We start from the raw sequence: 467983 nt of genomic DNA, 5'->3' as shown, positions 1-467983 counted from the left end.
GTATTTTGGTCTGTTGAAAGAAAGTCCCTCCCAAAATTTTAAAGAAAGAAAAACTTATATATGTACAAAAATAAGGGTTGATATGATGAAGGGATGGAATATGACTGTAAAGATGGAAATTATAAAAAATTTTATAAAAGGATTTGATAAGTTGTTTGAAAAAAGAAAGAAGAGGATAAAAAAAAAAAAGAAAGAAAAAAGGGAGTGAATGTGATCAGGCAGGGGAGTAGAAAAAAACCATACACTAGAGATTTAGAGTATATTTTGATCTGTTAGAAGAAACTATCTCAAGATTTTAAAGAGAGAACAACTTATATATATATGCCAAAAATACGGGTAACTACTATGAAGGGATAGAATATGACCTTAAAAATGAAAAATAAAAATGTTTTTTTTTTAAAAAAGGGATTGATAAGATGTTGGTTGGAAAAGGGAAAAAGAAAAATTCCAAAAAAAAGAAAAAAAGACAGTTAAAAAAATAATTAACTTTGAAAGACTAAAGAATCATGGTAAAAAAGCCATGAATTCTATGTGCAGTATTCTCCCAGCGCTGGAGTTCTGCCGTTCTCATTGATCGGTAAACTTGGTCTTGGCTGGCTGTTCTCGCTGATCTTCTGGGGGAGGGGCCTGTTGCCGTGGTTCCCAAATGTCTTTGCCGGAGGCAAAATTGCCCCGCCCTTGCCGGTCCGGGCTAAGTAATCTGCTCAGGTTTGCTCTCCGGAGCTTTTGTTCCCTGCAAGCTTTCCGTACAGCTTTGGAGGCGGAGAGTGAAAATGGCGGCCTCCCAGTCTCCGCTGCGGAGGAGCCGAGAACTCGGGGTTCCACTCCTCAGCGAGCCCCCAGAGAAAAGCAGTCAGTCACTCCCGTCTCCCCGGTCTCCGGCCACACTCTGCGCTCACCCGGCCTGTGACCGTGCCTTTCTATCTGGCACCCGACCCCGGATGGAGTCTCCAAACCCAGCAGATCCCCGCGGTGCGCTCCCGCACATCTTCTCCCGGGGGAAGAAGGTGAGTCTCCCCGGATCTGCTGCTTGTTGGGTCCCTGCTGGAGGAGCAGTGGCCCGACTGTGCCGCGGATCACGGTTTATGACAACCCCGAGCTGAGAGCCCGCGCCTGGGCTCCGTCTCTGCAGCCGGCTTCCCCGCTCCGATACCTGGGAGCTCTGCTGCACTCAGGCACCCCCGGTCTTTCTGTGACCCCGAGGGTCCTGAGACCACACTGTCCCGCGAGGGTTCCACCCCCCACTTCGCCACCAGAGTGACGTCCCTCAGCGGAGCAGACTTCTAAAAGTTCCGATTTTGTGCTCCGCGGCTCTATCACTTGCCAGAAGCGGCCGATGGAGGCCCCTCCCCCGCCGTCTATCCTCCCGAATAACGCCTTGGATTCACTTCTCCGCACGTCCTACCTTCCAGAAAGTGGTCGCTTTTCTGTTCAGAGAGTTGTTGCTATTCTTTTCTTCGATCTCCTGTTGAGTTCGTAGGTGTTCAGAATGGTTTGATCCCTATCCGGCTGAATTCCTGAGAGGAGACGAAATCCAGGTCTCCTACTCCTCCGCCATCTTGCTCCGCCCCCTTAAAATAATAATTTAATGAATGAATTTTAGCCTCTCTATTAAAATTCGGTCTGATGACTCATAGTGGTAGCATTCTATATATCATTTTTAAATATGGAACTACACGATTTTAAAAACCAATTTAGTGGTTGTAACCAATATTATAAATATAGAAAAAAAATATCAGAGTGTATCATATGTAGTCAGGGTTAAGTATTATTTTATCAAACTTTGTTTCAGTTATACATTTTTAGCCACACATTCATTATTCAGTAAAAATTTATTGAGCCCCTCTTAGGTGCTAAACCAGGGCTCTAGACCACAGTCTTGCCCTTGTTCAAATTTTGAGCCAGGTGATCCCTTACTGTGTGTATGTCTGGTGAGGAGAAGGCGGTCCTTTGCATTGTAGGATATTTAGAAGTGTCTTAGATGTTATGGGCTGAATTGTGTTCCCCAAACTTCATGGGCAAGGAGTTCCCTACTCTTCTCCATGTGAGTCTGTTCATAAGCTTCTAGGACTTCTCACATGGCTGTGTGGTTGGGTTCCTAGAGCAAGAATCCCAAGAGATAGTGAGTGGAAGCTGCTAGTTTCTTAAGGGTCCAGAACCTGACAAAATATATTCCATTGACGAAGTAGCCCTAAAGCCCAAATTAAATAGGGGACATCGGCTTCATTCTTTGATTAGAACAGTGTCAAAAAATTTGGGGGTCATGTTTCAAAATTGCCACATCTTCAAATAACCAAAGAGGTGTGATTTATATTAATATATCCTAATCTTACAGGCAAGGCAACTGAAACAAAGATTAAGTAATTTACCCAAAGGCACATAGCTTTTACATGTTATTTTTTGGTATTCAAAAACAAACTCTCAGTGATTCTGCTGTTCTGTCTCTACTTGTGATCAGTGCATATAAAACTCCACATCCTTCATAATTTATAGCCTAGAATTGCTGCTTGAGGATAAAACACCCAGGGGTTCCATAAATTGAAAAAAATATGGGTAGGGATTTTATCTGATAGTGAACAGATTAAAAGGTGAAGGAGCTCAGTAATCTGTGCAAGAAATAAGGAAAGATTAGCAGATATGTGACCAATATGATGTTTGAATTTAAGCAAAATAATAATACATGAGAAAAGTCCACTCCTGACTTAAGCCTTTTTGAAAAAATTATTCCAGATAGAGATGCACATGTCCATTAAGCATGCAGTGAAACTCTTTGAGCTTTTAAGAGGAAAAGTGCTCTAAGTAAAAAGTAATTGTATTAAAAGCCAAAACAACTCCTATCAGCACATAGCAGGAGTATGTGTATTTTTTTAATGTGTCTCCAGAACTGAAAGCTAAATAGAGTCCGGTATTTTTTTTCTGTAATGTAAATGTAAGTGGTACTTAGACATTCAACATGAAACTCACTTCTGCCCCATAAGAAAAGCCCTTGCTCTCTAACAGAAAATAGAGAAACGTTTAAAATTCAGTAGAGTGCAAGGCACATCACTGGCTTATTGACCCAACAGACATCTTCCTACAAGGAAGACACAGGAGCTATTCAAACTCATAGATATAATTTAAATGCATTTTTAAGTATACACTGTATAGTGGCAGTTTGGTTTCCAATGACATTCTTTAACTGAAATTTGGGCTTTCTGTTTAAAACAAAACAAAACAAAATTCCCTTTCCTTTTCAATCTAAAGAATCAGGGTAAGGACTATTAGTATTGTCTAGTCAGTAATAAATATCTTTGCTTCCACGATGTTCAATACACTAGCAATTGGAGAAGGACAAAGTATTTGATCACTAGACTGCCACATTCCATGTGGGCTGGGAACATCCCTGCTGCATTCACTATTGTAACCCCAATCCCTATCACAGTATTTGTGTTAAGTAGACATTCAATAGACAGTTACTGATGAATGAGATGTTTCATTTGCTTCAAGAAATAATATTGAACATGGCGGCCAGCTCATGGATGGTGAAATAGACAGTACCGGGCAGCGTGAGGTGCTTGAGCTCTCCATGGTCAAAGTGCAGGTGGCTGGCTAGTACGTGTGGTGGCCACGTGGCTGGATGCACGAAATGTGCTGAGAAGTTGCGTGGGTAGCAGAACTGGTGCTCACAGCTCGGGTGCTGTACTGTGAGCAGTCCTATGGGGAGGTACCATGTGGCAACAGTCCACGAGGTGCTGGGCCCTCAGTCTATCAGCCTGCTTGAAGAATGAATGCTGCCAGCAACCACCTGAGTGAGCTTGGGAGGGGAGCAGTCTGACCTTCAGATGAGACTGCATCCTCAGCAACCTGCTTGATTGCAACTCCATGTGACCTTGAGCTAGAGGTACCCAGCTAAGCCACACATGGATTCCTGACCCACAGAAGCAAGACAATAAATGTCTGATGTGTTCAGGTGCTAAGTTTTGAGGTAATTTGGCCACACAGAAACAGATAACTAATATAAGGACAGAGGCCCTTGGAGATCCTTGAGAAAGTCTACTCTACACATGTAGAAACTGAGGACCAGAAGAAGAATCATTTACATTTTCTGGCAACTCAGATTAAAGTCACCATATCCTCTTTAAAAAAAAAAAAAAAAAAGAAAGAAAGAATATTTAGTCATGGTGCATGTCAACTTACTAGACTTAAATCAGATTTATCAAAACTTAAAAATGTATTTTGCCTCATTTCCCTAACTGTTATAGAGCAGGGGGGGCTTTAGAAACCACTTCTCTTAAACTTTTTTTTTTTTTACTAATGAAGAAACTGAGTCTAGAAACACAGAATCTAGCACACCTGGCCAAAGTACACAGATGCTGCAGAGCTCCAAACCAGAGCTCCCCATCCAAGTACGCATGGACTTTGATATACTAACTATTAATAGGAAAGGAAACACACCTACCTCTTACCAAATCAAATACATGCCCATATTTCCCCAGATGTGGCTTGGCCCAGAAAAGAGTGGAATTTACCACATCATTGAGTCCAAGCATTTGTAGTTTCTTTTTCTTTTTTTTAAGCACTATTGGCCTGTTACTATTTTCATTACATTTACATCACCTGACAACATTCAAATGTTGAAAATATCAGATGTCTGTTGTGTTTTTTACTACTACAGTGTCTAGGACATGATAGGTGCTCAATAAATGGTTAATAGGAGGAAATGAAAAAGTTCTGTTGTTATAACATCCCTGTGAGTCTCACTTGTTCAATATATTGATTAAATCTATGGAGGCTTGCTCAGGACTGGCTTCTCCACTCAGCCCAGAAGGCACAGTGTCTAGGAACCATGAAGAAAGAGGCTCATGAAGATGTTTCAATTTCTTTTAAAATCAGAAGAAAAAATGAATATGATCCATATTGATTACATTCATCTTTATGCCAACAGCTATAAAATATGTTTTAATATGTTTTTGTAAAGAAAGGGCCATGAAGGTAAACTGCTTAGGGCCCACAAAAGTTGTAATATGGCCCTGAGCTCTCCTGAGATGCTTTAAGGACTGATGTATGAAGCTATAGATGTGCACTGAGCTCATTAAAAATCCACAGACATGAGCATGGAGCTCAATGTGTGTACCCGGCAGTTGCAAAAAGTGAGCTGATGTCTGGCTACTTTCTGAGAAATATACTGGGTTTACTAATGGTAGGGAAGTTACAGTCAATGGTGGAAACTCTGGGTGAGCTGTTCTCTCAATGTTTATTGGGGAAAAGGATTCAGAAGTTTTTCCTATGGACCACCTACGAGCCACATGTAAGGGAGCACTCACAGGACCCTCTTAGCCTGAAGGGTCTGCCATGTTCTAAGAAGCTGTAGAAGGATAGCATGACCAGCTGAGGCAGGGGCACACACCTGAGGTCAAGGAGGGCCAGGTGTGTGATCCCTAACAGTAGGGATTGGGAGTGTCTTTCTAAAAAAAGAGAGAATCTTCTAGGCCGAGAAGGAATGAAGCCAATTTACAACAGTGTCAGTCAACTAGGAGCTTTCCTGTTCTACTGACCCCTCTTCATTTCTGTCAGAAAGCTGTTAGCAAGGGAGAAAGGAGGAGCAAGGAAATAAAGAAGAAGCAAACCACACCATCCTCCACCATGTTGGCTTGGGCTTAGGGAAAGATTTAACTTTTACTCAGTTTTGCTACTTTGATTATTACAAGAGACTGGGAATTACAAATTTCAGAATCAAGAAAATTGTAAATAACTTATAACTTTGTATTGAGAGAGCAATTCAAAATCATGCCTGAGGTTTGTTTCAAACTCTCCAGCAACTGAATAAATTTAAAGGAATCATGGGAGACCAAAAAAAGAGAGGCAATTTGTTCAGTATCATCCATTTCAGTGAAAATATTCTAAAAGAACCTCCAGAAATGGTTTCACAAATTCAGATTTCCCATCACTTGAATATTCATTATTTCATACCATGGAATAATCATTCTTCATGTAAACAAGCAAATAAAATGAGCATAGAATTTAATTCATGATTCTATATACCATGTCATAAGTGAGGGGAGAAAGTCTCCAAAGAGTCTTTTGAAAGAAGATACCAATCAACCACAGCATGATATCCAGACAGCAAAAGGAGAGGCCTGGGTGATATGGAGAAAATTCCCATTTCATGTTGTGGACTACTTATCAATTAACGAATCTATTCTTGATACATACAACACATGTGTTTGTGATCATTTGTTTCTATAAAAATATTTGTGGAAAATATGGAATATTTTGAAAATTTAGAGAACTTAGTATTAAACCTGTTTTCAAATGGGGGAGTTGAATGGAACTGTTTAGCGCTCAAAGTAAATGTCCCCAAAATGCTACTTTTTGAAGTTTCTTTACTGTGTCAACCTAGAAATTTCTTGGTTTTTTTAAATGTTTTCACCATCTGCCACTATATAATGTTATTACAGTATTATTGACTATATTCCCTATGCTATACTTTTCATCTTTGTGGCTTATTTATTCCATAACTGGAAGTTTGTACCTCTTAATCCCCTTTATTTTGCCCATCCTCCACCCCCACCCCCACCCCTCTGGCAATCACCAGTTTGTTCTCTGTATTTTAAAGTCTGGGTATTTTTGTCTGATTTCTTTAGATTCCACAAATAAGTGAAGTCATGTGGTATTTGTCTTTGTCTGACTTACTTTACTTAGCATATCAACCATAGAAATTTCTTTCAATTTCTATGTAATTTTACTAATATAAAGTATTAGTGAAAATATTTTTCAAATAATTTTAATAATAAATGACTGAGAAGCCCTATTTAATTACACCATTTATCTATTTCCCCAATTATAAGCATAAATTCTATTTTCATAATAATATAAGGATATGATTTGCTTATGTAAAAGGAAATCAATTAATGATGAATTTTCTCACAAATGCCTGACCATGGAAAGGTGGGTGGGAGGTTTCAAGTTGAAATGAATAGTCACACAACTGCTTTTATGATATGGAAGGCTCCTCTCAGAATTTATGTAACAGCCATTCATGTCTGGTTCTTTTTTTTTCTATTGTTATTTCCAATGATCATTTCCCAGATATAAAGGAATTTTAAAGTATTTGCTGGTGGAAACACTGGTAGATAAGCCTTTTGTAAGGACCTTCTTCACCAAAAATACCCATCTACTGCCCTTTGCAGAACTGGTAATTTTAAGCCCATCCCATCTTTTCTAATAACATCCCCTTCAAACCCAGTTTGTTGCTGTCTACATTTATGGGCCACCAAAGAGGTGCCAGACACTGAGCTTAGCCATGAATGGGCTACAAATATGAGTAATCTATATTTCCTACCTTTAGGGAGATCATTTATTTATCCAACAAACATTTGCTGTGAGCCTATTATGTGACAAATTTCCTGTGGAAGTTGTAGATACAGTTACCAGAAAGGCAGCCAAGATTCTGACCATATGGAGCTTACATAGTATAGTGGGAAGGTAAACAGTGAAAAGGTAAATTTGATCATAACAGTTACAAAGAAGTAGAGGGTATTTTGAAAGCACGTGACAAGGGTATCTAACTTAATCTGAAATATAAAGTAGGGCTTCTATGTTAACATCAAACATTACATTAAAAGAAGTATAATAGGGGCGCCTGGGTGGCTCAGTCGTTAAGCGTCTGCCTTCGGCTCAGGTCATGGTCCCAGGGTCCTGGGATCGAGCCCCGCATCGGGCTCCCTGCTCTGCGGGAAGCCTGCTTCTCCCTCTCCCACTCCCCCTGCTTGTGTTCCCTCTCTGGCTGTCTTTCTCTCTGTCAAATAAATAAAATCTTAAAAAAAAAAAAGAAGTATAATAAAACCAGAGGATTATAAGCTGAAAGAAACATTTTCAAAGTACAAAGAGCACAGGGATAAGAGTGACCAGTTTTGATTAGCATGTGACTAGAGGAGGTGAAAATCTGGAAGACTTCCCAGAGTAGATGCCATTAGAATGGAGCAATGAGGGACATTTTATTAGTGTACAATTTAGGCAATCTAACAAACTCCAAAACATAATGGCATGAACAAAGTACTACCTTGTAACAGATCAAAGATAAGCTGATGCTATCATCGTCCAGACATGACATCCATCTTTGACTCCAAGGTGGCTGCTACTGTTCCTGCCATCACATATGGATTCCACATGGCCAGAAGAAAAAAAGAAAGTAAACTGATATGTAAAGACAAGGAAAAGTAACCCCGATGAAATGTAAAGTGAAAAAAGTAGGTCATATAATAATATAAATGGTATTAACTCATTTCTATTAACAATAGCAAAAATGTGCTACTTGAAATAGATATAACAGGTACATTATATATTTGAAATATAGACATATATTTACGCATATGCATACATTCACATACCTATATTTCTATACAGAAAATTGTATATTCTCCTGGGCAATGGAAGTAGGAGGTAGGAAAGAGAAAACTTCTACCTTACATAGTTCTGTATTACTGAAATTTTATGTGTATTACTCATAAATATTTGTAAAATAAAGAAAGGATACCAGAGTGTTAATGTGCTTATATTTTCTCTTTGTAAACTCCCATGAACACAAACACACATGACATATACATTAAATAAAAAAAAAAAGGTTACCTTTAATCTTTATATAGAAATAAAGCTATGCAGAAAAAAATTACATTTCTCTTACTTAATTTATAGATCATGCTAAGGAAAAAGTAATCCAACATTCATTTCACTATTCACAGAGTTTCATAAGCATGACCTATTTCTTATTCTATCATTGAGCATGATGGGTCCCTGACTAGGAAAATAATAACACTAAGTAATGATGGACTTTTTTTTTTTTAACTTCAGGATGCCAACCTAGTGTTGCTAGAGCTATCATTTTAAAAAATTAAGACTATTCTTTTCAGGGCAACTTTAGGTTCACAGCAAAATTGGGCAGAAGGCACAAAGATTTCCTATACACTGCCTACTTCCACACAAGTATAGCCTACCTGTATTATCAACTTCTTCTACCTGAGTGGTACAATTTTTACAATTGATGACATTACACTGACACACTGTAATCATCCAGAGTGCATAGTTTACATCACAGTCATTCTTGGTACTGTATATAATATAGGTTTGGACAAATGTATAATGGCACGTATCTATCATTACGATATCATACAGAGTATTTTCATTGCCTTAAAAATTCTCTGTGTGCCACATATTCGTCCCTCCCTCCACCATAACCTCTGGTAACCACTGATGTTTTTACTGTCTCCATAGCTTTGCCTTTTCCAGAAGGTCATACAGCTGGAATCATACAGTGTGCTGCCTTTTTAGACTGACTTCCAATGTTTAATATGCACTTAAGTTTCCCCCATGTATTTTCATGGCTTAATAGCTTGATTAATTTTTTTTAATTTTATTATGTTATGTTAGTCACCATACATTACATCATTAGTTATTTTTGTATTTTATTTTATTATGTTATGTTAATCACCATACATTACATCATTAGTTTTTGATGTAGTGCTCCATGATTTATTGTTTGCATATAACACCCAGTGCTCCATGCAATACGTGCCCTCTTTAATACCCACCACCAGGCTAACCCATAAACAAACATGTTCTTATCACCTCATTAGTATTTAACAACCTATAACACTAAGGTAAACAAGAAATCTTTTAAAATAATCCTTTAGAAATCTTGAAAATAAATGGGAAAAGTGCTTTTGTTAAGAATAAGTGATATTGCAAAAATCATTAGTAGTAAAACTGAAACTAAAAGGACATATAAGGATTGAGACTGTGGAATACTTGGGAATAAACTTAACCAAGAAGGTAAAAGACTTTTACATTGAAAACTATGAAACATTGAAATAAATTAAAGAAAATAGGAATAAATGGAAAGACGTGTATTTATGGATTGGAATATTTAATAATGTTAAAAATATTCATAGCACCCAAGGCAATCTACAATCAAAGCAATCCCTATCAAAATCCCAATAACATTTTTCACAGAAATAGTAACAATCCTAACATTCAAATGGAAAGACAAAGACCTTGAATAGCCAAAACAATCTTGAGAAAGAACAAAGCTAAAGTCATCACACTTCCTGATTTCAAAATATAAAGTTACAATAATTAAAATAGTTTGTACTGGCATAAAGACAGACATAGATCAATGGAACACAATAGAAAGTCCAGAAATAAACCCAGTCATATATTTAACTGATCTTTGACGGATTACCAAAAATACCCGATGGGAAAAGGACAGTTTCTTCAGCAAATGTATTGGGAAAATTGGATATCCACATGTGTTCTTACCACAATTAAAAAAAGAAAAAGAAAAAGAAGAAAAGAAAGATGAGAATGTGGATGACCAGTCCCTAATGTTTAATTAGGTAGTTGGGGTTGGCGACTAAATAAAAGTCTTATCAATATCTCCAATTTCCAGTTGTGATCTGAGGGATGTAATTTTTATATTTTGGATAATTAGGATGTATAAAATTAGTTCAAACTCTGAAGAATTATTGGCTTCAAATGGCTTAACTTCCATTTAGCTGTATGAACCTGCACAAGTCATTACTTGTCCATGATTCAGTTCCATTATATTCAAAATCTGGATAATAATAACTAATTTGTAGTGGTATAAGGAGCTCATCACAATGCCTGGAACATAGCAAATTCTCAATAGTAGTAACTTACAATGATGAAGCTGTTGATGATATCTGCTGAACACGATTTGGGGAAAGGATTCTTTCATTTTCTGTTGTCTTTCTCTACCTCTGTTTCTCCTTCCTTCCTTCTCTTTTAGTGACTTTTTTTGGGGGAGTATTCTAATTTGTCTTCTATTTCTTTCTTTTTTTTTTTTTTAAAGATTTTATTTATTTATTTGACAGAGAGAGACACAGCGAGAGAGGGAACACAGGCAGGGGGAGTGGGAGAGGGAGAAGCAGGCTTCCCGCCAAGCAGGGAGCCCGACGCGGGGCTCGATCCCAGGACCCTGGGATCATGACCTGAGCCGAAGGCAGACGCTTAACGACTGAGCCACCCAGGCGCCCCTGTCTTCTATTTCTGCCAAAGAATTGTACCTTTCTTCTGGATATTATTCACGAAGCAGTGCAATATAACTTAGTAAAAGTGCGGTGCAATATAATTTAGTAAAAACCTAATTTTAGGTATTGGATTTGTGCTTTTCTGTGTGAGTGGATCCAGCAGTGTCCTCACACACACTTGTCAAGCTGTATGAAGGAACCTTGGCCGGCAGAGAATATGACCATAAAGTGAAAAGGAGTCAATTTTCTAACGTCTCACATTTGAACTAATTTGAGTTTGTTTTTTACTTAAAGGTTTAAACTAGTAAAGACTAAGTAAATGTGTTCTTATAATTGTTGAATAGGGTGAGGTTTTCTTTGGGCTCATTTAGAGTAGATGCAAAAGTCATTTTGTCATTTTGAAGCACAAGGTCTAAAGACCATCTGGAGAATTTACTGAAATGAAAAGCATGCAGTATAATTTGGATTACATACTTCTATTAAATATATGAAGGAATCCATCTGATCTTTCCTGTCTTCATCATCTAAGGGTTTTTTATTATATAACTATTCCCTAAAACAAGAATAAAATTATTAGAGATTGCAAATGTTCCCAAGTAAAACTATTTTTAAGAAAATCATAACAATCCCTGTCAAAGCTTCACTTACAAACATCAAAGAAATTAAAAAAAAAAACTTTTATGTTGAATTGTATGTTCTTGGAAAATATATGTATATCAGGAGGCCTCCCAAAACGAATGTTATGGATAACCCAATATTCTTACCAACCTCTGAGGAAAATTCCCAAGATCAACTGACAAGCTTGGAGTTTAAGGAGAAAGGAAAAAAAAAAAAAAAAAAAAAGAAGCATTTGGAGGAAAAAGAAATGAGAATTTTGAAAAGAAAAAAAGGAGATAGAAGAAAATAAATGATTTTAATTGTTTATGGTAAGTCATGCTGTATGACTTGGGATGCTAACATCATAAGGCCATATCCCTACCATTGGTGTAGGTCTTGTATCTTGGCCTTTTAGCAGCTTTCTGTATTTGATTCTCTAATGCTAGATATTCTTCTGGGTCCTTTATTTGTGTGAAGTCATATATTCCTTCTTACAAAGTGATGTGAATGGTCCAGTTATTATCCCCATTTTGGAATGCTACGATTCCATAGAAGCCTATGAAATGTTATTTTGTGATGAAGTTTAAAGGAAACTGAGTGACAAGAGTTTAAGTGCTTTGCTCAAGGTCACACAATGAGGGAGTGATAGAGCTAGGATATGATGAACTCAGTTAATCTGATTCCAGAATTTGTGTCATCCTCTCTTATGCTAGACTTTTTTTCAGGCAGGAAGACTTTAGGCAAGATACATCCATTCTTTGGGCTTTATTTACCTCATTCAAAAATTGCAATGGGTGATATAAGATTAATGGAAAGCTGTTGTGATCCATGAGTCTGTGAAAACATGGGAGTGATCCAAGGAAAACATCAAGAACGATGAGCATTTTAGAAAACACAGCTAATGATGAAAGACAAAAATAATTGGAATGATTGAGGCTTGGAGAAGGGGAGGAGTTTCTTCTAATAATGTTCATAGAATAATAGTGGTAGAAGTGGTACTAGGAGTAGACAATGGTGCCCATCTTTATTTCTTTGGGGACATTTTGTTTATGTTTCAGCAAGAAAAATATTTTTGCCTAAAGCTTGTGACATTTTCAAATTTGCAATGGAAACAGCATAAAATCTTTTTCTTGGAAAGTTATAAGGGTAGGAGAAAAATCATGACTCTGCTGTTTACTATCTATAAAAGCTTAGCTGAGATTTTTAATTTCTTTGAGCCTGTGTTTTCTTGTCTACACAAGGCAAGGAACAGTGATACATACTTATGAAGTTGATGAGGATATTGAGTTATCCCAATAAGGGCACTTAGCATTCTATCCAGCATATACTTAATACTGGGAGTCATTATTATGATTACTGTTACAACTTTTATTCCCTGAGGTCAATGGTGAATCCTTTGACATGCATTTTGGTCCTCTAAATTTGCATGTATTTAAGCGTGGCTATATTTACACAGACAACTTTTGTTTAAAACAAAGATGCAAATAGAAACAGTGAAAGCATCTTGTGATGTGAGTTTACATTGGCTATCCACATTTGAATTTTTATATGAGTTATGATTATTAATTAAGAATGATCCTATTTGTTTTTTTTTTTAAGATTTTATTTATTTATTTGACAGAGAAAGACACAGTGAGAGAGGGAACACAAGCAGGGGGAGTGGGAGAGGGAGAAGCAGGCTTCCCGCTGAGCAGGGAGCCCGATGCAGGGCTCGATCCCAGGGTCCTGGGACCATGACCTGAGCCGAAGGCAGATGCTTAACGACTGAGCCACCCAGGCGCCCCTAGAATGATCCTATTTGAATGCTACGATTCCACAGAAGCCTATGAAATGTTATTTTGTGATGAAGTTTTAAACCAAGTGAACATGCATGCATCCTTGTATATTGCATCGCAGCCATTAAAGACTGAAACATAAGTAAGTAAAGATGGCTTTATTTGATCTTTGGGTTGACAGATAATGCTGTCATTTATTACAAAATAAGAATTGTTGAAAATATTTCCACACCAACACCTAGTTGTGTACCAGTGGCCCCATGCAAGCCAAACATACAAACAAATAATTGCACAGACATGCTATTGGCCTTTGCTTTTGTACTCACTAGTCAAGGAAAGATTTGGAAAGTTCAGGTTAGCAGCATAAGCAGAGAGTTAAATATATAACATTTTAAATGACTTATTTCCAGTATTTTAAATATCATAACATATGGATAGTATTTCCTCCTGTATTAAGTTGCTATGGATAAAATTTTAAATTACTTTCTCCTCTTTGCCAGAAGAGACATAGGAGGATGAAATCCAAGTATGGTATTCCCTGAGAGCAAGATTTAATTTGCCTGAATAATGCAAGTTCATCTATGGCAGTTTCATACTTTAGTTTTTATAATTTTGATCTCCTTTGAGATTCAAAATGGTTGTTTTTATAACTTGCATCTTGTTTATTTGCTTGTTTTACCAAATACGGACCTTGAACATATTAGATTTATGGCATATCCCACTACAGTGTAAGCTCTGTGAAGGCAGGATTTTGTCAAGCTCTTTACAGCACCCAGAACAGTACTCACCCAAAATAGGCATGCAGTCCTTACTTGTTGAATGAGTAAGTCAAGGTTTCTCAACCTTGGCACTATTGACATTTTCTGGATAAATCTTTGTTGAGTGCAGCTTTCTCCTGTATTGTAGGATGTTGAGCAGTATCCTTGGCCTCTACTCTCTAGACACCAGCAAGTGCCTGTAGCATCTTTCTACTCCTCCCCCACCCAGTTGTGACAACTTAAAATGTCTCCAAACAATGCCAAGTGTTTCCTGGGGGAAGGAAGGGCCCAAATCACCCTTTGTTGAGAACCACTGCAGTAAATGAGTGAATTGCCTTGGCAGGTCAAAGGAAGTCTTCATAACTATAAGTCTCTGGTCAAAAACAAAAGAGGAATTTAGAAACTGATATATATAATTAACATAGGCCACTAAAATGGATCCCCTATGCCCCACCCTAGTTAACATGATTGTTGAGCCAATGTGATACTCTGTTATAGTAAGAAAGAAGTTATCTTTTGCCATTTTGTGGCAGAAAAGGCATCACCCTAAGCCAGTGAGAGTAATATTGTGGCAGTGTTTATGCCATCCCTCCTACCTCTCCCAACCTAGTTCTTTAGGGAACCCAATGTTATTTACAAGCCTGAAGATAGAGGTTCTAACCCCAATGTCTACAAAATATTTAACATTGCAAATGTGATATGGAACTCTGGGTTATTTTGGTGATGCAGCTGTTGGAAGCTCATACATTTCTGGAACGTGAAAAGCATCCTGTGACAATGTGCAATTGTTGCCTAAGCTATGACACATTTGCCATTTGCCACAATTCTGGCTTCCTTCACATGATGTTTGGAGGACTGGAAAAATCTGCCACCGTATTAAGGAGGAGAAATGTTGAGTGTGAAGAAAGACCTAGGGGGAATTGGCTCACACTTCAACTGTGCCAAGTTCTCAGCTCAAATGAAATGCTGGCGGGCAATATTTTAAATAAATCACTCTCTCTGTCTAAAGACATGTTTAGATGTTTAATATTTAAACGACCTTGGACAAGTTACCTAGCCTTTCTAGGCATGGAGGCGCTATCCATAAAAGAGGGGATTTTGGTCATGTTAAAATGATGTATTTAAAACATGTAGCACAACACCTGGCATGCAGTAAGAACTGAATTGATATAAGCTATTATGATAATTAACATCATTATTAAACATAAGCAGGAGATGTTATAGCCATAAAGTAGTTGACTATGATGGAAAGAGCAAGGATACAAGGACAATGAGGTCATACACGTTCGGGGGAATCATGGCTGTTTTTTGTGTTTTGGTTTTTTTAGATTTTATTTATTTATTTGAGAGAGAGAAAGAGAGAGCACAAGTGGGTGGAGGGGCAGAGGGAGAGGGAGAAACAGACTCCCCGATGAGCAGTGAGCCCAAATGGGGCTCCATCCCAGGACCCTGGGATCATGACCTGAGCCCAAGGCAGACGCTTAACTGACTGAGACACCCAGGTGCCCCAGTGTGAACTTTTTTATGAATCAACTTTTATGTTGTGTTGTAGTAACAAAAAGACTTAAAAATCTTCATTACTTGCAACCCAAAATGCATTTCTTGCTCAGTTGCCATGCTCTGCTCTTCATCAATCATATGCCAGGACCCAGGCGGTCAGAAGGGCCTTTGTGTCATACATTGTATTCATCGTGGTATAAGAAAATCAACAAGATGGCAAATCACTAAGAGGTTCTTAAAACTCCTGCCCAGAATGCACACATCACCTCTGCCCACATTTCACTGGCCAAAGCAAGTAAAATGGCAACTGCTGAGTTCAAAAAGGCAAGGATATATGGAGGGAGACTGCAGAGAGTGGCAAGACAGTGCTCCTAAGGCCACGCCTCCACTGAGGACCTCTGAGCTTTCATCTTTGCTTTTTCAGAAGTGTGGGCATTGAGAAATGTAACTACTACATGTTTTGAGATTATGACTTGCCAGACTGCCTTAGATATGTTATCTACAAAATCTCATTGAGTCCTCACAACAAACAGCCAAGGTAGATATTGTTGGCTCCATTTTACAGACTAAAAAAAAAAAAAAAAACAACTGAGGTCTTGAAGAGGCTAAGTAACTTCCCAGGTAAGATAATATATATAAATTGTAGAGCACACACTAAGTACTTGATAACTTAATTCCCTTCCTCTCCCCTTGTTAAGTTGCATAATAGCTTATTTTTGAAACAACTGTTTCCAATTGTTTTAGACTATCTGCATGTAGGAAGAGCAGTAGGAACAAAACTGGCTGACTGCAGATGGTGCAACTAGCCCTTTGGAGTTCTCACTAAATTTCTAGTTTTCTCTAAGAAAATCCATGGTGGGGGGGTGGGACATGTACTCTGGATGTGCTCTTTCTTACCCATGTTTGGCCTGCTGTCTCCCCTTAGCAGTCTCCTAACTCTTCATTTCCATCTTCATCCCCTGCTCTTAAATATTAGTCACCCCTCCATCCCCCACACACAAACTCCAAACCTTTTTGGCAAATCTTTGTAGTAAACAGATGGGGTATCTGTGTTGCTGGGAGACCACTTCATATGTGGAATCCTGTCCAAAGCGAGTGAGAAGGAAGGGGGCATATCAACAAGACGATTTCGTGGCTAAGCACTCTTCCTCTGCTCTTTTTCTGACTCTTTGAATTCAGCTCTGGCTTCATTCTCTGTTAGCTGTTTAAACTGGAGGAGACCACTTCCCTTCCATGACCCTCAATTTCCTCATCTCTAAAATGAGAATAATAGTATACTAACCCATGGGGGTTTTGTGCATATGTGAAGTAATGTTTATAAAGCCCTTAGCATAATTTCTGACTCACAGAAGGAACTCAATTGTTTTGTTGTTGTTATCTATGATTTTCGGCAAGGTTAGCGGGCCAAGGGAAGGGGAAAAAAAGTATGTGTTTGGGAGGCGAGGGTAAGTACTATTTAAGATGAATTCAGGGATCTTCATTTGGGGGTTATTTCTTCAGCAAAGGATCTCAGTGGAAAAGCATGAGTTCTAGAGAAACTTGAATTTCAATCCCTGTTTGACCTCTCATGAGCTGTGTTATACCTTGGCTAAATTAGCCTTTGTAAGTCTCTTTTTTACCTTTAACGTGGGCATGATAACTTGCTCCTGACCTCACACAGTGACCCCGAGAATTCCGCGCCTGGCGCACTGGCCCATATTCAAGATGACTCTGTTCTCCTCTCTCCCCTCTCGCCGCGCCCGGCGGTCCCGATCCTCTGTCCAGGTGCTGGGGAAGGCGCCACGTTACCCGGTTCCCCGAAGCACCCCCGCACCTGGCGCTGCCTGGCCGAGCCGAGGGCGGTCCCTGAAGCCGTGTGGGAACGGAGGAGTCAACAGGCTTGCTTTGGTGTTCAGAAGTCACCGGACCTCACACACGTCCCCAGGTAAGGGGTGGGTGCTCTTCTATTACCTGCAACCCCTTCTTCAGTCAGGGAACCGCGCTGCGGACGGAACCAGCCGGCTTTCCCTGCCCTCCCGCCCCGAAGTTTCCCCCGAGCCCTAGGGCACGGGCGCGCGCGGCCGAGGCTGCCCGGAGTCCGCGCTCGGCCTCGCCCGCCCCCGGCCCTCCCCTCCCGGCTGCAGCTGGCCAATGGCAGCCCTCCCCGGGCGCTCCCCCTCCTGCCGCCTCTCTCCCTCCTCGCCCCCTCCCCGCCGCCCGGCTGCCTCCGCTTGCCGCCCGAGAGCGCAGGAATCGCGGAGCGCACGGCAGTCCGAGCGTTAGCCAGCCCGCGCGGGCCCCGCTCTCCCCGGGCCCCCGCCGGCGCCTGCCCGCCCCGAGCCTAGCCCCTCCGGCGCTTCCCAGAGCGGGGCTTCTGGCCCCGAGGACTGCGCGGCGGTGCCCTTCGAACTTCATCGGAAAGGGAGAAGATTGCGCGCGGGCGAGCGATGGACCCCGTGAGTCAGGTAGGTCGGACCTGGGCAGGGCGGCGGGGGCTGGGGTCCCCGCGGTCCGGAGAGGCGCCGCAGCCCCTTCCTCACGCTCTCTCTCTCTCTCTCTCTCTCTCTCTCTATCTCGCCCGTCCAAAGCTGGCCTCCGCGGGCACGTTCCGGGCGCTGAAGGAGCCCCTTGCCTTCCTGCGAGCCCTGGAACTGGTGAGTGCGGGCTGTGTGCTGGGAGGGGAGCCGGGCAGCGAGCCGTCAGGTGAGGAGAGGTCGGGAGGGGCGCCCTCGGTTCGCGGCCGCCGCAGGCCCGGAGTTCGGCCCCCGGGCTTGAGATCTCCCCACTCCGAAGGTGCCGTTCCGGGCTGGCGGGGACGGGTTGGAGGGACCGCGCTTGGCGGCGGGAGTGCGGACGGGCTTTTGCAAGAGCTCCGAGGTGTCATCTCACTTCCCAAAGGCACACTCGCAGCGGCTGCTGTCGGGAACCTCCCCAGGAGATGGGAAGGTGGGGAGCTCAGCAGATGGAGTAGCCGCCGCTGGGCTCTCGGCCTCACCTGCACTTCTGCGGGGGCGGGTGTGTGTGTGTTTGGGGGAGGGGGGGGTAAAGGCTGGAGAGGAGGGACTCTATGAAGGCTGGACCTCCACTTGGCCAAGCTCGAAAGTTGATCAGCATGGGGACAGCTCTTCATCCGCCAGGACTGGGATGCTGGAAGCCCTGTGGTCAACTGCCCTGCGGGAGCTCCACCGAGGCGCGGTGAGGCTGTGAATGCTGTTGGTGGGGAGAGCAGGACTCTTTCCTTCCCTGTTATAATTTCTCTACCCTGGCCACTCCTCGAGGGCTCTAATGATTTTTCCCAGCAGAACCTCTCCCCAGCCCTCAGTCTTCTGAGAGAGCCCTTAGCTCTCTTCAGCCACTGGGCTCTCCGAAGTATTGTTACTCTTCTGTTTTGTCCCCCTTAAAGAAAAAAACAAAACAAAACAAAAAACCCACTCTGACAGTCCCATGGCAACCTATTGACAAGGAATGAGGCACAGAAGCAGTCACTCAGAGGGCCACAGAGCAATGTTAGTGTTGGCTTAGATGATGGTTATTCAGAGTGAAATCTGCAGGTCGCACATTCCCTCTTGCTAGGAGCTCTGAGGGGCAAGCAGACCTATCTGAACAGAAAGTTCAAAGCCCGTCATGTAGCATTAATCACAGGCCCTACCACTGACTAGCTGGGAAATTATGTAAGAGCATGCTCTGTCCTCCCAGATCTTAGCTCCAAGGGCTAATGTCTGGCTTTGGCTACACAACTGTGGTGCATGTTTGCATGGATGATCCACAGGGTAATCACATTTGCTTGTTTGTGGGCCTGCATAAAAACGCACAAATATATCAATTTGGCATACATCAAGACAACATTTGGAAGGCTTGAACCTTGTTCTGGGATGGCCATTCTAAAAGAGTTTTCCTTACAGCCAGGTTAAACAAAGCAAGCAGTGCTCACAGTCCATGAAACTTCCAGTCGGGCTTTCTCAGAATTCTGCCCACATTCATTCATTCAGCCATTCGGTAAACATTCCTTGTGCAAGAGCAGAGGTTTTTGAACAAAGTAATAGCTCCATTGCCAAGCCATTGTCTCTCAAAACAAAATTCAAAGAGTTGACATCATTTTCTGATATCTCTTATTGTCTCACATTGTCACTTACCTGACACGTTAATTTGTATTCTTTTCAGTCCTGTGACAACATTATTTCATGCCGGTACACAGAGCACAGGCTCTGCTGGCGTATTTCAAAGTATAGTAAACCTGGATGGATTTGTTTAAAATGCAGACGTCTGGACATCAACTCAAAATATTGGGAAGCTGGGTACCCAGGAATCTGCATTTTAAACAAGCTCCCTAAATAATTCCTATGCACTTGAAACTTGGAGGACTACCACCCTAAGCTATCTAGGTTCCCTCCAAAACTCGGAAGTACTTTTTACCTTCAAGCTCTTGTTGTTTCTCTTCATACTCACACCAGAAGCCTAGGAAAAGTGTTTGGCTTTTAACCTCAGTTTAAATATTACCTCCCTGAAGATTTCTCTCATATTTGTTCCTTTCCCCTTTCTCTATCCAAAATGGAATGATTCACCCCATTCTTTGGGCTTCCATTACATTTTATTGATGAGAATTTATCACACAGCATTATAGTTGTTTTTTTCTTGATGTGTGTGTAGGGGGAGAGAGGAAGGGAAGGAGAGAGGGAAAGAAGGAGAGGGGGAGACGGAGAGGAATAGCAGAACATTTATTACACCTAAAATATTTATAGTCTTTTCTCTCTTCTAGGCCTCTAAGGTTCTAAGGTGGAAGAGATTTTGCTTGCAAATCAGTGACTAGCTTTTCATTTATGGAAGAGAACCTGAATAAGGGACCAAAAAAAAAAAAAAAAAAAAAAACCCCAAACTTAAAAGGTCATTTAAGTTAGTTGATCTACCTTTTAAAAGAGCTAAGGTAGAGAAATGAGACCAGAGAGACAGAAGAAGGTTAGTTACTGATAAAGTTTAACAAAGTGGAGAGAGGGAAGGAAAATATATATTACATGTATGCACTGGTATGAGGAGACACTCTGAGGTATCTTTTCTGTAGGAGATGGTGACAATGAGAGAGTGATCTCTTAGACATCAGGAAATTTGTTCTGTTCCTCTCTGTGTTCCCTACTAGTGCCTTTCATAGTACTTGGTAAACAGTAAGTGACCAGCAAAAGGTGTAAATTGATTATGACAGAGCACTAACAATACTCCACTTTCTCCTTTTCTATGGAGAGCAGCTTTAAATTGGTACTCTTTAAAGTCTTTGAACCATAATCCTTTTGTTTTTCAGTATTTATGCTGTAGAAATAAAAGTGTTTATAGAGATACATGTTCAAGGATATTGACTGCAACATAATTTGTAGAGGAAAGAACTGCAAACAATTAGTGAGTCCCTTAATAGGAAAATTGTTACTGTATGATTCATACATGTTGTGAAATATTATACTGCCATTAAAAAGAATGAGTAATATGCATTGACCTGGAGGTCAGTATATGTAATTGTCTTTGATAAAATTATCAAGTGCAAAAAAAATGGGTTTCATTCTTAATATTTGATAAATTGTTAAATGGAAAAAGATGGCTTTCATTCTTTTAATCAACAACTTATTCAATCAGATTTCAAACTAGCATATCGATCATAATACCATTTTCGTAAAAATAGGAAAAGGGGGGTTGCCTGGGTGACTCAGTCGGTTAAGCATCGGACTCTTGATTTTGGCTCAGGTCATGATCTCAGGGTTGTGAGATTGAGCCCCATGTAGGGCTCTGCACTCAGTGGGGGAGTCTGCTTCTCTCTCTCTCCTCCCCTCCCTCTGCCCTTCCCCACCCCCTCACGCTTGCACGTGCCCACAGGGGCACATTCTCTCTCTCAAGTAAATAAATTTTAAAAAAACTTTAGAAAATAGAAAAAGGGAAATATAGTTTGTGTGTGTGTGAGAGAGAGAGAGAGAGATTTGTCTGAGCATAGAGAAAAACAAATGTTTACCACTAAATTGTTAAAATTGACTTTTTTCCAAAGGGTGTAATTTGAGGTGCAGTGGGGAGAGGAGAGGGTAAAGGAAAGCTGTGGTATGCAGGAAGAATCATAGACATATCATTTGTCCACAGTTGTGCACATGAGTAATTAAAAAAAAAACAAACTCGTATTTTGAATGATGTCCTATGGATTGACCAAATGAAGTGGCATTACTTCTAAGGACATTCTCTGCTTTTGGATTTATAGCCTGAGGGGGAAAATGCACTGTATTTATGTGCTCTTTGCTTAGGAAAGGCTCATGGATACAATAGATTGAAAGTTTAACATATAAAAATCAGGCCTTCAGGGAAAAGCTTTAGCTAATTTCAAAGACTTTGAGGCAAAACTCCCAATTCTTCATCTCTACTTAAATGAGGGCAGGCACTTCTCACTGTATTTTGAGTCAAACCCCAAATTTAAGGTATAGCATTGATTCCAGTGGTGTTTCATTTATTCCCTGATGATAGAATAGATCCAGCAAATCTCTTAAAACATCATTTGGAAATGGTAAAAAAATTAAATTTACTCTATTTCTTTTTTTTTTATTTTATTATGTTACATTAATCACCATACATTACAGCATTAGTTTTTGATGTAGTGTTCCATGATTCATTGTTTGCGTATAACACCCAGTGCTCCATTCAATACGTGCCCTCTTTAATACCCATCACCAGGCCAACCCATCCCCCCACCCCCCTCCCCTCTAGAACCCTCAGTTTGTTTCTCAGTGTCCATAGTCTCTCATGGTTCGTCTCCCCCTCCGATTACCCCCTTCATTTTTCCCTTCCTACTATCTTCTTTTTTTTAACATACAATGTATTATTTGTTTCAGAGGTACAGGTCTGTGATTCAACAGTCTTACACAATTCACAGCACTCACCATAGCACATACCCTCCCCAATGTCTATCACCCAGCCACCCCATCCCTCCCACCCCCCACCACTCCAGCAACCCTTAGTTTGTTTCCTGAGATTAAGAACTCCTCATATCAGGGAGATCATATGATACATGTCTTTCTCTGATTGACTTATTTTGCTCAGCATAATACCCTCCAGTTCCATCCATGTCATTGCAAATGGCAAGATTTTATTCCTTTTGATGGCTGCATAATATTCCATTTATATATATACCACATCTTCTTTATCCATTCATCTGTTGATGGACATCTTGGCTCTTCCAATAGCTATTGTGGACATTGCTGCTATAAACATCAGGGTGCACATACCCCTTCAGATCCCTACATTTGTATCTTTGGGGTAAATACCCAGTAGTGCAATTGCTGGTTCATACGGTAGCTCTATTTTCAACTTTTTGAGGAACCTCCATAGTGTTTTCCAGAGTGGCTGCACCAGCTTGCATTCCCACCAACAGTGTAGGAGGGTTCCTCTTTCTCCGCATCCCCGCCAACATCTGTCATTTCCTGACTTGTTAATTTTAGCCATTCTGACTGGTGTGAGGTGCTATCTCATTGAGGTTTTGATTTGGATTTCCCTGATGCCGAGCGACGTTGAGCACTTTTTCATGTGTCTGTTGGCCATTTGGATGTCTTCTTTGGAAAAATGTCTGTTCATGTCTTCTGCCCATTTCTTGATTGGATTCTTTGTTCTTTGGGTGTTGAGTTTGATAAGTTCTTTATAGATTTTGGATACTAGCCCTTTATCTGATATGTCATTTGCAAATATCTTCTCCCATTCTGTCAGTTGTCTTTTGGTTTTGTTGACTGTTTCTTTTGCTGTGCAAAAGCTTTTTATCTTGATGAAGTCCCAGTAGTTCATTTTTGCCCTTGCTTCCCTTGCCTTTGGTGATGTTTCTAGGAAGAAGTTGCTGTGGCTGAGGTCGAATTTCTTAGACTTACTTTGAAGCACTAAGTTGGTAGCATCCACTGATCACTTATTTTGCTACCAGTTCTTTACAGTAGGAGGACTTTGGCCTTCTTCTTCTTTTCTTTTTTTTTTCTTTTTAAAAATATTGTCAGCACATTCTTTCTTCTCTCTACTATTTATAAGGCTGTGAATATACACCTGTGAATTTATGTGTAATGGAATGTGGAGACCCCAACACATCTATGTCCTCCAGGACCAGAATTGATGCAGATATAAGGGCATCAAAAGGACTTCAACTCTGCAAATGATATTTGGCATAGTCCTCTAATAACATGATGTTGCAGGTCCAGATTCTGTCCCTCTAGAAATAACTGCTAGGTCAAATTGCCTGATTCCTCTGATTCTTATTCTTTGACATCCATCTCAAATTTTGCTATACCATTTCTGCAACAATGCTGGACTTCACATTTCCATTCTGCCTTCACAAAGGAGATCAGCTAATCCAGAGATGCAGTGTGTCTGATATATTAGCTGTAGAGGTACTACTTTATTTAAATGAAGGCACCTGCCTTGCATAATCTTCATCCCTGAATCTAAATTCTAAACTATGTTTTTCAAACAAACATTATTCTGCTTACTTGATATTAATAGCATTTAAATTCATGTTATTGATAATAACAAAATAAAGCAATAACATAATTAATGTGATATGATATGATACATAATATATCACCATTTTAAACCCTTAATGAGAAAGGTAAGAAGAGCTACCTTTCTCATGCAAGTTTCATATGAGGGACTGTATTTTAGTGCTTTCAGTAATCATTATGTCAAATCTATATGACTAACATTTCCATTTCACCATGAAGCTCAGGGATGTTAAATAACTCATCAAGAACAAAATTGTAAGAAATGGCAAAGCCAAGATTTGAGCACTCTCACTCCAAACTGTCTTCTCTTAAATGATATACTTTTTTGCTTCCTTCCGTGTGGCAGGCACCTGCTGTACCTTATCCCTAATCCGCGAAGAAATGTTAAAAGGCACATACTATCCTATTTTGCAATATTTATCTCACCCACTAAGATATATTTTTGAAACCTTTTCTGAAAATGCCAAGGAGTGTTCGCATGTAGAGATGAACATAACACACATCAGTTGTCTTTTATATTATTTTATTTTCTGTTGGTTATTAATTAACCAAGATAGAGTTAGTTCTAATTAAAAATTAGTATCTTTTCATTTAAAATATGTAGAAGAAGACTATGATTATCAAGCCAATAATTTAATCTCATTTTATGGTCTTTTTCTCTATTTTCTTAAAAAAATCTGTGTGCATGAGTCAGACAGCTCTTTCTTTTCCCTAAGTATAAACAAGACAGGGAATTCTAACATACAAGTTATTTAAATTATGAGCAGCAATCTGTCATTGAGGGTCTGATGTAATTTCAAAGCTACATTAATGTGGATTTAATTATAACTTTCTAGCCTCTCAATTAGTGACAAAAATCATATGCAATTAGAATATGAATCAATAAATACACTTTTCATAAAAGAGCAACTCCCCAGTATGGTAATGGAGTCATCACTTAATGCATTTCCAAGTTTATTAGGACAGTTGGTATTTGGCCCCACAAAGACAGAAACAAAGTGAAATGTATTACTTATGGATTTGAATCTGATTTTATTCTTCACTAACATGGTGAACTTGGACAAGTGATTCAACTTCATTTGCTTCATTTTTCTCATCTATAAATTGGATTGATATGGTTCCTCCTTCAAAGGGTTACCATAATGATTAAATGACTTAATGAAAGTAAACCTCTTTGCACAGTGCCTGGGCTATAAAAAGTGCTCAACAAATTATGAAGGTGGTGGTGCTGATGATGATAATGATGATGATGATAATGATGATAATGATTTGGGTGATTCTGGGGATGATGAAAAAGGAGAAAGTAAAAATCCATCAGAAGGTAATTTAGAACATTATGGCAACCTCTTGCAAGTTAGGGTCTTGGCAAAATTCTGATGTAGAAAATCTGTATTCACCTTGCATGTACCTCTTGGAGCCCCTCTATCTATATACCATACTGCCATGGTTGTTTTGTTTTGTTTTGTTTGTTTGTTTGTTTGTTTTCCATAGCATAAGTGACTCTCCAGGGACTTGCCCTTGGAGTATCTGCATGTCAAAGAACATTGCAGAGAGGCAAGGAATAGGTTTCATGAAAGAATTACAGGCACTTGGTTCTCAGTTTTTTTGTTGAGGTGCAGGGAGAGACTTTTCCTAATCTTTCTCAAATCATAATCTATAGACATTGCTTATGTTTAGAAGAGCTACATGTATCCAACTGAATTCTCCAGGTTGTAGATGAAGGTCCTGATAGGATCCTCAGTCACTTCCTAACCACACCCTAATACCCAGCCACACCTGGCACTTGGGAGTCTCCCAGGTAGGAACAGGGTAGGAATCCTGCCCTCATGCTCGAGTAGAGACATTATTCTTAGTTCTGTGTTCCCCCAGAGGATTTATACCTCTTCCTGATCCAGGTAAGAAAAAAAAGGGTCATGTGTTAATAGAAAAAAATAATAGTCTCTAAGGAATGTGTGTAGAGAACCTTGACTTTCCTTTGAGTCTTCATCTTCTGCAGGCATATATTTGACTTTGGCTGTATTTGTAATTATTCTTGTTCATTCTATTAGGTTTGCCTTTCTTTGAGAACCTGTTTCCTCACGTGAATAGTGGGGACAATATCTCTTGCTTCTCACAGTTGTAAATTTTAAGTGAGATCAAGCATGTAAGACACTTTGTAAACTACTAAATGTCCTCCAAAGTAAAGATAATTGGGATCATGATGATGGTCATGATAAAGAATCACTTTTTCTCCAGTCTAAGTGACCCTGGACAACATAAGATAATTGCCCTAGTGTGAAGGTTGAGACATGAAGTGTGAGTGCCTTATCTCTGCTCCCAGAGTAGCCGAGTCCTTCCCAACACCAACCACCCTCTAAGCCTCTGCTCATGTCTCTTTGACTTCTTTGGAACATACAAGAAAAAAATGATGCTGCCCATTGAAACTGATGCCTCATCAAAACTTGGCGGAGGTCCATCCTCACCCCTTTTAGCTCTCATACTGAAATCCAGTTTCTTGCTCTGTACACATTTCACATTTCCTAGATGTTTTGGAGGACTGGTGATGGTTTCTTGCTGATCTGATGGACTTTTGCACATGTCTCTTCCTCTGCGTTTAATACTACGGTTCTCTTCTCACCCAGCCCCATTTAGCTGGCAAATTCCTCTTGTCCCATCAGGTGTCAGCTTAGATGTCACTTCTTTTGGGAGGACCTCTCTGAGTAGGCAGGTCCCACTAGAAGTCAGCCTCCTGTTGGCTCCCCGAGCACATTCTTTAATGACTTGTTTGCATTTTAGCTTCCCAGCCATACTAAAGGCTCCATGAAGACAAGGATATTGTTTGTCTTGTTCATCAGTACATTCTAAGTATCTAACACAGTGCTTGACACATAGTAAGAACAACTCCAGGGACACTTACAAATCCCATCAAAACATCTGGCAGTAGGTCCTCAGTAAGTATTAGTAGACTGAATAAATGAATCTTTGAGAGCACATTGGATGTGGTGTAAATTCCCCTTCATGATCTTCATTGTGAAGAGGAATTGTAAGGACTCCTACAGACGTAATTGTTTAGCTGTTACTCTTGGTTGTGGAGGAGAGTAACTCACATAAACGGACTCAACTGTTAAAGGAAAGAGGTCAGTTGTAGGCATACTCACTGCACAATAAAGGAGGTGAATTCTTACAGCAGTAAAAGTATGAGGACTGAAACAGGCGCAGGTCTCATGTCTTGAGTTCAAGGCAATGAGTAGAACTGCCTTCCCAAGAGTGCTGCCATTATTGTGTTTTGACCACCATCCTGCTTGCTCTCTTTGTGTGTTCACTTTCTCTTCCCATTTAGCTTATTCTTTCCCTGATTCTAATCTAATGTCCTAAGAGAAAGAATATGATTGGCTTAGCTAATAATTTTTTTCAGTGTGGACACAACTCTCAGTGCCAGGCCATATCAGGTTATGGATTGGCTGCCCATGGATCGAATGCCTACCACTAGTTATTGTCATAGCCTGAATAAAAAGGATCCTGAGATTCAAAACATGTCTCCCAAGATTATTCTTTCAGGGGAAGAGTGGAAGCAATAATTCTTGCAGTCATAGGCACATTAGGCCCAGTGAGGTTTACATGTGGAAGAATAAATGATTTTTTTTTCATGAGTACATCTTTGATTAAGGTAGCACTAACAGTTTTCTCAAGTATTGCATCTTTGAGATCTGGGACCAGAATTCCCGGAATAAATGATTTTTTTTTTTCATGAGTACATCTTTGATTAAGGTAGCACTAGCAAATTTTCTCAAGTATTGCATCTTTGAGATCTGGGATGAGAATTCCCAGAATTCTCTATGATGAGATCCTTTGGTGGATTTACATTGGTGATATGATTCGAGGAGTGTACCTTTGGCCCTTCAGCACACAGGGCTCCATGAGCTTGTGCCATCTTGTTTATCACCTCTTTCTGAAAGGAATGATGAGGTTTTGCCTGTGATTAGATAATCCATTTGTGAAGGAAAATGTATTCCCTCAAACTGCATGCACTTCATCTTTATTCATATACGGGTAGGTTAATTGAGCTCTGGCCCTTAATGTTAGAAGACTAATTCCTACATTAATTATTTCTTGTGTTTATTCATGTGGTAGAAAACAGAAACACACTAATGTGTACTTTTTTTAAGTTTAATATTCTTACCCCAATTAAATTTTTTGTTCTGCATATTTACTCATGGAAGAGTCATTAGCTTGCCTGGTGTGGTAGGTGCTGTCTGAGGGAGGGGAGGAGAGGAATTGGTTGACAAGCAAGAATCACTGTGGGAAAAGGCAGCATGGGGCTTGAAGGAGCATGGGCTTTGGCATGAGCCTTATGCTGGAAAACTGGCTCTTCTTTCCAGCCATTGGAAGTGGAGCTGACTACATAATCATGCTGCTCCTCAGCGTCCGCAGCCATCAAAGGAAGAGCATTAGAGTCACGTCTTTTGGATGCCAGTAGGGTTAAGTAATTTAATGTTTGCAAAACCCCCAGCAGAATGTCTGGTCCATACTAAGGCTTCCTAACTGTATCTAAGGAAGAGATTGTTAAACATGATGGTATGTTATCAACAAATGCATTTAACATTTCTAGCACAGTATAAACATAAAGTTTGCTCAATTTATTATTGCCTTATCATTTCTATTATCTCTCTATTGGGAGAACATTGTGAGATGATAATAAAATATATACAAGTAATAGGAATACTAATACGTAGAGACAAGCACTTTACTAAATGCTATAGTGATAGAGCCAGAATTTGAACCCGGTCAATTGGATGCCGGATTCCTTCATCTTAATCATTTTTCTATGTTACCTCTCATTAACAGTGATCACCCATTGCCCCCAGCTCTTAAAATTAAATGCTTTCTCCAGTGAACACGGTAAGAACAATATATATCATTCCTTCTTAAAGTCATGTCTTCTCAATCCCAGTTCAGGTCCCTTTTTACTCATGCTGCCAGAACACAAACAAAATTTCAGTACCCCCCCATAATGACTAGGAATGTCCAGACCCACTCAGGAACTTTTCTACTCCTCAAAAATACTCCTATTCCCTGAGAAAATTTTGCTGATCTTGTGTATCTTTTTCTAACAAAATCTTTATTCACTGATCTATTGTATAAAGATATTCAAGTTCAGGAATGTGTTGTGAAAACATGCTTATGAAGTTTCTGTAGAATTCAGAAAGGATCTGGATATGAAGATGTGAAGACTTAAATTCTTTTTTAGACACCTGATAAATTACTCAAGTCAAATAGGTTCAATCATGGATGCAGAAGGAGCAAACAAATTTTGTCTATCCTTTGTGTGTATGTGAGCAGCCATTCTTTGGATTTGTTGTTTTGAAGGATTTGTGTGCCAAATAAAAAGACATACCCCCCATGGCTTTAACAAGAAATGCTCACATATCCATCTGGTCTACCATGAGACTGCCTGGCTGTGCTCTCATGCCCTTAATTCACCTGACGGTTGCACCTGATAGACAGTTGGCATTCCCCCTGGGCTCCTTCCTGAAGCTGGGAATCCAGAAGAATTGAGAAAGCAGAAGGGTTAGATTGGAAGAAAGAGTGATACCAGGAAGTTACTAGGCATGAGCCCATGATCTGAGTGAAGAATGGAGATCCCGGAGATATTTAAACTGAAAAATGGGATAGCTGGATGAGTAAGGATTATGATGATGACTTGGAGTGTGTTGGCTTTAGAGCCACAAGCTTGGGTTCAATTGCAGAACTTGGGTGTGTTCATGGGCAAATGAATTTTACTGAGCCTCCAATTTCTAGGGATTTTACCTACATCAAAAATATGTTTACATGATACAAATGAATTAATGCCTGAAAAACTTTGGATGAATCCCTTCATCTCCTCGAGCTGTAGAAATGGGATAATATCCATAACACAGTGCTTTGGAATAAAATGAGCTAATATGCATGAAAGTTCCTATCAGAGGGCTCAATAAATGTTGACTGTCGCTGATTATAGAAAACGAAAGCTCAGGTATCCAGGGAATCTTTCCTGTAAGTGCCATGCCTGATGCATTACCCTTAATGTTCATCTCTAGCTGCAGCTGTTTGAGGAAAGGGGGGAGGCTTATTTGCATGTTTCATAATCCTCTACTAGAATTTATATAAGAACTTTTGTTGCCAGAATCACATTGCAAATTCTATTTATGAAACAGTTGAAAGCAAAAGCACAATTATTATATATGAATTTGGAATTTATCTTGAAAGACATGTACTTCATTGGTTTAAAAAAAGGAATATGTGTGAAATTGTTAGTGGTATTAACTCTAGCTATTCTAGGGGAAACCACTAAGTTTACCAGTCACAGTAGGTAAATTTGAAGTGTAAATATTATACTTTCTCTTCTTTTAAAGTTACTTTAAATTGCTGGCTGATATGTGTGTCTTTTAATGTCTGGCTTTATTTGCTACATTTCCCTCATTTGGTAACAGAGAGAATACTTGGGTTTGACTGTCAGCTCTGTAACTGACAGCTATGTGACCTTGGACGTGTTCCTTACCCTCTCTGGTCCTTTCATATTTATACCACTGAAAATCATAATGACTAGCAGGTGAACTACTGTGTTCATTAAACGAGATAACATATGCAAAGTGTGATGACACATAGCAAGCCTTCAGTAAATACTTACTCTCTTTCCTTTTTTCCCCCGGAATATGTTTTACCGTCAACGTGTAGAAGTAATAAATTGGAAAATTCACAAGTGTGAGTTTTTTTTTCTAGATGTTCCTAGGTATTCTGCCTCCCACCCTCCCTCTCACTCCCTCTCCCTCTCTTTCTAACACATGCACACATGCATTCTTCATACTGAAGGCCATAAAGATCAGGTCTATATAACCCAAATGAGTTCGAGTGAGATAGTAAAATTTGGCAGGTATGGTTGGCAAGGAAAGAATGATTAGACTGGACTGTCGAGTCCGAGATCAGTGTCTCAGACACATTGGAGCCCCAGGCTGCCTGCAGGCTTTGGCAAGGTGACCATGAATTTGTGAAGCTGTTTTCCAAAAGGAATAACATACTTCTTTGTTTTAAAAAAGGACAAAGCTCCCATACATAGTGGGAGTTCAATGTAACGGCTATAAAGAAATGATCTCTTGCTAGGTGTCAGCTGTGTATCTCAGTGCTACCTACATTATATACATAATTTCATTAATACCTTACAGTCACCTTAGAAGGTTCACTTGCCCAAAGTTACAGAAATTATAAGTAAATGACCAAAGGAGGATTTCAAGCCATGTCTATCTGACCCCCTGCCTTCTGTGCCTGCCATGATCTAAATATACTGAGTATATATGTATTCTAGGTGGATTTTTTTGACATGTTATTTAGAACCATTTTATTCATAAGTAATATATTTATTAATTTAAAATAAAAACCATTAGTAAATAAAAATTACCCAATGTCCTTCTACTGAGAGATAACTAATGTTGATATTTTGAAAAATGTTTATGTTCATGTAACTTTTTTTCCTGCAAAAATGATATGTTAGTTTGGTAGGGCTGACATAACAAAGCACCACAAACTGGGTGGCTTAAACAAGAGAAATTTATTGTCTTACGTTTCTGGAGGCTAGAAGTCCAAGACAAAAGTGTGGATAGGGTTGGTTCTTTCTGAGACCCTTAATGGACAGTCTGTTCCATATCTCTCTCTCCTAGTTTCTGTGGTTTGCTAACGATCTTCGGTGTTCCGTAGCTTGTAGATAATACACTGCCTCAATTTCAGCCTCTGTTTTCACATGGTGTTCTCCTATTGTCTATGTCTAAATTTCTCCCTATTTATATGACACCCGTCATATGGCATTATAGCCCATCCAACTACAATATGACTTCATCTGAACTAATTACATCTGCAATGATCCTGTTCCCAAATAAAGTCACATTCTGAGGTACTAGGGGAAAGGACTTCAACATATGAATCTTGGGTTGGGGGTGTGGGGGATGGACACAATTCAACCCATAACAAATAGGTTCTTAGAATAGGTACTGTTTTGTCACCTGTTTTGTTCCCCTTAATATATCATGAATGTATTTCCATGCCACTAGATAAAATGTCTTTCTCCATAATTTTTATGGCTATATATTATCACACTGTATTTCTGTCCTTGGAAATTATTTAACTTATTTCTAATTTATGTATTTTTCCAATGTGTATTTATAATACTTTTAACCTCCAAAAACCAACCCCTCCTTCAAGGTAACTGGTTAGTATACTTCTGTTATTACTTGCTTAATTTCTAGATGTAGAATTTCTGGTTCAAAAGGTTATATGTTTTTAAGGTGTTTGAAACAATTGTCCCGCAATGAGGTGGCCCAAGTGTGGGCATTATCATTTAAATGTTTTCCAACTTTATAGATGAAAGTGAAATCTTGATTATGTACTTTAATTATGCATTGAAGTTGCATATTTTTAATAAGATTGTTTATATTCTTATTTTCTTTTGGAAATATTTTAATGAACAGAATAGATTTGTAAAGCCACGGCTGAGAGTACCAAGCTCATGGTGCTATTCAGGTGGACTTTTATATAAGCCGCTGCCTTAAACTTTTCTAGGTCATTGTACTACTACACCATTTGGAAATTATTTAGATTGCTATATTCTGACCTGGGTAGAGAGGCAAATACTAAGCCATTCTTTCTCTGAATTATTATATAAGAACAGATTTATGTAATTTTTAGAATGCCAGAAATAAATACTATTATTATAAATCCTTTATAATATAGTTTTATGATATGAATTTACTATTCTATTTGCATCTTATTTATATTATTAATGTTAAACTTATTTATTATAAGTGACTTATTATTTTTCTTTAAATGATACTCATAAGTGTTGACCCATATTCAGTACCTTTCTGAAATGTGAAGCTCATGTATATGTATGTAGTGACTCATGTATACAAATTTATGCCATACCTTCTTCAGGTTTGAGACACTTGGAACATTAATAATTCTTTGGAGGGAAAGGCAGAGTGGATAGAATGTTACTGCATCATCTGAGGAATCCTGGGTCATATCTGGCTCTTGATTGTAGAAAGCCTTATCGATAAAGTAAAATAAATTCAGCAGCTGCCTGATGCCAAGGACATTTAGGTCCTCTCTTTCTTGGATCACATTCTAGACCATACTTGCTATCAACAGCATTAACATTATGGATGCACTCTGCCTGTGACTTACATATGGCTATTTTGGGCCACCTTCGCCTCCCTGTGCATTAAAATAACAGCTGTTATCATTCATTGTATCCTTACTGAGCTCTAGGCACGGCACTAAGTGCTTTCTGCATGTTATGCCCTTTAATTCTAACAGCCTGTTTGAATGTATGCATCATTATCTTCCTATGTTTAAGCAAAGAATCTGACCCTTAGAAAAACAAATAATGTTTAAGTGTGTACAGCTGATAATAGAAGAGCTGAGATTTGAACCCAGGTATTCTGTGATTAAAAAGACCCTGTGTGCTTAACCTAGCAGTAAGAGAGGAAGAAAAGTTCTGATTCTCTCCCAGGGACCAGCTCCCTATGGGAAGAGCCATCCTAGCCAACAGGTCTGCCCTCCACAGCTGTAAGTGAACCAAGGTTACACCTGAAGGGCCAGCCCCACCATTTAGCCACACAACTTGTACCTGTCAGGGAAAAATCCACCAAGGTAGTGATTTGACTGAACCTACTTATTTGTCTCTATTAGGTGGTGAATTCCGTGATGGGCAGGCAGAGAAACATTCTAAGTTCTCTTTGCAGTTCAAAGCCAAGTACTTTTTTTAAGTGGTTTTTTTTTTTTTTTTTTTTTTGAGTCTACTTGATAAAACAATAAATGAAAGGATGGTTTTGATTTGCTTTGAACTGATCTCATTTGATCTTCTCTTTATTTTATTTGTGTAAATTAGAACCACAGTTGCCTTGGCAAATGATAGACTTAGAAAGACCCATAGGACTGGATGCTTCCTGCCTTTTCAGTTTGTCAATAATTTCTCTGCCACCCTTTAAATGATCCCCATCTGCTTGTAAAAATACAAAGATCCTTGAGATTGTCAATCTTCTGTTTTATTGATTTGTTTTGGGAGACACTCAGTTTCTTCTCCCATATTGGTTTTCCCTGCCTTTGAAGAACACAGGAAATAGGCTAAGGCCTTGGCTGGTAAATATTGGGGCCAGAAAGCTAACCAGGTCTGCTGGGGACCAGGCAGATAATGTGTGAGGAAGCAGGAAGCAGGCAGCTGTAAGAGGCAACACTAGTGACAAGAGGTGTTCACACATTGGAACATGGATTTCTGCTTAGAGGAACAGTTTCCTCTTCACCAGCCAGTTCTTGCTGGGTGGGACCACAGACCCATTGTGTCCAGATATTTCCACTTCTCTTGAGAAAACAGAAATACGGATTTTGGTGCTAATCTTGGGCAGTTTTAATGGAGGAAGTGTCTCCCATTTTTCAGACATTGTAAGAGCCATGTTTTCAGAACAAATAAAGCATGGCTGAATTGTGAGTATGGCCCACAGTCTCCAGCTTGTTCCCACTGCACCACAGTGTCCCAGCACCCTGGAGGCTTTGTCTCTGCACCCCCAAGGACCTGGCCTAGTTCTCTTCTTGCACAGGAGGTTTTCAGAAGCCATTTATCTGATGGATGAATGAGAGCTTTGGTGTTCAGAAATTAACCCTAAGTTGGGGTTTTTGAAATGATGGAATTTAGTGAGTCCACAGGTCCCTTTTGCCTTTCCTCAGATAAGATAAAAAATGTTTCACTAGGTATAAAAAGCATGTAAATAGAGGAGCTATTCTTGGGCCACCATCTTGATGGAATGGAGGTAGCAGCTCATAGTGTTAGAGTAGGCAGTTAGTTATGATCTGTAACCTAATCCTACTTAGGATACCAGGAGGCCAGCAAGGAGGAAGTCATGGCCACCTATTGGGAAAGGCAGAGGCCTGTCCTGGCAGCACTCCACAAAAAGCCAGATCAAACCAGATAGGCCCAAGGTGGCAGGTGCCATGACAGAAAACCCCTGACCAAATTAGGAAGAAAAAGCGGGAAACCCCGCCTTCCACCCCAATTAATGAATATTCCACCCTCTAGTGAACAACTGTCCATAAAAGATAGAAATCCAACCCTCAGTGTGCTCGCTCCCTCTCTCCTACCTCTCTGTCTTTCTTTCACTCTCACATCTCTGTATTCTTGCTTTAACAAACATTGCCACTTGTGTCGCTCATCCACTGTGTTGTGTGTCTGTCCTTGAATTCTTTCTCATGACAAGACCAAGAACCTTTGGTGACACCTTTAGGATGGCCAGGAGGACCCTGCAACAACATTGGCAATATAGGGTGAGTTAGTAATATGGCTCCGGGTACTGGATAAGGTATTGAGAAGAACTGAATTTCTCAGTCAACCAGTATAATCTCAAAGAATTCTGTTCATAAAAAGTGCAGTTTAATTATTTGTAGTTTAAAGAATCAATGAATAAATGAATCCTAATGGGAGGGGATTCTGAATATTTATGTATATTAGGACTGTCCAAAAGGATATTCTGCAATAATGGAAAGGTTTTTATATTCACTGTCCTATACAGTAGTCACTAGCTACATGTGACTACTGAGTACTTGAAACTAAAGAACTGTGTTTTTTATTTTATTTATATTTAATTAATTTAAATTTAAATAGCTAGTAGTGGGGCACGTGGCTGGCTCAGTTGGTTAAGCATCTGACACTTGGTTTTGGCTCAGGTCATGATCTCATGGATTGTGGGATCGAGCCCCACTTGGGGCTCTGTGCTCAGTGGGGAGTCTGCTTGAGATTCTCTCTCTCTGCCTCTCCACTCACTTGTATGCTCTCTCTCATAAATAAATAAATCTTAAAAAATAAATTTAAATAGCTAGTAGTTACCATATAAGTAGCTAGTGGTTACCACATTGTACAGCATAGTGGAGAGATTTAGCCCATCCTTCTGGTTTACAAGGGGAGTTTGCTGAACTTCAGTAAATAACTTAGAGACCGACTTATGTAGCAGAATATAGTTATTGTGAAGTGGCTCTGTTCTTTAGAACTTCCATTTTTACATTTATTGTTCAGTACACCTCACACAATGTGGGTGGCAAGGAGTTTTTCAAACCAACTTGTAGAAGTTTGTTAGACTCTGGATTTTCCAAATTTTACCATTCTTTGGGTTATACTTTTTATGCATTTTATATATTTTCATATGTTTATGAATTTTATACATTTACACATCCATTTTATTCATTGAAAAGATTAGACAAACTGAAACTTTTTCTATTTGCCCCTGATATGAAGCAAGATGACAGTTTTCAAAGTTTGCACTAATTTGTTAGCACAAGAATATCCCATAATAATAGGATTTTTTTAAAAAAAGATTTATTTATTTATTTGAGAGAGAGAGCATGAGCAGGAGGGGCAGAGGGAGAGAGAGAATCCCAAGCAGACTCCACGCTGAGCATGGAGCCCAACATGGAGCTTGATCTCATGACCCTGAGATCATGACCTAAGCTGAAACTAAGAGTCAGACACTTAGCTGACTATGCCACCTGGGTGCCCAATAGTTAGGATTTTTTTTTTTTAAGATTTTATTTATTTGTCAGAGAGAGAGAGACAGAGCACAAGCAGGGGGAGTGGCAGGCAGAGGGAGAAACAGTCTTCCCGCTGAGCAAGGAGCCCATGTGAGACTCGATCCCATGACCTTGGGATCATGACCTGAGCTGAAGGCAGATGCTTAACTGACTGCGCCACCCAGGGGTTCCAATAGTTAGGATTTTTTAATGAGGATATGCATTTCATTTGGGAAGCAGACTAAAAGCTATGAAGATTGCTCAGTATTATGTGATGCAGAGAAACTAAACAGTTTCTTCAGTGTTTAGTTAGTGAGAAATCATGAGGAGATACTTATTTATTCTATGATTAGCAAGGTAGTCTAGTAATGTTTTGACAGTGGCCATATGAACAGTACCATTGGCATTCAGGTGCACGTGTAAGAGGAATAATGAAATAGTAGTCAGATTAAAGAGAACGACAGTGATATAGCTGCATCATGGTTGTTGTGTCAACCATATGGACAAGAACTGGGAATGTGCGATTCCATGTGTATCACACACCCCATCCCGTTTAGTCACCCATAGAGAGTATGGAATTTTAGAGATAGCCCAAGTATCCTAGTTATGTAGAATCCTAGTTATGTAGAATCCTAGTTTGATTCCCCTGAGAGTAAAACCTAAGTCAAATGTGGCAGCTCTGAGCGTAGTGTATTGGGAAGTGATACCAGGGAGCAGCCATGAGAGACCAGGGATGTAAAATGGAGACGGAGGCAAAACAATAGAAGACCACATTACAGAGTTGTTCCTCCTTGTGGGAGATCCTTGCATAAACATGCGGGGCTTCCTGAGCACTCTCATGAAATGCATCTCAGAACTATCTACCCAGGGGACAAAAGGATGAAACAGTAACACCTTGGCTTCCATTGCTCATTAGTCAAGGGTGGCCTCATGGAAGTTAACTCCTGTCTAATATGGGTTCTGCAAGAGCAGACTCTGAGATAAGGATTCCTGTAGTTTATTTGGGAGGTAATCCCAGGAAACACTGGTAAGGGAGTGGAGAAGTAAAACAAAATGAAAAGTGAGGCAAGAGAGAGTACATTATTTAAAATGTTACCACTATTGGCAACTGCAGGTTAATCCCACTGGGAGACTCTAGGGACTAGTGTAGAACACCCCCAGTGGCTATAATTGTATCACCTGGCTACCCTTGTGTGCAAAAGAAGCTGGGAAATACAGTTTTTAGCTGGGCATGTTGAAACATCCAACAAAACTGTTACTAAGAGAGAAAGAAAGTGGATCTTGAGGAGAGAGTTACCAGTCTCAGACAAGATACACAATAGATGTTCTTCAAATAGTTGCTGCATTCCCCCCTTTGCTTTGGCTGAGATGATGATGATAATATAATAATAATAATAATACTTCCATCCTGATTCTTCAGTGTATCAGAGATCATTAAACAGAAATCATTTGGTTGTAAGGAACAACAACTCATTCAAACTGGCTTAGAAAGAAAAAGCAGGGGGCTCCTTGGTGGCTCAGTCAGTTGAGCATCAAACTCTTGGTTTCAGCTTGGGTTATGATCTCAGGATCGTGGGATCCAGCCCTCTGTTGGGCTCTGCACTCAGCCCAGAGTTTGCTTGGGAATCTCTCTGCCTCTTCCTCTCCCTCTGCCCCCCAACCTCACGTGTGTGCTCTCTCTCTCTCTTTCTTTCACTCAAGTAAATAAATAAATCTAAAAAAAAAAAAGAAAAGAAAAGAAAAGAAAAAAGAAAAAGGATAGGAAGGAATAAGATTTATCAAAAGGTGAGAAGTTAAGTCAGACTTCATGAGGGAGAAAGAGAGGGAAATGAGATCTGGGAGGCGGAAAATCAGCTAGAAGAGTTTTCCAAATCATCTTGCTGGGCCCTTGTTATATCTGCTCTTTGCTTCTCTTTGTGTCTTGGCTCCAGTTCTCTGATTTTTAATGTAAATATCTTGCTTTGCTTTTTTTGTGTTGAAAGAAGACAGTATCTGCCTCAAGCCTAATTCTAACCTCACAATTCAAGTGTCCATTGCTGTTGCCCTTGGCACAGATTCTCAAGAGAGGAAAATGACAGACTCAGCCTCACCTATGGCATGGTTCACCCTGGGGTCCTATTGCCAGATTTGGGGTGAGGGACAGGACCATGTAGCATACAAGGCTAGCCAATTTTTTTGGGGGGTGGGGGAAGAGATTCTTCAAGACAGGACAATGGGTGGGGAGAAAATTGTTGCTATTTCTACCTTACTGATGATACTAACTTTTTTCAAGTATGATAAAATGTAAAGTTTGTAAGAAAGCAGAGTCCCAGGAATTTGGTAATCAAAGCTAAATCACAAACTCCCAGGAGACTGACAGTAGTAGTTTCACAATAATTGAGAAACTAACACAAACGAGGTATCTCTGTGGGTGGTGACAGTCATTTAGATGTTGGGGATACTAATTTTCAGACTTATTTCCTGTGCAGCAGGATTAGGTACTTACATGTTTTGTACGTAGCATCATTGAATTCATTAATCATTAGAGGTGCTTGGTATTAAAATTAGCAGCAAATGATGAGTGTCCTTGATTGCAGAATTGGGATATATTTTTCACTTGTGATGCTCAAGAGTGATTTGGATATGTTTTGCTAACTGTTCCAAGTTTCTCTGCCAGTTTCAGAAGAACTCGTCACAGCAGAGCGGGTGGGGTTACAGAAATGGGGGGCAGAAAAAGGGGGGAATCTGACTTACTTCCAAGTGATGACTTGCAAATTGTACTTTGACAATTGACATTTTATAAAATTTGTTACCCAGAGCACCCTTTAAAATGTACTTGAATTCTGAGTTGTGACTGTGAATTCTAGAAGGTGAATTGCTTCTGTCTATTGTCGGGAACAAAAGTTTTACCCTACCTATCAAGATTCTTGTGGCTGGTCTAAGAATTAAATTGACAAGAAACAAATTAACAGGAGAAAAACAGATAAAAATTAATAACATGTATTATCTCCTATGTAGATAGGGGAGACCCAGGAAAACTGAGTGATTCCTTGAAATGGCTGAAGCCATTACCTTAAATAACATCTCCAGCTAAAGACAAAAAAATATGTTGAGTTTAGGGAGTCAGTTATGGGAGGTTGCCAGGAAAAGCACCTTAAACAAAGATAATGTTATCATGCAAATTTAAGTCCCCACCTTCTGCATTGATAAGAGTTTGTAAAGATTTGCTCATCATCTCCTCCTGTACTCCCTCACAAATGGAGATTTCTCTTATAAATGTCAGTGTCTCTTACAAAAGAATAACTTCTACTCAGTTTTCAGAGCTTCTCCTGTGTTTGTAATCTTTTTCAAATAATCAGTCTAAAAGGATACTTTACCAAAGACATATTTTGAGGTGCCAAATTCTGCTCTCCTACTTTGTCCATCCATCCATCCATCCGTCCATCCATCCATCCATCCATCCATCCATCTTCATTCTAAGGTAGTGTCAGCATGGAACTGTTGACTCCAATGCCTTGGTTAAAAAAATGTCATGGGGCTGGTATTGACCAGCCTGGTGCCAATCTTCACGTATGCTTTAAGGATAAAGTAATTATGGTGGACTCTATTAGTCCCACTACCAGGCTAGTGCACAGCCCTCCCCCCCTTCCTCTGCTGTCGTGAATGTTGACTGCTAACAGGTTAGAGCTGCCCCTTCTCTAGAGAATTGCCTTTGACTGAATGGAAGCCACCATACCCAGGAACTTACACTCTTTAGGGAAACCTACAACCATTAACAGTCTAATACAGGGGTACAAAAGGCTGGTTCCCCTACCTCAAAGAGGGCACACTTCTGGTATGATTCACACTTCAGAGCCCTTGTGAGGGCAGACTGTACCTCACATCTAGCTGATACCATGTCCTCCATGTCCTTGCTCAGCTACTTCCCTTTCTCTCTCTTTTTTCCTAAAGAGTACTCCCCCAATAAATCAAGAGTACCTGAATTGGGGCGCCTGGGTGGCTCAGTCGTTAAGTGCCTGCCTTCGGCTCAGGTCATGATCCCGGGGTCCTGGGATCGAGCCCCACATCGGGCTCCCTGCTCTGCGGGAAGCCTGCTTCTCCCTCTCCCTCTGCCCCTGCTTGTGTTCCCTCTCTCGCTGTGTCTCTCTCTGTCAAATAAATAAAATCTTTAAAAAAAAAAAAAAAAAAGAGTACCTGAATCTTTGTCTCAGGCTCTGCCTCTAGGGAACCTGAACAATATAGGAATATTACTGTAGTTAGACCTTATTTATAAAAAAGCATATTGGCAAAGGAAGTTGTAGAGGGTTCTGTTTCTGTGAAATACTGATATTAAATGCAGTGAAATATGATTTAGTGAAAAAAGAACTGGACTTGAAAATCTAGGCTTGAATCTTTGTTCCTCCATGTGACATTAAACAAGTCACTTTCTGAGTGTCAGCTCCCTCATTGGAAAAATAGAAATACTAACCTTCCTTTCATCATCTATTACTAATCTGGTGTTTTGTAGACATAGCCTCTTTTCAGTAGTGTTACACTGACAAGTTGGAGAAATATGTCTGGATATTTAGATGTTTTGGATAACCTTTAGGCATGAGATGTGCTTAGCACAGTACCTAATATATCGTGGGCCTTCAGAAAATGTTGTGAATTTTGAGCAGTTATTTTTAAATATTTATATTGAAAAAGACATATGTTTTTGAGTGTTGACTGACTTAAAAGATAGCTCAAGCCATAGAACGAAATCTAGAAAAGGCTTGTTAAAAAGCAAAATTCAACTGAATACATTTGAAGATCTAATTGGCTTTATTCAATGATTCATGAATTGGGCACATCCCATCTAGCAGGTAGAAAGGAGCCCCTAGGAATTGTACAAAATGGAAGGTTTTTTATAGGAAGGAGGGTGGGGCAAGGAAGTTATTAGCAGAAGAAAAGAAAAGATTGTTTCAAGCAAGGTCATCTTCTCTTAGTGGGAAGGACGGGGCTTTTCAGTTGGATTATGTCATCTTCCTGGGGTAGGGGGCCTAAGTGACCAATTACTTCATTAGTGCTGACCAGAAAGTTCCTGAACTAAGACTGCATTTCAGGGGGAGGTTGATACTGCAGGTAGGTTAGGTATTAAGTACTGGTTTGGTGACTTAGCCTAGCATCAAGTGACTCCATTTTGTGGTTTTCTTTTAACAGGCTCCCGTACAAGGATCTAGCTTTTTTTTTTTAATTTCTTAAATTTTTTTAAAAGCTTTCATTTATTTATTTGAGAGAAAGACACAAGAGAGATAAAGAGAGAGTGAGAGAGGGAGAGAGGGAGAGTATGAGCAGGGAGAAGGGGCAGAGGGAGAGGGAGAAGCAAGCTCCCTGCTCAGTGGGGCTGGATCCCAGGGGCTGGATCCCAGGACCCTGGGATCATGACCTGAGCCCAAGGCAGACAGTTAACTGACTGAGCTACCCAGGCCCCCTCTAGCTATTTTTTTAAGTTGGATTAGTATGGAAGAAATGGATTGAAGACATTGTTTGGCCAACTTATATTGAGTTTGATGCATATACCAACATTCATTACTTTGAGAAATTTATTTTTGTACTGAAGCATATGAACAATTAAAATTTCCTACACATTCTTTTATCAAAGTGAAAGATTTTCTGTCCTGAGACTATGATGTGAATCTTCTGAAAATGACATATTGTAATTTATACAGTTCTTCCAAATTCACTGCATCAGGCTTGCGCTTAAATACATATGATTTAATGAGGAGAGTTGAACTATTTTAGAAAATTCTCTGTAGAAACTTAGCAGTAACTAGCAGCTGTATGCTCATGGCATTAATTTGTGTCACTTCTTGACACTTCTAGATTTTGTAAAGTTCCTACCTTGTCTTCTGCAGCACAAAAAGATTCAAATGTTCACCTGATGTCAAATGAATTAATTTCACTCTAATATTGAATGTTACAAATGGAATGTATGCTCCATGAGGATGAGCTTGTCTGTCAACTTCACCTCTACAATTCCATTACCGAGAGCTGTGCATGTTTCATGGTAGGCACACAGATATTTCCTAAATGAGTGGATGTATGAATAAATGAATTAGTTATTTTTCCACTTGGAATGTCATTCCTCATCAACGTCCCTTGTTTCATCATTTTCTCCTCCAGAACCATCTCACACTTCCAGATTGTTCCTTTACTTATTTTAGAACTTTCATAAAAGAGATTTCTTCCTCTATTTTGAGAGGCTCATGGTTTTCCTGTCTGCCCTCTTGAGTTAGGCTGGTGTTTTCCACCATAAACTGGGCTTTTGCAGCAGGAATAGGGTTCATGTCCCAAGGATGTCCTATGTAATTAATTAAACTGTCCCAGTGGGTAATTCTGGGCAGTTGAGGAGCAAAGATATACTGTTGCCAAGAGCTGTAGAACTGATTCAACTTTACCTTGAAACATCACATGAATTCTCCAGTGAGTGCTTTTGGCTTTTATTCACTCCTCTTTTCCTATTCTAGGACTGTTCAAAAAGCTGTTCATTCTGCAGTCAGTGATAACATTTAAATGGCAAATTTTCTTGGAAAAAGAAACAGCTGGTTTAATTTTATATTGTATAGTAAATGGCTGCTAGCAGATCCTTTTCTGCAGGTGGGTTCTCTTATAGGGGAAAACATTTGGGAACTAAGGGGAGAAAGAAAGAAAGAAAGTTATCACCAATGCCAGTCCAACTCCCGAAACAGTTAAGATCTTCAATCAGCTTGAGAATCAGGTGAATAAGAAAAACGTGTGTGTGTGTGTGTGTGTGTGTGTGTGTGTAAAAGAAATCTTAAGTTACTGGTCATTTGGATATGGATACTGTTTTCCTCTTTAAACAGTATCAGAATTACTTAAAAAAAATCAGGGGCGCCTGGGTGGCTCAGTCAGTTAAGCATCCAACTCTTGGTTTCAGCTCAAATCATGAGCTCAGGGTTGTGGGACTGAGCCCTACATCAGGCTCCGCGGTCAGCATGGAGTCTGTCTCTCCCTCTGCCTCCTCACCCTCCTCCCACTCTCACTCTCTCTCTAAAATAAATAAATACATCCTTTAAAAAATCAGAATTACTAAGAGCAAAGGAAGATCAAGCCACAGAAATGGCATTATTTACAAGGGAGTTGATCCTCTAAATTGCAGGGCATGACAGAATTTTTCATTTCTTGTTAAAGATTTTGTCTTTCTCTCAGTACCTCCCCAATGGAATTCTGTGATTCAAAAATATCACAAGTGAGAACTGTATGAATGACTCATGCAAAATACTCAGCATTTTCTTCCTCTTGGGAGTATAAGTATCACAATCTCCCCCCCAACATACACACCTTTTTTTCAATAAAAACATCATGTGTGTCTCACTGGAAGAAAAGGAGAGATTCATAATGAAGGGTTGGCCTTTCCAGAAATTATACTTATGTTATTTAATGTTGTTAATCAATTTTATTTAATGTTAAATGTATAATTGTATTGTTTAGTGATGAGACAAATCAATGTCATAGTAAATATGATTTCATATGATAATTTTTATTGAATGCTTTTTGTGAAGAAGACTAATGTAGTTATTACATGATTTTGGACAAGTTAAAGATCAGACAGGCCTTGATTTTGGCCCCAATCCTGCCATAACATTAGAATAATGTGGAAAGTTGTGTTCTTTCTGAGCCTCAGTCCCAGATCTATATAGTGGGTCCAGTTTGAGAGTGACATGTGCTAGCTGGCCTCCAAGATGTTTTTCAGTGACCCCCACCTCCTTGGTAGTCTCATCTTTCTTTGTGTAGCCCCTTCCCACACTGCAGTGAGTTGGTCTGCCCGATGGAGAAGCCCAGGAGGCAGGAATCTGAGGCCTTCAGCCAACAGTCAGTCAAGAAATGAGGCCTTCAGACAATCACATGAGTGACCTTGGCCTTGAAAATGTATCCTCCAGGGACGACTGGGTGGCTCAGTTGGTTAAGCGTCTGCCTCGGCTTAGGTCATGATCCCAGGGTCCAGGGATCGAGTCCCGCATCAGGCTCCCTGCTTGTGTTCCCTCTCTCGCTGTGTCTCTCTCTGTCAAATAAATAAAATCTTTAAAAAAAAAAAAATCAGAATTACTAAGAGCAAAGGAAGATCAAGCCACAGAAATGGCATTATTTACAAGGGAGTTGATCCTCTAAATTGCAGGGCATGACAGAATTTTTCATTTCTTGTTAAAGATTTTGTCTTTCTCTCAGTACCCTCTGTCTGCTGCTCCTCCTGCTTGTGCCCTCTCTCTCTCTCTGACAAATAAATAAATAAAATCTAAAAAAGAAAAGAAAAGAAAATGTATCCTCCAGCCCAAATTGAGCCTGGAGATGACTCTAGCCATAGTTGACAGTTTGACTGCAATATCATGAGACACCCTGAGGCAGAACCATCCCTCTAAACTCTTCTGGATTCCTGACCTGACAAAGTAGTAAATGTTTGTTGTTTTAAGTGGCTAATTTTGGGACTAATTTGTTATACGATAACTAGTATGTATTATGATAGAAAAAAGAATATTCTTTATACTATAAACAAGTGAAAGCTTGTTGAATATTGTACTCACATGTAGTGAGTACATGAGATGTGTTTTAGAATTTTTCCTTACACAAACCCTATGTTCTCTGCTAGTTTTCAAATCATATTATGATTAATTATTCCCTGAAGAACTTGTTTAAAACACATACAACTAGACTCTACCACCAGAAAATTCTGATTTAGTAAATCAGGTAGGGTTGAGGCATCACCCTCCCTTCCTCCCTCCCTCTCTCCTTCCCTTCCTTCCTTCTTTTCTTCCTTCTTTCCTTCCTTCTTTCCTTCCTTCCTCCCTTTCTTCCTTCCTTCTTTCCTTCCTTCCCTCCTTCCGTAGACTCCACACCCAACACGGGACTCCATCTCAAGACCCTGAGATCATGACCTGAGCTGAAATCAAGAGTGGGATGCTTAACCAACTGAGCCATCCAGGTGCCCCCAAGGCATCTTTATTTTTAACAAGCATCCTAGGTGTTTGAGATACAGGTTACTCACTTACACATCAGCTCTCAGAAACTGCACTTGTCAAACTGAGCTGTTAGATACTCTCAGAACCAGATCCAGCCCTTCTTGCATATCCTAGGATGACAACTCCTCCCGGTTTGCCATGGTATTTCCCAGTTCCAACATGGAAAGACCTCTGTCCTGGGAAGCCCCTCAGTTCTGGGCAAACAGAGATGATTGGTCATTTAGCATCTTCCCGTAACAGCCACTGCCAACGGAATGCCCTATTCACCCCAGTTTCTGCAGTTCCACCGGCCAGTGTCTAACACAACATTCAAGGCCCAGTTCAGATGCCACTTCTTCATCCCAGACAACTTTTCATATTCTTCGCCATTATCTTGAGAGCCTTTGGATTTTCAAAGCACATTTTCTTTTATAGTACCTTATAAGAGTAACATTTGTAGCTTCTATATCCTTTGTAAATCCTTGGAGGCAAAGACTGCTGTCTTATTCATCTCATAATTGAATGTCAGGCTCCTTGATTTGAAATGTCGATTTAAGTTCAGGTGCTAGCTTGCTGCAGCCCTGAGGAGTAAGCCTTTGGGGCAAGGTAGAAATCATCTCTCTTTAGTGAAGTTTCTCAATATGCTCCCTTTCAGGATGTGTGAATTTAAAGCAATCCTGTATTCTTCACTCTCAAAACATTAAATAGGCTGCCATTATAAATAGGATGCTGCACTAAGGCAGGTGACTTTTTTCCTGACACCTGATGGTTCTTCCCTGGCAGGAACCTGACAGGTTCCTAGGGACTTTCACTTATACACACCCAACCTCTGTCTGTCAGATTTACCAATGATGAAAAACAATATAAAATTAGTTTGTAGATGGCCTGTTAAAATTTGGCAAGGAGTTCATTATAATGATAAAGATCAAAGAAGCAGGGAACTCAATATGCTTAATTATGACTTCAAAATGGAAAGAAATCAATCATCCTTGAAAAGGATTAAGTTTTCTTTGTCCAATTTCAGATGGATTCCATACAAATGGAAGACTGCAGTTGGGAGACAGGTGATTTTAATGAGGGGTTTGACACCAAGTCAGTTTAGACTTGAGGAAGGCATATTCATTCAGGTGATCTAGGGAAGGGGGGGAAGGAACGATCGTTTTCAACTGTCATTATTTTTATTGTGCTTGTTCTCCTAAATTGTAAAATTTATACTCTCCATGGTGAAGGCAGAATAACAGGAGGAAGTTTCTGGACAATAATAATAATAATAATAATAATGACTGTCATATATTAAATACTTTGTGCAAGGTTCTGTGCTAAATGAAAGCATCTCTCTTTAGTAGTGTTTCTCATTACGCTCCCATTCCCTATGTTGTCAATTTATTTATTTATTTATTTATTTATTTTTAAAGATTTTATTTATTTATTTGAGAGAGAGAGAATGAGAGACAGCACGAGAGGGAAGAGGGTCAGAGGGAGAAACCAACCCCCCGCTGAGCAGGGAGCCCAATGTGGGACTCGATCCCGGGACTCCAGGATCATGACCTGAGCCGAAGGCAGTCGCTTAACCAACTGAGCCACCCAGGCGCCCCTATGCTGTCAATTTAAAGTAATCTTGTGCTTTATCCATTTGTTGCATATTGCATGATTCAATTCAGTTTTCCCAGTCTCACAAAGGAGGAGATACTATTACTGTCTCCCTTTTACAGATGAGGAGGTGGAGGCTCCATGGTTAAGTGATTCACCTGGGATCACACACAAGTTACATGAGTGAGCCAGGATTCAAAGCCAGGAAGTCTGACAACCAATCCCAAAGCTCATGACTACTATATCATCTTCCCTACCATCCTCACCACCTTTTTAAACAAAAGCCTTCTACTGAAACCAATTTTCTTTTTGGAAAATCACTTTACAAATGGTTTACTAATATATTAACGAAGTGCCAAGTTTACTTTCATTCCTTCATTCCTTCTATGTTTGTTTCCCCAGAGGTTGTATACTAATATATTCATATTTTCTCATTGACTGACATTATAATTTCAGAAATGTTTCATCCTCCTTCACCCTCTAATTAACAGCTTCCTCAGCCTCCAGCTTGCAGTCTTGCAGCCTTTCCTTTCGATCCCCTCACCTCAGCCTCTCTGTCAAATAATTTTTTTTATGTTGAAGGAATTCTTCATGAAAATCTTTTCTAACATAGACAATCAGCCCTCAATTTGCAAGTTCTTTAAATTTTGATTTTCATATATTAAGTTGTCTTTAAAAAGGTCGCACATGGAGATAAAATGAGAAATCTTGTGTTGATAAGATTCCCAGGAGGAAACCTATTTAGAAAGTTCACTTTCAAGAAAGCAACGTAGACTCTGGTCTAATTGCAGTTGGTATTAAGAGACTAATGGAGATCTGATATCAGACTTGAGAAGAACATAGTTCATGGCTTTTAATCTCACTCACATTAGGGGAAAATAATGAATGAGGATTTTTACCAAAGTAAAGGACTGTGAAGGACAAAGAGAAAAGGAAGGTTATCTTCAATAATAATAGGAAATATTAAGGAAGAGGAAGAAAGTGCATCTGAGTCTCTATCAAATACAAGGAATAGTAGAGCCAAATCCTTCATTTTGCTTTGGCATTTAAGTTGAGAGATAAAGAGGAACCTATTTTTTGTTTTGTTTTTTAATTATTGGAGCTTTTCACTGTGGTCTCTCTCATCCCGTTGTAGTTGGCAAGCCATTCTGGGACAAGAATGGATCCAATCAGTGTTGTTTTTCTCAGCATAGAAAATGTCAAACAGGGACACCTGGGTGACTTAGTCAGTTAAGCATCTGCCTTAGGCTCAGGTCATGATCCCAGGGTGCTGGGATCGAGTCCCCCATCAGGCTCCTTGCTCAGTGGGGAGCCTGCTTCTCCCTCTGCCTGCAGCTTTCCCTGCTTGTGCTTGTGCTCTCTTTCTCTCTCTCTCTCTCTGGCAAATAATTAAAAAAATCTTTATTTAAAAAAAGGAAATGTCGAACATATAGCAGAAATTCAATAAGTATTTCCTTATGCAAATTTTATTTACCTACATATATTTTATTTCTTAACACTTTATTGAGGTATACTTGACATATAATAGGTGATGTTATTACCATTCTTAGTGCTTCTCATTCCTGTGCATAGCTCGACATTTCCATCTGGTACCATTTCTCTTCTGTTAGACTTTAACTTTCTTTCCTTCTTTCTTTCTTTTCCCTTTTTTTTTTTTTTTGTGGCATATGTCTGCTGGTGATAAATGTTTTCAGCTTCATTTTGTCTGAAAAAGTCTATGTCATCTTTGTTTTTGAAAGACATTTTTGCTGTGTATGAAATTCTAGGTTGTGAGGGTTTTTGCGTTCAGCATTTTGAAGATGTTGCTTCACTGTCTTCTCACTTGTTTTGCTTTGAACAGGAAAATTTCCATAATCCTTATCCTCCTTCCTCTCTACATAACGTGTCTTTTCTCCCTGGCTCTGTTTAAGACTTTTCTCTGTATCATGTTTTGAGCAATCTAGTTGTGATGTACGTTAGTGTAGTTTCCTTTATGTTTATTGTGCTTAGGAATTCATGAAGCTTCTTAGATCCATGGGCTTATAGTCCTCAGCAAATCTGGAAATTTTTCAACAGTTATTCTCCAATTTTCTTTCCTGCTCCGCCTTCCTCTGGGGATTCCAATTCTTATGTTAGACCTCTTAAAGAGGTCCGACAGATCACTGATGCTCTATCCATTATAAAATTCTTTATTTTTGTTTCATTTTGGGTAGTTTCTATTGCTGTGTCTTTAAATTCACCAGTCTTTTCTTCTATAATTCTAATCTGCCATTAATCCTATCAAATATAATGTTTATTTCAGACACTGTAGTTTTCATCCTTAGAAATTCAATTTGGGTCTTTTTTTTTTTTAAATCTTCTATGTCTCTACTCAACTTCTTGAACATCTGCAGTACATTTATAGCTGTTGCAATGTCCTTGTGTGCTAATTCTAACATCTGTATCACTTCTATGTCAATTTCAATTGATTTTTCTCCTCATCATGGACTGTATCTTCCTCTCTGCATATTTGGTAGTCTTTCCTTCGATACTAGATGTTGTGAATTTTACCTTGTTTGATGATGGTGTGTGTGTGTGTGTGTGTGTTTCTATAATTATTATTGAGCTTATTTCTGGGAATTGGTTAAGTTACTTGGAATCAGATGGGTCCTTTCAGGTCTTGCTTTTAGGATTTGTTAGTTGGGACCAGAGAGGTGTTTGGTCTAGGGCTAATTACTCCCCACTGCTGAGGAAAGACTCCTCTGAGTCTTCTATACAATGCCTATAAATTAAAGCTTTTCAATTCTGGCTAGTGGGCTGAAGCACAGTTCCCAGTCCTCTGTAAGATCAGGTACTCTTAACTTTAATCTTTTAGATGGTCCTCTCTCCTCCATGGGCAGCCCCCTCACATGCTGACTAGTACTCTGCTGAATACTCAAGGAGAGCCCTCTGCAGATCTCCTTCCATGATTCTTTCTGCCACCCTTTCCATTCCAGGGCTTTATCCTGCAAACTATAGGGACTCTAGGAGATGCAAATAAGTGGCCTTCTTCAGCCTGATGGCTTCTTCCAGATTTCTAAGATGGGATTTGCATGACAGTAGACCATCTCTTAAAGCCTTGTTCTGTGTTTCCAACCACCCCCCCACCCCCACCCCACCCCCCCTGCCCAGCCCTAGTTCTACTCTACTGAGCAAATGTTTCCTCAAGCAGAGATCCAGGGCCCAGCTGGGTTTAGGGAGGAGCTCTTCCCCATGTCCCATCCTCCACCTCCAAGGCCAAGCCCTAGCTCCTCCTTGACCCTACCATTGTAAGATCCTCTTCTTTTTCCCTTTGGTGGAGTTGAGATGGAGTCCCTCTCCTTTGTGTGTGTGTGTGTGTGTGTGTGACTATTATTTTATTTTACTTTTTTATTATTTTTTATTATTATGTTCAATTAGCCAGCATATAGTACATTAGTTTTTGATGTAGTGTTCAACAATTCATTAGTTGCATATAACACCCAGTGCTCATCACGCTCTCATCTCTCTCCATCAGTCTCCTATTTACAGAAGACCTCACCTTTAAGGAGGAAGGTGGACTTATTGTTTTGCCCAATTAAAAAAAAAAAGTAATAACATCCAAACCTGCTTATAAAACAGGGAACTTATTGGCTTATGTGACTGACAAGTCCATGGTTAGAACTGGCTTCAGGTCAGAAGTTCAACTCGAGGTTATCAAAATTGATTAGATTGAACCATATGAACTTAAAAATATTTGACAAGTTTGACTTTCAAAATATGGAAACCTCATCATTTTTTTCTGTCCCTCAGCTCTATTTTCACCTGTGTTGGCTCCCTCTCAGACAGATTCTTGCTACCGCAGCCCCAACCTGTGTCTTCTCAGGTCCAAGTCCAGTGGAAACAATGTTGCTCCTGTTCTAAAGTCTCAGCAGAAGGTTCATGCTGGCCCACAGGCTCTGATAGGTACCCGTGTGCAATGCTGTGCCAATCTTGTGGCCACTGGGGGGCACTGGCCGGTTTAGGTCTGGTCTATGTTCCAGCTCTAGAACAAGCAGTGGGCTCACCAGGAAGGACAGTTTTCTTAAGAGAAACCAGGAAGGGTGCCCAGGGGATGTGCTCAGACCATGAAAGTATCTTGCTTTGGATGCCAGGGTTAAACATGTAAAGACCAGTGCATTAGAGGGGACACTGATGAGCTGTTCTCTGCACTCCGAACTCCTCTAGCTAGCTCAAGGCTATCCACAATACACATAAATGCCATTTAAACAGGTATCCTTCCCACATTCTTTCAAAAAGCAGATGTGTGAAGTTGAATGTGTGTGAATGAACAGAAGGCAAGAGAAGGTGGTAGTATTTTTGTTTTGTTTTATTTAAAAGTCTCTGCTTTCTTTGTGCTTTTTGGGGGTTTTTGCTTATTTTTGTTTTTAGAGAGAGAGAGTGCACACAAGAACCTGGGGGTGCAGTGCAGAGAGAGAGGGAGAGAAAATCTTAAGCAGGCTCCATGCTCAGTGCAGAATCCAAAGCGGGGCTTAGTCTCAGGACCCTGAGCCAAAGTCAAGAGTCAGACTCTTCACTGACTGAGCCACCCAGGTGCCCTTCTTTGTGTTTTTAATTAATGTCTCGTGTCCCTTTAACGTCTCACTATAAAAGGAAATGAGGTGTAATTATATTTTATGAATCTCAATGGTCAGTTTGAGAAATTTTATCTGTAACCATGACAACCACTGGCTGTCCATGGGATAATGGTGGTAAAGAATCCCCGATCAACTTCTCCATAGATGTGCCCCGTGTGGTATCTATAGAGAGAGGTAGTTTCTAAGATAAAAGTAGATAATGTGTATATGCAATCTAGATTTAAAGTTGTGTGTGTACACATATATATGCACAAACATATACACATATACATATATGCATATTTGGAAGTATCATCCTCAAACTGGACATATCATTATCCAAAAAGTGCCTTCAACACCCATGTTAAAGACAGTCTTCTATACATTATTTTAAGTTTAATACCCTTTTTGAATTTCCATAAGAAAGACTCTTGGGTAGGAGTCAGGACACCTGGGACCCACCCATCTCTGCAGTTAAATCCTTAAAGGACTTTTTAAAGATGAACTTCCTCTTTCTGGGCCTCACTTTCCTCATATTTAAAAGGAGAAGGTAGGACAAGACAATCCCTCTCAGATCAAGAATTCTGCGGTTCTCTAAATCCCCTCCCCCATTGGCAATATGATACATTTCAGTGGTGTGCAAATATGAAATAAATCTAACAATGAAATGAGTCGTATTAAATAATTCAAGCAATAAAGAGTAAAGTATACATCAAAATCACTTACCCCATAAGCAGATAGTGCTTGACATATTGAGGAATTTTCTCCTAGATATCTCTCTCTCTGCCTATGTGCCCAAAGATACACCCATATGATTTTACATAAATAAGATTGACTGTACTTGCTATTCAGTAATCTGCTGGTCAAAGACTTAATTTGCTGTTATTAAAACTATAAATCCACAGCCTTGTACCAGCTGGGACCTAGGTGCTGCCCAGCAATCTCTGTTTCCTTAGTCAGCTCTCTGTTTCTCTCTCTACCTGCTGTACTTCAGAGAAGTTATTTCAAATTGGACCACATCTCATTAAACTTTGGCTCCATTCATTTCTCCCTTCCCTGTCAGCAGATGCATTCATTTCTTACTTTCAGATAAAAGAGAAGGCATTTCCTTTGACTTCCTGTCGCCAAACCTGCTTACCTAACTTACACATCCTCTTCTCTTTCCTTCTTGACATGATGAATGATGTTCCTTATCCTGCTCATGCCTGACTTTTCCACCTGTGCACTGGATACCTGCCTCTCCCATCATGGCATGGCCCAATACAAGTCTTTGGTATTGAGCTCCCCAAAGCTCAACCCACTTCAGGGCCACTAGCCTCTCCGTTCTTTGAATAGACTGTTTTCTGCCTTAGGACTCTTGCTGTTGTCCCTGGTCCTGGAATGTTCTTTTCTCCACTCATCCTTATTGCTTCCTGTCCTTCAGATCTCGATTTATTATTATTATTATTTAAGATTTTATTTTTAAGTAATCTCTACATCCAACGTGGGACTTGAACTGGCAACCCTGACATCAAGAGTTGCATGCTGCACAGACTGAGCCAGGTGCCCCCAGATCTCCATTTAGCTATCCTTCCTTTGCAAGTGCTTCTGTAACAGTCTCTGTGGATGCTTGTTCACCCTGGTAGACTTTACACCGACGCCATGCTTATTTCTTTCATAGCACTGATCACAATAGACATTATTGGCTTCTTGGTTTCTTCCTATGTTCATTCTCTGTCTCTCTCACAAATTTAGAAACTTATAAGGCTAGGAACTCTGTTTTAATCACTAATATATACCCAGGGCCTAGCAGAGTTCCAAATACTATTACCATATACTGTATGAATGAATGAATGAATGAATGAATATTTTCCTAATTTGGAAAGCCCTATCAATTGAAGAAAATCTGACCTAATGTTGTATCTGGGCCAACCTTGTAAACGTATAGAGATGAAACTTTGTGGTATTGCCTTGAAGACTTCACGGTTCTAGTCTGGGTCTTGAACACTGCACTGTCTTCTCAAAATTAATAGAATCCTCATATATGTTCACATGAAAAGTAAGATATGAATAGACATTTTATTTATTTATTTACTTATTTATTTTAGATTTTATTTGAGAGAGAGAGAGAGAGCGAGCACAAGGGGGGGAGGGGCAGAAGAAGAGGGAGAAGCAGACTCCCCACCAAGCAGAGATTCCGACATGGGGCTCAATCCCAGGACCCCCGGATCATGATCTGAGCAGAAGGCAGACATGTAATCGGCTGAGTCACCCAGGCACCCGTATGAATAGACATTTTATTTCTTTTTTTTAAAGATTTTTTTTTTATTATTTATTTATTTGACAGAGAGAGAGACAGTGAGAGAGGGAACACAAGCAGGGGGAGTGGGAGAGGGAGAAGCAGGCTCCTTGCTGAGCAGGGAGCCCGATGCGGGGCTCGATCCCAGGACCCTGGTATCATGACCTGAGCCAAAGGCAGACGCTTAACGACTGAGCCACTCAGGCGACCCTGAATAGACATTTTAATATTTATATGAATGTAGTCCTTTCCCTTACTTGTGTGGTGAGAAATAAATATAGGAGATTCTTTTTAATGAGATAGCCCTTATTCTATGCATACAATGTAACATTGGAAAGTACTTTGTAGATAACTGACATAAAGCTTTGTAGAATCAAGACTTATTTCAGTCTGATGCAAGAGGTCAAAAATGTCAGATTTTCACAGATTATGAATTTGGGGCTTGGAAAAAAAATGTAATTGTGTAATGCCATGTTATTTCTGTCACCACACAGTTAAGAGCTATTTTCAGACTACTGAAGTTAACAAAGAAAAATGTGTTTGAAAACATTTGTTATTTATCTACAAAATAATTCAGTCACTGAATAAGGAAGAAATATATTTCTCTGCAATTTACATTTTTTACAGTGGTCCAGCGAGTGCACAGTCATGCAGCATTCAACCTGGCAGTTGCCGATGGCTACTGTCTTAACATTCAGTTGAAGAATTAGGAAGAAACTAAATGGTTAGGTCATATGCATCTCCTGTTACAGAAATTTAGCTTTTGCTGAAATAATTTTTATCATAGAAAGCAGATTGGCATAATTTTTATTTAAATGGCAGCTTTTTCCCCCTGATTACCAAAATGACAACCTTTGTTGTCAAAATTAGGAAAATACTGAAAAACAAAAAAGAAGAAAATAAGCATCACTCTTAATTACAACACCCAAAGATAATGCCCATTTTTAGAATATACTGTGTATATATGTCCTACAAAATTAGAAGTACACTATCAATATTGTTTTGTAACCTTATATTTTTCATATTACAATGTGAAACATTTTGTATATCATCAGGAATTTTTCTAAGATTACTTTTTTCTAATGGCAGGGTGCTATAACGTTGTATATTAGTTTATTTAATCAGTCTCTAATTATAAGGAAATGAGATTGTTTTCACTTTGCTACCTTATAAATAATGCTATAGGGAACATTTTAAGATATACGTCTTTATGCACATTTTTTATTTCTTAATTATAAATTCTTACAATGGAGTTCATGAGTCAATGGGAAGTCAGCACAACTACCCTTAGTTATTTAAAATGGATGTCAAGTTAAAATAGAAGGGAAATAATCTTATGTATGACCACCATATCTTTTGAAAATACTATTCCTTTTAGTAAATATTTGCAGACTAAGCTGAAGAAATCTATACTCAACTTGCTGGTGGGGCACTGTAATAAAGGCATACCTTGTTAAAAATAAAATAACTGAAGGGATCCCTGGATGGCTCAGTCGGATGAGCAGCCAACTCTTTATTTCACCTCAGGTCATGATTTCAGGGTCCTGGGATAAAGCCCCATGTCAGTCGGGCTCTGCGCTCATTGGGGTGTCTGCTTCTCTCCCTCTTCCTCTGCCCCTTCCCCGGCTCATGCTCTTTCTCTCAAGTAAATAAATAAATCTTTAAAAAAAGGAAAGAACTCAATATAGAGAACTTGGAATCTAGGAACTTACTCTGTATTTCTATACCTCTCGACAAGAAAGGCAGGGTCTAGGTATAGCTCCCCACCCTATGTCCACAGAATTTAGAGAATTGCCTGGTGCATAGCAGTAAGTTAGGATGTAGCTAGTGAATGAGTGAGAGAGTGAATCAACCATCATTGTTCTGATTGGTATAACAGAACTTTTAAAACCTAATAGCTTATCCGTACCTTTCAGGAACTGTACTTCCTAACTTGTTTACTGACTTTCTGAATGGAAATGACAGCACTTGGAGAAGCAGACACAAATTTTAATCTTCGCTTTGTGTTTTATTCTGTTCTTAGCTTTGTTTGTTCTTAGTTTTCTTCTCTGTAAAATGAGGATACAATACTCAGTTTTCCAGAAATTCTTGCCATTTCAAAGAAATTGTCATCCAAAGTCTGTTCTCTTTTCCCTCCTTTGATTAAATCAGTGTGTTAAGTTTGAAAGCCAGGAGAATTAATAGTGCTAGAAAATATGTATTCCAGAAAAATCAGGGAGAACAAAGAGCATTGCTTGGGAAAGCATGCTAGATATGGATTGGATACTTACACCAGAATAACCTAATTACTTAGACTGCATTTGGGGGGTTTTGTTTTTGTTTTCCAGTTTTGGCGGGTATTTTTTTAGACTGCATTTTTGAAGTTTATACCCTCCAGATACTTTTTTCAAATAAAGAAAAGACCTTATGTGTTTTGGAACTTATTTTCAGAAAATATCAATATTTTATTACAGCATTTTCATTTTGTCAAAATATTACTTCAAAAGGCTTAGTTCATTTCTGACCTTTAAATACAATAGCACTTTTTCTTGATAGTCTTAGTATAAAAGTAAACCGTATTTATTGTAGAAATGTGGGTCCTGGAGAACAGTTCAAAGAGGAAAGTGTGTTTCATTCTCTCCTTAATCTTGCTTTGTTGAGAATTGAGGAGGTGAATATTTCCATAAGAATCCATTTCTATTTCTGGAATAGAGTAAGGTGATTACTGTTAACAACGGTTATGAAAGTCAAGTTATATGTGGGCACAGATAAAGGTGAAATTAATTTTGAATCCCTAAAGAATGAGTAGTATGTGTGTCCAAATTCCCTGTGAGCTTGGTGGGGACTTATTAAAAAGGAGAACTGTGCTTTATTTTCTCTGTAGTCCAAATACCCAGGTCGTTGCTTAGCGTATAGTGGGTGCTTACTCTTCAGTATCATCTAGAGAAGGAGAAACTCTCTGCTCTCTTTTAGGGAGGAGAGTCTAAATTTCTAGCCTCATGTGTATGCATGGAAGTTCTCCATGTGTTTCCACACACCTGTCCACATGGGTAGCCAATCTGAACACAAAGAAAACTCCCCTTGAATAAAATCAGCTGAAGGTTTTCTTGTATCCCACAGTAGAAAGCTCCTCATTGAGCCCTCTAAAGTTTCCCTTGAAGGGGCCAGCTAAAAAGCAGCCATGTCAGGCTGACTGGCAGGGAATTAGCAGTTCTCAGCTCTGAGAAGTTTGAAGTTGTAGCTGTTCCTCTAGTGTGTTTATAGCTCGCCTGTCACCGAGGGTGTCCACTGTTGTTACAAACCTAATTAGGTCTGTTACAACAGTCAGTGAGGGGAGATGTTGCCTTCTTGCAAAATCCCTGCTTGGCCAGCATGTTAGGAAAGGCTTCCTGATAGACTATGAGACTCAATGATGCTGGTTGGAGAAGTACACAGCAATTCTCTGCATTCGATGCTTGGAGGAGTATAGGGTTTTCATAATATAGTCCATAAATGTGTCATGAATGTTCTACAACATGGGTGCTGGAGATATGAACACATGTAAACCGAGGACATGGGCATACACTCTGGAGTGTCACACATGGACTGGCTACACTGCTAGGCACTTTACTTTCTTAACTCATTGATTTTCCATAGGTTTTCAGGCAAGTGGTCTTGTTTCCACTTTACAGATGAGGAAACGAAGCTCAGAGAGGTTAAATTGAGGTCACACAGTTTGAAGGGGCCCCGACATCTTCCCTACCCTTGAGAAGTTCATCACTGAGATGAATCTACACAGACGCAAAGAGATTTACGAGTCCCCATCTCAGGCTTACTTGGTCACTGAGAGTGATATATCTGGAAGAGGCTGCAGAGTCAGTGTAAGGGCTGTCTGATAAATGCCACAGGGCATACCCTCCCCAGTGTCTGTGCTATGGTGAGCGCTGTGAATTGTGCAAGACTGTTGAATCACAGATCTGTACCTCTGAAACAAATAATACATTATATGTTAAAAAAAAAAAAAAAAGAAGATAGCAGGAGGGGAAGAATGAAGGGGGGAGAATCGGAGTGGGAGGTGAACCATGAGAGACGATGGACTCTGAAAAACAAACAGGGTTCTAAAGGGGAGGGCGGTGAGGATGGGTTAGCCTGGTGATGGGTATTAAAGAGGGCACGTTCTGCATGGAGCACTGGGTGTTATACGCAAGCAATGAATCATGGAACACTACATCAAAAACTAATGATGTAATGTATGGTGATTAACATAATAAAAAAAATAAAAATAATGCCACAGGGCATTTATCCTTCCTAAGCATCCCCTGAAGGGGTAGGGAGAGACTGTTCACTGGGGATTATCCAATGAGAGCTTCCTTAGGCAGGCACTGCAAAGATGGGAGTGGAAGATAAGACCTTAACCTCAGAGAAGCCTCTTTTTCAAGATCTAGGAAAGGCTCAAAGAGAAGGACTCGTTAAGCACATCAATAGAATTTGAAGTAGCAGGTGTTATTTTTTTAATTTTAAAAAAAAATTTTATTGTTATGTTAATCACCATATATTACATCATTAGTTTTTGATGTAGTGTTCCATGATTCATTGTTTGTGCATAACACCCAGTGCTCCATGCAGAATGTGCCCTCTTTAATACCCATCACCAGGCTAACCCATCCCCCCAACCCCTCCCCTCTAGAACCCCCAGTTTGTTTTTCAGAGTCCATCATCTCTCATGGTTCGTCTCCCCCTCCAATTTCCCCCCCTTCATTCTTCCCCTCCTTCTATCTTCTTTTTTTTTTTTTCTTAACATATATTGCATTACTTGTTTCAGAGGTACAGATCTGTGATTCAACAGTCTTGCACAACTCACAGCACTCATCATAGCACATACCCTCCCCAGTATCTATCACCCAGCCACCCCATCCCTCCCACCCTACCCCCCACTCCAGCAACCCTCAGTTTGTTTCCTGAGATTAAGAATTCCTCATATCAGTGAGGTCATATGATACATGTCTTTCTCTGATTGACTTATTTCGCTCAGCATAACACCCTCCAGTTCCATCCACGTTGTTGCAAATGGCAAGATCTCATTCCTTTTGATGGCTGCATAATATTCCATTGTATATATATACCTCATCTTCTTTATCCATTCATCTGTCGATGGACATCTCGGCTCTTTCCACAGTTTGGCTATTGTGGACATTGCTGCTATAAACATCGGGGTGCACGTACCCCTTTGGATCCCTACATTTGTATCTTTGGAGTAAATACCCAGTAGTGCAATTGCTGGATCGTATGGTAGCTCTATTTTCAACTTTTTGAGGAACCTCCATACTGTTTTCCAGAGTGGTTGCACCAGCTTGCATTCCCACCAACAGTGTAGGAGGGTTCTCCTTTCTCCGCATCCCCGCCAACATCTGTCGTTTCCTGACTTGTTAATTTTAGCCATTCTGACTGGTGTGAGGTGGTATCTCATTGAGGTTTTGATTTGGATTTCCCTGATGCCGAGCGATGTTGAGCACTTTTTCATGTGTCTGTTGGCCATTTGGATGTCTTCTTTGGAAAAATGTCTGTTCATGTCTTCTGCCCATTTTTCAATTGGATCATTTGTTCTTTGGGTGTTGAGTTTGATAAGTTCTTTATAGATTTTGGATACTAGCCCTTTATCTGATATGTCATTTGCACATATCTTCTCCCATTCTGTCAGTTGTCTTTTGATTTTGTTGACTGTTTCTTTTGCTGTGCAAAAGCTTTTTATCTTGATGAAGTCCCAGTAGTTCATTTTTGTCCTTGCTTCCCATGCCTTTGGTGATGTTTCTAGGAAGAAGTTGCTGCAGCTGAGGTCAAAGAGGTTGCTGCCTGTGTTCTCCTTTAGGATTTTGATGGACTCCTGTCTCACACTGAGGTCTTTCAACCATTTGGAGTCTATTTTTGTGTGTGGTGTAAGGAAATGGTCCAGTTTCATTCTTCTGCATGTGGCTGTCCAATTTTCCCAACACCATTTGTTGAAGAGACTGTCTTTTTTCCACTGGACATTCTTTCCTGCTTTGTCAAAGATTAGTTGACCATGAGTTGAGGGTCCATTTCTGGGCTCTCTATTCTGTTCCATTGATCTATGTGTCTGTTTTTGTGCCAGTACCATACTGTCTTGATGATGACAGCTTTGTAATAGAGCTGGAAGTCTGGAATTGTCATGCCGCCAGCTTTGCTTTTCTTTTTCAACATTCCTCTGGCTATTCGGGGTCTTTTCTTGTTCCATACAAATTTTAGGATTATCTGTTCCATTTCTTTGAAAAAAGTGGATGGTATTTTGATGGGGATTGCACTGAAGGTGTAGATTGCTCTAGGTAGCATTGACATCTTCACAATATTTGTTCTTCCAATCCATGAGCATGGAACATTTTTCCATTTCTTTGTGTCTTCCTCAATTTCTTTCATGAGTATTTTATAGTTTTCTGAGTACAGATCCTTTACCTCTTTGGTTAAATTTATTCCTAGGTATCTTATGGTTTTGGGTGCAATTGTAAATGGGATCGACTCCTTCATTTCTCTTTCTTCTGTCTTGTTGTTGGTGTATAGGAATGCCACTGATTTCTGTGCATTGATTTTATATCCTGCCACATTACTGAATTCCTGTATGAGTTCGAGCAGTTTTGAGGTGGAGTCTTTGGGGTTTTCCACATAAAGTATCGTATCATCTGCAAAGAGTGAGAGTTTGACTTCTTCTTTGCCGATTTGGATGCCTTTTATTTCTTTTTGTTGTCTGATTGCTGTGGCTAGGACTTCTAATACTATGTTGAGTAGCAGTGGTGATAGTGGACATCCCTGCCGTTTTCCTGACCTTAGGGAGAAAGCTCTCAGTTTTTCCCCATTGAGAATGATATTCGCTATAGGTTTTTCATAGATGGCTTTTATGATATTGAGGTATGTACCCCCTATCCCTGTACTCTGAAGAGTTTTGATCAAGAAAGGATGCTGTACTTTGTCAAATGCTTTTCTGCATCTATTGAGAGGATCATTTGATTCTTGTTCTTTCTTTTGTTAATGTATGTATCACGTTGATTGATTTGCAGATGTTGAACCAACCTTGCAGCCCAGGGATAGATTCCACTTGGTCATGGTGAATAATCCTTTTAATGTACTGTTGGATCCTATTGGCTAATATTTTGGTGAGAAGTTTTGGTCCATGTTCATCAAGGATATTGGTCTGTAATTCTCCTTTTTGATGGGGTCTTTGTCTGGTTTTGGGATCAAGGTAATGGTGGCCTCATAAAAGGAGTTTGGAAGTTTTCCTTCCATTTCTATTTTTTGGAACAGTTTCAGAAGAATAGGTATTAATTCTTCTTTAAATGTTTGGTAGAATTCCCCTGGGAAGCCATCTGGTCCTGGGCTTTTGTGTTTTGGGAGATTTTTGATGACTGCTTCAATTTCCTTAGTGGTTATAGGTCTGTTCAGGTTTTCTATTTCTTCCTGGTTCAGTTTTGGTGGTTGATACATCTCTAGGAATGCATCCATTTCTTCCAGGTTATCTAATTTGCTGGCATAGAGTTGCTCGTAATATGTTCTTATAATTGTTTGTATTTCTTTGGTGTTGGTTGTGATCTCTCCTCTTTCATTCATGATTTTGTTGATTTGGGTCATTTCTCTTTTTGATAAGTCTGGCCAGGGGTTTATCAATCTTGTTAATTCTTTCAAAGAACCAGCTCCTAGTTTCGTTGATCTGTTCTACTGTTCTTTTGGTTTCTATTTCATTGATTTCTGCTCTGATCTTTATGATTTCTCTTCTCCTGCTGGGTTTAGGCTTTATTTGCTGTTCTTTCTCCAGCTCCTTTAGGTGTAGGGTTAGGTTGTGTACTTGAGACCTTTCTTGTTTCTTGAGAAAGGCTTGTATTGCTATATACTTTCCTCTTAGGACTGCCTTTGCTGCATCCCAAAGATTTTGAACAGTTGTGTTTTCATTTTCATTGGTTTCCATGAATTTTTTAAATTCTTCTTTAATTTCCTGGTTGACCCATTCATTCTTTAGTAGGATGCTCTTTAGCCTCCATGTATTTGAGTTCTTTCTGACTTTCCTCTTGTGATTGAGTTCTAGTTTCAAAGCATTGTGGTCTGAAGCTTTGCGCAGTGGCAGTATCGTAGCCAATGAGGTTTATCCGGGGCGCGATTATTGCTAATCAAAGCATTGTGGTCTGAAAATAGGCAGGGAATGACCCCAATCTTTTGGTACCAGTTGAGACCTGATTTATGACCTAGGATGTGATCAATTCTGGAGAATGTTCCATGGGCATTAGAGAAGAATGTGTATTCTGTTGCTTTGGGATGGAATGTTCTGAATATGACTGTGAAGTCCATTTGGTCCAGTGTGTCATTTAAAGTCTTTATTTCCTTGTTGATCTTTTGCTTAGATGATCTGTCCATTTCAGTGAGGGGGGTGTTAAAGTCCCCCACTATTATTGTATTGTTGTCAATGTGTTTCTTTGCTTTTGTTATTAATTGGCTTATATAATTGGCTGCTCCCGTGTTAGGGGCATAGATATTTACAATTGTTAGATCTTCTTGTTGGATAGACCCTTTAAGTAGGATATAGTGTCCTTCCTCATCTCTTGTTACAGTCTTTGGTTTAAAATCTAATTTGTCTGATATAAGGATTGCCACCCCAGCTTTCTTTTGGTGTCCATTAGCATGGTAAATGGTTTTCCACCCCCTCACTTTAAATCTGGGGGTGTCTTTGGGTCTAAAATGAGTCTCTTGCAGACAGCGTATTGATGGGTCTTGTTTTTTAATCCAATCTGATAGCCTGTGTCTTTTGATTGGGGCATTTAGCCCATTTACATTCAGGGTAACTATTGAAAGATTTGAATTTAGTGCCATTGTATTGCCTGTCAGGTGACTGTTACTGTATATTGTCTGTGTTCCTTCCTGGTCTATGTTGCTTTTAGGCTCTCTCTTTGCTTAGAGGGCCCCTTTCAAGATTTCTTGTAGGGCTGGTTTCGTGTTTGCAAATTCCTTTAGTTTTTGTTTGTCCTGAAAGCTTTTTATCTCTCCTTCTATTTTCAATGACAGCCTAGCTGGATATAGTATTCTTGGCTGCATATTTTTCTCATTTAGTGCTCTGAATATATCCTGCCAGTCCTTTCTGGCCTGCCAGGTCTCTGTGGATAGGTCTGTTGCCAATCTAATGTTTCTACCATTGTAGGTTACATATCTCTTCTCCTGAGCTGCTTTCAGGATTTTCTCTTTGTCTCTGAGACTCGTAAGTTTTACTGTTAGATGTCGGGGTGTTGACCTATTTTTACTGATTTTGAGAGGGGTTCTCTGTGCTCCCTGGATTTTGATGCCTGTTTCCTTCCCCAAATTAGGGAAGTTCTCTGCTATAATTTGCTCCAATATACCTTCTGCCCCTCTCTCTCTTTCTTCTTCTTCTGGGATCCCAATTCTAATGTTGTTTCATCTTACGGTATCGCTTATCTCTCAAATTCTGCCCTCATGAGCCAGTAGTTGTTTATCTCTCCTTTTCTCAGCTTCTTTATTTTCCATCATTTGGTCTTCTATATCACTGATTCTCTCTTCTGTGTCATTTATCCTAGCAGTTAGCGCCCCCATTTTTTATTGCACCTCATTAATAGCCTTTTTGATTTTGACTTGGTTAGACTTTAGTTCTTTTATTTCTCCAGAAGGGGTTTCTCTAATAACTTCCATGCTTTTTTCAAGCCCAGCTAGTATCTTTAAAGTGATGATTCTGAACTCTAGATCTGACATCGTACTAATGTCCGTATTGAGTTAGGTCCCTGGCAGTTGGTACTACGTCATGTTCTTTGCATTGAGGTGATTTTTTTCCATCTTGTCATTTTGTCCAGAGGAGAATAGATTAATGAGAGAACAAAATGCTAGCAGGGTAACAACGTCCCCAGAAAATATACTCTAAACAAATCAGAAAAGACCTGAAGCCAGGGGAAAAGAAAGGGAAAGAAAGAAAAAAGAAAAAGAGAAAAAAGAAAAAGAAAAAGATAAAAACAAACAAAAACAGAACAAAACAGAACAAAAAAACAGAATATGATCAAATATGATCAGGCTGGTATATAGATCAGTGCCACACACTAGATTTGGGGTGTATTTTGGTCTGTTAGAAGAAAGTCCCTCCCAAAATTTTAAAGAAAGAAAAACTTATATTTGTACAAAAATAAGGGTTGATATGATGAAGGGATGGAATATGACTGTAAAGATGAAAATTATAAAAAATTTTATAAAAGGAATTGATAAGAAGTTGTTTGAAAAAACAAAGAAGAGGATTTAAAAAAAAAGAAAGAAAAAAAAAGGGAGAGAATGTGATCAGGGAAGGGAGTAGAACAAAACCATACACTAGAGATTTAGGGTATATTTTGATCTGTTAGAAGAAACTATCTAAAAATTTTCAAGAGAGAACAACTTATATATATATGCCAAAAATAAGGGTAACTATTATGAAGGGATAGAATATGACTTTAAAAATGAAAAATAAAAATGTTTTTTAAAAAAGGGATTGATAAGATGTTGGTTGAAAAAGGGAAAAAGAAAAATTAAAAAAAAAAAAGACAGTTAAAAAAAAAATTAACTTTGAAAGACTAAAGAATCATGGTAAAAAAGCCATGAATTCTATGTGCAGTATTCCCCTAGCGCTGGAATTCGGCCGTTCTCATTGATCGGTAAACTTGGTCTTGGTTGGCTGTTCTCTCTGATCTTCTGGGAGAGGGGCCTGTTACCGTGTTTCCCAAATGTCTTTGCCGGAGGCGGAATTGCCCCACCCTTGCCCTGTCCGGGCTGCTCGGTTTTGCTCTCAGGAGCTTTTGTTCCCTGCAAGCTTTCCGTACAGCTTTGGAGGCCGAGAGTGAAAATGGCGGCCTCCCAATCTCCACCCCAGAGGAGCTGAGAACTCGGCCCCGCTCCTCAGTGATCCCCCAGAGAAAAGCAGTCAATCACTCCCGTCTCCCCGGTCTCCGGCCGCACTCTGTGCTCACCTGGCCTGTGACCGAGCATTTCTATCTCTGGCACCCGACTCAGTGTGGAGTCTCCAAGCCCAGCAGATCCCTGCGGTGCACTCCCGCGCCGCTCCTCCCGGGGGAGGAAGGGGAGTCTCCCTGGATCTGCTGCTTGTTGGGTCCCTGCTGGAGGAGCAGGGGCCCGACTGTGCCGCGGATCACGGTTTATGGCAACCCCGAGCTGAGAGCCCGCGCCTGGGCTCCGTCTCTGCAGCCGGCTTCCCCACTCCAATACCTGGGAGCTCTGCCACACTTAGGCACCCCCCGTCTTTCTGTGACCTCGAGGGTCCTGAGACCACACTGTCCCAGCGAGGGTTCCACCTCCAGCTTAGCCACTGGAGCGATGTCCCTCAGCGGAGCCGACTTCTAAAAGTTCTGATTTTGCGCTCCGTGGCTCTATCACTTGCCAGAAGCGGCGACGGAAGGCCCCTCCCCTGCCATCTGTCCTCCCGAATATCACCTCAGATTCACTTCTCCGCACGTCCTACCTTCCAGAAAGTGGTCACTTTTCTGTTCAGAGAGTTTTTGCTCTTTTCTTCGATCTCCTGTTGAGTTTGTAGGTGTTCAGAATGGTTTGATCCCTATCCAGCTGAATTCCTGAGACCAGACGAAATCCAGGTCTCCTACTCCTCCGCCATCTTGCTCCACCCTAAAGTAGCAGTTTTGACACCTGTTTCTTTTGAAGCAACAGCAGAGCTTTTGAATCATCAACAATTCTTTTTCTTGAGGGCACAATTCTTAAAAACTGGCTCCAGAGGAAATAAGAAAGGGTCAAATGTAATACTAAAGATTGACTCATGTATTAGAAATGCTCACTTTCCAAGGGACAGTCTTCCTTCTTTCTCTTTACTTCATAGCTTCAGTTCCCAAACCTCTGGGTCATTGGGCAAAAGAGATGGGAACCAGATAAAACATAGTTCCATGAGCATTTGCTGAGGCCCTATGGTGGTGATAGAAAGATGAAGTAGACTGAGTCTCTGTCCTCACATTTGATCATTTCATTGTTGAGATAAAACATACACAGTCCAGAATGCCTCAGTTCTGTTGGAAAGCTACTCCTTTAAACTCCCAGAGTAGTTTATTTCAGAGAAGTTATTTCCTGCTGAGGCATTAGGAAAGGCTTCCTGGAGGAGGAAACATTTTGGGTGTTTGATCTGGGTTTAAAGATTATAGGACCTGGAGACTTATAAAAGGAACATAAAGTGTGTAGGGTGGTTCTAGAATTGGGGGTGGGGAGTGGAGAAAGCAAAAGTGAAACATGCAAAGAAGAGGAATGTATATTCAAAGAGAGTATATTAAAGTAATAATATAATTATTAGACTATTAAGCTATTAGTTATTAAACTATTAAATTATTGAGTAAATAATAACTCAAAATAGGACAGGAAACGATTTCCCCTCAGCACTTACTTTGTTCCAAGAATGATGTTAAATTTTTCATAGGCATGCTCTGATTTAATACTTACAGAATCCCAAGAGGCAGGTATTATTATTTCCATTTTACGGAGGACAGTGAGGCCCAGGAAGGTGAAGTAACTTGCTCAAATCACACAAGTAGCAGTCATCACCGAAGCCCAGACAGTCTGATCGCAAAATCCTAATGTTTAACCATGTAACACTGTACTGCTTCAAAATGTAGTCCATTGTTGCTGGAATATTGGCCAAAAGCAGGAAATAATACTGAAAAAAGTAGTAATTATTATAACTGTCACCTCCAGTGAGGAGTATTTTCAGTGCAAAGGTACTAGGCAAATTATTTTGATCTAACTTAATCCCTACCACAGTTGTGAAAGTGTCATTAATCTCATTTTAAGATGAGTAAACTGAAAGAATAACTAACCTGATAAGAGGATATTAAGGAAATAATAAATCTGAGCTTTGAATCAATATATCCGTAACCTCAGCCATTACATTATATTGGTTCCCAAAACTAAGACCAAATGATAAGAGCCTTGAAAGCTAAGCCAGGAAATTTGCATTTATCTGTAGCCAACATGGGAATATTAAAGATTTGTGATGTGGCTTCATCGAGGCTTTTGGTTGATTAACCTGGAACTGCCATTGGATAGAAAATGGCTTATAGAATAGAAAATCAGAACAGAAGGGACCAATTATGGGATTATTGCCATAGTCCACAGAAGAGGTCTTATCTTGGTGAAATGTATGGTTGAGGTAGGTCGTCCTGAAAGCTCAAAGAGAAAGGAACTGTGTAATATTGAGTTTGTGAATGGTTAGGGTGCTCTTTAGTGCTTTGAAATCTGGATCTTTTATTAGAGAAGGAAGCTGCACATCATGAAATCTGATGGCCAGGCAGCCACTTGAACTAGCTATTTAGCATGTAGACAACTGGGAGCTATGATTATCAGACCCTGGGTTGCAGCTGCAACCACCCAGAATTAGCCTGGCCAGATGGTGATGGCTGACTGGCTGTTCTCCATAGATTTCAGGGGAGAGCACAACACATATCACAAGTGAGAGGCACATGGCTTCCCATGAACACAGAAAACCTGTGTTGTGAGTTTCTGATTCTTTCGAGATACTTCCATCTCATGTTGTCTGAGTTACATTAACTCAGGTTGATAAAATGCTTTATACAAATCAGATTTTTTTTTTTAATGAGGCCATCTAGTAGGTAGTCTGCATTTATATCCTAATATCCAAAAAAATTCCTTCTAGCAGGTTAAAAGCTAAAAACCTCACTGCTAGTACAGTGTTAGTAGGCACTATTTTTAGCATGGCAGAACAGCCACTGCAATTACAACTTAATTCTTGGGTGACAAGAGACAGGATGTTAATTAGATCTTCAGGATAACAGTAATGACCATTTACTTGTACCAGGCATTTTCCCACATGTAATAGGTATGAATTCTCAGCATCACTCACATGGGGTATACAAGAAACATAATGTTAGTAGTTTCTTTAACAAAATAATTTGAACTCACAATCTCCCTTGTGGTCAGAACATCATCTACACATGTCTAAGGAAGGTGTGATCCAGAAAATGTGTTAGTCCAGGTTTGGAATTCAATCATGTCCAGAATCCCCCCTCCCCCTCCAATTTATTCTCCCTTTCCACCCAGGGAGGATACTAAGCCCAGAACATCTCACAGATGCCAATCTGGTAACAGTAGGGAGTGGGTGTCCACTTCTCTGTCTGGACCCAGCAGGCCTTCTGCTGTTCTCTTACACTCAAGATAAATTCATTTAGTCAGACCTTGACAAACTTCCAAATGGAGACCAGTTCTGACTGGTCCCCATTAGATGCCTGGCTCAGATAACCTGGTGAGGTGAAGTTTAATCCGTCCCTTAGTTTCCAGTGGAAACTACCCACACAGCGCACATCTGGCACTTAGGTCCTTGTGCCCACAACAGGACCCTGTACAGGTCCATGCATCTCTCCTCCTCAGTCAATGTTCACATCCCCCTCAAGACCCTTGGCAAGTTTTGGATGTCCTATCCCAACAGCACTACAGGGCTCTGAGAGTCTTGGATTTATGAAAGGGGATTCATCTTGTCTCCACTGCTGTGTCTGAGTTGGAACCAGGATCTGAGAAATTGTCATTTTTATTCATTGGTCCAATTTTAAGGAATCTAGCTCCAGGACAAATGGTGGCCCTATATCTCCCCATCTGCATGGGGATGAGATGGGGAAAATAAAAGAAAGAATTGGTTAAGACCTCAAATTATGATTCTGCCACACACACATGATCTCTAAATTCCACAGCACCTCTTACTTTAACAATGAGAAAAATGAAGGCTTAGAAGGGTTGGACATATTAGAGGTCCCACTGAAGCCAACAGTAGTACAGGAATTTGGACCCATCTGTCTGACTACAGAGGGTGAGCTCTTACCCATCACTCTACAGATAGCAGAGGCTGAGGCTGGCTAATGGGACCTCACTTAGAACTTTCTCTCAGGGTACATACTTGGGACTGTTGTGTGGATCAAATTACCTTGCAATAGATCTATTTTATTCTTCCAATTTCAGATATTAGGGGCAATAGGTAAATCATGTCTACATTGTGTAGGTCTCCTTCATAACAAATGGGATTACACTGAGATTCCAATGGTCATCACCATTTCTTGTGAATTAAAAGGAACTCCAGAGGGCCACAGGTTGGAATTACACTTTGTTTATTTCAGAAGACTGAGTGACCAGTCTTGTTCTAAAGGTGATATCCTATAATGATAAAACTGGAAGGCTGAAGGCCTAGATTCTGGTCCTTAGTCTTCTATCTTCTTCATCCATTTGTGTCTCTCTCTCTGTTAAATAGCACCAAGAAAGGGAGTTGTGGTTTTTACTGATTTTGAGATCTTTAGAAGAAAGCAGAAGTTCATGGCAAGAATTGGACTCAGTAACTCATGGAAATACTTGAAGGGTTGTGCTGGTACTATTTCTAAAGTTTATATAGGGCTAGTTTTAGGATGTGTAATATGGAAATATCTTGGATTTAAATGGCTATCAGAGTCATTTCTGTGCCCCTGAAATTTACCGAAACTAAGAGCAATATTTCTCAATCCATTAGAAGACTAAATTCCTAATAGAAATAAATGACCACTGACATTTTATTTTTTAGCTTCCCCCCCCATGACTAGGTACATGTTAATTATGAGCTATGTTATAGTTGCAGTCATTCATGTAAATTGGGAGGGAAAAAAATAAGTCACTGGCTATGACAAATGGAGAATAGAGATAAATACACACACTATAAAAGTAAATGACTTTTGCCCCTGCCAAAATGACTAAAATGAAAAAGGCAATACCAAGTGATGGCAAGGATATAGAACTAAAACATTTTTACACTGTTGGTAGGAGAATAAATTGATGTAACTTTGGACAACTGTTTAGTAGTACCTACTAAAGTGAATATATATATGTAGGTTTTATTTTGAATATATGTGTAAGTATCATGTATATGTAATATATGCATATGGAATTACATATAATCTATATATGTATATTTTTTGTTATTATATATAACTGTATATAAATATATCCAAGTAACTCTATTCTGATATGTATATTTCCCAAAGACACAAATAAGTATGTCCATGGGGCACCTGGGTGGCTCAGTCGGTTAAGCGGCTGCCTTCGGCTCAGGTCATGATCCCAGGATCCTGGAATCAAGCCCCGCATCCGGCTCCCTGCTCAGCCAGGAGCCTGCTTCTCCCTCTTCTTCTGCCTCTCCCCCTGCTTGTGAACTCTCTCTCTCTTTCTCTGTCAAATAAATAAATAAAATCTTTTTTTTTTTTTTTTTTTTTTAAAGATTTTATTTATTTATTTGACAGAGAGAGACACAGCAAGAGAGGGAACGCAAGCAGAGGGAGTGGGAGAGGGAGAAGCAGGCTTCCCGCAGAGCAGGGAGCCCGATGCGGGGCTCGATCCCAGGACCCTGGGATCATGACCTGCGCCGAAGGCAGACGCTTAACGACTGAGCCACCCAGGCGCCCCTAAATAAATAAAATCTTTAAAAAAAAAACAAACAAATAAGTATGTCTGTAACAGTCCACTTATCAAACCACAAATGCCCATCAGTATTTGATGACATTGTGTTGTATTTATACAGTGGACCACTTGCAGCAAAAAGAATGAACAAACTAGGAGTTCACACAACATTGATGAATTTCATGCAAAAAAAATGTAACAAAAGAAGCCAGATACAAAAGAGAATATAGTATATAATTCACTTAAAAAAATAATCTATGGTCATAGAAGTCAAGACAGTAGCTAACTTTGGTGGGAAGAGCATAGTGGGATGGGACTTCTGGGGTTCTGATCTAGGAACTGAGTAGATAGGTGCATGCACTCTGTAAAAATCCATTGAGCTGTTTTGCACTTTTCTGTATATATGTATATGTCCAGAAATTTGCTTTCAAAAAGGCAATGTATGAAAAGGACCAGGAGAGGCACAGATGGGAACAGTAGCACAAGCTAAACACTGTTAACAAATTAATTGGGCATAAATTGTAAAATGTTATTCAAATGTAGAATATCACATATGCTGAATCTAAAATAGATTTTAGTGGCCCCATCACTAGGTTTTAACATGATTTCTAAGAAATTCCACAAATCTCAAATCTGTCACAAGACTCATTATATCATTCAAGATGCTCGATACTAAGCTATAACAACAAAATATAGCACAGCCCCAGAAAAACTGTGACAGAAGTAGAATGGGAGTTCCTTCTCACTTTTCCCTTTATCCCCAGGCTGTAGAAGCTCAGAGCCCTCATCTCTCTCTTTGGGTCTGTCCAGAATCTTTTATTCAGGCTGCACATTTCACCCAATTAGGTAACCTGTTTAGCATTACTAGCATGAGTCAGCTCATTTCATATCAAGTGGAAGTGGTCTATATTTAAAAGAAAGAATTCATAATGTACCAGCATAATCTAGGAACTTAATCATTAGGTTGAGAGCTCCAGGCCCCAGTCCTCCTGACATGCCTGTTCTCTCTGGCTTTGACTCACAATGATGTGTTTTCAAAATGGACAAGACAATGAGCCTAAAAGCAAAATTGCTGGTGACTAAGAATAGGAGCCAGCAGTCCTGGGAAGAATTCAGGGCTCCAGTGCTTAGCAAGATAGCTGTGGAAGCTTGTGTTCATGCAAAATAAGCATTGGATTGGGGGATTGATGTGACCTCTGAAGAACTGAATTCCCCAGAGCTGCTGTCTGAATCCACTATGATTAAATAAACTTGTCATATTTTTTGTGGCTTGTGGTTAAACACAAGTATTGTATGGCTTTATTTTTTTCTTTTATTTATTATAATGTTCATGAGAGGCCAAATTTGCTGTTTTCTCACATTTACTGCCATATCTCCAACATTTATTAAATAAGCTCTACTATACTAACTGCTCAATACATTTTTTATTTGAATGATTTGAATATGATCTATAAGTCAAATCCAACCTGAAGGGTATCTCAGCTATTCCAGTCCTTACATAAATGAGCCTGGGAGAACACAATGCCTATTTAAGTGAACAAATCAAAGACTCTTGACTATTCAGCAAACTGGCTGCAGAGTTCTCAATTCACAACCTATTTAAATATTAAAAATAATAGCCACTCATAATTGAGTTTACTATGTGTGAGCCATTAGCCTTGTCACTTACCTACATTTTAATTTAATTATCACAACAATCCGATGAAGTAGCTGCTCTTCTTAGCCCTATTTTACAGGTGAGAAAACTGAGGCACAGAGAGATAACTTGCCCAAATGGCACAGATGTTTAGTGATCAGCCAGGATTTGAACCCAGGATCTAAAATAGATTAATACAGTGTATGAAAAATAGTCTAATCCTTTAACCAAACTGCTCTGATAACCTTTGGCCCATCATCATGATATAGTGATTTTGGAGAAAATGGAACAAATTTGATCTTAATCTGAATAATTTCTTGAATCAGATCAGATCTCCAAAATGTAATGTACATTTCTTGAGGAGAACACTGTGCCCCCTCATGACTAGTAAAGGTCGATTGCATGTCTTGGGGCTGCCCTGGCTCATACCTAGTCCTGGAGCAATTCATATTGTCCATTCTCACTCATTAAAGTGTTTCTGTACAGTAAATCATATGGTTACTCTGTGAACCAACTTGTCTTTGCCAGAAACATCCAAATCTTCTCAATTAAAACTCAGGTGTCTAGAATGGAGGCTAGATCAAGGATGAAACTGATTTCTTCATCTGACCCAGGACTCTTAGAATCAAGACCAAGTTCTTGACCAGAAACAAGTTGTCCAGGCACCTCTGGGTTTCCCCCACAGAGGTGGTCTTTGTTTGTCCAAGCAGCCACCTCTCTTACCTTCTCCTTATTAAAGGAAGGAAGTAAATGCCACAGCCCAGCCTTCTGAAATCAGATGGCATACCAGGAGGACATGGTGTGCCTTGTTTTCAGGGCTGAGGACATCCCTGCAGATATTTTAGCCTCAATTTGGGCTGGCTGGGCTGAGAGAATCCTGTGATCTGGCATGTGTAGGCTCAGCTGTGCCTGGTGTTGTCAGGAAGCTCAGTGACCCTTTCTGGGTTCCAAAGTGCTTCTTAGCCCTCAGGAGCCTTTTATCTAGCAAAGTCCCCTTTGGAAAAGCAGTCCTGGTGCCCCGTTATTCTTGTTGATGGGACTGATCGATCTCCTCCAGGTCCTTCAGGTGCATTTTTCTGGAACACATGACTTCAAGAACAGACCTCTACGTGGGAGTTAAAAGTCCCTCGCAAAAATAGTGAAGGATCTTGTAATTTTGAGTGTCAAAAATATTCCTCAAACTCGAGCAAAACAAACAAAACGCAACCTTTAAGTCTAGGTTTGGATTCCTGTGTGAGATATGGCTGGATCCATGATTTCAAATGGTGTCATTAGGATCTAACTTTACATCTCCATATTTTGGCCCTTCTTTGCTGTATTTGTAACAGAGTTTCACCACATGCAGCCACAGTGATCACAAATAGGTCTGAGCTTCTGTGATTCTTCCTGAGACTTTCTGCTTAAGACCTCAGAAAGAGAGAGACTACTTCTCTCCCAGTGTGTATGTCAGTCTTTAAATAAATGCCCTAACCAAAGTAGGGATAAAAGAGATGGTGAACACTTAAAGAGTCTTGTTATATGCTAGTCACAGTTTAATTCTTTATTTACATGTATTAATTCATTTAATCTTTCCATGAACCCTGTGAAAGAGGAATTATTATTACTATATCCATTTTACAGATAAGGAAACTGAGGTACAGAGAGATTAAGTAACTTGTTCAAGGTCATATAGCTTGTAATTGGTGAGCTGATATTTGAACCGAGGGAGTCTAGCTATGGAACATGCTCTTGACAGTCCATTGTACTATAGAAGCATATAACAAATAGCTGGTATATGATGGATAGCATATAATAGATTAGGAAGAAACAATTTTCTTTTATATATATATATATTTATTTATTTATTTATTTATTTGACAGAGAGAGACACAGTGAGAGAGGGAACACAAGCAGGGGGAGCGGCAGGCAGAGCAGGCAGAGGGAGAAGCAGGCTTCCCGCCGAGCAGGGAGCCTGACATGGGGCTCGATCCCAGGACCCTGGGATCATGACCTGAGCTGAAGGCAGACACTTAACTGACTGAGCCACCCAGGTGCCCTGGAAGAAACAATTTTCTAAAATAAAACTTTCTGTTCAGGCAAAAATTAATAGTAAAAGAAGTCCACTGACCTCGTCCTCTAGATTTAGGTTACACTTGTACAGATCACTGAACTCTGATCCTTCATCATCACTGTAAGGAAAATATGGGTCTAGATGAGGGTCAGAAATACACAACACACATGGTACTACCACCCTTAAGCCCATGCTGTTCCCATGGCAGATGTTACTAATTGATTACCAACCACATTGTCCTTTAAATCTGGATACAGCCTCAGGATGCTTTCCAACACATGAATCCAGGTAGCCCTACTAGTTGGACAGAGTTTACTAGTGAAAATGAAACCTGTTGCCATCCTTTGATTAAAAGATTTCTAAAGACATTTCTGAGGCTAATGTTTCAGAATTCTTCTGAGGCCACCGAAATGAAAGACTTTTAGATAACAAAGCATAATCACAGAAGTTGAACAAGTGCAGTTCTAAGAATTCTTGAAGAATTCCCTCACCTATGCTCCAAGTCATCCTGCTGAACTGTTTGGTTTTGTTTCTCCTCCTCTTCTAATAAGAACAGGAATAGTGATAACATACCATAATCCTCTCCTAATGTGCTCAGATGCATTTATAGCCACTCTCTGAAGTGCATTCCATCAGGACCACTGAGACAGGTCAGCAATCTACAAGGGTCCTAGGGCTCAAATATAAAGGCACCTAAATATTTTTTACCTGGGATCTTGAAAAAAAAAATTCTTAACAGGGTGTGAATCTGTTTTTAGAGACTTGGGTAGTAAACTCTTCCACTTTCGTTGAGGAAGTTGAAACTCAGAGAGGTTAAGAGATTTTTCTAAAGTCACACAACTGAAAATAACAGAATTGGGTCCTAGACCTTGGGCTTCTAGCAACAAATCAATAAATATCTAGTGAGTTTTTCAGTCCAGGCTATGTGCTAGAAGCTAAGGGTTTGGAAAAGGGTTAGGCCAGTGTGTCTGTCCTGCCACATACTTTCTAATTGGCAAAATCCGAAGAATATACAACACTGAAGAGATAAAAAAGTAGGTACTCTATGAATTCTGAAGTTAGCTTTAGCTGGTAGGCATCCTGAGGGTCATGCTTCCATCCTCTTTGGGGTATATTCCCTTTCAAAAAACACCTAGCATATAGATCTAGAATAAAATGTTTCAGAACACACCCTATGGGAAGAGGGGAAGCAGAAGCGTGAGTTTTCTCATTGGGCCTCATGAAATCTTATGCCTCCTCCCACCTTAAGAATTTGAGGCTTGTGATTCTCTGGACTTGGTGTTCTCTTCCTCACCCTTCTTTACTCACTACTCTGACTCATCCTTTACATTCAACCCCCAGGTCCCTTCCACAGGCAGGAGTTCACTGATGGCCACCTCCCACCGCTGCACTCAGGTTTAGTTCACCTTATGCTTGTGTGGTTTTGTACAGCTCATCTGTGTTACGCACCTGAAGTAACTGATCATTTAATGACTGTCTTTCTTGATGTGGAGAACAAAGGCAAAAGAAATTTTAGAAAAAATTTAAATATCCTTACAACTTACAACCCACTGAGTCCTTGAGACAGGCAGAGTGATCTTCCTCTAGGAGCTCAACTGCCTCAATGTTAATACTTTGCTAAGGACAAAAGGCTGCTTTATCTTAACATTAGCCCGACCTCCAGAGTCCTGTAAGTCTCCTTTAATATATAAAAATTCCTTTGGGAACTTCCTTTATCTCTACCCCCCAAGATATGTTAGCAATCATCCTCCAAGCTTATGGCCCACTGATATACATCTGAAGGGTCTCATGACTAAGGTTTTACTAGACAGGAGTAATGGCCTTTTCCTAACAACAGCTAGTCCCTCAAGGCCCTGGAAACCTTGCTTCCAAATTCCCTAGAGACTTATATTACTCCCTAACCCCCTCCCAACTTGAAAGTATATAATCAGCCACTCCTCACAACCCCAGCGCTGCCCTTTCTGCCCATGGATCCTGTCCCCATGCAAAAACCACCTTTTTGCACCTAAGATGTCTCAAGAATTCTTTCTTGACCGTTCATTCCTGAACTCCAACATTTTCTCATCATCTCATACTGGAATGCAAACTCCTTGATGGTTAAAATATGTCTGTCCCTTCTCCTGTTGTATCCCAGGCTTTAATTCAGTACTTTGCTAAGAGTACCTCCTTAATGTGTTTATTAAGGAGAGAAGGGAGAGAAAAGAGACATGTATACAGCTTAAGGTCTTAACCTTAATAATAATTATGAAAATGAGACTAATACTTATTGAGCCATTATGTCCCAGGCTTCTCTCATTTCCCTGAGATGTAGATTTCATCACCCCTATTTTGTAAATAAGAGATCAAAACCCAGAAAGGTATAGTAACTTGCCTAAAGTCACTCAGCTATTAGGTGATACACTGAGGATTTAAACTCTGTCTGACTCCAAGGTTCATTTTGGAGTCTCTATTATCAAAGAGCAGGGTTTCTCAATGTTGGCTTTATTGGGCTACAGAATCCCTTGTTGTAGAGGCTCCTAGGTGCACTTTAGGATGTTTAGCAACATCCCTGGCCTCTACTCACAGATACCAGTAGAACCCCACACACACCAGTTGTGACAACCAAGAATGTTTCCAGACATGGCCAAATGTCTCCTAGGGGACAAAAATCATCTCTGACTGAGAACCACTGCCTCAATAAGCTATATCCTTAAAAAAGCAAATTAAAGTTCACACTTTCTCAAAAAATGTTTTTTTTTTCCTAAGCCTTAAATTTACCTTAACCTTACTTGGCTGAATTCAAATTAAGGAAACTTTCAAATCTGATGAACTCTTCATTGGTTATATTGAACCTCTTATTAGACTTTTCAGAAACTTAACAGACAGACTGCCCCCTATCCCCAGCCTCCTGTCATCTTTAAATCTGAAAAGAAAGAGAATAGCCTTGATTTCAAGGGAAGGCAAGCACAAAAGTGATGGCTCACACTTAAAGGGGGAATTTGTGATTTGTTATCAGATTATCCCTTTTTTGTTCATAGCAGTCAATAGTCCAAAGATAGTTGTAGAATTAAATGTGTTATTAAGTTTTGTCTTTTCCATCTAATTTTATATGCTTATTTTCATTCACTGCAAAGGGGAGTTTTTTTAAAGCTGAAATGTTTATTAAGACATTTTCTAAACAAACTATATTAAGAATGAAGAGATGGTCTATAGTAATAGAGAAATTGGTGACACCTGGTGGTGGACTGTATAAAACTTCTTAGAGTTTAAACAGGGTTATTATTATTAAGAATAATCTGTGCTATTTCAGTCAAGTACTATGAAGTATTTTTGGCTCACAGCTGTTTTAATGAGCAGGGCAGGAGCATATAATTGCAAAGGGTTTAATTGTGGAATTCAGAATAGCTAATACAACCCCCCTCCCCTGTGTAAAAGCTTTGTGCAGGCAGGAACAGAGAGCAGAGGCAGATCCATATGCTTATAAGACCTCCATCAGGAACTGGCTTTGGCTCTTATAATCAGAAGACGAACCACGGGTGGCCTTAGAATGTGGCCCACCAGGAGAGGATATGGCTTAGACATGGTTGCTATCAGGGAGGGTCCAGTGAGATGGAAGATGGATGCTACTTGCCTGGTGTGGCAAGGATATAGTCAAGAGAGACCAGGTATACCTAACAGCCATCATCATGCCTACCTTTCATTAGCTACTCTGTTGAAGTTCACCTGAAATAGACAGGTAATTGTCTCAATTGTGTGTATATATGTGTGTGTGTACAGGCAGATGGTGGTAATTGGAGGTCACTTCACTAGCCCCAGGCACTCAGAATGCAAGCTGGCTGCCTCAGAGGTAAATGTTTCTCTCACATTTGCAGAGAATCTACACAACTGAGGATTTTGAGTCCTAGGCTGATTGATAATTGGTATTTCCCTGCAGTCACTCCTGGCCCTGCCTCTTGCTGATGAGCATTTCCTTTGACTCGTTGTAGCTGCTAAAATTAGTTCCTCTAGGACATGCTTGGAAAACCTGCTCCTGGAAGACGGTTTAATTCCAGAATGGGGACTGAGCCCCTAATATGTGCCTTGCACTGTCCAACATCTGGACTATAAAGGCAACTGAGACACAGCCGTGTGCTCAGGAGTACAAAGTCCAGGGGGAGACAGTGATCATATCAGTCTTGGGTTTGGTGCTATGGAGACAGAGCACAAAGTACACATGGGACAGGAAGGAGGACAGGGCCAATAGAAGCCACCACCCTGGAAGTCCACACAGTTTCCATTTTCCTTGAATTTGGTTTAACCAGAGTCCTAGGAGTGGTCGTACCTTTGGGAAACTGTTCATCTGAGGGCTCTTACAATCTGGGTAGCTAAGGCTACCCAGTATTCTCTCTCTCTCTCATTTTTTTTTTTTAAGTAGTCTCTACGCCCAACATGGGGCTTGAACTCATGACCCCAAGATCAAGAATTGCATGCTTCACTGACTGAGCTAGCTGGGTACCCCAACCCAAGTATTCTCTTGTCACACAAAACTGCCTCGCCCTCCTGACCTTGTACCTTCTGTCTGGGCCTCATTTCCTGGACTTTAAAGGCCACTTTCTGGGCCTTACTCAAGTCCAAGATGATAGCCTCCTTCCTTATGTCTCAATTAACAATAAATAGAAATATTGGAAACAACCTAAATGTTTGACCATTAGAATTTGGTTAAATATATCATGGACTAGTATGCAGTGACAAAAAATTATAACATAGAAAATTTCTTGGATAAAATATTCATAATATTTGGTTAAGCAAAAAATTCAATTATAGAAGAGTATGTATAATATTTTCCAGCGGCCACAACCATGAATTGCTGCTTTAGGATGAAACCAGAAATCACCTCAAGAAAGTACTGAGTAGGGCGCCTGGGTGGCTCAGTCGTTAAGCGTCTGCCTTCGGCTCAGGTCATGATCCCAGGGTCCTGGGATCGAGCCCCACATCGGGCTCCCTGCTTGGCGGGGAGTCTGCTTCTCCCTCTCCCACTCCCCCTGCTTGTGTTCCCTCTCTCACTGTGTCTCTCTCTGTCAAATAAATAAATAAAATCTTTAAAAAAATAAAAAAAAATAAAAAAATAAAAAATAAATAAAAAAAAAAAAAGAAAGTACTGAGTAGGGGGAAGATCATATATAGTAGGATTCCAAATACACAACATACACACACACAAAATGGAATAAAAGACTTATGAAATATTCACCAAAATGTTACCAATGATCACCTCTGGGTATCCATAAACATGTAATATTTTATAACCTAGAAAAGTTTATTTATAAAAATCTAGCCTCAAGGCAATCCAATAGAGAAAGGATAGTCTTTTCAACAAATGATGCTGGAAAAACATTTACATGCAAAAAAAAAAAAATGAATCTAGACACTGACTTATACCTTGTGCAAAATTTAAGTCAAAATGGATCAGAACCATGAGAGATGATGGACTCTGAAAAACAAACTGAGGGTTCTAGAGGGGAGGGGGGTGGGAGGATGGGTTAGCCTGGTGATGGGTATTAAAGAGGGCACGTTCTGCATGGAGCACTGGGTGTTAGCACAAACAATGAATCATGGAACACTACATCTAAAACTAATGATGTAATGTATGGTGATTAACATAACAATAAAAAATTAAAAAAAAAATGGATCAGAGACCTTAATGTAAGATGAAAAATTATATAACTTCTAGAAGAGGACATAGGAGAAATCTAGGTGACCTGGGGTAGAGTGATGACTTTTTTTAGATACAACTCTGAAAACACTGTGAAAGAAAAAATGGAAAAGTTAGACAAAAGCTTATTCTCTGTGAAAGATACTGTTAAGAAAATTAAAAGGCAGCTCACAGACTGGGAGAAAATATTTATAAAACATATATCCAAGATATATTTTTTGAAAACTCTTAAATCTCTAATAAAAAAACAACCCAATTAAAAGCTGTATAGACACCTAGCCAAGGAAGAGATGCATATGGAAAATGAGCATATGAAAAGATGCTAAACGTCAGATGTAATTAGAGAATTGCAAATTAAAACAACAATGAGATAGCACTACATACCTATTAGAATGGCTAAAATGCAAAACATTGACAACATCCAAAGCTGGTAAGGACCTGGAGAAACAGGAAATCTCATTCATTGATCGTGGGAATACAAAATTATACAGCCACTCTGGAAGACAGTCTCTACTTACAATCTCTACCCTGGAAGACTGTTTGCCAGTCTCTTACAAAGCTAAACCTATACTATGAAACAAGTGTGCCCTAGATATTTACCCAAATGAGTTGAAAACATGTATACACACAAAAAAACTGCCCACATATGTTTATAGCAGATTTATTCACAATTGCTAAACACTGGGAGCAATCAAGATGTCCTTCAATAGTTGAATGGATAGACAAACTGTGGTACCTCCATACAATGGTATATTATTCAAAAATAAAAGGAAATGAGCTATCAAGCCTCCAAAGACATGGAGGAAATTTAAGTGTGTATATTGCTAAGTAAAAGAAACCAATCTGAAGATGTTTTATATGAGATGAATTCAACTATAGGACACTGTAGGGAAGGCAAAACTATAAAGACTATAAAATGATCACTGGTTGCCAGGGCTTCTGGAACAGTGCGGGAGAAGGAGGAAAGGAGGGATAGGTGGAGCATAGGGGATTTTTAGAGCAGTGAAATTATTTGGTGTGGTACTAAAATGGTGTCTACATGACATGCATTGGACAAAACCCATAGAATGTACAACAGGAAGGGTGAACCCTACTATAAACTATGTACTTTAGTAAAAATAATGTATTAATATTGGTTATCAACTGTAACAAATGTACCACACCAATGGAAGATGTGAATAATGGGAAGAAATATGTTTTATGGTGGAAGGAGGGGGTAGAGAGGAGGAACTGTGTGGGAACTTCCTGTTTAAGTTTTATATAAACCTAAAACTGCTCAAGTAATAATAGTCCACTCATTTCTTAAAAAAGAAATCTAGCTTCCAATAAACCCTTTGAAGACTGTCTTCTGACATTTGGTCCTAGTGGACAACCCATTTGGCCTCTTAGTCACTTCTGGTGAGAAGTGTTCCTATGGAGTCAAGTCCTAAATGGTGGGGAATCTAGATGTCTAGTCCCTTCAAAATACTGAAGGAAGTGGGGCACCTGGCTGGCTCAGTCGGTAGAGCATGTGACTCTTGATCTTGGGATTGTGAGTTCAAGCTCCACGCTGGGTGTAGAGCTTACTTAAAAAATAAAATGGTTAAGGGTTAATTTTAAAAAAATACCAAAGGTAGTATTGGGCAGGGGGCGGGGGAGAGGGTGTCTGGCTTTCTTGGTCATTTTTTCTCTCCTTTCTTGTACATCTTTAAATAGTCAAGTTGATGGCAATAGAGTAAATTTCTAAGCAGTAAGTCTGGCTGCCTTTGGATTCAAATACCTTCTGAATATTTTTCAGCTTATCACTGCCATCAGCCCGAAGTGTAAGAACCATTAGACAACTGTGGGCCCGACTCTAATCTATGAGTTACATACACACGGAGGTAGTGTTATCAATTCCATTTATAGCTGAGGAAAATGGCAGCTCAGGGGCTCTGACTAGTTTGCCCAGGGGCACACAGCTAGTGAATACACACAGTGACATTGCAGAGACTGGTGATCACCCTCTCTACTCTCTTCAGACAGGCTTTCCAGGAGCGGGGATATTTCAGAATCCAGCAGTCCCACCACATGCCAACTCATTTTCTGGTTTACCTCGCCTCCTTCAACTCTCATTTTGCATTGCAGCTCATCATTGTCCAAAGAGGGGTGGCCATGTCAGTGAATGTTAGGGTACCCTCTTCTTTTTGGGGGATGGAGAAGCACTATGGATGCTTTTTAAGGCTACGCAAATAGTCCCTCTTCTAGAATGCTTGCCTCTTGGTTTTGCTTGGAAATTCCTTAAAGATGAAGATTTTTCTTGGCTTCCTCTTGGTTACCTGGTATGCTGTTAGGTGCTTAGGTAGTGCTCGGTAAGCTTCTGTTGAATGAATGAATGAATGAATGAATGGAATCATACCTCTGTCATAACAGCTATTTCATGCTGACCTGTTGTCATTGTTTATTGCACACATTTTTTGTTAAGCACCTACTATACCCCAGGGAATCATGATGTGGTTCAGCAGTGAACAAGATAGGCAATAACCCTTCTCAGGTGGTATTTGCATTCTATTGCAAAGAGAAAGGCCATAAACAGATTAATAATTTTGTAGCGCATTTAACTTTTTAAATTGAATTTTTATTGAGATAACTGTAGATTCACATATAATTATAAGAAATAATACAGCGAGATCTCGTGTACTCTTTCCCCAGCTTTTCCCAGTACAAACATCTTGGAAAATTATATAGTAGGATATCATAACCAGGATAGTGACATGGATACAATCCACCTATCTCTTCCTGGTTTCCCCAGTTTTACTTGTATGTACTTGTGTGTGTGTGTGTATTCATGTGCACGCATGCACATACATGTTTGTCTACTTCTATACAGTTTTATCACATGTGTAGGCTTGTGTATCCACCACTACAGTCAAGATAGAAAACAGTTCCATCACCACAAGGATCCCTTGTGTTGCCTTTGATAACATACCCACTTCCCTCTTCTACCTTGTCCTTAACTGCTGGCAACCAGTAATGTGTCCTCTTTTTCTATAATTTTGTCCTTTTTATAAGAATGTTATGTAATGGAATCTCACAGTATGTAACCTTAGGGTATTGGCTTTTTATTTTCACTCAGGCTTTCCTTCAGATTCATGCAGGTTGTTCTAAGTATCAGTAGTTCAATCCTTCTTAATCCTGTGTAGTAGTCTAAGAATTCACTCATTGAAGAACACTGAGGCTCTTTTCAGTTAATGGCTGTGATGAATGAAACTGCTATGAACATTTGTATATAGGTTTTATGTGACCAGTTTTTTTCTCTCAATATTTTATTATAAAATGTTTCAAACATACAGCAAGGCTGAAACAATTTCAGTGAGCTATACCCACCACCTAGATTCTACCATTAATTTTTTAGTTAATAGACTTTATTTTTTAAAGCAGTACTAGGTTTATAGATAAAATTGACCAGATACTATAGAGAGAGTTCCCATATACCCTTCTCCTTTATATAGTTTGCCCTAGTATTAAGATATTACATTGGTATGGTATATTTGTTAACAATCGATGAACCAATATTGATATATCATTAACTAAAGTTTGGAGTTTACATTAGGGTTCACTCTGTGTTGTACATTCTGTGGGTTTTGTCAAATGCATAATATCATGTATATACTTTTACAGTATCAGACAGAATAGTTTCACCACCCTAAATATCCCCCTGTGCTCTACCTATTCATCCCTTCCTTCCTCCCCAGTAGAGCCCATGACAACCATTGATCTTTTTTTAAAATTATTTTTTCCAACTTTATTGAGATATAATTGACTTATAACATTGTGTAAGTATAAGGTGTACAATGTGATGACTTGTTATACCTTATTGTGAAGTGATTACCACACTAAGGTTAGTTAACACATCTATGACCTCACATAGTTTTCAACCACTGATCTTTTTTTATTGTTTCTGTAGTTTTGCCTTCTCTAGAGAGTCATATAGTTGAATTCATACAATATATAGCCTCTTTAGACTGGCTTCTTTCAATTCTCAATATACATTTAAGGTTCCTCCATGTATTCTGTGGCTTGATAGCCCATGTTCTTTTTATTGCTGAATAATACTACATTGTTTGGAGGTGCCACAATTTGTCTATCCATTTAACTCTTGAAAGTTATTTTGGTTGCTTCCAGTTTGGGGCAATTATGAATAAGGCTGCTATAAACATTTGTGGGCAGGTTTTAGGTGAACATATGTTTTCAACTCATTTGAGTACACACCTAAGGACACAATTGCTGGATTGGATGGTAACCTAGGTTCAGCTTTGTAGGAGAGTATAAACTGTGTTCCAGAGTGACTGTCCCATTTTGTGTTCTGCTTGTCAATGAATAAGAATCCTTGTTGCTCCACGTCCTTATCAGAATTTGTTGTTATAAGTATTTTGGATTTTAATCACTAATAGGTAGGTAGCGGTATCCTATTGTTGCTTTAATTTGTAATTCCCTAATGATATTTGATGTTGAGCATCTTTTCATATACTTATTTTCCATCTGTATCTCTTGTTTGGTGAGATGTCTTTTCAGATCTTTTGCCCATCTTTAAGTGTTTTTTTTTTTTATTGTGTTTTAAGTGTTCTTCATATATCTTAGATACAAGTTCTTTTTTTTTTTTTAAGTTTTATTTATTTGAAAGAGAGAACATGCACTGGGGGGAGGGGCCAAGGGAGAGGGAGAAGCAGGCTCCCCACTGAACAAGGAGCCCCATATGGGGCTTAATCCCAGGACCCCAGGATCATGGCCTGACCCAAAGGCAGTCGCTTAACTGACTGAGCCACCCAGGCATCCTAAGTTGATTTTTTTTTTATTTTAATGAAGTCCATCTTATCAGTTTTTTTTTTCTTTCATGGATTGTGTTTTTGGGGTTGTACCTAAAAAGTCATTACCAAATCCAAGGTCACTTAGAAACATTTTCTCCTATGTTATCTTTTAGAAGTATTATAATTTTGTTTTTTATATGTAAGTATATTGTCTACTTTAAGTTAATTTTGTAAAAGTTGTAAGGTCTGTGTTAAGTTTTTTGGGGTTTTTGCTTTGTTTTGTTTTTGCAGAAGGGGTTTAGTTTTTCTAGCACTCTTTGTTGAAAATACTATCCTTTCTCCATTGAAATGCCTTTGTTCCTTTGTCAAAGATCAGTTGCCTCTATTGATATGGGCCAATTTCTGGGCTCTCTATTCTGTTCCATTGGTCTGGTTGAATATTCTTTCTCCCATACCACACTGCAATGATTATTATAGATGTTCTTTATCAAGTTGGACAAGTTCCTTTTTAATCCTGGTTTGCCTTGGAGTTTTAATTTTTATTTATTTATTTTTAGAGAGGGGAGAGAAAGAATCTTAAGCAGGCTCCACACCAAATGCAGAGCCCAGCACGGGCTAGATCTCACAATCCTGAGATCATGACCTGAGCTGAAAGCAGACGCTTAACCAACCGAGCTACCCAGGCACCCCTTGTTGATGATTTTATACATAAGTTCATGAAAGATACCAGTCTGTAGTTTTTTATTCTGTGATATCTTTGTCTGGTTTTTGTATCAGAATAATGCTGGCCTCATAAAATGAGTTGAAAAATATTCCCTCCTCTTATATTTTCTGAAAGAGATTGTGTAAAGTTGGTGTTAATTATTTTTTGAGTGTTTGGTATAATTTCTAGTGAAACCATCTGGGACTAGAGATGTCTTTATCGGAAGCTCTTTAATTACAAATTCAATTTCTTTAATGGTTATAGCACTATCCAGATTGTTTATTTCATGTTGATTGAGTTTTGGTAGTTTGTTGTTTTGGAGGAATTGGTTCATTTCTTCTAAGCTGTAGAATTTTTGAGTATAAAGTTATTTGTAGGATTCCCTTATTTTTCTTTTGCATGTGCTTTTAAATAATGATAATTGCATGAATAAAATAAACAGGAGGGGTGCCTGGGTGGCTCAGTAGTTAAGTGTCCTTCGGCTCGGGTCATGATCCCAGGGTCCTGGGATCAAGCCCCGCTTCAGGCTCCCGGCTCGGCGGGAGGCCTGCTTCTCCCTCTCCCACTCCCCCTGCTTGTGTTCCCTCTCCCACTCCCCCTGCTTGTGTTGCCTCTCTCGCTGTCTCTCTCTCTCTGCAAAATAAATAAATAGAATCTTTAAGAAATAAAAAAAATAAAATAAACAGGAGTGATAAGGAAAGGCCACTCTGAGGAACTGATAGGTGAGCTGAAATCTGAAGGAGTCAGCTACGGAAAACTGCAGAAAGCATTCCAGGCAGAGGGAGAAGTTAGTGCAAAGGCCCAGAGGAAGGGCGTAAGGTTGGCCTTCTTAAGGACGAAAAAAATAGCGGGAGTAGAAAAAGCAATAAGGAGAATGGTTGGAGCTGAACCTAGAGAGGAGGACAGGGATTAGCAATGTGGTGGCCTTGAGCCATGGGAAGGACCTTAGATGTTACTGTAGGAGAAGGGAGATATCATTGGATGGTTTAAGGAAGGAAAAGTCATGCCTGGATTTATATTTATAAAAGATCGTGGTGGCTGCTGTGTGGAGAATGGATTGCAGGAGAGCCAAGAATCAGAAGACAAGCGATGAAGAGTTTGCAGTCTCTGCAAGATGATGGTGGCTTGGATGCTAGGGGCAGCAGCGAAGATGAAGAGTAGGAGGCAGAGCGGGAACATGGCTTGAAGTTACTGTTTCTACCCCTCTTTGACTACTGGCCTACATGCTTGCTCTTAAGGACTAAAAACAACCACCCTTTTTTTGTTGAGCATTCAGCAGTTACTCAGTCCATAAAAGTTTAAATAAAGTTCAGACTATCAAAAATCATCTCAGCTATGTTTTGACTTTTTTTTCATTCATAGTCCATTCAGGCTGCTCCCACAAAAATACCACAGACTGGCTAGCTTATAAACAACAGAAATCTATTTCTCACAGTTTGGAGACTGGAAAATCCAAGATCAAGTCACCGGCAGATTAGGTGCCCAGTGAGGGTCTGCTTCCTCGCTTATCAAGGGCCACCTTCTTGCTCACAAGGCAGAAGATGGGGGGAAGCTCTCTGGGGTCTCTTTGTAAAGGCCTTAAGACCTTTCAAGACCTAATTAATTACCTCCCAAAGACCCCACCTCTAAATACCATCACATTGGAAATTTAGGATTTAACATATGGATTTAGGTGGGGGGGAGGGGGGCCCCAAACACACAGTCTATAATACAAGCCCATCTAAATCCATGAAGTTTAATAAAGTTCAAACTATCAAAAATCTTTTCAGCTATATTTTGGCTTTCTTCTACAGTGTAAATTACCCTAGAAGTTTTGTGCAGGCTCATGATTCACTGCCTAACTTCAGAGGGTTTCTTGAAAAGGCTCTGGCCATTTGTTTTGTCAGAGGCTCAGGCCATTGTTCAGTGTTGAGAGATAACAAGAGTACAGTTTAATGTGCTACAGATGTCTGGGACGGTGACTCAGGCTTCTGGCGGGGATCCAAGGCAGGAAACCTGCTGCTGCAATTCGTATTCTCTGTGTCTGTGCCGGAAATGGCTCGAGCTGTAATTGCAGAGTTTATAGTGATGTAAATGCAGCCAAACCCCAAGTGAAGCCTCACAGATGTACATCATTAGGAGAGCTCTCAGCCTCTTATATGCTGTTCAGAGGCGATTCATTTGCAATCAATTTCAAAGACTCTGTGGACAGGAAGAATGTTCTCTCATATTGTCTAGCTCATTTAAAAATCTGTCCTCCTGACATTTTGATAAAAGGTAATAACCAAACCTCTTGTGTTCAATAGAATGTGCTTATAATAACAAGCCTGGCATTAAAAAAAAAAAAAGACCCAAAGTATCAACAGCCCTTTAGAAATGGAATACATCATTTTCCATTTGACCCAATTGTCTGCAGCACCTCTTCTGTCTTTACCTATTTTAGAGTTAGTAAGGAGGCCAACACTTGTGCTCATAAGTCAGAAAACCCGGGGTACAAGTTTTAGAAACTCTGCTTGTTTTCTAATGTGGGGAAAAAAAAAGTTTTGGTCTACTTAAATATATAAGGTCTTAGAAATATAGAGGAAACGGTTAATATGCAATTGTAATAATTAAATATTATAATATTAAGATTTAATTTAATTCTCTATGGAATATATTTAGATCCCAATGGGAAACAGATACGTACTCAAACAAGATGGTTCATTTTATTTATTTATTTATTTATTTATTTATTTTATTTTTAAAGATTTTATTTATTCATTCGAAACACAGATAGAGAGAGAGAGCAAGAGCAGGGGGAGAGGCAGAGGGAGAAGCAGGCTCCCTGCTGAGCCAGGAGCCAGACGTGGGGCTCGATCCCTGGACCCTGGAATCATGACCCAAGTCAAAGGCAGATGCTTAACCATCTGAGCTACCCAGGCGCCCCAAGATGGTTCATTTTAAAAGGAGTATTAATGTCGTTGGGTGTAGGGGAACCACCAGGCGCAGTGCAGTTGCCTGGGGTTATTAGCAGCACAGTGTTTCTTCTCCTGGGTGTGCTCATCCAGTGCAGGAAGAAGCACCTGACCTGTGGAACCTGGAAGGAGGGAACAGTCATGAGAAGGTGGTGACCTCCAGTGAGGGGTGACCTCATAGGGAACAAAACTGAGGAAACCCATACCCTGACCTCACTCTCCCCTTCTCCCCCACCCTCTGATCTTCTGGGCTCCCACTGGCTGAATCCAGCCCAAACCAGAGGCCAAGGGAGGCTGTGGGTGTGGTCCATCCAGGTTACTTCCTGGGGGAAAGGGTAGGGGCAAAAAAGGTGGAAAGTAGATCTGGAGGGACAAATTCATATGTTTTTAAAGATTTATATCCTACCATGATACATTAATTTTCAAATATTGCCTTTGCCTACTCTGGCATTTCCTGAAACTATTTCATGTGAACTCTTTTCGTACAACAATTTTGTTTTCATCGCTAGAGCCATCTTTAAGTCCCCTAATACAGCCTTAAGAGATCTTCATTTTTTCAAATATAGAACTCTTAAATCTTTCTATGATCCTATTACTGGAATTTTTACCCAAGTCACAAATACAGATTCATATATTATGACAATTTTAAAATTCTTCTTGTAGGTGTGTTTTTCACTGTAGCTATTTACTGTTTTACTTCTAAAAATTATTTTAACAGTTACTTATAATGATATTTGTTCCTTGCACTTGAGAAGTCATATTAACAGAAAATATGATGAAATATGTACAAAATTTCTTTGCCTCTCCTTCGACCAATTCTATCAGCTTACCTTAATATGCATCCAAAAGTAGGATTGATTGAGATCACTTCAGAAATGTTATATGTTCCCCAAGTGGCATTTAGGGATGGCATACTCTAATTTGAGAGACTTTGTAATGACATGAATATAAGGCTATTTTTACTTCAGGAATAATCTTATGGAGGGAAACATTCTTTTATTCGGGCATATATAATGCTAAGTCTGTCTAGACCTTAGTTTCCTCATCTCTGGAATAAGAATAATACTAGTATTTACCCCACCAGAGTTATTCAGAAAAATTGAAATGATGTAATTAACACAAAACTGGGGACACAGTAAGTGTTCAATTTCATTTGGCTTATGTGAATTATTTATAAGATTTCTAAATGGCCTCAAAAATCTATTTCCTTAAAGAACTATCTTCTTAATTGATGATTACTCTTTTTTCTCTTTTCTTATTCAGACTGATAGGTAGTAGATTAACGGAGTGATTTGGCAATAATGAAATGCAAACATGTGGTTGAAAACCCGTTTTCATCTGGTTGCTGTGGATAAATTCCAGCATTTCCAGGGTTTTTTTGGTCAGCATTTTATTTTATTTATTTTATTTTATTATGTTATGTTAATCACCATACATTACATCATTAGTTTTTGATGTAGTGTTCCATGATTCATTGTTTGCATATAACACCCAGTGCTCCATTCAATATGTGCCCTCTTTAATACCCATCACCAGGCTAACCCATCCCCCCACCGCCCTCCCCTCTAGAACCCTCAGTTTCTTTCTCAGAGTCCACAGTCTCTCATGGTTCGTCTCGCCCTCCGATTTCCCCCCCTTCATTTTCCCCTTCCTATTATCTTCTTCTTTTTTTTTTTTTTAATATATAATGTATTATTTGTTTCAGAGGTACAGGTCTGTGATTCAACAGTCTTACACAATTCACAGTGCTCACCATAGCACATACCCTCCCCAATGTCTATCACCCAGCCACCCTATCCCTCCCACCCCCCACCACTCCAGCAACCCTCAGTTTGTCTCCTGAGATTAAGAATTCCTCATATCAGGGAGATCATATGATACATGTCTTTCTCTGATTGACTTATTTCGCTTGGCATAATACCCTCCAGTTCTATCCACGTTGTTGCAAATGGCAAGATTTCATTCCTTTTGATGGCTACGTAATATTCCATTGTATATATATACCACATCTTCTTTATCCATTCATCTGCCGATGGACATCTTGGCTCTTTCCATAGTTTGGCTATTGTGGACATCGTTGCTATAAACATCGGGGTGCACGTACCCCTTCGGGTCCCTACATTTGTATCTTTGGGGTAAATACCCAGTAGTGCAATTGCTGGGTCATATGGTAGCTCTATTTTCAACTTTTTGAGGAACCTCTATACTGTTTTTCAGAGTGGCTGCACCAGTTTGCATTCCCACCAACAGTGTAGGAGGGGGAACCCAACATTTCCAGTTTGAATTTCAACAGGAGGCAGGCTACTTTCTGGACCATTAGAAAGAGTTTATGAAGACCAGTTGATTCTCTGCCTGAATCCCACACCTACCTATTACTACCTTTTGTTAAGCACACTGTTGCTGAATCAAGGCAGATCTTTTTCTGTTGGCTTGAGAACTGAAGAACCTTTTGCCTTATTGTGAGCAATTGCCTTTGCCCAATAGATGATGAGAACATAGAAGATTTGCCTGTACCTGTCAGGTAACAAATGGTACCACTTTGACTCCATTTGATTATTTATCTTTTAGTTTCATTTTGTCTTCTCATAAAGGTAAGACAAAAAAATTAGAACAATCCATTGAGTTTGTCCAATCACAAGTAAGCTTTCATTAGCTTAAATATAAGCTGTTCTTAATACCTTGGCATTATGATTCTAAATGCAGGTCTTTTGCAGTCACTGCATACTGAAACTGATAAGAAAAGCAAACATCATGATTTTACGTTTTAGTATCCCATCTACGGCATTTTAGGAAATGAATCTTTTTTTTTTTTTTTAAAGATTTTATTTATTTATTTGAGAGAGAGAATGAGAGACAGAGAGCATGAGAGGGAGGAGGGTCAGAGGGAGAAGCAGACTCCCTGCCGAGCAGGGAGCCCGATGCAGGACTCGATCCCGGGACTCCAGGATCATGACCTGAGCCGAAGGCAGTCGCTTAACCAACTGAGCCACCCAGGCGCCCTAGGAAATGAATCTTAATTATCAAAAGACACCTTTCACATTTACAATTATACTTAGTATTTACAAATATTAAGTGGAAGGGAAAATATGTAGGTCAATCTCCTCCCACCTACCTATGCCCTACACACACCTACCCTACACAATTATTAACTCTTGAGTGGAGATGGAGACTTTTTCCTTACAACAAGCACCTGTGTCACCCTAACTTCTCACTTGCTGAATCTACTACTAACTCTGTGTTGGGGATGGGAGACAGGGAATAAGGGAGCCCTGTCTGGTTCATGTGTGTGTGTTTGTTTGTTGGCAAATGAGGACTTCAGAGTATATCATGATGGAGGGTGAGAGAAAATCCATATCGCAAAAGGTTGTGTGTGCACGCATGTGTGCACATGCGCATTGGGGTTGAAGAGGAGAGAGATGTTGCACCATTATGCAGAACATCCCAAAGGGAGTAGGCAAAAGTATAAAGGCAAATGCCTGCAGGGGCCAGGCAAGTCACACGCATGCACGAAGCAGGCTGGCTGTTAGAAAATCATCCGTGTGCTAAATGGAAGTGACACTTGCACTCAGTACTGACATCACAATCAGGAATGTGCATGTAAGTGCATTGGAGACACACCAGCTGCTGTAAATTTGAGAGCCATTGCCCCTCCTGGTTAATAGTTTAACCAGGGCCAAAATAGTTTAACCTGTGGGCCAAACCATGTCTGTCGCTTGGATCTGCTCCAGAGCCCGTCAGTGAGTGATTTCTTGACCTCTCACCAAGGTGCTTGAGGTCTGAGGTCACTTCTTAATCCCTCCTTGTTTTGCCAATGAGGAATTTGACACACACACCCCAACTAGGGATACATTAGGTCATACCTCATTCCCTTGAGTGTGTTCCTTCTGATACTGTGTTTCCTTCTTGCATATTTTCCCCTCTGTTTGATCCTACTTGTTTCTTAGGTTGTCCTAAAGTGACCAGTTTTCCCTGATCTTTGTTGCTCTTACAGGAAGAAATGTGTTCAGTGTCTCAAAGGCGAGAATTCTGAGTGATCCGCTCAATTGGTCTTGGTGGATTTAATCCTCAGAACAGATAAGCACCATGAGTAGTGCTCATTTATTTGTTTTGGGTCTTGCTCTTTTCATCTGCTTACTTCATCTGGTTTCAGGGGTAACATGACACTCGGTGCCTAATGGGTTTGACAGTTTGAGTTCAAGCTGCAATATTGCCTAATTCCAGTAGAGGGCACTTGTGCTTTTCAAATCAAGAGTGAATGCACGGTAAGGGGGGGGGAGTCTTTTCAGCTGACCTTCTTCTGATGTTCCAAGAAACAGGAATGCTTGGTTTTTTGTTGCTTTAAGGAAATTTAGGCCAGGTGTTCCTTAGCTGAGGAAATTTAAAGTAGAAACAGTGGTGGGTTTTTTGTTTTTTTGGGTTTTTTTGGTTTGTTGTTGTTTTGTTTTGTTTTGTTTTGTTTTGCACTTTCAGAGAGATCAAAGTTTGGGGCAGTGGATGATACACTGAGGACTATTGTCTAAGATGACAAATTTCTAAAGGTAAATGTGATGTTTGGTTTTATTAACCCAAGGCTGTTTTTAGAATAATATCATATTTAGGGTAGTGCTCAAAGATTATCTAATATTCATAGATTGCATTTATTCATCAATATTTAATAAGAACTTGCTATGAGTGAAGTTCTAGACATAGGGGTTACTGCAGAGACAAGAGAAGGCTCCTCCCTGCAGTCATAGAACTTAAGCTCCAAGTAGAGGAGAGGTAAAACAGTAACCAAACAAATCCATGATGACCCATTCAGACAGTGATAACTGCTGAGATGCTCTGATAGGCAGTATGGACGTTGAGAAGCAACATGGGACAGGTTAGATGAAATGTCCTCTCTGGGGAGGTAATGCTGGAACTGACTTGAAGGGAAGGAAAGAGCCAGCTGTGTGAAGACAGGAAGGAGAGAGTTCCAGGCTGAGGGAACAGCAAGTACAAAGGTCCTGGAGGGGAAATCATGAAAAGAAAGCTAATGAAGCTGGGGCGAAGTGAGAAGAGAGATGAGGAGGATAGAATACACTGGAAGAGGTAACAAGGAGCCAGTAGTCAAGACTGTAGGCTTTGGCAAAAGCCTGCTGTTTTGTCCCATGAAATTGTGGACATTTAGTGTTGGAAGGGACTTTAGAAGTTACCCTGTCTAGTTCTCAAAGCCTGCAAGGAGTCTCCTGAGGAGATTGTCAAAATAGGCCAAGTCTGCTGGAAATTCTGATTCTGAGGTTCAGGGTGAGGACTATGGATCTGAGTCTTTAAGCTCCATGGCTCAGAGATGCAACTAGTCCTTGGGCCACCTTTTGAGAACAGACTGATTTATCAGTTAGGGTTCTAAGGTTGCAAGCAACAGAATCCGACTCCAGCTAACTGAAATACAGAGAATTTAAGGAAAGGCAGGTGGGGTGCTAATGGAACAAGGGAACGTGGATCAACAAGACCCAGAGAGGGGCACCTGGGTGGCTCAGCTGGTTAAGTGTCTGCCTTCTGCTCAGGTCATGATCCCAGGGTCCTAGGATCAAGCCCCGCATCAGGCTCTCTGCTCAGTGGGGAGCCTGCTTCTCCCTCTCCCTCGGCTGCTCCCCCTGCTTGTGCGTGCTCTCTCTCCCTCTCTGTCAAGTAAGTAAATAAATAAAATCTTAAAAAAAAAAAAAAGACCCAAAGATGCGACAGGCTTCTAGATTTGCAGGAACAATGGGAAATCTTTTTTTTAAGACACTGCAATTTCTAGATCAGTTCTAACCCAGGTTCTCTGCCTCCTAGTGCAGACTCTTTGCTCATTCATTACCACACAGTTATTAAGCATCCACCAAGTACCAGGCAATGTGCTAGACATTGATGGTACAGTGATGAACAAGAGAGGTCTGAGTCATTGTGTTCTTTCTAAACCATATCTTCCTATGTCCATATTCATTGAGCAAATATTTATTAAATGCCTACTGTACACAGTCATCTTCATCTTCAGGAAACATATAATCTGGTAAGAAAGGCACAAATAGAATGTTACGGAAATTCAGAGGAGTAAGAGGTTGCTATCAAACAACAGGAGCTGAGACGGCTTCCCAGGAATGAGATGGATCATCCTTATTCATCTTCCTTGACAGTGAAGGAGACTTAATGAGGCTGCCTAGAATTAGGAACGTTCTGGGCTACCTGCTAAAATGGAACCTCTAACTTTCACCTTGAACCTAGTGTGTTTTAAGTAACACGTTCTGGGCGTATGCCATTCATGATGGGTTATAAAGTCTTTGCTCATCTGGCCCTGCAGCAGAGATCTGGGAATTAGCCAATAGTTGGGTCACGATGTGGACAGATCCACTGGATGATTCAGGCCCTCTGCAGTCACACTTTTGCCTGACTCACTGATGACTCCAGTCTTCTTCATCTAAGCTCCACTTTCGGCAACCTATCCCATCCACTTATAAAACTTAAGTTTTACATCACTCCAAGCTGTTGATACATCCAGCTAGGTGACTGAGGCAGGCTGCTTAGTGCTGAGGGTGGTGATGTGGTAGGATTCCACACACAGGCATTTTCTTAGCTTGAAGATATATGTATTTTTTGTGTGAATGTTAATTCACAAAAACATAGTGCTCTCAGATCCTCGTTTCTCTCTTATTTGCTCTTCATGCTTTGTGTTACATTTAGAAAGATGAGTTGACACTTTCAGTGTGAAGGATGTGCTTTCTTATGAGGCTTTTTTATGCATGAAAGGCAAGAACACAGATTCTGAAGTCATACTGCCTGGGTTCAAATCTCAGCCCTGATACTTAGCTGCAAAACCTTAGGCAAGTTGCTGAACCTCTCTCTGCTTCAGTTTCTTCATCTGTAAAATAAGCACTGATAATAATAACCATCTTATAGAGTGCATCAATTAGCGATTGCTGCAGAAATGCTGCATAATAAGCCACCCGACATCCCAGAGATTTAAAACAATGATTACGTGCTATTTCTTGTATAAATAAGAGTCCATTAGACGTTAGTGGATTAAAGGGAGCTTGGCAAGGCTGGTCCTTCACACTGCAGGATTTGCTCCGCATGTTCCTCAAACCAACAGAATAGCAGAGGATGCATTTCTCATGGTGATGGCCACGTCATACAAAGGGCAGATGGAAGCACATGAGGCCTATTAAGACAGAGGTTTGGAATAGGCGCCATTATTTCTGCCTTGTTCTCTTGACCAAGGTGAGTCACATGGCCAAACTCAAAATCAAAGTGCAGAGAAATACACTCTAGCCCTTTGATGTGAGGAACTGCAAAGTCCACATGACAAAGGGAGTGGCTACAGGGAGGAGTGAAAACTAGAAGCAAATAATGCACATAACATACAGGGTTATTGTGAGAATTAAATATATTAATGTATGTTAAGTATTTAGAAAGATGCCTGGCACATAGTAAATACTGTATCAGTATTAGCATTTATTATTATTCTTTTTCAAATGTCTTCTCAGTCTAGAAAATATTGCAGGAATTATCATTAGCATCTTCAGACAGAATGGAGCCTGTCTTATAAGATATTGACATGCATGTTTATAATAACCACCATCAATATGTGTTGAGTGCATTTCTATCCATTACCTAATTTAGCCTTCACAGTCAAGCTGAGGAGTAGGTATAATTTTACCTTTTGCAGGTGAGGAAGCAGAAGCTCACAAATGCAGACTGACTTACCCCAAATCACAGTACAATAGATCCTCGGATTTCACCCAAGGTTTGCTAGTTCAAAGACTGCTGCAGCAAGACCAGCATCTGTTGCAGGCCCTAAGCCCCCACCTTCCAGATCATTCAGATTTCCAGAGCTAGGACAACTGCCATTGGCAACAGTTTCTCCACTGGCCTGCTTCCCAATCCATTCTATACTCATCAGCTATGATGATTCTTTAAAAATGCAATTTTGGTCTTACTAGTCACCTGAATAAAATCCTGGATAAATCACTACCATTTTCACAAATCTTAAGGTTCTTAACATAGCCTACAAGACCTTGATATAGAGTCCTGCTTTCCTTTTCATCCTCCATCCCCTCCCATTTTCCCTCAACTAGGTGCTCTGGTCTCCCCAGCTCTTGCTTAGATCCCCTTCTTGGCATAGGACCTTTGCAGATGTTCTTCCCCATACCTGGGCTTCTCTCTCCTCTTTCCCTGGCATTCTACTTAGTTGCCTTGGACTCATCTACCATGTCTAAGCTGGAAGACCACTTCCTCAGGAAAGGCTTCCCTGACCTTGCTGAAGGTCATTTTCTCATTTCGTGCATTTCCTTAGGGCTGTCCATCCACCCTACCAGCACTTGTCAAAGTTTTGTCCCTATGTTGGTAATTGTATGATCTGAGTATCTTGAAAGCTCATCTCTCTGTTTTAGAGTCTTTAATAAAAGGTATGATGTGGCTCTTCTGCCTGTGATCTTCTGTACATGCTACCCAGCCTTGGGACTCCAAATTATCTCCTACTTATCTTTGGTCTTAGCTCAAGCCCATATCCTCAGGGAATAAGGACATGGCATCCTTCTTTACACATGTACTTTACACACACGTTACTTTTTCATTCAATGTCTGTCTTTTGTGGACGTCTGCAGTCTTCACAAACTCATCAAGGACTAATGTGTTCATTGTGTTTCTAGCAGCTAGCATAGGGCCTGGTGTGGAAGCTTGGCTAGAACTTGTTGAACCAAATGACAGTAGAATCACAAGGCATCAGGAATGTGTTAACTGCCCTGGTCTATTTGGTTAACATCTATCGTGCTCTTTGGAACACTGTTCAAGACCTACAACAATAGCATGGCATTTATAAAATACTTACTATATGTTAGATACTATGCTAAACACTTTTCAAACATTATCTCAGTTAATCCTTAGAATAACCCGTTAGGGTTCTTTTCTCATGTTGTCTCTTGCAGATAGGACAATAAAACTGAGAGATAGGTCAGATAACGTGTGCAGAGTCAGTAGGCAGGGGCTCCTTCCCTGCATCTCCAGGAATAGAGTCGTGCTGTCCTCAGTTTGCTGTGTTCCCAAAGGACTCACTGCATTTGTCATTGTCATTCGTCCTCTCTTCTCATGGCACTCTGACAGCCAAATGGTCTCACTCATCTCTCTAGTCCCCATGTGTATGTTCTTGGCACACATTAGGTACTCAGTTAATGCTTACTGAATATGAAATACATTTGTCCTGGTACAAACCCATAAATGGTTTTAGAAATGGAAAAAAGAAGGGTTTTCCTAACAGATAGAGGCAAATAAAACAAAGCCATGACATCAGCCAGTGTGAGCAAAGCAGAAGTCAAGCATTAAAATGTAGAGGTTAAATGGGCTGCCTTTATACCCGAAAAATCTGTGGTCCTGTCTTGCTTCTTCCTCCTCGTTATGTGAATGTTGGCAAGATAGTTATCCACTGTAGGCCTCAGATTCCCCATCTGGTACATAAGAGTAATAATACTATCTATACCCCATTCTAACATTGCAATGATTTAACATGTGGGAAAAAAAATGCTTAGAACAGTGCTTTTCACATTAAAAAAATGCTCTACAAATTGTAACTATCATTATTGCAGATCTTTGACTTGGTCCCAAATGCTAAACATGAGTGCCCTAGTTTCTCACGTCTCTGACATTGAAGTTGGCTTTCCTGGGCTCTGGCAGGGTCCAGACCCTGTACCTGGCTCTGTCCCCAGTTGTGCCTATAAGGTGGGCAGCTCTCATCTCCACTACTGTCTGGGCTCTCACACCACCTCTGTGTGGGCCCCCCAGGGGGCCCCATGGAGAAGTGCTCCTATACCTGAGACCCAAAGACCCTTCCTGCTTTAGATGGCTTCTTACCACCCTCTCTGGAACCTCCATTTGTACCCTGAAGCCTGGCATAGCTAGTTTGTGGCTGAGTTAGGATGGTGACCCAGGCATTTTGACATGAGAACTGTTAAATATAAGCACTTTACAATCTACCTCTCCTTCCCCAAGAGTCTAAAATGAAATTCCTGTAATACCATTTAATGTTCTTCTATTAACTTTTTATGATGCTAAGAATTTTTATTCTTAATTTTAATTTTAATTTTTTTAAGGATTTTATTTATTTATTTAAGAGAGAGAGAACGAGCAGGGGGGAGGAGTAGAGGGAAAGGGAGAAACAGTCTCCCCGCTGAGCAGGGAGCCAGACATGGGGCTCGATCCCAGGACCCTGGGATCATGACCTGAGCCCAGTCAGGGTTTAACTGACTGAGACACCCAGGTGCCCCGATACTAAGAATTTTTAAAGCCTTTATTTTTTATTAAGAAATTAAAATATTTTCCACATTCTTATTTTTTAAAAACCTCATTTTTATTCAAAGTGAAAGTTTTACTTAGTACCAACTACTGTGCTGGGCTCTGGAGAACACTTGAGTGAGCAAGAGAAGCAACCCTCTTTTTCTTCTAGGTAATAACCTAAAGAGATGCTGTCCTTAAATAAGGAAACCACAGAGCCTTATTTTTTTTTACTTCATGTAGATAAACCTTATCAGATTCTCCAGACAAGAGAGTGCATCAGCCTCTGAGAATTTCACTGTGAATTAAATTTCTATACCTGGCCATAGAACAATGACTTTCCCCTTCCTTGTCATCCCAACTGCTCTCCTGTTGGGAGAACTGAACAACTGAACCAAGAGTTGAGTTGATTGCATTTTGCAACAGAGACTTGGTGTAAAATAACAGTGTGCTGCCGAAGAAGAAAAAGCAAACTCCTTGCTGCTTTGAGAAATTTCAGGTTGGCAATTGCTGGCTCTCCCAGAGAGATGCCCTTTGCTATTTGAAGTTGTGCCTCTCTCCTGCTTCTCTGTGCTTCCGTGAAGTCACTTTGAACCGTGCCCATGGCCCCAGGTCTTTGAAGCCTTTTTGCTAAGGAGAACAGTCAGGCAGTGACTGTAATACTGACTTTAGAGACGCGGTATCTTAGGAACACACCTGGCTTCAAGTTCCATCTCTGCCCCTTGTTATCTTTGTGATTTTAGTCAAGTTACTTAACCTTTCTGAACTTTGTTTCTGTATTTGTTTTTATTTTTATTTTTTTTTAAAAGATTTTATTTATTTATTTGAGAGAGAGAATGAGATAGAGAGAGAGAGCATGAGAGGGGGGAGGGTCAGAGGGCGAAGCAGGCTCCCCGCTGAGCAGGGAGCCCGTTGCGGGACTCGATCTCGGGACCCTGGGATCATGACCTGAGCTGAAGGCAGTGGCTTAACCAACTGAGCCACCCAGGCGCCCTTGTTTCTGTATTTGTAGAATGGAGATACTAATAGTATTTATCAGGGTCTTTGGTTGCAAGCAACAGAAACTTACTTTGGGACACAAGATGTAGAATTTACTTGAAGATTATGAGGTAACTTGTAGGCTCAACAAAAGTATAAAGAAGCAGAAAGAATCAGAATCAAGCAGCCCTGGAGATTTATGAATTAGGAATTAATGGCTAGTCTCATCAGATTCTCAAATATACATCCCGGCCCCTACCCCTCTTCTGGTGTGACTTCTCCACCTGGAGGTATAATAGGCATCTCAAGATTAATATTCAAAACAAAACTATCTCTTTACACCCTGGCAATCCTGACTTTTGTAAACATACCCCCTTTCACCCAGTTCTGCTAACCATCTTGTCCTCTTCTTGTAGCCATCTATGTCATCTTCTATTTATACTTTACATCCAGTCCATCAGCAAATCAACATGTGTGCTTTCAACATGTGTCCTAATTCTGACCACGTCTCACCTGCCATATGTCACCCACAGGCCAGGAAGCCCTATCTTATATGGACGGGGAATGTGACCTCTTTGATCTTCTCCCAGCTTCATTTCTTGCCCCCACCCCACCTCTGTTCTACACACAGCAGTCAGATTAATTATTTTAAAGATAAAATCAAAACATGTCAACCTTCATTGAACCCCCTAATGACTTTCATTGCATTAAAAATAAAATCTAGTATTTTAATTTTGACCTACAAGACCCAACATTATCCAGACATTGGCTTCATCTCCAAACTCACTGTGTAGCATTTCACCCCCTGCTCAGCACCGTAGCTTCCTCAATATTCCTTGAATAAGACAAGTTCGTCACTGTCTTGGGGCCTTGGTGCTTTCTATTTCCCCTTGGCCTAGAATGCTGTTTCCTTGATATTTACATGGCTAACTCCCTCACTTCATGCACATCCAGAGTCACCCTCTTAAGAAGCATTACTGACTATCCTATGTAAAACAGTCCCCCACTTCCACCGTATTTTCTGTGGACTCCATGAAGGCAGGAGATATGTGTATTTGGTCCACTGTTGAAATACCAGGAAGCTTCTGGGCACATAGGGACAATAAATACATATTGGAATAAATTAATAAATATTTTAGAGTGTTACTACTGTGATATACAGCTCCAACCATTTTTCCATTCCATCTCTTGGAGGTTTTCAAATCTCCAACAGTCTTAATGACCTATTCTGAGTTGTATGCCCATCTCTTGGTCAGGGGAAGACAAGCTTCTGTTCCAGTCACACCCACAAGGCTGTGTGCAGTGAAGGACTTGTGGCTCCCTAAAGGTAAATTGGAGGGGTCTTATCAGGAGAAGGCAGAAAGGATACCAGGCGTTCAGTTCACATTTTCTCCTCACAGGATTATAGTGAGTGTTAGTTCACATACTGCATGTAAACCATGCCACAAAGAACATATGGGTGTAGCCTTGGTTGCAGTCATACTCATAATGGGGCACTAATAACTTGAAACTTACAGCCTTGTTTGCAGTCATAATGGGGCACTAATAACTTGAAACTCCAGCTATATCTTCCCATATACATACATATATGAGTATACACAAATACTGTATACAAACATTAGATTGTTTTATAAAATAAGAAATGGGAAGCCTTATATAGCAACTCAAGAAAAATAGCTGATTTTATTAGAATATGTTCAATAATTGGTTTGATGGTGGATGAGATATTATTAATGTTCACCCATATGTAATTCTTTAGTATTGAATACAGGAGCAATTTTTTCCCCTATTCCTTTCCATTTAAGTGTAGTTAATTGACTAGGATGGCCAGTACAGTGTGGGTAGGGTGTTGTAAGCCCCTTCTGATGGAAGCATGGAAGGGCAAGGGCAAATTCTTCCTGTCATCTTCCCCCTGCCACCATAACCAGAGATGTTTCAGGTGATGAAGCCACAATCAGACTGTTTCCCTGAGTGTGTGTGTGAAGCACAGCCCCCAACACATGATGGACATATAACATATGTGAGAAATAAACCTCTGCTCTTTTAAAACTAATCAGATTTGGTGATTGTTACTGCAGTATAACCAAGCCTATTCTGACTCAAACAAGGAACTTTATTTATTTATTTATCTATTTATTGCTCATATTAGCTGAGCAACCACTAAGTGTAAGTGACAGGTACTATGTTAGGAAGCAGGAACTTTACTAGTTTTTTTTTTTTTTTTTTTCTCATATTAGCTGCGCATCCACTAAGTGACAGGCACTATGTTAGGAAGCAAGTTTCCCAAGATAAAAAATGCAGTTATCTCTCCATTCTAGCCTCATGGATGTGTGGGTGTGTGTATATATATATATATTGCTAAGCTTGATGCTAAGCCCTGAGAAAACAGAAGGGAACAAATAGACTCACATTTACCTTTAAGGACCTTATAGTCTGGTAGGACTTAACACTGAGTAATCACACAAAGATAGCACTAGAATTTCAACTGTGACGAATGCTGTAGGAAGAAAGTTTTGGATTTCAGGGAGGTGAGAGGGTAGGCTTCCTAACCTAGCTTCATTAAAGGGGTAGGAGTGTCAAGTAAGGTTTCCATGGGGAGGTGACATTCATGCTGAGATTCAAATAACGAGCAGGCATTTCTCAGCCTCTAACCAAAGATGCTGACATAACGACTCTACTTTCTGAAATCTGTTCCTTTCGGTCCCTCGATTCTAAAATTGCTCTGTATCTTCAGTCTTTTACTAGATAAGTAATAAGACAAAATTTCATAGAGAGCCAAAGCCATTATCTGAATGATTCCTAAGGAAGGCAACTGTCAACACCAATAGAATCATCTAAACCATGTCCTGAATATGGAGACTGGATAGTAGTAAGTATGGCCCCAAAATTTCTGCATTATTCATACATAATATTGCTAATCTGCTTGGTGGTAAATATAACTTTCAGTTCTTATGCCATCCAGAGTAATGTTAACTATTGGAGGCCAGCATCATTGTCCATAGTTATCTCTTGTGTGCTGCAATTTTAAAAATTTCCCTTTGCACAGCATCTGTGTTATAGTAGGAAATATCAGGCCCTTGGCATTTAGATATTAAAGCATCTTATTCAAAGAAATATTTGAGAGATAATAAAAATAATTCCTCATGTTTAACTACACATTATCTCCTTTGGGTGTTAAAACAAACTTTCAAGGTAAGCAGGACAAGCAACATTTAGTTTTTGAATGAGAATACAGAGACTCTGGAATTTTCTGAGACTCTCCTAGGATCTATAGTTGGAGGTGACTGAAGGGCAAAGCAAACTCAATTCTCTTGATACTGTGGCTTAGAGACAGATGAGGTGTATTCATGATCTGGCAATTGAAATACGTGGCTTGGGTTGTTCTTAGATCGACTCTGTGATCTTCAGCAAGTTACTTAACTTTTCTGAGCCTCATTTTTCCCCATCTCTCAGGTAAGAGAATGATAGCTAACTCATGGTGTTATTGCAGGAATTAAACAAGGTGAGCTGCTCTATATTCATGCTATCATTTATTTACTTATTCATTTAGGTAATATTTGAGCCCTATTCAGTGCCAGATACTCTCCGAACACTCAGAAAGCAGCCTTGGATAAGAAAGTCCTTGCATTTATAGGATGTCTAGGATAGGAGGTAATAGTGAAAGTGCTATAAGGCTCACAAAATAGTATTTCCTTTTGCCCAGACTCTTTTTTTATAAACACCTATCTAGATTCATTGCCTGCACCAAGTATGAAAACTATGCATGGTAATGAGGAGGAACATTAAGTATTAAAAGGAAATTTATTACCTCTACCTTATTACTACTATTGCCACTATTATCTCTGAAGAAGCAGGTTCTTTGATTTGAATGGATGAGAAAATGTTAACAGGTAATACTGGCTAATAATAATATTGTAGTTACCATCTGCAAAAGCTTTCCCACACTTCATTTCCTCTGTCAGAGAGTGACCATAAGTCTAGAAATGTAAAACATACCGCTGCTAAGGATATTGAAGCTACATAAAAGTGAGGTGTCAGAAATCTAGATTAGTTCATTTGTCGAGTTCCGGGTGAATTGCCCTTTTGTGCAAGGTATTAAGAGAGTTTTTCGATTTGCATAGATATTGGTGATGTTTTATAAGGGGAGTGGGAACTAGATCGTACAACTTATAGATTCAGGAACTTAAGGTCAGTCCGATGCCAAATTCCAGGATAGATACTCAAATAGATAGATGGCCTATAAGCACATAGAGAAGGAAGAAGGCACATTAGATAGAAGTACTGACTTCACTGCCTTTTAAAAAAATTAGGGTTAGAGAAATCTTTCAAACAGATAAATCTGGATGCAAGTAAGGATTTGGGAAAACCACTCAAGAAATTCTTGTCTTCAGTTTGGATAAAAGTAATTTAGAAGAGGATAGAGTCAGTGAATTCTTAATTGTTTGAACTGTCAAGTATAAATTATGGATTAAAATCAACCATAGGTCAGATAATCTCTGTCCTTGGTCCTGACTCATTCACTATTACAGAGGACTCATATTTAAGACCTCAAGTCTTGGTTCCCACACATCCAAATCAGCTGGGGTGCATGGGAAAAACAGAGCTGCTTGGATCTGCCGTTGAAGATTATGAGAGTAGGCATGGGAAGGGACATGGGATGCTCTACTTTGAAGAAGTTACCTTCATCAGACTTGTAAATGACGTTAGTTGGAGGATGATTTAATACATTTAGGTGACTGAATTATGATCTCAAGTGACCTGAAAAAACTGAAATAAGGGCCAGTTTTAGTGAAATGACATTTTTAAAAACAGATAAATGAAAAGCTTTACTGTAGAGGTTCTGAAAATCATCGGTACAAGTATATGAAGGAGACATGAGAGTTTAAGATTAGTAAGTAGAGAAAATATTTAGGGGAAGTTCGCTGACTGCAAAATAAACATGTGCCAGCAGAGGGCTGTGGTTTGCAGCACAGCTGATGTGAGCTGAAACAGGATATTGGCAAAGGGACGAGAGTTGAGATGTATAATTCATAATTCCCCTCACAGATTCCAACAAACGACACCATATCTTTGAATGTTATGTTCAACCACCAGAATGTCAGAGAAAAATAGAATTTAGAGCTTGGAATGATCTACAGCCATCTAGTCCAAAGGTATTCACACAGGGTTCCATGGATCCCAGGGCTCCACAGGGAGTCTTCCAGACTGGTAGTGGGAGGTGTTGGGTCAAGGAAGGAGTGGGGGAGCTCAGCACTCCCACCCCAAACAAAGGTCCGATGGGAGCAGCTCTGCTGTTGTCTGTTTTACATTTTAGGTGTCCACATAGAAGTTCATATGGGGACTTTAATTTTAAATTTGGTTGGTTAAAATTTAAATGGGGAAATAAAGCTGAAGAATTACTGAAAAGTATGTCAGCCCTACAATTTGCTGTCAAAAGTATCATCACAGTATATTTCCTCAAAAAGATGCTGAAAGGGGAAAGAAACATATTCAGTGCCCCTTTTATTAATTTGAGGGAAAACTGTTAACCAGGGCAAAAAGGGCCTGTGTGTATTCAGAGGTGCTATAGATACAGATAGATAGATACATAGATAGGTATAGATCAATATCTTTATTTTGTGTATACATATATCTTTATTTTTATTTTTTTTAAGATTTTATTTATTTATTTATTTGACAGAGAGAGAGAGAGTACAAGCAGGAGGAGCAGCAGGTAGAGGGAGAAACAGGCTCCCTGCTGAACAAGGAGCCCAGTGCAGGGCTCCATCCCAGGACCCTGGGATCATGACCTGAGCCAAAGGCAGACACTTAACCAACTGAGCCACCCAGGCACCCCACATATATCTTTATTTTGTGTACATGTGTATAAATAGATAGACAAATACATTCTTTCACTACATTTTCTATTCAGCTAAGAAGTGATGCAAACGTTTTGACCCTTGGTACCACTTTAGAATGATGAGTCTATAAATAAGGATATACCTCATATTCTGATTATTTTTCACATAAACAGGGTGAGCAAACATCTGTGAGATGCTTCTGGTGCTCTATTCCCTGATTTCCTTTGTTGTAGCAATAGCTCTTTGCTATTTTAAATGACACTGAATGTTGTCTGTACAATTCATAAATATTTGCATTTAGTGATTATATTAATAAAAGAGCTGGAAGACTGAATTATGCTGAATCCATTTTATTTTCTGCAAAAGAGGCAGAATCTTAATTAGCTTTACTTCTGATACTCATTAACCCACATATAATCTCTGATTATGTATTGAAATCAAGTAGAGTTTAAATCTTTTAAAGATTAAAGACTTTCTTGAGATAAAATTGAGGGGTTTTCCCCCATACATTTCTATTTCTTCTAAAATCCTAATTTTATGCAATGAGTTGTCAAGAAAAGGAATATTTATGGTCTTAGATAAATTTAGACATTTTCTGTTACCACAATAATAAGGCTGGAAGAGAGTAACTTCACTATGCTATGAAAGAAAAAAGGCAGAATATGTTATAAACCATAAAACATAAGCCACCCTCAGAAACATTCTAGATCACAGCTTCCAATAAAGAGTGTGTACCTTTATAGGTAACAGTGTTACCTGGTAAGTCATTCATTGTCACTCACTGAGCAAGGGTTTATTGTGTTTTCTCTATGTTGTTTGACCCTGTTAGGAAAACAGAGTAAATATAAAATACAGTTCCTTTTTGCTGGCAGCTCATCAATCTGTTAGAAAATTGGAGATGGATACACTTGTAACACACTTAGTTTTACAGTCTCTATCCAGGAGTTACAATGAGTGATGCAGAGTAAGTTTTAGTACCATTATTGAGGGCTCACTCTGTGCCAGGTGCTATAATGTGTATGTATTATCACAGTCACTCCTTACAACACCCATTTTGAAAACTAAAGCACCTGAGCTTTAGAGTGGTTAAGAAAATTACCCAAGGTCACACAGATAGTACATAGAGTGAAGATGAAATGAATAGTGAACAGTAATCACAGTGGCTGGCCTGTGAAGCATTAGCTCACAGACAGTGGTAGTGCTAGTGTCCTTCATAATAACCCTAGGAGCCAGTGACCAATTTTAATCCTGATTATTCAGCTGAGAAACAGGCCCAGAAAGGGTAAATGACTTCTTGGAGACACCAAGCATTGAAGTAACAAAGCAAGAATTCAAATCTGTAATTTTCTTCCAGCATTTCCAGCTCTATAGCTTGGATTTTAGTTTTCAGAGGGTCAGTATACTCACTGAAAAATTTCTGCAGGGAATGACAGTGACCACACCAGTAGTTAAAGGCTAGTGTGTTATAGTGATATTCTGGAGAGACAAGTGGTGAGGATCCATGAAGTGGAGATAAAGAAATAAAGTCAGTTTGGAGGTTATCATGTAAATCCAAGGCTGATAAGATTGATGTAAGAGGAAACAAGATATTAGCATGTAGAGAAAAAGGAACTCTTGTACACTGTTGATGGGTATGTAAACTGGTGCTACTATGAAAAACAGTTTGGAAGTTCCTCAAAAAATTAAAAAATAGTACGGGCACCTGGGTGGCTCAGTCGGTTAAGTGACTGCCTTCGGCTCAGGTCATGATCCCAGAGTCCTGGGATCGAGTCCCACATCGGGCTCCCTGCTCTGCGGGGAGCCTGCTTCTCCCTCTCCCACTCCCCTTGCTTGTGTTCCCTCTCTCGCTGTGTCTCTCTCTGTCAAATAAATAAATAAAATCTTTAAAAAAAAAATAAAAAATAGTAATACCACATGATTCAATAATTCCACTATTGGGTGTTTTCGCAAAGAAAACAAAAAACTAATTCAAAAAGATATATGCATTCCTCTGTTTACTGCAGCATTATTTACAATAGCCAAGATGTGGAAACAACCCAAGTACCCATCAAAAGATGAATGGGTAAAGAAGATGTGATATATATATATCTCCCCACTATGAAATATTACTCAACCATCAAAAAGAATGATATCGTGTTATCTGCAATAACATGGATGCACCCAGAGGGTATTATGTTAAGTGAAGTAAGTCAGACAGAGAAAGATGAATACTATATGATTTCACTTATATGTGGAACCTATAAAACAAAACAAATGAATAAACAAATAAAAAGCAGAAACAGACCCATAAATTAAGAGAACAAACTGATGGTTGCCAGAACAGAGGGAGTTGGGGTGGGGATGGGTAAAAATGGGTGAAGAGGAGTGGAAGATGCAGAAAAGAAAGCAACAAGATGTTGGTTTTGACTGCAAGGAATTGTTTAAAAAGAGAGAAAGAGGGATGTGCGCCCCAGGGATGTTTGGAAGGAAGGATTTATGGACTCCAGTGACCGGTTATGGGACATGAAGGGAGAGCTTGCCTAGACCAAGAGCAAATTGCAAGGTTGAAGACTGTGTCTATTCCATTCACCTGGCATCTGCTTTGCTTAGCACCATAGTGCACCTCCCAGCAGGGGCTCTACACACACACACACACACACACACACGCACACGCACACGCACGCACAATACATTAATAAATGATCAGAGAGAACAGCAGAATCAGGCCTAAGGAGTGTCCCCACAAAAAAGCAAAGAGAGTACAGGGAAGGGCACTAGTTTGAAAGAAAGAGGAATGGGGATTTGCATATGCTGAGTTTGAGCTGAAAAAAAATTGCAGATGTAGAGCCTGGAATTGAATAAGAGACCTAAGTTCTGATGCAAATCAGGACAGGCAGTTCACCTAGCTATGCAGGAAGTGATAGTTGAATCAGTTGAAAGGGCACAATTTTCTCAAGGAAAATGAGAACAGAGCAGACTACAAGAATGAGATTGGACCTTAGGGACAGGAGCAAAAATAGAGGGGAGAACCAGGAAGGAATAACAAGGGATCTTATGGAATGTAAAATCAGGTCCCCAAGGAAGGAATGCATTTCCAAAAGGAGGCGGCAGGAATGGAGTCCAGTGGTGCATACTGAACCAGGGGATTCAGTAGAATGCAAAAAACGGTTCTTGAATTTGGTCAAAGGAGATTATCAACAGTTTTGTGAGGAGTTATTTTATTTATAAGGTGTTGCTTCAAGTCAGATTCTGAAGACTTGATACAGTGATTGTGGTGAGAAAATGAAGCCACTCATTGATAGGTGTTCAAACCAGACCTGAGTGATGGGGTTTCTTAGAGGTGAGAAGGAAGTCTTAGGTGAAGATGCAGTTACTTTCAAGATTAGGAAAAACAAATCATCCATTCTTATAGTGTATGTCACTAGGTGATTGTGTCCCCCCCTCCCCAAATTAACATGTGGATGTCCTAACCCCAGTAACTCAGAATGTAACCATATTTGGAAATAAGATCTTTAAAGAAGTGATTAAATGTAACCATATTTGGAAATAAGATCTTTAAAGAGATGATTAAATTAAAATGAGCCTTTGAAATTAACAGGTCAGGAAATGACAGATGTGGGCTAGGATGCAGAGAAAGGGGAACCCTCCTACACTGCTGTGTGGGGATACAAGCTGGTGCAGCCACTCTGGAGAACAGTATGGAGGTTCCTCAAAAAGTTGAAAATAGAGCTACCCTATGATCCAGGAATTGCACTACTAGGTATTTACCCCAAACATACAAATGTAGTGATCCAAAAGGGCACCTTCACCCCAATGTTTATAGCAGCAATGTCCACAATAGCCAAACTATGGAAAGAGCCCAGATGTCCATTGACAGATGAATGGATAAAGAAGATGTAATGTACATATATACAGTGGAATATCATGCAGTCATCCAAAAAATGAAATCTTGCCATTTGCAATGACATGGATGGAACTAGCGGGTATTATGCTAAGTGAAATAAGTCAATCAGAGAAAGGCAATTATCATATGATCTCACTGATATGTGGAATTTAAGAAACAAAACAGGATCATAGGGGAAGAGAGGAAAAAATAAAACAAGATGAAACCAGAGAGGGAGACAAATCATAAGAAACTCTTAATTATAGGAAACAAACTGAGGGTTGCTGGAGGGGAGGGGGGTGGACGGATGGGGTAACTGGGTGATGGACATTAAGGAAGGCATGTGATGTAATGAGCACTGGGTGTTATGTAAGACTGATGAATCACAAACCTGTACCTCTGAAACCAATAATACATTATATGTTAATTAATTGAATTTAAATGAAAAATATTTTAAAAATAAAAATAAAAAAAAAAATTAAAATGAGCCATGAGGGTGGGGACCAAATCTGATATGAATGGTGTCTTTATTAAAGGAGAAAGAGATATCAAGGTGCATATTCACAGGAGGCAATCAGGTGTTGAGGAAGAAGAGGATGATCATCTGCAGACCAAGGAAAGAGGACTCAGGAAACCAAATCTGCCAACCCCTTGATCCTGGGCTTCTAGCCTCCAGAATCATGAGATAATAAATTTCTGTTTTTAAAATCCCCAGTCTGTGGTGTTTTGTTATGGCAACCAGAGCTGACTAAGGCAGTCTTCCAGGTAGGGGGTGAAGTAAGTATGGAAAGGATAGCCTATATAGTGGAAACAGACAACAGAGAATGTGTGTACAAGCAAAGACAATATAAAGTCAGTCAAGAAGTTAAAACAGTTACATGCTTATTTCCAAGTAACCTGTCCCATGTGATATTCCTTGATCTTTTACTTTTCTTGAAACATTTTAATATTTGTCTTTCCCCCCCCAAATACACCTATCAAATCTGTTGAAATTTGGAATATGGTGATCGAGCTCTGTAAAATCTAATCTCTTCTTCCATTCTGCTGCCTTTTTGTTGTTGCTGTTTTTAATAAATCACTGTCTACTAGTGTGAAGGTGAAGGAGAGAGGTTGTTGCTTTCAAGGCCTTCCATGTTATTATTTGTTATTTGACTGTAACTGGGATAGTCGTTTATCATCTAATACCCCATTTTCCTTGTTTTAAAACATTTTTACACTCCCTTCTTGTTTCTTTATCACTATATGGAATTCTGAGATTGATTTGGGCTAGTGAAGACTAAGAAAAATTCCCTTCCTCATCTATGGAATCTAAACATCCAGAAACCCAGAGCTCATTCAAGTCCTCTGCTTGTCCCGTGACCATTTTTGAAGGGTGTTGTGGGGGAACCCCTTCAAGTTAGCTCCTTTGAATCTTATTATCTAAAGCAGAGAATAAAATTAAAAAGCAATTTGTGTGGCTCCATACTTGTGAATTAGCCACATTCTTTCTGATTTTTGAAATCATCAAATCATTTTGCCAAATCAATTATTTTGCCAGATAGTCAGCCTGTGGTTAGGTGGATGGAGGAGATATGTCAGTGAGGGATACATTTGTAGATGTCTGCATGAAGTGGATGGGTTAATCCTCTTTTATCCTCTGAGTTCTCTGTCCTATGGGAGACGCTTTCCCCAAATGTAGCCCAAGATGAGAAGAATGATATTTTAAAATACTTGGTAAGATTTCATTTAGAAAACTAGGCCCTTGAGAATGTTCTGAAAGGATTGACTCTGCCTCTATCTGGGATTTCATTAATCCTTTCACCATCCTTTAGGTGAGTTTTTTTGTTTTTTTTTTTAATATATTAACAAGCTGTCTAGTGTGCCAATAAGGAATCTATTGGATACTTTCTTTTAATAGAACTTCATAATCTCTCTTCTTTAGGGGTCTGAAAACAAAATTTTTGCTCATCCAAAAAATTATAATGGAACTTAACTATGGGCATTTCACACTGTGATGTTTCAAGGGGGCCAATACCACATGGCCTTTTGTATATCATGGGCATAGCTGGAAGTTTCTAGGCCAGAGGCAACACTTCAGGATGGCTTTCTTAGCATTTGGGTTGGGGGGGAGTTCAAAATAAGTGTATCTTCTGTTCTTCAGCAATTTGGAGATTGTTCAGATGTTATTCAGGCCCACTGGGGAAAGGAAGGAGGAATTTTATATTCTACACTATCACGTTGAGCTTTGAATTAATGAGTGAACACCTTATAAAAATTTAGAATGTTGAGTTACAGAAAGAATCGTATATATACATAGTACATTCAGAAGCTCAGAAAAATCCTCCAACTCCCATTGTTGAATTGGTATTTAAATTATCCCATTTTGATTGTATGATTAAAGCACTTTTAGACCATGAGTCTTTAAATCCTTCAGTTTCCAGTTACACTTATAGGATATTTTGATTATAGTTGTGAAAGTTGAAGAACCTGCCATCAATTTTTGCTAAGGCCTTAGGTTTACAGTAAATTCTATCCTACACAGGCTCCCTGAAATGCTATTTAATGCCAGTTTAATGATTTCATTTAATTCTACTTTAAAAAATATTAACTAGATGCCAGTGTGTCCAAAATATCTATCTCCAGCCCTGACTTGCCTTTTAAACTCCAGACTTGAATATGCAATGATCCACTAGCTGTGACCATTTGCATGTCTGAAGGCATCTGGAAATTAACATGTCTAAAAAGGAACTCTTGGTTTCTACCTTAAAACCTGCTCCTCTACTTTTCTTCTGTCATTAAATAGCAACCAAACAACCACCTAACTAAAGAAACCCAAAATCTGGGAGTCAACCTTGGTTCTTCTCCTCTTATCTCCCTGTTAAATTCATCAGCAAGTACTGTCAATAACACTTTTTTGGATATATCTCAAGTCCATCTGCTTCTCCACATCTTCACTATCCCTACCCTCGTGCAAGCCATCACCATCTTTCAAGAGGGCTCCTATTAATAGTCTTCTAACTTGAACCTTCTTGTAGTCTTGCCCCACTAAAATCCATTTTCCAGATAGCTGCAAGAACAATCTTGTTACAATTTCAATCAGTTCATATCACTCCCCTGTGAAACCTCTAATGGTTTCTCCTTAACACTTAGGATAAATTACAAACTCTTCATTATGGTCTACAAGGTCCTATATGTTATGGCCACATGCCTTTCTCTCTACCTCATTACAGACCTCTCTCTGCCTCAGTAACCATTCTCCCACAACCCTGAGCTGCTTTCTGTTTTTGTAAAACTTTGGCAAAACTTCCCCAGTGCCTTTGCACTTGCTGAACTCTCAGTCCAGAATGGTATCCTGCCTGCCACTTCCCTCTTCCCCCAGATATTTGCATGATCCATCGAGTCTTCCTCCTCATCCAGACTATAGCTCAGGTGCCAACTTACCAGAGTGAGCTTTCTTGATCATCTCATCCAAAGTCACTACATACATCACCTTCACTATCACTTCCCTTTTGTTTGATTCTTGCAGCTAATTACTGTCTGAAATTATTTCTTTATTTATTTGTTTGTTGACTCTCTTCTCCACTACAATGTAAGCTTGACCAAGAAAAAGACCATACTTGTCTTATTTGGTATTATATTCCCAGTGCATAAAATAGCTTGTGGTGCATAGCAAATGAAGAGTCATCAAAACAACAGTACTGTATTCTCATTATAGTGTTTTTCACAAAGTCATGCCTTAGACTAATTTCCCTCTGTATCTTTCTCTCTTGAACTAAGTAAAACTGACTTAGCTATGTATAAATTGAGGCGATGGTGTCATTTTTACATTGTCAACAAAAAGGTTAAAAGAAAAACCAAGACTAAAATATGTTGGTAGAGTTGGTAGATTCTAAGTCATGGAGATAGCATTTGTAAAATACATCTGATGTTAATTAAATTAAACGTCTATTTAACAAGAACCACATGACAAATACTCAATTTACTTAAAAGCACTAGAAAAATGTTTTATATTGAAATATGTTAACAGGATGTGGCCTTTTTTTTTTTAACCAGCTTTTAGCCAGTGGTTCTCTAGTCTCCTGGGGCTTAAACAGACACAGTTTACAATTCTAGTTTAAAAGGCAACTTGCTCCTGTTTTTGAAGTCACTTTCAAGTAAGAAAAGAAGTCTTATTTTATAAGTATAATTATCAGGTTTAAGTGAAACTGACAACCTGGAAAGGAACAATAAAATAGCTTCAGGACAATAGCAAATTTCAGTAAAGTAATGCCAACCTATCATCTTTAATGAAATCACGTACTTTGAGTGAAAGTCTTTGTTTTAGTGTGCTATAAAAGGAGAAAAAACATTTTTTAAAGAATCAAACAGCAAGGAAGAAGCAAACCAAGTGAGATACATTTTAGATGCTTTAAAAAACCCTGCTTCATGAAGACACAATGCTCCAGAAAATTGGAATCTATGTTATTAAGTAAAAACATTAATTAAATGGTTTTAAACTTAGCAGAGCACTGTAGAGTTATTATACAGAATGTTCTATGTTTCATGGTTTTATCTCCTTACTGCCAAGTTGAATCTGTAATAAAACAAGTATAAAAGAAATTAGAGAAATATAAGAAACCTGTACTGGCAGAATAAATGGACATAAAATATTGCACAGATCAACTACTAAGAAGTCTCATTAGTGTTGGTTCAGAAAGTAAAGAATAAAAATTTCAAGTTATGAATCTTTAGAGTTGATATATGGATCTATATTGCATTTATTATAAGAGCATAAAATAAAATATTTTAAAAAGGAAAAATTGTATAATATAGTAGAATATTTTCAACAAAGAATAATTCCATAGGTGTTTTTGTATGTAAATTATAGATCTTTAGAATGTTAGTATTATAATTGGGTTTGCTTACAGTTTATTTAATACAGTATATCATGATGTGGCTTTAAGTTGTTCAAAGTCATTGCATTAAATCACATTAAATCATACAGTGAAAATGATACTTTCAAATTCTTTCTCTCTTTAATACTCCTTATTATGGAACTTTACAAACATACACAAAAGAGAGAAGAGAGGAACAAACCACCATATACTGATCACCCAGGTTTATGTTTTTGCTAAACTTGGGAAATTTTCAGCTATAATTTTTTTCAAGAACTTTTTCAGCTCCATCTTCTTTCTCTTCTCCTTCTGGGACTCTAATGATATGAATGTTAGATCTTTTGTTACAGCCCCACAAATCCTTGAGGCTCTGTTTAATCTAGCAAGACAGAAGACTTTTGGACAATAGCTAGGATGTCTCACTCTCACTACCACCAACACTACCAAGTGCCTTCGACTACTGAGGTGTCAATGGAGGCCAGGTGGGGAACCAGGACTTCTACTCCCACCTGGCAGTAATAAGGGAGCATTCATAAACCCCCTTTTCTGTCAAAGCAGTTTCCGAGGAAGCCAGCTAAAATATAATGCTATGAGACTCTGCTCTTTTCCTGTTCCTTTGTCTAGAGACAATAGGATTTTGTTAGGACTTTTTTTTGTCTGCACCCCTTGGTGTTTTGGGTTGCTTATTTCTTCATCTCCATGAGGCAAAAGGAACACTCCAGGGATCATGCCACAGGATAAATGGCATTATGTACTATAGTGAACAACACATGAGGGAATGTGAATAGTGCAGGCAGAAGGGAATGAGTCCTGTGGGTAAGGGAAAAGCATTTTTAGGGCTGGAACAGCTAGTGCAAAGGCCCTGAGGTATGTGTATGTGGGTGTGTCTGAGTAGCTGGGGAGAATCCAGCTAGAAGAGGAGTGGGAGAAGTCAGAAGGGCTAGCCAGGAGAGGGGTGGGAGGTAAGGTCAAGGAAACCAGCCAAGGGAAGGGTGGGAGGTGAGGCCAGAGGGGCCAGCAATATGTCAGATGTGTTACAGGGAAGAGGGGCCATGGAGGCTTCTGAGCAGAGGTGTGCTTGGCTTTACTGAGAGACAAGACTGCAGGGAGGGATGAAGGCAGCTCAGACCTGTCACCCATGAGCTCAGCCTTCCCCAGGGGCATTTGTAATTCAGGCACAGTCCCTCTCGTTTCATAAGGTTCTTCCCATAAACACGTTCGGAATAAACAAGTCAGAAACAACAAAAAAGAAAAAAAGAAAACTCCAAGGACTCACCTCCATGTTGTTTCTTCAGTCCCATTGTTCCTGGTCAGTCTGCCTTTTTCTTTCCTCCTTTCAAGAGTCTTCTTATGTTTGTTTTATATATAATTACTAGGGTTTGTCGTGTCATTGTACTTAGCAGGAAGAATAATGAAAAATATTTCTAGTCTGTCTTCCTTCCAGGCAGGTTTTTACTTTTTCACCTCTTCCCCTTTTCCTGCCACTTATTTATTGAAAAGAGAAAGTTTTCATTTTTTATTTGTTTTGAAGAATTTGCAACATCCTGGATTGCTGATTGCATTTTTATGTGTCACTTAATAGGTTATTCTATTTCCTATATTTCCATAAACTGCTAATTAGAACTAGAGTCTTGATTACCTTCAGGTTTAGTTCTTTAGAAGAATTATGTTATAGATGGTGCTGTGACCTTCACACCAGGAGATGCTAAACATTGGGGCACCCACTTTTAGGGAAATAAAAATTTATTACGGAGGTAAGAAATTGTTGGCCTTACTTATTTATTATATATTTTCCCATCAACTTTCTTTGAAGGCGTTCACATTCAATTTTCTTTCAGTCTTATAGAATAGCATCCCTTACCCAACCACATTCTGAACAAATTGGTAATAATATTAAGGAGTAGCACATGGAGGCCAAGGGTTGAATTGGGGGGAAACAGCATAGTGTGAGACTCAGTAACTCCTAAGAGAAATGAGTGGCTCTGAACCAAGACTGTCCTTTATCCTTCCCACATTTATCAAGCAGATAAGTCAGTTCACCTCTTGTGGAACAGCATGAGCCAAGGAACGAAAGAGACCGTAACACTAATGGAACCACCATATGATGTAGCACTCCTCCGTACACTGATACCAAGAAGCACATTTTGGCTTCATATCTATCTCCTCTATAATAGTTTAATAGATAACTGGCAATACATTGTGCTAAGCTTAGAGCACCTGGGTGGCTCAGTCAGTTAAGCATCTGACTTGATTTCAGCTCAAGTCATGATCTCAGGGTCATGAGATCGAGCCCTGCCTCAGGCTCACTCAGCATGGAGTTGCTTGAGATTCTCCCTCCCTTCCTCTGCTGCCTCTCCCCTCCTGCTCCTGTGTGCTCTCTTTCTCTCAAAAAAAAAAAAAAAGATTGTGCTAAACTTTTGTCAAATGTTTATTTATTTTATTTTATTTTATTTTTACAAATGACTTCCATTTATGTCATAAGATGCCAGTTTTTAATTACGGTAGTCATACAGGATTTCCTTTGAAAAATAATTTATCAGGGCACCTGGGTGGCTCAGTCGGTTAAGTGTCCAACTCTTGGTTTCCGCTCAGGTCTGGATCTCATGGGTTGTGAGATCGAGCCCTGCGTCGGGCTCCAAGCTCAGGGGGAGTCTGCTTGGATGTTTTCTCTCTCTGCCCCTTCCCCCCATGTTCTCTCTCTCTGTCAAATAAATAAATCTTTCAAAAAAAAAAGAAATTTATCAAAATAAAAACATGAAACTTTGAATGAAAAAATACAGTGTGGTGGAATATAGATATGACAACAACTGTAACTATGTTATATAAATGCTTAATATTTGGGAAATTCTGATTAAATATCTAATAATTTTGCTATATCAGTGGGGACACTCAGGTAAAATTTCTTTTCCAAAACATCACATCATTTGAGGGCAATCCAGTTACCTAATGCCTACGTGGTTTCTCCTTTCCAAGTATGCTTTTTCCTGAACAAGGGCTAGGAAGATTATGTGACCTCAGGGCTAGGGTTCTAGAACATTTGATTGCACCACTGTGAAGGCAGGGTCTGGGTCTCTCTTATTTATTGTTGTAGCCCCAGTACCTAGTAGAGAATATAGAACAGAGTGAGAACTTAATAAACATTCTGAAAATTTGCTGGATACTAGTATATATCCTGCAAAATATTATCTTCTTCTAAATAGAGCATCCTTTGTTGAGATTCAGTTAAGGTCAAGTTCTCACCTCTCCCTTTCCCCAAAATCTAGCTATTTATGACAATATCAATATCTTTGACCAAAAGGTATGATTTTAGGTTCCCTGTATCTCAAAAAGTCCTTCTTAGGAATAAATCTTATAATTCCCTAACCATGGTTGGGGTTTGTCCTCAAAAAAATAAACAGTATGTCCTAAGATAGACCAGTCAGTTCCTGATGGTAAGAACAACCACTCATTGTAATGCTAGAATGTTCAAACATTTGGCAGAGTTCTGATTAGAAGCCTTTTAATCAATTTTTCCCAGCCTATTAAATTATAAACAACAATAAAAATTGTATATATTTAGGTTGTACATGTGATTTTTAAGTGTACAATGTGATGATTTAGTATTGTGAAATCATTACCACACTCAACACATCCATTACCTCACATAGTTACATTTTCTTAACAAAGTTCAAGTATACAATTAAGTATTTTAACTGTCATCACTTTGTTTTACACTAGCTCCCCAGACCTTATTTGTCTTATACTTAGAAATTTGTACCCTTTGACAAACCTCTCCCAAACCCCCCACCTTCCAGCCCCTGGAAACCACCATTCTTCTGTCTGGTTCTATGAGTTCAATTTTTTTAGATTCCACATGTAAGTGAGATCATACAGTATTTGTCTATCTCTGTCTGGCTTATTTCACTTAATATAATCTCCTTTGGGTTCATCCATGTTTTTGCAAATGGCAGGATTTCCTTCCTTTTTTATGACTGAATAACATTTCAGTGTGTGTGTGTGTGTGTGTCTGTGTGTGTGTGTGTGTATCACATTTTCTTTAGCCATTCGTTTGTTGATGGACCCCTAGATTGTTTCTGTATCTTGGCTATGCTATAATGAACATGAGAGTGCAGATATCTTTTTGAGATACAGATTTCATTTTCTTTGGATATATATACCCAGAAGTGGGACTGTTGGATCATATGGTAGTTCTATCTTTAATTTCTTGAGGAACTTCCATACCATTTTCCATAATGGCTGTACCAATTTATATCTCCACCCGCAATATACAAGGGTTTACTTTTCTCCACAGCCTATCCAATACTTGTCTCTGCCTTTTTGATAATAACCATCCGAACAGATGTGAGGTGATATCTCATTGTGGTTTTAATTTGTATTTCCTTGGTGATTAGTGATGTTGAGCACCTTTTCATGTACCTGTTGGCCATTTGTGTGTCTTCTTTGCAAAAATGTCTATTCGGGTCCCTTTCTCATTTTGTAGTCAGGTTTTTTTCTTCCTTTTCTCTCTCTCTCTCTTTTTTTTTTTTTTTTTTTTTTGCTATTTTGTTGTAGGAATTCCTTGTATGATTTGGATGTTAATTCCTTATCACATATATGATTTGCAAATATTTTCTCCCTTTCCTTAGGTTGCTTTTTCATTCTGTTGATTATTTCTTTGGTTGTGCAGCTTTTTAATTTGATGTAGTCCCACTTGCTTATTTTGTCGTTGCTGTTCCTGTGCTTTTGGTGTCATATCCAAAGAAATTGCCAAAAACAATGTCAAGGTGCTTTTTCCCTATGTTTTCTTCTAGGATGTTTACAGTTTCAGGGCTTACACTTAAGTCTTTAAACCAATTTGAGTTAATTTTTGTGAGTGTTTTAAGATAGGAATCCAGTTTCATTCTTTTGCATGTGGACATCCAGTTTTCTCAACACTCTTTCTCCTTCTGTGTTCTTGGTGCCCTTGTCAAAGATTAGTTGACTGTATATGTGTGGGTTTATTTCTGGGCTCCTGATTTTGTTCTCTTGGTCTGTGTGTCTGTTTTTATGCCCACCCAATACTGTTTTGATCACTATGGCTTCGTAATATAGTTTGAAAGACAGAAGTGTGATGCCTTCAGCTCTGTAATGAATATTTTGAGCTGACATTTATGGAGCTCCTGTATCTGTGGGACTGTGCTAAATGCTTGATATGGATTTTTCTCATTGAAGCATCACACAACCCTTTGAGTTAGATGTTATGCTTATCTCCTTTTCTAAAAGGTAGATACTGGGGTGTTAGGAATGTTAAGTAACTTGTCAGTAAAGCATAGCTAGTGGCATTGAAGCTGCACTCAACCTCAGATCTAACTAGGTAGGAGAGCTCTTAACCTCTACTCAGACTTACCCTTGAAATGCTTTAATTATTTAGGAGGCATTCTTGAGGTGGAAAGAATGAGGTGGAAAGCTTGTCCCCAGCTCTCACACCTACAGCTTTAGGACTGGATGCAAAGTATGGATGTGAACTTCTGTCATCTAAAACCACTTCCTCAGTTTTTGTATTATATCGATACCTCTTGTATTGATTTACTTAATTATTTACTTAATATGTACTTGGTACTCTTCTTTAAGTAGATAACTCTGAATATGGTGAAGAACGCAGTATTTTTTTTTTATTTTTTTAAAGATTCTATTTATTTATTTATTAGAGAGAGAGAATGAGAGAGAGAGCATGAGAGCGGGGAGGGTCAGAGGGAGAAGCAGACTCCCCATCGAGCAGGGAGCCCGATGTGGGACTCGATCCCGAGACTCCAGGATCATGACCTGAGCCAAAGGCAGTCGCCCAACCAACTGAGCCACCCAGGCGCCCCAGAACGCAGTATTTTTAAATTCTTCCTAAAGATGGCACAGTGCTTTGAAGGTGACAGTTATGTGCCCCCCAACCTCTTCATTGCTTTCTCTTCTTCTCTTCCCACCTCACAGGTTGTTAGTGAGTATTATGGAGGTGTTAAGGACATGCTAGCACCAGACTGAGACTTTTTCCTGGATGTAATAAGCAATACTGAAAAATAATTAAAAAGAGGGATAACTTTTAGATGGTGTGATTCAATGTCATTTAATATTGTATATTATGTAATATCACCTCTTATTCTAAGAATGTGCCCCACAATTTGAGAATCACTGGTGTAAACTCTTTGAGAATTTTTGTGACAGTCAAACAGAGGAATGGATATGAAATCACTCAGTAAACTGGAGAGTTCTTTTATAGCTCTTCTCTTTGGACTGAAGACATATAAACTCATAATTTGGCTGTAACATTAATAGCACCTCTAGCTCTTCTCCCTGCAAACACTAGTTTATATTTTTCAAAAAAATCACCTAGAAAATGTTTTCAAATGTTGTAGTGGCTGAGGACTTAGGAGTATGTGTCTAGACTTCATGTGAGGCCATGTAGAAGAAAGCTCCCTATCACGAGTTTGGGAAAACATACATGCTATGTTATTTACTATTCTAATCATGGAGTTAGTCAACAGCTCTTTTGAAGCACATGCTATGTGTAAGTCACTGTACAGAGAAATACCAAATATGGTTCTTAACCTCACAGACTATGAAAGCTAAGAGGCTCAAGACCAAATGTTAGCTCTGTCAAGACCTTGGTGGATAATTGCTGAATTATATCTTAGGAATTGGAAGTAGCTAGAAGTGCATTCACCTCTATTTCATCTCATCTGACACTTACTGGGCCCCTATAATACATTGGGTGTATGGTCAGTATTAATTATTTTGGCAACAGATACACCATATCCCATTTGTACCTACTACAAATGAGGCTTTGTGGTATATGGCCTTACGCATTTCTCATAACTGTCATTAATCCTTTTTTATAAATAGGAAATGGAGGCACAGTGCATGCATATACTAAGTGGCTACATGGGATTTGAACCCTGTTTTAGTTGAACCCACAGCTTCTGCCTTAGCATACTAAGCCTCACCCCAAAAATAAACAAATTTCTTCTGCCGTGTAGGAGTCCGCATGTTCCATGGCCGCCTGCCATTTTAAAAGGCACGGGGCAGTGCTCAGTTCTGGAGTAATGACAAGGTGTCTGCCTTCCTCGTTAACAAGCTTTGTTCGAGTCGTTTAGGTGGCATTGTTAACGTTCCTGAAATCTGCTTTGTGTTTGTTTAATTATAATATAGTCTGGCACTTTGACATTAAATTTTCTTGTTTGGCTGTAATTATCTTCTATGAGAGTAAGAGCAGAGTTGGATTATATTTACTTCCTTTCTTCGTTCTCTCTCTCTCTCTCTTTTTTTCGTTTAACACACAAATCTGACTGAGACTCACTGTGTTCTGATGAACCTGCATTCTGGATGACTGACCTGGGCTCAGCCTTAAGAGATATGGCTCTGCAGCCAGCCGGGTTCAACCTGGTGGGAGCCGGAGGCTGGTCATGCTGAACGCAGCGTGGTGCTGCCGCAGGTCAGCGCATCAGGCTGTGCCACAAAGTACGCTGTCTATCTTGGTGGCTGATGGTGTGCCTCAGGTCACAGGAGAACCTCAACAACACAGCGGGGACCCTGCTAAGTGGCCTCTGCTCTTCTTTCCAGATAATTAGGGTTTTTTAAAACAAATGGTCTTGTCCCTCAAGAATACCATTTCTCTGGGGTCAGGCTTTATTTGGCCTGGTAGTCCTCTGAGGAAAACTGCCATCTCTTTAAATCAGTACTATCCTTTAGTGCAATGTTCCATAGAGCAAAACAGGTATTTTCCACTCAAACACAGTGTTTATGCTTGCATAATGCTCTGACCTGATCCCCACAACAGCTCCATAAGAAAGGGATACCTATAATTTATATTTGCATACCACCTTTGCAATTTTCACCCTATCCATAATCTACCTTATATCCAAATACACAACATTATATTTTGTTTCAATCACAATATTTTTAAAAATAAACTTAAAAAAAACCCCACACAACTATGTGGAACTCCAAAATATTTAGAAGGGAGGATACAAATCTGTGATTTTCTCATGGATAGACTTCACATTGCTTAACCTTTAGAGTTTTCCATTGACATGTTCAACTTAATGATCTTTAAATGCCAGTCACTGAGGTCCCCACCTCTTTCCATATTTGGATTTACTACTGTGTAAAAAAGGACTTTGGCATCACTGTGATATTGTATATTTAGAACAACTTTGAATGTACCCTCCTAAGTCTTCCCTCATTCCTCCAGCAAGCCAAAGACTCCTCTTTACTAGCCCTGTTTCAGAATTTGGAGAGTGGTAGAGAAAAGGGCCATTGGAGGGGGAGGGATGAGAACTGGTTCATAATCAAAGAGACCAAGCTTATCAAAGAGCTGGGCCAGAAGAGAGTGAGGGAAATAGGAAGAAGAGCTTCATTAGGGTAGGGGCTATTGAGGGGTTTTGGGGCTTTGAAGCAGCAGCTGTGGGGTGTGGGAAAAAGCTTTGGGGATATACTGCTATCTGTTAAAGTTTGGGTTTTGCAGGAAGCTGCCCTGAGTCAGAGACTTGTAACCAGGACACTTGTCAGAGAGGACTTGGATCAACACCTGGAGATAGAAAACAGGATTGAGCAGAGGAAGATGAGCTACAGTGTATAGTCACAGGGAAGACTTCAGCTGACTTTGTAGGAGTTCTAAAGATAGGATGACCCATTACAGCTCTCCACAGTTGGGACCAGGGGCCCAGACTTTCTGCCATGCTTAGTCATTGAATGTGGGTTGTCCCAGGAAGAGTTTATGACTTTGGGTAAGGGTGCCCTCTTCAACTGAAGCAAGACATGAAGGGGCTGATAGCTGGGCACTGTCTGCCAGTAGCATGATCTACAGCTAAGGTAATATGTCCCTTATTCCTGAATGGATATCTGGGTGGCACATCACAGCATCCACCTTGAACTGGACCCCATTTAATGTTTTTCATAAGCCCAAGTGAAGTTTGGAGTTATTTTTAAAACTATATGTATAGGTTTTGAAATATGCTTTAAGCATGACTGTGCAGAGACTGAACCCCATGGAGTTCCAGGAGTTATTGAATTTATACCCAGAAATTTGATAGTAGATTCCCAAAACCATTAATTGATAACTGCTCACACAACACAAATTGCCGTATATAGAAAAAAAAGGAGGTGGGGAGAAGTGGTTTTTTTATATTTTAATAAAACTATTGTCCTGATCTCCAAAATTAGGTATTTTTGGACCTTTGTATGAGGAGATGTAGAATTTTAGCTACATCTGGGCTTTTATTTTTATCAAATCATGACCAGCAAGAGTAAGAGTGATGATCTCTTTGAGCTGCTGTTAGAGAAATTAGGAATAAAAGAATATGTTTTATTGAGTCCCCTTTGTATATAGTGTATAGTTCATTAACTGGATAGAGTGTGTTTGGGCTCCATTTTTAGACAAATACTTTTGGCTCCAAATAACCAAAATGTACCTTAATCATAAAAAAGAGGGGGAAGAGGGAATTCTTATGCTCAGCATGACTGGGGCACAGCCCAAATGATGTTATCACGTTGGCTTCATTGGGAGGTAGCTCTCCCAAAGACGGCTATTGGTAGTCCTGGGCTTACAGCATCCCAGGTTAAGTACTGAGAAGAAAGCGTGTCTCTTCTACCAATGGGTCCAGCCAACTCAGTGGGATTGATGTTCTTTGGCTCTGATTGGCTCACTTAGGTGATGTACTCATCCCTGAACCAATCACTGTGGTTGGTGGGTAGGGTATCCTCATTGACCAGGTGGGTGTTATGTGGGAAACTGGACAGCCCATCAGTCCCTCTGGAACCCTGTGCATTGAAAAGGCAGTAGGGGTGATTCTGCAAAGGAAAATCAACATGCTGTCAACATTAAAAAAAAAAGATGTATGGATGCCAAACAAAAACATCTGACATCTACTTTTCTTTATGACCAAAGTGAAAATTCTGCCTCTGCCACTTTTATTTGGCAAGTTACTTCCTTTCTCTTTCCCTCACTGTTCTCATATATAAAATGGGGCTGATAATTCTGAGTTGGCAGGATTGGTGTAAAGATAGTTATTAATGTGTACATAAAAGCCCTTTGGAACATAGGAGGTGCTCACTAATTAAGAACTGTCATTATAGTTAATAGCAAGTATACTCTGGGCTCTATACTGGCATTTACACAAGTATCATCTCACTTTTGATTAGGAACCTATGAAAGCTTTTAAATTGGACCAAGCACTAATGACTTCCACTTTTTCACAAGATACTTAATATTGTCTTAGCACCATGAAGAGAAAAGCATGTGATACGTCAGCATTTTCTACCCTGCACACAAATTGGCAACAGGGAAAGAGTTCTCTCTCTAAAGATCATGATAAACAAATGTGTTTTGTAGCCTAATTTTGAATCTTCATCAAAAGATTGAATAGAAGTAGCTAGAGTTCCAGTCTCTCTTGAGGGTACATTTAGCAAATCAGAGTAGCAAGAATATAGGCTCCAAATGATGCTCAGGTGGCAGTTAAATACATCAAAGGCAGGAAACCCAGGAAAAGCTGAATGACGATGAAATTCAAGCGTGTTGTGTTTTGATGTGAGTAACTGAAAGGTCAGAGATAAATGAGACTGTGGACCTGAAAGAAAGGAATCCATGCTGATCCTTAAAAAAAGATAGGTGTCACTGTCAGTTGCTTCCTGAGGGCATGTATCTCATTGCCAAACAGTGCCAATGGCACTCTGTGAGAGGAAATAGGCTGTCTTTGGATCAGACAAACTTGGGCATGCATCCTGTTGTATGAACTTGGGCAAAATGTTCTAACACACTAGATCTTGGATTCCTCATTCTTTCACACATTCCTAGTGATGCTCTAGCTCCAGCCTGATTGGGGTTTTTGTGTGTGTTTTGAAAACTCTTTAATGCAGCCTTCTCCAGGGTCTTCTCCCATTTCCCTCTGGCTAGAATGCTCACCTTTAACTCCTCCCAGCTACTCAGCCAAGCCCTCCTTCTTTTTGGAAGTTCTCTCGCTCTCCTGTGTTTCCTTATGTCCCAGGACCTCACTTATACCCCCCAGAGCCCTCTGTCTTCTTTCTTGTGTTTGCCCTTAGGTTGTCAGCCCCAGGAAGCTGGGGATCATTTCTACTATGTTCCGAGTTGTATGCCCAGCACTAAGAATAGTGCTGAGCCACAGCAAGTTCTCAGTATTTTTTGAATGGATTAATTAATTATCATTAAAATGAGATTTACTGTATTCATCACAATCCAACTTCTTCTAATAATAATCTTGTGGCCTATTTATGGGGGAAAACATGGGGGATGACTCTTAGAATTCTTTCCATTGCTACTCAGAGCTCTGGCCAAGCTTAAAAATAGTCTTAGTGGAGCTCCTCTCTCCCACCTGCCCTTCTCAATCCCTCCCTGCCCCCCCCACCCCAGGCCACTGCAGACTCTGTCTAACTGTGACATGAAAAGTCCATGAAACTTGCACCAATGTGTCTTTGTGACTATATATGTTTCATTTGGCATTTGTTTTGGCTTCCTGAGGACATTTGTATCTGTTAGTAATTCAAGTAATAGGTGTCAACTGAGTATCACTTTGCACCTCTCCCTGGAGAGGAATCTGGCCCCCTGTTGTTAGCCTAAATCTGAAAAATTCTCTTTCTGAAGGTCAGTAGTATTAATAGCACCATTAGCATCCATTGCCATTTATTGAGGACTTACTTTGTGCTGCATACTAAGTTAAGGGCAATAATAGTTGCTAATCCCTATGACACTGTTTGTGCCAGAGATGTACACACATTTTTTATTTAACATACATATTAACTCATTTAATTCTCACAACACTAAAGTGGGTACAATTATTACCTCTCATGCAGATGAGAAAAGTGAGGTAAGGAAAGATTAAGTATTTTGTCCACAATTAGATAGGAGGATAGTGGCAGAGGTGAGATGTGAATCAAGATGAATGGGTTCAGAGTCTGCTTTCTTAGCTCCTAGGCTAACCCTCTTTTACAGATGAGGAAGCTGAAACTGACAGAAGTAATTTTATATATGCAAAGTCTCATGGCTCGTAAATAGCAGAGGCAAAATAATAATTCAGGTGTGCCTGACTCTAGTGCTTTGCCCCTTGATGAGCATGCCCTTTGCCCTTTCCTAAGCTATGCTGCCTTTTCAGATGTGAGTAGTGAGCAGAGCCTTCTAAGTGTGAGCTCATATTACAAGTAATCTCCAACTCCATTAGGACTAGCAACTCTATCGTCTAACTAAAATGCACCATTAATAAGTAACATTTGTATAATCATCAATATATCATGGAGAAGACATGAGAATCAGTCCCAGAAATGGTACCTCATGTTCCTCCTCAAGGTCTTGCATTAGTAGATGCAAAGTGGAATATTAGATTGCCTAATTCCAGGAAGGAAGAGTCAACTTTTCAGAAATGATACTGCTCTCTGGTTTCAGAGGCAAAAATCAAATAGGTTCTCAGATTACACAATTGTACACAGACTCTTCAAATGACCATTTTCCATCCCCATTTGTGCCACCAGAGGGATAGCCATATACACAAAAGGACTCCTTAAATCAGGCTACTCATGATCCTTGAGGAAATGATATTGTGTGTTTGTGTATGTCTGTCTGAGGAATCTTGGAAATGTGTTATCTTTCCTGTACTCTTGAGCATCATCTTGGGAATACAGCTGCATCCTCATAAGACTATTGTGGGAATCCAGGGAGATAATGTATGGGAAAAGGACTTTGAGAACTGCAAAATGCTGGACAAATGGAAAGCAGTATAATTATAATCATTCCAGGAATTCAGGTATACCTCAAATGCCTGATGGTTCAGCCATAATAGCCAGCCTGAGTGGTAACTTCTTTTTCTCAAAAGTGGTGATGAACTAGGCCTCCATTTTCTTATTGGGGGATGCTTTCACTCAGTAAATATCATTTTCTTTTTCTTTTTATTAACTTTTATTTACACAAGTAATTTATGATTGAATTTATGAGCCAGAAATTCCATTTTTTTCCATTAATGTGGAAAATTTTACATTAATGTGAAGGAATTTTCCATTTTTTCATTTATGTGGGGAAAACATACTAAAATATCATAGGTAAATTTTTAGTTTTTCTTGACTTATACACCAATTCCCATCTGCCCTCCTTCCTCTGAGGCAAACCCTGTAGTGAGTATACTATGATTCTTCTATACATTTTTTTCTCTTCTGTACATTTTTATGCTTTCCTATGCATGCATATGGCCCTGGAAAACCCTAGTGTGGCTGGGAGTCTAGCATAAATGATATAATTTTGTATGCATTATTCTTCAACTTGGATTCAACCATAAATCACTGAAAAATATGTCTTGGATATTTATTTGTTGGTTATACACAAACCTAAATCACTCCTTGGAAAAGTTGTGATATTAAACAGGATCAAATACACCAAAATATATTTTACCCATCTCCTTACTGATGAATACCTGGGTTATTTTCTTTTTCTTTCTTTCTTTTTCTTCTTTCTTTCTTTCTTTTTTTTTGTATTGTAGATAAGGCTAAAGTAAACAGTCTCATTCATGTCATGTCTCCTTCTGCATGTATGTGAGTATGTTTCTAAGATAAAATACTAAGAAGTACAATTATCGGTTCATAGAGTATACAGGTTTCCAAAGTGGCTGCTCATTTGATATTTACTGCTTTCACTAGTGTTAGTGAATGTTTCCCCACATTATCATGGAATTGTTGCCAAATTTCTTCATATTTGCTAATTTAATGAATAATAAATGGTATTCTGTTTTTGTCTCTTTGTTGATAGGTTGTCTATTTATAGCTGTTATTTTTCTACTGAACTTTTTTTTTTTAAGATTTCATTTATTTATTTGAGAGAGAGAGCATGCGCATGAGCAGGGGGAAGGGCACAGGGAGAAGCAGACTCCTTTGAGCAGGGAAGCCCAACACAGGCTCAATCCCAGGACCCCAGGATCATGACCTGAGCTGAAGGCAGCCGCCTAACTGACTGAGCCACCCTGGTACCCCTACTGAAACTTTTCTTATTGATTTGTAGGAGTTCCTTATATATTATGGCTAATAAGTTTAATATATGTAACACAAATATTTTCTAAGTGGGTATAATTTTAACACCTATCTAAAAGTGTATGCAAATTGAATTTTGGGAACTATAATACAGTGTAGATATTTTCTTTTCTTCCTTCATGTCCCTACATAAATATCTCCTCCTTAGGAGATCTTTTACTTCCCAGATCAGATCAGGTCCCTTGATATACACCTTCATGACACAGTGTGCTTTTATTTCATTGCATCTGGCATAATGCTAATTAATTATTTGCCTAATCATTATTTTTATCCCTATTTCTTCTGTCAGAATGTAATCTCCCCAAGGTCAGGATTTTGTTTAGTGTTACCCAGTACTTTTTCCCAGATCATAGCACTGACAGACAGTAGGTACAAAATAAATATTTCCTCAGCAATCAAATGAATTTTGGAATAGGACAGACCTGAATTCCAATCCTACCTCTTCCCCTTTCCTGGTTGTGCAACCTTGAACAAGTCTCTTAAACCTCTCTTAGCCTATTTCCTTACTTACATCACATTTTATAATTCTGTTTTCTGCTCATTCTTTTTTTAAAAAAAATTCACTGTTAGAGTCTAGCTTTAACCCTACTTATTCTAACCCAGACTTTGATGTAAATTAAATCTTGTTTTGACTCTGTCCAAGAGATTGTTACTAAAAACACTGGAAAGGTGTGTTGGTATTGAGCATCTCCTGGCTTGGTCCCTGAGGACAATATTAATGAGACTCTATGTATACTTAACTTTTGTTCTTGCTTTCTTAAAAATTGAGCAATTGCATCTACAGATTTTTTTCTTTAATATGACAAAATCTTTTACCTTTAAAGCAAATCCACTCTCAACTTTTCTGGATCAAAGAGGCCATTCAGCTCTCTTCCAAAGAGAAAATGCTCCACAGATTTCCCTGGGCAGTAAGTATGTTAAATTGCTATAAGCCACACTGCCAAGATATACCCAAATAAAGCTGAAACACCAAGTCTCATTCTGTTCAGAATTACTTCTGCAGAATTTCAGCTGAGAGAATAGAAATATGTTCAAAGAAATGAAAATGCCTTAAGTAATCATGCTTTAAACAATTTTTTAACCAAAAACCAATATTAACCACTAAAACAATTCTGAGTAGTAGCATCAGGAAAAGCTTGCAACTATCTCATATTTATGGGACAAAATTTATCTAATTAAAATCTTCAGTATAAATAGGTGCATCCATCAAGATATGGATTTACTAGTCCATACCACCATAAGAAAAGCAGTGTGCTATCAGGTGAGAAATAATAGGTTTAAAAAGTTCTACATCAGACTCATTCCAGGGTCTGACCACTGACTATTAAATAGTTCTGAGGGGAAAATTGTCCTGGGGTGCTGGTTTCTGGCTCCAGTTTCCAGATTATTCAGAGAGTTGTTAGATGACCATCCTTCTTTGCCTAAAACACAGGATTATTGGAGATAATGCTACCAATGGCAATTTGCACGTTGCTTTTTGACTCTCTTGGATTATTTCCTTATAATAAATGTTCAGAAGTGGAAATAAGCCTCTTTGTAACTCATAGTATGTGAATTTATCTTGATTTCTCTTTCCAGAAGGGTGACACACATTTTCAGTGCTGCTGACAAAATATGTGCAATATACATATTATAACAGTAACAAATAATTATAACAGTAACAAAATAATTATGACATTTTAAAATTATAATAATTAGATAATAATTATTTAATAATTATAACAGTAACAAAGTGGCCAGGTCTCATATGCTGAGTGGTTACTGTGTTCCAGGCACTGTGCTAAGCACTTTACACACACTATCTTATCTGAACCTCACAACAACACTGTGTGGTATGTACCAGGATTGTGCCTATTGCCAGATGATGATGAGATTGAGAAAACTAGAGAGAGGCTAAGCAAGCTGCCTGAGCTCACACAGCTCATGAGTATTGTCTCTTCATTAGATGTGAAGTAAGAATAGTAATAACTAGCAATAACAGATAACAGGCTTTAAATGTTTAACATATACCAATGAATGTATGTATATACATCATATTATGTATTATATAAACACATTATCTCTTTCAGTGTACGTGGCTTTATCACTATATCTTTATCTGCATCGGGTGTTGTACTTCAATTTATTTTTCTTTCTTCTTCTCTTTTTCTTATTTAATGGGTACAAAATCATTTCTTGGGATTTAAAAAAATTTTGTTTTTGTTAATTCTGAAGATGAACATCTATTTTACAGCGTCAGTGATTAAAATCCTAGAAATGCATTGCATCTATGTAAAAGCTTCACTCGGTGTCTTAATTAATCTCTCTTTCCTCATCTCTGGTGAGGATTAAATGATTGAAAACCTGTAAAGCATTCAGAACTGTTTCTGGTCCATAGTAAGCAGTCTAATAAGGGTAGCTATTATCTACTGGGGAGCACACAAGCCTAACCAACCATCTGTGCTTGAATTCCTCACCAGATAGGGACCAGATATCATTGCATTGGTTGCATACTTAAATTACACCTGCACATTGGACAGCCCTTTGTATGACATCAGCTCCACAATTAATTAATTTGGGGGCTCTCATGTCCTCTCTGTGAAAGGACTCTCTAAATGCCCTTCAGTTCAGTGATTCATCATGTCGCAAGGCTCCTCAAGGTTTTTGTTTTTTTTTTTTTTTCTAAGAAAAGCTATTAGCCTAAAAATGAAACTTTGAGAGCTCCCTTTCTGATGAAACAAGTTTTAAAGAAGTGAAACCTGAGGAAGAAAATTATAAAACCAACTCTTTGGGTAAGTCAATATCCCCTGTCTAGGGAGGGAGAAGGTTTCAATCACTCCTTCCTGAGACAGCCTAAATCAGTATCCCTTTCAGAAACAATATTAGTTCAGGTATCACCTTTTTTTCAGCCAAAACATATTCAGTTCCCAGATTGATAGCATCCTTTTTTCTTAACATGTCAAGAACACTTTTGGATAAGTCTCTGGGCTGTCAAGTTGTTAGTTGGAAAAGATGTGTGAGGGAGGGGCCAGGATCTCCCTCCAGTTCAGGGACCATCAATACTCAAAATCTGACAAAAAGGCCAACAGTAAAATTTAAATATTTTGTGCCTGTGTTTTATTTTATTTCCTGTGAGAACTTTCTGCCTATGATTTATTTCAGGCTTTTCTAGTACTAGAATAATGGGAACATTGACGAGGAAAACATGGTGGGGTGGGTTAGTTCTTGAAGGTTTTAAAGGAGGGAGAGAAGAGAGAGTGCCCTATTGGGTGCTGAGGTATCTGGGAGTAGTCTTGGCGCTGCTATTGACTGAGACCTGGAGCCAACCATCTAAACTCTCTCCAGAATCATAGACCTGGAAAATAAGGGAGTTGGTTCAAATTGATAGCTTTTTAAACTCCTTAATGCAGTAGAACACTTTAAAACAATCCTAGTCGGGACTCTGATGTATGAAACAGAAATTGAGCTGCTCTGTTAAAATAGAACTGAGGGCCCAAAATGCTACATACCTGGCTTCCATTTCACTTACTTCCTCCCTTCTTTTCCCCTACTCCAATCCCTCCCTCATTTTCCTCTTTCTGGCAGCTTCTGAGGTACTCTTGGACCCAGAGGATCATACTAATGAAATCACTGCTTTTAGCACATCCTAAGGTGTTACTTGTTCTGAAGATCAATATCAGAAGCTGGGTCAATACCGGGCCACCTAGCATGGGGTAGAATAAAGACTGTCAATCTGGGAATTAGACAGACTCAGGTTTCAATCCATGCTCTGTCACTGACTAGCTGTATGACTTTGAACAAGTCAGTTATCTTCTTTACAAAAACTCTTTTCTCATCTGAGGAAGATGATCACTTCCCCCAAAAATATAACAATGTCCATGACCAGTGTTCAAGAGATATTAATTCTCTTCTTTTCTGTGTCCCAAGGGTTGTTTCTGAAGAAAATAAAAAGTGGCATTGAAAGAGGCATTCAGATAGCTTCAGCAAAGAAATCATTTTGGGGTATGCAACATGCTCCAAACGTAATGGAAAACAGAATCTCCAGTTATCCTTGGAGATAGACAGAGTAGGGAGAAGCTTTTCACTGTTCCAAAAGGGCAGGGTGAAAGGTTTTTTTTGTTGTTTTTTTAAACATGGGTTACAGAATGATCAAGTGACCAATTTGTTTTTGGGAGCATGACTCACCCCAGGTTCGACTGTTCTTTAGCTTCTGTAAATGAAGTCAACTCCCAAACCAAGAAGGACTCTCCAATTCAAAAATGACAAAGTGACTGCCTAAGTAGAGGATGGAGCAAGGAACAGTGTCTTTAAAAAAAAAAATTCTGAGTTTGTAGGTAAAGCAAATGCAATCTTAGATGCCATTAACAAAAGCACCATCTCTATGACAAAGAGATAAGCTCTCCTTACTCTCCACTACTTCCAACATGCACGAAGGGCTATATTTGAGTCTGACCACTGTCGAGTATACTTTCAGAGGAATCTATCAGATGATAGCAATTAAATGTTGAGGGACTCAAAACCACATCCCATGATGAACATTTGAAAGACCTGGCGACCCAGGCTAGGAAACAGACAGAAATAAAGACAGTTCTTGGGCTAAGAAGCTGAAACACATGACTGTGTTTCATGGTAGGAAAAGCTTCACCAGGACCTATAGCTAGAATTAATGAGGTACAAAATGTTGGAGGAAGTTTCTTCAACCTTGCACCATTCAGCTTGAGATTCAGAGCATGAGGGGGCCATCTGATTAGATCAGCTTAGGTCAAAGTGCCTGCTCTATTACAGAGTAAAAAGGATCCGACTGTGGTAGACTAGATTATCATGCCAATGCTTTACTGCCTCCCAATAATGGAATTATACTTCCATAGTCTTTGCCATGTGACTTTGTATTTCCTCTCACTAAAGGATGTATTTCTGCATCTTGAATTTACATTCAAATATGTAAATTTGCTTTGTCAACTGAATGAGGTAGAAGTGAAAGCATGTCAGTTCCTAGTCCAGGCCTTAAAAGGCTTCCCATATTTATGCTTGTTCTTTTGTGCCTCTGTCATTTCCATGAGAAGAAAATGTCTAAACCACCTCTGTTGTTCAGTGGAAATGAGAATCACGTGAAGCAGAACTGTATAACGACTCATTCTGTAGAGGAATGGGCAAGCTCAGCCAAGATCAACAGAGCCATCCCAGCTGACTTGTAGATATCTGAGGAAAAGAATGTTGATATTTATATGCAGATAAGATTGTGGGGCTCTTTTGCAGCAATAGCTTGTTTTCCTAGTGAGATACAGTGTATTAGTTATCTATTGCTGCCTAACAAATTGCCCACAAAACTTAAAGACTTAGTATAATAGTAAGTGTTAATTATCCCACACAATTTCTGTGGGTCAGGAATCAGAAGCAGCTTAGCTGGGAGGGTTTAACTTATGTTTTTTCATGTGAGGCCACTTTCAAGATGCCTGGAAGTTTGCAGTTACCTGAAGGGCTGAATAATTCCCTTCCAAGATGGCTTACTCACATGGATGGCAAATTGGAGCTGTCTGTTGGCAGAATACCTCATTTCCTTGCCATGTGGATTTCCCTAGAAGGCTGCTGGTGTGTCCTCATGGCTTGGTACCTGGCATTCCCCACAGCAAGAGGTTCCCAAGAGAGAGATCAAGGAGGAAGCCACAATGTGTTTTGGGGGGATAGCCTGGGAAGTCACACACTATGACTATTGCAACATTCTGTTCCTTTGAAGAGAGTCACTAAGTTTAGCCCACACTTAAGGAGAGGAGAATTAGCTCTACTATTGAAAAGTAGGAGTGGCAAAGAATTTGTGGACACATTTTAAAACCACTGCGGGCAGATAGTAGATTAAGTGATCATTGAATTGAACAAAATGGGGGAGAGGTATTTCCTCAGAATAAACTAATTCCCCCAGTGAAAATATTTGGGTGATTCCCCAAAACAAAATGCTATAGGAAGGGGACGTGAAAGCAGAACAGTCCGTAAAAATGAAATAAATACAAAAGGAGGAAATGCCAACTTGAAATGTCATGAAGAGTAAGCTTAGACTCATTTGGTATGACCCAAGGAGAAGGACTAGGGCCAATGAGTATAAGAGCTGTAGCAAAACAGAATGGCTTGATATGTGATGGAAGATCCTCTGAGATTGTCCAGAAGCAAAGCAAAATTGGCAGTAGAGCGACCAATGGCAGAATCAAGGTGGGGGTACAGGAACTAGATGTAATACACACAAGAGGTTTAATTATGATGCTGACTGAGAGGCCCCCATGTGAGAGGGAAAGGTTTATAAAACCTACAATGCTTTGAAACCTATAATGCAGGTGGATAAAAGAAGAGAGGTAGAGAGACAGAATTCATGCACTCATAAAGGTATTATGAGGAAATCCATGAGGGGAACTGTAAGTGAAATGGCAAAGGAAGCACTGAGAAGATAATTGGATTTGCTGATGAGTGGCCTGCAGGTGTGCACTCAACAGACTGGCCATGAATCAAATAAAGGCTTGATGAGAGCCATTCAGTTTAGAGCATGCAATAGCTATAGTCAATTACAAGTAAGAAGAAAAGGATTGCAATGCCCATTGTTTACCACCAACTAGAACTGTGTCAAGGTGAGGTTGGAAGTGCTACTCCAACCACAGGCCATTGTTGGTCAGGCCTCCTTACCTCATGTCACAGGTGAACTGGCCTAAGGGCAAACAGCAAAAGGAGAGGGAGAAAACACAATAAAGCCTGATTGTCTGAATACTGGCTTACCCCGGTTATCTGTGCAAAATTTGACTATCATTAACTGTGAGCTTTTTAGAGAGTCATATGTCTAGCCCACAGTAGAAAGCAAACTTCAGGATCAGGTTAATAGCAGAATAAAAGACTTAGCCATTCTATCATGAAGGAATAGCACATATTTGGTACTGTGCTTGCATCCATGGTGCACCTCTCTAGTAGACTGAACGTGGCTTTGGGAATCCTTATAGGCATCAAAATCGTGCTCCAAACAGCTGCTGCCAATGAATCAGAGCTGTAGTGAAGGTGAGCTTTATTTGCCCTCCATAGGATCAGTCTCTAAAAGCTGAGAAATTCTTGGCCAGTAGGATATGAAGAAAGCAGTGCCCTTGGCAAGGGAGACAAAGTATTCTCCAATCTGCTGACTCTCAGAGACACATGTTGCTCCCTTGAGACAAAGAGGCCCCTGCTGTTCATCCTTAATTTCATAAATTCAAACCTGTTTATTAAGCAAGAGAACTATTGCAAAGGAAGGAACCATTACTGTCCTAGTTAAAGATGGAGCCAGAAGCGGGAAGGAGGGTTTTAAAGAAGACCACTTTCCAGATCAGGTAACATTGGCATTTTGGGCTAGACACTTCTTTGTTGTGGGAGCTGTCCTGTGAATTATGAGATGTTTAGCAGCATCCTACATTCTAGACACCAGTAGCCAGTCACAACCAGTAAGTTGTGACCAAAAAAAATGTCAAATTTCAGGGCACTTGGTTGGCTCAGTCAGTTAAGTGTCTTCTTGATTTCAGCTCAGGTCATGATCTCAGGGTCATGAGAGTCAGGCTCCGCGTGGGCATGGAGCCTGCTTAAGATTCCAATCTTCCCCTCTGCCTCTGCCTCTCCCTCACCCTGCTTGCATGCTCTCTCTAAAAAAAAAAAAAAAAAAAGTCAAATTTCCCAGGAGGGTGGGAGGATGGGTTATATACAGAATCACTCCCAGTTGAGAACCACTGCTCTAGATGATAAAAATCACAGAAAAGAAATCCAACATGAATTCCACTTCTCATCTTGAAAATAAAATCATATTTTATAACCCAGCTTCCATGATGTTAAGAAACCTGAAGGATTCTAGAAACTCCTTTCAACATTTTATATATATTAACCCCTCTTTATGGCAAAACCTTAACAGGAAGAAAGGCCAGCCTACTTGTGACTGTGGGTATAGCTGGGGAGATCCCCATTCTGATAACTCCAAGTAGAGGAGGTAGGTGGGGGTACGGATTGTATGTCCACTGAATGAGAGGGGACAAGTGTTGCTGCAAGGCTTAGGTCATTCCCACCTTCAAGCTTTGCTTTAGCTATTTCCTGGGCCTGGATCTTTCTTGTCTCAGATCTGTATGGCTAGTCTTTTGTGATCAACAGGGCTTAGTTAAAATGTCACTATTTCAGAGACCACCCAACCAAAGGTAGTACATCCCCTCAGATACTCTTATCCCATTATACCATTGCATTTTCTTCAATATATTTAATTTCTGTATTTGTTTTCTTAATTCAAGTACATATTTATTTAATCTCCAGACACTCACCAGAGTATAAGCTCTACTGGAGCAAGGACGCTATCTTTTTCACTCATTGCCATATCCCCCATGCCTGGCACCAAATGGGAGCTCAAGAAATATTTGTTGCACAAATGAATAAAGCATGGCACACTTGACATATAAGTGTTATGGTAATACAGAAAGTATAGGGGGCTGTGGGAGCACACAACATGGAGATCTAAACTGTTCTGGAACATGAAGGAAGGCTTTCTAGAAAAAAGGGCCTCAAATATGAGAGACCAGAGGACTCTGGCCATGATAAGAGTCCATAAGAATAAACATTTTTGCATAGATATAGATAAGTAGATAGATAGATAGATAGATCTCAATGTGTATATTAATACATTCAATCCTCATAACAACCCCATGAAGTGAATATTTAACAAATGAGAAAACACAGGTACCTACAGGCTAAGCTGACTTGCTCAAGGTCATACTGCTCATAGTATGGAAAGCAGAGATATAAAAGTCAATGTTCTAGTATCAGAGCCTACATCCCTAACCATCACACTGATGAAGAGAGACAGAGGGGGCATGGCTAAAGTCCCAGAGGCAAGAGAGAACATGATGCTGGGAAGCTGGAAGGAGTCCAGGATCTGTCATGCAAAGAGAACAAAGAAGAGGGTGGCAAGTGTTGAAGTAAGTCAGAAAGGAGCTAGATCAAGGAACACCTCATCAAAAAACTATGCATTAGCAAACTCTGAGAGTCATCCTTAATCAATACAACTCTTAGATTGTAGATTAACATCAGCAATTCCTTAAGCCATTGGATGGATTTAATTTCTTAAGACCAGGTCCAGTTTATCAGTTAGCACTCTTTAGAAAGGTGTTCATGGTGGCCGTCCTACCTCCAACTACCATTTACAGGGAGAACAAAAACAGTGAGCCCAGGTGTTTAGCATCCTGGTTTGTTTTATTTTTTGAAGGAAAGGCAACAGAGCATTAGTTTTTATTCTGGAATAGATGGTTTGTCCAGCTGTAGATGCCGTAGAAAGGAAGCTGAATGTTAATTAGATGTCAACAGTAATTATGGTGATTATGGTTTTTTGAATAGCTATTGGGAATAGCTGGAGTCACATCTAGAATGTGATGTGAATGACATTTTAATAGTTTTTTAAAAGAAAAAGGGAGCAGCCTGTTACTAAGGAAATTACAGTGAATAGAATTGTAGTAAAATAGATTTCTTAACAAAGAACTGTAACAATGATAATAGTCACACGTGAGGTATCTAGTATATATTGAGGAAAATCATGAAAAAAAGTTTTTGAGACAGTATCCCTTATTTAAAAGAAAACCAGTTATCTTAAATCTTTGCCTCAAGGTTTCACTGGACTGTTTTAGGCTATATCTTTCTGATTTTCCTTAGAAGTGGGTGAGATCACAGTTTTTCTAAATCTATCATTTTAATGATATTTTAATTACATGCTTTTATCTACCACAGGGACTCTGGTACTGCAATAACTTGTATGATCATCCACTTCATAAGAAATTTTTATTGAATTAATTTATTTTAAAATAAAATCACAATTTGGAGTATTAATATTTAAGGAGATATTTATCTTATTTTTTATATTGAAGGATCCTTCCTTTTTATTAAAAAAGAAGTCACTTGATTATTTTAAATAGAGCATCTGCTCTATGTATTTAACATAAGCCATGCAAATCTTGGGGGTAAGACAAGATCAACCTGCCCTTTCAAGCCAGAATTTAAAAATCTACAGAAGAAAAAGGCATTGCACTCACTCTTTTAATCATAAATTACAAGCCAGCACTGTAAATGAATGTACTAGCATTTATTTAATCATTCATTCTACAAATAGTTACTGAGTACCTACCCTGTGTCATATATCGTAAGAGATGAGTGGGTAGTAACCCACATTATTTGGTGACAATCCAAAGGAAAAAGACATATTTTCATCAGTATAAGTGGCTCCCTATCTCAACTACTGCAGCCCAGGTGCTCTCTGTCTCTCCCCCTGCCAGCTGAGAAATGTGACTCACATACAAGGAAGAACAAGATGGACTTTGTCCCTGTATATAACCATCTATGGGAGGGCCTCAGAATTCAGTGGACAAATAATACACAATGTAATGGATAGTCTAACAGAAGAAATTCATGAGAGGTCACATGGAAAGCATGCAACATAGGTTAGGGAAGCCTTCCCAGAAGAAATATTCTATGAATTGATAGGAAGGTGGTACCAGATGCAGAGGTGGGGCAAGAGTGAATAGCAAAAGCAGAGCGCTGAAGGCAAAGAGTGCAGCACATGTTCAAAGAAATGAAAATAGTTCTATATGGCTAGATCCTGCAGGGTAGAGGAGGCTATGATTAGTGTTGAGGCTGTAAGTATGTTTAATGTTGAGTCCAGGTAAGTTCAGGGCCTGTGGATGATATTAAAGACAGGACATTATCTTAAGAGCAATGGGAGGCAGATAAAGGGTGTTGAGCAAGAGAGTGAAATGATCAGATTCACCTAAGAAGGATCCTTCAGCCTGCCATGTGGGGAGACCAAGGCGGACAGCAGGGAGAACAGGCTACTTGCTGCATGATTCTGGGAAAGAGATAGGGGTGGCTTGCACTAAGGGATGGAAAAGAATAAATGGATTTGAAAGGATGATTCAGTAATAGAATCTACAAAATTTTGTTTACTGTAGCTTGAATTCCGTATTACCGGAGAACATTTCAATATGCTGGTTTCAATAACAATAACAGCAATCAAAATAATAGCACTTATTGGGCATTAGCTCTATGACAGGCACTTGGTTGGCACTTCTCTTTGAATCTTCACACTACCACCATGAGTTAGATATATTCATTTTATTCTTCCTGCCTTATAGAGAGAAAATCGAGGATCTGAGAAGTTGAATTTCTTGCCTGGGATCCCCTACTAGTGGGTGGCAAAGCTGGGATTTGGGTACTGATAATCTGACTCCAGAGCCCAGGCTCTTGCTAGAAGTGAATATTGGAGACAATAATGAAATTTGAATAATGTCCGAGTCTTGAGGTATGTGGGTTAAGAGAGTAGCCTTTTACCACCAAACCCTCTGTACTTATTAGGACCAATATCCCTGTGTTTTTAGTGAGATTTGCTCCTTTTGCTATAGGGAAAACATAGGTTTGGAGGAAGAAAGAGAAAAAAGAAGGAAGAAATCAAATAATTAGAACAAACATGGAGTAGATACCATCATAACTTCACTATACCAGGTACTCCACTAGGTGCTTTATTTTTATTCCTCACTGTGCTGGGTTCAGGGGATGTATTATTTTGAATCTTCCAAACAACTCTATGAGGCAGGTGTTGTGGTTCCATTTGATGAATTCAGAACCTAAGAGTGAAAGACATTTAGCTATATGTCCAAGCTCATTCCCTTAGGACAGGGTAGAGCCCAGCCTGGCTCTGGTTCTCTTTCTAGAGTACACTGCTGCCCCCCAAAGAGAAAAGGAAGACAGAGATGCACAAGGCAGGTAGACGTTCAGACAGAAAGAAACGAGGATTCAGAAAGTGAGAAAGAAGAAAGAAGGCTTTACCAAATATAGAATTTGGAGCAGAGCAATCTTACAAGCAGGTCTCATTAGAATAACAGGGGTCTCTTCTCTTCATATTGTTGCCAAGTTCCTTGACAGCAGAAGTGTGTTCTATTAACTTTAGTGCGCCACTTTGAACTCCACAACAATTAGAAGTCAGGACCAGAACATAAGTTCCACTCTAGATATTTTTACTGCTGGTAGAAGTGATCTGGTGCCATTTGGATTGTCACAGATCAGTCCATGTTGATTAATTGAGACTCCAAGGAATGTTAGCTTGCCTCTGAATTTTCTTGGAATAGATTATACCTTGGATTCACGGTGCACCTGTCCTCGTGCCAGGATCTTATAATTGGTGGACTGAAAATATGTAACAAGTAAAGCACAAACAGTTTGAATGATTTATATACTTATGTAGAGTCCCACATGTACCTGGTGGTAACGCTTGCACAGAGTTATTTCCACTGCATTTTGGTTTTCCATGGAGAAATCACATGAACAGTTTAGGGCTGTGGCAGTAATGAACCATTGCAGTATAGACCCAGCGTGGCTCAAGAGTAGTAATGCTATGCCTGACTGGTTTCTCTATCCCCCTGATTAACACAGTGACTAATTTATAGCAAGCCTTCCAAAAAAGTTGCTTGAATGAATGAAGGATAGCAAGAGTTATGAGCAACTTATTCCTGTATTTTAAAGAGGCACAATATGGTTAAGCAGCTGGCTCTTGGTTTCAGCTCAGGTCATGATCTCAGGGTCCTGGGATAGAGCCGTGCATCGGGCTTTGCACTCAGCAGGGAGTCTGCTTAAGGATTCTCTCTTTCCCTCTCCCTCTGCCCCCACTCCACTCTTTCTCTCTCTCAGATCAATAAATTTTTTAAAAATCTTAAATATATATATATATAAAAGGGCACTATAGTAGCATGGTTAGGCCTATGGATGCTAAGCTCAAACTGTCTCTGTCCAAATCATCGTAGCTACATACTTGACATTTAGCTCTCTCAACTTCAATTTCTCATCTATAAAATGGAGGAATACTGTTGTAAGATATTCCACTTAAACTGCTTAATAGGGCTTAACATATATAGTAAGTGTTCATAGTGTTAGCTGTTACTTATTTATAAGCATTAATAACCTACAAGTGAAATGTCCTACTTTGTAATCATGTAAAATTTCCCAAAGATATCTTTGCTGAAGAAAGAAAAGAAATATAGACACAGAAATCATTCCTTTGCCAGATGGATCCAGAGATGAGCAGTCTAGTCTTACGGGGGAGCAAGACAAATGGAGTGAGTAGAAAGGCTACTCAGGAGTTAGACTGTAACCCAGAGTGGGTGTCTCCATTTTCCCACCCAAGTACAGATGCAAGGGCTCTCTTTTCAATACCACTATTTTAATATTCATGGCCTGTCTTTCAGAAGATTAGAGTACCCAGGTTCATTTGAAGAGGGTAAGAATGTCCACCTGGGTTGGGACTCAGCAAAGGTAATGGACATACTAAGGACATCTTTCTATTGATTGATTTACAGGAGTCTAGAAAACTGGCCAGATTGGGGCACCTGGGTGGTTCAGTCAGTTAAGTGTATGCCTTTGGCTCAGGTCATGATCCCAGGGTGCTGGGATCCAGCCCTGCATTGGGCTCCCTGCTCCGTAGGAAGCCTGCTTCTCCCTCTTCCTCAGCTGCTTCCACTGCTTGTGCTCTCTCTCTCTCTTCAATAAATAAATAGAAAGAAAGAAAGGAAGGAAGGAAGGAAGGAAGAAAGAAAGAAAGAAAGAAAGAAAGAGAGAGAGAGAGAGAAAGAAAGAAAGAGAGAGAGAGAGAGAAAGAAAGAAAGAAAGAAAGAAAGAAAGAGAAAGAAAGAAAGAAAGAAAGGAAAACCGGCCAGCTTGTCTTTTCAGAATGGCAACATAGTGCTTATCTTTATGGCAATGGAAGTCCTCAGGTTTGGGCTTGGCTCCCCTTTAACTGCCCACAGAGATCCTTTGCAGCCCCTGTGCTGACTCTGCCTCCCACTTCTCTTTATGAGGTCTCTTCTCCCTAATTCCACCAACCTTCCCCAGGATTTTTGAGCCTGCTTACTCTCTTTTTCTCTTTCCTACCCTGCAAAGCCAGGTGACCCTTATCTTGTCTCCCTCCAGATCAATCAGTCTGCAGCTTTCATTCTTCTTATTCCCATATAGTCATAATATATGTCTTACACCCCTCATTCATTCCTCGGGGCCTTCCATTTTGATTCTCAAAAGCCCTTTCTCCTCTCAACAAAACTCCTTATATATTCAAAAAGAGCTTTTGAAGCTATTATTTTTGATGTGGGCTTCAAGAACATATTTTGGAATTTAGAAAAACTAAACATCGATTTTTTTATTGTTGTTCTCTTTACATTTCTGCTGCAATCACACCAGTGCTCCTGGAAGCAATGTGCTGCCTGTGACTGACAGGAGGAAGGGTCATAATCAAGGAAGGAAAGAAAAACACAAAGATTGATACCTTAAGATCATATCTTGCTATATCACATTCATTCATGTGAGCTCCCACTTGCTGAAACTTGCTCTTATCTTTGATTTATTGCTGGCATTGAGCCCTGGATCTGCCCTCTTGCCCCTACTATGAAGATGTAAAGTGAGGACCATAGGAGTGAGGTTCGTCTGAAATGCACTTGTTGAGTTGACTTGAGTTGAGTTAGAAGAGAAGTTGAACAAGATACCAAAGTTTTGACCATCATTTATAGAATGGGCATTGGTCATGTTTTCTGGCTGCTTAGCATTTTTAAATACCCTGTTATATTTCCAGGATTTTTCCACTTGATGAGTCCCACCTTCTCAGTGTGGGAGCCTAAAAACTCAGTTCCAGCCCTCTTTGCAGCTAGAACATGGGCATGAGATCTTTTCCACCAATTAGGTTCACCCCCTTTAGACTTCAATTCAGAAATGAGCAGTCTGAAGGAAAAGGCTTACTATGGAATCCATTTAGCTGGTGAGAGCACCAGAGGTCCTGGCTTTAAAGACAGGGATGGCAGAGCCGAGTGCCTGGCACATGTGTAATGTCTGTAATGATGCTACAGTGTTGAAAGTAGCTCATTCAGTAGTACCCATGCTGGGGTGGGGTGGGGGTGAGGTGGGTTAGAGTAGCCTTCTTCTCATCAGGCTAGTTTTAGAACATGGTTTGGGGCATTATTCCTGGAAATCTGGCATTAAGCCCAGTTCTTTAAACCTTCCTATAATTCTGTGTGGCTACCTGCTATCCTTTAATGAACTTTCCCGCTTAATCAGCCATGTCAGAGTATGCTTCCTGCAAGCAGGAACCCCAACTGATACAGTGCAGAAGCTGAGTCAGAAAAGTTTCAAGCCAGATCATGAGAAAAAAGAACAGCAAATGGCTAATCTAAAGGTGTGGGAGTGGGTGGGTGGGTAGAAAATTAAAGTCCTGAAAATCTGAGATCAGAAGTGGTAAGGGTTGAAAAGGAGGTGAGCTTTAGGTCCACCGTGAACAAATTACAGTGGGCAGCATCCTTCTGCAGGCCTATGTCCTCTTAGATCTGTTCATTCAGTCATTCAACAAATATTTATAGAGCACATACTCTGTGCCTGGCCCCATGCTAGGCAGTAGGGCATATAATGTTGGATAGGTCAGGCATAATCCTAATAGTTTCATGTAGTGGAAAGGCTGATCATAATCAAATGGTCACACTATTGAAACAATATATAATTACAAACTGATAATAAAAGAAAGTTCTATTCTAAATGCATATAATAGGATGAAATGACCAAGTGTGGGAGTTCAGGGAAGGCTTCCTGAAGAAATTATTCTGGAGCTGAGATTTGAAGGCTAAAGAAAGGTAGGGGCTGGGAGAGAGCCTCAGAGCATTCCAGGAGATGTGGACTGTGTGTGCAAAGACTCTGGAGACAGAGTGAATGTAGCACTGAGATTCAAGTGAAGAGAAGAGGTCAGAATGGAGTAAGAAAGGTTGCAGTGCTCCTGGAGAGTTAGGGAAGATAATGCAGTCTGGAGACTCTATTAAGGTTTTTTTTATTTTTTATTTTATTTTATTATGTTAATCACCATACATTACATCATCAGTTTTTGATGTAGTGTTCCATGATTCATTGTTTGCGTATAACACCCAGTGCTCCATTCAATATGTGTCCTCTTTAATACCCATCACCAGGTTAACCCATCCCCCCAGCCCCCTCCCCTCTATTAAGGTTTATAATCTTCTTCCTAAAATCAATAGGAGACCATTGAAGAGTTTTAAGCCAAGTGGTAATACTGTCAGGTCTGCGTTCTGAAACGCCATGTTAAATACAGTGGGGACTATGGATGGGGCAGCGAGTGGAATGAATATAGGGAAGTGGATTAGGAGGTGACTGCAATAGTCTAGGGATAAACGGGTTGCTAGATTAGGCTAGAGCATTGGCAGGAGAGATAGAGAGGATGAAAATCAGTGACCTTCACAATGAGTTAGATATGCGATGAGTGGTGACTCCAACTTTTCTGATATGGGCAATTTATGCAAGGACCATTGGAATAACATCAGATTGGGCAGCAAATGAGTCCAACTGAAATTGGAGTGTTTTTATAACACTCAAGAGAAGACAATAGCTAGACAGTTGGATATAAGGGCCTGAAACTCCATGGAGATTTTTACATTGGAGATGTTGCTCTCTTGATCTTAAAAGATGAATCTTCTGAAGCTGGGACTGAAAAAAACAAGTTTGGTACATTCATCCATTTTTTCAAAGCAGTTTTATCCAGCATATTTCTTGCACCTAGTACTGGGGATACAGAGTCAAGACAGGGATACTGATCTAGAGGAGCCAATAGTGTTTTTGAGAAATAGAAAGGTCAATACATGAACGTAATACAAAGTAATGGATGTGTGTACAGGTTTCTTTTAAGAGACACATTTTGGAGAGTATATGTTAGAGTTGAGGTACAGAGGTGAGTTGCGTTCTGGAAGAGGGGTCAGGACTGCAAAGGCTTAGAGACATGGAACAGTAAGTACATTGCTCTTAAGGAATAACCATTATTAAATATGGCTGAAGTGAGGGAACTAGGAATGGGCAGTAGAACATGAGACTACAGATTTAAGCAGGAGGCTGGTGTAAGCAATCCTATAAACATTTTGAATTTAACCTAAACATCGCCAGGTGTGGCTGAAGCTTTCAATGCAATGAGAGCATGAAATGAGGTTTGTGTTTCATATAGATAACTCTGCTGGAGTCATGGTAGATGATTTTAATTAGAAATCAATATCAAATATCCAAACTTGCTATCTGCATCTTTTTAGTAGGTAGATTTTACATTTATTAGTGTTTTTAGGGTTCCAAGTGTTCGTGTCATTATCTTATTTACAGCACAGCAATTGGAAAATGCTACAAATCAGCGTACTATTATACTTTATCCTTTTCATGATTAAATTAGATAATGATCACAAAAAATAGCAATGGCTTGCTCACTTGTTAGAAGCCATAAAATAACCTTCCTCATTAAGTAACCATTTTCCTGTCACAAAGCAACAAAGTACAGTGTATCTTTAATCTCTCTTTAATTGATATACATTACCTTCATGACTCACTCTGTCTTGACTATAAGTGACTTGAACTGTAATGGTTTCTTATCTTTCTACCATGATTTGCAAAAGGCTCAGAGGGTAGCTGCCAATGAGAATGTTGAGGGAAAAGTTTGGGTTTGTTTGGTCTTAATTTAAATAATGAGTAAATAATTGAGAAAGAATTCTAAGGAGTCCCTGAAGGCTTATGTAATGGCTTATTTGGGTCTACAAATAAAGCAAGAGAGAAAATTAAGTTTTTTTAGTTAGATGAAAGCCATTTTATTTTCCTTCATTTATACAAGTGAGGAGGACAAAAATCAAGACAAGACCCTTGGAACAAATACAGCCCCAATACAACTTTAGCAGAGAAGAGTTATGCTCAGCTGGAACTTTAAATAGCAATGCTATTGATGCTTTTGGCTTACCCCATTCAAATCACTATGAGCTATTGTCTTCTTGTCTGTTGTTACTTGTAAGTTGCTAGCAGCTGCTGCTAATGGTGATTGCTGTTTGGGGGACGAGGGACTGGGAAGAAAGTTCCCCCACCAACTGTTTTCCATGCTGCCCAAATGCTAAAGTTCTATTGGTATGGAAGGATAATGGGGGAGTTGAACATTAAAAAAAAAAAAAAAAGTGATCTTTTAAAAGCTAGGAACTGTAGTTCATCCAATAAGGAGCATTTTTCCATGCATTTCCTTAGTAACAATTGGAGGTGAAAAGAAGAAACAAAATATATCTCTGAAATAAAAGCAGATTCTTGGTTATTTCTTTTTTCAGGCAGTAACTTGGATTATCTTGATTGACAACCTCTGTCATGAGGCCAATATTGTGAATAAAATAATGATTCCTATGTGGGAAGAAAAGCAAAGAAGGCATACAGAGATTTAATAACAGCTTTCTGCTGGCTAGATAGTTGAAAACTTAAAATATAGTTGACAGTAATTAGTTTTGTGTTTCTTTTTTCTTAAAAACATAAAATGTTAAATATCTTTTTAAAAAATCCATACACAATAGAGACCCATCTGATGAATTCCTTACTCCTTTGAGTTTTTATTAGGCTGTGAATGTTTCACCTCAGCCTGGGTTTCAGGTCTATTGAATTGGAAGAAATGTAAAAGCAGCCTTTGCACCATAAATGGGCCTAGTGCCTTCTTCATCAAGGGAACAATGATAGCGAGATATGAGCAATGCTGCAAAAAAAAAACCCTATACCTGCCTCTTTATTGTTGCAATTCAGAAATAATGTGAAGATTCACATTTATCACAAAAACTTTCAAAACCAACCTCCACTGATTAAAAGACCAGAAAATGTATCCACTAAATATTTTGAAACAATCGAGATAATATTCACCTGCTACTGAGTTTATTTTTCTTGAAGTTAAAAGGAAATTTATTTGGGAGTGGATAATATGTGATCCGATTGCTGACTGACTCTATAAACTATGACACTTAAGCTTAGCTATATCCTAATTACAACCAATATCATATGCACATACATTGTAGCTAATTGGCCAATATATTCATGATTAAGTCTTCCCTTCAAGTATATGTGTATACTTTAAAATTTACCACTTTCTAATTTATGGTATGATAGTACAATTTTTTCCTTTTATCCCCAAAAAGTGAAAATTTCCTAAGCCCAGTGATGTACTTTTGGAGGCTTACACTGGGTCACTACGAGCCAGTTGTTAAATGTTCAAAGATGTTGTGAACTGGTTTTTAAACATGGTCAAATCTTATAAACTTACAATTGAATAAGTTACATTAAGAAAGAATAAGAAACACTTATGGGGCACCTGGGTGGCTCAGTAGGTTGAGCGTCTGACTCTTCATTTCAGCTCAGGTCATGATCTCAGGATCATGAGATCAGCCTCACACTGGGCTCCACCCTCAGCGGGGAGTCTACTTCTCTCCCTCTCTATCTCCCTCTCCCCCGACCCTCCCCATCTCCCTAAAATAAATAAATCTTTTTTTTAAAAAAGAAAGAATAATAAACACTTAAAATTCACTACTTTCTACTTATTTTACTATATCTTGCTGTTAATGTGTTCTTGAGATATCACGTGTCATGATTCATATCTATATCTGTATTGTATTCATATTCATATCTGTATAGTAAAAATACTATAAAATGGCGTGATGCTGCACATTTCTTCCCAACAGTGGGTTTGATGATGCATGTTGGTAGCTTGAAATTGGTCATGCTTGTAGTATTTATACCATAGCCATAGGCAAATGCTACAAATCAGAGTTTGATTTATTGTTTTGTTTATTATTTAGACCAGAGATTGGAAAACTATGGCCTGGAAGCCAAATCCTGTCCCAGAGAACTAAGAATGGTTTTTTTTTAAACGTTTTAAAGAGTTGTTAAAAAAAAATATATGACAGACCATCTTTGACAAACATTTTCCGTAAAGGGCTGGTAGCAAATTTATCAAGATTTGTGTGCTATAACGTCTCTATCACTGCTACTCAACTCTGTCCTTCTAACACAAAAGCAGTCATAGACAAGGTGTAAACAAATGGATGGGGCTGTGTACCAATAAAGATTTATTCACAAAAACAGCTGGTAGGCCTGATTTGACCCTCCGGCTATAGTTTTCCAACAACTAGTATAAGTTTTAAACAGGAATTTCTAAGTCTATGTTCTGCAAGTGTCCCTCTAATCAGCAAATAATAATGGTAAGAATCTTTGGATCTAGGCAATGCCCTTAAAGAATTGAAAGTATCAATGACCTTTAGCTGTAGCAAGTTGCAACATAGCTAATTTGAATCACTTTGCAATTCCATTAAAGGAAAATTTCGTCTCTGAAGGCTCTTTGGTCAATCTGTAATGGAAGTTGTGAAATGAAGCTTTGCGGTTTTAAAGGCCCTTTAAAGTTGCTTGAGTCACTAAGCCACACAGGTAACCCCCAAAAAGCAGTAGAAGGTTACAAGCAAGACACAGAGGTGTCTATGTACTCAACCCACTTATCTCTTAAGTGAACTAAAGCCAAATGTTTGGGATGTACACTTAACTTTACCGAGATTTTTCTGTTGAATCATTGAACATTACATTTCAGTTCATAAGGTAGTGGAAAGCTTGGCATTATAGTGTATTTCATTCTATTTTATAGGAGTATGTTTATGTGTAGCCACAAATCCATGTCCATACATAGGATAGATATCAAACATGCCTAAGGCACAAATGTTATCACTATGCCTAATCTTTCCACCCAAAAATCAATCTGGAAAGTCTGCGCAGATTTTAGGCCCATAAGCCACTGAGTATCAATGGTGTGTTTGGTTTAATGGAGTCTTAAGAGGTTGTATTCATTTCTAATTTCGTCTTAAAGGACAACATTTATGTGCCTGCATATTCTTTCCCCTTTATCTAGAATTACTCTACATGAATCCTAAAAAGAATCAGTGCCTCAGTGGTTTCCCACCTGTCAAACAAACTCTTATTTTTTGACACCTTGTGAGAAGAATCACAGCTTGTACCTTGAAGGCTCTGTAAAATAATCAGACAATATAAGTAATAGTAAATCTGCCATGTGTATCAGCACAGGCTAGGGGCTTCCCTGTCTTAGCCTCAAAATGGCTATGACTATGAAAACTGAAGTAGGACTAGACAAACCCTAATAACCTTTATAGTTCAGAATCTGTGCGATCAGGTACTTAAAGCTAAAAATACGTCCCAGGCACATTATTCCTGCCCTGATCACCCTCATAGGCTAGAGGAATGTGGTGCAGGGAAGGACGCTAAACTGAGTCTTGTGGTCCCAGGGCCACCCAGAAGTTGAGAACTGGCAGCACTCAGCTTATCAGGTCTCAGGCCTGCTTCGTTTAGCCCATATAATGTTCAATGGTTTTTTGGTTTTGTTTTGTTTTGTTTTTAAGATTTTATTTATTTATTTGACAGAGAGACAGTGAGAGAGGGAACACAAGCAGGGGGAGTGGGAGAGGGAGAAGCAGGCCTCCAGCGGAGCAGGGAGCCTGATGCGGGGCTTGATCCCAGAACCCTGGGGTCATGACCTGAGCCGAAGGCAGACGCTTAACGACTGAGCCACCCAGGCGCCCCTTGTTTTGTTTTTTTTAATAATTTGCCACTGTTTAAGAGTCAGAAAAATCCATATTAAAATTTGGATTGTCAGATTTTCTTGCAAGATTGAAAGATCTAGCAACCTTGGTCTCCACATTTCCTGATTGGAATGTTATCTGGAGCCCAGTTGCAGCTGCCCTCTTTAAATGCATCAGGGAGGGCGCCTGGGTGGCTCAGTCGTTAAGCGTCTGCCTTGGGCCTAGGTCATGATCCCAGGGTTCTGGGATCGAGTCCTGCATCAGGCTCCCCGCTCAGCGGGGAGTCCGCTTCTCCCTCTGCCTCTGCCTGCCGCTCTGCCTACTTGTGCTCTCTCTATCTCTCTGTCAAATACATAAAATCTTTTTAAAATAAATAAATAAAATAAATGTGTCAGGGAGGTTAGAGAGTATCTATATCTTGAACACCACACCGACTATGGAAGGTGACTTTTCAGGAAAGGCATGTGAAACTCTAATATGAGGGATCACAATGAGCTCTACTTTCTCAACAGAATAGAGAGGATATCATTGTAAACATCAGTTTATGAACGATGTCAGGAGTAGGTTCATTTTCTTTGTTAAAGCATCTACTTGTTGAGATGCCAATTTCTTCACATTAAAACTTTCATAGGGAAATAGCTATAATAATTTGCATAAAATTTTAAGACCTTATCTACCTAGGAATAACTCCAATAAAGAAAGTGAAAGATCTTTCTGGAAGAAAAAATGCAAAATGTTATTAAGACATCTAAAAGAAGACAAGGTAAATTAGATATAGTATGCTCATGGGTAAGAAGACTCAGTATTGTGAAGATATAAGTTTTTGCCCAATTAGTCTATAAATTCAGTGCAATTCTAATGTTAAAAATGCATCAAAATTTTTAAGGTAAATTTATTTTTAACTTTAAAGGAGTAAAATCCAAGAAAGGCCAAGGTAATTCTGGAAAAGAAGACAAAAAAGGAGAAAATATCATAAATGTCCTATGAAGCTTATTGTAAAGATATTATAATTAAAACACCATGGCAGTTTCAGTAATGATCAAATATACCAATGCATCTGAATAGATACATAGGGGAATTGCAAATCAGTGAAGTAAGGATGAATTATTTTATCTGTAAAGTTAAGAACAGTGGTTTCTTTATAGAAAAAATCATTGTATTTCTACCTCCTTATATAGAAAAATAAACCCCAAAAGGAGTAAAGGTATAAGTGTGAAAAACAAAACTCTAAAAGTATGATTAAAAAATAGGAAAATATCTTTATAATCTCAAGTCTTAAAACAAGTAATAGAAGCAAACATTTTTTTAAAAAATAAATTACTTAGGCTTTATTAAAATTAAAATTTTTATATGACAAAGGATATTTTAAACAATGTTAAAAGACAATAGTCAACAAGGAAAAGACATTTCCCTTGCCTAATAATAGGCAAAAAACTTATATTCAGAATATATAAAGAATTACAAATCAGTGAGGAAAAAAACCACAAATAACCCAATATAAAAATGGCAGAAGATACTAAGAGGCAATTTGTTGAAGAGGACAGCCAAGTAGACAGTAAAAGGTAAAAAGGTAATCAATCTTACTAATAATCAGGAAGATTCAAATTAAAATAAGAGAAATGAAAATATATGTCCACACAGACTTGCAGTTTTATTTGTGATTGCCAAAAAACTGAAAACCACCCAAATGTCCATTAACAGGTGAATGTATAGACAAAATGTGGTATATCCATATACTGAGTAGAAACTAAGTATTGATACACAATATGAGTGAATCTAAAAAATTATTAAGCCAAGTGAAAAAATCCAGACCCCCCCCCAAAAAAGAGTATCTACTGTATGATACCATTTATTTTTAAAAATATAGAAAATAAAAACTAACCTAGGGTGAAAGAAAGCAGATGAATTGTTGCCGGGCATATTGCTGTTTATTGCTGCATGAGAAATGATAATAAGCACAGAGGCCTGAAATAACACACATTTATTATCCCACAGTTTCCATGGGGAAGCATGAAGCTGGGTTATCTGCTCAGGCTGAAATCATGCTGCAAACTCTTCTGAGGCTCTGGAGGGTCTTTCAAGCTCTCTGGTTGTTGGCAGAATTCAGCTCCTTGCAGCTGTAAGATTGAGGCCCTGCAGTCCACAGGCACCTGTCATTCTCTACTACATGGCCCTCTCCACAACACTGCATTAGGTTCTTCAAGGCCAACAGGAGAGCTTGACTGTGGCTTCTTTCTCTGACCTTTAGAACCTCTTTTAAAGGACTCACATGATTAGATCAGACCCACTGGGATGACCTCCTTCTTGATTAACTTAAGCAAGTTAATCAACTTGATTAGAGACCTGTGAGTCAACTGATTAGGGACCTTAATTACATTTGCAAACTCTCTTCACCTTTGCCACAATGTAACCTAATCAGGAGTGCTGTCCTATCCTATATACAGGTCCCATTCACATTCAAGGTCAGAAGATTACATAGGGGGTGGGGAAACCTCAGAGCCATCTTAGAATTTTGTTTACCACACCTGTGTTCAGAAGCTGAGAGAGATGAATTACAAAGAGGAACGAGGAAACTATTGGAAGGGATGGAAATATTCAGTATCTTGATTGTAGTGTTAGTTTCATGGGTATATGCATCCTCTCAAAATTTATCAAATCATCCCCATTAAATATGTGTAGCTTATTATTTGTCAGTTATGACTCAGTAAAGTTGTAAGTTAAATAAAAAAAAAAACTTCATCCATCTGATTGGCAAATTATTGAAAGTCTAAATGTAATAAGTGGAAGCAATGGTGTGACATAATGGAAACATGCACATAATGCTGGGGTGAGGGTGTGTAAACTGGAAGGAATTTGGTCAGACCTAGAAAATCTATGAATATGGCCATAGTTTAAGATCCAAGAATGCCACTGCTAGATATATACTGTTGAGAAATTCACCCACCTTCACCAAGAATAAACACAAAGATGTTCATTGTACATTGTTGCAATAACAAAAATAAAAAACAACTTTATCACCTGAAAAATAGATAAGCATAACGCATTCATAAAATAAAACACCATGGAGGAGTTTAAAAATGAATGAACTAAGTCTGTATATATCAACCAGGTTTCAAGTATCTAATGTGTCTAAAGAAAGCAAGTTGCAGAATAATTGTTCATTATGATAAGATCTATATAATAGAAATATAAAATATTGCTGCATGCTATTTATTGACAAATACATCTAATAAATGAATGTAAAAACATGGATGAGAAAGATACAAATTTTGGGGTCAAAGGGAATGAAACTGGGCTCCTGGTTGGCTCAGTTGGTTAAGTGTCTGTCTTTGGCTCAGTCATGATCCCAGGGTCCTGGGATCAAGCCCCACAGCGGGCTCCTTGCTCAGTGGGGAACCTGCTTCTCCCTCTTCCTCTGCCTGCCACTCCCCCGCTTGTGCTCTCTCACTCTCTCTCTCTCTGTCAAATAAATAAATAACATTTTTAGAAAAAAAAAAAAAGGGAATGAAACTGAGGAGCGGTGTAAAGGGGACCTCAGTTTCATCACTTACTTTTTTTATTTAAAAAATTCTGAAGCAAATAGGAAAACATGAGGGTTTCTTAATTCTAGGTGGAGGGTATTGAGTGAATCTTTTTGTTTTGTTTTTAAATTACCACCCATAACCCCTGTCTCACCATGAGAAAAACATCAGAGAAATCCAAACAGGGATAGTGTATCTATAAAGCACTTGACCAGTTTTCCTCAACAAGGTCATGAAAAAATGAGGAAAATCTGAGAAACCATCACCGTCTAAAGTTGTCTATGGAGTCACAATGACTAAATTAATGTGGTCTCCTGAGTGGGGTTCTAGAACAGATAAAGAACATTAGGTTAAAAATTAAGGAACTAGGTATGAAGCATGCACTTAGTGTATCTATCAGTATGGGGTCCTCAGTTGTGGCAAATGTATCCCCAGTAATATCAACAATAGAGAAAACTAAGTGCAAGGTATAAAGAAACTCTGATATTCTTCCAACTTCTCTGTAAATCTAAAACTATTCTAAAACAAAACGTTATTTAAAAAATAAGTATCCCCTACAGCACCAGGGAAACAGCTTTGAGCGTGGAGGGAGGTATAGAGAAATGCTGCTTTGATGGCAGGTGAGTCGACATTGAAATCTTGGCCCTACCCACCCACTGGCCTTGTTGCCAGTCATATACCAATGTCCAGCTTTCACTTCCTCTTTTGCAAAATGTGAACAATCTCCACTTTATAGAATCATCTAGGCATTAAATGAGACAATGTGTAGGCATTTAGCACGTAATAAGGGCTCAATAACAATTATCACTCTGATTTTATTATAATTGCTACATTATTGTTACCTCAGATGTGTTTGTATTAGGTAAAAAAAAGAAAGCATAGAATCCAGAGTCCATATTTATTAAAAAACAAACAAACAAACAAACAAAACAAGCTTGAGTTGTCTGAGTTTAATATACCAGTGTTTCAAGAACAGGTTTGTAATCACTCTATTAACAAACATTTAAAAAAAGTGGACACGGAGCTAATAGTCCCTTTGACAATATGGGGCATTTTGGAGAGTGGAGGCATATTAGTAAGTTATACTGGACATTATGCTTAGGCTGGAGAATTTTCTCTTCCACTCTTCATAAGTCCAAACCCAAATCTCATTATACTACTCTCTATTCAATGAGAAGAGGGAATACAAAGGAAAAAGTGTGTATATAATGACGGTTGTCTGCCTCCATCAGCCAAATTAATAGAGGGGAACAAAGAGAAAGGAAGACCCCTATGTGTAAATTCTTAGCACAATAATCCTTACTAGGATTGTGCCTGATCCTAGTCACATTAGCTCTTCCTCTTGGGGAGGAGGAAAGGAAAGGGCAGAATCTGCCCACCTCTCTCCACAGTTTATCTGTAAAATGAAATCTTGCGCTGTCAATGAAAAATCCCATTTTCACAGGATAGTGTGTGGGATGGGGAAAATGCTTATGGTATAATCATCAGGCAGAAAAGGCAAGATTAAAACATACTTATAGAGGAATCCACATTTTGGTTTTAAAAAAAGAGCCAATATTCATTTGCATAGGGAAAAGACTGGAAGGATATACTCTCCACCAAAGGAATGGTCATCTGAATGGTGGGATTCAGAAACTTTATTCTTTATACTTTTCTGAATTTCTCAGACAATAATTTAGATATGATTTTAAAGAGAATGAAAGGGAATAGGTAAAAGTTAACTTATTATTAAGGGTATATGCACTAGGAATCATTAAAGGCAAATATGAAGGTAGCTTATAGTCCTAACAGAGGGCTCCTCATGTAAGTATTGACTCAAGGTACTCCTCTGCCAATAATGGTATTAGAACACCATGTCTGAGCTCTCACTATTTCAAGCACTCTGTAGAGAGTATTTTACTTTATCCTTATAGCCACCTCACAAAGATCTAGCCTCTTTTACCAAGTTGCTATAGGCTTTGGAATCAGCCTGCCTCGATTCAAATCCGGGCTTTATCCCATACCACCTGTGTGACCCAGGCAAGTTATTTAACCTCTCTGAGCCTCAGTTTCTGCATCTGTAAATTAGAGATAATAATAGTACTTAAAATGTGGAGTTATTATAGGTAATAAATGAAATAATAGAAACAAAGTCCTTAAATATCTTGGCATATGGTGAATGTTCAATGTCCTATATGTGTTGTAATTACACTGTTATACAAATAAAGATGTTAAGGTTTAGAAAACCTGAGTTATTTTCCAAGGTCACATACCTGTGGTGGGAAGCATTCAAACCCTTGTCTTCTCAAACATCAAGCTTTTAATCATTATACCAGGGATTACTGTCACTACTAAGCTACATGAAGCTTAAGACTTTACAGACAAGTGATTCATGCTGGAATTTTTCTTTTTGTCTCAGTAAGTAATTTTATTGCTTTGTGCTTGAATTCAACTTTCAAATTAAAGTAATTTTCAAATAACTCTAAAATCCTATCAAGCTTTCCAAGTCTACCAAAATAAATTTGCTTGTTGAGCTATCTATCTTGATAGCTCCATTTTTTCTTTTTTTTAAGAAATCATATAACAGAATAGTATCTTCACAAACTTCAGATTTGGAAGACCAAAAAATTCTCGTGCTATTCGTTTGAAAGAATGAGTTATATAGAGTGGTAAGTTCTGTACCTAAAAAATGTATTACAAAGCCCCAAGGAGACAATAAAATTTAAAAGAACCTGTTACCTTGACTTGATTTACTGCTTTTTTTGAAAGCTAACACTGAGCTGTATATTAATATATAAGATAAACCCTTTCTTGGTATATTTCAACTTGTCAGAAAGTCAGTTACTTTGGTTAGAGTTCAGAGGATGTGTTCTCAGTGAAGAATAAAACATGTATTCACATTAATCATTTCCCTAGAGTATAAAGTATGTATTAACTAGGATGAGGCAGAAGCTGGCCTTTGGAAGAAAAGTAAACACTTAGAACAAGCGTCTCAGTGGATTTCTGTCCTTTGATGAACTTGGGATAACCCTCCTAGTTGTAAGCCATGTGAAACCTTGGCTCAGAAATCCCATGGCCTGAGTTCTGGTCTCAGCTCAGCCATTGATTGACTCCCTGGGGAGCTTTGGCTTCTTATTTAATCCTTTTTTTTTTATCTTCATCTCCCACTTGAAAAATGACAAGTGGGTGGATAATTAAAGCAGTTGTCCCCCAAACTGGCTGTGCATCAGAATCTCCTGGGAGAAATCTCAAAACATACAGATTCTTGGGTCTTCCTCCAGATTTACTAGAACAGAATCTCTGGCTGTGTGGCTTCAGAATCTGCATATTAAACAAGTTCGTTAGCTCATTCGCATGTAGCCCACTTAGTTCTCGCCATGCACTGATATTTGGTAACCAGCAGAATAATGATTTCTGCTTTACAAGGTCCAGGTCAGTTCTACTGCTATAGGACCCTGATTCTTTTACGCTTTTTACTTGAAGAAATGGAAACTGAGTAAAAACACAATTACCTCTAGCCACTGGTTTCTTTACCTCCATTGTTGTCTGTCTGCTTATTTATTCCTTTATTTATTTAAGATTTTATTTATTTATTTGAGAGAGAGAGAGAGAGAAAAAGAGTGTGAGCAAGAGAGCACAAGCAGGGGGAGCAGCAGAGGGAAAGGGAGAAGCAGACTCCCCACTGAGCAGGGATGCAGGGCTCAGTCTCAGGACCCTGAAACCATGACCCAGGCTGAAGGCAGCTGCTTCACTGACTGAGCCACCCAGGTGTCCCTGTCTGCTTATTTATATTTATCTTCTGATATTGTGCTATCACAAGAAATATATATTTGGTCTTCATCCCCAATTCCTTGTACAGAGCTCCTAAGATCTTGTAACTTCCCGGGTAATTCAGGTGATAGGAATGCCTTACAGAGAGCTCCTAAATCCCTTGGAATTTTCTGGGTGATAGGAGGAATTTCCTGGGTGATATCTTTTGTTCTAATGAGGCAATTCTTGGCAGACCTCTAGACAGCTTTAGGATGGAAGCTGGTTGCCAGAAAGACCAGACTTTAATTGGAAGCTTGGAACTTTTAGCCCCCCCTCCCCTCCTCCCCCTGCCAAACCTCCAGGGAGTGGAGAGTGGCCAGAGATTGAGTTAATAATCCATCATGCCTACATGATGAGACCTCTATGAAAACCTCTAAAAGATAGGGTTCAGGGAGCTTCTGGGTTTGTGAATGCATCCATGTGCTGGAAGGGTCGCGTACTCCAATTCTACAGGGACAGATGCTCCTGTGCTCAGGACCCTTCCAGACCTTACCCTAGGTGCTTGTTCATCTGGCTCTTCCTTGGTCTCCTTTATACTATCTTTATAATAAGCCAGTAACAGTGTTTCCCTGAGTTCTGTGAGCCATTATAGTAAATTAGAAGACCAATAACCTGTGTTCATTGCATTGCATAATTGCCTCTCCTAAGTAACTGTAGATTATTTAAATATCTGACAATAGAACATTTAAATTAGTTATTATATATCCACTGTATGACATATTAGATAGCCATTTAAAAACATGATTTATAACATAATTACCATTAGGTCAACTAAATGCATGCATATTGTATAAGCTATTGTTGCATAGCAAACCACATAAAACTCAGGGCTTAAAACAATAGACATTTATTATTTCTCATTAGTTTCTGGATAAACAGACTTGCTGATGATCAGCTGGGCTTGGTCTTGTGTCCCAAGTCAGCTGTCAAGCTGGCCAGATACATACTGGTCTAGAGTGACTTCACTGATATGTTTAATGGTCAGTTGGCTGTTGGCTGGGCAAAGGGGGCGGCTAGACCATGCGTCTTTTCAGTGTCATTCAACAAGCTATTCCAGGCTTATTGTCATGCTTGCTTGGAAAAGTTTTAAGAAAGACATTGGAAACTGCAAAGCAATTTAAGACCTAGACTCAGAACAGGTTCAGCTTCACTTCTGCCACATTCTACTGGTCAAAGGAAGTGATAAGGAGAACCCACATTCAAGGATTGCAGACATAGTTCTATTACTTGCACAAGAAGAGCTGCAAAGACACACTGAATGAGTGTGGATACAGGAAAAGGAATAAGGGGATCAATTTTGTAATCAGTGTACCACATATGTAAACAAGAACTGGAAGGCATATAAAAATGAAAAAAAAAGGGGTGCCTGGGTGGCTCAGTCGTTAAGCATCTGCTTTCAGCTCAGGTCATGGTCCCAGGGTCCTGGGATTGAGCCCCACATCAGGCTCCCTGCTTGGCGGGAAGCCTGCTTCTCTCTCTCCCACTCCCCCTGCTTGTGTTCCCTCTCTCGCTGTGTCTCTTTCTGTCAAATAAATAAAATCTTAAAAAAAAAAAACAAAAAACCTGATGTGTTGGCAAGTTAGGGCTGAGGCTGTTTCTTTTTCCTGTATATCTTTATTGTTTCATGTAGGTAGCTATAACATTGTCAGTGCAATAAACAATGACTGAAAACAAAAAAACAAGGGAGCCATGGTAAGAATAAGATCAACAACTCCATTACTCACTATACTGAGAGAATTGTGTCAATAATTTGCATATCATAAACCCATATAGCCTTCTGTCCTGTAGTGCAAGCAGGTGGGTGGCAATGAAAAGATCCTCACATTTCCAAAGCTAAGTAGTTCTCTAAGATATATCTAATAGCGTTGAATCTCAAGTGGAATCTCAATTATTCTTAGCATTTCTGCATACTCTGCATATTATCAGGGCTGGCACCTTCTCAGGGCTATAACATGTTAGCAATCTCTGGAATCCATAGGGAACACTTCTTTCTTAATAGCCATGATTTCTGATAATTGAAATTTGCCCATTTAAGAACCAAAATTTTAGGTGTTTTTTTTAAAAGATTGTAAATAATTTGGGGGCGCCTGGGTGGCTCAGTCGTTAAGCGTCTGCCTTCAGCTCAGGTCATAATCCCAGGGTCCTGGGATCGAGCCCCGCATTGGGCTCCCTTCTCCGTGGGAAGCCTGCTTCTCCCTCTCCCACTCCCCCTGCTTGTGTTCCCTCTCTCGCTGTGTCTCTCTCTGTCAAATAAATAAATAAAATCTTTTAAAAAAAAAATGGTTGTAACTAATTTGAATAGAAGTTTTTCTTTCAAAGTATAAGTTGTTCATGTCCTTGTGTTTTAAAAGAGTTGATAGAAAACATTTTAACAGTTTTTGGCATACTGGGGTTTTTTTGTTTTTGTTTTTTTGTGTGTGTGGTTTTTTTTTTTTTTTTTTTTGCCATAATGAAATGACATTCTCAGAGCCCGTGGAGCAAAGCAGGGTTTCTTTGCCCTTACATAAAATATTCTGAGAATGCTATACTTTCAAGTTCTCCTTTATTTATTTCTGTGTTCTCTCTTGCTCCCAGGGGCTTCAATCATGCCTGTATCTGACAGTTTGTTCCATTTTACTTGGCTTCTTCCAATATGCTTTCATCTTAGAAAAAAACAAATTTATTAGGATTATTTGTAAAGTAAAAGTAATTAAGCTCTGAGTAAGGGCCAGGGGGCCTCTAATATGAGCAAGGTACTAAATTTTTAGCATATAGAAACTTGGTGATTTGTCCTTTGGCTGATTATTTCCTGGTTCAAGACAGACAAGAGCCAGATTATTGGGAGTCTAAAGCCTTGGTGTATAGTTAGGTGTTGAGGAGGTAAGGTTATGAGTGACCTGAATGGATAAACAAAATAAATACCTTCTAGATGGGCTGACTGTGCTCAGGAAATTAGGCTAATATTACTTAACCCAACTTTGTCAAAGGTTAGTTTGCCAAAAATAATTTGAACTTTTTCAAAGCATTGACTTAGTTTTACATTATATTTTAAGGTGTGAGGTGAGTTTGTTCATTCATTCCACACCTTCATTTATTCACTCCTGCACTGAGGATGCACATATGCACACATAGACACATATAATGCTAGATATATGTACTCACTCAGGGTCTTAATAAATCTTCACAATAAACCTGAATGAAGACATATATACTTGAAAAAAAAAAAAGTTGCTTATGTAAAGGATGTGGTTGGCAATAAGGACTAGCAGAAAGTATGTGTACTTTGCTGTCTGAGAGACTTGGGTTCAAATCTTGATTTCATCACATATTAGCTAGGTTTTTGCTTAGTGCCACTTTTCTGAAAATGGGCTAATTCCTGCCTTGCAGTATTGTTGGAAGAATAAAATAAAAGAACATAAGTAGGGACATCTGACTGGCTCAGCTGGAAGAGTAGGCAACTCTTGATCTTGGGATCATGAATTAGAGCCTCACATTGGATGTAGAGATTACTTAAATTAAAAAAAAAATTTTGTTTAAATAACATAAGTGCCTCACACAGTGCCTATAAAAGAGTAAGTGACCCAAAAATGTCACCATCTTTCTTTTTTTCCTATTCACAGAGGGATGACAAATGAGCTTGGTTTTGAAGGATGGGTAGGAGTTCACAAACCAAATAACAAAACCCCAACAGGGAAAGAGTCCTTTCAACAAGAACAACAACAACAACAACAACAGCAGCAACATTTGGATATTTATTTCTGAAAATGGAGCATGATTCATGAAGCTGCCTAGCAAAGCCAACAATACTTCTCTTTTTCTTTCTCTGTCTTCAGAAATGTTAGGTCACTGACCTAGTGGATTTGTCAATTTACCTGTACCACCTCACTAATAAAACACATTTGAGCAAACATTGCAATCAAACGGTGATGTAGCATTTATGAAAAACAGAGAGGAAAATGCTAGAAATCAATAACACTGAATGAAATAACAGAATTTTGAAAATGCACAAGAGGGAACAAGATATCCCTTCCATAGCCACAGCCATACCCCAGGGTCTGAAGGTAAATCATATGTAAGCTTGAAATCTCTTTATTTAGAAATGGTCTACCCGTCCAATCAATAGGCATTTATTAAGCACCTATCACTTGCAAAATCTTGGTTTAAGAGGGGAGACAAACATGAAGATGGCTAACTATGACCCAGGAAGAAGGAAATAAGGTCTATAAATGAGAAAAAACTAAAAAGAATAGCAGTGGTAATTTCCTTGGCCTTTGAAGGACAAGTAGGGTCATGGTTATCCAAGAAGAAAAATGAGGGCATTCTGTTGCAGGGAACAGCATAAGCAAAGGGGCAGAGGCATTAAAGAAAATGGCTGGAAAGAACAGCTTAGTCTGTTACCTAAATCACCAAGCCCATTAAAAACAAAACAAACACAAAGAAAAAATTCATGCAGACCAAGTAGAGCCAGAACCAATACAATCTGTCTGTGGAACCCTCATAAAAAAGTCATTGTTTCCTTTTTTTCCATCCCTACTTGTAAGCCTTTCAAAGGTACCGGTAGGCATTACAACAGTCACTGCCAAGGTCTTGCCATGTGCACGTGGCACTCAGTGCTCTCACACAGAACCTCAGCATCCCCCTGCAGGAACTGGATCCTCCTCAGCCTGAGGGCTTTAGGCCATCAAGCAGGATAAGCAGGAAATGCAGGGGGAGGAGATTTAATGCTTGTGGGGGCCGATAAGGAAAGACTCAGAGGCTAGGAGCACCAGCTTCCTGAACCTTGTGGTTACTGTTCATTAATGCATTACCTTTGCTTCCCTATTCGCTTTCCTGAAATCACCTTCCAAGTAAACTACTTGCACTTATATCCTTGTGTCAGGAGGAATCTTGCAGGACAGAGCAACCAAGATAGCATTGCTTAAGGCGACTAGTGCTACACGGGGACGCAGAGTTGATAAACTGACATAGAGAGGGAGGGCTGGTTTGAGGCAAGAGAGTAGAAGCCAAGCTGATTCTAGGAAATGGTTCAGGGAGCACTTCTGTTGGTCTTTGGACTTTGAGCTTTTAGTTTGTTGTATTTTAAGGAGGATAAATGAGTTAATTCATATGAAATGTTTCGACAAGAGCCTGCCGCATAGTTATCAACCATGGTTGTTACTGTTATTACTTAGATAGTGCTTTTCTCCTCTTGTTTGTGTGCGTGAGCACGGCTTACTCAAAGAGAAGACCCCAGACATGAAAGAGGTATAAGGAGAGCTTATGTGAGGGCTCATTAAGCACACTTCCACCCCCATGGAACAGATTCCAGAAGGCAGCCTTTCTCCACTTAGGTGAGACTCCTCTTCCTACTCAGAGCCTTTGCTGAATATGGTACTCGTCTTGTGTGACAAGCTATAGTGGTCTTGTTGACTATAACTCTATCCAAGTGCCTCGAGCACTGTGCGGAGGTGCCCTCACACCTGTGCGTTGGCAAGCTCACACTGGCAAGAGGTAGTTGGGGACCCTCCTGACAATTGATTGAGGAAGTCTGAGTTTGGAATTGGTAATTCATGGTTTTTATAAGCTGCCCAGGTGATAAAGATGTGCAGGCAAGTGTGAGAACCATAGTGCTACGTAGCTTCGATCCCCCAGATCCATATCCCAGAGCATTGTGAGCATCGTCATGTTATAACAGGGACTTCTTTTTTTTTTTCTGCACAGAATTCAGGCTGACTCTCCTCCTCCTACAACTAATGTCAGAACAAGCTGTGTTATAGCCCCTTCCAGGGAGTTTCTGTCTCCACACTTTTCAGAGAGATGAGAGGAAAAGAGCTGCTCTTGGAGTTAAGTGACATTCTGGAAATATCAGAATGTCCTGTTCTTCAGATTCACTCTCTTAATTTGTATCATTTAACAACTTGGGGATGGTTTGAGAAGGAACTAACATTTTAAGGAAGATATTGGTAAGGCATTCTATTTTAAAAATAGATGCACAGCTGAAGAAGAAAACGGGTTTCTCTCTGTGTGAGTGCACATGGCATTTTGAACTGTTCTAAGCAGGCCTGCAGTAATAAATAATCAACTATCAGAAGCAGAATAGTTGCCTCTTATGTTTGTGGAGGGAGAAACTGAGCACAGCAGCTAACAGGAGCTCCCTTTGGTATTGCCAATTTCAGTTCTCAAAGTACTTCCACAGGAACTGTCCCTGTTGGCATCACAGCTGACCTGTGAGATTGACAAGGCTGCAGCATCTCTCCTTGTAGCCCTGAAGCCAGGCGTTAGGGAAAATTACAAAGAATGCAGAAGCATCCTCCAGATAGGAGGGATTTGTTGTTGTTGCTGTTAGTGAAATTACAGGAGATTTTATTGGCCAAATGAATCTTATTGGTTAACAAATACTTATTTGCTTTAAGCCAAATGGCCAAATCCTGTATCATAGGAATCCAGAGACATTTCTGGCATAGTACATACTCAGGCAAAAGAAAGAGGTTTTTCAAAGATTTCATAAGCCCCCAAATTAAATAATGCCCCCAAATTAAAATAATGCCCCAGGTCCCTTTGACCAGCTCCATTCTCTCACTGCACAGCATCATAACCATACACATCCCTAAGTTTGGGGCTGAGGTTGAGAACAGAGTGGGGAGAATGCTTTCGGATAGAATCATAACCAAATAGACCATGACCAGCATCCATGGAGCTAGTGCAAAAACACTCAAATGTTATAAATTCCACATATTGTAAACTACATGGAGGGAGACAGACTTTCATTCTCTTTCCTACCTGTGCCCTATTTTATTTATTAAGAGCTGTAATTTGGTCTTGGTTTTGGAGGCATGCTGGTTTAACAGAGGGATTTTAACTTAATTTGTTGAGAAGGAAAGGAAAACCAGAAAGCCATTTTGCAAGCATTTGATTCTTAAATCTATCTTGCGTTAGCAGGGAGAGAGAATGCATGTCACTTATGTTGTTATAATTACCAGCAGGCTTCCTTCTGTGTGCTATTTATGTAACTCAGCATTATCATTCCCATTTCACAGGTGAAGAAATCGAAGTTTAGAAAGGCTAAAAGGGTCACACAAGTGTACACAGTCAGCTATGACACCTCCCTTCAGAGGGAAATCATTAGTGAAAAACTCACGCAGCTCTTAATCTAATTTACTACTCACTTCTCAGTGTACTGGGCAAGATTATTGAAAATGGTCTTTGTGTTTTTCTTCTCTTGCTCTTATTAGAGAACTAACAAGATCCATGCAAAAAAATGGACCTCAGGGATTCTTTCTGATATGAAGTTTTAATCCTTAATCATAGCAACAACTACTCATCTTGTGGTTCCACGCCAGGCTTTAAGAAATATGTGTCAGGAACAGTCAAACTTGTAAGCCATCTATTTATTGATAGAGCTCTCTCTATTATAAAAAATGATAGGAAGAAAACAGAGAGCTGTGTCTTTGCTCTTTCCAACTAGAATTATGAATATGGGTTTAAACAAGTTTATCCATTGTTTCTTCTTTTTTAATTACTTAGCAAAGACATATTTAGTCCCTACTATGTGCAAAACAATATTGGGCTATGCAAGATGGAAGGAAGAATGATTGTACGGTCCAGAGGTTTATGGTGGGACCACTTTTAACCCCCTGCCCCAGAACAACAGGTGTAATCATCAGAAATTATGCAATTCAAATGCATCATTGCCTTTGCTTTCCAGTGAGTACAAGCTCAGTCAGAGAGGTGATGTTCAGCTGCCCACCTTGTATATGCTAAACCCATTAACAAGGCTAGTGATATGGAGATTTACAATCAGGACTTTTGAGTCAGACAACCCAGCTTCAAACCCTAGCTCTAACACTTTTTAGCTGTGCAGACTAGGGCAAGTTCTTGAACTGCACTAACCCTTAGCTTCCTCATTTGTAAAATGAAGATAACAATAGATTCTGGAAGGGTTGAATGATAATCATATGAGACAGTGCATGAACAGAGCTTAGGCTAATAGCCAGGAATAAATATTAGCATCATTATTTGTATCAGAAAGATTCACTGCAGGAAATGACAATTGCCAGATTTCTCCATTAGGTCAGTGGTTCTCCATGCTTTCTTGTTTAAGATGTAAAATTTTTGCTCAAGTGCAGTCATGTACAGAAGCCTGGGATATAGAAGAGCAAAGAGTGGAGTGGTTTGAAGCAGAGAAGATAGAGCCCCCTGCACCATCTTCTATCTCCACTGTGTGCCAAGGAGCATCTCCACAGCTTTCTTGGCATTCAGCTTAAAAGTATGATATTAAAGATTATCCTTATATATTGTAATAGTGTTGTATCGTGACAGATGGTAGCTACACTTGTGGTGAGCATAGCATAACATATAGAGAGGAGTTGAATCACTGTATTGTATACCTGAAACTAATGTAACATTGTATGTCAACTATCCTCAAGTTAAAAAAATATTTTTTAAAAGTAGGCTTTATACCCAGTGTGGAGCTTGAACTCACAACTCTGAGATTAAGAGTCCCATGCTCTACTGACCGAGTCAGCCAGGCGCCCCTAAAAATTGTTTTAAAGATTATCTTTATACTTATATTGTGAGCTGAGATGTTTTGGTCATTGAATGTGCCATCTATATTCTAGTACATACAAGAATTTCATCCAAATATTTATTTTATGGTTATATTTAACATTTTAAAAATTGTGAGACTAGGGGTACCTGGGTGGCTCAGTCAGTTAAGCGTCTCCCTTGGCTCAGGTCATGATCCCAGGGTTCTGAGATCCAGCCGGGCATGTGGCTTCCTGCTCAGTGGGGAGCTTGCTTCTCCCTCTGCCCCTCCCCCTGCTCACGCTCTCTCCCGCTGGCTCTCTCTCTCTCTCTCAAATAAATAAATAAAAATCTTTAAAAAAAAATAAAAATAAATAAAAATGTGAGACCAGGGCAATATGTTCATGCTTTTCCTTTATAATTAGGAAATGCATCATAGAAATTCAGAATTATTCATTCAATAATTCCACAAATATGTATTAAGCATTATTTATACACCAGGCCCTGGTAGGATCTTCCTTATGCAGAAAAATCAGAAAGATCCAAAGTTCATTTCAGACAGGAACCATGTTTAACTTTTTCATGACCAAATCCGCAGAACTTGGCACATGCCTGACATGTAGCCCATACTCCATAAACAGTTGTTGAACTGAAATTTTTAGGCTAATGAATGATTGCCCTCTCACTTTAGGACATTAACAGAGTTTCTGTAGATTTCAGAATTGTTCTTCCCTATTGAGAACATGAGCCTCCAGGGAGGCTTTAACTGTGATATGTAAAACCCTAGTCCCCTTCTCTCCAGAGACATATTCTTTCTGGGATATTGAGGGAATTTCTAATGGGACTAAGCCCCTCCATTGGCTTGGAAAATTTAATTAGAGCAAGAATGAATGCAGAGGATTACCCAGTACATAATAAATCTGGAGTCATTGCTGAGGCCCTGGAGATCATGGATGGATATCCAGGAATCCATAAACTGTCCTCCACCAAGTATTGAAAAGATGCAGCTCTCCACATACCTGCTCTATAGGCTGAGTAGATTGACCAGTGTACTATGAATATTCAGAAATACCAACTCTCAAAACCAATTTTCAACAAATATTTATTTGCTTTAAGCCATATGCCTCAATGTCATTTCTATATTCCCTCATATTCAAGGAAGGAAAATCTGCTAAATCTTTCTCAACAGGGCATGGGCTTTCCTTTCCTTTCCAAAACATGATAAGCTCTTTAGAGGAGAAATGGAAGAGCTATGCATCATGTCTATAAAGCAAACAGAAGCTGGCAAAGATGATCACTATCAGGATTATAACTATCATCGCTATTATTATATGTCAAATGTTTGCTATGTACTGAGCAGTCTGTATGTATTAGTTTACAAGTACGCAATTTTATAGGCGAGGGCATGGGACAAGACTACATGAATGGTAAGGGACAGAACTGGAACTCAAATCCACCTGTTTGTATAGTCAGGTTCCAGGTGAGTCAAATTGACTCATTGAGAAGAGTTTTTTAAAAAGAGGTGAATTGGGGCGCCTGGGTGGCTCAGTTGGTTAAGCGACTGCCTTCGGCTCAGGTCATGATCCTGGAGTCCCTGGATCGAGTCCCGCATCGGGCTCCCTGCTGTCAGCAGGGAGTCTGCTTCTCCCTCTGACCCTCCCCCCTCTCATGTACTCGCTCTCTCTCATTCTCTCTCTCAAATAAATAAATAAAAAATCTTTAAAAAAAATAAAAATTAAAATTAAAAAATTAAAAAAAAATAAAAAGAGGTGAATTAAAAAGACTTGGGCAGTGTTTAAATAAAGCAAAAAGTGATGGTGCATGTACTGTACCTAGTAAGTAACAGAGGGGAGCTGTTACCAACCCAGGCCTGAAGTGTCAACTGCAGGGAGAGAGAGACACACAGAGAAAAACTATATGGAGAAGGCAACTACACAGCACCTGTAGCCTTTGCCAGAAGGGTATACCTAATCAGGGACCCATCAGGAGGGATCAAGAGAGTAAATACCCAGACCACAGTTTCCTCCCACTCTCTGATCTGATTATACTTCCCACTGGCTGCACCTCCCATTGGGATGACGTGGGGAAAGGTTGCTCATTGATGTGGTCATTTAGGTCAGCCTGCTGGGACACAGAGTGGGCAGGAAAGGGGATCTAGAAGGAGAAACAGAAGCTGACCAGCACAATGCCTTCCTTAACCATGCATATTCTGTCCCTAGATGATTCTGTCCATCCCTCATTACACACATCATCTTTGCTTGGCTGCTCTGTGCCAGATACTTTGCTCTGGGCTGAGAATTTGGAGATGAGTAAGATACTATCCTCCCTTCGAAGAGCTTAGACTCATGGTCTTCAGAAAATGGGTCTTAAACATGTTTGATTTGCTATTTTAACTACCATTTTGTCTCCTTTTTCCTCCTGGGTGGGACTACATTTCCAACCAAATATCCTAACACTCCTCGAATCTTGTCCCACTATATTTCTTAGCTTCCCCTGTTTCCACAAACTTCTCCTCTATGTTCAGCTTCTTTTAGCCAGCCTTGAATTCTAGTGAGGAAAGTTAATGACCTAATAAATAAATATGTTCAAGTGATACTGATTTTGTCTCGTTAGATATTTGAAAAGGAAAAGACACAGAGTTGGCAAAAGTACTCTTTCTCTTACAAGGGAAATAAAAGACAAGAGGTTTAGACAGTTCTGCCCTGACTCCATATACCTGTTTACATTAGAATAAATTGCATTTTATCCCTGGTAGGAGTTGTGCTCAGTCAGAGCAGGAAAAGCACCATTAAAGATGTCAAGGTTGTTCCGTAAGTGGATTGATTGTAAATGCTCTCATTGCTATAGCTTGAAAGAGTTGAAATTTTTTGGAAGCAAAATGGAAGAACCTTAGCTAACTCCCTTGGTCTTTTATTAGTATGGCCAGAGTAGTCTTCTTGTCTTTCATTACCTCCCTTCCCCCACAGCAAAGGAGAGATCCTCATGGTGCTGGAATTTTCCTCTCCATGTTTGCTAAATGCATAGAAAGCTAGGTCTCCCACTGTCTAACCCCTGAGCAGGCAGGCCTGAGAGGACTCCTAATGAGAGGCCAGATGTTTAGCTGTAAGGGAGAGGAACTGTTACATACACCAGAAGGTATGTCCACCAAAGGAGAGACAAGCTTTCCGGTTCAAAGAAAAAAAAAATTTTGTTTGAAGTTATCTGAAGGCCATGTGCAGTTGAAAGCTCAGAATTAAAGATTGGACCATATTGGAAATTAGCATTGCTAATGAGATTTTCAGAGACTCACAGATTATTTTAATCTACTTAACCTTCTCTACAAATACTCAACTTAGAAAACACTGTACTTCTATTTTTAATAGTCTAATAATGGATAAATGTTATTTTTTAAGGCAGTAGCAACGATGTTAATATCACTTTTCAAACAAGAACAATCAAATAATGGCATATGGGTTTATTTTTGTCAGTTCCAATGGCATGTTAGAGAGTGGTAGCCAACTGTCTGAACTGCTTAATGAATTGGAAGGTAAGGACAGTCTCAGTGGCTAGCTGACAGGACTAGTTCTTCTCTAAAGACAAATGCACAGTTGAGTATCAAAATACCAGCTTCTCTGTATGGGCCTAGGTGAACTGAACCCTGGGAACCCAAGTTTCTATAAAACATCTGATCAGTGTGGTTCACAATAGGAGCCCTCCACTATCTTTAGCATGACCTCCACTTAAATCAACATGATGCTGAAATCTGCAGCCTTTCAGGAGTGTTCCCTGAATGAGGAAGTAAAAACAGTCTTTGTCCATTAATATGAATGAATCAATCACCCTTGTTCACCTGCTCTGTTTTTCAAGGCTAAGCTTCTTTTATAAACTTAGATTTCCTTGCCTCTGTCTCAAGCCTAATTTGTTCTCGTGTTGATTTTTTCATTTATTCATACATTTGTTTATCCAACAAATATCAGTTGAACACCTGCTATGTTAAATGCCAAGGATATAGTGTTGAGCCAAACAAGTTTCTTACTTTCATAGAGTTTATCACCTGGTGAAGAAAGATAATCAATAAAACAATAAATAAACAGGGGCAATAAGAAGTACCCAAAAAACCACATCTCACACACACATACCAATGAAAATTAAAGAAAAAAAAAAAAAGGATAATGAAAGGGCGTAGCTGGGAAGAGAGAGATTTTTTTTAGGGTAGGTGGTCAGGGAAGAAGGACCCTCTACAGAACAGAGTATAGGTAAGAAGTGAATGTCAGAGGAAGAGACAGTAGGCAAAGATCTAAGGAGAGAATGTTCTGGTGGAAGGAATAACAAGGACAAAGGCATAGAAGGCCAGTGTGGCTGAAGAATAGATAGAGAGAGGGTTGGAATTAGATGCAAAACAAAAAGGAGCCAGGACACAAAAGGCTTTGTAGCCACAGTAAAGAATTTCAGTTTTACTTTAAGCCTACTGGATAGCTATTGAAATTTTTATCAGATGAGTGATATGATTTAATTTATACTTTCAATAGCTCAATCTGGATAATACACAGAGAATGATTTATAAGGATAAGAGTAAAAGGATGACCTGTTGGGGGTCTGTTGCATTGGTTCAGGTGAGAGATCATTGGTGGTAGGGCAGTAGCAAAGAAGTTGTAGAGAATGTTAACACTTTATTTGGCCCGAAATATGAGGCCGAAAAAGGTAACTCAACCATCAGATTTGAATTGAATGTTTAGTCTTAGACCCTTATCTAGTCAAAGTGGACCCAGGAAGGCCTTTAGAGATCATTCAGTGGAAACCCTTCAAACATGAGAAAAACTAAAGCATGGACATTTTAGGGGACACACAGGGTCATTGAGCAGACCGCTAGCAATCCCAAGACTAAGCCTCATGCGTCCTATCACCCAGGGTGTTAAGTAAGGTGGCCAAGTTCATACGAAATCAGCAGAGCCTGGGCATGGGATTTGTCAGCTCAGTAAACCTTCTGTCTACACCAGGGTTCCTGGTCTCTACACTGCGAGAAGAGCGGTGGAGTTATTTCAGGGTCCGTGTATCCATATGTGGATTACTCATACTCTGTAGGCTAAATAAATAAAAGTGTAGGTACCATCATGTAGTACTGGAAGGAGTAGTTAACAGCTTGGAGTCTGGCATCTGACTAGGTTCAAGTCTTGGCTTTATCAAGTATTGACTATGTACCTTTAAATAGGTTGCTTAACTCTGGGTCTTGATTTCCTCTCTGGTAAACTGGAATGAAAATAGTAGCTCTCCCTAGTTTTTGTGATGCCCACTTAAGGTAATCCATTTATACTAAGAAAAAAAAGGAAAGAAGGAAGGAAATCACTTAGTAGAGTATCTGGCACAGAACAAATATTCAAGAAATGTTTGCTATTATTATGTGGAAGACAAAACTTTTCTTTCTTTTACTTGAAATGGGGATCTTAATATTCAAAAGGGCTGAGACTGACTCACTCTCCACCCTGAGAAAACTATTAAGTGTCGTTCTCCCCTCTGGGTGTGTGGCTAGAACAGTGACTTCCTCAGCTCTGCTCTAACACCGCTCACCAAGCAGCTACAGCATGGGGATGTTACTCCTTCACTCAGTTTTTCATTAATTTATTCAACAGATGTTTACTGGGTGTGAACTTAAATGCCTGGCAGTTCTTAGCCTTTTCTGTTCTGCTTCGACTGTGTTCATTTGCTTAATTTACTCCCCTGAGTAATTTCCATCACTGAAATGCAGTGATTTTTCAATTGGCAGATGAGGGGTGGTGGCAGAGAGAGTAAGGGGGCATAAAGTTCCTATCAGAATTTCAAAGGGACCATGGAGTGTGCACAATTTGAAGCATTCATGAGTGCCCCGAAGGCTTGTGTGTAAGGAACAATTGGATCAAAGCTGGAGGAGAAAGGCAGCTGGAGGATCCTTATCCCAGGTTGTCTGTGTGTGGTGTGGGTTGGGAAGCACTGCCCTAGCCATCTTTCGTTTGTTCCCCACACCTCTCCAGTGACAGCACTGTGTGGTGTTAGCATGCCCATTTTACAGAAGACCAAGGCTCAGAGATCTTAAGGGACTTCCCAGGTCACTTGGCTAGGAAGTGGAGGCTCAGGACTAGACCCTGGGTTGCCTGGCTCCTCATCATGTTTTGCTTGTCTGTTTGTCTGTTTGGTCCTACAACCTCCCACAGGACCTGCCACCTTTCCCTGCCCACTGAGTTGTTACTCTGTGTATGGAGAAGGAAGAAAGGGAGTCTGGGAGGTGGTGGTGATAATGATGATGGGATGCAGTGTGGTGATGGTATGTGTGTGTGTGTGTGAGTGAGAGAGAGACAGAGACAGAGGGGTGGGGGAACCCAAAGGAAGACTCTGGACAAATTCTGAATTATTATCTACCAATAAAAAAACATGGCCAGTCAAGGTGAGTTTGGGTCTGGCCATCACCAACTGCACAAAAGATAAAGCAGAGACACCTGAGCCAACCTAACATTATTCCTGTACTGAGTGGGGTCCCGAAGTGGGGAACGGGAAGGGAAGAGGCCTAGAGGTCTCTTGGGCCATTGCTGTGGTACAGGCCATGGAGAGAAATCACCCTCAGGAAGCCTGTGTGAGGAGAGCATGGAAGCTGCGGGCAGCCTCTTCATGAATTTGGTGCCAATTCCCCCCAAAACATGTTGCCTCAGCATGCCATGATTTTGGCCCCTTGAACTAGCCAAGCTCATCTCCTTCCTGCAGAAGCCCGTTCGTAGGAAAAGCAGACCCAGGTCATGTTTAAACCTCTGAAGCCTTTTCAGTTTTATGATTTTGCAGAAGGCTTTAAGTAACACTCCTGCGACAAATGGACACCCAAATTGTAATTTGTTCCTTCCTTCCCCAGTTGCCAGAGCCCAAAAAAGTTGTCCTATACCATCACCTTAATGATTATTTATGGGTGGTACATGAATTTCCCAAATGGGTATCATGCATAACATCCAGGCATTTCCATAAAAATGAGGGCAATTTTTTTTTTTAACAAACATATAAACATTTACCTAATCTATGCAAATCTATTCATCAGGATTTTATAAAACCACCACTTCCCACCCACACCCCCAACCCACAAAATCCTGGCTCCTTTTTGTTTCCCAGTTTGTTTCTGAGTGCTATGTTGAGAGAGGAGGGGGCTCCTGGAGTAAAGGGGGAGATGGTGCTCTCTTCATGATGCAGTCTGCTTGCTCACAGCAGCCCTGCGCTTGCAGTTGTGAGCAAAGAGCCAAGTGTGGGAGCTCACCATGATGGTAACCACCTCCCCACAAGGCAGGCAGCCTTTCGCCAGAGGGAAGTATCAGGTTGCTGTACTTCGGCTGTGGGTTGTCACTGTCTAATAATATGACCGTTTTGCCATCTCTCTGCAAATAAGGCAGAAGCTGCTACCTGATTGGTATAACATCTCACTTTCCCTCCTCATTGATTTTCTTGTTCTCCTCCTTTGCTTCGTAAAAAGAGGGACAAGTGGCTGGTGCTGTGGACAGAGAAGCTTTATTTTTAGTATGAGACAACCTCTATTTTCTTTCAGGAGAGGGAAGTTGGATTATCAATTCTTTTGTAAATGTGTATGGTGATATTTGCTCCGGTAAGTTTTTATATCTCTCTTGATTTACTGCTGTCTGGGGAGATGTGTGTGTGTGTGCATGCATGTGTGTGTGTGTGTGTGTGTGTGTGTGTGTGTGTATTTGCATAGGTACATTTAGGCTGCACACTTTTCTTTCCAAATATCATTTTTTAAATCTTTAGTGGTAACATTTTTTTTTTACTTTGCTTTCTTATAGTCATATTTTTAAGCCAAAGAGGCTGTGCTGTGTGATAATGTGATGCTTACCTTAGTTGTTGAAGGATGTGTTGGGTTTCTTTCAACATAGTAAGGAAACTATTTAAGCAAACTTATATTTGGCTTTATAAAAATGTAATGTCATTCTACCCCACCCTTCCCCTTTGGAGTGTTTAATGTCCTAAGTATATTCATTGTGTTACAGCCTGCTTACCATTTTAATTAAAGTTTCTTCATCAGTGTCAGAACAAGAATTTCTTAAACTCCATAAATAGCTGCCAAATATTGTATTGCAGTGCCGAAAGGGGTGTGCTAATTTCATAAGGTCTTATAAAGGTGGAATGAATGAGATGAGTTTTACTGTAAAATTGGGTACGTGTGAACCTTTAAATGAACTGAATTTATGAAAAGTATTCAGATCATTAAAGTAAATCTCTAGCATTCCGTGAAAAGATGCAATCACAAGCTGTTGCTTCTCTTCTGTCTTATTTGCACAGTATATTTGTGCCACCATCTGTCAGATGCCCAGCCCTGGCTCTTATGTTTCTGCATCCGAAGCTGATCAAGAGCAAAGTTGCTTTTATTAAGTTCAGACTAGTGCAACATGACTATCTGGTCACCGCTGCTCATAATGACTTTTAAATGCATTACCTGGCTAGCTGCATTTTTCTTTTGTTTCCAGAGAGTCTTAGAAGGTCTGAATTCTCTGTTATTAATTCAGAAGTCTGGGAGAAATTCTGTGAATATAATTACCCTAGACAGAGATGATAAGATGATTAAGTAATTGCTCCAACGGAAACAAACTGATGCTTTAATTTTCTCTTTATGTTACACAATCAACAAATCTGCACAGACTTTATCATGGTGAAATGAATTAGAATATATTTATAATGAAAGTTAAAGGCACCTTTGAATGAGATGCAAGATGAGGTCTGATTAAATATTTTTCAAAGATTTTGAAAGTGAAGTTGGGAATGTTGTGCATGCTTAGACATTTTAGGCATAGAATCTTCAGAATAGCAATTATTTAGATCCTGCATCATCTAAGGACAATTCATGGAACTAGTAATGAGTGTCTAGGAATGCACTGATCCTCACATCTACTTTCTTTGGGGCATTCTGCCCCTCACACGCCTTTTGCATGCTGGAATGAATCTACTCTTTTCTGACAAACAGAATTCTGAATTTTGATTAATCTAGTTCAGCCTCAAAAATAGTTCAACCTCAAAAACCCTACAAACACACATGAACTTATATTGCCTGTTACAGGGTTCACAATGTTACTAATAACAGCTTTCGATGCCATAAACCCTCACTGGAACCAAGTGTTCCTTAGCAGATTGTTTATTGAAAAACAAACAAAACTTTTATCCTTGGGCTGTTGGTATTTACTGCTAAATGAACTTCCCTCACCCTCCCCACCCATACCCTCTTCCTCAACTTCCCTAATGCCTTTTGTCATCCTTCTCCTTTCATGGCTTTAGAGCAGGTTATGTACAAAGTTGTTACCTGAAAACAGAGTTTATCATCATCTGAAGCTGTTCAGTAATGTAGATTAATGAAGATGTGAGGGGGGATAGCACCCTACGGGTAAAAGCATCTGTCTTTTCCTCCAGGTTGCCAGCTTACAAAAGTGTTAAGCCTCCAAGCATGCTTGGACTCACTGACATAGGAAGGGCAATGGGGCATCTGTATCTTAAACAGGTCAAGATCCTTAGTTTGACTCAGTGTTAGTGTGCATGGTCTTTAAAAGCATCACTTCAGAAAAGCCCAGAATGCCATCACCAAAAAACTGTTGTAATCTATTCCAAGGAATAAAAATCTGTGCCATGTTGGGGAAAATAATACAGGGAATTTTTATGTCAAACTGAGATCATTTATTCTTTTTAGCAAAATAAAGAATGCAAAAGTGGCTTCCATTGAATAAGTACCACTGTCTGCTTAACTGTGCCAAGCATTTAAAATAGCTTATTTAACCTTCATCACCATCCCACGAGGGAGATAACACAACCTCCCCATTCTACAGATGAAAAAACAGAGACATAGAGCAAGTATGTAAGTTGCTTGAGTCAACACAGTGATGATGGTGATGATGATGATGATGATGATGAAACTCAGAACCAGGGTTCATTCTAAAGTCATTCTTTTCATCTGTCCCCTCTGTCTGGGCTTCACTTCATCCATGCAATCTTCAATTAACTCCTAGACTGGAATGATTTCTCAGGACTTAAAATAACACACCGTATTTTTGTTACTGTTTTTCCCCCTTCCGACACTATATAACCTCCTTCTTCTCAGGCTGTGTTTTTGTGACTCCAAGCTAATTATGTGTTTGAAACTGGAGAATGTGTGTTTTATTTCTACTCAACTTGTGCATCTAGAAAGATGTGGACATGACAAAAGGGAGCCAGCCTACGGAGAGATATATGCAGAAGTGGCTAAATTAAGGTAGCTTTTTTAACTGATTAAAAGAGATCCATCCCTTTGACTTTCAATCTTTTGAATGTAGAGTAAAAATAAAGATGGGACGATAACTTCAAAATATCAAAATCTCAGGTCTGGTTCATCATTGATGCAAATGTAAAAAGCAATTACAACTGAATTGATTATTTGTAGAGAACTTTGTAGAATTTGCAACTTCCTTTTACTCACCCCAGCATGATTTTCTTTCACTTTTGGCTACTGGAAAGAACTGAGGTGGCACTTCAGATAGAATATTGCAAAGTGTCTATACCACCAGGGTCATTAAAAAATGAGCACAGCTACCGATAAGCATGCTGAGGAGTGTGACAAAGTTGAAATCCAGAGTCCCCAAATGCATTCTTTTGCACCTGAGCTTCCCATTTGAAATCCATTTAAGCCAATGAAATTCAATTGAGTCTTATGGGGGAAAAATGCACTGACATAGAATCAATATGTTTGAAATTTCTCTTCAACTGGCAGTTTTTGGATTGGAGGCAGGCCATACTAGTCATGAGGTGAGTCTGTGAAATGCTGCATTTTATTTCCTTATTTCCTCCAGTGAGAGAGAACAGATAAGTTCATAAGTGGTGGAAATGTTGCTAGAAGATAGAACCCAGCACAGGACACCCTTGCTATACTTCACCAAAACCCAGAGAGATCTAAAAAAATGAACAAAGAAACAAAACAACCCACCACAAAATGGGAGGACTAAGAGTTAAGGTTTGAGGTGTTGACACCATATTGACTTCTTGGTGTGATTTGCTGTGTCTAATAAGCAATAGCTTTTGAGCTCTCCACCTCCTGCCCTGGTGTAGACACCCAGGTAATTAAAAAGAATTCAGCATGTAGTACACAATAAAATGTTTCCAAAATGATAGTCATTTTTGTCAGAGGCAAGCTTGGAAACTTATTGATTCTCTATTACTTCTTTTTCTTGCTCTTAAAAAAATAATAATTGGGTGGTTTAATCAGAAAGTGTGGTATTTAGAGCCAGTCAGGGTAAAGACATTTTAATCAATCTGTTTTTTCCAAGAATATTTATGAGGATCCTAAATATATTAGAGCCATCAAATAAGCACTTTTACTGTAACGAAATATGTTGTGCTCCGCCACAGTGCTCATCAAATACAGGCTCTTCCTTAAAACTAAACTTAAAGACAGTTTTATGAAGCATGTCGTATTTCAGTCTCCATCTGCAAGATACAGCTTTCTTCACAGAGGTGATCAAATTCAAAATAAATAGCAGTAGAGATTGTACTTTATCTTACCTATGTTTCCTTCTGTCTTTTCTTTGGCTATAGATATGTCTACTTAAACATGTTGATCATTAAGAGCTTAAAAATGATCTATTAAGTAAGGAGAAAGCAGCTGGTCTAAGGCATAATGAGTGTTAGAGCAGTCTTAAATTTGTCATCAAACATTCTAAGCTGGTGTACAAACAGAGTTAGTGGTCCTGTTCCATACTTGTGTAAGAAAATGGAATCAGTGAGGATTTTGAGCTTGATATGAGTACATGAAGTGCTAAATCCTCTAAAAGAGGTTCTTGGTCATCGATGTATCTTTAAATGTTTCAAGATTAGGGACGAGTTGAAAATGGAAACACCTCGGTCTTTCTACTCTGCTGACTAATGGATCTGCATAATTAATATATTTTACAGTGGTCATTTTTTTGACACAGATTCTAGCCAAAAGTACTAATGGAAAATTATTCTGTGGCAACTTGAAACACATTCCACTACAGTTTCTGGAAAGCTTATTCCCAGCACAGGGCAAGCAGTTCACTGTGGAGCTTTGGGTTGTCCAATATAACTGGGTAATCATGACATTATGGTCCCTTGGGGGACTGATGTGTTGGGCACAAAAAGTTTTTATTGATAGTCCCTATGTGACCTCTTTAGCCTTGCTTACTGAATCTTTAAATCCTTCCAAATTACCACACATTGTCTCAGTGCAGACTTTCTGGCAAAGATATGACACATATTTCAGGCTTATTTTATTTCTGGTATAATATGGTCTTAAGAATGTTTGCATCCAATATGAATTATTACTGCAAGGACTTTTTAAGTCACCATATTGACATCTACCTCTCAGTGATGAACCCATATATCTTTATCTGGTTTTGGATCTCCGTGACAGAGAAAAATGGATACAATTTTTTCAAAACCTAAGGCTTTCAAATTGCCTTCCTGTGAAATTGGATGGTTGAGACTTAAAATTTTTTTAATTGAAAAATTTAAAAAAATTATTTGGGGGAAGATTTGAGGAAAAGATTGGAACATTGACTTCACCAGGCTCTCCTTTCATTCATCTTATATTTAAGGATGCCTGTCATGTGCTAGGCACCAGGCTAGGTATGGGAGATACACGGATGAACAGATAATATTTGCACTCCCAGAACTAAATGCCTTTTATTTTCCATTTTCTCACCTAAACCTAGTTTCTATTTCATGGCCCACGATGTGTCTTCCTAAAAGCATAATTGAACTGTTTTAGCAAGACATTTGCAGGAAATATGTGCTTTTGGTCCTATCTGTTCATGCTCAGAGAAGGAATAAGAATGAATCCATTTATTTACAGATGTGATTACTGTCTGGCTGAAATGAATGGTTTGAAGGGGGTAGCTAGAAGAGTTCATGCAAAGCTTGTGTCTTATAAGCATTATTTCTTGCTCCTAGGCATTCTCAGATTTGGCAGGCTGTGCTTATTCTTGCCTAGTGTTAGGGAAGGAAAGAAAGGGAAGAAGCTTCGACAGGGCAGGAAAGTAAAGAAGATGGAGCATAAACTGAGAGGAAACCTAGAGGAACTAAGATTTTCCATGGCCATCTGAACTAGGTTTAACTTACATTATCTGGTTCTCTGTTGGTGTTCCATTCCCTCACCCATCTATTCAACAAATGTAGATAGATTAGATAGATAGATTAGATAGATAGATAGATAGATAGATAGATAGATAGATAGATAGATAGACAGTGTCCACTTTATGCCAAGTACAGTGCTAGATGCTAAGGCACAGGAATAAACTGAATATACTCGTTTCTTAACTCCTACAACTTCTAATAAGCCAGGATTTCTCAGCCTCAACACTATAAACATTTTGGCCCAGATAATTCATTGATGTGAGGGGTTGTTTTATGCATTGCAGAATGTTTAGCATCATGCCTGGCCTCTATCCACTAGATGTCAGTGACAACCCCCACCACCACCACCAAGTTGTGACAACCAAAATTATCTCCAGACAATGCCTAATAACCCATGGTTTAGAACCACTAGGCAAGAAACTAGTGATCATTAGTGATCATCATCTGCTTTGATCAATACTTCCCATTTCTACTTTTCTTACTTTCAGATGCTTTGCTGCATGGTTCACCCCAAGATTTTTATGCTATTTTTTTCCCAAACATTCTGTATAACTTGCCTAACAAAGACAAATAAGATATCTCTATTTTTTTTACTATTATTATCCCTTCTGTATAACACTTTACTACATTCACTTGGCTTACATTGTCTCATTTGATTCCAGCAATCAACAAATGAGACAGTGTTAAAATGTTATGAACTTTTAACAGATGAAAAAATGGACATTTAGAATGGCTATATGCAATTAATGATGAATAGAACCTGGATTCACACTCGCATACACTGACTAAAAATCCGGTGTTTTTCTAAAGAATTGTAATATTTAATAGAGAAAAGGTAAGTATATTTAAAGTACACCTTTTCTCTTGGAGGCTATTTTGGAAATAAATGCAGTATAGTAGTGGATGGAAGGCCAAAGACTTGACTCCTTACTCAGTATTTATTAGCTGGGAAGTTTGGGAGGTTTACACTCTTAGAATTTCCTTGGTAGTTCAGGGAATACAGAGTGATACATTGCAAAAGCCAGAGGAAGCCCTAGAGATCAGTCTAGCAGAGTGGATAGGGCCCAGCTTTTGAAGTCAGATGGACCTACCATATGCGTCAGCATCCCAGCAGTAAAAGATGACACCCTCAAAACATCTGACCTCTTCCTGATGACTGTAAAATATTAAAACTTAATTTCTTTAAGTCTGAAAATTGAACCCCCAGGAGGTGAGTTAATTTTCTCAAGACCTTATGGTGAATTTGGTACAGAAGGAAGACAAAAGCAGAGCTTAATGTCCCTCCATACAAATGACCTGAAAAATCATTTCAAATGGAGAAAGGTCAATCTATGGTTCTGGCACATACCAGAAATGTGCATGTTCTGGGTTATTGCCAGATGTCTAGGTGCCTGAGTTAGGTCCCTAGTGGTTTTAACTGAGTATACCCAAGAATCTTTGGGGTGAGTATAACCATGTTTCTGGCCTCATTAGAAGCTACAGAGGCATGGAGTATCTTGATGGATCTTAGAAGAGTGAAAGACATTGAGAGCACCTGAAAGACAGGTGGTAATTTGCCATGGCACTCATCACATAGGCTCCTGAGCTTGAATAGATGCATGGCTTTCCCAGGACAGGGGCTCATATTGTACCTGTGCCCATATCCTTGTTAAAAGGTATCTGTAAGTGTTGAAACACTTGGCTCATTTGCCAAGATAAAAGGCTTTCTAAGCATATTGTTCTGGCAGAATGCCCATCAAGAAAACTGTCTTCTGCCTGCACTATCTTGGCGAACTAACTTGGAATGAGAGGAAACCAGTCCAAATCCTGGCTCTGCCACTTTTGCTCCTTTAGACCATTCATTTGTCTGCTCTGGGCCTCGGTCTCTTTATCTGTAAAATGGAAATAATGCTTCCTCTCTGTAGAGTTGCTGAGAAGATTGCTGTCATAGACAATATAGGAAAGCCTTGTTGTGACCGTGCAGGCCTAGACACTATTGTGTCTCTCTGTTGTCACTGTCATCATTTCCTTCCTTGTGCAGTCACGGGCCATTCTGCTCTCAGTTTTCACTCCATGTCCTGATGAGTGCTTGAGGCAGGGGAAACGTTTCCCCAGTCTACCAGGAAAATGACTGCAGTTATGGGATGTGTCTAAAGTTGTCTGGAAATGCTTTGATGGGCAATTCCATCTCAAAGGGAGATTTATGTCCAGATTATAAATTGCAGAGATGGTATCATCACTGAAGAATAACTATAATAAAACCAAATGCGATATGGGGAAAGCAATTCCCTGTGATCAGCTCATCTTAAAAAAAGCCCATGAATTTTCCTTTCTACTCCTTTGGAACCTTTTCACCCCCTCTGTCCAGGCATAACCCATTTGCTGTGGTGGGTGGAAGAGGAGGTAGACATGACCTTTGATGTCTGTCGTGCATCATGTTCTAATACTGTGTGATTTTAACCCTCTCCTCTCTCTATGTGATCCCAGAAGCTCCTCTGGAGAATTCACAAATGCAGATTGTCTCCTCCCTGAGGACCAAAGGTCAGGGAACACCTGTCAATACCTGCACTGGGTTTCTTGTTAGCCCCCGATGCAGGAAATTCAAAGGTTTCTCATTTTTCTTATTTTAATTACCTCAAAGCACCTCCTGACACATCTGATCAGAAACCTCAGTTAGCTCATATTTTTTTCCAAGACCATTATCTGCTGGCTGTCCTTCCCCAGACTCCTTTCCCTCAGCTCACTTTTTCACTCCAGACTGGCATTTATAAACTCCTCATCCTCAAAGGAATTTGGAAAACACTTACTCCAAACCTGCCCCAGACCAGTTCCCCAGGATCATTTTTTTTCTCCCTCTCCCACTGCCTCTATCCTCTAGGAGAGTGTTTCTCAAACTTTTTTCCTGTGGGTCTCTTCTGGAAGTCAAGGATATTTTTTTACTCATTCACTCGTTCATACATTCATTCATTTATGCAATCTACTGCATTTATTGAGCAGTGATGGTATGTCAGGTTCAGTGTTAAAAAAATTGGGATACAGAGAGGCACCTAGCTGGCTCAGTTGGTACAGCATGCAACTCTTAATCTTGGGGTCATGGGTGCGAGTCCCATGTTGGGTGTAGAGATAACTTAAAAAAAATCTTTAAAAAAAATTGGGATACAGACGTGACTAAAACAGATGTAGTCCCTACTCTCCTAAGATTTGCAGTCAAATGGGAGAAGAGCCGATTTAAAAATCCCTCTAAAGTGATTTAATTACCATTGTAGTAAGTGCTAAAAGCTAAGCCATCTTGGGTACTAATTATGTGACAGGCACGGCTCCAAGTGTTTTATGCATATTAATTCACTTAATCTTCATAGCAGTTCTTTGAAGGAGTTAAAAGGAGGAAGGATTAGAGCCCATAAAATCCTGAAGGACGAGGACTCCTTTCATAAGTCTAGGGATGTTGAATGAGAGGGTCACACAGTAGGACAACATGGTAAGAGGCCACATAGCTGACACTTACGCAGCACTTGCTGCATACCCAGCACTGTGCTCTCCACCTCACAGAGTCTGAACCATCACAACAGCACGATGAGGAATCACTATTATTATTTTAAGGATGAGGAAAAGGAGGTGTAGAGCCTGAGTCACTTGTCCAAGGTCACACGTTTCATAAATGGTGATCTGAGACCTGGACCTGTGCTCTTACACACTATGTTAACCTGAAAAAAGCTGATTAGAGCACTCCTCATTTGGTGCATATCCTGGAAAATGCTGGTAAAATGGGGGAAAAGAAGGTCCTTGTAATGTGTATCTGAGTAGGAACAGCAGTGATCCTTGTTGGAGTGAAATGGGACTTGGGGGCCTAAGAATGTGGAATGCTTAGCCTTTAAGCATATTGCAAGGGTGGACTAGACCAGCAGCATGGCCTGGGAGCTTCTTGGATGTGCAGAATATTGGGTTCCACACCAGATCTACTGAGTATCAGAATCTACATTTAGATGAGCTCTAGCTGATTTACATGTCCATTTAAGTTTTAGAAACTCATTTGTAGAACAAGTTAAAAGATTGGGCTTCCAGCTCTGGTTTTGATGCCAACTGACCAGTTGTTTGAGCTGCCCAGATTTTCTTTGCTCTGCCTCTTCAGTGAGAATGACCTCAGACCTCCTCATGGATGGAATCAAGTGTCACCTCCCCACCACCCCCTGCCAGAAGAACCTGGAGCTGTTGGGAAAAAAAGATTCTGTAGAAACTTAGTCTCTTTAACTTCCAGAATCTTTTTCTCCTAGTGTGGTCCATGGAGCATCTACATCAGAATCACCTGGGAAGTTTATTATAAATGATGTTTAGATTAAAAGTAGACTTCTCAGAGCAGCAATAAATGCCAAAATACAGTGTAATGTCTTTAAACACTAAGAGAAAATGACTGTCAGATTAGAATTGAAGATTCCTCTTATGGTATTTATGCAGAACAAGGATGCAATAAAAACATTATCAGACAAACATTAAATCACATTTAATTTTTACCTTTAATTAATCCTTTTTTGGGAGGAACTATCAGTGTGGAACGTGTACTTTGGATCTATCCAAACCTTGGGTTCAAATTCTGGCTCCCTTTCCCCACTAACTGTGTGATTTTTAATCCAGTGATTTACATTTCTTGAACCCCAGTTTTCTCATCTGTGAAGTTAGGAAAGAACTTTCACTATGGGGGAAGGAGGGGCTGTTGTGAAGTCTTCAGTAGTATTTATAAGTATGTGACACCTAGTACTAAACCAAATAAATCGTAAGAGTTATTATTGGTTGTTAAACAAAATGAAATTTCACAAAGTTACTCTCAAATTATCTATAATACCATGATATAATCGTGAAATTATAGTTTGGTTGCTATAAATAGAAACCTACTTTGAAAATTTTAGAAGTGATTAATTTAATTTAGCATGTGTATCTTATCATTTCATTCATTCATTTATTTAGTCATTCAACACACATTATTTAAGATTCTACTAAGTGAGGGGGGTGGGGGGATGGTTTAGCCTGGTGATGGGTATTAAAGAGGGCACGTACTGAATGGAGCACTGGGTGTTATACGGAAACAATGAATCATGGAACATAAATCAAAAACTAATGATGTAATGTATGGTGATTAACATAACATAATAAAATTTAAAAAAAAAGATTCTACTAAGTGCATGGAACTTTCCCAGTCACTCGAAATGCAGGAGTGTTATATGTTACTCAGAGAGTTGGAGATGGGGGCAATAAACAAATAATAGAAAATGTTAGATCATGGTAGGAGCTATGGAGAATTATAAATCAGGTAGAAGAGATCTAATTCTTTCAAACCCATATTTTTATAAATTAAATTAAAGAGTAAATTTATTAAGAGAAACCTACAGCAAGGCTTTAGGAGTATAAATAACTATTTTTCATCCTTGTGAATTTTCAGATTTTCTGTCTAGGTTTTCTTTAAAATCTAGGGTCACCTTATTTGAAAAATTTAAATGGATTCGAGGCTTGATGACCAACTGGGACCACCTTTCCATCTTCCCACAGAATGTTTGACAATTGCAGGTTCATGGCATTGAATACTCGACAATGTCATGCATCATTCCATGTGATGTAACAATAACCCCAGAAAACAAACAGATTAATTGTATATTGAGTTTTCCATCAAGTGAGGTAAACTATGGCTTAGAAAGTTGATTTTCAATTGACCAAGGATTTAGTACTGGCAAGTAGTGATGTGAAGAGTCAAACCCAGGTCTTCTCTCCCCAAATTCAACATGAATTCTACCATAGAACCTCACCTTATTTGACAGTCCCTAAAAGCCTCATAAAAGAAAGGTCAGGGCTCCAGGATAGTGAATGGCTCTGTGTGATGTCCTTGCTCTGCATTATGGGGACTTGTCAAGGTTATTTTAGGTTTAAACTATTACCATTGTCTAAATATGATGGTATTAAGGATGAAAGTGGAATAAATAATATACTGGCAAATAGAATTTGTGAGCCATGGAACATCAGCTTCAAAACAATTGTACATATATTAAAACACACACACACAAACCTGTTAGGCTATTATGAAATTTTCCAAACCAATTTTACTTAAGGTTTAGAACGGGCTTTTAAAGCATTTTACTCCTAATATCTCTTTTTTAATACCCTCTGATTTTAATATAGGAACAATTTTATTCTTATTGGCTCAAAATTGAAATTATATCTTAGGGGCTCCTGGGTGGCTCAGTTGTTGAGCGTCTGCCTTCGGCTCAGGTCATGATCCTAGGGTCCTGGGATCGAGCCCCGCATCGGGCTCCCTGCTCAGTGGGAAACCTGCTTCTCCCTCTCCCACTCGCCCTGCTTGTGTTCCCTCTCTCACTGTCTCTCTCTCTCTCTCTGTGTCAAAATAAATAAATAAAATATTAAAAAAAAGAAATTATATCTTAGTGAATTCTATCAGCTAAGTGTCCAAATGTACGTTAAAGATGTAACATCCCTCCTTCTCATTATGCCACTAGTCCACAAACAATACTACAATCTAATAATGAAAAGATTAGAGACAATATGTTAAAAGAGGAACAAATATCAGAGCTGGATCTAATTATTAACTCTTCGAGCACAATGAGAACACAACTGGGCTCCAGTGAAGCCATGTTCACCCCTAGACTTTAGTAATCTCTACACCCAACGTGGCGCTCTAAATCATGACCCCAAGATCAAAAGTCCACCTCTAGATTCTAGAATGGTTTCTGCAATGTGGTTTCCTGGGCTGTCTCACAAGGGCAGCTCAGCTAGGTGTTAAGGTAGGATCGCTTATAAAAGTGGCCCTTTCTCTGCATGTTTCTCCCCTACATGGGGTCATCACTCTCCATGCTAAGAATGCCTTCTTCAGCATGCCTCAGAGTCTGTCTCCAGAAATTATCTGAGGCTATAATGCATGCTCAGAGCCCCCTTGTTTTCCTTCTCTCAAGGTAAGAATTAGCTTCCTGGTGAATTCCTCGATGATGACTTTCTAAGGATAGTTTTCAATTTCAATCAGTTATGCCTTTTATTCTAGTAACTCCATTCTATTGACGTGATATTTCTACTTAGAATAGCCCTTTGTTATTATTTCATTTTTCTTTCTTAAGGTCTTAACAGGTCACTGTTTTCCCCCTTAGAACTTAAGGACAGCTAAGAACTTAGCAATGAGCATAGCTCCAAAAGCACAGAAGGTACATTTTAATGAGCTCTTCGGTGATGTTTCTTGCATCTGCTAAAACAAATTAGGTCAAAATAAGATTGAATTGAGCTTCAAGTGCTTCAACATCTAACAAACTGATTTTATCATCTAGAAAACAGGAAGAAATGAAAAGGACCTGAAGAATAAGAAAGTCATTAAATTCCTGCACTTTATTTTTTTCTTTTATTTTTTTCTTTTATTATGTTATGTTAATCACCATACATTACATCATTAGCTTTTGATTTGTGTTCCATGATTCATTGTTTGCGTATAACACCCAGTGCTCCATTCAATATGTGCCCTCTTTAATACCCATCACCAGGTTAACCCATCCCCCCACCCCCTCCCCTCTAGAATCCTCAGTTTCTGTCTCAGAGTCCATAGTCTCTCATGGTTCGTCTCCCCCTCTGATTTCCCCCCCTTCATTTTTCCCTTCCTACTACCTTCTTTTTTTTAACATATAATGTATTATTTGTTTCAGAGGTACAGGTCTGTGATTCAACAGTCTTACACAATTCACAGCGCTCACCATAGCACATACCCTCCCCAATGTCTATCACCCAGCCACCCTATCCCTCCCACCCCCCACCACTCCAGCAACCCTGTTTGTCTCCTGAGATTAAGAATTCCTCATATCAGGGAGATCATATGATACATGTCTTTCTCTGATTGACTTATTTCGCTCAACATAATACCCTCCAGTTCCATCCACGTTGTTGCAAATGGCAAGATTTCATTCCTTTTGATGGCTGCATAATATTCCATTGTATATATATACCACTTCTTCTTTATCCATTCATCTGTCAGTGGACATCTTGGCTCTTTCCATAGTTTGGCTATTGTGGACATTGCTGCTATAAACATTGGGGTGCACGTACCCCTTCGGATCACTACATTTGTATCTTTGGGGTAAATACCCAGTAGTGCAATTGCTGGGTCATATGGTAGGCACCTCCATACTGTTTTCCAGAGTGGCTGCACCAGCTTGCATTCCCACCAACAGTGTAGGAGGGTTCCTCTTTCTCCGCATCCCCGCCAACATCTGTCGTTTCCTGACTTGTTAATTTTAGCCATTCTGACTGGTGTGAGATGGTATCTCATTGAGGTTTTGATTTGGATTTCCCTGATGCAGAGCAATGTTCAGCAATTTTTCATGTGTCTATTGGCCATTTGGATGTCTTCTTTGGAAAAATGTTCATGTCTTCTGCCCATTTCTTGATTGGATTAATTGTTCTTTGGGTGTTGAGTTTGATAAGTTCTTTATATATTTTGGATACTAGCCCTTTATCTGATATGTCATCTTCTCCCATTCTGTTGGTTGTCTTTTGGTTTTGTTGACTGTTTCTTTTGCTGTGCAAAAGCTTTTTATCTTGATGAAGTCCCAAGAGTTCATTTTTGCCCTTGCTTCCCTTGCCTTTGGCAATGTTTCTAGGAAGAAGTTGCTGTGGCTGAGGTTGAAGAGGTTGCTGCCTGTGTTCTCCTCTGGGATTTTGATGGACTCCTGTCTCACATTTAGGTCTTTCAACCATTTTAAGTCTATTTTTGTGTGTGGTGTAAGGAAATGGTCCAGTTTCATTCTTCTGCATGTGGCTGTCCAATTTTCCCAACACCACTTTTTGAAGAGACTATCTTTTTTCCATTGGACATTTTTTCCTGCTTTGTTGAAGATGAGTTGACCATAAAGTTGAGGGTCCATTTCTGGGCTCTCTCTTCCGTTCCATTGACCTGTGCATCTGTTTTTGTGCCAGTACCATACTGTCTTGATGATTACAGCTTTGTAATAGAGCTTGAAGTCTGGAATTGTGATGCCACCAGCTTTGCTTTTCTTTTTCAACATTCCTCTGGCTATGCGGGGTCTTTTCTGGTTCCATATAAATTTTAGGATTATTTGTTCCATTTCTTTGAAAAAAGTGGATGGTATTTTGATAGGGATTGCATTAAATGTGTAGATTGCTCTAGGTAACATTGACATCTTCACAATATTTGTTCTTCCAACCCATGAGCATGGAATGTTTTTCCATTTCTTTGTGTCTTCCTCAATTTCTTTCATGAGTATTTTATAGTTTTCTGAGTACAGATTCTTTGCCTCTTTGGTTAGATTTATTCCTAGGTATCTTATGGTTTTGGGTGCAATTGTAAATGGGATCGACTCCTTAATTTCTCTTTCTTCTGTCTTGTTGTTGGTGTATAGGAATGCCACTGATTTCTGTGCATTGATTTTATATCCTGCCACTTTACTGAATTCCTGTATGAGTTCTAGCAGTTTTGGGGTGGAGTCTTTTGGATTTTCCACATAAAGTATCACATCATCTGCAAAGAGTGAGAGTTTGACTTCTTCTTTGCTGATTCGGATGCCTTTTATTTCTTTTTGTTGTCTGATTGCTGTACTCCTGCACTTTATAAGGGGTCAGAAGTCTTGGTGGGGCAAATTCTAATTTGTATTATCTAAGAAGGTGGGATAAGGTCCCCTGAAGAACTACACAGGCCCACAGAGCTCAAACCATATCCGGTACACATTGAATATTTAGCAAGCATTTGTCCAGGAAAGGGGAAGTCTCCGCAGCCTGACTGGTTTCCTGCCTGGCAAATGGAAGCTTATATAATTACCTTACTCCTGGCTGATGCTTTGGATGTTACTGATAACATCTGACATGATAAATTTTATATTAACTTGTTCCTCTTGCCTTTGTTCACTCTAAATGGTAGAATTGTCAACCCACTTCTTATGAATCATTCTCTCCTTTCAAGACCCTCAATTAAATTTTTTCTCACCTTGTCTCCTAATCCTAATTATGCATGCACCTTTTGTGAAAATCAGGGTATTTGGGGCATTAAAACTTTGTTGGCTTTTGATACATGATGAAGTAATTGAATTCTTGCTTTAATAAAATCTTGTAAAATCTACAAGGTTAATTCTTCCTGAATTTATGGGATTTACTTAGATAACACTGCCCTCTGCTTGTCTCTCTTCCTCTCTCTTCCCCCCCTTCTCTCCCTCCCTCTCTCTCTCAGAGTTTATGTGTCAATTAGCTTTGGTTGCATAACAAAGTACCCCAAAATTTAATGGTTTGAAACCACACTATTTATGTAGCTCAAGATTCTGTGGGTCAACAATTTGGCCTGAGCTCAGCTCAGTAGTATGTCTGTTGGTCTTGACTGGGCTCAGTCATAATGCATTTATGGTCATTTTCTGTTTTTTAAGGTGGCTGTCTTTTTAGGGTAGGCTATCTCCCAGTTGGGAAAATATGGATGACTGGACAACTTATCTCTCTCATCATTTAGGAGGCTAGCTTGTTCTCATGGCGATCTTGAGGTTCCTAAAGAGTGAGCATGAAAGCTGCAAGCCCTTTTAAGGCTTAGGCTTGATATTCACAGAAAGTCACTTTTCATCACATTCTATTGCTCAAAGCAAGTCACAAGGTCATCACAGATTCAGGGGTTGGGGAAAGAGACCCCACCTCTTGATGGGAGTAGATGCAAAGAATTATAGCCATTTTTGCAATCTATCCAGTACTCAACTATCATTTTATGACTGTGTCCCTTAAATCTTGAATCCAGTTTTCTTATCTCACTCACAGAATATGCTTACTTTATTATCACAATCTCATCTGAACTTGTTCTCTTCAAAACAGGCCTACCTATTGTCTCCCTTTCCTCGTAACCCATTTCTGACAGTAAAACTGTCATTATCCCACGCTCTTCACTGAAAATCCTGTACTCCTTTCACACTCTCCTTTCTCCACTTCCTTTATGGGCAAAACTGCCAAATTCTGTGAGACTCCTTCTGAAGTATCTCTCAGTCTCTCCTCCACATCACTCAGATTTCTCTTTGATCTCCTTGTTCTTCCATCCAAAATATCCAGCACACTCTCTCCTAACTAGTCTCTACCTATTTCTCCTCTCTCCTCTTCAGAAACTTCCATGGCTCCCCAACATCTTACTACACCAAGATCAAGCTTCTCTGCCACACCGCACTTTCTGATTTGGCCCCAGATTTATGTCTAGATTTACTTCTGCTATCCACCAGTTTGGATTTTCACATTTCAGTGAAATGAGACACTTCACTGACTCCAAACACTCTTTAATTGCTTCTGTTTCTTTATTCACACTATGTTTTTCTCCATTTTTACAATTTTTATTTATTTATTTACTTATTTTGCCTTTTAAACTTTAACCCACATATAGGACTAAAACCAAGTTCTCCTTCCTATACAGTAGCCAAAAGGCAATAGTCACAATGATTTCTCACTTTCCTGATGTTCAGTTTTGTATTTAGCCAGCACTATATAATTTGCTTTGCAATTATGTTTTATCCTACATAACCCTAATATTCATGTGCACTAGTGTTGTCTTCTCCAGCTAAGTTTGTTATCCTCAAAAAGTAAAGAAACACATCACATCTTCATTTTGGATTTTCCAGATTTCATAAGACATGGTATAGGCAAAATAGATATTCAACAAAAACTTATTATATTGAATTAAATCTCTGATTTCATTCAATTACCTCCTTTGAGAAGATCATTTTTCTGTCATTTGAGGAAGCAGAAACTGTGATTTATCAACTTCACACAGCCTAATGCTTAAGGGGCCTGAATGTAAATATGGGTTCCTAAACTGATCTGAACTGATTCAGTGTTCTTTACATGGACTCCATAGCATCTTAATTCTGACAAAATGATTTCTACTACCAAGCTATAGGAAAATGTTGTATTCTTTCATTCAACAATGTCATCCTTGACATCTCCTTCACACACCAACATCCAACTCAGATCTAAATCCTGACAATATTGCCTCCAGAGTATTCCTCAGTTTGTGTACTTCTCTCCATCTTCACTCTTATCCCTCTCTCTCCCTTGGACTATTACAACTTTCCATAAGAGGTCTTACTGTGCTTCACTCTTCTTCTCACACATTTCCTCCAAGCCCTTTTCCACATAGTAACGAGAGTACTCTTTTCTAAATTCAAGTCTGCTTATCCAGCTCCCCTGCTTAAAATGTTCCATTAAATTCCCATTGTTGCTAGGTTAAATGTCAGTATCCTTATCAAGATCCATAAGACCCTGAAGTATCTAGCCCCTGTCTGCCTTTCCAGATCATGTCTTCCCAAAATGTCCCTGTTTGAATGACTTCATACAGCTCAGAAGCTTCACATATTCCATTCCCTCTGCCCACTCTGACAGGTACATTATCTACTTTTACATATCCTTCAATCAACTCAAATTATTTTGGAGATTATTTAATTAATGTCCACCTCTTCCATCTAATTGTAAGCTCCTTGAAGACAGAAAGCCTCTGTACATGCTTTTCAAAGCATTTACTGAGTGTAGCAGTGTCTGGTGCATATTATACACTCAATAAATAATATACATTTGAATGAGTGAATGAAGGAACAAGTAAATGAATGAATGAATAGCTATCTATGTTCCAGCCCTGTGCTCATGCATAAATGTGCATGAGACACAGTTCCTGCCCTCAAGAGCTTACATTTTGATTAGGAGAGGAAAGTGTGTGAATTACGAAGTGTAGAGGGTCTAATAGAAGTTCGAAGAAAGAGGGATGAATTTTCCACTGTGACAGAGGGAAGGAAGGACAGGAATGTGTACTAGTTTACTATTGTTATAATTACTACAAATTGCCACAAACTCAGTGACTTAAAACAACACAAGTTTATCTTAGAGTTCTGGAGGTGAGAAGTCCTAAAATCAAGGTCTCAGCAGGGCTGCATTCCTTCTGGAGGCTCTCGGGGAGAATCTTTTTCCTTGCTTTTTCCAATTTCTAGAGGCCACTTGCATTCCTTAGCTTGTGGCCCCTTCTTCCATCTTCCAAACCAGTAGCCTGGTTCAGCCATCTTTAAATCAATCTCTCTCCTACTCTGTCTGTTTTTGTCACCACATTTCCTTCTCTGACTCTGAGCTATTTGCCTCCTTCTTATAAGGACTTTTGTGAATGCATTGGACCTACTCAAATAATCCAGGATAATCTCATCTCAGGGTCCTTCATCTAATTGCATCAGCAAAATTGCTTTTACCATGTAAGGTAATTATATGGCAGGAGATTAGTACATGAGCGTCTTTGTGGGGAGGGTCATTATAATGTCTACCACAAAATTATGAAGAAGAGATATAAGAATGACTTCACGAAGAAAGGATAAGAATGGCTTCATGAAGAAAGGACACTTGAATTGGGTCTAAAAGGCAAAGATGGGGAAGGCCCTCTAGGAAAGATAGCAGCATAGATGAGAGCTTATATACAAAGAATGGCTAAGATTTTTTCGGTGGGGGGTGCAGTTTTAAGTAATTCCTTGTTCACTGAAGACAATGAGAAATGAAGCTGGAAAGGCAAAGACCTAAACGCATAAGGTCTTACACACCATGCTAAGGAAGTTACTTTATCTGGTAGGCAGTGGAGAGTCACTGAATGGTGGTAAGTGGGGAAATGGAGGCAGCATAATCAAACTTGCATTCTGGGAAGATCATTCTTGTAGCAGAATAGAGCCTGGATGTCCTGCAACAAGGCTGGAGGCAGGTACAGCTGATGCAACAATGCATCATTATCCTGGGTAAGTGATGATAGTAGCCTGCAAAGACAGTAGCAGGTGAATAGAGAAGGGGACACAGCTATGACCATTATTAAGAATACAGACCCAGCAAAGTGAGGTGAATGAGTGAATAAGATGAGAGAAAGAAGAATGCAGGATGGCTCTCAGGGTTTTGACTCTGATGATGGGACAGAAAGAGGTACCATGGGCTGAGTCTGAGCCTATCTCAAATGAGGCTGTTCCCATGGGTTCTAAGAGTCACCCTAAAAGGAACACAGCCTTTACATGCTCATTAAGTTGAGTATCCTAATGTCATACTGGATTTGTTGTTTCATTCCCAATGCTTCATTGGACTTGCAGCATTAAGAAATGAGAACATAATAATCATAACCATGAAGAAAATCTGATTCCTATGAAGCAAGCTCTACATTACCCAGCTCTTTCCACTCCCTCTGGCATTTGTCTATCAGTCCTTTCCAAGGAACAGAAACATATCAACCAATAAAAGCCAAATAAATGTAGCAACTTCCTCCTTTTACTTGAGCAAGTCTGTCACCTTCTTATATCTTTATTCTGGCCTTTTTCTGGACTTGTGTCAAAACACAGCTTCTAATCCTTTCCCCATAAACCACTGGTTCTATTAGGATTTTGGATTCCATTTTAGCATCTGCCAAATACAATAGTAAGTCTGAATGAGATCAAAAGGAGCTCAGGTCCCTCTAAGTTCTAATCCAAAGGCAGGTTCTGCTTGTCTTGGAATGCTTCTAGGCATGGATGATAGTCAAGAGAAAGATGATGTCTCTAGATTTGGCTAAGAATTCAAGTCTTACAGTCTAGGGTTCACCTCCTGGCTTTACCACTTAATCACTGTATGATGTTACCATATTATGACTCTCAATTGCCCCAATGTAAAACAGGGTAGTATCTATGTTTCAGGCCTGTTGGGATGACCATTTCAGATAATGCATGTAAAGCACTTTACTCAGATCTGGGATGTAGTAGATGCTCCCTCAGTATTAGTTATTCTTTTGATTATGAGTGTTTTATTAATAATAATTACTATAATGTGGCTCATAAATAAATAACAAACAGATTTCATGTAGTAAATCTAGACTTCTTATGAGGACTTGCCTGGTCCTGCCTCAAGCTTCAACTTATGCCATTCCTCTCCTTGCCCATTGCAGTCACAAGAGCTTCCTTTCATTTCTTGAAACCTGCCAAGCTGTTGCCCTTCTCAGAATCTTCTGCCTGGGATTTGTCCCTTTATCCATCTCTAACTGTTCCCAGCACTAGCTCCTTTTCAGTGTTTTGGGCCTAAGTGCTGCCTCCTTAAAGAAGCCTTTCCTGTCCACCTTATCTAGGAAGGCCCCACTGTTATTCTCTAACACTGTACCAGCTCGTACCTTCGTCTCCTTTATCACAATTTTGTATTTGTTTATTCATTAATGCTTATTGTTCCCACCATAGTTTAAGCTCCAAGAGAGTGGCACTAGTATATATCTCTATCTATCTATCTATCTATCTATCTATCTATCTATCTATCTATCTATCTCCAGCATTGACACACCTGGAACTCAGTAGGCAGTTAATAAATATTTACATTTAGAAGATGATGTTCATTTTTTTTTAACTTTAAGGAGAAAGTTCACGTACCTCTGATAAAGTTGCATTAGATAATAGACTGTTCCAGGAAGAACCATATATCAAATAAAACCTTGAATTCCGTGATGTGAATTTATACTCATTAACCTTTAATTTAGGTCACTGCATTACACTTTATTCTCAGATCATAGGGGACCCGCTTCCTAGAGTTGTTGATAACAGAGGTCATAGAAGATGCCTTTCCTAAATTGTGCATTGATATAAAATGAACTGAGACTTACCTCTCTCAAATGGTGATATCCTCTCACATCTATTATGATTGGGAAGAGAGGAGATGAAAACATTAGACTGGCAAATTATCCTTTGCATACTTCAGTGTGCGTCCATTAAAATACGCATTTCCAACCAATCTCTGCTAAGGAAGTCAAAACACTATAAGTTTTCAATGGTCTCAAATCAGCCTCTTGGGCATGTGTTTGGTTTCCTATAAGGGGAAATGTGATGGTGTACAGCAGCCAGGGCCATCAGAGAAATGAGTGCAGGTTGGGCTCACCATTCCTGTCAGGCTCCTCTGCTCTACAGACACAAGTCCAGCCACCATGGCCGCCATTAACCACATTCTACAGAGACCAGTTTATTCCATTGGAAATTGACTCAATGCCACATGTAGTGATTGAGGTCTCCCTTGTGCCAGTAGATTTCCCAGAAGGATTCTGTCACTTTCTTCTATAAATGAGGGAACAAGAGAGTCACTGGCTTTATATTTTACTGTGGAGCATTTTATAGTTTACCTATAAAGTGATTTCTGTTCCATGGGTGATTTCCATTCAGGTTAGCCCCCTTATAAGAAGAGCCAGATCCTGCTCAAAAATCCAGATCCTGGATTTCATGTTTGACAGAGTTCCAGTACACATGGAAATAACAAAAAAGGAATTAGATAGTGACATAATTCTAAAGAAAGTGATTTATGGTAAGTATTGAAGGCAATTGGAAGGAGTGGGATCAGAAACCTAAGTTGGAGGGGGAGGGATAGACTGGAAAGTGACTTGGAGATAGTGGTGGCCTGAAAAGTAACTGAGGAATGCACGTGAGGGACAGGTCCTAGTAGGAGGCATAAATGGTCTGCCACCAGCTGTAGTTTCTGATAAGTTGTTCTTCTCTTTCAGGACAGTTGAGTCTTAGTCTGAGGTCCTTGGATAGCTGAGTGTGTCTTATTAGAGAGCCTCAAAGTGTCTTCGAATCCACGGTATCTGTGTGATGATTTTTAAATATATTGGTGATGAGAATTTTTCTATGAGGAAGTGCATAGCCTTCAGCAACTTCCCAAAGGGTAAACTGAGGTAAAACAGCAGCCCACAGATATTCCCCATATCAACCCATCAGGACTTTCCTAGATGACCACTGTCAAATATCCCCCAAAACAAGTTCATCTTATTCCAACTTCCAAGATGATCTCACTCCTTGGAATGTTGCCATTCAAGTATTGTAACTCTTATTTATCTACTTTTGTCATATTGTTTCTGCCTTTTTCCTTTACATGACTTCAAATTTTATGTGGATACCTTTTCTTCTAACTTCTAGTTCTACTTACCTCCTTTTAGACTCTTATTTGAATCACTTTGGTGAACCCACCCACCCACCCAAATACTTGGAAATAAAGTTGTGGATTCTTCCCTGTTTGGAGGGAGAATCTCAGAATACATCTCTGGGATGTATTTTCATCTATTCAACAAATTAATATTAAATACCTGCTATGAGTTAAGCGTCACATTTACCCTGGAGATAATTCTATTATGTTGGTCTTTATTCACATTCATCAAAGAACTGACAAGTTTCTCCAGCTCATGCAATTCCCATTTTTTAGAAAAATGTCACTATTTTTTACATAACTTAATTCCCATGAACAAATAAGGCAACTCTCTAATAGTATTTTAACCTTGTTCAATATGTTAGAAAGTGCTATAAGTATAATCTGGGAGCCAGAAACTAAATTTTTTAGGAAAGGTCACTTGCTCTGTCTTTTAGTTACAGAATCACTGGATGGCTTCATATCTGCAGTCTCTTTTGCAGTGCTGAAGTGGATGGGATAATATTTATGTCTCTGCTTATCAGTTTGGCCTATATGAACTCCACTTAACAATGTTAGTACTCAGAAACTAAAACTAATATATTAAATATTAAGTAATTTGACATATTTTATTACCTCTTGAATTTAATCAATAGAAAGACATTATTGAATGTTGATGGGGATTTTTGTCTTATTGTCTAGGAAATGATGTCCTTTACATGGCATGGATAGTCCTTTAGACTACGGTGATCTTTCATCTCATTAAAACATAATGAGAAAAAGCTGCTCTTTCATAATAAGGCAGAACTAAATGGGTTCTTAGAACAATCAATAAAAGATTATTAAGAAAGAAAATTTTGTTAAAAAATAGAATCTATTTTCTTCTAAGTCCTGCAGTATTATAATAATAGAACAGAGTGAGACTTCCTTGCTTTAAAAAGCATTCCTCGGGTGCCTGGGTGGCTCAGTTGGTTAGGCAACTGCCTTCGGCTCAGGTCATGATCCTGGAGTCCCGGGATCGAGTCCCGCATCGGGCTCCCTGCTCTGCAGGGAGTCTGCTCCTCCCTCTGAACCTCCCCCCTCTCATGTGCTCTCTCTCTCATTCTCTCTCTCTCAAATAAATAAATAAAATCTTTTTAAAAAATAAAAATAAAAAGCATTCCTCTCAGGAATTCTGATTAAGATTGTTTTTGAATACCTTTTAAAAATAAAACATGAATACTGTTTACATATATATTAAATTAAAAACTATTGAATTTTGTCTATACATATACATTCACATCTAGGTTCCTTTATAATATGATCTCAGCTGTTAAAAACTTTGAATAATGGAAATTTTCAGACATAAAAACACAGAATAATGAGCCTCTGTTTACTCATCACTTAGCTCCAACAATAATCAACTCGTAGCCAGGGTTGTTCCTTTTTATGCTCCTATTATTACACCTTCTTCCCAGACATCCTATCATTTTTCTTATAAATAAATTGGTATGTATCTCACAAAGTAATTGAATACAAAAACACCACAATACCATTTCTCACATTTTAAAAATTAGCAATAAATCAGTATCATTAAATATCTACAAATTCCCAAATGTCTCATTTAATTTCATGATTTTTTATAGTTTCCTTAAATCTGGATTTTTTTTTAAATCCATCATTGGATTGATATATCTCTTAAAACCTTTTTAATATATAAGTTCCTCTCTCTCAATCTCCCCCTTCAATCTTTCATGCACGCTGTATATTTTTGTTGTTTGTTGTTGTTGTTCTTGAATAAACAAGATGTTCTTCCTTGGAGAGTTTCTCAGGGTCTGGATTTTACTGGTTTAGTCCCTATGGTGTCATTTTACATGTTCCTATCCCTTCTATACTGTTTTGTAAATTGGCACTTGGGCAGAGAGTCTCACTGAAATTCAGAGTTGGATTGATTGATTGGTTGATTGATTTCATATTGCCAAGAATACTTCACAGTTGGTGAGGTCTTCTTCTATCAGAATAAGGCACGTAATACCTGATTGTGTCTCTTTTTGTGTTATCAGTCATCTGTGCTTAGATTTATTAATTCACTAAGGGTCGTGTCTTAACTCAGACTGCCATAACAAAGTACCAGAAACTGCGGGGCTTAAATAACAGAAATTTATTTCTGACAGTTCTGGAGGCTGACAAGTCCAAAGTCAAGGTTCTGGCAAGGTAGATTTCATTCTGAGTTCTCTTATTTAGGCTTGTAGGAGTTTACCTTCTTACTGTGTGCTCACATACCCTTTCCCTGGTAAGTGTGTCTGGGGGGAAAGAAACACAGAGAAGCAGGGAGCTTTGGTGTTTCCTCATATAAGGATACTAATCCTATTGGATCAAGGTCCCACTCTTACAACTTAACCTAAATTACTTCTTTGGAGTTGACATCTTCAAATACAGCCACACTGGAGATTTGGGCTTCAACATATGAATTTGGGGGGCACACAAACATTCAGTCCATAACAAGTTGCAAAATGGTGATATTCTAATTCTATCATTCCTTCTTCATTATTAGGGGAATAGTTTTATAAAGGGAGATTTCCTCTCTTCTACTGTTTAGTCACAAGTAGCGCTCTTAAAGAAAATGTAAGATAAATGATTGATTCTTCCCTTTCAGTTACTAGTTTCTAAAATAATGGATTTGTTCACTAATATCCTCTAACAGTGACCAATTAGATTTTTAATTTTGGTTGTTTCTTTTAGTATAATTATGAACTCATGGATGCAAACTATCATTCCCTATATGAGTGGCCTTGGACAAATCCCTTAACCCCTCTAAGCCATGGTTTACCTAACTCTGAAATGGGGATGATGATGGTACCTACCTCACAGAATGATGAGATTTCAGAGATAACAATGTCTCTAAAGCGCTCAGCACACTGCTGGTAACAAATAGAGTCTCACTAAGTAGAAGCAACAGCTGTGTTCTTATTATGATTTGAATTCTAATCAGAAAATATTACTTTAGAATCTATTTCAAACTGCTCTTATAGAACTTCTACTCTACTATTTTGAGTATTTTTCAATATCAATGATATGCTACCTTTTAACTGCCTGTTTTAGGTTTGCTTTTTTTCCCCATTATGTAATCAAAATAATACATAGTGGCAAGTTGTCTGTTATGACAGAGGTGATTTGATGACCATGCTTCGTGTTTGAGAGGTTCAGAGGTTTTGACCCAGACATCAAATGGTCAGAAAATCAGAATGATCAACAAGTGTATGAATGTCTTTAAGTATGAACAGTATAGAGATGCAACTTGCCAGTGAGGTGTTTAAAGGGTAAGTAGAACATGGGAAGGCCTTCAAATCTCTATATACAGTTATTTGCATATTTCGGAATTCTTCTGACAATCAGTGGTTCTATGAGTAATTCTGAGCTCATGAAATCATGAGCTCAAATATGATGCCTGTTTATACTCATGGCTTGTATTTGGTAAGCCCTAGGTTTTATTTAATATAGCCACAAAACACACACACACACACACACACACACACACACACACACACACAAACCAAAAATAAGCAAAAAAGAAATCAACTGCTCTTCTTTTCATGGGATTCTGTGCTTGTCTTTCATCAAGAAGAACCTGAATTTACGAAACAATTTTTTTTTAAAAAAAAGAGAAGGAATGAGAGAAATTTCTTTTGTAATGAGCCATGCAGTCTAGTAAAAAGAATTAATTGAATGTAGCCAGTTGGTTATGGATCAATATTTTTTTCCAAAATAATCTGTTATTCTAATTTGCTTTGGGGATATAAATACAACTCTAAGTCACAAAATGTTTGAATTTTAAAGAAGAGATGTCTAACATACTGAATTTAACTGGGATAGAATCCTAACTTGACTTTTATTTTCTGGACATGGTATCTAAGGCAGATTCTTTTTTAAAAATGGGGTTTACAGGTTGTGACTTATCTTCAGTTTAAGAAAAACATCTGGTCATTCTACATTATTATGAAAGCATGGCTTCTGGCAAAGAATAGTTCATGCCAACATATTCAATACATATTATTGAACTACAGAATGAAAGCTATGTTCCCTGGGCTTATCTTGCTTTAATTTTCCTGTCAAGCAGAAGTATGCAGTTAAGATGTCTATCATCAGTGATTTTCTTCAATGCTCTAGAGATGGTTATGATAGGTAAGAAAGTTCAGGAAGTCCATATCACAGAAAAATGTCTAATTTCAAAAACACTACAATAAGCAAGAAATTAATTCACAAGACTCTAATCAGGTGTCAGAGAAATGGTGTCAGTTCTGGGTGAGAAGCTCTACTGAATTTTTATTTTTTCTTGCTATCCCATTATGACAGATATGAGAGAATTAGAGTTGATTCCTGTAAAAATAATTGCCATCACTAAATCTGATGAAAGATAAGTTGCACTTTTTAACTCAATTGATGATGGACAGTATACTTGGGCCCTATGTTCCCATGATGTATTTTGAAATATTCTTACCTTGATCTTAAGAGTGACTTTGCCAAAATATTTTAATAACTAAGCAGGTCAAAAATGTTATTCCATTTATATCCTCTGCAAATGTAAATAATTTGAAGGTATTATTGAAGATAATTCTGGAAGGGAGTGGAGTTTTTTTGATTTTATATTTTTTTCATCCAAATGAAAGTTAAAAACAGCACCACCATCTAATGACAGGCTCAAATTACTTTACTCAGGTTACCCAGAGGTTGTCTAAATTTGCAATTTTAATAAAATCTTTTTTTAGTTACAAAAGTTATACATGCTTATTGGCAAAAATTGAAACAATACAAAAATAATGAGGGGTGCCTGGGTGGCTCAATCAGTTGAGTGGCCAACTTTTTTTTTTTTTTAAAGATTTTATTTATGTATTTGAGAGAGAGAGAGAATGAGAGAGAGAACACGAGAGGGGGGAGGGTCAGAGGGAGAAGCAGACTCCCCGCCGAGCAGGGAGCCTGATGTGGGGCTCGATCCTGGGACTCCAGGATCATGACCTGAGCCGAAGGCAGTCGCCTAACCAACTGAGCCACCCAGGCGCCCCTTAAATTTTTTAATTAACATATAATGTATTATTTGTTTCAGGGGTACAGATCTTCTTACACAATTCACAGCACTCACCGTAACACATACCCTCCCCAGTGTCCATCACCCAGCCACCGCATCGCTCCCACCCCCCTCCACTCCAGCAACCCTCAGTTTGTTTCCTGGGATTAAGTCTCTAATGGTTTGTCTCCCTCTCCAGTTTTGTCTTGTTTCATTTTTCCCTCCCTTCCCTTATGATCCTCTGTCTTGTTTCTCAAATTCCTCATATCAGTGAGATCATATGATACTTGTCTTTCTCTGATTGACTTATTTTGCTTAGCATAATACCCTCTAGTTCCATCCACTGGCAAGATTTCATTTTTTGATGGCTGAGTAATATTCCATTGTATGTATATATACCACATCTTCTTTATCCATTATCTGTTGATGGACATCTAGGCTCTTTCCATAGTACTAGAAGTGGCTGACTTTTGATTTCAGCTCAGGTCATAATCTCAGGGTCATGGGATCGAGCCCCATGTCAGGCTCCGTGCTCAGCGGGGAGTCTATTTGGGATTCTCTTCCTCTCCTTCTCCCTCTTCCTCTGCCATTCTCCCCCCAGCTTGTGCTCACTCACACTCTCTCTCTCTCAAATAAATAAATCTTAAAAAAAAAAAAAAGAAACAATACAAAAATAATGAAAAACTGAATTTCTGGGGCGCCTGGGTATCTCAGTCGGTTAAGCGTCTGCCTTTGGCTCAGGTCATGATCCCAGGGTCCTGAGATCAAGCCCTATGTCAGGCTCCCTGCTCAGTGGGGAATCTGCTTCTCCCTCTTCCTCTGCCGCTCCCCCAGCTTGTGCTCTCTCACTCTCTCTCTCACTCGCTCACTCTCGCTCTATCTCAAATAAATAAATAAAATCTTTAAAAAAAAAAAAAAGAAAAACTGAATTTCTGCCTCCAAAGTCCGGTCCTCAATGGTAACAACTGATGGTACTTTAGTGTTACCTTTCTAGACCGTTACAAGCCTGTTTAATATATATGCATGTAGAGTATACCGGGCAATTTCCCTTTTTTTCTTTGCAAAAAGATGAACAACTTTCTATACTGCTATTCATTCTTTTTAACTATTGCATAATATTCCATTGACTGAATATTTCAGAATTTATTTAATTACTTTATATTTTTATAAGCATGAAGATTGTTTCAGATTTATTTTTACTATTTCAACCATGCATTTTACTTCAAAGAGTTATCAGGCTTTAATGCTAGAAAATAAAATTCAAGCAGAAATTTACATTTCAATTTATGAGCAGGTGTTAAATTAAACCTATTATATGTGCCTATGATATGAGGCACAGGACTTTCTAGGTACTGTCTAGGACAAGGGAAATGACCACTTACAGAATGGGCTTTCCTAGGCTGTCTTGCCTTTATAAAATGCCTTGGATACTTGCTTTATTTCTGCCCCTTTCTCTCATAAGTTCCTGTGGCAGACAGTGGAGATTGACTCAGCAACCATGAGCCTTTGTTCCCTTGCTTATCTTCCCTATGGAACCCCAGGAAAGTTGAATACTCACATTCCAGTCTCCCGTGCAGCTAACATGTCCATGGACAGAGCAGCCATTTTGTGACTATGAGGCCAAGACCGTAAGAACCAAAGAGATGTGTGTACAGATGTCATCAATTCTGGACTTCTCAATATGTATGAAAAGTAAACCTTTATTTGTTTAAACCACTATAGGCCAAGCTTTCTGTTACCTGTGACCAAATACTTTACTAATTGACCCAGTCTCCAGGCTGCACATTTAAGACAGGAAAGCAGAGAAGTCGTTTGCTTTGTAAGTAATTTGGAGCTCTTTTTCTGTAGCACATGCTCAGAATTCCTCTGGCGATGGTATGAAGTACCAATTCTGTGAGGCTGCTTTTGCCTGGGAGGATTCCACACAAATCACAAAGCCGGTAGAAGGGCACAATATCCAGTATTTGACAGGCAGCGTGAGATGGAATGCAGTGTGGAAGATACTGGTGCTGGTTAAGAGGATTAACATAACAATAAAAAAAAAAAAGAATACAACATAAAAAAAAAAAAGAACACGGATAGTTACGTACAATGACAGGAGAAAACATACAGCTCTACACAGGAAAGCTTTTTGACAGTAGCTTTCAGGGCCTCCCTATAAGATACAATTATATTGTCTTCCAGGGACATCTTGCAGTTTTATCTTCACATGAAGGTCCCATCTGAGGTTTTACAGGGTTATTTACAGAAGCTTTCTGGGTCAGAATATTGCAGTAACCATAAACTGATAGTGAAGAAGGTGCTTGGTCAATTTCCTCGGAAAAATCCAATTATCAGCAAGAGAAGACAAACTAAAAGAAAGAATTAGACCAAGATGAGTAGAAATGGAACATTAGGTTTTAAAGGTGCTCATCAGTCTGCTGGGGGAGTGGGCTGTGAGGGAAGCCACAGTTAATCAAAAACTCTTTCTGCACCAGAAGCTAACTTGACAGTATGTATTCTTCACTTTTCCAGGGCTACTATTGAGATAGTCAGCTCCTGGAAACAACTGTGTTCCCAGAAATGCTCTTTGGGGGTTCTTGGGACAAATGGCTCATCAGCCCAAGACAAATCATAAAAGGAGAAGGGACAAGAGGGGTTCATCAGAGGGAAGTGAGGAGGGGGAATTGGGTCCCTTTAATCTGTAAACTGTTGAATGATAGAGATGTATGAAAGTGAACAAGCCACCCGCCCTGCTGTGGCTGACAGGAGGGACTTGTGCGGTATAATTGACATGACCTACTCACAACAAGCTTTCTAAATGTTCCTGTCATGCCAGACTCTTAACTCCCTTCCCCTGGTGACCTGTGATACTGTGGAGTGAAGGTTTGTGTTGCTGAGGCAAAATGTAAGAGCTACCACAGGCATCCATTTGGATGATCAGAGCTTTGTCCTATGGATGCTTTCCTTAGTCCTCATTTGGCTTTCTGAGCATTGATGTGATGGAGAACACCTTCCCATACCCATAATTCGCATTTCTGTATTAGTCTTTCCATAGCATGTGCCAGCCAAGAGAGACCCCTTTCACAGCCCTGGGGAAGTTGAGAAGGGAGATAAACTTTAGAGAAAGGCGGGTCTGAGTTCAAACCACGACGACGTCACGTATCAAAAAAATTGTGTGGCCTTGGGTGTGCTGTTTTACCTCAGTTTTATCATCTATAAAAATGAGGGCTTTTGTTTCTACTTCAAGGGGTTGTTGAGAGGATTAAATAAGCTAACGTAAATAACGTACTTCCTGAAGAGAACCAAATATAATTGTTTTATTGTTACTGTTATCAGCATAATGTTTATTATTGTTTTCAGTGCCAAGATACGCTTTTCTGTGCACTTCATCCTCTCATCTTCTCTTGCCCATTCATTCATATATTCATTCCTTGGCAAAAGGTATGAGCCATGAATGATGTTTTGGCACAGCAAGGGATATAAAGATGACAGGGGCATGGTCCTTTTGGCACAGGGTGTTTAGACACTGGAGAACTAAGACACTTGCTGGTCTTCCAGCACCCTGTCCCTCCCTCTCTCACTCCACACTCTCCATGGCAACCACCGTGGGCTGTCTGAAATGCATATTTGCCATGCCCCTCCCCTGCTGAAGTCCCAATCCCCCTCATAAAACTGGGGTTTCTTCAGGTTTCCTTGGGGCTTTTTCCCATTGACAGACTATTTCTGTAAGGGCCGGATAGTAAATATGTTTGGCTTTGTGACCAGGATCTTTGTTGTCAGGATTCAGTTCTGTCATTGTAGTGTAAACACATCTATATACATACACGAATAGATGTAGCTGGATACCGCCCAGGGACCGTAATTTTGGGATCCCTGCTAGACCCTACCTGAAACATCCCTGCCTCACTCTTGAACAGAGTCACCCCCTTCTTCCCTCCTTGCAGCGTCTGCCCCAGTTGTGCCAAATGCACAGCCCAGATGTGCCTCACTTGCTCATTTGAGTCTTTGACTTGTTGCTCTCCCTGCCTAGAATACTTTTCTTCTCCCTCTTACCTGTATAAAACTGGCAAGGTTTCCTGATTTCTCTTTGGCTATCCACTTCTCCAGATAGCTATTCCTTATTTCTCCTCCACTCCTCTGCAAGTATGTACCATATGTACCATATTTTCCTCTAACATGCTCCAATTACACAATAAAACACTGTCACGGTGCCTTTTCATCCACTTATCTGTATCCCCAAATAGACAGCAAGTTCCCTAGAGGTGGAGGAGGGAATTATCTTTACTTATTTAGTCAACAAGTATTTAGGGAGTACCTACTTCATGCCAAGCATTGTACAGGTGGTAGAGATCCAGCAAGAGACAATAGACATTACTTTTTCTCAGGGAAGTGGTCAAACAAAACATAAACAGGTGAATAAGTAATGCCAAAAGTACAGATTTTAAGACATCTGCCCATGTAAAAGCAAAGAAAGACAGGGAGTAATGGGGTCAGAGTTGGGGTGGGCTGAGGTCAGGAAGCCTGTTCTGGATGATGTGGTCAAAGAAGAACTCCTATTTATAAAAGAGCTCAGCTTATTTAGAGAGGGCTGGGGAGATGAGGGTGTGAAAAGATGGAAGCTGAGGGCATGAGATAAGGTGTGTCAGGAGGTACAATTCCTTTTATTAATGTAATCCTAGGGTACATTACAGTGCCTGAATAGTAATAGGCCCTTGGTCAGGGTTTGATAACTGTCTCAGTTGCAGTCCCCCAAAACAGACCCTGAGACAAGAATTTTGACTCAAGAAGTTTACTTGCGAGGTGATACCAAGAGGCAGAATGATGAGTAGGGAGTTGAGACAGGGAAAGGAGGAATGCCCACGACAGGTATTAATGAGCAGATGGATGTTGCTGTAGACAATGGGGGCTCAATCTCAAAGGGCAGCCTCTGAAAAACTGTACTAACCACACCTCAGAGTTTCCCCACAGAGGGGCAAGAACACTAGGGTTTTGTCCACTAATTTCCATCCCAAATTGGTCAGAAGCTGGCAGAGAATTAACTCCAGGGGACTTCCATCATGCCTCTGTCACAGGCTGAGTGCATTCCTGCTGCCCAAGAAAGCCCTCAGCAAAGAGGCTCGGGTGTTGGAGGGTGAAGCCTTTGGTCTGTAGGTGGGCCAGACCTGCTCCCTGAGGCTGCAGATGACCTCTAGGCCCAGCTAAGGGGACATAGGCAAGGCATAGGCAGCCTCTGCTACATTAACTAAGTGAATAAGTGATTGGGTGGATAAATGAATGAAAGGATGAATAGTTGTACCTGATGAAAGAGGAGTGAATCAATTCAATAAGCCCAAGGTGAGTGATATGAAATAACAGGAAATAAGAAATAAGAGGGGTGAGTCAATGAAATAAGCCCAAGGCTCTTGCTCCTGGGGAAAGTCTAGGAAGGTCTCTTGGGAGTAATGGTATGCTGGAGCTCAGCTGATGGTGCAACACTCCTTCCAATCAAGTTTGCAGGTATTAAGAGTATAGCTTGGAATTGGCCATAGCAGGAGTATTCACATCATGGAAATTGGCAAATCAAATGCTAGAAATCAATGCTTTATCCCCTGGAGATATGATTGTCAGCACACAGCTCAGTGGTATCATGAGTATTAGTACCTGGTTTCAATTTTCCAGTCCCTTTCATACTAGTCTTCTTATTCTCACTTATTTCTTCCAAGGTATCCTTCATGCCTGAGGTTGTATGTCAGGCCATGGAAAATGTCCTCTCCCTAACTTTCCTGCAGACCACAGGTCCCTGTGAGAGCCATTAATCAACCTGATTTCCTGTCCTCCTCTAACCTAGTGCTTTCCACTATACCTCGAAAATTAACCATAAGGATTAATAGCATCTTTCATTGATATTCCTTGTGTGGTTCAATTAGTTCCAAGGAGGGAGCTGCTTGCCCTCTTTCCAGGGAAAAACCTTTGGTATCATTAAGTGTGCAAAGATATGCCTGCTATGGCTGATTTTGGTTTATGGATGCTTATTAAGCCAGAAAATGCTAGGCATCTTTCACCTGAATGTATTTCTAATCAGTCTTCATGCAAAGGAAATCTCTGCTGGTTAATTTTGTCCATTTAGAGAATAGTTTTTTGTTGTTAGGAACAGAGCTGTAGATCATCCAAGACAGTATTAAAATGAGAGTTCATGGTAGGAGATTTATTTCTGTCTCTTAAATTCAAGGGAAGTGAATGATTGGGCCAGTGGTTATGATACTGATTATCTTAGAATGTGCTGGAGGGTGAGCTGTCTGCTTTGTTTGAGAATTGGAAGCTTGAGGAAAGATAGCCACACAAAGATTTTATAATTTCACTTGGTTGGGTAAATGGACTTTTGCCCCAGGGCTATGGCCCCAGGATCTACAAAGGTAAGTAAGTAGATTGCATTACCAGAAGGAATGCAGTGCTAGGTGAGGATGTACACGCAGAGCCTAGGATTTGAAAAAATGACACATGCATGCATGTGCACACACACAGACTCCATGTCTTCATGTCTCTCATCAAGTTGCTTGTAGTCCCTGCAGAGTCAGCTTCCAATTGAGGTCTTTCTCCCTAGTCCTTCTCTCATCTCTTCCTTATACCCCACATAGTCCCCTCAGGCTCTTTTCTCTCTTCAGACTTACAGGACCCACCTCCAGTTCTCATTCCATCTTGGCCACGTAACACAGTTCCATCTCCCAGCATTAGCCTTGCAGAGTCAAGCATCTACAAGACACACAAACCTTCCTCTTGCTAATTTTAACGGCCTCTCAGAGAAACGGTTGTCAAGATAAGGAAGTTTCTATCTCTTTATGTCTTCCAAGAACCTCCTTCTAAAATCCTCCACCTGATCAAGAGTGGAAGGAAGGAAGGAAGGAAGGAAGGAAGGAAGGAAGGAAGGAAGGAAGAAGGAGGAGGGAGGGAAGGAAGGAGGGAGGGAGAGAAGTAGGGAGGGAGGAGGGAGGACAAATTGATCACAAAGCATCCATTCTGCTTGGCTAGTGAACTTGCCCATATGTGCCTGTCAGACACTCAGAAGAAACATGGAGAACCTCAGGCCACTAAAGCACCATGGTGCATTTCTGGGTAAAGAAGCCTGGAACATTTGACAGTTAACTCCCACCCAGGTGGCAAGGAATTGTTCTCCCTGCTATTGTAGAGCTAATTAGAAGAATGCTGACTCAGGGAGTCCAGAGACCAGGAATCTAGTTCCAACTCTGCTCTAGCTGAGTGGGGGCAAGTGAATTTTCCTCTGGAGTTCTTAGTTCCTTCAGTAGTGTAGTGGTGATAGTAATAGTAGCAGAGAAGCAGAAGGAGGAGGAGACACTTTAATGTTTGCTGAGGGCTGTGAACCTGATGCCTTACATATGTTCTCCCAGCTAAAGCACACAAAACTGTATGAGGTAAACACTATTCTTCTCAGCCTCTTTCATGATCTGATTGCCACATTGACCTCCCATTGACAAGCTTTCCTCCCTTGGGGTTTCACTTGAGCTGTTCCGTCTGCCCAGAGCACTTCCCTCCACTCCCCATGGCTTCCTGTCCTTCATCCTGAAGGTCTTAGCTTACATGTAACTTTCATCAGGTGTACCTCCCTGTCTAGAAGAGCTTCCCCCCCCACAAAACATATAGCACAATGTGTAATTGTTTCACTTGTATGTTCTGTCTGACTCTGTCCCCCCATCCAGTGTTGAGCTCCATAGTGAGCAGGGGCCTTCTTTGTCTTTGTGTTTTCTCTTTTTTATTTTCCTGTTCCCTCCCAGCTGACGCCAAGTAAGTACACCACTGAACGTCTGCTGAATGAACCAGTGAATTAGTCCTGATTTAAGAGATGGAGGAACTGAGGTTTGGAGAAGTTAAATAACTTGCTCAGTGTCAGACAGCTAGGAATTGGACTCACACTCAGGTTCTGCCTGACTCCCACAACTGCTCTGCCTGACCACCTAGGGAGGAGCGGTTGGGCGGACTTCTGGGAGGGGAATCCGTGAGAGCATTTTCTGAGTTCCCTCCCACTCTACATTCCTCTTCAACACCAAGGGAATTTTGACCCACCAAAGAGCTTCCGGTCCCCTCTCCCCACTCTGTCTTGATGTATTCCAATTATAGACCTAGGCCCCTAGCTGATAGAATCTGAGGGAGTTGATTTCACTCTCCCAGATATGGAATCAACCATGCCTGTAATACGTTATTCACTCAGCAGGATCTGACTCTCCCAGTGTTGTACAAACATTATCTGTTTAATCCTCACCAAACCCATGTGAATTTGATATTGGTCACACAGTATGATTTCCCTTTAATCAGTAAGGACTGGGGGAAGGGAGAAAGTTAACCAGAAAGCCCATAGGTACCATATTTAACTCAAGTACAATGTCTTAATGTTTTCAGAGCTCGATAGAAGTTAAAAGAAAAACTAGTGGTGTGTGTGGTTTTAATAGTCTGACACCTTCCTTCTATGCATCTAACATTTTGAATAGTTAAATACATAATTACCATTCCATCTTAAGTTCATTACATGGTAGTATTAATAATACCTTACTGTATATAAAGCACTTTAATGTAAGATGAAAAGCCAAGGGTAGTTCCCTTATAGCTATTAAGCACTGAAATTAACAGGATTTATCTTTATGTCCCTTCAAATCTAACTTGCTACATTTTAATGTTTCAAGGAATTTTTTAAAATGCAACTGCTTAGAGCCATTATGCTATTCTGCTACATCTTTAATATGGGAATGCTAAGCTTCACACACACGCCCACATCATTGCTGTTAAGAGAAAATAATATCACATATGTTAAGTGCTGGGCCCAATACCTGGCCTATAATAGGCACTTAATAATGACAAGAATAGACAATTCCTCCTAACCTTGACATGTACAAGTGCTGGTTACACCCTTAGGACTCTTGCCCCATAGAAGTATACATGTGTAAATACCACTAAGTCTCTGCATGAATTGAGAGGGGCTGCACATAAATATGTATTCCATCTTATTTAATTCTCTCAGTGATTCAAGGAGTTACAGAGGACATTCCTGTCTTACAGATGAGGAAGCTTGAGCAGGATAAGAGCTGTCTCCATAGCCATACCACAGAGCTCAGGGCTCCATTACTCCACTCTTTCTTCTGGAAGAAGTCTTACCAAAGGCAGTATTCTGACAGGGAACAAAGGGCTGAGACATCCAGTATTATATAATACAACTTAGATTTAAACATTGAGCACTTAAACTCACTCCCTACTTATTCTTACCAATACTAAAAGCTGAAGAAAGAGAGCATTTGGTCGTGAGAAGTGAGCAGATGCACACCACAGGGATAAAAATCAGGTTCCCTTCAGTCTTGGTGTTCTGTGTGTATCAGCCCCAGATGGTGGAGTGGATTGGAGTAGCTTCTGAACGCCTCCTCAAATGCTATTGATGAGGCAAATTAGGAAGCAAAGCAAAGCAAAACAGATCAGTTTTTCTGGAGTGCTTGGATGCCAGTTCACTGGGGCTGATGGTTGCGTCAATTTAGCTAGAGAGTAAGTCTAAATTTCCTATTTTATGGCCTGGAACATCTAAGGAGCCATCCACATCCATTTAGAGTAATAACATTTGTTAACGTTTATTGAATACTTTTCCTCTGCCAAGATCTGTTCTAAATGCTTTATACACAGTAACACATATAAACACAGTTTTCTCTTACTATATCTACTATGTCTTTTGGTCAAGTTGTTTCCATTTTTAAAATACTGATTTTAAAAACTAGTAACTTAAAACTGCCACACACAGAAAAAAAAAATGGTCCCCAAAATATTCCTTTCCCTGTGAAGGTTTTATCATTAACCAGTCTTTCCTATTAAAGTTAGATGGCCAGTTGAGGCCAACAGCTCTAAGACTCTTCTATCGAGTAAGACTGAGGTGGCAGGTGTTATGGATAACACTCATTTTGTCTTCTGTGCTTTCTGAATAGGCTTGGTAACATTACCAGTTCCAGCAGCCTTCTTGTCCACAGCAACTGTCTGCTTTATATCACCAATAGCAAAATGACCCAGAAGAGTTATTATCAATGCTGTTTTACTGATGAGGAAACCAAGGCATGGGGAAATTAAGGAACCTTCCCAAGATCACATTCCAGAACCCATGCACTTAACCCTTACACAATAATTCTGTTTGCTGTGCAAAGTGAGCTAGTGTTCCTAATGGGACCCCAAACTACCTCAAGAACCTGAATTCCAAAATGAAAATAAAATAAATGGGAGTATTACAACATGGGTTAGTGTTAAGTGCACTTGACTGACTTTCTTTGGAAATGAGCAGGAAATACTTTTGAATTTAGCCAAACTAAGCAGACAAGGTTTAGCATTTGCTTCCCATCTTACGCCATCCTTGGTCTCCCAGATGTATCTTCTTTCTTAAAGCCTTCCCTGATTTCCTGCTCCTCATTTTCAGTACCTAATTCCCACAGACCCATGTTCTACACCAGGATAGACTATGACATTAGTTGGTAACCAGCTGAACCTTTTAATAGTTGACAAAGAGCAACTAATACAGAGATGTAACAACTGGGGAGGCTTTGAGGCTGACATACTGAAATCAGATGCTCTGAAGTAGAGCCTTCTAGATACTCATCTACTCTCCCAAAGCTCTTTAGCTCTCAAATTCTGACTATGCCTTTAAAAAAAAAAAAACAAAAAACTATATTACTCCAAAAGATAAAATATGTTTATTGCAGAAGACACAGATAAACCAAAAGAAGAAAGCAAGGAGACACCTCAAATTCTTCCCACCTGGAGACATCCGTCATTAATCCCTTAGTGTGTAACTTTCCAGATGTTTTGATATGAGATCGTATCTCTACCTTCTGAGGCATGACAGCTCTTTACACAGTCGAACACAGATATTTTGTCCTTGTGTTCAGTTTTCCTCCAAGCAAAGTTACCCCAGCTTGCCGGACTATTTTTCAGAGACCACCTCTACAGTCCCCATCATCCTCCTGGCTTTCATCTTCCTTCCTGAACCAAATATAATGCCACATTTCAGAAGAAACATAACCTCTCTCAACCCAGACAGTAAACTCCTATTTATATATTTCATTAGATTAGCATGATTCTAATGACTCTCTTCTTTCTTGTTTTTTTTGTTCTCCACAGCTTTTTGCAATCTTTGCATTTGCAACATGTGGTGGCTATTCTGGAGGCCTGCGGCTGAGTGTGGACTGTGCCAACAAGACGGAAAGTAACCTCAGCATTGACATAGCATTTGCCTACCCATTCAGGTAGGAGATGGCCATTCATGCTCACAGAGAGGGCATTTCTTTCTTATTTTAGAGGAGGGGGAGGGACAGAGGGAAAGGGAGGGAGAGAATCTTAAGCAAGCTCCACACCCAACATGGAGCCTGATGCTGGGCTCGATCTCACGACCGTGAGATCATGACCTGAGCCAAAATCAGGAGTCTGACAATTAACCGACTGGGCCACCCAGGTGCCCCTACCTGGTATTTTTTTTTTTTTAAGATTTTTATTTATTTGACAGAGAGAGAGAGAGCACAAGCAGGGGGAGCAGCAGAGGGAGAAGCAGACTCCCCGCTGAGCAGGGAGTCTGATGGGGACTTGATCCCAGGCCTCTGGGATCATGACCTGAGCTGAAGGTAGACACTTAACCGACTGAGCCACCCAGGCATCCCTGGTATTATTTTTTAAAACAACTTTCAGCCCGATGTTTGGCATCTCATTAATCTACTCTCTTGTTCACTTCAATTAAATATTTATTGAGTAATCACCTTGTGCCAGACATGGTGCTGGCTCTGGGATTACAGAGAAAAGTAGAAATTGACCCCTGAAAACTTTTCTTAAATAGGAAAGTACAGTATTTTCCAAAATCTTTCCCATGGAGCCCTAGGTATTTAATGTTTAATGAAGAAAAGAAGGAGGGAGGGAGAGAAGGGGTGAGGGATAAATTAAAAATTATATGGTCAAATAAATTTAAGAAATACTTCTTAGCACTCTGCTTTTCTAATGCACATTTTGAATCACCAAGAGAAATACAATGTTTCTCAAATATGCTTGACTGCAGACACATTTCCTCACTGAGCATCTCAGAGGATCTGTGTATCATGGAACACATCCTTATTATATTGATTTAGTGAACTTTCCCTAGTCCAAAACAAAAGTGCCTCAGCTCATAGCCAATGAATCATGGGAAGTGGCATTTATACCAATATACTGAATGGTTTTTAAGAGTAGAACTGATAGAAGTTGCAAACACCTCTGCTCAAGTAGATACTCTCTAAACTAAGTGTAAAACTCGGTAATATTGAGGATAGAATCCCTGGTAATTTGGTAATAAAAGCTACCTGCATGAGTAGAAATGAGGCTGATGGGGGTGGAGGGAGGGGTGCTTGACACTTCTAAAGTTCTGGATGCATTCCTTGGCTTTAATGGAGAATGGCCAAGCCAGTGCACACTCATTGATCAATATGTGGGATCTAGGATAGGAGATAAGAACTACCAATGGCTGGAATCTAGCACAGGAGATAAATGTCAATGGCTGGGCAGCAGGGGTAGGATGCTTAGTAACATTATTCATGAAATTGTAAGGTCTGCGTTACCTTCACAATGACTTCCTACCAAAAGATTGGTAGCAACAGATAATTTGAAGGTCAGTCCATTAAGATTTGAAGATCAACAAGTCACTAAACATTGCACCCAGGTCTCTCTGTCTCTCATACTGGAAGAGAGTAATCAAGAGACCTGTTTAGATAGGAAAACAGTGCCTGTTTTGTTTTGTTTTGTTTTTGGTGGCGAACAGAGTAATATTTAATTTCATGCAATCCTTGGCTAAGTGTACAATTTGAAAAGATACTTCAAGCAAACAGTTTCTGGTATTGGGCTTAATTTTCTTCCCAAGACATATTACCCAATAAAAGGCAGCTGAAGAAATTGGATACAAATGTTTATTGTCATCTATGAGGACAGTGGCCCACTTCTTTGAAATATTTTTAGTTGGGTTCTGAGACAAAGATAGTGCACTATTATTTTTTCAGTAGCAGACACTTGTCTTCCAAACACTACCTTGCTCAGAAGCTCTGTATCTAGAACAGATGGGAGTCCCTGAGAAAGCTGAAGCCAGTGAGGAAAGGGGCTTGAAGCACAGAGCTGGTCTTCCTTCGCCCTCTCCCTGCCAAACACATCGCCCACTCCCTGCTGCAGCCCCTCCAGTATCTCCTTAGAACCCTGGGTCTCCTACAAGCACTTTAAAAACCACTGTTCTAGAAGAAAATATGAAGCCATAGTTGGTTTTCTCTATTCATGGTATCTTAGCAAAATGGTGGGTCTCTTCCTTTGGAAGTCATACTAGCATGTACTTCAACCTCAGTTTCTGAAAAATAGAAGATTGCTCAGATTTGGGAAGTGATCTATGGCACCTCCAAAATAAATTTTGTATAAGACATAGTCTATACTTTGTCAGTCCATCCCAAATATATTCTCTAAATTTGGTGGTTAACCACACTTCTTTTCTCATGGGATACCCAAATAACAAAAACTAAATCATATTTATGAAGATTATGTCATGATCGTTGCATCAAATTGTTAATTTATTTCTCTATGGTGAAATTATGAATGAATCAAATATTCTTTTTATACTTTCTACATTTTCCAGATTTTCTATAATAAGATTTTATGACTTTTTATACCGTTAATCTACTGAAACAACATAGTATAGCTTGAACTATAAAGATGGACTGCCTGGGTTCAAATCCCCACTTTGATACTTACTAGTCATGTTTTATTGAGAAAGTTGCCTACCTCTTTGTTTTATCTGTAAAACAGAGACAGTGTTACATATTTCACAGTAGTATTGTATTAAGTGAATCATATATGGAAAATGCTTAAAACAAGGCCTGGCATTCAATAAGTTCTCTTTTAGTATAATATTTCTACTTCCATTATCAAGAAAGGAATTAAAAATAGAGAGCTAAAAAAGATGATTATTTTGGTTAATTAGCAAAAATACCCCCAAGACAACAAAACAACCCCTTTATTATGTTACATTTTACCCAGAATGGTAGCTTCCCCAACTCTCTCTCTCCCATATGCAAACATTAAAAAGTGCATACATATTTAACTGTCTCACATTCATTAACTTGGTTTTGGCTCTTATCTTTAATGCTTATTTAAGTTGTCATTGAAGGTATCATCAGGTCTGTATTTTTTCTCATTAAACTAATGGGAGAATGAAATCCTCCCAACGTGACAGAATGGAGAATGTTCAGTGGCATTAACATGGTACTGCTGGGGTTGTGTGGCCTGAGTGGGGTGGGGGAATGAGATTCTGAGTCTGTTCCTCATGATTTTTTTTTTTTTACATTTTTTTTATTTTATTATGTTATGTTAATCACCATACATTACATCATTAGTTTTTGATGTAGTGTTTCATGATTCATTGTTTGCGTATAACACCCGAGCACTGGGTGATATGTTCCTCAAGATTCTTGAAATGGAATTTGAGAAGCGGTCTTCTGTATTGAGGGAAAGGCAAGCTGGGGTGCTCAGCTGGGCACTGGCTGCATAAGCCCTGTTCTCCCCTTTATAACCATAGCCACTTGCTCTGATTCTGCCACTCCTGTTTGGAATGGTGCAGGTGTATGTTGATGCCAGGAAATCTGTGAAATTTGGGCCATTACCTAGTAATGCTAGCTCTGTTGGTGGAAAAGCATTCTTTCTCTAAGATCCATACCCTAGAGCAGTGGTGATAAACTGTTCTTTTTACCATAAGGGCCAATTTGGGGAAAATAAAAATGTTAAGGGCTGCAATGTTTTATTCCTTGTGTTCAGGAAATGCTGCATTTGCAATTACATTTAAGCATTTGTTTATTGTTTCTCATTACCGAAGGGTTTCACTCTTTTTGGCTAACGTTTCAGAAACTTTATAACTACAGTATCTCATCATAATGTTGTGCATTAAAATAAATTTTGTGTGTGATGAGACCTGGTGGTTCTATGGGGCAGGGAGGGCTGAGAAGATTTGAGGGTGGTGTAGCCAAAGTGTTAATGGGGTATCTTTCGCCAAACATCTGGCTTCAAATCTAAGCTCTGCCACCTAGCGGATGGACAAGTTATAATCTCCCTGGGCCTAGGTTTCCTTATTGTAAGAAGGAAATAATAGTACTTTCCTCTTAGCATGGTTGTGACCTTTCAGTTAAGTCATACAAGTTATTTATGTAACACAGAGTTTGGCACACATGAAGAGTTCACTGAATTGTAGTGTCCTTGTTGTGGATACGATTAATAGTTTTTCTTTTTTTTAAGAGATTTATTTATTTATTTGAGAGAGAGAGCGCGCATGTACAAGTGAGGGTAGAGGCAGAGGGAGAGAGAAAATCCTCAAGCAGGCTTCCTGCTGAGCATGGACCCCCGATGAAGGGCTCAACCTCAGGACCCTGAGATCGTGACCTGAGCTGAAATCAAGAGTCAGTCACTTAACTGATTGAGCCACCCAGATGCCCTTGATTAATAGAATGTAATGCAAGGAACTGGCATAGCTGTAGACCAAGAATAAGGACAGCCGTGTTTGGAGATTCCTGCAGTGAAGACAAGAACTGTCATTTGTAGGGAGTATCTGCAGAGATCACAGAAAACATGTACAGTGGCTGCTGGCATGGAATGAGTTAAATGAAAAAATTAGTGAATGACAAATTACTCCATCCCCACCCCACTGTGTAGATTAGAGCACTTATGTTGCAACACTTCCCCAAAAGATGAGTGGTGGTGGGGACTTAGGAGGATGCCTTAGTTGGATTCTCACAGAAGCACCCCCTGACACAAGGATTTGTAGTGTCTGGGCATGTGATCCCTGACAGCACCAGTAAGGCATGGGGAAAGGGAAGAAAACCATTAAAGAGTAGATTAATGAGCAAGGTACCACCATGATCAATTGGGGCAACTGAGACTTCTAGGAAAACACAGATAATATGCTTCAGAGTAATTCTATCAGGCAAGTGATGAAGCTGGGATAATTATCTACCAACTCCTATTGGCCATATTGGTCAAAAACTACTACTGCAGCTTCTGTTAACTCCCTGGCACTGCATGCAGACCAAGCATACACTTGCAGCCCAACAAAGCCTTCAAGCAGAGATCTCAGATGCTTGCATTCGAAAACCATTAGAGAAACCCAGAGAGATGTGGATGGGTGACGGATGGCCTCTAATAGGGTGAGGAGATTCTTTAATCGTCTTTGCTACTTCTGTGAATTACCCCATATCACTTAGTCATTTTCTCAATAAGTATTTATTAAGCACCTACAGTGTACAAGGCCCTGTGCTGTGGAGGCACATGGTATATATTGGTGAAGTGGACATAGCCCCTTCCCTCTTAAAATTTACAATTATACAGGGATGGGAGGAAGACATTAAAGATGTGGACAAAGAATACACACACACACACACACACACAGAAAGAGAGAGAGAGAGAGAGTAGTGGTAATTTCCAGGAAGAAGGTGAACATTGCATAGAGAAGTAAAATAAGTGTTGGTGGAGTGGAGAGAGTTAAAGGACACCTATATAGAAAGAATGATCCAGAAGGCCCTCCCTGAAGAGATAGCATTTAAGCCAGTAAAAAGAGAAGAGGAAAGAATGTTCTAAGCCAATGGAACAGCATGGACAATGCTGACAGGAAATTAAGAAGATAAAAGAGATTGCAGGAGGAGCTGTGTTGTGTTAGATTAGCTGGTTGGGAGCAACCTCCCTGAGAAGTGACATTGGAGTGCGGATCTGCAAGAATTGAGAGAGGGAGAGCGAGTGACAGAGCTTGCCTCAAAGCCCCAAGGGGCATATTCCTGGGAGAGGGAGGAGCAAGCGTAGAGGCCTGATGTCTGAGCTTGGGGAGGGTCTGAAGATCAGCAAGGAGACCAGCCTTGCTGGGTTGGAGTGAGGCTGAGGGAGGGAGGCAGGAGATGAACTTGAAGAAGCAGACAGAAGCTGGATCACATAGGGTCTCGTGGGATAATATGAGGAATTTGGATATTATACAGGGTGAGATGGGAAGTCTTTGGAGGTTTTGAGCAGCAGAATCATGCAACATTATGTTTTTGAAAGATCTTGCTTGTGGCTATAAAATAGATAGTCTTAAGGGGGCATGGGGCAGTAGTGGAGTCAGGGAGGCCAGTTAGGAGACAGTGGCAGCCATCCAGGGGAGGGTTGGTGGTGACTTGGACAGGGGTAGAGGTGGTCAGAGGGTGCTGTGTGGTAGGTAGCACTTCATATTCACATCGTCATCCATGCCTCACCTCCTATGGGAATTTGCATCTACAACCCAACCCTGTTGGTCATCTTTTCCCAGCTTTCTCCATCACTTTTGCCAGTGATGTTAGGTAGCATTTGGTCAGCATGGAGGCCAACTTTGGCTTATAGGCACCTCTTAGTGCCATGAGTTTTTCAACACTGCATGAGGACGTCAACCAGAATGGTCACACACACGTAGGCAACCAGCTGACCTAATTTAAATGGAAACTTACAGGATTCCATTGAGATATGTTTGCACCCACATTTCAGAAAGCCATAAGAAATTTATGAAGTGGACAATAATTCTACTAGTTGTAAACAAGTCATTGCCAGCATCAGTCAAGGTCCAGTCAGAAAAAGAGAGCTCATCCCTGATGGCTCAATTTTTAAAAGGTAAGATAGGGAACTAGGTAGACAGGGGTTGCATTATGGGAAGGGGGACCAAGAGGCAATCCAGAGGTTAGTAACTGTGCGACAACACCCCCGCCCCTAGGGCTAGAACAGGAGATGGCAAAGTAAGGCTCTTGAGCCAAATCCAGCCAGCCCACTGCCTTTTTCGCATGGTGTGTGAGCTGAGAATGGTTTATATATTTTTTAATGATTACATTATATAAGTACCTACAAAATATCCTCAGTTTTGCATATTGGCAGGTGTTTACTGACCCCCCCGAGCAAGAGGCATAAAGGGAAGAAGGGATCTTATTAGAGCAGAGGATGGGGCCTGTGTGGCAGAAGCTGGGACTATGGAAGGAGGAGGCATCCAGAAGGAGCATGAAACATAAAAGAGATGCAGCCACCGCGAGAGATACTGCCCAAAGCAGCAAGAGAAAGAGAGGGAGAGATACCCTGGCTTCTCCCTTACTGCCACCCTCTAGTCTCCCACTGGAGCTTCCCATTGGTTGAACCTAACTGGAAGCCAATTGGTAAGGAAATCAAGCTCCCGAAATGCAGAAAAGAATGTGGAAGGAGGAGGGAACTGAGAACAAATAGGCAATGACCAGCACAGAGTTCCCATTTGAACCTGTTTTCCTTATCTATAAAATGAGAATATTGAATTGAAATTTTCTTTTTTTTTTTTAAAGATTTTTATTTATTTATTTGACACAGAGAGAGAAATGAAGAGCACAAGCAGGGGGAGCAGCAGACAGAGGGAGAGGGAGAAGCAGGCTCCCCACTGAACAGGGATCCCGATGCAGGGCTTGATGCCAGGACACTGAGATCATGACCTGAGCCGAGGGCAGACGCTTAACTGACTGAGCCACCCAGGCGCCCCCTGAGTTAAAACTTTCTTAAGAGAGAATTAGACCCCTAATTCTACGAAGATGGAAATACATTGCTTTCCTTCTTAGGGCAACAGTTGTACTTGATCTTGGCCAGGAACCCTGATCATGCCACCGACACTGCTTTAGAGAGAGCAGAAGGAAATATGAAGATTCAATGAAATTACTTTATACAAGTCTCTTTCTTTCAGCTTCACAGGGCTTGCCTAATATTTGTTCTATTTAGGTAAAATCTGAACAGGATTTTCAAGACCAGGATTGGGGGGCACTTACTGAGAATGATTGTAGGTTATGTGATCAAGGCTGTTGTTTCTGTGGAGCTCCCCGAGGGAGTTGACAAGTGGCAGAGATTAAATTAGCGTATGCTGAGTGAGCCTTTTATGTTGTTCTTGGTCTCACTGTGTGTAATTTTACAGAGCAGGCATGAGGGAGTGTGGTGAGCAGAACTCATTACCTGGGAGAAGCTCTACACCTTGAAAGGATGCAAGCATTGCTTTTCTTCAGAGTTATAAAAATAAGTTCTAGTTCTTTCTTTTGTCTGTTTTCCTTCCTAGAATTAGAGAGACAGAGAGACAAAGTCAGAGACCAAGTTGCCTAGAAAAGAGCAAAGGAATTCAGCTATAGGAACAGCTAGGAATGTCCGAAGGAAACATCCCACTCATATCTATCTGTATGTCCCATCCCTTGAAAATGTTAGGTGCTGTTCCAAGGTCCCATTAACCTCCACCTCTGCTTCCTTCTTTTCTGGAAACAGAGAAATGTTAGAACATTCTCTGCATCCCCTAGAGCTATCAAGCTGGTGGCCAGAAGTCACACAATAGACTTTATGAGGTCAAGCTGCTGTCAGTTGAGTGGTGGGGGACCTGTGTTCCCTCTCCTTTCCCAGCCCCACCTATCCCGGAAAGAATGGCATTTTGTGAGCCATGAAATGAATTGAATTGTCAGGGGGCCACAAGGTCAAACAAAGAGGAGGCAAGTGCTCAAGCTGCCTGCTTGCCAGATGCTCTGCAGTCCGAACAGGAAGGTAAACGCCTCAGGGCTGAGTGTGTGTAACAGCGATGACAACCGTAAGGCTGAGATTCACATTCCTGATTCCCCTTCTAGGACCCAGCTATGGGAGTGCAGAGCCAGGACATGACTCAGGACTTGAGAATCTCTCCTGGTGTGAGGTTCAGGGACCCCTACCTGTGTCTGTATCATGTAGAAAGCTTGGTAAAAATAGAGATTCCAAGATCTTGCTGCAGACCTACTACTCAGCATTAGTGCCAGGTGGGCCCATGTGATTCTTAGACACACGGAAGGTGGAGGATTGGGGACCTAGGGAGAAATAAGTAGAGCTTCAATTTGCAATTGCCTGATATTTTGCGTTTTAACGTTGATGGATTTTTCTTAAAAAAATTTGAGATTACACTTTGGTTTAAGCAAACACTTGCCTTATTTGTTACGCTTAGCGTGATAAAATAGAAAAAGAAAGTTACCATGAATAAGCAAATGGATATTTCTATTTTTTGTTATTTCCAAATGTGACAAAGAAGCAAATAGTAATTTAAACTGTGTAGTAATGGGTGAACTGTAGCAATTTCACTGTCACCCCATTATGTGCTTTTGAGCATGTCCCCCCCCAGCCCCTGCCAAAAAGACTGAAGCACAAGTTGCCTCTCCCCACTAGACCAAGTGGAAATGAGGGTAGAAATCAGAAAGTAGGATGGATGTGTTAATTTTTTCATCTTATATATATGTATGTGTGTATATGTATGTGTGTGTGTGTATGTGTGTGTGTATAATTATTGGTATGGTCATTATCCCCTGGATTGTCAAACAACACTGTTAACGAAAGCTGAGCCAGAGTATTTTTATTCCCCTTTTTACATATCAGCACGCAGAGACTTAAATCTTTTTCAAGATCATGCAGCTAGTAAATGCCAAACCTGGAAACCTGTCTAAATCTTTTGATGCCCATGAGTGTTTTAACAGAGTTATTTACAGCCACCCCAAACTCTCTTCTAACAGGGATGATGATCATGATGATGGTGATGATGATTCTCATCATCATCATGATCAGCACCATTATGATCAAATAAAAGCCAGATAATTTTACCAGATAAGAGGAACTGTGCAAAACATGTCCCATATATTATGTTCTAACATCCCTGGGAAATAACATCTCTATGAGACAGTGACTCTGAACTTTACTTGACAGGTGCAAAAACAGGCTCACTGAGGTTGAATGACTTGCCCAAGGTCATACAGCTGATAAGTGGCAATACTGGGATTTGAATATCTAGGTTTGGCTTACCTCAAAGGCTCTTCACCATTGCACTGTAAGGAACAGTAGTGATGTCCTTAGGTTGACAAACCCCCACAATCACAGTGACTCCTTCCCTCCCTCCCAGATCTATAGCCTGTTCCCCACAGACAGGCGGGCTGGGCAGGCAAGAGGAATTTAGGGAATGGTTCTCAGAGACACTGTATTCCTTGGGGCTCAGAATTACTGGCATTTGCCTTCCAGTTGATTTCCCACGTCCAGGAATAAACTGTGAAGGAAAACAACTCCAGGCTGGTGCTGTAATGATCACCATTTTTCCTTTTTTACAGCTGGCTAGAATCTGAAATAAATGAGCTGTTGCTGATACAGTTTGTAGAACTTTTCACTTTTTATTTTGTAAGATTCTGTGCTGAAGTAGTAGCTGTCACTTGGAGGCTAGGTGTTAAGGAGTCAAATAAATGACATGGTTTTCTAACAAAGTTATTCCAGAGGGTTTAGTGCTATGGCAGATCCTCATGTCCCTGGCAAAAAGGTGGATTTGGAAGGAAGCAGGAGTTGGTGAGCTGAGAGTTCCCAGCTACTAATCAGGGAGCCTGAACATCTTTGATTACAATGAAGGATTTGTAGTTGTAATGCTCCTTAAGCCCAGCACTGAGATATCATAAATAAGTGGAAAGTGCAGAGAGTCACTTGCAGAGTTGGGACTTCGTCTGAGATGCACTTGATTAGCTCTTGGAATCTTTAAAAATTAGCTGAGAATTATGTTCAACAGCCTCCACATTCATACTTTATTTTAGCATACCTACCAAGGGTTTCATTTTTCCATCCTTTCTTCCTCTATCTTACATCCCATCATCCAAAACTGTCTCATTTTCTGTTGTTTATAACTACATTTTAAAATATAATTTACTTTATTAGAAAAGGAACACATTTTATTTTCTGTCCTGAAAAATCCCACTGTACAGAAGTGAATGAAGTAGAATATCAGAATCTCCTTTAATGTAACTTCTCAGAGGTAATCACTATCAAGAGTTCTGATGGATAGCATTGCAAGCTTTTTCTTTGCATGCACTCATTTTTTATGCAGGTTGATTCTAAGTGTAAATATTATTTTGCAAATTAATTCTTATTTTTTTAAATTGCTTTTTTAATTCCATGTCAGCCCTTATGGGTCTACCACATTCTTTGGCCTCATTGTTATACCATAATTTATTGCACAACTGTACTAAAATTTATTAAGCCAATCACCTACTGATGGATATTTAGGCTGTTCCAGTTTTTCACAATTATAAGTAATGCTACATTTTATGACTTCATGTGTAAGGTAAGTTCCTGGGGCAAAGGTATACAAAACTTAATTTTTTATAGATTTTGCCAAATACCTCTTCAGTAAAGAATTTATATGCCCACCAAGAGGATATGAAGGTGCCTGTTCTTCACATTCTTCCCAATATGGAATACAATAAATGTGCTTCTTTAATCATTGGAGAAGATAAACACATTGTTATATAACTATTAGACATTTATATTCCTGGCAAAATTTTTGGAGAATGCCATGTCCATCTTTCTTTACACCTGATCCCTGGCAAAAATATCTTATCACTTGCCCCATCCCAGTTGCTTCATTAAATCAGCATTCTTCAGTGAACTCCTATGAGATTTATTAATCGATACAATAAGTGTTCAGTATGGTGCCAGGCATCGGGCCTGTCAATGAAGGAAATCAAAAAGAAAAAGAGATTCTCTTTTCATGGAGCATAGTCTTTTAAAAGAAATACTCAACATTGATGAAACTGAAACACAGAAAGTTTATATGTCTCATTCAAGACCCACAGCAAGTTCTCAACTATACAGAAATTTGTACTAATTTCCTTGAAATCCTTACCTAATATTACCATCACACAGAGTCATAGTGCAGATAATTAGAATTAAGGCCCTATTAATCTTTACTAATGATAAGGAGGTCTGTAACGAATTGCCTAAATTAACAAATTAATATTTACACAGCATGATAGAACTTTTTAAGAATTCATGTATCAAATTAATTTACGTCATGGTGCTCACCTTAACAAACCCTCATAAAATGTTGGCATTAAAAACAGTCTGCCCAATAGTTGCAAAGAGAACTTGTTTGCTAACCCCTCTTCCCTCACAGATACAAGAATATGAAAGAGTTTGTCTTCGGGGTTAATTTTCAAGAATTTATTCTTATTTACCTCTAGGTTGAGTTTATTGCTTGTCAAAATGAGAAGGGACTGGTCTCTCCCGTCTTTTTGCAAGTCACCACAAGCAATTGTTAGGACAGAATAAATGCTATGGATAATGAACCATTAAATATGATTTTTTTTTGTCACTTTAAGCCATCATCTTAGACTGACATGAACTTTACCATTTCCAAACCTGAAACTACTACTCTGATTACCATGGTCTTTAGAGATGGGATTTGGTCCCTCTGCAAAATGAATGTTCTCTAAAGAATGATAAAGTTTGTTGTTTCCTTTATGCAGATAAAAAAATAAAGCATAAATATCCCATATTGGAGCACACAGTGCCATAGAAGAAAATGAATATAAATGCCTTATGTTGTGCAAGACTAAATGAAAATGTAATATGAATTACTTTCTAGCTCGAGCTCATCACTAGTGCCCAGATGACTATGTTTCTGTAGTTTTAAAAATCACTTCAATTTTCAACCAAATGCCACTAGCCAAATAAACAGTGTGTCTCTAGCACTTTTTAAAATGCTTTCTGGAAGAGAAACATAGACAGTATGAAAAAAAAAAACAAAGCACACTCAGCTCTTCTTTCAGTCTTACTGTGCATCACCAGAAGTCTTCAGAGACTTGCTGAACTTTTGAACTTGTCCATTTACTCATTTGATCAGTAATTGGGTGCCAAGTATGTAACCAGATGATTATAGGGTGCTTGCCCTCTGCTACAGATCTAAACCATGTGCAGCCATGTTTGGGTCCTAGAGGCCCCACCCATTTTGGCTAATTTTATGATGGGTAGGCACCAAATTATTAGTTGGTCAACAGTCTATGAATGGTTGCTGGGACAAAGAGAGGCTCATTCATTCATTTAGCACATTTTTTTGAATGCCTACTCCATGCAAAGAGGTCCAGTTTTTGGTGCTGGAGGTCCAGTGGAGAACATGATAGATTGGGTCTTTCTTCTCTTGGAGCTTGACATTACAATAAGAGGAAGGAGCAGAGAAAGAAAACAAGCAAACAAACCAAAGACCAAGATCATGTCAGATAACAACAGGTGTAATGACAAAAATTAAACAGTGATTGGTGGAGAATAACTGGGAAAGGGACAGGCAAGGAAGTTCCTCTTAGGAGGGGATATTTGAGCTAAGACCTGAATGACCTGAAAAGAATGAGCCATGTGAAGATCTGGAGAAGAAATTCCTGCAGAAAGAAAAGCAAGTGCAAAAAAAATAAGAAGAAGGAGGAGGAGGAGGAGGAGGAGGAGGAGGGGGAGAAGGGGGAGAAGGAGGAGAAGAGAAAAGAAAAGAAAGAAAAGAAAAGAAGAAGAAGAAGAAAAGAAGAAGGAGAAGGAGAAGGAGGAGAAGAAAAGCAAGTGCAAAGGGAAGAGGGGACCTGGTACAGTAAAGGAGTAAGTAGGAGAATATAGTAAGAACACAGTGGATGAGAGGGAGAGTGGAATGCATTGAGGCAGGCAGGAGCAACATCAGATAGAACATCCTGAGCCATGTAAGGCACTTTATTCTAGATGCAGCAGAAATCCTTTGCTTAAAAGTAGGAGAGTAATATGATCTGATTTACATATTTTAAGAATTTTTTTTAATTTTTCATTCCAGTATAGTTAACATACAGTGTTATATTAGTTTCAGGTGTACAATATAGTGATTCAACAATACTACAGATTACTCAGTACTCATCATAAGTGTACTCTTAATCCCCTTCACCTGTTTCATCCATCCCCCCACCTCGCCTGTGAGAACCACCAGTGTGTTCTCTATAGTTAAGAGTCTGTTTCTTGGTTTGTCTTTTTTTCTTTGTTCATTTGTTTTGTTTCTTAAATTCCACATATGAGTGAAATCATATGGCATTTGTCTTTATCTGACTGATTTATTTCACTTAGCTTTATACCTTCTAGATCCATCCATGTTACAAAAGACAAGGTTTCATTCTTTTTATGGCTGACTAATATTCCATTTTATATTTTTACCATATCTTCTTTTCCATTCATCTATCTATGGACATTTGGTCTGCTTCCATAATTTGGCTATTGTAAATAATGCTTCAATAATCATAGGGGTCATATGTCTTTTTGAAGTAGTTTTCATGTTCTTTGGGTAAATACCCAGTAGTGGAATTACTGGATCATATGGTAGTTCCATTTTTAATTTTTTGAGGAACCTCCATACTCTTTTCCACAGTGGCTGCACCAATTTGCATTTCCACCAACAGAGCACGAGGGTTCTTTTTTCTCCACGTCCTTGCAAACACTTGTTGTTTCTTGTGTTTTTTATTTTGGCCACTCTGACAAGTGTGAAGTGATATCTCATTGTGGTTTTGGTTTGCATTTCCCTGATGATGAGTGATGTAGAACATCTTTTCGTGTGTCTGTTGGCCATCCAGATGTCTCCTTTAGAGAAGTGTCTGTTCATGTCTTCTGCCCATTTTTAATTGGATTATTTGTTCTTGGGGTGTTTAGTTATATAAGTTCTTTATGTATTTTAGATACTAACCCTTTATTGGATATGTCACTTGCAAATATCTTCTCCCATTCTGTAGGTAGCCTTTTAGCTTTTGTTGATTGTTTCCTTCACTGTACAGAAGCTTTTTATTTTGATGTAGCCCCAATAGTTTATTTTTGCTTTTATTTCCCTTGCCTCAGGAGACATATCTAGAAAAACATTACTACAGCCAATGTCAGAGAAATTACTGACTGTGCTCTCTTCTAGGATTTTTATGGTTTCAGGTCTCATATTTAGATCTTTAATCCATTTTGAGTTTATGTTGTGTATGGTGTAGGAAAGTGGTCCAGTTTCATTCTTTTGCATATTGCTGTCCAGTTTTCCCAACACCATTTGTTGAAGAGACTGTTTTTTCCATTGCATATTCTTGCCTCCTTTGTTGAAGATTAATTGACCATATAATTTTTATTTTTAAGCTACTCTGTCATTGATCTATGTGTCTATTTTTGTGGCAGTACCATACTGTTTTGATTACTACAGCTTTGTAGTATATCTTGAAATCTGGGATTGTGATACCTCCAATTTTGTCCGTCTTTTCTAGATTGCTTTGGCTTCTTGGGGTCTTTTGTGGTTCCATACAAATTTTAGGATTATTTGTTCTTGTTCTGTGAAAAATGCTCTTGGTATTTTGATAGAGATTGCATTAAATCTGTAGATGGTTTTACGTAATATGGACATTCTAACATTATTTGTTCTTCCAATCTGTGAGCATGGAATATCTTTCCATTTGTATGCGTCATTTTCAATTTCTTTCAGCAGTGCTTTATAGTTTTCAGAGTACAGGTCTTTCACCTCCTTGGTTAAGTTTATTCCTAGGTATCTTATTATATTGGGTGCAGTTGTAAATGGTATTGTCTTCTTAATTTCTCTTTCTGCTACTTCATTATTAGTGTATAGAAATGCAACAGATTTCCGTATATTGATCTATCCTGTGACCTTACTATATTCATTTATCAGTTCTTGTAGTTTTTTGGTGGAGTCTTTAGGGTTTTCTGTATGTAGTATCATGTTGTCTGCAAATAGTGAAAGTTCTACTTCTTCCTTGCCAATTTGGATGCATTTTATTTTGTTTTCTTGTCTGATTGCTGTGTCTAGGACTTCCAGTACTATGTTGAATAAAAGAGGTGAGAGTGGACATCCTTGTATATTTCAGGAATTATTTTAGCTGCTATGTGAAAAATATATTTTTTGGTGGGACAAGAAGAACAGTTAAATGACTATTGGCTAATGTAAGCAGGAGATAATGGTGACTTAAATTAGAGTTTTATCAGTTGCAAAGGAGAAAACTGGAAAGATTTAGGATATACTTAAAGGTATGGTCATAGAATTGGCTGATGGAAAGAATATATGGGAAGAAGGTAAAGCAAAGAGGGAATCAAGGTTTGGGGCCCAAGAACTGAGATGATAGTGGTAGCGGGTTGGTGGGACATGAATCAATTGTTCTATATTGGACATGTAAAGTTGAGATACTTATTAGATGCAATAGTTTTTGTTTTGTTTTGTTTTGTTTTTTTTAAACAAATGATTGAGTGACCTGTTGTCAAGAGCAATGGTAGACCAATCAGATTCCCTATTTGGAGAATTTGCACTAAGAAGCTGGAGAAAGGGAGGGGGTTGCAGATCACAAGTGAGGTGCAGTCAAAGCCAGAGAGGCTATGGAAGAGCCAAAATTATAAGGAAACAAATTCTGAGTCAGAATGGAAGCCAGTTGGAGGAAGGAGGGTATCAGAGAGAAATAGAGAACTGTGTGGAATCATGTCCTGAGAGGGGGATGGGAGGTGAGCCATTGACCGCAGAGTTGCCTCTATCATTTTTACTTCTAGATCTGTCCACACATGTCCTTCTGAAAATAGGCTCTTTTTCTTGATGTAACTTAAGTAGGTCTCTGTTTCTTTCTAAAATACTAACCTAATTGAGGTAAATGTCTCAGCACACTGAGGACCACCAAGATGAATAAAGTCATTGTCCCCAAGGAGTTGACAGCATAGTGAAGAAGGAAAGATAATAATACAAAGAATTGTTACGTAAAGCCAAATTGAATAATGTTGAGGGTGTAAAATGCTTTAGTCACCATTGGTGTTACATATTCTTTTTTAAGCAAAGAAAAAATTACATGTACAACTTGTCCCTTAGAATCTGCACCAAAATAGAAACTACAAGTAATAGTTTCTATTAGGAAATATATGGCATTATATAAGGTGGTCTCTCGTAAATTTCGGTTAGGTTTTTACCATATGTACTTACCACCTGGGCTGTTATTTACTTAACATTTTCATTTGGTTAAACTCACTTTTGTAACTTAATACATACTAAGCAATAAAGCCCTTGAAATAATGGTTTGCTGTACTCCATATATTTTTCGAATATCCATAAAGATAAATATTGACTGCAAAAATAAAGAGCAGTCCTGCTTATAGCTAAAATCATATCACAACCACTAGGGCTACTTGTACCAGATTCTTGGGAACACTGACTTATAGAAAAGCATGCTAGACTCAGATTAACAAAATCTGACTTTGGACTTGGCTCTTTCAACAAAGAGCTACTATGCGATCCTGGACACGTCAGTCTCTTTTTCCCTCAATGATAAAATGAACATATATTTCGTCTGCCCTACTAATGTGATTATAAGGATCACATAAGTCAGAATACATCCAAAGCGTTGCAAAAGATAAAGTACTCAACAAATGGCAGTCCTTATTTTAAATGCAGTTATTGTAATGATTGTATATGTGGGTTCCTGATATAAGTGCCACTTGGGCAATGCTGGCATTTAAAACCAAAAAGAATATTTTCTCCTCTAATCTGTGTTCCAGAATGATCCAGCTCTTTCTACTAAACTTACCTTCACTTATTATTAGAACCACACAATTTGGATTGTGCTCAAAATAATTTCTAATTATTTCTAGTAAGCAAGACTTGTCTTTCCAAGTGTTTAAGGGAGTCCCCAGAAAAAGCACCTTCTTTTGTCCAAAATGAGTTATGTATAAGTAGACTATACATTATAGTAAATAGCATGGCATGAGCAAAGATTTAGTTCCACTTATTGGCTACAGTCTTTGTATAAGATAATTAAGCTTTCTGAATCTATTTCTTAACTTGGAAAAATGGAATTAATAATCCCTATCTTATAAGGTTTTGGAGAAATTTAATGAAATAATGACATTTAATTGGTTAACATTAGTGCCTGACCCATAGCAAGCACTAAATAAGTATGGTCCAGTATTACTGCATTGAATGAGGGATGAGAAGCACTATCCACATAGGTGAAACCTGTATTAGGAGTCTACAGTTCTGAGTATCATAGGACCCACCTCCTAGGGTTATCCTGAGAATTAAGTGAAAATTCTCACATGTGAACAATGTCTGACACATGGTAAGTGCTTTTTAATAAATGTAAGCCTTTGTTATCAACATTAGTCTTTGTTACCTCAGTGTTTATCATAGTGAGTCTTACTTTAGATAACCTGGGGTATAATGACTTTAAGGACTCTTAGTTGTAGAAAATTGTATGTTGAATCCGAATTGATTGTCTATATTGTTACCTAGGGTCTGTTGTTCAAAATACTGTAAGAATTTAGCATAATATTAGAAAATAATAGACGTTCAAAAGATACTACTAGATAAATAGGAGAAATTAGGTTTGATTTGAATACCTAAAGCTCTTTATTGATAAAGATCTAGACTTGGGCTATTATATACTATTTACATGTGACTACTGAACATGTGAAGTGTGCCTAGTCTGAATAGAGTTCTGCTGTAAGTATAACACGTGAGATTTCAAAGATTTCGTATGAAAAAAATTTAATAATGTTTTATATTGATTAGACATTGACATGGTAATATTTTAAATATATTGGTTTAAATAGATTATTTAAATTAATTTTACCTGTTTCTTTTTATGTTTCAAGTATAGCTACTAGAAAATTTAAAATTACACATCCATCTCCCGTTGTGGTTTGCATTATATTTATATTGAACAGTGTAAATCCAAGCCATTTTATAGTTCAAATGTTGACAAAATATCGTGGCTCATCTTATAATTGTACAATATAAGAATGGCCTTTTTCGAGGGAGACAAACCGTAAGAGACTCTTAATCATAGGAAACAAACTGAGGGTTGCTGGAGGGGAGAGGGGTGGAGGGATGGGGTAACTGGGTGATGGACATTAAGGAGGGCATGTGATATAATGAGCACTGGGTGTTACATAAGACTGATGAATCACTGACTCTACCTCTGAAACCAATAATACATTATATGTTAATTGAATTTAAATTTAAAAAAAAAGAATGGCCTTTTTGCACCTTAAATAGTAGCAAAGTTTTTTTTTTTGAAAATTTAATGTCAATTGGTTTTGGGCTACTTGTCTGTTGAAGCCACTTTCTAAAATTATTTTATAGCAAGCCATAATTTTAAGGGGGTAGAGTTTTGGTCATCTAGTTCCAGTTTGGGGGATTTTCTTTTAAGATTTGTATTTTAAGTAATCTCTACACCCAATGTGGGATTCAAACTTAGAACGCTGAAATCAACAGTCCCATGCTCTACCAACTGAGCCAGCTAGCACCCCTGGTTCTAGTTTTGTTACTTGTTTATACCTTGTTATAGTTTAAATATGTTATTTTGTAACATAAATAAAATTTAAGATAGTTGTTTCCACTGGATTAAAGAGTATAGAAAAATGAGAGTGTCCCCCAAAACTAACAAAATAATAACATACAAATGAATAATGTTATAATTACATAAATGATCTTAAAGGGGAGTCAGTGACTGAAATTAGGTGATAAGTCTGAAAACACTATCAATGATACTTTGATTATTTTATATGAATAAAATATTGCTTTCAGTCATACCCAGCAATAATGTAGATTGCAGGTTACCATGTTCTAGACAACATTCCATATTAATTTGTGAATCCAGTGGATTTTTATTAAAAATAATTGTACATAAAATGCACATTCCCAAACCTCCATCGAGTAGACAGTATGTATAACAGGATGACCTTTTAATGAGTTAATTTAGTTCACTTTTGAAATGAAAAATTTTACAAAATAATGTGTTGGTAACTTTAAAAATCTCATATGAATGCATGTGTTTTGGCCATGCATATACATGCTTTTGAGGAAGTTATAAAATGAAGAGCCCTTGTTGGCTAAGAGTAGAGAGAAACTACAGTTACTTTACAGAGATCTTGCAAACAGCATTTCAGAAACTTTCTAAGCACCCAAAATAGCTTTCTGTAAAGAGATACTAAGCACCAACTTGCTTTAGTTTAGGATTTGTAATTCACAAAATAAAGCAAATGAGACATCACCTGTACTATCCTTCTTTGTTCTTACAGGATTTTAACAATTTGATTTCCTCCAAATTTACAAATAAATTGCTTTTCCAAAATTCATTTATAAGTCATCATTTTCCTCTTGCAGTGTAAAGTGTGTTAGTTTCCAAGACTAGCCTACTAAAGCTCCTGTAGTACTAAAATGGTATGCATTTACAACGAACAACATAGATGCCAGATAATTAATTAAGAGGTTGCTACAAAACTGAATATGATCTTTAAAATATGTCTGGAAATCCATGCTTGAAGAAAAGCAGTTTTTAATTAGCAATTGAAGAGATGGTAAGAGGGACTTCTTTGGACATTTTGAAAGCTGCTTTGGGAACTTTGAAGGGCCTTAGAGGTTAATGGCAAAGGTTCTTTATGACATCTAATAGTATTTCTAAATGTTAGACTGTCTTATCACCGACAGGGGTATGTCTCCCCCCACCCCATTACTCTTACACTCACTAGTTGTGATGAGTTTCCTTTGCTCATGTGGACAGAGGGTATGGGGGAAGGGATGGAAAGAGCAGGACAGTATAGAGAGATTTCTGAGATGGTTAAGAAAGAGGTGAAAGAGAGAAAAAGGAAGTTATTAAAATGATTGCATGTGAGTAAAAGACAGTAACTGAACTGGGAAGGAAGGAGGAAGAAAGAATACGTGGGATATACTCTAAGTGAATGATAACAATTCCCATTTCCTGAGCTTCCACTCTGTTCAAGGAGTGTGTCAAGTGCTTTTCACACCTGTAATTTTCACAATTAAAGGCAGTCCCATTTTTAAGTGAGAAAACCAAAGCTCAGAAGTTTAGATGTTAGACTGAACCACGTGGAATTGCCATTTACCAATCAAACCCATATGAATGTTGGCAATTCCATGTGGTTCAGGACACAGAACTAGTAAATTTTGAAATGAGGATTCCAATACAACTATACCTGGCTCCAAAACACTAACTCTTTTTCCTACTTTCCATACTTCTACGTAACATTGGAGGGAAGAGAAAATGAGTTATGGGAGAAGCTTGCATCAGGCAGGACCCTATTCTCTCCATGACAGTGGCCCCATCGGGGAAGGAACGACTGATAGCTTTTTAGAGCAAGGCTGAGGGTTGGATAAAGAGCAGGACCAATCATTTGAATGCAGAAGTTATTTGAATGTCTGCTATTTGTATCTTTTGAAAGTTGTCTACATTAAATACTTTATATGCATTAAAAGAGTTAATCCATATAGTGAAGGCCATTTCTACAATAGCATGCTTACATTGTAAAGTGGTAAATGATAAACATTTTAATCTCTCCTCACCCTTCGAAAGATTTATCAGTTATCAATAGTTAGTGTCTTTAAGCAAATTACTCAGTTCCAACTGGCTCTAAGTTTCAGTGAACAACTTCCAACAGCGAGATGAGTTCAATCGATGACATTAATGTCTTGTGAAGGGCCTTCTTTGTAGACCTTTTTATTGATTTTTATATTTACATGTCTCCAAAGATTTCATTCCTGAGCTGAAACCTCTACCCATCAATAAATGTACCTCCATCTGTTGTTCTGGGCTTACTTGTCATTCTTCCTGGACATTATCACAGTGCAGAGATTATTCTTGCACGCATTACCAACTTCAAAGTTGGACCCTGCTTTTTTCCTCCCTCCTTTTTCCTCTTCCTGACTTCAGCCTCGTAGAGCAAATCTGTGAGAGGAATTACTGATTGGACATGAGCCCAGATACCCTGAGTAGACAGTGGGAAAGACCTGAGGTGGCTGATGGAGGACACATGCTACTTCCTATGTTACAATTCCTACTTCTCAGCAGTGTTCCCCAAAAGGAAACATTTGTGACTTTGCATGCAGCATGTCCTGAATGTCCTTTGAGGAACACTGCTTTTTCCCCACTAACTAGATAAGTTTGGGCAGTGATCCTCAAAATGGCTCTTGAGAAACATTAGTCCTATTAAATGCTCTTCAAAGAAAGGAGTCACGCAATTTCAGAAAGATATCTGCACTTCCATGTTCATTGCAGCACCATTCATAAAAGCTAAGACATGGAAACATCAGTAGATAAATGGATGAAGAAAATGTAGTGTGTGTGGGTCACATTTATATATGTGTGTGCATGTATACGTATATATTACATTTATATATATTATATTTACATATATAAATATATACACAATGGAACATTATTCACCCATAAAAAAATAAATCTTGCTACTCGCGACAGTATGGATGAACCTTGAGGACATTCTGCTAAGTGAAATAAGTCAGAGGAAGACAAATACTGTATGATCTCACTTATATGTGGAATCTGAAAAAGCCAATTTCACAGAAACAGAGTAGAATGGTGGTTGCCAGGGGTTGGAAGTGGGGTAAATGGGGAGATGTTGGTAAAGGATACAACCTTCCAGTTATAGGATGAATAAATTCTGAGGATCTAATGGACAGCATGGTAACTATAGTCAACAGTATTGTATTGTATACTTTAAAGTTGCTAAGATCTTTCATATTCTCAACACACACACACACACACACAAAGGTCATTAGTGAGGTGATGGAAGTGTTAACTAACCTTATTGTGAAAATTATTTTGCAATATATACATGGATCAAGTTGTCTTGTTGCATACCTTAAACTTAAACAGTGTTATATGTCAGTTATATCTCAATAAAGCTGGATGAATAAATAAATATTAATGAGAGACTGGGAAAAAATAAGGAATTCAAATACTGTTGAGAAACACAATTTACTGGCATCCTTCACAATGTACTTTGGAATGACAAGGCTCTGGTAAGTCCTGCAGTAGAGAAATCTGTTTAGTATATTCTTCCCTCAACTTCCTAGTGTTAATATCTCATAATACTTATATATAACTGTAAGACCAGGAAAAACTAGGAACTGTCACAGATTTAAGGAGACAAAAGAGGCATAATAACTAAATGCAGTGTGGGATCCTGGATCAGAATCTGGAACAGAAAAAGGACATTAAAAGGAAAATTGTTGAAATTTGAATAAGGTCTGTAGTTGAGTTAAAAGTATTATGAGATATTAACACTAGGAATCTGGGGGAAGGTTATACATTAACTATATAATTTTCTGCAAATTTTCTGTCAGTCTGAAATTAGTTCAAAATAAAAAGTTAAAAAATAAAGGTAGCAGGAAAACAAAGAAAAAGAAATGATGAGACTGAGAAATTCCAGCACTAACCTATAAAAATACAGTGTGGGGGTGCCTGGGTGGCTCAGTTAGTAGAGCATGTGACTCTTGAACTCAGGGTTGTGAGTTCAAGCCCCACATTGGGCATGGAGCCTACTGGAAATTTTTTTTTTTTTAAATACAGTATGAGCCATGAATATGAGTCACAAATGTCATTTTAAATTTGCTAGTAGCCAAATTAAAGGAAGTAAAAGGAAATGAGTAAAATTGATTTTAATAATATCAAAAACATTATCATGTCAACATGCACTCAACATAGAAAATTGCTAATGAGATCTTTTACATTCTTTTTTGTCTTAAGCCTTCAAAATCCAGTATCAATTCAGACTAGTCCCTTTTCAAATTGTCCATAGCCAGATGTGGCTGGTGACTACCACATTCTCTGTGCATCTTTTATTTCTGCTGCTTTCTACAAGGGTTTTGTTCTTTCCCACTATAAAGTCCTCCTTCCTTCCTTCTCTCACTTATGAGCATTAATATGTTCCAGGCATTGTTCTATGCACAAAACTGACAAAAATTCTCAGCTTCCTGGAGGTCCCATTCTCAAGAGGAAATGACTGACATAAAGAGTAGCTGTAGTAAATAAGTCAATTATATAGTAATAGGTAAGTGCTATGGGGTTGGGGGTACAGAGCTGGGTAAAGTGATTCAGATGGGCTAGAGGTAGGAGAGTTAACTGAGGCAGGATCTGTATCTGAACCCAGCTCACCTTTGGCTGCATTCTGATTCTTTCCATTCTTTAGTTTCAGCAGACTCTCTTGAATGGAGGGAACAATGAGCGAGTAAAAATGATGCCCTGCTTTTACTTATTTGGTACTTAATAATGAGTCAAGTCCAGCTCAGCCATAGACGAGACACTCAACTATTGTTTTTCAACATCTGGTTCAGCAGAAAACAGAGGGTTTTGAAACTGTGCCTCCCGCTGCAATTTCTTGATGTGAGTCTAGAAAGGTTTGATCAATAAAGTTTGATTCTTTCCTTGAAATTTGAGTAATTGCCTACAGCATGGTGAATTTCACATCGTAAAAATTATTACTTCTCTATAGAAGAACTCTATAGAAGAGTTGAGTTTTGTTGACTTTCTTTGTAATAGAGTTCGAGGTTCCTTGTTTGTTTTTTAAACCTCTGGGCAATAATGTCTACTCATTGAAATGCCTCCCCTTCTCAGTTCCTTATGCTCTGGGATATTAGAGTAGAGTGGGAGTCAGAAATATGTGTAAGTAATCCCACATCTCTGCTTTTCAGAATCTGAGATAACCTTTAACAAGTTAAAGGGCAGGAGGCATGATAGAGAGAGAGAGAGAGACAGAGAATATGTGTGTATTTGTCCTGCACCTGATTATGCAAGGTGCCTGTTGGAATGCATGGTATTGGGCCTAGCCCCAGATCTCCAAATTCCAAATCTTGGGGAGGAGGGGGAGGGAGGGAGAAATCTGAGAATCTGGGTGGTTAACAAGGTTCCTGAGTGATTCTTATGTCCTTTGGGTATTGAGAATCATGGACCCAGGCACCAGAAAGGCCCACATTTGAATCCTGATGCCTCTGCCAGGGCGCTCCAATGGTCTCTTTTAGGGAAGTGACACCAAACTGCCCTGTGCATGTTGGTGGGTTCTCTATCTATGAGGACTTGTCACAAAGAGAAAACAAGGGAATTAAGATCCAGCATATTGCATCCCACTGTGCCAAGTCCAGTAGGAGAATTCTTCGGAGTTCTTAACTGTGACATTTTAACAAACTTCTGTTCCCATTTTTTAATGCAGTTGGAGTCAAGGCTGCTTTTGTCTCTTTGTTTTGCTAAGGGAAATGCAGGCATTTGTTTCTGCTCCTTTTTCTTTTAACTTGGATTCCCATAATGCACATATTTATAGTCTGAAGATGCAAGAAAGAGAACTAGGACAAACTTGTGCTTTCAAGGCCTGCCATGCGGACCCAGACAGGGACATGTCCCGTCTGTGGAGATGAGCCAGCAAGTTCTTTGTCCCTCTGAGCATAGGCCTTTTATCATCTGCAGTCCCATCTAAATAGCTTTCTTAAAGGATAAAATGTATTATCAGGACCTAAGAAGCAACTTGTAATTATGAGCTCTCCAATGGACTCATGTACTATTTAAAAGCACCAAATGAAAGAGAAACATATGAGGTTTCTGCCCCTTAAGCTGGACCCTGGAGCCCTGGATGAACTTACTTTTAATGTAACAGTCTCGTATTTTTTCTTCACTTTTAAAATTACACAAGTAATATATGCCTTTGTACAATATTCATACAATACAATTAAGTCAAAAATGAAGGCTACCTCATATCAGCCACTCCAATTCTATTATCTGCAATTCTAGATGTTTCTAGACATATATAAATACGTATGAAACATACACACACACACAAGTAATTAGGACTCTTTAAATTGTAATTGAGAGAAATGCAATTCAAAAATGTTTTAAACAGATGGGAGGAATCTCTTCACTTACATAATCTTACTGAAGTGAGGTATATTGGTTTCAGGAATGGCCAGATCAAGGAGCTCCAACAGGGTGATTTTAATTTCTCTCATTTCTCTATCTCTTGGCAGTGCTTCATTTTTCCCTCCTCAGTGGGCTTTCTCCATGTGTTAGAGAGGATAGCTATCTGCAGACCTGGATTTACTCCAGATTTGGGACAAAATAATGCCCACCCACCAATGTCATTGTCATCCCCTGAACCTACAAATATCCTGCCTGACATGGTAAAGGAGAATTAAGATTACAGATGGAATTAAAATTGTTAATCAACTGACTTTAAACCATGGATGTTATCCTGGATTTTCTGGGTAGGCCTGAAGGAATCACAGGGGTCCTTAAAGGTGAAAGACGTAGGTAGCAGAATTAGAGTCAGAGAAGGAGATGTAATGATGGTAGCAAGATTAGAGAGATGTTATGTGAGAAAGATTTGAACTTCTGTTGCTGGATTTGAAGATGGAGGAATGGGATCATGAGCCAAGGAAATGGATGGCCTGTAGAAAGAGCTAGCTGGATGAGGCAAGGACATGGATTCTCCTAAAGAGGCTCCAGAAGGGAACACAACCTCCCTGACACCTTGAGACTTGTGTCATACTTCTCACCTACAGAATGATGAGATAATAACTTTGTGTTCTATTAGGCCACTAAGCTTGTGGTAGTTTGTTCTAGCAGTCATAGAAAACTTAATCAGAGCCTAACAGGCAAGAGACTTTTTCTCCTGAAAATCCAAATTTTAAAGATCTTTGGAAGACTTCTGACTAGCCATCTTGGTTTTCACCCCAATCTCCATCCCATCACTGTGGTTAGCAGATACTATGATTGTCTAGTATCTGTGTCTTATGGCACAGAAAGGGGATTGAGAAACTGATTGGCAGTCCCCCTTCTTGGAATCACATTACTGACATCAGAACAGAGAAATTCCTTGAAAGGAGGATTGTGTGGGTTTGTTGTTTATAGTCTTTTTTTTTAATGGGCTAATGACATGTATTTTGTTCTATAATCTGCTTAATTATCTTTGCAAAATATTTTGGAGATATTTCCATTTCAATTCATGTAGGCCCTACTTTGTTCTTTTTAGTAGCTGCATGTTATTCCTTTGGGTAGATGAACCAAATTTATTTAACCAAGTCTCCTGTTAATGGACACTTAGTATGTTTCCAATCTTTGCTTACAAAGAAGACTGAACACTGTATCCTTCCATATTCTCTCTGCATGTTATAGGACTTTTGTTTTTGCTCAACATTGGTAATATGATGGAAAGAGAACAAGGACAAATGTAGTAGGTTGAATAGTACCCTCCCCCTCCCTGCAATATGTTTACATCCTAACCCCCTGTACCTGAGAATGTGCCCTTATTTGGAAATATGGGCTTTGCTGATGAAATTAAATGTCTCGAGATGAGATCATTCTGGGTTTAGGGTGGGCCCTAAATCCAATGATGAGTGTCCTTATAAGATACAGGAAAGGAGAACACACAGAGACACGGGGAAAGGCCATGTGAAGATAGAGGCAGAGATTGGCATGATGCCACTACAAGTCAAGGAATGCTAAGAATTTCTGACAGCCACCAGAAGCTAGGGGAGAGGGATGGAATAAATTCTCCCTCAGAGCCTCTAGAAGGAACCAATCCTGCTGATACCTTGATTTCCGATTTTTGGCCTCCAGAATTGTGACAGAGTAAATTTCAGTTGCTCTAAGCCACCCAGTTTATAGTAATTTGTTATGGCAGCCCTAGGAAACTAATACATAGGTTTTGAAGGCAACTGATTCTCCTGTATGCCTTCCTTTGGCTTGTGACCAACTCCCAATCACCTGGGAAGACAGAGACACGGCAAGTCAGATCATATGAAGCTGTATAGCATACAGAAGTTGTTTTAATTTCTATTTCTTGTGAATGTACTTTGTGAATTTCATTTTCTAGTGTCATTTTGTCTAAACAAATGACAAAATTAGTTTACACTTCAGAGTCAGCTCCCAATGGATATATGGAAGGGAGGCAGATCCAGTGGAATACAAGAGGCAAAGCAAAGTGAAGGCTTAGGCAGAATATTTCTCCCCAGTGATCCACAGCATCAAAGACCTTTAATGGTTGTGCATAAGAAGAAAAAGTAATAAAGCAAGGAGGGAAGGAAGGAAAGAAAGGGGGGCAGGGAGAAAGTGAGGAAAGAAGGACAGATGAAATAGACCATGATTATGACAAGTGAGGAACCTTTGAATGCCCCATAGGGCATCTTGCAAAAATGAATCCCTTTATATTTAATTCATAAACACAGGTGAAAATGCTCCTACAGTTCTTGGTGTCCACTGCAGTGATGCAAGCTGGCCAGCCCACAACTACTGTTCAAGTCAGATATCAGAAATGCAGTGAGCAATATTCCAAGCAGAGAGCTAGGAATCTGATACTTTTTGATCAGTATAGCACCAAAAAAAAAAAAAAGGCAATAAGGCTCTGTGCCTGCAGGTATGATCAAAGTACACAGGTCTATGTTTACTGCCTTGCATTTTTTCTCATCTGCCTTCTGACATGTGTGAATTCGGGGCCAGGAAGCTTACACTTGGTAATGGGCAGCTGTATTTTAACTGCAGGTCTGCATGTTTTGGTAGGGAGAAAAAAAAAAAAAGATGTTGAGATGCCTGTCTACAGGATGGGCAGGTATCACTGCACACTTTTAAACCTGTTGAAGGAAACAGAGTAAGTCATAGAAAGTCACGGAAAATGGAGCAACTCTAAAAAATTTCTACATCTTACGCCTACTGAAGTGTACCTATTTTGGCTTTCGACTTCCCAGCACATAAATGGCCTTGGTTCCTACCACTCCCATTTCTGGATCCCTCCCCTCATCGAGGCTTATTGCAAATACCACTCCCCTTCTAACCTGGAAAGAACTTCAAGGGAACAGCTCACACATCTTCATAAGTTGGAATAGTTAATATATGTTGTAGGAGGAGGCCATTTGGAGCCAGTAATCAAGTGAAGAAGTAAACCAGTGTTCACAAGAACTGTATCAACCAGGTTCCAAATAAGCTTTTTTTATTTTTCCCCCCCCCTAAGCATTTTCCCTGAGTTCCTGATGAATAACCTTCTGCTCTTAGGATGCCTGAGACTTGCCCTTTTGATAGCCTCAGATGTGCTTGTTTTCTCAGTGCATTTAAATTTGATCACAGGGCAGGGGCTGGCTGTCTTCTATGGCTTCCCCCAAGAATGTGAGTCTGTGATGTATGTTTAATGTTTTCCCTCTGTCACAGAGATAAATGTCATCAGTAATTCTGATTGGCAGGCCCCATGTTTAAGGCTTGTGGAATTATGTGAGTCCCAGGGCCATAGGAATTGTTCTTCATTCAAATATCTACAAAGCATAATTAAGTGGATTAATGATGTGGGGTTCTAGAAGCAATATGGTTTTGTAAAAATTTTGAGCAGCTTTCCCTTCCTCCATTTCTACTAATTTTATCATTCTTTTTTCCCCCTTCTTTTTTTTGATTTGTGATTTTTGCTTTCAGCCCTCAAAACCTCTATGAGCTTATTATGGTATTTCCTTGCACTGAATGTCTCATTTGGCCCCTCTCGTTACTACCCCTTGGTTGATTTCCTCTCCTCAGTATCCAGAGGCCCCCTTGTGCTTCTCAGATTAAATCTTCCACTCTTGTCATTGTCCTCCTCACTTTGCTTAATTAGATAATTTCAGAGACAGCTTTGAAGGCCCTAGGTGTTACTCCAGTGCTAAATGGGATAGTTATAATTATTATCTGGAAGACTGACATCAATATCATCAGCTTCTCTCTTCTTTTCCTTGTCCTAGTCATCTGGGTATGAATAATGAAAACAGTCTTTTCTTAAATGGAAAAATTATAATATAGTTATGTTCTTTTTCCTAAGTTGCCTGTTAATGGAAATTGAGGCATATCTGTGTCCTTTTGGCCTGTGTAAAGGAATAGAGATGGTTAGGACATGGTAATACGTATTGTGAATGATCAACGTCTTTGATTTTTTTTTTTTAATGATTTCTGTTTTTATTACCAAACCAACAGAAACTTGTTGTAGAGAATTTGGATAATTCAGAAAAGCACACAGATAAAAAGACATATCATGTGTGTTTTCACCTTACAAATTTTATGTGTACATATGTGTGTGTATGAGTCTATTATATTGATATTAATTTATTTTTACACAAAGGGTCAAACTGAACATTTTTTCTAACTTACATATTAAGCTTAATGCATTGTGGACATTTAAATTAATTTTTTTTACATCAACATGACCATAGATCCCCCCTTTATACAGATCTAACTAGTCCCCTATGAACAAGTATTTGGGTTCCAATCAATAATTAGTCCAACAATTAATTGTACTAGTATAAACAATGCTGCAGTCAACATCCTTTATGCATAGCCATGACAGTTTTTTTTAAATAATTATTTCTTCAACAAAAATCTCTGAAGTTAGATTTGCTGTTTAAAGACATGAAATTTTAGTGAGTATTAGGTATACAGGAAAACACCCACCCAAAGTTGAACTAACTCATGCTGTTGTCTTGGTTTGGGTTAGAAGAGAACACTCCATGTCAAAGAAGCTCTTTCCCAGTCTTTGCTTACCTTGGACAACAAACACGGGATTAGTTTTTTTTCTGGTTACATATATTTTGGAAATGTCAAAGACCATGACCTTTCCTCCCTTCTAAAACTCCCTTCTAGCACTCAGTTTTGTGGTTTAATATGTCAGAGCAGAGTTCCAAAAACCATGATTAGTCTGCATCTAACTTAGTTCTATTTATCTTCTCTCAATTTTTTTCTTTCTTTTTTTAATATCAGTTTGGTATACATTTGCCTTTCCAAGTGATGTTAGAAAGCAACTTTTCTCTTGTTTTACATGTGATTCATGTTTTCATTAGAATCCTTAATGTATTCAAATATTCTTCTCTTTTTACCTAACAATATAATATATATTATCTATGGGATGTCATTTAAGCTCCCTTGCAAGATATGTTTATAAAAGCAAGACCTATTTGTTCAGGGAAGTTAACATTCTGACTCAAAGGGAAAATACCTGAGGGTCTCAGAGGGATCTACCTACGTGTGTCTAGACTGAATTCTGAAGTAGAATTCTGACATCTCTAGACCCAGGTGTTTTATAAACCAAACAGTGGACTGGTTGAGCTCATATCCATAAACTGAGAACTCTAACAAATATGAGGTCACTATGGCATAGGGGGTAAAAGCACAAATGGACAGCTTTAGAATCAGTCTTACCCCAAAGTCCGATTTTCCTTTTCGTTATAATGGAGAGACACTAATATTTATTTGGAGAATCACTATGATGGTTAAATGAGCTGATATGCTTTCAAGTGCTTTATAAAGGTGCTTGGCACATAAATTATATCTCAATGTATGATCATGGAGGAAAAGATATTTTAAGAAGCAGATAAAATCTATATTAAGTGAATTTGTACTGGAAACGCATAAAAGGAGTATAAGAACAGATTCTCCTAATATAGAAATCAAGGATATAATATCCTCTTTTTTCTTTACTATAAAAAGTGCTAGGAAGAATCTAGAGCCTTCCTAAACTCAATTTTAACCAATTAGCAGCAGAACTTCTTTACTTCTTACAGAACCATGCCCCTCCCCATTTGAGAATCTAATAAAGCTTTGAATTCTCGATAGAAATATGCACATTCATGTCACATTTTGCAATCTGGGACACCAACCTATACCAGGTGAAAACTGCCCCCAGACATAAAGATTGTAGGCCATACTTTGATTTATCTGAACAAAGTCAGAAAGGAGAGGTTGTGGCCACCTTGGGGCTGCAGATGGATATACCTGACTTCTGAGCTGGAGATTCGTCATTACCATATGCTGGATACATTCTATGCCCTTGAGTACTCATAACATAGAAAGAAAGACAAATCAAGAAATAAATAAGTACGGCGCAGTGTGGCAAATGTGACAATAAGTGCGTGTACTGAAAGGAATGATTTCATGGGGGTGGGGTACAAACCTCACAAAAATGACTCCTACTTCCTCTGATTTCACAAGTACAGCAGTGGTCCCAGGGTCTTTCAGAATCTTGGGAGATTCAGTGGATCACGTGGCATACATTGTGTCAATATCGAAGTCCCAGATTAGAGGGAACTCACAGAATCATGTTCTGTCCCTCTAAGTCCATCCCCCTTCTCTATAGGAGATACATGGAGCAAGGGAGTGTGGGTGAATGGAAGCTTAGCAGAAGATATGCCTTCACCCTTTGCTTGGCACGTGTGAGCTCATCTGTAATATACTAAAATGTCTATGATTCCCCCACCAAACCTTGAAATCTCTGAATTCTTGATTCCAAATATCCAGAGGAGGGAATGGACACATTTCACCTTGCACATACAGCCTTGTTTATGGAGGGCTCTAATAGTGTTCCAGCCCTGCTTATTCAACGAAGGGTTCTAACTTGTATGTCATCCTTGCTCAAGGGCCATGCTAATCCTCTCTGTATCCTTCCCATTTTAGTATATATGCTGCTGAAGTGAGCACAAACGGCTCTAACTTGGACAAGCAAGAAAGAAAGGGTACTAAGAAAATGGTCTGATCATTCAGTTACACTCAAGTTATATGGGAGCAAAATTAGGGTGATTTCTCCTACTTCCAAGGGCATTGCTAACTCCGTTTGCATAAGACCATTGCTGACTAGTATTTTCCCTCACACACACCTAAATTCCAATCATTGCCTTAGCACCTGCCAGCCTTGGGCACATTATGTAATAAGTTAACATGTACCGAATGCTGACTGTATATGTGGTAGTGTCCTTAGTGTTTTACATATGTGGACTTGGCCCACCCTCCCAACATTGTGAAGAAGAAATAATAATAATAATAATATCATTAGATGTTGCTCAGGATCACACAGCAAGTGGGTGGAGTTGGAAACAGAGTCCAGGGTATTAGCCCCAAAACTCGTTCCCTCATGCACAAGGCCATGGTACCTCCAGAACAGCAGGTCAGTTTCAACGTTTGTAAAAATGGGATGATGCTGACCATTCTTCAGGGCAGTGGTAGGATTAAATAAGATTGGTTTTGGCAATCAAATAGTATCAAATAATAGGGTCCCTGGCCATGAAGGGAATCTTTCTGGAAGAACCCACAGGTGTGGAAGTCAGGCTGGCCACCAATAGTGCACTGTCACACACCACTGATCGTGGCAAGTGAATCCACAGTGCTTTTTATTTATTCTCTTTTTCTCATCTTTCTGCCTTCTGTTCTCTTCTATACTACTTGCAAGTGTCTGTTTAAGTGAGTTAAGATGATGGCATTTCATTTTCTTGTGGTCTTCATTTCTGGCTATGTGGATCATTTTTAGTCAACAAATGAGTTGGCTTTCCCAAAACCGCCTGGGTTGACATTTTTCATTTGAATTGCAATATGCTCTTCCAAAGGTGAATGATCAGAAACTATTGTCTACAAGTCAACAATACACTCAGAGGCAGAGAGCCAATACAGTTTTCTTTGTTGCTTTAATTACTGTGTGTGCTTAGGTTTTTTGGATTGTCATTATTCTTGTTGAAAGGAATTGAATGCACATAAGTAACTCTTCCATAAATATTGCTTGAGCCCTGCATAATGCAAGGCTAGCCCTGAGCTAAGAGCAAGGGACTACCAGATAAATCAAAACTGGGGTTAGATCCTAGCATGGGGCAGGTAGTAGGGGAAAGACAACAGGCTGAGAAAGATAGATAAGACAAAGAGCTACCATCCATTAGAAAGGTGAAGGTAATGGGCTGTGGTGGCAAAGAGGAGAGAGATTGCTTCCATCAGGAATGATCATGGAGGGCTTTCTAAAGTTGGTGGCAATTGAATAGGACCTTGAAGGACATAGAGAATGTGGACTATGGTTGGTAAACCAGAAAGGGTGAAGGACATCCCAGTTTTGCAGAACATATCTGGAGAGTAGCATATGATTATAGAGACTTTAAGAAGAAGGTTAATTTTTATAAAGAAAAAATGACCTCATTTGCTAGGAAATAAATAGGGAATTAATCAGATTAACAGCTCTGAACTCATTTCTCACCATTCTTCTCTGGCTCACAATTCCTCCAATACACTACTGCCTCAGGGCCTTTGCACTTGCCATTCCCTCTGATCTGAACATTTTTCCTAGATTTTTGCTTGGCCAGTTCTGTTTTGTCTTTCACATCTCAGTTCAAACAACCCCTCTTAGTGAGAGCGTGACCTCTGTGATGAGGTTGCCCTCCCTCACCCCCTGTTCATGCCACCCCCTCATCTACCCACACACATACACCTCCTCAGCAGTCACTTACTATGACAGCATCCTTGTTTGTTTCATAGCACTTTCCATACTGTCTTGTTTAATACTCTATTCCTGGCACAGAGAATCTCAACTCCAATATATTCCTAACCCATGTAGCTACATCACATCAAAATACTAGTTGTCATGCAATCCCAGAGAGCTGAAACTCTTGATTTTTCCTTCTATAAAAATGTATGTGAAAATGCTTACTTCCCTTCAAGCAGTGGTTCTTAGCCTGGTGCACATTAGAATCACTTCGGAACTTTTGAAACCCCAGATAATTGAGCCTTAACCCAGAATAATTAAGCCTGAATCTCTGCAGGTGAGGCCCAGGCCATGTCAATATATTGCTCCCTAGCTGGTTCTTGTGGACAGTCCCAACTGAGAACCAATGCTTTGGAAGGAGAATGCAAGAGCAGGCACCTTCACTGCTGATAGTCCCCTTCCCTGCCTGCTCTAGCAGAGTGGGGGTGGGTAGCAGGATCAGGGGCACCAGATTATCCAGGTCCCAAACAAAGATACACAATCTGGAAAGCAGAAGCAATATACACTTCCTTCATTCCTTCATTCCACAGAGGGTTAAGACATGTCTGCCTTGTGCCAGACGCTGTCCCAAAGGGGTTCAGAGTTGAGTGAACTAGACAGAGTAGTCGGCATTCTACCCTTTAGGTCCCATAAAATGCTAACCTTCTCTTGGAGACAACACTGCTTGACTGCAGGGTTTGGTCGTGAACCAAGTAGGATGTTCTAATTAGAAGTCCAAAGGAATCTTTCCTCAGATCTTCACTTAACCAATGATGTTACTTCCTAGAGTTCAATAGCATGTTCCAGAAATGCCATTCCTTTCAGAATATGATTCAGACTCATTGCCAGCATTTGCTTCTCCAGAGGCAATCAGGAAATCCTTCTCAAAAAAGTACAAGTTTGACAGGACCTTGAAAAAAATGGGTGATTTCAATTGGCAGAAATGGGAGCCAAGGCATTCCAGACAGAGGGGACACTGGAGTAAAGCCAGGCAGAATAGTAGCTGCAAATAATTTGGGAAAATGAGATCACAGGGCACTATGAAAAAAAATCTGTGGGCTTTACTGGAAAACTTATGTAACACTTCCTATTTGCCTGCTTTCATGTATTGTGTCCATGTCCTCACAGAGAGGAGCTTCAGGAAGGTATTTCTCTTTCCAAACAACCAATCTCAAATCCTTTTTCTTTCTATAACAAAAATATCTGGAAAACCCCATCCTGTCATTTCCATTGTAAGCACACAGACAGCAATCAACTGCTGCCCTAGATTTGCATTAAAAGGATGCCTGACCTTGATTAAAAATTCCAGTAGGCATCTGGGTGGCTCAGTCAGTTAAGCAACTGCCTTCAACTCAGGTCATGATCCCGGAGTCCCGAGATCAAGCCCCACATTGGGCTCCCTGCTCAGCGGGGAGTCTGCTTCTCCCTCTGCCCCTTACCCCGCTCGTGTTCTCTCTCTCTCTCTCTCTCAAATAAATAAATAAATAAAATCTTCAGAACAAAACAAAACTCCAGAGAATGATGGTATTGCTTGCCAGAGTCCTGAGCAGCACTGTGGATAGAGACTTGCTCTCTATCAGCACCAAAAATCCAAATAAATCTACCCTCGGAACTATCAAAAGCCCAGCCAAAGCAAAAAGGCTCTTGATGCAGTCCTTCAACTCAAGAGCGAAAGTATCCTTAAAAAGAGATTTCCCCTGATAGCCAAGTGCATAAGCCTTCCTACTCCCTCTCCCCAGCAACCTCCTGATGGGTAATTAATGTCCTTTGCATGGCAGTATCCTGCTACTTTGCAGTATTGTGCCCCCCATGTGTGAAGCTCATGACCTCAGTGTCCATTTTTAAAAGTTAATATGATTTAATGTGGCACTCTATCTTCCCAATGCACTTCAGAGTTAACATCCTACTTAATTTTGTCAAAGGTCTCTGTCTTGAGTTACAGCCTAGAAGAGAAGATTCTAGGGAGGGCTTTATGATATTAAATAATGCATAGAGAAATGAACCACCCTTCCCAGTGGTTCAGAAGCTCTTGCTGGTCCCTAGCTCCCTTCCTACATGCTAATATCTGATTTTGATTTTGAGAAAACATCCACTTGGAAGCTAACAGCAGGAGAGAATTATCCTCTCCCTACCCTCCCTCCCTCTCTCTCTCTCTCTCTGAATTAAAAAAAAAAAATCCATGGAGTCTCCCGCTTGATCTCCCTTTGTCATTAACATCTCATTTTAAACAAAAGTGTGTTTCACAGAATGTTAATGGATGTTACACAACCTCAATTTGGAGCCAAATAAACTTTTGGGAAAATGGAGTTAAACAGTTAAGTAGGTATATTTACTGAGGTCAGGTGATAAAGCCTTTAATGGTGACTCTGTACTATTAATATTCAAGAGGGCTATGTAATTTGTAGCATTTCCCAAATTAAGTGTTTCCATGGAACGCTTTTTTGATGTAGTGTTTGGAGAGACATGAGTTCATCAACTAGTGTTGAAATAGCAAAAAGAGGCCTGTCTCTGTGACAGATGCTCAGATGTTCCCCAGGAGAGTTATGATTGTTGACTGAAAAACCACTAGGTAGGTCAAGTCACAGGAGTTGTGTTCAACCGGGAGGAGAGGTAGGAGATCTCCGCACAATTTCCAGTCCACCTTCTCTCTAATTTTCTCATGTATATAATGGGGAATAATAATACCTACCTCTCCGAATCGTTAATAGAATTGTTCAGATGACTAATGCTCAGCAATATAGCAGAAGGAAGGGAAGCATGCATTCAATTAACAGTAGCTGGTATCCCCCAAAGATACAAAAGTAGGGACCCGAAAGGCTACGTGCACCCCGATGTTTATAGCAGCAATGTCCACAATAGCCAAACTGTGGAAAGAGCCAAGATGTCCATCAACAGATGAATGGATAAAGAAGATGTGGTATATATATACAATGGAATATTATGCAGCCATCAAAAGGAATAAGATCTTACCATTTGCAACGACGTGGATGGAACTGGAGGGTATTATGCTGAGCGAAATAAGTCAAACAGAGAAAGACATGTATCATATGACCTCACTGATATGAGGAATTCTTAATCTCAGGAAACAAACTGAAGGTTGCTGGAGTGGGGGGTGGGGTGGGAGGGATGGGGTGACTGGGTGATGGACACTGGGGAGGGTATGTGTTCTGGTAAGCGCTGTGAATTGTGCAAGACTGTTGAATCTCAGATCTGTACCTCTGAAACAAATAATGCAATATATGTTAAGAAAGAAAAAAAGAAGAAGAAGAATGTAGCAGGAGGGGAAGAATGAAGGGGGGGAAATCGGAGGGGGAGAAGAACCATGAGAGACGATGGACTCTGAAAAACAAACTGAGGGTTCTAGAGGGGAGGGGGTTGGGAGGATGGGTTAGCCTGGTGATGGGTATTGAGGAGGGCACGTTCTGCATGGAGCACTGGGTGTTATGCACAAACAATGAATCATGGAACACTAAATCTAAAACTAATGATGTAATGTATGGGGATTAACATAACAATAAAAAAATTAAAAAAAAAAAAAAAAAACAGTAGCTGGTATCCCAAGGTCCTCTAGGAGAGTGTTTCTCAAATTTTACCATGCGCATATTCTCACTGGAGTTTGTTACAATGAAGATTCTGATGCAAGAGGTCTGGGATGGGGACTGAGATTCTTTGATCCGATGCTCCTAGTTTGAGGACCATAATTTGAGAAGCAAGCCTTTCAGAGATACAAAATGAACCAAACAGAGTCTCTACTTTTAAAGTAATAATAAGGAGAGAAATTAGACATGCAGTGAGCTAGCTCAATGGCAAGCAAAGGCTGGTACAAAGAAACCACTTGGGAGGACAAGGTTATTCTCACTCACACTAATTCACACTTGCTCTCAAGGGGAGTCAAAGCTGACTTTGAATGATGAGCAAGCCCGGAATCCTGGGTCCTGGCTGTGCCAGAAAGGAAACACATTCATGGAGGTAGGAAAGCATATAGCTAACTTAGGACATGCGCATAGTTCTAGGGAGCCCCGAGCCTAATGGTGAAGAGGAGGCAGGTGTACAGGGGTCCATGAACCTGCATGTCTGTGTCACAGGTATCAACAAAGCACAGGATATGAGAGTGATAAGCAAATGTATTAGTTTCCCAGAGCTGCTGTAACAAAATCCCACACACTGAGTGGATTCAAACAACAGAAGTTTATTATCTTCTGGATAATCTGGAGTCTAGGCCTCTGAGATCCAACAGGACCATGCTCCCTCTGAAAACTGCAGGGGAATCATTCCTTGCCTCTTCCTAGTTCCTGGTGGTTGCTGGCAGTCTTCGGCATTCCTTGGCTTTCAGCTGCCTCACTCCAGCCTCTACTTCCCTCATCCTACAGTGTTCTCCCTGTGTGTCTCTGTTTTCATGTGGTCATCTTCTTATAAGGACACCAGGCCATGTTGGATTAGGGGCCCACCCTACTCCAGGATGACCTCATCTTAACTAGTTTCCAAATAAGGTCACAGTCTGAGGTATTGGCAGTTAGGACTCCAACATATATACTTTTGGAGGACCCAATCCAACCCATAATAGCAAATCCGTATGCACTCATTGGGCCCAAGCAATCTCCTGTGCCCTATCAGATAAACTTCAAAAGTAGCCTTTTCCCCAGTGAGCATTGGGAATAGTGACAAAGGTCTTTAGGACATTCTGAGGGATCACAGAACTAAGCAGAAAATTTGGGACACTGATACTGGAAAAATAGGGCAGCATTAGAATTCCTAATGAAGCCTTCTTTCCTTTTTCTGCCTATTTCTATAGGAGTGTTATGTCATTCCCAAGGAGCTTCTGGGAATGTGAGCCCCTCTAGGTTCCTCACTAGTGTGTGCACACACAGCAGGGTTCAGTAAACCAAGGATTTCCAATGCCTTTCTCCCCAGGTCAGTAAGAAGCAGTGACCTTCCATTCTTTCTCTTTTCTCTTGCCCAATGGAAGACTAATGTAAACACTGTCCAGAATGTGAATTTTGTAGGCAGGCGGAGGGGTCATTGGGCAACTTATTTGATCAAATTAAACCACTCTCTTAAAAAAACAAAACAAAACAAAAAAATGGAACTTTAAAAAAATAAGTGGCTTTTCCTCTTTCAATTATATTCTCTCTGGCTGGATAGATGAATTCATTGTCACCTAGGTACACAACATTTTGTGTTCCAAATAGTGCTGCCCTCTCACATCTTAGAGGTTACCAGCATGAAAGGAACATTTCATGCAAAATCCCTACAAGTATGGCCACGAGCAGTAATAAGTTTTTCAAGCCTGTTCTGTCAGACTGATTGTCCGTCCTAGATTAATTCAGAGCACCCTTTCTCTGCTAAAATGAAGAAGAAATTTGGCTTCACTATGTGGGCAGGAAAAAAGGAAGATGTGGACATAAAAGAATATGAAATGAGTATCTTTTTCAAGGCAGCTGAAAACAACTTGCAGGTTCTATCCTTGCTACTGTCTCCATTTAAAGAAAAGAAGCCTAAGCAGCTCCTAGGAGCTGGTAGTTAATTTTAAACCATATTTAAAGCTTGCTAAGAAACACAGTGGCCCCAATATAGGCCATGGTCAGTTGTCATTTAGTCCCACTGACTAAAAAGATGCAAACACCAGACCCCAGACATATTAGGCACAGACCAGCAAGGTTTGACATCCATATTTTCTCTGTCCTGTCCTAAGCAATTTAGTACATTGCCCAAGAAGACATAAACCTTGGAAACTGTAATATGCCATGCTAAGAGAAAATAAACTAACGTCTACAGGTTAGGCTTAATTTTGCAAACTCCATTTCATGGAGATAATTGGCCACTGGGCACATACAGGAGGATTAGTTAGCTTGAAATTTCATCTCCTCCCCTGAAATCTTCCCCAATCCTTCCAGCCTGAATTAATCTTCCCTCCTTTGTGCTCCTTGAGCACTTGATCTGTACCTCAATTATAGCTCTTATCACAGTCTCTGTAGCATTACTGTTATTTCTGTGGGCTTTATCTCCCCTAGTAGACTCCAGGCTGTCTAAGGAACAAGACCCTGTCCTAGTCATTTTTGTATTTCTAGCATCTAGGACAGGGCATGGCAGGTCCTCAATAGATATTTATTGAAGAACTGAAGGATGGAAGTGGAAGAAGGATTTTGTGATTTTCTCTATCATTATCAAATGTCACTTTCTCCTATCCTACAAGGTCTTAATAAATCCTTTGAAGGAGAGTTCTGGAACACTTTAAGAGATTCTGGGACTTAAAAGGAATAGGAGAATTTCAAGGGAATTTAAGGGTGAGCCTTTGGGGGAGATTAAAAAAGTCAACAAATACATATGGAAAACTCACTTGTGGAGCCTACTTCTTTTGGAGGGTCTGGGAATGGGCAGGGCTGGAGGCAGACTTTGTATCACTGAGAGTTCTTGAAATTGCAGGTAACAGAAACTGCCTTTGAGTAACAAAAGTGAAGTCATTTATTGGAAGGACATAGAAAAGAAAGGGAACACTCAGGAACCGGGCTTAAAAAATACAGGAAATGGGGCAGTTCAAGGCACATATACAGTAAAAATGAAGGAATGGCTTTAATTCATAGTTCAGTCCATGTGTTGCTATAGGCATGATTCAATTCAGCCCTTCATTCCATCCTTACATCATGTCATTCAAGGTCCAAAATCCAGAAAAATAATCTAGTTGGTCTAAGTTGAGTCATATATATTACCTCTTGGCTTGGGAATGTCCCTTCTGTAGAAGAAGGACAATCCCCCAAAAGATGTGATTCCCCAAAAGGAAATCAAGGTGCTATTAGCAAAAGAAGGAAAAATGAGTGCTTGACAACCAAAATGCAGCTGATGTCTACTATGGTCTTCCCTTAGAAAATATCCATATTAGGAAACTACTTTAAGAAATAAAATTATATTATAACTAGTGGGAAAGATGAGACACTAGAAAACTTTTATTTATCAGTAAATTAGAGCTTAAATTCAAGTACAACACATTTGGACGTGTGCTGTCAAATATTTTATCCACCATGCTTATTGCCCACGTATTTTAGTTTTTTTTACCCTGTTAAATTGCTTAGAAAGCCATCTTTTTAATAGAAAGATGAAATGAACAGCCTTGGAAGAAGTCAGCAAATAGTGACTAAATCAGAAATTAACTGAATTTCTGCCAACCCTTTTTTCTGCTTTTTCATGTGAGTATGGAACCAAGTTATAGCTAGGAGGAAAAATTAACAATTTTTTGGTGAACTATCTCTAAGAATTACTTATTGTCCTTTTCCAGTTTCTCACTTTAACACCTGAAAATTACATTTTGTCAACAGATACTTTTGAACATTTCCTACTAATACTAATGGCTAAGGCTTTTTTTTTTTTAAGTAGGTTCTGAGATAATATGAAGAATCTCAATACTTTCCTTATTGTTCCAGTATAGGTTGTTATACCTAATAATGGTTTAATAGTCTAAACTTTTTAAATTCTTCTGTGTATCAGATGCTCTACTAAAATCTTTACATGTGTTTCTTTTTTTTAATTTTTTTATTGTTATGTTAATCACCATACATTACATCATTCGTTTTAGATGTAGTGTTCCATGATTCATTGTTTGCGTATAACACCCAGTGCTCCATGCAGAACGTGCCCTCTTTAATACCCATCACCAGGCTAACCCATCCTCCCACCCCGCTCCCCTCTAGAACCCTCAGTTTGTTTTTCAGAGTCCATCGTCTCTCATGGTTCGTCTCCCCCTCCGATTTCCCCCCCTTCATTCTTCCCCTCCTGCTATCTTCTTCTTTTTTTTTTCTTAACATATATTGCATTATTTGTTTCAGAGGTACATGTGTTTCTCATTTAATATTTATAAAAACTCAATGAGAGTATACTCTTGGTATTAGGAAACTAGGAGTCAAAGAAATTATGTAACTTCCCCAAGGGTGCACAGCCAGTAAATGGCAGACATAAGGTAAAATACGTAAAATATTGATGTGGAAAATGAATACACTACACATACATTCATATATACAGTTACAGACATGGTTATTAACCTTAGAAATTAATTTCTGAAGCATTTAGATTACCTATCCTTACAAAGGGTAGGTCCTCAATAAATGCACATTAAAGGCAGGAATTTATAATGTGATTCTAAAAATATAACTTCCAGGAAATTTTTGTGGGTAAGGAAAAAGATCCATCAGCATAAAAGTACTTTTTAAATAGAATATGATGATCTGTTATTTCAACTCTGAAAATGGTTTTCAGTTATTAAATTCAGATAGAAAAATAATTGATTAATTTTTTTTGACCCTTGGGTCTTTTTTTCCTCTTGAATAGCTTATTAAAGGCAGTGGTGGAATGTATTTCTCTGTCTATTTTTAAAAATCAGAAGAAAATGTGGTGGGTATTGGCATACAGGTAAACATATAGACCAATGAAATAGAATTGAGAATACAGAAATAAACCTTGACATATACGATCAATTGGTTTTCAACAAGGGTGCCAGCCATAGTAATGGAGAAAAAATAATCTTATCAACAAATGGTGCAGGGACAACTGAATACCTGCATGCAGAAGAATGAAGTTGGACCCCTACCTCACAATGTATATAAAAATTAACTCAGAACAGATCATAGACCATGTAAAATCTAAAACTACAAAACTCTTAGAAGAAACCATAGGAATAAATCTTTATGTACTTTAATCAGGCAGTGGTTTCTTAGATATAACATTGACAGCATAAGCAATTCAAAATAGAAAAATTGGATTCCATCAAAATTTTAAAAAACTTCTCTGTTTTAGAGGACACTATCAAAAAAGTGGGAAAAAATAAAATTTGAATAACTTAGATATGTATAATATCTGACAAAAGTAGTAACTGATACCTCTTTTTCTATTTAATGAATTATATAATGATTGGACTGAACAACATAGTCTTGAGTCAAAAACATCGTGATATAATAAAGAATTGAGTGATTTTTCTACTGTGATTCATAACTTGTTCAGGAAAGAAGTTCAAAATTAGAGTCTCATAATTATTTTTTGAGTACTGTATCATCTTTGGCATAAATGTATGGCTCTTAAATATGATTATTTTGAAAAATAAAAACATTTATTTGAAGCTTAAAAATAAACAAATGAAAGTGAAAAGACAACCCACAGAATGGGAGAAAAATCTTCTAAGTCACCTATTCAAAAAAGGACTGCATCTAGCATATATAAAGAACTCTAATGACATTTAGAGAGAGAGAGAGAGAGAAATCTCTCTCTACAAAACTCTCTCTATATAAAGAACTCTAACAACAACAAGAAGACATCTCAGTTTTAAAATGAGCAAAGGACTTATATAAACATTTATCCAAAGAAGCCATACAGATAGCCAAAAAGCACATGGAAATATGCTCAAGATCACTAGTCATTAGGGAAATGCAAATCAAAATTACAATGAGCTATCACTTCAACTCCATTAGGATGGCTGAAATAAAAAAGACAAACAATAACAAATGCTGAAAAGGATGTGGAAAAATTGGATCTCTCGTACATTTGCTGGTGGAACTGTTAATAGTGCATCCACTTTGGAAGACAGTTTAGCAATTTCTCCAAATGTTAAACATACGATTATGTTAATGTTAAGCCATATGATCCAGCAATTACACTCCTAGGTGTATATCTAAGAGAAATGAAAACATACATACACACAAAAACCTATACACAAATGTTCCTAGCAGCATTATTCATTATAGCTCAAAAGTGGAAACAACACAAATGTCCACCAACCGTTAAATGGATAAACAAAGAGGTATAGCCATATGATGGAATACTATTCAGCAATATAGAAGGAGTGACATGTTCAACAACATGGATGAACCTTGAAAACGTTATGCTAAGTCAAACAAGCCAGTCACAAAATGCCACATATTGTATGATACCATAAATATCTATAATGCACAAATTCATAGAAACAAAGTAGATTAGTAACTTCCAGGGGTTAAGGGATGGGGGGAATGGAGTGTGACTGCTAATGGGTGTAAGACTTCTTTTTGGGGTGATAAAAATGTTCTGAAATTAGATAGTAGGTGTAGGTTGCTGTGTGAATATACTAACCTCTGTAAATACACTAAAAACCACTGAACTGTACACTTCAAAAGGATGAACTTTAAGGTAGTATATTATGGTTAATTATATTTCAATAAAGCTGTTGCTTAACCATAAAAACTATGGTCAGCTATTATTTCTCTGAGATGGTAAGTTTGGGGAATGATTTATAGTTCCCCCAAACTTGCTATTTTCATAGATTTCTATAACTATCCATACACTCTATCCTTTGTATTCAAACTTCTACCCTCACTCCAATCCCCACTCTAACCCCTTTCCTGCTGTGCAAATGTCTTAATCATCTTTCATGAATTGGCTCACAATTCATCTCTACTATGAAATCTCCCTGAATCCCTTATTCCACCTTGAGCTGCATTTATCTGAAGATTCAGTGGAACTCTATATACATCTTTATTCTAGCACAGATCATACTCCATGGTAATTATCTGTTTATGTGTCTGTCTACCCATTAGTGTGTAAGCTCCTTGAAGCATTTATCCTTGTGTTTTGAGGCATGGCACAGTGTCTGGCACATGGTGCATACTTAGAAATGTTTATTGAATGAATGAATGAATGAATGAATGAATGTTTAAAGACAGAAAATTAAAGAATATCTCCTAGTTGAAACATCCTATGATGTCAGGACATTTTCTTATTGTAGATAATGTCTTAGATTTAAATCTTAAATATTTTTGTGTGTTGAATTTAAACTGTGGAAATCAATGCTATAATGAGTAAATATTTGCCTTCTAGTTATGAGATGCTAACTCAGTCCATAGGATAAGCTGAGCTTCCTAAGAGAAACAAGTAATTCTTGCCACATGGAATACTCTTGCACAATTAACAAGCTACATTGCAGGATCCTAAGACATTTCACTGGAGCATGTAGCCTTGGTTGTCAATAAACCCAAGATATTTTAAGGATTGAATCAGGGTCTATTGTGGAGGGAAATAGAGCCTGGGAATAAATTTTATCCAGATTACTGTCCTTCCAAAACAATATCTCCCTGCTCAACTACTTAAGCTTACTGTGGTTTGAAACATCTGAATAAGATTATCATATGGACAAAAGGATTAAGAATTTACAATGAGTTTTGATCTGTAAGACTTCTTTGATGCACAAATCCAAATACTTAAGCAGTCGATGGCATCCAAGAGATAAGAAACCACCATCAGTGAAAAAAATAGACCCCAAAAAATTGCCCTTACAGAGTTTACATTATAGAAGGTGAGGAGATATAAGGGAAAATATAAGGGGGTAGTAATTCCAAGCAGAAAGAATAATTAGTGTAAAGAGAATATATTTGGTGAATTGAAAGAGGCTGGGGTGACATAATGGACATTAGACAGCAGTATGATAATATTCCCTGTTGTAGATAAATTTTTGGTCACAATTCTTCATTCCCTTACCCCAACAGTATTTTGAAAAGCCACCTTTGCCTTAATCTCACAGAAACAGCACGTATTTCCTTGCCTCACTGATGTTGAGTTTGGCAAATGACTTTCTTTGGTCAATGGAAGGTGTGCAGAAGTGATGGTACATCATTCCCAAACAAGACCTTAATGGGCATGGTATGTCCCTTCTTGCCTTCCTATGCCTCTGTCATCAGCAAGAGAAGGCCTCCTTCTTGTAGATGTGCCCCCCTTTCACCCTAAGCCCTGGAATGATCATGAATGAAGCAGAGCTACTGTAGCCAATGTATAGACACAGTGTAAGAATAGATAGTGATGGTTTTAAGTCACTGAGTTTGGAGGTGGCTTATTACGCAGCATTATCACAGCAAGAGTTAACTGATACAGTCTTCAACCCTAATCTTACACATTATTTGTATACCTTTCTATTGTTCACCTTTTTAAACATTGTCTTGTTCACTCTACAGTTGCCAAATCATTTCTGGAAATGGCAGGGTACTTGTAAATCATAAAACAAACACGAGCCTAGCTATCTGTATTTGGAAAGAATAAACCATTTGTTAAGTTGAAAGAAAGCAAAGGCCTTTTCTCTCTTTTCCACTTCTTCTTCCACGTCTGCACCAAGACATCTGTTTTTTCAGTAACATAGTGTGAAGTTTTTGCATTATTGAAAAAAAATACACAACTCTGTAGTTGGTAGTTTATATTTTGGCATCTTTGTGTGCTAGTACAGTCATTCAATAGATGGGTGATTCCTCAACAAAGTAAAACCCACCAAGTAAAGTGTGAAGTCACTTTTATAAATAAACCCAATTTATGGCTCATTTTCACAAGTTAAAATTCTGAGGCTAAATTTTCCAAAAGAAGTTCAAGCTTTTGTGCATGTGTATCCCAAACTTGAACCTAATATCAATGTAAATAGCAAATTAGTCTCATCAGCTGTAGTGAGAAATAATGATAGAGCTTCCTTCTCTTGAATTTAAATACTAAAGTTTTTCTCAAAATATATCATTTATTTACCAAATAGTTACTGGGTGTCAGGACACAAAACATGCCAAACAATACAGAGCTACAAAAAAAGGAGTGTGATCTGCCTTAAGTAAATATATCCTGAGAAATGACTTTCTTTGGGACCTGTTCTTAATTTGGATTCCCCCAAGGCAGACCTTTATGTGTGAGGTGATCCCAGGAGGCACAAGCAAAGAAGTGGGCAAGTTAGACAGAAGAGAGAAATGCCAGAAAGAGAGAGAGGGGAAAGAAGGAGGGAAGGGTGGGAGGGAGGGAGAGAAGGAGAGGAAAGGAGAGGAAAGGAGAGGGAAGGGAAAGGAGGAAGGGAGGAAGGAAGAAAGGAAAGAAAGAAGGAAGGAAGGAAGGAAGGAAGGAAGGAAGGAAGGAAAGAAAGAAAGAAAGAAAGAAAGAAAGAAAGAAAGAAAGAAAGAAAGAAAGAAAGAGAAAGAAAGAAAGAAGAAAGAAAGAAAGAAAGAAAGAAAGAGAAAGAAAGAAAGAAAGAAAGAAAGAAAGAAAGAAAGAAAGAAAGAAAGAAAAAGAAAGAAAGAAAGAAAGAAAGAAAGAAAAAGAAAAAAGAAAAGAAGGAAATCCAGCCACTATGGGCAAGTGAGACTCAGTCCTGCTGGGGATCCTCTGAGAAACTGTGAGGAATACACCCAAGAATCCTAAGACCAGAGAGCAGGGAGGCTGCAGCATTTACCTGCTGACTTTCATCCTCCAGTGTTTGAAGGCTGCATCCAAGTGGTTAACTCCCATACACCTCCATCTGTGCCTAATTGCCACGGAGAAGGCTTCCTTGGACCAAAGGCCCTCAGAGAGGAGAGGTAAGGTGGGAGGTTTATCAACATCTGCAACAGCTGCCTAAAGTCAGGTGGGCCAAGGAAACAAAGTGCAGGGCATCACCTGTGTCTGCTACAGGAGCACAACTCTTTATTCCATCAGGCATAACCATAGTCAATATTCACTGATCACTTTGTGCCAGGCACAATGCTAAGCCTTTTATGGCTATCATATTATTTAATCTTTGCAACAACCCTGTGAGGGAGATACTGTAACTATCATCCTCTACAGACAAGGAAATTAAGAAGTTTGCCAAGGTGACAAAGCCCATAACTGGTGGAGATTTGAACGTGAGCAGTCTGATTAAAGGGCCCTGCTCTAAACAACACTTTACTCATGAAGGGCAAGGCACAGAAAACCAGGGCAACAGTAACTCAAAGATGGGGAAAGTACTGAGGCATGTAATCCTCGGGGAAGCCTTCATGGAAGAAATACACCTGAGTAATACTTTAAGATTAATTAAGTAGAAAAGTGCAGAAAAAGAAATGAGCCTGTGCATGATAAGGTGGGGAAAGAGGAAGGTGGAAGGGGGCTGTAACATAATGGACATGAATTCAGCAAAATACCACATTAGAGTGTACACAGAGTTGGTCCTTGTTATAAGGATAGGCATATATATTACTGCATGTAACTCTATGTTTGTTCACTCAACATATATGTATTGAGCCTCTGTGTCATACTTGGCATGGGAGATACAAAGATTAGAAAAATGAGAAACAGACATGATCTTCTAGGGAAGAGACCTACATGGTAGATCCATGTTGTTTCTGTTTTCTAGTACTGGAATCCTTTCAATGAAGAATCCATTCAGTGATATTTGTGTGGAGCGCCATCTCCTCTTACACCCTACACGATTCCATATGCACTCACACATGAGCATGCACATACTCACATATATGCACACACACCCTAAGCACCTGACGACAGCCTGACCAATTACAGCACCCATCCCCTTGGCCTCAGTAATTGGTTTAGATATGGACTCAGTGACCTTATTTGGATTTTGCTATTGAAGCTGGGAGTTGGCTTCTGATGATCAGGGATACTGAGCAGGTAAGGTATGGGTGTGAGGCTGTCATCTTGCCCAACCATGTAGAGCAAGATTAAAGCCAAGCAGAGGCAAGCAGATTTGAGGAATGGACAGTGTCCTGCCAATATTTTTTTTTAATTCTTGGGGTCAACCTGACAGTAAACAAGAGATACATCTTATCTCAAATTTTTCTAGAAGAAACCCCCTTGATTGCACATGGAAGAAGAAAAGGAGATTGGTTAATTGAACTCTTCTTAACATAGCTTCTTATAAAACTTGACCAACCAAAGATGCAGGGTTGCAATCTATTCTCCTAGTCAATCTGCAGGACACCAGGATGCATGAATCCTTTCTACTGACCTGATTCATCTACAGGCCATCAGATCCACTGAATCTTTACATAAGTGGGATTCTGAAATAGCTGTGTAAATTTCAGATGGAAATTTGAATAGGTTAGTTTTTCTTTGATTGAAAGAGCCAAACCTGTTGAGTACTAAATCCTGCTAATTGTAATCCTCCTTTTATAAAACTGTCTCTCTTCTCACTCATTCTCCTAATCTACTTTGGTTCATGTTTTTTGGCTCCAGATCCAGACACTGAATGTTGGCATAGGTTGGCCAAATTTAAAATTTCTTTCACAAGATTTAGGAGCCAAGAGAAGCTAAACATAGAAATGCAAAGTTAAAAATACTTTCAGAAAAGCATGCTTTTGAATCAAGCAGCATATCCAGTGTCCTGATATAAAATAACTACCTTCTCAAGAGGGTACTTGGAATGAAAATAAAAAACTAGAGAAATGGTATGAGGTAGCAGCAAAGAGGGAGGGTAAATAGAAGAGAGAAGAAGAAATTGATTTTATCAAACTTTGATAGGCCAGTGGGCATATTCTGTAGCTGATGCTTGTTCAAGATAAAGGATGAAGTGGGCCTGTTTCTATCTGAGATGCTCCAGTCACTTGTAAAGCAGCTAGATTAAAGTCAATTGAATCAATAAATACTTTTGAGCACCCGCAATGTGCAGGCACTGTGCTAGGTGCTAGGAACACAATAAGGAGCTAGACTCTCTTTGTCTCTTTCTCCACATGTTTTCTTCTGTATTGGCCTCCTTATCCTGGAGTAGGATCCAGTATGCCTATGTTCGATTTTTAAGCCCAGGAGATGAAACATAACAATTCATTATGTCTAGATCTGAAGCACAAACCTGAAAATCAAGGAACTGTTCAGAAAAGGAAAAACAGGTGCCAAGTAAGCAAAAATATCAGATGTCCACTGCATGGGGATCCCCAGACAACACTTGCTCCACCTGCTGCAAATGTCCCCACCTGTAGGCCTCAGTATGTGACTCCCTTTTAGGGACGAGATAAAGGACAGAGAGGTAGTGTTTATAGTGGATAATCGTTGCAATAGACCATCTAAGTCTGACCACTCTTGTCCTGCCTCTAGTCTGAGAGAGCTTGAGAAGTGAAATGTCAAAGACCAGGGAACATTCATAACCTGATAAAGGCTTCTCCTTTCTGGATCATGCATAGACAGTCAGCTGGTTAGAGAATATCTAGGTAGTGCCATCTGCAGTTCAGACATGAGCCCTTATTCAGGTTTTGCTAAGGATGAGTTGCATGCAATAGCTACCCAATAAATATCTGTTGAATGAAAGCACTGCCTGTGTAAAATGGTGAATCAGGCCATGCATGACCGTGTTAAGCATGATTGAGGACTACAAAGAGCTTCTTATTTGTGTGGATTATATCTATGAATATTTACCATATTAGAAATAAAAACAGAAATTTGTAAAATATAAGAATGTGCAAGTAGCCATTCCATTAGCCATCAGAACAAAGACTACACCCCACAACAACATGTCGCTTCTGGAAAACTCCACTGTACACTTGTGAAAGAATGAGTGTGACAAATAGCATCTTAGTGTTTTGGTTTGAAAGTAGTGTTTCTCTTGTGGGCCCCCCTGCAAGGGCTTCAGATGTCCTCAGGGCTCTCTGAACCACAGTTTGAGGAATTCTGATCTAGAGTTTTCAGAAACATTATTTCTAAGAAGCTAAACAAAAATACTGCATATAAAATTACTTGTAGGACTTATTTGTAGCATATGTCCACATGGTTTAGACCTTGATTTTTAATTATCAGGAGAGGAAGCTAGATTGAGCTTCTGTTCTCTTCCCTTCAAATATTTCATGAATCAAGAGAAACTGTAATCATAGAAGGGTTTTTATTTTTGTTTTGTAGATCTTCCCAATGATTAAATACCATTTTTCTGTTTAAGACCTTTTTGACCCTTCTATGAATAGATTGGTGTCTTTCCAATCAAATCCTTGCTAAACCTTGTATAGAACTGCCTTTCATTTAAGATTTGCCTGAACCAGGGTGATTTATCAGAGGCAGAAGTCCAGGAGACTGGCTTGGATAAGCAGGCAGGGGTTGAGCTGACACAATGGAGGATTTACTGAGACCACAAACATGTGTATAGACTCTAACAGGTGAGGGAAGGAAGCCATCTCTTTCCTTTTCCTAGACAGCTTGAAGGATTAAGTCTCATTCTCAATACTAGCTTCACTAGGGCAGACAAGGTGAAGATGGCATTGGCTTCAAAGTTACCAAGTCATTCCCAAAGAATTTTGTTCCAGGTGGCCCTGAGGGTCCCAAGGTTAATTCCCAACTAAAACCAAATATGCAAGAAAACCATTTCCCTAGAGCCAATTTTCCAAATAATCATTTTGCTGAAAGATAGATTTTTCTCTTCGAAAATATTTTCACGGTATTAGCTGCACAGGGCCAAGCCCTCTACCACACTCCCAACACACACACTCACACACACATACACACATACACACACTCATCTACATTTTTACCAGCCTTCAAATTAAGGAACATCTTCAACTTAAGACATGGTAGCAAAACAGCTGGAGTAAAACCTCCTTGACAGTTTCAGTTTAATTGATTATTTGGCCAATTGATTTTTCAGCCAATTAATTTTTAACAAATTAGTTTTTCCTATCAACGATTCTGAAAAATTTGCATAGCTCCTTTCCTCTGTGGGCATATATGGAACTTACATAGATGAGCCCCTGAGAAAGGCTGAGGAAACATCTAGTCTGCCAGAGATGCATAAAGCATTTGTTGGGAGGCAAAAGGAAGAATACACCACTGTGCAATGAGAATCCCTCTGGACAGACCAGTTGTAGTTGATTGACTTCCTATATGCTCAGCCTCTGTCTCCCCATCAATAGGGTAGGGATAATAATGATTATACCTCTCACAGCTCTGGTAAAGAGTAAAGGAAAGATAGCATGTAAAGCACATAGTTCAATGGTTAGCACAGAGACAGGGATCAATACCTACTAGCTGTTATTTTTAACTATTATCATTAATGACAGAAAATAGTTCCTCATAATGACACTTTCTCACCTCCAGGCCTGGAGCCCTCACTTTTCCAGCTGTCTAGCCACCATACCCTCTCCAGCCTCATTTAAATATCATCTCCCCCAAAAAGCCTTCTCTGGTCCCCTAGACTAGCTTAGGGCCCCTGTATATCCCTGGTCTTAACCCTCATTGCCACTTATAGAAACAGATTGTTCAGTTGTGTGCTTTTTATGAGAACAAACACACTGAAAGCAGAAACCATCTCCATACTGGTTCCTCTGATATGCATCATCCCTAGCACAGTGCTTATGGAAGATGGATGAATGAACGAGGCATCAGCTAGAAGCATCATACTGAAGCCTGGTCCTGATAATGGGGCAAAGCCAGCACACAGCTGCACAGGTATGCCTTAGACCGCAGGGTCTATGAGAAAGACCTGAGAAGGTCTGGAGGGGAGGGCTCTGTTGAGCTTCTCCAGCAGGCCCCAGAAGCCTGTGAGTTGGCTTCCATTTTTGATTCTAGATCCTATGTTCCTTCCAACCTCCAGACATGACCTCTCTGGGCCACTGGAGAGTCTCTTTCCCGTGGGAATTGCAGGATAGTAGAAGGTCTACTGATCTAGGAGCAGAAAGCTTAAGTTGTGATTCTTTCACTATGTGATTTTGATTAAGTGCCTTCACCTCTCTGAGTCCTGCTTCCTCTAGTAGAACAGCTGAGGCATCTGTGTCTACAATTCTATGAGGTAGGAGCAGGATCAGCTTCCAGACAAATATCTGGTCTCAGACTTTAATGAGATCTGTCCTATCTCTTTCTATCCTTTTTTCTTCCCTCCCTCCCTTTCTTCTTTATGTAGCAAATACGTGCTAACTATTTATCCTGAACCAGATACAACCTGGCATTCAGTTATAGAGAGGTAGACAGAATAAACAGGATCCTTGCCTTCCTGCTACTTATGTTCTAGCAGGAGAGACACAAATAAGCAAGATAACTTCAGCCATTTAGATGATAAGAGTGATGGCTATTAAGGAGGGCACATACTGCATGGAGCACTGGGTGTTATACGCAAACAATGAATCATGGAATACTGCATCAAAAGCTAATGATGTACTGGGTGGTGACTAACATAACATAATAAAATAAATAAAAATAAAAAATAAAATAAAAAAAATAAAAGCAGTAAAATGGGATAGTGTGATAGATAATGATGGATGGAACACCCTTTTTAGATTAGGTGGTCAGGGGATGCCCCTCAGAGGTGGTTGCATTTGAGCTGAGACCTGAATGAAGAGATGAAGCTGACAGTGGGCAATTTGAGATTAGTTCAAAGGCCCAAGGACTTGGGTAGGGGAAGTGCTCTAGGAAGAAAAAGAAGCAAGATTGCATGATGATAGCAAACAAGTGGGCGAGATCCAGGTGATGTCAGTCCTTGTGGGCCCTGGTCAGGGGTTTGAATATAGCTTCCATTACAAGGGGTAGCACTGGAGGAGAATTTTATGCAGGGGAGTGACATACTCTGATTTATGTTTTTAAAAGATTTCTGGTTGTGGTACGGAAAATGAATTCCTACCTGTCATGTTCCAGCTGCAACTTGAAAATAGTATGATTAATCCCCTGGTTGCTGGCAAAGCACCAGAAACATGGATGACATTATATTTGCTGATAATAAAAGACACTTTCTCCATCCTGAGCTGATAAATATGTAAAATAAACTGTTTCTAGTTAACTAAAATGAACAGTGTTGACTTGTGTTAGACATTTTTTTTTCAAAAAGGATTTGTGTATTTATGGTGATATTAATAACTGAAGAATTGGAAATGTACAGTTCCATAGCCACTTGACAGGGCAATAGCTTTTTGGTGGTTTAAAGGAGATTGCATTTTGTTCTATATGTATAAGCAATTACTGTTTATTTCATTATAATCTGGCAGATATATTGAATTTCCCACCCAGCAATGGTTCTGCTAGGTTCCCTATCCTGAATGTTCAACGAGGCCAGTTATTATGTACAGAATGAAATGACAGCAAGCAACAACAGATGACCAAATAACGACTTGATAGGGTGGCTTTTTGACAAAGCAAAATAGTTATAGAACATGCCATGTTTCCAGGTCTTTGAAATCTACTTTTTGAAAGCATTTTGGATTTTTAAAGTCAACTTTAGTAATTAGACTTAGACCTTGAGTTATGAACTTTGGAAGCTCTTTGCACACCAAAGAATAGTGAGTGTAGTTGCTAAATATGTGCAAACTCTACAATAAATGCAATGTATTCCATTATCTTAGTTGAGCCTTACAAAACCCCTATGAGGAATAGGTGATGAGAAAGCTGAGGCTCAAAAAGGGTGCAAGATTTGTCCAAGATCACATAGCTGATAGTTGGTGGAGCTACTTTATCTTGCCTTCCAATTAGGGGAAAAATAAGTAAAAAGGTGGTGCTGCACTGGGCCCCAAATGGAGACAAATAGAAGGTATGCTAGGGCTGTAGGTGTATTGGAAGTCACATCTCATTGAATGGACTAATATTCTAATATTCTTCTGCACATTGCCCCCAGGTATAAGTTTAGATGAGGTAAACAATGGATAGGGTGAAGGACCATCTGTGTCGGGCAAAATGTAGACCCATGAAATAGCCTAGAATGAAATCTTTAGAACTCAGATGTTATTTCCACTGGGTCACCAAAGTCATCAAGTTTGGTAAATCTTAGCCTTTTTGAAGTTAGACCTACTAAGAATATGATAAAGTTATGAAACGTGACCCAGATAGATGAGTTTTTATGATTATGAAGCTATCTGAGGTTTGTCATGAACCCCTGAAGCTCATCCATAGAAATCCATAGACACCCTTCAATCAGCCACTCATTTTAAATTTGAGAACACTGAGACCCAGAGAATGGTCTTACTTAAGGTCACACAGAAAATTGGTGCATATATCGGCTCAAAAATCTAAGTCCTCTCAATTTAATAGTTCCCAGATTCTATTCTGCAGGCTCTACACTCTGGGAACTGTTCTATTTGAAATGACTGGCTCTCATCCTGTAAGTTTCCCCTTCTGCTTTCGGGGTACTCATATAGCTTTTACTTTATGAAATTTTGATGATAATAAATGATAATTACTGTTCTCAATTTTAATTTTTGTTTTGAATGTCCTCATCTAACTAAATAAAAAATTGATAGTTCCCTCTGGTACCGAATTTCTCCTGAAAGTTGTACATATCCCAAAATTCTAAAATGCTAGGAATCACTGCTTTTGTTCACATGCCTCTCTATCTCCTCATCTCCCACCTGGAACGGGTGCAAAGCATATAGGAACATCAGCCTCATCCTTGAATCTGATGTTTAACAGAAGTGAGGGGGCTGTACAGGGCCTGATTCCTTCTGCATATTCATATTGCACATATTGAAAGGGAAAAAAAGAGGAAGGAAGAGTCTGGAGGTTAAAAGAGACCAGAGGGGGGCTCCTGGGTGGCTCAGTCGTTAAGCATCTGCCTTTGGCTCAGGTCATGATCCCGGGGTCCTGGGATCGAGCGCCGCATCGGGCTGCCTGCTCTGCAGGAAGCCTGCTTCTCCCTCTGCCTCTGCCCCTGCTTGTGTTCCCCCTCTCACTGTCTCTCTCCCTCTCTCTGTCAAATAAATAAATAAAATCTTTAAAAAAATAAATAAATAAAAGAGACCGGAGGGACATATCAACCAAACGCAATGTACAAACTTCTCTGGGTCCTGATTCAAGCTTTTTTTTTTTAAAGATCTTATTTAGAGAGCACAAGCAGGGGGAGCAGCAGATAGAGGGAGAAGCAGGCTCCCCACTGAGCAGGGAGCCCAATGCAGGACTTGTTCCCAGGACCCTGGGATCATGACTTCAGCTGAAGGCAGACTTAACCAACTGAGCCACCCAGGCATCCATCCCATGGGTCCTGATTCAAATAAACCAACTTAAAAACATGTGAGACAATTTGAACATTGGACAGATAATTGATATAAAGAATTAACTATTTTTAAGGTGTGAATTTAGTAGTGTTGTGGTTATGTTTTTAAGAATTCTGATCTTTTAAAAATGCATACTGAATATTTACAGAAGAAATTATATGATGTCGGGAATTCATTTCCAAATAATCTATTGGTGGTGGACGGGTGGTGGTTGGAGGCACCCGGTGGTAGCTGACCTGAAAAAAGATTGGCCATGATTTGGTGACAGTTGATCATGGGGAACAGAAACATGGGAGGTGATGGTATGATAGTCTCTACTTCATGTAGGTTTGAAATTTTCTATAATAAAAGCTTTTTTAAAGGGAAAAACAGTAAACAAAAGGGACAACCCTAGTACATTCTTCAAGGGAATGCAAATTCCTACAATCTTTCAGCAGGGGCTTTGGGCAATACTTATCAAAGTCCTTAAAATAATACATACCCCTTGTGATGTTAATTTTTTTAAAGTATAAACAAATATTTATTGAGGTATAATTGTACATATCTAAAGCGCACAATTTGGTAAGCTTTGACAAATGTCTATACCTGTATAACCATCACCACAATCAAAATAATAAACATATCTACTGCCCACAAGTTTTCTCCTACCCCTTGATGATTCCTCCCTCCTGCCTCTCATCCCATCTCAAGGCAACATCCATCTGCTTAATATCACTAAAGAATAGTTGCATTTTTTTAGACTTTCTATGAATTGGATTTTGTAGTAATTATTCTTTTTTTTAATCTGTCTTTTTTTTTTTTTACTTAGCATAATTATCTTGAGATTTACCTATGTTTTATGTATCAATATTCCATTCCTTTTTATTGCTAAGTACTATTCTACTGTATGGATGTACCACACTTTATTGGTTGTTGTGATGGTTAACTTTATGTAATTACTTAGCTAGACTATGGTGACAGGTTTTTTGACCAAACACTAGTCTAGATGTTGCTATAATAGTGTTTTTTAAGATGTGATTGACATTTACCATCAGTTGACTTTAAATAAAGCAGTATTTCCAGGATATGAGTGACCCCATACAATTAGATGAAGGTCTGACAAGCAAAGAGTGAGGTCTCCTGTAAAGGAAGCAATTCTATCTCCAGACAGCAATGCAGAAACTCTGGTTTTCTTGGCTTTGGACTCAAGACTGTAGCATCAGCTCTTGCCTGACTCCTTTGCCTACCAGCCTGCCCTATGCATTTTAGACTTGCTGGCACCTACAATCATATGAGCTAATCCTTTAAAATAAATTCCTTATATTCATTAAAATATATATCTTATTATTTCTGTTTCTCTAGAGAACCCTGACTAATATACTCCTTTACCCAGCACTTCTGCTTATAGAAATTTATCCGAAGAAAGTTATCATACAATTTATCCAAAGAAAGTTATTGTACAAATATCCAAAAACACATGTTCAAGGCATTGTTTTAACACTTAAAGATTGGAAACAGTCAAAATGTCCACCTGTGGGGGACCATTTAAAAAATTATTGTAAAACTGCAATGTAAATATGTAGAGCATTCTGGCACTGTAATTTGTCTATCTTGTGCATATATTATATGACTGTTAAAAAGAATAAGGTAGATCTTCTTCTTTTTTAAAAAAAGGTATGTATCAGTCATACTATTAAGTAATAAACAGCAGGTTAAAAACCCTGTTTGATTCTCATTTTTGAAAGTTGTTAATATTGAGGATGGAATTATGAAGAAACTTACCTTTTCTTCCTATAAACATGTCTATATTGGCTACATTTTTTAAAGAGCATATTTTGACTGAATTAATGAATCAAATCAATTTGACCTAAATTTAAACAAAAAGTAAGATCAGACTTCTGCTGCCCTCTCCCATGCTATGTTTATTAATAATTAGCTTTTAGTCAAATCGTTTACATTGCTTATTCATGAAACATTTCTATACTAATCAAATAATAAAATGGACAGATAGGCAGTTATCTAGATATTCAAGTTTAAAAAAGAAAACCCTGGGACGATTTTTGTTTCATAATTCACTTGAGTCCAGTACCACAGTTCAGGGAAGACAAACAAGATAGGAAAAAAAGGATTTTCTCTGCAATATACAGATAATGACCTCCTTATCTATTTTATTTTATTTTATTTTTATTTTTTTTAATACTTTTATTTGTTTTCTTTTTTTTTTTTTAAAGATTTTTTATTTATTTATTTGAGAGAGAGAGAATGAGAGAGAGCAAGCACATGAGGGGGGGAGGGTCAGAGGGAGAAGCAGACTCCCTGCCGAGCAGGGAGCCCGATGCGGGACTCGATCCAGGGACTCCAGGATCATGACCTGAGCCGAAGGCAGTCGCTTAACCAACTGAGCCACCCAGGCGCCCCTCCTTATCTATTTTAATTTGACAATGTAGAGGCAGTCTAAGTTCTCTATGACTCAAATTTTATTTGAAGAAACCAAAATTAATAAGTCATGGCTTCATGATAATGGCAGTGCCTTTTTGCAAGCCATTATAATGGGTTTTACAGAGTTTTCCTTCTCTGGGCCCCACTCTAGGACATGCCCTGGCCTCTACAAGTCCATTTCTTTTTAATCACCTTGTAGTCTAACTTTTTATTTTGAAATGTTGGTATAAACACAAACTTGTGGGGGGAGGGGAATTAAATTTGAAAAGATCCTTCTTAGCATAATACACTTCCAATAAATTGGGTAAGTTTCTTTATGGCCTATGGAAATGAAAGCCACAGGGTGCATGGAGCGGGCGGTCACTTTCCAGCCATGTCCTTGTGTGTGCAAGCACATAAAATTGTGTAGAAAAACGTATTGTTTGCAGTAAACTTGATTGCATCTTCCAGTGTCTAGTTCAGTTCCCTGTGCTCAGTATTTATTATTGCTCTCCTTCAAAAAATTATCTTCTCTAATGATAAAGTGGAGAGCACAGAAAGTAATGGAAAGTTCCTCCTATGGAGACAATAAGCTTTAATACATTTAATACATAATCACATCAAGGAGAAATGCCCTTATTCTGTTTAAGAGCAGAAGTACAGCATTTTGTCTTTCACTTTGTTTTTGTCTTTTAAGAAAACATTTTTAGTGAATATATGCTATTGTTGCAAGAGATGAAGCTGCTCTTGATTCAACTAAGGTTAGGACAAAGATGTCTGGAAACTGATGCTGGCTGCCTAAAAATGCCATTTACCTGAAGATAAGGAAGCTGGGGATCAGCTCTTAGGTCTTAGCAGACAGGATGCAGGTCCACTGACCTTTCTAGGAACAAACAGCATCACTAGAATCCCTGAGACACTCTTAGGATGTTTGTGAACTGGATTGTTTTATATTTCTGCTGGCTTTGATGTTGGATAGAGTCTAGTAATGACCCTTTTAGTTAAGAGAGGCATCCTGCATATACTGACGCTTCTGGTCAGCGAGTCCTGCACCTCGGACAAGCTCTCCCCCTTCTCCTTTGCAAGCTAAAGACTTCAAACTTCTTTCCGACTTGAGCAACCTAAGTCCACATATTGGGACCTTCTCTCAGTTCTCACTGCAGTGGGCATATTTCCCAAGACTGTTCTCAGTCCCCATCTTCTGCCCTTTCCACCCCAAATAGATCCTATACCTGCAGCCCTGTGATGCCGTTCTCCCCAGATTTTGACCATAGTATAGAAATATGCCTCATGATGAGCTGGTGGCATAAAGGAAAACCTTGCTCTAATCAATATGCGAGTCTTTCGAACCAGTTTGAGATCATCATCCATGAGCCGGGGAGGAGTGGAACAAAAGTTCCCAGACCCCATACATTCATCCCACCGTTCTTCTGTTGAAAAAAAACTGAAAGTGGCAAGAGAGAGAGCTGGCCACAGGAAGGCTGTCAGAAAAGCCAGCAATGGTGTAAGAAGTCAGTAGATATGTGATAGATAAAATAAACATTAATAGCACTGTATTTTTCATAGGAGAGCTTAAGAGGAAGAGCTTTAAGGTCAGATAGACTCTGATCCAAGGCCCTTACTTCAACAAGTCACTTAACCTCTCTTCTCCCCACTTTCCTTGCTCCTAAAATAAGAGAAATAGTACGTACTTCATCAAGTTTGAAGGTCCAGGTGAGATAAAACGTGAAAGCATTTGGCATGGTGCCTGGCCTACTAATAACCATCATTGGGGATTGCCATCCAGTAGTAGTAGAATTGTCCTCAGTCTCTTATATAGCATCACCACATGCCCTGTTTCAGGTACGGTAAGAAAACCAGGGACATGAGAGACCAAGGGGCTTGTCCTTTTCAACCTCCTAGAGAATCTCCATTCCCATTCCTCATGACTCATTGCTTAGCTTTTCCAGTGACTGGCCCATGGAGCTCAACACATCCCTCTTGAGTGACAGAAAGACTTGAGCATAATGGAGAATTCAGTAGTTTGGAAACCCAGGAGATGGAATTTGCATAAGTAAAAAAAAAAACAAAACAACTCAGAGCTGTTTTCCAAGTTTGCCTCTCCTCTATGCCAAGTGGGTGATCTTTGATGATTCTTTCAAGATAACTGAGCTCCAACTTCCTCATCTATAGAATGGAGAACTTTTCTGGGGAGAAAAAATGAGATGTAGTGTGTGAACGTGTTGCTAAACTCCCAGGATTTTGTCGTGATTTATGCTGTGAATCATACAGGCTGAGCAAGCAGAGGTGTGTGTGAGTGCATACATGCACACATAAACACATTTATTATACGACACATATGGCTAAGGAAAGAAAAGTCAATCTAAAACCAGACAAATGCCAATATTTCATATTGGGAAGAGAGAAAAAAATGGAGCAAGAGGATTAAAGTCTCTATCAACTGATAAAAGGATTGAAACAGGGGCTGTAGAAAATGATCAAGTAGAGAGAAACGTGCTTAGCACCACAATTTGCCAGTTGCCCTCTGATCTTCCCTTGGCCACTTTAAGTCGGGCTATGAGAAATTCAGTGACAGCAGTTTGCTCCCCAACATCCTCAATGCTTCCTACATTTGCTCCTGGGAGATTGCCACCATTGGGACATGTCATTATTGTCTCTCCCTGAACCACCCCCGGATGCTCTGTTAGGAACTTTAGTCCTGTTTTCTTCCACAGCAGGTGAAAGATATTGTCAATAATTTCAAAAGTCTTGTTGCCAGATGCCCATAATGGTACAGTGTTACCTAAACATGAATCTGTGCCTTCCTGTTCTAAATATCTCACTTTGTATAAAGAACCACAGGCACCACAACGATCACAGTTTCAGTACATGATGCATGCAGGTTCATTTGCCCTCTCCTTGCCTCTGAGGCAAATATTAGAATAACCCAGGTCAAAATTTGGAAAATGGGAAGCTTTTAATGACTTCCTCTTGACTGGTCTGCAGGGATTCAACTCTGTTATTGCTGGGTGCCTTGTACAATGCCAGATTCACACACTTCAAGGTAGAAGCACAAGGAATGTTGGTTTGAAATCCTATTCAGTATAAGCCATCTGCACGCCATTAGATTAGATGGCCTGGTCATTTTTATACAGACATTCAGCTGAAAATTTGATGCTATAACTTCTGAAGCAGAGCGACAGAAATGTACAATAGTTACTAGTGTAGGCTCCACCCAATCTGCTTGCATTCAACACTCGTCCCTGCCCTCCACTAGCCACATGACCTCAGGCAAGCTCACTGTGCACTCCAAGCCTCAGTCTCCCCATCTGTATAATGGTCCTAGAAATAGCACCTACCTAAGAAATGTGTTATGAGCAAGTCTGTAAAGAAGCTAGTGCGGGGCGCCTGGGTGGCTCAGTCGTTAAGCGTCTGCCTTCAGCTCAGGTCATGATCCCAGGGTCCTGGGATCGAGTCCCACATCGGGCTCCCCGCTCAGTGGGGAGCCTGCTTCTCCCTCTGCCTCCCTCTCTCTGTCTCTGATGAATAAATACATAAAATCTTTAAAAAAAAAAAAAAGAAGCTAGTGCAATGTTTGGAGATTGAAAAATGTCAATGCTTGTTATCATAAACATTTTTATTAATAAAGCAATGCCAACTTGCTTAATATTTTCCCTGGCCTCACAAACAGAACTAAGAAGTGTGGGTGCCCAGCAGTCCCTTTTAATGTCATTGAAGCAGCAGTAAAATGTTTAAAAGACTGTGTTTATGCATTAGTAATTTTTTTTAAAAATCTACTCTAACATGGAGGCTTTTCTTTGGTAGACACAATGCAGTAAAATCCAGTGAAATTCAATTACCCCTTGATTGAGTCAGGCCAACCCAGAAAGGAATTATACATTTAAAATCAACAGAATTGCATTTGGTCCCTTTTGCAGGCTCAGCAATTGCTCCCTGACGAGTTCCTCACAAGATCAGAGGTGGCCCCACTGCCTTCCAGATTCTGTCAACCAACATGCTCTATCTGTACAGAACACTTTTTTCCTTGTCTAGGTTCTAAATGAATGATATTTGCTTCCAAAATTATTACAGCTGCTAAATGCATGCTGACTATAAAAAATCTCTCCCTCCAAAACAAACCATACATATTTATGCATGTATATGTATCTGATGCTTAAAAGAACCTCTCTGTTAAAATATATGCGTTTAGTAATACATATTAGCATACAGCCTTAAAAATGTTCAGTCATATGAATTATTATACTCAGACTATTTTGAGCTGACATACTCTTTCTTTATAAATGATCCCTACTCCCTTCCACAGAATAGGCATTTGCTTGGAACTCCCCTCCATTTCCCCCCTTTCTCTTGATTTCATCCCAGTGTGACTGGTGGGCTAAATACCAAGCTGTAAATCACTGGCATTAATAAGCAGATTTGTTAGTGATTTTTGTGTATGTGTGCCTTGTACAGATAACCACAATTAACATTTACTGTAAATCAACATAATAAATTAGTGATAGGGGAAATGTTGATAGTCAGCTGATTGCATAGGGAAAAAAAAAACCACCCAATTCTTTTATTCTCCCACTCCCCGCCGCCCCCACCACACTCAAAGACTGCAGACCCAGTCTGTGCATGTCAGCTGAGGGAACTGGGGTTTTGGAAGCACCGCTAATCCTGGCATCTGGAAAGCAAGTGTGCATATCTCTAAATAGTTGCAGCAGGTGACATGGCCCTGCCTGCTATTTTTGTTTTATATGTTGTTTACTATAAGAAAATCTTTCCAAACTTCATCTTAAGATAAAGACCCAAATTTATAACCTGGCCCGCAATACCCCACAGTGAGGGCCCCTGAGGACTTCATCTCATCTGAAACCACTCATTCTCTTTTCCTACCATGTTCCAATTTTCCAAGACATATTTCATCTCTTCCCATGTGTGGTGCTCCTGGCCTATGCAGGATCTTTGTACATGCTCTTTCTTACCTATTTTTTAACAGCTTTATTGAGATATAATCCACATACTATACAATTCATTCACTTAAAATGTACACCTGATGGTTTTCAGTATATTCACAGAGTTGTGCATCAGTCACCACAGTCAATTCTAGAGCATTTTCATTGCCCAAAAAAGAAATCCTGCATCACTTAGCCATCTTCCCCAATTCTCCTATCCCTATCACCACCACCCCCAGCCCTAGGCAAATGCCAACCTATTATTTGTCTCCATAGATTGGCCTTTTCTGAACATTTCACACAAATGGAATCCTACAATGTGTGGTCCTTTGTGACTGACTTCTTTCACTTAGCAAAAGGTTCTCAAGGTTCGTCCGTGTTGTAGTGTGCATCAGCACTTCATTCTTTCTCACGGATAGGTAATATTCCATTGTATGGATGCACCACATTTTATCTATCCATTTATCAGTTGATAGACATTTGAGTTGTTTTCACTTTTTGGCTATTATGAATAGTGCTGTTATGAGCATTCCTATACAAGTTTTTGCACAGACAAATGTTACCATTTTTCTTGAGTATGTATCTAGAAGTGGGATTGCTGGATCATATGCTAACTCTATGTTTAACCATTTGAAAAACTGCCAGACTGCTTTTCCAAAGTGGCTGCACCATTTTACATTTCCACCAGCAATATACGGAAGTCCCAATCTGTCTAATTAGAACTTGTATTCCAATTTTATCTTGTTATTCTTACCCAATCTTACCAACACTTGTTATTCCAGTCTTAGACTCTTTTTGATTATAGCCTAGTGGATATATAGTTATATTTCATTGTGTTTTCATTCTTAACTTTCGATCTGGATAACTTCTACCCATTTTTCAAGCTGCAGCTTAAGAGTCACTTCCATAGGGAATCTTACCTTGACCACCCCACCCCAGACTAGCCTCGGGCTCCTCTCAGAAAACCTATCTTTTCCCTCTATACGTGTTGAAGTTCCACATGGGCAGGGCCCATCCTAGACTCCTTACTCTACCCTAGCATCTCACCATTGTATGAACTACTAGCTGCTTGCTAAAAATTTGTGGAATAATGACATATTACAAAATAATGAGAAAAAGGTGTACATTATCTGAAAATCACCTGTATGAGAATAATTGGCATGATTACCTTTTAAAGCTGTTTCATTTTTCACCATTCCCACAAACCAAACCATTGGGAAACATTTTAATATCTCTGGCAAGGGGAGGGAAGGAACTCTACAATGTAACCATAACGAATGCTTCTATTTTCCTGAATTATACTGAACCCTACACCTTTCTGGTTGATAAGAAACAGGAGGAGCCTCAGTATATACAAGCACGATCAAGTAGACTGTGTAAACAGCTCTCTCTTAAGTCAAGCAATAAATAAAAAAGACTGGGTTTCTGAGAAATAAGGAACTCAGGGGGACTGGACTTCCCTGCACTGGTTGTCAATGAAGCTACGTCCCTAGAGATTCTGGTTGAGTAGGTCTAGCACAAGGCCCTGGAATGTATGTTTTTAACAAGTCCTCTGGTGATTGCAATGCTAGTGGCCCATGAGCTTCACTTGGAAAAAATATTCATCCTACTTAATATTCTCATCACTTAACAGAAACAGGTTAATGTAGAAGTTAAAAACTCAAGCTCTGGAGTCAGATACCGATTTAAATCCCTGCCCAATTTACTAGCTATGTGGCTTAGGACAAATTACTTAATCTTTCTAAGACCATTTCTTATTCTGTAAAGGCGGAGGGGGGCAATAAAGTGCCTGTGTCATAGATTTGCCATGGGCATTCCATTAAATAATGTATATAAAACACAATATCTGGCACACAAGAAATGCTCCAATGTTGGGGTGCCTGAGTGGCTTAGTTGGTTGAGCATCTGACTCTTGGTTTTGGCTCAGGTCACGATCTCATGGGTTGTGAGATCAAGCCCCACATCGGACTCTGTGCTCAGTGGGAAGTCTGCTTGAAGAGTCTCTCCCTCTGCTCACTCTCTCTCTCTCAAATAAATAAATAAAATTTTCAGGAAAAAAAAAAGCTCCAATGTTAGTTGCTATTGTTATTACTATCTTATCATTATATTATTATATAAAGTATAAGATTATGTACACAACAAATCTGTTTTAAAGGGATCGGTTTTGCTTAGTAAGAAAAATACTTTCTAGTATTAATTGGGAAATTACAGGTTCATCAATGGCTTTATCATTATTGTTGCTTTCATAATTTTCCAAGTGGTACTTTGCTGATATCACTGCTATGGCTATTACGTGCCTCCTTAATACTCAAGGAATAGTTTAGTCATTTCTTATGAAGCAGAACTTTGGCTCCTATATTAAATTATAGTTTACCACCTAGTTCACAACATGAGCTACTATGCTGGATATAACACATTTCCTTAGGTGTCATTTATTGAGCAGAAAGTATTACCCCCAAAATCTTATTTTTCACTATTAGGTAATATATTAAGCCTGAATGCTTTCCTGATAGAACTTACTCTCTAAAATAGAAGTTCTAAAGTTCAATCAAATTAGTATCGATCTGTCACCTCACAGAATCAAGAATGTTCATTCATTTATCCAAGACCTGTGTACTAAGTGCCTAACAAGTGTCAGGCATTCGGGATACACAGAGAAGAAAATCAAGATGCCATCATCATGGAAATCTTTGTGAAAAGATGGGGTCATCATGCCTTTTCCATGAAGTGATTAAGAACATCATCAAGATAGTGTGGCTATTGATGAGTGCTATGAATGATTTTAACCAGGGCAGTGGGATAGAAAATGTCTATGGGAAAGGAGTTATTTTAGATGAATAGTCAGGAAAAGGCTCTCCCAGGAGATGACTTTAGAATACCAACAGGGAGCCAGACTATGGAAAATGTCAGGGGACAGATTGAGGAAAAGAGAACAGTCAATGAAATGACCATAAGCCAGGACTGAGCCATAAGGACCTGATGTAAGACCTGGTGGGTCACGTTAAGGAGTTAGAGTTTGAGTCCAAGCACAGTGAGAAAGCACTGAGGAATTTGGGCAGGAGGATGTCAGATAGTGTAATTTATCGACATTTCAGGTTCTCTCTCCCTCCACTCCTCCCTCTGTTCCAGTGACTAGCTATTGGGAAACCCAGTGGAACAATGTTTCCCTGCAATATTTACTTCCACATTTCCAGCGGTAACCTCTGTAATTTCTTTAATGAACCTGTCACGGAAGCATGCCATAAAACTCCCCAGTCACTCCTGCTTTGCTTTAGAACATGTCCGCTCAGGGCCCCTCGCTTGGTCTCCTTTGCATTGTAAAGAGTCTCCTTCCCTCTGGCGCTTTAGGTTGCACCAGGTGACCTTTGAGGTGCCCACCTGCGAGGGGAAGGAGCGGCAGAAGCTGGCTCTGACTGGTGACTCCTCATCTTCTGCTGAGTTCTTCGTCACGGTCGCTGTCTTCGCCTTCCTCTACTCCCTGGCCGCCACCGTCGTTTACATTTTCTTCCAGAACAAGTATCGGGAGAACAACCGGGGCCCACTCATCGTAAGTGGCTCACTTCTTGAAATAACTCTTTCTGTCCCCTGGGATTTCTTTCCCACGGCTTGAATGGTTTTGGAGCTAGGCAAGCCCTCGGGGCAGGTTTTTAATTTGTTTTCTTTTTTTTTTGAATCACATTCTTTTCCATCCACATCTCTTGGATATGAAACAGAAGCATGATGTCTGCCATTCTTTTGTGCCCCTGAATTGGGAAAGTATCATGAGACTTGCTAGAAACCCTTCTGAAATAAATGGTTGGAAATCTCATGAGATCAAGGGAAGACGAGTGAGGCTTACTGCAGATTTATTTATAATTCCAGCATTATGGAGCCAGTCAACCATTTTTGTCACTGGTTATGTAGAGAGTGTGACTTATACTTATTTGAAATGCATTGTTCAGTTAGTATATGATAGACTGGGCATAGAAGTTTCCATCTCTGAGCTCCCCTACCACCACCCCAACCAGTCTCTCTCAATCTCTCTCTCTTTCCACCACTGAGCCTCTTCCCACTTTCTTTTTCCTTGTACACTGGTCCAAGGACTCACACGGGTGAAACCAGTATAGCCCAGAATATCCCAATGGGGACTCACACACACACACACACACACACCTACAGGGGCACAACAACTATCAGAGGGGCACAGGGGTGTGGGTAAGTTTTTTTAAAGATTTTTATTTATTTATTTGACAGAGAGAAAGACAGCGAGAGAGGGAACACAAGCAGGGGGAGTGGGAGAAGGAGAAGCAGGCTTCCCGCTGAGCAGGGAGCCCGATGCGGGGCTCGAACCCAGGACCCTGGGACCATGACCTGAGCCGAAGGCAGACGCTTAATGACTGAGCCACCCAGGTGCCCCAAGGGGTGTGGGTAATTTTTAAGGAAATAAATTTTAAATTTCTCAACCTTCACATGTACACTTGCCTAAAATTTATCTGAGAATGCTCTGCATGTGAAAATACTTGGCTGTCTTCTTTCTTAATTACCTACTCCCATTTTATAAAAGAAAATCATCCTTCTTTTCCATCCCAAATATCACCACACAGTACATTGCTAGGAGGCAAAACCTTTCAGGTGCTAATTAAAAAGGGACCATTTGAAATATTGGTGTTGGTGTTGACAAAAGTGAGTGATTCTAATGCCTGGGTAATGTACTCTTTTGCATATAAGGAGATTCCCAATTTTTATATTTCAATAAAATTGAAAGTCTTAATCTACTCATCAGCTGATAGACCATTAAAAAATACTTTTTGATGACAGAACACTATGTGATCAGGACACATAACTCAGAAGAAATTCAAAGAAATTCATGACATTGCTATAACAAAACATCTGTTCTCATCTACTCATCTTATTTTCAATAAGATGAAAAATGGGAAGAGAATTTATGCTGAATCATGGCCCATTCTAGAAATAAATAATATTTGTTCTCCCCAAAAAGTATGCAAACTAATTGTAGAAAAAATAGACCCAGATATTTCTAATAAAATTTTTATTTTTTAAATTTAATAATTATCAAAATATATAATATGTTTATGTTGTTTGGGACAATTGTGCATTAATAATATTTATTAATAATATCACCCAACCCCAAATAAATTTTTGGCACTTAAAGCATTAGAGTCATGGGCAAAAAGTTATTTAAACTTATGTACATATTTGTATTGCAAAGAAATATAATAGTGTGACCAATAAAATGCTTTCCAGGATAAAAAATATTATATTACACTATAATTCTGTGAGGGAAGTACAATGGAAATACAAATTCATAGAGAACAAAAGGAACATGTAAAATTTCCAACTGCTAAAGAGGAACCTTTTCATTATTTTTTTAATGGAAGATAGAGAGTATCAAATAACGATTCCACTGGATTCATTTAAAAATGGATATAGTGGATATGTTTTAAAATATCAAAATGTATGCCAGAAACGATGTTCTTTGAACTCTTTAGATTTTTAATAAAAACCAAATTAGATGTCAACTTTATGCAAATAAGAACATAATTTTTCAAAATTCTTTTAGGGAGTAAAATAAATTTTACAGAAATATAACCTAATCAATATATTATGGAGACCTGAACTTTAAAATAAACACATTTTGAAGGGTAACTGGAAGAAATCCCTGTTTGCAGAGCTTTGTGATTAAGTATGAAAGGACCCCAAAAATCAAATTTGTAGCACTTTAATATGTTATCTTCGAAAAAGAAGAGTAATGAACTTGAATCTTTGGACAGGTGTCTTTTTTTTTTTTTTCTCCCAAATTGGAGCTAATAGTCTTCATGGTTTTAAAATACATTTAAAAGAGTCACCTAACTTGGGCTTAACCCTCCCATGATGTGCAGATAGATACACAAAAGAGATTGCTATATATGTACCACAGAACCAACATCCATTCCTGGGTACGTGTAGACACAGTTACAAAATTCTAAAGTCTGAGGAAATCTCCTGACTTCCTGAGAGAAGAAGTTGACTCAGCTAGTTTGCTCACAAAGTGGAAAAAGATCTATTTTGTTATATAAAACCACATTCTCCTCATATGAAATAATCTTGTGAAGGCATGCTACTTCATCTCTGTGTAAATAGTCTCTCCCATCAAGCAGGATATAATGAAATCCTGAATTGTGTACTACACTGGGTAGGTTCTGTTTTATTACATCGTGGGAGAAGGGGAGGGGCAGAGGAGATAATTCTAGTAATAAAAAAGGAAAGGCTCCTAGATGCAACTTCTGTGATATTAAAAAACTGATGTGCTCATTACTTAGCAGATGAAAGTTAATTTAAAAATGAGCCTGAGTCCTAAGAGTCACAGAGTCAGAATGGCTGTGGAGGATCCACAGGATGCCATTACAACCGCAAATGGCAAACCGTATCAATTCTGACCCCACCATGATGAGGGCACAATTGGGGGACGAAGAGTGGGCTATTATACACAACCTTAATGATTAGTTAGCAGGTTACAGAAAATGCACACTGTGAGCAAGATCTCAAGAAGATGGTTCAGACCTAGAAAAACTTCCAAATGCTATGTAAACAATAATGGTACCTATTTTAAGTCAAACCTATTTATTCAGAAAGATGGCTACTGATTATTACTTGGTCACCTCAGTTCTTGTTACCATCTATTCTTTTTTGGTGTTGCTTTGTTTTTAACAAAACACACATTTTTTTTCCTTCATTCTGTAATTTTCCACGTAGAATTTTTAGTATGAAACAACAAAGTTACCATATTATGATGATATGAACTAATTCAAGCAGTTTAAAGAAGTCAGGTATCCTTTTAAGTTGGTTCACATCTAGAAATTAACAATTTCCCATCTTGTTCTATAATCCTCTAGGACATGACATGCATAGATAAGATTAACCTGTAGGAAAGGGATGAGGTTGGTAACGATGTTGGTAATAAGAACAACAATAATATCTACTGGTATTGACTATCTACTATTCATAAAGCGAACAGTCATAACAACCCTAGCTTATGTTATTATTCACATGTAAAGATGAGGAAAGGGAGGCCCAGAGAGGTTATCTGACTCTCCCAGGTCACATCACTATTAGTCAGAGAGTAGAGAATTTGAAACCAGGTTTCCAACTCCAGGGCCCAAGTTCATAACCACCATGCAAGAGGGTCCAAATTCCTGGTAGGTCATGTGCTACGAAATTAGAAGGGTAGGGATGGGTAAGACCAGTTGGTTTATACACCTGGACAGCTCCTATATTGTCTTACTCTGGACATAGAGAAACCAAACCTTATAACCCCTAGATTTTTCTGCTCATTTGATGCCATCGACGTGTTTTATTTGCCTTCAAAATCTATTTGGAGTCCTGGAATGACTGCCATAAATCTATGATGCTAGAATAACTCAGGGTTCTGCTTGTGTGACTGTTTATTTCTGTGGCACATGGAAGATGTCAATTATAGAAAACAAGCTTTAAAAATGCCCAGGATCAATGGGTATTATAAATCAGAGATTACCAGGACTGATTCCTATACTTTTGCAAGCAGTCGTGAACAATTTCAGACAGACTGGGGCCATGCTTATCAATGGCGATTTTTTAAAAAGATCTTTTTCTATTGAATATTTTTGACAAGATGGTACACCTTTAAATAAAAATGAAAATATGAATGTCTTTAGAAGTAACATAATTGTTAATGATGCTGAATAACACAGTAGCAAGAAAATTGGGCCGGAAGAATCAACCAGCTACTGTAGGTCACTACAGTGCATGCCTTCTTGTATAGATGAATAAATAACAGTTCTCAGAAAGCAGGAATGGCCACCTGAATCGTGGCATGATTGTGAATTGAAATATCATATCTGGTTAGATCATTTTGTCATACTCCTTAGAGTACACTTTTAAAGCCCATCTCCTGCCTAGATTTCTGTGTCGGGATATTCTGAGCCATTTTCAGATCTCATGTCAAATAGTGACACTGTGAAGCTTTAGGTTTTTTTCATATTAATGTAAAATCAGTTTTAAAAAAATATCTTACAGGGCTGACAGAGTGCTCTAAGAATGAGCGTACAATAAACACAATCCCACATTTTGGTAAATCTTTGTTACAAGAGGTTTGGTTTAAAGTAACCACTCTAGGAGTTAAGGAGAATCAATATCCACCTTAAGATTTTGTGGAAAACAAAAGAGCTGCGTTATTCAAGCTCTGATTTTCCCATAAAGGTTGACCAAAGACAGTTTATGGGACTAGCGGTGTTCACCCACCACAGGCACACAGTGGTGTCGTGGCTCATATTTGTTTTATGTTCTGTGCATTCCAAATATTTTCCCATCTAGCCTCAGAACAACCCTGAGAGAGAAGTAGAGCAATTAGAATCAGCCCCATTCTATGGATTCAATTTACCTCCTCTTTACTGAGCACCAGGTGTTGGAAAATGTGTCCTTGGGAGATTAGAAACCTTGCCTGTTGTCAGAGAAGTGAATGACAGAAGAAAGACTTAGACTTTTAGTCCAATGATCTCGAGGGTAATGGCTAAGCTCTAGAGTCCTGGACTTTAATCCCCCATATAACCTATTATTTAACAGTTGGAAGCCTATTACTTCATCTGCAGAACGACGCTAGTAATAATACACATGTCTCGGAGCTGCTGAAAGGAAAGGAGGAGTTAATGCCTACAAGACACTTTGCACAGGGAAATGCACACAGTAAGTGATAAATTAATGGCATCTAACTGCCGCACTATTATTGCCATAATTTTAATCTTTCTCTTGCCCATTACTGGGTAGGACCTTGGCCCCATAAAGGGAAATTGCAGGCAGCTTCCTTTAATTGCCAGCAGCCTTCCCTGTGCTACTTGGCTCCCCAAACACTCTGTCCTCCCCAATTCCCCCAGGGATAGAGCTGGACTCGGGACTGCTTCTAAGACCACAATTGTTAGGTTGGGCCACCCAGTCAACCTTTCAGTTCCTGCAACCCCACTCCATTAGATGACTGGAAGGTGGATTTTTAACCCCCCAAAACAAAGTAAGGCTCCCATTTTCAAGTGCGGGCTAAAGCCATCGCTAAGATTAGACAACAGGAGTCAGGCAGAGAGCTGGATGTTCTGAGACTTAAATGCTTGTTCCTCCCAACTACATCTTTCTTAGCTATAATCAGAGATGGAAATCAGAACTGCAGCTTCGAGCTTTGGGGGAATTGCTGAGAAACCTCTCCCCCTCTCCACCCATTCCCTCCTTCCTCTTCTCTCCTCTTAAGTGGGTTCCACATCATGTCTCTGTACTTCCTCTTCCTGGGCACTAAGTGTCTTCAACAGGCCAAGCACAGTGTATATAGGGGTGAATTGAGAGCATCCAGCCTGGTGGGGAAAATTATTTAATAATTATGACTCTCCTAGAAATGATCTGCTAGAGGTACATAGATGGGCTTTGGTAACCTAGAGGAGGAGGTGGTCCCTCCACCCAGAGGCCAGGCCACGCCCTCCCCTGGGTTGGGGGGTGGGCTAGTATTAAAGATGACTCCAGAGCATCTGGTGGTTGGTGAGAGGATAAGTGGAGATTGTGTTTGAAGTTCTGCCCCAGGAACAATGTATTTGATGCTAAAAAGAAAAACATTATTTGAAGCCCACAAAGCATGTATCTTGTTCGTAGGGGCACACACCTGTCAGAATCTGACAGTCTGGCTTGTAATGTGGAGTGTGTGTGTGTGTGTGTGTGTGTGTGTGTGTCTGCCTCCCCACTCTTTGAGACAAGAAGTGATGACATTACTAAAGGGTATGGACCTAACCTTAAATGAACTTTTATCCAAACTACTACACATTTTGCATCAACAAATATATTTTTCCAGAATTGTACTGCAGATGAAGGGAAATAAATTAACCCATTTAAAGTGTTCCCAGCACACCATCTACACATTTTACCAGATTTTGTATCCTCAGTTCGTTTCTGGCTTCTTATGATGAGCAAATGCTTCATTTAAATGAAGGTTAATTCCCACTGTATTTGGTGCCATGTTTCTCCAATTAACTAAACAAAGACCTGAGCCGTAGTCCAATAGCCTTCATAGGGACAGTGAGCTACTGATAGAATTAGCATGATTCTTCCAGAGCCCGGAGCTCTTCTCATCCCGTGTTGGAGCCAGTGTATTCAGAAGGCTAGTTTAGCTTGTCTCTCTGAATCCAATCGTTATTGTCAGATTTTCTTTCATTCCCGGGAACTCATTATTCAGTTAGAAAAATTAGAACCTAGAGGGGAATGTGGCAAAGCCCCAAATGTGTCTTTCCTGTGTGTTTCTTTCTTTCATTTAAAACAAACTGAAATGTGAAAGGTGTCTACTCCGTGGCCCAGCACACCCAAGAGAAACCACCCTCCCTTTCTCAGATGGAATAATGGTTCTCCACCGGTGGGTGGGGGGCATCTGGCAATATCAGGAGCCATTTCTGATTGTCACTGCTGGGGGGAATATCGTGGATAGAGGCCAGGGGTGCTGTTGGACCTTCTGTAGTACACAGGACAACACACCACAGCAAAGAAGTGCTGGGCTCAAAAAGTCAAGAGTGCTGAGGTTAGAAACCCCAATTTATAGCAACCGTCAGCAGCCATTGAGTGGCTATCATGTGCCAAGTCCTGGACGAGCACTTTTCACATCTTCTTTTTAAATCCTCAAGCTAACCTTTCAAGTTTCGTATTTTAATTCCCAATCTTGAAATGCAGAAACTGAGGTTGAGGAAGTCTAAGAGGCTTGCCCCAGCTTACTGGCTCCAGAGGCAATTCAGGTCTACTGCACCCCAGTTCAGAAGTCGCTTCATTTTTAGCTGAATCTGCTTCTCACCATGTTCATTTCTCTGGGTCTATGGACCTTACTGCTGGCTGTTGGCCACCCCCAATCCCTCTGTCTTCTTGTGTTTCCTCTTGTAGCTACCACCAACACACGCAGACACACGCACACACTCACACAGTTTAAATGTCTCAGCTTTGTAGCTTTTATCTCCAAAGCTCTGCCTTCTGATTTATCTAGTGGACAAACTAGAGAGGAAAATGGTGCCAGTTCTAATTCTTTAACCAATTTTAGATGTTAACTTGGGAAAAAACTCTTGTATTTTCCCAGAAGACTCCAAGAGCTTTTATACTGCTCTGGACTCCATCTCTAATTATGAAATTTAAGCCAACTTAAATGTTTCCAACCAGTTTGGGGCACTAGTTTAATCTTAGGACTACAAGTAGTTTCAGTGAAACTCCCAAAATAGTGTAAAATCAAGAAGGAAGTTGGCCAAGATATTTCCTTATTCAAATAATACCTATCCGCAATTTCTTAAAAAACAATTTGTCTTATACTGGTTTTTCCTTACAGTACCCTCAGACACTGTTGACTCTTAGTTTTTGTGTTTCAGTCAAACTAAAGTTCATGTGGTGTTTCCTCTTTGATTCTAAGCCAAAGCTCTTTCTTGGATTCAAGAGTAATGATCTTGGCTGCTTCAGCCCTCATGGGTCCCAGGCCCTATGCTAGGCACAAAGACATATAGCAAAATAATACCTAGCTCATGGCTTCAAGCTATTTGCTTTATTCCTATTACCCTTGATCTTTCATGGGGAAACAGTCAGGGCCAGTGGTTAAGAATTGAAGCTCTGTACCCAGACTGCCTGGGCCCAAATCTCAGTACCACCAGTCAGTACCATCTCTGTGACTTTGGACAAGTTATAGAACCTCAATGTTTCTGTTGCTTCCCCTAACATAGAGATACCAGTGGTTCCTAACCTACTAAGTCATTGGTCATGTTAAATGAGTTATGACACATAAAGCACTTATAACAACAGCAGGTGCTCATTAATGTGAGCCATTGTTTTCATCAGCCTTATATTATTATCTACCCTGGTGTCCATATTGTGCTTTATATGTAGCTGGTGTTGATTAAATCTCAATGGGCTGATCAGCTGAATAATAAGTGCAATAATAATAGGTGCAATAAGTGGATAAGTGCAAACTCCACTGACTTTCTCATCTTGACAAATGCTTTGGAAGGCTTCCTGTTGCACTGTTAACATCAAACCCCCTTTTACATTGTGTTTTATTCCTGAGCCTCTAAATTCAGCTTAAGCTGCTATCATTACAGAAAAATGCAATCAACCCTAAGATGGGGTTTCACACTGTTTGGCCTTTCCGTCACTCAGTTCCCCTCTCTTGGCTCTCCCACCCCCAACCTGGCACTCAGATCTCATACGTTAGGGAAAAGAGGGGAAAGAACACAACCCCATTAAACTAACCGGACTCCAGGGAACTAGAGCTTGAATCCCTTATCAGCTGGCAAGTCTGAAAATAGCAGGAGAGTGTGAAGAGCACAATTGTGTAACAGGAAAAAACTTGAGGAAATTTGATTGTTTGGGGGCATCCAGCTGAGAAATGAGGTTCAGACTTTCACCCTCCTCCTATCATTTTTTGAAAGTGGTGAAATCTTCCCCTCCCCACTTCACCCCCACAATGGCAAAAATATCCTTACTATTTGCTAAGTTTATTTCCTTAATTCCAGAACAAGCAGACACTCACAAACACACAGCTTTGGAGTCACTGGGGCTCTCAGCAGTTTAAGAATGCCTTGCACAAATACCCATGGTTCATTAAACTTTCAAATAATTGGCACAAAGTCCAGAGCTTGGATTTTTTTTGTAACTCTCTTAACTCTTTCTCCCAGCTGGGCATCTTCATTTCCATTGCTTATTAGTAGGACCCTAATCAAAGCCATGGAGCCACACAAGGAAAAAATTTTCCCTGGGAACACAAAGGAAGTGGGACTCCAGATAAAAACTGCCTTGGATCCCTTATGAAGGACATGGTTATTGAAAATACTTGAGAGATTGGCCAAGATATGATTTCACCTTCACTTGACTACCTACCTATCTGAGACCTGTAACTTTGAATCTGTCTCCGTGTGGTTCCGAAATGTCTAAGAAACATTTAATCAATTCACGTGCTGTCTCAAAAAATAAACAACTAAGGGGCACCTGGGTAGCTCAGTCAGTTAAGCGTCTGACTCTTGATTTAGGCTCAGGTCATGATCTCAGGGTTGTGAGATCGAGCCCCGTGTTGGGCTCCACACTCAGGTAGGAGTCTGCTTGAGATTCTCTCTCTCTCTCTCCCACTCCCTCTGATTCCCACCCCCCCGGCTCTGATTCTCTAAATTAATTAATTAATTAGGTATAATTAATTAATTAAATCTAATTAATTAAATCTAATTTTAAAAAGAAATAAACAACTAAGCCTGAATTGTAATAAGTTTGTAATGATCCATTTGTGGCCAAGTGGATCCACTAGCCACACCTATGGGCAGAAAAATATGTCGATATTGGCTAGCTGGAAATTACAAGACCAAAAACAATGAGATTATTACAGTAGAAAAATAACTTAGGAAAATTGCAGTTAAGGCTAGAGAAAAGCAGACTAAAATGTCTGGCGTTTTACCATGGTGCTTACTGCCACCCCAGTTTCACTTTGAAATAGGAAAATGAAAATCCAAGAATGTCTATCAGCTTCTTAAGCACCCACTCCATGCAAGACATACAGGGACTGTGATAGCATGAAATACACAATTCCTCACCATGCTGGAGCTGATAGTCCTCTCCATAGGAAAAGATAAAGACACATTAGGATAAAAGCACAAAAGAAGTATGTTTTATTATCCCCATTAATAGAGACACCACATAGGAATCAACAAGAAAGAGCATGTGCTATTGGCTTGGGTGGTCAAAGAAGGCTTATGAAGTCCACAAGACTTGGAAAAGAATAGAAACTAGCTGGAAGGAAGGGAGGGTGCTTTGACTGGGTCAATGGCTTGAGCAAGAACAATGTGGGGGAGTGTGGAGAATAACAGCAGACACTTTTTTTGCCTTACCAGCTTCCTTCTTTGGGGGAACTAGCCCTCTCCCACTCACGCGGTCCTGCTGGACTGCCAGGTGGTGCCTCACCCAATAACATAAGATGGTCAAATGACTCGAGCCAGGCAACTTATGGAGTGAGGTTTATGGAGTGAAGCTCTTCCTCTGGAATTGCTAGGCTAGGAAGAGGTGAGTCTACTTGATGATGGCCACATTACTGGTGATGTGGAAGGAGTCTGTCTAAAGAATAAAGCTGAGCAGAAATAAGCAGATTTTAGATATGGAGAGAAAGAAAGATAGGGAAAGACATAAAGAGACTTGACCCTCCCCCCCAAAAAAAATGAGCAGCTAGAGTTGGCCATACCTGAAACCAGGCACACTCTAAACTTTCCAGATATATGGGCTGCTAAATTTCTCTTTGTGCTTGCTGGTTTGATTTGGCTTTCTGATACTTGCTAAATGAAATGATTTTGATGTATACATAATGTCTAACTTTTCTGTAAAACAAGCTATGAGAACTAATACATCGAAAGTTAATTATGAAGTTTAAATAACGAATAGCTAAGCGCACAATAGAAGCTTAATGACATTTATTTATTTATTCACAGGACCAAGAAAGAATAAGGTGGAATAACTCTGGTAGTACTTTTATATCCATTATTATAAACAACTCTAGTTGTTTCCATTTGTATGGCTATATAGTATTTCATTATATAGAGATAACATGAATTATTTAACCCATCTCTTATTGTTAGACTTTGAATTTTTCTCTCTCACAAACCATGCTATGATAATCAGCCTTGCACTGTAATCTTAACACATATTTTAAATCATTTATTTAGGATAAAAACCCCAAAGTTTTCTTCCTGATTTTTAAAGCAGAAATTTATTTAAATCCATATAAAGCATATCCCTAACAAATTACCTCTGATATGAGTGAAAATTTGGATTCCAACTTTTGACTCTACCCTAGACTCTGCAATCTTACTACTATTGGAGAAAAATCTCCCAAAAAGATCAGCAAAGAGAATTTGTTCTTCCCAGAGAGGAAAACAATAACACAACTTGTCGTAAGGATGCTGCCACTGACACATTTGCTTTGAAACTTGAGATACTAAGGGGACATCAAAATTCAATTCAAGCCATATTTAAGTAGGCAGAAGTGCAAGCTTTAATTACCAAGGAGAAATCCCCAAGACAGGCATTAATCTGCATGGCAGTGTATCGCTGAGCTCTGCATACTGGTCCTTTGGCAGTATCCTTTCTCACTGAGGCTCAGTAAGTGAAGTTCAAGATCATCAATTAATTACTCCTCTGGCCATGAACAAAAGAAGAAAACAAAAATAGAGAAAGTCCATGTGATGAGTTTTTAAAATAATGGAATGGCTATTTATAAGTTTCATCCTGGGGCCAATGGCTGAAGTTCTGTATGTGGCAAGCCAGTGGCTGTTTGGGGAGCAGCAAGATCAGGAAGAGTCTTTGTCCAGCCCTGTCTGCTGCAGTCACCTCCTGAGAGTCTCTGCATAAATCTGGTCTCTTTTCAAACCCCCAGTTAAGCGATTTCCCACAACTTGCCTTGGCTTATTTTTCCCCATGTGTTCTGTAGATTGTTGCTTTAGGATTGAAAAAACCAAGACAAACTACCTGAGATTAATATCCCTGTTTAGAAGATCCACCCGTGTGGGACCCCATTCAGGGCTTTATAAAACCCTCATGCCTTAAAGACTGGCACAGTTATGGGGAATGGGCTAGGCACAGGGCTGTGGAAAGGAGAGAATAGATTTATATTAGGTTATATGTATGGGACTTTTGTTTAAGAATTATTTATTTAAGGGCGCCTGGGTGGCTCAGTCGTTAAGCGTCTGCCTTCAGCTCAGGTCATGATCCCAGAGTCCTGGGATCAAGCCCCGCATCGGGCTCCCTGCTCGGCGGGAAGCCTGCTTCTCCCTCTCCCACTCCCCCGCTTGTGCTCTCTCTCTTGCTGTGTTTCTCTCTGTCAAATAAATAAATAAAATCTTTAAAAAAAAAAAAAGAATTATTTATTTATTTTAGAGGGAGAGTGTGTGCACAAGTTGGGGAGGGGCAGAGGGAAAGAATCTTCAAGCAAACTCTCTGCTGAGCACAGAGCCCGATGGGAGGCTCAATCCCATGACCCATGAGATTGTGACCCAAGCCAAAAACCAAGAGTCCAATGCTTAAACCTACTGAGCCACCCAGGTGCCCCTGTATGGAGACTCTTAACGAAGGGGTCCTGTCTTTCATTCTTCCAGCCATCACTTCAAATGTCTCTGGTTTATGGAAATAGAGACTCCCTCCTCACTCCAGCATTCAAGGCCATCCAGAGCCATGACCCTTCACCTACTCTTCAGAGTCATCTCCTTCCATTTCCTACGTGCCTTGTTTTAGCCAAAGTGGAGTCCTTACCATTCCCTAAACTTGCTGTGTATATAACTATTTCTGCATGGCTATTGCATCTCTACCTGCCACTAGGAATGTTATCCTCACCTCCCCCATCTCAGCCTATCACAATTAGACTCATCACCAAAGACCCATCTCCAATGCTGTCTGTTCCATGAAATACTCCTTTACCTTCCATATCTACCTTCACCTTCCACACCTTCCATATTCCTCAAGCTATATGACATATAAATTCTTTCTCCTCAAACCTCCATAGTTCTGTGTGAAAAAAATTTTTTGTATGGAAACCATTACTATCTTGTACTTTAGGTAGACATGGTTTTATCTGATTCCCCCATAAATATTAAATATCTGAAGGGCAAAGACTATTTCTAACACAGCCATAGTTCCCTAAAGTCAGTATTAAAAGTGAAATTAATGACCTTCTAAGTTGGTCATCAAGAATAGGGCCTGTTATAATTCAGCACACATTTGTTGAGTTCCTCCTGTGTGTCAAGAACTGTGGTCAGCACTAACTGCACATAGCCAATGTCTGTTCCAAGAACAATATGGGAAGAACTCCCGTAAGCTCCAGTCGGTGTGTGCTGGCTCTTTAACTAGAACTGCAATCTCCCCATGCACTTGACTTTCAGTTTAGGCCAATCATACATCTATCTGCGAGTTCCTCATGCAACCGTAGGTCCTGGGATAGCAATGCAAGTGGCACTTTTAGCTTTCTTTCTACCTACTGAAACAAATTGCTCTAACAGACCTTCATTTTCATCAAAATTCCACTTCTAACTATGGGGGTTTTTTGGTCTGTGCTCTTAACTACTTCTTTTGCTACAAGATTATTCAGAGTCTCCTCTCCTATCTTAAGCATTGTTCTTGCAACAAAGACTGATGTCTGCTGACTTTGAGTAAGGCATTATGCCAGGCACATCACCTAAGCCTGAGTGTCTCCATCCTCTTTTGCCCTCTCATTTTATAGTTTATCTCTCCAAAACAGAAATACTTTCTTTCCCCAAAGCTCTCGAATTCGGGAAAGAGGTCAGAAATTAAATACTATCTCATCACTCTTGTTTAGAAATACAGAATCCTTATTGGTGTGTGAAAGTGGGAAATAGGAACCCATTTTTCCCATCTAAAATTGAACAACAGCTAAGTAGAAGTGAAGGGATAGATTTAAATTAGAAAGGCTGTATTAAATCAACCCAGATCAAAGCCGATTTCACTCCAGGAAGTGTATGCATGAAAAGGTGTAATTATAAAAACTTGATATTCTGCTGCCTTTATGCATATTCACTTTATGAACTTAGACCTCCAGAAGCCTCCTAGGACTGCTTCCCCATTTTTAATAAGTATTGAGAATGAAGCATTTCCTGAAGGAATTAAAGGAGAGAAGCAGGGTTTTTTCTTTTTTCTTTTTTCTTTTTTTAAGTTTAGCAGCAACATTAAAACAAAGAAGTGGCTATTCTGCTGGGTTTTGTGTGTGCTTTAAGAGTACTCCAAATAAAATAAACCTTTGGGGAGTCAGTAAAGAAATTATGGTTTGGCAATTAGGAGGACAACTGATCCATCAGGGAAAAAAAGCTCACTATTAGTTGCAAATTCTAAATAACATCAGTGGGTCTCTGCGCAGTTGCTGGGAATACTTATCTTGGGAAAAGGAGGGGTTTTCAGAGAGTTCCCAGAAGATTTGGTAACTCAAAGCCCAGGTCTACCAGCTGGATTGTGTTCCAGTCATTAGGACACCATAATGGTCATCATAAAACCATCCCAGAGAGGGGCAAGCTGGGAATTAGCTCAGACTGGCCCATTCATTCTATGTGGCTGCCAACCTCAGAACGATATTCTGTGGGGTGTCACCATACTTTAGGGAGCCTCTTAGGGAAGGGCATCAGAGGGGCGCCTGGGTGGCTCAGTCGGTTAAGCATCTGCCTTCGGCTCAGGTCATGGCCCGCATCAGGCTCCCTGCTTCCCCCTCTCCTTGCTTCTCCCTCTCCCCACTCCCCGATCGTGCTCTCTCACTATCTCTCTCTCAAATAAGTAAATAAAAGCTTTAAAAAAATAGGAACAATGTCAGGACTATTGAGAAGTTGATTTTTGTATGCCATTTCCTCCATCCCCAAAATAATAATCACTGCTATGAACCCCTCAGTTCCATGAATCTTTAAAGATGTAAAATTACAGATGTTACCATTAATGCTGTGAGCAGCTTTGAAATCATGACTTCTTTGTCCTCCATCTTACCAATGGAGGCCCAGAAAAGTTGTCACTTGCCCAAAGTCACACAGCCTGTTCTAGAAAGCTCCATCATTGCCCAGTTCGTCCGAGTCCACCAAGAAAGGCTGACGTGTGAATCAGGCTCATCTTGCCACCTGCCTTCCCATTATTCCACATCAGTCTGGTTCAGGGCAGAGGCTGTGGGAAAGGCATATGTGGGTTGAGCTGTGAATTTTTTTTGTCCTCATTTACATCAAAACAATAGCTGACTTGGGGACAGGATGCCTCCACAGAAGTTGAGATAGATTTGACTATGTTTTGCAAAGAACATTTACTTCTGAGATGGGCCAGGTTTCAGGCTCCCGGGTGGGTGCATCAGTTGGTGAAGTCATTAGTTGAATGTCAGGGCTTTTTTTTCTTTTCCCTTCTAGAATCTAGGCTCTACTTTCCCTGCTGTGGATGATGAATCTGAAATATTTATGTGGCTTTATAATGACTATTTAGCATTTAAGGCACCTGATATTTGCCAAAGTGCTTGACAATCCGTGTTTATTAACAGGAAAATAACGGCTAGAAAAATCTGTGCTGTGATATTTAGGGAGCAGGTTCCTTTGTGGCTACACACAGTATTTCTGGGAACGATGTGAGGGCCAGTGATTCAGAGTGAAATTCATTGGCTGAACTCTGCCTAAGACCTCATACTTAAATTTCCCCCTAGTTTACTAGAGACTTTGTTCCAATGATCCTGAAGAATAGCATGATATTATGCATTTTATTCACTAATCAAGCACTTATTAAGTGTCGACTCGGTGTTAAGGATGAAGAGTTAATAAGATTCTGTCCAAATCTGGGTTAGGTGCTCCTCCCATGATGCCTTTCGGTCTAGACTTAATGGAAGCTTCTCAACACTGGAATGGGAGCCTGGGTAGGGGTGAAATCTGGCAATGTCTGGACACATTTCTGGTTATCACTACTGAAGGGGGTGCTACTGGCAGGTAGTGGTAGGACCAAGGATGGAACTCAACATCCTGGAGCGCAGGACCCCCCAGCACAATGAAAGAATTATCTGGTCCAAAATGTCAGTAGTGCCAAGGTGAGGGAGCCCTGTTACAAGCCTGTCCTCTCAGGTATATAATTGTCTGGGGACATATCAGCCTCCCCCCTTGAGATCTCTGAGTGCAGAGGCCATTTCTTACTTCTCATTGCATCCCAGCACCTAACACATAGAATACAAAACTTAGTACATGGTGTTGAATGAATTCATGAAGATGGTATCCTATCCCTCTGGGAGCCCAAGCCCATGATCTCTGGAGCGGAGATAGGTAAACAGGCAGTTTAGGGATAAAATATGTCTGGTCTTCAAAGTACAATCAGATAAGAGCTATTTTGTGTGACCTCATAATTTATCATCCAAACAGATATACTTTTGAAACTGAGCGTGAGCACTTTCAAGTAATGAAGGCAGGAATACAGATGAAACCATGCCACTGGCCAATCCTATACAAACAAGGCATATTTCTAGCCCACATGCTCCTGAGCAGTGACCATGAAGCAGGTGTCAATGCTTCTTGGAATCCACAACCACACATAGGAGCTAGGTATTAGGTATATAAAGGATTTCATGGGGAGTTGGAAACTTTACGTTGCATGTTACAGTATACAAAGTTAATAGAAATAAATAAGTAAAACCCTGCTAGAGGCTTGTTCTTCATTCCCAGCCCCCATTTCATGCCCACCCTCTGCCAAGTGCTCTGAGGCCAACAGCTTCTTCCTCTGCTTCTTGAACCTTCCCCCACCAGCCTCTGCAGCTTTCCAGATTGTCCTTCTTCCATGATCCCCCTGCTGCCTTTTATTATCACAAAGGTATAGCACTGTCCCAGCTTGCATCCCTGCACCCGCTAGCCTTGCCCAGTCACCAAGCAGTCCTCCCTACACAGGAACCAGTTAGAGGTGGTCAATAAAATAACCTTTCCCAGATAGGGTTCTCATGGCTCTGAGCTCCAGGTGGGGTCTCTGTCATGCTGTGGCTACAGACAGAAGGGCTAGGCTAACCCTCCCTGGGATTGTGGAAAAAAGCTTTACAGAAGAAATATGATTCGACTGTTGTCAGTTTATTCAAAGGAAATTTAATCATTAAGCCTCTGAAAATACGAGAAAAAGTTTGGACTTCATGTTTCCTGGATGAGTAGAATGGTCTCCAGCCGCTGGTGTACTTTATTGGGGGGAGGGAGAAGTCAGAAAGATCTTCTGTAGAAACTTGCTAGAGTGAAGTAAATAATGGGTGTGGTTTGTGACTTCTCCAAGCCTAGACTTTAGAAGAAAGACACTGAGGATGCAAGTTACCTTCTTATTTGTACTAAACTCTATTTCAGAGTTTATCATCTTTAGTGCAGTTATTGTGAAAACAAACATCTACTTCATTTTAATTCAAAGTGTCATGGCTTGGTTATGAGTAAATATTAAGGACAATAAAGTGACTATCTTTAACTTTAGGTACAATAACTTCTTTTATTCTGTAGTTCCATCTGATACACAACCACAACAGAGAAATCGCCAACTGAGACTATAATATGCCGTGTCTGCCTAAACTAGATTAAGAAGATTCTCCTCTCCACAAGATCCACAGCATCCATCACCCTTATATAGATTTAGAGATTTCACTACTTGGTCTGGGAGTTTGATATCAAATGGACCTTTCAGAATAAAATGTTACTGGTATTTGATATTCTCCATTCCAGCTGGCTTTCTTCGAGTACACGAAACAAACACCAGATGGTAATTTGTATAAGGATAAGGGAACTGGTGCTAATTTTAGAAAGTTCTTGGCCATTTCCCTCACCCAAAGTTAGGAAGGGAATTCTCAGTTGGAATGACTTTCCAAGTTTCAAGAAGCAGCTGTCTGATTTTCTTAAAATGGTGCCATCATTCTGCTTAACAGTATGACAGGCCAGACCACAGTATTCCATGCATAGAAAATCTGCACTCTAAATCTTCCCCATCATTGGTAAACACATCAACCAGACAAAGGTGGGCCTCCAAAACCCAGGGCCCATTGGCCCATTGACTCCATTTCCTCATTCATTCACTCTACCTCTAACCATTCCCAGGGTAGGTAGTCCAACTGGTTGAACCCTTTTTTAATCTCTGGTCTCAACTGTCAGGTGGCAGTCTCACCAAAAAGGCTCACTGGTGAGAGCTAAATGAAAGGTGTACTGATGCAGAGACTGGGCAAAGCCAGGCCTGCTGGCAATTTGTGAGACAGATGGCTCTGCAAATATGATTCTCACACTTGGTTGTAAGGTAAACTGTGAACCAGGGAGCAACAGGTGGCCGGTAAAGGCAATGCTTAAATGCTGTCTGCATGTTTACATTTAGCTCTTAGAGGCGGAAATCTTCCTAATTGAATTCAACAAACAGCTCCTAGGAAGTCATTGTGTGCAACACACTATGCTAAGCTCTGAGGTCCAGGGGAAGCTGAGTTTCGGAGAGTCCCAGCTTTATAGCTCTTAGTTTCACTGTGCCAAGAGGGAAGAACAAATGGTTATATAAGAAGAAAAGAAGAACAAAGGATTGATTCCAACCCCAGAAACAGGATATTTTTTCTGAGGAGCCAAAGGTCTAATGTGAAAACAAAGGTTGAGTTTCTTTTTTTTTCTTTTTTTTTAAGATTTTATTTATTTGAGAGAGAGAGAGCATGAGTGGGGGTGAGGGGCAGAGGGAAAGAGAGAAGCAGACTCCCCGCCGAGCAGGAAGCTTACCACAGGGCTCAATCCCGGGACACTGGGATCATGACCTGAGCTGAAGGCAGACACTTAACTGACTGAGCCACCCAGGCACCCCAAAGGTTGAGTTTTTATGGGCAAATATGGTAGGAAGCTTCTTCCATGAGGAGGGAAGCAGAGTGAGGAACAGAACACAGAAGAGGGCAGAAGGAGTGTATTTGTGTGAGTGGGGGTGTGGGGGTGTGTGAGTGTGGGTTGTGTGTGAGAGTGAGTGTGGACACATGTGAATGAAGGTGTGTGAGTATGGGTGTAAGTGAGAATACATGTGAGTATGGGTGTGTGAGGATATGTGTGGTGAGGTGCATGAGTATGAGTGTGCATGTGTGAGAGTGTATGAATGTGTGTGAGGGTAAGTGTATTTAATGCTGGAGGATTTAGTAGATAAGGCTGTTAAAGGTGGGATAACCCTAATTGTGGAGCATAGATTTATATTCTATAAAAGATCCTGACTTTTCCTCCTTCAAAAAAAAAAATGTTCCCAAGGCAGGATGAATTCCAAGACATTTATCTACACAATTGGAAGTTTTCTATTGGAGAAGGCTATTAGCAGGGGGTGCCTGGGTGGCTCAGTCGGTTAGGCATCTAACTCTTGATTTCAGCTCAGGTCATGATCTCAAGGTTGTGAGATCAAGCCCCTCATCGAGCTCCATGCTGGGGATAGAGCCTGCTTAAGATTGTCCCTCTCTCCTTCTGTCTTTCTCTCCCTCTCTCCTCCCTCTCTGAAAAAAAAAAAAAGAAGAAGAAGAAGAGGAAGGATATTAGCAAACCTGTGTCTTAAAAAGCAATCGGAGGGGGAGACGAACCATGAGAGACTATGGACTCTGAGAAATAAACTGAGGGTTCTAGAGGGGAAGGGGCTGGGGGGATGAGTTAGCCTTGTGATGGGTATTAAAGAGGGCACATATTGAATGGAGCACTGGGTGTTATACGCAAACAATGAATCATGGATCACTACATCAAAAACTAATGATGTAATGTATGGTGACTAACATAACATAATAAAATAAAAAAAAAAGCTTGTGTTAACAATTAAATAATATGCTGGTAATAGAGGTGGGGGGCTGATTAGCAGACAATTGCAATAGTCTACAGAAGAAGCAATAAGAGTCTAATCATAACCTCAGCTCTTTCTTGAGCACTTACTACGTGCCAGGCATGAAACCAAGGGCTTTACATGCATTTTTTCATTTAAAGTTCACAGAAAGCCTAGGAGCTAAGTGTTTTCACTCCCACTTCAAGTGAGGCCCAAGGTAAGTAACATGGCTGATGAATGGCTGAGCCAGAAGTGCATCCAGATCTGTGTGGTCCAAGGCTTGGGCTGGCAGAACCCTATCCCAAAGGAAGGCAAGAAGGAAAGGGGAGGGAGGAGGAGCTTAAGGAGGCTCCCAGTATAACATGAGACTTTTGTCTTCAGCCAAGCTGATACCTGCAGAAGGAAGAGTATGTTTAAGAGAGAGAGAGACATGGAGTTCTTTTTCAAACAAATTAAATTGAGGAGTGTAGGGCATCCATGTGTGGATAGTAGCAAAGAAATGGGGTGTGGATCTGAAACTCAGAGGAGATCATGAGAATGTGGCAAGAGACGAGGAGTGCAAAGAGAAGCTATGACCTTCGTAACTCCCATATTTTAAGGATAGATAAGGAAAGGGCTCTCAAAGAGAACCTCAGAACTTAAGGTGACAGTGCTGACCATGAGAAGATCTCCCATCTAAAGGATTTTGAAATGAAAAAAAAAAAAAAAATGAGAGATTTTCTTTAACCACCCCTAGGCAAAGAGAAGATTTAGAAATACAGTGTTACTTCTTATTGTGAGTATAATTTTAATGGGGTACACAGAACCCACACCTGCATCTTGATGAGATAACATCCAAGAGTCTGACCCACATGCACCCTGGAACTTCCTGAGTTCAAAGGGCAGGTTCACTGAGCCAACATACTGAGCTTATAGAGTTTGGTACTGCTGGGTATCCCAGAATTAGAGAGTTGGGTCCCCAATAAATGGGAATACTGTCCTCCTGGCCAGAAACCCGAGTGTTTTCTATGACACCCTCTCTCCACTTCTAAATCAAATCCCTCACTAAGGGCTATCAAACTGACCTCCTTATTATCTCTTGCTTGAATCCACTGCCACTTCCCTAATCCAGACTGTTGTCATCTCTTATTGAAAGCATGACCACAATCTCCTACTCCTCCCCACATCCTTCCCCCAAATCCAATTTCCCTGGAGCAGTATATGTTGTACATTTGTTATCCCATCCTACAAAGAGTCTCTGATCTAAAAAGGTAAAGAACCATGTTGGAGTCACCTCAAGCAAATTAATTAAAGCCTTCATTTCTCTAGATTGATAAACCCACCAGGCTCTCTCCCATCTCAGAGCCCTTGTGTCTGCTCTTCCCTCTGCCTGGAAGGTTCTCTCCACATATCCACATGGCTGGTTGCCTTATTTTCTTCAGGTCCTTCCTCAAAACCTACCTTCTTAATAAGGTCTTCCTGGCCACCCTACCTAGAATTTCGTACCCACTTTCCCATCATATCAGTTCCTACCCTTCTTTCCTGCATTATTTTTCCGCCATAACACTTAACCACTACCCAAACTACTACATACATCAGTTATTTACCTTGTTCATTGTCTGCCTTCTCCACGGGAAAGTACATTCTGTAAGGATTTTTGTCTGCTTTTGTCCGCTACTATATCCCTAGTGTCTAAAAGGACACTTGACACATGGTAGATAATGATCAATGATGTTTACTGATTTTTGTTTGTTTGTTTCTTTCAGTGTTTTTTATTGTCCTGGATCATCTGGTGAATTTTCCTAGTTCTCACCTGAAGTGCATAAGTAATTTCAAATTCTTTTTGAGGTTGGTTCCTCATATCTAGCTACAAAAACAAACAAAAACAATAAAATTATTATCTCTCGTTTTAAGGAAGAACACTGGTATTCTTACTTTTGAATGCCAAGCATGGCAGGGGTGTGGGGTGGGGGTGGAGGACTGTTCCATTTAAAAATTATTAAAAATGAATTATGAATTTTCATTTGAAAGGTCTTCCCATTTGTGCTTATTAATAGCTATTAGATGACTCAGTTGAGGTAGGAGCTCTCTAATGGCTAAGGTGAAATTAGTCCTCACATCCATTTTGTTTTTAGAAACAAAGAAGTTGGTGAATATTAGAAGAAGAAGCCTTTCTATTTCATTACTTTTTTATGAGCAAAGTTCATCAAAACTTCTTTAGAATAAAACTCACAGTTTTGAGCAAGCCCCACTTGTCTTGCAGAAAATATATGTATATTGATGATATGCAGGTGATTTAGCAAACACAGTAGTATCAATACAGACCCTAAGTAAGGCACGGCCTGTGGGGAGGGAAGTGGCAGTGTGTAGATCTTGGAATAAGGTGGAAAGAAATAGCCACAAAAACCAGGCACATGGTGCAATACAAGGGCCTCAAAGGGAGAAACTCAGCTGGGCAGCTGCGGCTTAGCCTTCAAAATGCTGAAGCATGTACCTAATGCAAATGCCAGCCTTTTAATCAACATCGAGTCAAAACTAGTTAGATTTAGTTACCACTCCACAATCTCTGGCCCTGAAAATCCATGGGTTGTGTTCATTCTAGTCAAGTGGGTTGGCATCCGGCACACACAGTCTCACTTCCAGAAAGGCTCCATTTCTGCCATCAGTGATCTGCTTTGGGAATTCATTCTTGGCAAATAGGTCTCCTTGTGTCTAGTATATCTGGAAATAATAATTTCAACAATTAGTATTTATTGAGTATTTGCCATATGCCAGGCATGCAATGAGTATTTCGTATATTAGATCTCATTTAATCCTCACAACAGTTTTGTGAGATAAGTATTATCCCCCCTTTTAGAGACAAGGGAACCAAGTTCGAGAGGGTTTAAGGGTATTGGCTAATGTTACACGATGAGTGAGCATTGAAGAATCCAGAACTGACTTCAGAACTGTAGCTATTAACCCCTGTGCTCTACTGCCCTTCTAAAGAATGAAAAATGGAGAGATGGGGAAATGGTAGAGAAGTGATCTCCAAGGGGTGTGTTTCTGAGTAGGGTCAGAAAGCTATGTACTAAACCAGAAAAAAAGACTCAGCCAGTCTCTATTCCAAACTGACTCCTCATAAATTGCTTCAAAGGAGCCCTAGTTTGAGAACCATTCTTTTGAGCCTTTTGGGTAAGATGGGGGTAGGGCGGTTGTCACTGAAACAAAACCAAGCAAAATAGCCTCATGGCCATTCCAAGCCAGCAACATAGCAGAGTGAAGTGTACATGCATGTACCTTATGATCGTTTAATATATGTGTTTATCAAAAAAAAAAAAGGCAAAAACCAGCAACACATGCATACAGCTATTAGAAAGATGTAGTGAAAAAGAAAAATACGTTTCCAACCTGCAGGCAATCTGTTGCCATCCCATCAAAAAGCATCAGCAAAACAGAATGTTCTATCTTGGTTCCCTCATGGTTCTCGCAGTGAGAGCATCTCCCTGAACTGAAGTAATTCCAGTGTTGAAAACATCCGCATTTTTCATACATGGCTCCTAAACACAAGCCCACAGCCTCATGTGTGTACAAAAGTAAGGACACTGCCCACTATGGGAGATTGAAAGGTTTATCAAAGATTGTTTCAATTCTTGGAGATTTTCTCATTACAGAAAGATTTTAGACCCCATCTCCACCTGTGTGTGATTTGACTCTCATATTTCCAACACATTTTAAAAAGTAATTGTGATTGCAAGTGTGGATTTCTTTTTAACTTAAGCTCCACACAATTACCTTCACAGGTCCCATAATTTGGCTTTCACATTCTCTCAAAATCATCAAAACAAAGTTATTTCCCAGGTGTTTTCCAGTGGGCTAGATACCGTTTGCCACAGTGCATAAACAGAATGGGGGTGTTTCCCAAAATATGGAATCAGGATGTTGCATACTTACCTCCAGAACGGGGTGCAGCTTTCTTTGTGCTCTTAAAAAATGCTATTTGGCTTCATTTTTGTAATAGTGAAAACGATTTCTAAAAAAGGGGCAATCATATTATGAACGGCACTTAACAGGGGCAGCTGCAAACTGGTACAAGATTATTACATCTTCACTAATTTCTGCAAATTTGTGTGGAATCAGGGTCCTCTTTGTGACTAGGAATATCTTATATAAAACCTTCACTTTTATAACTAATTTTTTTCCTCTCATCAACAGGATACAATATGGCATATAATGAGATCTCATTACAACAGATTTTAATATACCACAGGTCAAATGGTGCCCACATAGGCTAACTTCTCAAGACCAGATTCTAATAATATGCAGTTTAACTAAGTGCATATTATTGGACTTTTTTCTGATAATGTTAGTCCTAATCCCCTGAAACTCAGTTCCACAGGTCTCATTAAGCAGCCAGTTTAAAAAAAAAGAAAAGAAAAAACAGCATATATGTGTTTTTTCTTTATTTGGAAAAAGATTTTTATCTGCTTCTATCTGTTAGAAATAACACTGGACTAGGTGCTGCAGCAATTATAAAAATATATTTGACACTGTTCCAGTGACGCACAATCTTAGCGAAGCATTAATGATTGGGGGCCCAGGCTCTGGAGTCAAACCGTGTTTGTGTCCTGGTTTTACCACTTGCTAGTTGGGTGACCTTGGGCAATCTATTTAACCTCTCTGTGCCTCTGTATCTCACCTGTTAATTGATGGTATTTCTGCTAATAGTGCTGACTTTATCACTGAAAATTAAGTGAAGTTAACACTTAGCACAGTGCCTGGTATATAGAAATAACTCAATAAACTCAATAAATACTAGAAGAGAGAAAGTTAAGAAGAAAGTTATCTTAAAATTGAATTGGGAAAATGAGACCTACCTTTATGAAACTGAGGCCAAATGGCAATGTATGCAAAATGGTGTGAGAACACTCGTTGAGAGTGGGGCCGTGGAGGGCAGTGGACGCCAGAGCACACTGGGAGGTTTTTATGGAGGAATTTTCCTTGTGGGACCTTGTTCGTGGACCAGCAGCCCTGGCATCACTTGGAAGCATGTTAGAAATGCAGACTCTCAGGGAACCTGGGTGGCTCAGTCAGTTAAGCGTCTGACTCTTGGTTTCACCTCAGGTCATGATCTCAGGGTCATGGGATCGAGCCCCACTTCAGGCTCCACACTCAACACAGAGTCTGCTTGAGATTCTCTCTCACCCTCTCCCTCTGCCCTTCCCCCCTAAAATAAGTAAATAAATCTTAAAAAAAAAAAAAAAAAAAAAAGAAAGCAAGAAATGCAGACTCTCAGTTCCAGTCCAGACCTACTGAGTCAGAAACTGTGCAAGATCCCAGGAGATTAGTGGGACAGGAAGTTGAGAAGCACTGCCCTAGAACACATCTCGCCCCTCAAAGCTTTTGGGCTTGTCATTATCTCTCATCACACACATCAGTGTTCATAAAAGAAGAACACTGGGGGAGAGGGAGAGTCTACTTCCAAACACTCCCACTGTAAAAAAAAACTGTGAATGTTAAATTCTAACAGTTACATGTTGGAACTATGATAGAACTGACAAAAATAAGTGGAATCCGCTAAATAAAGCATGAAACATAAGTTATGATTCAATTAATATTTATGCCTAGACAGGGTAAAAATCACAAATATTTATTTCATCCAGACTGAAAATGAAAACCAAGAAAACATGATGATTCTCTTTGGGAGGATTTGGGCAGAAGTCCCTGGTACCTTCAGGCTTACAAAAAACATGTATTCCCCTAGAATGCAGACAGTTCACTTCCATGGTCTCCCCGCCCATCCTCCTCACACACACACTGAACAATCACACAGCATTTCAATGACTTACACTGTGTACACACCACACATTGCAGGCACAGAGACTCACACACCCAGACTCATCTACACTTTGACACTTTTTCATAGCTGCCCTCTTTCTGTCCTTGGGCACCTGCTCAAATCTTGCCTGCCAGAGACAAAGAATCTTTCATCTAGAATAAATCTCTGGTAAAGGGGATAAGAACAGAAGGGGAGAGTCAGTGGTGAAAATAGTAATATCTATCAATTATCAGGTGCCTTGTTGTACAAGATATTGTCCCACAGATTATCCTCTTGTTTTTTCATTCCTGAAATAACTCTCTAAAACAGGCTATTAATTCTCTACTATTTCAATTGAGGGAATAAAGGCCGATAAGGTCAAATGAACTATCAAAAGCTATGCAGCTAAGGGACGCCTGGGTGGCTCAGTCGGTTAAGCATTCAACTCTTGATTTGGGTTCAGGTCATGATCTCAGGGTCATAAGATCGAGCCTTGTGACAGGCTCTGCACTGGGCATGGAGCCTGCTTAAAAGTCTCTCTCTTCCTCTACTCTGCCTCTCCCCGCCCCTCTCTTAAAAAAAAAAAAATGCAGCTAAGAAGCAGGATAACTGAGACTCGAACCCAGTTCTGTCTTCTCTCCAACTGACAGAGTAAAGCCAAGGCCTATGAATCCAATAGCCATCTTTTTGAGGAATGGCTTCTATTTTGTAATTCAAATGTAATATTTTCCCTCACTTTCACTTGGTATGATGAGTGGCAAAGTGGCAAAGGAATTTTCCAAAGTCAGAGTAAATTTAAGCTGTGGATGGTGAAGTGCAGGATAATTTCCTTCTTGGTATTTTAGAAGTTCTTCATTTTAACCATCTGTTGTGGGCTGACAGATGGGTTGATATATGACAGAATAATGGGTCTTCAATTCTAGAAAGACATAAGGAAGGCTTGAAAAAATAGCAGCTCTTTTCATGAACCTAGCTGTGCTAATGCTTGCTCACTTGCAACCAAAAAAAAAAAAAAAATTAGTGGGAGGGAAGTGTGAAATATAATCATAATCATTCCCCTAAACAGAAAGTTTCTCACAATTGCCAAAGGTCAAATCCAGTAAAACATGCCTATTCTAAAATTATGCTAACATTTCCAAATCCAGTCATTTAACAGGGGGTGGGGGGGGGAGGGGCATGAGGGATAATAGATAAGTAAAAATAATAAAAACAAAACTCCAAATAACCTTCTTCCCTCCCTGTCTTCCAGCCATTTAATTTTCTTTTTTACAGGCAGCCAGTGTCATGAGTTTCTTATATCTTTGAGATAATTTAGGAAACATGCAGATTTTTGAAATCCAGATGATTTTCCAAGTGACAATGCCAGATGTAAGCTCTCTGTCCTTTCTTCTGCCATGCGGTGGATATATCTAAGAAGTCGTGCATACGACAGACATTCGGCTAGGCACTATGGCTGTCCCATCCCCAAGGAACTTACAATCTAGTGAATGAAACCATGGGGAAAGAATTTAAATAGCACATACTGTGTCCTTTCTGAGAATGGAAGGATGATCGGGGCATTCACTGATCCTAGCAGTGGCTCATTCTCCAGGCAGAAGTCTTCAAGTGGACTTCCAGGTCCTCACACAATTATTCTAGTTCTTTTCCAGTCATGTACTGCAACCAGCTGAAATAGTCACACATGCATACCTGGTTGTTGCCAAATCTCCTCGGTGATGCCAAATAGGTTTGAAGCTCTACCCACAAAGAACCACTGGCTCAAACGTTAGACTGCATTAGCAATATTTTTGCCCTATGCATTGAACCTCAGCAGAGTGAATCTATTTTCAGAAGAACATCAGTATACAGATTGAAAAAAAGAAGTCATTACAGCTGAATTCATGATCCAGTGTCATTGACCAGGACAACAACAGCCCATGTCACTTGAAGATTATATCATCTTCACCACCATCATCATCCCAACCATTTATGCAACAATTAAAATATTCTAGTCTCCATGCTTCACATTTTAATTTAATTTTAAACCTCACAACAATCCTGTCAGGTAGGCTTACATGTTACAGATGTGAACACTGAATCGCAGAGAATTTTTAAATCCATGATCCAAGTTTGCTTTAGTGCACTATTTCCAGCCATGCATAGCAGCTCTTCTATGTCTTAGCTGGGAGATATCAGTAGTATAGAATAGTAAGTTAATAATAGGATTATGTTTTCAAAGGAGTATTTGACAACCTGGATTTATCTCGACAGTTCCTTCCCACTCTAATATTATATAATTGTGAAGGAGGAAGATGTGCTTTCTTTCCACTTGCAGGGAAGATGATGGCAAGAGAACACAGAGCAGAGACCAGAGAGGGGCTGACTTGGTTCAGAAAGTGGCACTTGAAAGGTCTTCCAGCATTTTCTGAGTCAAAATTTCTAGGAGTAGCTCACTCGACATGATTTCCTATAAAATGTGTCCATTTTTAAATATAGGTTGGAGGGAAACCTAAAAATATTTAGACAAATGAAGAAATTACTTTGGAATATCTGATATTTTTACTATCCATGCCTCTACTACTTGCCACTGTATGGAGAGAAAAAGGTAGTTGTGTGTCATGTTTTTTAAAAAGTGTGATGTGTGTGTCTGGGTGTGTGTGATATCATATATATACACATATATATAAGTAATCTCTACACCCAATGTGGGGCTCAAACTCACAACCCCGAGATCAAAAGTCACATGCTCTTCCGACTGAACCAGCCAGGCATGTGGTGAAGTAGTTTTGATCACGCAGGGAGAGAACATTCTAGCCCAGGGTACATGGGAGAGATGGAGTTCAATTCTGGCTGCTTTTGACTTGCAGCCTCCCCCCATGTCTCCTGTATGCCACACTTCCTCCAGATGTTTTATCTGTACACTGCCTGACATCTGGCGTTTTCCAGATATGTTTACAATGCCCAGATGCTTCATGTCAAGTAGACAAAGCTGATGGCTAATTGACTAAATCTTAGCATTTTTATCTAGCTGATTCAATGGCAGCCCCAAAAATATTTTGGAAGTGCTAAAAAATACATAAAAATAAAAAATATTGATATGATCAATAAGTGTCTCCAAATTTACAGATTCATCTTTGAATCACAATACAAATGTGTTTTTTTTTCCCCTGAGTTATTTTTAAGATGTCCAGACTGTTTCAACGGTTGACTCCCCTCTGGTCTAGGACTTGAGCATCTTACTTGTTTCTGTACTTACTGGTAGATGTGTCAAAACCAATAACCAACCACTTGGAAAGAGTGCTGTTTTCCTTATAAGCTAGAAGCTCACCTGGAAACAGTTAACAGCCCTGGTTGTTTCCCTAAGCTTACAAACTTCAAAGACCATGCCGGTCCAGAAAGGCAGGAATCCTCTTCTGCCACCATTTAGATAGCTAAACAGATCCCTGCAGACCTCTTCACCTCTTTGATGATTGTTTGGCTTTCCGAGAGAGAGGACTGCAGGTGAGCAAGTGCAGAGAATCAACAGCAGATATGTGAGCCACCAAAATTCTCACTGAACAAGCATTCTTTCCCTCCTTTTAAACCTCTCTCTGCTAGCAGAATGGCCCAATGAATCTTCCAGGTCCTGACCAATGTCAACGTGCATTCTTCTTGGGCATGGTATAAGGAGGTAGTGGAGAGAAGCCCAAAATCCCTCTAGACACCGATTCATCGACCTTCCAGATAAGTCATTTTTGATGTACTTAGTATTCCACATGTGTTGAGAACCACCCAAGGGACAAACCTAAAAGGATTCTGGATGCAACCAGATCTGTGCAGCTTTCCCTGTCCCCCTAGACTGGCTAGTGCCACGCATTGTTTTGTTTGCTTTCAAAACACCAGGTCCTTTTCCTGCAAAGCCATTATCATCATCTGCAATTACATATTCTTCTGTGATTATTTGAGTAAGGTCTCTCCTCCAGCAGAGGGAATACTGGGATCATGTCTGTTTTTATTAATTACTGTATTCCAAAGACCTGGCACCTAGTCGGTTCTTACTAGAGATTTGTTGAATAAATGAATGAACCCACCTGATTTATTTGACCATCAAAACCCATTGAATAATACCAATACACTTTTCTATGCTGTTATATATCCAATTATATATAGAATTTTCCTCTCTCTTTCTGTGTGTGTATGAAAATTCATTGGGAGCTTACTATGTGTCAGGCACTAAGCTAAGTATTTTATTGAATTAACTCATGCATCCTTGGCAAAAACCCTGTGAAAACGTATGTCATTATTGCCCCTTTTTACAGATAGGAAAACTGAGGCTTCATTGAGTCCCAGAGCTAGTTAGTAACAGTTGAGATTTGAACCCAAGGCTGACTGATTCCAAAGACAATAGACTTAACCATTATGTGATGCTTTCTTTTCTAAAAACCTGTATGTAGTGAGACCTACCTCACAAATTCTTAATGAAGATTAAATAGAATAAATCACATGAAGGCCTTAGCACAGTGCATGGCTCAAAGTAAGCATTGACTCAGTAGCAATTACTACAAGCAATACTGCTACTATTACTACTAATTTATTTTGAACTGTTACTAATCTTCCAATATTACTATGAACTTGTTTTGAAAAGTTTGTGCTATTTGTAGTGAAAAGGTTAGGCAGGGTCAATTAGAAATCAAATCAGTTTTTAAGGGGTGTTTTTAATATTGATTTACAACAACATTGCAGCGAGCTAGTGAGGACTGCATCCATTCTGAGGTTGTCAAACAGCCAAGACTACCTCCCTCTTGCACAAAGATTATGAAATCTATTGTCTATGACTAAGCTAAAAGGAGAGAGGCAGAGGATCTTTTAAAAAGTCTTCTTTTCATAAGAAAAGTGAAAAACAAGAAACAGGAGGCCCCAGTTCCACAGCTGAGCAACCACAGATCAATTGATAAAGTTCTCTGAAGAACAAACTAAAAAAGAGAAAGTGTCGTGTGTCAATCACAATCAAATTTAACTTAAGAGGAAAAGAAATGAAGTCCCACACTGATTCTCAAGCATAAGCCAGACTCTTCCCACATGAAACAAGATGACTGATTACTACTCAGCCTTTATAACAGAAGATCAGCACCCACTACCTCTTTCCTTTTGCAAAATTTCAATTCATTAATGGTGTGACAGTAGTGCATTTTACATTAATAACATAAAACGATCCAGATTGTGCAGAGAAAGGAAAGGTGCAAACCACTTGAACACTGGTACCCACCTGTCCTTACTCCATTTTTTGAACAGTACCTAGCCTGTAGTGGGAAGATCATAAATATTGGGCAAGTAATTACGAAAAGGAACTGATAGAACAAGGGACAAATGAAGAAATGAATGGGATTTGGAGTCCAATCGATCTAAGTTTTGTATTCAGTTCCTCTACTTACTTCTCTAAGCACTTCCTTCATCTGTTAAAGAAACAAAACAAAACAAAACAAAACAAAAAACTAACAGCTACTTCATAGGGCTGTGGTAAGGCAGAACTGAGATGAAATATGGAAAGCATTTTAACATCATGCCTGACACATGTTGGGCCCCCCGTTAAAGCTACTTTGGAATATAATGCGATTCACCCGCCAGCAAGGGACACAGACTTTGGAGCTCAGCAAACCTTGTTTGCAAACAAAGCTCAGCAACTTAATGCCACTGAGAACTCCAGCAACTCACTTCATCTTTCTGAACCTTGATTATCTCATCTGGAAAGTGGGGTCAATAATAGTCATCTCAAAGTGTTATTAGGAGAATTAAAGGAATAATGTATGGGACACACAGTGTCTGAATCATAGTAACTGCCCCATAAATGCTAGCCAGAAGTATTAATATTGCAACTTAATTTTTATCGTGAGCCTCTAAAAGGCCTCTAAAAGCAATAGAGCCCTTTAATAATAGATTAAAAACCCAGATTCTGGAGCCAAACTCCCTGGCTCCAAATCCTGGCTCTGATCTTTCAAGCTGGAGTTAAGTAAATTATTCCATCTGGAAAATGGAACTGTATATTTCATCCCATTCCACCAGCCACCGTCCTGCACATGTCCTGAGAAGAGAGAGGTCAAGTCAGATTTTCCCCTACATCTAGCCTGAAATGCAGTCCCCGCTGTCCCTATAGGCCATCTCCTCCTGTGGGCTGCCAATACGGAAGGTCCAAGCCTCTTTGGTCACACTGGTCTGCCTTCAGACCTCTACCAGACCACTGGGGCCATGCATTGGGTTGCTCTTATCAACTCACATACGGGGTCCTACAGACCAGGAGGGACATGAGAGGCATGCTGGCCTTGTGAAAGCTAAGCTGACAAATGGCAACTAGGGTCATCTCAGACTCAAGTACCAAAAGAAAATGTGACATCAATGACCCAAAATTGGAGAAGGAGCATCACTCTCACTGTGGATGGAAATGTACTTCCATTCGTTCACTATGGTTTAGAGCTATGCAGTCTAATACAGTAGCAATAGCAACGTGGCTACTAGACAGTTGAAATGTGGGTGATATAAATTAGGATGGGCTATAGATATAAAATTCGCACCAGATTTCAAAGACCTCATACAAAAAAAGTAAAATGTCTTATTAATAATCTTATATATTTGGTTTTATTCTATAAATACATATACTGTCTTCATATAACTAATTACACCAGTTTCTTTTTGCTTTTTTTTTTTAATGGGACTACTAAGAAACTTAAAATTATGTATATGAATCACATTTCTGGCTCACCTTCTATTGGACAGCACTGTCTCAGGGTTCCCTCCCCAGAATGGGGCCTTATAGGCCTTTCCCAACTTCAGCCATCCTCTGCCCTGCTTCTGTCACCTGAGCCATAAATTTAAACTTAAATACAATGTAATTTTGAAGAAAACCCTGTACCACTACTGGATACAGAAATCCAGCATTATTTGTCATAATTAGGAGATAAACATAGAAACGAATCAACGGAGAGTAAGGAGTACTGTATTGCAGCCAGATACCATTGCTTGTGTGAAGCCTCTGAGCCTGGGGCCAATTTCCTTTGATAAATAGGTGTTAAATGTTTTTAAATAGATGTTAGTGACAGATTAGCACCCAGCTGAGACTTTCTTCTTTACTTGTCAGATTGAAAGACAATTGTGAAGAAAAATGCCTTTCTCAGCGTTAAGAAGCCCCATGTTATTTATTTCTATGTCTGTGTTCCCACAATAAGGAGGTAACTCAAAATTAAGAAAGTGTGGACCTGATAGAAAAGTCATTCACTAAACATGGAGCCCTTTGCCCTGCATTCAAATCTCAGTACTTGTGATGACGGGGACACATCACTTAACTTCTCTGAATCTGTAAAATGGGTATAATTATCTTCACCCTCTTGCAGTTATTGTGAACATCAAATGATCTTCTGCGACATCATGTTAACAACTGAAGACATTCTCCAGAAGTCAGAGGTCACTAGTATTCATCCTTCAAATGAAATAATGAAATAAACCTGTGAGCGGACAAGAAGTTATTCCATCCAGACACTGCTAAGCTCTTCCCTCTTCCAACACAGGTCCCAAGCTCTGTCCCGAGCTGAGCTTCTATCTTGCTGTTTGATGCTGTGTATCCTGATTCCCAGCTTCATTCCGGGATTCCTGAAAGCTGACTTAGCAAAGCAAATCCAGTTACACTGAGGGTGAGGGTAACTCATTGGGCTGCCCTGTTTCTGGTATAGGCTGTCGGCATAGGTGTCAGCCACAGAATAAATAGCAGAGCCATCGAGGAGGCAGATAATAATGTCATAGGAGTTGAAATACTGAGAATATTTGCTAATAGATAGAAATAGGAGAATTGACTATTTTACCAATATCCAGGGTGCTACTATCAGGGGAGGTAGGTTTACCTGCTTCTAAAAGATTTCCATCACCAAAGATGATTCCCTCTCATAACCCAGAGTGATCCAGGACAAGCATCAGTAATATATTAAATTACATTCTAATGTGAAAATGAGCTTGCTAACAGCAAATTAGGAGAAGTGGGGGCAACCAAACACACCCAGCAAACAAACTGGAAACAAAGCATCCAGCCAGCCGTAAGCCTTGCTGCTCCCTCGGCCGAGGAGGCTGTATTTTTGGATCACTGAGCACATACTTAGAACATACTGCAGACACAGGGCCAGGCAGCGTGGCAGTGTCCTCTCTATCCAGGGTGTCAGTGTTCTTTAGGTACAGAGAGACCACCAGCCCAGAGCATATTTTATAAACCACTTAATGAACCATAAGCAAATCCACTTATCCTTCTCGGCTACAGTTTTTTTTTTTTTTTTAATCTGTAATATGGGCCTAATAACCTCCTCTGACTACTTTTTGGGGTTTTACGGGGACCACAGAGATCCCAAGTGTGAGGGTTTTTTGGAAGCATGAAGGCACTCTAATGGCAGCCTGCCCACTCTATGAGAATAAAGAACACAAGCAAAGCCAGCAGAAGATACCTTCAAAGGGTTAATTATGCACATGATAACCTAGCTGTAAATGTTACAGATTCACCTCTTGAGTTTGTTCCCTGCACACTATTTCTTTTAGATAGACATGGGGAAGCAGCATTTGTTTTGTTTCGTTTTGTTTTGTTTTTTTACATTTAATTTTTTTATTGTTATGTTAATCCCCATACATTACATCATTAGTTTTAGATATAGTGTTCCATGATTCATTGTTTGTGCATAACACCCAGTGCTCCATGCAGAACGTGCCCTCCCCAATACCCATCACCAGGCCAACCCATCCTCCCACCCCCCTCCCCTCTAGAACCCTCAGTTTGTTTTTCAGAGTCCATCGTCTCTCATGGTTCTTCTCCCCCTCCAATTTCCCCCCCTTCATTCTTCCCCTCCTGCTACATTCTTCTTCTTCTTTTTTTCTTTCTTAACATATATTGCATTATTTGTTTCAGAGGTACAGATCTGAGATTCAACAGTCTTGCACAGTTCACAGCACTTACCAGAGCACATACCCTCCCCAGTGTCCATCACCCAGTCACCCCATCCCTCCCACCCCACCCCCCACCCCAGCAACCCTCAGTTTGTTTCCTGAGATTAAGAATTCCTCATATCAGTGAGGTCATATGATACATGTCTTCTTCTGTTTGACTTATTTCGCTCAGCATAATACCCTCCAGTTCCATCCACGTCGTTGCAAATGGCAAGATCTCATTCCTTTTGATGGCTGCATAATATTCCATTGTATATATATACCACGTGGGAAGCAGCATTTGTAAACACCAGGTCCTTGTCTGCACCATCAGAAGAAAATCCCCTCTCAAGTGGGAGGAATTTACCCCTCCTGATACAGCAGACGGTGTAGCTGGGCCCTTAACATAGCATTAAGTAACATGACTGAGGAACTTATTCCACATTCTAGTTAACTTCAGGTCTTCTGGTTAGGTCATGCTAGTATTTCTTTAATATCCCTCTAACACTTGTTAATCTCCCTTTTAACAAAGATCCTAGATTCTAAAGCCTTGTGCAAACATCCCCAGCTAGAATTTAAGGTATTCTGTTTTCACTGTGGAGCACTTATGTTTGCAATTCCCACCTATCCATGGCAAGTTGTGTTGGTTTGATATTACAGTACACATATAATTTCCTTCTGAGATGACCTCACTTATGTAAAAAGGGTAATTGGCTTTAAATGAAAGATGAAACAATAACATGAGAGAATGTGGATAAAATCAAAATTGTTTGGTGGTACCAAAATGACTAAAATTTAGAGAACACCAGCTAAGGTAATTATTTACATAAACACACCAAAGAGCATCTTTTCCCCCAGCTTTTCAGAAAGCGCATGATACACAATCAAGCCAGGTATTAATTATAAGGAAAGTATTCGCCCTGTCACTGCTTCAGTTTTCTCATAAGAAAAGCAGGGCCAACGTCAAGTACCTATGTCGTAAGGTTAACGATGTCTGTAAGTGCTGAGCAGAGTGCCTGGTGAACACGGGTCACGGCAGCTGTGGTTGAGGCTCCAGAGACAACTTCTAGCTCGGGACAGCTTATGATGGACGCCCTGCCCCTCCCCATCTTGCTCTGTGCCAGGACCTGACTGCATGGATCACGGCAGTGGGCAGCCTGCCTGCTGGGTTCCAGCTGTGTTTGGCTAATGGGAGCTTCAACAGGAGATTGGAAGGGAGGAATGTAGGGTCAAGGATTTGCTCCCACACGGCACTCTCTGCAAGTGGCCTCTAACTCAGGCTAAATGCCAAAGCCAAAAATTAAAAAAGTTCAGGCTAATATATTCTTTATCTAGAACTTTTTACATAATCTCCTCATCTTCACACTTTGCTTAGTTGTGGAAATGTGGCACTTGAGACTACTTTCTGGAACCCTTTGCTGCAAAACTCAATTCTAATGACATTTATTATTTGGTGTAATTATAAATCCTGATGCTATTGTAAGGACAAACAGAGCCATCTGAAGTTCTGTCAGTCAATGTCTTGATTACATTGCCACATTATTTTTATTTGGTCTAATTTAAAATAAGGTATGTTTAAAAATACATAAGCTTAGGGGCCCCTGGATGACGCAGTCGGTTAAGCATCCGACTCCTGGTTTTGGTTGGGGTCCTGATCTCAGGATCATGAGATGGAGCCCCGCATCGGGCTCAGGGTGGGGGGGAGGGGTCTGCTTGGGATGCTCTCTCTCTCTCCCTCTGTCCCTCCCGCTCATGCTCTCTCTCTCTAAAATAAATAAATCCTTTTTAAAAAAATACATAAGCTTACATAAAACAAAATAAAAGTCGTCTTTAATCCTACAACCACCACTTGGTAAACTCTTACACATGTTATATACATAAATGTAAATATCTTATCAAAATTGGGACCATTTTGTGTATTTCTCCCTTCCTTCATTCTTTGACTAACTGTTGATGGCAACTCTTGTGCCAAGACTCAGCAATGAGCAAAGTAGACAGTTCCCGCCCTCAGGGAGCTGACATCTTACTGGGAGAAACAGGCAAACAAACAAACAAACAAAAATGTATTTTCCCTTCTCATAACCATCTTGTGAGACAGATAGTGTTATTGTTCCATTTTACAGTGAACTAAACTGCAACATCAAGTTGTCTAGCAAACTGCCCAAGAACACAGTTAGTGAGTAGCAGGGTCAGGATTCAGCCCCAGGTCTATCTGATGACAGACTCTGAGCTGTTAACCTAGTACAGAAAATACTTTAATATGATATATTGCTGTCTTTTTGCAAAATGGTACTGGGGTAAATGTTTAGATGTTCTACCAAATATAATGTGTTTACTTACCCTCAAGGACACAGATCCTTGACTTCAATCATGAAGTTTGTTTATGGAAAATGACTCGTTACTATTTGTCATATCTAAATTAAGCAGGACTTCAAGTCCAACTTTGGAGCTTTTTAGTGTACTTGTTTTATTTTTTATTTGTTTTAAATAAGAAGATCAGTATTCCTTAAAGTGGACATGAGGGAAAGTATAGACTAGTCAAGCTCACAGGTACCGGAAGCAGCTGACCAGGCTGACGTTCTGACTCCACCACTGGCTAATTCCTTACTCTGAGCAGTTTTACTGAACCCCTTTAGTACCTCAGTTTCCCCAACTGTTAAATGGGGACTGGATTAGCATCTGTTTCACAGTGCTGTTGTCAGGATTAAATGAGTTAATTCATGTAAACTTGGGAAAATACTGCACATATAAAAAGTGCTCCATAAATGTTAGGCATTCTTTTTTTTTTTTAATTTTATTATGTTATGTTAATCACCATACATTACATTATTAGTTTTTGATGTAGTGTTCCGTGATTCATTGTTTGTGTGTAATACCCAGTGCCCCATTCAATAGGTGCCCTCTTTAATACTCATCACCCGGCTAACCCATCCTTCCACCCCCCTCCCCTCCAGAACCCTCAGTTTGTTTCTCAGAATCCATAGTCTCTCATGGTTCGTCTCCCCCTCCAATTTCCCCCCTTCATTTTTCCCTTCCTATTATCTTCTTTTTTTTTTTAACATATAATGTATTATTTGTTTCAGAGGTACAAGTCTGTGATTCAACAGTCTTACACAATTCACAGTGCTCACCATAGCCCATACCCTCCCAATGTCTATCACCCAGCCACCCCAATCCCTCCCACCCCCCACCACTCCAGCAACCCTCAGTTTGTTTCCTGAGGTTAAGAATTCCTCATATCAGTGAGATCATATAGGCATTCTTACTATTATTAAAAGTCTAAAAGTTTTGATAGTATTTTCTCCAATTTCCAATGGAGAGGTCTTCACATGACTCTGTTCTTGTTTCCCCACCCTAACACCATTTTCTCAAGTCTACTTTTAATTATGATGAGCATAAATAATGACAGCTACTGTCTCATAATTGGAACGATAGGGTGTCTAGAGCCCCTGACAAATATGCAACAGCAAGAAAGCAGAGTCCATATTTTGCATTTTCTTAGTTCCCTCATAGGACTGTGCTCAGTACCTGGCACATTACTCAAAAATGACTGTTTGAATGAAAGCATGCATGAATGAACAAGGTACCAGATTGAACATGAACCTAAATTTGTCTTTGACAGAGTCAACCTGTCTCATTTATTTGTAACCATTCCTCTAGTTTGTAATTCAGACTCAAAACACTTGAGTCTCTTGATTCCAAATGTTCTTATTGATTGCTGTAGATATTGTGTTTGTTTGTTTATACCACCATTCATTCCAGAAACAACTTAAGATAGCTTACAAGGATATATGAAACACAAGTCACACCTAACAAATACCATCCACAACAGCATCCTTACAATGTAAGAGTTCCCTCAGTGTCGATCCTGGGATTTGATGAAAAATAATTCAGTCATGTCATGAGGTAAAACTCACCAGAACAAGTCAGATGTGCCATGCCTTTGGGTGCGAAAGAGACACAGGGCAAGTTTTCTACATGACAGGCTTATCATTCAGAATAAAAAAAAGAAATCTTTCTGTTCGTTATAGCAAACGTACTCTTTTCCTTTCCAGGTCAGTGTTTTTCGTATACTAGATAAGCAGGATGCAACATTTTTTTGTAGTCAGGCATAAATAAGTAAATCTGAAAACCTGTCCTATGTTGGAACATGGTCTGCTTCCAGCTTGGACAGTGACTCCCAACCCCCACCCCATCTGAGTCATGAGGGAGGATATGAGAAGTAGCCCAGATGCTCAGAATGTCTCTTTAAAATATTCACCCTCTTACATTGTAGAGATGTTGTTTCATGTGAAAAAAGAAGCTTCTTTCCCCTGTAATCATAGCAGATCCTTTTCTAAGTCAGACAGATCTGGATTTGAATTCTATGTCTGCCCCTTTCTATATGTTACCTTATATCTCTGGGCCTTGATTTCCTCATCTTTAAAATGGGTATTAAAAATATTGTCTAACATGATATTTGTAAGGATAATATTATATAAAATCTCTTGCCCATAAAAAAGTACTCAAAACATTATGGCTGTTAGTACCTCCCACTTAACACTGTCCCAAGCATACACTAGATGACATATAGGTTTGTTAAATGAAAAAAAGAATGAGCAAATGAATGAATATTGCTATCTAGGAGTCTTTAGCAATCGACAAATCTCTCTGTTCACAGTCATCAGCACAGGGTGGCTAAGATCGTGGGCTTAGGGGTTGGCTTGTCAGGTTTGAGTGCTGACGCCATCACTGATTATCTGTGGGCATCTAGACAAGCCGCTCGATCATCCCCTGTCCCAGTTTTGTCAATTGTGACTGGGACAATGATAGGAACTTCCTCACAGGGATGTTGTAGGAACAATTAGAGGAGGGCTATAAGTACCTAGTATCATTCCTGGAACACAGCACGCATTCACTAAATATTACCATTGTTTATTTTATACAAATATAAATATAATGTCACAGAACTTTATTTATTTTTCAACTTCTCCCTGGTTCCAGTGCTCTGGGATCTAGGAATTTTCCAAAAGGCAAGTCGCATAGTTGCATAAAGTAACCAATTCGTTTCTAAACTTCACACTTCTTTTACTGTTTTATCTTTCTGTTTCTGTAGGACTTCATCGTCACCGTAGTCTTTTCATTCTTGTGGTTGGTGGGTTCATCAGCTTGGGCGAAAGGACTGTCTGATGTCAAGGTCGCGACGGATCCCAAGGAAGTCTTGTTACTGATGTCAGCTTGCAAACAGCCGTCCAACAAATGCATGGCGGTCCACAGCCCTGTAATGTCCAGCTTGAACACTTCCGTGGTATGTTTTCATCTATACTTTACCTCCCAAATCTTTGTTTGCCATTCAAGTGAATAGGAAAAGCATCTCAGAAGTCATCTTGGAGATTTCTGCCTCCAAAACTAGGCCAATGTAAGAGGCGATATTTCACTCCCTGTGCAAGATGATCCCCTGGTCTTCAAGTTTTCTATTGTCAGAACCTATGGGCTTTAATACCGCCAATTAAGGAGTCTTAGTAAGAACCCAGCAGGTGTTGGCAACCGCTGCTTGGATGACAGTCAAGTCAAAATTCTAAGCCAGCAGCAGATATAAAATCTGAACTTTAAGGCTGAAGCCTGCCAGAAGTTCAAAGGAATATTTGATGGCAGAGAGGTTTCCTGGGAAGAAAACATTGTTCAAGCCACACATAGCTAGAATACATCCAGTTGATTGTCTGGAGAAAAAACACGCAGACCTGGTAGGATGCGGGAAGAATTGCACAGTATAAAAAATACTTATAATAGTTACAGTAATTTTTTTTATCTCCTCCATGTTCCCGGTTTAATTGCCTGGTAACTTTGGAAAAGGGGAACTATATTAGTTGAACAAAGTCAAATATTATCAAATGTATATCTCTCACAGGAAGACAGAAAATCTGACAAATAGCAGGGCAGCTAAATTGGATGCTTGTGTTATTTTAAAGAAACTGCATCTAAGAAAGACAGAAGCTATAATGGCAGCAAAAAGCAGTCGTTACGGAAGAATAGAAGACCTGACTGTGTTTGCAGAAGGAAAAACATTCTTTAGCAATCCCTAAAAATAATTATCTTGGCTTCAAGGTTAGCTTATGTTTTACAGCTTTCTGTAATTTAATCTGAGAAGGCATTTAAGATGGGGGAAAGGGTTGCTAATCATTTCCTGATGATTTGATGGTGGATCCTGCCTTGGTGAGAGAGGAAACATGGAATGAAAGTGTGTCCGAGGGTCTCACCATCATCTTTGCTCATTGCTGGCCACACCTGCCGCTGAATGCATGGAAATATATTCTCCTGCTTCTGCAGTTTCTTTCTAGGCAGTGCTGAATGAAGGTTATTATAATCTGGATCTCAAAATCTAAGAGAACAAAGAGAAAAATCACCCAATGTGTTTGTCCAATTACTAATCAATCTTCTAATACATTATGACATCCTGCATGGTCTATTTAATTCTACCTCTGATGTCTCTAACAAGTTTTAGACTAGGCGATGGGAATTTTGAATGAGAAACAATGTGAGGTGTCTCCTAAAATGAAAAAAAGGTATTTGCCTTTCTCTACCTGACTGATTTCACTTAGCATAATACCCTCTAGGTCCATCCATGTTGTGTGTCAATTATACTCAAATAAAAAAAGAAAAGAAAAGAAAATATCCACTAAATTTTATACATACATACATGTATATTTTTAAATAAAATACGTAATTAAAATTTTTTTAAAAAAAATCAAAAAGAAAGGGGCGCCTTGGTGGCTCAGTTGGTTAGGTGTCTGCCTTTGGCTCAGGTCATGATCCTGGGGTCCTGGGATCGAGTCCTGCATCGGGCTCCCTGCTCAGCAGGGGAGTCTGCTTCTCCCTCTGCCTCCCTTCCCACTCGTGCTCTCTCTCTCTCTCTCTCTCAAATAAATAAAATCTTAACAAAATAAATTTTAAAAAAATCAAAAATAGAAATGATGGAAACCAAATAGCATGTTCTGTGAGAGAGGACAGTCCTGGATCTACAACAGTTAAGGGTCCTAGTGACAGAAAATTCAATTCAAGGAGCTAAAGCAAAACAATCCGCCTATCCCTAACGTCTGTTCTCTGCACCCCCTTTTGCACCAATGCCCGTATGTGCTGGAACGTTTGGGTTGCAAGTAACAGAAACTGACTCTGACTAACCTCATCAGGAAAAAAAAATATCTTTGGAAAGATAAGAAGTAGCTCAGAAAATTGATGAAATCTGATGAAACAGGCTCTACAAAAAGCAGCATCTAGAGCTGGACCAAGGTTCCAGATACCAGGGCATACCTGACCTTCCATACTCCGCTCCTGATTTAAAGTTCCAGCACGGAGCTCACGCCACTTGACTGCAACTGGGCTTTTTGAGGTAAACAAAATTTCTATTACCAAAAGCAAAGGGAAAGAATATTTATCTGCCAAAACGCAGTGATTTTTTTTTTTCCATTATAGACTCATTTGGCTTCAAATCCTATTGAGCTAGCTTTTCACAAAAAGTAAAAGTAATTAGAAAGACACCAGAAATGTGTCTTCTAAGGGCCGAACCCCGGGGCCAGAACTGGAAGACTGGCAGGAAACTAGGCAGTTCGCATCCTTCATCCCTCATCTCTCTCTTTCTGAATGTCTATTATATAATTGTCTCTTTTCAGATGCATTTTTTTCTTTTTCCTGTTTACACAAGGGAAGATAGCCACCCCACGGTTTCTGAGTTTGTATTTCTTTTTATCTTTTTAAAAAGATTTATTTATTAATCTGAGAGAGAGAGAGAGTAGGGGAGGGGCAGAGGGAGAGAGAGAGAAAGAATCTCAAGCAGACTCTGGCTGAGCACCTAGCCCTATGCGGGGCTCAATCTCACAACCTGAGATCATGCCCCCAGCCAAAACCAAGAGTCGGACACTTAACCAACTGAGCCTCCCAGGCGCCCCTGTTTCTTTTTAAAGGAACATCTTGAATTGAACTAAAAATCACTCAGGTCTAATCCCACATTTCTGGCAGAGAGAATCTCATTAGCTCATCTTGGGCCAGGTGTCCACCTTGGCTGGGGGTTGGGGGAATTGTGCAGAGAAAATATGGCTCACAGAACCAAACCAACTTGCCTACTAAGCAAGTCTAGTAGGCTTTGGAGGAGGAGCCAGACACACCACAAGGGGTGACCTCTACAAGTAACTGGTTCAGCAGTAGCAATGGTATTTCTACCTGGGTAACAAATTTACTTTCTCCAAAGCATTTTGGCATCTGTGATTTCACACTCACACAAATAGGCAGGGAGCTATCCAGATATTTCAAATGCAGGTAGCTGCGGGGAAGGGATTTGCATAAGACATCCCAAATGGTGACAGCAATGCCAGACTAGAGCCAAAGTCCCCGAATGCTGTTGCCACTCGAAACAGTTAAGGGCATAGCTTTGGAGTTAGTCTGCCAGGGTTTGAATCCTGGCCCCACCACTCAGTAATTGACTGCCCTTGGGCAAATTCATTAAGGTCCCTAATCCTTAGTTTCATTATTTAAAGTGGGGCTATTATCAACCAGACCTCACAAGACTGTTGATTCAATGAGATAATAGATGATAAATACTTAGCCCAGTGTTCAGCATAGGGCAGATGTTCAGTAAGTGTCAACCAAAAGCTGCCTCTATAATACCTTCATTTTCCTAAATGTCATATCGTGTTAGAGCCCAAAAAACAGGGCAGGGGAAAAGAATGTTGTTGTTGTTTTCCTCTCTCAACTTTTCTTGCAAAGGTTCCCTGAGCATAACTGTTCTCTCCATAATTTCTACTTCTGCTTCTCCAGCTTCATCATAGGCAATCTCGACACATCTTCTCGGCTAATCTAGATCTCATCTCCTCATTCTTTCTCACACTATGCACGTTTTCTTTCGGTCTCTCCTTCCGTTGTCCCCACATCTGAGCTTGAATCAAAATCCTTACTCCAACTTCAGCTGCAACAAAATGGCAAGAAAAGATGAAAAGGCCCATGAGCCCCTACAATGGGCCAGCCAGGAGTCTGCAATATCAGTGTGATGACAATGGAATAAGACATCACTGCTCCTGACACATGCCCATGGGGACACCTTGTGTATGTTCTCACTTTTAAGTTGCATTTCCCTGATTTCTATGTTCTTCTTGAGCATACCTTTCCTAGAAACCAAGTAGCAGCAAGCAAAAGGGAGAAATCAAGGAATAAGAAACATAAAATGACAGCTCTGGGCAGAGCCCTCTCTTCATGTCTGAAAATATTCCTTGATAATTTTTTTCTACTCATATATTGACATATACTTACAAAGATACAATTTAACCAAGATCTCCCTTTGATGGAAAATATCCTAGTTACTGTACACACAGATGAAAGATCCTGCATGTATATTACAGTGTTATCGGTGATTACCTAATTCATTTTGATCACACAACTGTTATCCTGTGAGTACCTTATTTATGCTTTGTATCTCCCTTAGCAAGGAGCCTGGAGCATGGCATAAAACAATGTTAAACAAATATCAGTTAACATTAAAGGAAAAAAAGAGGGTAGAATGGGAGAGAAGGAAGAAGGGATAAACCAGTCTTTTGGATCAGGTGAGGGCCTAAATACTGCTTGGGCTGCCGACATCCCCTATCGTCAAAGTCCCACGTCAGTGATGCTGCAGCCAAAGAGCCAACTGAATACAATTCATGGAAATACTGGGGAAAGTATTCAGAGCATAGCTTACCAGTCAGTAAGCATTTTCTAATGTGTCCAATACCATCTAGCTGCTTTACACATGTTCTCTTTAATCCTTACAACTATCACCCAAGGAAGGAATAATTGTTTTCATTCCATAGAAGGGGGGGTGGCAAAAAAAGCTGAGTTCCAGAGGCTAACTGCCTTGTCCAAGGTCATAGAGCAAGAAGGTGCAGAGTTTAGGCCACCCTGATTTCAAAACCCATAGGATGACTCCCAAGTTGACATTCAAGTAGTGTGTCCGGATCCACCTGCTGCGAAAATACTCAAATACTTTGGTGAAAAGCCCCTGCTCCAAGGCCCCAAGGCACCTCATCTTGACTACACTAGCCCCCCACTCCTACCCACAGGGCACTCAGGACCACCTTACCATCCAGCAACAAAAGGATAAATTCTGGCCCAGCAGACTTCCAGCACCCAAATTCCAGAGCTCTGGTGGTGGCCCAAGTCCATTTTGATTGGTGATTGTCACGCTGGATTGGCTACTAAATATACTTTAATGTCATCACAGCTTTATATCATACTGTTGTCTGCCTCCAGTAGGGGGCTGTTAAAATCCACTGCCTGTGGTTAGTTTCCAGGTCAACCAATGCCCCCGGGGGAAGGGTGTGGAACAGCTGTTCTGTTTGGGGCCTCTTGCACCAGTGAACAGTGCTGCTTCCATCAAACCCTCAGGGCCTGGGGAGGCAACACCTGATCCTCTGATTCACCAACAACACCCTTTTGGAGTGTAAGAGGAATTTCTATAGGAAAGCCTCACATCCAGTTCTTGGGAAAACATCGCCTACTTCTCTGACACCTGCATTTCACTCGTCTGGTTTCAACATTCATCTCTGAATGTGAGAGGCACAGAAAGTTCAACTATTCAAAGTCACAGCCTCTGTGTGCACTAACATTCGTGTGCTCACCTGCATGCCACCTGTACGAATGCTTACTCCATACTTCTATCTTTAAGTTGACTCATTTTTTATAGCATTACAAGACCTGGAAGAGTAGGATCTCTAGCCATAATGGGAAGGTAACCTTGTAAATTAATGCACTATCATTAAAATGAGAGTTCTCAACTCTGTATCCCCCAAAGACCTCTTACACAATGAGGAATCCCTCACTTGGGGAGACAGTAATGCTTCAGTAAGGACTTAAATGATGGAGTCAGACAGAACAGGGCTTGACCCTTATGTACTACTTAGCAAGTCATGTGACCTTGAACAAGATTCTTGTCTTGAACCTCAGTTTTCACATCTTTAACATGGGTATGATAATAGCACCTTCTTCTCAGGCTGAATGAATCCATACACACTAAGCCGTTTATACAGTGCCCAATGTGTAGGAAGCATTCAGTAAAAGTCAGATATTCTAAAGGAAATAGCAGATCCAAATGAAAAATTGGAAGAGATCTCAATCTTGAATGGAAAGTAGCCTTACATTGTATCGTGAAGGATTTTTCTGAAGTTGAGATTTTTCTTGCGTTTCTGTCTCTCAACTCACTTGCTCTGATTCTCCTTTAGGTCTTTGGGTTCTTGAACTTTATCCTCTGGGCTGGAAACATCTGGTTTGTTTTCAAGGAGACTGGCTGGCATTCCTCGGGACAGAGGTATCTTTCAGACCCGATGGAGAAGCACTCCAGCAGCTATAACCACGGCGGCTACAACCAAGACAGCTATGGGTCAAGTGGTGGGTATGGGCAGCAGGCGAGCTTAGGGCCATCCTCCGATGAGTTTGGCCAACAGTCCAGTGGCCCGGCTTCTTTTACCAATCAGATTTAACAGGTAGTATTTGCATTCTTCTGGAGAAAGCTTCACCACCTTCCATTTTAGTAGCAGAAGAATTTTATAAGAGTTCCAATCAATTATTAATGCAGAGGGTGTTGAATGTAAATCAGAGATCTGGAGTCTCATTAAGGCAGAAAAGCCTGGGTCGTGATAAATGGTACTTAGAGAGGAGACGACATGAGGAGATACATTATTCATCATAGAAGCTTAATTGGAGAGTACCTTGTTATATACACAGATACTTTATGATTGTTATGTAGGTGTGTTGAGATAGTAAAAGCATTTTGTAGCTTAAAGTCTCTAGTATGTATTATGCATAAAGTAAATTATATAGCACTGAGTTTCCCGATGCGTTTTGATGCGAAAGATGTTTTAATGATTTCTATAAGATAATTTGGTGTATCACACGTGCATGTGTTATTGTGTTTGGTTGTAGACCATGTAGGACTGTGAGTCTCTAAGTATTTGTTTCAGACAATTACGCTGTTTTTTTTTTTTTTACTTGAGAATCAATCAGTGTTTATATGATTTAGTGCATGAATAAGCATTTTCTCACTAAATGAATATTTGAACTGTATTTATGAAAATTTTCCAGTTTGCACCATGAATTTGTTAAATGGACATTTAAAGAAATATATTCATTACTTTGTATACTTGCAAATTTGTCCCTTTGGCTTTACCCAATTCTGAATGCACTGTAACTAAGGTTTGGGATTTTTTTTTTCCCCTATTAGTCGATATTTCAGTGTTATATATGGTAACTGCCCAATATTTATTCTATTTACTTAGTTAAATATTTACATTCTTGTAACTTTCTATGGTGTTTTGTGGCTCTTATTCTACTGACTATGAACAATAGGCCCAATAACTAACTGTTCGTGTTTATGGAATGTTGTTTTCTTAGAATAATAGAGATGCAGATATCGGACGCCATAGTCAGAAGTATTGTGCCAACATATTAATTTATAAAGGATGTTCTGTAGAATCTACACTACCAGCTAAACTTTTAAATCCTATTTATTTGTAAAGTTAATATGTTCCTAGATCCAATTATTAAAAATTCTCCAGTCATGGCTTAACTTACTAATTACTAATTCTGATTTGAAATTAGAAATGACTTCCGTGAGCAACTCTGATCCCAAAAAGGGTTCTCATGAAATATTCCTCAGAATTTTTTCATTATCGAGAAAATACCAATCTTCGCCTCTTTGTTTTAACTCAATTGCAACATCAAGGCCCAATAGTGAGGGCAAACCGTGCATCTGTATTTCCAGGTAAAAGTTGTTATCGATGTACAAACTCTGTGATCTGTGATGCTGGAAGCATTTTAGCACAAAACAGCTGTGTTTCTTAGATGATATCTGTAACCAGTTTCTGGATCCCGTTGGATAAATCTGTATTGTGATATCTATTTGACCTTAATAAAGTTATTGCTTACAGCCCTGGCTGGATAGTGCAGAATTGCAATAGAACCTGGTTAGTTTTAGCAATGGATTTAACAATACCTTTATACAAGGTATAAATGAGCAATGTTTCCAATCTCTCCCGGGCCCTTGTTTCCAAGCCCAGGGTTGTTCGTTCCTTGCTTCTCCCATTTTAGGACCCCCTCTGCACCCACTGCCATGCAAAGCACTGGAGATGTAAGAATAAGAAAAAACAGAAACATGCCTCACCTTGAAGCTTCTACTCTATTGGAAGAGGCAGACATTAAAATAATCACACCCCACTTAACGCTGTGTGCAACATGGAGAGACAGAGGAGTCCACGAGAACATTTATCCGAGGGACTTGAGCTAGTTAGGGGGAGGGGAGCTTCAGACTAGAGGCCTGCCCCCGCTTTCACACGGACAGAGTAGCAGGGAAGAAGAGAATCCCAGGCAGCCTTGCAAAGCTCTCAGATGGCGGGAGGCAGGATGGCTAGGTCTGGTTGCCTGAGTACAGTGAGCGAGGGGGGCTTTGTCAGAGGCGGGCTGCTGGTGGACCTGTGGCAGGAGGGTTGGGGGGGGGGTGCTGCTAGGCAGCCACAAGTGGGAATCCTGTCTTTATCCCAGAGAAGCTAAGGGAACTCCCCAGTGGATTTTAAGCGGAGGAGGGACACAATGAGATCAGCATTTTGGAAAGATCTCAGTGGCTGCAGGGTAGATAGAGTGTAGACTGCAGGAGGATGAGAATAAAGGACCCCCGGGGCAGAGGAGGAGGCCTTGACAGCTGACACCTTTGAGGCAGCAGGCTGGCCGTGGGAGGGAGGACCCCTCATTTCCTGGGACAGTGGCCAGGTGTGACCGCTTCCTTCAGCGCTCTCCAGGAAGAGAGAGTGGCCTCTACTTCCTATACTGTCGTGGACTCTCCAAAGTGGAGAAACCCCCAGAGCCAGCAGTTCTCTTTACCAGCCTCAGTCTGAAGTCCCCTGGGGCTCTGATCCACAGAAAGCACTGCCTGCCCTGGTCCAGATAGAAGCTTCCACGGTCCGCGGCGGATTCACAATAAAACGCTCCCCCAATCCAACACGGAGTTCACTAACCTGGTTTTATTCCTTCTGGTTTCAAGAAAAAAAAAAAAAAAAGTAGACCTGGCCTTTTCAGAAGGGGAGAATCAGTGTAGCAGGTGAGCCTAGGTCTCTGTGCCCACTAGACCTAACTGGGAATTGCCGCTTCCCCGCTCCTAAATGTATCTCAGGGTGTGACTTCCCCTTCCTGGAAGGAGGTAATGCATCCAGGTGGAACAGGTGGGTCCTGAGATCCCACTTGCCTGGGTTAGAATCCCCTGTGCTGCCATTTACTTGACCCTCTTAGGTCTTCCCTGATCCCCTCTCAGAGGCCCTGGGATTCTTCTGAACCCACAGCCTAAAGACAAGTGCAGCCTGGAAATGAAGGGGAGCTGACAGCCCAGGGACTATCCCCAAGCCCTGGGGGATGTGGACAAGTCAATGGATGCCTCTGGCAAGACACTTAACTTCTCATTCATTCAGCTGCCCCGCCTCTGCTGTGGGGATAATGGCATATCTGCCTCCTAGGATGATACCAGGATGAAACAGATAAGGCATGTAAAGGCATGAGAACACCCAGGAGGCACTGAGTTTGGGTTCCCCTGGAGGCAGGGGAAGGATTCCAGGATGCAAGAGTGAGGGGGTGAGGGGAGGAGAGAGAGAAGGGGGAAACACCGGCAGGATTCTTGAGTAGTATTCAGAATGGCTCCAGCAATTTCTCATCAAGGGACAGGAGCTGGAGTATTTATCTACTCCCCCCCCCCAGCCCCCATTGGCTGAGAGCTGCCCGGGGGGGGGGTAATTTTCCCTCATTTCCAGGTTGCACTTGCCTACAGACTGGGCAGGCTCCTGTGATTTCAGAGAAATATGCCCAGAGACCTAATAACTGTTAGGTGATGAGCTGGGGTGGGAGCAGGGGAAGCTGCATGAGGGCTACCGCCACCCCCCTCCCCGCACTCCCAGGGACAGTGGCTTTGAGGAGGGATAAAGGGGAGTCTTGAAAGGGGTGTGCATGAAGAAGATCACGGTCAGCATGAGCAGGAACTATCTTGAACAGCTGTGGCTAAAATTGGAGGCCAGCCAAGGGAAGCAACATTAGGGCATTAAAATCACCTTGTGCAGTGATCAATGAACGTTACTATTGTCAGTCTGTAAAATGGGGATGCAGATAATCCTACTTTATAGGGCAGTGACCTGGTCGTGTGTGGAAAAGGTTGATGGACTGTACAGCACTCTACAGGTGTTAGTCGGCTACTGAATGTTGAGGTAGCAACCTACTCCACACTTACATAAGCCTGAGTTTTTATAAGTCAAACTTCTAATGGTACTGAGATGAGCAAAATACAGCTCCTGGCACCTTGGAGCTTACACTCAAGATGGAAAGACTCCAGTAATAGACATGTAAGCAAACCAAATATATAAGAAGAAGTCTTGATTAGTGCTCTGAAGGGAAGAAATGAAGCACAAGGGTGGGGAGAAGCAGAATAGGATAGCGAAAGCCTCTCTGAGAAGGTGACATTTAAGCTGAGACTTGCAGAATGGGAAGGCACAGCTGTGGGGAGAACATGTCAGAGAGGAGAACACATCCAAGGACGTCAGGGAGGAGACCACCCAGCACCTCTGAAGAAATGACAAGAGCAAAGCCATGGGGGGCGGGGGTGGGACACGTAAGGAGAGGGTGAGGAGGTGGGATGGCAGAGTTTGGAAGAGCCAGACCACAAAGGGCCTTGTAAGACACAGGAAACGGAATTTATTCTAAGTGAAGTAGGAAGCCACGAGGCAGGTAAACAGATTAATGACATGATTCAGTTTTCGGTCCTGCTCTCAATTTCCTGCCTTCGATATTGTGCTATAGTGATATAAGATGTCAACATTGGGGAAAGCTGAGCAGAAGGTTCTTGGGACTCTATGTATTATTTTTGCAACTTCCTGTCAATGGGGAAGCTGAGAATGGATCAATTAATTCATCAATTGATTCAACATCTATTGACTGAGTACCTACCATGTGCCAAGCTCTGCTATAAGTTGCTGGGGATTCAGATTTGAAAGAGAAAGACATTATATCTGTGCTTGTGGATTTTATAATCTGGTGTTAGGCGGAGAGCTCGTATACCAATAAAGAAATAAGAGAAATTCATATCGTGGTAAATGCTGAGGAGAAAATAAAACAAGATGACCGAAGGAGAGCAACAGGATTGGAGGAGGATGGACACAGTATGAGTTGCCAGAAGCCCTGGAGTGAGAACATGGTAGCCTGAATGAGGATGGAGTCTCCACCAGTGTTCGGCAACAGCTTAGGCTGGTTCTTTGGTCTACACAATCAGTAGGAAATCTTCAGTCCTGGCAGAAGAGCAAGAAGTCTTCACTTACCTAGAGCACTTGTAGTTTGATGTTCAAAGGTCATAACAACTATAATTTCATTTGACCCAGTGAAAAGCTGGATGCCTTGTTGCCACGTCCCCCAGAGAAGTAGACTCTGAGGCAAGAATTCAACTACAAGTAGGGGTTGGGAAGTGAAGCAGAGAAGGGAGGCGAGCAAATGCATCTTGCGTCATGGAGAGAAGGCTACAGCTGTGGGCACCTGGGGCTCAGTCCCCCCGAGAGCCTGAGATGCAGAGCAGCACATTTCTCCCCAGCACTTTCAGACCCCCTGTGCAGGGGTGGAGCGGCTAGAGCAGACAGAGAAAGTTGCAGGCAGCGCGGCAGGTGGGAGTCACTGGTTCAGCGTGCGTGCATCGCTGGGTTCCAAGAGGGTATGCGTGGGCCGTCGACAGTGTCTGCCACACTGAGGTTGGGCTACCGTAAGTAGCTTCACCAACTGAATGCCAGGAAAAGACTAGAACAAGTCCGTCTCCTTTTAACCCTGAGAGACGTTTTTCCCATTAACTCCCCAGTCTACCCAACATATACGACTTAAACCTCAATATGCCATGTGATATTATCTTGCTGCCCAAAGACAACAATTTTTAATAACAACTGTAAAATGACAACTAATACTCATTGTGCACTTACAACACACCAGCCACTGAGCGAAGCACTTGGCGTTTAACCAGCCCACAACAGCACCGGGAGGCGCTAGTATTACTCCCACATAAGATTAGAAAACCAAAGTTCAGAGAATTGAGAGGATGACAAAATCCTTGTTGTCACTGTCACTAATAAAAATAGTTCTTAATTGCTAATATCTCCTGACTATCCAAACTGCACAGAGAACTATGCAATACATGTTATACCCATTTTCCTATTTAATTCTCATGGGAAATGCAAGATAAAATACTATTTTCACACCCATTGAGCAGATGAGAAAATTGAGATTCATAAAGGTTAGGTAACCTATAGCTCAAGATTACTGAGCTGGAAGTGGGCAGACCACAAATTCAAATCCAGATCTCTCTGCATCCAAAACTCCTTGCTCTAAACCATCTTGCTAGACCCCAACAGTTCTACCCCACTGTTCTGCTATGGTTTTTTTTTTTTTTTTTAAGATTTTATTTATTTATTTGACAGAGACACAGCAAGAGAGGGAACACAGGCAGGGGGAGCGGGAGAGGCAGAAGCGGGCCTCCCGCTGAGCAGGGAGCCCGATGCGGGGCTTGATCCCAGGACCTGGAATCATGACCTGAGCCGAAGACAGACGCTTAACGACTGAGCCACCCAGGTGCCCCTGTTCTGCTATGTTTTAAGCAGGAAGTGCTTTGTCTCTTCTGCTGGGGCGCATTCAACAAAGACGCAGACCATCAAGTGCTTCACTTGACCTTCCATAGAGATACTGAGTCCCTAATAGTTGGAAGGATAGCTTTGGTCAGAATCATTTGTCAACGTGAATAATATCAGACTCAATACACTGAACAAGTTAATTAAGTCATTAAGACCACTAGTGGTCCATTTGAACTAAGAATGATTTCTTAACATGCTTGACTTGAAATCTGAGGCTTTGCAGGCTTTTAGGGCTCAGCTGAATGCTCCTCAGAACAGCTACTGGCAACAAGTACTTCCAAGAATGGCCCTCCATGCACAATGTACAGTGGATGTTAAAAGGCCAAGATGAGAACAGAAGAAGACTTTCTGAAAGTAGAAATATTTTAAGTCTAGTTGAGTATTTTCACTAAAGGTGCAGGTGCCCTGGTTTATTGAACAAGACACTTGAAGGAAGGTGTAATAAGCCTAATAGGTTTCCTGGTGGCTGAGAAAGGGTTTGTCTTTGAACCACAGCTCTTTTATTCATATTTTGAGTGTCTGCCCTCTTGCAGCCTAAGAGGGTCTAATTGGCTTGTGCTGTGAACTGGACACACTGACTCATAGGACCTTAAAGTCATCTCCCTACTCACCAGAAACAACCTCATGTGACACATCACTTGCTGTCATGCCACTTTGGTGAACACACACAAAAAAAGTAAAATGCAAACGCAGCAGTTTTTCCTAATTAAAATATTTTCCCTTCTTTTCTGTGAACTGACATTTCTCCAGGATATTTTGTCCTCTGGTGTCTTCAGACAGTTGAGTCTATTCTGGTTGATCTCCAAGGTCACATTACTGCTAGAATTTGATACATTCTATAGCTTACACATCGCCCCAAGCATTGCTGCCCTTTTTACAAGTCCTTTGTTAATCTTGCTCTCTCAGACGGAGCTCCTAGACCTTCTTAAAATTTCACATTTATTAGTGACATGTGTTTGCACCGAACTTAGCATGGAGCCACCTGCACTCATATGAGGAATGCATTTTTCAACACGAACAACTGACTCCGAGGAGACCTGAGGTCCAGATCTAGGTCTTGGGAGCTGAGAGCTAGGTTGCATGTTTAGGCATTGGTAGATGTATCATTGGCTTTATCAATGCTAATTGATCATCCTAGCAGCAGAGTGTAAGCATGGTCTTGTAGGAGACCCGGATGCAAATCTGGATTCTATCATTGGGACCAGGCTATGTGAGCCTGTAAAAGTGCCTCAATATCTCTGAGCCTCAGACGCCTCATCCACACAATGTGAGATCATGGTAACTACCTCTGTTAGTTTTCTTTGACTGCCAAAGATGGCAGTCAAATGACTTGGTGGCTTAAACAACACAAGGGTATTATCTTAAAGTTCTATAGGCTAAAAATCCACCATAGATCTCACTGGGCTAAAACCCAGGAGTTGGCAGGGCTAGTGCCCTTCCGGAAGCTCTGGGGGAGAATCCATCTCCTTGCCATTTCCATCTTCTAGAAGCCACCTCTATCCATGGCTCCTGAACCTCTAGCTCCATCTTCAAAGCCAGCAACAGCAGGTCAAGTTCTCCTCACATTGCATCACGCGGACCTCCTCTTTGCTTCTCTCTTGCACTCTTAAGGATTTTTGTATTTACTTTGAGCCAATCTGGATAAGCCAGAATCATCTCCTGACTTTAAGGTCAACTGATTAGCAACTTTATTTCCATCAGCAACCTTAGTGCCCCTTTGCCATGTAACCTAAGGTATCCACAGGTTCCTGGGATTATGGTATGAACAGGTTCTGGGCATTTGGGGGCAGGGGAGCATTATTCTGCCTACCAAACTATCCACCCCACATAGGTAAGTAAATTTCCTAGCAGGTTTGCCTAATCAGAGTGCTCAGTGCCTGATAATGATGATTAAAACTCATAGTTGGTCCAATCGACAGCACTAACATTTCTGTGAGAAAATGGCCCCCCCTCTATCACTGTGTGGCAACGGATGGCTTTTCAATGTTCATATTTGGAGACACCAACTTTGACAATGCTCCCAGTCAGGTAGCCCATGGTCATGACAGTCCTTGCTGAGATGCTCCAGTAAATTAAAATGCAGTGTTTACTGATGGGCTCCTGGAGTTACCGAACATTTGTTCAGTCCAACACACAGCTAGAGAAACAGCTGGATCAACACAGTTCTTCCCTCAATGTACTTATAGTCCAATGGGAGAGATTACAGATAGACTGAAATTGCCTGATGTATTCATTTATTTACTTGTCCTTCATCTCTCTCCCACTCAAATACAAATTCCATGAAGGGCTGGGACTTTACTAAAATGTACACACCTGTATTCTCGGCACCTGGAAGAGTGCCTGGAGTATACAAGGTACTTAATAAGTATTTGTTGAACAAATACAGTGTAATACATTATACAAGCCATTATGTTAGAGCTTTTTCATAAAATATGCAAACTAGGTGAGAGAACATATTGACTAGCCAGAGAGGAAAAAGAATCTTATCTCTCCTGTAGAAAGTTTCCAGCATATTTTTTTTAAAGATTTTATTTATTTTTTGACAGAGAGAGAGACAGCGAGAGAGGGAACACAAGCAGGGGGAGTGGGAGAGGGAGAAGCAGACTTCCCGCCGAGCAGGGAGCCCGATGCGGGGCTCGATCCCAGGACCCTGGGATCATGACCTGAGCTGAAGGCAGACGCTTAACGACTGAGCCACCCAGGCGCCCCAGTTTGCAGCATATTTACAAATAGCTCCTACTGTGCCCACACAGAATGGGCTCCCTGCACTGCGGAGCCTGCAGACTGTGGCCCTCACTGGCTCATTTCAGTGTACGCTTTCTTATTACCTTTATTACCCTGTTTGCAAACTGCACCACCCCCAGATCATGATACAGGGGTCACCTGAAGCCCATACCTGTGCCTCATGCTAAGGACTATCCATCGTACCCACCGTCCCCCCCTGCACCCCCCAGGCCCCCAGTAAGTAATAAACTAATTCCATTTTAAGGGCAGGAAAGATCTGGTGAATTTGTGATCAAAATGCAAGAGCTTTGCCTGATCTTATAGAAAAGAAGAGGAAAAACTACTCAGTCTCCCATACTGGACTTCTGTATCTGGGGGCCCAGGCGCTCATTAAACTCAGCATGTGCCACACTAACAATTATCTTTCCCCCAAAGTCTGTTCCTCCTATGTTTCCAATCTCATTTAATCTACTCATCATCAAATATCCCCAGAATTCAAGCAAGGAAACTAGAAGATGTAACACCTCGGAGATGGAGAAAGAGCATTGTTACCTAATTCATTTGCATTCTAAGCTTTGGATAACGGGCCTGAACAGGGGACTGTGTGCTTGGGGCAGAGCTTTAGCATCGCTGGTGTCTGCCGCAATCTGGTTTCCTGGTTCTCTTCTCACCTGTTCCTGGGCATCCGTAACCCACCTCCACAGGATCCCACAACGCTTGGACGTTAAGGCCCAGTCCCCAGCCCCGCACTAGGGAGCACAATGCACCACATCTCCTCTGACAACACAGACATCCCCCGTTGCCTCGGTGTGGAAGGAGATCCAGGACCAAGCACCGAGGAAGCCCAGTGTGGTAGACGTGGCTGCCCTGGAAGTTCTCAGCAGATCAGGGAGAGCCCGCCGGCCCAGGCTCTACACACAGCACAGTACACGACAGGAAGCAGAGACCAGGTCTTCCCAAAGAGGAGGTGCCAGGATCAGAGTGAGGGTCCTTGTCTGGGAAAGGGGAGAGGTTCTTAGCCAGGCACCACGGTTGGAAAATTCAGACCAGGCACCAAAAGGAGACAGTAGATCAAACCCCCAGGGCCCCTCCCACCTCCCTCTCATTCCCCTTGGCCTTGTATTCCTGTAGGCCAACACAACAGCTTCTAGCAAATGCCTGAGTGAAGACAACTCCAAAGGTGATTCATTGTACGAGGCAGATGACCTAGGTAAGGCGATCAGTGAAGAAGGATCCCAGAGACACGAGAGTCTTAAGGAGAGCAGAGCAGAGCCTCTTGGGGCTTGACTCAGAAAATGACCTCTTCTGAAGAGCAGAAACTAGCCAGGGAAAGGAAAGATCAGGACAGAGCAGTCAGTCAAGGGCTGCAGACTTTTCCTTCAAGCTGCCTTTGGGGCCAAGCTCTTTCCTGACCATCTGAGCCGCTGACCTTGCTGACCCTCAGCCATCACTCCACCACAGGTCTTTACTCTTCTCCATTCTATTCCTACAAAGGGGGAAATCCATTCCTGTGAATTTGGGGGCTGCCAAGATTTGATTCTAATATTCAGAATCGAGGACTTTCAGACTTTAAGGGGCACAAATGTTTGAAAGTAGAGTTACAAAATGGAATGGAAATGACAATTTCTCTTGGCCTAAAAATATGATTTAATACCCACCACCATCTGGTAATTGGCCTTACTTCATTGAGCTCTGCTCAAACAGAAAACAAACAAACAACAAAAACCTAAGTGTAGCTATTGGTATGCTCTGGAGGACTTTAGCGAGTGTGATGGGATAGAGGGTGCCTGGGGCGGGGGGCATTTATACAGAAGCTGCAGGTGATCCCACAAGGCCCGGCCACAGCTCTGGGCTCATCTCTTCGTGGAACAGGTGCTCCGAACAGTAAATACATTTTGAATATGCCCCAGTGTACCCACGTCACTAAACTCAGAGTCTCACAAAACAAGTCTTACCTTTTCCACACGAGACACATTCCGTTTTTTACTAGATTCAGCTCTGTTCCATTGCATTGTACTGCATGTGTTTTATAATGCTGGTCTCCACACTCCACTGAGTCACGAGTACTAAGGGGTCACTAATGGTTTGATACAGGTCATCGTGGAGCCCATGTCTGCATGACACAAAGTTTTGACATCAGAAGTGTGGTTTAGTGAATGAGAGCAAAGCTTAGAATCTAGAAGATTCTTATGCTGTTGTTACCAGTTCTTTCTGCCATCCTTCCTTCCCCTCCCCCAAAATGTCCCGTGGGGCCCAGGGAAGCCTTCGTTTGTTGGGAAACAAAGAATGAATGGGAATTGTATTTCATTGTAATGACTTTAAAGGGGATTTCTGGGTTCCAGGAGAGAAGAATTTAAAGAAATCACTAAAAATCTATTTCTTTCTTCCAATTTGGAGTTGTTTGTGAGGAACAAAGAATCCTGAAAGCCTCTTGTGTGGAAAAGGAAAGGAGAGGCTGCCTACTGACCCACTGAAGCCAGGCAAACAAACCCTCCCCGCAGATGTAAGAAATGGCAGCCTCCCTCCAAGCAAGGACTTCCCAGGGACTCAGAGGCCTCATTAATGCTCCTGAACCACAGCCAGCCGGGGACAAATGCGGAGAGCGCAGCAGGTGCTCCTTCGGGGGTCTCTTGCCCTCCTTCACTACATGGTTATTTGATTTGGCAACATCAGGGGCCTGTCTTTATTTATCTCCTCATTTTTTTTTTTTTTTTTTGTAGAAAGTAATATAATCAGAGGTTTCCCACTTCTGACCCTCCCAGACTATACCCCTAGAAGCAACCATTGTTCTCACTTTCATACAGATCTTTGCAGAAATGGTGCATGAAGATATAAGTACACCCATAATCCACTCGTTCTCAACAGGGCAGTATTGTCCCCAAAAGGGTGAAAATTGGTTCATGGGAGGAGGAGGGCAGAAAAGTCCTACTCCTTGTGTACAAAGCACAGATAATACACTACCTAAACAGATAGACTATGTCTGTGATGTTAAAGTTTCATTGGAAGTCCATTAGGAAAAAATGTCGAGGGGCTCCTGGGTGGCTCAGTCGGTTAAACATCCGACTCTTGATTTTGGCTCAGGTCATGATCTCAGGGTCATGAGATCGAGCCCCGTGTAAGGCTCCGTGCTGGGCGTGGACCTTGCTTTAGATTCTCTCTCTCTCTCCCTCTTCCTCTGCCCCTCCCCCTCTGCTCACAAGCACAAAACACACACCCTCACTTTCTCAAGAAAAAAAAATGTCTAAAAAGGTTCCTTAGAGCTATTAATGAAAAATAAGTTGGTAAGTACTGATGTAATCCCATTTGTTTGCACACAGAAAAGGTAGCACTCAGTACTGGTATAGCCTGTTCTAGAAGGCAGCCTATGAGGTAGGATGAGTGCTTGGTCTTGAGTTTCAAATTGTGGCTGGAATCCTGGCTCCAACACTTAATGGTTGTGAGAAGTTGACCAAGTTTCTTAAAGTGTGACACTTTAATTTTCTCCTCTAGAACGGAGATAATAGTGGTAGCAGCTACCACCTAGGGTAACTGTGAATATTAATGAGTTAACACATCATGTAAAGCGCTTAGAATATTGCCTAGCACTTGGTAGATGCTCTGTAAGTGCTTGCCACATTGTGATTTTCCCACTGAATCATGGGTCTCAGAGATTGGTCTGTCCTCTTTTTAATGGCTGAATGGTATTCCCATGTGTGGACATGTCATAATTTATTTAGGGCAGGAGCAAGCAAATGATAGCCCACAAGCCAAATTCAGTAAGCTACCTGTCTTTGTTGTATGGGCACACGGCCATGGCCATTCATCTGCATATTGCCTATGGCAGCTTTCACACTGTGACAGAGACCACGCGGCCCACGAAGCCTAAAATATTTGCTATCTGCTCCTTTACACAAAAAATCTGCTGAGCCCTAGTTAAGTCAGTCCTTTTCTAAAGGACACATGCACAGTCAGATCCACATTCTGCTACAACAAATATCAGAGCAATGAATATTCTTAAACGCATCTTTAAGCATGCTAGCAAGCGTATCTAAAAGATAAATTCCTGGAAGTGGGTTTCTTGGGTCAAAAGACATAATTTTCATAGATATTGCCAGTTCCTTCCTTACAGGTTATATTACACCCACCAGCAGGGTTTAGGAGGACCCCTTACCACCTACCCTTGTCACATTAGGATATTATCTAATTTGGGGGCTTTACCACTCTGATAAGGTAAAAGAAAAATATTATAGCTTTGTTGTTTAAATATCTTTATTTTATGATGAGACTGAGTTTTTAAAAACTCTCTTAAGGAATGCCTTTCTTTAAAAGTGAACAAATCCAATAGTAGCTGGCAGATAATGTGTCATGAGCTTTATCCTTGCAGGAACTCCTGTGAGCTAGGTAGCATTATCCCTATTTTACAGATGAGAAAACCAAGGCACAGCGAAGTTAAATAAACTGGCAACGATCAGAAGCATGGGAGAGTTCTGTGGTTAAGAAAATTGGCCTTAGGGGCGCCTGGGTGGCTCAGTCAGTTAAGCATCTGCCTTTGACTCAGGTCATGACCCTGGGATCCTGAGATCGAGCCCCGCGTCGGGCTCCCTGCTCAGCTCAGCAAACAGTCTGTTTATCCCTCTCCTTGTGCCCCACCCTCCCAACTTCTGCACTTACTCTCTCTCTCTTTCAAATAAATAAATAAAATCTTAAAAAAAAAAAAAGAAAATTGGCCTTAGTGTCAGACTACCTGAATTCGATCTACAACTTCACCACAACTATTAGCTGTGTGACTTTGGAAATGTAATTTAACTCCTCTATGCCTTGGTTTCCCCCTTTTTTAAAAATGAGAATAACAAAAGTACTCATCTCACAGTGTAATGTTGAAAAATAAATGAGGGCTTTGATGCTAATGGTATTAAGTGGTGAAGCCACCATCTGAATCCAGGTGTTTCTGAGCTGGAATAGAAGTTCTTAAACACTTAAGCTGTTTCCCTTGGTGACAGTGTATGATTACTAAGCATTTCATATTTGCTGGATAAATAGCTATCGATGTCTTTCCTCATTGTCAGAGACTTTTAAAAAAAGCACCAACTCCATCCATTGCTGCAAACATACAAGTACAGTACCATGACCCCCAAGTCTGAGCACGTCTCAACTTGCTCAGCTGCAATTGTTTGGAAATTCTGAAACATGAAACCGTTCAGGATAAGAACTGCCAAAGAAACATGAAGACTATTTAATCCTTCAACTGTTTCAGATCATCCCCATCCGAAATAACGCAGACAGTACCAAATTAGCTTTTAGAAAGTCACATGTAAGAGAGATTTTTAAAAATGTTTTGGGTCTACACGAAATAGACTCCTTCAGTTCATTTCTCTGAATGGGGTTGGCTTCCTCACAGAACAGCAGCTCAGTCAATTCATCACCTAAAACCTAGAGCACCACTGTCCAATAAAAACATCTACAATGATAAAGACATGCGATATCTAGTATGACCAACATGGTAACCACTAGCCACCTGTGGCTGTCAAGTTCTTGAAATGACTAAGGAACTGAATTTTTACTTTTTGTTAATTTTAGTTGACTTAAATTGAAATTTAAATAGACACATGTAGCTAGTAGCCACTGTATTAGGCAAAGTGGCTCTAATCACCCCAGATTTTGTGCAGATTTTCGAAAGGTGAGAAAGAACACTACTGACAGCACAGTAAGTATTCCTTTAACACCTGGGAAATGAATTGCGGGACCCTGATGCCTCTAGAAGGGCTAGCTGGTAACCCAGGAGCTTCGTTCCCTGAATTTAATCAGGCTGTACCTATTCTGCACCACCCATCTGAGGAGGCACAAAATGGATCAGAGCAACTCCTTTGTCAGAGTGCATAGGTTGCTAGCCATCAGCCCATAGTCTCACCCAGCTCACAAGTGTTTCATTTGGCCCACACAGTGCTTTAGAGTTTGAATTAATGGTCAACATTTAAAATTCAAGAGGGTTTTGCATTTCAGACTTCATTAGTAAATTCCGAAGTCCTGACAACATTTCCCCCCCTGTAGTAGTGGGCTGGAGCTGTGAAGATTCTGCTCCCTTTAGAGGGCACTTATACTCTCCAGGTTGACGAAGTCCCCACCATTCCCTATTATCTTCCTTCCATCTCCCTTCATTCATTTACCCAGTGCCTGGCTGTCCCCAGGGGCCATATGAGCTTCTAATGGCTACTCTTGGGCTTTGACCCAACTCCAGCCATTTCCCTGAGACTTTCCTGACGCATGTGTACATACACACACACACACACACACACACACAGAGTTTATCCACGAGCCTGACACACCTTGTACTTCTGTACCTCTGTGCCTTTGCAAATTCTATTCCTCTTATTTGGAATGCCTTTCTCCATCTGGTTAACCCTGACTCCCCTTTTGAAATCCAGCCGAAAGAATACCTCCTCCACAAAGTCGCCTGGACTTCCCCAGGCAGAGCGAGCTGCTGGTCCTTTTCAATGCACTTTGTACATTCTGTGCACTGCTGTCATCATTTATTTCCCCCAGTCTGTTGCTCCAGAAAAGCATTTCCTGGAGGGAAAGACTAGTGTCTTACCTTAGTGTCCCTGAGCGCTAGAACAGGTGAATGAATTCTGAAACCTGAGTCTCTAGCCCAGGCTGCCTACATGGATCACAAGAAACTGCCAAGAGTTTTGCAGTCCGCTGCCTCCTGGACTTTCATGATGAAAGCACCCGAGGCCTTCCAGCCTCCACTTCCCTACTCTCCTCCCCTCATGTCCGCATCCCTCACCAGGCCTATTACACCTGCTGTTTTCCCTGCCTCTAGAAATAGCAGAGAACCTGTAACCATCCCACAGCTACTTATTCAAGTTAATGACCTGTGAGTCCCTTTAGGCCCTTCTTCAGGAGAGACATCCCCACATCTTGCGGGGTCTCCCTGGACATCAAATTTGTCCCTTTTTCCTCCCCCACTCACCCACCATCCCTGGTACAAATGCCTTATTTCTGATCTCGACCATAGGTCAACTATCTCAACAGTCTCCAACCTAACTCCCCACCTGTTTTGAGGCCACCCTGATCCATTCTTCACCGTGATCCACTCCCCACATTCTAACTCATCTGAAACATTTCCACAAGTCCCCATTGGCCTCAGGATAAGCCCCTTCCACCATGCATGGCAATTTCTTGGTCATTGCACTCCAGCCCTAACAGCCTCCTTTTGGCATCTCAAAAGCTGGCACATGTTCCCTCTGCCTGGAAAACATTTCCCCCAGCACTTCCCATGGCTGACTCTTTCATGATTTAGGACTCAGCTCAAGTATCATCAGAGAAGCTATCCCTGTTCCCCTAACTTAAAGTTGCCTCCACCTAAATTGTCACCCCGTGCTACTCCATAATGATGTATCAGATTCCTTTCTCCAAATCAATAATTTTCATGCTTGCTTACTCTCTGTCTCTTCCGCTGAAGTGTAAGCCTCATGAGGGTGGAGACTCTATCTGCACCCCCAAGCCTTGGTACAGTGTCCTTGTATAGCCCCAAGCCCTGCATAACTGTCTGGCACACAGCTGGCACCCAACCTGTGCTGATTATTGAGTGTCAAATGATGAATGACTCTGTGAGTGAATGATGGACAGATGAATGGATGGATGGACGGACAGACATGTAAAAAGCAAGCATCTATTCTAACTCATGCAACTATGAAGAAATAGTTCCAAAATGTGTTCCAGTGCATTCTTTCCAAAAGTAACACTTGTTCTAAATTAGATATTTGGAAAGAAGAAATCTCAGAGTGTATAAAGAGATAAGAATTTTTGCTGATCGATGGTGTCAATGCCTAGTCAGGGGGAGGTAACTAAGTTATCTGCTAACTTTTATTTGGGTGTTATTTCAGTTACTCTGTGCTCCCCGAAACTTCAAAAGGGCTTCACGATTTAAAATTGGTGGTGGGATATGCTCGAGCAGACTTGCTATGTAACAATTTATCATCATGACAGGTGCTGAGGAGTTCAAGGCAACATGCTGATGCCTACTTTCCTAAGTCACAGCTCAGGAGAAAATATATTTTGTTAGGGAAATTAGAATCCTCCAAATAGATTCGTCAGTGTATTAATATCTCTGCTGCACTCAACATTGGATATTTCTGTTTACAACTTAGTTATCTTTATTTGTATCTGTCCAATTTCAAACATGCCCCTAGGAAGACATATGACCAGATGTTTTAAATTTTAAAAGAACAATTTTATCGACATGATATCTTTTCAAACCCGTATGCACCTTATGGTGAGAATGTGATCCAAAATAGAGTAAAACAAAAGTGCTAAAAATACAAAGATCTTGCGAGTATTCGGGGCATCCAAGTCTTCCAGGTTAAATCACATTCTCCTCAAGACAGAAGCACCAGTGGAGACTTGTATCATATTGTATTTTACTTCTTCAGTGCAGATTAGTCTCAAACTCTCACACCAGCACAGAAAATGTTTCCACTGGGTTTAAAAAGTCATGTGCTGGAGGCATAAAATGAGCAAAATAAAGATCTGAGTGAAGGCTGAGCACTCCAGTTCCCTGGGGGAAGGAAGGCGTAGATAAGAGTAGCCAGAACACAGCAGCAAGGCAAGGACTAATCATCGGGTCAGAGCAGGAGACAGCCCAGAACTCCACCAAGACAATAGTGAAGGCTCACAATGCTCCCAATTATCGAGCTAAGCAATGCCAGGACCTCTCTGACTTTCAGAAGCACGGAAAGTGGCTCATTAGAACTCAGGCAGCAGGCACACCCTCGGAAAGATGCACAGTACAGAGAAGGAGAGAAACCATCAGTCTAGCTGTGTCCACTGGATGCCTGGTGGTACAGTTATGGATTTATGTTTCCATTTATTCTGTGCTTGGTGCCCTAAAGGACTTAACACAATTCTAATTCTCTATGAAAACCATGCATAGGATTTTTGTGAGAAACAAATGCAGGTTTTGTAACTAATTCAGACTAAGGTGGTTATAACTGGGGGAAGAAGGAACGGGGCAGATAGGTCACAGGAATGGGAAGGAGGGGTTTTACTCTATACCTTTTAGATGTTTGGTTGAAAGTATGGAAATGTGTTATTTATTCAAAAATAAATTAAAAGTTTGAAGGTACATAGTTAAACACTTTCAGATGACTTTGAAAGCAAACCTTTTCCCACATAAGCTACCATTTTGGGAAAATGCAAGCGAGCACTTCCTTGCCAGGATGAACGATTCCTTCAGTCTTTCCGCCAGATCTCTGTAAGCATATTTTGTGGAACTGAGCATTCTCACCTGATTTCTTCATCCTGTGGGTATTAAAATCCTAAATTAAGAAGCCATGGATTAACCAAAGACTTCCAGACCCTCTTAGTGGGTAGTGGATTACTAGCAATAACAAAGCCTAAAATCTTGTTTAATTTTCCATGTTAATTGACGGGATAATAAGCATTGATTCTGCATTTATGTGTCTGTTGGCTGCGTCACTGCAATTATATGGCATGTTTTATTTATGAGAGAGGCCCCAGATTGCTCCAGTGATCATCAGAACCAGTTCTTCCCTCTCAAATGAGCATCAGAGAAGTCTGCATAATGACAGTCACCAATGGAAAATTGAAGGTTCTCACTTTTTCCCCCATTACACTGTAGGATAATTTAAGCCCAGACCAATCAAATGTCCAGCATTCTTATTCAGAAATTTAATTTCTACTACATCAGACAGGCAGTAAAATGCTTTAGGCCATCTGCTGGCAGCTCCACTGGATGGGCCCATGACAGAGCCACAGTCTTTCCAAGTGGTTTTGCCGATGCCCAGCCAAAGAGAGAAAAAAAGCCTGACAAGGGACCCTCTGCGTTGTCAACAGGTTTGGGCCCTGTGCCTGCTGACTTCTGGAAAACAAATCTCAAAGAATTGTTTCATTACAACATAAATCAACAAGTACAGATGTTGCATGAAACATGTAACACAAAAGGGTCATCATAAAGATAAGATATCCAATGCAGACCATTATGAGATCACAACAGTGTGGGCATACAGACAGAGAGCAGCAAAATGTAGATATAAAACTTATTAGAGAGAGGAGAGAGAGAGAGAGAGAGAAAGAAAGAACAAATAAACAAGCCAATAGCCAACTCCACAGTCTCTGGAGGCAATGAGTAGGGTCGGGAACGCTGTGGAGTTCCATGAACGTGGGTAGTGTGCGTGGCAAACAAGAATGGGGAGGTCACATCAGCTGTGTGCTAGCAGATCCGAAAATAGGCTCTCGAGCAAGTCACTAAGCTCTCTGGGAGTGTTCATGAGTATACAACAAGTATTTAAATAAGCTAATGTTTCTAACACTGCAGAGGAACTTTGCTTCCAGAAAGGCAGAGTAGATATATTTTCCCTAATCCTCCTGCTAAGTACAGCTAGAAAGCCTGGACATGAACGTAAGACAAACACAAGTCTAAAGGTGAAGAAAAGAAGATAGATCTTCAAGGGACCTCGGAATGCAAACAACAGAGCAGTGAGTTCCCTGGGGTTTCGTTTTGTCTCATGTATACCAGACTGGGTGACAGGGAAACCGCCCAGCCACCCCAAAACACCAAAGGACACAAACAGAAGAAGTCCCAACAAAAGCCTGCTCTCTCTAGCCAAAAGGATAGGAAAGAAACAACCTAGCAAGACAGAAAACTTTTAGAAAATAATTGCTCTACTCCAGCTAAACACAATTACAGATATATTATCGAGAGAGAGAGAGAAAAAGGGCACACGAGCAGAGGAGAGAGGCAGAAGCAGAAGGAGAAACAGGCTCCCCGATGAGCAAGGACCCCGATTCGGGGCTCAACCCCAGGACCCTGGGATCATGACCTGAGCCGAAGGCAGATGCTTAACCGACTGAGCCACCCAGGCACCCCTAAAATTTATATTTTATAACAACCCTGTGTTCTTGCCTATAATCACGGCTAACAAAAGAGGATTTTGCTATATATGTAGGTCTCATCGCCGTTTACACCAGCTTCCCACTTTGGCAAGATCAACCAGGAAAAAGGGGAAAGTCAGGGAAGGGCCAGCGCTGGCGGCTGCAACAGCAGTCCCATCTAAAAGCTGCGTTGATTTGCCTGGCTACGTAAGATACTGTCTCAGCAAGAAAGAAAGTCAGTATCTGGTCTCCTTTTACTGCAGAAAAAGAACAGAGCTGGCTACCGGATAACAGAATTAGATCAGGCCTTGAAAAAAAATCAATACAAGTTATCCCAATGCCCAGAGCCCGTCTTCCTAGTTTATTCAACAGAGTTTGTGGAAACAAAATTGAAGAAGAACTCGGTAAACTAAATTATTCCTATAAAGTTCCCATTGGAAAAGAAAGGATCATCTTTACTAATAGAATTAAAGACATATTTAGTTGGAGAAGGAACTTCCTAAGGCACATTCTTGCCTAGTGGAAGGAAGAACAGCGCTTAAAGACGAGATCAGAGCATTGGTAGGTCAATGAGCTGAGTGGCATTCTGCCCTCAGCTGTGGGACCACAGGGGTGCCTGGTGCCTGAAGACAGGCAATGCCTTCCCTGATTGTGGCCTCAAACTGAGGTGATCCAAGCTTCCTTCACTTCACTCTTCAAGTGAATTCATTTGACAGAGGTTTTAATAAACTTTATGAAGTAAAACATTTTTATGTATGTATACGCCCATGGGACCACCTCCCAAGTCAAGATACAAAACATTTTCATTCTCCACAAAAGTCCCCTCGTGCTGCTTCATAATCACTCTCTTTTCCAAAATGTAACCACTATTCTAAATTCTGTCACCTGTGATTAGTTTTCCTTGCTCTCGAACTTCATATAAATGGAATCATACAGTTGATGTACTCCTTTTTTGTGTCTGGCTTCTTTATTCAACATGTGGTTTGGAAGTTTACGCATGTTTTTGTGTGCATTTGTAGTTTGTTCTTTTTTATTGATGAGCAGTATTTCAAAGAGTATAACTGAACAGCCAGTATGCATGAAAAGGTACTCAAAATCATTACTCATCAAGGGAATGCAAATTGAAACCACATTGTGATACCAGAATGAACAGAGCTTTAAAAAAGCTGGCAATGCCAAGTGTTGGTGAGGATACAGCAAAACTGGAACTCATATATTATTGGTGGAAGTGTAAAATGGAGCGATCTTTTTTGGAAAAGTATTTGGCAGTTTCTAAGAAAATTAAACATAATTTATTCTATGACACAGCAACTCTATTCCTAGATATACAACCAAGAGATATGAGTACATACATACACAAAAATACTAGTAGAAAAATGTTCATAGCAGCTTTATTCATAATGGTCCCAGAATGGAAACAACCCAGATATCCAGATTCATAAACTGTACTATATGCAAATGAAGAGTTTTTGAGGTTCTACTGTGGGCAAAACATACCCTTCCTCCCTGTCATCTCTTCCCTTTCTGGGCATGACACCCTCTTCTTAGGGATCCCATTTCATCCTCGGTTTCCCCTGAGAGCAGGGAGGGAGCGTTGGACACTACATATCTCCCAGGACCACATATATGCCCGACGTTCCCTCACGTATGTCACATCCTAGATTCTGGGTCACACGGTAGTCAACCAATGTCCAATTTCATAAACATGTCCTGAGCAGGATGCTAGACCCTGGGAGGAAGATACAAAGATAATGAAGATGTAGTCCTGCGGAGGAGATATTGGTTGAGAGCGTGATTCCTGGCTTCAGAGAGACCTGGGCTTGAATCCCAAATCATATTCGTGATGTGCTCCCGGGCAAGCCCTGATCTCCCAATCTGTGTAAGTCACCTGCACAATGCAAAAGATAATAATAGTGCCACCAAGGGAGCTTTCTAAGAACTGCATGTGAAGTGCGTAGCGCAGTGTCCCCCCGCACTTAGGAAGTTTTAAATCAATGCTATTGACGACGATGATGTTCACCCTCTAGTGAGGAGAAAGGATAAACCATAACTAATTACATCATTCAAAGCAGATGATCACAAGTGTTAAAATAGAGGTAAAATGTGCTTTGGAGAAATAGAAATGAGAGGCTAATTTGGGCTAGAACACTCTAGTAAGGTTTCTTGTAGGATTTATAGAGAGCTGGTGGTCAGCTGAGGAAACAAGGACCACAGCTAATGATCAAATAGTGCAGTGAGAGGCAAGAGGTTGTAATAAAAAGAGCATTAAGCTTGAGACCATACAGCCTTAGGTTTGAATCTAGCCTCCCTCATTTATTAGCCATAGGATTTTGAACAAGTCATTTAACACCTCCAGGCTTCCATTCTGTCATCTGCAAATGACGGCAATTCCTATGCCTAGTGGTTGTTGAGGAGAAAAGGAAATATTTATCAAATACGTAGCACACCACCAGTTACTCCAAGCACACAGTTTTCACAATCACATTAACGGAGTGAGAAACTCCGAGTCCACACACACAGTTCCTCTTGGGGTGAGGCTGGTGGTTCTTTTCAAAAAGGCAACGTCATGAGCAACCTGGTGGCATTTGCCGACAGAAATGCCTCTCATGATGGTTATAAGACACTTAGAAAATCTGGCAGTCCTTTCAGCCAGGAAAATGCACACGTACATAAACATTTTTACATAATTTGAGAGATTCTGAGACTCCCCAAAATGTAATTCATGGAGCCCCCAAGCTTCCAGAGCCCCCAGTGACTTAGCACAAGAAAAAAGCATAAGCCAATGGTCAAAGGCAAGTCTCTTAGAACCTCACTCCTATGATCTGCTGTTTACGATTGGCGGAATAAGAAGCAGGTGGGAGAGCAAATCTGTGAGCAAAAACCTCTCCTCTGATGACATTTTTTTCTCACTCAAATAGTTTATCAAAGCTCAGCACCATTAGCAGCATGCTGAGCATGCGCTCCTCAGCCTGCTGAGCTGACATGCAAGAGCCCCGGTGCTGCTACCTGGGGAGGGGTCTTGTGTGTGCATCGCTAAGTCCGAGTGGCATCATTTGTCAAACCCGTGCTGGCAAGCCACACCTTTCCTTTCCCCAAACCGATACCTACCTCAGTACACTCCTGTGCCACCCTCTTATCGCCAAAGCGCCAGACTGACGGAGAGATTTTTTTTAATGTTTTTTTCCAGATGGTTTGGCCCTGTGTGTAAACAGCCTAAATGTTCCATGATGTTATGAGATTCTGATTTAGGGAAACATAATGTATTCTCACCTGAACTGTCGCCAGATGCTGCTACGTCTTTTTGAGAATGCCATTGATGATCTTCTTCTTCCCCTCCCCCTCTTCTTTCCCTCCTCCTCCTCCTTCTGCTCCTTCTCCCTCCTCCTCCTCCTTCCCCTCTACTCCTCCTCCTCCTTCTCCCTCTCCTCCTCCTTCTCCTCTCCTCCTCCTCCTCCTTATTTTTCTTCTTCTCCTTCAGCATCATCATGCTGAAGAAATAGCCCCACTCTCTTCCTGCTTTGCCTGATCTCTAGCCATGGCTGCCTCCCTTCAACCACAGCCCTGTGAAGTGGCCCTTGCTATAAGAATTCAGGTGTCACTGGGCTCCATAATACAATTTCTTCTCCTAGCGTCTTTGGGACTAAGGATGCTAACAGTCTCTTATTGTTGCTACACTTTGGGTGCCTCAACATCCATGCTTAAGTTTCCTAACCCCACCCACTGAATAATCCTTTCATGGGTGTCTCTGGAGCCATCTGAGTTAGATTCTGCATCCCGCCAGGACTCTGATGACAAGGTCATCTCTAACATCATCTTCTCTAGGACTATTATTTGTTGGCTGCTCCTCATGTATCACTGTGTTGACTGCTTCACCAAAATTAACTCACTCAGCCTTCACAGTAATTCCATGAGGAAAGTGTTATTTTGTAGGTGACAAAGTAGACCTAGCAGTTTTAAAGATCTTATTCCAAACACAACCAGTAAGTGGTAGAGTCAGAATTCCAACTTAGACCTTTCTACGGTAGAGCCTCTTTTTGAACCTTACCAACAATTCTCCAAAATGGTCCATGTCAGAATCATCTGGAATGTGTGTTACAGATCCAGATTCTGGGAAACCTACCCAGAGCCCTCTGGGAGGAAACCAGCTCTAGGTTTGAACTTGGGCAGTGAGATTAGCTCAGGGTTATCATCTGATCCATAGGAGATAATTGCACAGACTAACTGACAATCTATGGGGGGTGGGCTGGCATTAAAACTCTGACCAGTATGGAAACAGTAATTAGTGAGGACAATCAAATTCTCTCTCTCCCCAGTTTAAATGAAAAATGCTAAGGGAATTAGTCAGGGGTAGAGAGAGGAGAGAAAAGAAAACCCATAAAGAGAAGCAAGCAATGAGTGACATGGCCATATGGTACACAGTGACCAGTGAGGCAGTTATAAGATAGCAGTGTCCTGGAGCCAACTTGAAGCCTGGACAATGGCTATTCTTAGCTTCTGTTGAGATCTGTCTCCTCTCACCCATCAACTCACCAGTGATCTAAGTAATTGTTGGTCATGTCTTCCCTGAACCAGACTTACCTAAGTTGATACATCCCCCGGTTTTTACAGAAAGAGTTCTAAGCTAACACAAGAGAAGTAGTCTTCCTACCAGTCTTCCTGCATTTACACTGTCCACCTCTATAAACTGTTATTTGCATTGAAGCCAGAGTGATTTTTCCAAAATGTAAATCTAACTTTATTACCCTCCTCGCTTAAAATCCACAAATGCTTTCCCATTCTTTTGACATAGAGTGAAAATCCCCTACTGCGGCCTACAAGCTTCTGCATGGTCTTTTACACCATGTCTCCTCTTTCTCCTCAGGTGGAGCTTCACTCCCCATCAGCCTCTCTGGTCCAGACACATTGGCCTTTACCTTCAGTCCCTCCTGATCACCACCCTCCTGATCACCAGCCTCCTGATCACCTCCTGCCCCCAAGATTAGTACAAGCTATTCCTTCTGCCCACCATGTGGATCCTTTGACCCTTCATCTACTTAACTCTTATTCATCATCAAACATCACTTCCTCAGGGATGCCTCCCTGATCTCCCTGACTGACACCAATCTCATAGCATCCCCTTGCATGGTACCATTCATGGGTGTGATTTTTTTCATATGATCACTTGATTAATATCTGTCTTTCCCACTAAGCTGTCTGTGATCAGGGCCCATGTCTGATTTTGCTCACTGTTGTGTCTCCAGCACCTTGTAGAGTGTCTGGCCTCAAATATTTGTTGAATGCATGAATAATTTAATGTCCACATACAGTAACACTAGCAAAAGGCTCTTCTAAAAGTGGCTTATATAGTTGTCATGGAGTGAACGACTATAGTAACAGTGGGCAAGTGACTGTTGCTTAGGAAGGACCAACACACAACAGGCGACGAGAGTATGTGTGGCTGTATGCACAGTAGCCGGGACCAGGCACTCCACTTGGAAGGGGACCCCAGCCTTTCTGCAGCCCCACCATCTACTTTAGCACCTAGGAAAATGCCCAAAAGGTCAGTGGCACATGGGTGGCTCTCCTTTACTGAGTTTCGTTTAAGCTTGCAGGTGCATTTCCAAAGAGTTCATGTCAACTTGCTGGTCAAGATATTGCAAGTTTGGTGCTTAGTACCCACCTCAATCCACCTTTAAGTTAAATTGGAGAAACAAAGGGAACAAATGGGCAGCTTTGATTATAAACTGAAAAGATGATACAATTAACACAAACATCTTTGATTGCCTCTTGAGAAACATTTGTAAATCAAAATTTGCAAGGATTTTACCTGTACAACAAATTCTTTCAGACTATCCATGGCAGAGGAAACTGTTTCATATCATTCAAATGTGTCAAATTATAGCTAAAAAATTAAAAATATTCTTTTTCATGTAATTTTATTTAGGAGATGTACTGTGGTTCAAAAAACTTTTTTTTAAAGATTTTATTTATTTATTTATTTATTTATTTATTTGACAGAGAGAGACACAGCAAGAGAGGGAACATGAGCAGGGGGAGTGGGAGAGGGAGAAGCAGGCTTCCCGCCGAGCAGGGAGCCCGATGCGGGGCTCGATCCCAGGACCCCGGGATCATGACCTGAGCTGAAGGCAGATGCTTAACGACTGAGCTACCCAGGCGCCCCCAAAAAACTTTCTTGAACACTTAACAAGTGCTAGGTGGTACTCTGCTAGGTGAGGGGTGGGAGGTTTTGAGATAAATCGCATAGCTTTTGCTCTCCAAGGCCTCACAGACTAATGGAGATTATGGCGATAGAATATAACAGCCAAAAGAAAAAAGAAGAAGAAGAAGAAAAGAAAGTAACACGAGCCCTGTTGCAGGTACATTGTATATGCAAAGTGAAAAGAGAGCACATTGTATAAGGAAGATAATAATGGTGCAGAGTTTCTAGAAAATCAAGGGAAACTCACCAAGGCACCATCAAAGACCTAAAATATCATAGAGTCCTTGGGGTGCCTGGGTGGCATCCAATGTTTAGTTGTGGCTCAGGTCCTGATCTCAGGATCATGAGACCGAGCGCTGCATGGAGCCCCACACTCAGTGTGGACTCTGCTTCAGACTCTCTCTCCCTTTCCCTCTGTCCCGTCCCCTGCTCTTTCTCTCAAATAACAATAAATAAATCTTTAAAAAAATATCACAGAGTTCAGCTCCCGAATTTCACAAATAAGAAAAATGAGCCCCCCCCCCCCAGGTGATGAGGTCTTGATTAGTTAATGCCAAATCCAGATCTTGAACCCAAAAGTTTCCTTTAAGGAATTTTCAAATATGTAACCAAGTATTATTGTTCTTACTGGCTTTCTCAAAAACCATTCCAGCCCTTGTGGGTTGAAATATCAAGCAAATTTTGATCTTCCGTTTGTAAGGGAGCAAGATACATCTTCCGGCCTCCCATCTGGCCCCTTATCCAGTCTCTTTCTGATACATCAGGTGAAATAACTTCCGCAAAAACAAATCTGACCATGCCATTGCTCTTTATTGATTTGCCTCTTTAAAATCTGTTTTCTGCATTAGACTTTAAGCCCCAAGAGTGCAAGAACATGTCTCTATTAGTCACTGATGCATCCCCACCCCCCAGCTCAGTACCTAGATTCTTAGGTAGGCTAGGCTACTGGAATAAATAAATAAACTTCAAATCCTTAGTGTTTTATGAACCAAGAAGTGATTTTTTTTTCTTTTTTGTGTGACAGTATGGAGCCAGGATTCCAGGTCTGTGGCAGATTTACTCCAGTAGCCATGTAGGGACCCAGGATGATTGATGCTTGTGGTTTTAACATGTGGCTTCCAAAGTGTCCTGGATAATTTCTATGTTAGTTGGGTGGAAATGGGAAAGAACAGAGAAGAGCTTACATGGAAGGTGACCACACTTTTCTATTCCTTTTCCATTGGAGGGACTTTAGTCCTGTGTGACATAAATGCAAGAAAGACTAGGATGTGTGGGCTCGACACACTTGAGCACTTCTTTGCTGTGTGGCAAGGAGAAAAAGGGGTTTGAAAGACGAAGATGAAAGATGATGTTCCACTAGAAGTTTCGCTGAAGGTTTACTGAAAATAAATTAATTTTTAAATCATTGTATTGCTTTATTTTATTTTTTAAGTTAATTAATATCATGTGCAAGCAGGGAGAGGGGCAGAGGGAGAGGGAGACAGAGAATCCCAAGCTGACTCCGCACTGAGCGCAGAGCCCGACATGGGGCTCGACCTCATGACCCTGAGATCATGACCTGAGCCAAAATCAAAAATCCCACCATTAACAGACTGAGCCAGCCAGGTGTCCCTGTACTGCTTTACTTTAGATGCAGAAATGAATACCCAAGCTCCAAAATCATTATGTTTCTCTCATTTTGTTGGCAGCACTTCAATATCGAAACAACTGGCTTCAATAAAAGGTAAGACATGGGATGACTGCGATGTACATATTTCTCCTCTGCAGTGATAGCACACAAAGAATTAAAAACAACAGGACATCAAAGAATGCCAGAGATGTGAGAGAACTTGTGGATACATTATCAAATATTCCTCATGTTCTTTTTAAAGATTTGAGAACTGAGGTCCAATGATAGGAATAAGTTTGCCCAAACTTAGTCCATGCAAGGCCAAGCTCAGAGCATGGATCCTCTGACTCCTAATTCAGGGTGCTTCCCACATGCCCAGCTGCCTCTCTATGAGCAGCATCTTCAGTATGTCCAGAGCAAGACCATCAATATCCAATATCAATGGTCACTGGATTCAGGATGCAATCAACCCCCAATGGCCTCTGTTGGTGGAGTGAAAACACAGTGTGGCCAACTCTCAAAATGTAAATATTTGCCCTCAACATTCAATTTTATAGGTAAAATATCTTTAGAACTAACAATATTGCCATGGAAAGAACAATATAAGAATAAAAGCCACTCATATACTTGGATCATTATCTAATTCCAAAATCTGTGGCTTTAAAATGTTTACAGGGTAAGAAGCACAAATGGATATTTACTATATTGCAATTGTTTTTCCTCCTAGATGGCTGGCCGATGTCTCCAAAGGAGACTCTGTATTTTTACTTAAATAAATCTCCATCATGAAGAAACTATTATTTTTATACTATCACAACAAGAAACCTATGATTTCTGTTTTACAATTTACACAATTCTGGATACTTTTGATAAATATTCCACCACATGGCTAATACAACTTATCCCTTCTAGGAGGTTGAGGGGGGTTGTAACTCTCTCCATCACCCTCACTGCCCCTGAACACACACACACACACACACACACATACACATACCATTCCTAGCACCAGACTCCTTACATTAGACCGTTGGGCCACGTTTATTCCCATGCCTTGAAAAAACATAGGATAAACATGGTTCATCTACCCAGAATGTGTTTTATTCAATGGCAAGTAGTTTTAAATGTTATCCATTGAAATAAGACAAGGACAGAGCTTGGAATAGAGGTCAGTATGAATCCCCATTTTCTCTGCTGGCTGCTTGGGTCTGTGCCCTTGATTTCTTGAGGGTGGGAATAGGGGATGAGTACATATTTGCCTCTAGCATCCAAAGCAGTTTTGTAGCAGGGAAGTTTGAGAGACACTATCATGTTGGGGAAACTACTGACCTAGAAAGAAAAGAACAGAGACCTGGTTTTTAGTCCTGCCACATACTACCTCCGTGACCTTGGGCAAACCACTTCTCTCTGGCAGGTCTTCATTCCTCCATTTGCAAAAATAACTAATATTAGGAAAAGTTCTAAAACGAGGTGATTCTGACACCTTGCCATACTGAGAGTTGGTTTCTATTACACGAAAGTGTCAGGAACTCACTAGATCTAATGTTTGGAGCTGGGTGCCATGTTTCAGGGCAGGTGAGGGGAAAGAGGCAGAGGATGGCTCTGACGTTCCAGTCAGCTCAGTGCAACACACATACACTGAGGCCTACAACACGCCAGGGCCTGGGGATGAGCGTAGAGATAAATACAATGTAGTAACTGCCCTCGGGAACATCCAGTATAGCAGCCACCAGCCACATGTAGATCTTGAGCATTGAAGTGTGCTGTAAGTGTAATCAATAAGTCAGATTTAAGAGACTTAGTAGAAAAAAGTGTAACATATCTCAATAATTTGTTTAGATTGATCACATGTTGAAATGATATTTCTGATACATTGGGTTAAATAAAATGTGTTATGAAAATGATTTTGTATGTTTCTTTTCACCCTTTTAATGTGGCTACCAGAAAGATTAGATTGTCATTATGGCTCACATGACATTTCTTTTGGACAGCTCTGATCTAGAAGGAAATTTAGACAGATCAACCGTGTGTTAGTGTGAGGGTTATAATAAGTTTATGTTCAGGGAAATAGAGAAACACAAGGGAGGGACCCGTTGCCCAATCTGGAAGTTTGGGAAAGAGTCCTACAGAATATACTGCCTGAAAAACACTACAGAAAGGCCGTGCGCATCATGGTGAGGGACCAGATGGGCTGTGTGACCTTGAGCAAGCTACTTACCTTTGTGAGCCTCAGTTTCCTTATCTATAAAGTGGCGATGATGCGTGAACCCACCTCTGAAGGCTGGTGTAACAGTCAAGTGAGTCAAATCCTGTGCATCCTATGGAGGAATGGGTAGCATGTAGAATTCTAGCTCTGTAATCGTTCACTACAATTGTCTTCCAGAATGCAAGCACCAAATTAAGAATTACTTTCTTGATATTGCTCACTGTTCCATCCCCAGAACTAGGACAGAGCCTGTCAATAAGTATTTGCCAAAAAATACTTGTTGGGAGAACAGAGTGAGTAAGGGACTACACACAGTTTAGTATTATTAAACCATGAAAAGTGAGGTAGGAAATAACAGGAGAGGTCAACATGAAGTGCCCGATTTAACACCCTCTCCAACACGCCCCTTCCAGAGGCAAGAAAGCTGATAAAAGACGCCAAAAGAGAAACACTGACCCCTTGGGTTTTTAATAGGACTTAGCCCTTTATAATATGCTTTCACATATTTGCTCACAACTCTGTGAGGCAGACAGGGTAGGAATTAAAAGGCAACATGCTGAGTTTATTAAGGGAAGAACCCAACCATAAAAACAGGAAACCAAAACATCTCACAAAGTATCATGAGTGTTGGTAGGACAACCAGAGCACCTTGTTATCTTTTATTTGTAATATTTTCTAGCTCAGTTTTTACCATGAACATATGCTATTTCATAGTCAGGGAAGAAATGCCTGCTGGGTTTAAAAGAATGGTGGAGAAGGGAGAGGAGTTGGCTTGTCCAGATGGAGTCCCCATCTAGATTGCAGATGGACCTGAACTTCCTGGGGGGGCTGGAAAGTGTCTGGATTTCACAGCCTCCGTGGAGATGGCCTTACAAAGAGATACTCCAAAGTGGCAGGTCTATCTATGGTCTTTGAAGTCAGACAGACTTTCAAATCCTTCGTCTGTCACTTCTGAGCAATGTGACCTTAAAACTCCTAATCTCTCCATGTGTCAATTTCTAATATGTAAAATTGAGACACAAATAGTACCTACCTCTATGGGTTTTACTAAGCATTAAATAAGATTATGTTTGAAAAGCATCTGGCACAGAGTAAACAAGGAAGGTGTCTGTCATTATTTGCAAACTCACTCATGGCTTGCAAATATACCCCTTCCTCACCAGAAAGGCAGAGCCTGGAGACCAAGAGGCTACTGTCCCCCCATGGCCCAGTAGAGCAGCTCATACTAAAGACTTCCCAAATTACTCTTGGTTATTAATTAATAAATCAACTGGCCAAAATTACAGAAGGAATATTTACCTCTTAAAGAATTAAGGTATTTCCTCTAAGCAATTTGTTCCTTAAAGACAGAATAAATAGAGTTTATTCTTTAGCCACTTAAATTCAAGGTTACCCCCTTATAGCATCCCATCACCTCAAACATACACACCCCAGGAAAGGCGGGTAGACACAAGCTAGAAGAATATGCTCATTTCCTGGGATTTTGATGAGCAGCAAAATGTTGGGTAATTGAGGAGAATCTCAATTCTATCTATGGATTTCATGGATATGGCAGAAACGAAAGGAAGAGGAGGTTAAGGATCGGCGGTTGCCGGGGGCGGGGGGGGGGAGAAAGAGCTAAAAATCAAATCCAAAGAAACAGGGAATGTTCTGAGGCTGGAGCTCTAGGTTAGATGGAGGGCCAGCCACTGGACAAGCAGACAGAAGTGGGAAAGGTCAGGCACAAGCCATCGGCAGTAAGACTGAGGGTCAGAAACTAGGGAGGAAATCAGGGAGTAGGAAGCTGAGGACACAGGTTTAGCAGACATTCATTCAACAAATATATGTGAAGCACCTACCATGTGCCAGGCATTATTCTAAATATTGCAGGTTCCACAGAACACAAGACAGGAAAAAAAAAAAAGAAAGAAAGAAAGAAAGAAAGAAATCTCATTTTCATGTTTTCCCATGAATTCAAATTCAAATTCAAGCTCTACCACTTACTGTGTCCTCAGCAAGATCACATCCTCTCTTCATCTATAAAGTGGTATGATGATGGAGATACATACTGTTCCTGAACCGGAAGAGTCAACATAGCAAAGATATCAATTCTCCTCAAATTTCTCTTAAGGCTTACTGCAAGTCCCATATATACACAGAAAGGAAAGGCGCCTAGAATAGCCAAAATATTTTGAAAAAGGAGAAAGTGGGGGACTTGCTGTCCCCCGTGTTATGGTTTACTATATGGCGACAGGAATCAAAACAGTGTGTTGTTGACAGAGGGTCGGATACGCAGATCAATAGAACAGAATAGGGAACCCAGAGATTGACCCATACAAAATGGCCAACTGATGTTAGACAAAGATGCAGAAGGATTCAGCAAAGGAAGGATAGTATTTTCAACAACAGATGCAGAAGCAATTGGTCATCCACGTTAAGAAAAATGAACCTCCACCTAAGTCTCATACCTGCTACAAAAATGAATTCAAAATGGATCACGGATTTAAATGCAGGCCATAAAATTATAAAACTTGTAATTTTATGTAGGACAAATTTTCATAAGAGGAGAAATTGATAAATCAGACTTTATAAAAGCAGGAAGGGAAAAATGAAGGGGGGGAATCAGAGGGGGAGATGAACCATGAGAGACTATGGACTCTGAGAAACAAATTGAGGGTTCTAGAGGGGAGGGGGGTGGGGGGATGGGTCAGCCCGGTGATGGGTATTAAAGAGGGCACACGTTCTGCATGGAGCACTGGGTGTTATACGCAAACAATGAATCATGAAACGCTACATCAAAAACTAATGATGTAATGTATGGTGATTAACATAACATAATAAAAAAAATTAGAAACTATTCCTCCATAAAAGATCTCAATTGAAAGGATTAAAAAACCCAACAGTTGACAGACTGGGAGAAAATATTTGCGAAGGAAAGTCTGATTCCTTTCCAGGGGTTGTAAGCTCTGCATGGGCCAGTCTCGTCTCCTTTCCTAATCAAACACCTTTCTAGGTTCCTACCACAGCTGTCTCCTCCCAGCTCCCACAATGTGCCAGACTCCTTCTGATCTGAGCCTTCACGTCTTCTGCTCCCTGAGCCTGGGACATCTGACACAGCCCTAGTCCCAGCCTGACTCTCCCTCCGCAAATGCTTTTACAGGGCAGGATCCTTCTCATCCATTAGCTCTTAGCATAAATGTTCATCTATTCTCAGAGACCTCCAAGACCAGCTATCTAAGTAGTTTTCCTCCCAGATGTATTTCTTTTATTTTTTTCTCTCTGTGCCTTCTCTGCCTCATACATCACAAGTTGTAGATATGTATCATATATATGCATATGGACAAATAATTATTGAATATATACATAAACAAATACATACGAATTCTCTTCTTGATTATTGCTTATTATCTCTCTAGATTGTAAAGTCTATCGTAAGAGGGCAGAGGCCACATCTTGTTGTGTCACTTCTGGGTGCTGAGTTCCTTAGGAAAATGTCAGAAGTATAGTACGTGCTCAAAACAAAAGTTGTGTTATTCTGTCGGATCATCATTCTTTGTATCGACAATTGTTGCACATTACCCAGGCTAAAAGCTGTAAGATTCTGTTTTCTCTTTTCTTTTCTTCTCCATTCATTAAACGGCATGTATAAGCACCTTCTACGTAGCAGGAATCTGTGCCACTGGGAGAACAGTGAGAAAGAAAGGTAGGATCCCTGGCCTCATGGAGCTTGCATTTTAGTTGAGAAGAAAGACCATTAAAAATGCAATAACTGTAATATGTGAAAAGTTCTATAATATAGGATGTGCTAGGGCCTAAGAGGATAGAGAACAATTTTCTCCACTGTACCTTGTGCAGTTCTCAGAGTTCACTGGGTGCTCTGGAAAGGAATGAGTTAGCACCACCCTTTCAAGGAGTTTAAACCAGAGAGACCAGCTGGGAAATCACTATTGTCTGAGGCTAAGTCAAAGGGGGTCCCTTATCCATCGTGATCGAGAGCTTGCTTTGGATGCCATCCTCCTTTATCACACTGACATGAGGTGATGCTTTGATTGACATAGAACATAAATTCCACAAGACCAGGACTTTGTCTTATTCAGTATGGTACCCTCAATGCCAGGGACTGAGCCTAGCACATAGTAGGTACCGCTTAAATATTTTACAGATCAGAAAACCAATGCTGAGAGAGGCGAGGTGTTTTCCCAAGGTCACATGAAAAACAGGTGGGAAATCTCATCCTAATTCTACTAATTCTTATTGCTCCTGAAGAAATTTTGTTTCCATTATTTAAAGATCCAGGTCCAGATGTCCCTACATCCCACTCCCAGATAGAGGACAAAGAATCCAAGGACAGGGCCACACTGACATACATCTTCCAACCCTGCGCCCCTTGGTTCCCTTGGAAAATATAACCTTGTGTGTGGGGAAGAGTCATTCCTAACCTAGACTACATCATTTCTTCCCTCACAGCTCTCAAGAAGGGCTCAGATCTGGAAAAAGCCATTGCCACCATCGCTCTGATTTTCAGAAATTTTTCTGATCCTGATGGTAAACTTGGAAAAGCTATTGCCAAAGATCTGCTGCAGACCCAATTTAGGAATTTCACAGAGGTAAGTGAATTAATGGATATGAAGAAACAGGGGCCATGCCCTAATGGCAGACCCAAAGAGCCAACAATCATGTTTCATTCAACGAATGGTTAATGAATACCTACTATAAGCCAGGAAATGAGCTGAGCACTGGAGTTAAGACAATGGACAAGCTAACAATCCAGCAGAGCAGAGAAACATGCTGAAAAAGTAATTAGAAACATTCAAATATTTGGGCGCCTGGGTGGCTCAGTTGGTTGAGCGACTGCCTTCGGCTCGGGTCATGATCCTGGAGTCCCGGGATCGAGTCCCACATCGGGCTCCCTGCTCGGCGGGGAGCCTGCTTCTCCCTCTGACCCTCTCATGCTCTCTCTATCTCATTCTCTCTCTCAAATAAATAAATAAAATCTTTAAAAAAAAAAAAAAAGAAACATTCAAATATTCAAATAACCGTGAAATGGTAGAGCATGCACTGAAAGAGTAAAACAGAGGGGCCATCTTGGGGCAGTCGGTCCAAGAAGCACTCCTGGAAAATAAAAGTATAGCTGAGATCTGAAGAATGAGCAAGTGTTAGTAATGCAAGGGAGGTGGGTGAGGGCTGAGAATGATAGTATTCCAAGCCGAAGGAATGGTAAGCCTGTAAGGCAGGTCAAAGACCTGGGGGTGCTGGGAAGTAGTTGGTGAGAAGGCGGAGGAAAGTAGGAAGCACTAGGAGATAAGGCTGAGGAGGTAGATAAAAGTCAAATTACAGAGGTACAGCCTGAGGGCAGGAGGAAGCCAGACATGGTCTCTAAGTCCAGGACTAAGAAGTTACACCACCTACAGATGGGATTGGGGTGGGGGTGAGGGAGGGACAAAGAGAGAGTGTGAGGAAGCATCCAAACCAAGGACAATAGGTGATAAACAGGAGAGACGTCTGGAAGGTGGAATGAATAGGATCTGATAACTGATTGGCTGTAGGGCTGAAGAACAGGAGAAGCAAATGATGATACCCCACTTTCTGACCTTGGGAAGAAGTGGGTGGTGGCCTTATTCCCAAAGAAGACAAAGATTGGAGAATAAGCAGATTTGAGATGAGGTGGGGTGGGGGGAGAGGTGATGAGTTCCATTAGAATGTGTCAATTTTAAGATGTCCATGAAACATGCTGGAGGAGAAACAGAGCAACAGGGCATATGACTTGGGAGGTCAGAATAGAGATTTGTGTTGGCAATATAGAAGTCACAAGTAGCAATAGATAAAGGGTCACGAACCTAAATTACGTACAGGCATATTCCCCAACCTTCAGTCACTTGAATACCACCTTCAGTATTTTTCCTCTATCTGCCTATAGCCTGTATGATAATTCACTTAGAACTTTTTTCTTTAACGCTCTACTTAAATAAATTTATAGGAATACTTTAGCACTATTGTAAATATTAATTCGGTGGGTGAAAGTGGAAGGTAATAAAAGAATAGATGACTATTAATTTATATTTAATATTTATTCCTGCATCACCTAAAATTGCATTACATTCTGCAAGCATACTTTGGGAAGTGCTGGCCTAGGGGAAATGTGTAAGAAGAAAAGAGGGGCTCGTGCCGAGTCTAGACCACCAATATTTATTTGTAGGTAGAGTAAGAAAAAAAACTTAAAAAAAAAGCAGTCTGTAAGGTGCTCTGTGTGTTCTGAGATATTAAAAAGATAAGTATTATAATTTCATTAAAATATAAATGTTTGGGCTTTCCCATAGGACAGTTATATCAGGTGTCATCCACTGCGGGGGAAGCTGGGTCAAGGGGACAACTTCCTGTGAATCTCTGATTATTTTAAAAGACTGTGTGAGAAATCAACCTTGGTTTTGGATCCACAAATAAGTGATTTTTTAAAAACCCAATTTCATTGAAACAGAGACTAGAACGGTGGTTGCCAGGGGCTGGGGGGAGGGGACGTGAAGTGATGTAGGTCAAAGGGCACACATTTTCAATTACAAGAAAGGTAAGTATCATTTGTATTATTCTTTGATTTTTTTTTTTTTAAAGAAAGACTTTTTCAGCCAAAACTATCAGGCGGGATTTGACAAGTGGTAAAAAGTTCTAGGGAGTCTTTAAGGAAGGCGTGGGTGAGTAAATCCTGTAACATTTGCCTACATCAGAGGCCTACAGAAATGACAAATTCCAGAGAGAAAAAGGGCTCCTAGCTGGTGGCTGGGCAAATCCTCAGAGAGCTTTTAACAAGCATGAAAATGAGCACCTAGCAGAGGGTCATCCTGATGTACAGTCGTCTCCCCTTATGCGCGTGGATTGCTCCCAGGCCCCTGTGGATGCCTGACCCCAGGGACAGAACCCAACCCTCTACAGACTGCTTTTCCCTAGGCACACGGGCCTATGATAAAGTTTCATTTATAACTTAGTCACCGTAAGAGATTCCCAATACAATAATACAATGGAACAATTATCACAATATACTCTAGTAGAAGTTATATGAATGTGGTCTTTCTAAATACCCTACCGGAGGGTGCTCACCCTTCGTGTGACCACATGAGATGATAAAATGCCACCTGACTGAGACCAAGGGAGGTGAGTGACGTGGGCCCTGTGACCTCAAGCGAGGCTACTATTGACCTTCTGACGATTGGTCAGAGGCAGAATGGTCGCCTGGGGATCACAGTTGACCCCGGACACTGAAACTCCCGAGATCTTGGATGAGGGGAGGGGCACTGCTATAATTCATCGCCCCTTCTGAGAACAGCCAAGGGAAAAACATTAAAGCCAAATCATTGGGAAAGACCCTCAGCCTCGGGTCCCTTAGTGTAGGCTACCCTCTAGAAAGGCAGCCATTCCTGGATCTCCGGGCCTCGTAGGCAGTCCTGTCTTCTGTTCTACATGAGAGGCACCCAAAAGAAGCCACATTTTAGGGGACTCCAGGGGACTCAGGGACATTCTCAGTATTAATAGCAATGAGCTTCACTTCACGCAGGGCAAACGCACAGAGTAATGTCAGAATGCTGCCTTGGACCGAGCACCCAGCTCTGTGAGATACCTTAAGGCAGGCAGGGGCACTCGAGTCCATGCCTAAAGATGGCAGCCCTTCGGTTCTCCTGCTTTCTCCTGCATCCCCATGTGGAGTTCTCTGGTAAATGGAGATGGATCTCTTGGCTGAGGCCTGGGTTCTGAGGGGAACATCTCCTTTCTCATAAGCCTAACATAATTTGGGGGGATTTGACCCTCTATAGTCAGTCGGATATAATAAAACTGAGCATTTAAATGCACTGTTAAGAAGATAAAAAAACAAGGGGCTCCTGGGTGACTCAGTTGGGTAAGCTTGGGACTCTTGGATTTAGCTCAGGTCCTGATCTCATGGCTTTTGAGTTTGAGCCCCACCACGGGCTCCCTGCTCAGCAGGAGTCTGCTTGGATATTCTCTCCCTCTGCCCTCTCCCCGACTCATGCGAGTGCATGCTTTCTCTCTCTCAAACAAATAAATAAATCTTAAAAAAAAAAAAAAAAGGAAGAAGAAGAAGAAACAAAACAAGATGGCTGGTCGGGCCCCAAGAGGGCCTGGACCTGGGTCAGCTCCTGTGCTCTTCCAATGTGCAGAAAAAAAGAGAGATCTGGCACACCTGGGTGGCCCAGTCAGTTAAGCCTCCAACTGTGGCTCAGATCGTGATCTCAGGGTCCTAGGATCGAGCCCCATGGTGGGTCCACGCTCCTCAGGGTGTCTGCCTGAGGATTCTCTCCCTCTCCCCCTGCTCATGCTTACTCTCTCTCCCTCAAATAAATAAAATTTTAAAAAGAAAAGAAGAGACATCTATAGCCACTTCTGACTTTTCAGCTGTGTGCCATTCCAATAGTAAGTAATCCTCTCTCTGCCTTGGACCTGACCCTTTCAAAATAGCACTGAGCTGTCTTGAAGTGAGGCAGGGGAATTCCTTTAGCCCTCACTGTTAGGTGTGACCTCCTGAGAGAAACAAGAGCCTAGAAAACAAGAATGGTCTAGCCTGTAAGAGGAATGTCTCATCATTCCTAAAGGGCCTTAGTCATTGCTGTGATGGCTTTTTACAGCTAGCTCATGGGTGAGCATTTGGGATTGAACTAAATGCAAACATAGCTCAGAATAACAATCAAATGACCTTAATGTTTCTAATGCCACTTGGGAAGATATTTCACAAGCTGTGGTTGGAAACTAAAAAGCCTCTCCGTGTATGTACTACTCATATGTTTTCCTTCAATCTATTTATGAGGACTATGGACTTGGGGTGATTTATGATCAAACTAAATGCTGAACAATTTTTCAAAGCACAGATATTAGCGTTTTTTTATTTCATATTTCTGGACAATTTTATTGTTCAGTGCAATACAGAATGAATACTTCCCATAACAGAGATTAAAAAAACAAAGATGATATTTTGAAATTCTGAAGATGTAACGTATCTGTGTTTCTAGAGAGGCAGATAGCTGTTAAGAGTATGGGCTCCAGGATCAGAAAGCCAAGACTATGAATTCTGGCTCCATACCAATAGTTGCCTAGGTTGGGGCAAGTTACTTAGTTCTCACTGAATCTCTGGTGCTCATCTGTAAAGTGGGGACAATAATAGTATATTCAGTAAGGTCACCATGGAAATTCAGTGAAATAACCCATGAAAAGAGTTAACACGGTGCTCGGCTAGTAGCAACTTGACATGATATTATTAATAACATGTTATAACATGTTACAAAACCATGTTAATAACGTGTTTCTTATCACTTGTTATCTGTAAAACTGATGTGGCAAAATGAATTTGGTTTTCACTTATTCTTTATTCTCACAGGGACAAGAAACCAAACCCAAATACAAAGACCTCCTTTCTGAACTCGACAAGCACACTGAAAATAAGCTTGATTTTGAGGATTTCATGATTTTGCTCTTAAGCATCACTGTAATTTCAGATTTGCTACAAAATATATGGAGTGTAAAAATCATGAATTAAATAGCTTTAAAGAATGCTGTTAGACAAAATAATGGCAGTAGACAGTGTTAAATGTTTAAAGAGTTTTCCATTTTATTTTTAATTAATTGAGCATAATTAATTGAATCTGGAACTGCCTGGGATGGTTCTGATTGCTAATATTTAGATCCACTGTAACTCCAAAAGTATATGCATACACTTCAGGATGTTTGAATAGTATGGTGTCTGGGTGCTTTACAATAGGACAGATTTGATATCAATGGATATCAAATTGCTTTTGCTCAGTCAATAGTGACTTAAAACACTTTTCCTTATAGTCATTGACTTATTCATTCATTCATTTATTAAGTGATGTTTGTTGAGCCTTTACTTGATGGTACTGCTAAAGATACAGTAATGAGCTAGCTACATAATCTACGCCCTCAGACTTGCCTGGAGAGAAGTCTAGCAGAAGAGGTGGACATTTAACAATGTATTAGTCAGTTGCATATACAGTATAATTATAACTGTGATAAGGAAATCAGGAAAGTAGAAGAGTTTATCCCCTGACATGGGCTCAAAGGTCAGAGAAACTTTATTGACATTCTGCAAAAGGCAAAACTACCCAGAGGGGAGAGAGAGATCAGTGGTTACCAGAACTGTGGCTGGGAAGTGAAGTTGTTCACAAATGGGCATGAAGGAACTTTTTTAGGGGGGATGGCAATGTTTTATATCTTGATTGTGGTGGTGGTTACATGACTGCACGCATGTGTCAAACTCTTAGAACTGTACACTAAATAAAAAGGATGAATTTTGCGCTATGTGAATTATACCTAAATAAACATGACTTAAAACCAAAACACCCCAACATCCTTGCAATGTCTGTCAACTTTTTGTTGCCAACCAACAAGCTTTTGAGAATATCTTCTAAAAGGGGATATTTTTCAAGGACCCACATCCCCTATGTCCATGCCTGTGTTCCTGAGTTTAAATTACACACACACACACACACACACACACACACGTCAATGCCTGAGACTTTAGACAGACTTTCACAAAGACTTTTACTCATTGTAAAATTACTGTAACTTCCAAAATCCCTCCTCATTATCTTGCCTTTTCTTCCTAGCTCAACACCATAAGCCTCAGATACATATGTGAAGAAACCCTTTCCTGGAGGGAGCCCTTCACCCCTGGTCTCACTCTGTAGTGTTTCCAACCCACCAAGACCCGATTCCTTGGCCCTTTCCACTTCCCAAACCTCAGACATTCTAAGTGTAAGAGTTTATATACCGTGTAAGAAAAAGCGCCAGACTTTACCTCTATCACCATTTTAACAGGAAGTACAAGTATTCAACAGGACTCATACTAAGTGCCAGGTACCACTTTAGGGGCTTTACAAATATTAACTCATTTAACCCCCATAACAACCCTCTGAGGTAGGTTTTAGTATTAGCATCTTACAGATGAGGAAACTGAAAGACAGAGGTTTTGATTTTTCCAAAGTCACATAATTGGCAGGTTTGAGAGTTTTCTGCCCTCTCTGTGGGCATGGCTAATTTTGTTTTAATATTAGATTTCATCTTGAGCAATAATATTATAATTCAACAGAAATAACTGTGCACATTTCAAGCACGGTGCAAGAGAGAGGCACCAGCTGGGTCCTGGGGAACCATTTGGCATCCCTCAAATAGAACTCTGTGGGCTGCTCTCCCTCAAAGCCCTTTGTATCCTAGTCACAAGTAGCTGAATATGGCAGCCTTGGTGACCAATGAAAAGGTCAAATTCACACCTTTCCGAGAAGGGAAAAAGAGGTGCTGGCCAATGGTGTGATGAGGAATGTTGGAGCCATTCCAACCCTCTGGGATCCGAGTAAGAATTTTGAAAATCCATCCCAGATGGAAAGTCACACTCCTCTGAGGAGGATATCAATTACAGAATCTATTTTAGCTTGATGCAAAGAATGAAAACAGAGCCAAAGCACGTGAAGCACTAGTGACAGATAAATCAATGAGCATGATGCTAAGACACTAGATCACAAAGGCCTCCGTCACTTCTTGGTGTTAGTCCCAGAAGCAGGAGCTCTACTCTTAAGACAGAGGTGCCATCTTGAAATGTTACTGGTCATCAGAGGTGAGATTATGGGTGCAAATCTGTCTTGGGATTTCTTGGTTGCAAGGAACAAAACCCATTCAATCACACACACATACATAGACACACACACAAAGGAAAAAGGGAAGGGTTGTATTTATCACAGGGGCATATAACGAAATGGGAAGGTCAGAGAATGCAATTAATGGGCACAAAATGCTGGAAGCAGTAATAGAAAGCAAGGCCAAGATCTTGTGCTTAGTTTCTCTTAAATGAATTGGTTTCTTGTCTCTGCATCTGTCTACATCTGGTCATTATTCTGCATTCTCTCCCTCCCTCCCCCCCACCCGTGCTCCCTCATTCTCATTTCTATCCCTATCTCTATCTCTCTTTTTATCTCTATCTCTCAACCAGTTCTTTCTGCTTCTTGGCACAAGAGCAAATACAATGTCCCCAGTTGCTAACTTCACCTCTCTCTTTAAATGCTTAACAGGCACTCAGTAGCAGCTTAGAAACCCAATCCCAATCCCCAAGAGAAAGAATCTGATTGTCTGCCTTTGAGTAGGGACTTTTGATCTAGTTGTCTGCACTTAGAGAAGCAAATCACACGCCCACACAGCAGGGACTGTGGGAACTGAGTTTTTGCAAAGTATATGGGCAGGTTCTCAAAGAAAGAAGGGAGGAGCTGGGGAAGAAATGATCAACAGGGGAAATTAACAAAAATCTCTAAAACAAAATCTGTAACTTGGACTAGAAGGTAATGTTATTTGCTTCTCAGGTATGGGCTCAGTAAAAGCGTCTTGATGGAATAATCTCATTTGTTATTCTAAGTGAAACCTTTCTTGCATTGTCAATGTATAAAAGGAGCTAACCTGAGCCTCCCTGGGAAGTTTTCCTGTGATTAAATATAGATAAAATATTCCTATCCAAGAGCTGCAAGTACCCTCGCAATTTGGTGAGTGTGACAGAAACATACCCAGTCCTAGAACCCCTAATTTTCTTTATTCTAGTGTCTAAAACTGGGTCCAAGTATGAGATCAGGGATTGTGCTTTAAATAGTCCTTTGTAAGAAAGGGGAAAAGGGCTGAAAGGAAACCAACAGGAGTCCTGCTCATCAGCTGGCCTTCAGCACCAGTAGAGCTAATGAGTGCTCTTGGGGAGACCAGTCTGCTGGACCCAGAAAGGGTGGCCCAGCCCATGGACGGGGGAGACCGTGACCCAGAGAATTCAGGCCTAAAATATTTATTGTGCCATTCTCCTTTCCTCTAATTCCAATCTAGGCCACATGGATTCACACCTCCCTTTGATCCTCTGGGGGTACAATTGTGCATAATCAAATTCTGGAAGTGCCGTGGCATAAAGTGGGTCTGGATATTTCTTCCCCTCCAGCACACTTGAGGAATACCATGCAGTCTTGTTCCAAGGTTTCAATACTTTATCCACAATTCTGAATGTAAAGAACAGTGAACATACTGATGTTTTTTCATAGTCATTTGCTGACAACATATGAACTATACCTAAAGAGAGGCTTCTTGTGGTCTTGATTTCCCCCACTGTGTGTGAGTGTTCAGACTGAGTCGTTGGGAGGGCTACGCCCCTTGAGAAATCATCGACGCAGAGAAGTGGACCAGACAGACAGAGGACCCGACTCTGCTCCAAGCTCTGCCACCACCAGCTATGTGGCTCTGAGAAAGTCCTCCACCTTTTTTGAGTGAGCCTCGTGTTTTCTCAAATAGCAGTTTGGGACCAGAATGAGACCAGTTTTCTTAAAGACATTCCTGTGAGACTTAGAGAAGCGCATGAGTCCTTCAGAGATACTAAAGCAGCCTGCATGTGTCTTTCTTTCTAGTTGCTCTGATTCTAGACAAATTGTTATCATCGTTGTTATTAACAGCTGCCCCCGATAGGGCATCTACTACACGCAAGTACTACCATATGGTCTTTTACCTAATCCCCTAAACACCTGTAAGATACTTCTGCTACCATCTCCATCTCATACAAGAGAATGAAATTGAAGAGGTCGAGCGAGTTACTTCGGGTCCCATAGCAATAGGGGCAGATAAAACCCAGGATTCCACCCTACGCCTGTATTGTGCGGTCCGACTCCTTTCTATGATCACATGAGTGGGATGTAAAACCACTCCCGAAGAGCTTCTCCGTGATTTGAGGATCATACCCGATTACAACAAACTCTCCTCCAAAGTAAGAGAGAAGAGGAAGCGGCCACGGCTGCCGTGCATAGCTCCGGAACCCAAAGGGACTCAGTAAGAGCGAAAGCAGAGAAGCAGTAAAAATAAAAACATGTTTTTCCTTGCCTCTCTGTGTCCTTTAGGTTTAATTTCCCAAGGAATTCTTCCTTTGGAGGAAGGCAATGGAACTTTTGCATCCGTGCAGACGGCAGCCCATGGTCTTCCTTGAACGAAGTGCAAATGACTAGCAGAAGGCCAGGGGAGGAGGGGAGGGTATCGTCCCAACAGTGGCATATGCCAGGGACGGTGGTTGAAAAGCTGATGTGGGGGTCACAATCGTGAGTGTCCCTCCTAGTCCTGCTGCTGCACCCCTTCCTCTCTGGGTATCAGGTTCTCCCTTACTTAGTAAAAGAGGGCACTGTGACCAGATGTTCCCTAAAGTTCCTTCCCATTCTGATAGTCTTTTGTGCAAACCAAGAGTTTTTAAAAAGAAAATTATAACAAGGTGCCAATGAGCATAGGGACAAATTTTAATTATTTAAAAATCTGCCTCTTTTGGCTGTTCTCTGCTACCTTTTGACCTTGGCCGTCTGTGGTAAAGCCCAATACATAGAGGACTATAATGTCAGTAAGCCAAAGATGTCCTAGAGAAAAAAAAAAAAGAGAGAGAGAGGAACAAAAAAGCAGATGTTTTCTCCATGCTTTTAAGGTTAAAAACAGGCACATATACTTTATACATGTTTTGTAAGTGCCACATAAACCCACAATTCATGTGGCCATTTACTGGCCTGTCAGATCCTTAAAAGCAGGAGCCCGGCCTGTCTTGTATAGTATCCCGAACACCCAGGACAGCACGTAGAGTATAGCAGCTACTTGGTGAATCTTGAAGGAACAAATACATGAATTAACGAGTCCTTCTGAAACAGAAGAGGTGCAAAGGGGAACATTAAGATATTTGCTTAGATGCGGGTCGATGTCATACTGGAAAAAAAAAAGAAACCACAGGGTGCTCTAATGTTAGATGGGTGAGCTGGGTCTTATTACAACAAAGACTGTGCTCATTTTAAAAATTGGTGAGAATGAAGATTTAGACTTAGTTTAAGATGGAGCTCACTCTGGTTTAGCTCAGAACCAGCAAATAAGCAGTGCAGAGAATACTCTCAAGGTCAAGAGTATACACAGACCCTGAAATGTCCCCATTGTGTAGCAGCCAGCGAAGCCCACACAGAGTGGACAATCCATTAGGACACAGGAGCCCAGAGCCTGGAACCACCCACCAGCTGTGATTATCTGGAAGCAGAACCACGCGATCATCCCTTCTGTGTCTTACTGATTTTTGGACCTCGGCCAGCCCAGCCGTTTTTTTCAAGGCACGTGTTTATTTATAAGATAAAGCCATCTCAAAATTCAATGATTTATCTTTATATTCAAAGCAACTTCACCAGCTTCATCTGCTTCTCATTCCGGTATTTTGTCCTTCTTTACCTTAAGGGTATACTTTGACCTCAAACAGATGTGAACCCCACAGTGGGACGGTTGAATCCTGGGACATTCATGGGCCTTTTCACCCGGAGAGCCAGAGGCCTCGGAGTCCGGACTAGGGCGTATTTGGCTGTAAGCATGCCTTACCTCTACCAGCCTGTAAACTGGCTGCTTTCTCAAAATCTCTCTTTTTGAAGGAAAGAAAGCTGTAGGTACTGGGGGCCTCTGAAGGGCTTAATGAAAATCAATAATGAAATTAGAAGTGGGGAAAGGAGAACCACAAGGAGGTTTCTAAAGGATCTTCAATTTCTCTACTTCGGTCTTCAAGGAAAGAGCTTTGATTCCCTGTGAAAAGCATGCATGGAATAGTGAAGACATTAAATTGCATAGTAATGTGGCTCATGAGCTATTCCTGCTAGATTTCCCACCACCAACCCCCTTCTCTGAAATCAGGATGGGAGGAGAGGTGAAGAATGAAAATCATTTCTAATTTCTGAGGTGACCATGTGTGACTGAACTGGGGTTTCTTGACTCTTGGAATCCTTTTTAAATTAAGGTAGAGAGGGGTAATTGGGCTGGGAGAGGAGGGAGGCTTTCGTCTGTGCCCTGAGGCCACAAACAAAACCAACTCTGATCTTCATTTCAACTGTTCTGAGCGATCTGGGGCTGACGCTAAAAGCTCTGGAAGAGCATATCATCATAAAAATCCCATCAGTTCTTCCTGGAGCAGCTCAGCCTAAAATCTGAGATTCTTATTTGTGTGTGCATCCTTAGGACAGCTGATGGTTTGCACTCACTGGTATGTTCACAGTCAGCCTCTGTTCTGAATAGTCTGTGCTTGTGCTGTACCAGTTAAAAATTTTTTTAAGATTTATTCATTTATTAGAGAGAGAGAGAGAAAGAGAGCAGGGGAAGGGGCAGAAGGAGAGAGAGAATCCTGAAGCAGACTCCCCGCTGAGCACATAGCCCTGCATGGGGCTCGATCCCAGGACCCTGAGATCATGACTTGAGCTGAAACCAAGAGTCAGCCACTTAACCGACCGAGCCACTCAGGCGCCCCCAAGTTAAATATTTTGAATGTCACCCTGAAGCAGGTAATGCTGATACCCAGCCCATATCTTCTCAGCACACCTGAGTTCACCTGTAACCTCAGGAGACTATTTCCAGCCCACTGACCACTTCCTACCTCAGGTACACGTGTCTCTCTTTCCTGGAGCCCTGGGAGCTTGCTCTGCAACAGATGTGAAACAAGGTGTGTATCAGAGTTCAAACCCCAGGGGCTACTCTCAATCAATGGTGGGGGGAAGTCTGAATCCTCCAGCCTTCCCACCCTATGATTATGAGACAAGTCCCGCAGAAGGACGCCAGTGAAATTGAGCCCCAATTACCTACAGTGGTCATCTACCCTTAACACACCTTTACTGTCCTTTCTCCTTGCCTCAATTCACTTTCCCAATTTCCTCACTTCTGCTTCCTGGGATTGCCTGTCTATAGCTTCCTGCTCCTGAGTCCTTGTCTCAGGGTCTGCTCTGGGGAGGAATCCAAACTGAGAAAACCCCTCCCCTGATTCCTAGCACCAAGAACACTATTTTGCATATCATAAGACTTGAAGAAGTACTTGTGGATGTCTTAGGAAATCTGCCTAGTGGTAATTCTAGGCATTCCGTGGAATCCTTTAGGAGATGATTCACAATTGGAGATCATGAAGTAGAGAAGATAAAATAGGCCCTTTCTTCCAAGAAGAGGAGCAGCACATAGGGGAAAGCAGGGACATGTGTGGTAAATGCAGGGAAAGGCTATCGTTCTGTGTGCCTGGGACTCAAGATGAATGGTGGCCAATGAGACAAGAAAGAGGTCTCTATCAATTCTCCCTGCCATTGACTTGTATTCTTTGAGTTATAGCAGTAAAAGAAAGATTTCAATGTAAAATTGAGCTCAACTTCAAGTTAAACAGGAAAGGGAGACTTTATTCCAGACTATTGGAATAATCCTAAAGGACCATTAGTGTCTACATAACACTCTTCGAGGGTTTCTTGTCTAGGTCAAAGCTCAGCAAACTTTGTCTATAAAGGGCCAGATAATAAATATTATCGGTTTCACATGCCATTCGGTTTCTGTCACAACAGTTCAGCTCTGTTGTTGTATCGTGAAAGCCCCCATAGCCAATACGTGAATGAATGGCAGTGGCCATGTTCCAATAAAACTTTATTTGCAAATTCAGGGCTTGGGCCAGATTTGACCTGTGAGCTATAATTTGCTGATCCCTGGTCTAGATGATCATTCCTCCAGTTCCATCCAGTTCTGAAATTCTAAGATATGTTTGTGGTTGCCCTACACAGTAGAGACGTCTGGCTGTCTGCTCTTAGCAAAGCCTTTGCTCCCCACTCCCTGTGTGGATCCATAGTAAATGTGTTTCAGATCAAGGTGCCCAGAATCCCTGGAATCCATCCCAACCAGCCATTTGCAGCAGCCTCTTCATCCAATTTTGCCCACAGTCTCTCTGCTAAGGAAGAGCAACTGAGCCTAAATTTAATTATTCTGCTGGGGAAGTAAAAATAGTGTTACCCTGAGGCTGCCTGATGCCAAGAATTTTCCATGTCATGGGAAGAGAAAAATAAATAGCGACTTGAAATAAACAAGTCCTACCCACACTTCACCAGGGGCCTAGAGAAGTGTGAAGACTGGGGGAAGCAGCAATCAGGGTCAGATGGCAAGACCCCACACCACCTTCTTTATTTTTGCACCTGAAGACATAAAGACAACAGTTCCTTCTCATATACCCATTAGCCTGCATTTACTCACCACCTCATGAAGGCCAGGCATCATTCCTTCATTTACTAAACACATATCAAATGCCCACTTTGTGCTAGGCAGGACCAGCTATATAATTTGTGGGGCCCATTGCAAAATGGAAACACGGGACTCCCCTGTTCAATTCAGTAAGAATTTCAAAATGGTGACAGTAGAGCATTACACCAAGCAGGGGGTCCTTCTAAGAGCCATGCAGCTGCATAAGTCACACACACACGGAGCCAGCCTTGGGGCTTGATGTTGATGTTACAAAGATACATAAGGTATTACAGAGATGACTCCAGTCCTCACCCTAGAGAAGCTGACTATCTAAGAAGGGAAAGGAGATGTGAGCAATAACAGATCTATCAGTGCTGCCCCCCACTCTTGTAATTCCTTTGCCATTTTTGTCCACGTCAGACCCCAACAAATGTCCATATTCACCAGCCAGCATCTACGTCCCTCTGTCAGCATCTGACAACAGGCTGCCAGAGCCACTTTGCCTGTGAGCTCAGAGAACTAGAAGTCCCTCACCAGTGATTGGCTGGTATGGGAGTCCAACTAGGCTGCTACCCACCCCTGATGGAGTCAACTCTAAGGGCAGATGTGCACAGAGCCCAGACCTCCCCCGCAGCACTGAGTCATACCCTAGCTTGGCGAGGTTTTCTTTCTTCTTCCCATCTCTCTCCCAGTTCTTCCTGAGAACATTTCCTGAGGTCACCTTGATACAAATTCTCATTTCAGGGTCTGCTTTCAGAGAGCCCAACCTAAGACACATGCATATAAGTCATGGGGGAGTAAGGTGTAAAATGAGCAATGCCATTGTAGAGGTCCTGAGAAGGTACTGGGCACGGTCAGGGATGAGGAAAAGTGTTCCAGTTGGAGGGCAGTAAACGGCTCAGGAGGGAGGAATCTTGGATGAGTTGGCGCTCATGTTGGATCTTGATTCATGGATCTAATTTTGAAAAGGCTGAGATGAGTGGTAGAAGTAGGGGAAGGTATTGTGCTTATTCTCTGTTTATCCCTCTGGCTCTTCTCAGCACTCTTTCCTACCCTGCTCATGTCCAAGAAGGCTGACCTGCACGGATTGCATCTATACCACCTTTGCCTCTGGCTTCTGGTTGGCTGAGGCCCGTGACCTTGTAGGGGATAGGAGGGTGGAAAAGCCTGAGCTGGAGGGCCTCCTCCACAGAGCTGCTTTTTCTATATCTGGTCACCTTTCCATCTCTTGCTCCTTCTGGCTAGAGATGGCAATGAAAGGCTGAGTAATGTATCGCATCATACTGGTTTCCCTAAATGCTGCACACGTCTATGTAAATAGTTTATTTTTTAATACTTCTCAACTACCGAGTTTGAGTGTACGGTGTGGACTGTACTGGGACCCTGGCTAACACAGTTATGTAGGGAATGAGGACAATGCTGGCGACAGGAAGAGCTCAACCAAAGGCAGAGAAGCCAGGCCTGAAGACGCTAAGAGAATAATGTGCCGAGTGCATGGAGCACGTAGTAGGACCTAAACCACAAAGGTAAATTACAGACAAAATGTGGGTAGCCACAGTATGTCTGAACAGAGCTGTGATGCGATGGGAGATATATTTGAGGGTGGAAGGCCTGATGCAAGTGAGCAGGATGGACTACAAACAGGTTGAAGGATTTGGAGCCTACTTCTGGAATCTAGCCAGAGACAGATTAAAATGCAGGCCAGCTGGACAAGGCACTATTAGAAATGTGATAGGATATAGAAAGCCAGCTCCATATCTTGAAGTCTTTGTAAATGTTGTTCCTATTGCCCAGCGCACCCCTCCACCTTCACCTAGCTAATTCCTTCTCAACTCCAGACAGAGCTTCAACATTGTTTCTCCTGGGAAGCATTTGCTGGCCCTCCCTTCTGGGTTGCCTACGGTCCCCATATTAATGTGCTCATGTAACACCTTGTTCCTACCTATTTAGACCTGATACTGCACAGTGACCATTTAACGTTCTCCCTGCCCCTTTGTGCCATAAACTCTGGGAGGGCAGAGACCTGTCTGTCCTTCTCATCACTGTATATCTAGAGCCCAGCTTAGTTCCTTAGCACCCAGTGGATAGATAATGGATGGACGGACAAAAGGAAAAACACCTGCAAGGAAGCAGCAGCCTCTGAATGTTACTCTTCGAGAAGTAGCTTGACCTTGAATTTCTAGTATCTGTTTGGGTCGAATCATTCATCCATCTTCCTCTGATATTTCTCAGGTTCTTATTTAGTTCTACAGCTGAATTTGAAAGTCCCATTTGAAAGTAATTAATAGAGTCACGTTTCTTCTGAGGAAGTTGGAATCTCTGAGCTCTTTGTATTCTTGGCACAAAGGAGGATGCTGACAGGAGGATGCAGCCGCAAAAAAAAAAAAAAAGGAAATTATGAGACACATTTTGCAAAGTAAACATGATTAAGAGGAGGGAATGATGAAGCTAAAAGAAATGTTTCCTGTTGAGGCCTGCCTTGTATTACAAATCATGAAGGAGCTTGATTGGACAGCCTTTTGGTAATAAACAGCCTGCAATTCATTTCTTTCTCCACTGACTGTTGGCCACCATGCTGCATGATTCATGTAAGCACTTTTTAACTACCCCTTTCTCCGTGCTGGGAGAAGATGAGGCAGGGGTCTCCCCAGAGAAACAACTGGTTTTTTGGAACAAATTCTACTGTACGTTATCCCCAAATGTATATGCTGTTGTACCCGTCAAGGCCTCCACACAACACAGCTAACACACCCCAAGAAGGTAATTGCAGAGACATTGACAAAAGGATCATTTACAAAAGCAGGGACCCAGCAAGAGAGACGAGCCAGGGTTGCTACAGCACCTGAATTTAGCAAGAGTGGGAGTTGCTGTACCCCTTCTAGAGCAGACATAAATAGCTGCACTTTACAGGTGAGAAAACTGGAGTTGACCCCCCCTCACCAGGTGGTCCAAATGAGGCTCAAAGAAAAAAACATAAGTGACAACACTTGGAAAAGTGAAATTCTCTGAAAATATCACTGTACCTTTCCATTCCCATCTCCTTGCTTCTCCCCTCTATTTGTTAATCTTCAAACAAGGCACACTTTCATGCCTCTGCGGTGTTAAACAGGGGCCCCTTCATTCTAGAAGCTTTCATTGGCCACCTTTCCATCATTCCAGGAGCATACATGAGTTGTCTTTGCTTACCTAGTGTCCATTCTCCCTTCTCATGACCATACCTCAGTCTCCCTTTGGAAAATGGACTGTATGGTCTATCAGTACCAGGTGGGATTACCATACTCTCTGAATGTGCAGAAGGGGGTCCACAATCACCGTAAATGGTTCAGGGATGGGCATGCATCCAATTCAGGCCAAAGAGTCAGTGCTGAAAATGTTGCCATTACTCTTCAGCAAAAGGACTTCTCTTCCAGCAAGGATTCTTAAGCCAGTGGAATGTAACCTGGTAAGAGATGCCTGAGAATCAAAGCAACACACAGGGAGCCATAACTGAGAGATGCAGACAGATGGATTCATGGCGACCTGGCACGAGCACCTGACTCCAGCCTTTCTGGAGGGCTGCAAGCCGTGAAGCCAGGCTCCCCCTGTGCCTCTCAGTGGTGTCAACCAGTAAGCCACTCTTCTGGCCCGAGCCGGTTGCAGCGAGCTTTCGCCATGTGCACGTCTCCTCTTCCAGGCTCTCGCTGCCCTGAGTCCATCCCTCCTGTGCGATCATTCATTCTGTATGGTCTCCCCCACTGGACTTTGAGTTTCTCCTGTTCCTCTTTGCCCAGGACCTGGCACAAAACTGTAAGTGATTAACAAATGTGGAGAGAAAGCAATGCAAAGTGTCAAGTTTCCAGAATAAGTTAGCTCGGTATTCCCAGCTTTTTAATAGCAGTGATGACCATCCTCACTGACAACGACAGTGGTGATGGCTACCATTTACAAAGCGCTCCTTGATGGCTTTATCAGCATTATCTCATTACATCATCAGAACCACCACAGCAAGTACTTAGGTTAAACCATGTTGCTTATAAAGAAGCAGAGGCTCAGAGATTTCAAATAACTTGTCCAAAGTGGCGCAGCTAGAAGTGGTAGATACAAGATGTCTGCTGACCTCAGCCTCCAAAGTCCACCTTCTTTTCCACCACGTGAACAGCCCCCAAGCCTTCCTTTCTACTTCTCTTTTTGCCTGAAGGAAACTTCTATCCTGACTTGCCACGCTTGACTTGGCCTCACTTGAACTCTGTCAGATCAAAGAAACAGGACTAGCCTATTTCCCCGTCCTGCCCTCCTGTGCCAGGCCTGGCCCTTGATGGACCCTGTGGCTCACACCAGGCTGGGCCCAGAAGCATCTTCTCCAGTTCAGAAGCACCCCTGGGGCTGAGAAATACAGTGGCACTTGGATCGTGGAGTTCAGATTCCAAAGTTCAGGGAGGGTCAAAAGCCTGACTCCAAACTGCTACAGGTCCATTCCCCAAAATATCCAGGTCTTCTGTGGGGCCTAGAAACAATCTAAACAACATTTGCGCTTATAGGCTTTGCAACCAAACCCACCTGAATGTGAATTCTGGCTTTATCACAACCTGGTTCACCTCAGGGAAATCACATTGACTCGCTCAGCCTCAGTTTTCTCATCAGGAAAATGGGAACACCTGCCTCAGAGAAATGTTGAGAGAGAATTAACATGAACGTCATAAACTAATGGTATCTGGCACATGGCAAATGTTCCAGTGATAGAGCTATAATTATTACCGAAATCTCACCCTTTTCAGGTGACTGAGAGATAAAAAGCTTCCAGAGGCCTTGTTGGGGTGGGGGAAGGGAAGTTCCTCAGAACTCCACACTTACTACCTACCCATCATTCCAGATACACATATTGATTTGTCTACATCTTTTCACAGATGTCTCCTTCTCCAGGAAACCCTTCAATCCTCCTTCCCACAGCAGTGTTAAGTTGCCAGATTTAGCAGATAAAAATATAGAACAACCTCCCAGGAAAGAAAAGCCCCAAAACCAATGGCTTCACTTGTGAATTCTACCAAACATCCAAAGAAAAATTAATGCCCCTTCTCAAAACTAAAGAAGAGGGAACCTTCCAAACTCATTTCATGAGGCTAGCATCACTCTGATATGAAAGCCAGACAAAGATACCATAAGAAAAGAAAACTGCAGGCCAATTTCCCTGATGAATACAGGGATAAAAGCCCTAGCAAAACACTAGCAAACCAAATTCAGTAGCCCATTAAGAGGATCCGACACTATGACCAAGTGGGACTTATCCCTAGGATACAAGGATGGTTCAACATACAAAAATCAATTCATGTGACGTGATACATTAACAGAATGAAGACTAAAAATCACATGATCATCTCAATAGATGCGGAGAAAGCATTTGATAAAATTCAACACTCTCTCATGATTAAAAACTCCCAACAAACCAGATGTTTGAGGTATGTTTGTTAATCCACATGTAAGCAATTAATGTAACTCTATTATTGTTCGTGAATTCTTAACTCTTAAACTCAAAATCATAAAGGCCATATATTACTAGTCCACGGCTAACATCATTCTCAATGGCGAAAGCTGAAAGCTCTTCCTCTGAGATCAGAAACAAGACAAGGTTGCCCACCCCCACCACTTCTGTTCAGTGAGTACTGCAAGTCCTACGGCTTTGACCAAAAGGGACTGTAATGAGGCTTTGTGCTTTGTCCCCTGGGAGGGTGACCAATCCTACAGTAGCTGCAAAGCTGCCTTTTTCTTTGAAAGGTCATGCCTGTGTGCAGCCTCCACCAAAAAGGCCTTCCGCATCCCACTTGAGGTGCAAGGAGGGAAAAGCACCTCCTGTTTCATTTAACTTTTTGACCCTATGTTTTCACTTTTGCAGTGTGTTAGCTCCCCACCTCCCTTCAAAGTTCCTGTCTGTGGCTCCCAAGATTAAAGGTCTGGTGTGAACCAAAATAGCTGCCTCTCCCTGTCTTCAGAAGTGCTGTCAGGAGGGAAAAAAAACCAGAAGAGGGTGGAGGGTACCATTTGGATGCTTCACTGAGGCAGCACTCTGGTTGACAGTGGTTATGGGTTCTTTCCTAATATTTTTATGGCTTTTGTGGAAAATATGTGTGTGTGTGTGTGTGTATTCATTACTTTCAAAATTCAAGCAAAACAGAAAAGCACAAGAAGTACATTACCAACCAACCCAAAGTTCACCATTCAGAAGTATGCCTTGCTAGGATTTGGAGATTAGGAGTCTAGGGAAACTGAAATGAACCAGGGCTCCTAGGAGAAATAGCTGATTTCAGGGTGGGGCTGGGGAAGGTATGAGATGAACCTGGTATACCTTCTTGTGCCAGAAAGAAAGGAAGTGCTCATCATAATAATGGAGGCATTTCATGAGGACATAGGAACTAGCTGTGGCCAAATCAAAGACAATTTAGGCATCAAAATAATTAAGGCTAGTAATGAGTTATAAACAATTGGCAATAGGAATGCATGAGTCCGTAATGAAAATAAGCAGATACAAATAATCAATGTGGAAAAGGGAGGTCTCGTGCTTAGAGTAGGATGCCCAGCACTAACAGACAAATGTCAAGGGTGTGTTGGGATTGGGAAATCTTCACAGATGGCTGATGAATTGAAAGGGATAAAAATGCTAACCATACAGTGAAGAAACTGAACAACACCTTAACCTAGTGATCAAAATGAATATCACCAGTGAAGGGCAGGTGGACACCATGTGCGTCCAGGTCTGATGCTTGAAAGGATACAACATCACTTCCATAGTTTTGAGTCAGAAAGGCACAACCTCAATCCAGTCATGAGGAAACACAAGGCTGACTCAAAATGATGAGTATCCTATTTTAAAGGACCTGCACCATATTCTTCAATAATTTCAATATCATAAAAGGCTGTGAAAACGTTCCAAATTAAAGGAGAAGAAAGAAACAGAATGGTGAAATCTAATGCCCGATCTTAGACTGGATTCTGTACTGGTGTTACAGAACCTGGACTGGATCGCCCGATGGAAGAACCAAGCGGCACCCGGAGATCTTGGAGGTTAGGAGGTTTATTTAACACCGGCGGGCTCAGAGGAGAGTGGTCTCCAAAGGTCTGAGCCCCGAGCACAAACAAAGGGGTACTTTATACACTTCTACTTCTGCATACTGGGCACTCTCGGCGCGTGCGCGAGGCAGGGCAGGGAGAAGAACCCGGATGGGTGCGCGAGGGAAGCAGAGCAGGGAGAAGGACCTGGAAGAGCCCCGGGGCAAGGATTGGGACTCTCTCGCTGGCTCGGTCAGCCATCTTGGGACATAGCTTTTCCTTATCACTGAGGGAAAGTAATATAAAGGGTATGAATGTGTCAATTGGCAAAAATGGAATTTGAATGACAGATGAAACAAAAGTCTGCCAATGTCAAATTTCTTGAAAGTTTAACTTTACTTTGGTTTTGGAAGAGAATATTCTTTTTAGGAAATGTACAGTGAAGTATTTAGGGATAAAGGGGCATAAAATATGCCATTTATTCTCTAATGGTTCTGAAAAAAATCATCACACAAATACCAAAGCAATTGCAGTAAAATGTTAACAGCTGGCAAATCTGGGGGCAGGAGGCATAAGAGTTCTTTGTGCTGTTCTTGAAACATTTCTGTAAGAGGAAAATTGTCTCCAAATACAAAGTTGAACACATTTTAAAGAGTCTAGGAGGAACATACCAGAGACCTAAACTGTGGTTGGAGAAATGACCTTTCACTGATTAACACACTCCCTCTTCCATCCATTCATTCCATGAGCACTCAGTGACTATGTCTGAATATGTACTAGTACCTAGCACTCATGTTCCAGATGCGAATAAGAGACAGTCCTGTCTTCAAGGAGCTTATTTTAGTGACAAGGAAGGAGAGTCGTCCAAAATTGATTAGATTTGGCCATGTCTAGAGACATTTTTGGTTATTACAACTCAGGGGAACAGAAGCTACTAGCATTTCATGGGTGGAGGCCAGGGATGCTGCTAAACATCCTACAATGCTCAGGACAGACCCCTCATCAAAGAATTACCTAGCCCAAAATGGCACTAGTGCAGAGACTGAGAGACCCTGGCCTAGTCCAAAAACTTGGAGCAGTTCCGTTAGAGAGGAAGAATGGAAAAGAGAAGGGCAGGTAGAAGGGCAGATCAGTTAGGATTAGGTTCAAGTGCAAGAGAGAAAACCCAAAATAAAGGTGACTGAAGATCGCTGTTTATTTTTCTAGAGAAGCTCCCCCTGCTGAGAAGTCCTGGGCTGGCATGATAGCTCTACCGTCACCAGGGAGCCAGACTCTTCTTGCTGACCTACCATCTGCCCCACGTGCTTTCATCATCCAGGTTGGTAACTTGAGCCCCCACCATCCTACCCTCATTCTCGCCAGCAGGAAGGAGCAAGACATGCCCCTCCTGGAAGCCACGCTCAAGATGTTTGCTTGCATCTAGCGGACAGAACTGACCACATGGCCACACTGAATTGCAAAGGAGGTTGGAAATGCAATCTTTATTCCAGGACATGATGAGCCCAGTTAAAAAATCAGGGCATTCTATTACTGAAGCACAAGGGATGAATGGGAGCCGGGTGACAGCTCACACAAGTCTGCCGCAGATGCACAAACTAGGTATTTGCTCTGGGAGTTTTTGTCTTTTTATTCACCTAGCTATTTTTCAAAGATCCTTCTGTTGCACTTGATGTTTGTAACTGTTGAAGCAACAAGTGCCATTTTATAAAACTGCAAATTACATCATAAACAAGGGACAAACCTCTTTAGGGAAAGGTGACAGGGAGGACTTGCATTGTTCCCAAGCAGGAAATCTCAAAACTCAGTAGGAGTGTGAAGATTGCACAGAAATCTGAGCATGGGAAAACCAAGACCACAAAATTCCTGGAGGACCCACACAACTCCCCAGATAAGATAGTGAACCACAGATGCCAATTTAAAACCAAAAACCAAGCACTGAGTGTTATACACAACTAATGAATTATTGAACACTACATCAAAAACTAATGATGTACTACATGTTGGCTAATTGAACATAATTAAAAAAAACTAAAACATCAGGCTGGGAGATTTATTTTTATATATTATATTTATTTGCATATACATATATTTTAAATGTATCTGTATATATATATATATATACACACACACATATATATATGTGTACATTATACTCCCTCCAGTGTTTTCTCTCCATATATATATTCTCAATCAAATGTTTTAGCTAATAGCAGTTTTTAACAAAATCTATCCCAATTCGTTTAGGGTTGTTTTATATATATCTTGTCACACTAATATTCAGTGAATTTTAGATGGTTCTCATATTATTCTGTTCTTAACAATGCCTTTCCTACTTTTTCAGATGCTCTGTTAGGCTATCAACAGACTGGTGAAGAGTCTGTTGTTCAAAGGATGCATTTCTCAAAGGTAATTTTTAACCCCAGGACAGTGTGCTTCACAGTTGCTAGAACGGTTGCTCTAGAACTTCTTGAGAAATGCTGCCGGCTTCATTAGTCTCTCGCATACTGTTTCATGATTTCTGATGAAATGCTGCTGGGCAACTTAATGGTCCAGGCCGAAACATGCTAAGTGCAGGGCTGGGCTGACATGCAGACTGGCCATCTGGGATGTCAAGCAAATTCAAGATGTTTTAAGTGTTAATATCCTCACGGTGAACTGTAAACAACTCTGACTGCTTTTGCGTGGGTAGGTCGGGCTAAATCTAACCTGCGGCTCTGGAATAGAGCTCACCCACCCTTTCTGCTTAGCAGATAGCGCCAGCTTTTTCTCCGTGGAGACCGGAGACTGGTTATGGAAATCAGATGTGTGCCTCTTCTAAATATGCAGACACATACTCCGAACCTTTCGTTTGCGATTCTGTAACAAAGAAAAAAAAAATAAGCTGAGAAAAAGAAAGACAACATTCTCATTTCTGAACTGAATTTGAAGCTGGCTTACGTCATTCTGAACCGGGTGTAAGAGTAAAAGCAATTCCTCCTCTTTAGCTACCAATTAGAATAAACCTCTCTTATCAGGCTGGGGTGCAGGTTAGGGGGATCTAGTTCTTTAGACAGGCTGGGTTATTAAGAATCAATCTTTGGGGTGGCAAGTGGGGGCTGCTAATCTCCTGAAATTTTGGACAAGTTGTTTTCTAGCCCTACATAAAATAACAATATCTAACATTTACTAAAAGTGCATTATATGCCAGGTACAGCCCTAAATCCTTCATTTAATCCTTTATTAGCTCTCTGATTTAGAAATGGTACCATTTCCATTTTTACAGATTAAAAAGTAGAGACTCAGAGAAGTTAAGCACCTTGCCCATGTCTCAGAGCTGATAAAGGGTTAGATTTTGATTCAAGCTCTGGTGAGGCCGCTTCACTTCTATTTTCTTAATTTTTTTTTTAGAATTAAAAAAAATCTATGATCTATCTGGGATTTATTTTGAAACATGATGTGAAATGAGACATCAAAACTTTGTTTTCTCCAAATGTAACCAATGGGCCCGTCACACCTTAAAATGTTATTTACTTTTTAAATAATTAAATGACAAGGGGAAATGTTTATGATATATGTTAAATGGTGAGAATGGAGGAGCACTGATCTATACACAGAGTGTAATATATAAGATATATATGATCTAGCTATAGTAATACATATGATGCATATAGAACCATCAACTGAAGAGCTACATAGAAACAGAATCCTGGATAGTGCTGAAGAGTCTAAGAACTGGCATCAGACTGCTTGGGTGGGTCTAAATCCCACATCTACCTATTACTCCCTCTGGGCAACCTCTTGCAAACTACTTAACTTCTCTGTGTTCTGTCTCTCATCTATAAAATAGGGGTAATAATATTACTTATTACCTGAAGTGGCTAAAAGGATTAAAAAAGTGATGAATGCAAAACACTTAGCATAGCCCTTGGCACTTTAAAAACACTGCACATATAAATATGTCAAATACATTTACAGTTGTGATAGCTGTATGGTGTAATTATATGTACTTTAATTTTTTCAGGTTGTCTGTAGTTACTCATTTTGTTTGTTTTGCTTATTAGACTCAGAAAAAAAAGATTAATTTTTTTTTTAAGTCTGGGTCTTAAGTGTTCCACTAAAGCTGAAAGACTCGGAAACCAAAAAAAAAAAAAAAAAAAAAAACCCTTACCAAGTCCCTTTTGAGATGTGTCTTTGCTGGAGAATTCTCTTGTCTCCCTCACAGAAAACAAGCTGCTCATTTCCATAAGCTGGTAACACGGGGAGCATTAGAGCAAGGATTTGGTAAAAAAATAGAATCCTTAAATAACAAATTAGAAGTTTTTGGCATTATGAAAAAAAGAAGCAATAAATGTAAATAACTCCCAGGTAAATCATCTCGTCCAGTCCCTGAGGTGTTGTGAGAATCGGGAATACGTTCTACCACATTAAAATTTATAATTGGATCTTGAAGTCTGTTCAGTAATAGGTCTGGTAACAGGAGTGAGAATTAATCCTCAACTCACGCCTCGTTACATTGCTGGAAATATCACTGAACTGGACTCCACGTGAGATGGATTCCACGTATGTAAATAAGGAAGCCAGACAGGCCCCTGGGGCTCTAATCCAGGTACTCTTACACGCAGAGAAATGCTGAGGTAGGAAAAGCTGATTATTCAAAATAATGCAGTTCTCTTGCTAAACTTCCCCAGGCTTCAGATAAAGCTAATGAAGCAGAGATTTATCTGTGTTTCTTCTGAGATGATTGATGAAAAAAATCAGCTGCAAATATCTGGGGAAACAACTGGGAGAAAAGCTTACTATGTTTCCTCCAGCCGTGAGTCCATCATGGCCATGTAATTGCTAGCGTTCAGAGATTCAGCATGTGGAAGAAAAGCTAGGATACTAGTCCTGGCAACTCGTTACTCTTCTGAGAAATGATGGTTAAACATTTCCTTCCAGGCACCCCTGCTCCCACTGCAGACTTAGAAGGCTGAGAAATGGAAATAGAAGCTGCGTGACTTGGAGCTTGTTTCTTGACCTCTCTGAACTTCATTTTCACCATCTGGCCAGTAAGAATACCTACCTTGCAGTTGTTCTGTAAGGACTCCAGACAAATCATTTAAAGTGCTTACCTTAAATAACAACCAACACCACAGAAATACAGTTATAAGAGAATATTATGAAAAACTATATGCTAAATAATTGGACAACATAGAAGAAATGCATAAATTTCTAGAAACATATAAATTACCAAAACCAAAACAGGAAGAAATAGGAAACTTGAACAGACCAATAACCAGCAAAGAAATTAAACCAGTAATCAAAAAACTCCTAATAAACAAAAGTCCAAGACCAGATGGCTTCACAGGGGAATTCTACCAAACATTTAAAGAAGAGTTAATATCTACTCTTCTCAAACTATTCCAAAAAATAGAAAAGGAAGTAAAACTTCCAAATTCATTCTATGAAGCCAGCATTACCCTGATACCAAAACCAGATAAAGACACCACAGAAAAAGAGAGCTACAGGTCAATATCCCTGATGAACATAGATGCAAAAATCCTCAACAAAATACTAGCAAACCAAATCCAACAATACATTACAAAAATGATTCACCACAATCAAGTAGGATTTATTCCTGGGTTGCAAAGATGGTTCAATATTCACAAATCAATCAATGTGATACACCACATTAATAAAAGAAAGGATAAAAACAATATGATAATTTCAATAGATGCAGAAAAAGCATTTGACAAAGTACAACATCCATTCGTGATAAAAACCCCTCGACAAAATAGGTTTAGAGGGAACATACCTCAACATAATAAGGCCACATATGAAAATCCCACAGCTAATATTGTCCTTAATGCACAAAAGTCGAGAGCTTTTCCTCTATGGTCAGGAACAAGACAAGGATGTCCACCATCACCACTGCTGTTCAGCATAGTACTAAAGTCCTAGCCACAGCAATCAGAACACAGAAGGAAATAAAAGGCATCCAAATCAGCAAGAAGTAAAACTTCCTCTATTTGCAGACAACATGATACTCTACACAGAAAACCTGAAAGACTCCACCAAAAAACTGCTGGAACTGATAAACAAATTCAGTAAAGTCATAGGATACAAAACCAATGTTCAGAAATCTGTTTCATTTCTATACACTAACAACGAAGTAGCAGAAAGAGAAACTAAGGAATCAATCTCATTTACAACTGCACCAAAAACAATAAGATACGTAGAAATAAACCTAACCAAAGAGGTGAAGGATCTGTACTCTGAAAACTATAAAACACTGATGAAAGAAATAAAAGATGACACAAAGAAATGGAAAGACATTCCATGCACATGTATTGGAAGAATAAATATTGTTAAAATGTCTATATTACCCAAAGCAATCTACACATTCAATGCAATCTGTATTAAAATACCAACAGTATTTTTCACAGAGCCAGAACAAACAATCCTAAAATTTGTATGGGACCACAAAAGACCCCGAATAGCCAAAGCAATCTTGAAAAAGAAAAGCAAAGCTGGAGGCATCACAATTCCAGACTTCACATTATATTGCAAAGCTGTAGTAATCAAAACAGTATGAAACTGGCACAAAAACAGGCACATAGATCAATAGAACAGAATAGAAAACCCATAAATGAACTCACAATTATATGGTCAATTAATCTTTGACAAAGCAGGAAAAAATATCCAATGGGAAAAAAACAGTGTCTTCAACAAATGGTGTTGGGAAAACTGAACAGCAATATGCAAGAGAATGAGACTGGACTACTTTCTTACACCATACACAAAAATAAATTCAAGATGGATTACAGACCTGACCATAAAAATCGTAGAGGAGGACACAGGCACTAACTTCTTTGACATTGGCTGTAGCAACTTCTTTCTAGATATGTCTTCTGAGGCAAGAGAAACAAAAGCAAAAATAAACTATTAGGACTACATCAAAACAAAAAGCTTCTGTATAGCAAAGGAAATAACCAACAAAACTAAAAGACAACCTACTGAATGGGAGAAGATATTTGCAAGTAACATATCCAATAAAGGGTTAGTATCCAAAATATATAAAGAACCATACAACTCAACACCCAAAAAAATGAATAATCCTGTTAAAAAATGGGCAGAAGACATGAACAGATATTTTCCAGAGAAGACATACAAATGGCCAACAGACACATAAAAAGATGCTCCACATCACTCATCATCATGGAAATGCAAATCAAAACTACAATGGGATATCACCTCACACCTGTCAGATGGCTAAAATCAACAACACAAGAAAAAACAGGTGTTGGCAAGGATGTGGAGAAAGGGGAACCCTCTTGCACTTGGTGGAAATGTGAAGTGGTACAGCGACTCTGAAAAACAGTATTGAGGTTCCTCAAAAAGTTAAAAGTAGAACTACCCTTTGATTCAGCAATTGCACTACTAGGTATTTACCCAAAGAATATAAAAAATACTAATTCAAAGGGATACATACACCCCAAGGTGTATCACAACATTATCTACAATAGTCAAATTATGGAAACAGTCCAAGTGTCCATTGATTAATGAATGGATAAAGAAGATGTGGTGTATATATATATAATGGATTGTCACTCAACCATAAAAAAGAATGAAATCTTGTCATTTGCAAGGACATGGATGGAGCTAGAGAGTATTATGCTAAGTGAAATAAGTCAGTCAGAGGACAGACACCATATGATTTCACTGATATATGGAATTTAAGAAACAAAACAAAGGAGAAAAGGGGAAAAAAAAGAGACAGAGAAAGAGGCAAACCAAGAAACAGACTCTTAAAATTAAAAAAAAAAAGAGGTGGAAAAGAAAAAGAAAAAAAAAAAGAAACAGACTCTTAACTATAGAGAACACACTGAAGGTTACCAGAGAGGAGCTGGGTGGGGGATGGGTGAAGTAGATGATGGGGATTAAGGAGGGCACTTGTCCTGATGAGCACCAGCTGGTATATGGAAGTGATGAGTCTCATACTGTACACCTGAAACTAATATTACACTATATGTTTACTAACTGGAATTCAAATAAAAATTTTAGGGGCACCTGGGTGGCTCACTCGGTTAAGCATCTGCCTTCCACTCAGGTCATGATCCCAGGGTCCTGGGATCAAATCCGGAGTTGGGCTCCCTGCTCAGTGGAGAGCCTGCTTCTCCCTCTCCCTCTGCCCCTCCCCCTGGCTCGCGCTCTCACGCTCTCGCTCACTCGCTCACTCTTGCTCTATCTCAGATAAATAAATAAATAATAAAAAAATGAAGTGCTTATCTTAGAACCTGATACCTAATGGGTGCACTGTAGCTATTATAATTACTGAGGTTTTGATTTCAAGAGCCTTAGAAGGGTGTCTGGGTCACCTGCTACCCCAACTAATTTGCTGATGTCCAAACCCCTTTAAGCAAAGAATTGTCTTACTCCACTATTATAGATTAGGCTTAGCTACAAAATGTCTAGGAAGGATAGTGACTTACTTAAATTTATGCTGAGTTAGAAATGATCCATATTAGATCATAGCAGATTCTGAAGGGCTTTCTCCCTTGAGAAAGAAAACATTTGCCTAAGCCCTTGCATTAAGCATTAAGCATTTATTGAGCACCAGTCTCAGGGCTGGAGGGGAGACAAGCCTGTGGACGTTGAAAATACTCCTCTCTCACCAGGCTCCTGCTTCTCACACTCCAGGCCCCCTGGGCTTAGGTGCACTCCTTAGGTTACAAAGGTCCTCAGATTCTGCAGCACCCCAACACTGCGACTCCCGCACAGGATCCTCCACAGAACATGTCATCATGCGTCTCAGCCCCCATACTCAGGTGTGCAAGAAATTGCTATCTCTTTGCTTTCATTAAACTCAGTTGAAATCAGCTTCCAAACATAACCCCCTCCAAGTGAGGTAGAAATTCCATCTTAGTCACTGTTGAGCATTTACCTCTCTGGGAGTCACGTTAGAATCCAGGAGCATTTTGTGGTACCTGGAAGATAAAGAAAGGGCCCGTGGCTTCCCGTCCCCCGTGGTGGTCACCAACCCCCTTGCAGTGTAGGCTGGCAGTGGTCTTCCCCACTCTCAGAAGCTCTCGGCCCTCTGTGGGTGCACAGATCTTGGCAAAGCAGAGAACCCTGGTGCCTTCAGCCCAGCCACCCTTTGATGTCTTGCCCGTCTGCAGGGTACTGTCACTATGTGTGAGCGTCCCTCCATCTCTCCCCTTCCAACCCTGTGATCCCTTTCTGAAACCAGCAGAACCCTTCCATCGCAGGGTTTGGCAAACATTTTCTGTCAAGGGCCAGATAGCCAATATTTTAGGCTTTGAGGCCCTACGACCCCTCATTGTTGTCTGAGCACTAAAGAAGCCACCGACAACACAGAAATGAACAAAATGTGATTTTCATAGAAGTTTCATATGTCACAAGCTTTTATTCTTCGTTTGATTTTTTAAAAAGCATTCATAGTATTTAGGTTACAAAAAAAAAAAAGCAGATGGCAGGCCAGATTTGTCCCATAGCCAATAGCTGGCCAACCCCTGCTCTACCCTCTTGTGGGCCTCAGAGAAATCTAGCATCCTCTCTTCAGTGAGGCCAGACCTTTGGGAAACAAGTCATTCATTCATTCATTCATTCATTTGTTTAACAAAGTCTTATAGGGTGACCAGCAGTCCCAGATTGCCTGGAATTGGGGACTTTCTCAGGATATGGGGTTTTCAGTACTGCGATTTGGAAAATCCCCAGCAAACTAGGATAATTAATTGCCTGACCTATTAGGTGTCCGGTAATGAAGGTGCAGGAGTGAAGAAGACAATGTCTTCATCTTTGTGAAGCTGATGTGCTCTTCAGGAAGGCAAACGCCTTTACCCACAGCTCTTGCTCTTGGCTTGGGATCCACACCTCTTCCCTCCTACCTCCACCCCCACTCCAGGGTGGGGATCGAGGGAAAATGCTTGGAGGAAAAACCCACATTATCATCTCAACAGACTATCCTACGACACAGTGAAGTAGATAGTGTTTAAAAAAAAAAAATTCCAACTGAGTACATTTTAAAGATCTCATTGGCTATATTCAGTGATTCATAAATCGGGCAGCATCCAATCTAGCAGATGGAAAGAAGTTCAGAGGAGCTATGCAAGGTAGGAGATTTCACAGACAGAAGGAGCAGGAACAAGGAAGTTTTACTGGGCCACAAAGCAAATTGGTTGTTGCAAGGTGAGTTTCCTTATAGAGAATGGTGGGTGTCTGTCAGGCGGACTACCTAACTAGGACTGATAAGGTGATTCTGTTTCTGGGAGAACCAACATTAACTTAGCCCAAGTTAAGCCTCATTTTGGTGACATGGGGCTTAGCATAAGCAACTCCATTTGGGGCCTGTTGTCTTATCTTTAACAGTAGTATTGGTTCTAACGGTCAAATGAAGAGCAGCGAGAATAAACAGGGAAAAGCTCCCTCCAGTACCAGATGAGTGAACCGACCCCTAACTACATACCTATCCAGGCTTCCAGAGTGGTCCAAGTACCTTTCATACCTACAGTCCTGTTGCACTAGTACATGAAAGCATCTCCAAATCACAGTATAAAAATTGTGGACTATCTTACTTGTGAAATCCTATCTGTCCAATTCTGTGTTACATTTTGAAGCTTAATTGGATTTCATGAGAAAAGTATAAATTTGAGGCTCTTTAGATGTATCATATGATCTCACTGATATGAGGAATTCTTAATCTCAGGAAATAAACTGAGGGTTGCTGGAGTGGTGGGGGGTGGGAGGGATAGGGTGGCTGGGTGATAGACATTGGGGAGGGTATGGGCTATGGTGAGCGCTGTGAATTGTGTAAGACTGTTGAATCACAGACCTGTACCTCTGAAACAAATAATACATTATATGTTAAAAAAAAAAAGAAGAAGAAGAAGATAGCAGGAAGGGAAGAATAAAGGGGGCGGAAATCGGAGGGGGAGACGAACTATGAGAGACTATGGACTCTGAGAAACAAACTGAGGGTTCTAGAGGGGAGGGGGGTGGGGGGATGGGTTAGCCTGGTGATGGGTATTAAAGAGGGCAGGCACTGAAGGGAACACTGGGTGTTATACGCAAACAATAAATCATGGAACACTACATCAAAAACTAATGATATAATGTATGGTGATTAACATAACATAATAAAATTTAAAAAATTAAAAATAAGTAAAAAAAAAATTTTTTTTTGAGGCTTTTTGGAAATGTAAGGTCCAGGTCAGAAAACTCTCCTCCCTCACCTTGTCCCTACCCCACCCTGTCTTTATTGTCCCCCATGATAGAGTTTGGTAAAGTAATACAGCCCCATCAGAGCCCTATGAGCCTATTTAGAGCTTTTTTTTTTTTTAAGATTTTATTCATTTATTTGAGAGAGAAAGAGCACAAGCAGGGGGAGCTGCAGAGGAAGAGGGAGAAGCAGGCTCCCTGCTGAGCAAGGAGCCCAACACGACTCGGGGCTCACCCCAGGACTCGATCCCAGGACCCCAGGATCATGACCTGAGCTGAAGGTAGATACTTAATGACTGAGCCACCCAGGTGCCCCCTATTTAGAACTTTTATTTAATTAGGAAAGCTTCCCACTCTGGGACCACATGCCAGAGTGGTGAGTGATGCACAGACTGGATCTCAGCCCCTATTGGGCCCTCTGTCAGGTGGCTTTGTGCAGTGTACAACCTGCACCACCCTACAAAGCCACCCTGAGACAACTGTCTGGCCCTTCAGACCTTTTGTCTGAAGTTGAAGAAATAAAAGGGAGGGTGAATCTAATTGCATCAGACAGCTTAGGCCCCATCATATCATATGTTCAGGGTAACTGGGATCCAAACTACTTGTTTCTGACCCCAGCGCAGTAACCTGCTTCAAAAGGAAGTGATTTCTGTCTCCCAATCACTTGTGTTCTTGACAACTGGCTGTTTCTTGCCTATTGTGTCTTCTTGTGGTTCTACTTACAGAATGTGCCTGCAAGGGATGGGCTGAAGCCCGGGCTGGGGAAGCTTTTGAAAGCCAGCCGGGCGGAAACTTGAAGACAAAAGGTCTTCAGACAGATATTATTTGCAGCTCTGGGTTAAGCAGCTGCTGGGGCTGGGGGAGGATAATAAAGAGTGCACCCTAATTCAAGCTTCAAAGAGGGACTTGTTTGGTTTGGTTGGGGGGGGAGTGGAAGCTGCCCCCAGAATAAGTGCTTTCATACATCCACCATTCCCCTCCCCCAGCTGAAGATTGTTAATCAGGTCCCCTCGGTGAAGTCCCCTAAATGAGCAGCCCCGAAACCTTGCCTGACAGCTGGTAGTCAGGTTGCCATGTCAACAGGAAGAGACCCTATGGGATTTTGTTTACTCATCACCATGTTCTCTGTCTGAATAGCTCTTAGCAGTGGGAGAAGCTTAGAAACCTGATCTGCGGACCCCCGCACTACTTCTCCAGGCGATGAAATTATTTTGACCCCTGTAGGGAAAACTGGGAGCCTGCAAAGGGGAAAGTGAAGAGGGATGGAGGCTTCACATGAAGCATTCTATTTCCCTGACAGGGGAATTAACATTTATGGTTATCTATCTATCATGTGTCTGAAATTCTGCTAGAAGCTACAGAGATTCTGTTTTGTTTTATTCTCACAACTATCTTATAGCACTGCTATTAGTATGCCCATTTTACAGATGAGCAAAGAGAGGCAAAAGGGCCAAACAGAGCCATGGTTAACTAAGTGAGGATATGTTCATAAGATGGATTATTATGCAACCATTTAAAAATCATATTTTGAAAGATAATTCATGACATATGTGCCAAACTGCATAATACAAATGATAAAATAATAGATGATGTCCATAGAAAAAAGTAAAACCCTAGGAAGTTGGTATCATGAGCTCCGTTTTAAAGACCAGGAAGCTGGGGTCATATGCCCAAAGTCACACTATGATTCAAGCCACGTCTGTTGAGTGTCACAGCCCAGACGCTGACCCAGTGGTGAAGAAACTGAGTCCAAAGTCCAAGAGACAACACTCATATTCCAGCCCAGCCCCTCAGAAGCAGGGGGACGTTGGGCAGGTTACTTACCTGCCTGAGTGTCAATTTCTTCACCTATAAATGGGAATAAGGACACCTAGACTTCGGTTTCAAAGGGGATTCAGACAAAAGAGACACGTGGATGAAACATGGTGAGAGTGGAACTAGGCTTTCATCTTGGTTTGTGTGCCCCAGAAACAGACCCCGTGACAAAGATTTGAGTGCAAGTAGTTTATTTATTTGGGAAGTAGTTCCACAAATTCGGGTAGGGGAGTGGGGAAGTGAGCCGGAATGGAAGGCAGCCAGTAAAGGGTGTGTCCTTAAACAGATATTGTGCTGGGTAACTGGGGCTCCATCGAGATGGGGAACTATAGGAGAACACGAAGTGTGCCTCAGTTACCCCAGCTGAGGGTGAGGAAGTCGCAGTGTTCACCCACCAGCTCCCTGTCCCAGGCTGAGAACTGCTTCTGAGAGCACGAGAGCGCTGGTGCTGTTGGCAAGCTCCGGCCGCCAGGAAACAGCCCTCACTCAGAGATTTGCAGACACTCCCAGTGAGGATCTTTCTGGCTGGAGAGCCGGGTGCTGGTAAGTCACTGACGGGCACCAGCAGCATCTGCTAGAATGTTGAGGAAAGAACAGGATTCCGATACACAGAAGGAAGCAAAGAAAAGAAGCTTGCATTTTATTTTAGTTTTTAACTTTCATTCCGAGTCCAGAACATCTAGATCAACCTTGAGTCTACTTCATTTTTGAACCAACAGATTTCCTTGTCGACCATTTCCAGTCATGAGTTTTTTTCCCTGGACGCCAGAGCAGAATGATCTGGTGAAGAAAACTGTCCATTAGTCCCCGCCTCCGGGTCACCCTTGAAGGTTTTGTGCCTGAAGTAGAATTGGACAATCTGTGTTCAAATCCCCAGTGCACCCCAGACTAACGCTGGCCTAGTCACCCATCCCGCAAGCCTCTGTTTCCTTCCCTGTGAAGTGGGAATGATGCCTTCACACCGTCTCCCTCTTTCTGAGCATCACGCTTTTCCTGAGCCTCTACCATGAGCCACACCCTGCGGTCCCACTAGGAATTGAAAGGTAACTGAGAGGAGGTCCTTGCTGTAAAAGACCTTGCTATCTACCATAGAAGACAAAGAAGCAAGCTAACAATGACCAGACAGTGAAAACAGTGTTATCACAAAGGCAATCCCGTAAGGCTGCGAGCCACAAAAAGAAATGGCTGGGAGAGAAAAAGCCAGTGTGAAGGAGGTGACACAACCCTGAGCTTTGGGTGGCCATGAGGATGCCCTTTGCAGACCTCCTACTGCGGGGGGTGGAGCTGACTGAGGGCCCCAGGTGCTGAGGCTCTGGGCTGCATCCTGGCATGTAAGCCTCGGTCGCCCCCGCCCCCACCCTCGGGCTGCTCCCTTCCAGACACTGAGTATGGCAAGCGGACTAGGACAGGCCCAGTCCTGGGAGCCGACTTTGGCTCAAGGACTCCCTGTTGATGTTGCTGAGCCTTTCTCAGACTGCAGAGCAATCTGGATGCTTCCATTCAACCTTGTCTGTCTCTGCATGGCAGTCGATGGTTCTCCCAGCCTTTTTCTGGGTCCCTCCCAATGTCTTTACACACAGGCTATTCTCTGAAAAGAAATCCTTGAATGTTTAATCTTGTGTTGGCATTTGCTTCGTGAAGAACCCAGACTAACTGTCTTGAAGGACAAGTAGCAGTTAGGTAGGCAAAGAAAGCCAAAACCTGCACACCAAGCAGGGGAGATGGTGTGAGCACAGGCAGGGAGGCAGGAAGAAGCTAGTCTTGCTCAGTGAAAGTGAGCACAACCGACAGAAGATGTCTGGAATTGGGTAGGGTGGGGAGGAAGTGTGTGGAGTGGGAATTAGTTCCTGATTTAAACAGTGCATTAGATAGAGATCTGACTCTGACCATCCAGGACTCGTTAGGGGGGTTAGACTTTATCCAGAGGACAATAGGGAGACTTTGGAGAGTTTTAGGAAAAAGTAAAATCAGGTCTGCATTGTTTCGGCAGCAAGGGGAGATGGATTCATGGAGAGCAGAGCTGGGGACTTGGAGGTCTGACAGAAGATGCTGCAGCAATTCAGGTGAGTGATCACAAGGTCCTGAACTGAGGAGGGTAAACGTAATTGGAGGAGACACAAAAGGTAGACTACCTAGGTTACAATAAGTTTCTATTGGGAGCAGCCTATTATACAGAAGCAGACCAGTGCCCTGGAAACAAGCACAGAAAAAAAGGAGAGGAGAGGAGAGGAGAAAAAAGAAGAGAAGAGGAGAAAAGAGGAAAGAAAAGAAAAAAGAAAAACAATCGCAGAGAAGCCCACCACCACTGTTAGGTTCCATGACATTTACAACTTGCAACTCACATGAAATTTAGAAACACAAGTAAGTTATCATTTTCCAAAAGAACACGCCCAAATCCTCCAAAGCCATTGAAATCATCTCATGAAACACACATTGCTAGAAATGTGGTTTGTCAGATCAGCAATCCGGCCAACCAGTCATGTAATGGACAGAGTACCTGTGCTGTTTGAGGTCCCCGGGGAACATCGAGGTGGAGAGCCCGCGGGGAGCTACGCCTCAATCATGAGAGAGATCAGCGCTGGACGTGGTCAGGGTAGAACTGTAAGCCATGAGGCTTTAACAGGGTGTGCTCACTCAGAAAGGACAGAAGGCCAATGTATTAGTTCCCCAGAGCCGTTGTAACAAATTATCACAGTCATGGTGGCTTAAAACAACACAAGTTTATTCTTGTAACTTACAGTTCTTGAGGTCGGAAGTCCATAAAGGGCCTTTGGGACCTAAAATCCAGGTGTGCAGAGCTACGCCTTGGCGGCTCTGTGGCTCTAGGGGAACGCTGTCCTTTGCCTTTTCCCTTCTAGAGGCTGCCTGCCTCCCTTAGCTCGCGGCTGCCTCCCAGCAGTGGCCTTTCTCCAATCGCCTTTTTATCACCCTAGTTTGTTCTGCGATTCTGACCTTTTTACCTCTCTCTTACAATTGTAAGGACCCCTGTGATGACATCAAACACACTCAAATAATTAAGGAGAATCTCCCCAACTCAACATCCCTATCTCAAGCACAACGGCAAAGGCTCTTCAGCCATGTAGGCTCACATATTCACAGGTTCCGGGGATCTGGGGTTCACGCCTCTGGGGGACTAGTATTCTGCCTCCTGCAGCCGGGGACTCACTCCTGGAACAAGCCCTGGAACAGAAGAGATCGAGAACTAACAGGCGGGATGATGGCCTGGGAGTTAACGGGTGGTATTTTCAGTTCCAGGAGTATCTGAGCGCTAGTTACGTTGCTGTGTTGAGAAGGGGAGTTTGGCTTTTTTCCCCTCTCTTCCTGCCTGTGATCTACTTCACCAGCTCAAGAGTGAGAAGCTATTTTGGGAGGAAGAAAAGCCCTTTCGGCAGTATAGGGATATGCACAGAAAGCACTGCAAGGCCCAGAATCATATTGTCCTGATCATGCTGAATTTGCAGAAGGAAATAGTCCTCTTCCGAAGGGCTCAGGGGCTCGTCTCCCACCCTGAAAGGGCTGTGGCCTCCTGTTCCTGACTGTGGGATAAATCCAGGATCTGTATGCACTCGCGGAAGCTCCCGCAGCTCCTAGCTCAGCCCCTTCCGGCTGTTGAAAACTCACACCTCTGTGTCTGATGACTTTATGGCTCTTTGGTAAAGCCAAGAAAGCTGGGAGGTCACACTCCCCTCCAGACTCAGGGTCAAACCAAGCAGCCTCTCCCTGACACGTTGCTTGGAAGATGGCTGGCTTCAGCAATTTGGGATGGACTGGATAATTTATTGAGATGTGAAGGTCCACCGTGAATTTTCTCCTCCCCAGCTTCAAGCAGGCAGTCTGGCCCTTGGAATTTCCTCACCTCAAGAATTTTTTGTCACTGGTGACAGCGTATACTCAACTATGAGGTGATGCCAGAGGTCACCAACGATGTCCTAGGTCAAGTTCCCCACAAGAAAACCCTGAGATGAGAATTCATTTGCAAGTGATTTATTAAGGACGTGCTTCCAGGAGAAGCTGCTGAGGAAGGAGGGAAAGGCTAAATGGGGTGTAATATCATGCAAAGTTTCCATCTTGGCCTGATGCCTTAGGGAGAACCGGGGGTGGGGGGTGAATTACACCTCAGAGTTTGTCCCGCTGAAAGCAAGTGAGCTGGGCTTTCATAACCCTGAGCTCGTCAGTCATTGGCTTTGCGCACCACTTCCAGCTCTCGGCAACTACACTGAGCATAAACAGTGCTCGACACAGAGGAGGTGCTCGGAAAGTATTTGTTGAATACATTGATAAATATCATGATTCTTGTCCTTGGCTTTTCATTGTTGTTGCTGTTGTCGCAACATTAAATAAGATATACAGTATGTAAATTAGCCATTATAGTCTGAGAGGGCGTGCGCCCTCCCTCCATGTGTGGCCGCGAACACGGGCACTGCATGTGTGCCCAAGGCAGAAGCTCAAGTTCACACTCTGTCCTTATATATGACGCAGGTGCTGCCACTCCATCACCATCACCGCTATTTGTACCGTCATTTAGCTGCAGCTAAATACAGGCGGGACAATGCAAGGGAAGGATACAAAAGTGGGCATGTTATGCTGGAATTTGCCCATAAAAGAAGAGGATGACAAAAAGAGAGGGAAGGTCAGGTGCCTGGGTGGCTCAGTCGGTTATGCATCTGCTTTCGGCTCAGGTCATGATCCCAGGGGCAGGGAGTCTGCTTCTCCCTCTCCCTCCGTGTGCTCTCTCACGCGACCTCTCTCTTTCTCAAATAAATAAATAAATAAATCTTAAAAAAAGAGAGAGAGAGAAAGAGAGGGAAGGTCAAGGAGACCTAAGAGGATAAATGTGGCCTATTTACACCTGAGACTCAATCGTCCCTCGACGATCTCCTTGGAAATGGAGCCCAGCCCTGCAATCAGACAAACCTGAGCTGAGAAGATCTCTCCAGCCTTTATCAGGTCAGTGACCTTGGTGGAGTAGGTCTCGGTTTCCTCTTTTGTAAAAAGGGGGATGATGTGATTAGTCCCCTCCTCCCGTGGTTATTCCGAGGACTGAATGAGTTAGTGAGCGAAGAAATTCTTCTACTGTGCCTCACAAAGAGTACCCCATCATTGCTATGGTTTTCCTTATTTGGCTTTTAGTTCCTTCACAACCTTCCCTCTGTCCAAATTATTTATTCATTCACTCATCTAATATGTATTGAATGCTGACTCAATGCCAGGTACCAGAGGAGGTCTGGGAAACACAGTGGAATTAAGACAGGTATTTACGGACTGACCGTTAACACGAATAAGCATAAAGCATTTATTATTTCCTATAGATCAGCTTCCATCCCAAGTGCTTTATATATGCTATCTCATTTAATATCCTCACAGCCCCTCGAGGAGGTTGGTCCTTTTGTCCTCCTCATTAGACAGCCAGGATCTGAGGGGCTAACTTACTCACACCAGGTCATACCACTGATCGTAGAGCTGGGGATTGAACCCCAGGCAGGCTGGATCTAGAGGTCTTCTGTTTCATCACAAAAGGATATGATATAAGCCCCCCAGGGCTTTGCCAGGGTGTTAGGTTGATCTCCACTATGTGATGTGGAGTTGCCAACCAGCCTCTAAGCCTAAAGTTCAGGAATACTCAGCACTCAACAAACCCAATGCAATTTGAGGGCTTTCAGGGGATAACAAATTCTTCTCCTACTAGACCAAAGTTGTGACAAATCTAATTGAATCCTGGAAGCTGCATGATTGCTTGTGATTTGCTCAGGATGAATGGCTCCGCTTGTCTTCATTTCAAAAAGCATTGCTTCCTGCCTGTGGCACATGGCCCTAGCGAATACATATTCTCTCCCCAGAAAATCAGCAAAAGCTAATTTCCAAAATATTTCCAACAATCCTCCAAACCACAAGCCCAGCCAAATGAAATTAAATTCCACCTTTCTTGAAGGTGAGTCTTTTTTAAAGAGTGAGCAATAAGGGCACCTGGGTGGCTCAGATGGTTAAGCGTCTGCCTTCGGCTCAGGTCATGGTCCCAGGGTCCTGGGATCGAGTCCCGCATCAGGCTCCCTGCTCCTTGGGAGCCTGCTTCTCCCACTGCTTCTCTCTCTCTCTCATGAATAAATGAATAAAATCTTTAAAAAAAAGAAAAGTGAGCAATAAACTCATGTTTCATTTCAAATCCCCAAACATGGAGGCTATTGATCTTGGGAAGTATAAAGATTAGTATTTCTGAAGAAGATACATGAAGGGAAATACTGAGGCAATTACAAGTGACATTCAACAAAGAAACATAAATACTTAATAGGTCAAAGGAACCACTAATACAGGAGAAAATAAGAAGAGGTGGAAGATCAGAATGGGTGTGTCTACATATATATATATATATGCATGTATACACGTATATATACATTCGTGTATGTACATGCACATGTATACATCTGTGTGTGTACACACATACAGATAACCGTAGACACATACATACACCCATGTGTGTGTATGGAGAGAGAGAGAGAGAAATTTTACTTGGAAAAAATACCTCTCTCGATTTATATTTTATTAGGCCGAAGGACCAATCCCAGTCCATTTCCAAAGTGTGCATTTCTCTTCCCAGTCCCTTTTAAAGCCTAAAAAATCAGGCAGATGATGAGAAATAAAGGCAGAACGCTGAATCTACAGAGACCCATGGCCCTGGGAGCTAGCAGTTTGTTATCAAGGGGGAAGAACTCCTTTCTGAAACAACTAGGGGACAAGCCATGGTGAGACAAAATCAGGTTAGACTTGATGCCTAATCACCTGAAATGCCCAGCACAGAACATAACTACAGGCAGATCTTCAAGAAAGTTAAAATTCTCTTTCTCTTGAGAGAAAAATCTTTGCCTCCAGAGGTTCTGACTGAATTCTGGCATAGATCAGCCCTGTGGGGAACAGAAGGCGTCCACTATATCATAGCGAGGTTATAAGAACCAAATGAGTTACTATGTACAAGATGCTTAAAGGAGTGCCTGGCACCTGGCGGGCGCTAGGGATAATGGAAGATTTCCATTTTAATAAGATCAATTGGGCAGTGGGGTGGATGGAGGGTGGACTGGAAGATTGAACATGAGGGCAGGAAGATCCGCTAGGAAATCGTGACAGGAACCCCGGAGAAAGACAGTGGTGGCCTGGACTCATTGGTTCAAGATGGAGAGGAGGAGAGCCCCTTGGGTGAATTTAGGAGGTGAAACTGACAGGTCATGGCAAGAGTTGACTTTGAGTCGAGAAGCGATTGGAGACGTCACGGGTGACACCTAACTTGTTTGGGCAAATGAGAGGATCGTAGTGCCATTTACTAAGATGGGAAACATGGAAGTGATGGATTGGTTGGACAATTCAGGCTTGATGGCCTTCAACAATTTTTCAGGTCATGTGATTTCCAAGTGATTTCAGAACCAAGTTTCTGAGTGTGATCAATTGTTCAAAATAATAAATGCTTTATGCTTATTCGTGTTAACGGTCAGTCCGTAAATACCTGTCTTAATTCCACTGTGTTTCCCAGACCTCCTCTGGTACCTGGCATTGAGTCAGCATTCAATACATATTAGATGTATTTTTTTAAAAAAAAAAATCTCCCTCATAGAGTTATAGGACCTCAACCCTATATGTAGGGTACTTGGCATGGAGTCTGGCACGTGGAAAGTTCACTATACATTTAAGTCCCTGGTATCTTCTTCCTTTTTTTTTTTTTTTAAGATTTTATTTATTTATTTGACAGAGACACAGCGAGAGAGGGAACACAAGCAGGGGGAGTGGGAGAGGGAGAAGCAGGCTTCCCGCCGAGCAGGGAGCCCGATGTGGGACTTGATCCCAGGACCCCGGGATCATGACCTGAGCCGAAGGCAGACGCTTAACGACTGAGCGACCCAGGTGCCCCAAGTCCCTGGTATCTTCATGTTATTATTGACTACAAAATCAATATGTACACTGAGCATCTGAGTTACTCTCCTCTGAATGGACTCAAGTGGTCTAAGCCCTTCTTAAATTATCACGCCCCTGTGCTATGGGGCAGGCAGCTATTTCAGGCTTTGGTGGCCTTCTCTGTCCCTTCTCGCTGACATTTCTCCTCCTCACTCACCCTCCATGCCACAGTTTTACTTCCTCCAGGCAGCTCGCCCTAGAATCCCCAGCCCCACACTAGGTGAGGAATCTTTGCTCTGATACTCTGGCCTTTTTCTTTGTATCATCATTACAAATAAATTTATATGTATGTATATGCATATATAAATTATATATGTATTCTATATATTATCATATATAACATATATTATATTATATGTAATTATTATATACGTGTGTGTAGAGAGAGAGAAGTATATTAAATCATTTAATGTCCATCTTCCCAAACTAGACTCTAAGCCCCATGAGGGCAAGAACCATTATATGATCACAACCCCAGTGCGTGGCTTAGGGCTTGGCATGAAACTAGAGCTTGATAAATAATTGTGTAATGAAGAATAGTATGATGGCATTTAAAGTATTGTTTACAAACTTATTCTGAACGTTCCTCTCTCCACCAAATACACAAAACCCTCTAATCTCTGTTGTTATTTCCTGGCTCTTTTTCTTCATGAGGAAATGAGCCCTTGGGCCCCCAGGGCTCACACGTGTCTCATTTTCAGGCTCTCAGATGCTTCTGCCACACAATTATTCAGATCTTGGATTAAACTTTCAGCTCTGCCTCTTACCAGCTGTGCCTCTTACCAGCTGTGTGACCTTGGCCAAGCAACTTCACCTCTCTGAGCTTTAATTTCTCTACTTTGTGGAGATGTGAAAATGAAGTGAGAACAGGTGTGTAAAGTTCTTTGCACAAAGCCTGGACTAGCTAAGTGTTCCAGGTGAGTTAACTACTAGTAATATTATCATGAGGATCTTTGTATTCAATTCCAATTATAATCTCAGTGAGAAGAACTCATCGCTCCCCCTCCTCACAGATCCACTGTATTTACAGGAAAAGCTTCCCTGCTTTTCACTCTCATTTCCTCCAGCTTTTTTAAATACCAAGTGCGGACAACTCTCTAAAAAGGTATTAATAAGAAAAGAAATGTTTCCCTGAGTCTCACACAATCCTTCAGTTCAGGGGAAAAGCTAAAGTGGGAACAGAGGATGATTGCCACAGGGCACATTATATATTTACTGATGCAATTACACCATCTTCCCCAACTTTGTTCCAAAATTTCTATTTATGGAATCTTGAGGCTTTTGGGGGTTTTTTTAATCACAGGGAAAAGGGTGAAGATGGCTCTCTGACAAATAAGGATGAGATTGACTCCCTTAACACCCAAGAATAAACAATGTTTTCATTTCCAGATCATTAGTAATAGATGTTATTGACCCCCTACCCAGATCTTCCTGTACCTGGCCTGCACCATCCCCCCAGCTTCTGCGGGGACTGGCTGTTGATGCTCATGCTTGTGCCTATCTCCAGAGACCTGCCCTTGGCTGATGACCTGCTTATCCTAAAGATGCCTGGGAGTTACAACCCCCACTCCCAAGGACAGCCTGTGTTCAGCGACTGACTGATATCGGAAGAGAAAAGCGCAGGCCCCTGGTCTCTAGGCAGGAGCCCCTCTGAGGTGTAACTCACACTCCAGAGCTGCCCCCTGGATCAGGCTGAACTTCACCTGATAAACCCATCTCCACTCACCTATGTTCTTTCCTTATCATCCCCTCCCTCCCTTACAGGACTCGCTGAGATACCCCCTTAATGAATATTTGCACAAGAATCCCCACTTAGGTTCTGTTTTTAAGGAACTCAACCTAAGATATTGGCCCCTGACAAGTCAAACTAGCTGTTAATAGAGTTAATGAGGCCATTGTAAAAGGGACTTTGATCACAATGCATGAGGATAATGGACCAAAGTACAGAAAAAGGGAAAATTTTGAACAATTGATCAGCATCATGATTATCCCTTAATTTTCCTTTGCTGTACAGTTTGCAAAAATATTTCACATATATTTCAGACATTGCCCTTTCCTTTTTGCAATGGGCAAACTAGACTCAGCATATTCAGATACATAGTAAATATTTGGTAGCTATTCTCAAACAAATTGTCTTAAACACCTTGCCCCATAACAGTTGGTTGACTCACTGGATAACCAACCCAGCTATCTTCTCTTCCTCTGCTCTAGAGGCTAGAAAGTACAATGCATACTTTCCCAGAATCCTTAGCACCTAGTGGTATCCATGTGACATATTCTCTGGACAGTGAAATAAAAACTCCTGAGGAGGGCTTTTCTCTCAAGACAAAAAGGTAAAGTCTCAAAATGAAATGCTTATCTTCTTCCTGGCTGCCTGGAATAGGGCCATGAGGCCAGAGGTGCAGCAGGAACTCAGAAATAGGAGAAGGAGGTGTGGGAGATGAGGGGGCAGACAAGACAAAGAGTCTAGAAGACTATAAACATCATGGAGCCGTGGACGCCCACTTCCTGTTAAAGGCAGCCAAACATAAATACTAACTCACTCGGATCTTGATGCCAGCTTAGAAAAATGTGGAAATGTTGCCCATGGTTAGAAGAGAAGCTCGCATGTTATTTAAAAGTTTAGAGAGGGAAGCGTATGAAAAACGTCAGTCTTCAAGAGGCCACTCCATTCCTTGGCTTGCAGCACCTGTCTCCATCTTTAGAGCCAACATCCGGCTGAGTCTTCCTCACACTGCCATCTTTCTGGTTCTCTCTATCTCTTTTGCCTCTCTCCTCCACTCATAAGAATGTGTGATTACAAGGGTCCCATCTAGATAATTCAGGATAATATCTCCATCTTAAGGTCAGTTGATTAGTACCTCTGATTCTATCTGTAAATTCCCCTTTGTCATGTCACCTAACACATCCACAGGTTCCAAGGATTAAGATGTGAATATCTTTGAGGGCCATTTTCCTGTCCCCCACAGACAACATTCAAGGCCCTCCATGATCTGACCCTTCTTCCCCTTAAATCATCTTTATATTCCTTGTACTCTAGCCAAGCAAAAATGTCCACCCTCCCCTATAAATGCCATTCATCCCAATAAATATGATTAAAGTTCTTCTATGCTCTTCAATCCCAGGGAAATAAAGCTGATTTAGAGTAGGCCCCTACCTAGAGGACTTCTTCTCCATGTCTTTGCTTTCAAATGTTCCTTCTTCCAGACATGGCATTTCAAATCCCACCTGCAGTCCAATTTAAGCACGCCTAACTTCTACTTATTCTAAAAATTCTGTTCAAATCCTGCATGAGACAATGCCTGAGATCACTTCAGATATCAGCTGGTGACAATAGGTCAGTGATGGAGCATTTGGCCATAGCTCCAAAGATGTTTCCAGCCACATCTAGGAGTCCCCTCTGGTGACTCCATGAGGCAGGGTGTGTTTATGCTATGGAGAACAGATCAGGGTATAGACTCTGAAGTCAGGGGCCAGGGGTTGAAGCCCACAAGAAGTGGATTTACCTTCTAAGAATAAGACCTCCTTCCTTCTATTCTGTGTATATGTGAGGGGGAAAGGGCAGAAGCTAGGGTCAATGAGAATAGTAAGATATTTATTTTGCTTCATTTCACCTTATTTATTTCCTTCTTTTTGCCCTTCCAGCTGAAATGAACCTAACCAATATTCCTCATCCTCATGTTTTACCCATGCCCTTTTCAGGATCTTTCTTGGGTGATGGGTAGAGCATCCAGCCAGGGCCTATGAACACAGCGTAGTGTCACAACAATGCCAAGGACATTCTGATAGTGATAAATGAACTTAAACTCAAAGGAAATCAGGGACCCTCCAAGGAGGACAGATGAAAAATAAAACCACACTTTCCAGTGTGATTTATCTAAACCCATTTATGATAAGACATTGCAGGGCAAACAGGCCACATCAGAGGGGCCTATCTCCCAGGCAAATTCAACACTGACAAGGGCAAGATGGTTTTGGTACAGCAAGGCCCCTAAATGCAAGCCAACTACTTCTTCTGGTACTAAACTAAGAAAGAGGGAACTCACACAGCACTAGAGGGGAAAACGACTTTCTAGCTTTTTAGACTTTCTGAGAGGCTGCAGAATATATACAAAGTCATGGTTTTTTGCACTTTTTTGATGATTTAAAGGATTTTCCAGGGTAATTTTGACTCTACACAATTTTTGCCTTATGTGCTGACTTTAAACACTAACTCCCACATAAGATATGACTCTACTCTTAAGTCCCTTAACACCTGAGGCCTCAAGAATCATTCATATTATATGAGTTTCTTGAAAGGCTCTCTGATTCTAATCGAAACTGGTCCCATTAAATCCTAGTATTCATGTTTGCCTTTAAACAACTCACACCTTGGTTATCATGTAGGAGCTTTTCTCAGGCTCATTTCAGCCTATTTTAGCATGTGGGCCCCAGCCCAAGGAGCTTAAGGTCAGATGAGCTTTGAAGTTTAATTATTAAAGCAGCAATTATAAAACTGCAAAGAGTAAAATTGGAAATAAATCCAGTGGGTGATGGTGGGGTGAGCTCAAGAGGAGTCATGGGGACTGGAAAGACCAAGAACCATGAACACTACCAAGCAATCCAACCAGGGATTTACATAATCAAATGAGAAGTAACACAATGTGCTTTAGAAAATAACCAAATGAATCTTTCTTTTTATTATTTCCACCTTTTTGGCAAAAGAGCGGATGAAATTCTAAAACATTGCCTGGCCATTGGAAGAGAGACAATAACCCTAGGAAGAAGGAGACATAATTTCAAGATCATCTCTCAGTTCAGCGGAGAGGCAATTAAGGAGGGGTGGTCTTGACAAATAACTTCATCTTCCCACTTAAACAGAGGAGAGGAGAGGGTTTCCTCCCAGTGTGTTCCATGGAAAGTGTTAAAGGGTTCTGTAGTCAAGTAAGTCTGGCCTTGCAAGTTTCCCTTGGAAATTCAGAGCATGTATTAGCATATTAAAGGCTCTGAGAAGTCCTGTAGTAAAGAAACTTTGCTTCAGTTCAGTATTTCCCGAACATTCTTGAGCACAGATACCCCTTTTGGTGAAACATTAAAGTGTGTTGTTCTAAGGAACACACTTTGAGAAACTGAACAACCTCCTGTCAGCTCTGTGAGGGTGAAGGCTGTGTCTGTTCATTCACACTGCACTTGGCACAGTGTAACTGGGGACTGGCGAACTATGGCCCGTTTGCCGAATGCAGCCCATGAGCTAAGCATGGTTTTTACATTTTAAGTGGTTGAAAAAAATCAAAGACAATTACTTCATGACATGTGGAAGTTCGATGAGATTCAAATTCTAGTGTCCGCAAATGTTTTTTTTGGAATATTGCCACAACCACTTGTTTGTGTATCTTCTACGACTTTTGAATTATAATGACAGAGTTGAGGAATTGTGATAAAGACCAGAATGGCTTACAAAGCTTAAAATACTTAACCCTTTGGCCTCTTCTGGGAAATACTGAACCTAAAATACTTAACTGTCTGGTCTTTTAAGGGAAAGGTTTGTAGACCCCTGGAGCAGACAGTTAAATTGGGTAAATGAATGGAAGTCTATTCTTGCCACGCTCTGTACCAAGCCATCGCATTTTCTGGGAAGATCAAGGTTATAACTGGTTCTAGAATAAGGTCTTCCTTTTTGTATTGGTCTTAATGATCTTCTTTTCTGATCTCTGCTGTAGCTCAGCATTGACTTGAGCTGAGCAATTGCTCCAATTCCAGGTCTCTCCATGCCTCAAATTGTCCTCACTTTGCTTCACAAGAATATTTTCCAGGCAGCTAAACAGGTGGCAATGTCAGGAAAAAGAGAAGAAAGGAAAGAGGGGGGCGGATTAAAGTTTGAATGGCTCTGGCTAGGACATTAGGCTTGCAAAAGCATCACCCACCATTTTCGGGGAAGGTAAGGGATGAACATGGGTAAGAGGAGAGAAGATGCAAAGGGGAACTTTTGATTTATTTATAAACATTTTGATGGAATGCAGTGGAAATCAGCGCACTGAGAAAAGACCCAGAACGTGAATCCTCATTGCTGTGACCCAAACTGAAGAAGCAACACCGGGCATTGGAGTCAGAAGTCAGAAAGACCATGGCTTGAGGGGCGCCTGGGTGGCGAAGTCAGTTAATCATCTGCCTTGGGTTCAGGTCATGATCCCAGGGTCCTGGGACCGAGTCCCACATCGGGATCCCTGTTCAGTGGGGAGTTTGCTTCTCGCTCTTCCTCCCTCTCTGCCCCTCTCCTCCTGCTCATGTTCTCTCTCTGTCTCAAATAAATAAAATAAAATCTTTTTTTTTTTTAAGAGCATGGTTTGAATCCTGGCCCTGCCACTTAAATTTAAGTCATCTGGGAAACCGACAAAATAGAGTCATGGTGAGAGGTAAATAAGACAGTTTTTATTTACTAACCATCATTACAAGAATTAAGTCTCTGAATCCTCACCACCACCCTGAAGAAGAAACAATGATTATCATCTCTATTTTACAGATGGGAAGACTGAGACAGAGAGGTGAGAGACCCTGGATTTAAAACCCAGAAAGTCGTGGGGCCCCAGGGTGGCACAGTCAGTTAAGCATCTGACTCTTGCTTTCAGCTCGGGTCATGATCTCAGGGAGGTGGGATCAAGCCCCGCATCGGGCTCCTCGCTCAGTGGGGTATCTGCTGGAGATTCTCTCTCTCCCTCGTCTTCTGCCCTTGCCCCTACTCGCATGCTTGCTTCTGCACTCTCTCTCTGTCTCTCTTGCTCAAATAAATAAATCTTTAAAAATAAAAAATAAAATAAACCCAGAAAGTCTGGTCAGAGCCTCTGTGCCCATAACCACTGGACATACACTGGCTGGCACATGGCAAACATTGGATAAATGTCAGTTTTCAAATGCCTCTTAAAACTTAAAAAACAAGAAAAACACATGTTATTAGACTTTTATTTTTCAATATGTGTATGAAAGGCAGGACCTCTGGAATCAGACCTACTTACGCTCCAATTCTTGGTCCACTGTTTTCTAACAGGAGCCAAGGAATATTTATGTGTAGACCAGGCATGCTATTTCACCCCCAAATGTCCGTGTCATCTGTAAAATGAAGATAATGGTGCCTACCTTACAGTGTTGCTTAAAGACTGAGACAAGGCCTGCAGAGCAGCTGTCCAGAGTCTGGAACATGGTAATGCACACTGTCTCATTTATTACCTGGAACAGCCTGCCCTGTCTTCTCTGCTCATGAAATCCTGCTCCTTCTTCCAGGCCCAAATCAATCCCACTCCTCAAATTCTCCTGGGCCCCTGGTTAGAATTCTGCCTCCCTGTGTTATGGATGGAGCTTGGTGCAGCTCTATCTCCCCGGCTCCAGCGAGTCCCTGAGGTCAGCGGTGAGGACTGCTGCAGCTTGGACTGAAGTTAGCAAGATCCTACCTGAAAATACCACCAGGAAAATAACTGGATCTCTCCGGTTCCCTAAGGATGCTGCCAATTCTTCAGCCACAACGGTTTGATTTTTTAATGCATGGATCCTCCCTCTGCTCCCTCTGCTCATCCCCCCTAACGGCTCCTCAGGACCACAGGGGCCAGCGGCCCTCCCCCACCTCTCTCCACCACCCCTTCCCCTCAGCTCCAGCCACGCCAGCCCTCCTTGTCTTCCTCAAACTTGCTAATTCGTATCTGCTCCTCTTTTGACCAGGAAGGTCCTTCCTCTCCTTACGCTTCACCTGACTCACTCTTCCGCATCCTTCAGGGAACCCCTGTGACAAAGTCACCTGCGCCTACTGGCTGCCCTCACGGCACCAATACACTTGCATGACCGCGTGTGTACATGGTGTCTCTTGCCTGTCTCCCCCTTAGATCAGCACTGCCTAAGAGAACTAAAATGCAAGTCAGAGATGTCATTTCAAATGGTCTTGCAGCCACATTTTAAAAAATGATAAGATGCGGATGAAATTAATTTTACTCGTATCGTCTATTTAACCCAATATCCAAAATAGTACCATCTCAACATACAATCGATATGAAAAACCATTAAGGGTATGTTTAATTTCTTTTTTTTATATGGAGTCTTCAAAATCCCATATGTAGTTTATACCTACAGCACAACTCAATTTGGGCCAACCACATGACAGGTGTTCCGTTGCCACATGTGGCCTGTGGCTCTCGCAGTGGACAGCTCGGCGCTAGACAGTAAACCCCCTGAGGGCTGACAACACAGGTTCTTACTGCAGTATCCACAGCACCAGACTGTGCTTGGCTCAAGTAAGAGCCAAATAAGCATTTGGTTTAAAAAAAAGGGATGTTTGTACAGGGCAAGAAGTGGAGGCCCAGGGAGAGGAAGTGACTGACCCAAGGTCACAGGACTAATGAACAATAATCTACTGCTGGCCCCCAGCTAGAGCCATATGGCCCCAGTGCCCCCTGGGAACTGTAGGCATCTCTCAGTCAGTCCTTCCCTCTAGGTGCACATGCACTCCCAAAGGTCAGCCCACAGCATCTTTATTAAAAACTTCACCTTGAGGGGCGCCTGGGTGGCTCAGTTGGTTAAGCCTCTGCCTTCAGCTCAGGTCATGATCCCAGGGTCCTGGGATCGAGCCCCGCATCAGGCTCCCTGCTCAGTGGGGAGCCTGCTTCTCCCTCTCCCTCTATCTACTGCTCTGCCTACTTGAGCTCTCTCTGTCAAATAAATAAATAAAACTTTAAAAAAAAAAAAAAAACTTCACCTTGAAAGACAGGAAAAGTTTGATTTTGTGAGACAAGTTTTCTATTACCTTGTAAATCCTACAGACGGAGAGGTATTATGTAAGCAGCATTAGCACGCTCTGCACTTACCGCGGCAGATGTTATTTTGAAGCTCTCTGTACAGCTATTGTATTATCAGCAGAGATTTCCTTCAGGATTCAGCCTTCAGTTTCTCTAGACGAGGCTGCGAAGTGAGTCAGAGCGAGCACCACCTCCCCAGGCCGCTGGTGGGGGTGGTGCAGGCGTGGGGATCCGTGGGCAGGCGGAGGTGGCTGGGAAGGCGGGGGGTATGGCTCACCGTCCCGACCTTGTTCCCTCTGAAAATATCCGAGTTCGGGTAGGCCTGAGAAGTCTTTCTCCTTCAGAAAGTTGCATTGTAAGGGAAGGGACAGTCCTTACCAAAGAAAGGGAAAGTACAGAGGCAAAAAATACTTGCTCAGCCTGTATTTATAAGTAGAATAGAGTGACACAACGATATCACAATACGATCCCATTGACATTATAATATTTATTTTTCATTGACATATGTTATAAGACAGAGAGCCAGAAGATTATTTTCCAAAATACTATAGTTCTCATTAGGGAGTAAAAAGTATGAATGATGTTTTATTTTCTCTACTCATGGTTGATCTACAGTTTTGAATTGTCTTCAATGAATGCATTATATGTGTAATGCCGTATTACATTACGAAAGTGAAAATTTAAAGTAAACAAGTCTACGCACATGTATATACACTCCCATCTGTTCCCAAATGTTCCAGTGATATTTAAGTGCTAATTATTTTTGGAAGCTCCCATGAAACCCATTGTTGCTTTGCCCCTTTTCATGCTCAAATGAGTGTCAGGGACAGAAAACCAATCCTCCAGGCTCTCAAAGGGCTGAAGAATGCAGCCTCCCCTGGTGTGTAAACAGAAACTAGCACCCACCTACAGCTGCCTGGGGGTGGCTGTTGCCTCCAGAGACCAGGGTGTGGGAGTGGGAGGCTGGTCCTGAGAGATTTGGCACAGATGCCAGAAGCCTTCTCAGGAATCCAGCCTCGTTAACCAGGAAACAGGGGAGCTGCCCACCTTTCTTCTGTGTTGGTGATGATTCATTCAAAGAGCCATTGGCCTGCAGCAGAATGGGGATCAGGGCCTACAGAGAAGGGGTGTTTCCAAATCTGCTAAGGGTTTCATTTTCCCTAACTGGAGGCTGCCTCCCCAGGCACACCCTTAGACCACGGTTCTCAGCCAGGTAGATTTTGCCCTCAGGGAGACATCTGGCAATGTCTGGAGATATCTCAACATCCTACAATATCCAGGAAAGCCCTCTACAACAAAGAATCCCTCAGTCCCTTCATGTCAATAGGGCCAAGGTGGACAAATCCTGTCTTAGACAATGAAGGAAATTATTTGACTGCTTTGAAGGAAGGCATGTGTTTTTGCTGAAGTGAGTCAGATCACCCACTGATACCTGGCTGTGTTCTCCATGGCCTGCAGGCCAAAGAAGGATTTGGGTTTGTTATTTTTAGAAATTATTGTCATGTTTTGAGTATCTTGATTATACCACCTATCCATGTGCATTGGCCTTGGGATAAATAGGCATGGAAAACGAGCTTCATTTCACATGCCAGTTCCAATCTATTGATGGGGACTGCCAGGTTGCGTTCTCTGGAAGCAGATCCTGAGACGGGGCTTGGGGTATGAGATGTTTATTAAGAATCAAAACCTATGATGGGAAGAGAGAAGAAGCAGGATGGGGCAGACGGAGAAGACAAAGCACAAAACAAGCCAGACAAAGCCTCGGCCAACCTGGGGGTGCAAGAGTGGGGGGGCTCTGCAGCTGGTCTTTCCCATCGGAGTCGTCCGACAGTGCACTGGGACGGCTGGGCCTTTATGACCACCCACTCCCCCAGCCACCTACCTGGCATAGTCACTAGGGAAAGGCTACCTCAGAAAGGGCATGACTTCCCAGTAGGGGGTGCTCTGCAGCTGAGGCTGACCTCAAAGATGCTGACAGCTGGAGGGTCTGCTCGCCACACTCCTTGCAGCTGGACAGCAACTCCTCCCTTAAAAGGGAATTGGGGGTGGGGGGCACATTTCCACGTCTACCACAGGGCCCATCCACACTCAGCACAATGGCATGCTGCAACCCATGAACAATGTCTACCATGGTCCACGTGCACAACAGCGGCCATCTGTGCCAGGTATTTGGCAGCCCAGCATCATAAACAGGGACCGATGGCTAAGGCTGATAACTGCAATATCATGATGAGACTTGAAAATAAAAGGGGTCTGGGGGGGCGGAGCAAGATGGCGGAGGAGTAGGAGATCTGGCTTTCGTCTCCTCTCAGGAATTCAGCTGGATAGGGATCAAACCATTCTGAACACCTACAAACTCAACAGGAGATCGAAGAAAAGAATAGCAACAACTCTCTGAACAGAAAAGCGACCACTTTCTGGAAGGTAGGACGTGCGGAGAAGTGAATCCAAGGCGATATTCGGGAGGATAGACGGCGGGGGAGGGGCCTCCATCGGCCGCTTCTGGCAAGTGATAGAGCCGCGGAGCACAAAATCGGAACTTTTAGAAGTCGGCTCCGCTGAGGGACGTCACTCTGGTGGCTAAGCGGGAGGTGGAACCCTCGCGGGACAGTGTGGTCTCAGGACCCTTGGGGTCACAGAAAGACCGGGGGTGCCTGAGTGCGGCAGAGCTCCCAGGTATCGGAGCGGGGAAGCCGGCGGCAGAGACGGAGCCCAGGCGCGGGCTCTCAGCTCGGGGTTGCCATAAACCGTGATCCGCGGCACAGTCGGGCCACTGCTCCTCCAGCAGGGACCCAACAAGCGGCAGATCCGGGGAGACTCACCTTCTTCCCCCGGGGAGGAGAGGTGCGGGAGCGCACCGCGGGGATCTGCTGGGTTTGGAGACTCCACCCGGGGTCGGGTGCCAGATAGAAAGGCGCGGTCACAGGCCGGGTGAGCGCGGACTGCGGCCGGAGACCGGGGAGACGGGAGTGACTGACTGCTTTTCTCTGGGGGCTCGCTGAGGAGCGGGACCCTGAGTTCTCGGCTCCTCCGGGGCGGAGACTGGGAGGCCGCCATTTTCACTCTCCGCCTCCAAAGCTGTACGGAAAGCTTGCAGGGAACAAAAGCTCCCGAGAGCAAACCCGAGCAGATTACTTAGCCCAGACCGGCAAGGGCGGGGCAATTCTGCCTCCGGCAAAGACATTTGGGAACCACGGCAACAGGCCCCTCCCCCAGAAGATCAGCGAGAACAGCCAGCCAAGACCAAGTTTACCGATCAATGAGAACGGCAGAACTCCAGCGCTAGGGGAATACTGCACATAGAATCCATGGCTTTTTTACCATGATTCTTTAGTCTTTCAAAGTTAATTATTTTTTTTAACTGTCTTTTTTTCTTTTTTCTTTTTTTCTTTTTTTTTTGAATTTTTCTTTTTCCCTTTTTCAACCAACATCTTATCAATCCCTTTTTTAAAAAAAAAACATTTTTATTTTTCATTTTTAAAGTCATATTCTATCCCTTCATAGTAGTTACTCGTATTTTTGGCATATATATATAAGTTGTTCTCTCTTTAAAATCTTGAGATAGTTTCTTCTAACAGATCAAAATATACTCTAAATCTCTAGTGTATGGTTTTTTTCTACTCCCCTGCCTGATCACATTCTCTCCCTTTTTTCTTTCTTTCTTTCTTTTTTTAATCCTCTTCTTTCTTTTTTCAAACAACTTATCAAATCCTTTTTTAAAATTTTTTATAATTTCCATCTTTACAGTCATATTCCATCCCTTCATCATATCAACCCTTATTTTTGTACATATATAAGTTTTTCTTTCTTTAAAATTTTGGGAGGGACTTTCTTTTAACAGACCAAAATACACCCAAAATCTAGTGTGTGGCACTGATCTATAAACCAGCCTGATCATATTTGATCACATTCTGTTTTTGTTTTGTTTTGTTCTGTTCTGCTTTTGTTTGTTTTTATCTTTATCTTTATCTTTTTTCTTTTTTTCTTTCTTTTTCTTTTTTCTCTCTTTCCCTTTCTTTTCCCACTGCTTCAGGTCTTTTCTGATTTGTTTAGAGTATATTTTCTGGGGACGTTGTTACCCTGCTAGCATTCTGTTCTCTCATTAATCTATTCTCCTCTGCACAAAATGACAAGACGGAAAAAATCACCTCAACAAAAAGAACAAGAGGTAGTACCGACTGCCAGGGACCTACTCAATACGGACATTAGTACGATGTCAGATCTAGAGTTCAGAATCATCACTTTAAAGATACTAGCTGGGCTTGAAAAAAGCATGGAAGTTATTAGAGAAACCCTTTCTGGAGAAGTAAAAGAACTAAAATCTAACCAAGTAGAAATCAAAAAGGCTATTAATGAGGTGCAATCAAATATGGGGGCGCTAACTGCTAGGATAAATGAGGCAGAAGAAAGAATCAGTGAGATAGAAGACCAAATGATGGAAAATAAAGAAGCTGAGAAAAAGAGAGATAAACAACTACTGGATCACGAGGGCAGAATTCGAGAGATAAACGATACCATAAGACGAAACAACATTAGAATAATTGGGATCCCAGAAGAAGAAGAAAGAGAGAGAGGGGCAGAAGGTATAATGGAGCAAATTATAGCAGAGAACTTCCCTAATTTGGGGAAGGAAACAGGCATCAAAATCCAGGAAGCACAGAGAACCCCTCTTAAAATCAATAAAAATAGGTCAACACCCCGACATCTAATAGTAAAACTTACGAGTCTCAGAGACAAAGAGAAAATCCTGAAAGCAGCTCGGGAGAAGAGATATGTAACCTACAATGGTAGAAACATTAGATTGGCAACAGACTTATGCACAGAAACCTGGCAGGCCAGAAAGGACTGGCAGGACATATTCAGAGCACTAAATGAGAAAAATATGCAGCCAAGAATACTATATCCAGCTAGGCTGTCATTGAAAATTGAAGGAGAGATAAAAAGCTTCCAGGACAAACAAAAACTAAAGGAATTTGCAAACACGAAACCAGCCCTACAAGAAATATTGAAAGGGGTCCTCTAAGCAAAGAGAGAGCCTAAAAGCAACATAGACCAGAAAGGAACACAAACAATATACAGTAACAGTCACTTTACAGGCAATACAATGGCACTATATTCCTATCTTTCAATAGTTACCCTGAATGTAAATGGGCTAAATGCCCCAATCAAAAGACACAGGCTATCAGATTGGATTAAAAAACAAGACCCATCGATATGCTGTCTGCAAGAGACTCATTTTAGAACCAAAGACACCCCCAGATTGAAAGTGAGGGGGTGGAAAACCATTGACCATGCTAATGGACACCAAAAGAAAGCGGGGGTGGCAATCCTTATATCAGACAAATTAGATTTTAAACCAAAGACTGTAATAAGAGATGAGGAAGGACACTATATCCTACTTAAAGGGTCTATCCAGCAAGAAGATCTAACAATTGTAAATATCTATGCCCCTAACATGGGAGCAGCCAATTATATAAGGCAATTAATAACAAAAGCAAAGAAACACATTGACAACAATACAATAATAGTGGGGGACTTTAACACCCCCCTCACTGAAATGGACAGATCGCCTAAGCAAAAGACCAACAAGGAAATAAAGACTTTAAATGACACACTGGACCAAATGGACTTCACAGACATATTCAGAACATTCCATCCCAAAGCAACGGAATACACATTCTTCTCTAGTGCCCATGGAACATTCTCCAGAATAGATCACATCCTAGGTCATAAATCAGGTCTCAGCCGGTACCAGAAGATTGGGATCATCCCCTGCCTATTTTCAGACCACAATGCTTTGAAACTAGAACTCAATCACAAGAGGAAAGTCGGAAAGAACTCAAATACATGGAGGCTAAAGAGCATCCTACTGAAGAATGAATGGGTCAACCAGGAAATTAAAGAAGAACTAAAAAAATTCATGGAAACCAATGAAAATGAAAACACAACTATTCAAAATCTTTGGGATACAGCAAAGGCAGTCCTAAGAGGAAAGTATATAGCAATACAAGCCTTTCTCAAGAAACAAGAAAGGTCTCAAGTACACAACCTAACCCTACACCTAAAGGAGCTGGAGAAAGAACAGCAAATAAAGCCTAAACCCAGCAGGAGAAGAGAAATAATAAAGATCAGAGCAGAAATCAATGAAATAGAAACCAAAAGAACAGTAGAACAGATCAACGAAACTAGGAGCTGGTTCTTTGAAAGAATTAACAAGATTGATAAGCCCCTGGCCAGACTTATCAAAAAGAAAAGAGAAATGACCCAAATCAACAAAATCATGAATGAAAGAGGAGAAATCACAACCAACACCAAAGAAATACAAACAATTATAAGAACATATTATGAGCAACTCTATGCCAGCAAATTAGATAACCTGGAAGTAATGGATGCATTCCTAGAGATGTATCAACTACCAAAACTGAACCAGGAAGAAATAGAAAACCTGAACAGACCTATAACCACTAAGGAAATAGAAGCAGTCATCAAAAATCTCCCAAAACACGAAAGCCCAGGGCCAGATGGCTTCCCAGGGGAATTCTACCAAACATTTCAAGAAGAATTAATACCTATCCTTCTGAAACTGTTCCAAAAAATAGAAATGGAAGGAAAACTTCCAAACTCATTTTATGAGGCCAGCATTACCTTGATCCCAAAACCAGACAAAGACCCCATCAAAAAGGAGAATTACAGACCAATATCCCTGATGAACATGGATGCAAAAATTCTCACCAAAATACTAGCCAATAGGATCCAACAGTACATTAAAAGGATTATTCACCACGACCAAGTAGGATTTATCCCTGGGCTGCAAGGTTGGTTCAACATCCGCAAATCAATCAATGTGATACAATACATTAACAAAAGAAAGAACAAGAATCATATGATCCTCTCAATAGATGCAGAAAAAGCATTTGACAAAGTACAGCATCCTTTCTTGATCAAAACTCTTCAGAGTATAGGGATAGAGGGTACATACCTCAATATCATAAAAGCCATCTATGAAAAACCTACAGCGAATATCATTCTCAATGGGGAAAAACTGAGAGCTTTCCCCCTAAGGTCAGGAACGCGGCAGGGATGTCCACTATCACCACTGCTATTCAACATAGTATTGGAAGTCCTAGCCACAGCAATCAGACAACAAAAAGAAATAAAAGGCATCCAAATTGGCAAAGAAGAAGTCAAACTCTCACTCTTTGCAGATGATATGATACTTTATGTGGAAAATCCCAAAGACTCCACCCCAAAACTGCTAGAACTCATACAGGAATTCAGTAAAGTGGCAGGATATAAAATCAATGCACAGAAGTCAGTGGCATTCCTATACACCAACAACAAGTCAGAAGAAAGAGAAATTAAGGAGTCGATCCCATTTACAATTGCACCCAAAACCATAAGATACCTAGGAATAAATCTAACCAAAGAGGCAAAGGATCTGTACTCAGAAAACTATAAAATACTCATGAAAGAAACTGAGGAAGACACAAAGAAATGGAAAAACGTTCCATGCTCATGGATTGGAAGAACAAATATTGTGAAGATGTCAATCCTACCTCGAGCAATCTACACATTCAATGCAATCCCCATCAAAATACCATCCACTTTCTTCAAAGAAATGGAACAAATAATCCTAAAATTTGTGTGGAACCAGAAAAGACCCCGCATAGCCAGAGGAATGTTGAAAAAGAAAAGCAAAGCTGGCGGCATCACAATTCCGGACTTCCAGCTCTACTACAAAGCTGTCATCATCAAGACAGTATGGTATTGGCACAAAAACAGACACATAGATCAATGGAACAGAATAGAGAGCCCAGAAATGGACCCTCAACTCTATGGTCAACTAATCTTTGACAAAGCAGGAAAGAATGTCCAATGGAAAAAAGACAGTCTCTTCAACAAATGGTGTTGGGAAAATTGGACAGCCACATGCAGAAGAATGAAACTGGACCGTTTCCTTACACCACACACAAAAATAGACTCCAAATGGTTGAAAGACCGAAATGTAAGACAGGAGTCCATCAAAATCCTAAAGGAGAACACAGGCAGCAACCTCTTCGACCTCAGCCGCAGCAACTTCTTCCTAGAAACATCGCCAAAGGCAAGGGAAGCAAGGGCAAAAATGAACTATTGGGACTTCATCAAGATAAAAAGCTTTTGCAAATCAAAGGAAACAGTCAACAAAACCAAAAGACAACTGACAGAATGGGAGAAGATATTTGCAAATGACATATCAGATAAAGGGCTAGTATCCAAAATCTATAAAGAACTCATCAAACTCAACACCAAAAGAACAAAGAATCCAATGAAGAAATGGGCAGAAGACATGAACAGACATTTTTCCAAAGAAGACATCCAAACGGCCAACAGACACATGAAAAAGTGTTCAATATCGCTCGGCATCAGGGAAATCCAAATCAAAACGTCAATGAGATACCACCTCACACCAGTCAGAATGGCTAAAATTAACAAGTCAGGAAATGACAGATGTTGGCGGGGATGCGGAGAAAGGGGAACCCTCCTACACTGTTGGTGGAAATGCAAGCTGGTGCAGCCACTCTGGAAAACAGTATGGAGGTTCCTCAAAAAGTTGAAAATAGAGCTACCATATGATCCAGCAATTGCACTACTGGGTATTTACCCCAAAGATACAAAAGTAGGGACCCAAAAGGGTACATGCACCCCGATGTTTATAGCAGCAATGTCCACAATAGCCAAACTGTGGAAAGAGCCAAGATGTCCATCGACAGATGAATGGATAAAGAAGATGTGGTATATATACACAATGGAATATTATGCGGCCATCAAAAGGAATGAGATCTTGCCATTTGCAACGATGTGGATGGAACTGGAGGGTGTTATGCTGAGCGAAATAAGTCAAACAGAGAAAGACATGTATCATATGACCTCACTGATATGAGGAATTCTTAATCTCAGGAAACAAACTGAGGGTTGCTGGAGTGGGGGGTGGGGTGGGAGGGATGGGGTGACTGGGTGATGGACACTGGGGAGGGTATGTGTTCTGGTAAGCGCTGTGAATTGTGCAAGACTGTTGAATCTCAGATCTGTACCTCTGAAACAAATAATGCAATATATGTTAAGAAAGAAAAAAAGAAGAAGAAGAATGTAGCAGGAGGGGAAGAATGAAGGGGGGGAAATCGGAGGGGGAGAAGAACCATGAGAGACGATGGACTCTGAAAAACAAACTGAGGGTTCTAGAGGGGAGGGGGGTGGGAGGATGGGTTAGCCTGGTGATGGGTATTGAGGAGGGCACGTTCTGCATGGAGCACTGGGTGTTATGCACAAACAATGAATCATGGAACACTATATCTAAAACTAATGATGTAATGTATGGGGATTAACATAACAATAAAAAATTAAAAAATAAAAAAAAAAAAAAAAAAAAAAAAAAAAAAAAAAAGAAAATAAAAGGGGTCTGGAAGAAAACCAAAAAGCATACAAGTCAAACGGGGAATGGAACCTGCCTGCCATCTAGTTAACTATCTATTGGGCTGGATTAAAAAGGGAAACATTCCCTTGGTTTCTGATATGAAATCTCACCTTCCTTTGTTTATTCCACATTCACTTACCAAGTACCCGCTAGGTGCCAAGCACGGAGCTTGATGTTGGAACACAACAGAGAAGAATGAGCCATAAGTAATGGATAATTTCAGTCCTGAAATTGTTGAGTTTGCCCTTCTTGCCTGATGAATTTGGCTTTGACCCAAGTAATTAGGTTTGTGCCACCAGCCTATGGGCTCTTCCAGTCTCTTCAGCTGAGCCAGGGAAGCCCAGGATAACAATAATGAAGTCTTTGGGGTTGCACCTAACCCTCTGCTAAGCCTCTATTAGCTTGGGTCTTGGAAGTCAAGTAAGAAGGGTTTACTGCCATAGCTACAGCATTTCTTGGACTAGATTAAAACAATCGAATTCTGTCTTGGAAGGAGAGAATAAATGTGCTGGCTGGTAGGGAAGAGTTTGAGGGTCCAGCATATTGTGTGAGCTAGAAAGCTCACACTGCTAATAATAACAATAGCACTAGTGGCTAAGAATAGTACTCAGTAGTAGTAGTTGTAATTATAATAAATGTAATTGATGACTTATCTCAAACACGATGCATTAGATGTTTTAATAATCTTTTTATATGAATGGAGTAGAGACTTCCATATTGACTTCTTAAAACTTAAAACATGAGAGAGTTAACAAACTCAACCAATAGTCTTTGTCCTCAAGTCTTACCTATGATCAGGTAGGCTGGTGTCTGTTAAGTCACCGCATAATGCTAAATAGGAGCTGCTTAAATCTAACGTAATTGTTCAATAAACACAAATTAAATTTGTTTTAGATCCCATGGAGCAGATAGACTGGCCCTATAGTCATGTGTCCTAGCAAGCAATGTTTGCAATACATCAAGAACACAATAAAACTGCCAATTTTTCTTATTTAAAGCCATCCACAGAGAGTTTAGATGATGAGCTACCACAATGAGATACAGTTAATTACATTCCTAGGTAATTTTGATCCAAAAGGGATCATTTTGCTTTTTCTAACTGAAAAGAAATCATTTATTATAGATGAAGCAGCATAATTTTGGAGCTGGATGAAATATAAGTTAACAATAATGAATGGAAGCAATTATGCAGATGTTGTGGTCCATAGTACCTTCCTTATCAGCTCGTGAGAATATGCCTGTTTCCTCTGAGGGGGTTTCTGAATGAGGAAAAAACATGTTTCTGAATTATTTAGCTTAGATTTCACATTGTCAACTACATTTCCTCTTTGCTGCAATAAAATAATTCTAATTATTGTTATTTCACAAAGGAGAGAGTTGCCTGGCAGGTAGTGAGTTCCCCATCATGAAGATATTTAAGCAGACCCACGGTCAATGCTGAACATATCGTAGGGGAAATTCTTCCCAATTCGTCTATCAGATAAGGATTTGACTAGAATACTTTGAGAGCAATTTATTTAATAAGGGTTTGCTGGGCCCTTCTCTTGGGCCAGGTACAATGGAATGGAACTTTGGGTGGGTCATAACTCTTATCTTCAAGCAAAATACAGTCCAGTAATCTTATTTAACTCTGAGGTTCTACAACTTCATCTTCATGAAATTTATATCAGCTCTCAACTCTCTCTTTCTCATCTTTTAAATATTTTCTTTGGTCTCAATTTTTTTTTTAGAGTGCATGTGTGCATGTGCACTAGCAGGGTGGGGAGGGGCAGAGGGAGAGGGAGAGAAAGAATCTTAAGCAGACACCCTGGTCTCAATTTTTTTTTTTTTTTTTTTTTTTTATTTATTTGAGAGAGAGAGAATGAGAGAGAGCACATGAGAGGGGGGAGGGTCAGAGGGAGAAGCAGACTCCCTGCCGAGCAGGGAGCCCGATGCGGGACTCGATCCAGGGACTCCAGGATCATGACCTGAGCCGAAGGCAGTCGCTTAACCAACTGAGCCACCCAGGCGCCCCCTGGTCTCAATTTTTAAATAACACTTATTTGTGGATTTTTTTTTTTAATATAGAGAGAAATAGAGATGCCTGGGTGTCTCAGTCAGTTAAGCTTCCGACTCTTGATTTGGGCTCAGGTCACAATCTCAGGGTTGTGAGATCCAGCTCCCAGTCAGGCTCTGGGCTCAGCAGAGCGTCTGCTTGAGATTCTCCCTCTCCCTTTGCCCCTCCCCCTGCTCACACGTGCTCTCTCTCTAAAATAAACAAATAAAATCTTAAAAGTAAATTAATAAACATATAAAGAAATATAAAAAATAGTATCCCACCTTCTTTCTGGCATCAGCTATTGCTGTGTAATAAACTAGGAGCTCTGCACAGCAATCATTTACTGTTGTAAACATTCACATGTGTGAGGGTTGGCTAAAGGCTGGCTGATCTAGGCTGGCCTCAGCTGGGCAGTTCCACTCCTGTAGGCTAGACTCCTGCATCTCTAGGTTGGCTGGGTGTCTTGGCTGGGGCAGCTTACGATGGTATGTAGACAAGGCATGGAGGAAGTGACTGATAATCTGCCAAGAATTTTTTCCCTCTGAACCACGAGAGAACTGCAGACCCTGGGACAGCCTGACAACATCATGCTGAGAGCAGGATCCCACTCTTGGAGACCAGGCTCCCTGGACACCTCCCCACTGCCAGAGAGAGCAGGATATTACCTAACAAAGGGGTGTCAGGTCTTCCAACGCCCAGAGAACTGCAGAAGCACGGAAAGTGTGTGGGATAAGGCTCCTCTGTCCCTGGAACTGAGGGGCCTGGAGAAGCCCCATTGTCACGAGAGAGGTGGTGGCCTGCCACTGCCGTACCTTCAGCCCACAGAGGGAGAGACAGCAGTGCCTCCATCGTGGCCTCAGAAAGCCCACAGCACCTCAGCCTCGGCCCCGGAGCAGACGGAGGAAAATGGCAAGAAGCACAAGGGGTCCGAGAGTGTAAGGGAGCCAGGAATGTGAGGAAGAAGAATAAAATATTCAGATCAGACCTCTACTGCAAGGAGACAGACACAACTTCGACACAAATAGGGCCAAGATGACTTAGAATTGGGTGTAATGTACACACATTCCCTACACACACACACACACACACACACACACACACACTCCGTCCTGGAACTAAAAATATAATCTTCAAACTTAAAAAATCAGTTCGTGGGCTGAAACTGAGGGTGGTCACTGTTGAGACTCAAATTAGTGACCCAGAAGACCGAGTGGAAGAACCCTCTGAGAAGACAGAACAATAATCCACTGGGTGAGAAGTCACGAGAGAAAAAGATAAGAGATTTAGCTGCTAAGTCCTGGGGACCTAACTTGAGAGTAATCGATTTCACAAGGAGAAAAAGAGACAGGCAGAAGAGCAACAATAATTATACAAATCAGGGAGAAAAATATCCCCAGCAGTAGGAAGAGCTAAGCCTAGTTTCAAGTTGATTTGAGAGAAAAGCCTCAGCCCTCTTATAAAATTCCAGAATAAAGTATTAAAGAAAGAAATGAATGTCCTACATTCCCACCACCAGATAATCCCTACTTACATTATTAAAAAAATGGAAATGACATATATGCAAGGTTAGAAAATTCGATGGTCCCTAAAACTGTGAAAAGTTAGATCTCCCTTCATCCTCTGCATTACCCTTTCTCCCCCAGACTTTCTCTAAAAAGGTAATCCTCATTACCGGTTCCCCGTGATTTCTCACCCCCCCAAAGTTTGTGTATAAATACATCTGTAGAAATGCTCATCTTTATCTATTTTTGTTAATAAAAAGTCTGTTGTTTACCCAACTTTACCACTTAATTATCTTCCATATCAATATATACCTAATTCTTTTTAATAATAAGTTCTTTTTAATAACATAGGCATGATGTGATTTCCCAACAAATCCTTTATTCATGGGTTCTTTGGTTTCATCCCTGTTATTTTGCTCTTGCAAACAAGGCTACCATCAGCAGCCATCTTAAAAAAAAATGTTTCTTTTTTTTTTTTTTTAATATACAGGGAAATTCCAAGCAGTGAAATTACCAGGCCAAAGGTATTTGCATTTTTATTGATTAAATGCCTTGAAACATTCCCGGCATGAAGTAGGCACTCAATGAATATTTCTTAAAACTAAAACGGTCATCTTGTTCATCAGAAAGATTGCATTGATTTATATTCCATATTAAAGGCTTTTTACATCATTGTAGTTTGTAGAATGGGGTCCCCCCCAAAAAAGATATGTCTGTGTTCTGCTCCCCAGAACCTGTGAAGACAATCTTATTTGGAGAAAGTCTTTCCAGGTATGATTAAGTGAAGGATCTTGAGATGAGGAGAGCGTCGTGGATTATCCAGGAACAAGTGTCCTTCTAAGAGTGAGGCGGAGGAAAATGGGTCAGCCGCCTGGAGGAGAACGCCATGTGGAGGCAGAGATGAAGAGCATCTGGTCACAAGCCCAAGAATGCCGGGACAGCCCCCAGAAGCTGAGAGAGACAAGGAATGCATTCTCCCCCAGAGCCTCCAGAGGTAGTGTGGCCCTGGCGATTCTTTGGAGAATTCTAGCTTCTAGAACTGTTTATGGTAATTTGGGATGGCAACCTCAGGAAGCTCATACCAGTGTTATTATTAAGTTGGATACAACAGAAAAGAGTATCTGGAGTTTGGAGGCAAATTGACTATGACCCAATAGAGAGGTCAAGTTCCCCATCCTGTCCCCAAGAGCAGCCCTCTTCAGCCTCCCCAAACACCTCCCCTGTTGCTGCCTCCAGCTCATCTGTTCGCTCTTGGCCTTTCCTGAGTCTGAGACCCCCAACAACCAAACAAAAGAAAGCAAACATCCACTTACCACATTTTCTTGGTTTGGGCACAGGCAGATTTAATACTAATTGATCCAATCCAGACTTAGAAAAAGAAGTTTACAAATGCTTTTTTAAAATTTTTCTTCAAAGCTCAGGTGGTGGCAGATGGAGAGCCACACATCTACATCCATCTAATCGTAATTGATCCAGCGAGAGCCTTGCTGGAGAGGGAAGAGCATTTTTCCAGACATTCTTTGGTCTCTCCCCTGGGGAAGAATTATGCCATCCGGAACAAGGCAGTATCCTTTTTTCACAGAAGTTGCAGAGCTAATTACCAATCATTCCAATGAACGTTGGCTTAGAACCATGGCCTGACCCCCTCCGTATCCCAAGTTACTGCTCTCTCAGTGGCCAATTTTGGCTTAATGAAACTAATCCTATTTTGCACTTAAATAGTGCTTACAGTTCAAAAAGCGCTGCCAAATGTAGAAGCTCAACTGTTTTTATGTTCTTTCTCACAACAAAGCTATGAGATTGGAATAGGGCAGGAACGACCATATACGTTCTCTAGAAGAGGAAAGCTGAACTGCAGGGAAGCTACATGACTTGTCCAAGCTCCAGACTTCAAATTCACTGATGTCCTCCACACCATAATGCCTCCTGAGGATGGACCCCTCTGAGCTAGACATAAATTAGAAATGAGCCTGTTTATTTTCAGATGCCCTCTCTTGTTGGGAGGTGAGGTATGTCCGGACTGAGAAGGAATCATCTGTGTGTACATGTGCAAAGGGGGATAAATATCAAGGCATTTCTGATCATTCAAACCTCCGTTGTCCTCTGACTCAAATGTTAGTTCATTGCTCATGGTGTGTTTTACTTTGAATAAAATTCATTAAAAAATATATATCCTAAGTTGAATTCTATTTGGAGTTAAGCGTGGATTTAGCCTCTACCATCAACAACCTCTGTTTTCCCGCTATCGCATGTCTTCTGACATCCAAGGAGGGAGATCATCAGAGACCTCATACTTATTTATAAACTTATTTGTTTAAGTGCATAGCTCTGAAAAGCCTGGAATTAGACATTTCCTTGGCAAGTCATTAGTAAGTAAAGTTTTCAGGTGGTCATTCTCCATAGTGCTATTAAAAGAAAATTAAAAGCAAGATCAATTGTGCTTTTTAAAAATGCTGTAAGAAAAATCCCTGCATTTTTTATGACTACCAGAAACCCAAAAAATTATTTTCTAAAGATAATTTCCATTTCTATTCTGTGGGTCAGAGGAGTAATGAGCAATTTGAATTAAAAGCAAGAAATCTAGGGCGCCTGGGTGGCTCAGTTGGTTAAGCCTTCGGCTCAGGTCATGATCCTGGAGTCCCTGGATCGAGTCCCACATCGGGCTCCCTGCTCAGCAGGGAGTCTGCTTCGCCCTTTGACCCTCCCCCCTCTCATGTGCTCTCTCTCTCATTCTCTCTCTGTCAAATAAATAAATAAAAAAAAAGCAAGAAATCTAAAGTCATATCTTCTAATTCATTTATTCACCAAATACATGTGGAGGCCCCACTGTGTGCCGAGCGTGCGTTGGGGCTTTAGCAGTGAGCAAACAACATCTCCAGTTGTAACAAGCATACGTTCCACTGGGCAAAGTCAATGAACATCTATCAGTTCAATCCCTAGTTTTCCACAAAACCTAGAGACTGAAGGCTGACAACTCCTGCCGTCCTGACCAAGACACCCTGAATTAGAAGGTTACAGAAAGTTATAAACACAAACAAAGCAGCTAGTCTCCCATCTACAATTTAATTTTAGATAGCCAAGTTAAAAAAAAAAAAAAAATGCCCACGATGGGAAAATACACACAAAAAGCCATCATTCAGAGACCCAGGAAAATTCTCTCCTTGCATAGGAATTTTTAAGGATGTAGACTCCTCAGAGAGGTGGGCCTCTGGGAGGGAGTATATGTTTGCCATGCACTCCTCCTGGTGCCTGGGGGGCCCCTTCCACTTTCTTGCACCTGTTCTGCTGTTACATTTATACACATTCCCAGAGACTGTGGGGAGGAGAACACAAAACACAGAGAAAGTGAATGATAATGAACTTGCAAAACATTTATGCATCCCACAAAGTGTTTACTGAGCATTTGCTGGATAGCCAGCTTAGTGATGAGTTGCTTGTCTTCTCAAATCATACTTTGTTACCAAAGGAAAAACTAGAAGCAAAACTTGAAGCAGCATGTGATTTCACATACATTAAAAATTGCCTCTTTAGCACGAGAGAGCTCTTTCGTGGTAAAAGAACTATTCTTTTTCTTGATTGCGGTAGTGGTTACATGAATCTATATAGGTGATCAAATGTTGTAGGACTATATGCACAGACGTATAAGAAAATAAATGCCTGCAAAAATTGGTCAAATCTGAGCAAAGTCTATAGTCTGGTTGTTTGTATTGTACCAATGTCAATTCTCCTGGTTTTGTTTCTGTAATTATGAAACATGTTGCCTTTTGGGGGAGCTAGGTGATGGGTTCAGAGTACCTCTCTCTACTATTTTTTGCATTTTGTTGTGAGTCTGTAATTATTTAAAAATCAGAAGTTTAAAAAAGGACAAATCAAACTATTTTTTTAATTACCCCTAAAGTATCGTGCCTTACCCAGTGTCTGAGTGTTAAACAACCAACCTTTTATAGAAACAGGAACAAAATAAGAGTAATATACAAGAGAAAAGAAACAAGGGAAATAAGTCCTGATATGGAAAGAAGTCAACCAATTGTTCTTTCTTAGGCGACTAGGATGTAATTAATAAATAAAATAATAATAACACCACAATAATAATAACTGAGTATTTACTGTAGTATTTACTATAAACAGAGTCATTGAATCCACTCAACATCCTTGTGAGATACACATGTGTTGTGAGCCACAGTTTAGAGATAAGGAGACTAAGGCACAGAGATGTTAAGTAGCTTGCCAGTGCCGCACCATTTGTAAGTGACAGACTTAGATTTGCCCTGCTACAGAGCTCTAAATACCAACCACCTAGGGTAGGGGACCAATGTCTTCTTTTACTTTGGTTAGGCTCCATGAATAAAACAATGCCTTATGCATCACATTCTGGGTTCCATGGGACATGTGACCAATGCTGGTGTGTTCCGACATCTATAGCTGAACTTGTTTTTATTTTAAAATAGTTCTCTTCTCTAAGTGTCATGTAACATTTCAATGTGCTGAGTCCACTCTCAAAAATGCATCCATTTATGAAAAGTGATTCTTATGCCAAGGCCACTGAGCGAGGTTGGAATGCACCTCCCTGACAAAAAAATCTGTGTCGTCACTCAATAGTGCATGTTGGAACTTGACAACTAATCCCTGAGTCACACATCAACTATCCAGTTTCAAAATAAGCCCAATGCATTGGTCTAAATACACAGTAACTATGTCCTCTGTATTGAGAAAACCAAAGTTGATGAATGTCAGTCAAACGCTGAATGGGCAAAAAGTGGTTCAGTCGTTGCTCTTACCTCCCTGGCTCTTGAATGGTTTGTTTTAGGACAGAGTCTCATTATGCAAAGCATAATGAATAAATAATTCATTCACATGGTTTAGCACCCAAAATGCAAAATGGGCTTAACCAAAAGATATTTAAGCCTCATACCTGGATCAATGGCTTCTCCATTCAAATCAGTCTCATACACAATAATTTCCTTTTAAAAAGCACAAAATGGGGGCGCCTGGGTGGCTCAGTCGTTAAGCGTCTGCCTTCGGCTCAGGTCATGATCCCAGGGTCCTGGGATCGAGCCCCGCATCGGGCTCCCTGCTCGGCGGGAAGCCTGCTTCTCCCTCTCCCGCTCCCCCTGCTTGTATTCCCTCTCTCGCTGTGTCTCTCACTGTCAAATAAATAAATAAAATCTTTAAAAAAAAAAAATAAAAAATAAAAAAATAAAAAGCACAAAATGTCAACAATAAAAGTTGCTTGATAAAACTTGTTTTAACACATATTGAGTACTTTAAGCAGATGACTTCTTACAAATCTCATCTTTCTAGTGTGCAGAGGGCTTGCAGCCTAGGCTCCAGAAACTTCCAGCTATTCTTGCCTTCTCCCAACTCCATCCCCACATCCATCTGCTCACCATGCCCTCTCTCAACTCAGATCTTTGTACTGATGCAAAGTCTCTTATGTTGGATGGCAGGTGTTATGGGGCTGAATTGTGTTTCCCCCAAAATCCATATGTTGAAGCCCTAAATCCTAGTACCTCAGAATGTGACTATATTTGGAGATAGGGACTTTAAAGAGGTAAGGTAAAATGAGGTCACCTGGGTGGGCCTTAATCCAATATGACTGATGCTGTTCTCAGAACAAGAGCTTAGGACCCAGATACACCAGATGAAGGAGGGCCCTACGAAGACACAGAGGGAAGGTGGCCATCTGTAAGCCAATGAGAGAGATTTCAGAAGACACCAACTCTGCCAACACCATCATCTGGGACTTCTAGCCTCCATAACTGGGAGAAAATACATTTCTGTTGCGTAAGCCACCTGGTCTGTGGTATTTTGTTATGGCGGACCTAGCAAACTAGGGCAGGAGATAAGCTGGCATCAGTCTCCTAAAGGAAGAGGCAGGGGAAGAAAACATGAAAAGAGAACCAGCTAATGAAACGATGTCATGGTCAGTTGGGACCTGGACAGGAATGTCCTCGGTAAATGGGGCAGGTAGAGAGGAAAAAGGAGTAAGGCTAAAAATTTCCTTTCTTGTTTTACTCCACATTTATCCTTCCTGGAACCAGCCTCACCCCTTTATAGTTGTTTATGCGGATGGTTTAATGAATAAGCCTCAGCCAATTCCAAGATGGATTACATACTCCGGAGTGTAGATTTTACCATCTGCTAGGAAACTCCAGGGTTCAAGAACTTGGCTCTACAGCATATATAATCTATTTTCAAATCTCATTGTTAAGTAATGGTTGATGATGCTGGATTTCCATTTGTCTAGAGTTGTTTTTGCTGAATATACATATAATATTTGAGGCAAATTTTTACCTAAGCCAAATTCTAAGACTGGATCCAAAGTCCCAGTGTTGTAATACACAGGAATCCAACATAAGCAGGTAAGGTGAAATGATTTTATTTCCTTTTTATAATGCTTGAACAGATTTACTCTATATTTATATGAAAGAACTTTCCACTGAGCAATAATTACGGAGAAAATGCAGCCTTCTTTTTTCTACTGCAGTAGGATCCCAAAATTATACTTACTGTTACTACCTCCAGTTTTTTATTTCTATTTCCAGTAGCGATCTTTTCCTTTTGACTTCTATTACCTGTTGAAAAAGTAAATAAATAAAAGGGGGTATCTGATAAGTGGCTTTTTAAAATCGCACAATTCGTAATAATCATGTGACAATGAATAATCTGGGTCTTACCTGCAATATACTTTCTTCCTCTGCATCAAAAGAAAATTTGACAAAATATCAACTTCATTATGCTAACACATGGCAGAAAAGAGTTTCAATTTTTTTGCAGCACATGACTATTATCACATCTCTCCCACTCCCTATTTTTTTAAATGCTTTATGAGGAATAATAAACTGGTCTCATTAACCATTACCACCCTCCTCACTAAATCATAAATTATCTCTGCTTCATTAATACAAATTCATATCCAACTCTATTTTTGAAGCCGTGGTATTCTGCACCCTGAAGAATTATTTTTGGACAGTGATGAAAGCAGCTGTATTTTCCTATTCATTTCTTTGACCTCTCTGCTTAGCTTCACATAGATTCAAAACAAGTATGGAAAGGGTACCTGGATTTATCACCCATCTCCAGGCTAGTTCCCAGTGGTTGTCAAACACTTGCCCGTGAACTGCTTGCCTCAAAATAATATGGGGAGTTGTCTGGCCTGTCTGCTCACAAACTGACTTGTTTAAAATATAACCTTACAGAAAATCTGTTTCAGATGTTCAAAGGTAGAACCCAGGAGTACGCTGTTGCCATTTTTTGAAGAAAGCTCTCCAGCTGTTTCCGAGATAGAGTAGGTTTGGAGCAGTGGTAAAAGGGACCATTGAGTCTCACATGCCAAGTACCTTCCCCTGTGCCCCTCAAAAGCAAACTGAGGCAGAAGCCCTCAGAGTAGGATCACCAAACCCAACTGATTTCAATTCTTTACACCAGGGGCTTAGCAAGAAAAGTCACATACTTGGGTTTGGGCTTGGGGCCTTCCTTGGCCATTTTATAACAGCATTCCATAGTGTTTCCATATCTCCAGAGCTGGAAACATACCCAAGAAACCAAGCCGACAAAGAAAAGAGTCATCAGAGCAAAGATGAGAAGGACATACCAGTCGCTGGATTTGTATGTGTTGATAGCAGCGTACACAATGGCCAGACCGTCTCCTGGCTGGGAAATATTATTTCAAAGCAAGCAGAGCATTATTTTATGTTTTCAGAGAGCATCTGTTTACACATAGTAGCATCAGCATAGAGCCGTGGTTGCAGACAGACAGTGGAGTATCGACTCACGATGTACAGATTTTTTGAACACCACAGGTGATACTGACGAACACCTGAGCCTAGAAAAGGCACCAATTTAAGGATCTGAAGACTTGAATTATAGGCAAAGACCGCTCTGTGAACTTGAACAAAACCATTTCTCCTCTTTGACCTCCTCCTTGTCATCTATAAAATCAAGGGGTTGAAGTAGGTGGCACCTGAGGTTCTTTTAGGCTTGTATGCCTCTATTATCTGCTCTGCACAGGATAAACCCTTTTGTGCAGCTTGAGAGAACAGTGTGTTCTTGAAAATCAAATATTCTGGTGGAAAGATTTATCATCCATGTTGTAAAAAAAAAGCGCCTCTATTTCAAAGGAGAGAAGATAATAAAATACACTAACCATAAAGTCTACAGATCAGACTTTATCCTTGGGTGACATAGAAGCCACTCTAGAGTTCCTCAGAGGTTTTGCATATCTACTTTTGAAATAACTAAATACCAAAGCATCTGTTAAACTTCAAAGGATTAGATCAAAGATTAGATGAGATGACAAATATAAGCCTCGTAATACAGTGTTCAGCACGTTCTAGGTGCCCGTTACTGTGAGTAACAGGGACATGAGAGACTAATGTTTAAAAGTGCCCATTTGTGGAGATTTTTAACTGATAGGATGCATTGACTACTGGGTCTTTCTAATGGGCAGGACTTTCAGATCATTCAGATATAATCAGTTGCATGGAGGTCCTCTATGCTCCACCTGCAATTATCACGAATTCTCTCTCACCCACACACTTTATACTCACAGATACACACTCCAAAATGTGGTCTGGTCGCTGGATGGGGTAGCGCCCAAGTGGGAAGGCATATGAATGAAGGTGCTGCCCTGAGTAGCCTTTCAACCTTGCTAGATGAAACTTGAATTTATAGTAGAATATTCCTCACACATAAACCCAAATTAAATTCTGTAACTTTACCTCAGAACTGGCGGTTGGCGGAGGTGACACGTTGGCCCTCTTCACATAAGTATCTATAATTGCGCTGCCTGTCCTGGGCTTGTTGGCATATCATCCATGATGTGCGCTGCCTGTCCTGGGCTTGTTGGCATATCATCCATGATGTGCACCACAAGATACTGGTACCGCCACGGCAGGTCAGCCCAGATTCAAAGTTAAAAGGATTCTTCACAATTAGAATTTAATTTAATTTTTCAATTTTTAAACTTAATTTCACATTCTTGGAGCGTTTGAACCTCTAGTTGGGTCAAATCCACAATCACGGTTCTCATTTCCTTTAAGAGGGATAATTCAAAAATTGTAAGTATTTTAAGATACATTAGAAAGTTTTCTCAAGTGATCTTACATTGCTTTGGAAACACAGTATATGTAAATAAATAAGATTTCTATTGTTCTTTGAATTTCTATATCTACACAAGGCTTATAATAACATTGAAATCAATAAATACAGCACAGTAAATTTATTAAATTATATATTATAAGCAATGAATTCAGTTGGTTAGGAAAAAAAATTGTTTTAAAGGTTAAGATCATGAGCCTGATCCCCGTATGTGTTCAGCAAACTTCACACTATTATTAAACTACTCTACCTAATTGAATTCCCTTCCTTTATCTTCCACTCAGAGCAATTTTATCCCCACCTTCAGCTTAGTCTAGATCAGTATCAAACGGGCTAGTCAGACCACAAATACCTACTAAGCCTCTAGTAAGTCTCAAGTCAAATCTCAATGGCCCTATGAGACACTACTGTAAACAAGATACACATAGTTTCCCACCCTCATGAAACTTATCATCTAGCAAGAGAAGCAGACATTGAAGTAGTCTTTATAATTAATTGGCACTGGGTTAGTGATCATGCTCCCATTCCCAGACACATGACTGCAGCTCTGACCTCCATACTTTAGGTACTTCTTGTTGTACTGTCTTATGATAACCCCGAGTTTTCCTTTATAGAACTTGTCATATGTAATAATCTTATAATTGTTTACAGTACTACTAGTGTAGTGAACAAGTTCCATGACGATCCAGATCTCTCTTGTGCACATATACTCATATCCTAGCACAGATTTAGTCTCCAATAAATTTCTTCCACATGTCACAAAATGATGACTGAAGTCGATGTGGATCTATATGAATCCAAAAATAATACAGTCAAAAGCATCTATCCTAGTGAATCCGTATTAGCATCATGCAGAATGGTGGCTGCCATTTCCAGCCAGTACAGTGGTCAGTGGACTTCATTCCTGTAACTTAACCTTCAGTGTTTCCCCCGGGGCCCAAGGACTCTTGATTGTCAAGCACCATTGAAATCACGGACAGCTCCACCGTCGGAGGAATGAGATTGGACATGTGGAAGTGGAAAGAGTTCCTTGAGGAAACCTAATGCCATAGATATGGAAATAGCTTAACCTTTATAAACACAGTTATTTCTAAGATTATATCATGTTGAAGAGGAGATAACTAATGTCAATTTTACACAAGCTCGTGATTAAAAGAAATAATAAAATTATCCACCAGAAACCATCTCAAAGTGCATTTCAAAATCCTGTGAATCTCTGTTGTGGCAGTTTAGTTTGAAGCCATTGACATTTGTGCCAGCAACAACATTGTCAAAAATGACTGCCTTATACAGAGAGGGTGCGCAGACAGGTGCTTCATCATCCTTGTCAACGGTGACCTGTCAGCCATGAGGGGAGAAGAAACATCACATCCACATCATGTGACTATTTATACACAAAATCAGGAATAAGCATCTGGGTAGGGACAGATCATTTAGAATTATTAAATAAAAAGTCTGGAATTTTGAGTTTGAAGCAATGTTCCTGCAGATCTGGGTTCTGGCTGTCAGTCAACGGGTCAGTCAGTTTATTATTCCTGGGTCAGCCGTGACATTCGGTGTAGCCATTAGGGAGAACTTCGGGTTCATTAGAAGAACAGCAGAAAGCTCACAAATTACATAACAATAAGAAAAGCAAAGCTGAAAAAAATGATGCCTCTAAAAATCATAATCCCTTGAGACCTTTAAAAATCTATGCTTAATGGCGAACAGAACCTGAGTTTGCTTCCTCTTTTGTAACTTAGGGGCCCCCTCTGCACCATTCTCTCAAGCACAGTATTTTTTTTTTAGTAACAATATGATTACTTCAGAGTATGTTCTGACCTTAATTAGAGGCTGCTATCAACCTTTTCTTAATTAAAATACCATAAACCGGGAAACTGTGATCTACATGGAAAAAAATCAAAATATCAAGGATTTTAAAATGTCAGTGATGGAATGCCAGTCAGCCCAGAAAGGTTATCTGCCCACCTTTTAGATAAGTAACAGCTTCCTCAATAACATTCGTAGAAGAATCCCTGGGGTGCTCATATTTGCAAGTATTAGCTTTTTAAAATGTTTTCTGTAATGTTTTAACAACACAGCTAAATTCTTGGGTAATGATTCATTCTCTAAAGCTACTTCCATAGATTGAATATAGCTATGTGTTCTATTTAACATGTGAGGGGTTTTCATGTGATTTTAGGGAACGTGTGGTATAATGCAAACAGCATAGGACTTAGAATCCTGTGAAATCTTTACTAAAACCTTGGGTTTTCCACTTGCCAGATCCTCTGTTGGGTACAAATGACTTAACCTTGTTTTCCTCGTCTGTAAAAAGGAGATCTCAATCTTTCCTTTCCTGAGATTGTTAGAGGGATATATTCATCCCAATGAATATTTTTTTAAAGATTTTATTTATTTATTTACTTATTTACTTATTTATTTATTTATTTATTTATTTGACTGAGCAAGCAGGGGGATCTACAGAGGGAGATTGAGAAGCAGGCTCCCGGCTGAGCAGGAAGCCTGACATGGTGCTCCATCCCAGGACCAAAGGCAGATGCTTAACGGACTGAGCCACCCAGGTGCCCCTTTCCCAGTAAATATTTATTTGACACTTGCTCTGGGTTAAACACTGATCTAGACACAGAAGATACAGTAGTAAACCAAACAGAGTCCCTGCACTATTGCAATTTATATTCTAAAGGAGGAAGCAAAGTAATAAATAAATCAACAAATACATATATTATGCAATGTCATACAGAAATTGGCACTCTGCAGGTTAGGGAGATAGAGAGTAGCTGATGGAGCTGTTTTAATGGAGTGTTCAGAGAAGGCCTTTCTTCTTTTACTCCCTTCTATTTCCTTCCTCCTTCCCCATATTGAACCATGTCCTTAAGCCACTATGTATCCTCACAGAATACGTGGTGTTTGATCATAGGATTTTGATTTGCATAAATGATATTGTGCTCTCAGGTGCTCCTCTTTGCTACTTTTCTCACACAGCACCCTATTTTCTCGCTTTTTCCATTTTGCTGTGTGCAGAACTAGTTTTCTATTTCTTCTTGATCCTCAGTATTCCATCGTATGCATCTACCATATTTTACTTACTCTCTTAAGAATGAACAGGTGGTTGCTTCCAAATTTCACCATCACACACAACAGATGGGTTTTGGGGTTTTGGGTTTTGTGGGTTTCCTGGAGGCAGAAATATGATGAAAGGGAGACTGTGAGTCACATGGCTCTCTGGAGGACAAGCATTACAGCCTTGGGCAAAGGCTCTGAGGGGCAAACATTCTTGGTGTGTTAAAGAAACAGCAGGAAGTCCATGTGGCTGTATTGAAGTAAGAGAGAGAGAGAACTAGGAGCTCCACGAGAAGAGGGAGCCAGGGTACAGATCACACAGGGCACTGCAGACCTTTGTAATGACACTGGAGCATGTGTTAAGTGGGATGGGAAGCCACTGGAGAGCTTTGAGGAAGAGGCTGACTTGTCTCTTTGAGAGGATCACTGTGGCTGCTATGTGAAAAGTAGGCTGTAAGGGGCACAAGTGCAAGTGGAGATTCTAGTTAGGAGGCTGCTGCGCTAAACCGGATAGGACATTTGTGATGGGATGATGGCAGCACAACCAGGGTATTGGCTGTGGACGGGTGAAGAGTGGAAGCATTTAGGAAATATATATATTTTTTTAAGATTTATTTATTTATTTATTTGAGAGAGACAGAAAGAGAGGGAGAAAGAGAAACAGACTCACTAAGCAGAGAGCCCAACACGGGGCTCAATCCCAGGACCCTGAGATCATGACCTGAGCTAAAGGCAGATGCATAACCGACTGAGCCACCCAGGTGCCCCAGATATATTTTAAAAGTAGAGATAACAGGATTTGCTGATGGATTAGAGACACAATTTATGGTATATGATAGTGATTAAGTGCCCAGAGTTAATCCTTCCACCTCTTCTAGCTGGGTAAACTTGAATACGTCACTTAACTTCTAAGCCTTGGAAACGAAATTCCTCTACCTGTAAAAGGGAGTATCAGTAACTACCTCATGGGATGGCCTTGAAGATTAAATGAGTTATCACAGTACTTGGCCTTTATTAGGTTCTCAGAGGGTGGGTGATGATGATGTTGGTGATGACAATGATGATGGATTCCCCAACTTTGGAGTCTAAAGAACTATCTCCCTTTTCTGAACTTGAAAGTCACATGTATCTATCATCAATTTACTTGCTATATGGCTGTTTAATTTTTCACATGTTAAAAATTGTAAGCTTCCTGAAGGCATATATGGTGTCTTATGCTTCTTTGTGAGCCAAGATGTTATGCACAGAGTAAACACCTAGTAAATATTTGTTCAGAGAAAGAGGGGAGGGGCCCCTGGCTCAGTCTGTTAAACATTTGACTCTTGATTTCAGCTCAGGTCATGATCTCATGGATTGTAAGATCGAGCCCCGTGCCAGGCTCCACACTGAGTGCAGAATCTGCTTGGGATTCTCTGCCTTTCCCTCTCCTTCTGCCCCTCCCCCACCTTGTGCTCTCACGCACGTGCTCTCTGTTTCTCTCTCTCTCTTAAATAAACAAATAAATAAAATCTTTAAAAAAAAAGAAAGAAAGAGGGAATGAGCAAGTTCCTGCTTTATCTTTAGATCAATCACAAATTCTTTTTTGTAAGAACAGAGTCACTTGAAGTTGTTTTTTATTACCTGTTTTCCCCTCTTCTTACTTGTAATAAGTGAATGATAATTGCAAGTAGTGTCATTCTATACAATTCTGGGAGTTCATAAATGTCTACAAGAAAAATTGCCACAGGTACATAGGTATAAAGATCACTCTCAGAGGTGTCTTCCTGAGACAACCAAGCTGCATAATCCTGTCCACATGACTGTAGTTCAGTCCCTGTGAAAGTCATTCTGTTGATGCCAAAGGGTCTGGAGTTTGCCTCACAATGACACACTCAGGAAACCTAATGACCACATAAGCAGCAAGCCAGGGGCTCTGTACAGTAACGGGAAATGTACAGTGAGCCATCAGGCTGGATGGGGACCTTACAATTCTTCAATCCTACTTCTGTCTCTACACCAGTGGCAAAACCTTATAGTCATTAATAACACATGCCACATCATCCTTATAGCACCGGTCACTCTGATGTCTTTCAAGAGTCCTTTGATGTTGCTAAAATAATCTAAAGACCACACTTTTCCCATTATGATGCCGAAAGGATCTACCTTGGTTAACATCACCTTCATTGGAAACATCACCTCCCAGTGAGAGGCAGCCTGGGCTTGAGTATGGTTGTACAAATCCTAAACTCTGCGCCTGAGTTTCATCATCTGTCTAATGGAAATGATGATAATATTGCCCACCTTGAAGATTTAAGGTGAAGATGAACTACATCAATATATAAAATGTACCTAAAAGAGGAACACGGTAAGTGGTAGATGCATATTTGCTAATATTACATATTTTTTAATCTCATGAGAATTATTGTTGTTATTATATGACCATTTCACATTGTCATTGTTTGACCATTTCAATTGTAATAAGTTAGAACTTAAAAAATCATCTGTAATATATCAAAACCCAGGGCTCTCTATTTGCCATGGTCATCGCCATGTGAGGATAAAATCTGTCACGGTCCACACCTTCCACAGTGTGGTTATATTGCTTCAGGGTCTCATAGTCTGGCTGTATGGTAAGTTCAATCATTCCAGAGAGAGGGCAAATCCAGAACCTTTGTATAAACCAGATTTCTCCACTGGTTATTTTGTATGTCATACAGTTTGGCGGGTAGTCTTCATCAATGGCAGTCACTCTTCCAACTTTGTAGAAAACTGCCAATAACATGCATTAAGGTTCATTCTTGTCATGCAGATACACTACTTCAACAGGCTTAGCATGTCTTTGCCGTCCAAATAGTATTATAGTTCCCTGAAGGGATCATCTGAATCCATTTGGACAGTGAAACGTGTTTGAAAAGCCCAACTCTACACGATGAAAGGCAAATTTACAGACAGTTCTCTTCCACTCTAAATGACATGGCATGAGTCAAATGATATGCGTTAACAATAACTTTATAATAATAATAATTGGCTTACATGTTTTGCATGCTTATTTCTTATAAGACATTATGCTAAGATTAGCATCAGATAATGGTTCACAAGATGGACTCTGAAACCAAACTGCCTAGGTTCCACTTCTCTGCTCTGTCACTTATTAGCTGTAACTCAATGGAAAATTCTGTAACCTCCATGGAACTCATTCCATGAGTTCTTTATCTACAAACTAGGAATAATAACATATCTACCATATAGACTTATGAGGATTGAATGAGTTAAAATATATAAAGCATATAGAATAGTGCCCAATATACAGTAAACGCTATATAAGAATTAGCGATTATTTATACACATTATCTCATTGAATCTTCTCAACAGCCTTATATGTACTATTACTGTCCTCATTTCACAGATAAGGAATATACAGTTCAGTAGTGTTGGGCAACATGCCCCAGATCACAGAGCTAGTAATGGTGGAGTCAGGATTCAAATCTGAGCCTGCTGAGTCTACAGCCTATATATTTTTAATCACTTTGCTATAATTCCAGTGTGTAGTCCCCCCAAATAATCTTTTAGAAGGAAGCTAGGTATGGTAGATTGACTGCATTAATAAGCCCAAATTCCGTACCTTTCCATGTTCTTTGCCCTGAACCTTAGCGTCCTCCCATATGACTTGCTTTGTTCAATGGGATATTGGCAAACCGGCCACAGACAGTCCTGAAAAACATTTGTGTGATTATGCTTGCCTTCCTCCTGCACTTCCCCTCTGCCCTGAGAACATGCTTAGACTAACCTGTTGGAGGGAGTCAAATGATTGTCATCCCATTGGAAGCCAGGCTAGACCAGCAAAAAGTGAGTTAGTCCCCATAATTTTGAGCAAGCACAGCCAACTCTCAGACTCATGTGCTAAATAAATGCTTGTATTACTCTAATTTTTGTGGGTTTCATTACATAGCATACATATAGTGATAGATACGTGATACAACAGATTTACTCCTCATTTTCTGCCTCGATTATAAACTGCAGGCAGATAGTTGTCCTCCTCCATTTAGTGAGATAAATACCACCACACAGTGACTAGGCTAACCAACACATGTATAGGACTTTTTGGTTGCTGATAATCAGGAATGAAAAATTATGATGAAGAAACCATTTCATGGACTGTTCCCACCACGTCAATCTCACACAATTTCTTTCTCTGCTTGCATTCTCCTTTACCAGTCTCTGACAATGAGTTGAATACAACTCATAATACCAAGAACAAAGAAGACCCATTTGTGAAAAGAACTTACTATTTCATTATGGCAAATCCAGAATACAAAAAATCCAAACTATTGCTTCTAGAAAAGCATCATTATTAAGTGAAAGTTGTCACAACAGATACAGGGCCACACAAAAGAGATTAAGGGTAAGTTAACCATCCCTGTCACGTATACCTAGACAAAGATGGTGTCATTTTCACATTGAAAACCTGGGTGAAATCTAGTGGGAAGCTCATTCTTCTGTAGGTGTAAAATTAACCTCAATAGAACTAAAAGCGATATGGAACATCTTTAGCTAAGTTTAAAATAGAGTAATTATGAAACGCTGCAACTCTGCCAAACTTCCTCATCAAAATCTATTGGAAATGAAATATGTTTCCCCTTATGACTGGCAACACTGCATGATTTAATTTTCTTATGTTTTCTTCTAAATCATTTCTGATAAAGGTTTTTTTGGTTTTTGTTTTTGTCTATGCCTACCTCCCTCCAGAAGCCTTTTGTCAATGAGCGATTGAGTTATTCATCACATACCATCAGAAAAAATTTATTTTACTTTAAAGGTTACATATTCCCATAGTTTAGTTAAGATAAATCACCTTATGTAGTCCTCAAGGCACACTCCAATCCTCTGGGCTAACCAACACAGCATGAGAAAAGACTTCCACAATAATGGATTTTTTAATGTCCTCAAGGTCTACAGGCTAAATGTTTGAAATTCTGAGGAGTGTTTGTTTTCAGAGTAGTTTTAATTTTCCAGTTTCCTCCTTTAAAGCAAATTGCCACTGAGTTGTGAAGATTTTGTCCCCTCTGATGGGTATGGCCTCAAAACACTAACACTTCCCTAATTTCATCCAGTTTATGTACTCTGGTAGGAAGATCAGGAATGGTTAAGAAAAAAAGAAGAAGAAGAAGAAGAAAAGCAAGGGGAAATTCTGGCACATTGTAGGTATTCAATAAATGTTAGTGGTTATTATTAATTATTATGATTACTATTACTACTGGCAATGCTGCGAGGGCTATTATTGGTTTGTATCATGTAGTTTCCATACATACAATTATCAGTTAAACCTCATCTCAACTCAGTGACATAGTCATTGTAATTTCCATTCTATAGATGAGAACTTGAAGGCAGGTGGAGGTTATGTGACCTGCCTGAGGTCATTTGACTAACAGTGGCAAAGACAGAATTTGAACCCACTTCTAGTTGAGTCCAACACTCATGGGTTCTTTGCTACATCATGTTGCTCCCTTATGAAGACCTAGAAGTCTTCTCTCTGGGACAGAGGGTCCGCAGCCAGCTATTTGGAGAATAGTACACATAGGGATGACCCACTTATCTCTTTGCATTCTCAGAACTTGTTTTCAGATTTCTGGTGACCTGAGTCATCAAAATCCACTCAAGGAAAACAGCCTGGACTACTTAACAGAGAACTGGGCCAGGAGTTTGGAAGTCTGCATTCAGCATCATCTCTGCCACTCACTAGCTGTGTGGCCCATCTCTATCACCAGCCCCAATTTTCTTATAGTAAATAAAAAGGTTGAATCTTTCCAGTTCTTCCAAATCAACAGCACTGTAATTGAAAATCTTTCTCCTCAGCCATCAAGAAAGTACTAAATTATGCTTAAGAAAACATAGGTGTCTTCAGTACATTTAGGGAGTTTTACCTTCAAAACATGAAATTATATTTCAGGATAAATTTGGATAGATGGAAAAGAAACTGACATAAAACATTTGATTCCCATAAAACACTAAAAAAAAGCCACTCTTCAGAAAGGATGAATACCTGCCATTTGCGTCAACATGGATGGAACTAGAGGGTATTATGCTGAGTGAAATAAGTCAGTCAGAGAAAGACAGTTATCATATGGTTTCATTCATATGTGGAATATAAGGAATAGTGCAGAGGACAATAGGGGAAGGGAGGAAAGACTGAATGAGAAGAAATCAGACAGGGAGACAAACCATGAGAGACTCTTGACTCAGAAACAAACTGAGGGTTGTGGAAGGTGGGGGGTGGGGAGATGGGCTAACTGGGTGATGGGCATTAAGGAGGGCACATGATGTGATGAGCACTGGGTATTATATGCAACTAATGAATCACTGAACATTACATCAAAAACTAATGATGTACTATATATTGGCTTATTGAATTTAAATTTTTAAAAAATGCCACTCTCAAAAGTCAAAACTATGGAGATAGTGAAAATATCAGGGGTTTCCAAGGGCTAGGGGCAAGGAAAGGATGAATAGACAGAACATGAAAGATGTTTAGGACAGTGAAACTATTCTGTATGAACTATAATGGTGGGTACATGTCATTATTTATTTATCCAAATCCATTGAATGTACACCAGCAAGAGTGAGCCCTAATGTAAACTATGGACTTGAGGTAATAATAATGTATAAGTGTAGGTTCATTGATTGCAATAAATGTATTATTCAGGTGGGGGATGCCCACAGTGGGGGAGGGTATGTATGTGTGGGGGTAGAGGGTACATGGGCAATCTCTGTAACTTCTGCTCAATTTGTTATCAACCTAAAACTGCTCTAAAAAATAGTCTATTTTTTAAAATGCATCCCTATTTTTAAATCTAGGCTGGTTGTTGTTAGCTTTGGAAGGTCATGGACTCCCTTTGATAAAGGGACAAAGGCTTTGGGTCTTTTCCTTCAGGGATCCTCAAAGCTGATGCTTTGCTCCAGATCTATAATTTTTTTAAAAGATTTTATTTATTTATTTGACACATAGAGAGAGAGAGAGAGAGCACAAGCATGGGGAGCAGCAAGCAGAGGGAGAAGGAGCAGACTCCCCGCTGAGCAGGGAGCCTAATGCGGGGCTCGAACCCATGATCCTGGGATCATGACCGGAGTCGAAGGCAGACGCTTAACAGACTAAGCCACCCAGGTGCCCCCAGATCTACAATTTATAATCGTGGGGATAATTAGAAAATTGTGAACTACTTAAGTTATGCATAAAGCCTCATCATAATGCACCTTTAACTCTAGAACTCCCTAGAGCTAGAAGACCACCACAGAATTGAGAGAATGCAAAGGGAGGAAAGAATTTATGGTAATGAGTCTCTATCAATGAAAGATTACTCAGAAATAAATATTGAGTATTTCTGAAATGATAACAAAAGTCCATGAGGGGAAAAAAACCAGGATCCTGTTTATAATAACTTATAATACTAGCTTACATTCAACTTTTTTGTAGTTGTCTAGTCATATATTGTAAGATTGAACCATGTTATGTTCCAGAACTAAGATATAAATAGGCATGTATGAAACTTGTCTAAAACTGCATGGTGAAGCAAACAAAGCACTGAAATCTAAATACGTGGATTTTTTATTTCCTAGTCTCTCCTCACAACAATTGTCTAACACATATAATTGCCTAACAAGGGAATAAACTGGGTTGAAGTGGTGTAGGTTCCTCCAAGCAATGTGCTGGCAAATATTTAACAACCAGCTCTCTGAAAAAAAAAAAAGAGAGAGAGGGAGAGAATGTGTGTCAGTGTATGAATATATAGCTACATAAATACTTAAGCTTAGTATAAATTTTACTGATACAAAGATGTATAACATAAAATTTACAAACAATAATAAAATATACAATACTCTGTGTTGTGAATTTCCATATAGACGTTGATTCTCAAGAAGGGCTTTCATTGATTTTTGCCAAATTCTCTATCCACAGTCGAACTATGATTGAATTGACAAACGAATGGTAGTTGATGTTTTTCTTTATGTTAAAAAGTAGGCGAAAGTGAACCAATGTCAGATCTTCACTAGTTCATCAATGAGGGGAATGATTTCTTTGCTGAATTGGATTATAGTTTTTGATTGCTAGAAAAATATTTCCACAATTTTTGTGATACAATTATAGCCTCAGACACAATAGACTTTTAAGTTTAATCTGCATTATTAACATTTTCTCTTTTCTATCACTTTCAGTCTGGATAATCAAAGAAAAATAATAAATCAAGCCCCAATATGCAGTATTTGCCTATTCCCATGGTATAAATACTCCCACCATTGCCAATTTTAAGGTATCAACATAATGACACTAAGTTGGAGAAGAGATACAGAAGCACACCATTCTATACACGGAACTTTACCACGTAGACCCAATAAATATAAATAACCTTAAGGGTGCAGGTAATAGTAAAATGTAGTAACATAAGTAGGAAATGCTGAGTTTTGAGTTTTTACTAATTTTGTTTTTAATATATTATGTTTATGTAACTAAACTTACATAATTTTATTTTTAATGGTAATTATTAATAATCAGATCATAAAATCTATGAAAATTTAGTAATTGGCTCTTGTATGCCAGTATGATTTGACTCCAGCACACAATTGGTTCCATCCATCCCTTAAAGTATTCAAGCCAAACCTGGAGGACCCACTTTCCAGAGGTGCTGTAGAAGGGAGAAGTCCCTTTCTTGGACGACAGAAAATACAAGTATTACCTCTGCTGTCCCTTCCAAATCTAATGTTCCTTGGTTTATATTAGCAACTATGTCCTGATTCACACCTAATTCACAGCTGAGATAGGACCTTGACCAAGATCTTGACTCCAGACCTGAAGTCAGACCTCAGATGTTCATGGGATCTAAATTGTATGGATAGTGCTCACATTATCCCTACTTTCTTTACATTGGGACCTAATTCAGAGGCAAAAGGGGAGAGAAAGGAAATAAAATTATTTTATGTTTTTGACATTACAAAAATCCTAGGTCTGACATCAAATTTCAAGAGAGCCTTTGAGGAACCATCATGATGATGCACTGAGGGCATTACTAATGAAAATGAACTTCTCTGAAGGTCTGGAGCCCCACATTGTTCCCTCACCTGCTTGTGTTTTGTAAATTTACATGCTCTTTTCCATTGGTCACTCATTTGAGATCTGATAGGAGTTTCCTTGTGCATACTTTAACACCATAGAAGCAAGGGATCTCTTACCTCCTGAAGCTTCCAGAACAGTGAATGAAGTGTGTAGCTTTAAATACAGGGCTGAAATCATTGGCAGGAGCAATCTCTACAGTGAAAGTCACAGTTACATAAAATTGAAGAGTGAATAAACACCTTGTTGTGGTGGTGGTTCTATTCTACAAACAAGCTAAGAACAGGCTTAGTGGAGGATTTTGAAACTATGGTGAGATTCTCTCTGCTCCCAAACGATCCCTGTTCCCAGACTCTGCATTCCCAAGGAACACAAATTAATTCTGGTGCTAGACAAAGCAATTAGTCAAAGGTATATAATGTACTGTGTGCCAGATTTTATCTTACACAAGGGATATACATATAAATGTATATAAATGTATAATTATATATTTTACACAAAAGACTTTATTGTATTTTTTATGAGTTCAATCTCTTCCATTAGAGAAATTGTCGGGTGTTACTCTTGACTCAGCATATTATATTCTACATTCTGCTTTTAATATATATCCTGGGGAGTGGGGGGATGGGGTAATTGGGTGATGGGAATTAAAGAGGCATGTGATGTGATGAGCACTGGGTGTTATATGCAGCTGATGAATTACTGAACTCTACATCTACATCTGAAACTAATGATGTACTATATGTTGGCTAATGGAATTTAAATTAAATATATATATATATCTTAGAAGAGGGGCACCTGGGCAGCTCAGTTGGTTAAGCGTTCAACTTGATTTCTTGATCCCAGGATCCTAAGATCATGACTTGTCCTGGGATCAAGCCCCACGTCATTGTTGGGTTCAGCACTCTGCTCAGTGGGAGTTGCTTGGGATTCTCTCTCTCCTCCCTCTGCCCCTCCCCCCACTCATGTGTTTTCTCTCCCCCTCTCTCTAAAATAAGTAAGTCTTTAAATATATATATATATACAAATATATGTATCCTAGGAGAGAGAATGGAAAGAAACTCAGAAAACCCATGTTCAAGAATTGACTTTGATATATGCTCTGTGGGCTTGAACTAGCTTAACTTCTTAGAGGCCCAGTTTCTTCATCAATAAAAAAAGAAGAGCATCATGGGCGCCTGGGTGGCTCAGTTGGTTAAGCGACTGCCTTCGGCTCAGGTCATGATCCTGGAGTCCCGGGATCGAGTCCCGCATCGGGCTCCCTGCTCAGCGGGGGGTCTGCTTCTCCCTCTGACCCTCTTCCCTCTTGTGCTGTCTCTCATTCTCTCTCTCAAATAAATAAATAAAATCTTTAAAAAAAAAAAAAAAAAAAGAAGAGCATCAGTTTCAACTCCTACTTCATAGTGTGTATATGAGGACAAAGTGAGATCATGCCCAAGAAGATTTTTTTCTTACTATAAAATGTTAAGTAAAAAGTAGTTATTACATTTTGTTCATTTCAGACAGGTGCTTATATATTGTGCATTAAAGAAAAGGAATTCTATACTTGAGACCAACAAGCCCAAGCTAGCATATCAGAAAGTTGACAGAAAGAAGGAATTTGATGATTAAACATAAAAGCAAGCAAATTGCAAATAGGGAAGTGTTCATAATAAAAATAAAATAATAATCATCTTCCCTATGCAAGGTACTGATTCAGCATTAGTATTACTGCCCCCATTTTAGAGATGCGAAAACTAAGGTTCACAGAGTTAGGTTTTCTGTCACAAGCTAGTAAGTGGCTGAGGGGGTATTGGACCCTGTTGTGCCTGCCAACATCTCCCAAAATGTCTCCTCTGAGATGCTAATATGTCAAATGCAAAACTCTAAGTTAGACACAGTTAAAAAGGGTTCTTTATGGCAAGACTTCTTAGGGTTTCTGATATGCCATTACATATTTTTAACCCCCAGCTATGCATTGCTCTCCAAGCTTATTTGACCATGGAATCCTTTTTTCATGGATTATCTTGTCAAAATCATGTTCTGAAGAATGCTTGTTTATTGTCTGTCCTGCAAATCTATGCCACGTTTGTCAAACAAGAAAATTTAACCTGGGATCCGTAGAACATTTCCTTTAGAGAATCTGTGGCATTTTTATATTCAGCTATATATTATTTTGTGTATTTTTCTAGGAATAGGGTCTCTAGCTTTCATCAGCATCTCAAAGGTATTCTACAACCTCAAGAAAGGTTAAGAAGCACTGTCCATGGAGACAGGTGATTTATGTGAAAGCCTCTATATTTCCTTCAATAAATTCCATTTATGTGCTACAAGGGCAGTTGCCATTTATAGCTTTGCCATACTATGATTTTTATTGCATCTATAAAGACTCAAAATTGTGCTAATTAGCTGGCTTATAAAAATAGACCGAATCACGTGTAGAGTGTTACAAGCATCCTTTATGAGCAGTTGCTGCAAGTATGTTGGGATGTGAGGACCAGAGAGGATGTGGATTTATTACCCTGAGAGATTTTTTCCCTCCATATTGGAGAAAGGCTCAAGTCTAATGAGAGGAGTAGATTTCATTTGATTAGTTAGGCCATCAGGATGAGAAGCTGCAAGCCAAAGATCCTTCCTTGGGCTATGTGATGGGCTTTTGCATGAAACAATGAAACTCTACCAGTAAAGAACAGAGAATGCACAACAAGAACATTTCTGGGCATATTGTCATGCACCGGTCCCTGCCCTTCACACATCACTTCTTCACCTCATTGGATCACTGAAGTCTACAAATCACATTTGGAAACTTAGCCCCATCAAAATACATATCAGTGAGTCAAGAGGGATTTCATGAGCTCTGGATCTGTTGCTTAAAGTTCAGCATTAAGTTCCCTTCAGGTGCAAACATAAAGATGCATATCATCATTCCATCCTCCTATATCCACGAAAAAGTTTCACACTGCTTCCAGATGCAACCTCAGTATCCTTCTCAACTCAATAATCAGGCAACCACTACCAGTGAATTAGAGCTGGCATAAGGGATAAAACCCCTATTCTAGGCTCTCCCTCACCAAGCAGTGACATTCTACTTCTAAGCCCAAACACCCACCATCTTCTTGGACATCTTTGATGTTGACCACCTGCTAGATCACTTATTATCATACTTTCCAGATACAGTAGACATTTGGCACTAATTATGAATCTTTATTTTCACAAATACCCCTATAGCAACAAGTTCATTCCTAAAATGTGGTAATATGCAACCGAACATGGAAATGACCCTTGGGGGCACTTAATGTGTATTGTCATTTGTAAAACAATGGCCAGAAAGAAGCAGTTGTCAGGTGCTTGGCTAAGCTCGCTCACGAGGTAGGCACCTGCTCTGGCCCCACAGCACACAATTCAAATCTGTGCCTCAGAGTGTTTTGCAATTAGGAAAATCATGACTGTTAAATTCACAAATGCCAAAGGACTCATGACCATGCAGTCTGGGGGACTTAACCTCAGCGTACCAGTGTACCCATTCTAGCATAAACTGACCCAAAATGGTGGGGTAATCATGAGAAGGCCAAATGGCAGAGGGCGTGATTATTCTTTGCACTTTCGTGAAGGGAATAAGGTGTGGAATTTGGCAAGTGTCTCATGGTTTGCATGAATAATGCATCTGCCTATACCATGTGAAATAATTCAAATAAAATAATAATAAAAAGCATCCAATTACCTACAGGTTTGAACTATATGTTACCCAATATCTGGCTCTTTCCAGATAAGAGATATTTGGCATTACTAAACGCTATGGACTGAATATTTGTGTCCTTCCAAAATGTATATGTTGAAACCTATTCCCCCAATGTGATGGTATTAGGAGGTGAGGACCTTTGGGAGGTAATTAGGTCATAAGGGTGAAAACCTCATGAATGGGTTTAGAGTCCTTACAGAAGAGACCATGGAGCATCCCTTGCCTCTTCTGCCACGTGAGGTTATAGTAAAATAAACATCTAAGGATCAGGAAGCAGGCCCTCAACAGAAACCAAATCTGCCAGTGCCTTGATCTTGGACTTTCCATCCTCCAGAACTGTGAGAAAGAAATTTCTGCTGTTTAGAAGCCACACAGTCTATTTTATTAGAGCAGCCCAAATGGACTCAGACACTAGACATAAAATCATTTAGGTATCATGTATAAGCCTGGGCTCTACATGTCCCTGCCACTCCCCGCTCCGAGGAGCTCTAGGCAAAGCTGTGTTTAAGAATTGTGTATTGCTGGGAGCCTGGGTGGCTCCGTCGTTAAGCGTCTGCCTTCAGCTCGGGTCATGATCCCAGAGTCCTGAGATCGAGTCCTGCATCTGGCTCCCTGCTCAGCGAGGAGCCTGCTTCTACCTCTGCCTCTCTCTCTCTCTGTCTCTTATGAATAAATAAATAAAATCTTAAAAAAAAAAAAAAGAATTTTGTATTGCTGGGAGACCTGGGTGGCTCGGTCGGTTAAGCGTCTGCCTTCGGCTCAGGTCATGATCCCCGGGTCCTGGGATCAAGCCCCACATCAGGCTCCCTGCTTCTCCCTCTCTCTCTGCAGCTTCCCTGCTTATGCTCTCTATCTCTGTCAAATAAAGAAAAGAAAAGAAAAGAAAGAAAAGAAAAGAAAAGAAAAGAAAAGAATAGAATAGAATTGTGTATGCTGGGGCGCCTGGGTGGCCCAGTCGGTTAAACATCTAACTCTTGGTTTCAGCTCAGGTCATAATCTCAGGGTCGTAGGATCGAGCCCTGTGTCAGATTCCATGCTCAACATGGAATCGGCTTGAGATTCTCTCTCTCTCCCTCTTCTTCTGCCCCTCACACTCATGCTGTCTCTCTTTCACTCTCTCTCTCTCTCTAAAATAAATAAATAAAATCTTTTTAAAAATTAGGGAAAAAAAGAATTGTGTATTGCATAAGGTGAAAAAGACTTCCCAGATCAAACGACAGCTTCCAACATAAGTCTATCTAGTTCCCCCTCTCCTCCTTCACCTAACTTAACCAAACTGTCCCAAATATAGTGAACTTTACATTTTTTAAATCTAAAGTGAGGAGTCTAAGGAAAAAGCACTTACTGCTCCTATGAAATCTTATCAAGCCTACCTGTATCATCCGGATATAGGTCATCACATACTGAAACTGCCATTTCATAGATAGTCCAGCTGCAAGCACCTCTGGGTTTTCATAATCCAATTCTTTGGCAACCTGGTAGAACAAGAGTATGTCAGGAAAAAAAGGACTGACTTTTTAAGAAAATGTACATTGCTTAAGTAATTATTCTGGAAAGGGCAAGTGTATGCCCATTTTCTTTTAATAAAGATGGCATCAGAGTATGCCAGACACTGGTCAAAGACTGACACAGAGAAGTAAGCAATTTGATGCAACAAAGGGACACTTTGATCTTCTTCCAGAGCAGCTTATTCTTGGACACAGCATCCTGGCCTAGTAGGAGAAAAGCATGGGTCATATCCTGTCTTCATTGCACACTAACTGTATGACCTTAGGCAAAATATTTAAAAAGAGGAAATATTTTGAAAGAATTTTATAAGTGATAAAGAACCATAATAAATGCAGTGATTCTGATTATGACAAGTCACTTGCCATTTTAAAAATATTTATTGAGTACTAATTAAGTGCCAGATATAGTTGTAGGCCACTAGGGATATAACAATGAAAATATATGATCCCATAGCAGGGATGGAAGACAATCTTAATAGAATCGTATTGGCAAGAATCTCAGTTGGCATTAATTGGAATGGGTCAATATGGCACCAAGTACCCAGGTATTTGGGAACAACTACATTTTCTTAAATTTAGTATCTCATTCATTCACTTTGTTTATTCGTTAAAGTATATTGAGAACCCACTGTGCTCTGAGCACTATAGGAGGTGTGAGTACACAAAAATAGACTACTCAAAAATATATGTAAAGCTCTAGTCTAATGAGAAAAGACGATTAACAACAATTAAATAGGCAGTTGTAACACAGCAGAGTAAGCGTTTTGTTAAGGGAAGTAGAATTTATCATGTGAGCTTGTAGCAGGGAGAACTCAGCCAGTTGTGGTAGGTTGTAAAAGAGAGCTAGGAATAAGTAACATTTAAGACCTAAAGGATAATTATGAAAATGTAGACATTTATTAGAGGTGAGGGTGATGGGTAGAGGGATTTATTCAGAAATAGAACAAGCATATGTGACAGCCCAAATGTTACTTAGCATCATGTTTACAAAACTTCCATCTTTATCCAAACTCTATTTTTTTAAATGGCAGTTTGGCATAGCATTTAAAATGAATGTCAACCCAGGAAACCTGTTGGCTCGGTGCCTAAGCTTCCAAAACTCGTAACATATGCAAAAGCTCAGCTTGTAGCTTATAGAGTTTGTCAAGAAAATTTAGGGTTGGGACCAAAGAAAGACAGAGGTCATCAATGGCTTTCTCAGCCATACCTTCTGGCTAAGGGAGAGTGATTGGTGAGGTTTGGGTTAAGGAACAATGATGCCAACCTAACAGGGATTGGTGCCTTGAAATAAAGACATGGACACAGGAGTTAGACGAGCATTTCTCCCAAGGCAGAATCCCATCTTGGGAAGGGGAAAAAAAAAAAAAGCTTAAAGCTTACTGTGTCTATCTTCTGCCAATGGAAAGTTTACAATCCCAAGAGGACAGAGAGAGAAGCTGATCTCCCACCCCCAATGCTAGGAGAATGAGCCATCATCATGCACATAGTCACACAGACCTATCTTGGAAGAAATCAGCATGAATTTTAGCCTCTGATCCATTTTTCCAGCTAAATAGGAAGGAAGTTATTTTGTGCTCATTACAATAAGGAGAAAAATGACAGCTAGCAGCAAGATAATGAAGGACTTGCCCAAATGTCTTCCAGAAAGACAGCAGAGAAGGCCAGACTCCTCTGTCTGCTGTGTCAGAGCTCCTACTGCTGAATCTATCAACACTGTTCCAATGGTGGCCACGTGATGATCCCATCTTGGTGGCAAAACTCCTTGGAGATCCAGCAACTGGTGCTCACCTGCGTGAAATTTTCAACATTTGGCACTTGCTCAAAAAGTTGTCCGGAACCGATTAGCCCCGAGCTCAAAGCACAATGGATTGTGCTCATCAAGATCATGGCACAAAAGTTTTGCAACTTCCGGATCTTTTGCAATCATCTCTATGCCTGCGTACCTGTTTTATCTTTTAAAAAGAAAAGCACTTTAGGTGAATAGTCCTTTAAAATATAATGCTTTCCCCATAAATATCCACTAGTTTGGATAATGCATGTGTGACTGCTCTATCCTGGGGCAGACAGTCGAGCTTTGGAACACCATCTGGGAAGCCATTGCCCCAAAGTTGCTATGAATTTGGTAAGACTTTCCTCATTGTCTGCAAATATTACTTTCCTGCACCTAGCTGGGTACTTATCTGGAAGTCAACCAAATACATCACCTCAGTGGAGAAATACTGAGTGGGAGTCAGATAATTCTTGAGATTGTTCCGACCAAAAGCAAAGCATGGTGTGGTCCAATCTATAGTATGGTCAAGAGGGACAATCCTTACCATTCTATAGTCACAGTGGACTTACTCTGTGTATTCATGCATTTCTTCACTAGAATCTCTCTGCCTCAAACGCTCACTCATAATTCTTCAACCTTTAAATCCCACTCACTCAAAAAAAATAAATAAATAAAAAAAATAAATCCTACTCACTCTTCAAAGACTAGCATAGAGAAAACTCCTTCGGGAAGCTCCCCTGAATGCTTCAGTCCCACACATTTTTCCTCTTAACAACTAAAGCACACCCATATAACTTAATTTCTAATTATCTTATATTTTTTACTGTTGTTTTATATGTATTTGTCTTATCACCCTGACAATATACAATCTCCTTACAGCAAATGGGCATAGAAAACACTCCTGCCACCTCCAGAGGCTACAGACCTGGGTGCGGCAGGTGGTAGGTGTCTGGTTCATTAACTGGGACCCTCCTGGGAGAAGAAAAAGGAGAGAGAGGGGGAGAAGAAGAAAGGATAACATTTGCTGAGCGTATGCCAACCGCTGTACAGAGTAAATTCCCTGCATTGTTGTATTTGATCCTCATAACAGTGTCACGAGGTAGGTCCAATTGTCATCTCCATGTGAAAGGTAGAGTAATTGAGGCCCAAACAAGACCACATGGGTAGTAATTAGCAGAGGCTAGGTTTTATTTTTCATTAGGTAATGAAGAATAAAGCTTAGGAAACACGGGATGGGTTGGCGGGGGGCAGCTGTCCTATGTGTAACTGAGAGATTGGAGGGGGAGGGGAGACAGAAGAGTGGCAGAGATGTAGGTTTGGAGACTGAGCTTCAAATAATAAAAATAGCCATACTGGGGGTGCCTGGGTGGTTTGGGCTCAGGTTTCAGCTCAGGTTGTGAGCTCAGGGCTGTGGAATAAAGCCCCACGTTGGGTTCTGCCCCCGGCACGAAGTCTGCTTTGGATTCTCTCTCTCTCTTCCTCTGCCCCTTCCGCTCATTTTCACTCTCTTTCTCTAAAATAAATAAATAAATCTTAAAAAAAAAAAAAAGCCATACTGACAGAAACACAATCCCATAATCTCTTATCCAAATTCCAAAATCCAAGAGAATTTTCCTTGTAACATATTTGGCACCAAAACCTGTTCTGACCTTAAATTTTTGTTGTTCAAACATTACCTGAAGGGTCAGATCTTTCTTCGTCATATTTGGTGTGAGTATTCATGTTTCACTGCAGAGATATACAGGGATTGAATTTGGGATACGTGCGTAGTAAATGGTATATATTCCATATACATATCATATCCCTACTTTTCTAAAATTAAAAAAAAAAATTTTTCCTGAAACATATCCAGTACAAAGGGTTTCAGATAAGGGATTATAATATTGTGATCAATAGCATTTATGAAACTCACACCACATGTTTAGCACTGTGTTCAGAATGTTACAGAAATTACCCTATTTATTCTTCACAACTACCCTGAGGACTATTGTCATCCCATTTAATAAAGAAAGAAACTGAAGATTGAAGAGCTTAAGTAAATTACCCTAGATCACACAGTTAATAAGCGATAGAACCAGGATTCTAAGCCAGGACTGCAACTCCAAAGCACAGATTCTTTTTTTTTTTTTTTAAGTAGGCTCCATGCCCAGCGTGGAGCCCAACTCGGGGCTTGAACTCAAGATCCTGAGATCAAGACGGAGCTGAGATCAAGAGTCACATGCTTAACCAACTGAGCCGCCCAGGTGCCCCTCTAAAGCACAGACTCTTAACAACTTACTAACTGTCAGATCCGGGAAACCCCGCTTTCAATAGGTCACTTCTGAGGACCAGGATATGAGGCTGAACAAGTGTCAAGGTGATGATCAGTCACATGCCCAACCAATTGAGCCAACAGATATAACAATACCTCTGCTCATTACTCACTTGAATTCTTAACCCTGCCCCACCCTCCCCCATTGCAGCCCACCTAATCAGATACTGATCACAGAAAGGTGAGTTGTCATGAATGCCACGGATATAGGCAGTCACTGGAATTGCTGCACACTGCTGGTCACTGTCACAAGCCTTCACGGAGAAGGACTGAACACGTGCAAACCCAGCTGTCTCCACATTGCGGCGGGCAGCAGTAACCACGGTCCCATGCTCTGTAACAAAACAGCACATCTTGATGCAAACTGGCTCATGCTGTCATTTTCAAAATTACTTTATTACATAGGAATGAAAAAGATAAAGTGTGATTATGCCCCATGCATTGGAATTAAGAAACTGATTCAAAATGTAGGCATGGTATATAATTGTTTATCACCAAAATACCTTCATTAATCATATTATGTTAGCTGGTAGCAAAAACGAAACTGTTTCTAGCTTAGGGGAACAGGGAATATTTTCTAGAAGAGGAGGTCCTTATTTTAGGCCTCGAAGGATATATAGGATAAGAAAATGGTGGGGAGTGGGAGATCATTCTCAACAGGGAGAACATCATAAATAAAAACATTGTAATGAGATCATAACTCACTGTACTTCCTTCTACATAATCCATCCATCTTTCCATTCAACAAACATTTATCGAGCGCCAACCCTGTGCCAGGAACTGTGCTGAGTACTGTATATATCACAGTGAAAGTCCCGTCTTAATGGAATTTACAATTGGAGCTGGGACACAAACACCAGACAAGTGGAAAAGAAAAAAAAATTAAAATAGACTTATTATTTAGGAAATGAAAACTGCTGCGATAAAAGTAATGTCTAATGATCAGGTCCTGAAACAGGCAAGGACAGAGGTGCCGAGGCAGGCAGCTTAGGTGTTCAGCTGCAGCTTCCTAGACTGGAGCTGAGGAACAGGATGAGGTTGGAGAGAGAGAAAAGGGCCACAGCAAACAGGGTCTTGGGGATGAGGTGAGAAGTCTAGATTGCATTCCAAATGCAAAGGAAAATCACAGCAGGATATTACCTGGGGAAGGAATATGATCCAATTTGACATTCTTTTTTTTAATTCATTCTTGCTGCTCTGCTGACTATTGGAGGAATAAGAACAAAAGCAGAGCCCAGTTAAGAGGTCTGGACAATAATTCACATACAAGAGGATGGTGGCTCCTTGACTGGGGCTCCCCCAGAAGCAGAAGCCAAGATGAGGATTAGAGTGCAAGTGGTTTATTTGGGAGGCAATCCAAAGCAACGTGGTATGGGGGAAGGGACACAGAGAAGGGAACGCTGCCAGTAAAAAGTGCTTATCAAGTTGGTTACCACGTGAGCAACTAGAACTTAGTGTCACTAGGGAACTCCAGAAACCAGGGCATAACGTGCACTCAAAATTTTCCCCCAGCTGGGTAAGCAGCTTGGAGCAGTCATACACAAATTCTCTTCAATCGTTGGTTGGGAGCTCGTGGGGGTGGGCAGTATTTTCCCAACACTTCTAACGTACTGGGAAGGAGGGTGGTGCGAGGCAGGTGTCAGATCCCAAATAATTCCTCAAGCAGAGAAATGTAGATACTAGCATTTGGAAACCAGGCCACTGAAATCATAAGGCCTGAGGACGTAGGGGTGGAACATTGACAACCTCTATCATAATGGCTTAAGTCTGCAGATGTCCTGAAGATGACCACGGAAGAAGCCTCACATACCACGTAATCTGATCCAACCCAAGCCTCAGACACAGCTGATTGGACAAGAAGTGAATGACTGACTCCAGAAAGTCCAATCAGATTCTCTCTCACGAAAATTTGGACACGAAGCAGAAAGAAGAGTGCTTTAGATCTGAGATGAGCTAGAAGGTCATGCAGCGTGGAGAGCTAAGGAGAGAAAAAACTTTAAAGTCCTGGGATACACGGAAAGCAGAAAGAAGAGTGCTTTAGATCTGAGAAGATGAGCTAGAAGGTCATGCAGCATGGAGAGCTAAGGAGAGAAAAAACTTTAAAGTCCTGGGATACACGGAAAGCCATTTTAGATTTCTTTCTAAGTCAGCATGACTGTGCATAAACTGTTTAAACCAAAAACCCGATTTATGGCCCACCAAGCCATACATTATGCACCTGCTTTGTATTTGAGTAGCCTGAAGGAAAATCATCTTATCCTTAAGATATTGATCAATGCTCCTGCTGCCCGCACTCCTTAACATTAAAACTTGTGATTCCTGCCTCCATATTAATCTATTATTTTCTGAACGTTCACGAGATGTAACAAAGTATATAACCCTGTGAAAACCGTTCATTCTCTGGAACCCTTTCTTCCCTGTGAAGAGCATGTTTCCCTGGTTGCTGTCCTAACTTGGGCTTGAACAAAACTCTATTTCTTACCTTTAAAGGTTCTAAAAGGCTTGTTCGTTCTGCATCGACAGAGCTAACATGGTCATTCTATAGCAGCCTCAAGTGAACAGTGTTGATCTTACAAAGAGTTATGCAACAGATAGTTATCAAGCACCTACTGGGTGCTTCTTGAAGGGGCTCTAAAAATGAAGACAATCTGATATCTGCCCTCGAGAAACTCAGTCTTGCAGAGAAGACAATATAAGTAGATGACAATAGCATAGAATAGGAGATATAATTTGCAGAGAAAAATTCTCCACCTACCTTTGTCAACTGCAAAGTAAACATTCCATGGATCTAGTTCAAAAGTTAAATCTCCCGAGTTACCTTCATTGGTTGCCTGCCATGCTCCACTGGTTTTCCCAATTGGAATTTCTTCCTCTAGTGTGATGTCAGCTTTATGGAGCAGAGTTGAGTTTTTAGAAGGAATACTCAAGACAGCATTTTCAATACTGAATAAATTTGTTTTTGTTTTTTTTTTAAGATTCTATTTATTTATCTGAGAAAGAGAGAAGGAGCATGAGCTGGGGGGGAGGGGCCGAGGAAGAGGGAGAAGCAGACTCCCTACTGAGCAGGGAGCCCTACTCGAGGATCATGACCTGAGCCGAAGGCAGACGCTTAGCCAACGGAGTCACCCAGGCGCCCCATGAATAAACTTGTTTTAAAAGAAAGACTATTAGAGTACCATTTGCCTGGGTGTATATTTTTTTCTACCTCTCCTGGTGATAGAGCGCAGGGGCTAGAAGCAGTAACATTGCAAGGTAAACTATGATAATGATGTTAATAGCCAGCCCATTTATGGAGCACTTGCTTATAGTTTAGACACAATGCTAAGCACTTCTCATGTGTTTTCTCATTTATTCCTCATAGCAGCCCCCGGAAGTAGGGACTACTTTTGTCACCAACATCCAGATGTGGACACTGAGATTTTTAGGAAAGTAACTTTCAGAAGTCAGTATCAAGGTGGCTCAGAGGATTTGACCCCAAGCCTATCAGACTCTAGAGCCCATATGCTTAAACACTGTGCTCTTACCCCCTATTTAAGAACCAATTTCTTAAAATTGCCAACCCCTAATATGACTTTATAAACTACTTGGTGATTATTTTAACCAGAATTTTCCTTGGGGTGTAATGAGAGTTAATCCAGCCACATCAGACGCTAAGAACACTTTGCACTAATAACATCTTGCTCTATTGCAATCTCCATACATTTTATTGAAACTATTAAAAACGATTTTCTGTTCCATTTTTAAGAAAGTCTTTTCTTTGGAATCTTATATCTTAAGTGATTGCTTACACCTTACTTGTTTATTTTCTTTTTCAGCAAAAAAACAAAAGAAAACCATTTCATTTGAATGGAAATGTCGCTAATGAGATTCAGAGACTTCATTTTCATATTCCATGTTTAAGGTCAAGTTGAAGGAATTTGTTCTATGTCCTTACCTGCAGATGTGAATAGGGTCCTTACTGTTGACATTGATGAGGAAAATCTTTAGATTCCCAGCGGTAAATGGTCCTCCAGGATCAACCACTTGAATAACTAGAGGGAAGCTGGGAAGGCGGCCACAGAAAGACAGCTAGGACCTCACACTCGCAGAAACAGAATCTACGGGGCTCACCTACCAGCTAAAAACAATCGATTCATTTAGTTAAAATCTCAGTCAAACCAGTTATTTTAACAGTTGGAAATAGCTGATACTTTGTCAGGAACCAAATTAGTCAAATCAGTTGAAAGGCACTCAGAAAAATCTGTTAATCCCCACCAATAATAAAAAGGGAAGGGAATTCCTTAGCCTGGGAGAACAAACAAAGCAATGGCTGTGGGTTCCTACACTCAAGCGTCTACTCTTCAGTACTGAAAACTGATTGACGAATGCCAAGGAGGAGGTGTCAAAACAACTTAATGACTACGTGGAAATACTAGGATGGTTAGATTAGAGGGGTTTCGTTATAGCAGAGATACTTGTGAGTTTGAGGAAAGATAGTGCTCGAAATAAGGAAAGCAAATGCACTCGAATGGAAGAATGAATGCTCATGTCCATAGACTGTGACCTGGAGGTGCCAACGGTCCAAATTTGCCCAGGACTGTCGGGGTTTAGCACCAAAAGTCCCACACACATCCCCGGAAACTTCACAGTCCCAGGCAAACTGAGATGGTTGGTGACACTTTCAGAAAAAAAAAAACAACTCTATTTTAACTTGAAATGTTAAATGAGACCAAAATGACTATTCTCCTTCTATTTATCCTAAAAATTAAACCAGCTTTCAATTTTCCTCTTATTTCATAACTTTTCCTACAAGAAGATGATTATTTATGAGATAGCATTTGACAAAAATAAAAAATCCAGTCCACTTTCAAAAATAAAGGTGTTTCTTTAAAAATCCCGGGAAGTCTCAAGTACAAGAGAATGGAAGGAATAAGGGATGAGCAAGATCCCGCATCCAGAAAGACTTCAAATTATGTTTGGTCTAGCTGAGTGCTGGAGAGTTGGCTGAGGAAGGTAAGGAAGAAATGAGCCTTTCTAAAAACTCTTCCATCAAGATTTGGACAAACATTTCCACAGCCCCGGGACCTCCTTTGAAGAGAAGGAATTGATAAAAATCAGTGAGGCATTCCAAAATTTCTTTTCTTCTCACTAGTGACCCTAGAAACTCTGGAGTTAAGAAGAAAATTAAGGAACGGTGTGATCTCCATAGAACTTTAGTGAGAATCCATGCAAAACTTAAGACAAATAATTATTTATTCTAGTTCTGCAAACAGAACTTCCATTCAGCGTCAGCTGCTCTGATTCCAAACATACGAAAAAAGGGAAAGCTTTAGTTTTCACTTACCAGGCAAAATGTTAATTTCTTAAACTCCATTAATGACCTTTACTCCTATTTGTTAACAATTCCTAAGATTGATAAATAGCTTAGAACGTGCATGATCATTTTCCCAGGAGGCATACCAGGCCAAAATAAAAGGAAACCGTGATGGGCATTGTCTATTATCCCCAGCGATATTGATGAGATCAGATAAACATGGGGCAGAGGAATTTGGGAGTAAAGGAAAATGGAGAAAGACTTCAATTTTTCTACCCTAAAATACATAAAGATAATACAAATTTAGGAGTGCTCTTCTCCTGCTAACTTAATGATGTGGGCAGGGAGAAAGCATGTTCCATTTTTTGAATCCTGAATCTGTTTTACTGAAAGGCTAACACTTAGGAAATTTCCTCTTCCTATGAAGTGCTTTGACGCAGACCATGTGACTGAAAAGGGTGGTCATAAAAACCATTATTAAAATAGGCATGATAACTATGAGCCCAGTGGCTACCCATTTGGCAGAGGTGGAGAAAATAAGAGAAAGTGCCAATCCGTTAACTTTTCAAAGTTGCTGGATTACACTGTGGATGAAATTCTGCATCCCAGCTATCCAGATAAAAATCCCCACCCACTTCCACAGCAGGTGGCAAACTCCACCACTGGAATCATTTTGGTGCTTGGCTCAGTAAGAAGGAGATGATGCAGAGAGGGGCCCAAATAGCCACATCTAGTACCCAAACAAGCAATTGGGCAATTGTAGTTTAGGTGACAATTTCCTATCAGAGGTGATGCCAAAAGCATCTTCATTGCACATTAAGGCCGGATGGGGGAAATATTCTTGAAGAGAGAAACAGGAACCCAAGGAAGGTATTTTGCATGAATGAAAAGCCAGTAGTAGTATTTACCTTCTAGTGTCACTCTCAAAATCAAGAACTGCTGCTGTAGAAATTGTTGCAATGCTGTTGATTGTGAAGCCAGAACCCTCCAGAGAAAGGAAGTACTGTTGATTGGATGGGAAAGAAAAAGTAAAATATTGCAGAGACACTGACTAATTCCCTAGAGAGATTACGCACGCCCCCAAGAAGCAGGCCTGAAATCTCTTTGCGTTCTGGGCCCCCCACATCCTTCCCTTCCCTCCTCTGGTAGGTGCTCATTAAATGTTTACCAGTAACGATGGTGATGCAATGATACTCCATCCACATGACTTCAGGTCAGACAACCTGCCCTTAAATATGAAAAATAGATTTTCTGAATCTCTTACATTTGGTATGTTACCTGAACATTTCTCTCTTACTTCAGCCAAAGCTACAATTATGTGAAAAGGAATTACATGGAGAGAAACATGCTGTTTCATGAGAACTTAGAGATTATTTTGTGTGTTGGTTGGTTGGTGCTGAAGATATGCTTGTTTTGGGGGTTCGGGGGCAGAGCTGTAGAAGACAAAAATTGAAATACTAGAGCATCTGTTCATCTTATTTTATGTGCATGAGTCCAGGGAATAACTTCATCAAGATGTTTCTCTTAGGGGGGCGCTTGGTGGCTCAGTCAGTTGAGTGGCAGACTCTTGGTTTTAGCTCAGGTCATGACCTCATGGTCATGGGATCGAGCCCCGTGTCGGGCTCTGCACTCAGTGCACAGTCAGCTTCGGATTCTCTCTCCCTCTCCCTCCAGCTCACAATCTCTGTTTCTCTTTCAAATAAATACACAGGGGCGCCTGGGTGGCTCAGTCGTTAAGCGTCTGCCTTCGGCTCAGGTCATGATCCCAGGGTCCTGGGATCGAGCCCCACATCGGGCTCCCTGCTCGGCCAGGAGCCTGCTTCTCCCTCTCCCACTCCCCCTGCTTGTGTTCCCTCTCTAGCTGCCTCTCTCTCTCTCTCTCTGTCAAATAAATAAATAAAATATTTAAAAAAAAAAAAAAACAAAAAAAAACAAATAAATACACAAAATCTTAAAAAAAAAAAAAAGATCTTTTTCTTAGCATCTTATTGACTTTGACTCATACTACCTCCTAGTTATTCTGTTACATGCTTCAAATACATTTTCTTTTAATTCTCATAACTCTGTCCTAGGTACTGATATCATCCCCATTTTACAGATAGGAATAGTGAGGCTTAGAAAGTTCAGGTGGCTCGCTCCCAGTCTGAGAGCTGAACTTGACATAGTGCCTCTGTGCACTGCCTCCCTAAGACAATTTTTTTTTGCCAATGAAGGCAGGTGAGGTCAAGGTTTCTAGACCAGGTGAGAATCAGATGATTAGAAAAAGCTGGGGCATTAATCCATGAGGGGATTAATATCAGGAGTTAATTACACTGAGCCTATTGACTTAATAATTGTGTAGGCCCAGAGATAATTTAATCAAGAAGATTAAACCCAGAAGGATTGCAGAGCAGCCTAAAAATCATTTGGAAAAATTAGTGACCTTTTAATCTATCAATTTCCTGATGAATCATCGTGTTCTGATTAATTTAGATTCATACCATCCATTTCTACACATATAACTAAGATGGAATTGATTTCTGCTTTTTCTGTTCAACGGTATTATAGAATATTAGCATAGAACTGTAGAAAAATCCATCACATCTTTACTTTCAAAGCAAACACAGGAATAATGATGCCCGTTCCATGGTGGGAGGTCAGAGGATGGTTGGTGGTCACACTCCCTGAAAGTGCTCCCAAGCGCTAGGTCCAGTTAGATACAACTATATATGATCTTTTTTAAAGACACCCACATTTATGTTTGTAGCCACTCAAGAATTTGCAGTTTCCAATTCAATTTCAGTATTACACCGTTGTCAACAATTGTTTGGGATCAGCATATATTGAGAAGCTGTATTTTTATGAGGTTTAATTTCTCATAAAATGAGATAGTCTTAAAAAAAAAAAAAAATCTGATGGCGCTGATATGAACAACTCCTGCTGTTGTCTGGGGAAGGTTGGAACTGGTGGTTGCTAGGCAGCCAGGGCCATCCCTGGGAAAGCCACCCAGATGAACGATCCCCTGAATAGGAAGGCGGTCCAAGGGATGAGAAATTAACTCTCTGTTGGGCCAGGCAACTTAGACAGATTTTTTTCCCCCTGTTTTAGATGCAATAACACCATCGACTAGTAAAGAAATACCTCAGCCATACGAATAGCAATGGTGGCCCCACTCCCAGGCTCAGAGACATGATGAAAGCTTACAGGAGAGAGTGGAGAGCAGGGGGAGACTTCTGCCTTTCTGGATGGAATTATCTTCAAAATCCATTGTATTCCCTTCTCTGAAAGGCTTGTTCGTCACTATTTGTTCTTGGAGAAGCTAGGGAATTGGAAATGTCAGAGCCCGAATTGCAGGCCAAACTCAATGAGGAGAATCAGGACCTCAGTGTTTCGAGACCCCACACAGGAAGCACAGCTAGATTCTTCTGTCTTGTTAGCATCAGTGCCAATAAAACAACTGTGATGACCCAGATTCTGTGCTCGGCATTTTTCATGAATTATCTCATTTATTCCTCAAAAGGATGCTATGGGGTGTGTCCTCTCTTCAGCCCCATCTTAGAGTGGGGAAGGCTGAGGTTTACAGATGTTAAGGAAATGGTCTGAGAACAGTGGGTGGGTTAAGCTGACACTCAAACTCAGGTCTTCCTGACTCCAGAGCCATTGTGCTTTACTGCCTGTCTCATGGAGACTGTCTTCCCGGGAGAAAGGCAGTATAGATTTCTATCTTTAACACATCATATTTAAACTTGTTTTTAAATGTTTTGGGTGGAGGGTTAAAGAATCTAGGAGGGTGAGGACATAGTGACAGAGCAATTTGTTTGCAGAGGAAAAGAAGGGAGGGGAGGGGAGGGGGGAAGGGAGGGAGGGGGATGGGAGGGGGGAAGAAAGGAAAATGGAGGGGAGAGGAAGAGGGAAAGGGAAAATGGAGCCCTGAGAAATTTTCAACATTTGAAGGTCCAACAGAGGAGGATAAACCAAAAAACAGAATAAGAAAGAGTAGTCAGACAGGTGGGGGAAAAAAAATAACAAGAGTTTATTATCACAGAATAATACTAATGACATGATCTAATATTTATTAAGTCCTACCTGCTAAGCACTATTCTAGGCCCTTCAATGTACTACCTCATTTAAACTTCACAATAGTCTTGAGGTAAATGCTATTATTAACTCCGTTACAGACAAAGATACTGAGGTGCAGAGAGGTTAAGACTTGCCCAAGGTCACAAAAGCCAGAAAGCAGAGAAGCCTAAATACTTTAACCTAGACTTCCTAACACCAGAACCTGAGCTCTTGTGCTGATACACTGTGTCTACTTTCGTAGTTTGAACCAAGGTAATGCTTTCTTGAAGGAAATTAGTATAGAAATATGATCTGGGCTCCATTTTTTCTATACAACAAGATAGTCTGTTTTTTTTTTTTTTTAAGCAAATATCAGCTGATTGGTGATCAACTACAAAACCTTTTATAGAAGAGAGATATTTTCAAGAAAATATTTTTAAACTATAAGCACAGATGTGATTCTAGGCTAATCATTAATTATGTTAGTGTAACCTTGCATTTTCGTCCTAGAACTATGCAGAAAGTAATGGCACCTCACTGTGAACGTTGTCTTCACCTGAAGCATCATGGGACTGATGTTTGCCCTTGAAAGCCTTGGAGTTTCACATGAGATCACTTTTACTTTCCTCCAGAGTATTAGAGCTCTCTCTTACATTCATTTTATAAGCAATAGGAATAGCTTGCTACCTATAACCTTAAACTGGACTATTGAACCTCATTCTTCCTAGAACAAAGTCTTAGTAACCACACGTAATCCATCGTCCCAATGGCTAGCTGAAGTTAGGGACCTCTATGCAAGCACTATAGCATCTTTGCTACCTGAACCTAGACTCAATCTCAAAATCCTTCTCAGCACTCCTTAGAGCATCTATCCTTCGATCACAGATAATATGCAAGTTGAAACTGATTTGCCATCCTGAGCCAAGCCAGATGTTGGACTTACCCAGGTGTTTAATGTTCACCTGGTAGCTGTTACAGCATCTGAAAAGCTAACTTTACAAACCATTTTGCAATGTTTCTCAGCATGTGGCTCATGGACCAAATACATGTTAAAAACCTTCATCTATGAGTTGTTAAAGCTGATAATTCAATGGGAATTCATATTACTGCTCTCTCTACTTTTATATATACATGAAAATTTCCAAAAATATTTATTTGATATGCAGACTTACTCAATTCAGGATACATGGGGCCCAGGGGCCTGGGAATATGAATTTGTAACAAGCTAACCAGAGAGATTTTTGTGTATTCTAAAGTTGGTTCTTTTAAAGTGATTCCCCGGGCGCCTGGGTGGCTCAGTTGGTTAAGCGACTGCCTTCGGCTCAGGTCATGATCCTGGAGTCCCGGGATCGAGTCCCGCATCGGGCTCCCTGCTCAGCAGGGAGTCTGCTTCTCCCTCTGACCCTCCTCCCTCTCATGCTCTCTGTCTCTCAGATGAATAAATAAAAAAAATCTTTAAAAAAAAAATAAAATAAAATAAAGTGATTCCCCACCTTGGCTGTACAATAGATTGACTTGGGGAGCTTTAAATACTCCAATGTCCAGACCACATCCCAGACTATGAAATCAGAATCCTTGGGGGTTTAATCTGGGCATCTGTATCTTTTAAAACTCTCTGGATCCTTTCACAGTGCCACCAAGTCTGAGGCATACTGATATAGCACATCCTACCCTTTCTGACACATGAATCCCATAGTCTGTTGAGGTCCCACATTTTTCCTGGGTGGGAGCAGATGAGTGTTGTTCATTCTCTCACAGGTTCTCTCCAGAGGGGCTAACTCTGCATGATTTCAAGCCCAGTTTATACAGATGTTCCTGCAGGTTTGGGCATCTGTCTTAGGGGTGCCCTAGAAACAAATCCTGAGATGAAAATCTGTGGGCGAGTGACTTATTAATTAAATGCTCCAGGAAAACTAAGGTGGTAGTGGGGGAACCAGGACAGAGAAGGGGAGGAAGGCAAGCGAAAGTGTGACATTTGAGTTCCTCAGAATAGTTTCAGCCTGATTCCACAAGGGAGCTGTGGACCTTACGCCTCTGAGTTGTCCCCACCCAAGGAAAAGGAGGCGGGCTTCCCTACTCCTCACCCCTCATTCAACGGTTAAGGACCACCCTAGGGAAACATGAATTTCCAGGTACTTCCTGCCCTCTGAAGTGAAAGAAAAGTCCGAGGACAGTCCTCCCCAGCTTGCTGAAGGAACCAAAAGCACAAGGAAGTGGGGAGCACCACACAGGAATGGTGGAGAGGTATCCGGGAAAAGCATGGATATTATTCACTCCGGTCTCTAAAACTCCCTTCATTATAGCAGCTGAAGCAATTGTTTGGCCCGATCATGCTAGAAAGCAGGGTTAGCTAGCACATTAAGAAACCAGCTACCTTATGTGTGAGTAGCACTTTTTTTTTTAAAGATTTTATTTATTTATTTGACAGAGAGAGACAGAACACAAGCAGGGGGAGTGGGAGAGGGAGAAGCAGGCTTCCCGCAGAGCAGGGAGCCCAATGCGGGGCTCGATCCCAGGACCCTGGGACCATGACCTGAGCGAAGGCAGACGCTTAATGACTGAGCTACCCAGGTGCCCCATGTGAGTAGCATTTAATTCTGTCCCAAATTCTTTGATAATTCTGAGAGCAAAGAGGCTTCCTTTCAAATCTCAACTGATTGGTAAAGGCTACCTGGAGCAGGACACTGAGAAAGACTGTGAGCCACATTCTATTAGTGACACCTGCCACCAGCTAGTGAGAAGGCAATCCCAGGGCCATCAGAGAATGTTGGTGTCTAAGGTGCCACCTGAATGTCTGTGGAGCTTTTTAAAAATACTGACGCCTGGGCTCCACCTTCAGAAATTCTGATTTAATTAATCTGAGGAGGGGCCCTGGCAGCTGTGCTTTGTGAAAAGCAAACCAGGTGCTTCTATTATCGCAGCCAAGTTAAAGAACCACAGTCATATTCAAGATGAATCGCCAGGCTAATTCCCAGTTGTCCTAAGAAATGTTTTCAGGAATACTTTAAAATAATGAAATAAATCCTCCAAAAAACAAATATTTTCTTTCTGATTCCTGTCTTAGTCTCCTTAAAAATGTCTTTTCAACATGAACAGCAGAAGATTTTTGTTTGTTTTGTCTTGTCAGATCTTCAGTACAGTGTGGACCTCGAACAGGCTGGTCATTGCCAAATCTTCATTTGCCTTGTGTAAATGGGTTTCAATTATTGATTTCCATGCACATAGCCTTCCAATAAGTACACTTGAATAGGCATATCTTCGCATTTACCTATAGAAAACATTGTTAGAATGTATACGTTTGCAATGTGTGAGGCCAAAAAAATAATTTATTGTGTGATTATTCAGTGTTGCTGCTTCTTACAAGATGATGTAGCCAACAGCAGGACTACTGGCTAAAGTATGTTACAAACTTGCATGCCATCTTGTGGAGGATGGTGCGAGTTGTACAGTTATGAAGGAAATACTCCCCCAAAATATGTATTAAAAATACGACTGTGGTTTTCTCCAAACATCTGCCTTTCATGTGAAGAATTAAAGACTTTTTTTCTAGGTAATTAAAGCTTTTCTTAAAATCACTTTTCCCCCAACTATACACTATCTGAAGCAAAATTGTTCTTTAGCTTGAATAACCCAGATAATTGCCTCAATTCTCAAATTCATTTGGCCAGTTGATGCCTACACTAAATATTTCATCACACACTAGAATATTCTAAGGATGTCATGTTGAAAGATTCAAACCTCTCCTCCTTTTTTCTGGCCTTACAAAGAGAGGAGATTTTTAAGGCAAGTTTAGGGTAGAAGACCAGGCCACTGGGGGCAACTCAGAAGTGAATCTTTCAGCTAAATACCCAGAAGAAAAAGTGCTGAGTCACACGGTAGTTCTAATTTTAACTTTTTGAGAAACCTCCATACTGTTTTCCACAGTGACTGCACCATTGTGTATTTCCATTAACAGTGCACAAGGTTTCCAATTTCTCCATATCCTTCCAGCACTTGCTGTCTTTGGGGGGGGGGGTTTAAGATTTTATTTATTTATTTGGGAGAGACAGAACACAAACGAGGGGGAAAGGGACAGAAGGAGCAGCAGACTCCCCACTGAGCAGGGAGCCTGATGCAAGGCCTGATCCCAGGACCCTGGAATCATGACCTGAGCCAAAGGCAGACACTTAACCGACTGAGCCATCCAGGCGCCCCCTTTTGTTTTTTTGATAGTAACCATCCTGACAAGTATGAGATGCTATCTGTTGTGGTTTTGATTTGCATTTCCCTAATAATTAGTGACAGAGAGCATTTCACATACCGTTTGGCCATTTTTATGTCTTCTTTGGAAAAATGTTTGTTCAAGGGGCGCCTGGGTGGCTCAGTTGGTTAAGCGACTGCCTTCGGCTCGGGTCATGATCCTGGAGTCCCTGGATCGAGTCCCACATCGGGCTCCCTGCTCCGCGGGGAGCCTGCTTCTCCCTCTGACCCTCCCCCCTCTCACGTGCTCTCTCTCTCTCTCTCATTCTCTCTGTCTCAAATAAATAAATAAAATCTTTAAAAAAAAAAAAGAAAAAAAAAAGAAAAATGTTTGTTCAAGTCCTCACCAACCCCCCTTTTTTAAGTAATCTCTATGCCCAACCTGGGACTTGAACTACAACCCCGGGATCAAGAGTTGCAGGCTCCATCAACTGAGCCAGCCAGGCACCCAGTGATGTTAATTTCTGATTAACTTTTCAAATGTGAACAGTAGAAAATTTTTGTTTGTGTTTTGTTTTGCTTTGCTGCACCTTCGATTTAACTATTGACTTTGAACAGGATAATTATTGCTGAATCCTCATTTTGCTTCTATAAATAGACTTAAATTAATGGATACCTATGTAGGAGTTCCTGGGATGGTTGCCCCACTCCAACCCTGTGACACTGATCGCGCAGGTTTTAAGAGAAGCACAAAAAGCTCTTCATGCTCCCGGTAGGATGGCCACCCCTACAGTCCCCTCAGCAACAGTGACCGCATCAATGATAGAGACTGCTACAGAGACCAATCTTGGGCAGTAGTTATGGTCAGTGCACATTACCCACGTCCTGCCCCCTTTATGAGAGCATCAGGACACCTCCCATCACAGCTCACATACCCCAGTATGTGACTGAGAATTCAGTCTCTATCACTGAGACAATGGCTCATTCCACTCGATACCCCAAAACATCCCAATGTGCTCTTGAGAATGCAGTCTGTCATCAAGAAACTCCTTTCTATCCTCCACCCCTTCTCTGAATGTTCCCTTCAACTTTCACATTCTTCTGGACAATTCCCTCTCCCCCTCTTGGACGCAGCAAGTGTACAGCTTCTCTTTCTTCCAATTTCCAGCACTCTCGATGGCCTCTTCCCTGTCCCCAGTCTCTGCTGCTTGCTTCATTTTCTATTTCACTGAAAAAAGTAGAAGCATTCAAAAGAAAATATTCACTGGCCAGTCTATTTAAAATCATTGATTATCATTTTTTAAATTATAAATGACTCTCTCATAGAATTCCTTATCCCCTTCCCTGCTTTATTTTGCTCCATAACCTTGGCAGCATCTGATATACTCAACTGCATAGTCTATCTTCCTCCTTAGAATTTTTTTTTAAATTTTTTTATTGTTATATTAATCCCCATACATTACATCATTAGTTTTTGATGTAGTGTTCCATGATTCATTGTTTGTGCATAACGCCCAGTGCTCCATGCAGTACGTGCCCTCTTTAATACCCATCACCAGGCTAACCCATCCTCCCACCCCCCTCCCCTCTAGAACCTTCAGTTTGTTTTTCAGGGTCCATCGTCTCTCATGGTTCGTCTACCCCTCCGATTTCCCCCCCTTCATTCTTCCCCTCCTGCTATCTTCTTCTTTTTTTTTTTTTCTTAACATATATTGCATTATTTGTTTCAGAGGTACAGATCTGAGATTCAACAGTCTTGCACAATTCACAGCGCTTACCAGAGCACATACCCTCCCCAGTGTCTATCACCCAGCCACCCCATCCCTCCCACCCCACCCCCCACTCCAGCAACCCTCAGTTTGTTTCCTGAGATTAAGAATTCCTCATATTAGTGAGGTCATATGATACATGTCTTTCTCTGTTTGACTTATTTCACTCAGCATAATACCCTCCAGTTCCATCCACGTCGTCGCAAATGGCAAGATCTCATTCCTTTTGATGGCTGCATAATATCCCATTGTATATATATACCACTTCTTTATCCATTCATCTGTCGATGGACATCTTGGCTCTTTCCACAGTTTGGCTATTGTGGACATTGCTGCTATAAACATCGGGGTGCACGTACCCCTTCGGATCCCTACATTTGTATCTTTGGGGTAAATACCCAGTAGTGCAATTGCTGGATCGTATGGCAGCTCTATTTTCAACTTTTTGAGGAACCTCCATACTGTTTTCCAGAGTGGCTGCACCAGCTTGCATTCCCACCAACAATGTAGGACGGTTCCCCTTTCTCCGCATCCCCGCCAACATCTGTCATTTCCTGACTTGTTAATTTTAGCCATTCTGACTGCTGTGAGATGGTATCTCATTGAGGTTTTGATTCGGATTTCCCTGATGCCGAGCGATGTTGAGCACTTTTTCATGTGTCTGTTGGCCATTTGGATGTCTTCTTTGGAAAAATGTCTGTTCATGTCTTCTGCCCATTTCTTGATTGGATTCTTTGTTCTTTGGGTGTTGAGTTTGATAAGTTCTTTATAGATTTTGGATACTAGCCCTTTATCTGATATGTCATTTGCAAATAGCTTCTCCCATTCTGTCAGTTGTCTTTTGGTTTTGTTGACTGTTTCCTTTGCTTTGCAAAAGCTTTTTATCTTGATGAAGTCCCAATAGTTCATTTTTGCCCTTCCTTCCCTTGCCTTTGGCGATGTTTCTAGGAAGACGTTGCTGCGGCTGAGGTCGAAGAGGTTGCTCCCTGTGTTCTCCTTTAGGATTTTGATGGACTCCT

General features: G+C 40.4%; 2 protein-coding genes, 1 non-coding gene and 1 pseudogene across 4 annotated transcripts; 3 read left to right on the top strand and 1 right to left on the bottom strand.

The window, feature by feature from the left end:
• Nucleotides 1-17881: 17881 nt before the first annotated feature.
• SYNPR (synaptoporin) lies at nt 17882-325039 on the top strand. 2 transcript variants are annotated; one of them, XM_036066303.2, is made up of 6 exons: nt 17882-18098; nt 18222-18287; nt 211415-211539; nt 277494-277692; nt 317213-317404; nt 323337-325039. In XM_036066303.2, exons 1-6 carry the CDS (start codon nt 18081-18083, stop codon nt 323592-323594), a joined length of 858 nt encoding a protein of 285 aa, XP_035922196.1. In that variant the 5' UTR covers nt 17882-18080; the 3' UTR covers nt 323595-325039. The 2 variants fall into 2 exon arrangements, with proteins under 2 accessions (XP_035922196.1, XP_035922270.1); XM_036066377.2 differs by lacking the exons at nt 17882-18098; nt 18222-18287 and adding an exon at nt 172524-172861.
• LOC118519290 (U4 spliceosomal RNA) lies at nt 62136-62201 on the top strand (annotated as a pseudogene).
• Nucleotides 243259-243357, bottom strand: LOC118519338 (U6 spliceosomal RNA). The gene has a single exon (XR_004909133.1). It is a non-coding gene; the product is annotated as a U6 spliceosomal RNA (small nuclear RNA).
• A 23787-nt stretch (nt 325040-348826) lies between the features above and the next one.
• On the top strand, nt 348827-362919 carry SNTN (sentan, cilia apical structure protein). The gene is made up of 4 exons (XM_036065907.2): nt 348827-348936; nt 351285-351319; nt 357855-357994; nt 362761-362919. The coding sequence occupies exons 1-4, from the start codon at nt 348827-348829 to the stop codon at nt 362917-362919; spliced, it is 444 nt and encodes a 147-aa protein (XP_035921800.1).
• Nucleotides 362920-467983: the final 105064 nt, after the last annotated feature.

The sequence above is a fragment of the Halichoerus grypus genome, chromosome 1, assembly GCF_964656455.1.
Source record: "Halichoerus grypus chromosome 1, mHalGry1.hap1.1, whole genome shotgun sequence".
NCBI lineage: Eukaryota > Metazoa > Chordata > Mammalia > Carnivora > Phocidae > Halichoerus > Halichoerus grypus.
The sequence above is the reverse complement of the archived record's forward strand: the minus strand, read 5'-3'. Positions and strand labels throughout refer to the sequence as shown.

What these genes read in the sequence shown, in the direction of transcription:
- SYNPR (XM_036066303.2), top strand. An exon ending in GCATTTGCCTACCCATTCAG is followed by an intron (nt 211,540 to 277,493) that starts GTAGGAGATGGC and finishes CTGGCGCTTTAG; the next exon opens with GTTGCACCAGGTGACCTTTG. An exon ending in ACAACCGGGGCCCACTCATC is followed by an intron (nt 277,693 to 317,212) that starts GTAAGTGGCTCA and finishes CTGTTTCTGTAG; the next exon opens with GACTTCATCGTCACCGTAGT.
- SNTN (XM_036065907.2), top strand. Translation starts at nt 348,827, where the DNA reads ATGTGTGGCTGTATGCACAGTAGCCGGGACCAGGCACTCCACTTGGAA. An exon ending in CCTAGGAAAATGCCCAAAAG is followed by an intron (nt 348,937 to 351,284) that starts GTCAGTGGCACA and finishes TTTTGTTGGCAG; the next exon opens with CACTTCAATATCGAAACAAC. An exon ending in ACAACTGGCTTCAATAAAAG is followed by an intron (nt 351,320 to 357,854) that starts GTAAGACATGGG and finishes CTTCCCTCACAG; the next exon opens with CTCTCAAGAAGGGCTCAGAT.